This window comes from Harpia harpyja, chromosome 13, assembly GCF_026419915.1.
Source record: "Harpia harpyja isolate bHarHar1 chromosome 13, bHarHar1 primary haplotype, whole genome shotgun sequence".
In the NCBI taxonomy this organism is placed as follows: domain Eukaryota; kingdom Metazoa; phylum Chordata; class Aves; order Accipitriformes; family Accipitridae; genus Harpia; species Harpia harpyja.
The window spans coordinates 28,906,019-29,368,263 of record NC_068952.1 but is presented as its reverse complement, the minus strand read 5'-3'; the positions used below and the strand labels follow the sequence as shown (position 1 = coordinate 29,368,263).

Here is a 462,245-nt window from a genome sequence, read left to right as displayed (position 1 = left end):
AGAAAAGCTTCTGGGCAGCCTCTAAGCCTCGGCATTGCAGACTTTACATCCATTGGCCTCTCTTCTTTCTGCTGGCAAGGCCAAAACAATGGGAGCACCAATCCTAATCTGCTTGACAATTAGCATTGCAGTGGCGTGAAGTGGTCTGCAGAGTGGGTCAGTCACAGGAGCAAACACTAAGAGCATACTAAATAAACCCCTAGCCTAGCAAGAGGACTTCACGCCTGAAATCTTTGATGGGGAGGCAGTTAGTGTGAGAGTACCGGGGCACTGAAATACTTCCACAGTGAAAAAAATTGTTCTGGGACTGATTTCTCCACCAAGTAACTTCACCTAGGCACTCGTGACTCATGCTATGAAATATTTATTTATTGCCTCTCTGAACAATTCCTGGCTTGCTTTTATGTCCTGTTAATAGCTTGCTTTCCAAATTTTTCCATGTTTGCAACATACACTGGCCCAAGAGGCAGGTTTCCCAGCTCTCTGTGGCAGGTTAGTGTAGATATCAAAGTCAAGGCATGCGAGCCTCCCTAGGAGGTCATTGCAAAGCTGTTCTTAGTTTCTTGTTAGGGTGCTTTTAAGGCTGTTCTGAGGGGGCCATTTTCACTGCTGTATATCACATAGACACTAGGACAGTGGTGCTGCCTGTGCACAGCGCCCACGACATGTCCCAGTGCAATGTGGTTACATTGGTCTCCAGTCTGCAACTGAGGCCAGTGCTACTGGAGTAGGGATAAGGCAGCACTATGCTGCTGAGAGGTAGGACTGAGGGAAGGCAAAGGGGATGGCAGAACCAGTCCAGGTTCATGGAGGTGAGTGGACATTCATAGACTTGTCAGCAATTTAAGAACAGGGCAATACCAGGTGAGCTGCAGAGAGGATGAACATGATGGTGCCTCGCTCGCCCCTACAAAGGCACAGGACATGGAGTGGTACCACCTGGCCAGAGGCCTGCGGCAGAGACACCGTTTCATTTGGGATTCATTTTATTGTCACACTGGAAGCAGAAAACCCACTGGGGCTAGGGGGAAAAAAACCCCAACCCCCTACAATCTAATCGTTATGTCAAAGCTAGCGATGAAGATTTGGAATGTTTTTTCCCTTCTCCAAACAGGAACTTTGAGTAAAATTGACCCTCATGCTAAGCCATTTTGACCTCTTCATAAGCTAGCACCATAAAGTGTGGAGGCTGTTATACTGCCTTATCTTGCTGGGATTGTAAACCTTAAATTCCCTCTATGACCCTAGAAATTCTTCCCCAGGCAAGACAGAGTAGAACTTTCTTTTTTTTTTTTAAAGTGCACAGTGAGGTAACTTGCAATTAAACCCAAAATAATCAAAGTGTTTCAGATTGGAAAGCTGTATTTCTCTAAGAAATCATAGACCTGACCACATCCTAGAAGCTTTGCTTGGCCCACTTGCTGTCAGCCGCTTCATGCAGTGACCTTTTGCTGCGAGAAACTTCACACAGTGCCTGAGTTCTGTGGCAGGGCTGGGCAAAGGCTGGCACAGGGCCGCTGGTGCCAAACCTGGTCTTCTCAGCCTGGGACCATCTGCCGGCCTGAGGTAATTCAGGGTTTCCACCATTTTTATCTGATGGACTGCGTAAGCTTTTTCATGGGAGTTGCAGATGGTACAGGGAATGCAAGCCTAATGGCAACAAGATTTGCTTTCCTCAGGTGCCTTTTGCACACCCCCCCCCCGTGGGTGTCCCCAGGCTGCAAAGCCCTGCTCCACAAAACGGCAGTGACAGCTGAACCCAACTCACTGCAACCCCCATTGCAGGGCTTTAGGGGAAGGCAGACAGCACCAGAACTGGCCTGGCTCAGCTGGTACCAGGGAGCAACAGGCATAAAAAAGCTGCCGTGATCAAAGCCAACGTAGTAGTTGAACACTTGTCCTGCTTAACTGTTGTTCTCTGACACTTGCTTAGAGCGGAGCAGCAAGCTAACATTCCCATGCCACTTCAGAGATTATTATTATTTTTTTTTTAATACAGCTTTTTGCTTTCTGTTCCCTCCCTCCTCCTCCCCAACAGAAGCTGGACACTTGACATTTTTTGCACGGGTAAAACCTCGCCAGCTTCAAGAGTGATGGCCCCTGATGGGAGGCTGCGTCACTGGCAGAGCAGGACACAAAGGGGGCGGTGAGGAAGGTACCGGTTTCCCTGCGGCGCAGAGCGGGGAAGTGGAAAGCTCCCTGCAGCTCACGAAATGGTCACTGCAGCATGAGGTGGAGGGCCTCAAAAAGTGCCCCAAGCACCTTTGTCCTGTACTGTGAAAAACACGATATGCTCTAGAGTTGGCTTTGGCACATTGCTGCATTCTCACACACAGAGGAAAGGAGTTCACTGAAGGCATCACATCAGGCGGGAACAAAATCCTTGCCTTTGCCTCCCTCGGCTCCTCATTTGGTTCTGGTCTGAATTGAGATACCTGTCCAGCTAAGCAACTGACAAGGCTCAGTCATGAGGAGCGAGGCCCAAGTTAAAGCCCATTGGGGTCATGCTAGTTTTGAGCAAGTCGATAGGTCTGCAGAGCTCTAAACCTATCTTGTTTCTGCAGCTCTGCAAACACCAGCCAGGGGCTTGTCAGCAAATGGGACTTTTTCCAACTCACAAGTAGGACAAGCTCCTCACTCCCACTGCCCAATAAACACCATTTCTTGTGACTTTGGAGCAGATTTCAAAGGGCTGTTCCTCAGCAGAGAAGATGTTGGTCTATTGATGAGCTTCTCCACCATCTTGGAAGGACAAGTTTTGCCAAGGTTTAGATTTGAATGGTAAAATGAACAGCTTTGTGGCCTGGGTGTACCACAGTCACATTACATGGATTGCACAAAGAAAGAGCTTTGGGCTCTGATGAAATGCACTTGGACAATGCCCATCTGAAGGATTTCTATCCATCTTCCAGCACTAAAGCAAGGTGGTGTCTTTGCCTGGTGGCTGGTGGCCTGCCCCATCCCAGACTTGGGATCAGCATTTCTCTGGTCTTTCTTTGCAGAAAACACACAAAATCAGATTTTTGTCTATTTTTCCCAAATTATGTAACAGTCCCCACAGAAAACATTTGGTAAGGGTGCAAAAAAAAAGTCTTTGTATACACTCATTACACTGACCTTTTAAAATACTGTTATTTACTGGTGCGTTCAGCCACAGATGTTCAGAACTTAACATTCCCAACTTGTGATAGAGAATTGCCCTCATCCAGCATTCCTGTTAACATGATGGGGAACATCACTCCCCAGTAACAGTATTTTGATCACAGTCCTATATAGGGTATAAGCTGGGTACAAGATATTAATGACATTAAAGAGAATAGAAATCCAGACATTGCCAGTACCTCACTGAAGACTTTTTCTCCCCAGAGCTTGACGTGACTTTGTAGAGGAGACTGAAGTACAGCAAAGGTTCTTGCATGCAAATGGAAGAATGGAATTCCCCAGGAGAAGCAGAAGCAAACCCACAGCAGTGACTGCTCCCTTTCATGCAGTCCCCATCATCTCTGCTACTCCAGTTCCCAGACCATCAGCTGTCCCTCAGCTGTATGGCTACCACTATAGGTACGGAGAGCAATTCCTCCCTGCAGCAGTGTGACGCCTGCGACTCTCTCCAAAGACCACAACAGCCTTTCCATCCTTCCCTGTGGGCTCCTACAGTGTACTGCTGCTAGTGGGAGGGATGGCAGCTCCGTGACTGCGCAACACATCACTTGGGTGTCCCCAGCTCGGCAAGGGACAGCACAAGGAGGATCAGGCCAGACCTCTCCTCTACCTGGTTCATTATGGGATGCTCAGCACCACACCTGGCACCTCCTACAACAGGAAGGCAACACTAAAAAGGCTTCATTAAAGAGAGCTTCATTAAAAGTAAACAGGCAAGTACAGCACATAGCAGAGTACAGGGCCTGGGGGAGGGGAAGAGTGGAGCTCTGCTAATTTTCTCATCAGACGTCCTTCTCTATTACCGTCTCCTGGCTCCTGCTCTGAAAGTCAAGTGTAATTGTCAAGAGGAATCACCTGTGATTTAAAATGCAGTTTTCTTCCAAGAGGTATGTAAAATTGCCACCTTCCTATTTGGAGCCTCTGGGGACTGGGAATCAGAGCTGCTGAATTGGAGGGGCGGAGGAAAAAACCACTGCTCTCTCCTCCAGTCTTCTCAGCCCCACTAGACCAGCCCTCAGTGGAAACAGAGATGAGGGAGTGGGCTCCTTAGCTCCAGGTAAGGAGACCAGCAAGTGCTGCCTGCCCGAGCCCAGGAGATGGAGGGGAACTTTAAGCAAAGAAGAGGCTGAGTGATTATCCCCTTCCTCCTGTCCTGGGGGCAAGGAAATCAGAAGAATAGATTGTGCTCTGTCCTGATTTAGGCATCTTTGGAGTTAAAAAGGACTCAGGCAGGATGCTTCAGCCCTGCTCTCTTGCTGTGAGCCCCATCAGAATGTGGTTAACAAGGAGCTGGAGCATCTGAGACTACTGAAAAGCTGTGTGTATGTGCACTTCTGTGCATGTCTGTGTAGCTATATAGAGATATATTTAAAAGAAGGTTAATTGGTCTCCTGGGAACTATAAAGAACTTGTTAGGTTCCTCTGTGTGAGCAGGGACTGTATGAAGCCTAATTACCAAGCTTGAGTTATTCTTTTTTTTTTTGGGGGGGGGGGGGGGAGGGGGAGGAATCTCTAAGGTCCTTATTAAAACCTACAAAAAGTCTAAAGAATGATGGAATTAGAATTGATTTGTTCGTGTTGATCACAAGTGCAAAGCAAATAAAAACATTGAACTTTCCCCATGAAATACTAATGGGGTCATATAGGCATGGCTTACACATCACTGTTGTGGGCATAAACAGAAACCACTGTGCTGAGTGGCAAGAATAGCAGGCTGCAGACTTTCAGCTAAGGTGCGCTCTTTATGCTTAGGACAGGAAAAATACACACTTAGATATTCTTGTAGGGAGCATTTTACAAAACAGCTATCATCTCAAATGTATTTTCAGGCTGATTAACTTTGTAAAATCAGAAATGAAAAAGACTTTTGTATGGGAAAATGCACACTGCTAGGAAACAGAAAATAGCCACTTAAAAAGAAGAAGAAGAAAAAAACCCCAGGAACTCTAATGTGGCTTTGGTCTGAAATGCCCCAAAACATTTGCTTGGGATTTTTTGACTGTTCTTTAGACTTTGCTGAACTGCCGTGGGTGGAGACCAAAGCTTTGTCTACGTGGAAGGGACACAGCTTAGGCAGCGGCAGCTTACAGCACTCTGCCCACGTGGGCAACTCAGTTGTGGAGGAACTCTCAGGCAATACCTGCAATTACAACAAGGAAGTATGATGATGTCATTCCATCCCACACATCCCACACAAATGGGTATTTTGAGAGCTGCATTTTCTGCGCATAGCTGTCCTACAAATAATGCACTAAGAGAATGCATACAGACTCTTTAAGCCCTTATAGGTAGGGAAGTAGAGAGGTAGAAGTATGGAGAGTATCATATCCAGTTCCTGTTTTCTTTCCTTTTTTTTTTTTTTTAACGGTGAGGAGAAATTTCCCAAAGGTCAAGAATGACAAAGCCCAACTGTGGATGTCAATCTAACCCTGGCTGATTTGCCCAAGGTCAGAGACAGTTTCTGGTGCAGCAGAGAAGCCAAGCCAGAACTCCATGTCCATAACTGTAAGACCTTCCTTCTTCTCTTTGTCGTATGGGAGATTTAATTCTGAATCAGAAAAAAAAAAATCCTCATAATTGGCACAACCTCTGTGAAAAACAGAACTCTGTTCATTAAGAGCCTTGCAGTGGCCAGGGACTATTTGGAATATACTGTGTGGGGAAATAGCCTCTGTATTTCTTAAATGTGCTATGTAAAAAAATAACAAGACGTCTAAAAAAAGCTAGCTTAAAAACCCTAGCCATCAGAGAACAGGGTTACAGTGAGAAGCAGAGAAAAGGCTGAGTAGCAGGCGAGTTTTGTTGGCATAAAGCCATGCACGATAGACTCCACACACAGGTTGATAGACTCAAGGAGGTCAAGGTCTAAAAAAATTGGTTCACTGCATTTTTCACTCACTGCATTTCTTTCACTTTCTATGCACTGCAAGTTCTGTTTGCTAAGGGCCCAGAGAGTGTTTACTTCCAACATCAGGTCAGCACACCTTGAGGGGTATGGATACAGAGAATTACACCATGCTTAAAGAAACAGTACTGTTTAGGGAACTAAATTTTTTTTTTTTTTTGACAGAAGTTTTGTTCAACTGGAATCAATTATTCTTAGCAAAACTGTATAATCCCCCATGTTTTTTTTCTGTGTGTTGGTACTGCTTTTCTTCCAAACAACACATACTACAATGCAGCTCAACTCCCTCTAAGAGCAATCTAACATTGTTGCTCCTGGACTAATGTAAGGGAAAGTGACAAATCAAAAGTAACTCAAAACGTATTCCTATAACTTGAGGTGAACCCAAATTACCATTGCTTTCCAAAAGGCACTGGGAAAGTCTCTGACCTGCTGGAAGCAAGCAGCAAGCCTGCCAGCATTACAGATAATGCTGCAGTCTGCCTCTTTCTGACTTTAGCATCTTTATCTTAGCAAACTGATACCACCTGAGAAATTTGACAGATATTATTAGTGAAGACCGAAACATGATATCTGTGCAAAGACAACTCCAGCTACTTTCAGTCCGAGCTGAAAAAAATAAGATTACTTGATTTGAAATGAGTGCTTATCTAACGTTCCTTCCTCTTTGGCATGCTTGCTTGCTACCGCACTTTCAAGCAATGTATTAAGCTAAATCTCTCTGCAGTCACCAGCCAGCTTTCTTTGCAGAAAATAGGCTGGAGTGGGACCACTGGGAGAGAAAAATCTGCCCGCAACAACCTCCCCTGCAGCATCAGCAGCCCTGCTGCCAGTGTTAGTACATGTGAATCTCCAAAAAGGAAACTGCTCAGTAAAGGACTGAAACCAACCAGAAAACTTGACTCTTTCCTTGGCCAAGCTGAAAGAAATGCAAATTTTGCCGCAACAGTAATGAATATAAAGCATGAATTACGCCCCTGTAGTAAGGAGCGTCCGCAGACCAGCCCAGAGAAGAAGGCCAGGCAGGGCAGGCAATGCGGCGGTCCTCTCAGGACCCTGAGCCAGAAACCCGAGCCACAGACCAACCTGGGGCCCATTTGGTTTCTTGCTTTGCTCAGTGGGCTGCGGATCAATTTCCCACAGCCCTATGTGCGTGGCAGGACACTTGCTGTCCTGACGCTCTGCAGCCAACATAGCACGCTCTTTCTCCATTTCCCGACAGAGAGTCGTTGAACTGTTTCACTTGTACATTTTCCCTAAGCATCTGCTATAGACCACTGCTGGAGAGAAAATACCAGTGTAGGTAGATCCCTCAGCTCGATGTAATGTGGCCTTTCTCATCTGACACCAGGTAGGCCTGCCCCTCCCCTAGCGCCCACCCTTCCCCGCTTATGTGCTTGGAGAGTTGAAGTGTCCTTGTACCAGAAGCCCCAGAAAACAGTGCTGCAGTTCCTACATACAGACGTGTCTGCGTACACGAGATCTGGCGGGCCATCTCCCAGTATATGCTGCATAAACTAATGCATCATCTTACCTTACATTCTGAAGTCCCTTCCACTTGCAAATCTTAGTATTAGATATGTAATCATGAGATAACGTAAGCATCATCTTTATGCAAAAAAGATTCTAAATTCTAATATGCATGTGCCCCTTTAAAACCAGAAAATAGCTCTTGAAGACTGGGTACCCCTCACATTTTCTGAATGTCTATCAGTGATGCCATTACTTTGTCAAAAATCCCAATAAATGCAAAGGTCTGACCTTCCCCCCCCAGATAATTTCCTTTTCGTAATAGCAAGAAGCCCCAACCAAGCAGTGAATTTCTGCAAGGATTATTGCACTTCTTGGGTGGCTGATATGACTTGGCCTCTGGCATCAAGCCATGCTACGTACTCCAGAAATGCACTGCATTTCATAGGTTATTGCTTGCATATTACTGCCGGGCAAGTGAACGCTCCATACGCTGGAACAAATTCAAACGCCTTGAAAGGAGATATCTTCCTCAGTGTTGGCATTCATGTGCTGTGGCTGTAAATTACACCCAGAGTGTTCATTTTCTTTTTAAATGTGTTCTCATCTCATAATAATTAATGGTGTCAAGTTACTGGTGTGAAAAAAGCCTGACTTTACAACAACGATGGATTAATGAAATAACAGTCATGGCTGGAGTAGCAGCAATAAATTGTTAGAGAGGAGTGACACACCTGAAGTGATACTTTCAAAGGCATTAAATTATTTAGGTTTCAATGTTCCTCATAAATATTTGGCTTTTTTTGACATTTGTTTCTGCATTAAAAATGGAAGTCAGCAGCTTTGGCAAGAACAACTTTCTTGCTGATGAGCGTGGGGAAATTGGGCGCCTGTGCTTTCCAAGACATCCTTCTCTCCCCCAGGGATAACCTCCTAATTCAGTGCTCATCTATAGGTCTCAGAGGTTCACTCTTTGGGGAAGTGAAATCCAAACCCCACAGGCTCAGAAAGGTCTAGAAACCACACCAGTGAGCTCACAGGTCCAAATCTCTCTCTTTTTAAAACTAGTATGAAGTGAGAAACTCTTGAAGCAGTAAAAATGGGGAGAAAACAGAGTAAGCAATTTCCACATAGATACACTTTTGATTAAATTTTTTATTCAATCCATTTTAATATTCAATATTATAACATATAAAATGCAAGAAGAAGAGGGACAGAGCCCTGCAGATATACTGGGGAGGAAGAAAGTCTCATTTAGAACATTGGGAAACTTATTTGATGTCAGAGCACTGGATCAGGCTTTTGGGAACCACACCTAAGGGCAAGGCAAAAGGAAAAAATATATTCTTTCTGCTTATAGTGTGTCTGACATGAGATCCTTAATTGCTGGCAAAAACTGGTATAAAAAATTGACTGCTGATATCAATGGAATTATATCACTTTGTAACAGATGAAGACTCTGTATGCATTTCCTAATACTTATTATCAATTAAATTAGGTGTTGTAAACTGATAATTAGGTATTGTCAATTAGATTGTTTGGTAGGAAAAAAAAACCTCTGAAAATTGCAGATATTCTCTCAAACATCAAGTCAATTCAAATTATACAGCAAAACTAATAAATACTAAACATTTTTGTAAAGCAAGTAGGTCCTAATGAAAAGACACCAAAATCATCAAGAAGCTTCCCAATGCAATAAAAAGCATTTGATTTCCTTTTTCCTTGAATATTTTGATTTCCAGACTAGAAGTTATCTTCACTGTATTCTCATGATGGCCTCACACTGTTCCTTTATCTCCACCAAGGCTTGCATCAGGCTGTGATCTGTCCCGTGGGTCACCTTCATAATATTATAGGCCTTGAGGAGAGAACAGAAAGGGACATGTTAGTCATTGTGCAGACCGTGAGAAGGGGTTGGTCCCTGCAGTGGGGAAGGGATATAAGTACTGGTCTTCAAGTGGGTGGCAGCTGGGGGCTTGAATGCATGGCATAGCAGAAATAGACGTGAAGCATCCCAAAGTGTATAATGATTTGTCCCTGACAAAGGAGGAGGCACTGACGACGCATTATTCTTAGGTGTTAAAGTCCATGAATATATTGCACAGATGGATGTTTGGAATAGTTGAGGAAGATATTTTTGCACTGAGTCATGAAGGCCATTTTAAGAGTGGTCAACTACTGCACCCAAGGTTTTGATACGTTATTTAAAAGACGACTGTGATGGTCATGATGTTAGTAGCCTCAAAGTCCTGTAAATAGAAATGGATTAACGCTTAACCAATGGAATAAAGCGCCTTAACTGTATCAGGAGAAACTATGCATAGCATCAAACAAATCAGTACACTAATAGTTTCACTCTAAAAAGGCATGCAGGGGAATGGGTCTTTGCTGCTTTTGCCAGGGATTATTTTCTCTGTGTGTTTGTCATCTTCTATTGCTAGGCCAATTAACGCTTGCTGATATTGCCTGTAGTGTTGCTGATTCCCTGCCACAGATATGTCTGAAATGCTCTTTGCCCAGCTCATGTTTAGATCATCACTTTTCATATGACATTTATGCTTCTTTCTATTAAATTCCTTGTGCAAGGAGAGAAGTACCAGATGGAAATGGATTCAGCAATTCTGAAGAAAGAAAAAGGGAGCTAGAAGTGCACTGGTAGGAGAAAAGACATCAGAGGTTTTTTCCTCACCCCAAACTGAGGAATTGTAAAAAACTAAATGCAGCCTGTGTTTCAATGGGTTCCTGGTCCAGTCAGCTGAAAAAATTCAGCTAAATCAGCTTTGGATTGCAGAAAAAGTATCTTTTTGGAAACAAATGTTGAGGAAGGGGCCTCATTTAAATTGGAAAGATAAACATAAAAATAAATATATTCTTTAGTGGAATGACGGAAAGCCTACTTCCAAATTCTAGAGACTGGCAAGCATATGCAAATTCTAGCACAGTTTATTTTTGCTTCAAATTAGCTAATTCTTAAAAGAAGAGGAAGGCAGCAAAAGATTGAAAGAACAAGTTGAAATAGCAGTCAAAACAAATCAGAGTATGCAAGAAGCTCTAAAAAGAGTCAAATATATTCTGAGCTACCACAATGCCCTACTACTAAATGATAAAATACCCGGTTAAACAGAACAATGGAAATGCTTTCACCACCATTAGAAATGCCCAAGAAATGTGAAATAAAATCAGAAATCCTGAATTTTTTGCATATTTCTATTTTAGCAGAAATACAAAGCTGGTCATGTTTTTGCAAAATGTTTGCAAGTAAGTCATAATTATACTCCCTGAAAAGACTACCTAAACTGTTCTTCGTGTTCTGCTTTTCCTAATTTAACATACTGAGGAAATGTTGTAAAGAATAGATCATAGAAGTATTTCAGCATAGTGGAGTGTGAGGTATTAAGCTGTACAAGAGCCTTTTTTTTTAAAAAATAAATAATTGAAAAAGTAGTGTAAAAAGCAAGAATAAGAGCTAGTCCTTCCCTGGCTGAGACAGTGGGATGGAGAAAGATGAACACTTGCATGGTATTGGAATCCCTGCATAGTGCAGAGCAGGATAGCTGCAGGTGGGATCCTGTGTATGTTGCAGTGCAACAACACATAGCTGCGCCCAGGCTAACTGGAAAGGGACAGGATCACCCTAGAGCACAGTGGCCAGGTTAATTGGCCATGGATCCAGACACACTTGGTGCACAGTGTTAGCATGCCCTGGCCAAGAAAGCTGATGGATTTATTGTGACTGACCCGTGCTAAGAGCTGTGCATTTGGATACATGAGTCGCAGTCCCAAGGGCAGCTGACCTTGATCTTTGGTTCAACTACAGGACAGAAGTCAGGCAGGGAGTGATGGACCTGGACACCCTGATGCAGGGCCAGAGATGTCCATATGGATATGCCTCCATTAAAAGGCAAAAATCCTTAATATCAAACCTAATCTTGAGATAATGCTACCATTGCTGACTCACCTCTAATGTTTCCTTTCCATTTCCTTTCTTTCCTCAGTATAGCAGATAAGTGCACCCAGTCTTTATCCTTTTGTTTCCTCAGAGAAAAAAATCATTTTCATGCAATGTACTGTCTCACATGCTGCAGTAGGAGTCAGAACCAGTTGCATCGAAGTTAGAATAGCAATGACTTCTGTAATCCCCAAATTAAACCGGCATCAAGTTATGTAGTTGTTTTTGCAAAGGTCAGTGCAAAACTGGGGATAAGTTTACCTCCCAAGCAAGGAATTGTTTTACTGGGCAGAATCAGGAACATGCAGGCTCTCTGAACACTCCCCTGCTCTCCTAAATCGCCCAGCTAACCAGCAAAGTCGAGGCTGAGCAGAGTCTTGTGGTCCGTGTGGTCTTCCTCTCAGCTAAAAGAACAAATCTAATTATGAAAAACTATAGTAATCACAAAACAGCAACAGAGGCCACAGTGTCATCAACCACATACTGTCTCCCTGAAGAGTATAAAACCTATTAGATTAGTGGTATGGCTGTTACTCCATGAATGCAAATGAAATGCAGCACAGTCGTTTGTGCCTGATTTGCATGGGGATGGGACGGGATGCTGTCCTGGTTTCAGCTGGGATAGAGTTTATTTTCTTCCTAGTAGCTGGTATGGTGTTGTGTTTTGGGTTCAGTATGAGAAGAATGTTGATAACACACTGGTGTTTTCAGTTGTTGCCAAGTAATGTTTAGACTAAGTCAAGAATTTTTCAGATTCTCTCCCCCATCCCACTGGGTGGGGGGAAGCGAGTGAGTGGCTGCATGGTGCTTAGTTACTGCCTGGGGTTAAACCATGACAGATGCCCATCACCACAGCTGCAGGGAACTCTGTGCAGATGCAGGACAGCACCGCTCCATCACAGGGAAAGCAGAAAGCAAATGGCCACGTGCCAAACTGGCATGAAGTGAAGGCTAGCATTTCAGAGGGAGTATCTGTGTTTTTCCATCTCTATGGATTGAAGGGGACACTTGTTAAAGCAGGCATAGGAAAGCCAAAAACTATCATAGTTACTATCAACCACAGCTGGTAAACAATTCAGCATTTGAAGCACGCACCTAGAGAAAGGGGATTTCTTCAGTGCTGCCATGAAACCTGGGGGGGTATGTTACCCCAATTCCTGTGCTTTTTGCCTCCACACCAGGGATTACAGTTAAGAAGGGAAACGATATTGTACCTATTGCAGGCCTTCATGAGACAAGACAGCCACGCTCATCAGCTCACGGGAGGACAAAGGTGCTCCTGCGACCGTGCCAGCCAAGTGCAGGGTCTGCAGGGGAAACCGGCAGGTCAGTGTCATACATGTGTGCATCCTCCTGCCTGCTCGTCCCCATCCCCACCAGCTATCACTCAGTGGCTGGGCACCACTGCCCCTGCTCAAGGAAGTGCATGGGTACAGGCAGCCACCTCCGCCACCACCACAAACCAGAGGACGAGGCAGCAGCCGAGACAAGGTGCTGCAGCACTCATCGGCTCACTTCGAGGAGACGATGCTTGGAAACAAAGTCATCTCCTTGAATCCAAGCCTTCCTCTTCACCCTGCCTGTCCTCCTAAACCGAGTCCAGCTCCACTCAGGTTATGGGCAGCCGAAGAGGTGAGCTTACAGTGCTGTGAAGGTAATGAATGACACCTAACAAATATTTATGCTAATAAGCACACCTCAGGACAAATCTATACACTTGCTAGGGGCTCCCATGATCTCCAGAGATGCTGTCCTGTCCTGGGCTCCTGCAGGAGTGCTGCTTCCCAGTCGAGAAACTTTTCTGTTCACAAGACAGCTTGTTGCAACTTTGGTTATTGCTGCTTTTTACAGTCATTCCAGGCTCTTTAAATTAGGTTTGTCAGATGGGGGACCAGCTCTGGTCTTTTGCTGACAAAGGTTTTCCTGATCTATAATTCCATTTGTCCTCCCACCATTACATCTTTCATATATATATATGTATATAAATTTAAAAATGATACATTGGTTGTACAATAAACTAAGGGCTACCTTCAGGTTTTATTCCAGAAGCAGAGTATTGCCTCTCTGTAACAATTCTGTTTCCAAAACCTGGCAAATGAGGTTCTGCAGGGCCTAATATACTTTTAGGGGGTGATTTAATTTTAATAGGTAACATAAAGCCCTCCATATTATTTAAGCCTTCTTTGGGGGTGCAGGGCAGAGAGCTAAACCCAAAGGGCACTGAGTAAGGTGGTTATGTTAGTGATTCATTTTCGGGTAGCACAGAGAGCAGCAGTAAAGGCTGGGCTGCAGAGCTGTGTATGAAGATCTACTGGTCTTAACAGACTGTGCATCTGATGCAGAGAGGCTGTCAATCTCCAGCAGCTCTGAGGCTGTGCCTGATTAAACAGGATTTATATGAGTGAGGTGAATTTCACTCAGATCTCAATTCCTCTGCACCTTCCACATCCTTCTCCTTAATGCCACGCTGAAATTAGTCTGACGAGGGCTCCAACAGGGTGCTATTCGGTGTCAGAGTGTATTAAGGAGAGTAATGAAGCAGAGAAGGTAATCGAGTTTCTGCTCTGAGCATGTGGCATGCTCTGTTGACACATCTAATCACAAAGGGCTGAACTGTGTTCTCATATAACTCTAGGACAGTATCTGAGTTATACTAGGAATCGCATCCTTTACTTGCAATGAACTGGGAATTATATCTTGCTCTAATTTGTTCCAGTGTAGACAGCAATGAAGGGAATCGGTTTCAGATCTCATCCAAAGCAGTGTTGTGTCCTATGCTTACAAGTTGCATGGAGAAAGAGGATGACAAGAAGCTTTTCCTCCCCTCAGCTGTGCTCCCAGAGAGTGGGAGTTCAGTCTCTCCCTGTCTCACGCTCGTGGGTGAAAAGGGGGACGCTGAACAGGGAATAGGCAAAACTGCAACAGGATTAGTTTGTAAGTGGTTCTGCATTTCAGCTGTAAAGCTGTGTCCTTGTGGACCACTAATGGCTTGGAGACCACAGTTAGAGATGCACTGAGGTATGGCATAGAATGGTAAGCAGCACCTTATTGTCCCTTTTCAGGGAAAGAGGAGATCACAGAAACCTTGGAAAAAGGTTTCTGTGTTAGGCATTGCTCAGCAATCAAAGGATAATACAGTAGCAAACTGGCTTGCAATGGGCAACTTCTTCACTAAAAACATACGAAACCCCACCACAACTTCCACCTTCACTGATAAGCAGCATTCAGATGTCTCTAGGGGAATTCACTCCAGTTTAATTTAATGCAGTATCATATTAGAAATGCAATTAGAAGAATGCCTGTTGATATATTGCAGCAGTATCAATGAAAATAGAAGCTCCTCTGACTGAAGTCTCACTCCACCTGCTGAAAAGGAAAGTCTGAATGTTTGGAAATTATAAATATTATGGGAGAAATAGCAGAGCAGATTACCTGGCACATGACAGATATATGACTTACTTCTGAATAATGCATGGAAAATAGAATCTGCTTTTTAATGGTCAGAATTGGCCATAATTTAAGTTAAATATATCGAGTGAAGATTTAACTTACCAAGACTTAGTAAGACTGGCATCATATTAAATACTAATTTATTATTTCAACATGTGGAAATTATCAGTTATTCAGCTTGCATAATTAATCAGATGTTAAAACCAAATAGATATGGGGGTTGAAAAAAGTAAGTACAAAATGCAAAGTTATCTAGAGAGTCATGGCTGATACTAATCTTATAGGGGATCCAGGCAGGAGTAAAACCCACTTCTTCCCCCCAGCGGACACCCATCCCCTTCTATCCCAAGCAGCTGCCCTAACTCTTTGCCACAAGACTAGCTCTTCCTATAGTACGGACATTAAACAAAGGGGACATACAGCTAACCTCTGCACTTCTTTCCAACACTGGTGCCAGCACTGGGGCCCTCTCCTGCCCAGCAGCAACAGGCAAGTAGCTGGGCCGGGTGGCTTTCTGCAGCACCCAGCAAAGGCAATGAGGAGGCTGCATCAGGCACTGGCGGTGGGCTGAGAGACAAGAGGGGGACTCGCGCAGAGCACATACTGTCTTCAGGCCAAGCTGACCACAGGACAATCAATAATACAAGGGAATAAGCATAAGACCTCTTTGAGGGAAACTGGAGGCAGCGCATCTTCAAGGGGGCAAAAAACACCCTAGCAGTGATTGAGGGCTTGAGATGGGAAGCAAGTGAGAACCTACATCCTGAGGACATGTTGCACATGGAAGGGGATTCTTCAATATATTTAAGATGATACTAACAGCAATATAATGGCAGGACAAATAAGAGCCTGGGGTAGGAGGAAATGAATATAAAAGTCAGCTCAGGTACAAGACGGATGGCTTAAAGCTGAAATGTAACTAGCAAAGCACGAGCTGCAAAACCAGATCAAAGAAGAGAAAGATGATGAAAGATAAAGAAACAGGAGGGATCAAGAAGCATGCCTGTTGATTTGAGTGTGGCTCACAATAAAATACAAGCATTAAAGGCGAAGTTCTCCAAACTGAAATCACAGTTCCCTGACAGGGAATAAGGAGGGTAGAAACTGCAGCTCTGCTCCTGTTCTTGTACTTTCAGTGCTCCCAGATTCACTTTGCTACGGTGAGAAGGAGAGTATGAGGCACTGAGGCATTTTTGTCTCTTTGGCTCTAATAGTAATTTTTCATTCAGGCACCTCTGAGCTATCGAACTGTAATTAGCGGTGACTGATACTGGAGGAAGTCAATGCCTGAAACACTGAGGAACAGTGACCCATCACCACACTCAGCTGCAGCCTGGGGAAACGCCACTGATGGAAAAAGCAGTGAGGAGTATCCAAAGGCATAAGGTACAATCAGAGCAGGGGGGGGGGGGTGGGCACGGCAGGTTCAGGGGAAGTGAGGGAGGGGGACAGAGAAGAAACAGTTCACAATACTGACCTGTTTCAAGGTCTCCAGCGCTTGAGGAAACATGTCTTGACTGTACTGCAGTTTGCCCACTCGCATCAGCTGGACAGCCCTCAGTGGATGGAAACCAGGATAATAGAGTCTGCAGAGGAAAAGGAGGAAAATGTGTCACTGTCAGCTCTCACCTTCACAGTCATTGCCTCTGCGGAGAGCTATTAGGGTGGGACTGCAAAGTCATTGTGAATGTTAATAAGGTACTCAGAGAAAATTAGCTGCACTACTGAGAAGCATGAAATACTGAGGGGAATTAGCAAATTATTACTCTCCATCTCAGAGGAATGACTTTAACATTATCCTGTTAGAAAGTGACGGGAGTGGGATTATTTAATTCGTTACTGTTGGATAATATAATAGCATTTACTGTACTTAGTGTTGCAAACAGAGGTCGTTCACAATTTCAGGTCTCTGGAGAGGTATAATTTTAAGAGGAAGCTTCAGCAGGGAACCCAGTCCTGGATCCTCCAAGATGAAGGAGAGGGACTGCAGGGAAAACAGGTATGTAACATTGAGGCCACTGTTTCTGAGGGTTTGCTTGCTGGTCCCTGTTGCAGAAAGAACTAGTGCTGCATGTTCAAGGAAACATCTTGGCTTGGCTTGTGCATCTAGGCAAGGTATTTGCTAGTGTGAGGATACACATTCCGTTCTTACTCAATTAATTTCACAGAAGCAGAGGTTTTCCATCAATCTCACTGGAGTTAATAAAAAAAGAACTATGCTCTCTTTTTTTCTAGGAAGTAGATGGAGAGCAATGTCATCATTAGTTCCTCTCAGGATGTTCTTGAAAAGTCCATGCTTTCATGGTGGTCACTCTGCATTTCCAAATCCTGCCGGCCCTTGGCTCACAACACCTGAATCTCACCCCAGCCCTGTGTCCTGGATGTGGAGAGCACGGCATCTCGGAAGAGCAACCTGGGGGCTGCAGAAAGCTGTGGACGTGACTTGCCTGGAACTGGCCAGCAGGAAACATGAGGTGAAGGGACACACCTGGAAGTTAAGTCACCTGCAAAAGATCTTAGATCTTTTTTGACTAACTACACAAATGAAAGAATAAAAGCCTTAAGCATGACTCACCAAAGACAAATGTCCTATTTGATCAAACAGCATTTTATTTCCTCAAGTACACCAGCAGTGTGCTTGAGAAGTGTCTAAAAAAATACAAAATTTGTCACAATGGCAGGAAGAAGAGCAGACAAGCTTCCCAAAATCTCTTCTTTGAAGAATTTTTTTGTGTGTTTACACCAACCTATGATCATAGGACTTCATGGGAATTGCTAATGAATGATCGCAGTCAGAAAGACACTTAAATCTGCATAAGTATGATTAAATGTATGCTAAGACGTTAAACGATGTAAATTTGTACAATGTATAGGAATCCTCTGCTAAGTGTGCATGCAAATGAATGAGTTATCTTTCTCCATTATTTTTCACTAATGAAAATGCAAACACAATTAAATACAAGTAATTATTTAAATGGCAGTGTATCTGGCTGTCCTTACAAATCTCAAATGCAGATGTGTAAATATCATGGAAAATGTTTTCACACCCCTTTTCTGCTGATCCCATGCAGTTTCAGTGAAGACATACAGAAACACATGGGAAGCATGCCTGGCAGGATCTCAGGAGCAACAGCTCTTTATCTGTCAAAGCCTCTCATGAAGCAGCAGAAACCAATGCCTCAATGAGAATAATCCATCCCGAATTGCCACAAGCACCACTCGTTCAGACCCCTTGTGGGTTGCATTCAAAAACGCTGGAGAGCCAGCAGACAAGAGAGAATAAAAACAATAGCACTTAGTCCAAACTGACCACTCAGGAACTTCAAGGATCTGGTTAAACAAACACTGGAAAATTATCAGTAGGTTTATTTTTAGATTTTGTTTCTGGTTATTATATCAATTAACATGGTGCTATCTGCTACTAGTTAAACAAGGAGAAAATGCAACTAAGTTGGAGATTTTGGTGTGAAGTAGTGAAGAGTAATAGAAATTTCAGTGCTAACAGCACAAATGGGAATAGTGAGCTCATGCACAACTTTGTAAAAATTGCAAAAAAATGATGCCTATACAATTGCGTACTTCTGCCCTCCCCTGTGACTGCTGCAAAGGAAGGAGTAAAAAGGTCATTCCCTCTCCTCTGGGGCACCAAAATACCAGGATGCCTGGGGCAAGGATCACAGCCACAGGAGAAGGAGCCAGGGAGGCAAAGACTTTGGCATGAGATGATAACTCATCTTTGCAGTCCCCACTAGACTGTCTCCACTGTATCCTGACAGGTCTGATTCTTTTACCACTGCTCCTTCACAGCCTCTTCACATCTCCTTCAGTCCATTCCCTTACCTTTCATCCTTTCAACCATCTTTTGAATGTCTCTCCTTGTCCTCTCCCTCCTGAATAACCAGCCCCATCCAAAACACCAACACAGAGAACTTGGGTCCTGCCTTGCCTGCAGCCACTGCAGGGATGGCAGCTCACGTAGACAAATCCAGGCTATGCTTTAGTTCAGCAATGTGGCACCTGCTAGACTTCACATGGGTCCATCAGAATTCAGAATCTGCCCCTCCATGCAAACAGGTTTCTTTCTATAGATCATACATTCATCTGCAGTCAATAAAGATTTAGGGCTGTGGTATATGCAATACCAAAGATGACAGGCGGCAATTTAGCAATCTCAGGTACTCGGCCCACACTACCAGCCATAAACTAAAGCAAGTGAAAATTTAAGATGAGGACACAGAAGGAGTAAGTGTGAGACAAAGAGCCCTGTGCTCATAAATATTTACAAAGTTGTTTTACTGAGCTGATTTATGCTCTGATCTTATGCATGTACATAGTTACATTTTGCAAGCCTTAAAATTGACATTTGAAACAACTGTTTATTATCATGTTCTGGAATAAATCTATTAAATGATTGGAACACCTTTTGTGGAAGCACATCCATTGAGTGAGTTTACTAGAGAAATCCAGACAGCTTGCAGCTCTTCTGGGAGACATGTAAGTGGGAAAAATGCTGCTGGCTTCTTCCAGGCATCTCTAGGATTCAGTATTACAAAAAACTGGCATGGCAGAAGGAACTAAGAAGTGGTGTCAGGTATTTGTGAGCCAATTTATTATCCCCAAGCATTGCTCTGAACAAAACAAAGTGGATAAATTTAAGAATAAGGAAGATGTTTACCAGCCAAGGAACTGGTACCTAAAGACTGTCAACAAGAGACTAAGACAACTATAGAGAAATACATGCTGTAAAACACGTTACAGCTTGGGAAGAATAGGATTTTAATCTGAAAAGGATTTACCAGGGCCTGAGGGACAGGAAGGGAAACAGTAACATACTGAAAGCTGAAATAAAGATAGGTCTGTGGAGTGATGTTTCCTGGCCCTTGGCACTGGTCAATGCCCAGTAGTTCACTTGCAAAGAGAGATTGAACAGAATACAACAACTAACAAGTAAAGCTGCACTGTAAACAAGAGAACTGGAGGAGGCTGAGAAAGATCTGTACATTTTGTATCACATCTTCTGCTTATATAAGGCAGCACAGCTTTGTTCCCATCTATGACTGACAGCATCCATGTTGGCCTGTCCCTCCAGCCTGCCCTCCTGCCTATTAACTGGTCCCCCCACAGTTTGGTGTCATCTGCAAACTCCACAGAAGTGCATTCTGTTGCCTCCTCCTGGTCATTGATAAAGATGTGAAACAGGACGAGTCCCAGTACAGACCCCTGCAGTACCCCACTGTTACTGGCATCCAAACAGGGTACCACCCAACAGCCATGTCCTCTCACACCCACCACCCAACCAATTTTTTCCCTATCTAGCTCTCTACTCACCTGGACTGTAACATCCTAACTTGGATGTTAACTCCCTGATCTTCTCGATCTTGCAAAGGTAATAGTGAGCAAGCTGGCCAGCTCTCTCAACGCCTTTGCTGGAGGTAGCCATTGGGTCTGATGAGTTTGGAGAGTTCACACTCTCTCAAGTAATCCCTGGCTCAACCCTTATTCTGGGATGTGCCTGGGAGACTTCATAGGTGAACAGTGAGGCAAAGAAGTCACTGTCTAGCTTACTATTCAAAACCTGAAATGAAAGCTATTTCCTAGTCTCCAAGTAGCTTGCACCAGTGTTTCACTGGTCCAGGTACCAGCAGTTCCTGCATTTCATTCACAAAATACAAGGACACCAATTTTCACTAGGCAAAGATATGGCTCATACTTTTTAAAGCAATAGCTGCTTCTAATACACCATGAAATTGATAGCTCCTATTTGTAATTCAGCCACAAGGTTTGCCTTGATAACCCCCAGAGCAGTCACTGATCATATACTTTATAAAGAAAAAATTATTTTTCTTCATTCTATATATTATCTCTGAATCTCTCCAAGCAATCCCTTGTGTTCTCATGTAAAAAAGACAACCCTTGACAAATCTTAGCCAGTTCCTTCCATTTCTTAATACTGTAGTTCCTTAATTCCACTCAACTTATTTCCCATTACAGGGTAAATAATCAGAGCTTTTGTGTTCTCTTGTGAATCAAAGCCTAGTATTAAAAAAAGAGACTATGCAAAATCACTGCCTTTTCTGATGCCTCATATTTTAAAATAAATAGACGCCTACCATTTCTTGTAAATCAGTCTGTGGGGTTAACATTTACACTGTTGTCTTCAGCCTGATGTAATTAGAAGCAGGGAGGATTTATAAAACCTGAAATAAGGGTTTTAAATGGAAATGTTACAAGGCTCTTTGATATGGTGACATGTAAAAAGTGATGCTATACATAACCGTAAATTGGTTTGCAGTACCTTTTAGTGCAAGTAAATGTGACAGCGTAAAAGACATAAAGCCATTTTAGGAGCCCCAGCAACAGAGAAGGATTTAAGAAGAGGCTCCCAGGCTTCAGCAAAGGTGGTGAGCAGAATGCAAAGGGGACAGCATCAGCCTTATAACAGAAACGTACTCGCTACAGCTGGTGGAAGTGTTCACCACAAATATAGCACCCAGTAAGTTCAACCTTCTCTTCTTTCTCTGACTCATTCTTGATTTCTGAACTGCTCAGTATTTGAGTATATTCATTAAAGCTGTTCACTGAACTGGAGCCTAGGAATTATTTTTATGTTGTTCAGTTATTTGTTTTTTCATTATTCAGTGATGTGAGACTGGTCATCTAATTTGCATGCTATTATTTCTACTCCCTGGCTGGGATGATCAATGGGTTCTAAATATGGGAATTATGAGAAACATTTTTAGGACAATTTTAGAGGACAAATTATTATTTGTGCTAAAAAGTATGAAACATTCGGTATCTATCAACATTTCCAGGGAGGAACCAGTTATTTTATGAATAGTTAAAGTAATCATATGCCTCAGGAACAGAAGACAGGTAAACTATCTGTGCTTATTTAGGAGCTTACAGATCTTAATGCCAAAGGTGCTGCAGCTGTTCAGCCTGACTTCCTACACAGAATTTCACTTGGCAATTCCTGCTCCGAAACCAGCAATTTGAGGCTGAAATAGTGCTTAACAAGCAATGCTCTATTTATAGAAAATAATCTTAAGCAGCTTTATACATTATTTGCTCAACGTTAGTATTTTTTTAATAAGCACAAGCCCTGTACAAGAGTTTTGCCTGGGATGGAACAAGGTTACAAGGTTATTTTGGAAGGAAGTGGGAACGTGTTATTGATACTGGACTAAGTGACTCTGTTTTGCAAGCTAAGTATTAGAAGTCTAGTTGGAACTGTAGAATTTCTAAGGGCAATATATCTATATTAACCTGTGTATAATCTTTAGGGGTCCCTGTGAAAGCCTTCCAAAAGAATACTGACCTGGCTTCAATGTTAATAATGTTTTTTTTCTTGGAATAATAATGGTTTTAGCCTGTTATTCTTTCTGGCTTCTCTTTCTCTCTCTTTCTCCCTCTCTTTCTTTTCTTCTCTTAACATCTTTTCTTCTCTTAACATCTTTTCTTCTCTTATCATCTTTTCTTCTCTTAACAACTTCAGATTTATCATGGATGACCAGATAAATTTAAATCAGTCAGTACCTTACAACTCCCCTCACACCCTCTGCAGCAGCCATGTCATTTTTGGAGTAGCAGACTAAATCCTTTACCTGTGGCAGACCTGATATAGTCCAGCTGCCCTGAAATGTTTATTGTCCATTTTATCTCCTCATCACAGTGTCTCATGGAGAGGATCAAAGCATCAGTAAGAAGTTTAATGCTGGCATCACTATTTTCTAATTTTTCCCAGATTTGACCTCTCTCACTTGGATTTTGGGATCGGCTCCTCAGCACTAGCAGGGAAGTTTTCCTGGAGGTAACTGCTAGTGCACATCCCTAAAGCATTAGCAGAAGCTTCATGCTAGAAAATCTCTTACAAACTAAAGCAGGAAAAGTTACTTTCTGTTACTATTCCATAAAACTATTAATTACCCCTAAGAGACTTACTCTTCTTCTGGCTTAACCGAATAACAGCAGGAAGTTGGCATCATTTTCTGAGCCAGCTGGGGCCTGATATCAGTAGATGTGTAGATCTAACAGCTCTGATCGGAGTTCATTTGGAAGTCTCCATACTCTTATAATATATCCTGGCTGTACATTTTTTCAGTTTAATTTACATGTACTCTCTATCTGTATTATTGCTGTATTGCCAAAACTCTCGGTATCCCCAATATTGAAATTTTCACCAACGACCACAACTCATGTACAAGCCTCATCATGCTAAGTGCTAAAAAGCACGGCATGACAGCCTTTGTTCTGCACAGATAAGACATGGAGGCCCAGGCAAATGAACTGGTTTGTCCAATGCTACAAGAGAAAAATTTCTGGGAAAGCTGAGTTGAACCTAGATGTCATTGTAACTTTAGAATGTTTTTTGGTTCATGCAGAGCCTGGTTCTTGTGTCTGTGCTGTCTTGTCTACCTGTCTGGCTCTGCCAATCCAAATGAAGGTAAATATTGTTTTATAGGCTTAGCAGGCCTGCTGTATTTTGCAAATGAAATGTAGAGACAGTAACCTTAGTTTAGAAACATTTGTGCTGGACTGCTGATTTATTTTTCTGGTTTTTTTTTTTCATTCTGTCCTCACTCAAGAAATATCCTGTTATTTCAGTAAAACAACTGCCTCTGGAACCAGTTCAGGATTTAGATCTGTGAAATTATGGCTCAAAATATTTTTCATTACATCTGTATCTCATACTGCTCCATTAGTATTTATTTCAGTAATTTAACTGATGTGATCAAATAAGCAATCACACTTCTTAATCGACTGAATTCTCAAGAAATGTTAGCTATCCATCTCAGAAACCATTTCTCTCTGGCTGCTGATCATTCTGCCGTATTCCTTATGGTGATAATTTATGTCACGTTGAAATGAATATTGTCCCAGATGTTGGCTCTGCCAAGATTTGAATGATAACTTCAATCAAATGATGAAGTGGTATAAACTGCAGTTTTCATCTTGGCTCTCAATCTAACTCATCCACTTCAAATGCTGACACTGTCTGTTTGAACTGTCCACTTCAAATGTTCTGTCTTCTTCTGGTGTTAAGAGATGTTAAGCAAAGAAAGAGTGCTCTATCTGGAATTGAAGTAGGAAAAGATTTTATATAGATTGTCCCTGTGTCCTGGCTGATCTTCAAAACATCTTGTAGCTCTTGGGTTTTTTTGTCATGAGTTCACCATCTTTACAGCTAAAGATGGTAGGATGAACTGTTGCTGCAGATAGGAACATACTGTCTCAGTCCTTGCATAACCAGAACAGTAAGAGATTAAGGTCAGCAGTTTAGTTCGGAGGATTTATAAAAAGATTTTAAAAGCCATAGAGAGTATGTTGGAAGAATGCCAGAAAACACAGGAAGTGTAGGAAAGGCAGCAAAGGAAGAATGGGAAGGCTAGTTAAAGAGAACACGCATGGGAAGAGAAGTAAAATACAGAAAGAAAATGTACTCTAGAGACACTGTAATTTGTGACAAAGACCTTGGTGTCACCTTCTCCTCCAGCAGCGAACCTATGACTAGCTGTTGTTGTTAAGAAAATTGGCCCGCCTTCTGTTATCTCATACTGCTGAAAATACAACTACAGGACTGGCTACAGATACAAGCAATGCAAGTTTAGCCTCCAGTTTTCTTAAAGCAGATCACAGGATTGCATGATCTCTCTTCTTCAGCCACAGAACCAGAGAGTGACAGGAAAATGAAAAGCACTGCTGGATCCCTTATATGTGAGTTGCATATAACTTTCCTCCAATTAATTCCCTCTGCTATGATATGAGTCCCCCCAGTATCAGAGTAACACACACCTAATTGCTACTAGTGTCAGTAAACTTCAGAAAGGTTGTGCGAGTGTGCGTGTGCAAGCTCAAACTGCACAAGGAAGGACACAGCTGGTGGTATTGACATCTTCAGTGCAAAACGTCTTCTCTCCACTCACCAGTATCTCAGATCACCTCAGAAGTCTGTTGTAATACAAAAGACTGATAGCATGTGAGTTAGATCACTGGTTCAAGCAATAGTATCAAATGTCCTTGTTTCCTTTTCTATCGCATCTCCAGACAATCCTCCAGAGAAACTGTCAGGTGCAGTGCAACGAATCCCTCTCTTTTAGAGAGAAGATTACAAATACCAATTTCAGACAGGTTGCCTGAAACCTGGAGAGACATAGTCATTTTTCTCATGACAGCTGTGGGTCAGGAAAGAATCAAAGCACCATGTTCTTTGGCTGGATTTCTGTCACTTTCCACTTCTGGGGACTAGAGAGTTATTGTAATTTTTATTATTTTTTTTGTACACATAGATCAGTGGTTTAGTAGGCAATTATATATACAGCGATGGGTTCTGAAGTAACCTGTATAATTTGGGAAATAGATCTTGCAGTTATAATGGCTATTTCTGTGAAAACATTAGCTGTGTGAACATTATGGTCAAAAAAAGCAAAACAAATATTAGGATATTTTTAGGCAAAGAAAACAGACAAGTGCTGCAAAAATACGTAATGCCCCTACATCTTGGGTATTGCATGCAATTCTGATCCTGTCTTCTCAAAAGACTTGAGTAGAAAGGTATAGACAGGGGTGATGAGGACAGTTAGAGGCAGTGCAATGAAGGAGTAAATAAATAGACCAGGACAAGCCTGCAAAAGAAATGATTGTGGAAGGACTTGTTGGCGGATATACAAAATCACTGGTAGCGTGGAAAAGGCAAATGAGGAATGATCACTGTCTCTTGTAATACCCAGAAGATATAAGACAAAACCAGCAGCTGGCAGGTTCAGAACAACTAAAAAGGTGTTCTGTCTCACTCAGACACTAGTTGAACCATCAATCCAGTACCTCAAGGTGCAGCTGGTTTTTGATCAAAAAGCAAATAAAGAACCAAGTCCAGGTTTATATTTTCTTCTTCCACGACTACATCATTTGGCATGTTACAGTCACCCTGTGATCACCAAATCTTCTTCCCTGTCTGCTATTTCCAAACAAGGAACTTCCAGTTTAGAACAGGTGGAAGACTGTGAAAGGACTCATAGGAATCTCCCTCTTTTTTGGTATGTCCCCAAACCTGCCTCTTTCTTACCCAGTCTCTTATCCATCTTATCATTTTTGTGCAAATGACCAACCAGAATGACAGTAACTCTGTAATACTCCATTACATTCTTCATTGAAGCTTAGCTCTGTGGTATTTTCCTTCATTTAGATTATATTGTCTCACCAAAAATACAGTCTTGCACGATCCATTTTTAGCAAATCTACACTGTTTTTTTTACAGCATTTTCCATTCCTTTCACTTTTTTCTCGCTTCACAATTTGCCCTAAATCTTTGAGGGGATGGCCCTCTAGTTCCCCCTTCTAAAGTACTACGGGTCTTCCTCTTCGATTGTTTTGTGTCACCTCTGATGTGAGGATGCTCCTTGAGCACCACTTTTATTTTGGAAGTGCAGTGTACCATGTCCATAGCTAATAGTGAAGCTAAGTGAATACAGAAAGGAATTTACTCTACATCCAATTAGCAAGATGGTCCTTTTTGCTTTGTGATAACTTGTGCCATTGTTGTTCCCTGAGTAAACACCTTCTTGTTCACACTAACTACCACAGGGGCATTGTGTTTACCAACAGAGTTTCCTGTTAATAGCAATATGGAGGTTATTGAAAAAAACGAGACCAGGGATCTCTCCTTTGCCCCACAATCTTCCCACCAGCAGGATGTTGGTTCACTGTCATCCCAACAGCAGACATCTGATGCAGCTCAATGTGTACAGGCTTCTGATTTGGTTGGGTAGCTGTTGAACCTAGTGATACTAATCTCACTGTCCTGCCAACATCTGGATGGCTCATCCCCTCATTTCTGACCGCACAGCTGCCTTCCAGACTCACCACTCTTAGAATTTTTGCTTTCACCCACAGTGCTGTCACCTTTCAAAATTTGTCAGGCCTATGCTTTACCAGCTGCCATTTCAGTTTTTCTTGCTTCTTGGATACTTACTGTCAATAATAATAGCAATAATAACAGCTGAATTAGCATTTACAAAATTTAGTGAGACTCTTATGCATAACTTGTTACCAGCATGTCTGAACAGGAACTCCATTGCCTGATGTCAGATATCTCATTTAGACTTCTAGCCTTACTCCTCATGTCTCAGCTTTTCCATCTTTAAGACGACAATACTGATCTACTCAGTGGAGCTGATATGAGGGCTAAATTCAGTCGTGTTTGTGAAGAGCTCTGAGAGTTCAACAGGAAGATTCTGTAGATGTTCAAAATATTAGCACTAATTCTGAAGACAACTACAAATCCTTGGTAAGCTACACAGTTAAAATGTGACAGCTAAACAAGACCATCTGTCTGAACTGGAGAACACTTAATTTTCATCCAGTTGCTCAGCTGGCTAGAAAATTTCTCGCATGACCCAAAAAGCATGTAAATTGCTCCGGAGTTTCCTAGGAAATAAAACAATCTGGAAGAAAGGGGAGGGGAGGAAATAGCATTCTTTACAGAAAAAAAGGAGACCTGCTATGAACTTTATGAACAGCAATCATGAGCAATAATCTCTCCCAGACTCTAAAGTGCTGCCTGAAATGCTGGCTGAATACAAAGGAGAGATTTTTTCAGGTAACACCACTATGGCTTTTCATGGCATGGAAAACAGTGTGCTATACTTCAAAAGACCAAGGCATGCTTGAACTCTCTGTTTGTAATTGAAAGTAGCATGTTCACTGAGCAAGCATTTTTCAGGCAAAGCTGGGTTTGCTGTACACCTTGATTAATAAGCACATTTGTACATTGGCAGAACAGGCAGGGAGTAAAAATTTTTTAAGAGAAGATTGCTTGAGGAGGAAATAGATCCATGAAATGAGTATTTCACTTCATATAAAGTAAAGCAGTTCTCAAGATTTCATGCTTTACACGGTATTTCGTATCAGTAGCTAGTTTAGTTTGTAAGCTAGTGTCTCCAATGGCTAAATCCAACATGTATGTTACAGATAGCAGAACATCTCAAGATACTTTCCACTGATGCAAACCAGTACAATGCCACTGATTTTAATGCTTGATACATAGTATGCCATGGTTATATTGCCTTTTGCTAGCTCAGAGAACACCATGCTTCCAAGAGCTATAAAACAATGTTAATGTCAGCATCACAGAATCAAAACCAAGTTTCCAGAACATTGCTCAGAATGCATAGTACTTTGGATGAAAAGATTTCTGTCTCACTTTTTGTTCAAATGTTGCTTTCTTCCTACAGTGCTCTCTGGGACAGAGAGCAAAGTTTTACGCCCAGATTTTGGCTCAAAATTATTTGTAATCTCAATCCACCAGTTTGTAATCATATGTTGTTGTCCTAAAAGATTTTGAGGTTTTGCAAAATTATACCTAGCTGTAGTTATGTGGCCCAGCCACTTGGAGATGTGTGAGGCAGGAAGATAAAAGATACTGTCCAATAGGCATTTTGCATCGAATTTCCTCAGTATGAGGTTTTGGATTGCATTTCTAGATTAGGTCATTAGAGGTTTGTGTCTTGACATGACAAGGATATATTTCTATAGGCAAGATAAGGGATGAACAATTCATTTAAGCTAAAGTGCAATGCATTCAGGGACATACTGAATAAATCTCTTGACTAAAAACAGAAACAAAGAGTTCCCAGACTGAAAATATAGGGTACGATACACAGGAACCCAGTTCCCAAAGAATTAGCTGGTTTTCTCCCACTTAGTGGCTACTGCATAAAAATACATGATGGGTCTGTTGGAAGGATAATGTTTTCTCCAATCATGGGAACTCCAGCCCTTGTGAGGAGAACCATGGAAGGGCGGCTGCCTCTCTGGGCCAGACCACAAATGCAGTGGCTGAACATGACACAGAAGAATATGGCCATGAGCCCACCAGAAGGAAAAAAAAAAAAAGAACAAACAAACAAACAAACAAACAAATGCCTGGAAGCTGCACAGGAAATCCCGTGGAGTTACTTGACTGGGACCTGATCCATCCAGCCCTTACAATGGTACTTGCTCAGCCACCAGTGGAGGCACAGACATTTCGTGTCCAACCTCCTTTCCCCAGTGGCCGCGGGTAGATGTCCCATTGGTGCAGCACACTTCTGACAGTAATCCTCCAAGACAATATGATAAATGTTTACCTTGCACTCTGTTCACTGAGGGCAGCAGGCACAAAGAGCGAGCTACAACTGCACTGTTATGCCTAAAGCACAGGAATAAATGGCTCGTAGCAGTCTAAAATTACAAAACAGTGAGCAGCCACATTTCTCTCTCAGCCAATTGTATGGAGGCAATTAGCACATTGATTTATGGATGAGTGGAGGAGGGGAAATGAGCAAAAGAAACACATGTGGACTCTATCAAGTACTACTTTTTCTATCAAATGTTAGTTGTGTCCCACTGAGCTAAAGAAAGACTCTGTAATACTTGGCCCACAGTTCCCAGTAGACGATTTCTGTGCAGTGAGACAAGGTTCACAGTTACAGCTCAGAAATAATAGCTCCAGCAAGCTGTTGTGCAAGTGCAGCAGAGCTGCCAGGATAACCAATCTATGGGTCCTGGACTACTATATCATCCTATGTCCCAGGTTATACCCCTTTGCTGGCTAAAACCCTTTGGCATAATATTCACTATTGGTTTCCCATTACACATACCAGCTGCGTCTGAGGCAGAACCTCCAGTCTCTCTCACAAGTCATTATTTTGAACAGTAAGAAGAAATTCCCTTTTCTCCCTCTTCCCGATACTTGTCTCCCATTTTTTTCACCATTTTCCTCTTCTAGTTTTTGTATCTTTCTTTCCTAGTTTCTCTATCCTTACCCTTACACTTTCTTCTTTCACTATTCTCTATCCCACCAAGTTGCTTTTTTCCTCTCTAACCTCCTCTTGCCATCTTTTTATTCATCATTTTATGTTTTTTCCACTCCCGGGTCCTATCTACCTACACATAACCAAACCGGTATGTCCTGTGGAGGCTGACTGCTCATTTGGATGGGCTACATGCAAGATACACATCTCTGAAGCAACTGTTAGACCAACATCTGTTTCAGCGTAAACTCCCTATACACACTGAACATTACATGTTAAGACATGCAATGGTGTAGTGTGCGTAAAGCCTCAGGAAACTACCCATTGATCTATGATATGTCCATTAATGTCTGCAGCCTAAAGGGCATCTTTCTAAACTGGGACAGGAGGCAGCCATGAAAAGAAATCTGTCAATATTTTTTGTGAGGCACAGGAAAACCACATACTGAGTCTTTGCTATTAAATATGAATACATGGCATGAGGCAGGCATCAAAATCTAAAATGGCATTTACTTGCCTCAAGCAAAACCAAAATGTCATGGCTCCATCTGATTTTGCAAAGTAGCACAATGGGACCTCACCATTTGATTGGCAATTTGTGATTTCTCTGAAATATGGCTTAGATATCTCTTGGCTTTCACGGCATCCATTCTGAGGATTTTTGTATCACTTCCAGTTTGTATTTCGTGCTGGACCAGATGCATCTCAATAGAGTGCAGAAAAAGGCCTCTGCTAGGTGACAGCTTCTCTCCCAGAAAAATGGAGATCTTTCCTGGAGTCACCTTGCAGATGCACATCCTGGCACTGCAAGCTTTTGTAAGAAAAAGGATTTCATGCTCTTCCCTGGAGCTGTATCTTCTTTCTTTCTCTGCTCATGGTGGTACATCAAGTAATGTTCTTGGTCCACTTCCTCCCCTTTTTCATAAGACTCCGTCAAAGGACAGCAACTTGGACTCACATGAAAGACCAGTTCTTAGAAAAGGCTCTGCTAATTGCTTACTAGCTTTCTGCAGACTTTTTTTGGGCAAAAACTATGATATACTTTATCACAGTCCCTGATGTTTAAGGCAGTTCTTTATGTTGTCCCTTATCAGATGAACAGCTGATGAGAGTTGTACCTTCATATAAGAAGGTGTATGGATCAGTTCTAGCCCTTACTCAGTTGGTTCTACCATCAATTGCCATCCTTAGCCTTGAATCATCAGATCTGCTCTCATCCAGATCTGCTATGGATAGGCAACAGGGTGGACATGTTGATGGCCGAGTTCCTGCTTTGACTTTTCCATGCAGCTTTGCCATGTGTGCATTTTACCTCTCCCAGGTATGTTCTAGATCCTATCCTAAAGCTGAATGACAACTGATTTGCTGTTTAGGTCATGGTTTTGAGATCTAACATCCCTCCCCCTCAAAAGGCACCTGGATTACTGTTGCAATTTTCTGGTATAAATTTTATTTTAAGTTAAAAGATAATAACTACATTAAAAGGAAACCCAAAGTTATGCATTTCTAGATGCTATCAGTCTTTTTAACAGTGCACTTCCAGAAGAGAGGTAAGAATGAAGCCCACTTCTGAACACAGTTATTTACCTACAACACAGCAGAAAGCCTGGATAGTTTACTCATGTAAATGATGATTTTTATATGTTGCTATAAAGTGCAAATAATGCTAAACATGCAAGTAAGTTTTGCAAAATATGTATCATTTTTCATTGCTGGTTTGAGGCATGATGCAGTAGATTCTTTAAAGCTGCAGAGTATTAACTTCTCCATGACATTTGTTTGTGAATAGAGACGAGCCAAGAGGGAAATTTTGCTGTGCACGGAAGTACACTGACAGCATGAACACTACTGTGTAGTAAAAGTATTTACACCATGACATAAGTAGGTTTAAAATGAATGTGTGCAGATATGCAGATTGCCTTAGCATTTAAAAATATGAGCCCAGACAGATTAAATATAACCATACCACAGTTTTTGGATTCCTACATGATAGGATATAGATCAAGTCATTTCATACAGTATGTCATACAATATACAACACACAAGACATAACATTTTAAGCCAGTTTCATGTGGAGAAATATTTATATCAGAAACCAACCATTGAAAAAGGTTATCTTCCCCTCAACAGAGAAGCAATAAATGGAGAGATTACAGGGTTACAGAGTACAGGAATGCCTTGTTTTCTCTCCACTCCAGAGCACATACATACACTCATCTCTTCTTTTTCTCTCTTTTTTTTGGCAGCCTTATCTTCTTGTTTTGGAAACAGCCAAGCCTCTTCTGAACCCTCCACTACCAAGTCTCCTTTAGCTTTCAAAGTGGCTTGCCCATGCCCAAGGCTCCTTCACTGAACATCTTTCCTCTGTCTTTGCCTGCCACGGGCTCCTGACAAGATCGCTAACCTCCACAGTCATCAGACTTGTTAATTGCATCACAAGCCTCATGTATAGAGCAGGGTATCAAACCTGAGACAGAAGCTTGGTACACTGTCCTGAACTACTTCCAGCACATACTCTAATTGTCAGCGCTTTTGTAGCGTGACTGTACAAGCAAAATCTTTATTTTTAAAAGCAGCGAATGACCATTTACATGAAAAATAGATTCCATAAATCAAGAGTAGTGAACAAACTGATGCCAATTCAGGCACGTAATACCTATAGAGCAGCTTACCCTGTGTGTTTTTGTCACCCAGTAACGACCCCACAACATTGTTATTGATTACCTCACTGTATGTGTATTACTGTATCACATTTAATTTTAACACTTTATTTAAAACTCCATGAACTCCAACAAATCTCTACCTTACAGATAAGGTCAACAACTCAAAATAGATTAAAGACAATTTATACATACTTTAACCAAAGGGTGTTTGGTCAAACCTCAGTTCCATACTTGCCAGTGTATGTGGGACTATCCCAATGAACCATGAGTTGACTTGATTAGAAATTATGACTGCAATATGAAACACTTTTTGAATGACAGTTTCAAATTTTCAGCATTTATAATATGTGGGAAAGCACACTGATTTTTCAGGAGGAGTTTGGAAATTCTTGGGTAGACATAATTCTTCTGCATAATATGGGAGTTAGACAGCTTGTCTATCTCTAGACTTTCAAGGTTAATTTGAATTCATTAATGGTGTGATTTTAAGTAATCACTTCAGCCATGTTGTAGATGCTGTCATTGAAAGCTAACACAGAGTTATTTCATATTTAGCTTGATTCAATTCCAAAGTAAATTGGGCCATACTGCATTAAATTGAGAAAAACACAGGTATTTGAAAAGATTAATTAAAGCACTTTAAAATCTATTTGAGTTATTTACCCTAGGCAGAAGCATTGGTCAAACAAAAGTGGTATGCTTAAAAAAACAAAAGCCCATGTTTCTTCACAACATTGGTCCAAAATGGTTGTAAAGATAAAATCCTATGATGAAGATTGTGTAACTATCTTCTCTTCAGAATAAAATTTGATGTTTTCTATATGACTTGCTCTAAGTGGACAGGAGGTAACTAGAAAATTGGTTAATGTGGAGAAAAAAAAATTTGTCCTTTCAGATACTAGCCAAAATAGGGCAAGGTGCAAACTAGATATAAGAATATATTTTGCATTGTTACGTTAATAAGCTGGTTGTGCTACATTTTGATCCCAAACTGATGGTACAATAAATATAAATTATGAAGTATTAATCAGAAATGGCATATTGTGCTTAATGTACTAGCAAATACTAAACTACCAACAAACATGGAATCAGTTGTTACAGTAATTCTAGTCTCCACCTATGTCTTAAGAATTGTTAAGGGATATGATAAATTTTGTCCTTTACAAAATGTGTGTTTTCCCATAATCATGTTTAGTAGATTTTCTGCACAATCCCCATGTGCCTACTGCACAGATCACACAGTGTCTAATCAGATCCAAATATCTGATTGGAATTTTTATTGAATGCTGACCTTTCTAATATACATTTCATTTGTGTTTATATCCAATATATACATATCGCGATCTCAAATATTCCACTCTGCTTGTGTTTAAACAGAAGGCAGCATGAGAGCAGTTCCCTAGGAAAAATGGAAGCAGACCAAAAAGAATAAAAGATTTTTAAAGCAAAGTACAATAGTTAATTATTGCAAGCCTAAAAACTGGGAGCAATTGTCCCATAGGTATAAGGGCCAGTACAGGTCCTGTACATCAATTAGGCCCACTTTAAAGCACATTTTAAAGGCTTAGACAGGATTTATGTGGTGCGTAAGCCTGAGGCTGTCTGTCTGCATGTGAATTTCATCCTTTATGAATATACCTGTCAAGATAGCTGAAATCTGAACATTAAGGAGGTTGTTAGCAAATCAAAATCGAAATTCTCAGACATTGTCACCTCAATTGTATTTGTCACTCTTCCCTTTCTCGTAGTAAAACAAAGTGGTTACATGCGCAAAGCAAGTGCAAGCAACTGTGGCCACAGTACTAAATTTTCTCATTTAAGCTGCCCTAAAGAGGAAGATGGATGGTACTAAGAAGAAAAGGATTGTTTCTCTCTCTTGCTGTCTTTAAAGGAAGAGGTTTTAGTGGTACTCAATAAAATTCATTTCTATGTCAGGAAATGCAGGGAAGGACAAATACTGTACTAAGCTCCCAAGATACACAAGCCTTCGATTACCTGTTTTGTTCACATAAATAGAAGACTTCAAATGCATGATTAAATTGCATTATTTAAGGAGTTGGAATTTGATCCCTGAAGAGCAATTATTTAGGATTCATGGATTCTTAGTAATTACAGGCTTCTCTATTCCTTTACATTTCTGCGTTAGTCACATTTCAAAGGAAGGTGGAATCTTGAAATCTGGAACCTCTACTTATCCCCAGAATTCAACAGCATTTTTTTTTTTTTTATTTGAGACATGAAACATTTTGACAAGTATTCAATTACTTGGATCCATCCTAAATTATGAAATAAAGGAAAATCTACTGGAATAATTTTCCTTGTAATTCCTGGAGAAAAGCCATAGATACTTCAGGTGGGGAATTTGCACTGAAAGCACTACAGAATTCAGGCTTTGCATTCTACTGAATTTTCTCCTATCTATCTGATCTATTAATGATACCAGTTTGAGAAAACTCTTCTTTTTCCCATTTCATTTCTAGGCATTTTTTCTGTATGTCCTTACGTTTCCTCTCATGCCAAATGGCCAGAATATCACCAATGCCTCATTTAAATCCCTCTTAGGAAATTACATATACTGCAGTGCCTGAAGAAAGCAGAATTTGAACCTTTTCCCATGCTAGGAATCCTCTAGTAACCCCTGCCAGTGGATTTCTTTGGGAAACATTGTATTCTGTTCATCTATCTTTCAGTCTGTGCTCTGAGGTCATTTCATGTCTTTGTACTGTACACTGCACCGCACCTTCTAAGCATTTGAGCACTAATTCCGTCTCTATTCAGGAAAGCATTTAAAGTAAGTGCTTAAGCAGCTGCTTAGTTGACTTCTGTGGGCCTTATGCACATGTCTAAATCCTTTCCAGAGCTACCTGCAGTTGGTGCTAAATAGTTAACAAATAATCAGTTCTGCTACTATACTTGAACGTGACTGTAGAAAACTCTTACACAACAGTAAGAGTAGGATTTTATCCCAACAGTATATTCACTCTGTCTGCTCACGGGCATCTAAATTTAGATGCCTAGACGGGAAGCTTAATCTTCCCAGGTTCCCAGTATAGGCAGTGCATAGTCAAAGGCTCTTTGAGAAGAAAATTCAGAACACCTAACTCACTCTGCTGAATATTCCCCAGCATTAATAATTCAGGATCACCTTATGAGCTCAGTTTTCTGTCATGTTGACTCAGACTCCTAACTGTGGGGCAATTTGTGCCACACTTTGATTCTCCAAATTGAAATGTGGATAGAGAATGATTGATTTTGCTTGTAATTTACTAATCTTTGACATATATGGGAAGCTTCAGGACAGTGCATTTCTATAGGAACAACACACTTCCAAAAAGAGAAGCCACCTAACTGCAGACCTCCTCTTATAAGTATGTTGGATGTGCAAACTTCATCAGTGATCGCATTTAATAAATGCTGTAGCAGTAAATGTCTAGAGACTAAAAGCAGAATTCTCAAAGGGCCACAGTTTCTAATTTCTTTGGAAAACAGACACAATCTACACTATGAAAAATTTAATTGCACTTTAATTAACAGTCAGCTGAATAGCATGAGATACGTATGCCTTCATTTTTTAATAGCTTCTGCCACTTCCAGCAAATTGTGGAAAGAAATAATGGATGCCTTGAGTATTCTTTCTCTCTGCTTCTATCAAAATAAATAAATAAAAAAAAGTAAAAAATGCAAAATGAAGATTCAAATTCTTCTCACTTAGTCATAATCCAGGAGGAACACTAGCAATAATGAACATGGATACACAAACGCAGCTGCAGCGCTCACATCAGTGGCAAGGTAATGCAAAAATTTGCTCCTTTGGTCGAGTTCTGCTACATTAAACTGATAAAAAGCTCTTGGCTGGCTGACTCAATGTTGCTTCCTTGTTTTATAAGGTCAGAGCTTTAGCATTTGAAAAAGATTTTGTATATTGCAATATTTACCTCATTTCCTTCTAAAGAGATGCTGTAATCATTCAGGAATAGCACAGAATATTGCACATATAGAGAAACACTTCTGAATAAAAACATACCAGCATTTTGAAGGATTTTATTAAATGGGTGTATAACCAATGAAAAATGTTAGGCTGGATACAGAGCAGTCTAGTCTGGCTTTTATACCACACCCCCTACACAGCAGCATCTGAACAGCATACAAAATGACAATACATTGACAAAGTCTCTGTAGCACTTAAATGTTCTCATAACTGAAAACAAATTTACATTAAAAAAGGGTTTCTGTTTAGAATTACAGGGAAACAGGCAAACCAGTATATCTTCATTTTGGTCTCAATGTCATTTGTTCATGCTGACCTCAAGCACAGGAGAGCTTCCTAAGTATAAAAGAATAGCTGAATTATTTAATTCAATACATACTATTGTATTCAATACATACCACTGGGGAATTAGCAAGAACAGCATGTGATAGGGAGAAATTATTTGTCTATCCATGCTCATAGAAAGACGATGGAAGGAAAATGTGTGTGTGAAGCTTTGTGCCCCTTACCATAACAGATTTGTTTGACCACAAGACACATGCATTAGCTACAAATGAACATTAGTTACAGATGTAAATATCCCTTTGGGTATGAGGAAATTTTATGTTTGGTAAATCTGCATCAAGCACAGTAATGTGTACTGTACTACTACTACTACTGTTTTCTATTTTTTGAGAGAGGAGTTGAATAATGATATGAATTATTTGGAGAACCAGTGCTGCTCACTGTGATAAATCCTCACCGCTGCTTTGCTGAAAAGATACATCACACAAGAAAACATTTGGCCTCTAAAGATACAGTACTGTCAAAACTGAAATATCAAAATGCTCCCACTTTGTTATCACATCAGGAATCAATATTACACTGAAAGTGTAAATGAGGCAGAACCAGGTATTTTCATTAGCAAATTACAGAGGAGAGTAAAGATCTTGAAAGGAAGGAACACTGTATTTTCTCCACATTCCTTATGCCATATTATCCTATGTAGCATTTTAAATGTTCTGTTGTGATGAAGAGTAATAATGAAAACCAGGAAAAAAGCACATGCTTAACTATGGATAAAGTAACTATTAAAGCATAGTCATCCAACCTGACAATTCAGTCGATAAGGAACATTCACTGAAACCAAGTGATTTCAAGCTGCATCTTGCATGTTTATATGTTTAAAGCCCTCAAGTTTCTCCTGCAATTATTATCGTGAAGACAGAGTACAAAATGAAAGAAATCTGCTATGATATCTTTTTTTTTCCTGACAGGTGTGAAATGTGGGCTTCTTAATATCAGAATATTGTTTTTAAAATAAGAACCTGGAAAGCCTTGATGTTTCAGTGGCATTTTAAAGTCTGACTAGAGGTTACAGGGAGGTTACTATTAGTTATCGCTTTCTTAGTGTTGTGCTCCTTTATTCGCTCAGGTTTTCCGTAAGCAGCATGAATTTGCCTAGGCAATACAGCATTGAAGGAAGAGATTAGAGCACGGATAGCTGAAGAACTGTTACATCAAAAGTCAGAAACATTAGCTGGTACAGCACAAGTGTTTCTTAGAGGATTTGCATTGGAGAATAATATTCTTCCTGAGCACTTGCTCTATTTCCCCTGTCCGGGATGACTAATCACAAAAGCACTGGTATTAAATCGGTTAGCAGAGCTGAAACCCAGTGAAATGTGTCAAAAGTAGATGAATTTAGCCTTGCAGCATTCAAGGAATTGAAACTATACCCTGGGGCACATTAAAGAAGTACATGGATAGTAATTATCTAAAAGGAGATAACCAACGTGGATTTAGAAAGGCAAGAGCCTCCCTAACTAATCTACTTGACCTTTATCATGAGGCTAAAGACAAGGCTGATAATGGGCTCTGCAAATAAAAGACTGTATTTGTATTTTCAGGAGGTCATGTGGGCATACACAACAAATAGATGAAAGGGGTGAAAAGAAAATAGCTTTATAAAAAACTCTGAAAACTCATAAGAAAGCACGTACTGCAAGGGAACGCATTTAACCCTCCACCATCCACTGAAGCAGAGGCATACACAATTACTGTGACCCAACAGCAACACTGTGGGAGCATTTGTTGCATCATCCACATGGTAAGTTTGCACAGTAATGTAAACAGTAACCAGGGAGTGTAGTCCCATGGGAGCCAACAGTCCATTTAAATATAAGTAAAGGGGAAAATTACATGTAATCTACAGGGATCTCAGTATAGGTCAAAATTTGATTTAACAGACTAAGCAGCTATAGTACATGAAACCCCTTTCTACACTCAGCTTTTCTTTTTTCATGTCTTTTTTTGTCTTTTTGTCAAGACAGCAGATGAACCTGCAGAAGGCAATGCTGGAGAAGGGTAACAAAGGTAAAGCTACTTTCCAAAAAAATGTCTTTCTTGAAACTGCTCTTCTAGCTTATGACAGTCCACAGATGCTTTGGGTGGGGAATGCTTGGGCCATAGTGAAAGTCTACCTTCTGACAACCACATCTAAAGCCCACAGAAATTAATGAGGTTTGGACGATGTCCTTGCAGGTTCACTTCCCTCTAACCAGGTGCCAAGGTGCTCATCTGTCCATTTGGAATGGAGCAGCCAAACTCTAGCAAGCTGATTATTTACCTCATTCCTGCGCTGCCTGAACAGGGGAGGTGGCTCCCCTTGCTCTTCTTGGAAGATGGAAAAGATCCTCTGCTACCTTGGTTGGAGAAATGACAGTTTATGAAAGAAGGACGTTGTGTGACAGGAACAACATCTTTCTTGGAGAAAAGAGAAGTCAAGTTATAGGGTCTTCATCCTTTTTCCACAGGAATTACTGGAAGGAAGACTGGTTTTCTGTCTCCTGTAGTAAAAGGAGAGGCCACCAGTGATGACAGACATTTGTACTCTCAAGTTGCTGAGGTAATGGGGGATAAAGGAGAACAAATTACAGAAACACACCCCCCCCCCCCTCCATACACACCTCAACTCATTCTTCACCAAGGAACAGAAAGAGGAGTCAAAGAAATGAAAATAAAGAGGTCCGAGTCAAAGAAGCAGTAAGGAGTGTAAGAAGAATTTTGGAGAGGAAGCAACCTGATCCAAAACACCTCCCTGAGGTGAGCTATTGAGACAAAGAGAAAAAGAAGAACCTGAATCGAGGCATCCTAAAAGATCCGTACTGCCTCTAACACCAAATGTCCACAGACCTTTAAACCCCAGAATGAAAATGCATCATGCTCCTTCCTGGAACATTTTCTACATCCCCCTGCCTTCTTTACTGAGCAGACAGTGGCCATCGTCAACTCTCCTCCACAGGGTCATGAATACCCTTGCATGTTGCCAGTTTGCTCTTAGGCAGACAAGCTAACAAAATATACCTGAGTCAGCAATCTTGCATGGTAGTGGGTGCAACCGGTGAATCAACACAACTCTCTTGGGCCTAATACCAGGTTTTGCAGCCTCAAGAGGAGGCTTGTTTACTGCCCTGACCTCACCCACAAGTTAACTAAGAAATTTTGAACAGCTGGATTTTGACTTTAATCACTGTTGCTAGTGGTACCGCTGCATCCAGCACAAGCAAATCACATTACTATCTTCTTGTCTTTGTTTCAGAATGAATTGCTTAGATGGAGTATTTTAGGTAGCTCAGGGAAGTCAGGAACCACTCAGAAAGTGTGAAGTACCAGGGCTGGGAACACAGAAGAGAGGTAAACTAGATCTGTAAACTAGACCATACAGTAAGCTAGACCATATGGATAAAAAACAACAAAAAAAATCTACAGGTAGCATTCATTTGTTATTGCAAAAAAAAAAAAATTGCAAACATTTAAAGTATTTGACCATCTAAACAGCATCTGGAAACACAGACATTGTTTCTTTTTTCTCTACATTTCAGAAGCGTGCTAGAAGCAGCACAAAATATTCTGTTCTTTGCTATGAAGTGGAACATACTTGCCTGCATTTTAACTGAATTTATCAGGTCCCTGATTTTGTTTCACAGTCAATGACAACTTGAATTCTACTGAAATAAATATTCATAGCATGCGTATTCCAGTCATATGTGTGAATTTGTAAAGTCAAAGCTTGGTTCCCATAATTAAAGCCACTAGTAAGGATTCCAAGATGGCTTTGTGTTTATGCAGAAACTTGCAGAAGAATTACCTCCATTTTTTAACACCAGCACTCGGCTGGAAGTGCCTTAATGCTCAGCTAGTATGGAAGCAAGCATTTTTACCTGGGGGATAAAAACTGAGCTTTGGGTTTTAAAGGTTCACAATACAGTCAAAAGTAAAATATTCTAAAATACATTCAATTAAAGAACTCCACTAAAAGTAAATCTGAGAAAACTGCAAATATGCTCATGTCTGTTCTGAAGGCAAAGGAGAAATGAATTTGGGGAAACAAATTAGTTGTTATGGATTGCTTTCTCAGCTCTAGTCATAATTTTCTCTGTTCAGGCCCAGTTCTAATATCAGCGATGGAGGCCTGTAACCTCTGGCTGAGTTGAGTCATGTTGTGTGGGATTGGCACACGTTCAACTGCTGAAAAATCGTTACCGGGAACTACAAAATGCAAGATGGTGATATATCCTAATGTAGCAATTGCCAGGATGTGGTCCCTTGAGGACTGCTTTGGGTTATGCAAGGGTCTCCCCTTGCATCAAATATCTAAATTTTAAACGTTGGGAAAGCATCCAAAGGAGAATATTGTCTGCAGCAGGGGCACCATCAGGGTAGTGGAAGTGGAGATAGTATTTGTGGGTAAACACAGAGGCAGGAAGGAAAATCCTGTGCTTCTGCTTGTCATTTGTATCTTATCTTCTAAGACAAAAAGGTTGGCATTTGGAAAAGAAAATACATGCCTGTAGCTGAGTGGGCAGGGGTGGGAAGGTGTCCTGAGATCTGTAGGAATATGGGGAAATAGATAGTGTTTGGTGTTATGTGAGACAGGGAAATGAGAGTCCAATGCCAGGTGGGAAAGAAAGCAACTCCTGGAGATTTGGCAGCTGCCAAAACTGTCTTTGCAAAAAGAAGTTCATGCTCCACTGCAATCAGTAAACTGATTAGCTAAAGCTATCTAATCAGTGCTAGGGTACCTAACAAACTGAGATGTTCAATTGTCATTGCTTAATTACACTAATAGGGGAAACATCCTTCCCAAAGTTTAAACTTTCAATTTTTTCCCTGCTATACTTTCTCTCAAGCTGCCCTTCACAGCTGGAGGAAGCTTTCTATAAGCATCCACAAAACTACTTTATTAGCTTTCAGCAAATCCCTCATTAAAACTCCTCCTTGTCACAGTTCCTGGATAATGTCTAGATTAAGTGGGAACTGGTAACATCTCACCATACCCACCAGTAGTCAGATTGTCTAAGGCTGGAAAGGACTGATGTCTTGGTCATGCTCTATCTTGTTGTTAGCCTGTCCTTCCTTGACCTGCTGGCTTTATCTTCTTCTGTGACAGCTCAGGAAAAGAATCCCTTTTTTAGCCTGATAACACAATTTATGGAGCCATCATCTGTCTGCCAGTTCTTCTCTAGTAAATTCTGAATCTATTGGCCAATTTTAGCTAAATTTGGCAGTGAAGTAGAAATCTCAGAGATGTTTTAGTACTCTAAAAACCAAGATAACAGAAGATAAAGATACCAATACTACGTTCCCCAAGGTAAAGAACACAGTGTGAGCTTGCCTCGAGATAGATATGACGGAATGCATGCAGGAAAAATATTATAAATTCTGCGCTCATGGGAAACTCATGTTTGTGCACTACAAAACCCATTATGCTTCCCTCTAGTGAATTCTCTGATGTGTAATAAGTAGTGCACGAACACCGCAGCATAGCTATCATTCAGTCAATCAGCATAAAACTCAGTCAGAGACAAAAATCTAATGGAAAAGTAGCTCCCTTAGTTCTGAAGACCAGTGAAAAACTCGCTTGTTGAGTGTTGGCATGGTGGTATTTTTCCTTTATTGCTGACATGCCACTGCCCAGAGCTTCTTACAGCCAGAAGTTGTCCTGGTGTTGCTCTCAGTTATCATGAAGGACTTCTGTGTTAACAAGCAGTGAAAGGCTACAAGGAACATACTGAGCTAGGCTCTGAAATCCTGTGATTTGAGGAGTCCACAGACTGCAAGTTTCCAATGTGCTCATTGCACATGTCTGCAGCCAACTTTTCCGTATGCTTGTACATTTATGGATAGCACTTCAGGGAAATCTGTGGCTTACAAAAGGCAAACATTTCAATGTAAAGAAGAAAAACAGATCTATGTGACTGTTGTTAGCAAGCTGTTTTCAGGAGGAGGATAAACCACACAACTTTCTATAAAGTATGTCTATTTAATAATATTTTTTTCTGAAATAATGTAGTCTTCTTATTAGACACAGAGGGCTGGGTATATCTTACATAAATATCACTTGACTCTGGTCACTGGTATGAGTCACTGAAAACCAATTCTGTGAAAGAGTAAAGAAGAGGGCAACAGTCATGCAAGTATCGATCTTCACAAAATTGGATACACAGTCTTATGATGTTTTTGGCCACACAAAATCTCCATGTAAAAAAAGTTTCTGAGAAATGTTAAGTACATAAATATCAGCTTATTAAGGAGTGCCATTCAAAAAAAGACCATAATTTATGACAAACTTCTACACTGCACAGTGTGCTCTTCAAGAAGAAGAAAGTAATGTAGTTGGACAGTTTCAAAATTATTAATTATACGTTTCCTTTTCATTTCCCTGAACTCTCACTCAGTATTTTTCTTCACTGATGTTAAGTTAAAGAGTGATGACTAAAAAAAAAAAATTTAAAAATTAAAGAGCAGACAATGCTTCATTGAACTCAGGGAGAATGAGAAACATCTGTCAATATATCGTAACAAAACCTCCTAGAGCGAACAAAAGTCATAAGTACAGCTGTCTTACTTCCAGAGAAGTTTGCTAATTTAAAAATTATGTATGTGAAAGAGAATCAGGTCTTGAATTTATGAAAGTGTCCTTACCCATAAAGAACCGAGGAAGAGGAACATGCTACAGGATACACACACACAAGATTCACGCATTGGATGACAAGTGTATGAGCGTGTGACTGTCTGTACTTCCAGGCACGTGAGAGAGGAGGACCTGTCGCTGCATTGCTCCTGGATAATGAATCACCTAGCAATAAATTATTCCAGCTGACTTTTCCCAGGGATCCTCATTGTCAGATGTGACAGAGATGGAGATGAGCAACAGCCACTGCACTGGGGGTGGGGAGTAGGAGGGATAGGTCAGAAGAGCAAGTTTCCTACCCAGCGTGTGAGACTTGACAGCTCTGAAGATACTGGGGACACTTCCATATGACTCAGCCACAAGCCATCTACAGCTGACTGATCTACAACCAGCACAACAGATGAAACTCTAGCCCTAATGAAGCCAAGAGAATTTTGCCAATAACTACAATAGTGCCAAGTATTCCACCTGATGGCTTTGAATTTTTTCCAAACACGTTAACCAAAGATTGTGTTTACTTAGATATATAAAAGAATGCAGACTTGACAAACCCTCTCAACTTCTTCCAGGCAGTGTAGTAAGAACTGCTGTGTATGCAGACTGTTTTTTCCACATAACATTCAAGTAAGATTGAAGTTGCAGACAGGATTCAAGATTTTCCTTGTTTTTAAAATTTTTGCCCCATTTTTACCATGGTAATTTTTTTGCTCTGTACATTAAAAATAAAATAATTAAAAGAAACCAAATCAACAATTCTGTAGCACAAAAAGCAGGCAGGAAAGCAAACACTTCCACTGATACTCTGCAAATTCTGTTAATCTAAAGCATTCATTGAGCTGTAATATCATGGAGTACTATGTCTGTAAAATGCAGATGTTGAGCTCTGATGACATAATATCTAAGAGAAATATGGGCCTCAGAATAAACAAATACATTGGCTGCTACCTATAGCTCTCTTTCACCTTCTTTATACCTTCTCCTTTTCCCCAATGGGGGTAAGAGAGGGCTTATCTTCTGCCCATAGCTGTGCCACTGAGGTGAGCAGTGGAATGACAGAGTTCAACTAGTTGTGGGAGCACCAAAATTTACCAAACTCCTTGTGGCTCATGGTTGTTTTATGCTACCATAGTAAGATAGGTGTGAAGCTTTTTCCCCACCACCGAGACATTAAAACCTGCTTTTTGCTATGTGGACATTTTGGTGTCTGTTAACATATTTGAACATAAGCTTAAGCTTCTCTTTTTATAGGCACTCTGTATGTGGCCTCTTATTTTCTACAAACTTGTAGGAACTTCATACACTTGAAATCTCTGTCTTTATGCAAGTTGCTTGGTAGCACTAACAAGCAAAGGCACAGACAACACAACTATAGAAGCCTCAATGACACTGAAATGTCTTTAATTTCTTAGCAGTTGCTGCAAGACCAAGCACTTACTGGCACAATGCATGGCATTCTTTCAGCATGTCCCTGACCCTTGTCATTCTGCTCTCCTGTGCTCTGGGCAGAAAGAATATGCATGATACACTATTGCTGGGAAAAACAGAGGGGTTTGGTCTGGGGTTTTTTTGCAGCTATACAGGTTTTGCCATACTTTGCATAGTCAAGATTCACTTAGGTATGACCTTTATTGAGCCTTTCAAAAGCACGCTAAGGATGTGTCCTCCTACCAACAGCACATGCAAACTAGCTCAATAGAATATTACATGCTATACCCTGAATAACATATAAAATGTAGTTTTAAAGTTAACTGGAGACTGCAGCACACATAATTCACAAGAGTAGAATTGTATTTCCAGAGACACATTTTTAATATTATTTCTTACTCTTTCACCCCAGGCAAATTTCTCACAATCAGCTGAAACAAGATCTCTGCTACAGGTACAGAAATTCTGCACTACACAGAAAGCAAGACGTTAGAAATCCACATCCTCTTTTTTATTTTGGGAGACACATTGATTTGATTGCTTTCAAAAAATGAAACAACCCCAAGCTTCTGAAAATCTAGCCTTTCTTTTGATTTAGTTATTAAGTTGATTTAGTTCAGTATAAAACAATAGGATAAATGTCAATGTAGGCTGTCTGCAAATTCCATCCCAAGGTTCAACTTGGTGCAAATTTTGGAACACAAAACCTAAATTGTCACCGCCACAACGGCACACAGCTCAAAATCCATAAAGTAGTGACTGTGGTGAAGCTTTGCAAAAACATAAGTGTCTTCCAGATCTTGATATGGGGTTTATTATTTCTTCAGATTAGCAAGTGGTAGAGCTCAGAAAGTCACCGTTAAGGATACAAGTGCAATGTCTCCCTTACATACATACCCTAAGGGGATTCAACTTGCACCTATATCCATTGTCTGCAGAATTTTACAGTATGCTTCAACAGATCTGCAGGATGCTTAACATTCTTCTATTAAATGTTAAAGATTTGTATGTCATTTCCATACAACCCTACCTCATTTTTCTAGATGCTATTGATTTATACTAGTATTTTAAGACATGCCTGCTATGGACTTAATTTTCTATTGAATTGTAATGAGACAGCAGCATCTTATTCTTTATGTTGTTGCAGAATCCTTAATCTTTTTTTCAGTTCCTTTAGGATATATCCACAACGATACTGTACTTTTTACCCATCTCATTATTTTAGGAGAGAAACATGCCTTTTAAGGAAAAGTCCCTTCCTGATGGATTTCTGTGCAGCTATTAATGTTGGGTTCCCACCTGCAGCTACTGGCACCTTAATGAAAATTCAAGCATATGTGGCCTGTGTTTATTTAGGTTAAAACAAGGAAGCATCCAACAAATTTGATAGAAGCTGCACACTTTCATGAATCAGCCTATTTTACAGGTTCCATCTGCTCTTAAGTGCTTCCCAGAGAACAAACACTGTGTCACTATACCGCATATTTCCATTGCACTATCCCAAACACACTTAAGCTGCTGACAGATTAATGCTTAGTTCACTTGTGGCATACATTCTTGGGTTCTTACACATGTTCTTATAAGGAAATGGAACTCGCTAAGCAGTTAATCACAAGTTGGGGTAGTGTTATTGCATTGAATACAACACGCTAACTTTGTTTCAGGAACAGGCTAAGGTATCTCTATATAAGCCATTGCTGTCACTAGTACTGCCAAAGACCCTGGAAATCAAATCACTTTTGTCAACCTCAGTTAAACAAAAGCAAGCAGAAATTTGCCAAAGGGTAGCTGTGGGGGCTAGGGATGAGCCACCTGAGGAGTGTGCAGAAATGGCCAAAGGATTGTGCTGTTTACTGGAATGCAACTTGTATGGCTTAAGCATGCATGTATTTGCTTGAAGCCATTACAAAGAGATCTTGATAAAATGACTGCAAAGAGAGGGAATAATAGGCAGATGTAAAAAACAATAGCAAGAAAACTGAAGAAAATACAACCTAACTTGCTAAAGACATCAGCAATCCAGTTAATTGTGAATTTACCTAGCTAGGAAGCAGTAAGAGGAAGGAAAACTTGTATGAGTATATGCAAAAACGTGAATATACATCATCAATACCTGCATTTGTGCCTGGGAGAAAGGTAGTTTCATGGAGAATCCTTTACATCCTTACCTGATGTAAAACAAGTTCAATTAGTTCAGAGCAACCAAGAACCTCACCTTGTCTTATGTCTAAATATAGGGCACAAAAAGGAAGGGATAGCGGTTTAGGGTGAATATCAGAGAAATTGTAAGTGAATTGTCTTCCACATTCAACCTGGTAAATATTTGTCCAGTTCTGACCTTTGAAATAGATTTTATACAAGAAAACTTAGTGCTTGACTCCCTAAGCAGACTGACCCCCCAGTTACATACACCACACCATTATCACCAACAGTGAAGCTCTTTTGCCACTGAATTGTATGTTGCTGAGACCTTCAGTGAAGTCAGAATCCACAAACCACCACTGATTTCTGTGGAGCTGTATCCTTTTCATGTATCAGCAAATTTGTTGTCACTCTTCCCTTGCTTAACTTAGCAGGGTCTGAGTTTAATAATTCGCTGTAGGTTTTTATTAGTGTCACTGGATGCAGTAAATGCTCTATCATCTCTGGTGTTTTTCAAATGCAAAGATCAGGCACAGTGACAGTCCTCGCCACTGCAAATGGGAGGGGAAAAGTCATGTCCCACTGCAATATCTGGAGTTGGTTATTCATTGATGGACATAGTTTAACACATCAGTGGTGTATAACCACTGTACTTGTTCTCCTCAAGGTATCAGAAGACAGGAGTACTTCCCTGGGATGATGCTGCTCTCAGAGGAAGGCAGGGGGTTGAAAGCATGGAGTACTTAATAAAACTAATAATCTTAGTGAAAGTCAATATACTTTTATTTGTGTCACAGCTTAATGTTGATGCTCTGTTACATGAAAAAGACACCCCCCACCCACCCCCTTCTTTCTCTCTTGGCACAAGCAACCTTACACAATTTGATAGCATCTCTTGATAAATATCCAGCATTAGTAGAGCTCACCTGTACTGCAAACATATCAGCAAGACAATACACAGATGAACTGAATCCAGCCAGGTAGCAACAGATAAAGCTTGAGTATGCATTCAGGATGTTATCTTACTGCAAGCATGTAAATCTGCTTTTCATCTCAAAATTCTGAGATGTTGACTTGGTAGAGGTAATATTACCCAACTTGGTTACACATTTTGAAATCCCTTGAAAAAAGGCCTTACACTAGTGCAGTACTGAGGCAAATATCTAAGATAACTATCTCTAGCTCTTGTCATGAGAGCAAGCAACTAACTAGTAGGACATTCCCGTGGTCATAAGTTACTTTGTGCAACTTTTTTAAGATTTGAGAAGTTACGCTATGTTTCATAGGACACAATGCATTTCACAACACCTCAAACAATACAACATGCAGCTATTTATTTCCCATTCTTCCTAAAGCAAGATCTCCAGTTGTATTTACATAAACGTTTTTAAAACATGTATTTTGTGCCACCATCTAAAGCGAAGTTCTCCACAAAATGCTGTGGTAAATCTTGCAAATTCCCCCTATGACAAGAAAATTAATCTCCTAAATGTTTTTCCTTTTTATGACTGCATATACTGAGGCTTTTGTTTTGTAGCAATGTAGGATCTAATTCCATTTTTCAAAGTCTGCCAAGCACACTATTGCATGAAAAGATTTTCTTTTTTCTTTCTCTTTTCTATTTCATCAACAATGAATCGAGTAGAAAGACCTGGTTTAGGATGCTTCTACTTGTTGGCTGTCACTTTTGCCAGTTTTCAGAAGACTTCTGAAATGCTGGCCAGCCTTAAAAGTACATTAAATCCTTCGTGTGCATCATTCAACATACCTGAATTAATATGGAAATGTATTCATGATGTGGCTGTAATGAACACACTTTGATTCCAGAACTTTATCTTCTTTCTGGCAGCCCATCAACCGTATCTTCCAAGAGCGCACTGCGTGGCTAAGAGAAAGCTGATTTTCCTCTTAGGAAAGTGTTTGCAACTGTGGCAGTATCCATTTTCTTTGCCTTCTCTCTTTTTTATCTTTTATGGTGATGGGGAGAAGTTAAAAGAAAGGCTTTTCCTCCCTAATTTTGAAATTTCTGGGCTTTTTGTAATCGTTCGTTGATTGCCTATACTCTTCCCTTTCTCCCTTTACTGGTCATGTGTCCATTGCATTCCTCAGTTTTCCTCCAAGATAACTTTGTTTTATTTGTAAAATACCTATTTTTTTATTATTCATTAGTAGACTTGCATCATATTCTGAAGGTGATTTTTTTACTCTCTGATATATTTATCTTGCTCTCACTTTTGTCAGCTTTCACGGCCCTTTGGGCAGCTTACTTCCCGTTTCTCAGAGCCTTTTTCCTTAGCAGTGCTACAGCCTGTCTTTTGTTAGCTTTCCAACATTTGTAATCAGTTACCGTCTTTGTTCAGCTCTCTATCCACAGTCATTTGCTTTTTGTTTCTTCTTTCTTACCTTCATCTTCAAAGTCACATTACTAAAGGTGATTCAGGCTGCTGTGTATTGCCTGCTGATGAAACAACAAACTGAACCTGAGAATAGAGGTTCCAGTGTACTCTAGGGAAGAGAAGGGCATCTGGGAGAGGTAAGGGGGTAGGTGAGGATAAGCAGTGAATCACCTGCTTAACCATGGAATTGGATTACCCAGGGCTCAGCAGACATCTCAGGGTTAGGTACCAGCTGACAGTGTTTGGGGTTCTGGCCTAAAGCAGATAGATAGATTTTCTAGCAGAAAAACAGAGTGGAAAGGAAGGAAGAACAACCTTTGGTGGCAGACGAGAATACGGAGAGGAGGGTTTTGCAGATGAATGTAAGGTCACATCACACCGTCAACCCTTTCACTCTAAATTGCATAATCCAGCATTTAGATGTTGTACAGAGAAATAAGGAGAAGTTTAGCCATTGACTAAATTTCTGAAGGCCAGGAACTCTTGTATTTATGAGGCAGTGCAACTAGTGTTTGTATAGCAACCAATATTCTCAGCATTTCCTTGAGTATGGCACAACTCTACTGTTAATTATATGAGGCAGAGTGGTATCATAATGTGGCTGTGTTGTTTCTTATACCAGGATTAGATAATTTAGAACTAGTTCTGATATCTCCAAATGTTTCCTGCAAAGAAGGACTGGATTTTCTGGTTTTACAGGGTTAAGGAAAACCGACTAACACACCTTGACCAGGTCAAGGGAAATATAGCTCACAGAGATTTGATATGGTGGACAGGAGCATGCATGAACCTGTTAGCCAAGATAGCATTATGCACAAGCTTAGTAAACACAGGACCTGAAAATAAGGATATTTCTGGTTTTCAGGGACATCTGAGTAATGCATTCCTAATAAGATCTTCCATTACATTTTAGCCCTTTTACTCAATAACTGGTAAATTCAAGAGCTGGTGAGCTTGTAGTCCGCCATCACACCAGTAACTGTGTGGTTTCTAGGATTTGCTCACTGCAGTAATTTACCTTTTCCTCTCACCTGCATGTTCAGTTTTTTTCTTTTCCTTTCCTGTCAACATCAGTCTGGGAAATTTCAGCTTTACTGAGCATCACCTATTTTGCTGCAGAACCTCTCTGACCTTCATTCTCTGGTTTCCCTGCTGGATGGATCATCTACTAGGAATTTGGTCATTCATTGGCACAGTTCTTGTTTGACGATACTTCCTTCAATTTTCTGGTTCTGCACACCTTTCTTCAAAGCACCATCTTTCCATCACTCACTCTCCCTGGCCAATGTCATTGATTCACCCTTTAAACAGACTCTATGTTCTTCAATTTCTTTTCTTTCTGTATCTGCTGCTCCTTTCCTCTTCCCTCCCTCACAACTGTTGTACATTTTCAGTAATTTTTCCACTCTTTCAATAGAAAAAATTATTGTTTTTTCATCTTTTTCAGCCTTTATCTCTAAGGTTGCTTAGATTGTTTTCTTGCTTAAATACCACAATTTTCCTTTTTCAACACTGTTCACATCTCCACCACTAGGAACTCTTAATTGATTTCCTCCTTAGAAGTACTACCAAGTCTCCACTCTCTGCTTCCTCAACTCAAATTGACAATTTATTCAAACAAATAGATATTTTCTGACTAAAATCAGACTCTTCCTAATTCTCCCCCCAGAGAAGGCACTGTTCCTTACAACTTCTCTGCTGCTATTTTCTGCATGCCCTCTCTTTTTTTGACTCTTTCATCAGAAATAGTATTGTAAGTTTATCTTTTTTAATGATTCTCCTCCCCTTTGCCTCCCTTTTCACCATGACTTCTGCCTCTAAAATAGCTTTCTCAAAGCAATCCTCAGTTATGGTCAAAGGAATCCAAAACTCCACATATGCTTCATACGTATCTATTTTTAACTTTTAATTGTTCCCTTGATATCACTTCCCAATCCCATTTTAGCTCAGGTTCTAACCAAACCTTTGTTTAGAATCTGTATGCCATCAACTCCCCACTTTTCTTCTTAGCAAAATTCACACAGATGCTGTGAATTCCCCAAAATCATTCTAAAAATTGTTCCAGCAGAATAACTATGCTGCATTTTTCTCACAGCACACAGGTCTTTGTAATATCTACTCATGCATTTTTAGGTTAGTATATAAGATCTTTGCACTTGCTTAGTACATGTTTAATACTCTTATTTTATTCACGTGTGTCCTTTAATTGGTGTGTAATAGCAAGCAGAGTAATGAAAAGAGCTCAGGTAAGGGCCGCATAAGTCTTTACTTTGTAAATTGCAAGTATGCATGTACAAAAAAAAAAAAAAAAAAAAAAAAGGGATCCCCTGATTACAAGACAAAGATACCAACTATTACTGCTTAAGTGAAAAAAACCCCAACACAAATCGCATCTTTCAGTTCTGATGAGCAGGTAGACTAGGACTGAAATCTATATTCCAGACAATGCCTGAAGCCCTTAATGGTCTAACATCTTAATCTGAAAGAGATCCTACAGTGCAAAAAAAAAAAATCTCTCTACAGATGAAGTTATCATTGACAAAGAACACAGCTCTTTCAAGAAGTGTCTTAAAACACCTTGGAAATGCTATGTGAGAGATGGAGAAATCAACACTTGGAGTTGTGTCAGAGAAAAATGAAACTCTGGGAAACTTGGCAATTTAGTTCACTAACATCACTAGGAGATCACTATCTGAAAAATTCAGATTCAAATAGCTCTTGGCATAAGTGAAAGGTGAAACTAGAACTGAAAATAGAAGCTAAAACTGAAGCTAGTAAGCACCAGTATACAAATATAGAGCTACTGGATGAACACTGTCAGAAAAATCTTGCAGCAATGAAGCTATTTAAGAAAGTCAGCCCACCTAGAGAAATGTGGTATATACTGAATGAGGTATTGCAAATTAACACTGATGTTGCTGAACTTCTACTCAAGTGTGATAGAGTATATTGGACAACCTAGAGACATCAAAATTATGCCTGAAAAACACCTGGCATTACTGAAAAGAATAGTAAGAGATTTTACCCATATACACAATATGTGAAAATGAGGAAAGGTAGATGGTGGAGCACTTATGGGAGTGTGACCTTACAGGAGTCATTGAGGATTACGCAGCTCAGTATCACTTTTGGGGACAACATATGGGGGTAACGGAAGGATACAAGAAAAACAACTGGAAAAGAAACCAAATAATCAAAGGTGCTGGTGCTATGCAGATGTACATAGCAAGCAAGCAGCAAATCAGAAAATCCATTTCCTATGTGGGAAATGGATTGATCAGGACACAGATAACTTAGGCACCAGACTTCAGACATAAACCATTCCTTTTTCTTTTTTGGAAAAGGCTGTTGGGATTGGAGGAGTCTGGAGAGGAGGAGGTAGGGAGGAATGGAAGATAGGAGTGGGTTGCCAAAGTGCTTTAAGGGATTCCTAAAGATATCAGGCCAGGGAGAAGCATGCTCCCTGTTTATCTATAAAATAGGTACACTGAAGCCAGAAATTGTGCAAATGTTGCTACGAACATCTGTCTTTTGGAAGAATTACCTACAATTAACTAGAGACAATACACTCTCCGATTCATTCTGGGTTTTCCTACCCAGAAGGCCAACAAAAAAGAACCAGCTAGAGTTTACAGTTTTCATGGTTTTGTGATGTATATTTTTGTCCTTTCAGATCTGCACAAGAGATATCCAAACTTCTCCAGAACACAAACCATCTTTAAGTTTCTGATTAAAATAACAAATAAGCAACAAAAAATTTTACTGAGGCCTGTGTTCTCTCACATAAAGGATATGTGAGATAAAGTGAGGACAAAGTAGGAACAAAGACAATTATCATACAAGTGACACAAGTGTTCATATATACCCTAATTTTTTGAAAAGCTGCATAACATGACAATATACAGAGTACAGTGCATGAGAAGGTCTGACTTACACTAGGAGACACATGTTCAGGTGAACAAGGTTTTTGTTAGACTACAAATATAATATCAACAGTCTCTCATGAGGATTTCTAACTGCTTCATGAGCTGCGGTGGTTTGTAAAGATGGTCTGGCCTCCACTGATTTATGCTAATAGTGTCAGATAATTTCGTATAACTCAACACAAGCAGTGAAGAGTGATCTGCTATCAATAACCTGGGAAGAAAGTGGAGAGGTGATCTTGGTGCTGTCCACTGTTTCTACCTGCTTTAGCAGTTTGTCACTGTGAAGCTCTCGTCCCTCTGTTGATTTCCTTACGTTGAAGGTGCACCGAGGCTGCTCAGTGCTCTTCACTCGCTTTATAGCAACAGCTCCCTGAGGTTCCAATGAGCTGTGATGCTCCCAGCCTTGCACATTTGCACAGACAAAACCTACCCTTTTAGCAAATGTACCTCGTTCTACCTTTCACAAACCTCTCATGTTTACTTGAGACTACTATCTTACCATCTCTAGATGACAACATCAGTGGAACCATTCATGAACCAAAAATCAATTCTTAACTCACAGCTTTTTGTTTAGACAATGGAAGGAAAGGATACCTCAGCTATTCAGGTTTTTCCATGAGCTGTATTTTTTAAAATCTTTTATGGTTCTTTGGTAAGTTTTTTTTCCTCTTCTTTCCACATATTTTGCTCTAAATATTAGAAATAAATGCCCGTGGTCATTTTCTAAAACCCCAGAAAAGTGAACAAGGTAGATTTTATTCGCTCTGTTCTTTGTTTCATTCTTTCTTTGAATTGCTTTCTCCACCCTCATTTTTTTTTCTCCCTCTCAGGTGATCCCAGAGGTAAGATTTATGTTTACTACTGACGTTTTACGATTAAGACACTGAACTTTGGTCACTAAATTACTACTATCTGTAGGTTCAGAAATCTGCCAGCCACGCAGAAGTCCCCAGGGGACCTCCCACAACCAGGGTGCCGACGGGCGCGGAATCCAGACTTTAACCCTTAAGCACTAGCATCCCCCAGTGGTCCTATTTATCACTGCAATTCACTTCTTTTTTGAGTTTTCTAGGTACTCTAACTTTCAATGTCAACGTAAGTTCAAGTCAAGTGCCTCAGAACCAGCCAGCACTCAGGAGTCTGCTGAACTCAGTAGAGAACCATATATATTTGATCATAGGTAAAGATGAAAAATTTTAATTTATTTCCAGTCATTGCATATAGGATGTGTGTATTATAAAATATATACCTCTAAGAGCAGGATTTTTTTGTAAAATACATTTGAAAAGGGGAAAAATCAGACCAAAAGAAAATCAGACTCTTTACTGGAGAGCCTTTTTGAAGAAGACAAAATCGGTTCAGAGTGTCTTCCAAGAATATTAGGTTCTACAGCTATTTTTGGCCTTTTTACAAGACCATGACTCATGAAAAAGATACTATAGCAACCATCAATTTTTAATCTGCCTTTTGATTGAAGTTCACAAACTTAGAAACTACCGTTCATCATATCTATTGAATTAGAATTCTAAATCAAAAATTCCTGGCTGACATTTCATTCACACAATGAAAATTCAACCATGTTCTCAGAAAATACTCAACAAGAAGCACATCCCAGCCACTGTTCTTAAGCCCAGCCCTTTGCAGAACAATCTAAAATTGTGTTGACTGGGATTGTTTTCCTTGTTGCCTAACAGACCTCAGTCACCGAGGAAAGGTGAAGTAATGGGATACTGCAAAACATCACTGGAAGGGATAGGGAATAGGAAGAGTGAGAAGAACAGACAGATGATGCATGTCTAACACAAATATGGGATGCTTGCACCTACCCAGCTCCCTCCCACTCCAGAAGCACACCAGCCGCATCAGCACAAGCCCTGTATCAGTGCTGACTCAGCAGAGGGAGGATGGAGGGGGAAGGATGTGCAAGGCTGCAGGGGGAACAGCACTTCTGCACAACACTTCTGTATGGAATGAAAAGAAGGAAATTCCTTCTGCTCATGTTGGAGCCCTCCAGTAACTCCTAATGCTGCAGCACTGGAAATGAAGGGTTGTTAATTGAAACAGCCCATCTTAAATTCAGTGGGACTTCTACATTAGCTTTATGTTCAGCAGAAGATCATGAGCAGCGCAGAACAGAAACAGACAAACATGTATGTCCTCTCTGTATCAGAATCTCACCAGACCTGATGCCACAGGAGCCCAGACAGGCGACACAGCTTTACCCAGTCCTTTCTGCTTCCTAAATCCAGTAGTCCCATGGTGTCACTTAGCTACTTCTTTTCCTCCTATGACTCTCGTTGCAATAGCTGAGGACATCTAGCAGAGTTTTACAACAGACACATACTTCCACTCTTTGTCTGCAGTGTAAGCACTGAATACTTGAGACAAGGGAAAAAAAACCCCAAACCCCATCCCCAGAACACACGTGTCTTCTCTGCGATTTAAGGGCTAAATGCTGGGGTCCTTCCTCAGAGGTAACCTAAGGGAAGTCTGCCTTAGTCAGTATCTCTGAATCTGATCCTTCACAAGCAGCAGTCAGCCCAGACTGTGAATGTGCCGAGACATGACAAACCCATGTAATGCCTCTTGCTGATACTCTTCTTCAGTGGTTAAGGGTCACAAGGATTTTTGAAAGGAAGTTTATTTTTGCAATCTGCTGAGTGCTGACTATGATGTGGGGCAGCTTTCACTTAGGCAAATATCTTAACTTTTGTTAAGGATCTTGGACAGACAGACTATTACTGTGACATTTACAAGAAAAGCTGTGTTGATACATTTGGCTTAGGCTCTTCAGTGAAAGCACATGTCGTAGGTTTTAACAAATAATGGACAGTTATGGTTCAGCACAAAAGGAGAAGGCAGCTTTTCATCTTGACAGCCGCCATTTCTCCCCTTCTTTTAGAAATTCTAAAAATATTTGAGAGGTCCTAAACAATCTTTCTCACAGGTTATCGTCACTGCCTAAAACATAGAGGTTTGTATTCAGTATGACAAATCAGTTTTATGTAGTTTAACCATCTGTCTCTGCCAGTTACATGAAGTGGATGATTGTGAAAAAGTCAGCAACCATCATAATGAAAACACACATTACGATACAATGTGTCACACAGCACTGAAAATTAATCCTGCTGCTACAGAAATGGAAAACGCACAATAAACACATTACCTGAAATTAAAATTGGTTTTGACCAAATCTCCAGAGCCTTTCAAGTTGTAACAATGATTTCCTATTTATATGGACTGCTCGAATTCTTAGGTGATTCCCTGTAGAGAGCTGTATGAATACTTTTTTCCAGAGGTGAGGAAAGGAAAATAGGTAGCTATAATGGAACTGCAGGAGCAGCCAAGCAGTAGATTGATTCAACAGGAGAAATTCAATGCATCCCAAAAGATTTCCTAGGATTTGCTCTCCTGCTGCTTAGGGGACAATTTGTTGTAATGAGAAACTGAGGATTTTGTTTCAGGTGTGTCGAAGCTTGTAGTGGTGACTTGAAGATATAAAGAAAAAACAACTGAAAATCTCTCTTAAATAATGCTTTTGGATGAGGAGAGAACAAGGACAAGTTCTTCAAGGTGCAAAAAAGGTCAAATATGTCATGTAAATAGCATTCCTTAAGAAATACTAATTGAATGCACAGTCGAACACTTTCCTTCATCTCCAGACTCCTGCATTAAACAGCTTGAAAACTACAGTATACTTCAGTAAGCAAAACAGAGAAAGCTTTATTAAATCATCTGGTAAAACTGCACTTGGTCTCACTGTAATCTCTGCTCTTGGAAGGTCTGTAGAAAAATTCTCAGTTTTCAGTTGTGAAGAACTGAGTTAGCAAGTTATAAAAAAAAGTGAGGTTTTTTTAATTATTATTTCATAAGGGAACATTTAAACAAGCAGACTACTCTGTTCATCTGGAATGTGCCACACGGTAGAAGGCTGGCAGGAAGCATGTACTGCTGCAGTACTACATAAGCCCTGTTTGAAAGGTTAAGTGGGACATGCATGACATGAATTTCACCCTGAAGAAATGTGAGAATTTGTAGGCACTCCTGCCCGACTCTATGAGAAGTAATAGTCATTATGAACACTGAGCTTCTCTACAGCTCTGATGTACCACAGCCTATGCAGATTTCTCACTAATTACTTTACAGTGAAAGCTCTGAAATGCTGTGCTGTTTCTCAAGTAAAGCTCAGAGTTTTCATAGAATCACAGAATCATTTTGGTTGGAAAAGACCTTCAAGATCATCGAGTCCAACCATTAACCATGCCCCCTAAACCATGCCCTGGAGTACCCTGTCCACTCGCTTTTTGAATACCTCCAGGGATGGTGACTCAACCACTCCCCTGGGCAGCCCATTCCAATGTTTGACAACCCTCTCAGTAAAAAAATTTTTCCTAATATCTAACCTAAATCTCCCTTGCCTCAACTTGAGGCCATTTCCTCTTGTTCTGAAACAGGTTGCCAGATGAAACTTCCTCAGGCAAAATGCTGAATGTTGATGGCATCCTGGTTTGATTAGGGAAGACATGTAAAATCTGACATGTTCATATTCCCAGCAGCACATATTGTTCAGCACTAGCATGCCCCTCACACTTCTCATCATCACACTGTGTACTGGAACATCACATGGTGTAAAAGAACTAACAGAGAAGAAATGGATGCTCTAAAAAATACCTTACCAAGAATGAACATTCATGCATGAATGACATAATATCTGGACATTCAGCAAAGGTTTACCTTTAGTTACAAACAATGCAAATATCCAGAACCCAAAGATTTGAGTCTTAGAGCTTTCAGAACACAGATCAAAGCAGACAGCACCTGCCCTTTCTCCAGTAGATGACCAAAGTTGCATTACAGCTCCAGGTTCCAATCAATTTCAAGACCTACCACAAGAAGTAGGATCTCCTAGAGCATCCTTCCTTATCAATGAAAGGCCATCAGACTCAGAAACTCTCCCACCACATAGCATAAGAGCAAGTACTGACCAGCAGAGAACAGGAAGTACTTCACTACCTTGGCACCTTCCCAAAATAAGGACATGGGGCTTTTTCATTTCCAGTTGAAACTTCATTCTGCAAGATTTTTTTAATTCTTTCTGTAAACTCTATGTATAGAGTATACAGAGAATATACATTATTTCAGCCAGCTACCTGTCCCTCAAGCTTGACCTAGCTCAGCATGAAACGCTGATACCTTCATGGCAATGGAGTCTGAACCAGAAAGTCAGCTTCTGATCAGGGACAGGGCAGCATCTGAACATATGAAACAGTGAGGAGCTAATAATCAGTTATTATTACAGTTCCTATTATCATTTTATTTGCTCTCAGCCTGACTGTGGAAGCAGAATCGGAGTTCTGCCTCATCCGTTAACCTGGAAAGCAAGGCAAGATGTACAGCAAGAAATAAAAACAGTAAGAAGCATCTAGATGAAAGACAATCTTTGCTTTTAATGAGACAGCCCCCTCTCCCCCCATCTTTGGAAACAGTTGAACCAGTTACATCTCTTACCCGTATGGTCCCAGAGTCCTGCTGCCATAGTACAAAGCTTCTTCCCAGGATTCAAGGTTAATACAGGCATCCATGGCACAGTCAAGCATTTTCAGCTGATAGATATTTGTGTCTGGAAGACGACCCATATTGCTGCTCAAGAGATTCTGGCATCTTGCCAGAACCTGCTCCCACTCTGTTATTAGCCTTAGTTAAAGAAATATTTTTAATCAAACAAAAATACAAGTTCTAAATGTTGTTAGCAAGGAGTAAGAGCTACAGGGCATTAAGATAAAAAAGCTGTCGTCATTCCAGACTCTGCTTCAGTTCTTGAAAACATACTTGAACTCAGAAGTGGTAGCTTAGGTAACTATGCTTTGTTTACATTTAGCAAAACAATTTCTAAAGGCGGCAGTATTTCAGGAATAAAGGGTAAAAGAAAGATGACAAAATGAAAGGATAGTTTATTGCATAACAAACTACAATTCAAATAGTTTTTATTTAGCTGCTGAAACATTATTATTTACTTGAGATACTCCTCCAAGTCTTACAGCCAAGGGGAAGAACCCATGGAAATGTGTCTTAACAAAATGTCTCAGCAACTAAAAAAAGAAAATTAATTTTTTACATATTAAAATAATGACACATACTTATAAACCAAGATTTGGTTTAGAATTCTCATGAAATTAGAACCTTTTCTTGCAATTAATTAATTTTTTTTTTCTCCTTGAAACAGTTGTAAAGAGCATTGTTTTTTTCACGTACAGCTGCACGTTTCATGCATGAGAAAGAAAAGCATCGCAGTTCTGATGTCTGACTGTAGTTCAGGATTAAGGATCTTGGCAGTAGAGAAGATTTTTACCTCTGATGCTACAAGAAGATTTTTGTATGTTTGGAAGAGAGGAAAAGTAAGATGGGGTTTGCACTCACTTTAGTTGGATATTCCTTACCACAAACCACTTATTTTCATTACATTCTACACTGGTTTGACTTCTCTATGGACCAGATTCTTCTCTCTCTGACCACACCTAAGCTGAATACCAATAATCCCAGATTTTATATAAGTACTGTCATCTGGGACTTAATGGGAGTCCCAGAATGCAAGCAGTCTAAACACCAAAAAGATACCATACACAGCAGTAAGAACAAATCAAATTAAAAAAAAAAATTAGACTTATAGTAAGAGAAGTAATAACATTGTTTGCATCACAGTCCTTTTCATACAATCAGCTCAAGGAACTTCAGCAGTTATCTTCATGACATTACTGAGAATACTATCCACCCCAATCCAGCAATGGATTTAAGTGTACAATGATAACTCTGTGATGAAGTAATTAGTCCTTCATGAACATGGGAATATTTACATACTTAAATTTAAGAATGTGACCACTATGTGGCCAGGCCAGGATTTATAGCATGGCTGTTACAAGGCTAAACTAATTATTTGTGAATTGCTCTCCTGGATTGAAAGAACCATATAAGGGAAGGAATGTGTTATTATAAAATTGCACCTTAACCTTTATATCTCTGGCAAACATCCATGTATTCTTTACAACTGATTAAGGACAGACAAACAGAAGAATGAGGGATATTATTTCCACTTGATACAATTCTTGTAGAAAGTACAAACCACTGACATTCTTGAAAGATTACCATTTTAGCTGATGCATAGTATTAGTCTGTCTGCTTTTACTTCTTACTATACTGCTTTGTTCACTCACTAGCATCTAATAGCAGATGTGCTATATTGCAAAACCTGTTGGGACCAAACTGTCAGGTATGTAAATTGCAAACTAGAAAACCCACAATCAGCTGCAACAAGACAAAAGAGAAGCTGAGTGTCCTGTATCTGCCCAAGACTAGAGGAGCAGACCTTAAGCAGCTCTGCTACTGTTGTGCGGCCTGAGATGCAGAGGAATCCTTTTCTCCACACTAATCCCCTTGCACTGGGCTTCAGTATCTCAATTTGTTTGCTTAAACTGGAATTTGGGTCTGAGACAGTTCACTCACACGTATTGTTTCAAGTTCTCTAACTGCAGATTTAGCATTACAACACTGTATCAGTTATAATCAGTAGCTCAGATTTTGGAAGTCACTAACTTTCTCAACTGTAGGAACTGTTGGTTTAATTTGCTAAACAAATTACATTTGCAGAAACTAATTACTATGTGCCTCAGTCAGCAAGGAAGGTTTTCTATTCATTCTTGGCAAGTGGACAAACATCAAGCCCCCTCTTCAGGTGCTACACTCAACATTGCATGCCAAGTAGCACTAGTATTGTGGTGTGATGGAAGGAAAGGATTTCAAATAGCCCACGTCTGAGAACAGAAGCTGAACAGACAACAAGGACATATTTTTTCAACCAGTCCTGATACCTTCTACTACAATGTGTTTGATTAATTTTTAAATATCAGTTAAACCAGTAATCTTAATTAAAGACCCCAGCAAAATTCAGTAGGTGTAATTTCTCCTGCAGTTAAATACAGGAACATTAAATAGGACCAGTATTCTGGCTTCATACTTTTGGTATAAAAATGATTGCAACTGCATGTTGCATATCTATAATTTAACTTTCAGGTTAAAACATGGGCCCTGAAGTATAACTGGATGCCTGAAGATCTATTTCAGTATTGTCTGTCTCAATCCAGTGACTACAAAGGAACTTAAGACAGACTAGAAACTATATGAATATTAAAGTTAGATGAGATAAGTGTTTCCCTTTTGCTAACAAACTCATCTCTCTGGATTAGAAAGAAACAAACTCAGCTGGGGTTTGGGGTTTTTTTTTTTGTTACAATAAAAATTGTGATCACTTGTTTCCAGTCTGGAATATCACTATGCAAACTTGGTTTTTATGCTGCTGAAAAGGAGTACTAGAAGATTTAATTCTCTCTAGCTCCAGAGAAAGCCCATGTTTCTGAAAATGGTAAGGCATCTTGCTACAATAGGCTAAATTCACAGTCAGTGAAATTTCACTGAATAGACTAAGATGAGAGCGGGATCAATATACTCATAGTCTTCTAGTAAAAATCTCCACCTCTCTTATGCTCATCTTTTCTTGGTTGTTGCTGTTCACTAATTTTTTAAATTGGATTGAATATCTACATGATGGCCATTAGGCTCCAGTTCTGTTTATTAGCGCAAGATAATCTCATTCAATTTGCTTAATTCTCAATTATTATTATATAATACTATCATAACTTATTATAATGATTCTATAATGTTTGCAGTGAACCTGACTGTAATTATGTCCTTGTTATTGTCATTGCTGTGCAAAGAATGAGAACCTGGAAATGTTCACAATGGAAGTAATGGAAGAAAGAATTTAGCAACACTTCAGATTAAGCTTTATTTCATTTAGAAGTGGATTTATATGAAGTGGTGGGCTGTGATAGCAGAAGTCTAAACCTGAGCCAAAATATCCCTTCACATCCTAGGCACCTACTATCCTTGCCATGAAGCAGTTCCGGTCCGAGTAATCAGAGACTCTATTATTATTAATACGATTAAGAATATTACACAGTTTAAACATCAGATGAATTAAAAATACATTTTAAACAGCATAAAAATGTAAACCTTTAGGAAATAAATCTCAAAAGATGAACTACATACTAGGGAGCTCTCTGGATTGTTTTCACAACTGGATGACAGACTGTAGCCTGTCACTGAAAGGATACCTTCTTTTGATTTTGGATATCTCACTTCATTTACGGCATCTTTTACTTCTTTCCAGGCATGCTCTTCACCGGCCAATTTCTCGGCATCCTGGTTGATGGAAACAAAAGCATCTGATGAGAAAAACGGTTAACTGATAATATGCAGTAATGATGAAAAACAGGGCAAAAAGATTACACTGACAAAAGCTACTTGTGGGGATTGTATCACTATTTTTTGTAAATACACAAAAAATCATTTCACTTGGCATTCTTACTCACCCTGTGTTTGTAAGTAAATGAGATGATATAAAAAAAAAAAGAATACAAACTTGGAAACATTTGCAACAAGAACTATGATCAACCAGAAAAGAAAAATAATAGCATGTGATTTTTACTATTAAAATGCATTGAGCAGATCAAATTCTCTCAAAGACCTGTTACCTAATACTTCACAGACCCTCAACCACACTGTAGAAAGGATTTAGCAAATAATTTTGATTAGCCATGTGGTGATTATAGAGACTTTGCAAACAGTGGGAGGCTACCTTCATCCATTGCAGTTGTAAGCATGAACTTACAGGACAAGTCTACTACTCAGACAAAGCTGAACTTCTGTTTTCTTTTATAATTCATCGCTACTTCTTCCCTATTCCATCAGATTCTATAAACAGCTATGTTTTCCCATCGCTTTGTCATAAAGAAGGCAAAAATGATTAATGGCTACAGCAGTAAAAGTTTCCCTTTTCAACTCTCTAGCAGTGACTAACTGCACCTTAGGCAAACCACTTGGAACAAATTTATTAAAGCATCTACAGACACAGTTAAGCATCTTGAGGGACTTCCAAAAGCATCTAGATATTCAATTGCCATTGCTATAAGCACTTAAATGCCTTTAAAAATCCGGCCTTTAAGACACTGCAGTTCATTATCTCCCTCTCCTTATAAAAGGCCCTGCTACTCACAAAAGAGTTTTGTAAGTGCAAATTCTTGTAAGAATATTTTAAAAACAGTTCTAAAAAAATCAGCCTTCAGCAGGGGTAGAGACCTGGAGATGAACAGAGGAAGTGTGTGAAAATCTAACCAAGCACTTTGTAACCAACAGATGCTCACTGGGCATCACAGGAGCACCTCTATTAAAAAGCCTGTAATCTGTATCTGTCTAGAACTGCATAATTTTTTTATTCCACTGCTTCTTATTTACCATAAAGTCAGAACAGAAAATATTTACAGTGAGAACCAGCACTCACTTTCACATTTAATTTGCAGTTTTGTCTTTCCATCTGCTCCGTGAAACAGCAGACCTCTGTGTATTCCTGGGATGCTTAAATCAAGATTAAATCAAGATTGGTCTCAGCTGCCCCACCATTCTGTAGGGCCTTACAAGGAGGGAAGCCTGAGCCCATTGCATTTTGCACATGTACTTCCCCTACAATCAGTTCTCTGATCAAAAAGATCACCTGGAAATAATTTTGTGCATAGCTGAATTTGCCACCAGAAGGCGTAAGATGAATGTTAGGACAAACAAGCTAATACTGTAGAAATTTTATCAGTACAGTTAATGTACATACCCAGCCCTCTTACAGCTTTGTGATAGACTTAGGCTGAATCTGTTAGCTTCAATGTAACCTCTACCAGTTTTTATGGGACTACATCAATTTCTGAACTCAGCCTGCTAACCTGTAACAATCTCTCTCTAAAACATCTTTGTAGATCAAGCACTGCTCACTGATTGATCTAATAAGTAAATCTGGCCTGTAAGATACTAATGATGATGTCTGTGAAATTTTAGGTTTATGAAGCTCCCGAAAAAGAAAAATTCTTTTAAGATATCTTTTCCCACTGGCCCAAGCATAATTCTCAGTATTTCTGTAACGTGCTGTAAGCCTTACAACTAAAACCTCAGAAACATGGGAATTAGGACAGATTTATAAGTGAAAGAAAAAAACCCACAACTATATACCAAGTTACAGGCCAATGACTGATGCATCATTAGGGCTCACTTTGCACACAGTGGGACTGATGGATGAATCAGGTTAAAGTGTTCATTGACACAGGATTAATCTTTCTCTTTCTTGTGCAGTCTTTTGCATTGCTTTCCATTGTCTTCTAGCATTTCATTAACAACACAAAGTAGTGCAAGGTTGGGATTTCCTCTAACCTTTACACTAGTGCATAGGGTTAAGTCAACACTGGCTTCATATCCAGGTAGACAATAGGGAGTGTCTGTTGGACCAAAAATCTCCCAGCCCTCTCTGGATTCATGGTCTTTATCCCTTTTGTAAGACACTTTAGGATGGAGGGAGCTGGGCAGGATGCCCAGCTCCGGGAAGGATTTAAGTCACAGGTTTCAATTAGAAGTTTTCTGTGTTCTTAAGATGAGGCATTTTGAGGACTGGCTGACGTAAGAACAAGCAAAGACCTGGCTAGCTGGGCCTTTTACACCTCTACCATTCTTCACCAGATTTCCATACACCAAAGAAGTCCTGTCCTTTCCTAAACTCTCTAGTTCAAGGCCCAGAGGCTGCTTTCAAACAGGCAGCCAAGCAGGGGCTGCAAAACAACCAGGAGGGCTTGTCACTGAGAACACTTCTGCCTTCCAGCCTAATAAGCTGTTTCCAAGCAAGTTGTTTCTCTCTCTTGGACAATGCCTTGAAAGTCATGGCCATGTGACATGCCTAAAACACCTAAAAATACAAAGCTGCCTTGGAGTTGGAATTATCGAAATAATTGAAGTGATTAATAGTTACGCTGAACTGTTTAATTTAATCTAAGAGCATGGCAGTAACAGGTATGGGACATTTCATTTAGCTTTCCACAGAGTAATATGCATTCAAAGCATGTCTTTTCAGAACATGTTCCCAGTTAAACCTTCAGGTGTGCAGGGCTGCCGACAATAAAGGAGGACAGGCTTTTTTCATCTGTAGAAAAGGAGAACCCTAGCTGAAGAAAAGGAAGAGGCTTTTGAAAAAGAAGGAATAGTTAGTGACTTGTGCCTAATTATTTTCCTTATTTCTCACATTGACACTAAACATAAGAATTTGTTCTTCAGAACAATTTGTGTCTTGGTCTAAAAATAATTAGACTAGATAATCTAGTCACAAAAATGCATGACAACCTTATGGTGGCTGAAACTGGCATGCTTTACAATTCAGCTTTCACACACAGATGTGTGCTGGAGAAAAATGAGAGTACAAGTCTTGGAAGGCTCATGGGGAAAGCAGAAAAGACAGCTGCAACTCACGCTTTTCCATGACAAGAACACAACCTTGCGATACTCTTAATAACACAGGTACTACCCATTGGAGGCAGAAGCATCACTGGATGTGCTAGATGAACCCACAATCTAGGGTGCAAGGAAAGACAAAATTGATCCCGTGACTTATTTTGAGCAATTATTTCAGATGGAAGATGGTTCCAGCACCTGCTTTCCACTTACTCCAAGCATGTGCAGGGGAAACTTTTCATTAAAAGGTGAGTTAAGTTGCAACAGCAAAATTTCAATTCCATCTCTCCATTCTTCCAATACCATGGCAGGTGCTGCTACAGCTTTCTTGATAAAACACACCTGGGGATTCGTCATCTTAACACTGAAGCTTTCTGGAAATCTCCATGGAATACCTATCCTTTGGACTACCTACCCTGACTGCTTAGACTACTTCTAATCCTTTAGATAGAACAATTTCCAGTTATATTCGGTTCTTCTAGTAAAATAAGCTATAAGCTAAACTCTTCACACCTGACACCTCTTGAAAGAAGGACACTGCATACCTTCATATCTTCTTTAATTTAGATAGGGTACATAAAACACAAAGGCTCACCTACATAATTCAACCAGACAAAATTCTACTCTTGAAATCTATTTGGCTCTTCAAAATGGGCAAATGCAAAATATTCTGTAAAGCAACATTTTCCTGCCATAAAGAACCATCTTTCTTCCCCTAAATTTCACAATAATTTTGCTGTATAATGGATTAAAGAACAAGATTAATTTTTTTTTAATATTTGCTTGAACATCATAATTTCTATAGCTTGTAGATCAAGACAAATTAGTTGCTGTTTTTCTTTCAGAATACTTCCAGCTTCTATATCCAATTATTCTCCAGACTTTTAAATTTGAAGATACTCATTGCAATCTGTTTCAGGAGCCTGAGTATGGACATGATCAGCTCTGCCCAGTGCATCCTATAAATGCTTATAAAAGTAGTCTGTGGTACACAATACACCACTAAATGTCAATATTTGCTTTAAATATTACACAGTTTTCCACAGTTTACATTCCATTAGCGACACTTGTAAAAATGAAGCTATAACCATTTATAACAAATCTATAACAAAAGAGAGAGAAATAAGAAAACCAGAGGGTATCTGATGAAGATTATAATCTGTTTGCATAGTAATCAAATGTAAAATGCTCTGCAGTTCTGGCTTTAAGTGATAGGAAGATTTATTACAAAAGCACCGTCTCCTGAAACAATTACAGACATCAGCCACCACAGAAATAAGCGTTTGAAAATGTTCACCTGTTCCTTTCCCTCCTATTCCCTTGCTCCCACGTTGTTTATAAGAATTAGCTCTCTCCCTCTCTCTTCTGCTATTCTAGTGTCATGAACACATCCCATCCTTAACTGAACTTTCCTTAGAAAGGAGTATAATCTTCAAAGTACAGATACATGTTTCTCTTTCCTTCCTGTTCCTTTACACCACTCCTCCTGCCCTGACTACTCTTCTGTTTATGATACTTCCTAAAAGTGCTCCCTACGTAGTCTTTTCAAGCACCACGGCTTTTACATGCAATGTTAGCAGTCACTGTTCTTTGCTATCCCAACATTTAAAATCCTGAGCGTCAAAAGATTCCGACACGGACAGCATGTCCTCTAAGAGAAGGTATCTCTCTTACCAAAACAAGCATATGCCAACCAGTCAGTGTCATTGCCCCCTCTGCCCAAATGCACTCCCACAGTCCCAACATTGCTCATCTGTAATGCACTGCACCTCTGAAAACCTCCTGAACATTGAAAAGGTTGATTAAGGGCTAGTCCTCCTTTCATACTTCAGCTACAGGATAGAAATAGGACATGGATCTTCCGTCCTCTCAACAAAGTTCATCCTTCTCCTTCTCGGAGATGGAGGCAGAGAAACAAGCCAGAGATTTGCCACGGACAGGAACCATGAAGCACTCTGCGCCTCCCTCCACAGAAGGGAGAAGTGGAGACAGGAAACTCCGAACAATAAGTAACTCCTACACCTCTTTTTCTCCTTCCCAGCCTTCCTCCTACAAGAAGTAGGTCCAAGGGCATCTTCATTGTGTGCCTATTTCCAGTGTTCAGGTATCCAGTCCCACATAGGCAGAAATGAGCAAAGCTTTGTAAGGAGTATTGGAGTGCCAGGCTGCCCTGAGAGGAATAAAAAACCAAGGTCTAAAGTTTTCCATGACCAGTATCTTCTCTTCTAAATACACAAGTGGTATACAAGAGTGTAATGTACGCACTAGCAAATATCAGTTTTACAATGGTAAAAGCCTATAAACCATAGTTCCAACAGAAATCAGGAGTTTAATGTGAAATATTATCGGGCATGATATTTTTGCAAGACAGAAAATTCACACTAAATAATCATAATAGTTCCTTCTGGACACAAAATCTATGACTATATAATGATAATCCTGTGAGACAGCAGCATATAATTCTGTTTTTGTTGTCTTTTTGTGGAAGCTTTAAAAATATCTTTAAAAAGGAAGCTTTCTGGACTGTAATATTTTAACATTTTAAAAGCTACAGATACCTCAAATATCTGAACATTTCATATAAATTGCTGACCATAGCTTATGATTTGCTTAATTTCTAAAGATTTAAGTGGCAACGTAGAGTAGTTTTCTTAAGTTTTGTTTGAAGGTGTCAGAAGAGCTCAGACACATTTAGATTAGGACATGACATTTTAAAACAGATCTCTGATACATTATGCTCTGAAAGCATACATAACAGTTTTCTATTTCTGATTCTATTTAAAAATGTCAGTGAGAAAATGTGATATGGAAGCTGCTATACTGCAGCTAAACTGAATTTGTGACTTCAGTGCTTCATGGCAAACAGGGTATGAGGGCCTGCCGGGCAATCACAGGGGCATGCAGGTACAGGCACAGCAAGAGAAAGCACAGTTGAGCGGTTTCCCAAAATATCTGAGGTCATCTTTTACAAAATGTTTTCAGTCTTTCTCATTTCTGCAGATAATTTCTGCTCAACTTGAAGCCATAGTTTTGTGAGGGGACAGCAGTTTGTGATAGAGGACTGTATAGCTAAAGAAAAATGTATACTCAGTGGGAAGCACAGGCTCTTGTGAAGCAAACTGTGGTACTAGAGTTTGACTCCACACTGGAACCTGAGCTGAATTTATATTTATATACTGGATGAAGTTTAAACTCAGAATCAAAGACCCCTCATCTCTTATTATAAGGGCTGTGGTTTATATAAGTTTGCAGCTTCAGTTGAGGATTTCACTGACCTTCACTCTTGCGAATGTACTTTGTTAAGAACTACAAGTACGTGAAATGATCTGTGCATAGAGTCCTGTCATGATTCAAGATTTACATGTGATTTCTGAAGTTTCGAAAGCTCCCCTGTCCTGCCCCATGAAAAATAATGCCAGCTCCATAAATGCCAGTTCAACTATCCTTTCCAACCTGCATAAGCTTGTCCTCATCAGAACCTGAGCTGTCAGAAGAGAAGACCTTGTGTTTTCTGTCATAAGGCTCTGAAGAGGGTGGATGGGACACATGGCAATTCCAAAGCTATTCTGTCTGCAGACAAAAACAATGTTGTATTCCCTGTGAGGCTATTGGGAGGGGGTGAACCTGACTTCCGAACAAATTGAATTTGTACTTTTTATTTTTGAATTCTGAAAATAAAATAAGACACATTGCAGTTGGATGCCATATTGCAGCTGTGCAGTACATTGCTCAGTATTAGGCAGGCTGCATTACCTCACATAATCGATATCAGCTCTTCATGGATTACTGACTCTGCTGTCTGGAAGTGCATAAGAACTGCACAGGCTGGTAATACTCTAAATTGTATAGGTATTGGAAAATTTAACCATTGTTCACACCATTCATGTTCAAATGCTCTACTTAGGCATTCAAATCAAGATGAAGGTTTCCCCAGACCCTGTGTACTATTAGGGCAAAACCCCAAGCACCTTCACATGGTAGTATGAATAGCCTTCCCTTAACATTATCCAATTTAGTTACAACATTACAATATTTACTCAGAAATTTAAAGAGAGACATCAAAACCAACTGTGGGAAATTTATTAAAATGAGATGTTTTTAATAAAGACAAAATTAAGATCAGCGAGTCCATTTTAAGAAATCAGTTTAATTTAACAAAATTAAATGGGACCAAGATAAGTTTAACCCAATAACGTCTTAGATTTAATGAAGTCTTAAACTATAAAGTGAGAGAGGGGCAAACAGACCAACAGTTCTCAACCTCTCCAGCTGCAAGTCCAGTATCTGTCAGGCTCACAATTCTGCACACCAAAAATAGCAATTGCATTTCTGTCAGAATCATACTCCATTCTTACCCACTGCAATCCCACCTCAGCTATTAATTTCTGTGATTTTTTTACACACACACATTTTCAAACAGCCTTTTCAAAGATCTCTGCATCTATATTGTATGTTACAGAGGCAATCTCATAAATGTTTTATAGGGAAGCAAATTGACATCCCTCTTCCTACTGACTCCCCTGCTTGTAGATTCAAGGGTCACATTAGCCTTCTTTTCCAGAGGAGAACACAATGTTCTCCATTTCTATTCAGATACCCACGCTGAGATTCATCTGACCAAATAGAGACATTTGGGCTACCCTTCTATTTGACAGAGAAAAAGAGGCACTATCAGTATGTAATTTGTATTATCCTAAAGCAGGCTTCTAAAATACGTCAGATGAATAACAGTCAAAATGTGTTCATTTTTCTCCATTTTCTCCATAAAGGAACTCTAGAGTAACTAGCTCAGATGCCGACATTTACACTGTAGCTGTCTGAGATTTGGTGAAATAAATCATAGCTGTAGATCTCCATTTCAGATGTGGAACATGTGTTCTACCTCTGCAGTGGTGGCACATTTTATTTCAATACGTCTAATTGACCAAGCAATTCCAGTTACTCTGTATTATTTACCTGTCCTCATAAATGTTTATTATTCTCTCGGTCTTTGTCATCCATGAATTTTACTGGCAATGATTTTGCAATTACTTCCAATTCATTCATGAAAATGCTGGGTACTGTAGAAACAGGGTTATTATGGACACACTCTGAAACTGTTTGGTAAGCATTATATATAACTGATGATTATGGTGATTTAAAGTTTAAGTGTGTTGTCAGAACAATCTTTAGAGTGTGTATATATTTAGAGTGCATATGTATAATTTCCTGTAGTAAGAGAAAAGACACCAAAAAAGCTCAAAGCTTTCATTAGTCTTGAACATCACAGCCCAACTGAACTTATTAAAGACCAATAACACTCAAGTGTTATTATTAAAGCTTTTCTGTTTTACATGCACTCTGTGTGATAAAACCCTAAGCAAATAACATTACAGACAGTATTTCCTCTCTCAAAAAGCAGCATACAAGGATGCTAGGCTATTTAGCAAGAAAGCAAAAGAGTATCTAAAGAGATCTGTCAAAATATAAACAATACACAGGGCTAGACAGCTAAACTTCACCACAGCATCTTGCCTGGACCTGCAGACTCTTCAAATGAAAGGCACATGTATTTAACACATTCTGAAGTCCTTTCAATTAAGTGTTGGTCATTCTGGTTGCTGACCAAAACAAGTTCTATATTTATTTTTAAAGTAGGTCCCTTAAATACTACTCCTTTTGGTGAAAAGGGAGTCATAATTCCACAAGGGCTATCCTAGTTCTCTTCATTGCCTTTTATCTTGTACTGTTTTACAAAATCCTTGTGCCACACACAGCTTGGGCCATTGGGGATGATCAGCACTTCGCAGGTCCGAGACCCCAATGCCTGCTCTCAGTCAAGACAATGGAAGTTGTGGTTTATTCCATGAGCAACAGGGCCAAGTTTTGTGTCTGTGACATCACTGCCTTTAAAAACCTCCTCATTTCAGTAGCATAGATCTGACTGCAAAATTCCCATTGCAGCTGCATAGGTTACAAGCTGAAATAAAAATTGATTGGACCATGGGAAGAGCAATAAATAGAAGTTCACTACTTATCAACTCATAAAAGCCAGAGGATGGGACGAAGGGAGGAAAAGCAAAGGAAAGTACTTACAGCTTAGCATCAGAGAAATAGGGCCTTATGCCAGACCACCCAAAAATTCTTGGCACGTTTGTAATTTCATTGTAATTTCCAGCATCAGTCCAAAAAACCCCTGTGGGTAATTTGGTTACCTGAGGAAGGATACTGTTCGGCCTAATCCCTAGCAACTGTGAGGCTGGTATTTCAGACTTAGACGTTACACATTTGTTAAGGCAGTCTCAAGGTCTATCTTACTAAACAAACTGACAGCTATAAGGCAAATCTGCTTTATTTCTTAATTCTGCAACCTGTGGAGACACAGGGTGCCACTGAGGACATTTAGTGGCTCAAAAGAGATATGTAGGTCTGAAATCCTCAGAATATTTAGGTATTCAGAATGCATAATTCAATCTGCATTCATCAGTGCATTGAAATATGTACTTAAGTTTAAATGCATGCATAAACTCCATTAAAAATATTTATGCAAATGACTATACACTTCACTAAGTAGTTATTTGTGTATCAAAGTTCAATTTATGCTTCAGTGATTTGAAGAATTTGTGCTCATTGAATTATTGGTTCTAACTGAAGATATACTGACATGAAGTTAGATATTTATTTTGAACACTAATATCAAAACAATATCTTAATGCATGATATATCACATGATAAAATGGTTGCTATAGTAATTATGTTTTTTTAATGTATACTGCAATGTAAAATAACAATGTTTACTGCAGCATATGTTTTCTGAACAAATGGGTACGAAATACAGGTAGTTTAGGGTTTAGAAAAGCACATGCAACATGGTTAAGGTCATACACAGTTGATCAATCTACTCTATACCTTAAAATACTTGACAGATCTCAAAAGTGAAAGTGGCAATTCCTAGACCACTGATAAAAATTGACTGCCTAACTCACTAGCATATTGCTTGAATATTCAGTGTCAATGATCAAATCCACACTGACCAGTCTCCAAGTTTTTTAAAGTCATGAATAAAAAAAGGTTGAATTCATTTTGTACAACTGCAGCTCTTAAGAGAGCACAGTATCTGGAGTTTCCTCCTCTAGAATTTTGCCAACAAATTTGATCGTCCTCTAGCTGAATATTAGTTTCATGTAATCAAAGGAGAGGTCTGCAACTACCTTTAAAAGATGTTGTACAGTGTTCTAGTCATTTCAAGAACTACTTTGGAGAATTATTATTGACTATCCTCTAACACCAATTTAAACCAGTACAGGTTCTTCCAGTCTTTAAGGGAAGCAGCTAGAAACACTCCATAAGGCAAATGAGTGCTTGAAACAGTTTCCAGTACCTTTCTAGTACTCTATTATACTGATTCAATAATACAGACATTTTAGTCATTGACACAAAAAATAGGAAAATGGCCACATCCCAGAGAATGAAAAGGACATTCTCTAAAATGTCGTAATGTCATGGAAACTGTTATAAGACCCTTGAATATTTCTCAGGGCCTTTATTTACTGTTTGAATAGCTATCATGCACCTGGTTCCTGTCGACTGCCATTGTTACAAGTTTTTACGTGCCTCAGCAGTCAATGGTGACAGGCCAAGGTGATTCAAAGCAAGGAGAGGTAGCCTAGATCACAAAATGTGTACTGAAAGACATCTTGACTCACTTGGAAGCAGCTGTTTATGGGAGCTGCTGGAACAACACCATTTGGTGATACCTAATCTGTATCGGATTTCCAATTTTCCAAAACAGTTTACACTACTAGTAATCTATTTCTCTGTCTTCTGTTAAGTATTCTCTGCCAAGTACTTTACTCATCACTTAAAACAAGACATACTGTTCTCCTAAAGTATTTTTCCCAGTCAGATGGATGTGTCACCCCTCTGAAAAGCATGCTATCTCAATCCCTCCTTTTTAAAATTTCTTTTGCAGGTGAGGGTTTGGGGTAGGGGAGAAGCAGCTCACTTTGCATGGATCTCCACATTCATTAACCAAATACAATGTACTAGTAACTGAACTCACAGTACTTTCTCCCCTACACCAAATGTCTATAGATTCAAACTACTGTATTATTAGGCAGTAGCTGGAATCACATCAAAAGCTTTCAAAGCTCAGAAGGACTTCTTTTGTGCACAGGAATGATGCAAACTTAACGTAAAGTTGTACACTATAAATACTTTGAGAGTAAAAATGTAGTTGTCTAGATACTGTCAAAGGAAGTGCAGAAACTTTAGTTTATATCCAACACTTGTCAGCACTGACTAAGACAAAGATTCATGCCTTATCTTTTCTAAGGCAACATGATGCAGCAATGTATTTTTCTTAATGATTGTGGTCAGGGCAGGTCAATCTTGGGCAGAGTTGTGATACACTGTTTTACCACGCTCCCCAATTCAAATCACTGTTTGCAGTGTAATCAACGTCTTTCATAAAATTCACCTCAGTGAATTCCAATCCTGTGGAAAATAACAGGACATCCTGCAATGGGTCAACAAATTACACAGTTCTTTGCTGTAACTCACATGGCTGGAGTAAATTCAGCCTTTTCAAGCCTGCTGCCTTTTACACAACAAAAAGTTCCTATTCATGTCTAAAAATAAAGCTCACAAATGCAAAAATTATAACTACAGCTTTAGTTACTGCATTGTTGTGATATTAATTAAATTACTGGCAAGAAATTGATATGACACATTGCTTACCGTAGCAATTTTTCAATCCAAAGCATTCAGTCTGCAGTTTTACAGTCTCAAAAGTTATAGACTTCCTTGCTATTCAGATGAGCTCATTCTTGCTTTAATAGACCTCAGAGGATATTAGTTAAGGACTGGAATTGATTTAAGCACTGAAGAGCCTGATTTTGTCTTTCTCAATCTACAGTGCTTCCTATGAATTCAGCCAAAGCCCCAAACTTGGAAGAATTACACTGTCAAAAAGAAATTAGAATGAAGTCATAATACCCGATGACCTTGCCTCAGGGTCCTAAATCAATCAATCTTTGAAAAACAAAATTAAAAATAAAATTTGGCTTGCAAAGAGTGTCTAAAGGTTTAGAGGCAGCTGACAGGAAAGCCATCTTTCTTCATTTAAATAAGAAGACTAGAGTGAAAGATGCACTTCCACAATGTGGCATGGGATAAAACAACAGTGTGAGTTGTTGCACTAAGTTTCATACTGAGACGTTCTAAAGAAGAATTCATCTTTTTAATGTTAGTTGTATAGTGGGCATTTCTAAATCTATTTTAAGGAGGGAGATATGAAACAGGGCTGTACATTATTTACCAAAGATCACAAAACAAATAGACAACAAAACCAAAAAGACAACAACCACCACCATGTACTGCATGTGTAATATATTGCTCACTAAAAAGGTTTAATATCTTTAAAACTGTCCCTGTGTGTTCCATGCACGTACCTATGTGCATACATATATGCATACAATATTGCTTTTTCTATTAAGACCTGGTTTTGTCCAGTGCAGATACATGTACACTTCACCACAAAAAGTAATTGCAGTGAAATGGATCACAGAATACACTGTTCCTCCCAGCAAGTAGACAGGCTAAGGAGATTGTTTAGTTCATAGATTTAACGATGGGGCAGATTACCAGATTAAAATCTGGACTATTAGATTAACTTTTTTTCCAGACTTTTTTTAAGCCATTCTTGACCCATATAAAGTAAAACCATGATCTTACTTCAGGGCCCACTGTGCACAAGTCTGCTTTACAAAACCTCTCATTATTCCTCTCCTCTGATTGGAATTATCAGAAAACTGGGACAACGGACATAGCAATGAAGCTAATCTTTTGTTTTACCAAGCATTTACACCTACTGTATATGTAGTACTTCATTCTAGTGATTTCCAAGCATTGTCTGGACAGTAATTGATCTCAGAAAAAATATACTGTAAGAAAGGTAAGATTTATTAGCACAATTTTTCAGCTAAGGTAAATAAAACAAAAAGACAACAAACTGCCCAACATCATAAAGAAAGTATATAGTGTATAATCAGGATGGCATTAGGAATCACAGATTTGGAGTATGAAGAACGTATATTCAGAATCTGAAGAGAAAGTCACAGGAAGCATTGATATGAAAGAGCATCATAGGAACCACTGTTGAAAAAAGTTGTTTTTCCAGAAGGAAAAAGGTTCCTCTGTACTAGTTTTGGGTGATGTCTTCAACAGGGAATGAGTTTGGAGATGACAAAAGCTTTTGCTGAAATTACTTGAAGATGGCCTATTAAACTGTGTGCTACTTCAAGTTACTCACAAATTTGCTGATAAAGAGTAAAGAGTCCTTTTCATCTTGTTTTCTTCCTCCATGTTGGTGAGACTCAGAATGTTTGTAGACTTTACCGTTGCTATTATTTATAAATCTGGCAGTATCAGAATCACAGCTACACTGTTTTCAGGTTTTTAGACTGTACAGAGCAAACACAGTACTCACCCCAAAAAGCTGAGAGTCTAGCAGGAGAGAAAACAGTGAAATGTAGGGAGCAAAATACACAGCACACCAGCAAAGGTTGAAATTATAATCAGCCCATATACTGTTGATATCCTGGTTTGGCCTTTAAAGGTAAATGGTAAAATTCATTCCTTGTCAGAAAGGGATTTAGCTTACATCCACAGAACCGATAAGAAAAAGGTATTTCCACTCACTTTCTTTTCCTTTTTCTTTAAAATTCATAGCTCACTAATTACAATATACACTTGGGAAGACAAAGATCCAAGCTCCTATTTCTACTTGATTTGGAGCAGGAACCTAGAAAAAAAAAATACAGTGGACTGCCTGTATCCTGGACTCACCTGAACCTCACCCATTGCCTGAAGCACTGACAGAATTGTGGGGTCCCCTTACCCCATAGGGAGTGCTCTGACAACTAGGATAAAATGTCATTCTTGCTCTGATGAAGGTGTTATTTTGTCCAAAGTGGAAGACCTTCAACAGGAGGGATTTTTGAACCCAGGAAATCAAATCCCAGTTAGTCCAGAAACCTCTGCTGTTTAAAGCTGCAATATCTTTTTTTCTGACTGAAATGGGATCTCAATTAAAACCTGTGATATTTCAAGTAAATTAGCTAATTCATGGGATTTAAAAAGACCGAATATCCTGCAGAGTAGAAGAAAGTGAGTGATAAACAGATCAAGAAAAGGCATCCAAAATCAAGATTATTCCCTTAGGTAGTACTGATATTAGAAACCCCCCTGACAGGCTGAAACACACAAGACCTTACAGCAACCTCAGTGAAAGAGAATTCAGAGATTCAAGATCAGATAAAGTAATGACTGGTTTCAATATATATTTAGAAAAAATTTGTGAACTAGTCTCCCCAAAATCACCGCAGGAAAAGGTGTTTGGAAAATTATTTGTCTCATCTAGTCTTATGTTTTAAATTACTGCTGTTCCTCTCAGCATATTCCATCTTCTATATGTTTATTTTAGATTGCTAACCCAGAGCGAGACTTTTCTTATTTCTGTTTATCATTCAGTAGAGACCAAATAGTGACTGACATAGGAATGACACCATCTCAAAAAAAGAAATCATAACAGTAATAACTAGTTTTAACAAAAGTCCCAGGGAAGCTGGACGTCCAGAAAGGGGGAACACTGCTAGCCAGGCACTTAAATGTAGCTGCTACAGCCTGAAACAGTGATGAGAGTGGACTCCCTTCCCTCGGCAAAAGAGTGTTTCTGCTTAAAACGTTTGCCAGAAGATTTACATTTCCTCTTAGATGGCTGGGTCTGAAAGGAATGAGATTCTGCTCCCCTCAGAGGAGCACAAAGCCAGACTCCCAGGAGATTGCCACACTCCAACTCCTACGTTGCCTCCAAATATGAACTTGGACCAAATTGATACAGATTTCCCTATTAAGGATCCCCTGAACAAGCAAGGACTCCACATACAGCCCTGAACTCATGTCTATTTATAAGAACAGCACTATCTTTTCTGTGACCTTTGACAACCCAAGTGAGCTCCAGCTGACTGCTGCCAAGTCGTGACCAGAGCACACTGAGGCAGTCCTGAAGCAACTGGGAGAGGTAAGTGGTCATGGAAAAATGATCACAGTCCATTTGTTACTGTCTGTGGGACCACCCTTTGATGGAAAAAAATTACAATGTTGAAAGATGGAAGGAGCCTCAGAAGTCATGTAAGAAATGCTGAGAAGCTGAAGAGATCATGCCTTTGTTAATGAACATGACGGCCCAGAAATTAGAAGCAGTTGCCTTGGTTTTTAGTGTCATTTTTGGCACTAGAAAAAAAATAAAAGCCCTCTGTCCTTAGCTGTTTGGAAACACATCCCAAGAGGGTAAGATCCTCTGAAAGGGAACACAAGAGTGTTAGACTGACTGTTGGATTTCAGGAGCCAATCCAGGGTTTATGTCACTACCAAATGTCTTACCAGAAGGAAGGAACTGTTAATCAGCCAGCCACCTATGGGAAGAATCAGCATTGTGTCCCAGTTGGCTGCTAATTACTGCCACTGGCTTTTGTAGGCACTGATTATACTAACATTGGGCTGAAAGAGTAGGTGGGTGAAATACGACTGAGCTCTGGCTGACTTTCTGTAGTTTGCTTCAAAGGCAGTTCTAGTGGCAAAACAGTAAAAAGAAGATGAGGAATGAACAGACAATTTCTAAAATAAACTATTGCAAACTCTATCTTTTGATAGGAAATGGATTAAACCAGCATTTTGTTGCAACAAAATCCTGATTTCTTTTTTTAAACACACCTTTAGTACCTTAGTGCCTTAGAATCATGACTAGAGATACAGATGCTCCTACTTTATTCTTTGCTTTGATCAAAGGGTTTTATGTTCGGTTAGCTGTATGAACAGACTTGTTTTCAACAATCCTATTTAATCCTTGCTTCCCAGGCTTCATCTTTTGAATTAATTTGGAGATCTCATCTTTCATATTGTACTTGGAAAACTTAGTGAGAATGTAAATGCCTGAAAATAAATAAATATTGGGGAAACTGGGACACAAACTTCTGGAACTTGACAATTCAGCAATTTAAAAAGGCACTTCTTAACATATAATTTTGTATTCCCTGCATCCTAAATATAAGCTCCCTGAGGGAGGGGTGATATTTTTGTACTAACACCAGTACAGTGATCTTACATGAAGCTTTTACATGCTCATTCAAAACAACAGTCAATAATAAGATTTGTCATGTAACAATGCCTCTGTGATTTAAGCACATGTTCTTCAATGGTATTGCAGACACCAAACATGAAGATCCAAGGTGAAAATGTGTAAATTCTGTCCTTGGCCACATTCAAGCATCTCTCAGAAACCTCAGTGAGGCAAATCAGCCACGGACATATGCTCTGGCAACAAATTTGATCAACTTAGGTAGAGAACCATTTACATTTGACGGAATTCCTAAACTACAGTTGTGTTGTTTCCTAGGATAGGAAAAGAATGTCAAAACTTCTAGTAGGTTCAGGAACTTATTCAGTGGTTTTTTATAAAAGAGCTGGTGGCTGTATGGAAGCACAATACCAGCTGAAGAACTGCAGATGACATTTTTATGTAGCTTGGCTGCTGTTCAGGTTACCTGACTTTGAGACTACTCTAGCTGGAAACTGGACTTGTGATGTTCTCTAGCAAAACTCAGGATGCAATATAAGTAAGTACTAAGCAAAGCAATAAACTGATTAAAGGAATAACGTACTTAGTGGCATTATGTTATTACTAGCTTTGGCAACTATCAAATACTGGCCAAATATAAAAATGATTCAGATTCAAACCCATTGCTTTTGACCTTGTAATAAATAAAAGCCTTCCAAAAACCAAGCTAGACTGAAATATTAAATCCTGGCTCCAAAGGAGAAAGACGACTCATAACAAAGTGATTCTATAAGCACAAATCTCCCTGAAATCCTTGGCTGAAAATGTTAGAATGTGAACAATACTCTGGCTCATGACTGTGGAAAAAACCGTTCTCCATTTAAAATGTTTGTCATCAACATAATCCCATCTTTAATTATAATTAACGTAAGGGGCTTTTATGTGCTGGAATGGTAATACATTGCCAAGAGTTCAGCTTTTAGGAAGGCACATATTTCTGAATTACAGTGGAGATTGATCTTAAAATGGAGCAAATAATAATGTATAAAGCTGTCAGAGATACAATGAACCGAAGACATACCAGTAGCAGTAAGTTAAAGTACTGCAGTCAGGAAATATTCTATGAGTGATTTTAGAAGGGCATGGGGTTTTTTGCCCTCCTTTAGTTACTGATACTTTTTTTTCAACTTGGGCCAAAATCAATTAAGAATATTGTTTAGTTTTTTAGCTAGTGCCATTTAATTTGGCAGTAACCATACTGCCAAAAGGTTCACCTTAATCTTATCTTAACCAGTTTACATTGATGTGTTAGCACTTGCTACTCTTCCCTTGTCAAATCAGCAGCCAGGCTGCTTGACCAGTTACTAAAACAGACTGGCCAGCATTATGGTATGACCTCTTAGAATCAAAATGCAGCTGACATTGAGGCCCAGGCACCCAAAATTATTTGAGATCCACAGGTCCAGCTAGTTGCCACTGTTTGCCTCCATATTTTCTCATCCTTGATGACAGCTATGCACCTGGATTATTCCGTGCCTGTGCTCACACTTGGAGAGGCAGACAAAAAACTACTACTGTTTAGCAAGCAGAGATTCACTTTGAAGTCCTTTCACCAGCAGTGAGCAGTGAGGAATGTTTGCTCTCATGATATGCAATGCAATTGTGACTGCATAGCCACGGACCTCTCCATTTGGTCCAGAGCTGCGTCTGCTCACACTGAGTGTGCCAGTGTGCATCAGCTGAAGTCGATGCTCAATTTCAACAATTTCAACTTCAACAGGGTCCCTGTGGTTGGGCTGCAGCCTTGAAAATACAGCCTTTGCTATATTACAGTCTCAGATCTAAACAACTGTGCAAGTGAACTGTGAATACTTAGGCAGTGGTTAGAGAAGATTCTTGTGCTGTATGAAGTTGCCATACCTAGATAAAAAACCCAAGTGACTGTGACTTTTAAAGCCATTGCTGGTGTCGGAGTGAATTTTGCTGTTTTATATAGCTGTGACATGAAATATTACAGTAAATGAGAAATAAAGATAATTTCTTCATAGATAAGTTGCCTCTTAAATCATAGTTCATCAGAGACCTGAAATATTAGAAAAAACCCTCGCAGAATCATGTAACCTAGAATGGCAAAAGAGCACTTTGACACACTACTCTTGTTTGTACGCATAGCTAAACTGTGTGATTGTACTATGAGGTAACCACTATCCAAGTTTAATCAATTTTAGCACAAATAACAATGAAGAAGTAGTGACACTGGCTGCAAGATATATTTGTCTACAGGAGCCGCCAGAGACATATGCTTGAAGTAATCTGCATAAACAAATTTTACCGACAATCTGGATGTTAGCGTGCTGAAACCTACACAGTTGCAACTGCACTCTGCTATCCATGTCAGCTAGCACAGAAACATAATCATGTGATTCTTGATTTTGTGTTTATATATACTTCACGGAGCAGCATAATTTCTCTCACCCAACTTTATCTGTCTAAAGTCTGGGTATTTACTTGAAGGCATTCCTTTAACCTCTTATATCCATTCCAGCTTTCATAGATTTCTACTGCAAGACAGGATGAATGAGCTGTTTGTCTTTTCTTTGGGTACAGAGAGGCTAAAAACTGGCTTAGATTAGATGTCTAACTAAAGTTAGGAGAAATTAGTAGCATTTTGTAGGCTAAATCTGTTTACTCATGTAGATGTCTCTGAGGTTATATATGATTTTTCTTCTTTTTTTTTTTCTTTTTTTAATTAAAACAGCACTAAGATACCACATGGCAGTGGGAACTGCATAAAGCACACAACTAAACCTCAAACCATTCTACTTCAAGAATTATTCTCATTAAAACAAATCCAGCACTTAAAGGTGAAAGACCTTAGAAAATGCAGCATCTTTCTTTATTATCCTTTGGACACCAGCATACTCAGCAGAATTACAAATTGCCATCTTCATGCTGCATTTGGGGAAACAGCAAAACAGAGCTTCACAGAACATTCACAAAAATGGTCCCCGATTTAGACAGACTGATCTGGTTTCTAGTCAAAAATCTGTTCAGCTCCAATTGAAATGGTAGCTTCCCACTAATTATGAAAAATAAGGGCAGGGTCTTAGAAAACACAAAGGTTGCTTTTGAATAAAATTAATTACCCAAGGTCACTTACAAAGTCAGTAACTGACTTGAGAACACAAACTTGATACCATCTTCCTCCTTCACTTAGGCATATAAGATTAAATGAACAAGTCTTTAGAAAATATAGGAGGAGACATGAATTTAATTGATAAGAAACTTGCAAAGTATTTTTATAAATATGAATAAATAAGCATACGCGTAACTAAGCACTAATACAAAGTTTATATGCCCTTCATATAAATTTTAATGTAAATTTCCCACAGGATTCTCAGGATCACTTTTAAAACATTACAAAAGATGTAGAGTAAAAGCTACAATGGAAATGACTTGACTTATAGTTTTACTGTAAATTGATGTGTGCATCTCAGGAATGATTCCTCTGCTTTCACTGGTCCCTAGGATGTGCTCAACAGCTGCCAGGCAGACTCAGCAAGACTGGAATTTGGGAGTAACAAGAAGCTACTATCTCTATAAGTGTTTGTTAGAAAAAGGATTCTAGCTTTTTTGATGAGATGACTACTACTGAAAAAATCCCCAACACCCAAGAACTTACTTGAAGGCATAAAGCATTTCTTAGCGAACTGGAATTTGCATTTTTACGTATAACAAAGACTTATGAGATGGATTGCTGCTGACTAAGCCATCGTATTTGCAAAGCAATGTTGAAATATGTGAATTTAATGTTAGCTTATTATATTTATTGAATGACAATGTTGAATCTGCCACCCTTGATGACCTAAAGTTGCAGCCATTGCCTATTGTATTGACAAAGACTTTGCCTTTTAAAAATTTTCCAAAATGTCTTGGAAATTTGTCTCAATATCAGGGGTATTTCAGCAGGGATATTATTGAATAATTATGCCAACTGATGACTTTTAAGCATCTAAATCCAGCCACTCTATAATCTAAAAAAAAAATTATTTCCAAAAATATTATCTCCCACTGTAGCTGCAGTGTTACATGCCTCTCAACTTACCAACAGTGACTGAGATCAATGGAAAATAAAAAATAAAATCTGTATTTCCAAGTTAGTAATGTAAACAATTGTATTTATAAAATCTCTGTCACAGAGAAATTAAATGCAGTACTATGAGGACTGCTGCAGATTATATCTAATCATCCTAGACTGAAGCTGAGGTTAAAGATGTCTTCTTCATAGATATTGACAAAGCTGACATGAGGTTCCTAGCCCTTCACAGACCTCTTTACATGGTGACAATGAGGAAACTACAGAATTTCAGAATGCAGTCAGAAAGAGCTTTCCAAACATTTTGCAGTATTATCCCCACAGGGAATTTTGCCAATGGGCAGAAAAGATCAATACAATATGAACTCAAACCACAGTTAAAAATTTCAAAGAGAAAAAAAATCATTAATCTTAACCTATGTATGAGACTATTGTTTTCATCAATATATGCACATATAATTTCACCACAATATTTTTTTATGTTGACTCTTACACTGAAGTGTACTCCAGCTTGTGAATCTTGTTCTTAAAACATTCCACATGCTGAATGGTCTTTACCCTACTTGTCTACCCTTTCACAAACTGTTAAGAGATCCTTAAAGACTCTTTACCCTGCTTATTTTTCTTAATTGTCACTGCATCTGTGGGGATGCCATTCCCCAAAACTAATCTAAGATTTCACGGCACTTGAGCGAGCATCTTTAAAAGAAAGACAAAAAGAGGTCTTCACTTCCCTTCATTGCCTCCGAGTAGCATTGCAGCAATCTTTATCATGCACAGAATGCCAACAACTTTTGCACATGGACAGGAAGTAATTTAGCATTATGTCATAAGCCTGAAACTTTTCTGTGTTCTCTTTTTTGAATTGCTTCCTGATGAATCAAAGGATACATTATGTATTCAATGGTGTACTTTGGCTTGAACTACACACACACACACAACTGTCCTACCCAACACAGAGTTTAAACTTTGGGTTGATTTTTTTTTTTATTCTTTTTTGCTGTACAGCAACTATTTAATGAATCATATCATGCTCCCTTGAATCATATTTTCATCAATACCCTCCTTACCATTTCTAATCTACGGGGAACACATTTAGCTATGGCATGTGACTCACCCAAACCAGGCATTTGTGAAAATAAGAACAAGCATACACATAACTAGAGAGACAAAGTGCATAAACTTCTATGAAGCCAGCCTCATTTTGCATATTCCATTTGATGTCTCATCAGGATTGGAGCCAAAATGATTCTGGGCAGTCTGCATAAATATGAAGCAAACCAGAATATATTTAAACTAGGCTAGGCTGAACCTTAGTAAAAGGTCGTGTTGAACAAAATTTTATCTACTACAACTACTGACCTGCTACTCCAAGAACTTGTGAAAGAGGGCATAAACACTACAGTCAGTCATCCAAGCAGGTTCACCACTCTAACAACTGCTGAATATGTCTGGTAGTTCTTGAAAATTATTAATGCAGCTGTTCGTCAGAATTAATTTAACATTATTATGAGGATAAGCACAGCCTTCCTGCAGCATCAGAAAGTGGCTTCAGTTAAAGTTCCAAGATTATTCTTTTGAATAGAAAAAAAAAAAATCCTTTCCTTTCAGCTTAAAGTCACGTTAACTCTCATGTTCAGAGGTCCTTTTATCTCAAAATGATCTGAACCACATCTTGGAACTGAAAGTGGTTCCTAGCTTTGTGAACAATGCATGTTTTAGCAAGAAATTCTTCTTATCATGTTGTCAACATTTCCTGCTTTTCTTTCCTTCACAGTTGTCTTTCATAGCAACATAAACAGCACTGAGGGCAGAGGTCATTTTCTTCTCTATTCTGGCCATTCAATTAGTAGCAAAAGATAAGTATTACATAAAGGAAGGGAAGCTGCTGACAGGCCTTGGAAAATTCTGTTTCATTGGCAAGGAATTTCTTCACTCAACCTACCTTTTCTTGATTCTGGCAGAGAAGACAGTCACATTCAAAGCAATACTGGCGCATCAGTTGCTTTTGGCGTTCACTGGTGGTCATCAGTGATTCAATATAGCTGATGGTGAGCTGTGTGCAGTACATAGAAAACCAGAGTTGGTATATTTTACAAAAATTCCATATTCGGTGTATGTATAGCTAAGGTAACATTTTTTGGATACAACATTTTTTCCAGTATAAAATAAAATTTTTATCTTAACAGATGATTTCCTAGAAGAAATCGACTACTTTTATAATGGGTGAAAAAAAAGGCCAAAAATAATTTCCATGGAAGAACACTTTTTTCACATTTCCAGATCAATATTGTTTGAAATTATTAATCCCCCCCAAATTATCACTATTTCAGCTTTTCATCCTAATTTGGAAGAAAAAAGAAAAAAAGAGAAAGGAGAGAGGCGGAAAAAGGAGAGAGGGGGAAAGGGGATGGGGTGGGGAGAAGCTCAGTATCTGAATTCCCCATGTATGAAACCTTATTTTCTGTCTAGCTCCAAAGCTTAAGTGTGTATTTAGCACCGGTGTTATACAACATCCAACTATCTCCAAAAATTACATCGCAGGGAAGCCACTACTTTCTTGAAAATATATGTTTGAGCCTGAGGAAAGCTCCTTTTATGTCATACCCATCTTCAGTATGTCTGTGATGTTTCCTTTGTGACCAAGGAAGCACAAAAGCATTGCAGGCAAAGTTGTTGAAACTATTGACAAAAAAATTTATTAAAATGATAAAAGAAAATGTTTACATTTGTTCCATTTTCAAGTCCTCATGTTGTACAGAGTGAATTCCAATGAACTACGGAGAATTCTGTAGTTTGTTCACTTTGATGGCTGCCAGAAGGAATTTTACAGGGCTAACCATTTGTAGAGTTCTTCAAATGTTTAAAGTGCTGCACAGGCACAAACTAATGATAAGGGAAAGAATATAACAAAACAACAGCCCAGCTCAGACCAGCATTCAGTCATACATGCTATTGAGTGATTACACTATACACCCAACACACTTTGAAACACTCCAGAGAGGTCAAAGCTAAAAAAATCAGGTCACATTATTTCATCCTGAGCCTAGACACTTCAACTAATTGGAAGAATTTTCACATGCTTCTCAGTTAAATCATGAGAGTCCACTCAAAGAAATTACAGGAAAACCTGACCAATTTGTAGTAATGACTATGAAATCCATTGTCAGAACCTGCATTTTGCAAATTAGTGAGCATTCTAATTAAACAAGCAATTAACAAGCAACTAAAACAATGCCTGCATTTTTTTCATTTATTATTACAGTTTGATTACATATTGAAGGAGGATTGTATTAAAAGAAGAATACTGAGATGGCAAAGTCAAGCATTTCAAATGATCACAGGCAGAAAGCCTGCAGAAAAAATAAATATGGTCTCATAATTGAAGACTTATAGTATAATTAATGAAAGGGACAAATTAAAATTCCACAGATAATCAAAAGTTAGAAAGTGTGAGAACTTTGTTAGGTTTTGCATTCTATGTAATGTTATGTCCCAGCCTGTGCATGTCTGAGCTGAGAGAGGATTAGTTTCACCACTGTTGGCTTACAGCAGAACAGTCTGTGCTAATCATTTACGCAGGAGCTGCAGGCTTCCCTCTGAGCTTTCTGCAGTGAATGGATGGAAATTGTTTTGCCTATTTCTTTTCCACTCTTTTCTCCCAAGCTTGGTCTCCTCTCCCCCCATTCTCTCCAATCTGTGCCTCTTCTCATTCTCTCTCTCCTCTGACCCTGGATATGAGTATCATTTTCCAGTCTTATTCTCCACACCTGGTTGCCTAAACCTGGTTTCCAGCCCTCAGTTCTAGCTCCTGACATAGCCATTCTTGGTACAATGGGCCGATTTCATCATCCTGCCAGTCCCAGATCTGCCCTTCTGCCTCCCCTCCATGCCTCATCTTACACCTTTTCCCCATATTTGGTCACCAACACTCTTGCTCTCCCAAGTTATCAGTCCTTGTTGCCCTCCTCTGGTTTCTCAATTATCTTCAGTGACCCCACCAACTTTGTACTTGTTTCTTTCCGCAGCTGGTCGTACTCTGCATCCTCCCTGGTGTGGTAAGAAAGATCTGTCTCCCTTCCTTCCCACAAAGCAGTTTCCAGTCAAGCTGTAGTCCAAACCTCATCCTTCAGCCATTCCAAGCCCAATTTCCTTCTCCTATCACAAGCCTCTGATCTTCATGTCTCCTTGCAACTTGCAAGTGTTTCTGTTAAAATCATTCTGCACACTGGCTTGTTCCCTGTCTCTTGTCTTCTGCATAAACATCACTGGTTCTGACCCATGTCCTACTGGGCTTTAGGTTCAGGTGGCATCCGGCAGTAAAAGAGATTTAATTAAGTTCAGGCACAGTGGAAGACAGTAGGAATCTTCTGGGGAAAGTCATTCATGTGAGATCAGTCTATTCTTTGCCAAAATATTTAAAACAATGGTTTAAACCCTATCATTACTGTTGAACCCTTTATTAGGCAGGGTTCAGTTCTAATACTGCAAAACAAACACAGCCAACATCAAACATGCTTTACCTATCTTCAGCCTACAGGCTTCATCCCTTTCTCTCTTTTCATTTTTGGCTTTTTCTTTTCTTTTCTTTTTTTTTTTTTTCATTCATGTCGCAGAAACCTTGGAAGTAGGAACAAGTTTGAAACCAGTAATTTCTTTTTCAGAGGTTACCAAACAGTTGTGTATATGAACAGTCACGTAACCTGCTCTGGATTAGAGCATATCACTGGGCAGAAGGAGGAAGACAAGAGGCTTTGTCACGTTGATACCTCCTTTTAGCACTTTAACCACTTAGGGTTTCTGTTGCTGTCAGAGGCCCAAGTCCAAATTCCCAGTCCTGCCAGCAGAAATCTGTAAGTGAAAAAATGTTTGTAGCTGGCAGACTGAGTGGGAAAATGTAATTAGAATATTTAGAAACATGACCAACCTAACGGTGACTAAGTCTATAGTAATCATTTAATTGTTTAAACATAAAACCCCTGCATTCAAGTCTCTCTCCTACACTTGTTTTAATTTTGGATCCTTCATTAGATGCAAGGCTCATTTAACTTGTACATATTTAGGATATATGTCCATTTATCAAAGGTTGTCTTAATGGTATTTGCATGTGGGATGTATGGTATTAATTAAAACATTATTTCAGCTGACCAAAGCTTGCCTCTTTATTGCATCGCTTATAAAGAATACAGTAAATCTTTTCACCCTGAACTGGAGAATATATATTAAACAACATTTATGAAGGCAGGGAATTATTTAACAGCCATGAGACTTATTGACTCTCAAGACTTTCTCCTTAGAAATGCAGCACTGTCTGAGCCTGCTTCTTGCTCTGACACAGAAATTCTTTAACCATGGGTATGGTGGTTAGTTTCTCATGTTCCTCATCTGCCAAATGAGGTGGACACAATTTTCCAGTACTGCCATGCTGCAGTGGACTTAATTTATGGTTTTTTGTAACAGACTATAAGCTACAAAATTTCTAGACAGATGATTTTGTAGAAATTTAAAATAAATTATTTTAATGCAAACAGCAGGGAAAAAAAGTGAGTCATCTTGGTTTTGCAATCATGGGTCTCAGGGTCTTAGGGAAGGTTGTGTACAAAAATCTGTTCCTGAGACAGAATTATGTAAGTGGCGAGCAGTCTGTGCTCTCTCTGTTTTGGCATATATGATCAAAATGCCTTCTAACTCAAGGAAAAATTGGTTTTAAAAAATGTAATATGACAAAATGTAATGTGCCAAACACACAGATATAAAACTTCTCATAGAATTATAACAACAGAAATATTACATATCTTGGTTGAAATCTATCATGAAGATAGATTTAAATGCTGGTCATCTGAAATTATAATTTGTACTTAGTATAAATTTTAAAAATTAGTTGCTCTGTAAGAATATGGTCTGCTAAGTGACTTTCTGCAGAAAGATACAAATTTGCTTTAACTGAACTCTAAAGATGATGAGAAGCCATGCACCCATTTTGGAGCAGAACTGGACCTCAGCTAATACATCCTGTCTCTCAGCAGGACTAATTGATTTGAGCTATGCACTGAACTAACCATAGCTATACAAATTCTGATTGGAGAATAGGCAAAATGAGCTCACGTCTGCCTGCAAAACACCAGGTAGACACAGTAATTAACAAAAAGTCAACTGAAATTATAGCACACATCTTGATGCTCTTTAAAGTGGTTACTTAAGGGTAGGGAAATGATGAAGACCTCTTCAGAGCAGGCTGCTTGTCTTTTTGAGAAAGTAAATGAGCTGATAGGCTACCTTATTACTAAAGGAGCTGTGATGATCTATAAGTGCATAATCCTTCCCCTTATCTTACCTGCCTTTGCAATACTTAAATTTCATTTTTGCAAAGAAGAAAGTGCAAGAAAAGGAAATCTTTGTATACTGCCAAAGTAACATCACCTAGAGTTACAAAAGCTGTGACAGTCAGCACTATAACTAACATTATCTTGAGGAGCAAAAAGGTGTTATAATTAGTTTTGAGCTGCTGGAAGCAAGTTTCAGAAAGTCCTGTAGTCTTTTAAGTAGGGACAGACAGAATGAAATCCCCACAAAAACCTACTCTTTCTTTCTTCCTGCTATTAGACTTAATTATGCTCAAAAACCTGGTAGAGTCGAGTCTACAGAGAGTTAGGAGACCCTTTCTAGCCACCTTGCCCCCCAGTCTATGCATGGAGGTCAACAGTTGCTCCCAAGCCTCGTCCTCCTTTCACTTCTTTTGTCCTCTCCCCTACTCCCTATCTGTTTCATTCCCTTTATGCCAGTTGCAGGACAGAAAACAAATTTAGTGGTGATCATTACCAGCTGGTCAAGCACTAGAATTTGGGGTATTAGCATAGACCCATACCACCTTATATGAATTATAACAGAGTCAGAGCAAGGATGGGGAAGAAAAAAAGAAAGGCTACCAAGCTTGAAGAAAGTTTCCTACCAGAGCCAAATTTTCGCTTTAAAAATTCTACATTTAATGAGGATTATATATGTCATTTAAACAGACAAATAAGTTATATAATGATAGAAATGAAAGCTGTTATTCTGAACATCAACTAAAACATTCACTGGCAAAAGCCAATGGGAAAGTAGTGTGTTTTTATTCAAAATGGTAACTTTCTGCCCTCAAAGAGCATGCAATTCCATAGAACCACATTAGTATGAAATCCAAATAATATACTTGAAGATAAATCTGAAATTTTGGTTTCTGAAGCAAAATTTAAGGACCAGACACTTCTCCATCTTACCAAGTCTCAGTATTTTATGATGATTCCTGCAATACACTTTGCTTTCTTAAAGCTTCAACTTGGGAAGCCAAGTAATTATACATGAATCCATTCTTTCAATGCCTACAAAAAAGTAACACTCATGCTTCATGATTTCTCAGTGCTTCAGGACTGGCAAAACCGTCTTTGCCACAAAAAAAAGGCCTAGATGGCTAGAATTTTTGCATATGATTTTAGTAGTGATTAGTTTTCCAAATATACAGCACCATCAAATTTAGCACTTTCATTCTATAAGGATTCAGGCAAACATTTTCTGGCTCAGGAGTCCTAATTTTCTACTGCCTAAGATACATTTTGGCCTTAGGATTTGAACAAATGTCAAAGTCCAAATCAAAATTCAATTAAAACCTGCCTAGATACAAGACTAAAACTGAACTGAAACAACGTCCATCAGGACATAAAAACTTTTTGAGATTCTCATAATCTTGCATGCTTTTTATCACTGACTTGGTATTTACTGTGTATAGCATGAGCACTCTGAAGTGTTGTGGGGGCATAAATGTTATTCCTGAATAAATCTGCATCACACTGCAGCAGCTACATCCAATGTAATAATATCTCTTCTCCTGGTTTACAACCAAAATCAGGTCTACTAGTGCCTCCCTCTTTATGTAATTGTGAGACGACCATAATGGCCAGTCACCTCAACTCCCTGTGTCTCTGTTTTCCCTGTGATTATAGGTGGTCAACAACTCCTTAACATGAGTAAATTGTTGTAGCATCCTCCGATAGAAAGCACTACAAATGTGCAAAAATATTTTTACTTCTCACTGGCCTAGTGAACACATCATATTGCAGTGGTTGATACTTTCCTGGGAAGGGTCCGGAAGCCCTATCAAGTTTGCTCCTGTATGGATAGTAAAGCCATAGTCCTCTTCTACTAATCTAAGCTTGACTTGCTACTTAGCTTCTCATTTCTAATAAATCTTAGTGCTTATTTACTTTCTATTAATTATTACATAGGGGATCTCATTCTGCCTAAATCTAGTGTAAGTTTGAACAGGATAAGGCAAATTTTCTACTGCTTATAATTTAAATTTTCTTGTTGTCGCATGACTTGAAACAATTTTCATCTTACCACCTCAGAGCACTCAATTTATTCAGGAAACCCAATCAGATTCCTCCCTAACGTGTATTTTCTCTCCCATTAGCTCAGATCATGACCTCAGTAATATAAGTTAAAACTCAGCTCATAACAGGTAATGTAGTTTCACGTACGTAGGTGTGTAAATTCAACACAAGGCTATTAAGAAAACTGAGCTCACCCTGCTGTAGGCAAGCAGTAAGGCAGTGTGGAAAGAAGTTGTACCAAAGCTGCCATGCAGAACACAAAATGAAAACCGGTTGCAGTTGTGTAAGAGGAAAAGTAATTGGGTGTTGAAAATAATATTAAATTGCTGACTTGTACATACCCTCATAAAAATTTTCTTTTCCTTCCTCTTCCCATAACAGATCTAAAGTAATATTCACTTTGTATCTTTACTTTCTCACTTATGCCCATTTCCTTCCTTAGACACATCCGTATTCAAAGCAGCATGTACCTTAGACCGAGACTTTTATTTCCAGGTAAGTCAAGAAGGCACCTGTGCTTTAACACAGTGTGTATATATATGTGAGTGTATCTCTCTCTCTCTCTCTCTCTCAAATCTTACATGTTTCAAATCTTACATGTTTCTTAAGGCAAGTTTTCCTTTCAGTACCAAAACCACAAGCAATAGTTGCAACAAAGACACAAGAGCTCTTTGGAAAATTCTGACTTTATTTTACTGCCTCATTGGAGGCAAAGTTTTTTAGAAAATATAACGTGCCCACATAAAGTGCAGTCATTTTAAAGCCTGTATTCACACAACTGCCAAAGTCACTGCAAAAAAACTGGTCCTAGCTGCCCTGCTTTATAACTTACTTATATTTATTTTCTGATTGCCTTACAAATGACTTGTAACTTAGACCATATCTGTTTCACCACTGATTTTAACCTAGAGACTTCTGTGGGTTACAGACCACTAACACTAAGTCTAAAATTTGGGTCATAGCTTCACAGCTCTAGCGCAGTCTGCATGGCGGTCATACTTGCAAGGGAATTCTACTTCACTTCACTCTCCAGAACCACCCAGGGCCTCTCCCACTCTGAAAAGCTGCTTGTTACAAAGAATTGCTTTATGAAATTTACCTAGAAAAAAATATATCCATGTACATAAAAATAAGGTAGCTTCAGAATTTAGAACTCTAATAATTAACCCAAATGCATCCTGGGAAGACATTAAAATCTACTGTATTTTTAAATAAACAACCCATCTTGGTGAATTGGAAAGCCAAGAGAAAAGCTATGGTATATGGATAAAATGGAAGAAAGGTGTCTATAATTTGGCTTGAACAAGAATGCCAGACTGAAAGATGTCTACACTTAATAGCTCCAGAAAAGTATATTGCATCCTAAAAGATTTCTCTTGGCAAAAAGCTAAGTATGCAAAAGCATTTCTGTTGCTTCTCCACAATATTTTGCCTAAAAAAATATTTTACTATTTACTTATTTTGATGGCCTACTATCTTAGAGAAAGGATACATTAAAAAAGAAAACACTTCATAGGGAGGAAAAGAGATACTTCTAAACTAGAATACGTATGCCCTTGATCTTCCCTGAGTTTGAAGCACAGGCATTTACATTAGGTCATGATTTTGAAAAGACCAACAGCTAGGACTGCATAGGTCATTGATGCCTGTAAAGTTACATATATACACACATCTTTGCAGGCCTTACTAAGCCAATTCAATATTGCATTGCTGCAAAAGACATTTACTTTGAAATGCTTACCTAGCCACAAATGATTATTTTCAAAGTAATACAAATGCTATTGTAAAAACAAAGCTGAGAGTACCTTAGAACAAATCAAAAATCTCTTGAAAGGGATATTTTGAAGTCTTTTCTAGTGAAATGGACAAGAAAGCAAAACTTGTCTTGCTACTTTCACTGTCAATGAAAGTTTCACTACAACAGTCTGGTTGCAGCCTGACAAATGCTTATTGTTGCAATGACTTAGTGAACACTGCATTCCACCCAGAAATATTGTAAGTGTTTCCATCAGGGTAAAGACGTTCAAATACAAACAAAATGAAGTGCCTAGAGGAGGAAAGGAGGAACAAGAATTTATAAAGACTGTTAGTGATTTATGAGAAGTAATGATTATGGGGCCCAGGCAGTGTGAAGAGATGATTCTATTTATCATTTCCCCCCTGATAGCTACGTGCTAGAAAGTGGCATCAATATATCATCAAAATATTAAGCTGGTGGCCCTGCAGTCTGGAATTTATTTAGGGAGATGTCATTGTTGCAGGTGTCTGTGATGGAAGGGAGGACAAGTTAATTACCTCTTCACCAATCTGGATCTCTCGGACAGAGCGAAGTAAAAGCTGGTATCCTTCAAAAACGATCACGCAGTTTGGGTCACAGCTGTGGTTCAGTAAAGACATGCTGTGAGGGGTGGTAGAGGGAGAGAAAGAGAGAGAAAGGACTTTACAGTGAAGCCTCCACTGCCATTCCCCTTTAATCATTAAGTAGCTAACATGATTACATCTGAAGTATCAAGCAATTAAGTAACGAAACAAATAAAATCCCTGGTAAATCAACTGCTCTTGGTTAGGGGAGGAAAATTAATGCTTAGAAGATTTATATTCATTGGTAATACGAGCCACGCCTGGATCTCTTCATGTGTTTCTGCCTTCTGTGTACTCAGGGCGGGAGGGAGGCAATGGCCTCCCAGTGACTCTCCGAGAGGCCTGACTCAGGGGAGAGGGCAGAGCAGGCAAGCGGGGAACAAGGCAACCTGGACAGTTCAGAGCAAAAGGTTAGTACCTTGGGACTGTGTTTTATTTCTGCTGCTTCTGCTCAGTTTCAGGACACTAACCTTATCGGTTACCCTGACTGTCAGTGGAACCGCAGGTCAGAGGGACCAGCAATCAACCTGTATTTCATATCAGGCAGAAAATGGAGTATAGTATGTCCCAAACCCAAAATACTCGGTGTATACAGTTGAAAGAAGAGATACAGCCATTGTCTCTGTTTTACACATATTTTGATTCAGCCTCTCTTCTTGTGGCATGTGACAGCTGAAGCAGCACAGCTCATTGGGGAGCTGCTGCCACCCCCAAGCCACACACACACTGGTGGATCTCCTGACACAGATGTGCCCTTCCCTCTTTTTTTGAGGGAGATTGTCAAGAACAACATCAGCAACATCTGCTATATACTTTTGAGTCCCATGTTTCATTAGCTGAGAAACAGCTGACTTTGTCAGGCCAACATCAGTCCCACAGCAGACACAGGGCTGATGGTTTTTCCCTGTGGGAATGACTCATTGAAAGAACAATCTGGCATCATCAGGCTGGAAGAAGAATTTTTGGCTTACCCAGCTCCTGGTTGCCTTTATTTGCTTTCCTTGTCTGCCTGATTCATCAACTCAAAATCCCAACCGTTTTTGGCAAAACGGAGGATGTTGCCAAGGGTCAGAGCCCTGCGCCAAACCATGTTTATTCAGTTCTTGATCTTTTAAGGAGCTATCAACAGAAGCCTGACTCTTTTGATATCCCTTCTGGCCTAATAAAATATCCGTGGTTAATCTCAACCTGAACCCAGTAACATACACTGGGAGGGAGTATCCATTTCACTTATTGTGACATCACTGGGTATACTCCCAAAGCTGTTGGCAAGGTGATGCAGAGAAGGACCATAGGATTTTATCTATTTTAAAATATACTGGGATGCTGAAGCTATCAAGCCATGCAACAATATACAATGTCTTAATGAGACTAACCAAAGCACTCTTAATTAGATTTCATCTCATGGAAAAGTTAGTGGGTTTGATGACAGTTTCATCTGGAAGCATATGAATTCATCTGGAAGGGCATTTGCCTAGGATTTGGGAACCACAGATTTAAGTTCACAATTTTCCCGACTCACAATGATTTGCTACAGCAAAACTCAAACTGCTCTGAACTGACTTGGGAAAGAGTCTCTTGCATCCTTTGGCAGTGCATTATCATGAACATAGACAACCATCTTCTTTGCAGTCAGGGGCTTTTTTCAACCAAAAGAAAACATTTCGCTAATAATAATGCTCCAAAATAATATCCCATTTTTCCCAAGTGTGTGAAAAGATTTGTTTCCATTCCACTATGAAATCAGATGAATGTTCTGTACTTTTCATAACACTAATTCCCACGTCCTCCTAACCACCTTTCCCTTATCTTTACCACAAGGCAAGCCTCAAGATATTAAGTGTCCTTAGTCAAATCTTACACGTGACATTAGTAGAAAAAGAAACAACAGTGACAGGCCCACTGAGGTATTGACAACATAGTTCGACCGTGCATTAACAAAAAATTGAGATGGTAAAATATAATTTTAAACTATACATACTAATTTTCCACATAAATAACTACAGGTAACTAATTCTATGAAGGCAAAACATTCCCTGGTATGTACTTCTCACCCAATAGAAATAAGAAATAATAATAAGAAATTCAAATATTAACATCCGTCTCTCAAGGGGCTTTTCACCTTACTGGTTTCTTAGTTATGGTAATTTACTAATTAAATGTGTTCAAACTTTTTAATTGCCAGTTCAGAAGGCTCTCGGATGCAAAATATCTGTATTGTAAAGCAATGCTGAACAGGTTTCCTTTTACTGGTCCCAGTCACACATTTTTGATGTCAGTATTTATTCTTAGAAAATACTACCACCTCCATTAAAATAAAACATAAAGACCTATCTTATTTAAACTGTTTTAACTCTGTAATCAGGACTATTAAGAATGTTTTCAACTTGATCATATTTTTTATTCTCCTTTAATTTATTTGCATTTCCCAGATTCTCATTTAGAAACTGCTGCTTTGATTGCCCTTACAACTACCTAGGAAAAAAGGAAAAAAAACTAACATAGATTTTGCCTGTGAATGAAACAGTGTCCACAGTACCTGGGATACAGGCCAACACCAACATCCTGCATCTCTCCATTACTGATGGTGAAACAGTTACAGGTCACCTGTAAAAACAAGGGAAAAAATCCAGGATTACCAGAATCATTTGGAAACCCCATACTCAAGTGAAAAAAAACTTTCAAAATAAAATGAAGGGGCAATTGGTAATTGGATGGGAAACATTCAAGCCCAACACTGGTGCTCTTTCATTTTAGAGCAATCACATCTGGGACACACTCTCCTGTAAAACTGCAGTCAATTAAAAGCAGAAATATTAGTATCCTGGAAAAATGTGGGGTTAAACACATGCAGAGGCCCTACTTTCCTGTCCAGAGGGGAAAAAAAAAAAAGCCACCCTACACAGAGCCTGAGAAGCTCAGCCCAGAGACAACATAGCAGATGACAGTGACTGCTGATGAAAAGAGTGGCTGTTTCCATGCAGGGACTTTGCTGATGCCAGGCTGTCACAGCACCTTTTAATGAGTAGCAGTGGAGCCCAAAGAATATATATAGGACAGTTCTGAAGTAAATAGCAGCCTTGACTGTGGCAACCTGATATGGGCATAAATAAATACAAAGACTGTGCAACAGCATATCTTTCATGTTATGGGTATTTTGGTTTGCATGTAAAAGATCCCACAAAAAAAATGTTCAAATTGTCATTCAAGAGAAATATAACCTTCCATTTAATCTCAAATATTCAGCTTGATAGTGTATTCTTCCCTCATACAATCACACAAAGCTAAAGTGGTTTTAGAAAAGAGTGGAGAGGAATGGAAGTTGCTGGCAAGTAGATATAGCCCTACCCCAAACTATCAGACTGAAGTTTCTTGGTGTTCAACCCCAAGATAGATCAGCACTTTGTAAATGGTTAGCAAGTATCATTTTCATGGGCTTAAACGAGAGCCAGAACCCAATTCCGAATGTATTTTTTAAGTATCTGATTTTTTTTTTGGAACAGCTGGGTTTGCATTTTTTTTTAATTTTTTAAGATAATCTCTTGGTCAGTTATCAATGACATACTAATAAAATGTTTTATGTAGAAAACACTGCATGGTACTCCATATACAAGAAAAGTCCCAGGTCTCTTTTGCCTAACATTAGATTATTAATATCATTAATTTTTGTTAGAACAAAAAATGAGCTAGAGTAGTATTTGGCAGATGTGAAAATGAGATTTGAAAGTTGCAGTTTTATCCATAGAGTAATTGCCCAGGACAGTAAATGCACACCTCTATTTTAAAGGTGAACTTTTAAAACTGAACAATTTAATAGTATATTTTATCCTATAAATTGACAAATTATTATTTATGAGAGCATTAACCGTATGGTGAAAATGAAATCCTCTTTCAAAATTTCTCATAAATTCTGACAGCAACGTTAATTTAAATAAACGTACATGCAGTAGGGCATGTGTTTTTTTAAACGGTTAGACAATACTTTGATTAGTCTATTATTTATGTAACCCATTCAAATGTTCTTGATCAATTACCAGAAGCATACATCTTAATTATTTCTTCCCTGCTGGCATTGGATATAAAGCGTCAGGCAACTTCTGAGCAAAGATTAGTCCATTTAAAGTGGCAGTTATCCTAGTCCTAAAAATATTGACTTGATTTTGGTATTTATTGAAAAAATAATGCCTTCCAGGTAAAAGAGAAGCTTATGTGGACCTTAGTTCTTTCTAATGGATTATGAAGTAGCAGAGGTCAAACATCTCTTAGAACTAAATGAATCCCTCTTCCTTGCAAATCTCCTATTATTACCATAAAATTGTTTATATTAACAATATTGAATTTTTATCATTGTAGAGTTATAGAGGCTGTTTCACCATTTTCTATTAAAGGTATGTATTCTATTATGTGAAGAGTTTTACACGCAGAAGTCGCAATAGTTTTACTTTTTCCTTTTCATAAACATGCATTAACTTTTTATACCAGGATACATGTGAAGAAAAATGTAGGAAGAATGGATGCTCTGAGATTCAGACATCAAGAGCTTCTTTCAAGAGCAGTTTGCCGTGAGGCACTTCTTAACATCTCTGGTTTAGATATTTTCACAGTATGCAGTTGCATCTCAACATCCCAGTGAGGTAGTGAAATACCATCTAATTTTTAATTATTTGCAGTTTCAAATATGACACTGGGAATCCAAAGTATAGAGGGCCAGATCTAAAAAGGTATTCAAGTACAAAAGCACAGGCAGAAGTCTAACTGGTCCCATGAATTTTGAGCTACATGATTTTGTGCACAATCCTACCAGAGCCACAAGAAGTTTCAGGTGCTATGAGGTTTGATTAGCCCCTTAGGAGACAATCTTTCCCCCCGTTTAAACTCAGGTATGAAAAAAACAGTGATACAGATATAAAGTGTATTACCAATAGTAACCTTTGTTATGGCTGCCTTCTGTCCTCAGCAAGTGGAGAGAGAGGAATCGAGATGGTGGTGGTGGGAAGAAGATCGCATCATTTACAGTGTGAGAAATCCTGATACAATGACAATCCTTCATGGACAGCTAGCAGCTGGTAACAGGTATCAAATATGAAATCCCCATAGTCTGTCAACTAAGGATGGGATGGGTTGTTTGTTTTCTTTTAGATTTCTAAAAAAGTCTCTAAAAATCTACTGAATCTCCTCTACATTTCTATTTATGTAAACTTTTAAGAGGTTTTAAATCTCAAAGTTAAAGATCAGTCCTACCAAGGGGAGTTTTGAGATTTCAATCCAAAAGTCTACCACAGGAGCTGATGTTGTAGACCACACCCCCCAAGAAACAAATGATGAAGAACGCATTTCTTTTACAGAACACCTGAAGAAAAATTCATTTTCCTAGCTTCCCAGGATTCACAGACATAGCACAAATAACAGCTAAATTTGGAGTATCTAACACTGCTGCAGGAGAGCACCGGTAAGCTGTTTGTTCCTGAGGCAATTGTTTACAAATCAAAATCTACTGGGACTGGAAGTTGACTAACTCCATTTCTAGGGAAAAAAACCCAAGGCAAAACAAACAATGTCTTTCTAATGCATCACACTATTTCATTCAGGTTTCATGGTTACCTTGTGCTGTCTTTTTTCTGCCTTAACTGACCCAACTTACACTACAATAAGGTTGTAGTATCTGCTGCTTCAAGAAAAGGGTTCTTCCTTACAAAGGCATGGTCCTTGTCATCTTAACCCCTGCAGAATCATTCATCTCAGTTATTTAATTTGTGCTGTTGTTCAGCTTGTCCCTTCTGATTCCTCTAAAAATTCCTCTCTATTCAGCTACACAGCACTAAAACTGCATATCCACATAAGGAGACAGAACAGAGTACTCACAGAGTTTGTTATACCCACAAATAAGGAAAAATGCCCACATATTTCAGACCTTCAAAGTTGCAAAGATGAACTCCTTGCCATTTCCAAAATTTCTGAAATAACACATCTCCCAGCACAAGAACTGAGGGAAAATTCTCAGGGCAGAGTACAGACTTTTCAAACCTCCACAATGCAAATCTTAGGAGTATCCTAGAGCTCTCAAGGCTTACCATCATAGCCTTATTGGCCATACAGTTCACTAACAATTTAAAGAATCAGTTCTCAGTGTTTGAGTTGGCTCCGTGGCAATAAACCCTGCAAGTTTATTTAAAAGGAACTGCCATTTCAAACAACAAACAATATTATATAAACTGATTGAATTAAATAAAAAGATTTGCTCTTTTGAGAGACTGCACATGTTTTAGAGAGGTATCCTGTACTCAATAAGGTAACCTAAGTAGAAGACATAATCTTTCCCAGACTGGTAAACACACAGAGAGTAAACCAACTTTACTCACTGACCATTATTCTCAGGCATACTATATCAGCAAACAAAAATTACTGCAATCTGTTAAATTTTATTTCCTCTCCGAGTGACGTATGAAAACTCTGTAATTTACTCTGTAAGGATGTCTCTGTTCTCAAGACGTCTGGAGCTACTGTCTGAGCAATCTCTGTGTCAGACCCACAGTCTAGTGGACAGCCATGAAGATTTATTTCAGTCTTTGAATTTCACAGGGTATGAAAGCTTCAGTTTGGCAACATACTGAGTTGAATTTGCTTTCAGTTCAGACCTGATTCATATTGCTTTATATGATGGATTTGCATTTGGGTTAAATAAAGCAGACCCAGACTTGATAGCAGGACATTCCAGATTTGGAATCTTGGACACTAAGACAATGAAAAATGTCAATAAGGGAATACGGGAAAGAAAACAAATCATTATTGGCTAACACTTGTTGCGCAGATCAAGTTACAAACACCATGACTAATAATTAATCATTTTGTCTCCACGTGTTCCTGTATGTTACTGCAACAGTGAGGCAGCTCTTATAACATGCGTAAGAAACCCTCACAAGAAGGACTACCAAAGGGTATATTGCACTGATAGGGTCAATATAGTTTTCAGCTTTGATATACAATGACTCCAGCCATCCCTGTAAATGGTGTGTCACAGCTGGTGTGTTCTAACCCACCACCAGGAAGAAAGCCATGACTAACACTTTTTTTCCCTAATTTATGAATCTAATGTAATGTAAATTAAAGATATAAAAAAAACCCCCAAAACTTCACAGATTATTAAGTTTTTCATTCACACCAAAGCTGGCTGGGTATTCCTGGTCATTGGCAAATATTTAACAAAAGATGTTGTAACCAGTTCTCATGTTGACAGGCTTCTCAAGAGACTCAAACATCATCCAAGCAGAAGGGACGGGCAGCAAATGCTATGAGAGGGGCGCACTAATTCAAATGACCAAGACATACCCCAGAGACCTTCTAGCACCACTACATCCCACTATAGCTCTGCACCAATAGCTCTTTCCCACTTGAGGATGAACAGATACCAGGCACAGATGGTTGATAGATCTCAAATCTGCTAATGACTTCATTTGGCACATGGAGTGCTAGAGCAACAGTGCTAAACATGGCAACAGTGCTAAACTGTAAATGCACAATATGCCACGGCAGTGACAGACCTGTCAAGCCCCTCTTTTGAGTGTATTTCACTCAGCTGCTCCTGGCCACAGCCCATGACACCCAGGGTTCCCATGCAGGCAGAGCTTCTCGCTCTGAAACCTCAGCTCTGTCCACTGGACAGGACATTGGAGAGGGACACAGGAGGTGGGACAAGGTGGTAAGGTGTCTGCTACCAGAATGCTCTGCTGAAAGGAGCCCTGTTACAAGGCACATGTGCAAAGTAGACCTTTGTGGCTTATACATACATGCTTGCATGTTTTACTACATCAGGAACTTTGAATCCAATTCTACATTGTATTGTACTCGGGACGTACCTACTGGCTTCCACAGGAGTCACAGAACCAAAACTTGATGAAAGACACCAGAAGGATCAAAATAAACTGAGAAAAAAAAAAAAAAAAATTCTTTGGAGGTTTCTTCCAGACAGAAATCAAAACATATTAGAATGGCTTTGGGAAAGCTTTATCTTATTTAGATTTTCAAACTAAGGAAAGGGTACTAGTAGTTAACTGTTTGTGATACTTGCTCAGAAGCCAAATTTTGCTGTAATACCATGAAATCTGGAGAAGTTACATTTCTTTCAAACCACGACTGAATTCTCAAATATTTCATTTTACTTCAAGAACAATTCATCCTATTAATCTCTCGTGCCAAAACATCAGTGTTTTGGCCGAATTAGAGACTACCATTACCTCAGAGCTAGTTACAGCAAAGATGTGTATTTCCAACTGTTTTCTTAGTTCTTCATCTTATGTCTTTGGAGAACTTTCTTCACATCAACTATCAATATTTCAGGCCTTTTTTGCTATCATAGCACATAAAAGTTTCTGACAAGTGTGCAGAATAAAGGTATTCCTTGAAGAGGGCTGTCACCACCCACAGGGCAGTAGACCAGAAATTTGGCCTGACTTTAACAGATGATTTAATGCAAGTGTGCTTCAGGCATCCTTTTTTAGTACTCAGCTAAGTGGTGCAATTTTGATTGGAATGGAATGAAAATAGGTCATTGCAAATTACCTCCTCTCTTCTTAAACCCACACATACATCTTCAATCTTTCAAATAAAAATATTTAGCTATGCAGCTAAATATATTTGATTACTAAGAATGTCAAAGCCATCATTACTAGGACAAATGTTATGTTTGCTATGGGCACTTTTTTTTTTTTTTTTAAGTGTGTGCAAGATGTAGTTACAAACCTGAGAGTTGAGAAGGTAAAGCCTGAAACACGCAAAAATATTGCACTCTTTGGGTAAAATGAAGTATCTTGAAGTTTTGTAGAACTCCCATTAAAAGTTTTGTGCAACCTGTCCTAACCTTTTCACAAATTTCTCCTCTGACAAGAGTCAGCAAGTCTCATGTTCCCTTTGGTGAATTCTAGCTTTTACCCAGCTCTGCAAATGTTATTATTCTTCCTGCTTTTTGGAACAGAACTGAAATGCATCTATTTCTGGAGAAGAACTGGAGAGACAGAGCTGCAAAGGCACTAATGGATCATATTACAGTATGGTTGCAGCATTTGGCATTATTAATTGGAGTGGAGTAGAGGCATGACATCCTTCTCTTCATCCTCATTTTCCTACTAGTAACTCCACTCCTGTGAAGTGGGGCAGAGTTACTAACTTGATTTCAACAGCCACTGCATGCCCACCTATTGAAAATAAACTGCTTGTTTATTGAATGAGATCAAACTTCATGGGCATCCAGGAGTGGTTAACTGACTTTGTATTTGCCTTGCCTATTTTGTTACAGATAGCTGTTTATCTGCTTTGCAATGGTATATTAAAAAAATAAATACTGGACTTAATATGAAAAATTATGTTGAGATTCAGCTATGGTTGCTGGTATGAAAATTACATAGGCAAAAGTAAAAAATTAATGAATTAGTCTTGTATAACTTCATCTAATAATACAGGTGGAATAAATTACTGTCATCTCATTCCATTACCCAGATGATTTCCTCATACCAGATTCATAACTGCTAGGCAGCCTGAGGTGAGATGAAACCTAGCCTAAATGTTTCAGGGTTTGCCTACTTTATTCTCACAGATGCAATGTAATTGTTATTCCTTCTGGAGGTGCTTGTTGAGCTAGACCTTCAATTATATTTACCTCTTGAAGTTAATCAACCATAAGTCTTTGGATTTTGTCTGTTGGGCTATGTGGATTTTTGCCTTTCTTTCCTCTTCTCTTTTTTACTCTTTAACTATTGCCCAACAATATCTTTTCTACTGGAGGGAGAAGTGGGGGGGAAGATAAAAATCTGGGGAAAACTTTTTTTCATGCCATTTGTTTAAAATTGTTTCCATCAGGAAATTTCTGAAAGCAGAAAAGCTGAGAATGTTTGAAGAGGAAGAAATTTCAAAGAGAGTAGAAAAAACCTGAAATGTCTCTTCCAAAATGTGATGGCATAAAATGAGTATTTTTAAAATCTTAAAAACTTAAACAAAAATAAAAGGTTTGATTTTGAAAATTCATCTGAAAAGGGCAACAAAATCATTAATCTTGATGAATTTAGAAATGTGGAAAGCATTTTCTTTTTTTTTAGAAAATCCCCACATTTTTTCTAATGATTTTTTCATAAGTAGCATGTGGCTTTTGAACCAGCTCTAGTGTCACACTGCTGCTTGAGTTACAACCTAAAACAGAAATGACTGGAGAGTTTTAGAACCAAACCTAAGACTTTTTTTCTTAGTATGGTGAAAAAAATACACAGAAACCACTCATGCCAGCATACGACCCTGTAAGCCTGTATGTGTCCATGATCACTGCAAAGCAAAGCTAACTACAACCTGCTTTGTTTTGTATTAACCAGACAAAATCTCAGGCTCTTGTAATGTTTGCCCATTGAGGCCCAAAAGAATACTGATATCACTGCCAGTTCCTTCCATTTTTCTTATGCCTTTTCCCTACACATAAACAACTACTACTTTTCTTTTGACATACAGTTTTATAAAAAGGAATAAGTATTGTTCTTTTTACCAAATCGTTAAACCAAAAAAATAATTTAAAAAAGGATTTAAGTTTTTAAGATATTTGTTTTTCAACTTATTCCTATCATTCAAACTAGGTGACATTACTGCTGCTAAAAATCAGTGGGCCAGACACACCCTTTTGTAAATTCATCACCATCAGTGCTCTAAATCCCTTTCTCCCCATTAAAGGCCTTTGGAAATCAGTAAATTAGGCAATAGGAAACATGCACTATGTTCTTTCAGATAGTTCGCAGATCAAACATCTGCTGAGAGCAGGTCATTTAAATTACATGCAAAAGTATAATTTGAAAATTACATGAGCTGTTCACAAAATGCCAATGTAGAATTTCATAAATAAAATACTGTCCTTTTAAAGTTTTTTAGCACTTGATTAGCATATGCCTGCAAAATGCTTTTGAACTCACCCTTACTCCTTCCTTCCACAGACAGCATATGAACAGTGCTGTCAGACACAGTGACTGATGCTACTGTACCATAGGAGATGTTCTGCATGAGACAGGCTAGAGCCGGCCAGTGAATAGGAGAGGAGTACCAGCTGATATTCATCAAATATATTAAGTCCAGGTGGCAATTAGAAGTTTAACAGGCCAAAGTAAAACTGTGAAACAAAAAGCCCACTATGCATTTAAACCTGAAATGCTAAAATACCCAGCTGATTGTCTTAATGAGAGGTCTTTGGGAAAAAAGGGGTAACTGCCTATTAAAGGCACTGAAGAGATGGTTAAATCCAGACCATGGTTCTAGATCCCTTTCTGACTGAAAGGGAAAACTGATTACGCTGTGAGCATATGCGCTGGCACTGAAGGGTGAATATGACCATATCAGAAAATATAAGTCAAACTCCATTTCCTTCTCAGGACAAAATAGAACAGTATTACATTTAAGGTAAAGCTGTGATGTGATGTGAGGCATAGAACAAATTGAAGCTAAAGCAGTAATTTTAAAACCTGTATAACTCAATTACTCAGTATTCAAGGAGTTCTTGGATTTCTATAGGATGTGTGCATTATTAGTATCTCTGAAAAATCAACTCCCTGAGGGTTTCCAGCCAGCATGTTTTGTTTTCTACATCTCTATTTTTTGGGCTATTTCAAACATTGCTCTGATCAGGAAACAGTTGAAATAATTTAATTTTCGCAATTCCATAACATTGGACATGTTTAGTCTCAACACAGTACATACGCTTCTAGTTACTGTGAGGCATAGTTTTCATGCTGATGCTACTCATTTTCTCATTCCCATAATGCTAGTCTGACATTCTTGGACAATCCTATTTGACAATAAACCACAGTCAGTCAATGACTTCTAAAAATACCAAAGACAATTTGCTAGCATAGTGCACTAGATTTGACCATATTGGGAAGTGACAGGGAGTTAAGTCAGAAAAAAAAGAATAATCCTGCTCTACTCCTTTGGATTCACAGGGTGCCTTTGGCACCTAGGATCTAAAGCAGAGCATCTCAGGGCTGCATTTCCCATTGGTAGGCCGGGGTGGGGGATTTTGCTTGAAGAAGCTCTGGATGCTACAACCTGTTCCATTCAGAAATGCCTGGGTAGTCGGTACCGAGTAAGAGGAACATCGCTTTCACATTTTTTTTTTATTCCTTTGTGACTTTTCAAAGTACTAGTAGAAAATAATTGTTTTGTTTCACCAAGAGAAGGAACCATGGACATATTTGGGGTGGTTATATGGAAACAAGGCTTACAGCACCCACAATGCCTGTACCCCAGAAACTATTAGAGAGAAGGTCACAATCCTATCCATCAGGATTCCTTAGCAGAAATGCCATTACTTCAACAGAACAGATAATAACTCTCAGTATATTGTTCTACTTACAACTGAATAGAATAGATTTTCCTTTGAAACAGCATTTTCCTTTACTGTACTAGATTAGTAGTAGCCATTATACAGATTTTCTGTATTGTTACTATATGCTATTACTAGTTAGGAAAAAACACAATACTTGAAGGCAGCATTAAGATACACTTTCATTTGAGTAAGAGGCACAGAGTAAAGAAAATATAATGATTTACTCCAAAATAAGCTCATAAATTAAGCTCAGAGAACTCCTAGTCAATATGAAATCAAACAATGAGTTGACAAAAGAACTGTAAAATAGCTACATATAGAATAGCTTTTAATAGCACACCTAGAATCATAATGTGCAGAAAAAGTTGGGAAAAAGCAGAACTCCTGTGTATGCTTCCTACTTAACGAACTCTCTTATGGTGTACAGACTGTAAATTGGTGAGAAAATGGTCAAATAACTGCATTATTTGATCTTTCACTCATTAAAAAAAAAGAAGAATTTAATTTTGAAAAATTTCTACCAGATAGCTTGGAAATGCAGAAACAAAAGAAGGTTAGACAAACACTACGTTGAGCTCACAGTTCAAATGCTTATGGGTAGCTAACTAAAGTTCACAGACCTGTATGTAATTGCTGTCTACAGGAAATACTTGCATTAGTGAAATAATTTTCTCCTCACTCCTTCACCTTTGCCCTACCACAAACTCAGCAGCAAAGAAACCTCCTAAGAGCATTTCTGTGATGAACAGGACTTTCCCCACCTCTACGAGATGAACTAAATCTTAACAGCCAGGAATAGAATCTGTCAACTTCTCAGAAACATGATTTTAGCAAGTATTAATTGATAACGGATATACTTTTATACAAATAAGCTTGAAACAAAATTATCCACTCCCTGTTTATTTGTCCTTGTTTAGGCTTCATGTGCTTTTTGAAGCTTGTAACACAAATAAGAGCACAAAAGTTGCACTTATATTAATGTAGATTGGCAGTGACTTCAGTGGCATCAGATGACTTAAAACAACAATTAGGTAGGAAGAAAGTACACAAGTTGAACTAGAATCAAAATTCCTGTGAGCATGGAAATTGGGTGATCTAACTCCATGTGGTTAAAATTCTGTACATTTCAGACAAAACAAATCCTTGCCATTAAACATCTGCAAACTTTCGGTTGCTTAATTCTTAACCTAAGCTCTTTACCACAAATGACTTAAGTTCACATTAAATACTAAAATAAAAAGACAAAAGTTTAAAAAAACCCAGACAGTGGATGTGATATCATTAAATAGCCTGACTAGTCAAACTTGAAAGCTGAGGAAACATTTTAAAAAATAACATGCAATTTTGTTTCACTCTTTTTTTTCCCCTAGCTTGAGATAGCATGAAAGGCACTGAAATTGCATTTATCAAAAATGTCTGTGTTTTCCCAGCATTCAGATGATATATTGCCATTTACAAAGTGACTGCCATAACCATGTATTCTTTCATGTGAAAGTGACACTTTTGCCTACCAACAAGTATCAAAATTTCTTTACAGGAAAAGTTGTATCATCTTCCCTCATATATGCAAGACCAGGAAAATAAATAGCAGTAGTATACCTTGGAAAGCTGATGCATACCAATATGCTTTAATTTAATTTTCTTCATCTTACAATTTCTAAGCCAATTCAATTTTTTCATAACCCAGATTCATGATTTCAGAAACTTTAAGAACAAGACGTGACCTCTACATTTCAAAGTCCAAACATTCACTACAGTTTGAGAAAATTACAGTGGTGTTGCGTTATATATTTCAAGCAAGAAAGATGGCTGAGATGGCTGTGCTGGCTTTACAAAACTAACTAGAGATTGACAAAATACCCCTTTGATTCACACCACTCTCCTAGTGCTTCATGCTATTTTTTTCTGATATGCAGATTCACTCTCAGCAAATCTTTATTTACAGTTTTCATACTCCTTACTTTGAGCTTTTTTTTCGTTTTGTGCAAACAGATCTTTACATATACCCAAGACAAGCAAACCAGCTAGATAAAGAGTGATTTCAGCAACCAACAAGAAGCAGCTGACATTTCTATTACACCTGACAAAACCCAGGGTGATGGGAAAGAACCTACTAATTTTTGGTCACAACAATACTAGTGGATCCTAGCAAATTCCTCACCTCCACCTCCAATGAAAACTTTAAGTTTATACCTCTAAGCTCTCTTAAAGACATCACAGAACTAAAAAAAGTGCAAAATTGGATCAGAAATATGATCCACAAGGCACGAGGTTATTGAAATTTACTGTTGTGTTTCTCCTCACAGTATGCGTTTTGAGACTGACCCTCCTCCTTATGGTCATACTGTTTTTACCCAAGCATAATGCCAAAAACCTACATGCCAAAATACATTCTTCCTTCATGAATTAAGACTTTTAAAATTCAATATTCTGGCTATGATTATTTAAGAGCACATTTTCCTTTCATCTAGGACTTACCTGATTTGACTGTCTATGAAAATTTTACCTTTAAATTGTTATATTTTCATGAATAGAATGAGGTAAAACTAGAAAGTAATTCCTAAAACTAAGATGTTTCACCCTACGGATCCATTCATGATACAATAAGAACTTAAAACAAAAAATGCAAAATCAGACTAGATAAGGTTTCATTGTTAGCTCTTGTTATGAGAACCATATGAGAACAAAGTAAACTTGTATCTTTTTTCACCAACAAATGTGGAAATAATTCTCTTTTTTACAAGTTATGACAGAAAAGAGTAACTTGTTCCATTAATTCCTGTTTAAGTTACAATTAAAATGTATTTTTAAAGTATTTGACATGCTGTGCTACTCTTGGCCATTCATCTCAAACATAAATCAGCTATGTGAAATTATAAAATTGTAAACTTTAGGTCATCTAACAAGAATTTCAAATATCAAGCTTTCAAACACCGAATACTTCCACTTTTTTTTTTTAATAGTGAGCTCATCCTAATGAAAATGCAAAACATTTTGGAAGTTTGAATCATGATCTAGCCTTTGTGACCAGTCTTTCCAGACTGGGTCCAAGTGTTTTCCCCATAAACAGTCACATCACCTTGTCAGTGAAGCTGAAACAAGTGCCCGTTTTCATTGGCAAGGCTCTTCCTAGCCATGAATGAAGTGCCTACTTCTCTTAAACTTCTTTGTTATTATTTTTTGACATTTTACACTTACTGTGATAGCACTGCATCAAACAGTCTATTGAGCTATTACCACTTGATGGATCATTTAAATCATTCATTCAGTTTGTGTAAGATATTAAAACCAAATACATGAAAATTATCCCTTAGGACAAAATTTAGACTTCTAAATCTGTTTCTCCAAACTACATTGCCAACCCTCCAGTTACAAGTCCATGATTTTTAACAAAGAAGATAAGAAGCAGGAGAAGGAAAAGTAACAAACAAAAACTATAAAATGACTGAAATAAGTAAAGAGAAACAAAGTAGAAGCCAAAACTACAGGAGATAATGCATTCAAAAAACAAGTTCAAACAGATAACTTGCTTCTTAATGAGCATTTATTAACAGTTTGGTTGTAGAAAGAGTATGGAGGAAAGGACCTAGCAAAATACCAGTCAAGGCCAATGGCGCTTAATTTCCACCACCTGTTGCTCAAAGGTGTTACAATACGCAGGCCCTAATAGAATATAGGTAAAGATAGAGTTTTGTTTTAAAAATTATTACGCATCTTAATTCATTAAGCAGTTTGTATTGGCTTTGTGTGGCAAGGTTTTGGTAGCGGGGGGGTGGTTACAGGGGTGGCTTCTGTGAGAAGCTGCTGGAAGCTTCCCCTGTGTCCAACAGAGCCAATGCCAGCCGGCTCCAAGACAGACCCGCCGCCAGCCAAAGCCGAGCCCATCAGCGATAGTGGTAGCGCCTCTGGGATAACACATTTAAGAAGGGGGAGAAAGTTGCTGCAACAGACAGAAACAGCATCCGGAGAGAGGAGTGAGAACATGTAAGAGAAACAACCCTGCAGACCCCAAGGTCAGTGCAGAAGGAGGGGGAGGAGGTGCTCCAGGTGCCGGAGCAGAGATTCCCCTGCAGCCCGTGGCAAAGACCATGGTGAGGCAGGCTGTCCCCCTGCAGTCCATGGAGGTCCACGGTGGAGCAGATATCCACCTGCAGCCCATGGAGGACCCCACGCCGGAGCAGGTGGGTGCCCAAAGGAGGCTGTGACCCCGTGGGAAGCCCGCACTGGAGCAGGCTCCTGGCAGGACCTGCGGATCTGTGGAGAGAGGAGCCCACAGAGCAGGTTTTCTGGCAGGAGTTTTGACCCTGCGGGGGACCCACGCTGGAGCAGTGTGCTCCTGAAGGACTGCATGCCATGGAAGGGACCCATGCTGGAGAAGTTAATGAAGAACTGCAGCGCGTGGGGAAGGACCCATGTTGCAGAAGTTCGTGGAGGACTGTCTCCCATGGGAGGGACCCCACGCTGGAACAGGGGAAGAGTGTGAGGAGTCCTGCCCCTGAAGAGGATGAAGTGGCAGAAATAACATGTGATGAACTGACCGCAAACCCCATTCCCTGTCCCCCTGCACTGCTGGTGGGGGTAGGTAGAGAATCCGGGAGTGAAGTTTTGCCCAGGAAGAAGGGAGGGGTGGAGGGAAGGTGTTTTGAGATTTGGTTTTATTTCTCATTACCCTACTCTGGTTGATTGGTAATAAACTGAGTTAATTTTCCCCAGGTTGAGTCTGTTTTGCCCATGACAGTAATTGGCGAGTGATCTCTCCTGTCCTTATCTCGACCCAGGAGCCCTTTGTTATATTTTCTCTCCCCTGTCCAGCTGAGGAGGGGGGATTGATAGAACAGCTTTGGTGGGCACCTGGCGTTCAGCCAGGGTCAACCTGCCGCACAGTTCTAAGCAGCAATCTCTGACACAGTACTTGCCCGTAAGCACCTGCTGGCGTGCTCTCAAAGGTGCCAGTGCGGCTCACCTGGTCAGCACCTACACATGGAAATTGCACTTTCAACTCTCTTGTTGTAGGAATAACTGAATGAACGAGTACTGATACCTTGATTGAATAATGATTCTCTTCTGCTGCTTTATGAGTAAAAAGTTTGTTTAAGATTGTCACCTAACTGTACAGACTAGTCAGACATTTGAAGATGGAGAAATAAACCTTCTTGCTTTGCTCTTGTTTGAGAAAGAGGCCCTGCCTATGCAAGCACTTACAGAGAAGTTTTGTTTTCAGCTGAGCTTTCTCACTAACCTCAAAAGGGTTGCTCACAGGTTACTGCTGCCATTTCTTACTTGCTTCAGTAAGCCACCCTGCAACCCACACCCCACAAATGGTTCATCCATTCGCTTGAGTATTGCTATCCTAGTTGTAACTAGTTGTGTCATACTATGTCTAAAGACCCTGCAGCGTGACTACTGTAAAAAAAGGTAATTTTAACTTTAAACTTATATTTTATTGAATAGACATGTGACTTTCATGCAGAATCTGGCCATTGGGAGGATTCCCCAAGCAGAAGAGTCAGTGACAGCCCCAGGACCTGTGCACGAGATGGGAACATGACAGTAACTGTGTGGGGCTTATTGGTAAACACATCACTGAGTAATACTTGATAATATTTAATTAAATGAATGCAGAAGTCTTTTATCAGAGGAAACATTGAAGTGAAAAACCAAGTGAAGCACACTCAGTCTAACTATAGGACAAGAACTAAAGGATGATCTGTTTGTACCACAATACTTCCATGAGACTGGGTAACAACAGCAAAAGGCAGGAAAGCTGACCAAGCTTTAGGAGAGCTGCATTAGTACTGACATGTGGAAAGATAGAAGCAGGGATGTTTTTTTCAAAACAAAAATAATGATTGAACTTCTACATAAAAGCCGTTATTTAAAAAGCCCTATTTATACAAATCTGACAAATTTGCTCCAAGACATACAAAGAGATGACTGCAAAATAAAGCTCACTGATATTTACTCAGAATTCTCTCTGCCAGATCTCTGTACATGACTATGAACATATTCTCATGTTACTTCAGGTGTTTGTCTAAAAAAAGACACCTTATATAACAATATGGTCTTTGGCAGAAATTTAGCCATAAAGCCACACATTTTGCAAACCAAGTATCCATAGTACCTAACTGCACAATTATTGAACTTGGGTATTATCAGTTCTAAAATTATTCACAAACAAAAATGCTACATATTTGAATTAATAAACATCTGAGACTGTACATTCCCTTCATTTCCATGAGTAAAAATGTTTATCCTAATTAGAGCTGAGCAAATAATTTTCAACAAATCATTTACCCTCCAAAAGCAGTTTTTGTCTTTACTTTTGGAATCCCTGAAAGCAGATTATAAAACTGTCAAAATTCATTCAAAGTCAGCTCTAATCTTTCTTTCTTGTTGTTGCAATTTTTTAACTCAGTGAACCAATCATGAACTAAGTAGTAAAAATTCACACTCAAATACTAAAATTGTGACCGTTGTTGAGTCTGCAGACACACTGGCTGACTTAGAAACTGAAAATACTGTAGCTTATTGTGATTGCATTGCAGCATAGATGCTAAATGTAAATCACAATCCCAAACACAAGCTGGAAGAAGCCCTGCCCTAGAACAGTAGCAATTAATGGAACAATGAATCTTGGAATATATTCATTCTTTATTTTTTAGCCCACACAGAAATTGTCACCTAGACCATCCTGAGAATCATGATTTTGGGGAGTAATTTTTCTTTACTTCTCCCATTATCATCTTGTTATTGGAATAACAACTACTTAAATGCTTTCTGAAAAGAACCGGGATCAAAAAATAATAATGCTTCAAACTCAGGAAGTAAACTAATGGAGCATTTCATCAGTAGGGAGGAAAAAAAGGTAATGCTTTTGGAGATTCTTTCCTCACTGCAGCTTCTCACAGAGCTTCTTTCCTGCTTCTTACTTTGGCAATTCAGTTTTGTGACTAGAGGTTGAAACCAGAGTTCAGCAGGCCTGAAATACTATTATTTGTCTGTATATCTGTAGTTTTATATTTCTATTTGCTCAAGGACATCAAACAATGTATAGACATTAATTAATTGTTATAACAGCCCTGTGAAGAATGGAAATGCAGAACTAAATCATAAAGAGGTTGAATGTAACACCAAGGCCACAGAGCACATCAGCAGCAGTTTGGCATACAAACGAATTTGTTCTAGAGGCTTTGACTGTATCCAAAAGGTTTACAGTTAAGAAGAAAAAAACCCTTAATGTTCTTTGGAAAATAACAGGAGCATAAAATCCACAACTGAAATGGGATTCCCGGCTTTGCACTTCCCTGTGTCACACGGTGATGGTGCTGTGCTGCAGTACAGCTGCAGGCACAGCATTGGTCATGTTATGCCAGTTAAGGGGCCATGTATTATTTCATGTCTTCTGTCTTGACTACATGATGCTGTGAAATTGGCTGGTAGTTCCAACACCCTTCTCTTGCACATTTTTCAGTCTGCATTTGCCTTTCCCCATTTATGCAGATTACTCCTTGCCTGTTAACTGCCATTACAGAGCGAACTCATCATATAGAAAACAAAAAAGTGAGCAACGCAAAGAGGAAAGAACTCTCATCAGCAGCCAAAACCTATAAAGCACGAGAGCACTTTTAAAAGCTCAGCCATGAATCAGGAAGGGAAATCCCTGAAGAACTGAGGACAAGAGCAACCAAACTAGCACAGAGAGGCCGTGCAGCCCACCTCATCCACTTGCTGTAGGACATTCGCCATCCTGACACTGCAGCCTGCCTTGGCAGGGGTGATTTTGCCTCTGGGCATCTGCAGCGCTGACAGTGAAGGGGTGCCCACGGCAGGGAAAGGCTCGCCTGGGCCCCACCGGGTGAGGGGGGGAAGCAGCGGCAGTGGGGGGCTGCCATGGCTACACCCTCAAACGCAGGTGACTCTGTCAGGCCAGGAAGGCACCTAGGAAAGAGCCCAGCACTAAACTTGTCAGGCCCCAAATTTAATACTAAACCCAGCTCGGCCGGTGTGCTTTTTGCGTGCCCTGTTCGAGTTCATGTTCTCAAAGCACTTGTACTGGGAGCTGAAAAGCTCCGAGTCGACGCCTGCCTCCCGGCGAGCTGAGAAAGTCACCTGCCCCCCGAGCGGAGGCTGCCTGGAAGGGCCCTCGCCATAACAGTCACCAGGAAGCCCCGAGGCTGTCACAGGTCTCCCTGGAGCAGTCCGCGTATAAACGTGGCAGAGCTGCCTGTCAGGGCCCTGAGGACACCAGCCGGCCTCTCCCAGCGCCTCCCCCACTCGCCCACGGCCCAGGAAGCCCATTTCAGCACCCCCCGCCCCGAGACCATCGGTCCCTGCTGCGGCAACATCGCAGCACGGCCACTCGCCAGCTCCCCGCAGCCCCGCCCTGCCACCGGCCGCTGGGCCGGGCCCGCCCGGGGCCCACATCCCAGCCTCGCCTCAGCCTGACCCCATCCCCAGGGAGGTGCAGGATACCCAGGGCTGGGGCTGCCCCGGTGCCCCCCGGCTGCCCTGCTCCTGGCTGGGGTGGTGGGACGGGCCCTGGCTGCCCGGCCCTGCCCTGAGGTCTCTGGGCAGCCCCTGCCACCCCCAGCGCTCAGCCCACGCAGTGCCGGTTTACAATACTTGCTTTCTTCAGTGAATCAGGTCGTGGCAAAATACTGCTATGAAAAGATACAGTACTTAAGACATAATCACAGCAGAAACATAATTATGCCAGCCTGACAGCAAATACTTTCCGTTCCTCCTCCCCACCATCCACGACGGAGGAATACCGCCAACAAACTACTGCAGAAAGCAGGTTTAGTAGAAAACTAGCGCGTAAACAGAGGTCTCCAAAACAGGTGTCACAAGAAAACCACAGTGATCCTGGAAGAATTTAAATGATATTTTTTCACTGAAAGAAGAAAATGTGACAAGATCTAAAAGGCTGTCTTCCCCCTTCCCCTTCTTCCATGAGGAAATAGCCCTCAATAGTCAAACTTCTGCTGTCACAGAAGAAAAACAACTCGTCATCAACCGTATATTTTCCAAATTATATTCCCCTTATATTGAAAGCATGTGCACTTTCTGGCTCCTATGCAAGTTATCTATATGAATTTTAGAAAAAAATAAAGTATTTTTTAGTCTGGAAAGTGAGAGAACTAACACATGTAGGGCATATATAGATGTATGTAGGAAAACAATGCATGTGGGAAAGTAATGTATGTAGGAAAACATTCACTGCTATTCATTTTCAGTGGACAAACAATATGAGCTGTTTTTCTTGGAGTCATTGAAAGTGCACAATGAAATCTATGTTATTTGCCACTTCAGGAGGAGTAGGTTGGGATGAATGGTAACTTATTTCCATGGCTTGCTTTCACAGTAGGCCCCAACTAGAGATTCTTAATTCAAATCCACATGCGACTTTTTAAAAGCCATGAAAAAAAATACATGGTCTATTTTGGTTTCAGATCATAGGCACATTTGCTCAATTTTACATCATATCTCAAAAATAATTTCAACAAATTTCTGGTGCTCTGACACCCTCATAGATGCTTTTACAGGTATGCAGACTGCTGTCAAAGTGTGCTATATAGCCTTCTGTGAATAATGCCGAAAAGTATTGCATTGTGCTTCACACGAATCATAGTCTCACTGGAAATACGAGTTTTCCCTTCTAGGTATGGTCCATAAGCCTCAATAACAACACCAAGTAAAAGAAAAACACAAATTCTTGCATGATTCATGCTGGTTGCAGGAAGTCTCCCTCAGTCTTCGTGCAAGACATAGCTGAAAACAACTCCATAGATGCCATGAATTTAAAAGAGTGCAAAAGCGTTTACAGCAGCAGACAAGAAGCTTCCTTCTCAAGCAAGTAAGATTTTAACAAAAGTATAGTGGTTTGAGTTAGATAGCACCTGACCATACATTTTAGCAAGACAATATTTCTTCTGGAGATTATAACTGAAACAAGCTCTGGCTTAGACAAATAAGAGGACAATATCCTCCATGGGAAGGAGAAAATGGGTTTGACACTGAACACTTCAAGGATAATCTGTAAACTAGATTCAACTGATGGTTTGTCAGAAAATGCCATGTTGCACAATCCAAGTATTTTACAGAAATGCCAGTCTCATTCAATTGTTGCTGTTATACCGGAGAGCACATTTAGCTTGAGCAATAACCTGTGTGAGGTTTGGGGAGTCTTCTGAATTTTTTTTCCAGGAATTTCCTATTTGTAAGAAAATTTTTAGAATGAAGGCTCATTCTAAATTGGCATGAGTTGGGCACTTGGAGCTCAACCAGCTACATCACTACAGAGCACATCCAACATCACAAATAAAGACATTATCATAAAACTACAATAAATGTTTCTAACAGTGTTGCTAAACAGGCTGCATATCATACTATTGGACTAATTTGATTTCTCAGTTGCACTAATAACCAGAAGACCCTTGCACTAATGTAGCCATGCTTGTAATGATTAGGCCCATCCAACTTCTGAGACCCAGTAGGTGCTTGCAGTACTGGACCAGTTCCTCGGCTATGCTTATTGGCACAGTTCAAGCTGATTTCAGACGGTACTGTTACAATTTGTAACAGTGAAGTATCCATCAGATAGTGACAAAAATGTAACATAATTAGGAAGGAAGTTGGTTGCTTTCTTTGTAATGTTAAATATTCTACCTAGGCCCAACTCATTTGCTGAATTCTTTTTGTCTGAAATTCACTCTCCTTTCTTTTTGATAGGAATCTCTGTTAAGGTTAGAATGAATTAAACATTATCACAAGAAAGAAAATGGCAACAAGAACATTAATTGGTAATGACAGCAGCTTCATGATATCCTTTTTTAATGTACAGCAGTACATTTGTCAAAAGGTGAATTCTCTGCTCTGAGAACATTAAAACATAAAACCAACCAACTCTTATATGGACTTTAAGAAACATCATCAAACTGATCAAATAAAAATGTGTAAGATTTATCACGGAAGCCCTTGACCTCCAAGACAGCTTTTCAAACCAGTTAACCTTCTGTCTTGAAGTAGAACAATTTTCTTATGCTTATCTCAGACTGTGTGGGTGAATGAATGAAATCAAGCATCTGTGAATCTCTCACAAACATACTATGTCTCTGTTCTCAGGCTCTAACAGCATCTCCTGGTTTTTTAAACCAACATGCCTGATGAATGATACAGTTTTCACCATCATTTTAAATATTCAAAAGAATGTGCATAATTATTTTCTAAAAATATACCAGATACAATCTTTGTCTAGGTTTTTAAACTGTCTAGCTGGAGCCCTAGTTTGGCAGCACTGACTGTAGGATCTGAGCACTTCCCAACTATCAGCCTGCACTCTGTATTCTGGAAGCCTGTCTTGTCCCAAAAGCTCCTCCAACAGCACGTGTCTGTTTATGGTCCCATTCTGAAAATCTGTTTCTTCTGAGGCTCTGTGGCTATGCAGAGCTTCAATGATATCCAAGAAAACACCATGCCTGTGTCAATCTATGTGTCTTACAATGGATAAAGGAATCTTAAGTGAGCATTCTGGCTCATGCCTTGCCCTTCCTTCTAAAATGTGCCAAAACTATATGTATATAGAGCCATTTAATAGGGAATAGTAACACTTCCAAGACTTCCAAGGAAATTCTACTGTCCTTTGGTTGCTTCCCCATTTACTTTATCATGTTAGTTAGTGAATATAGAGACGTCAACATCTAACACTGTTTACTTCAGAAAACACAGAAAACTCAAAGGCAGCAGAGAGGGTACAGAGGCCACACTGTCCCCAAGGACAGTGTTCAATGCCGGTGCCAGAGCAACCATGCTGGCTGGTGTACTGCCATGCACCTGCACCGGAAACAGAATCTAAAACCAGCAGCAGCCTCCAGTGCCATACACACATAGAATCATAGAATCATAGAATCATTTCGGTTAGAAAAGACCTTCAAGATCATCAAGTCCAACCATTAACCATGCCCCCTAAACCATGCCCTGGAGTACCCTATCCACTCGCTTTTTGAATACCTCCAGGGATGGTGACTCAACCACTTCCCTGGGCAGCCCATTCCAATGTTTGACAACCCTCTCAGTAAAAAAATTTTTCCTAATATCTAACCTAAATCTCCCTTGCCTCAACTTGAGGCCATTTCCTCTTGTCCTATCTCCAGACACCTGACAGAAGAGACCAACACCCACCTCACTACAACCCCCTTTCAGGTAGTTGTAGAGAGCGATAAGGTCTCCCCTCAGCCTCCTCTTCTCTAGACTGAACAACCCCAGATCCCTCAGCCGCTCCTCATAAGACTTGTGCTCAAGGCCCCTCACCAACTTGGTTGCCCTTCTCTGGACACGCTCCAGCACCTCAATGTCTTTCCTGTAGTGAGGGGCCCAAAACTGAACACAGGACTCGAGGTGCGGCCTCACCAGTGCCGAGTACAGGGGAACAACCACCTCCCTATTCCTGCTGGCCACACTGTTCCTGATACAGGCCAGGATGCGATTGGCCTTCTTGGCCACCTGGGCACACTGCTGGCTCATATTCAGCCGGCTGTCAACCAGCACACCCAGGTGTCTCTCTGCCGGGCAGCTTTACAGCCACTCTTCCCCAAGCCTGTAGCCCTGCATGGGGTTGCCGTGACCGAAGTGCAGGACCCGGCACTTGGCCGTGTTAAACTTCATACAATTGGCCTCAGCCCATCGATCCAGCCTGTCCAGATCTCTTTGTAGAGCCTCCCTACCCTCAAGCAGATCGACCCTGCCTCCCAACTTGGTGTTATCTGCAAACTTGCTGAGGGTGCACTCAATCCCCTCATCCAAATCATCGATAAAGATATTAAACAGAACAGGGCCCAACACAGAGCCCTGGGGAACACCACTCGTGACCCGCCGCCAACTGGATTTCACCCCATTCACCACGACCCTCTGGGCTCGGCCATCCAGCCAGTTTTTCACCCAGTGAATAGTGCACTTATCCAGGCCACAAGACGCCAGCTTCTCCAGGAGTATGCCATGAGAGACAGTGTCAAAGGCCTTGCTGAAGTCTAGGAAAATAACATCGACAGCCTTTCCCTCATCCACTAGGCGGGTCACCCGGTCATAGAAGGAGATCAGGTTGGTCAAGCAGGACCTGCCTTTCGTAAACCCATGCTGACTGGGCCTGATCCCCCTCTTATCCTGGAGCTGCCGTGTGAGTGCTCTCAAGACAAACCGTTCCATAATCTTTCCCGGTACCGAGGTCAGGCTGACAGGCCTGTAGTTCCCCGGATCCTCCCTCCGACCCTTCTTATAAATGGGAGTCACATTGGCAAGCCTCCAGTCCTCTGGGACCTCCCCTGTTGACCAGGAACGCTGATAGATGATAGAGAGTGGCTTGGCAAGGACCTCAGCCAGTTCCCTCAGTACTCTTGGATGGATCCCATCAGGTCCCATAGATCTGTGAGTGTCCAGATGGCGTAACAGGTCCCTAACTAATTCCTCCTGGATTAAGGGGGGTATGTTATGCTCTTCATCCTTACCTTCCAGCTCATGAGGTGGAGTACCCTGAGGATGACTGGACTCACTATTAAAGACTGAGGCAAAGAAGGCATTAAGTACCTCGGCCTTTTCCTCATCACTGGTTGCTACGTTCCCTTCTGTATCCATTAAAGGATAGATATTCTCCTTGGGATTCTTTTTACTGTTAACATATTTGTAAAAACATTTTTTGTTGTCCCTTACACTAGTGGCCAGATTTAGTTCCAGCTGAGCTTTCGCCTTTCTAATTTTCTCTCTGTATGATCTAACAAGATCCCTGTACTCCTCCCAAGTTGCCCGCCCTTTCCTCCAGAGATGATAAACTCTCCTTTTTTTCTTAAGTCCTAGCAAAAGCTCCCCATTCAGCCAGGCCGGTCGTTTTCCTCGGCGGTTTGACTTGCGGCACATGGGAATAGCCTGGTCCTGAGCCATTAAGATTTCCTTTTTAAAGAATGTCCATCCCTCCTGGACCCCTTTGCCCTTCAGGACCGTCTCCCAAGTGACTCTCTCAACCAGTGCCTTGAAGAGGCCAAAGTTAGCCCTCCGGAAGTCCATAGTGGTGGTTTTGCTGACCACCTTCTTTGCCTCACCAAGAATTGAAAATTCTACCATTTCATGGTCACTAAGCCCAAGACGGCCTCCAACCATCACACCTCCCACCAGTCCTTCCCTGTTCGTAAACAACAGGTCTAGCAAGGCTCCTCCCGTGGTTGGCTCACCCACCAGCTGTGTCAAGAAGTTATCTTCCACACACTCCAGGAACCTCCTAGATTGTTTACTCACTGCTGTGTTGTATTTCCAGCAGATGTCTGGAAAGTTAAAGTCCCCCACAAGGACAAGGGCACACGATTCTGAGACTACTGCCAGCCGCTTGTAGAATGATTCATCCGTCTCTTCAACCTGGTCAGGCGGTCTATAACAGACTCCCAGCACAATATCTGTCTTATTGGCTTTCCCTCTCATCCTCACCCATAAGCACTCCACCTTGTCATCAGAATCGTGTAGCTCTGAACAGTCAAAACACTCCCTAACATAGAGACCCACCCCACCACCTCTTCTACCTTGCCTGTCCCTTCTGAAGAGCTTGTAGCCATCCATTGCAGCACTCCAGTCATGGGAGTCATCCCACCATGTTTCCGTGATGGCGACTAAGTCATATCTATCCTGCTGCACAATGGCTTCCAGCTCCTCCTGTTTATTGCCCATGCTGCGTGCGTTGGCGTAGATGCATTTGAGCTGGGTCATCGAATCCACCCCTAACATCGGCATGCTGCTCCCAGGCTCATCTCTGGTGCACCTAGTTTTATCCCTTGCCCCCTTCGAACCTAGTTTAAAGCCCTTTCTATGAGCCCTGCCATCTCATGAGCAAGGATTCTCTTACCCCTATGAGACAGCTGGACATCATCTGTCGCTAGCAAGCCCGGTGCTGTGTAAGTCTCCCCATGATCAAAAAACCCAAAATTCCATCGATGGCACCAGCCTCTGAGCCACGTATTGACCAGGTGTGTTTTCCTGTTCCTTTCAGTGTATTTCCCTGCCACTGAAGGGATTGAGGAAAACACTACCTGTGCTCCCGATCTTTCTACTAATCATCCCAGTGCCCTGAAATCCCTTCTGATTGCCTTTGGATTCCTCTCTGCAGTCTCATCACTGCCAACCTGCACAACTAGCAATGGGTAATAATCAGAGGTCCGAACCAGACCAGGGAGTTTCCTGGTAATGTCTTTTACCCGGGCCCCAGGGAGGCAGCAGACTTCCCGGTGGGATGGGTCAGGTCTGCATATCGGGCCCTCTGTCCCCCTTAAGAGGGAGTCGCCTACAACAATTACCCTCCTTTTTCTTTTTTCTGAGGATGTGAGAATGCGTGGGGATGCCTGACTGGGCTTAGGCACCTCCCTAGATAGGGCTTCATCTACACCCTGATCTTCACTGGCCTGGTCCTCAAGTTCCAGAGCCCCATACCTGTTGAGTAGGGGCAACTGGGAAGGTGAGGGAGACCGGGAGGGGATTTGCCTGCCTCCCCGAGCAGGGACCTGTATCCATTCCCCTCCATCTCTTAGGTCCCCTCCTGCCTGGTGGCAGGAGGGCAGGGGAACCTCCGCTTCTTGCGGAGCCTCCATCTGCTGCCCCTGCCTCAGGGATGGTAGGGTCCCTGAACAAAATTCATCTTCTGAAGTGTGTAAGAGTCAAGTGTGTGACCTTGTATTGACTGACACTGTCAGATGAATCAGAGTTTTAGACAGCTTGTAAGCAACTTCAGACTTCATTGTGAAAAAATAAAATTACCTAGGTATTTAAAAGAAATAGATTGTAAGGTATGGTCAGACAATCACGCACTGCATAGTGACTTAAATTAGCCAGAGTTTACCTGTCATGAAATAGAAGCATGCAACAATCAGTTACTGCATCTCTGTTCAAGGGTGGTAACTTCTTAAGACATGCTAACTTAATCATTTACAATCATCTACTCACAATACTAATTTACATGACATTGCTTCAGCAAATAGATTACGCAGGTTGCAAATGACCTGCAGGGATGTTATTGTACTAGTTAAAATTTTCACAATGAAAATTAGGACAGGCTCTTGGCTATACACTCAGTCACAAATCATTATTCTAGTGGTGCAGAATGTAGAATACATAACGTACAAATAGTTCCAGAAACTGTGGCACATCAGTAAAAATATACCAGCTACTGCCTTCCTGATTTTTTTTTTTTTTGCGGTGTCACATATGAAAATAAAACAAAAAGGTAGCAAATATAGAAAGAGAGTGATAAAGACAGTGAGTTAGAGAAAAGACGTGGTGTTGTTTGGCTGCAATGCTCACTAATTCTTGCAGTAAAGGAAGAGTAACTGAGAATCTGAGCATCAATTTTCAAACCTTTGACTTGCAGTGTACTTCCTCGGTGGCTTTGGGCAAATCACTTACCCTCTCTGTGACCCAGAGCTCTGCATTTAATAGAAATAGTCTGATCCAACTCTACAGCTCTGTATCCCAGTTTTCTTTGTTTTCTCCCCATCCTGTGAGGATTACAATATCATTTCATAAGAATGTGATGCAACAGCAACAAAAAGCTCAGACCCTTTGTTCTTGTTTCCTACAACTTGCCCTAAAGTCACACCCTGTTTTCTGCAGTAAATAAGCCCACAATCAAGTTACAGCCAAGCCTCTTGGAATGTAAAATCTCCTTGCCTGACATAAACCCAAACAAGCTAAATATCAGTGTTTCAAACATATCTGAACTGTTAACCAGAATTAACTGACTTTTTGATTAGACTGTCTCATATGGTTGACAGACAGATGCCAATTTCTCAAACACTGTTTTGTAAAAACATGAAAAACATATCCAGAGGTCTTTCTTCGATGATTTTGGATAATTGTATCTTCTCTTTTTTATTTGTAAGAACAATGACCTTCTGTAATGTTGCTTAATCAACTGTGATTTCCAATTAGTCTAGCAAAGAAAACAGCAAGTTTTCTTAAATGTAGCTGTACAAGGTAGCAGCATCTTGAGTGACAGATAAAACTACTACAGTTGTGCTTATTGTAAATGAAGTATTCATCAGTGAAAGACTGTTTTAACTCAGTTATACTTCCATTCCAGAGGAAAAAAAAAGTATAAACATCAAACATTAAATGCTTAAAGAAACTCTCAGTGGTTTACGGGAAGAATGGTATGAGAGAAAGTTCTCTCAAAAGAGGCCCTGAATACTTGCTGCAATTTTACTTGCTTGAAACCAACTGAAATGAGGAGTTGTCTTGCCCTTAATAAGATCACAGAAATGTAATCATGAAACAATGCCATCACTGAGCAAACAGATCTAAATTTTTTTTTACTGTATGTGGTAATGTGTGGGTAAGAAGTGATGAATTTGCATTCCTTCAAGAAATTGCTTACTAATGTATCAAACATTCCCCAACAAAACTAGTTCATGTATTGAGAAGTAAATTCTGTCTTTAAGGATCATTTTGTCCTTGGTCTTTAATGCCACCAGAAGAAGTTCGGAAGAGGATAGTAACATCTGCTATCATAGGCAGATGCCCAGTACTGCCATGACTAAGGTCTTTCTTCTTTAGCATCTGGGCTGTAATATTCAAAACCATCATGTGCTGGCATTAGAAGGACAAACATTATGCTTGGTCTCTGAACATGCTGAAAGGTGTCAAAAAAACCTGTTAGTTTGCTCATCAGCACAGAACTAGGTAAAACCTATCAGCTGTCCTGCAACCTGTGATGCAGAAAACCAACACTACTTATCCATTTTCAGCATTAGAACAGTGGAGAAACACATTCCCCATGTCCAGCACGTTAGCACAAGTTATAACCCACAAGCATCTAACACAAAGCTCATGACACTCAGTGGAAAAACTCCCACTGACTTGAAAGTGTTTTGATCCAGTGTTTTCATATACAAGCCTGAGAGCTAATGATTTGCAGAAAACAAAGAAAGAGAATACATTTTCATACTATTATTTTGTCAGTTCTTTGGCAGAATAACATCTACGCTCTAAAAAAGGAATTTTCTCCCTCCCATTCCTAAGGACTTTTCCTCTAATTTTTGTTTATAATAATTATATTTTAATAGTAATCACCTTTGTAAAAAACAGATTATAATCTGTGAAATATTTGCTATGTTATTAAACAGCTTTTCCACTACTGCTGGTAGAAGACTGTTTTCTTGACAAACAATCATATATACACCAAAAAATCACTGGAAAAAAAAAATTCCGCATTAAAATAATCTTCAGCAGTAACCTAGGGCAGTATTAAAATTGCATACTGAACTAAGTAAAAAAAATATTCAGTTGCTTGCATATTCATCATTACCGCCCTTACTGTAGACCATTTTATTCTAGTCCAGAAAGTCATTCAAAGGCATTTATCGCTACAAAAAAGCAGCACTAGGATGATCATCAGTGTTTCTAAGACAACTCTCTGTGTTTTGATAGAAGAAATACACAGCCCATCTCTGCCATCACTTTCTAATCACTACAGTATCAACTACTGAGACTAGCATAACCATACGTCATACATTTGCTCTCCATAAAAGTTGCAAGCAGAGTGATGCCAGATGGTGCTACCTGTTCAGCATCACAGGAAAATGCTAGTTTTAGAAGTGTTCATGACTGGTAAAGTTCAAACTTACCTTTCTTTATTACAGTGTTGATTTCAAGTTTTAGACTCTTTCTAGTTGACTGTGCATGGCAATATAGTCACCAAGGAAAGACAAGAAAACTCAATCAATAAAGGAAAGTTTACAAATTGCAAACTGGAGATGAAATCACGGTGATCTTCTGAATGATGCTGCAGAGTTTTCTCAGTCTTGCTCTATTTGCCTTCCATCTGATTTTTAACTGATCTGCTATTGTGCTAGGACTCCCCAGCCTCATCCCTACACTAGGAATAATCCCTCCAGCTTGCAGACCGTCCTTCACCAGTCACCTCAGCTAACTGGCTGTGGCACAAAGTGCCCTTGCTCTTCCTGCTCTACCTCAGGGCACACTTTTATGACCATTTCCTCCTGTGAAGAATAGTTCCTCAAAGACTAAATTGCACTTTATGGTGGCATGGATACATTGAGAGAAAAAATGTGAGGGACAGGCGTTCAGTTGTGGCATCACCTTGACAGGAAATTTAAGTGCTGCAGGCAGTTAAAATGGAAGGATGTACTTATTTATTGAATGGTTATGAAATCAGTCTATCTGATAAAAGCACCTGTTCTGGAAAAACTGTCTGTGTTTCATTCAACTCCATTGGAAGAATACAGGATGTTAATGGGATGACTCACCCATGCAAATGTATATCCTGAAGCATTAGGCACTGACATTTAACTGCATGGTATTTTTCCTGGTGTTCTGGTTGATTGAAAGTGGCCCTCAGTGACTTAGATTTTAAGGATACGGAAGTGCCAAATGCCTATATACTTATTAAGGAAATCAGATTGCAGGCATCAGAAGGCACAGAACCGTATAGTCCACTAACCTGTGCAGTAAAGGCCATGCGGTGGTTTGACCCTGGCCAGCAATGAAGTACCCACCCAGCACTCACTCCCCACCACCACCTCAGTGGGACAAGGAAGAGACTAGGAAGAGCAAAAGCAAGAAAACTTGTGGGTTAAGGTAAAGACAGTTTAATAACTGAAGGGAAGAGAAAAAAACCCAAGTGATGCAAAGGCAATCACTCACCACCCCACACAAGCAAACTAATGCCTAGCCAAGCTCCAAGCAACTGCTACCTTGAAAGGCACACCACACCCTCCCCTGTCCCCCAGGTTTTTTTGTTGTTGTTGTTGAAAAAACCCTGTTATTTGGCGTGGAATATCCCTTTAGCTGATTTAGGTCAGTTGTCCCAGCTGTGTCCCCTCCCCAGTCTACTCACTAGGAGAGAGCAGAGTGCAAAAAAGAAAGCCTTGGGGCTGTGCAAGCACTGTTCAGCAATGGCCAAAACATTGGTGTGTTATCAACACTCTTTTAGTCACAAATCCAAAACACAGCACCATATGGGCTGCTATGAAGAAAGTTTACCACCTCAGCCAAACCCAGTAGGGTCCAGTAAATCTGTAACTATTCCGTGTGCTGACAAACTAAGAAAATTGCTGTCCTTTGTGCTCCCTAGTGCTCACTGCTCTTCTCTTCCACAGTTACTTTTACTTATGCTAAAACAGATCACAGCTAAACTCTACAAACCTGACATCTCTGTTGCTCTCCCATGCCATTCCTGACTGCTCAGTAAAGCAAGGACATACCATTGCCATAATTATTTTCCCTTCCCGTATGAGCTGCAGCTCACACGTACAGTGCTACAAATGATCCTCCACATCTGTGGGAGCTGAGATACACTAAGGGTGTATGATTGAAGTAAATGAAGTTTTCATTTTTGCACCACTGCTAAAGTAACAACCATATCATGCATAAGCAACTTATTCCTTGGAGCTTGATAACTTCTTTAAATATAACAACTTCAACAAACTCATACTGGAGTCATTAAATGATTTTTTTCTAACTGCTTTTATCCAACCACACACATTTATTAAATATCTATTTTTGCACATACAGGTACTTAAAAGCAAAATAATTTTATTTAATTTTTGCTTTTATAAAGTGAGTTTTAGCAGAGGAATATATTGACAATATCAATCCGGGATATAATCCCACTGAAATCAAAAGTTATAGAAGGCAAGTTTGACCCACTCTATTATATTAAAGGTTAAATCAAGGCAATGGATGATTACTATGTTTTCCTGTATTCTCTGCATAGCATTAGCTATTTTATTCTGTTATTGCTTGTCTCTTTTGAAGAATGTGAAAGACTCTCTTTTCCCCTCACTGTGTCTGCCTCCTACCCCACACAAAACCTTTGCTGTTTCCTATCTTTCCTTCTGGCAGGATTGAAAACATGTCTTCAACTTTAAAAATCCAGAGCAAATCTTCTTTGCAGATTTTTCTGGTATTGTTATATTTTTCTGATATTCTTCCCAACTGTCAGGGACCACATGATCATTTCCTACATCAATTGCCTCATTGACACATTTCATCCTCAAAGCTTTCAATGATGATCTGCCTATTCTTATTTCTTAGAACTTTTAATCTGTTTGCTATGGTTAAGTTTAAGGTCTCAGATTAATTTTGTTAGGAAATAGGAGGTGAATCTGTCTGACTCTCATTCACTCAGCAAGCAAATATGACATTCAGCTGAGCTGTGAAAGCTTTAGATTTCAGATCCTTCATTCTGTCCATAAAAGGCCAAAACTTCATATGATAACATTTTTCACTTAACATTTCATGCATTACAAAGCACCAAAATTAACAGGAGTCCAGACAGTGATCCATGTCAAGCTACAGTACACACAGCATGCTTGAAATCCAACATCTTCAGATATTTCTGTCTCCCATTTAGTTGGCACTGCATGAAGATCTGGGCTGCTCAAGGCATGTGTAGCACAGCAAGACTAACGTCTGGAGTATACAAACATATCAGTTAGAGTTTAGAGCTGGAATTGCAAGTGCAGGTTGAAGCTATTAAAAATCATTGTGCTAAAAATTCTAGCCATGTGAAGAACAGAAAGTTTAAAGCAATTGGTCACAGTCTATTTTATCAAAAATCTTTTGGGTTTCAACCTTTGGGGAAAAGATGCAGGAAGATCTACTGATGGGATGGTCAAGTTAGCAGAGGCACTTTTGGAAAAGTTTTGAGGGACATGGATAAATTCTCCTGCATTTGCACTGTTAGATCCACAATATATATCTTTCCCAAAGATAATGTTTTAATTCAGCCTTAAATCATTGGTCTCAATGAAAGAATTGGGATTGAAATGTTGCAGTCTGTGTTTCACAAAAAGGAAGATTGGACTATCACACTGAGTATTCTGATTTTCAGAATGAGAAAAAGGAAACCTTAATCTCTTTTCCAGCTTTGGCAACTGCCTCAAAATTAAATCTGTAAACTCCAGTTTAAACCTTTTAGTATGTAGCTTCGTGCCACTGTATAGTACAATTCTAGCTACTTCACTGCAGTCTCTGCACATCAGAGATCTGTGCTTTATAATAAACACAGCCTGCAAAGTCTGCCTGGGTTAAACTCTGCTATACATTCATCAAAACTCCTTTCTTTATTTCCTTTACCTTTGTCACATACAATGTCTCAAGTAATCAATATTAAAAAGTACACATTTGACATAAGAATGTATGTCCTCTACACTTAAAAAGATAAATATAACAGCAAAGGTTTGTAGGAAAAAAGTAGTATGTTTCATAAGAGTGATTGATATTAGAGGAAAAAACAGATAAGCTTTTGATCATTTTTCCAGTTATATGAGATGGTCTAACAAAAGACTACCTCAGCCTACAAGCCTCATTTCTTTCTTTTGACATTCATCGCTGCAACACAGTTCCTAAACCCAGGACCTCTCATAGCACTGTATGGTAATCACAGCTCAACACTGCAGTGATGGTCTCATATTCTCCCACTGATACTGATGTACATATACAACCCATATTGAATTGCAGAAGTAACATGAGCCAAATTCTGCTCTTGCTTAGGACACACGCCCAGTTTTTAATCACTTTGCTATGATTTGTGCAATACTATTATAGAGTGGAATGGCACCTTACATTTTGAATGTATTTCTGGACATTTTATGTAAGTAATGTATCTTTACTTACATGATCACAGATCAAATTTACTTTCAAAAGGATTCCACGATTCTGAGACATAATTTAGTTTTCCGATTTGCTAGCTCATACATGAAGACTTTAGTGATTTTATTAGGACCTCTCCATAATCTTGATATATCATTTAAGAAGTATAAAACCATCTACCATTTGTACATAATCTTCCATCCAAAAGTATTTTAAAATTCACTACACAAGGTGTTTCACATGTCCATTGCTTGATGCTGAAATTTGTAAAATGAGACGTTATTGGAGCAGCACAGCAACTAATGTTGCACAGGCTCCTTTATCGCAAAGTACTATCACACTGCACGTCTGGCATGGCCAAGTGGACACACTGCCCTTGAAGGGAAAGCATTACCCTATTCCTGTTCCTTCCTTCTGTCTCTCCGTTATACTATTATTTGCAGACTTTTAATGGGTTACATATTATAACCCCTCTCCTCTTTTCTTCCTCATGAGAAGTAACAAGAGCCAAATTCTGCCTTTAAGAAGCAGTCCCCTCACACTCTGCCACTTAATCCTCTTTACAAAATGATTAGTTTCATTTTCAATATAGTTAATTTGTACATTTTTTCACCTGATATATTTGGGCATTACTCTCTTTCTTGGAAATAGCCACTCAGGTATGACAACACCCCAAAACACAGTAAAAAGAAAGGTCATTTAGGAAGTCACTTTCAGTACTAGGTTACTATTTGCATTATTAATATGTAATACAGAATTTATACTCAAAGCTCCCAGTGAACTAGAATTGATGAGTCTAGTAACATGCATATGAGTACTTCTCATGAAGTATATGATTTATAGAGTAGCAATTGTGGAGATGCTGTAAACAGGAAAAAGCCAGCCAAGCTAGAAGGAATGTGCTAATTAAAGAATACAAGTGAAATGCAAGTTAAAAGCAGCCAGATAAGGAGAAGGGAAAATGCTGGCCCCAAACAGGAAGGAAGGAGGGAGCGTACCCCTTGCTAGATTTGCATAACATATCCCAGGGCCCAGCCACAGCTAGCAGGGGAGGGAAACACTGATCCTTCACATCTCTATTTAGTGCAGGTCCCCAGGCAGCGTTCCTATTGAAAAAGATCTAGGAAGGAAGTTGAAAAGAAGGATAGCAAAAGGAACAAAAGAGAAAGCGAGGGAGCGGAGCTCAAAGCAGAAGCTGCTCCAAGGGAAGGGCGGTTTCTCGGCAGCTCGCTCTGCAGATACAATCCAAGGACAGCCAAAGTCATTCCAGCCAAAACTAAGACACAGTGGCTAAGGAAGAGGGTAAGTTCAGAGGCCAAGTAGTGGCATCGCTGTACTCCCAATGGGTTAAATATTTAAGCAAGGCACAGTTTGTAAGTAAAGCTAATGCCTTCCATCAGAACAACTGATACAGTGTGGAGGGGGAAAAAAAAAGACAAGGTTTGGCTATACAAATGCATCTTCAGATGAGGTGCTGAGGCATGATGCTTTGGGGCAGCATGTGAGGAAGGACAGTGCCCTCAGCTCTGGCACCTGAGTGAGGTGTCCCAAAAAAGACACAGAATTAAATCACAGGTATACCTGACCACATGCTTTCTTTTTTTCGCCTTTGTGTAACATTTTTTGTCATTCTGTAATTCAATACCTAACCTAAACTTGACCCATTATTTTCTGTGACTTTTCCTAGCAATATGAGTAACTTCCAAATAAACTTACAGATATGGAACTCTCTGTTCCTGAGGAAACAACTATCATCCTGCTTACCCTAATTGCAAGTATACTCTTACTTCCAACACCTATTTTATGGTTGTGGGGATGTGAATTGTGTCCTTCCCTCAAGCTGTAAATGGCATCACAGGGAATGGCAGGGACACGTGTGAGTATGGAAGAAGGCCTTGGCAAAAATTCACTTGCCTTCCACAAGCAACAGGATCTGGGAAGATGGCCTCTACCCACAGCAATATCCATAGATGTGAGAACAGGTTTAGAGTTTGGTGGTGTAGTCCAAAGTCCCCCAGTGTCTGTGGTAAACCTGCTGACTTAGGGGACTTTGAGTCAGGTCCTTAAATCAGATCCCATGTGGGAAGCCACAGACAAATCCATGAAGCAAAACAGACTGACATTGCCTGCAGTTTAGATCTGAAATAACTCTGCTAATTTCCGTGATTTTAAGTTGTGAGTGTTCCTTGTTACTCAGATCACTGGCATTTCTCAAACCGTCTGCCAATAGTGGAAATGAAGCCTAAAGAGGAAGCACTTACAATAATTAATAATCGTTATGGGCTGGGTTTAATTTAACGTGGTCTTAAACATTATCTGTGGTCTTGGAATATTTCTCTGTGGTTTACTGGAAATTTATGAACCATGGGAAAAGACATATTGATAATGGAAGGAACAGACAAAAGCAAGAGTGTTTTAAAACTGCAGAATCTTAAGGAGTTTTTTGGTTTTGTTTTATTCTAAAAAACCTAAATCAGAGTTTTTTCTTATTTTGTCCAAACTCTGAAGCCTAAACAGAATAACAGACAGGAAAAATATAAATAAATAATGCTTTTGGCTTCTTATAGCTCTGTAAAGATCTAAATTAGTGAAGGTCTTAAAAGCCAGATCTTCAGCAAAGGGAGTAAACAAATTAAATAACCATTCTGCTTTTCCCTTATGATATCTGTATTGTTAAATGGTCTCCAAACGACATAAAAGAGAAAATTTTCAACTGCTGAGGATCAGAAGAGTTTTTCAGAGTTTTACTTTAATTAGCTTAAAGCTAAGAATATGTCCCATAAACTAATACCAAGTTCTTAGTCAATCTTTTCACATTTTTTGCCATTATTTCTTTTATGCCAGTGGAAAAACAAAGACACAGGGCCTAATCAGTGCTCCCAAGTGTTTGTTAATGAACTCTGAGGGGACCAAACAGCCATAATTTTCCTTTATAACTGGAAACCTTCCTTCTAAAGTGGTTCTTTGTCTGCATATCACATCTTTGTATAGCTTAATGCTGCTTTTATCACTTCATTGCTTTTGTTACTTTATCATGTGGGAAATGTTTTGATTAGATAGAATATACCTTCAGAGAATCTTCCTTATCTTTGACAATAGCTATTTCTGCATTTACAGCAATAATGCAGTCCCCATAATCCTGAATTGTAGAATTTGCTCGTTATTTTATCATAGTACCTTCACTAACAGTTATCATCCTCTAAATACATAGACAGCTTAGCAATTATAATGACTGTATTATTACCATCTAACAGTGAGTTGTAAAGTTTGTGCCTAAAATAGGAAACTTGACCAGAATCGCAATTTCAGTAACAGAATGCATCGTTGTGGCAACACTAAGGACACTCTTTAGTGACCTTCAGTATTTCATCTGGATCTGTGACTAACACGGTGTTTCTGGGCCAAGACTTCGATTTAAAAGTTTCCCAAGAATGCTCTAAGCAAGCAAGGAGGCAGAGTCTTTCTGGCAGTTGCCTAACATAGCCCACTTCAGGATCTTTCACAGTATAAAGCAATTGGATTGCAATTCACACAGGCTCATCTAAGCTAGTCAGATTAATTTCAACAATTAATATTCAATTCAATCCCAATAGCAGCCAAAGCAGCTGAACTGTCATAGAATCATAGAATCATTTAGGTTGGAAAAGACCTTTATGATCATCGAGCCCAACTGTAAACCTAACACTGCCAAGTCCACCAATAAACCACGTCCCTAAGCGCCACGTCTACCCATCTTTTAAATACCTCCAGGGATGGTGACTCCACCACTTCTCTGGGCAGCCTGTTCCAATGCTCCACAACCCTTTTGGTGAAGAAACTTTTCCTAATATCCAATCTAAACCTCCCCTGGCGCAACTTGAGGCCATTTCCTCTCGTCCTATCACTTGCTACCTCGGAGAAGAGACCAACACCCACCTCGCTACAACCTCCTTTCAGGTAGTTGTAGAGAGTGATAAGGTCTCCCCTCAGCCTCCTTTTCTCCAGGCTAAACAACCCCAGTTCTCTCAGCCACTCCTCATAAGACTTGCTCTCTAGATTCTTCACCTGCCTCATTGCCCTTCTCTGGACACGCTCCAGCACCTCAATGTCTTTCTTGTAGTGAGGGGCCCAAAACTGAACACAGTATTTGTGGTGCTGCCTCACCAGTGCCAAGTCCTGCTGGCTGCACTGTTTCTGATTGTATTGGGTCTGGCTGAGATGGAGTTAATACTCCCCATAGCAGCCCTCATAGCACTGTGCTCTGCATCAGTAGCTAGAAAGGTGTTGATAACACACCAGTGTTTTGGCTACTGCTGAGCAGTGCTGGCACAGCATCAAGGCTGTCTCCCCAACATTTTTGCCGCCCCCCTCAACGGCAGGCTGGGGCAGGGCGAGATCTTGGGAGGGGACATAACCAGGACAGCTGACCTAAACTAACCAAACAGATATTCCATACCATATGACATCAGCTCAGATATAAAAGCTAAGTAAAGGGAGACGGAAGGGGGGCATTTTTTGTCTTCAGGAGCAACCACTACGCGTACTGAAGCCCTGCTTCCCAGGAAGTGGCTAGACATCGCCTGCTGATGGGAAGTAGAGAATAATATCATTTGTTTTTCTTTGCTTTCGCGCGCGACCTTGGCTTTCAGTTTATTAAACTGTCCTTATCTTGACCCACGAGCCTTTTGTTATATTTTCTTCCCCCTGTCCAGTTAAGAAGGGGGAGTGATAGAGCGGCTTTGGTGGGCACCTGGCATCCAGCCAGGGTCAACCCACTACACTGATATAAGCCAGAATGCTATTGGCCTTCTTGGCCACCTGGGCACACTGCCAGCTCATATTCAGTCGGCTGTTGACCAACACCCTCAGGTCCTTTTCCACCAGGCAGTTTTCCAGCCACATTTCCCCAAGCCTGTAGCATTGCATGGGGTTGTTGTGACCCAAGTGCAGGACCTGGCACTTAGCCTTGTTGAACCTTATACAGATGGCCTCGGTCCATTGATCCAGCCTGTCCAGATCCCTCTGTAGAGCCTTCCCTCAAGCAGATCAATGCTACTGCCCAACTTGGTGTCATCTTCAAATTTACTGAGGGTGCACTCACTCCCCTTGTCCAAATCATTGATAAAGATATTAAACAGAACTGGCCCCAATACTGAGCCTTGGGGAACACTGCTTGTGACTGGCTGCCAACTGGATTTAACTCCATTCACTACCACTCTTTGGGCTCAGCCAGCCAGCCAGTTTTTTACCCAGCGAAGAGTGCACCCATCCAAGCCATGAGCAGCCAGTTTCTCCAGGAGAATGCTGTGGCAAATGGTGTTGAAGGCTTTACTAAAGTCTAGGTAGACAACGTCCACAGCCTTTTCTCATCAACTAAGTGGGTCAACTTGTCATAGAAGGCGAACAGGTTAGTCAAGCAGGACCTGCCTTTCATAAACCCATGCTGACTGGGCCTGATCACCTGGTTGTCCTGTACATGCTGTGTGATGGCACTCAAGATAATCTACTCCATAACCTTCCCTGGCACCAAGGTCAGACTGACAGGCCTGTAGTTTCCTGGATCCTCTTTCCAGCCCTTCTTGTAGATGGATGTCACATTTGCTAACTTCCAGTCAACTGGGACCTCCCCAGTTAGCCAGGACTGCTGATAAATGATTGAAAGTGGCTTGGTGAGCACTTCTGCCAGCTCCCTCAGCACCCTTGGGTGGATCCCATCCAGCCCCATAGACTCGTGTGTGTCTAAGTGGTGTAGAAGGTCACTAATCATTTCCCCTTGGATTATGGGGGCTTCATTCTGTTCCCCGTCCCTGTCTTCCAGCTCAGGGGGCTGGATACCCAGAGAACAACTGGTCTTACTATTAAAGACTGAGGCAAAGAAGGCATTAAGTACCTCAGTCTCTTCCTCATCCTTTGTCACTATGTTTCCCCTCGCATCCAATAAATGATGGAGATTCTCCTTAGCCCTCCTTTTGTTGCTAATGTATTTATAGAAACATTTTTATTGTCTTTTATGGCAGTAGCCACATTAAGTTCTAGTTGGGCTTTGGCCCTTCTAATTTTCTCCCTGCATAACCTCACAAGATCTTTATAGTCCTCCTGAGTTGCCTGCCCCTTCTTCCAAAGGTCATAAACTCCTTTTTTTCCTGAGTTCCAGCCAAAGCTCTCTGTTCAGCCAGGCCAGTCTTCTTCCACACCTGCTCGTCTTTCAGCATGGGGACAGCCTGCTCCTGTGCCTTTATGATTTCCTTCTCAAAGAATGTTCAGCCGCCCTGGACTCTTTGCCCTTCAGGACTGCCTCCCGAGGGACTCTGTCACCCATCTCCTACAGAGGCCAAAGTCTGCCCTCCGGCAGCCCAAGGCAACAGTTCTGCTGCCCCCCCTGCTGTGATACGGGCCAGCTGGCTGTCTGCAGGTGAGCTGGTACAGCCTACGCTGGGGTATATGCTATGACAGTTAGGCTGCCTGAGTCCACTTGGGCAAGCTTACAGGTGCAAGGCACATGTCTCAGCTAAGTGTAAATACTTTATAAAGGCAACTTTATGTTATACGTGCACAGGGTGGGTCAAGAATGCTTACTCAACAACCTCAGATGACAGGAAGGGGCCTGTAGGATTCTCTTAAGGCAGGAGGACTCCCAGACAGAATATAAATGTGATCTGGTAAAGCACTTATGTTTCTCTTCCCTGAAAAGAAGTACCTGCCCAGCATCTATTGTAGCTGTCATCTGGATCTAAACACCTGTGCAGACCTGTCTGTCACATAAAAACATTCTTTTGCTTGCATACTAGTTCCCAAATGACATATTATGCTTGCTCTTTGCCAGACAGGGTGTGAACTGCTTTGACTTTCCACCAATGCAGCCCTCTGCTAAGAATGCTATAAACAACAGCCATGACACTGAATTCAGTCCCACTTGTATCTTATGTGGTGTTTTTACAAATACAAACATGATCCATAAATTTACTGAGAAATGATGCAGAATAGATATAGGTCAAAATCTGAAGTAGAAGTAACTGAACTCTAGTAGAGGAAATGAATTTCAGAGAAGATCAAGCAAGTGATCCAAAATATTCCAGGAAAGAGCTAAACAGCTTAGTTTCTTCCTGTTAACATACATGCCAAATTGTAATCATTACTCTGCTCCTCAACATAATCTAGAAAATTTATAGCATACCATGCAGTTCTTAAGCTTTCAGTTAAAGTTAAAACAGAAAGCAAATGAGCACATACATAAAGATCTGTTTTGATATCTTGAGATGAAATTGTGGCTTTATTTAATTCAGTGGAAGGTTTGTCATTGACTTATGTACTCAATAATGTCAGCAGGCACTTCTTTCACATAAAAGACTAAACTTTCAGAGTAAGGGTGAAGGGACTGGCTTTGAAACTAAATTCAGGATTTCTCATTACTTTCGTTCCTCTCCCTCCTAAAGAAAAGAGAAATCAATATCGTTTAATACAATGTCTATATTTCTGTCATCCTGTTTTAAATCTAAAATGAAAGGGGTTGTTTTAACATTGCAAATGTTTCTTCCCTCAATAGAACTGTAGATCAAGGTTTGACATAAGCATAACTCTATAGGGAAACTGAAAAATATTTAAAGTATTTTTTCATCAACTTTGAACACATGGAGTTCATTGCATAGATTTATTACTATTAATTCATGATGTATGCACTGACACATTTTTTATTTTTGTGTCCTGTTCCTTATTATTGCATCTGTGCCAACCTCCTCCTTTTTCTAGTGAACTCCACCTCACATCAACCCTCTAGTTAATCAACATGTGCATCATTCCAAAAGGTAGGGCAATGATGAGGACTGCAGGAAACACTGTTTGCTAGGTGTAACTGCTTTTCATACAGTTAATGACATCTTTCTCTGTTGGATAATATCCTTTGTTGAGACAATTCATTGAGTCTGCTGCCAAGAGATGTTCTTGGGAGTGGTCTGAGGAATGAGCTGTTGGAAAGGAGGCAGGCGTGACCTTGTTTTGCCTGCACACAATATTCCCTGAGTAAACTCTCAAAACTCCCCACCTGTTCCTGGGAAGAATGAAGAAGACTGAATTGCGATGAATCCTAAAGAGCACATTGAAAACCAAGTGAAAGTGACAACAGCTCCTTTCCCCCTTCTTTTGGTTTTAATGCTTTCTCTAAGTCTTTTTGTGCAAATGCAGGATCACCCAAGTACTGAATTTATGCACTGCAGAAGTAATACTAGACAATATGACGGAAACTGGGCAATATGACCAGAGAGGATTTTTGATCACATAAAGCAGCAGCCTGATTCAATCAAAAAAAGAGGTACAATTTACCCTTAAATAAATTAAGCCAAAAGCTAACATACACCAAAGTTTGAATTAAATTACAGAATGAGTCATATATAAAATAAAATACCAGGTTTGCGCTTCCAGTGGCAGCTATGCACAACCATGGCCTTACTTTTTTATTTTAATCCTGTTTTTATTTTCAAATTTATTTTACTTTTAAAATTAATTCTATTTTAAAATTTATTAATGTATCCCCTGGAGCCACTGGGATTATATTACTGATAATTACCACTAACACACATAATAAGTAATACCTGCATGCACATAAGCTTCCTTTTTCTAATGTGCACTTTCACCCAGCTTGGCTGCTGGTGTAAAGCAAGTGCATAGCTCTACAGATTCAGTAAAATAAGTCTGATTTATACCAGCTGGGGATTTAGCCTTTCTTGTTTCCATGAAGTCAAACAGTATGTCACAGAGCTGTACAGATCTCTTACACAGGTATGTAACAGAAAATGTAGAAAGCTCTAAAATGGCTGAACATTTCCTCAGAGTGCTAACACTTCCTTCCTGCTCATTTCACTTGTAAGACAGAAATAACTCTCCGATGACTTGACCTCTTAAAAAAGAAAAACTTTTCTGTACTGAGATCTGCTAATCAGGTCAAATTGCAAAAAAGCAAATTTATTGTTATGATCCTCTGAAACAGAAAATGATGAATAATTCCTTACCCAAAGGCCTGAGGATAAATTCTGAAACAAACACTCCCTGTTCTACATCAGAAAATCACTTTACCCATTTGATTTAATGTTGCTGGACACACATCACTGTCTAGTGAATAACTAGTATATGGTTCCTTATGTTACATCTACACATTGTACCACCATTTGTTAGGATATAAATCATCAGTCTTTATAGTGTTTCTGCCAATGGTATGTCTAGGCTCCAGGTCATCTGTATGACCACAAAGATAAGTATGTAAAAACAGTCAGTATTTAACAAACTTATATAAAATCAATTTCTTGCTAAATAAGATAAGACATTGCATGGACATGCAGGTGTACAGAGTTCTGATGAGACAATGTCAGTACTTCAGGCATGTTGCCAATTATTATTCAAACACCATCCCTGAAATGGATTTTCTTCTTGCAAGAGAACAATAGAGTGTTTCCAGAAATGAAGCAAAGTGCACAGTGCTGTCTTGGTTGGGCAGCAGGAAGAAAATTAAATGATCTTATTTTGTCCACTAAAAAAGGAAACACCTATCATAAAAAGGTATAAGATGGAGCAAATCATGTCATCTTCAAACACTGACTCTTGCAGAGGCCTCAGCTATGACAGGTGGATAGTTTTGCCCCTTGAAACGTGATTTATAATAAATGCTGGGTTTGGCAGGCTGTTATAACATGTCATGGTGCTTCTAAATGCAAGTCAGAAGTTCTGTATAATTCATTAGCATTCTTTCTTGATTGGAAACTATGCAGCCACCTGTCCTTGCTGTTATTCAAAAAAAGAAGACAAGGTAGTCATTCAAAAAGTACTGACAAGCATTTGGCAGGGGTGAATAGCAGTGTATCAAAAGACAAGTACAGAACAAAAGCAATGAAACTGCAGATGGTTTTGTGGTCAAACTACTGATGTGAACTGCTGGGACTTATGCAAATCTCATTTCTGCATCAGATCACCAGTGACTTGTATCGGTCTCAGGCAAATCACTTGCTTCTGGGACACTGAGTTGTGCAGCAATCCTGCACAAGCAAAATTGTTGCTGCACCAGTTGTTACAACTTTCATACAAATTACATAAATACAAGAGCTACCAGACAAAAATCGTTAGCATTAAAAGGAAATCACTACCTAGAGTAACATATAATTTGCATATTTCACAATTCACATCATTGGATGCAGCATTAGCTTGCGAGGATTCACCTTCTACATTTCTCAGTCTTAATTCTATCAAAAAATACAAGCAGTCTGACTTTACTAATAATGCATCCTACTTGCACAAAAAATCCATCTCTAACACCAAGAAACAAAGAAACAAAATTGTTCTTTCATACAGACATCTGCATAAAGTTGTTGAAGATACAATCACTTATTTCTTTCCTGTCTCAGTTCATGCTGTAGACAGGCTGGAGGTGACCATTTCCCTGTTTTTCATTGCGTTACTTTTAAACTATATATCTAAACAGTGAAATGCAGATTCTATACAAAGTGTTACAATACTGATGTTTGTTTAAGACTGGACATTTTTCATAGACAACAAACTGCCAAAGATTATCACTGTGATCACTGACATTTCACATACTTATCCAAGTCCAAAGACAGGTTGTGATAGTCAGGTTAGACCATTTGCTATGCCCTGTTCTTTAGATATATGAAAAACACACATATCCCTAAAAGTGTAGCTAGTTTAGCTGTAATATAGTTTTCCTTCATGTAAAACTTTAAAGGATACAGAACCACTGTTTACTTCCAGTACGCTCAGTTACTAGCCCATAAGGAGACCTGTTTTCACTGAGCTACTTACACGCTTAAAATGTGAAGCTTTTAAAAGGTGGATTTGTTGATAGAAAGCCAGTCAGAACAGTGAGCAAAGTGAAGTATTGCAAAGCTGTTTTCTAATGTACATTATGCCACATATGTGGCAGGCCAGTTTTCTACGCAGAATTTGTACAAGCAGCCAGAAAAATGGGAGAGAACCATGCTCTGGAGTTCTTCCATTTTGGAAACCAATAACTAAGTTTTCAAAATCCATACACATCCTTTTAAGCCTTAAAATGATTATACATCAAGTTCACAGCAATAGCTTCTTTTTTTCCTGAAAAAAGAGCACAGGAAGAATAAAACTTCTAGTGAACTCTTAGCTGAAACTTGAACTATGAATCACGTCTATAATATCTATAAAGAGTTTACCTGAAATTCATTCCCCCTATCACTTGCATAACACTCTCACACTGTGCTTACTTTTATATATATAATATATGAACACTTACCTTTAACAGATTAACTTTTTAGTTAGAATTTCAAAGTCCACGGTTGTTGTTTTTCAATCTCTTTATAGAGGGTTGGTAAAAAAGAGACTGAAAAGAATCCTACATGAGGAAAGCAAAAAGGGAAGACCAGTGAACAGGGCCTCCTGTTATTACAGAGGAGACCAGATAAGCTGGAGGATAGCTAGGATTGCAATTTTCTAGCCTGCAAAAAGCCCAGCATCATCACTATGTACACAACTCTTTCAATCTTCAAGGAACGATTTAATGGCCTTCATTGGGAGGTTTAGACTGGACATTAGGAAGCATTTCTTTACCAAGAGGGTGGTCAAACACTGGAACGGGCTTCCTAGAGAGGTGCTCGATGCCCCAAGCCTGTCACTGCTTAAGAGGCATTTGGACAATGCCCTTAATAACATGCTTCAACTTTTGGTCAGCCCTGAAGTGGTCAGGCAGTTGGACTAGATGATTATTTTTGATTCCTTCCAACGGAAATGTTCTGTTCTGTTCTGTTCTATTCTATTCTATTCTCTTCTGTCCTATCTCATCCTAACGCATGTCCCCTCTAACAAGCAGTAAGAAAGCAGGGGATCTAGCTCAGGTTCTAGCTCTTTTTAAAATTTATTTGTGCTAAAATCTTTTGAGGGGGTCACAGCTGAGGAAATTCTGTCAATATCACACTAAAAACTTCAGGCTTCACAGTATGAAGCCTGGCATAGTGGGAATCCTCTGAAGATAAGTATTTACAAATAACAAAGAGTGCTGAATGAAAGTTCCTGTGTTCTCTCTTTCATCAGCAGTTATGCAGATCACTTTCTGCTCTACCACAAATATTGATTTATATTAATCATGGAAACTTCATGGCTTGCAGGCATGAAAGAAAATCAATGCAGTAATGTTCTTGTTGGTTTTCTGCTAGCCAGCACATTTGCGTGACGGAAGAGGGCACACAATGAAGCCCTTTGGTGAGTCTGTAGGTAAACAGATGAGAAATTTGAGAGCAAAAATGCTGGTAGTGAATGGAAAGTAAATCTTTTAACAGCCCTAACACAAATATGCTTTGAATGCTGATTTTATTCTTTCATTTCAGAAGACTGTATTTAGCATTCGGTATGAAAGAACAGCTTCAGGAACCACATTTTTACTAGGCATTTGGTACATTTCAGGATTATTATGCAGATGTTACAGAAAGACAGATCTCCTCTCATACTCTCCGTACATAAAAATTACCATAGTGAAGCTTACTTATTCAATACTAACAGTGCATTTCATTCATACATACTTCTCCATAAAATAATAGACGCAGTACTGTTGTGTGACTTCATGACTAATGTAACAATGTGCTCTTTAAAATAAAACCCTCCTTGACTACATACATACCTATGTCAGAAAAGTCAGGATACTGGATGAACTGGTACTTATGTGTCACTGGAATTGATACAATAGCATCTGTAGTGTGAAAACTAAAGCACAGAATGCAAGCCGAATCTAATTATATATTACATATTACATCTGATATAGTGAGACTGAAAGGGAAGTATACATTCAATTGTGCTGTGTGAGGTACTGACTCCTTAGACTGCTCTGTCTCCTGAAATACACAATGCCAGTGGAGTCATTGGAGATATTCCTATTTACGTTTGCAATCAATTTTCATGCAGAACTTTTTCTACTCAATTGTCGTTCATTGCCCTACAAGCTTAACCTAATTCTGCCTAAAAAAAGTGGTATTATTCTGTGTAATTCTGTAATAGAGAGTGTAATAAAGAAGATTATAAAAAGCCACTGAATTCATTCTCTCAGAGTATCCCAAAATTCCCTTTGCATATAAGAATTTTTGGGGGAAGTCAGATTTCTTTTTGTATTGTAAGGCAAAACTAGATGCTGTAACTTAACTGCAGTTTTACACACTAGGAAATGAACTACACGGTCAGTAGTTTGCATTTGTAATAAATGAAAGCAGAATCTAATTCTAACTACCAGAAGAGAACATAACAAAAGTAATAGTATACATTAGCAGCATTTCAAGACATTATAATATGGCTGAAGTTTTCCAAAACTAACTTCCAATATTAATGAATGCACATGAATTTCAGCTGTAACAGTTTATGTTCAGTTTTCAAGGTTGTCAGATTGTCTTAAACACAACAATCCAAAAGAGGAACTAAAATTAACATCCACAATGAATACCTGTTTAAATCTTTCTCTGCTGTAGAACCTATTCCACAAATGAACTATTTTCAGTAGTGCATTCCTCTCTCGATAAAATTTTAAGATTTGCAAGGAAAGGAACAGATACAATTTTCTAGTTCTAGAAACCCAGGCAAGAACTATTATATTGTGTTTTCCCTGTCTTAATGAAGCTGGAGTAACTCTCCAGAGCATATAAGCCTTATAAAAAATGTGAATTTGGAGAAATGTTGTCCTTGACAGGTTGGTTGATGTTCTTTCTATTGAGGTCTGGTTTTCTCCTGTGAAGTTGCTGACTGCACTGCAGGTGAATAACAATCAACCAGAAACAGGTAACAAAATTGTAACTGATTACTGTACCAATGATTTCTGTGATTTCACTTTAAATCATCCTCTTCTGTTAATTTCTGCTATCTATTTAAAGGCCAAACTATCTCAAAATTTTATTGGAGTGTAAACAATTGGTGAAAGTCCTGAAGTAGTATGCTAATACAGGCTTTAGAGTGGAAAAAAAATAACAAGAAGGAGGATTTAACAAAATATTTGGAAATTTAAAAAATAATTTTAAGCTACTCTGCAAGTTCCAGGAAGGTGGGTAGCCATTTTATGGAATTCAATAACTGGCAAAATTTATCTACTAACATTATTTCTCTTTCTGTGCATACAGAAGCACCATATCATGTGGGAAATCACTGAAAAATATTTTACCATGTGAAAACAAGACCAATGTAACATCATGCACCCTAAGGAAGAACTGGATTTTTTTTTAAATTAAACTGCTTTAGTGAATGAAATTTTCTGAATTTTTTTAATTTGAAAATTTCAGTACTTTCAATTAAAACAAAAGTATTTTGACATTAAAGCCTCAAAACATTTAATGTCAGCGCTGGAATATATTTCCCCAAGTCCCTACGTAATGCTACTTTTCAAGAAAAATAACTCGAATTCAGTGTAAAATCTGCCAACTTCAAGCATTGCAGCCTGATGGGAGCTGTAGTTCCAGTGACTGTCACCTCACCTTCTCCCGTCACCTACAAAGTCTGCGGTCAGAATCTCATTGTCTTGACAAATTCAGAAATAATCTCTGTGCACCAGGAGCACTGGGGAGCAGGCAGCACAGGAGGAGTGAAGGACGAGGGAACAGAACACCCGCACACAGCTCCCACGAGGGTGGCACACACCAGCCACACAGCCCTCCGACTCACCTGAAATGAGACTTCACAATTCAGCAAACTGAAATGTTTTTGTTGTGTTTGATTCATACCAAGACAGAAGGTTTGCTTTCCATTTCCATGGCAGAATATTTGCATCTGAAAGCACTGAGAGGGAGCTGAGGTTATTGCACTTGATGACCAGAGTATATATGCAACCAGGCTTGCCAGCATACTGCATCTCATGGAATTCATCAGTCGTGTTTCCTACCATGCAGGGCCAATCCTGCAAGAACTTCAGCTCCACACAGCAGCAATAAATCCTTCTTCACAAGTAAATTCTATGCCTATATAATTCAATCCAGTTCTACTGAAGTTAATAAAGCTGCAGAAATTTACAGCAGCAGATAATTTGGCCCAGAAAGAACCACTAATTAGTAAGAGCAGGGGTTGGCATGACAATCTCAGCCAGCTTCAACCTTCGTATTAAGTACAGAATATCTCCATTTATCTCATTTGTTCCTGTCATAAAAGTATTTAGGAGAGTTCTACCTGATGCGTAAGAATTTCTTTCCTCAAATTACTACATCGTGCATCAGAGTAATTTCAACACTTATTTCCTTTCAACAATTCAGATAATTATGTTTAAGAACTTAGAACAAGCTTACATAAAGTCACTTTATTTATTATGTGACAGATACTGTATTACTCATTGGTAACCAGAGCCTGTCACATTGGAAAATTTCATGAATAATATGTCATATATTATGCATGCATGTATAGTTCAGCATAGTCAAATATAACCAAACAATTAATAAAACAAATGAAGAATGCATAATTGAAGTGCTAAATCTGAGAACTCAAACCTGAATTGACTAGCAGAGAATTATTCATCTGCCAGAAAAATATCCATTGTAAAGTAATCTGAGTGCACTCAACCAACCTACAGCCTTTTTAAAAAATTAAGTATTGCTATTAGAAATTGATTATACTTTTTAATAGCAATAAATCCCCATGAAATTAGTTATTGCTTACCATAGCTATAGCATTAACCTTTTGAAGCAAACTCAGCAAATTGCTAGCTAATGCTAATGACCAATTCTGAAAGGGATTTCTCCTTAATTAAATTATATCATATACAGTAGTAGTCATAAGATAGGATCATTTTGATGCCAACTGCATCTTAACGTGAACAGTCTGTATTGGAATGAACCACATTAATCCAAAATCAGTAGTTAGTGTAATTAGGAGGAGCATGAGGACTACTTAGATGTGTTATTTTTGAATGACCAGGAAAAAAACCTTTGGTTTACATTAAAGATTATGCTCTCAAAAAAAAGTTAAACCATGAACAACTCCTCCCAAGTACCTATTTATTGTCAGACTTGTTCAATTGTCTGCTTAATGTGACCTAACCATCAGGACATAAGGGAGCATGGGACAGTCTTATTTTCAAGACAGACATTTGTCATTTAGGAATCTCTCTGAGTTACTTACTGAGTTTTTACAAAGGGCCACTAGCTTCTTTTGTTACAAAAACAACAACAAAGCAAATCATATCTTCGAAATCCATCCATTCTATATAATACATCATGAATCACTGTAGCTATAGTATTAAATGCAAATTTCAGAGTCCGATCAGCACAGGCAAGATTGTTTAAATACATCAGTGGTGGTTTCTGTGGTTAAAATGTAATGAAATGAAAAGTGATTGACACAATTCCAGTCTCTCTCATTCCAAAGTTGCTGCTGGACATGCTTTGGATCCCAAATCAGGCAGAACTCCAGTGTGCAGAGGAACTGCCTTTTAGGATTTCAGGTAGTGAAGCTCTAGCAAAAGTGGGTCTCTTACAAGAAGCAAGGTTTCTCTAGCACCTCCAAGAACTAAGCAGTTGCCACACCAACTCCAGCAACCAAAGCCATTCCCTCAAGTTCAAATAAATTAACCATCTTCTGCATACTCTACCTCATGCAATTAGGTCAGGAAGATGAGCACAGGATGTCTACACTTATGCTTATAGCAGCAGAATCCCAAGAAATGGGGTAGAAGTCAGATCTCAGGCAGAAAGGAGGGCTGGTTAGCAAAAGGCAGTGGTGCCCTACAACATGCTGCATCTCAATGCAGCCGTTTGAGCCACAGTGGGACCCACGGTTTGGTGACACTGGCCAGTGGCTGCCACACCACTGCCAGCACAGTGGCTCCCAGCCAGTCTCTTCTTCCTTGGTAGAGTTGAAGAGCTGGCTTTAGAGTAGGACAGGAGCTCACTCTCTCCTGCAGATAACCAGGTGCTCTCTAAAGCACAAGATCTAATGTGGAGGCACAAGTGGCATTTACTCCAAACCTGATTTCAGGCTCGTTTGAGATTGAAACGCAATACAAATGACAAAGTCTTTGTCATATATAAATTTGTTAAAATAAAATAAAGTACCCATTTGTGTAATCCCCTGGTTAATCAAAACTGCTACAAAGCTTGAAGTATTACAGCTGCAACTTGAAAATCATCTTTGTTCATGCTTCTTACTTATTTTTGTGCAAGTTAAAGTAAGTAAAATCTCAAACCAGAGGGCTAACTTCCCAAACATGCAGAAGTTTGGATCCAGATCTGAACTTTGTGGTTGGCCTTGCCTCCCTACTGGCTGGAGCCCAAGCCTCCATTACTAAGCACCCCAAACTGTGATACGGATGAGAACACGTGTGGGAAACTTTGCTCTTACGCACATATAACTCTGCAGTTGTCATCACTTGCCTCTTCAGAGTCTTGGCTGCAAATTTGAATGAAGCCCAGTGGTGCCACAGTCCTTTCCTTCCCCTCTTTATGTTTGTCTTTTTCTCCCCACTTTGAAATATTTTTGCATACAATGCCAACTGAAAGCCCTCAAAGTTGGAATGCTTACTGTCACTTAGACTATGCAAGGGAGGCAGACTTTTATTGGAAACATTCCTTCCCTTCCTTTTCATTTGTGCTGCTCCACGCTGTTGTTGGCAGCTTTAGATCCATATCAGAAGGAAAGCATGTAAAATGTATGCAGTTAGGCAGTGGTCCTGTAAAGCACTTCATGTGCACAAATATCTGCAGCTGTGCACTGCTTCTGATCTGTAGGAGACTACATATGGGCACTGAGATCAGAACACATCACATCCCTGTTATTAAATGCATATGTCTTTAAAGCAATGAGTCTTAACTCCTGTTAAGAGACTCCAATAATAATAAGAAAAATAAATTATAATCGCCCCCAGCAGAAGGGAAATGATGACTTCATTCTCTCTGTTCAGGTCATACCAGCACAGAAATGCAATAACATAAAAGACTAATAAGGCCTGTAGCAAGATGTCTTAAAAATACTAAAGCACAATTAGCATTCAAATCATATTTACAGTTTTTTCCTCTCTATAGCCAAGCACACTCTTGGTAGGCAACAAGAACCGGCAGCTAGAAGCCAAAACCAGGTGCATTCAGATTCCTACATGATGTACATTTTTAAGAGTAAAGATGAGGAGCTGGGAACAAATTAACAGGTAGGTTTTTCATCTCCAAGCACATTCATATTGAGTTTAGCTGTCTTACTGAAAGCAATTCTTATAAACTAAGGAGCACAAAAAAGGAGAAGCTAAGTGATAATTAAGGAATTGATATATACAAGTGAGACTACCTGATGCAAATGTCCACTTTGGCCTCATGCCCTGAAATCTTATGCTATCAACAAAGTAAAAATAAGAAGTAGATATACGGAAACACCAATGGAAAGCAACACTTTCTTGCAATTATTATTTTTCTTCCTTATATATGAATTGAGACAGAACTCCATGCTGACCTTTGAAATACATGCCTAAATAGTGCAGCATTTTTGCCATGAATTTAGGAAACGTAATGTAAGACAAGAAACTTAGGAAAGCTTACACTAATAATTCACAGGAAATACTGCATTTCAGTCAAGAAATTTTACAACTAACATAAATTCTTAAGGGTACATACTTTAGCTGGCTTATGGAGAGCTACCATCCGTACAAATCCCCACAGAATGAAGCAGTGATACACCTCAAAAGATATCGACATTAGGAGAACCATACCTTGCAATTCTTGTTCATGCAGAAATCCCTACCGACATCTGGAGAAATTTTACTGGTACAAATATTTTAGGAGGTAACAGAGAAGCTGGCAATATGCTGAACAAAGGCCACTTTCTTTTTTTGGACTCTGCTTACCAGGATACTGATACAACCAAGTCTTCATACATGTTTGTGGTTTTGTCCTGATTTGATTTTCAGATTTGCATTATATGTGCAAATTTAGTACATTAGGTTGTTTATACACAGTTGCGCATAAGGTGTTTCAGGACATCTCTCCAGCCTGAGCACCACCTCTAGAGGAGCTGGTTGTGCTTATGGGCGTTGCGACTCACAAAAGACTCACAGCTATCATCTACAAGGAATACTCAATGATATGCATGGAATAGGTTGGCAATCCCTACCCTAGCTGATCCCTCTGCTTCTAGTGAATATATAGATCCAACAGGACACACATCCTGGCACAAGTTTATACATTTGTAATTTTACTTACAGAAGGAACAAATCTTCACTATAACATTTAGCAGGGAAATAAAAGAATAACTGCTTTTAAATTATTTTTTAAATACTTAATTCTACCTATATAATATGTAATTGAATTAGTCTAGGCAACAGTTAGTTTGAAAAGACTGGAGATTTTTCTGGGGTCTTTTTGTTTTATTTTATTTCCCAGTGTAGTAAGATCTTAAATTACGGATGTGGGTATCTGACATAACATTACGCCAAGCCCAACACTTCACACTTTCATTTATATTTTTCCGGTCAGCAGATGGCCACCCACTGGGTGCAGACTCAAGCTTCTGCACTGGGGTGTATAAGAGCTGATCTTAAAACCTTTACCTTTGGAGTGAGGTGGGCTTGGCACCCTTTACTTACTTGCCTGAAATATAAGTCTACCACTGATATTTCCATTTTCTTGTCCATGCTATGAAATGCTGAGTCTTGGTGAGTTTGTATGAACAATACTCCAATTCTCCTAAGAGTCTGATGAGAATTTCAGCTGATGATATATCAAAAGGTTCTCCATGCAAGGAAGTCTCCAACCATTTCACAGGTGACATAATACAAGTGTCTTTCCTAATGCTGATGTCAGGAATATTTTGTCACCTGAAGTGAGGTGGAGACAGGCTTCCAAATCACATTGATCACCCCCCCTTCCAAAACAGTGACATTTTAATTCCGATATCCCTCTGGTGTGCAACTGATAGGCCTGGGCAATTCATCTCTGTTTTCCTGAATTCCCAATCTGCTGTTACCAGCTGTTCTTACACTGAAAACCAACTCGTTTGCAACTAGTCATGTAAAATACAACTTAAAAAAACGTATCATTAACAGTGAAGATGGTAATATGAAAATGTTAAATGCCAGACTGTTGTTGATTTTGGTATTTCATGTTTGATGAACAAGCTAGAATTCCCAAATTGAGGAAGCGGTAATTACCATGCTGGCTACTTCGAATACACATCCATACCTTAACAGGTTGGCCTTGCTATCTGTTAAGACGTAGTAATAGACTGCATTCTTCATCCTTATAACATGTAAAGCAATATTGTGAAGATAAAACATGTAGAACTTGTGACAAATCTGCAAACCTGAAAGTTCTCTTGGTGGGAAGAACCCCGTTCACATCAAATGGACATTTATTTTTCTTAAATTCAGAAATCAGATGATGACTCACCAAATATTAGCAAAGCTATCTGCAGGCAATAATAGAGTGGTGAATGGAACGGAGACTTGGGGGATGTCTTGAAAATGCCACAATGAACAACGTGGAACCATTTCTATTTGGGATATATGCCTATATTTTCTTATACAAAGTGAGACGGTAATGCCATATGCCCTCAGCAGCTCTATCAAGGAATAAAAATATGAAATAATATTTACAGATCTCTTGTGTTGCTCCTCTACCTTCTCATAAAGCATGAATACTCTGCTTTTACCTCCATGTTTAACAATCAGTGATGTTACAGTAATATTCACTACATTTTTACCTTAGAGTAGTAAAAATAACTTCACTGAGGAATTATGAAGTCAACTTTAATGGCCAAATTGAGGATTTGGTTTCAGTTTCAAACAAACTTTTCTTGGGACCTGTTTATTCAGTCATTACTTTTCAAAAAAACGCCCAAAACCTCTTAATCTTACTGGACCTTTATAGTTCCTCACAATCTTTACTAAAACACTTTTTTGATCAGTAGAGTCAGTAGACTGAAGGAATTCTGCATTTGGATGTCATGATGATACATGTGTTCATCTGTGGGGCCCCCAACATAAGAAAGACATGGACCTGCTCAAGCGAGTCCAGAGGAGGGCCATGAAGATGATTAGAGGGCTGGAGCACCTCCCCTGTGAGGACAGGCTGAGAGAGTTGGGGTTGTTCAGCCTGGAGAAGAGAAGGCTCTGGGGAGACCCTATAGCAGCCTTCCAGTACCTAAAGGGGGGCTACAGGAAAGATGGGGAGGGACTCTTTATCAGGGAGTGTAGTGACAGGACGAGGAGTAATGGTTTTAAACTGAAAGAGGGTATATTTAGATTAGATATTATGAAGAAATTCTTTACTGTGAGGGTGGTGAGGCACTGGAACAGGTTGCCCACAGAGGCTGTGGATGCCCCATCCCTGGAAGTGTTCAAGGCTGGGTTGGATGGGGCTTTGAGCAACCTGGTCTAGTGGAAGGTGTCCCTGCTCATGGCAGGGGGGCTGGAACTAGATGATCTTTAAGGTCCCTTCCAACCCAAACTATTCTATGATTCTATTCTATGATTTTGCCTGGGCAGTAAAGATCAGACTGTGCTCAAGTACATCTTTTAATATGAATTTTCCAATCTTTGAAAAAGGACTAGGGAAAAGGGAAATAAAATTTATACAAAAAAAGAAAAGTAGGAAAAATGATAAACCAAAGAATTTATGTATGTCACACAGCTCTTATTTAAGTCTTATTTCTGATAATCTTCTGATGCACCTTTGTATACAAAATCCATCATCATACACTCCTTTTCCCTGCTTTTGCTGAAACTATTGAAAAAAAAGTTTGTGCCTGCCTTGTCTGAGAAAGCCACTGCACATTAAAAGAAAATGTATGGGTCACTGAAAATGGAGTTTTATAATAGAACACATTAGTATACAAAGTACATTAAAATAAGAGGAAGCAAAACTTGCTAAAAGCAAATTTCATCATTTCATACTGTGGTGCATCTGTATAAAACAGAAGCCACAACAACTTCGCAGGTGTAATAACCTTCCTATTAGTGGTTCTCAACATGCTGACTTACTGGCAATATATGTGCACAAACAGAAACTGCCACAGCATTATCAGACAGGCAAGTGAATACATTATCTTCTCACTTTTCTCCTATCCCTAGCTAGTGTCTCATCACAACAACCTCATTAGCTATCACTGATAATCTGCCCTACTTCTTGCCTTCGTCTCAAATGCAACCTCAAAAATTACTGTAAGGAAATAACCATGGCCAGCCTGTCTGTGAGCTGAAGGCAGACAGAAAAACTGGCAAAAGCGGTATGCGCAAATGGCTGACCTCCAAAACAGCAGTTTGCAAAACATATGTGCTGCCACGAAATAATATTAAGTAACCTTTCCAGTGCTGCCACTCTTAGTTTCACACTGGGGTTAATCAATATTGCCCTGCAGCGCTGGAAAGGCATTCCCACATCCTCATGAAGGTTCCTGGTTTAATTTAGTTCAGCATAATAATATTACTAGCTTCAAAATGGATCAGCGTACCCCATGGAGGTGGCAAGAAAGCAAAAGTCAAACCCGGCCAGACACCCCAGTGTGTCCCCCAGCAGGTGACCCCACCGGCTGCCTGGGACAGAGAGCACGGCCCCCTCCTGAGAAACACTCGAAGGCAGAAGCACTTTCAGGGCCAACACGCTAGAAATGAAGTTAACGGGTCAGCAAAATAAGTGAGCTTTCCCTCAACCCAGCCTGTCTATAGCTTTGTGGGGAAAAGGTTTTATTTTATAAATAAGGTTTAGCCTATGCCCATGAGGCATTGTGGGGCTCATGGTAACAGCTCTGGTGCTGAGGAATTCTTTTCCTAACATACACCTGGAAATTAGGCTGCAGCATCCTGTGCTCCCTCAGACTGCAGAAAAACCTCTGCAGTATTACCAAGACCAAAGATGCTTGGGTAACCAGCACAGCTTCAGCTGCAGTCATTCCCTTCACCCCCAATGGGCTAATGACTGCAGCTCAGAGCATAAAGTATACCCAATAAAGAGCGAGCTCGAAGACAACTTCTTCCTTCCATGCCGCTGATTAGCTCTCTCTGGTGGTGCTCAGGCCTTACAGCTCCCCAGATCACAGCAGGAACTTCAGTCCAGTGTGTTTCGACACACTCCAGCTGCTAAGGCAGCCCCTCTAATGGACCAGCAGTCCCATTTATAAACTCCTTCTAGCATTATAAAAATTAAAAACTCAGCTGATTTGGCACGCATCTGATATATTCCTTCCATACAAACGCCTATCTGCAAATATATATATCTTAAATGTTCCTTTTTCCATTACTTAATCCCTCCATAATTTCTGCTTATACTTTGTGAAGCACAGAAAGATCTGTTGTTCATTTAAGAGCTTAAAATCCACACCAGTTTCTTGTAACTAAAACCAACACACTGCTGTACTCAAGCAAGATCTACCGCACAAAACACAATTACCCTATCAATTGACTACACATCAATAGGACAGTACATGATTAGACAACAGTGGGGAATCCTAATGATCCCCTGTGAGAATTGGGGTAGTGCAAGCCTCTCATTTTCTGCTCCATGATGTGTAGATGAAAAGTACACTGGAAAGAATACAAAATGAACAGCAGTATTTCTGTGCACATTCTAACTTCATTTTCACAGGAATGTGGAAATCTAATGAAAGAGCAAGACCATGTTTATCAGCTGGAAGACAAAAAAACCCACTGATTGTAATGTCTTACTTAAGAGCACAATGACTTGTCCACTCCTTTATCCCTGATATTTTCAAAGTACTGACATTTTCAAAACAGCTGTTAGACACCCCCCCCCCCCAAGAATTTGGGGGTTCACCAACACCCACAGGTAGGCAGCAGATACACTGTGCCACAGCTCTGGGCACACTTCACCTGACTCTACATGGGGGCTCACTCTGCAGCAATGCTGTTCCTCTCACAGGCCACTACAGTCAAATTAATATGGCCCTCCCAGGACCAGACATTGTGCCACAGCACGCTGCAAGGATGCTGACCAATTTTTATTTGTGTTTATTCCATTTCCCATCACCTGGGTAGTGGAGAGTTCAAACCATGCATATGGGGTTTTTTTAATCTTGTGAAGAAGAAAATTATTTTAAAATGAGCTATAAACCATGCTTACACACTCTATTCATTTCAGCCCAGGACATAACATCCCAAGAGAGATCTGAATGTTACCGGAGGCTGTCAAATTAACAGAAATACATTGACAAAGAGAGTTTGTTCAGGGAATGTTAGTGCAGCAATAATGGTGCTAAGTGATGGCAAAGCATCATTTTGCTTGCAGCAAAATTTCATTTTTGCCTGTTCACAAAAATAAATGCAATTTCTGCCACCTGATTTTTGTCCTTGCTTGATTTGTTTGGCATATTTTAAAGGGATTCTGTGGCTTTCTCTTTCATGTTCTTTTCTGGCACTTTCTAAGAATCAGTACTTTACAATCTGTGACATTTAGAAACTCCCCAACAGCTGATCAGATTGCTTTGCAGTTTTAGGAAATTTAGTGATGCATACACCATGTACAAATCCAGCTGTTATACAGGGAAATCAGGGAAGTCCTTTGTCAAGCACACGCTATTTTAGTGAATACCTGCTATCTGGTTGTGTCCTATCTTTCAGTAATCATATTTTTTGACTGCTCCAGGTCTCTTGTGTCACACACTAAATTAAACAGAGCGGTGCTTTGCTTGTTCCCTGGGCAGCTGATTTTGTGGGGCACATACCAGCATTATCAATGGGATTTTCCATACTAGATTAACCTCATAGTTCACCTTGCCCAACACCAAGTGACTAATGTTATCTGTATGGTATTTTCAAATATTACTTATTTTGCCAGTCTCAATACAGCCTAGTTTAGTTTCCTTTCTTGGCAACAGATGTGCATTGAACGGGACTATCTCAACTTAGTGAGTGAGAGCTCTCTAAAACATAGCTCAGTTTTCTGTTGTTAACTTCATCTTCTCCCAAAGCTTTGCTATCTCACTGCTCAATTTCTACACAATTAGTAAGCTCCCTTCTTTCCTTAGTTTTTTCTATCAACAAGTTGAGCAGAAATTAGTATGTTTTGAAGACTCTTTGAAAGAATTAAAAGGTTGAAACTTATTTAATGCCATGTCTGGTGATGATCCACACCGAAGGACTTACAGTAAGGCACTTTTTACCCTGCTCTAAGCTACAGTCAGTGAGGGTCTGGGAGGGAAAAGACTGGGACATTTCTGTCTTCCTAGCATGCGTGAACATCTACTGTTGCAGGCATCTGAGACCCGCAGGTCTGGCTCAAAGCCATCTTTCCTTCCATTGCTCTGATTTTGTGGTGAAAAAGCTCAGGTCATCAGAAGGATCTGACAGCATATCTTTCTTTCTAGTGTTTGCACTCACCAATGTAGTACTTGAGCAGGTAATGATAACGAGCAGTGTACCAAAACCAATGTACTTTGGCAATCATCACTTAGGACACTTCTGTTGCAAGCTTTACACATGTAAAGTGAGTATTTCACTTTTACTTTGAGGAAATAATGAAGCCTTTGGATCACAGGCAGTAAAAGTACTCGTATATTGAGATATTTATAAGCTGAAATACAAGGGCCGTTATCCCATATTTTGGATGACCTTCTCAAGCCTAGAGTGCCCATGACTATGTGATATTGTTTGCTCCCTGTCCCAAGTCATTCCCCTGTAAATTCAATTAGCAAAAATAATTGCTTCACCACAAACTGACTAAAAATGCCAAGACCCATTTAGAGACAACAGAAATCATTAAACAAAACCCATTTGCAGGAGAGCTGAAGGCATTTCCAATACTCATATGAAATTTAAAAATAGAAGACACTTCAGAGTGCTTAAACTGCAGACAAAACCCTGTTTAATTTCAAAGGTGGCAGGGTTACTAATGCATCAGCTACTTCAAAGACGGCAAAATAAATTGCTTTTTTAAAACATTGGCAGTTCCATCCAACATGATGGGAAATACATAAGATTTACCAAATATGAAATTTAATGTGCACAGGTTGTTCAAAAGTTGCCTTAATTTGCATGAGTGAGCATAGCAAAAGGCATAACTTATCATCACAGTTAGGCTCAGCTTTGGAAATTGCTGTTCAGTCATGAACCTTGAATAGTCAAGCCACAAGGCCACCTCTCCCTGTTTTATTCCATAATGCTGGAAAAATAAAGTGTTGTTTATATAGCTGGAAGGTTTTGCTTTATTATAAAACACAACAGGAGAGTAATTTATTTAATATCATTATTTAACATGTGCATGACCATAGATAAATAGCAATCCACTCAAGAATTTAAGGCCTCCCCTGAAATATTTTTACAATCCTCTCAAAACCAATGAACTTTTGACTCAAGACTGGATTTTCTTTTCAATAAGAGTTTTTCCTGAACCTATTAGCAAGCTCTGATCACCTTTACACTAAATGCAATTAAAAACCCAATACCATCCATACAGAAGAGCATATGCCTGGTAACTGGGATCCTCAATCTCCGGCAGAGCTGGCAAGAGCTGTTCCTCCACATTTTTACTGGCTCCGTACAGCAATTCAATGAAGTCCCCAAATAAAAACTTCAAAATTGTATTTGGTTTATGTTTGAAAAAGTTTTCCTTGCATTTAGGAGCTCATATAAACACAGCACTGCACGGTTAAAAGAGTCTCTAGACATCTAAGGTGTGCAATGCTGAATCCTTTGGAAAGATGTCTTGATGAGAAAATGGTCACCTGGAGAGATTCGAGCCCACCCATTCTTATGTAGCTGCAGTTTACTCTAATAGCAAAATGAGAAATGGAACAGGTGAGCCTGTAAGATGCTTTCAGAAGAGGAGCATCAGGAAATATACCGCAAAAGCATTCAAGTTTACTGACAAAAACCTGCAGCGTGGGTTAAAAAAAATGAGAAAAATCACTACCAGGAGAAAATAAACTGGAGGCTAACTGCACAGTTCTTTGCAAATAGTGGCTGTGTAAATAAATTCACATGCAGGAGTAGATACACACTGTGTGACAAGGGGACTAGCTTCCTGCCAAGTCTGAATTTTCATCAGGGCATCTCCATCTGATGCAGAGAGCCAAAACAAAAGCTCAAGTTCCACAACCGCTTTGAAATTGGGATGAACTGCTGCCAGGACATTGAGCAATAGGGCAAACCTTGTAAAAGAACAATTCTTAATGCTTCATGTTCAATATATGATGGCTATTGATCCAGTTATTGAATGTGTTTTATAGGGAATTGAAGTATTCCTGAAATAAAACTGACAATATTTAGGAACGAATGGAACTTTTACAGCCTTTTTCTGTATGTATATGTGTGTGTGTGTATAAGGTATAATATTTAGACCAGTGTCTCCAGCTTTTGTCAAATAAAAGAAATGTCAAAATAGTAATATCATCTTTTTTCCTATTAATAGAACAAGAAGATGCTATCAACTTTCAGGATAGGGAAGGCCTCATCATGTTCCCCCTTCCTCTCCAAACTCACTGGACAGTAAATATTTCAAAGGGCTCAAGCTTGCTCACTCACTCTTTTCCCAGCTTTGCATAGTTGCTTTGAAGCAGCTGTCCTCAGAGGATCAGATACTGAGATTTCTAATCCTGTTTCAACTTCTCAGCAAGACTTCTGAGTTCTGTAAAGATTAGGCAACATTTTTTCTGTGCTGAGGCCTTCTAGGCATCCAAACAAGGAACAAGTCTCCAAATATACTAAACGAAGGTGACATTGCTGTTGGCCATGAAATCCCTTAAAGGAGATAATTTCCGTTAACAAGAAAATTACAGAAAAATACATGATTTAAACCAGCCCTTATTATTCCATCTGAATTAAAAAACATATGCACATAATGAATTCTGCAACAGAGTAAATACGAAACAACTGGGATTTTAGCAATTGTGTTATATGTGAAAAATGTTTAAAAAAAGGCTCAAAGTATATTATGTGATGGAAAGCCAAATGTCCTGCACATTCCTTCCCTAAAACGCCGTTATGTTGAGCAAAGGTTGCAAACTGCCCACTCTCAGGTAGGAAGTATGGGGAGTGAATACTACCATAGCAGTCCCGCAGGCAAATATTTGCTGTATTTATGTACTATGGCAGGCAATTTAAAGTACATGTGTACAAGTGTGTGTGTGTGTGTGTGTGCATGCACAGGCATGGGCACAATTATGAGAGCAAGACCACAACATTATGAAACACCGCATCTGACAGGTTCAGTGTTTCATGTTTCAGCTGGGCTTGTCAGTTAAATTATTTTTTACCCAATTCTGTGAAATATTTGGTGACACACAAGACGGAGATTTTATTTTCTGAAATTAAGTAGAATGAATCATAGGTAGGTGTTTGGATTACTAATATTATCCATGTATGGCCAATTTCTTCTCTAAACACCCCGCTCCCCACCGACCCCTACTGTAGTTAAGGGATTTTACAGGGGAACTGACAACTCAGGCTGCCGAGTTCATACCCACACAAAGGCTGCTGCCCAGAAGGGATCGGGGCGGGACTGTAAAAGTAAAGGTGAAGTGCCAGGGTAAAAAGAAATGCTGCTGACCTTTAATGGTTCCTTTGAGATGTGATGCCATATGTAACTCACAGGGAGGGTTTGTGCGGGTACCTGGAGAACTTCTATCCTAGCAGAGAATGCAGAGGGCACGCTGCAAGCTGCCCTCCCTTCACACAGTGAGAAAAGGGGCAGAGAGTGGTCCTTTCTCTCAGCCAGAGAATTCAGAGATGAGATCAAACTCTTCAACAGGGGAACTGTAACAGGAGAAAAGGTTGCAAATGTATACAATAATGGCACATTCTAAAGTAGAAGAGATACAAGCAAGCATCCTGCCCTTCTCCTTTGAATGCCTGTAAGCACAGTCATTCTGTGAACAGTTCCAGCCAGGACCCCGTGACTACAGCCAGGGGGGCCATGGTGGGTCACAAAGCCATGACATGAATAAAAACTGAAGCACGGCCCCTGCCAAGTGCAGCATTGCTCCTAAAACAACAAGAGTGACACACATGGCAAAACTGTGACTGGCACTCCAGGCAGCTGCCCTGCCGACTACTCAGACATTGTGCAATGAAGAAACCATGAGTCTTGTTTGCTGGCCTTCAGGGAAGTGGGGAATCCCAATCTGCGATTTGAGAATGTTCCTTTACATGGTAAGAAATTCACTGTGGTGGATTTTTTTGAGGAGAATAGGTTGACATTTCTGTTGTAGACACACAAAGGTGAGTGGTCCTCCAAAGGGTTGTGTTCTACCAACACAGAAACACACATCAGCAGTTCTGGTGCTGATAAGTTTCTCTTGAAGTCCCATTTTGTCTGGTTTTGGAGCCTAGCTGACAAGAGCACAACCTCCTGCATCCCAAGGAACCTGTGCCAGAGAGCAGCTCTGGAACCAAGGATGGTTTTAATTAGGTTTTCTTTTTCTTTATAGCTGATTCTAGGAGTGCTGGAGAGGGCAAACGTGCAATCCTTTGTACACAAACCTATCTGGGTAGCTGGGGATAGCCCTCTTCATTTCTTCGCTCTGGGTTTAAGTGCCATGCAGGATATTTAATTGTGATGTCTTCTTCTTCCAGACAACTGGGTAGGCCCATTAGAGACCAAAAATTCTCTCCCACAGCCCTTGATGCCAGGGGAGATCATAACCACACAATTTCTGGACCAAAGCCAGAAGCTACAGTATGAGATTAAAGAACGAGATGGGGAAACACAAGACCAAAGTTATAAAGTAAAAGAATACAATAGTACAAGTCCTCAAAAGCATTACAAAAGAACCTAAAGCAAATGAAAATTAAATTTTCAAAGGATTGTGATGCATTTAAACAGTGGGAAAAAAAATGGAAAGTGTAACACAGACAATAAATGGGAAGAAACTGAAGTTGGAATGAGCTCCAGTGCTCTTACTGTCATGTGAACCACACAGCGTGGAGGGTCCAGATTATGTGCTACAGGTACTACAGAGGTAAAAAAAAAAGATCTGAACAGCAACCCTTGAATATATATGCCCAAGGTGTGAACACAAGAATATACATGAACCAGCTGATCAGTGACTCAATCACTGGAAAGAAAACCAGGACTTCTCAACACTTGGTATGATAATATTGTCTTATTTCTTACTTCTCATTGCCTGTTTGCAAGCTAAAGGCCATGGAACTGTCAAAAAATGTAACTTCAGAAGTTTCATAGATGACAAGATGGTTTTATAGTATTTACAGTCTGGCTATGAGACACAAGGAGATCAAAGCTAGAGTTACAGATCAAAGACGCAACAAAACCTCTAACCAGGGCTTTTTTCATCAGCAAGTCACACACTCACACAGAATTAGCATGAGTAATTAATAATCCAGGCTAGGATTAGTCAAGCTAGTTCTGGACATACAGCTCAGAGAGCTGTCCAACCTCCCTTTAGAATCACTAGAGATAAATAGCCTTTTCTAGATCATGAGTCACCCCATTTTAAAGTTGCTATCTGGTTTAGATTTGATGAATTTCAGACCAGCTTACTTTTGAACTTCTGACTGCAAAGAGAGCCCAAACAACCTGCTTTGAAATAGATATCTATCTTTTAAACATCTAAAATGACACAAGATAGATTCCATTCCTAAAGCAAGGCCCATTATGGTGAGCAGGAGAAGTTTATTCTAAATGTTGAGCAGTGTCATCAACACATTTGACAGCTTTTGTTATTTGCCTTTGCAATTGGTTCCTAAGAGCAGTGGTGCCTCATGAAACCTCATAGCTCATCCTAGTCTTTGGTGGACTTTCATTAAGTTTCTTTTAATCTAGAGAAGCTCAGTTCTGGAAACAAGCTCTGTAACGGTTATGCAACAGTGCCTCTGAGTTTACCCCTTGAAAAATAAGGCCTGCAGCAGACATAAACACGTGATGCTCTTCTCTTAGTCCTTTTTTGTTTAATAGGGTTTGGGCATTGTGGCACAGCTTAGCCTTATACAGGCAGATCCACCACACCTTATGACAAACCCATTGTACACACCCAATGATTTGAGGTGGTAGAATTTATGATATGCATTGTGGTTAAACATTTCCCCCTTTAATTTCTCATCACTTATTCTCAGAGATGCGTATCCCAGTATCTCCTCATTTTGGAGGTTTATCTTTTTTAAAACTGTAGTTGTACACTTCTCATCATGGATAAAGACCAGAAAGATCTGACTGAAACATCTGAAATGTTTCCTCCTGTGAAAGAAACATTTGGCTACATATCTAAACAACATATTTGGACCCTAAGGTTTATTAAATTCATGGTTCTAAACTGAAGTGAAGAGTTTTGAAGTACTATGTCTGTAGTATGCCTACAGATATAATTTGCAATGCCAATATTAAGGAAGCTCAAATTCAGAATGGGAAAATAAGTCCTATCCAAATTTTACACCAAATTCTTCCCCTGTCCTTCCTGCAAAAGTCACATTTAGTGCAGGGGACTGCATTCTTGCTATATATGTGGTACTCCCAGCACCCTCAAAATCTCTCTCTAATCCTATAACTTAAGAGTTCTTTGGGTGAACAAATAGGGTTAACTTCCAACTGACAAGAGAGCAGATCTTCTGTGATGTCAGTGTGAATCTGTGAGTAATTCTGCAGTCTCAGACCATGTACCATAATTAAGACAAGCTTTCAGAAAGGAAAAAATGGAGGAAGATATGCCATGAAACACTGCTCAAAGCACATTGATTACATACTTCATTCCGTATGTAACAAAGATTTACTGTCCCTGAAAGAGGACAACACCTTTTGACCAGATGGTGTTCAAGACTCTGCCTAGCTCTTTGGAAGAGCCCAAGGAGGAGCTCAGTTCTGAAATTGCTAATTCCTGATCTATCCAGCGTGCTCCCTTTTCCCAGTTGAAGCTAAGAGAAAAGAAGATTGATTTGGAGCAAATTCAACTGACCCATTTTAGAGAGCAATAATTTATATGCCAAAATATCACAACAGTATGAGAAACAAACCTGAGAACCTAGGTGAAAGAACAAGTATTATTACAAATAGCGCAGCATACTGGAAACAAAAGATTTCTTCCAAACTCACCACCCTCCATGACCCAATCCCTTGCCGCTGTGTCCTGGAAAACTTTTGCAATGTACAAGTCACCTTGCATCCCAGAGAGGCTCACACTGGCTGCAACAAGATGTTCTGCAATATAGAGTGTATAGCTATCTTGGTTTGGCAAAGTGGGCACAGATCATTGTTCAGGTTGTGATTTGTTTTTTAACCTTTTCTTGCGCATGTTTCATGGAACTGATAAACAGCTTGTGAGCCTCATGATTGTCAGTAGCCACCCTGTAATCTGATTTCTAACAGTGACAGTAGAGGCCACAGTGCTAGGTCTTCAGTGACCTCTAATAATAAGCAGAACTATCTAAATGTCTAAGAAATATGGATTTAAGGGGTTATTTTAGCCAGTATTAAAGAAGCCAAATACCAGAAGTACCAAACTCTACGGAAAATAGCCTAATGATTCACGTTCTCACCTCCTTTATGTGAAACTTATTGAAAAAAATCTGTTAAAGACTAGAAATCTTTCTTTCCTAAAATTGAGTAGAGTAAATAAAGAATAAAACTGGTGCTAAATATGCAGTTAAATTTTTAAGCTTTATTCATATACCCTAAATGCAAATATTTTATATATATATATCTATCTGCAAATATTTTAGGAAATGCAACATGCATTTGAATTTTTAAGCTGTTATTCACTGTAGACAAATTCTGAATTCATCACTGCAAGCATTGGCATGCAAAACCTGAGCTATTCTAAACACTTATAAAATATTCTGAAATATTTCTTTTTCAACCTTTTCTTTTTGTTCTTTCTTAAGCAATTAAGACAGATTGGAGACCTAAACATTGTTTTTCACAGATGCATTTTTAGTAATATCAGCATTTTCATTTGAACTTTTAATTTTGTGTATTATGCCACAAAAAGAGAATAATTTTATTTTTACATTATGTAAATTACAACACAAAAGTCAAAAAGAAATGTTTTCAATAGTAAAAAAATGAGATACACACGTTCCTATTAACATTCTGATTCTGAAGAATCTGCATAGCTCGGTGTAATGTGTGCTGATGGAAAGAAAAGCAGACCTGGTTTTGAATTAGAACTATTGGAAGTAGGGCATGGGCAATATAAATTCTTTCAAATCATTCATCCAATTATATCAAACCAAAGTGAGATAAATGAAACTAGAAACTTTGCAGATAATATTCACACAGAAAATAAAAGCAAGAAGTGCACTTATTCCTTTTGTGATGGATGCACTGGATGTGGTTGAAAAGAAGTCGATGGTCTGATTGGTAAGAACTTACACTCACCAAAAACACACAAACAGTACCTATTGGCTTCAAACACTTGTAGTTGTAGAATTTCAGGAAATTTAACCTAAATTTGTTCCACTGACTGTAATGATGCTTTTTATATGCAGCTGTCTCTGTCAGATCCTAATATATATTGAGGTAATACACATTTGAGCAAATTGTCATGGATTAAACTGAAATGTTAGCACCTCACCTGAACTGCTGTGCCTAAGTTTTGAATTGCCCACAGTGAAGCCATCAAATTATTTTAAAGCTTTTATATACTTAGACCCTAAGTTCTTAATTTTAGTTTGAGACGACATCAAAATTCTTATAATAAACACCGAACTCCCAGAAGAAATAGCAGGAATGAGAGTGGATGCAGTATGGTAATGAACTGAGCATTGAATCACAGTTATAAAACCTGGATTCACTTCCCAGCATTACCTCTGTTCTTGGATTACCTTCAGCAAGTTTCTTCACCTTCCTGCACCTCTCTTTTTTTTCCCCATTACTTGCCTTGGCTGTTTCCATTGTATCTTCCACGCAGAGACCATCTCACATAATGTGTTTGGGCAGTTCTAGCACAGGGTGGCACTACTCCAAATTCAAGGCCTTTAGATGCTACTGTAGAATTAATTAGAATGTAAAAATAAAAGCTTAAGATGTTTTCTGAGTGTCACCATTTCCATCCTGCAGTGTCCGGTACTTTGACTACTACTATCGAATACATCACTGGTGCAAAGACTAAATACTGTTAATCCCTTAATCAAAATATTTTTTTGATTTACTAACATGAAATTTACAGGGAAAGCAATTTTAATATCTCTAAATATTTGCTTGATTACTTACTGTGATCTGATGAACTATTATGAGAAATGAATGGTGTGGGTTGAACTGATATTAGAAAAAGTTTTAAAGACATTTCTGCTTTCTTTAAGCTTTTTTAAAAAATTTTTCTTCATCAGCATTAGTGACTTTTTTGAGGGAAGGAGGGAGAGAATTGCATTTGCTTAGGTAAATCTGCTCATATAGTTATTCCTTCTGAATCCCTTGTCTTGGCATAATATTTTAAACAAGAAACATTCTCCTCAAAGCGAGAGCTGAGATCTGTCTCTCTCACCTTATTTCCTGCTTTCTGGTTTTTAATCAAAATATATGAAGTCATTGCTTAAAAAGGGTATTCAGTCATGTGAATATTGTGGAACTGGGAGAATATAGATGTTTAGCACTAGAAGACAGGCATGTCAGAGGTTAAATCCCACTGATCTCACTCCTTACCAGAGCCAATGGATCAGATTCATGTGATCTTCATGGGATCTCACATAAAGACCATGAACCACATGTAGCCCCTTATACCATACCCAGCAGTAGGTACTGGCTATCCTATTATGTAAAATTTTAGCTTTATGTAATACTTTGAGACATCTGAAAAAATAAAGTTTTATTCTGCAAAGTGTTGAATGCTCTTGCTATAATCTCAGCAAAAACTCGAGCACATAGTTCAGGGCTCAGCTGAAACAGCATTAGAGTGCTCTGCACCTGCCTGATCAAGTCTTAAGGCCACTGAATTGCAAACATCCTCCTATACATACATACACACACACAGAAAGAGCAGGAGAGATATTTCCCTCTTTTGATTAAACATATTTCTGATCTTTGTCTATTATAAAACCTCCAAAGCACCTTTAAATGACAAGTAACAAGTCCTTAATGTGAGCACTCCTAATTAAAACCAAGTAATTGCAACTCCCAAAGTGATAACAGTTAATATTTATTTCTTTAACCAATCTGAAATATTTTATCTCAAGTCAGTTTTAATGTTCCCTGTTATCCTGCCTCTTTGAGGATCGGAAAGAAATATGATGCTCATGAGGCAGACACACTTTCACCTGTTGTAGGAGACAACCTGGCACAACAGCACTCCCAGGGAAGACTGGCAGTGCTGTTTCAACCTGTCTTCCTTTCACAAGCTCTCCATGTTTACTAGTTGTGGTGGGTTGACCCTGGCTGGACACCAGGTGCCCACCAAAGCCGTTCTATCACTCCCCCTCCTCAACTGGACAGGGGAGAGAAAATATAACAAAGGGCTCATGGGTTGAGATAAGGACAGGAAGAGATCACTCACTAATTACTGTCATGGGCAAAACAGACTTGACTTGGGGAAAATTAATTTATTACCAATCAAATCAGAGTAGGATAATGAGAAATAAAATCAAATCTAAAACCACCTTCCCCCATACCCTTCTCTTTTCCCAGGCCCAACTCCACTCCCGATTTTCTCTACCTCCTCCCTGCCAGCGGCACAGGGGGACAGGGAATGGGGGTTACGAACAGTTCATCCCACATTGTCTCTGCCGCTTCATCCTCTTCAGGGGGAGGACTCCTCACACTCTTCCCCTGCTCCAGCGTGGGGTCCCTCCCACGGGAGACAGTTCTCCATGAACTTCTCCAATGTGAGTCCTTCCCACAGGCTGCAGTTCTTCACAAACTGCTCCAGCATGGGTCCCTTCCACGGGCTGCAGTCCTTCAGGCACAGACTGCTCCAGCATGGGTCCCCCACGGGGTCACAAGTCCTGCCAGAAAACCTGCTCCAGTGTGGGCTCCTCTCTCCACAGATCCGCAGGTCCTGCCAGGAGCCTGCTCCAGCGCGGGGTTCCCACGGGGTCACAGCCTCCTTCGGGAACCCACCTGCTCCGGCGTGGGGTCCTCCACGGGCTGCAGGTGGATATCTGCTCCACCGTGGACCTCCATGGGCTGCAGGGGGACAGCCTGCCTCACCATGGTCTTCCCCATGGGCTGCAGGGGAATCTCTGCTCCGGCGCTTGGTGCACCTTCTCCCCCTCCTTCTGCACTGACCTGGGGGTCTGCAGGGTTGGTTCTCTTACATGTTCTCACTCCTCTCTCCGGCTGCAATTGCAGTTGCGCAGCAACTTTTTCCCCTTCTTAAATGTGTTATCCCAGAGGTACTACCACCATTGGCTGATGGGCTCGGCCATGGCCAGCGGTGGGTCTGTCTTGGAGCTGGCTGGCATTGGCTCTGTTGGACATAGGGGAAGCTTCTAGCAGCTTCTCACAGAAGCCACCCCTGTAGCCCTCCTCCGCTACCAAAACCTGGCCATACAAACCCAATATACTAATTTACTTATTATATTAAAGTTACAGGAGTTGACACAATCTTCCCATTAACTACTACCTGAGAATACTGCACAAGTATCAAACTGCTCTTTCTTGTTGTGATGCACCAGCTTTACAGCAGTGACAGTCTGAGAACATGGCATTCTCATTTTTCCAAAAGAGCCGGGCTTCCCAACAAGGCTGCACATTTCCTACATCAGAAGGCCTCCAGGGAACCCCCTAGGCATGTAGTTCCCGTAACATCCTCAGAAAGGTATGCCACATTGCATTATAGAAGTTGTTCTCTACCAGAGAGAATGTCATAACATCCTATCAAGCAAAAGAACACAACTTCAGTTTTTTTAAACCGATATGAAACAGATTGAGTCAGTCACATTTTCCTACAATGTTTAATGTAACAGATAAACCTTCACATAAAGAAAATATAGATATAAATATTTCTTCTGCATGGAACCACCTGCTCAAATGATAAGAGAAAACATGCCTTTCTTTAGTAATATAATATGTAAACATAAACATCGCCAGCAGTACTCAGTGATGTCATTAATGTATAATATGTAGTTATGAATGAGTTTTTATTGCATTTTCCAATTTGTTTTTCTACTTTCAATCATAACATTGCATGAGTCTAACTTTTTGTATTTAACATTCCTTTAGCACCCAGCACTCTAGCTCTGGTTATTTCCTACAAACTCTCTTGTAATCCACAAGGCCATGCAAGGTCAGTACTTTCAGATATTGGGCCACTGCCACCTGAAGATTTTCCAACTGTGAGGGTTAGATTTCCTACCATGAACATCTCCTTCAGTTATCAGATTGCTTTTGCCACCTTTCCATTTTCACTCAGTAAACGAAAATTATATGCACATCTATTTTAACAAAAAAAAAAAAAAGCAAATTGAAGATCTCATGTCAGAAACCCAGTGGTTCAAGTAAGACTGTTTTCCTTCAATCTTCTTACTCTTTTAATACTTATTTCTCTTTTTCCCTGTGTTCATTAAACTGTCCTGTCTATGGCAATATGGATCAAAGTCCGCTCTGAAATACACAACCCTAATGCAAAATGATCTACAAAGAACTTCATAACGCTGCTTAATTTGCCCATCTTTAGTATAAGTTGCCCAAGATACAGAGATACTATTCACATATCAGCATTCCTAATGACTGGAACTCAATTCTTAGATTAGCCCATCAGAAAGAATACTCATCAAGGCTAATTTACTCACGTGTGGCTAATGTGTCTAAACAGCCTCCAGTCAATGGAGAGAAAAACATTCACCAGTGAAGCCTAATCTAACTGTTCGGAGTCCCTCTCTGGAGGAGAGATGCCCTGTCCTCCACTGAGTGTAGATGGAGCTGATGGAGATCATTCTTACTGAGCTAATGGCAGTGTTCACAAAGAGCTCCATCAAGTTTATCTGCTCATCTCTATTTTCCTTTTTTCAGGCTACACTGTCAGAAGACAAAACCACTGCCAAAACCGTCTCCAGAGGTCTTAAGAAATTTTTAAATGGTCTCCAAACTTCCAAAATGTATATGTTTAACCAGTTCTATCTGAAATTGAGAATCATACATAGAAATGTCATATTCCAGAGATCAAAATCTCACTGCAGTGGAGTGCCCAAGGAGATCAAAATAAAATTGTAACATAAAGCTTAGACGTAAACACAGGCTTTACAAAGTAAACTAAAATCTGAGCATCTGGAAAAAATCTTCATATGCATATTTTTTGCTGTGCAGGTGACAAGCACAGAACTTTATGGGATATAAACAGGGGTCCACACTGTTGGACATTTGTGTGTAAGTATGCCTGTAAAATTAAGACATGCATGTGTGTATTGACACACATTCACACATGCAAGTGAGCTCAAAACACATCTGATGACATGACAACAGTGTCAGTGTATTTATGACAGTAAGGTGGTTTCCTGCATTTTATAAATTTCTGAAGCAACCAAAGAGCTGAGAAAGGTAGCTGATGCTGTGACGTTGAACGTAGCACTGTCCCGGGTGTCTGCACTGTGTGGGAAGAGGCAGGCCCCCCATAACGAGCAGCAGTGTCACTTCTTTCCAGCACACAGTCTTTAGGAGCAGGTGTAGGGAACACATCAAAAAGACAGGCAAGCCACGTACAGAGAAAACTAAAGTACATGTAGGGAATCACAAGGAACGGACACCAACATTCATATAATAAAAGATTACTAATTACTCTTCGTTACTTCCTTGGTCCGTGTCACTCTGATATCTAAGGGCACCACAGTCTTGCAAAGCATTGACCTTCACAGCAACCCCATGTGGGTGAGAAGTACTCCACTTCTTACGTAAGTGGAATATGAGGTATGGGTGGAAAAGAATAAAGGAGGAGGGGGCCTGATGCAGTCTGGGAGATGTCACTGAGAAGCTTGGCCAGCTGACCAACCTGAGACGAGAACTGAGGAGCCAAAGCATGTCTCTTCATTCAGCCTCCGAAGAGAGAACTGGGGACTCACTCAAGTAAGACAAGGAGCAAGGCCCAAACCTTCATTTGCCTTGTGAAGGCAGTACACATGGTAGAGGAAATACAGGATGATTTTAATCCCACTTAGATCTTCAAAATAGGATGAAAGCACTGCCTGCCCATGGCTGACCCTCCACAAACAGGCAATGGCCTCGTTATCCCACAAGCATTGGGGTTGGACTCTGCTTTTCCACAAAGGTACAAGAGAGGTCCTGTCTGTCTCTAGATGAAGTCTCTGGTTAAAAGCACAAATACTTTCATCAGTGGTTTGGATACTTTATGGCCATCTCTGCATTGCTTCTATATCCACTGAGGTGATACAGTGCCATGGAGACAGTGAAGAGAGGTGACCTGCCTGCTCTAAACGTGACAATATCCTTTAGGTGGAAAGAGGTTAAGGCCTGGGAGCAGAGAGGGAAAGGATTGCAGATCACTCTAAATCCTAACTGAATCGCAACCTGATTTTATCAATATTTATTTTCACAGAGATAATAATCAACTGAACTAGATTTTCCTATGGCACATGGAGAGGGAATCTCCACAATTAGGAAGAATACATAAAATTTAGTTTCCTTATTTGAAAGTATATAACATCTAATTTCCTTATTGCAATATATCATACAACTCTGTTCAGAAACACCAAAATAGGAAAACATACTGGCCATAAACTGTTCTTTCTCAAAACATATCACCAGCCAAAGCACTGGTATTAAAGTTAACTTTAACATAATCTGAAATAAGGTTCAGAATAAGGATCACATTTACCATGTTGTGTCTATCTTCAGCTTTAAAATTTTCAAAACTAAAATGTTTACTTTTTCCTAAATTTAAAAGCAGCGTGCATGGAAAATTACATTCTGGCCAACACTGCTCATCAATCAAACATTTCAGGGTTTTCCTGGACATATAGAACTCTCACTGCAATGACTCAGACAGAGCTCAATATAATTTTTTACCCTGAATCAAACAGAGGACTTAATACTTACTAGTGAAGGATTACTTTCAAATTCTTCTTTTAACTCATTCCGTATTTTCAGTCACGTTTTCTCTGAGCTTTAAGAATGAATGTAGGCTACTCAGTTTCAGTGAAACTGGCTGAATAAATCAACTACATCACAGATTCTGCATCAGACCAAATATTGATCCATGAAGAGTTGTTTTTGAAGGTTATTAGAAAAGGCAGTGTGATGTGTTCTTTTTTGTAGCTCATTCAGCTATTCCCATACAAACTGAAGTTACATTTATGATTTTTACAATTTGGTCTATACTTAATCTGGAAAATTATTCAGAAGAAGCACACAAAAATTACCATGCATTTAGGAATTTTAACATATCTGCACTTTTAAGCTACAAATACACACTTCAATACTTACCTAAGTATAAATTCAAAAATTTGGGAATAACAATCCCACCACAAATTTCAGGATCTGATCTTCCAAGAAAATCTAGACTCAGCTGAAAACATGGTCTTTAATGCCCATTCCTGATTTCAAGGAGAATTAAAAGCACACCAAACTTCTTACAGGACTCCTCCTGACATTGTGTACTCCACTGTGCTCTGTGACAACTCAGTAAAATTAACAATTTTCAGCTTAGAAAGACATGACATTATGTACCTGAACTGGAAGCCAGCTTCTTTGTATATCATTTAAACACACTCAAAAGGATGTAACCCAGAGTTTAGATTCTGGTCTGGCAACGTTTCTCAGCTGCTTTATATGAAGTTCGCTGCTAATAACTAGACAGAATGCAAAGCACTAGGAACATCAAAAGATGGTTCTAGGATAAAAATGGTTATACTAAAATCTTGTTGGACATTTTGATGGGAGTGGGCTCCTCACAGCTTTCAACACCATCCCTTGTGTTCTTCCTCTGTGAAAAATAGGCCCATCAGCAATATGTGTTCATTTTCATTAATCTGGGTAGAAGAGCTGCCTTTTTTTTTAAATGAAAAACTGATTCGGCAAAGATCCTTTACCTCTCTCCTCCCCCCACAATAAACAAAACAATTCAATTAGGCTTGGGAAACACCATGGTCTTGAACAGAGGCTCCATGCTCATTCACTGCCAACACAAGAACAGAGAGTTTGTGCAAATCTAAGACAGAGTTTGTTTTTGTTTAAGAACTGATACTTTGTTGATGCTTTTAAACAGGAGTGGTTTCCATGATGCAGTCTGTATATTAAATTACCAGTTTAGCTTTCAAGCAAAGTCTACTGTCACAAGACTGTTCTTCCTCCCATATGTTCCAAACTTCAAAGATTTTTCAAATCTCTGTTTTGGCCCCAATGCTATTCTATTGAGAACAGGCACAAACAGAATTTGTGGAACACAAAGGTAACGAAATTACAGGATCTCTTACTTTGATCTGTTTTCTTCAGTGTGCCACACAAACCAGACATAGATATGCAAATCTGAAGATAAACAGCTCATACACTGTTGAAGCACTGTGCATTTTCAGCATTTCCTTTGCTGAGACCCAGCCTTCAGTGGGATATGAAGAGAAATGAACACCGTGAAGACCACAGACAGATATGCTTGCAAGATACATAACAGTGCCTGTGGGATAAACATTCATACAAATCAAGACTCCACTAAGTACATATAAATTAAATATATCATTTGGAAATACAATAAACAAAAATGTTTCACAGACTGATCTGAGCAAGTGCAGATCAAGCAGAGTACAATCTTCTTAAGTTACAGAATTAAATGACACTGCAGCATTATCTACAGACACCTGATTTCACCAGATGTGCCCTAGCTTCCATGCCACAAACATTATTCTACACGTTGTACAGGAAAATCAGGATATCACCCAGTCAACTTAACTGGATGAAAATACAGATGAAGGCACCGGTCTATGCTGACTTTTGCTGAAGTGGTTTGCAGTGACAATCTACCCAAGTGAACTAACACTGAAGAGCCACTTCTTACCTTCCACGCAACTGGCAGCAGGGAAGTGATACAGCCCTTAAAGCACAGGTACACTAACCCATCCAAAGAGAGGCACTTGGGCCACTAAAAGGACGTGCAAGAAAAAGGGACAGCTACTTGTCCTCCCTCAAGCTAACTGGTTAGTGAGAAGGAACATCATTCACTCCCAACATTTGTACCCTTCATGTCAGCTTCAGCAGATTGTTTTCTATTCTTCCTCATGCCAGTATAGATTAAAAAAACTTACCAGTGATTCCATGATACACATGAAAAATGATGGAGATCAAATCACTGTGGCTCCCAAATCAGTTATGCTTCAAAAGTTCAAAAGCAGAATACTCTTTCACAGATCCAAAAATCTGAATGTGACTTATTGCCCTTTCAATGTGAACAGTAGTATTTACTGACAAACTGGCAGTATTTTTTCAAACGACAAATGGAAATCTAAAAATCCCTTTCCTTATATCAAGACTGAGGCCAAACCAAAACTGGCAGAACTGCTTCTCCGTCACAGATCAAATATAATATCCCTAAAGGTGATGTCAAGTGCCATCCCTCAAAGTTAGCTACATTAGATATTGACTATAAACAAGTAGATAACAATAGCTAAATAGCCAATTCCTTTATGCAGCATGTTCTTACTGACATCAGGAGATATGTTTACGGGAGCAAGTGGAACTTGCTAGGATGTGAGCTAGGACAGCAGAGGGTGCATCGTCCACCTTGCTTTAGAAATGCACAGCAGTGAAGGAATAGGATTCACCTTGCATGAGGGCAAATCACAGTTGCTGCAGAAAGAGCATAGTTGTTGTCAGCCATGACTTGGAGAAACCCTCATAGGCAACTTCTCCAGTTTTTTCCTAGGACAAGATGGATATGAGGACTAAGCATATAGATGGCAAAAGCCATGTTTTTACTTTTTCTGCTCAGCTGCACTGTCACAGCCCAGACTGTAAGCACAGCCAATAAGGTCTGGATGAGCACTGCAAAAAGAATTAGATCAGCTAGGAAACTGAAAAATAAGCAGATCACACAGGAGGTCCACAGAGAGCAACATCAACTTTGGTCAACATCCAAGGAGAAAATTTCTATGCATCTTTCAGTCTCACACTTTCATAGTAGTAAAAGACTGAGGCCTGCAGTATGACCATCCCCTATTTTGCTGAAAACAGCTGCTGATAGCTCCAGCACCAGAAAATCTAGAGGAAAATTGGTGTTTGGGGAACCTCCTTTCCTCTCTACAGGTCTTGGGCACCATTAATTCACACTTGCAACTTTGAGGGCATTCTTTATCCATGGAAATGTCTAACAAAATGGGACTCAGGTTATACATATTTTCCAGTCACCATCAGGCAAGCACTGACTTACACACCAGCAAGGTGTGTACCTTTTCCCCACAGCAAGCTTCAGCGATCTTAATCTGACTACTCACGTTGGAAGCATCTACTTCAAACAGTCTATTTAGTTTATTTAAGATATGATAAGGAGGCAATTAGTGCATAGACTCAGTGTGGAAGAGATTCTTTGCTTTTTCCTCAAACTCATAACAATTCACATCAGTGGAAGCTGAAGCTAACCAAATCCAGGCTAGAAGTTTAATCGCTGCAACACCACACTGAAATGCAGAGGCTTTACCATTGCCTGATGCCTTTAAATCAAAGCTAGTTATCTTTTCAAAGATGTGTTACAACTCAGACACACAACCATGGGCCTGACACAGCAATTATTGTTGTGGTTTGTTGTCCAATATTATAAAGGGCATCACTGAAGATCTTGGCTCTACCTCTTGCCATAGAACATTTAAATTTATGGTGCTATTCATTTTACCTTCACTGTGTCAGAAGAAAAGGTAAAATGAATCAGTCTGGATGTCAATTTAAGTCACCATCCTAAACATATAATGAGGACTAAAAAGATACAAACTCTCTTCATTTTAAGAGATTTTTGCTAGGATAGTTTTACATCTATTTTTTACAATATGAGTGGGGGTTTTTTAAGAGGAGAATGACTCACTTGTTATAATCCAATTGCATTATTAATAAGCAAATAATTCAAATAAAACAAGTGACTGGAGTGACAAGCATTACTAGAGAGTGGTTGTCTTGCCTTACCACAAGCTGGGAAAAATGTGGCTTGTTTGGGAAGGAAGGGTGGGAAGTAACCATCAAAATGCTTTTAAAATTATTCCAGCTAAGTCATAGAGGGTGTGTCCTTTTGAATAGCTCAGTTCACAAGATGTGAATAGAAAGCAAAGAGAACTTTCTCCTGAAAAACATTTAATATAAACCAGTAAGCATAAGTGAAATTGATGGAAATGATTGACAAATTAGATAAAATATCACTACAATAAACTCCCCATGGAATTGAGGAATGTGAAATTAATAGTTAGCTGGCCACAGGTGGTAACAATTTCTGTTTTCTTTCTGCAACTATTTCTGACATAATTCTATAAAATAGACTGAAATTAAGGCCTATTTTTAAGTGATAGGGCATGGCCAAAATATCTTTGAAAATACTTAGAATACTTCAAAAATGTTTTCTAGTTTGATTATCATTTGCAAATTCTCTTTGTTTGGTTTTATATTGAGGGTAAGATTGTGGCAAGTGTAAAAGCAAGAATGGCATAAGAGAATTTGTGGAAGGAAAGGAGTGTCAAGAGCCCTTGAGCCCTCCCTGTTCCAGCTTTCCTCTTCCAATTGGCACCTGAAAAAAAAATTGATGCTTTCATCTTCTTCTAATAATACTTTTCTCCTCTAGAACATTTGCTGATAGCAGGTTTCCTAAACTCTTTAGTTTCTGCAACAGTTTATCTGGAAATGACTTTCTGAAATTATACTACTTCAAACAAACAAATAAAAACCAGCCATCTGCTCAGGGCTAGAAACCATTTGATACACAGATACATGACACTATAAGCAAATAACTACGGAAGAAAGTTTGTGAGCAATCCAGCAGGCAAGGCATTCAAGAAAACCACAAGAATAGAGCCATGAGGAATGTGGCTAAGCGAAAGCCTCGGGAATGAGCATATGAAGAGGACAAACGACACTTCCTCCAAGTACTCTCCTATTCTCCAAACATTTAAAGCCAGAGCTTTTCTTAAGCCAAGCATGCTTTCATGCATTTATTAATTCTCAAGAGAATAGTCTCAACAATTTGTGTAACCTTTTAATATCCACAATGTCCTGTGGCAAGGATTTCCACTGATTAACAACATATCAGGCAGAGAACTGGCTTCTTTGTTTTGCTTTGAATTCACCACCTCCTTTACCAACATTCAATAGCTATAACACTCTTAAGAAGGATAAATACTGCTGAAGTCTGACTTCCTCTTTCTTCAACAAGTTTTGGCTGAATTAGACAACTAATAGCAAAACAATCCAAACCAACCACTCATCCCAAATTTGCTTCCTGCAGGATCCCTGAGGCACCATCCCCTTGCCCAGGGCTTCCCACCTTCCCCCAGAACAGGTATGAGCTCCAGCAGCCACAGGGAGTCCAGCAGGACTCAGACAACTCTTTCAGGGACACTTCTGACACTTATCAAGGCAGTGGCACCCTTCCTGTCGCAATCACAATCTCTTTCTCAGAGCCAAATTCAGACAATGAGTGTTAGGACTAGCTTGCCTTGCTCTAATACAGCAGCTGGACCATAAGTACATAAAGGGTGGTGGCCACCTTTACTCCATTCTCACATCAATCAGGAAGGCAAAATCTGCTCCCACTGACAGACCATGCTTTGGCTTTCGCCAAGTTTGAATGCTGTGCTGTTACTTATTTAACTTTGGTACTTGCAATGCACACAGATAGACAATTCTGGTTACATATATCTTTTACTGGGTTAGAGAAAATTAGAAGCAGATGGTAGTAATACTAATTGTACCTGTAAAAAACAAGCGCCCTTTGTTCTAAGGGTCTGGTTCAGAGCTATGTGAAATCCAGAGAGGAGCTTTCACCAGTCTGAATGGGTACCACACCATTCTGTGAGCTCTTGGTGATAGTGTTCAAAGCGGCAGGCCATGTATGAATGGCCTGGTCCTCCCCTTAGCACACACAGCAAGCAGGCTCCTGGGTGATGCACCCTGTACACTTGCACTAATGGGAAGCAGGGGGAGAGGGGACACATCCATACTTGCACCTCTCTGGAGTCTGAGGTGGTTGCATCCCTCAGGAGGGAGGTTGCTGATGAGTTGAGCAAGTGCAAACCATAGACAGGACTCTTCACCCTTCACAGAAATCAGCCTCACCTCAGGCTTGGAGCTGGATGACAATTTTGCAGATACAGTGAGAAGAAAGCACAAGAGCTGGCTCCCCACCTCTGAGTGCTATTGACAAACTTCCACAGCTACACAGCCCCAAATAAACAGAGTTCAATAACTATCCTGGCAACACTTCAGCAGAAGCCTTCATAAGGTTTGTAATGATCCCACTAACAAAAACCACTTTGGCAGCCTTCCTCCATTCCCCAATTATCCGCAACTCCTCACTTTCCATCAGCAAAGACGTGAGACGGAACTTTACAAAACAGGGATATTCACAAAGAAGTGCTACATTTGCATCCATCAGAAAGCAAAAGCACAGATAAGGTATGAGTCCTACTAAATCAAAACCTACAGCTAAAGAAACTGTTGTCTGCGCTCCATAGTCAAGTTGTGTTTATACAGCAATTTTATCCAGCTTGTCATCTCATTAGCTTTCAGACCTTTATATATTTCAGAGAATTCATTGCGTAGCTACATTATGCTGTCTCCTCAATTATTTCCATTAGATATCATTAATAGGTCATAGCATAAAGAACTCATCGTTTTAGAATTGTTTTTCTGGCTAATGACTAAATAAAAATTCTTTATCTGAGCCCACATTTTAATGTTTTAAAATATTTTAATTGCATCTAGAAATATTCCGGAAATTAATTTGGAAACACTTCTCTGAGTTGCATGCTGCCTTTATGATTTTGCTAGAATTTACAATCAATTTGAATTAGCATTTACACTTAGAATGAAATGTGTCATAATCTGCTCTCATTCTCTTGAAAAGCATTAAAATTTTTGAGAGAAGACAAGCTACTCTTTTTTTTCATTTCATCTAGGAGGGTTTTTTTCTGTTCAGTTATAGTATGGCTACATATACTGTCCATTCAAAGAGGGGAAAATTGATGGAAAGTAATTAACAGCAAAAATTAAGCTTTGCTATCACCCTGAAACGAACTGACTATCACAAGATGCTAATTAGCTGGCAAAGTATAGGAAAGAGTGTCTGGCAAGGGCATTCAGAAAAAAAGAAAAGTACCAAGTTTTATTTATTACAATCACCCAGTTTTTATGTGCTGCATGCCTCTGGCTCCCCTATTCAAGATCTCTGTTTAAGGATGGAGTGGCTGTTTCTTTCCTCCTCAGCAGAAGATAAAGAATGTCTGAAGAGTACATGCAATGTCAATCACATTTCTAAGTCAAATTCAGGCAGCTATGAGCATAATTCACAATATAAAATAGTGATGGTGCAAACCATAGAGTCTGGGCTTTGTTTTTTTTCCTCCCACAGATATGACCTATACATCAGGCTGGTATCTTCTCCATATGCTAAATTATGCAAACCATTGCATTTTCTTTGAGCTTCCTGACACACCTCCATAGAAAAAAATGCTGCCCCCCGCCACCAAAAGGCAGGCTGTCAGGAGCAGTTGTTCTCATTATTTCTATGCATGATCTGTGGCACGGCACCCAGCACGGCAGGTGGATATCCTGTGCTCCCCCTGCTAGGAAGGAACAAAAGCAAGGCACCAGTTCGATGGTCTTTGGGACCTTCCTAATCCTTATAGGAACTACAGGATTCAACCCTAAAAAAGCAGCCAAGTCCGCAGGAAGGGATAAGAACTGACATGCTATGCCTTTTGTTTGAATTTGCCACAGCTCTTTTCCAGTTCATGTGGCTGGTGTGGGCAAGTCTGTATATACATAGTTTCTTCAGTAATTTACTTAAATAAAATAGATAAAGGGTGTAAGTACTAAAAGGGGAAAGAAAACGTTTGTTACACTTCTGGGCCACTTCTTTTCCCCTATAATTTCCCATATTCCTAAAACTCTGAGGATGCAAATGCAGCCAGTGCAGCTGCCAGGACACAACTGAGGGGGTAATGGTATCTGCTGGACTTGAAAAGCAAGAAGCCAGAGCAAACACAGGCAAGGCACTCTCAGAATCTCCCACTGACAGGAGGGGAAAAGCCACATTTTCTACACGGTCCTTCCTCATTTATGTCTAGGAGTTTGTTTGAGACTAAAAACTACTACCTTCCTGTCACTTTTAAAATGTACCGTATCTCTTCTCCCACCCATGTATTTTTTCAATAAATTACATATGTTGGTAATAGAAAACACAAGCTACACAATGTGGATTCCCAAATCCTTAGAGCTAATTAGTACTTCACTGAAGAGCCATTTAAGAAAAATAGACTTTTATTACTACGACTAATCAGAGCAATGCTGTTTACAGTAAGGGCATACTGTAGATGCCTCTAGACTGCTTTTGCAATATAGAAGAAAAATTGGCAGCAAATGGCATGTATTGGCTTCCATCCATGCTGTTCCAGGTTCGTTATATTTACACTGCTCTGTAGAAAGCAGGCCCCAGTGGATATGTGGAAAATATGTCAATATATCTGTGTTCAGCAGCCAGGGTTTCCTCTAAGAGGGAACAAGTTGGTTTTGTGCCAAGAGGAGGCCAGAAGACAACTGACACCGGACAATCAGAGAGCTGGGGCCACGGTGCAAAACAGAGAGTGAGCCAAAATGACAGCGTAAACATATCTGTGAGATGTGTGTCACACACTCACACATGTAAATCACTTTAAAAGATTCTGGAAGGACACCAATAACTTCAAAAATAATTCATAATCTAATCACTGTGTGGGCATTTACCGCTACAGCACACAGTACCCAGGGTCATGGTAACAGAAGTAGAGAGATATGAAGCTTTTCCTTCTGCTTTCATTTTGCTTGCTTTCTATGCCAACAATATTTTGTGCACACTGAGTTTTGCTGTCCTCTCTCCACATGTGCTCCTGCAGTTGTGTGGGTCTTTCATCCAGAGATAGAAAAGAAAAACAACAGAAATCATTGACACAATGATATACAGCGGGAATATGAATGGCATTACGTTAGGCAAAGCTATTGCTTCTTGTTTGGTTGGTTTTAAATCAGCAGCATTTCACTGTGTGTCTTTTTAAATTAATTTTTTCCCTGACAGGCTTTATTTGTTGTGATTTAAATAATTTACTTCTTCACCAACACAAACATAATATGTTAATCATTTTCCTTTCCTTTTTCTGAGTCCCTGCACTCTGTTTAAGTTCGACCAAAGAGTCAGTCTAGCAGTCAACATGGCACTTACCAAGTAAACCACCAAGAACCTCTTCTCACTGGACCACTATGCAAACTGATGTTTATTTTGGCACCAGTAGTTATGGTATGTCTCTGCTAACATAAACTACTAACTGCAATCAGTAAATGGACAACGAAGTTCTCTCACAGAAGCCATCCATCTGTTACTTGCTCTTGAGGTATTGATTTGTATTCTGAACGTGTAGCCACATTACCACACAATATACATAATACAATGATGCAATTACTGAAACTAAGAGCTGAATCTTCATTTGTCTCATAGGTTGGGCAAATAAAAATAATGGACTTGTGACATTCATACCCAAGCAATATTATCACTTCTATTTCCCTATTTTGAGGCCAAGAAAAACACATCCACATAAAACATACCTAGCAGTATCTTGAGAACAACAAAAGGTTTCAAAAATTATGGTATTGTAATAACTGTTCTTTCAGAAAGCTGATTAGACAATCTTAATGGGTGGTTCAGAATTTCAACAACAACAAAAAAATCCTCTGCCTCATTTAATGAGATCATTTAAAGAAGAGCGCTCAATTACAGTTTTATGAAGACTTCCTCACGTCCCTTTAATTGCTCTTTCCCATTCTAATTAACCTCTTGAATGCCAATCTAGCTTGCTTTTTGGCCTGCCCATTACTATGACTTTTAAGTGTGATCCAGTTACCCAGAGTAATAGCACGAGGTACAGCACACATCCTCCACATCGTGCATGATCCCTCTGAGGAACATACTGCAAATGACATGTCGCAGGCACCTTCACGGTACAGTCCTGTGTCTGCTGAGCTATCACATGTGCACACTGCTTTGTGCCCAATGATATGCTTTGCTCTCTGGTCTTAGCAGACACTGTAATCAAATTATTAAATGGAAAGGGATCCAATTCATCATTTTAATTAATATATTTCACAGATCAGCTAGTAACAGGAAGATCCACCAAAGATTGTGCGCTATTCACTCTCCCACAATGAACTGAAAGTCCTCTCTGATTGACTGAATGCAGATAAATTTTGCAGCATCTTGTCACTATTGTGCTATAAAACTGACCCTTATTCCAAGCTGCCTTTCAGGGACAAGATTTTGGCTAATATTTCTGAGGAAGTAGCGTAAGTGATTCCATACTGGGGAGACAAGATGTATGTTGAAAAGAAGCCAAAGATTTTATTCTAGTTAGGATGCAGCTAGTAATGTTGAGATAGATGCCAGCAAATCTAGATCACTTACAGAATAATGTTAAGAATAAAGCTTTTGTTAATCTTTGCTTTCCTCTTTCCAAGATAAGCTACTATAAGATTAAACTACTACTCCAAGACACTGAGTTTCTCTGCAATGTAACAGAAGAATATTGCAGGCAGTATATCTGTTCCCTTAGTTCCCATCTGAGGCAGGACAAAGGTTGCACAGAGGTAAGAAAATAATTCAGTAGGGAAACTTGTCTCATAGCAAACAGAGACTAAAACATTTGCACTATAAAGAGACAGTAAATTGCCATAAGCAATCCTGGATTAAGCTACATAAAGTCAAGGAGAAGAATAAAGATTGAAAATTCAGAGATTTCTGCATAGGCGGAGGAGAGAAGTAGCCATGGAGATATAAACAATCTTGCCGTATGTTTGGTTCTTCACATGCCTTCTCCGGTTCTTGTCAAGTGCCCCTGTAGCAGGAAGTTCTCTGTACTCATAAATGCACTCCTGACCATGTTTTATCCTGGTTTCATTCAGATTTCCTTGAACTCAGAGTTAAATTTCTCTAGACCAAAGTTTGCAGGCAACTCTATATCTCACTCACTTTATCTACCATTTGTGGACAGCTATTTTTTGTCAGAGCACATTAGAAGATTACAGAAACAAAGAAAGTAAAAAGGATGGCTGCAAAACACAGTAACTTCCTGAAATCTCATTAAAAATGCAACATGCTTTAAACAGAAGCTAGAAAATAGGGTGAAATCTTAGCTGTAAGTCAACAAGGTACAAGCATCACACCTCAACCCCGTGTGTCAGTCATCCCTGGGAAGAACAGCTTTCTCAAATATTGCTTTTGGTGCAGCACAGTTTTACTGCATTTAGAGTATTAATTGCCATTATTAATCAATAAACCGTTTTCCTGAAACAACATCAGCCTGGCTGCTTATTTTGTTATGTTCTTGTTTTCCCCTAAGATGGACATTTCTTAAATGGGAAGCCTCACTGAGCACCTCCGCGTTGAGTAAGTGTTTTTTGAAAGTCAGCCTCCATCAAATAATGTTCTTGCAGCTCTTATGCCTAAATGAAGATGTCAGCAGTGTCTGTGTCCAATGTCCACCTCCATTATCTTCTTATAAATAAATCCTTTTCAGACCACACTGACAGTCAGTAACGCTTCCACGCACAGCTGTCAGTGATAGTGTTACTGGCCAGCATTGACAAGCAATGCACCAGGCACACAAATGGTGGGCTGGAATAAATGGTGGGTTTTTTACTCCCCCCAGTATCTCAATGGTTTGAGGGTCAGAGCCAGGCAAAAAGCAGCCCTAAGAGCAGCACAGAGGCTACAGGGAACTGAAGTACCTGTACAACTAAAGGATAAAGGCAGAGCAAATGCAACCGTACAAAGACCTGTTTGAACATATCTGCATCTCTTAAAGTTTAAAGGAAAAGTATGTCTCAAAGACTTGCTGCTCCTAAGACTGAGAGGAACTGCATATCAGAAAGCTTGGGAGCCCTCAGCCATATGATCAGTCTTCTTCAACTGAATTAAAGTTCACCAGGACACATAGCTCCAGATAAGTTTTGAAAAACAGTACTCCCTCTCCTCCCAACTTTTCTTTTTTAAGCTACACAGAATGCTATAGACAAATACAATCAAATTTAAAGTCCAGAAATGCCTTCCATGTCTCTAGGTTAGACTTTACAGAAGCAGTTTTTACTTTTCTTCCCCCAGAATAGAAACTAACAGTATATGGGCACTTTGTAATATAGGGAATAATGCAACAGACTTAAAAATGGACTAACTGGATAGATCACACATAAACAAATTACAGCTGCTATCAGAAAGCAGGTATGTTGTGTAGGTATAGAAAATTCTTCATCTCATAATACTTTCCGTATAATGTATAAAATATTCCCGTGTTTCAGCTATAAAATGGTCTCATTTAAGTCCTGACCAAATCACTATTTATGAGAACAAGTCTCTCTTTCCCATGACTCCTGGTATTTCAAACAGTTCGTGATTTGCTTCTTTAAATATCTTTGGGTTTAAAGTTTTATTCATTTCATAGAATCATTGTATATCATAGGACATCAAATAACCAACTTTTGTGGCATATATTTACCCCTGGGTGATGAATCAAGGCTTTCTTCCCTTTAAGAAGAGAGGGCTTAGGTCAATCATAGGTTTATTGTAACAGGTTATTATTCTAATGCTTTTAATACTCTGAGATTCTTAATAATAGATGCAAGTTACAGCAGAAGTTTGCTTCATTTCTTCTACCATCATTAAAGAATCCTATATAGGAACATAATTTATTTTTCTGACACAGAAATAAACAAGCTGACCACAATACATTGAAAAATCATCTGCAATTAGGGCTGTGATTAAGGAGTTGATATGCCATGACTACCTTTTAACAAACTTCCTGTCACTTGAGTGAGATACAAACCATGATCATTGTAAACATCCAAAAGAAATATGGCTTTTGGAGCCTGTTTTTAAAGTGCAGAAGCTGTCTATATATTCACACATACATTCACGAATACCAAACCAAATATTTTCAGAGACTTCAGAGAAAGCTTCTACCTTATTTTTTCATGCAAAGTTAGGATAGAAGAATCTGAGTCTTGTCCAAAGTTTGATACTGTATGTGTTTAACTTCAGTTCAGGTACAGCTCCACATAAATAAATACAGCACTTGATTTTAAGTGTGCAATTTTATAGCACTGCAAGACTGTTTTGGTCTTAGCAGTGACAGTGGAAAGCAATGGATAAGCTGTCACACTGAACAAAAATTTTCAGGTTTCAGTGTTAGGATAGCACTCTGCCAACAATCCACAGAGGGATCTGAAGAAGGAAATAAGGAAAACCAGAATTAAACTGGGCAAATAGCACATAAACCCAAAACTGGTCATGCCAAACCATTAAGATAATGAACTTCTGGTATCTCTTCTGTACTGCAGAGGTAGACTGGAATCTCTTCTATGAAGCTGAGAGTATGTTTCTAAAACTGTAGCCAAACCCCAGTCTGTGGGGAAGATCATAAATTACATGTGTATTTCCTTCTGGGGGAATTATTGCTATTATACAAAAAAAAACCCATCAGAAGCAGTCTTGTAGTAACAAAGTTTCTTTCTGTACTTTTTAAATTTTAAGGACTACTCACAAACCATGAAATCTAAATAAATTATACAGCTGAACGCAAATGAATGTTCATCCATATACTATGTTTCGCAATCATAAACTTAGGTACAGGACATGGGAAAAATTAAGGAAGTTTCAGCAGAACCTTAAAAAATGTCCTTCAAGACTTTGTATAAACCCTCCCAGTACAAACCCAGATGCCTGTCACCAGCTGTGCCAGTGTAAAAGACTCACTGGAAGGCATGCAAACTTCACCAGAAAGTCTGGGCGCTCAGTCCCAGTATCCTTCTAAGATCAGAAGGAAGTCTCACTGAAAACTTTTTTCTCCATTTTTTTCTCCAATCCTAAAAATGTCAGCAGAGTTTCTGAAGGAAACATTACTTAATAAAGGAAGACTTGCTTCTTTTCAAATACTTATGGAAATGAGATTGCAAAACATATTTAGCATCCAACCACAAACAGTGAGTTCAAAGTCTAATAACAATAGCACATGGCACGATTTACACTTACAAAGCCTTCAAGTTCTTCCAGACCAATAGCATTGCAGGAAAGAGCCTAATCTAATACAGTTACTGTAATTTTAGAAACTAATCCAAGTTCTGAAAGCAATTCACTAGCATTCAGATAAGATCCGAGTTACTTTGGTGTAAACTTCTACCAGCCCAGTGAAGCCCTGGTGAAAGGACTGACTGTGGGACAGCAGTTTCCCCAGGGCACACGGGTAGCTGTGCCCTCTGCAGAAAAGGTAAGAGCAAACACCACCACTACCAGCTTCAGTAACCTCCTGTTGCCCTTAGGTCTCTCTCGAAATTGCAGGACTTCAATGATAGGCACAGTAGAGACTCAAGCAAAGATGCTGCTGCTTTTCTCCCCTCAGGACTCTGCTCTGTTCCCAGAAAAGGCAGTTTACATTTTGTCCAGATGCAGGCTGAGCTTCTGACTGAGTTAAAGCTCCTGTTTCCAGGAGCTAAGTGCATCTGCCGCAACTTTGATGTGACTGGGATGCATCAAACCTATACCACTCACCCCCTTAAAAGATGCTGTTAACAAACTTAAATGTTTGCTTTTAAAGTGACCTGACTGAAATTGAAGTATTTTGTTTAGTTTTTCCCAAAGTAAATCAAAATATTTCAGCAAAAGTGGATGGGTTCCCATGTGAAAATTCAATTTTAATGGAATTTCCCTTCTCATTGTAGATACACTGGCAGAAGGTTCCCAATAAAATATAAACTTCACAATGACTGGAAGTGAAAGAGCTGTCTGGATAATCCACTTTGCTAATCTTATTTTAAGAAACAATACTGAGAAATGGGAACTCAATTCTAAAAATTAACAATGCATGTAAGAAAACAACAAAAATACTGCTCTTTTCACTAATGCAAACATGAAATAATGAATACACACGACTAAAAGGAATAGAAACTGCTACCTCAGCGACACACGGTGCATATGAGAGGGAGGGATCAGCTTAAGCTTCGTTCAAAAAGTCTGGTTTATCCTGGCCCCACATGAGGAACGAAAGTAAGAGATCAACGGGCAACGCCACTTCTAACTCACCCACAAGAAGCAGAGAAGTGGGGCGGCAGCCCCGACTCTGATCTTCCCAAGCTATATCCAAAAGGCTCTTGGGAAAGCTGAGAGATTCCCTGATCCTCCCAAGAAAAAAAATACAAAATGTATAAGCAGTGGCACGGCTAGCATCTGTTCAAGAGTTAGTCATCTTCAAGCCTGCAACAGAGGCACTGATATTTTGTGTTAAGCTTGTATCTTAGTGCCCCGGCTGTCCTCTGGCATATCCTCTTTTTCACTATTGTTTATTGTCTGAAGTAAATCCCATTTAATCGTGCCACAGAAACAACAGTAATTTTAAGCAAAACATTTATTTGTTAAGTATTTTTGATAGCACTAGCTTCCAGAGGCTTTTCTTTGGAACACGACTTTTCTTTGAGGCACCTGTTGGCAGAGGGGAAAGCAAACGGCAAGCACACTTGCAGGCACTTCATGCAGGGTGCTAGCAGGCATTCTGCTGCTGGCCCAGTCGACTACAATAACTCCTAAGACTAGATGCATCTTCTTCTGCAACACTTGTAATTTTGTTGCCCTGCCAACTTGTTTAAAAACATCCAGAGCTAATCAAACTTTTTTGTTTGTTTTTGGCTGCTTCCTTATCAAAACTTTACATAATTTTATTTTCAGTCTCATGAGCCCTGCAGCTGTAAATTAATTGAATAAAATTTACAAACATTATGCACTGATAAAGCACTTTCAAGGCTTTTTCCTATTCAGTTGACTTAGCTGCTTGGCATGACAGTTTTGCTTGACATGAGTTCAGAGCCTCTGGAAACCTTCCTAATCCCACTCTCCAGGCCTTGTGCCTATTCATGGAACCATGTTAGCCCAAATCCAGAAAATTAATAAATCTCAAATGGTTTTAAGCCCTCAGAAACATCCCTTGGTACACATTCCACCTTCTTTATATTGCAGGCATCTTGTTGCACAGAGTAACTCTTACTTGAAAGACCTAAGTAGAAACCAATGTAGTCCCAAAAGTTCTGAACATTTAATAAAATATCTCATTTAAGATTATTGCGGGTTGAAGCATAATTGCATTTACTGCAGTCATTCTGAAGTCACCTGTTTATGTTTCAGTGCAATATTTCCATGTCGGGGCTCAAACTAAATCTTTTCAGCAGAATCACTGGATGACTTCTTTTATACTCAAGAGCAAAAGATCCCTTCTGCCCATATACTAATCCATGAAACCCCTGATCCTCATCATTTCTGCTAATATTTCTGATTAGACCAGGAAGCACCACTTCCTGAGCCACATCACGCTGGTAGCAATCTAGATGATTTCTTACACTGTGCTGAAGTGGGAGTACAATCTATATATATTTCATTAAATATTTGACTGCATGGTAAAGGAGTTTTCTTATATCTTTTATCTGTTTAGTGTTTTGAAAACAACTGTTAAGCAATAATCTTTAGGGACTATTCCTACAACAGTCTTTAGGGACTACTCTTAAAATTAAATCCAAGCAACATCTCTGAGTTGTTCTTATTGGAGCTCACAGGAGAAGCATGTGGAAGTAAATATCCAGGCTGTAAAGAACTGATTCATTACGTGTAGGCATGAGGAAAAATGGAGGGCTATAATGGCCTATAATACACATGTATATAGGTCAATGAAGTTTCAACAGGGATGAATTAATCCCAATAACTTTATCTCACCCCAAGCTTCCTTTCATTTCTATTTGTGTGGGCGATTAACTACAAATGACATGACACTAAAATGATGTCAAACAACAATATACTCTTTTAAATGAACAAAAAGTTTTCCAAAAGTATCAGGTGCTTAATGAAGGGAGGACCAGCTGTTCCCAATAGTCATATACCAGAAGAAAGTTTCATAAAACCTTCATGCATGCAGCAAAAGAACATAATTCAAAACAAAGTCCATAACATAATAAAATACTGGAATGTATTCAGGCATTTACTAGATGGAGAGAATAGAAAACGTTGTTAATGTTTTGGTAGACTAATAATTTTAACAGAATCAGATCATCATTTGCATCAGACCTCTAAATCTACAGATGTGATGATGTCATGAAAGTCCAAGAAGAATTCGTAAATATATTTCAAAAATCAGATCAGAGGTATTGAATGACACAAAGAAACATAAAAGAACAATGTTTTTTTAGCTCATCCTATTGACAATTCAATCAAGGACTATAACTGTCGAATATTTCATGGGCAATATTTAAGCAAACAAAATCAAAATGAATTTGGAACCTAAAGGAAAGGCATTTTCAAAGGCACAGAGCCCTTTCAGTGCCCTATTCCCACAGCAGGAAAACAGAATTTGGGCACATTACTATCATTTTTGCTTTGAAAAGCTCCCACATGTATCAGCTGTGCCCATGAGACCAAGTATTTGAAATGCCTTAGATTAATTTTAGGAAGGAAAAAAAAAAACAACTTAGAGCAACTGGTACAATAACACCCTTGGTGGGACTGACCACATGGGCCACCCAGTGTCACTGAACAATGGACACCAGTGCCAGAGCTTCCGTGGGGAATATTGCACCAATGTTACTCAGCTGATCCCTGGTAAAATAAAGCAAGCCTCACCAAACAAGGAGAAAAGAACAAGAAAAAGGTAATTGAGCATGCGGCAAGTTTCAAAATCCAGTATTATTTAAGTCAATTTGATGTACAAACTGCAACTTTTTACTTGTTCCTTCTAGTTAGTATAAACTGCCTTGCTGATTCCTGGAAAAATATTAATCACGTGCCTAGTATTTAATTTATCAGTTCTAATCTTCATCTATCATGACGCAGTCAAGTAGCTAAATCCACCTTAGCCAACACTTACTGCACTAAGGAAGCTGAAATACAAGCTTCTTCCTCTTGACAGTCATAGGGGAAAATGTTAGGAAATGCCAGAAATTTTTACCTTTAATATTAGCTCTTTAATATTATTGCCATTTCTAGAAGTATAACTTTGAGTGACTCTAGGCATTTTATACAAAGACTGTCTGCATTGTAGGCATGGCACTGATGGAGGCCAGGGTAGCCTAGGTAACAATAATTCCTAAAACCTTGATATGAATTATATCTGAAGCACAATGAGGAGTCACAAGGTTAAAAAAAAAAAACCATGCCAGCAGCAAAACATGTTTTTAAAAGCTAATGGTTTTGAGCTTGTTTTTAGCTTTGACCCAACTGTTTAACAAGGGTTATGCTCCATTGCGTACCATCTCAGCATCATTCGAAGAGCAATCCTTTTCACTCTCTTATCACACAGGCACCCAATCTTAATTCCTTGTACCAATATTTTGATAGCAAGAAGGTAGACAAGTTTATAGAACGCCTGAACTGAAGAGCAGGAACACTGTTGTCACTTCTATGTGAGTACGGGGGGAAATACTGAGGAGGCTATAAATTTTGTGTATCACCTGCTTACAAGTCACTTGATTTATACTCAAAAATCCTGCCCAACCAGCTCTTTACACCTAACATCAAAGTCTGTATAGCATGTTATATTAGCTGGTTGGCAGGTTCTGCTGTTCATTTACCAGTATGTTTAGGAAATAAAGGCTGAATTTCTTTCTGCTCTTCTACTAGTGATGCTGGTAAGCTCTGAGGATGCTGGAAGAAAGGACCTCCAAACCAGATAAAAGTATAATATATACCAATTATATGGTCACATCAATACACATAAAACCAAAAAAGAGTGCAAGCCTAATGTGGTGGGTTGACCCTGGCTGGACACCAGGTGCCCACCAAAGCTGTTCTATCACTCCCCCTCCTCAGCTGGACAGGGGAGAGAAAATATAACAAAGGGCTCCTGGGTCGAGATAAGGACAGGAGAGATCACTCGCCAATTACCATCACGGGCAAAACAGACTCAACTTGGGGAAAATTAACTCAATTCATTACCAATCAATCAGAGCAGGGTAATGAGAAATAAAATCAAATCTAAAACCACCTTCCCTCCACCCCTCCCTTCTTCCTGGGCAAAACTTCACTCCCGGATTCTCTACCTACCCCCGCCAGCGGCGCAGGGGGACGGGGATGGGGTTTACGGTCAGTTCATCACATGTTGTCTCTGCCGCTTCACATCCTCCTCATGGGCAGGACTCCTCACACTCTTCCCCTGCTCCAGCGTGGGGTCCCTCCCACGGGAGACAGTTCTCCATGAACTTCTCCAATGTGAGTCCTTCCCACAGGCTGCAGTTCTTCACAAACTGCTCCAGCATGGGTCCCTTCCACGGTGTGCAGTCCTTCAGGCACAGACTGCTCCAGCGTAGGTCCCCCACAGGGTCAAAACTCCTGCCAGAAAGCCTGCTCCAGCGTGGGCTTCTCTCTCCACAGATCCTCAGGTCCTGCCAGGAGCCTGCTCCAGTGCGGGCTTCCCACGGGGTCACAGCCTCCTGTGGGCACCCACATGCTCCGGCGTGGGGTCCTCCATGGGCTGCAGGTGGATATCTGCTCCACTGTGGACCTCCCTGGGCTGCAGGGGGACAGCCTGCCTCACCATGGTCTTCCCCACGGGCTGCAGGGGAATCTCTGCTCTGGCGCCTGGAGCACCTCCTCCCCCTCCTTCTTCACTGACCTGGGGGTCTGCAGGGTTGTTTCTCTCACATGTTCTCACTCTGCTCTCTGGCTGCCGTTTCTGTCTCTGTCCTGCAACTTTTTTTCCTTCTTAAATCTGTTATCCCAGAGGTGCTACCACTATCGCTGATTGGCTCGGCCTTGGCCGCTGGCAGGTCCATCTTAGAGCCAGCTGGCATTGGCTCTGTTGGACATAGGGGAAGCTTCCTACAGCTTCTCACTGAAGCCACCCCTGCAACCCCCCCTGCTACAAAAACCTTGCCACACAAACCCAATACACCTAAGAATTCATAAAGTCTGTCAGAGATGCAGAAGACCTTTGCTAAGTACAGTTAACAGCCAATAATGTTTATGGTTTTTTTGAAATGCAGATGGTGGCACTGCATAACAATCTAACATGAAACTCAGTGCAACACTAAAGCTCACAAAATAGACTGATATATGTAATAAGCAGCAGGTACATCCCTCCATCAGAATTAACTTTTAATGAAATGTGATTAAAAAAAATGGAATAGTAGAAATTATAAAGTACATGGTTTTGCACACTGTGAAAACTCTCAGACCTTAGCAATTGTTTTTTTTCAATCTATGGTTCTTATCTAAGTTTTCTTAGCTGTTTTATCATTACTGTTTGTTATTTACAACATATGGTTGCCCCTTTGCAAAAGAGTAGTGATTTGGAGGAATCAGCCATAGCTTACAAGCTTTTCTGGAAAAGAAGCTACTCCTTATTTCCTCCTAGTTTATTTTTATTCACAACATGTGCACAAACTGAAATAATTTAAAGAGGATGCTGCAAACAGTTGCCAAACCACACAGGGACAATTCCAATAGCAGAAAGCCCAGATGAAATCACTTTGTCCGGGCAGGTGGTCAGAAACCACTCTTTCAGCTTGTGATCTCTCTTTCCGACCTCAGCAAAGTGCCTTCCTGCACCATTTGCACTACCTTCACATGACCCTGTGTCAAAGACATGTCCCAGCAGGTACGAACTTTAACTTCAAACACAGCAGTCATTTTCCTTTCTCCCTGTTCCAGTTTAGCTCCCTTGTTCTGAGGACAGAATGCATAATATAGCGCTAAAATGGCACATTTTAAAAATATTTCAGAAGGTAATGATGCAGATGTAAAGCTGTGACCTTGCTCTCCAAGTACAGTCTTAAATGTGATAAGCCAAATGAGTTAGAAAAACACCCTGCGTTGCTCTGAGGGAAGACTAAGAGGGGAGCTGGTGAGCCAAGAGCAGGCAGCACCCATACACCTGGGGATGCTGCTAGAAACTGAGCGCTGATGACTGCATAACTCATGGGTGACAGTCTGAAGGCTTTTCAGATGATCAGAAAGTGAGGAACTGCACTGATAAGCATGCACAAATTTCATCTAATGATGGATAGTTTTGCTCTAAATTATTCAGACCACAATGCACTGAAATTGTTACATTTAAATTAATGCCTTTGGAGGCATTTCCCACATGAAACACAGGCATAAGCATTTAACTCACATGATTATTAAAGAAGAAGCAAAATTACACTAAAACTGAAGACCAGGTAAAAAAAGATGGAAGAAAATGTATTAGGATGGCTTATTTTTCTATGTGTCTGAAGGAAAGAACAAATAAAAGAGAAAACAGGTAAATGTACTTAGAGCAGCACTGTAAGCCCTGAGCACTTACAGTCATGCAACTCAATCTGTGCTCTGACCTTCAGAGGGTGAGCACCAATTCTCCAGCTTCACCTCTGCACCTTTAGAAATTATGCTGCAAGTGCCTAATACGTGTTTTATTCACCATCTTTTGGCCACCGAAGCATCACGAAGAGAACTGGCCTTCAAACAGTGAAAAACAGCATTAATTTCAGATTTTAAAATGACTTATTAGTGAAATAAAACCACTGACAGTTTCAAATAACTAAACCAGAAATGAGATCTGTCTTTGGAATGACCAGGGAGCAAGAGGACAGATTGCCTATATCCACCCCAAAGCATCTTCACCCATTCCACAACATGCCATTTGTGAAGATAGTATGACCAACAGCATCTAACATTCAGTTAAAAATCAAGTAAGAAAAGCAACATAGTATTATATAACTGTAAATACTGCCAGAGAGATTGCATATTTAAGGATCAAGGTCTTTTACAATTCTGCTGACAGATTATCACCTATTTAATTATTGAGGTCTGTACAAATTATGGAAAGACATGCAAATGTAATTAGGAAGGCTAGCCTTTTAATGAACTAACAAGAAGTGCTATAGGTAGTTAGACACTCATTGCTACCAGCAACACTAGAAGCTTTCTCATTAAAAAGTTAGTCTGCAAAGACAATTTTTTTCAGGTGATGAAAAATGCATATAGAAACCTAATACAAGTTCAGTTATGATTTCTGCTCATTTTAAGCCTTCTCTTTATGCCAGAAAAACAGTAAGCAGTGCTCTACTTCATTAGTCCCTTGAATGTGAAGGTAGCATAAAGTCATGGCTCCACACTTACATACCAGGAACACGGGGAGTAGAGTACTATATGTTAACTCAAAGGGCCAGGCAAAACATCACACTAAGGTCCACTAAAAAAGAAAAAAGAAAAGCCCACATGTGATGAGACCACTGTCCAGCTCCCAAAGTTCAGGCTATAGCCAAACAGATGGGAAAGATACTTTCCACATAGCCCAATCAGGAACTGGAATATTCACAGTGTTAAACTTATCTTGAGCAGATAAAATTAAATTAATTGGACTGTAGAGGTACTGTCCCAATTCTTTGGGACTTTATGCACTCAAGGCTGCACACATGTGTTCACTTCAGAGTCTTAGAAAGGATGCCCCAATTTCTCTCCTGGGTTTCTGCATAACAAAAAAGTCTGGGAGAAAACTTTCTTGAGAGTAAGGGTTTACTGGAAGCTGTGTTATAGAAACGAACCTGCTTCCATCAGACCACAGAAGAAGTTAACAAGAACCAAGAAACCAAGGAGTGTGTTACAGGCTGTATAATTACAATAGTTTCATGCAACTCTGAACAATCATTCTGGAACATTTTTCTTTCTTTTCTTTTTTTTTTTTTTTTCCAGACAAAAGTGTTGGAATCATCAAATCATTCTGCAACAATGTTATTGAAGGAAACCTGACTTTGCCTCAACACGTTAATGGGTTCACATAAACAAAGCTGAATTATATTTCCAAAATGTAATTAACACAAACGTGGAATCTCCATCGTTGAAGATATCTCACTAGGGCAAGTCCCTGGGCAACCTGATCTCCCTGGCCCTGATTTGAGAGGGGATATGACCAGATGACCTCAGGTCCAGAGGCCTCCTCTGATTCAGAAGTCACCTCCAATGCTGAAGTACTCTACAATTCTCTGATTGATTCTGTCAAATGTATGTATAAATTCAATGCTTTTCACAGCAATAGCAACACAACACACTCTGGCATATGTAGTATTTCTCTATACAAAATGAAACACCCAATACAGCTTGCATTATGATAACAGAGGAACTAAATAGAAAAATGTTCAATGGAATCATTTTTGTTATGAGGTTTAACATGGTACAGACCTTGTGTGAATGACATTTTCATAAAGGGTCTTGAGTTTATAAATTTTAGAATGTCTTTTCTATAACATTTTAACTTCAACATGGATAAAGAATACCAAGGTTGAATTTTGCAAGAAGAGGATGTTCCATTCTCCAATTAGACCCAGTTAAGAGTTACAAGCAATATTGACAACTTTTGTTTTTCAGTACCATCAGTGGCTGCTAATACCATCATCTTTTCACAGCAGGATCAATTCTAATTCTGTTAAGTGTCAAATTAAAAAACAAACTGATGCATGGAAATGAAAAAAACCCAAAATCACTGCTATCTGAATTTGAATTAATTATAAGGGGCAAATAAGCCATTATTGATTCAGTTCCATAATACTAAGAACTTGCCAGAGCTACCAGTAACCCAGAGATATAAGCACAAATACTCATAATAGAAGTAAATCAATAATCAGCCTCCTGGTTTCCTAGCAAACCTTGTTTTATATTTTGATGTTGCAGATTTTATGCTGTGAAGGTAGCTATGCATTTGCACAATATGTTATGTGCAATTTAGCTCAGCATCTTTAAAACTCATTCCATTCCCCACATACCCTGTTTTTTATTTATTATTTTTAGCAGCCACCTAGTATTGACTGTACAAGTCCTGGCCCTGACAAACCAGTGAAGGCAGGTAGCCTTTTGCTACTGCTCTGATGTAGAGGATGTCTCAGTATGCAGATGCAACCACTGCTGGATGAATAAAGCTTTGCTACCTCAAGAGCTCCAACAGCAACACTAAGAACCTGCAGAATGAGCATCTGAAAAGGAAAAATGCATTAAATCTGGAATCTCTATTAATCTCTTGGCCCTCACTGAGCCAATGTAAAACACGACCTTGAACAGGGTAAGGCTGGAGGATGACAGTCATCTTCACACTCCCAACCTCTCAGCTACGCCGCATAGTCTTCAAAAACAGCAAACTGCCTGAGCTCATACAAAAGTCTTCTAACAAATATGGAATAACACTGTGACCCTCACCTCACTGAAGTTGATGAGGACACTTCTATGGGTGGAGATTACTCATAGAAGAAAGGGTTGCAAGTTTGTTTCAGCTATTGGCAATTTCCAATCATTTATCTTAAAATGTATAGGGTCAAATCTTAAAACTCGACAGTTTTCATCTCAAAGAGATACCTGAAAATACAAACCCCGTATTTCTAGTGAGTCTTCAACTGGGCTAACTCTATAGAACAAGTGCTGACAGACCGTTTCTGTGATGAATGGGATTTAGATGGAGGCAGACAAAACAATTCAAGATCCATATACATTGACATTTGCTGATAACATATCTCTCCCTTCTTCACCTGTGTCCTAAAACTTTCTTCTTGCAAATGATTCATAAAAAGCAGCAACAAAACACTGCTTTTATGTCAAGCAGGATGAATCATCAAGAAGCAGGATGAATCATCAAGAAGCAGAAACTGCGAAATTCCTCTGCTCCTGCTCTCACCAGCACCTGCGATGTTGTCCCCAGATCTAACTAACCAACCATGCCTGCAAGTGGGAATCAGCTCAGCAATTTAAGAGTATCATCACTTGAGACCCTGCAAACTCTTTCTGATGAATGTAATGTTTGCTATTTGTTTGGACTCACTCAGTTAGGATAATCTCAATAGTAGGAATTAAATAGTAAATGTTTTGGGGATCTGATCATTTAATTGCTATTTGTAGCTTAGTGTATTGATCTGTTATTTGAACAGTTTGCTAGGTCATGGATGAACAAAAGGCCACTGTGAATGCTGATGCTGCTAAGATCTAGCATACTACAGAACAAAAGGTTGTTTGAATTTAGACATCTTGCCACCTTCTAGAGGAACTTTTAGTTTAATCTTCTAACTTCTGAAATAAAAAAATGCCACCTATATTATTTGTTTAATAACGTATGGAGTTCTCAGTAAAATCGTAATTGGTTCTAAAATTTGATCCTCAGATGAAATAAAAGAGAGCTCTTAAAATAGTTAACAGAAAAATCCGGAATTATCCTTTTTCTACTAATGTTGTATATACATTATACCAACTACTTGTAGGAGATGACAGGTATTAAAAATACATTTTAAAACTACATCATGTCTAACAGAATTTGAAATTCCTAAGTTGTTAAATCAAGACATTTTATTTGCTAGTAATCCATAATTAACTATGGCTAAAAAAAGACTGCTTTGAGTAATCACAAGTAGGTACTAATGAAAATTCCTAAACGTACATAATTTTCAATAAAAATTCTGCATTATCATGAACTTATAAACCTACCCAAAAATGAATGTGTAAATCCTAGCATTATTAAAGTCAATGGCAAAATGTCTATTGAATTTAACAGCATCAAGGTTTGAGCCAGTGTTTTTCTAGATCTAGAAATGCTGAACATAATATAAATTCTGAGACTCTGGAGGACTCCAAAACTAACTTGAAAACAGTAAAAGACAGTTTTCAGTGACAAATTCAAATGAGACTATCTTAGGAAAACAAAGAGAAAGAAGAAAAGAGTATATCTTTGTCTTTTTTAATATAATTAAAACCTATAAAATAAACTGAATTGAAAATTGGAGCAGAAAATAAAGGCAATGATTAAATATTCACTGCATGCAGACAGCAACCCTTTTAATAAAGCTTTCATAGACCACCTGAGCTGATTTCCTCCACTAAATTATGTTGTTGTTATTTGGAAATAGTTCTGGCAAGAGCCAAATAGATGCAAGAAAATAAAGTAACATCATCAAATTTAAAAATAATAAAAATAGAAATATGGTAATTAATATAGCTCCATAGAAAAAAAAAATAAAGCAAATAATAGTTGAAAAAAATCCTAGTGTAGCTGTGAAGATGTCTGAAACCACAATATACTGAACTTCCCACACTAACACACAGATCCAATTACTATACCTACGTACTATATTATCCTTATTATACATAGCAGCAGCACCAGCTCACGTCTCTGGCAAAGACAGACAACTGTAACCTGAGCAAAGGGATACCCAGTTTGAGCCTGGGACAACGTAATTGCCCACAGAGAATCCAAAGGGTGACTATACCTTGGAAGTTGTGTAAATTACACCAAATACATGGGTAAACCTAAACCAGAAGACAAGCTAGCTTTCCACCAGGGATGCTTCACACTACAATGAGGACACAGGAAACTTGCCTCTAAGAAAACTGCCAGGTTTCTAGCTTCTTAGTCAACTGTAATACTTTTCTTTTGCAGACTCATGAAGTATTCCCTTGAACTATTTCCATTACTGAGCAGTAACTGATGTCCAGCAAATACATCAGATGCCTCTAATCAACCGATGCAATCATTAGGTCTCTTCTACTAATGGTGCCTCAGATCAAACCCTCATAGCACCTCAGAAAGATAAGGAAAGAAAAGGGAAATTGTTGCCAGGGAACACAGTACTAATTCAGAGCAGCTTGGACATACACTTACACAGCAGTACTGCCTGCATTAGTCCTCACAAAAGGAAAAAGAGGAGGTTCAGATTGAAAATATCCTTTGGAAGAGGAATCAGAACAATTCCGCTATAAATAAGACTTCAACATACACAGGGGAAAAAAACTAGATTCACTTCCCTATAATAATTACAGTAATATACATATAACCCTTGCTAGTATTCTATATAATTTAATAAAAATCACTTCCATTTCCAAGGGGGAAATGGAAGTACTTTGAATCTCTCTTGATTAAGAGATACAGAAATACTACCTCAGAATCAAACAGAAAGATCTTTTCCACTTATATAAAGAAGCATCTTGAGCAACCATTATCATGAAGATTGCTTTTTATTGTTCATTTCCAAGCAGTGAAATCTGTGGCTAATGCTGCTGCTATGCAACAGCTGCTAATACTCAAGAGACACTTTTTGCTATTCTGATTTGCAGCGCTTCATCACAATACTGAGGGAAGCACAGATGAAAGCAGAACACCACCAGGTAAACACACTTAGCTGTGAAACCCTATAAACTATCCAGTGCAGGCACGCATTAAGGACATTTACTTTTGAGGCTAATAGAACTTGTCTTATAGGACACTACAGTCAGTAAAGCAAATGACTATCAATGACATTAGAAATGGACTGCCTTTTGTACTTAGTAATACTTTTTACAGCTTTTGTATGACATAAAGTCCTAAAGTTTTAATATATCTTGAAGTGCCTTTTAATAGTCTTTATAATCAGTCCTCTGCCAGCAGGAAAGATAAAAATTGTAAAGGGCATGCAGCGTCAGGCATGTGCATGCATAAATGTGTTTTACCATATTTTGTCTTCTTCAGTTTCTCAAGATCCGAAAAACTCAAGAGCTGGATTCAGAATCGAAAACAGCATACCTGCATAATATTAGGAAGTTTAATAGCTGTCCCTTAATGTCCCTTTACCTTGCCAGAGCCACAAGGAGGTTGGGAAAGTACGAAGCAAAATAGGTTGCGGAAGAAGTATCATGAAGAAGCACAGGGGTGCTCTGGTAATGCCGCAGGCAGGCTAAGGCAAGCTTCAGATCTAAAAGTAGTCTATACATGCAGGGGCAGAAGAGCAGGGCAAATTTTTTCCATGCTTCAAATCCATTATGCTACTATCATGCCCCCTAAGTAATCACTGAAACAAGCTCTGAATTTTTAGGTCTTTAAACCTTTCCTCACAGGTCAGACCCACCGGTGCCCATGGAGGCAGAGTTGGCCTGAGGAATGCCTCTTCTCTCCCGTCAAGGGGTTGATCTGCGTCTTGGTGCCCGGTGTTATGTTCAAACCAACGCGGTGAGGTAGCAGGTGATAACTGGTCAGCTCTCATGCTTTCCGGTAAGCGCACCCTCTTTGGGGCTGCGTTGATGACTTTAGACCACTGCTGGGTAACCAGCAGGACACGGAGCTTGTGTTCCCTGTCCGCGTGCAGGCTTGGCCTAGATGGAGCTGGCAGAGGCTGTGGCTGCCACAGTTATCTCACAGCACTGTGACAGCAGCACTGGCTCTGACAAGGATCACTACTGCGGCTGCAACAAGGATCCCTGCGGCTGTGACAAAAAGAGCACTGTGGTGTCCTGCTGCAGGGATGCTGGCAGAATCCACGGTGCAGCTCAGTGACACTTGCTCTGCAATCCCTAAGACAGACACATTTACCCAGAAGAAGTTTTTCTAGCAGATCTAGAAATCTCAGAGGATCAGGTATGTCCCCTTGAGGTCTTGCGGCTAACACCCCTAAGTTGGGTTACAGCCCCATCATGCTTGGACTGCCAAAGTAAATGCACAGCAACACATCAACAAAAATATTAATGAGGTCAAAATTATACTGATGGAAGAAAAGAAGGGCAGCAGGATTTATTTTTTAATTTCAGGAGGACTTGTTTCCATCAGCTCAAGATGGCTCTAGGGCTATTGCTATTGACCAAGCTCACCAGCAGACAAATTTTCCAGTGGTTCTTCTAGCATTTCAACTTTAAACAATTTCAATGTCCTAAAAAAGTAGTCAATGCAGAGGCAGGTGCTTCTCAGTCGTGGTGAGAACTGTATGATATATATAGATAGAGGCTGGTAAGACAGATGTCATCCTGAGAGAAGGAATCACTCTAAGGGAAATGGGTGACTTAGTCCTGACCAGCATTGTGAAGGATGGAGTAAGCTGCTGCCAATCACCCCCTGACCCGTAGACAGTAAAACAGCCCGTGGACACAAAAGTTCACTGCAAAGGTTCGACTGCTTCCTCTGTGTAAATGTCAGGTGAATCTGCACGTGTTTCTACAACATGGCGAATAGAAGCTCCGGCTCAGCGCTATGTCTGCAGCCTTTTTCCATAACGAGAGACAATGGAAAGGAGTAATCTACAAGCTCCAAGCTTTGGTTACTTGAAGTGACCAAAAATATGCAATTTATATAGTATGCTATTCAAACTTACGTTCTTCTCCACATATACTTGACAACATTGGCAGCCTGTCACCAAATAAGGGATTTTTGAGAGAGTAAAGGATGGCTTTTTCACTTCGGGGGGAATGCCCAGAACTGCCCAATGAAAAAAAGCCTTCCCCCCCCCCCCCCCCCCCCCCACAATGGTATACATTTTTCTGTTGTTGCCTGTGAGCCTATACAGGTGTAACTGAGAATAAAATTGAACTCATTTATGCTACTGGTTGTTATGAGAGGGCACTTTAAGGGAAACTTCACTCTTCTATGTTTGGAAACAATATTGCCAATATTGTTTTGGGTTCCGTGGGATGGAAAAATCTGAGGATAGGATTTGACCTTATGGAAGGACATGTATGTATTTATTCAAAAGAAATGGTTCATTCTAAGGTATCTCAATACTTCCCATGGCGTATTAAGCTGGTCTTTTTTAAGGCCAATGTTTTGCCCCCCTTATACTGGTACAAAGCTAAACGAGTCACAGATCTTTTGTGGAGAGTCTGTAACAGAGACCACAGATCTGCTTTTTACTTAAAAACGTGGCTTCCATTATAAACATCTATTTTCAGAGGCTTATCATAAGTGGCTAGTGCTTGAAATACTGCTATTTGGAATGCAAGAGATGAATATGCAAAAGAAGCTGGTTTGTTTTGCATTTTTGGTTCATAGGGAATCAACAAACTTTTAGCTGAATGCAATTTGCCTATGTTGAATTGAAATGCATAAAGCAAAATAGAAGTAACCGAACTCAAACATTGTATTGTCATGTAACTATACACAGTTTCAATTTAAGAATATCAATCTAACTAGCAAATCCACAAAGTAAGTCCTTTCAGCATCCTAAAATAAAAAGAAAATGCTGTGACACTGCCAGCAGTGTCACAAGGCTGTGAGTATGAAAACAGCCCGTCACAGACTGCCAGGAAACAGCCAGCAGCCAAGGTGATATCTTTCTTCATGGTCAGGAGTACCCTTTAGCTGCCTCACAAGAAAAGGGAAGCCACCTGTATGTTCGCCTTAGCACTCAAGACAGCAGCTGTGACCACAAAGACTTTCAGGTGAAGGAGCACTGACCTCCAGCCACCTATCTGTTGCCTATGCAAGGTTAACAGAGCAAATATTTTCCTGTTATTACAGTTCTTCCTTCTTGCTCCCCTTCTCTTCTTTTGAAGCTTTGCTGTCAAGAACCTGTCATCATCAGAGCCCACTTGCCATTGCTTTCTCAATGGTTTTGTGTAGCTCTAAGAAGCTGTAGGCAAAGGAATCGCTGCGAGAAATTGTCTAAACCGAATGTTGCTTTCTTGAACAAATAATGGTCCATTCTACTTCCTGCTCTAAAGCAAGGGTGGTAGGTTAAATTTTCTGGAAAAAGAACAACATACAATCTAAACTAACACAGTAACAGTTGCTTCTGTTGATTTCAGTAGTCAGGCAAGACACAGTATGTCCTTTGGGTTTTACAACTTTGCCATGTACGATGAAACCAGACTCTCTCAAGGATAATTACTGCCATCTGGTTCAACTTGCAGTCTTCCACCATAATAAAAATCTCACATTAGGTTTTTCTTTAATAAAACACACAAACAAAATGCATAAAGTACTGTACAGCAACCACACTGAGTATTTAAACCATGTATTTAAATCATGTAATCCAGTTTCTAATATGGTCCTGTAGGACCAGTCATAAATTTGTAGTTTTGGGAGGTATACTGGGCTGTAATTTTCTTCATTTTCTTTAACACTGTAGTAGGGCCTTATACATGGTCTCCATCATTGTGGCTTGATACAATGGCAGCAAACAAGTGCTTACACAGTATGCTATATTTCTCAGAGAGTCTTTTATAAATGCATTCCTTGCTTAACCTTGTATTCATGGTAATTTGCATGTTGAACACATGAGGAAATCTAGACCAATTTAAGGGTGAAGTGAACCAGATTTATTCATTCTTCTGATGAGGTTAAGGAAGACTGTGATCTTTAACTGAAATAAATGTAGACTCACATCACAAAATCCACCCCTGCACAGAAGCTTTTCTTCAGCTGAGTTTACTGGACTCAGGAGGTAATCTGAGTCAAATACATGTTTTCCACAGAAGACCAGAAGCCTCCTTAGATGTCCAGGTGGACCCAGTGATCCCCTGGGGAGAGTGAACATGGGGCTGTCACTGGACTCACTTCCACACACTCCTCCAGAAAGCCTTGAAAGTCTTCCTCTGAATTTCTGTAGATCTTCCTCTTCCCTCTGGTTCCATTAACATGCTCACAAGGTATAACAACCATTTTTCAGTTACAAAGCACCAGTTCTTAACTTGTAAAAAATAACACTTTATTTCAGAATAATAGCTATAATACTACAGCATCCATCATCTAGCTCATAAACTGAGAGCTGGAACCACTCAGTCGTTTAGTTAATGGGTTCAAATAATAATGAGAGATAAACAACAAAAACCACACCAAAACAACAAATACATTAGATTAAAGCAGCTTTTCATGTTTTGCCAGGGTTTTTCTTCCCTGACTTAGATTAAAATTTGCAAATATAAAGAGTTTAATAAATGCATGTCTGACTTGGGGCTAGCATGTAAGATAAACATCATCTTAAAAAAAAAAAAAAAATCAAAGATGCATTCTTTTGGCCCAGTGCAAAATCCTACCATACCACATTTTTAGCATGGTACAGAAGTTCAGTCCCTTACTCGGACTAAAACTGTCAAATAGTACGTGAAGTAATACAAACTCACACAAATATGTGGAAACCAGTTAAGATGTCTGATAAAGATTTTAGAAGACCAAATGTGGTGCTAGCATTTCTCCCGTAGAAGAGACTTAGAGTCTAACCTGAAAATACTTTCTTAGCACACATCACATTGCTTTGTCACAAACCAAACACCTGTTGCTCAAAACCACAATAAATTATATCTAAATCTAGAGACAGTAGAGTGTTCATATTAGCCAGTGAAATAAAGAGAACAGAAAATGTTGTGCTTAGAAGAAAAAAAAAAGGACTATAAAATTTCATACATTAACCTAACTATAGCTACATCATCTCTGCATAAGAAATAAAATACCAACTTCTGCTTTACTACTGAGTCCTTCCTTCTCTTTAGAAAAGTAGGAGTATAATTTTAGTATAATGGAGGTTTTTCCTCCTAAAACCATTGCTGAGAATCCTAGGAGACTATCAAAATAAAAATAACAGGCTGGACTTTATTAGTAGGCTTTTATAGACTGACCTCCACTCAGATTGGAAGTTAACAGACTCAGCAAACTTTCAGGCAGCACTGAGCTAGGGAGAGTGGCTGACATGGTGAGTGCCAGAGCCTCAGTCCAGAAGGAATTAAATAAATTTGAGGATTGACCAACAGAAATGTTGTGACCTTCAACAGGGAAAAATGCAGAATTCTGCAACCAGGGTGGCATAACCCCATACATTGATACAGGCTGGGAAACACCTTACAAAGCAGCAGCCCTTAAGAACATGCCTGTGATGTTACAGTAGACACCCAGGCTGCAACAGTGAGCCCTCACTACAGACAAAACAAATTGCACGCTGAACCGCATTAGGAGGACCATGGCAGTAGACCAAGGGAAGCTAGTGGTGAGGCAGCCCCAGGAGACCCTCAGTTCAAGAGGGATGCAGAGAAAGTGGAAAAGGTCCAACAAAGAGCCACCAAGGTGCCTAACACACATACTCTATGTAGAGAGCCTGAAGCAGCTGGGCATGGTGAGTTTGGTGAAGAGGAAACCACAGGGTGATTTAATAACTGCTTAGAACTATATGAAGGGCAGTTATTTGGACACCACCACCAACTCCTCTTGGTAGTGCCAGACCGCATAACAAGGAAAACAGCCACAAATAGCAGCTTCAGAGGTTACAGTTGGACAGTCAGAAAAATATTTTCCCTAGCAGCGCTGAAATAGGTTGTCAAACAGGTTGAGAGTTTCTGTCCTTAGAAAGGCTCATCCAGACAAAGCACTGGATGATCTTGTCCTATGTTGAAACAGCCCTCTCCCAAGCAGAACCTTGGACTAGGCGACTGCTGGAGGGCCTTCAAAACAGCATTTTTATGATTCCTCAAATTAGTAGAGTTCAAAACTATCCCTCCATTCATTCTTAATCTACTATTTTACTGATCAGGTATTGTAAACATTGATTTTTTTTTTTTTGTCTTTATTTCCACTAGATACTTCAATGTAATACATGTATTCACAGAACCCAACATTTCAGTACTTCTTCGAGCAGAAGCTGTTCTTCAACACAATCATGTGTGCATCTGCCTAAGCTGGAAATCATTTGCCAGACCTATAGCACAATGGTAATTATTTTCTTTCTTGCTTAATTAAGTGGTGTTTCTAACCCTGCACAAAGATTTTGATTTTCTACAAGAGCTACGTTGTTATACATTTGCTGGCATTGCAAACTGAACATTAAGCACAACTGAGTGAAACTTGCAAGAGCACCGAAAATGCTATTGCCAGGCAGCATCACCTCCTAAAATAATGTCATAATTCTTATCATAATCCCTGTATTTGTTCAAAATGCACTGATGAATTTGCACCAAAATATTATGTACAAAAAAGGGGGCATATGATCTGGTAAATATAGGACACTAACCACCATGTTTTTCAATGAAATTCAAACGTTCTCATCACTGACAAAGTTTCTTTCTTGAAAGTTAGCTTCTTCCTTAAATCTCTAACCAGGTAATGAGGTGCGTCAGTATTCAAAAGAGACACAAATGGCAGCCTTCATCTCTAAAACAGAGCATATGTGCCAGCTACAGACTATTTTTGTACGGGCTTTGTAAAGGCGGAAGGGAGAAGCTTGGGGAAAAGCAGCAGAAAGTCCCTCACTGGGTAGCCTTAAGACATAACGACTTACTGAAATCCTCACAGATTCGGAGCTGGGAGGCGGCTGGGGAAGGAGCGCTCAGCCCGGCACTGCGGAGCCACTGGCAGCTAACAGCCCACTGCTGGTGCCCACTCCCCAGCCCCAACGGTGCCCACTCACTAGCCTTGCCCTTTCTGCCCCACACAACTCTTACTGCATTCTTCTGGGTCACCACTGCCTCATTAGCCTGCTTCTGGTTAACAACCCGGTATGGTTTGCAAATAAGCGTAAGGTATTGTTTAGAGATGCGACCTTCGGTACCTCGGACATCGTGCACCACGTGGGCTATCGGGGTTCTTCCAGAGGGCCACCCAATGTGGCCAGCAAGCCTGCTGTCAGGTACTACAGTTAGGCAAAGGGAGAAGATCCTAATTTAAGTTGTCCAGGAGAAAAAGTTTCTATCTTTTTAGTGGATCAGCAAACATCCTAACTCTGAAGTGAGAAATAACAAATGGAGAAATCAACCAGCACTTACTTGGAAATCATTGCAGAACAGGAAATGAGGAGAAGCAACAGCAACAAAAACCCACCCCATAGAGGAAAGCTGAAAGGCTGACGCTGTCCTGGATTCTTTCCAACAGGCAGGCACACTTCATGCTGCTGTAACTACATAAAAGTGCTTGCTTGCAAATTCAGCAAGTGTATTGCCATCAGTAAACCAAAGTCTGAATAATAAGCTTTGATGCAAATGCTTTGCTCTGATCCTTAATTAGTGAAAGGAAAAAGTGTCTTACAGCAGCAAAGAAAATCTCTCTGCAGCAGATTACAGGTGTGTCTTGTGCAATACACAAATGTTTATCCTTTACCCACTTTCAATACTTCCTTTGCCATTTTGAACTCTTAGTACTTGATCTAACCCGAAAAAACATTAGTAGGCATAAAAACAGTCCTGCCTTGAGATCAAAATAAACATCTGACTTCAAATGCAACACGCATCATAAAATCTTTTTTTTTGTAGAATTTAAGCATAATGGTTAATAAAAATTAAATTGCTACTGTCCAGCTAAAATTATTAATGGAAATCTATTCAAAAATAGTTTAACAAGTGACTATCTAAATACTTGAAATATTACTCAGAGTTAGCCTTTGTTTTTTTGGAGACAGCAAGGGGCAATGAAAGCAAATGTTCTTTTGATGGTAGAGAAGTTTCAAGGTGTTTTGATTTTAAATATGTTACAATAGAAGTTGACTGAGTTCTACAACTCATCCCTGTGGTATAACACTAAGAGTTTCTGAAAAAAGAATTAAAAACATGAACTGCTGATTCACTGGGTTTAAAAGCTTTGGGAACATTAAAGGCAGATAAAAATGTGAATGAAGAAAAAACAAAACAGGAGGAAAGAGGGGTTTTTTGCTCTTTAGCCCCTTGAAAGACATTGAGCCTCACAGCAATGATCCCATTTGATGGCTGTCTTTTAAAAATGGTTCATTTACAGTATTAATAAAAATGGGTCTATATAAGTAATTCAGCATGTCAAAAGACGAGACTGCAGGGGCATCAGGTGCTTGGCACAAATCACACTACTTCAAAATACTCAGAAAGGTACTCAATAATTTCTAGGGCTCCAACGCTTGCGTTCAGATGCATTGCGGAGAAAGCACCGGCTCCTTGGTACTTGTGCAACAGGGACCCCCTCAGGAAGAGAAACTTAAAATACTCCAGGGCAAAATGTTGCCAGCGCAGAGCAGAGGAAAATGCGGGGCTTGCCTCTGCAGCACCCCGGAGAACCTCTGTGGCCCAGGCAGGGGCCAGTAACACATTAAGGCATGAGTTTCCCAAAATATCCATTTCTTTACTCATCAAAGTAGAGACGGAAGATTTATTGGGAGTGCAGAGGGAGCAGATTAGATCAAGACTTGATTCATTACCTAGCTGATGCAGATGTGCTCATAACTCATCCTGCAGAGATGGAATCGTTTCTACCAAACAGGTAGAGAGGTGAGACAGGCATCCTATAAATGCCACCCCAAACTGTCAGCTCAGAAATAGAGAATGAAAACAGATGAATGAAACAAGTCTTTCCTAAAGAACAAATCTCGAACAGTGGCTTGCAAAGAACACGATACATTTTGTTCTCATGTGCAGTACTATAAAACTGCTGTACGCATTATTGCAGCGGTTTCCTCCACTATCTTATGACCACCACAGGAATCAAAATCTATTTGGAGCGTTATGGGGGTATGTTAAGGCTCCTGCAAACAAGTGAGCCCAAGCATTACCATAAATGCCTACAATACATAAACACAATTACAGTTTGGAAGTTAAAGAACTGAATTAAGAGTACTATCTGGCCAGAGAAACCTGATTAAAGACAATGGAGATAGAAAGTGAGGTTAGATCTAATTAGTTCACCAAAAAAGAAGCAACTCCTCCAATTCGAAGGCTGAATCATCATTAAAATTAGAAAAAATGTTTGCTATTTAAATTTAAATCACTATATTTAAATTAAGTGTAGCTGGCTTGGAATTTAACAATCATCTTTGGGAAAGGACCATGGATTATTAGGTACAGAAAAATGCCTTACACAGCATGTGACACAGGTCTTTGCATTTCTTTTCTCCATCACACATGTCCTGCATATTTAATAATGAAGAAATAGTCTGACTTCTCATGGGGTTCATTTCATACAGGCACTATATCTTTGAAAGAATGAGAAAATGTTTTTGCACCTCTAAGATAGTCCTTAGATAAAAGAACTTTATGAAAAAAAAATAAAAAGAAAAGAAAAAAGAAAATAACCTTTTTAAAAGAAGTTTAAAACCTGATTGTCTTAAAAAATCAAATCTTTCCTTTTTTTGAGAGAAACATGAGTAATGGAAAAAGTTAAAATGGAAAAAGTTAAAATGGGATATAGTTTTTAAAAAATCTCCCTCTGGAGTTATCTGAAGTAAGTAATATCTCAGATGTGTTAAAATCTAGCACTATGGAAAACTACAGCATCTTGAGGGGATAATTTTGCATAGGAAGCAAACAATATACACACATTCTACAAGGATCCTGGGGTACTCTTCAAAGAGATCAGATGAATGAATCAGGGTCAGCTGGCAAGATTGTCAGGACAGAGTCCAGAACCAGCATCTCCTGAGCTCCAAGTCCGAAGCTGGTTTCCCAAGCTGAGTTATGCACATTTATGCATATTTGGAAATTCAGGCAAATTTACTGCTAAAGTATGCTGAATTCACGTCTGTGAAAACCCAGGACCTTTTTTAGACACAGAATGAGTTTGGGCAAGAAATAGCTCAAAATTCCCCTGGAATTAATTATTGAAATCAGTTACTTTACAGAGTCTACTGGCAGCTGTGGGTAATGCTTTAGAATTAAAAAGTAACACTTTTAAATAAAATTATTCAGAAAAAAATCATATATGAGACTTGCAGACCCTGATCCTACAAACACAGTATCAAATATAACAGTTGGAAATAACATCAGAAAACTCTATGAGATTATTTATTTTGTTAAATATAACAGTTGGTGGAAATAATTGGGAAGCTCCAGCTTCTTCTTGATGTAGACTCATAAAGAACATCTCCATACTATCATGGAAAGACCAGTCAATGCCATTTTCCTCAAGCCAGAATAGCAACTTCAGTGGGGTCAGAAAAAAAATTAATTAAAAAAGCCTTTCCATTTTCAAAAGCAGAATTGCTACAATTGTACCTTTCCATTTTCTCAAAGGTTCCGTATTTTTTTCTTAATGTTTTAGTAAAGATTCTCATTCACCATCAAGCTTGATTTCTTACTAAGAAGTATCTTTTTGGACAACATGCACATCTGAGACACTATTTCAAAGACATTTCTGTAAAAAACATCATGGGAAGTGTTATACAAAAAGAAAACAAGTCTATTTTAAATCCAATGAAACCACAACTTTCAGGTTTCTAAAAAATTCACAAAATCTGTTCCTTGTTTTTTAACCAGCCTAAAGAACATCATCGATAAGGTTACTTCTCTGTGACAGTCTCTTTAACAGAAGCTGCACCTAGACCAAAAACTAATAGCATCACACAAACTTTGTATCTCCATTGTCTTTCACTGGGTTTCTCTGCTCACACAGCACTCTTACCAGCTTTAGGTCACTGCTGCCGTAGCTGCAGTTGTGTTTGCAGTGAACCACGCCGAGACGCCACCTGCGAAGTTTTAACAGGCCCCACCACTGCAAGCTGGGCATTGGGGTTTTTTTTCCAAACTTCTTCTTTGAAAATAAAAATTATCTTCACCCTTCTATATTCTTGATGATTAGATATCAGTATAAATATCACAAGAAGAATTGTGTATATTCATTCACGATTTAAAGAGTCATTCAGACCCACGTTCTTATACATAAATAGACTAGAAGGTCAGATATGTGTACACATACATATAGAAACATCTCTGCCTATTTATATATACCTACACATACATCCCTGGGTATGTGGCAATCACCTGCACACATACACAGTGGATATGCAATGCAAATGTGAAACTGCAAATGCACATATTGTTTCTTAATACTCATCCTTCCATCAATTAACTTAAACAGTAATTAATACTAAGTACTTAAAATATTTGACACACATACTGACAGTCTTTAGGATTAACCCCAAACTTGAATGAAGATAATAGTCATAGCAACTCTCACCAGCAGTAGCCTCTTTCTGTCATTTTTAACATCCAAAGTGTAAGAAAAAACTAATCTGAGCCTGTTTTTCTTTCTGTATTCTACAGATAGTCATCTCTGGCATCAGCAGACTGAGTCTGGGCTTCACATTGATTTTCTTTTTTCCTGATGTATACAGTGAAATTGAAGTCCTATGCATTTCTGCTAAATAAGGTTCTGCCTTAGCTAATAGCACCCTATGACAATGGTCTGCAAAGAATTGGGGAAAGGGAAGCAGTTTTTTACAAAAAAATCGCCAACAGCAGCTGTGAATTTATAACTGTCAATAAAATTGCTGAGGTTTTTATATGCACATTAACAGCATGCTTCAGTGTAAAATGGGATTCTTAATTCTTTTCACAGAGCATTAAATCATATTTAAGATTAAAAAAAAAATCCTTGATCAGCTACTGACAGGTCCCCTCCTTATCAAAACCACTCTGCTTGCCATGTTTGTACCTTGTAGACTTGAACAACAAGCTAATTGCAAAAGATTCTTCTTGAAGTAAAATATAAAATGATAGGATGTGACTACACAACATATGTTGTTCTTCATTTACTCCAAGCACGACTCCAGGGGATTGATGTCTTTCCTTGTAACACCAGTGAGAAGTATTTCAAAAGGAAGGTAAGTCACAAGTAGAAGAGGGTGCAGGACGGGGCTTCAGGTTCCTTCAGCTGCATGGGAAAATGTCTTCCATTTACTGCATACTTCATCACAGACCACCTTACACCCTCTGAGGGTGCAATGATTAACTTGTGAAGCGGTTCCCAACCTTCTGTTAGGACTCACTCAGGAAACCAGCAATACCTGGGCCTCCCGAGAACTGTGCATTGCCAAAATGTTTCTCAGTAGTTCCTAAATCCCAGTGGGCAGCAAGGGCACCTTCTTACCCTTGCTTAGATTTCATCCTATCCCTCAGAAGTAACGTGGAACATATTAGGCAAAATCTGGCCCCCTAAGTTTATCTTGTTCCTTGAGAGATTAATAAAACTAAGCGACAATCACAGAGCACCTCCAAGAGCTTGTCTACCTCTCTTTCTCTTAACTTCACTGTCAGTGCAAACTAGCTAGGGCACTAGGGCAGCACATGAGCTATGAGTATCTAACCCATGAGTGTTGCTAAAAAAAAAAATTATGACAGCCAAAAACCTTTGTCTTTAGGGCAATATATTACTTGCATTTATTTTATATTATTAATGAAATATTTCTACATAACTGCAGGACTTCCTTTTGGTAGGAATTTGGCTGTGACGTGCAGTCTCTATCAGAAGTCTTTAAGAAGCAAGACAACAATAATTTTGTGGCCCAACCAACACTAGCAGTTTGTAAATTCAGTGGCCTAACAGCATTCTGGCCTAAAGACTTCATCTAATTTGGCATCTAGTTACACAGTAAGATCGAATAAACATCCCGAATCAGCTCCAGTGGTGGCACTTCCACCTCCGCGTTGCCATAGGGCCACCGGCGCATCCACTAGCAGATGAAAAACACAACCAGATCGTGCACTGACTCATAGGATCAGACTGGTGTCGGCGTGCACGTGGACAGTCCCATACCGGCCATGGACAGATGCTCCAGCGGCAGCAGCGCCCACTGGGGACACTGTCCCCCGCACTGCAAGGGGAAGGTCGGGGTCCCGGCTGGAGGGTGAGGGAGCCTGGGCCAGGCTGGCCAAAGGGCTGGCTGGCATCCTGCCCATCCGCCGCCGCGTTGTGGGTTTGCCAGCCCGTTGCCCTCCGCCCATCCCTCCGCTCCCGGGGCTCACAACCACATTTGCACCCAGACCAAGGGGGTTTCTCAAACGTGACTCCCGGGTGCTTGGCTTGTACCACTCTGCTCCTACCTGAGTCAGCGCGCTGGCACAGCAGACAAGAGATGAAGCAGCACGCGTTCAGCTTCCCAACCTTCTCTGGGGAAAATGACAGCTTGAGTGACCCATTATTATTGAACTGGTTTTTAATGAAATGCTAGTACTGTACACCACTACACAAATAACATATGTGGCTGCAAGTGATTAATTACACTCTCGAAGAACCCAAGAAGAGACTCTCATATTTAAAACACTTTATGGCAACTATTAATTTTTTCTCTCTAATTATCAGAGTAGCGATGGAGTAATGCACCCTTCACCTCAAATTTGCTTATTTTTCTTTTTCCTTCCCTCCATCCTATAGCTTTGTTAATGCTAATTGTTGGTTCTGCGCAACAACCAACCTTATTTCTCTTCTTAATTTATAAAAGATAAAATGCATCAAGGCTGAAACAAAACTGAAAATATTAAATTTCATCAGAAAAAAATATTTCAATCTTAATTTTTTCAGAAATGGCTACCTTAGGAAATTCACATTATTTTATTTCCACATTCCCAAAGAAAATGAATTTTAGTATTGTGACTATCTCAGGGGACCATCTTCAGGTGTTGAAAATGCTAAGCAAAAATACATCACCTTTGAGAAGTGCTGAGCATCTACCGTTGAGCACTGAAAATCGGTGGTAGCGTACATACACAAAAGTACTGAAACTTCAGACCTGCGTACACTAACTTCAGGAAGATACCTTCTGATACCATCCAAAGTAGGAATAAGATTTTTCGCCCTGACAACCTGTTTGACAAGTACAGACAGCCCTATGTTGTAAATGGGACTCTACACAGAAATCAGTGGAATTGGTATTTAAGAAATAGCTTTGCTTTTCTGTGCTGGACCGTGAGCAAGTCTGAAACCAGAGTTATCGAACTTCTGTGGTAGCCTGACCCAAAAACACTGGCCAGCAGCAGAATTTCAGTACCAGCTGCTAACTGCTGAAGGAATATCGTTCACAGTGTTGTAAAGTTTCATATTCATCAAATGTTACTTAAGCCCATTTCATCTTTCACCAATTTTAATACACTGCAAAAGACTCCAAGGAACATTGCATCTTGCCATTACTATAGAACAAACAGAATTATTGTGTGAAGAAATAAAGAAGGCACCCGAACCTTTCTGAGCTGACCTTTCTGAATACTCCTTTATGGTCTGTCTTAATGCTATTTTCCAAAGCCAAACTCTTCTCAAACCTTTATTTTATACAGATGAAAACTGGCTAAAGCAGGAACAGAAGAAAGAAGCTTTGAGGATACTAATCCATATGCCCCTAAATGTATTTATACCTTTCTCAAATGAGAGAAAAACCGCCACACTCTATGACTACATATGATTAATATCCATATAATAAAATGTAACCAACTTCAGGAAAAGACAATTATTTCAGGCATTCTTAAAATTATTTTCAATTTTACAGCAGGTCCATGGATCTCTGCTTTTAGCTGCTGAAGCAGTCATGACACCTGGCTTACCAGACAGTTGTGTATGCATTGCAGAGCTATAGGCACCGGCTTGTCTTGTTAATTTGCACATGAGGGTGCTGCTGGTGGGAAGAGGACAGTCTGCTCAAGAACAATTATTTTGTCTTTTACCACTCCTGTTGCTGGTAGCTGTGGCCAAAGCACTTAAAAAGCCATCTATTAGCTGCCATCTACAACCGTATGTCAGGATAAAACTAGATAAGCATAGACACCTATGGTAAGCATGCTTGCCTTTACAAGCCTGATGGGTGGATGCAAGCCTCATTTTGGGGAAAAAAGAACATGGTGAGTTCTACTGTTTTGTCCCTCGAAACGTGATTCGCATATGAAATAGTGTGTCCTCAAGAATGAGGAGTGTAATGCTGCTTTATTGCTTGAGAAAGCCACATGCCCCCAGAGAATTTGTGTCATCATATGCCATGAGTAAGGCTGGTGGAGCTGGCTTTAGGCTCTAATAAAAGAAGGGGAAAAGAGGAGCTGAAAAAACACCATGACAAAAGATGCTTTTGTTACATGTTAAGATGAATCTGAATCAAAATGTGTTCACAGTTATAATTTCTTCTAGAACTGGGAAAACTGCCAGTAGGAATAGCACAATTATACTTTCCAGTGCCACTATAATTCTTATTCCTATCAATGGAGGCTGAAAAAAATTGCAAAGTTATTTCAATACAGCTAATTTACAGGCATGGTAATTTTCCCCTACAAAATTGTATAATGAGCTTTAAGCTCACTAAATAAAGGGTCTCTTCTCTGAGTGATTATGCTTAATTTACACAGGAATTAATGGTGACTGGACCTCCTTTCAGAATAGCTTTAAAAGAGCTGCATTACAAAACCAACATCAACGGCTTTGAAAAAAACCCTAACAGTCGAAGGAGTAAAAAATACTTATCTTTATAACAGTGCATACATATAGGTGTCTTCATAAATATCTTTTACAGGATAAGTACATAACCATTAAATCATGTACCGGAATCCAGCAAACCTATAATGCTGGTTTTATACTAAATTACTTGCTTAGGCATTACGCTGATAGAATGTATAGAAAAGCCTAAATAAATGGATGGACAGAAACACCAGGGAGCCATACTCTCATCTTTAAAAATTGCTGTCACTGTATCCAAGGCTAACTATTTATCTGTTTATTAGGTCTATTTTTGTTGTGTTTTTTTACTGCTTAGTCTGTCTAAAGAATGGAAACTTTGGTTTATAGACGAGCCTTTCCAAATGTGGCCTGATTTTTCACATAGTACCTAGAAAACCCCAGCATTTCCAAAATTCAGGTATTTTTGGATACTTACATAGAAACTAGATGCCATTCCCAACAGCAGCTTGTTTATGGTCTCACTAAGGTAGTAGATGTGCCACATAAAGACATGGTGTTTGAATGCTTATTCCAGTTACCAAAAGCAGTTGACCCTGAGGTTGTGGAAGCAGGAGAAATGTATTTGGAAGTTTTAGTTCAAAAAACCTCCCTTTCTTCCTTTGTAGTGTAGGAAGTCCTAGTTATCTTTTCAATATACCATAGAAGGGAGATTCATAGAATTTCAGGTCTGGAAGGGGCCATTAAATCATGTAGCCTGTCCTCCTTTATCATAATATTTCATAAGGGGTCTACGGATAATACAGAATCAGTGACATCTGTGAAAGTGATTAACAAAGTCTAAGCCAAAATATTATGAGTGAGCAATACAGACTAAGACCTCGCTATCAGAGCAGCTTGATTAACTTACAAGAAATGAAAATAATTTAAAAAAAGTAGTAGTAAAAATGAATCATTGGTACATAATCATTGGGAACCTAGCATATCCATCGCGATTGTGGCACCAGTATTTCCTCCGATCAAAATAAGGATGAAGCAGTGTTTTTAACACACCATTACCATCTACTGGACACGGGGGAGAATGCAGCTCCGAAAGGAGACCGAGAAAATGGACAGCAAAAGGAGCTGCCAGGTCTATCAGGAAATCCTATAAAGCCTTCTTCCCTACATCCTTGCTTCACCCTCACTCTCCACACACCTATCCTAACACAGTCTGACCTCCCTCTAAAGTTTCGAAGATAACAGTCCAAAGCTGTGAGAGTGGATCTGGTAACTAATGGAATATATAACCCAACACCATGCCATGAATACAGTCTGAGTCTGAAGTCTACCAAGAGTACGGTGAACTAGGGCCTGAGGCTTCTCTGGCAAGCAACACACACGCTATCTAGTTTCCAGCAGCTTTGCCAGAAGGTAACCCTTGGATCCTGTTCCTGATGCAAAGTTACAAAGGCTTTCTGAAGATGTTTTATCACCTCTCCCCCCGCCTGGAAGTCATTTGCACACTTTGGAACCAAATTTAACACTTAGGAAGAAGCAGGAGAGCGACAAGACCAAAGAATTTGACAGTGACAATGGTATTCTCTGATACAGAAGTCTCTACTTCATCTTATAGAAATCCGTCTGTACATGGGTGGAAACATCTGCTTCTGAAAGTAACTGCACATCCGTATGGTGTACCCGTGCGATTAGATCCAATGGATTCAAAAGGAGCATATGCCTCTTGAATACGAATGTGGTAAAGCACCTGTGAAAATGCTTTTTAAATCAGCATGAGTATTTACTGAACTGACACAAGTAATTTAAAATAAATTAGATAATAAGCACTATCAAAGAACACAAAATGAACTTACTAATACCTACAAAATGATGAGGGACAACTTACTGACAATATTGCCACTCAACAAAATTTGGACATCACAGTAGCTCATATAAATCATTCAAACTAGAGAGTTAGATTACATATGAACTTTGCATGACTGCACATAACGTTCGGTAGCAACTGGATGACACTGGCCACCTCTGGGAGAAGGAAGAGGAGGAGTCCACCCCCAGTCTTCCCCCTCCTCATCCCAGATCAGGTACTATGAAGGCTGAGGAGGCCACCAGAGTGGGGACAGCTCCCAGAGGCTGGGTGAGCACCCCCATGCAGAGCCCATCCCACGCCACAGAGCCACAAACTGGTGTCTGCGGGTTTATAGGTACTGTGCACGCTGAGCACTGAACTGAGACTTTAGGGAGATCTGGGAACTGCTGCCCAATCTGTTTGGATCTGCTGAGTGACTTCAAACAATTTCACCCCTCCACCATCTCATTTCGCCCCTCCCCAGAAATGGGGTAGTGTGATGCGTTAACCCTGGCTGGACGCCAGGTGCCCACCAGAGCCATTCTATCACTCCCCCTCCTTCTCAGCTGGACAGGGGAGAGAAAATATAACAAAGAGCTTGTGGGTCGAGATAAGGACAGGAGAGATCACTCACCAATTACCGTCACGGGCAAAACAGACTCAGTTTGGGGAAAATTAACTCAATTTATTACAAATCAACCGGAGTAGGGTAATGAGAAATAAAACCAAATCTCAAAACACCTTCCCTCCACCCCTCCCTTCTTCCCGGGCACAACTTCACTCCCGGATTCTCTACCAACCCCCCAGCGGCACAGGGGGACGGGGATGGGGTTTACGGTCAGTTCATCACACGTTATTTTCTGCCGCTTCATCCTCCTCAGGGGGAGGACTCCTCACACTCTTCCCCTGCTCCAGCGTGGGGTCCCACCCACGGGAGACAGTCCTCCACGAACTTCTCCAACGTGGGTCCTTCCCACGGGCTGCAGTTCTTCACGAACTGCTCCAGCATGGGTCCCTTCCACGGTGTGCAGTCCTTCAGGCACAGACTGCTCCAGCGTGGGCCCCCCACGGGGTCACAAGTCCTGCCAGAAAACCTGCTCTGTGGGCTCCTCTCTCCACAGATCCGCAGGTCCTGCCAGGAGCCTGCTCCAGCGCGGGGTTCCCACAGGGTCACAGCCTCCTTCGGGAACCCACCTGCTCCGGCGTGGGGTCCTCCACGGGCTGCAGGTGGATATCTGCTCCACCGTGGACCTCCCTGGGCTGCAGGGGGACAGCCTGCCTCACCATGGTCTTCACCACGGGCTGCAGGGGAATCTCTGCTCCGGCGCCTGGAGCACCTCCTCCCCCTCCTTCTGCACTGACCTTGGGGTCTGCACGGTTGTTTCTCTTACATGTTCTCACTCCTCTCTCCGGCTGCCGAATACTATCTGTCCCAACTTTTTTTTCTTTCTTAAATGTGTTATCACAGAGGCGTTACCACTATCTCTGATTGGCTCGGCCTTGGCCGGCGGCGGGTCCGTCTTAGAGCCAGCTGGTATGGGCTCTCTCTCGAACACAGGGGAAGCTTCCAGCAGCTTCTTACAGAAGCCACCCCTGTAACCCGCCCCCCGCTACCAAAACCTTGCCACACAAAACCAATACAGGTAGTAGCATCAATCTCCTTTGTGTAGCAGTTTGAGGTTGTTTGTTATTTATAAGATGAAATTATTACTGCTGCAATTAAATCCTTATGAACTTCATCACATATGTGAATAATAATGGCTTGGGAGCAATTTTTTAACCCATCTTCAGCACTACTAACTGAAAAAAAAACTTTGCTGGACTTTGTTATGGACTATGAATATTTTTTACAGGGCACTCATCTCCTCTGCTTCTTCACCCTCATCTTTTTTTAGTCAGTTCTTCTCTCTTGTTCACCAGCAGCCTCCCTAACACTGCCACACTGGCTTATACTTGTCGCACTAGTAACTTCATGGTATCTTCCCTCAGCCTTCCGTAACACTGAACTTCATTCAGCAATTTCATGAGCTGAATCATTATGTCGTTACTGAGACATGCTCAGCTGGTATATGGAAAGGTGCTAAAGCTTTGCACAGTGCCTGGAACAGAATATCGTCAAAACCCACAGCAACCTTATGTCACTCTCCAAAGTATTCAGAAGACTCAGACACAGCAACAATGACCCAACACAATTAGCTGCTCTGATTTTTCTGGAGATTAATGACTGTGTGTAAGGAAAGGGAGGCAAAGGTTTATTCGTCAGCCATTGACCCTAAAGAGTCATTTTTGCTTTGGACTCATTCTTCAAGGTACATGGAAAAGGCACAGCATGTCAGTACGTGGCTCTCCAGAGTGTTCAATATACGGCACTCACCCTGTGACTGAAGAAAGAGGTTCATGCCTCTCTAACATTAAAGCGAGGATCCTGACTCTTCTTTTTAGATACAATCAAGAATTGGCTTTTTCAAAGGAAGAAATGCCAAATATGCACGAATGCATTTAAAAACTGGGCAGAAGCACCCATTTCATAATGCTCAGCTTTGCCACTCCTCGCATACTAACACTTGTCTTCCCAATCTGCAGAATGACACACATTTCTGTGGTATTTTATCAGTATTAAGCACTATGAAAAGAATAAGATCTTATGCAGGGACTGTGTTAGTATAAATCATAAAAGTGGACACAGTATCTTTGTCCAAAACAGAGATGTTTTAACTCCATGAGGCAGTAAGCACCCAAAAGGCATACAGTAGCACTGGCTAGATGTATGTTAGCAGGTATTACAGACAAATACGAATTGGTCTCTAGAGCTAAATTTAGTGCTGAGGATCTGTCATCCCTACTGTATATATTTCAGATTTTTCTGTTTCTTTGTTTGAACTTCAGAATAGCTCTGCTTCGGTGCCTTGTCTTGAAGCTTACTTGCACCTGGAGTGCATTCAAAACTCCCCAAGCACACCCTTCAGTTTAGTTCCATTGAAAAAGCATCAAGTTCATGCACTCCAGGACTGCTGCTCAACCAAAACCAACTGAATGGGATTGATTGGGAAATTCACTTCAGAAGACCACTCCTGGTCTGAATTAAAACATTAATATAGATGTACTTGTTGAGACACTCATTTTTTGTGGTCCATTAAGTTTTGACAAATGAGCATATCTCAGTAATAACCACATGGAAGCTCATCAGAGGAACAGGATTTGTATTCTTGTTGTAGCTACAAAAGAGAGCAACTAAACCCCCCCAGGACTTTAAGCACATATATGCTGAATTGTTTACTTCCACAAAAAGCTAAATGATTTTCAGCCTTAGTTTAATCACAGCTTACCATCTCAGCAGGTGCACCTCCACTGCAACTAGCTTATCCCCTCTTTCCAAGCTCCTGTGATTTTTATTGCCAAAAAGTATGCCAAATTGCACATGTTAGTTACTCACAGGCCTGGAGTACAGGGCATGGGATCCCGGGCATGGCCCGCATTCCAGGCCTGCCAGCATCCCTACTCACAGCCAGCCTGCGCTGCTTGGCTGAAGGATGAGGTCCTGCTCTCGCCCACATTCCAGGACACTCTGGATGCAGAGGAGAGGACCCGAGCAGCAGCAGCACCAGGGCCCAGGCAGCCCCCTTGCTCTAAGTGGGGTGTAGACATCACGTAAGTTGGTTCTAGTTTTCAACTTGACATTTGCAGCTTCAAAGTCAAGTTAGCAAAATGGCTGTTGTTTTGAAAGCATTACAAAGCACACAGGAAAAGTAAAAACTTCAAAAAAATTGTAACAGGGAACAGAAATTCCTCCATAAGCTATTAGTCTGAATTCGGCACAACAAACCATTTTGATCACCACTACGTATTTAGCAGCACCTGATTGCTCAGTGACACTATCTTGGCAGTATCAACCCAGCCTGTAGACAAGCACCTAACATCATCAAAGTCACCAGTGAAGTTAGCACTAATTTGCAACATTGTGGAAAGGGCCTGCAGACAGGCAAAAGGATGAAAGTCACAAAAAGGGGGACATCCTCTCGTACACCCAGACGTGGTCCCTCAGATCTTCCTCCTGAGGCACACTGACAAAACAGTGCAGAGAAATTGCCAGTTGTGCTGTTCTATAAATGCTGTACGCACCTCCAACCTGGCAAATGGGAACTTTAAACAATATCAGATTGAGACCCTTCCACTCTCAAGGAACCAATTGATGTATCTCTGCTTGACGCAAGTTTTAACATTATAACAAGTTAAAAGAGGGGTTGTTTTAAAGGATGCTAAAGGAAATAGTAGGAAACAACCAAACCAATGTTAGTTACCTGTTACATTTCAACAAACAACTACTGAACTACAAAATCTTCAATCAATCCCTTCAATTTTTTACAAGAACAAACTCCCAAATAGTCTTCCTCTGATATGAAAGTGGGATTTAAAATTTTTGGATGGAAGAATTTAGTGCCTTGTCCTCATGCTATATAAAATATCCCTTTTGCTTTCATCCCTTTTCCCAAGCTTTTTAGAAAGCCGAGTGAAAATGAGAGCACACCTTTCACGCTTCCAAGATAGCACCTGAATTTTCACCTTACACGTTCCAACAAGGGAGATAGCAAAAAATCTTGAGAAGAACCACAGGACATAAATGTATCAGGGTAACTCATTGAGAACAGAAAGTTGCAGATACATCTCTCAGACAGCCACTGGTTTTATTCTTTCCTTCACTGAGGAAACGACAGTAATGAAAGAGCTATAAAAGAGTGAATGTGACAGTTGCATGTTAAAATGGAGTCACACAGAGATGAACTGGTATTTTATTATTGTTTTAATAAATACATAATCTAGCTGCTTTACTCAGATAAGACATGAAATGGGATGTGCTAGATCCAGTGTAATTATTTCTATTGACACAACCTGCTTATGGTTTTTGGTGCTATATGAGAGTAAATCCCTGCCATCTAAAGCCAATAGGAGATCTAATCTTGACTGCCTATAAAGGGGAGGTACTATACAACTACTGAGACAAACGAAACAGGACTATTACTTCCATTGATGCTCAGTATTTTACATATCTTGTTATAATGCTGATGATACCCTTGGGAAAATGTAAAGCCTAATTTCTGACCAGAATTTATATTGTTTCAGAATGAAGAGTACAACAGCAAAACAGGTACCAAAGGAAAAACAGCAAAGTTAAACAGTGCATGAAATTTTATAGACAATTTTTAAGGACAAGTGATCGAGGCTGCTTCTTGCTGCCAGTGGAAACGAGGACAGACTTTCCTTTCCCACACTGCCAGAGAGTCAGGAAGCCTGCCTGGGGAAGGGCATAGAAGTGCCCATCCCAAACCACAGTCAACAGATTAATGGAAGGTGACCTTTCTGTCAAGGCTATCTTTAATTAATAGGCCATCCAGAATAGGAGGTAAAAAACACTTTTAGAGAAGACAAATCTTCATCAGTTTCTTTGAAGAATTAATTTATTTTCAACTGCTTCAGCATAGAAACTCCCAGGTAAAAGCAAAACAAATTACCTCTAGAAATATTTTCATAAACTACATAGGTGTACTCACTAGTCACTTTTCTAGGAACTTTCATGCATGTAAGGCATTGCCTTGTCTGAGATCACTTGCAAAAATAACAATAAACATACTTCAAGATACAAGAAATTTCTTACATACAATATAATTTTAAAACATTAATTTTATCTCAGTCTAAATGACCAGTCTGTTGGAAAAATTGCACAAAATTTATTCAGCACTTCAAGAATAAGGGATATTGTTTTGAAGAGATGCCTCATATTTTTCATGCATAATCTTATGATACATTTCAGTCCTTATTTTAACTATAAAACTCACTGTAATTATAAAGGCACAATGCGTATCTTTTTAATAAGGATGATTCTTTCACCCTTTATTTTTTTTCTGCTTATTACACTCAAAAAAGTCTCCCATGCTACTATTTCCAACATATTAATGGAACAGAGTTTTAATTGAACTGTTAAGTCTCCATATTTCTACAAACTTTTTGAAAACATCACCTCAGAAACAATATGCAGAACGGCATGCTACAAATTTCTGAGACCATAACATCCTAAAATTTGTTTTTGCAGTAAGACCCACATATATGATATACTCTGTTTCTACTGGAAGGTGGAAAATATGCTAGGAAATATGTTCAATCTTAGGAAAACTTATTGAAAGTAAGTTATGTAAAAAGTATTAAAAAAAAACCCAAATAAAACATGTCCAAGTCAATTAGCGCCAGGGTTAGGGTTTTTTTACCTCTGCTGTTCAGAGAGAACTTTTTCAGCCAAAAAGACTGCTAGTGCTTTGAACTGGGATAGCCAAAGTGTGGTCAGCAGGTCCATCTAGATTTTCTTAATTCCGGGCCTAATATGAGGCACTAGAGCTAGGAAATCACCTCTTGAAACCCTTCCCTGCAGCTGGACAATGAGCTGAGCCTCTGCCAGGAAAAGCTGTAAGCCCAAGACCCACCTCCCCACCCCTGACCAGACAGATCAAATAAAAAAACAAATGAAAAGCATCCATTCATCCTTCTTGTTTGACAACACCAGCCCTGTAACCTGCCCTCAAAAAATTAAATTATGGAAATACAGCGATGTAACCAACTCAGCACACAACAGATAAAATGGGGACACAAAGTGATAATGGTGTCTCAAAGGGAGGAAGGAATTCAGAGTTGACTTCTGCAGAGAATACGTAACTCCATGTCCAGATTTTGGTCTAGACAGTTTTAGCCGACACATCTTATTTCTCTGTCAGCCTGTGTTTAAATGCGACTTCACATCTACCTCACTTTTGCATGTGCTTGCACAAATATGAATTAGAAAAATCTTTGGGAAGAAAATGATAGTTGACGTAGAGCAATAATCGTCTGGCAAAATATTTTACAAAAGATGACAGAAAGCAGGCAGCACAAGTAAACCTCTGGAGAAGATGCCATGGGAAAAAGAGAAAATATAGTCAAAGCAAACCATCTAATTAAGGCACTGGTATAACACACTTATTTGAATGACTAGAGTTTAAAATAAACATAGACTAGATCATAAACTTACAGGTGTTTTCAAGGTATGGCAAGGATGAAAGAAAAAGCCTCTGTGACTAAGGATGACTGAATTGTGCGATCAGTTGAAAAGAACAATATGAATTCAAAATAAAAATGCTCCAGGACAAAAAATGGGACCTATGAAGAGAAGAAAGGAGAACATGTTAAAAAAAAACCCAAAACAAAACACCAAGGTAAGAATTGAATGTAGTCTAGCAATAACAGAAAATCTTCTACAAAGTTAAAACTACGAGGAGGAAAAACACAGTGACTTTCTAAGAGGATCATATGCTCAAACACCATCTGCGTCAAGTGCTGAGAGTCTATCAGTCTTACCACAAGAAAAAATGTACCATGTTCACTTATTAAATTCCAAACACTGCAGTGCAAAGCTGTAGCACCTTTCACAGTATCTTAACAGTATAACAACTGCCTCTGGAGTGGCTAGGAAGTAAAAAAAACTAAAAATGAAAAATCAGATTTTAAAGTTTGCTTGGACAGCAACTAAATACCATATTAAAACTTTAAACTAATGAGACAAGTGATGTGTACTAGAAAAATCAGATTTATTTGAGAACACCTGTGCACTCACAGAAGATGCTGAGCCCTGTCAGAGCCCTGATAGTGACCCAGGACACATTTTTTCTACTGTCTGAGTATGGTCTCTTCACCACATTCTCTCCCCAGCTGAATAAGGATGATGACACTGGCATCTTTTAGGAAGCACACTGAGATCTATTAATTAAACTAGATAGATAAGAACTAAGGCATTAACAGTATTTTCATCAAGCCAAAGACAGGATAAGCAGAAGAGTCTAAGAAATATCCTGTAGCAAAAAATGTTAAAGGGACACCGAGGTTTACATACTGCATTTGTGTATGAGATTTTCATTTAGTTACAAACAACTTCCAAGATTAGTATAACTGAAAGGAGTTGAGAGTAAAAAAGAAACCTTCATTTGTTTATTTTGTTTAAAGTAAACATTGTTTGCTCAACTTCCGTGAAATATTGCCTTGAGTATTTATATTCATTTCTTCCTGCAACAGATGAATAATACTTTGAGAAGAAAAACGTTCTAAATCCATAACATCTGCAAAGATTCTGGGCACAGACTAGCATCTGAAACAAATTTTGTTGTGTGACTAACTTCCTAGTTCGCATATTCCCTTTAAAGAATCAAACATGAATTTTACTTTGTTTTTGCTAAGTACAAAATATACTTACCCTAAATTGTTGACTAATAGATGCTAAGTGCTACTTACCTGCAAAACAAACCAAACAAACAGAGAATTACTTAACAGCACAATAAACTGCACAGGAGAGTGGATATAATTTAGGCAGCTTGGTGGTTAATCACTCCTATTTTTAATACCAGGGTTAGATGGAAGACTGAAGTGAACCAAGGATTTAGTAAAAAAGAAATATAAATTACAGACTCTAGGTTGAATACTGTGATGGGCTGTGTAAAGCTCAGTCTCAGCAAAAACGCCTTATGACTTGAACTTCACTGTCCCCAAGGTGATGGTGAGACTGCTGAAACGACGGTCTCGCACAAAGACCTGTTTGCTCTGACTCTCAGAACTGCTTCTGTCCCACCTAAGATGAGCCTTGTAACATGGGATACAAGCTCCTTAGGAGGTACAGTCTCCAGTATGTTCCTTTTCCAGACTAACTTCACAGGCACCATGAACCAATATTGTTTATATTACCAGAATTTCACAACTTAAATAAATACATTAGCAAAATCCACTAAGGAGCTGTACACACTCACTGAGAGTTGGGTAAGAGTACTCTCATTACTGGATCTCACATTGTCATGTCTTGGCCTCATTTTTCTTTCAAAACTTCTTTCCTTCTGAAAACTGCAAATGTAGCATCTGTTACTACCTTTGTTTCTATCAAAGGTGACAAATTTGTAAGGTTGTAAGTCATTAACAGCAGTGTGTTTAATCAAACAATGATAGAAATGTTGGTCAGAAGGAACCTCTGGATATCATCTAGTCCAACTTCCCCTCTGTTGTGACTGCATTTTCATAAAATTAGATAAATTCTTAACTTCATTGTTCTTTGAAATAGAAATATCAAGCAAGGAGTTAAATAAAGGAACAGCCTTTCACCAATATTTCATTGGTGAAATATTATAATTAAATAGTTCTAAATATGTACTTGTCCTGGTTTCAGCTGGGATAGAGTTAACTGTCTTCCTAGTAGCTGGTACAGTGCTATGTTTTGAGTTCAGAGCGAAGAATGTTGATAACACTGATGTTTTCAGTTGTTGCTCAGTAGTGTTTAGACTAATGTCAAGGATTTTTCAGCTTCTCATGCCCAGCCAGCAAGAAAGCTGGAGGGGCACAAGAAGTTGGCACAGGACACAGCCAGGGCACCTGACCCAAACTGGCCGACGGTGTATTCCATACCATGTGACGTCCCATCCAGTATAGGAATGGGGAAGTGGGGGCAGGGATTCGCCGCTCGGGGACTGGCGGGGTGTCGGTCGGCAGGTGGTGAGCAATTGCACTGCGCATCATTTGTACATTCCAATCCTTTCATTATTGCTGTTGTCATTTTATTAGTGTTATCATTATCATTATTAGTTTCTTCTTTTTCTGTTCTATTAAACCGTTCTTATCTCAACCCACGGGTTTTGCTTCTTTTCCTGATTTTCTCCCCCATCCCACTGGGTGGGGGGGAGTGAGTGAGTGGCTGCGTGGTGTTTAGTTGCTGGCTGGGGTTAAACCACGACAGTACTACAGTCAGACACTGCATCTTTTTCCAGCAGACGCTCTATTATTGTGGTACTTAGAGATACAAAGGATTGAGGTTAATGGAGTTAGCAGGTTGTTCATTTAAACCCAAAGTTTGCAGAAAATTGTCTGAATAATCTTCGGCATGCAGCATCTTTGGCACTGTTATAACAAATATTGTGTTATTTATCCCTTAAATCACAAGATGTATATGAAGATGCCATAAATTTTTTTAATCTATCTACACTCCACACACATAACAAATTCACAGTTTTACAACATATACATAATGCCCAAATCCTAAATTCATAAACCCCCCTGCATTCACGTTGGGGTCCTGGCAGCTTCCACAACAGAGAAGACTGACAAGTGGATCAGAAGATCATTTAGAAATATCACCTATTACAATCCACCGTGGCAATGATGTCTTTTGCTTTGAAGATTTAAAATAGAATAAAAATTTGAACAATAGAACTTGTCAAAAACAAAAGGTATATTTTGGGAAAAAAAATAAAGAAATAAAAATCACTGGGATGAAGACAGAAGTAGCAGTGCAGCCTTAAAAGTGGCAAGACACTGCCCCGATAGCTTTGCCATTGATCATGCCAGAATTCTTGTCAAATGCATTTAGTCTCAGGTCAAAATTTGAAACAGGTCTCATGTGCAGTCTAAATAAATTCAGTAAAGGCTCATAGGTATATTCTTCTTTTAAGCCAAGTTCGTTAATCAATGATGCTAAAAAGTATAGAAGAATGGCAATCCCTAGATGTCTGACTATAAGCCCAACAGTTATTTTTCTTATCTAGAATTCCACTGGTGCTGTAAGGAGATTAATGCAATACACTATTCACAACATTATGACACACTATAATTATCTCCATGGATGCCAGAAACAATTTTGACCACTGTGATAGACTGGGTACTATCCAAAAGTAGCAAAACCAGTATAGATTTTAAAATATGGGTACAAGCGCACTATACTTTGATCACGCTGACAAGAACTTGAAGGAAGCCAAGGACAGCTGGGGCTGGGGAAAGGATGATACCAATTTAATCTTTAAGAATGACAGCTCTGTTTGGGACAAGGAAAGCTGAGTGGATGTTATTCAGCAAGGCAAAATCACTGTGGAGGAAGAGAAGCTGTAAGAGTAATATATTAAAAATAAATATGGAACTTGAGGGCATGTTTAATGTAAAGCAAGCCAAATGCTTTGCTAAAAAATGTGGCCTTTGTACTCTTTTGAAATTATTACATGCTAAAAATGTGGCCTTTGTACTCTTTTGAAACTATTACCATAAGGTTTTTTTGCTCCCCTCAAGCTAAGTCCCTCAGCAGACATTAAAATAGTTGTAAATGGTAATTAGTATTCAGAAACACATTTTACCATGAGAAATAGAAATGTGCCCTGAGGAGCTCAGCCTCACTGCTCTGGGACAAACTCTGTCCCCAACACCAACCCCAGGCAAACAGCTTCCCAAGGCCTTGCGCCGCTGTGGCTCCAGGGGCACAACGCGACACCGGTGCCCGCTCCTGCAGGAGTGTGTACCCGTGGGGAACCCCAGGAAAGGTGCCAGCAAGTGACGGTGAAGGCTCTGGGTGGCACGGACACGCAGGCCTGCAGTCCTTGTCACAGGGAGTGATGAGCACTGCCGAGTCTTTGGGAAACTGGAAAAATTTGAACTTGCAAAGCAGTTGGAGGGAAGGAAAAGCTGCTAGGAAAAGCTTCTCCAATTAAAGTGAACTCCGGAAACAACTGAAATTTCCCAGGAGATCCAGCTCTGGTGTTTGCACAGGGCAGTTACATGCTATTTGTAAATAATTCTGCCCCAAGGTGCACCACTTTAAGGAAGAACCAAGACTCTTCAAACCCTATGCATCTTCTCCAACAGAAAGCTGACTGGCAGTTCTGCATCTACTCCTGCTCGACACAAGCAATCAAGTAGGCTTCACAACCTTCCCAAACCTGCCTTTTCATAGCACCTCATGTCTTGTTCTTCCCACCTGCACACTGGACAAGTTCTGCTTCAAGCTGGCCACAGAAACATGGCCAGGATTTGTCCTCAAGAATTTCTTCATCCAAAAATTCCATTTACGCAACAGTTGCTGCCTTCATCTGACGACAATAATAAGGCACCAGCAGTGCAAGCTGATGCCATGCCCCTGAGGATCACTTAAATGACTGGTTTGAATCCTACCATGCACATTTCCCTCCAGGAAGCAGAAATATAATACTCTCAGTGATTTATAGAGAGCTGTTGAAAAGCCTTTGCCAAGCTCAGGAAATCGGCAAAAGTTATATTTTTAGTGGGTTTAGAAAGAGGGGAAAACAACACCGAGACTGGAGGTGTACTTGGTTTGCTTTTTGAAGCTGTTAATTCATCGAATGGCTAGCTCATCATGTAAACATCTGACATAGCTGAATGAGGCTACAAGATGCAAGGATGTGCTTTTGGTCAACAGGCTATAATTCATTTGTCACCTGCAAGAAATGAGAGGGTTTCCCTACATTTTGAACAGGCACAGCAAACCTGCATTGCTACTGATTTCGCAACTCACAAAGGAGGGTCTCCAGCTTCCAGGTTTTTATATATATACATGTTAATCACATTAACAGTGTCAATGTCCAGTAAGGTAAAAAGGAAAAGAGATGTTTCTGTTTGCACAATAACATACACCTGCAGAAAAGCTTTCCCTATAAAGGGTAAGGAGCATCCCTGTAACTCTCCTTCAAAATTCCTGCTGTATTCTACTGTAATCCCAACAGAAATTTGCAACATTTGGGCTTTACCAAAAATCTCTTATTAAAACCAACACCCTCCTTTGAGCCCAGAAGAGATCACATGAGCTGGTTTCTTCCACCTATGCCCAGATAGAAGGATGTATTCCTTTGGACAACAAATATAAATACTTTAAGGTTAAATTCTGTTTTAGGATATATTTCTGTAATGTATATATTATTTCTCTGATAGGATATTGTATTTCTGCTTCACAAACACCCCCCATATATGCTATAACTGATCTACTTGGCTACATCTAAATTTAATACACACTAATAAAAGTTACTGCCTAAAAAGTTTGCTGTGGTTCACTTCCTAAACAGTGTTCCATCTTTCAAAGGTATTTAAGATGCACCTAACTTCAAACATGTTACACCATGTGGCCTAATCAAAAGCATATTGAAATCAAACTTTCACTGATTTTTAAATGGCATTTGGATCAAGTTTTTTGGTGCCCAAAGAAAACACTTTTTTTCAGCAAATTTCATTGCACTCAAAAACATTTAATTCAGTTCTGGAACTATCCCTTAAATGTAATTTTCCACAAATAACAATAAAAAATTCAGGATGTAAGTGGTCCCTAAAAAAATAAACATCAATAAATTTGCATCTGCTAAATTAGTGTTTTGGTATGAGTCAGAACTGTCTTTATTATCAAACAACAACAATCACGACATTCTCTCCATCTATAAACTGCAAACAGCAACTGTTATCCAGGTACTGGTAATGGGTAAAAAGGCTTGTATCAAACCTAATGACTTTCATGATCAATAGTATTAAAAATAAAAAATTGTTTGTAAAATAAATGTAGATCTCAGTGTATTCTCATTACAGCTGAAGACTTACCATAAGAATGCACTTCAGTTCTTTTCTGAAAATCCTTACATCTCTAAGTTATGGGGCAAATTCCTAGAACTCTTACTCAAACAGATCATGAACTAAGTTTTGCTGGACCATGGACTGTAGATTTTGAGCTCAAACTCAGAACGGAACCTGGATAGGGAAATTGCTCCTCCCAATAGATCTTTAAGTAATGCCATGATTCCTGTTACAGGTCTGACTTAATCTGAGTAAATTCTCATGTGTATTGCAACAATTATTTCTGAAGATACAAACTCAGTTGATTAGCTTTAGAAAATCTGCATCTCTTCTCTATAAACAAGTTCTCCTCCTTCATGTTGAAAGTCATCAGTGTCAAGATGAAAGCGGGTACATGAAAGCTGCAGCACAGCTGATCACCTTGCTTTCAGCTTTTCCCAGTATGGCAAGGTAACAGCTCCAGATTTCATTTTCGAAAACACTCCTTTCTCCAGACATCAAACACTTGCTCATGTTGCCAGCGCAAAAACTACTTAGAAACAGCTACAATAATAGCTGTGATCATATGCACAATTACTCTACAAGAAATTGATGAAAGTTTTGTTCCAGAAGCTGGAAAATTTATATGGATTTATCCAATCTATGTTTTGGATAGTCATTCATCCCAACAAATAATTTCAGAAGCTCAGTTGTCAGTGGGGTTGAAAGTCTGTGCTCGTGCTAAAAGGTGACATTTGAAACGCAACAGACATGCCATTATTTTTAGCTTTGCACATTAATAAAAACTCCCAGTGACACAAAATACAATAATGCTGAGCTTTGCTAGGCAAAACCTGATCTAAACCAAAAAAACAGGGGCTCATATAACCCAGTCTGCAGCTCCATTAATTCAGTATAAATACTCCCATGGATCAATCTAGTTCAAGGATTTTTTTAATCTGAAAATTTAGAGACACTGTAGTCACTGTCAGTGACTGACCCTGATGCAAACATCAGCTGATTATCTGTCAGACCTCCCCTTTCTGAGAAGGCAGCCTCTGTTTTTTTGTTAGCAGAGTACACTGTTCATTCCATCTCTCACCAGCACTGTTATTTTCTACTCTCTGCTTTTGATTTTAAAATGCTGGAAAAGAAACTATTCGATCGATAACCTCCTTAATACTTTCCTGTTCAAAAAACCCCCTCTTAAATATCCTTTAATATTTCCAGGCTTTTCCTTAATTTGAACTCCCATGTCGCTTATTGCCTCTCATCTATTTGTTTATTGGTATTTCTGTATTCCACCTAAACCCTCTCGTTATTACTCCTGATACATTTAACACCAGCCTGTTATTTTACACTAAAATATCTTTCTGTTTCATCAATGCCCTCACATTACTCTATCCCATTTATGGTCACAAAATACATAACGGTTTTAAAATTAAATATAAAATATAGAAATGCTATAACAACTGAGAACTTCAAATCATGACTTCAGAATCACAAATACTAGAACCAGCTCCCAGCTGGAATTCACTTTAATTTAGTTTGCCTCAGAACCAGGCTGTCTAAAACAAAACCCTTAACTGGATTAACAAGCACTAGCTCAACTTCCAGTTTCATGATTCAGCTTAAAACACACAACTGAAAAAAATTCAGCCAACATTCTAAAAAAATGGTTATTTTTGTTTTGTCATGGAAAAATACCATGACTGCTCAAGGATAAGAAAGACCTGGGTTTGAAAGCACAGGGACCCAGGGTACACACTGACTACATATCATCCAATCTCTTTCACTAATGTTTCTTCCTATGGGCTGCCATATTTGTATCTTGGACTTCCTCAGCAGAAATGCACATGCAAAGCTCATGCCCAGCTGGCTGACACATTGGCAAAGCCCCTGGCCTAATGTGGGCTCACTGCACCGAGGGTTTACATACACACAGAGTAAACCTGACCTTTCCACAATGTGTCAAGTCTTACCACACGTGCACAAGGTGCAGGCACCAGCGAGCACCTGGGATTTGCCAAGAGAACTGCACACACACTGCTCCTCCTGTCCATGTGCTTGGGAAATAACGGGGCACTACAGGAGCTACCAAAATGCTACCACATGTACTGAAATGCCAGGCAAATCCCTCCCGAACACAATGTCTACCCTGAAAAAACAAATGGCATAATCAGCAAAAGGCTACCCCCGCAGACCCCCATGTCACAGTCAGTTTGGTTTTGTTTCTGTTTCACGTACTTTTACAATTAGTCTTTCAGAAGGCTACTCCAAGGCCTCACTGCTTCCATGTTTAAACCTTTTTCTAATTAACAGTCTTCATCTATCCCTTCCCATTTATACCTACTAGTGCTACTGAGCTTACAGAGAGCAGTAAGATGCCTTTCAAAGTCTTTATTCAACTTGTCTGAACAAATCAAACTCTCTTACTCCTCCCTATTCCCCATAATCAACCATTTTCATAGCCCTGCTTTGTACCTGCTCCATTTTTATTTCATCCATCTCTAACAGGACTTGAGCTACATTTAAAAACCATCTCCATAAATTCCTGAGACAATAAATTTCAGGAGTGCATTTGCCTTATTTTGGCAGCATCTCACTAGTGGTTTTTGTTGGTGGTTCATGGTACGGTCAAGCGGTACACACCAGTACGTACTAGTCAGTCATGTCCAGACTGGTGAAAATCACTAGGGCTGGTGACTCCCACTCCGTAAACAGTTCTTGTTATCTGTCCTCAGCCACTGCAATTCAGGTTGATCTCATTTCCTTTCCTGAGCTACCTGAGTGGAGGATACAGAGAAACCAGAGCCAGACTCTTCTTGGAGTTGCACAGCAGTAGGACAAGATGCAATGGACACAAGTTGGAAAGTGGGAAATTCCAATTAGATATAAGAAGTTTTTTTCTTTTCTTTTTTTTTTTTTACAACAAGGTGGCCAAATACTGAAACAGGTTGCCCAGAGCAGTTGTAGATCTCCCTCCTTGGAGGTATTCAAGACTTGACTGGACACAGCCCTGAGCAACCTGATCTAATCAGACCTACTTTGAACAGGGGGTTGTACTAGATGACCCCCCTCCCGAAAGGTCCCTTTCAACCTAAATTATTCAAGGATTCTTTTATTCTAGTGACTTGATCAGCCAGTTTCTTCTGACTGATGAACTGCTGTTACTGTTATACATAAGGTACTCCTTACACTTACTTTGCAAGATTTAAACCAGTGTGGTGATTTCATTTTATCCTTGTCTTTCCTGACTGTGACAACAAAGCTTTGTTTTTCATTTGCTGTAGGCTTTTTGTCAACTTGTTAAGGTCAGTTTTGGAGGTGGTTATTCATCCATGCAGACCTGGAGTCTTTCACCTTTCTTCCCAAGCAAGACAAGAAGAATTCAGTTTTTTCTACAGGTTTTGCACCTCTGACCTATGGAATTCTAGTCCGGCCCTATATTCAACTCTTGAGCTCATAGTTGTAGCTATCGGCATGAATAAGACTCCTTAAAGTTTATGCTTTCCAAGTTAGAAGATAAAATAAATTACAGACCTACTTTTGTCCATCCGATCATTTAATTTAAGTACCATTATAGGGAGGCTCTTCCCAGACATCATCCTGGCATGCCTAATTCCTATCTAAAAGAGCACAATCCCCTGCTGGCACAGGGGCTATTAAGTAAAGAAATGTCTTATATACAGAAATAATTGGGTTCAACCATCATTCTCCAATATATATTTAACAAGTAACGTGGCATGGCTGTTGTGCATGTCATTGTGTGGCTGTGAATCAGAGTCATATTCAAGGAATATAAAATTACACATTCATTTTGCAGTACTTATGATGCAATGTATGAACACAGGTGCTTGCTGAGCAATGACGAGACTAAAAGCCAGACATGTGCACTGAATAACATAAATAATTCAACTCCTGTTTGCTCTTCAGAAGTGCTGAGGATCTACAACTTTAAGCTGCAAATGCTTAACTCTATCAGCTGTCAGGTGCATGTCTCCCCTCAACAAACTGCAGGATAGAGGCTTGAGTTATTTTTGCTCAGTTCATCACGTTTTAGCCAGTGTAGAAGTCTGTAGTCCACCAACAGCATAATAAAATTAACACCCCCCCCACCTTTCACCTTAACCTTTCAGGCCAAGAAGCTAATCATCCCTGAAGGCAAAGGAGCCTGGTCTTGCTATGGAGTCAATAAACCCTCTGGTTTCACAGGATGTGGCCAGTTTAGCTACAAAGGCCATTCCCTGAGTGCAGGGGGGTATCACACAGAGATACCCCCAATAAAGATTCCTTCAGCTTGTAATCGGTGTTGTGGGAGTCCCAGTTAGCACTGGCTGGTAGGAGGCAAAACACCTGCTGGTATCTTCTCTTCTCAGCTCTCTCCAAGTACACTTTCAACAACTGGCAGAGCTGGCCCACATATTATACTTTCTGCTGTAATCCTAAACCAACCTGAGCCCTTCGGTACTTGACTTTATTCCAGTCTCCTAATTTCACTTGCTCCTGGCTCTTGCAAATCCTGAGAGCACACACTTCTTAATATCTGAAATACAGCTACTTGAAATCATGCTGCCAAAACAGATGTACATACTTCTAACTTGAAGCAAAAGGATAACTAGCATTTAAAAAGTAAAACAAGCATAAGGCAGGCAGTGTTTTCCTGCTGACAAGCGCGTAAGACAATGTAGCAGACATGCACTTTTGAAATGCAGGTGGGCTTTTATTCCTGGCAGTGCAATGAGAGTGGTAGTCCCAGATATGGGGAAATTGACCCCCCAAAAAAGGGATTTGCAGTGATACAGCACAGGCGAAGCCTGGAGCAAACTGGCACAATCTAGAAAGCTGGAACAGAGCCAGACAAATTATGGCCCAGGCTCTTTGGAGCCCTGTTTGAAATCAAAGCTGCTCCCTGCTTTGGTGGGAACTGCACAGGAAAAGGATGAATGAGGGTAGATGACAGGTATAGCCTTCATTGCGCATGCAAAAGGGTACAAATTACAATCCCTCGAGCATACAGAGGCAAAGCAACGTTCACAATGCCTTATTATATTAAGCCACATTATGAAAATGACTGTTTACATTGGTTCATTAATGTTTGTACAAGGCTGTGAACGTGCAAAGTGGTAACTATCAGCACAGGCATCAGCATGGTCTCTCAACTTTGACATGTTCCTGAGTGTTGTAACAAAAGAAAATACACTTTAATAATAACAATTATTGCCCACGAAAGGTGGTGTTTAGCATATTGTCTCTCTACATCACTTCTGACCATTGAAACTAGGTCAGAAACTGATATCATCAGTGGATATTGTTATCCTGAGCAATTTATTTTTTCCAGAAGACAAAATACGCACGACCATCAATAAATTAACGAACTAACCCACTAAACTAGCACATCTGGCACTGCAAGGCTACGTAGGTGCTGTGTTGTTAAAATACCTTTAGTCAGATTTGGTACAATGCCTTATATTGTACTGCCTGGTGAAAGGAAGGTTATTTCTCAGCTTTCTACTTTTTCTTTTAATTTTTTAATTCTTTCAGAACTGTAGCAGACCTCAAAGCAACATGAGGTTTTAGGAGGAAGTGCTAAGATCTATTGCCTAAAGCAAGTACCCCAACATGTCAGAAAGTCAATTTTGTTTGAACGCCAGCTAGAGCAGTAAACACTATAAACAGAAGAAATACATATCCTCAGCTCTGCCGGATGAAAGAATGAAAGCAAGGGGGACTGCAAATAAGTCTCTCCCCCAGCCTCCGTGCCCTTGCAGGGCAGGTCCTTCTCTCCAGATAGGCTCTCAGCTGAGCAACACCTGCTCGTTTCCTGGATCAATGCAAATTCTACAAAGTCTTTCCGAATGCACTTGCACGTGTCTCTGTCTGCCATCCCGAAAGGTTGGCTGTGTCTCTCTGCCTCTCCCGGCAGCAGTCTGGCTGCAGAGGCAGTGCTCACCGTGTGCGCTTGTCAGCTCTGCTGCACCCACCTCTCCTCGACAGGCTTCTTCAGTGGCACTCAGGAAGAGAGCAGCCTGCCTTGCGCCCCAAAGGCATCCACTGAAAGGGGGGGCACATGGGCCGGGGCAGGTTTCCCCTCTGCTTCTCAGCTACAGGCTGTTAAAGGAGCATATGGCCTGCCGCAGAAGGGAAACTGTTCAACTGCAGTCAGTTTAATAATGAAAACCCTTGAAGACTGGTGTTGGGACCGATCTCACTTAATACTAGTATTAATGACATTGGCACAAAAATATAAAAGCAAACAAATAAATTTCCTGAGACCTAAATGTCTGGAGGCTTTGTCAATACAAGGAGGATCGGAGGCTCACACAGCAAGAGCTGGATTACCTGGAGGGGGAATAGAAACGGGATGAAATTTAATAGCAGTGGGCAAGGTCAGAAGCTTTGGAACTAATAACAAGACTTTCTGCTATAAACTACAAGGTTGTAAGCTGGAGGAGCTATGTAGGGAGAAGTATATTTGTAGAATATGGGATGTCTGCAAATCATCAGCCATGAAAAGAGTAAACCCATCAGGTGATGTATCCTCAGAAGAGCAAAGGAAGATTAATTCCCATGGTAAAAGCCCCTGCGAGAGCTCCCCTCCTTTGAAACACTATGTACAATGCCAGCCATATTCCAGAAAGAGTCCTTCCAACCAGAACAGGCCCAGAAATAGGCTTCAAAATTATCAATATAACATTCTGAGGCAACAGGACTAAACAACCTCACCTTTTACCCTAGCAAGAGCAGGACAGGAACGACAGTATTCCTGTCTGCTCGTTTACCAGGCAAATTAAACAGTCCAAAGGGGGCTTTAAGCTAAAAGACACACAGGTACAAATTTTAGAAGAATATAAGAAAAAACCTGTCTAGCAGCAAAGTTCTGGAAGTGCCTCCCCATCAGAGTCCCATCATCTTAGGTGGGATCTGAAAAATTCATAGAAAGGTGAAGATCAGGGGAGTAACTTGATGAAACAGGACGGGATTTACAGTAGGAAAACTACTACCTATATGCTACATATTAGCACCAGATTGTTATCCAGCACTTTTCTCTGTGTTTCTCTGCAGCAAACATCCACAAAATTTGTTTATTTTTTTAGCATTTCTGAATAGCAGTGGCAAGTTTTTTTCTCCTCTATTTCTTGCAAAACTGCCAATAGCTTTTTTGCTTTTCACACTAACACTGTAACGGTGCATCTCTCAAACACCTGAAGGTACACCTGACAGCTTGTCTCCTGATGGGCCCCACAGAAGCTCTCTGCAACACAGAAAAGTAGGATGTGCCCATTCTGCCTTACTCCAGCTGCCTCCTCTCAGCTCACTGTTATTATTTTTGTAAATGGTGTATTCCTTCAAATCTGTGCTGTCTGTCACACTTCCCTAGCCTACAAACAATGCGACGTGCCACCTGGAAGAAAAACATCATTTGCACTGCTCCCTCCACCTAGATGCCTTTGCAGACACATCCCTTCCCATTAAACAAGACCACTTGCTGTAGAGCAACCATTTCCTTAGCCTTGCACCACAATAATTGCTGAAGGATTATGCCTCACAGTCAGAGGGGGAAAGCATGCAAAATACAAATCAGGCTGTTAAAAAACCTCAACCCTGTGAGAAACAAAATCGGCAACAAGAAAAGGAGGCTTGACAAATCGTGTAAATAAGGCATCAGCAAGTTTTTTGAGGAAAGAGTTAAAGCAAGTAAAGAAAAAGTAAAGAGAGGAGCATTCCTGATCTCAAGTTCTAGAAGCACCAGAGGCACACCCAGCTCCTCAGAGCTCTACCCGTGCCTGAAAGTGATGTCAGGAAGCTAGAAAAATCTCATCAATGATGCTAAAGACAGTGGATATTTATTCCATGTTTTCCTTGACAAAAGCCACGCGCTACAGAAACAGCTGCTGGAGAAGGACAGCCAACGGCTCAGAGCTCCAGCTTGGATGGTTATTAGAAAGAGCAGAAAAACAGCTAAATTAAATGGGCAGAAAATGAAGACCTTCCTTCAGAGGGATGTGTTCTCAGTCCCCAGATAATCAAATAGCAAAGGCATTTCTTGAGAGAGATGTTTACTGTTGAAAATTTTAATTTAATCAGATTAGGTTTGGTAAACATTTAAATAGAAAAAACTGAGAGCATTCTGATTTCTTCAATCTTAAATACTAAACCTGAAATGTTTCTATGCCCCTGAACTAGAATATCACAGAATGCTAATTTTGCCAGACTTCGCCTCAAACTAGAATGATAGAAAATTTCAAAATGTCCAGCTCTCCTGGGGAATGGAAATTCCAGTTTCCAGTCAGCTCTCTCAGGTATCACTAACAAAATTAGACTTTGGATTTTCTCCACACCTAAGTTCACTTTAAGTGGGCTCACAGGGTTTCTGTCTTTCACCAAGAAAATTTATGCATTTATTGTATAACTAATAGCAGCCACTGACTTCTTCTGTTGCACCTTACAAGGACAGCTTTATTTTGCAGGCTGGAAACAAATGGTCCTTTCTCAAATGTTAGGTGCCATCTGCTAAGCCTTGAATGTAAATGAACAAAAAGACATTTGCAGAATACAACCCACAAGCAGGATCAATTCCTCCTGACACTATATCTATTACCTAGCCTTCCCTTCACTTTTCTAACAGCATCAGACTCAAGCCCAGTGCTCAAAGCTGCATCTAGTTTGTAATTAAAACAAGCAAAGGTTTGATTTCTCTTGTTCCCTCTGATAAACCAGCAAGGGTCTTTTTCACCTGCTCTAGGAGAACCACTTAAAAATTCCAAAGGCCTTAAAAATTTCAGTATAATGAGCTCCAAAAAAAGTTCAAGAGAAACAATTTCCCCACTTCTTTAAGGTTTCCATGTTAAAATCAGTCTTTCACAATGACTGCACATTAGAAAACTGAAATTGGTGCCAACATGAACACTACACTTAGATCACAATAAGAATTAATGAGCTTGCTTTTCACCTTCATCTCCCCCTTCTTCAATGCTTTCCTCCCCCTCCCAAATAAATGAGCTGTGTTCCTAATAAAGTGCTTGAAAGGAAGGCTGGGAAATTTAATAATAAAAAGCTCTCTGAAATTAAGTTTCTGGCAGTGCTTTAAAAAAGAAAATGTTATTACTTGGTCCTTTGCTTTTCCCCAAAGCAAATTTCAGTCCTTTGAGGACAGCACAAATATAAAGCAGATAATTTACAAACCTTTTATTCGGCAATTTGCCTGGTCCAAATAAGCAACTATAATAGGAATTGCCAACCAAGTATTTTAAAGATTCTAGTATAGGAAGAGAAACTGCATATTGCAGAAGAAGAAAGTCTCTGTCTAAACTATCAAATACTAGACTTTCAATAGGGAGTAAATTGTTGAATATGTTAATTTTCATAGGAAATAGAAGGGAGCATTAAGAACTGAAAACCCAACGATAATTGCTGGAGTTCTTATCATATAAGAAGTTTCCTAATCTCAGCACTTTTGCATTTGCTGTATTGAACATGACAAAGGGGAAAACACCAAGAGTTTGCCTTAGACTATTCAAGTCCAGAACCACAAATGAGCAGATATTCGGTGAAGCAAACCCAGAACTTTGCCTCTGCTCATGTCTTATCAAAAAGAGTTATCAAAATACTCTTGACAATTTAGAAAACTGAAAAATGTCAATTAAATTTTGAAAACTTAATCAGGAAAACAGAAGCAAGGCTAATTCTCTAATTTTGCAGCAGCTACAGTGTCTTAGACTGTTTCTTACATAGCTCTCAAAGAACAGTGTACAAAAAATCAGACTCCATTGAATTCTCTAGGAATTTTCCTGTTACATCCATTGGGTCAGGATTGTGCGATAAAGCAATACATAATTCTGTAGAATTATTTATCAAGGGACCTACAGACTAGGTTCTCATGTCCTCTCTCATAGTTTATAGTCGTACCATTTTGCATCATCATAAATGTGTATCATTCTGCAAGATTCACGCTTTATTCCTTAATCACTTCCAGTGACTATTTTGGACTACTTACCACTCACCAGCAAAAAGAAAAATGATTTTGTGCTCTGTCCCTCTACACTTCACATGCCTCAGACAGATGGTTGGTTCCACTAGCCGAGTCAAAAGAAATAAAAGGCTGAAGTGTGTGGGAAAGCATCTTCCTGTGTAAAAATACTAGGATATTTAAGCTGGCTTTTTCTGAATACCACTGTAAAATATCTTTGCAGGAAGAAAGTTTTTTATTTTGGATTACTTTGTTACTCAAGCTGCATTGGTCACCTGAGGCATGCCTACTCGTGGTTCCAGAAACACTGTCATTTGTAGCCGTGTGCATACGTTGATTTCAGTATTTGCATTATATCCCATCCTCCTCCTGTCCCTTCATTATAACCACCTTCCTTCTTCTAAAATACAGCACGGTACTTCAGAAAAATACACCAGAAAAGATGTATTCACAAAACTTAAAAACAAACCCAAAACAAAAATCCCACTTGGAGATAGGATCCCCAATTCAGAGGTATTCAGAACTGGAGGTTTGGCTCATGACAGCCTACATCACATGGATCCAGAAAGATTTGTAATATTTGGACACTGGTCTGTGACTAGGATAAAAATCGTGTAAACACATGCTCTGGTTTGATGAGTGAAACCGAACTGCCATTAGTCAAAAGAGTACCTTGCACACACACATAGCAATCGTTCTGTTCCAGGTTCAAGGTCCGCAAGCTTTGTTGAACTTGGCTGTTCCTACCCTCTACCCTAAAAATGCTCCCCAGTCATCAACCCAACACATTCAACAAGCAGTGAGATTCTTCCCACCCAGAAGCTGAGAAACAGGATGTCAGCTCAACCGTGCACAAGTACGTGCAATCCAGTCAGATAATATGTTCAAACTACAAAGCCTCACATGGACCATGCATAAATGGATGCAAGCAGGTGACTGTGTGAGGTGAACATCAAATACAGGATTATCCTTCTTTGTAAAAAATTAATTCCACCAAACCAATGACTTCTATATCAAAAAGGCAGTAGGTGATTCTTAGGAGCTTTAAAACCCTTTGGGTTTTTCTGTCAGTAGTAGCCTTCCATGAGACTGAAGGATGGCTGTAGGATGTATAAAAAGTTAATGACTCCCTAGCTTCTGGCACACTGTGAAAGGTTGGCTACAAGCTTTTTAATCATACTATAATTTCTAGCAGGAACATGCAAAAAACATGTACCACAGCATTTACTCTAAGTAAAAATTCAACCCCTTTCCAGCAGAGTTGCATAGTGCAGTCAGCAAGTCACTTCTAGCCTGCAAAAGCTCTATATGTGGTTCCCAACAGAATTCATCAATCACAGCAGTCATCAGCAGGGCCAGCTGATTGCCTGGGCAGCAGCCAACACAGAGATGGCTTCAGCTGTTGATGGAGCAGGAATGAGCATCCAGGACCCAAAAGCACGAGACATCCAGAACCGCCTGCTCCAGTCCTTCCCATTGCTCTGCCCAGCAGCAGGAGGCCACTGCAAGATCTGACAGCCCGGGGCCTAAGCAGAAGAACAATACACCTGTGTGCACACCAGCAGGTATAAATTCAGGAAAAGGAGAAGCTGTATGTCCTGTCCTGACTTGGTAAAAACTCTTTCCCCCTTCTGACCAGGGGACTTTGGCCCTTAAAAGCAAACCCACATCACCCTGTGGTGGCAGGATGAACAGCTCTGCTGCCCTCCTACGTAGATCAGAGTTGTGTAATCACATCTAAAGCAGAAGGCTGGTCCTGCAAGACTCATTTCGTAACACTTTTATTATTAATTAACCAGTTTATGTATACAGTGAATTCAATCCAACAGTCACATAGCAGACATTTCTATAACACAATTAAGCCACAGAATATGGATAAAGTCGTACAGATACGTCCAGAAATTATGTCCACCAGAGCATAGGACTGGTTCAGGAAAATACTTTCAATAGACAGTGAATATACAGGGCAACATCTTCAGCTGGGGTAAGTTAGTGTTCCTCACCTAATGCCAGTAGTAAAATCCTTCAGTGCATAGTAACTAAGCATTTGGGCCTCTGGATTTTGCAGGGGGTTATGATATTAACATACATATCCTGGTTATCTTCCTTGTAAAATAAAAATAGGCTGAGAAATTTCAGGATTGGATTTAGAGTTTCAGATTGACAACCCATTAGGTCTTGTGGAAGTTTAGATGTGGAGAGATCAAAATTTTGCAATCTATGCTAATGACACCTTGACGTTTACAGGCAGGAGCATGTAAGACTATTCATTCATTTTTGACTGAGAAAAGTTGAGAAGAGGTATACATGTATCAGAACCAGAAAGCTGGCTCTGACATCCATTTTGCAATTTGTATGTTGCCTGTCCAACAATAGCAAAGCATTCAGTTGGATCAAAGGTACAAATTCTGACCCATTTTTCACATGCTGATAAAATTCTATTGGAAATTGTGTTTTTAAAGTGGCCGGGATTTTCAAAAGTCTATGAATAATTTCTAAACAGCTTCTTCCAAATTTAGAAGATGGACAAATAGTTATTCTTCAACCACTAGTTTAAATAAAATTCAAGGTTGAGACTCTACAAGTGGAACTTCAAAATACAGATTTTTAAAAAGAAGTTATATATGCCAGAATTTCAGATTTACATTCAAGCATCACTTCAACCTTAACTACCAGATCACTTATTTGATGTAATTGTTAATGTAAAACAATACCTGTTTTATTCTTTTACTTTAACTGTAAATCTTTTAATCACATTCTGTACACAAAGTTTAGCAATGAAATATATGTAACTAATGTTACTGAAATATTCCATATAATCTTGATTCTAGCTTGATTTCTCTCTCACATACAGAGTTGTAAAAAATACACATAAAAGACTTTATCAGTGGTGATTTTATCGATAGTGATGTTAAACGAAGAAATCTATGAAGGCTTATAGAAACCTCCTTTCCCCTCACCGGAAATGTCAGAGATCTGCCAGATAACCCCTAAGAATAAGATTTTTGCATGTAGGTTTCTGATTCAGCTGCAAGTGAATTGCTACAACATGTTGCCAGATAACTCTCTATGCTCTGAGAACTAGAGGAGGCTTAGAAACAAAACCTCATCTCCACACTAAGCGTGTAAGTGCAGAATGGTTAAAAAGCATCCTCTTCTCCCTCACAAGAGCAACAAGGAAAGGTCCTTTCCATGCCAGCACTGGTGGCATATTTAAGGCTGCGGTGGGGCTTGAAGTATCCAGTCCTCACTTGCTTCTACAAATGCCTCTTTCAGCAAGACCTGTTAGCACAGGCTGTTAGCGGTCTCCTATCTCACAAGCAGCCTAAAGCACTTTCAAAATCTTGTGTCTCTTAAACAGAATGGAAGACACACACTTTTCTGGTTTAGCTTAATTAAAGCAGCTCCCTCTGATAAAAGGCTGGGTTATATCTTTAAAGGGTTAAATTATGCCACATAATAAAATTAGGTTTTGCCCTGGATAGACATACCTAAAGCTGTTTTTTCCCCCTCATGAATGGGAACTGTGTGTTAATACCAAGAGCAAAGAGAGCTCAGTGAAAGCTGACAAAGTGTGTATAATCCTTGGATGACTTAGAAAAGCCAGAATCCATAAGCAACTCTGTGTAAGAAGGATTCTGAAGTGGAGAATCTCATCCTGAACGATGCTACTTTTCAGAGGTGAAAGGAGAGTAGAGAGAGATTATCCCTCTACATCTTATTCACGCCTGGTATAAAATAAAGCGGGCATTGAAAAAACAAACCAAACCAAACCAAAACATGTAGCTTATGGATCCACTACTGAGCTGAGCAGACTGTGCTGGGAGGAGAGCTGCTCTGCTCCTGAGAAGGAATGATTCACAGCTTTTAGCACCAAGGGGAAATACAGTTTTCATGCCACCTTCCTGTGAGGTAATTAACAGAGACCTTCAGCTTTACTCAGCTGATTTTTCTCTCCTTAAAATGTCAGAAAATGGTCTTCTCTAGATTCAGAGTGAACCCTGAAGTCAATAACTAAATACAAATTCAGACATCATACAGTGGACTCCATACTTCTGGAGCCTGCTTCTGGTGGGCTTCACAGGACTGATGGGAAGGCTTTGGCTGAGGAGGAAGAGCTGGATCCGGCCTTTCATTAACACCAGGCTGCATTTCACCAGAGAAGACATGCCACTCCGCCATACATCACCTGCTTTGACAACAGCAAGGAAGTCTGGGAGAAGTGCTACTTGCTCTTATTTGAAGAATCTTCAACAGAAGGCAAGCAAGGCAACGCATTGAGGGCACGGAAACAACCCCCAGGATAGAGCTTTGACGCTGATGTCTCTGAAGCGGGAGGCCACGGCACAGCGGGCTGTACGTCCCAGTGCCAGGGAGGACAGCTGCCTCCTGGGTCTCTGTGTGTATTGCTGCCACTGCGCAGGACGGCTCTCTGCAGCTCAGCTCCCCTCCAACCACTGCACCCTGCCTTTCGATATTATTGTCTTACAGGATTACATTTAAATTGCAGACCTCAAACTAACCTGGAAAGTTAAATCCTCTGGAGAGTAAGTGTAAATAGGATTACCCGTAACTTCCAGTCCTTGCCCAGCGGCACCACCACGGCTCCTCTGACCTCTGCAGAGGAACAGAAATCACACAGGCAGAACAACAAAGGGCTTTGGGACATTATTTTGGTTTTTTCCTCTCAGGAGAAAGGAAGACAGAGGTAAGGGACACTACTTGTTAATATTTTTATTCTGCCTGTTTACTTCTCTCTCTTCTGGCTTGTGGTATTTCACTGCTGCTGCTGACGGAGGTCTCCCACATTTCCTTACAGAGGGGACAGCACATGAAAGCCACTCTGGCAAAGACCGCCCTGCCCTTGCACACTCACACCCCTCTCTCAGCTCAGTAGGGCTCTCCTCCCCAGTACCAGGTTTTGTCCTTGTCCCCATCCTGCAGCAGGAGCAGCTGCTCCAGCCCACACCCTTCATCTGTGGTGCAATAAAAATCAGTGCTGCTCACACTGCTGCTAAGTCACCCCGCAGCTCTACCTGGGAGCTTTCATACCACCTTGATTGGAGTTTTCATTGCCTTCCTGGCCCCTCAGACACCAGCACCTCAGAGGATTATAATTCTGCTAGTTCAAGCAATAATTGCAAGTTTCTGGATAAGCAGAACTGAAGTAATACTTCAGGATGAAAGAGGAGATTTTTAAACAGAAAGTGACTCATTGCTTTGAGAAGGATGGTATAGCCTTATGTTGTCAGTTCCTATACTGATATCTACAGGGAAAAACACCTCTTACAGTCCTTTGAGAGAGACCTGCAGCTACCACCGGAGAATAGCTGAAGTTAAACACTCCTAATTCCACTTTGGTTCTGCATTTCAGACTTCAGAAATGTTTGGGCTGGCCGATTCAAGAGATGGACCTTAATCCAAAGTCTGGACCAAGTCCAAGCCCAGAGTAAAGGTAGTAAAAAACCTCTGGGGTCCTTGGGGTTTAGTGTTCAAAACATCCTAAAACATCCTAGTTGTGTTACTGGCACTGACAAGACACATAATTTTCAGAAACTGCGATCTCTTCATTAGACGCAATCCTACAGCAACTGAAGCTTTTCTCATCTGCATTTCAGTCAATAGTTCTTTAAAATCTTTATGCCCACATATGAAGTGGGGCTACTGTTTCAGAACTGCATCTATCTTGTACACTAACCAGCACTAAAGACTTCTGCCCATAGAGTTTGCTTATTATTACCCTGAATCTCCTGACAATTCCCGTATTACACTATATGGCTATATACTTGCCTTTATGTATCTCTTGGCTCCTATTGTAAATGTAGGAACTTTCCTGTACCTTCCTGTAACTAATCCTTGTAGATAAAACAAAACAAAACAGACAAAAGTAGCAGTAAAAATATTTTCTGTCAATACAAACAGCTGAGGTAATGGCCTAGACACATTCCTCCCAGACAATGGGAGATGCCCCTCGGATTAGATTTCAGTGTAGTAGGAAGTAGACAATTAGATGATGAGACAGCACCTCCCACTTGGCACACTGTTTTAAATGTTTTAACTTGTTTTTAAACATAGTTTAATGACAAAGAAACTTGGTTTTCAGTTTTTAAAACAATCAACTTAACTTCTAAGTGCAACTGAATTCCCCATTCATTCCAGCACTTAGAAAATATTTCTTTGTCTTAATACACATCATCACACAGTGATAAGTGCAATTTCCCATTTATTAGTGTTTATTTATATTTAATGCATATTTATCGTAAACTCCTCCCTCCCTTCCAATGAATAAAATTGCTTTATAATTATGTGAAAATCCTCTATATTATGGAGCTTCTACACGTAAATTATTTTGTTCTCAAAACATAAATAAGAATAATAACCTTGGTTTTGTGAAGATCACTACAAAGATCTTGAATCTGTTGAAGAGTGAAGCATGAGCCATAGTGTGTATCCCTCTTAAATCCTATATAAGCTGTCAAAACTCTGATTCTTCGGCTCAGTTGGCTTAAAAAAACCCAACACAAACAAACAAAAACCACTCACATTTGTTTAATTCATTCTCTACTGTACATATAACCCAAGATGGCATTCTGTCAGACAGACAGCTGGCAACAAGGTTGCCTGTCTCTGTTTTGCAGATATTTGTAGTTGCCAGCTATTTGGAACAGTCCCCAGTCTTGTCTCACAGCAAGTCAGGCTGTGTACCCAGCTGGCATCGAGCCACAGCCATCATAGCGAACTGTAAAAGACCATGAAGAAGCAACAGATTTTCACAGAAAGAAAGAAAAAAAGAAAAAAAAAAAGGAAGAAGAAACTGGACTGTGAAGTGTAAAAAAAGAAAGTTTAAGGTACTCAGAATGAAAATCCCTTCAAGAATTTCTTTCTCTACCTCTGGATTTCAGAGTATCAGCTAGTTTGGGATCATCTGTCCTTTCAGTGCAAGCATTACCAGCTTGCAGCTGGGAAAGCTGTCTAATCCCATCCTCCTGATTACATTAAGAGAATTTATAGCAGGTCCTTGAGCTGTTACCTGATTCTAGACAGATGACTTCTAAACAATAACTTCTTTAGGACACTCAAAATGGCACAGACTCTGAACAAGTGAAAATAATTTTGAAGTAATGCACTTTCAAGGGAACAATTTCAACTAATCTTATACTCTGCTGAACTCCTAATTAGCTTTTACTGTGTTAACAGACAGTAAGGAGATGCAGAAATTACTATAGACATATTGATTAATCAGCCTGTTTGGCAACAGTTGGGGTGATGAAAATGTAAGTTCTGCATCCCAGCAGCAAGCTCAAAGGGAACCCTGGCACTGCTGTGCCACTGAGGCAGGGACTCGGGCGCACCAGGCAGCTCCTGCCTTACCACCACCAAGCCAAACCACAGACACGCTTCACAGGAACTGCAGAGAAATTTAAGTGGGTCTTCAGCACCAGCTGCACCAATTTCTCTGCACAGAAACACTCAGCAGGAACAGGGAGCAAAACCCCGTACTAGAGCATCATGGATTTAATAGCCACTTAATGCATTAGTGGCAAAGCCACAAACAGTTTGAGCAGGCCTTCACCAAAATGATATTATCAAAGCAGAGGCAGGAATTATGCAGCCATTGAAGGGACAGGAGTCATTCAGAAATCACAGGAAACAAAGGGCAAAGAGCCATGAGAACTGCAGTGCTGATGGATAATGAAGAGAGAACTCAAAGTGAAAACGAAATTCAAATTCCAGTCCTCATATTTGGCCATGTATTGAGCTGCAGCTGCTGACACTCACTTGCAACACAGGGAAAGGTTACTTTTAAACAAGAAACTTCCAGGACTATGCAACTGTTTCTAGGTGTTCACTGTTTTGCAGTGTTTAAATCAGATTTGCCATTGCTACCCTGGACTGTTGTTTTCATGGCCTGTCAAACTGTCTGCATCTGTATGTTTACTTACTGATTCACTTGTCACCTGTCTGAAAAGAAAACAGCTTAAAAACTTTGTTTTAATAGAGAGTGTAAAAGGAAACGTAAGAGAGTACATTATGAAAATACCTTCTAAAGCATCTGTTATAAACCCCTTCTTTCATTTATTGCTTAAGGGATGGCAGCAGGTGTCACATGCTCTGAAGCTGGTGAAGAATCAATTCTTTACTGCAAAGCTCATCAGCAATGTCAGACTCCAAACATGGGCATGGTTCATTAGTTACTTGTCAGTCTAAAATCCCCAAACTTAGACTTAGTCTAAGAATTAGAGTACAGGGCAGAGACATGACAAAGACATTATCACTCATTTGAGAAAATGCTTTGAATTGGAGGCAGAGTCTCAAAGCTAGATCATGACTTTGGTACCTAATAACTGCTCTGATGTTAAAATGTGAGTTAACATGGTTTGTTACCTGGTTTTGGTTGGGCTCCACTGATGTCTTTTTACTGATCCTTTCTCTTCTGCCATAAGATAAGGGTGAGATAGGCACATAATTTGTATGGCAGACTGCTCTGTCCCCACTTTGGGGATGCTGCAGAATGAATATTTCTGGATTCTGAAAGCATCAGCTCTAACTCAGAATGGCAGAATAGTGTGGAAGTCCATCTCAGTTTGCTTTTGTAGGTATTTCACTACCACACCATCAGCTTTAGTCTGCAGATATTAGCTCCTTTACTACAGGTTGTAATAGTAAATTTCAACTCTCCTCAACCATCTTTTCAGCCAGCACAGTTCCACTATAATTCTTGAAATCCTCCCTATGTTGATGGCCATTTTTGGAGACCATGGGACAGGGAGAATTTCTTCTAGCCAGGGAGACCTATTCCATAAATCTCCCTTTGCCCACCAGTCTCAAACTGTGCTGCACACCCACCTGGCCTTTTCCTTCTTCCCCATCTCCTCCTCTTTCACCCGACAAAAAGTCCAAACCGCACTATGAGAACTAATTTTGGTAAATGAACTTTTAAGCCATTTGTTGCACTAAAGCCAGACTATCCAGTGTGCCCCACAAAACTCTTCTCGAATCATCTCTTCCACTCCCTCATCCAAGTTATAGACAGGAGTGTAAGACCGATTGTAAGTATTTTCTTTTTTTACATGAATTACTACCGATGTTTAAATTAAATGTTCTCTCTACCATAGGTAATGTTTTAGCTGCTCTACTTGTTTTCTGGTCATGGTTTTTCAGAACATAATGCCCCTGTGGTACTTCACAAGTGGCTTGGCAGTTTTCAGCTGAATTTTGCACATTCATCCTGCAAAGGCAATTGCAGGCAGTGAACACAGGATGCCCCAAACAAAACTGCATCCCAACACTCCCACATAGCAAGTGAAAAAGGCCAGATGCATCTCTAACTTCCAAAATGCAACTGAAGTATCCTGTTTAATTTTGAGCTTTTACATCATTTCCACTACACTGTGCATCTTTAAACTTTATGGGATCCTAACACCATTCTGGCTCCAGAAATCTTAAAGGATTACTAAATGCTGCTATGGTACTACCTTGCCTAAACTGAAAACAGCACTGTTTTTCAAGTTTTCTAACTGATCACACTCAGGAAAGATATAATCGTAGTTACCAAATGATATAAAATGACACAAAATGAGTCATTCCTTAGTCCCAGACTGCTTGACATTTACAAAATTGGTCTGATTTAAAAGGAAAAAAACCCCAAATATTACCTTGAAGGTAATTAAGCTCACACAGTTATTAGCCTGGGGCTCACTGAAGAATGGTAATACAGTCATTAATTCCTAACATGGTAAAATAGTCAGGGTGCAGAACACAATCCCAAAATCCTCTGCACCCCATTTCTATTTAAACTGCTTAATGTTTATTAGCTGCCTAACTGTCCAGCGTTCAACACACTCCTTGCTTCAAAACCCAAAAGGGTACTGGGACATTACGCAGCTCCACCTTAACCTGGCCTGGGGAAGCTGTACCAGGAGCAATCTTGCCACTGGAATTTTTTGACAAATTCCCAAAAAGGCTCCAGGGAACATCCTGGATTCATGTCAAAGAGCAGACAGCATATAGTAGGACTTCTCAGCTGTTCGATCTCTGTGTCTGCACTTTTGATGCCAGACCAGAATCTAATTTGCCCACTTCCCAGAAGGTTGTGGAGAAACAGCAGTTGCAGTAACACCATGCTTAAGCAATCAAAAAAATCACAGATTTTTTCCATTTTCCTTGAAAAGGAAACAAGTTAAGAAAGCTATTAAAAACTGCAAGGATTTTTCTATGAGTAACAAAGCCAAGATTCCTGTTATTTGGCTATTGATTCATAACAGTTCACCTGGACAACATTTTCAAGCTGTCCTCTGAATCATAAAGACCAAAAATTTGCATCAAGCAAGAAACATAAATAAAGTTAGCTGAACTTGCCAGTCAGTGGCCAGGAGACAATCCTTAGCTGTATATTTTATTACTACTGTGCAGGGATCAGCTATACACATTTATCTCACAGCTCAAAGCTCTTGAGCACGTGTCCCACATGGCTCATCCAAGACACAGGTCCAAGAAACTGGGCACTAAATATCTGAGATCTCCCAATAAACACAGAATCGGCAAAAATGACACTTTATTGCAACTGACTGACACTTGTAACCCCAGAGACGGAGTGCAAATTGCTGAAAACACCAGATTGGTGAGCAAGGCACGAAGAAAACATTTTATTTGGCCAGCCTCTGTGGAAGGGCAAAAATAAACCAATAAATGGAAGGATCTCCACTTGATGACACGTTACCTCCTGGCCCTGAACCAGTCCACAAGCTAGTCTAGCTTTATTGCATAGTCTCAGAAATCATATCAGATGGTTCAACAAAAGTTTTCTTACTGTTTTGATAAAGTGCTTAAAATGGTATCAGATCATGTTTTCTTCCCAATATTCATTAATGCTCTACCTGTCTTAAAAACTGAATAGGCAAACATAATAATGATCCCCAGAGACATTTCACAGAACTGAAGTGATGGTGCCCTCTCCCTCATCAAAATACAAGATTTCAGCTGCTCTAACAAAACATTCACTACGATAGTGCGATGCTTCCCATGGCTTTCCCTGGGTTATGTTCACTCCAGGTGCGCTAAAAACAATGCCCTTAAACCTATTTAAACATAGTACCAGAGTAAAAACCAATCATGAAAAATTTAAAATAAAATGGAATAAAATAATAAAACAAAATCTTGCAGCAAATCTGCTCCCTGCCCATACGCAGTCAGATCTGCTGATTGAGGAGCAAACCAAAGCTTTTACTTCCATCAGCAAAGCTGAACCAGCTCTCTTAACCCATGACTGCAGTTTTTCTGCCACTTTTCATAACAACAACTTTTTAACTCAGTGCGTGCTCAGGACACTTGCTGCAGTCACGCCAGGAGAGCCATTCTGCTTGTCCTGACAGCATGGAAGGGACACGGCACAGGGATGTCCACAGACAATAGCCACAACCTCCCCTCTCCTGTTGGACACACACCTGGCTGAGCTTGCTGTGCATGTTGTAGGAGTGATGTGCTTTAAGCTGGGCAGGATTTCAGCAGTAACGAGCAACCCCATTTACATGCCCAATTTTGTTCCAGATAAGCCACAAATCACCTCTCTGGCAAGCACAGATATCGAGACTTTGTACTGAAATTTTGGCTGCCCCTCAAAGCAACAAGCAGGTTAGAATGTCATGAGTTCCTATATGTGACTCAATACATATTTTAAAGCACTTCTACATTTCAAAAATTTGTTACAGAAACCTTTTGTTCTGAGGTATTTCAAATCCTAGCTTAATAGAGAATCTAAAAAAGCAGAAGGCTATCTGCTGGTTTAAATAATTCCTAAAAAATTACAAGACTATATTAGGCGTGTCTGTCACAAAATTAATGGATCTGTAGTAGTACTTATACTCTAAATTAAAAAATTCATTAATTACTCACAGATTTTCAGTACATTCAACAGTATGTGTTAAAAAAAATAAACTGAGTTCAAATTAAGCTTGTTATTATAGCCTTTGTTTAAAAAAAGGAAAAAAGCAATTAAGTAAAGAGATTGACAATAAAAGATAATATACTGCAATTGTTCATCTTGTGATCAGATGTCGCCTGTTAGGAATACACTCATTTAAGAGGGCAGCACTTTTTCAGCTGCCAAGAATATGTGTACACAAAGGGGAGAGCTGAATGCTCCCACGAATTTAATGATTCATCTCTACTCTCAGCAACAATCTCCAAGAGCATCCATCTTGGTTGTTTCCGTGCTGTAAGAACGGTAATTAGAGAGGAGTCCAACCTCAACTCTAAATCCACATTTTCTTCATTTGGATGTGGAAGCAAGTTCCCAGTTACAACTTTGCTTGTTTTCTGTGAGAATTAAAATTTCAACACTAAAAGCTGTAGTTTCTCATGTGCAGAACAGCTTGAAAGACATTTCCACGCTCAGACTCAGGTGTTTTGGCAGACACCCTTACCTACCTGCCATTCAGAGCTACCACACAACTTCCACTGAAATGCCAGATCAGAATGATTCAAAATTAGCTCAATGCCATCTTTTTCTAGACTAGGACTATGTCTCCCAAAAAAGTATGTGATCTCATTGCAGGAGTCCCATGCCTACAAGATTTTCTGAATGAATTATCACTGATTAAGGTGTTATTTAGCATGCAAACTGCCAGAAGCATCTGAAAAGCCCTGTTGTCACATGATGCATAATTTCCTTCAATATTCAAAACAAAATTAAACTTAAGTTCAGGTAAGCAACAAAGATGCTTTCTTCAAATGCAGAAATGTTTTATTACATCTTTTCTCTCTATTGTATTACTGCTCCCTAGAATAGTTCATAACTCGTTTTTCACAAAGCTGTCTGTAATTTGATAGTCTAAGTGTACCCAAAGATTCCCCTCACCCTCCTCCTATCCCTTTCATTCTCCTCCCCCTGCATTCCCAGAGCATTCATTTTTCAAATGGAGATTATCACAACACCTTGCCTCTATTCTCTTTTCAGCTAAAAATCACTAACTGTTTCACAATTTCTCAGAAATCAGTGCCAGCGCTCCATCTCACATTCCTGACCTGTCTGCATTGTACAGGCAGCCCAAAATCACACGATGCCAACGCCATGCAGCTGCAAGGCTGCGTGGTACCTGTGCATGTGGAGGGGGAGGGAGAGGAATTAAGGTAGTTTATTGCCTTTTTCAGATACTTTGAAAATGAATGAAAATATTCTAAAAGCTGATGTGATAATGTGAGCAAATGAGTCATAGATAACTAGCTCCCAGAAAAGAGACTGGATTTTCTATTAACCACTTGAAATGTTCTCCAGTGGTAGCATAACAGAAGACCTCTGCTAGGGAGAAAATAATGTAAGCTGCAACTCTACCTCCAACAAATTATATTGTTACATATTCCTACATAACTATAGAGGTTAAGATATGACAGTCCAAACTAGCGAGTAGAGCATGTTGCAGTGCCACGCAAGCAATGTCTCCCAAAGTGCTTTTTTGGGACCATGCTGGTGCCATGACTGCAAAACTGGGGCTGCTGTTCTCAGGCAGTACTGAAGGAAAGCAGCAGGCAATGTTTCATCTGAAGGGACCATGCTGTTTTGTCACCCAAGCCAGGGGTTAGCATGGCATTCAAAAGCACAGTTTCAATTTTTGTATTGGTAAAAAAAGTTTAATTGTAAATTGGGATTACAGTACATACTGTGCATGTAAGGATAAACTACATACAAAAGAGCTCAGCAAATAATCTGCCAAATTAGATTACAGAGATAAATTGTCTATAGATTATCCTCATCAGGATATATGGCAGCTGTAAAATCTTTTTGTAGCAGAAATTCAGTTTACTAAACCCTGCAAAAAAGCCTATCATTGCTGGCTGTGTAACATACTAGGCTAGCTTTTGGCCATGGCAGACCTGAAGCACAGTTGACAACCTTCATTTCTAAAAATCCTATTGTTATAGTAACCTCTTTTCAAATGTATCAGCATATTGTAATATACAATAATTCCACCTACTTACTTACAGAGCCCTGAGCGCAGGTTCTGGGAGGGCAGCTGCAGAAAACTCGTATCCTCGTGCCCGGAGGTGATGCAGGACACACCGAACAGAGTACACCCACCCACGCATTCAACAGCTTCATCATTCAAACTATGGCACAGATGCACAGAGTACGAGAACCAAAGCAGAACTGTAGAGACCCAAGAAAGCTCATTATCAAAATGATCATTTCTTTAAAAGACAGATCTTTCCAGCAGAACCCTCAATTGAATGATACGGGCTATGAGATGGGCAACAGGCTTCCAAAACTCAGAGAATCTACAGATGCGATAATATATTTTCCCAAGAATGAATATCTTTGCTTTCTTAATGCATGGAAATGGCAGCCACTTCCAAATGTTTTCAGCACTGAAATTTCAAGTCAGTATTTCAGGCAATCTTTAATCATTTTCAGCATATTTAAAACAGTGCATTAGTGTCCCTATCTGTTTTGTTACAAGAAATAGGGTATAAAGGGTACCAGGATGCAACGGGTCCTTTAACTGATAAAGAACTATGTTCTTTAATCAGTTGTATGCATTTTGCTTAGCCTTTTATGCCTAAACATGGTTTTTTTCCTAGTATGAATCACACTAAAACAAAGCATTTTCTCTGACCTAATGAGATCAATGAACAGCAAATTCCAGTAATTCTTGCTAAGTAAGAATTATTAAAGAAAAACCCTTTCTTGAATCAGACGTCTCCTAGGAATTGAAGTTTTCCCTGCTTATGCGGATGTTCTTCACCCGAATTTCCATCCTAGCATGGCAGCAGCCAGCAGCTGGTCTCCTGTCTGGAGTATGTTGTTTTGAATGCAGCTCCTAGTGAATTACAAACCCTAAATCTGACGCAAATAGAGTCTTGAGATATAAGGAGTCATAAAGGAGATTTGATGGGCTTTAACTGCAGCCAAATGCTACAGAAGGAACATACTTTGCAATAACATGTACATCGTATGGATCCTATTTGCTTCCTCGTGATAAAGTGGCAACTTAAGCTGTGAAAATTACTGTCATCCATCTCACCCCATGCATTCACATGCTTGGGAAGTGTAAGCGAATATGCAGTTACGTGTTTCGCAAACAAAATATTTCTCCTAAGTTAAAAAAAGAGAATACTTTAATGCATTTCACGAGAAATGATCAGGCAATGCATGGAGGCCTGGCATGAGTCCAGCCCATCAAAACCCATCAAATCTGCTTCACAGACGCTGAACTCTGCTGCCTTGCAGGCCAGAATCAGATCCACTGTACTAAGGTCCAACACCTCTGAAATCAAAAGGACAGAATTTATTCCTTAACTCAAAATTTTCTTTTTTATATGCTGCAAAGGCACATCCTTGCTATTTTTATGTGCGCTGACAGTATTTGTTCTTAGTACTCCCACTGGATCTCGCTGATCTCACAGTGTGTTTATAAGAAGCTTGATGTGTGAGGAGCACATGGGCATATGTTCTATAATAGAGATTTATAAATATAGATACACTTAGTTTAACTGAACTTAAACTCTACTCCCCCAGAAGCAGTGCGTACCATGAGAAAATTGTGTGTTCTGCAAAACAGCGCTTGTGACTTTTAAAGACTGTTTTATTAAAATTTTCTTTTGATTTCAAGGCATATTACTTTGAAATATTTCCTTGAAATATGAGACATATTTGCATCAGATAAGTTGCATTTCCTTGTTCTACATTACCAGTTCTTTATACGCTTCTATCACATTTCTGTTTACATGGTATCTCTTTAAATCTAATAGTTCCTTATCCATTTGTCATTTTATCTTTAATGTTATCATCAAATTTTCATTTTCTACCTCTGGATCCTTTCTTTGTCTACTTTGCCTCAGAGAGATCATAATCCCACATTATTAATTATCCCACAGTGATATTGAAGAATTTATTGCTGCTGATGTAATAGGGGAAAACAAATTGATTTTAATACAGATATGCTTGAATCTATCAGCTGAAAATTTGGTCTAATTTTTGTAGGACATTAACTCAGCAGAACTCTTACAATCCCAAGCTCTATGCCTGATTGTAACACGGCAGTGCAACCTGCTCCTGTAAATCTACAAGCAGGAACAGATTCTAAAATTTTGCCTTAATAGTCAAATGCCCAATAGTCTCTGCATATTGCTTTGTAAAACAGAATTGGGTTACTGAGATATCACATGACTTCAGAGGTCTGGGGACTGGCAGCAATGTTTTAATTTGTCACATAGGATAGAAAATTAAAGATGGCTTTGCCTAGAACAACTGACAAGATATTTACAAAATTAAAGAAATAAAAGGCGGCTTCAAGCAAGACACAATTTCTCATTCTAACGGCCTGCCTGTACTAGCTTTGCTTGCAAAATAAAAAGTATGCAGCACACCACCTACTTTTTAGTTGGTCTCCAATGATTTTTTTCTTGTATTATATGAACAATTCCTATAGGAGTTTTCACCAAAGTTTCTCAAACACTAACCATATGAGGAAGTTTATTATTCCCATTGTACAAATGAGAAGACTGAGGAACTAAGATTACATGTGATCCCATGTCTCAAGAAAACTTTGACGTATTTGCCTGTTGCGCGGCACTGCCCAGAGCCTGCAGTGCGTGCCCACGGCCACCCCTGGCCCTGGGCTCTGCCTGCACCTGGCCAATTCAGGGACCATGGGACGACGGCAGCCCTCCCCAAATGGTAGGGGGAAGGCTGGCCCACGTGAATCCTGCAACCACACGCAGACCTATGAATAGTTCAGTGAAAAGAAAGAAGCATCTGTTTCATCAATAGAGAAACTGCACAAGAAAGTAGCAAAAGTGAATGAATGGAGGGTAAGGAAATGATCCATTTCATATCTAAATACTCTTTTGGTGGAAATCCCAGAGATTGGAGAAACCACAGGGAAACCATGGAGAAATGTTAAGTCAAGAGCCCAAAGCATTAGCACGAGCAAGACCTGAAGCGGTGCATGTAACAACTTTTAAAAGGTTCAGGGCCTGGGCATATTACCACAAATTAGAAAATCAAATAAAAGCAGTGAAGGAGAAATTATTTACTGCTTTTTTTCCTCTGTGGATACAGACGCATGAAGCAAAGAAACCTACATTAAAAATAAGGCCAAGTGATCTGTGAGAGGAAAAAAAAAAAAAAAAAAGAATCATACCCTGCCAGCTTATACACTGGTTTACAGAGAAAAAATTTGGCAGACAGAACTACCATGGTTTCCTCAGGACCACTGAGGGACCTGGCAAACCAGCAGGAATATCGCCAGGACAGGTCGTCCCTGCCAGCTAGCAGGTGTAGTGATTCAGCACAGGCTTTCAATTAAAAATCTTTATATCACATTTTCTATCATCATATCAGCAGGCCAGAATTGATATCCAACAGTTAAGACAAAAAAATATTTTTAATTATTCTGAATTAATTGAGAGGTACTGTTTATAAAAGATTTATTAAAAGCCTTTAAACAGAAAATTGAGCGAAGAGAAGGGAGGGAAAAGGAGCTGTTCAACTTTAACTTGCCCACTACCTTTTTTGGTTTTGGAAATATATACCATATAATATAATTATATGAAAATATTTCAGTGAGCTGTTTTTGTATGCAGATACTACTTGTTACACATTTTGGGAACTATTTAGTGTAAAAAATTTGTAGTAACATTTCTCTTTGAGGATACCAAAAAGTGTCTTCAGATACTGGAGGGGCCAGGAGACTTTGAACTCTATACTCATCATCCCCACCTTCAGACCTCAAAGCCTGCTGCCCAGTTCCCTGGGTACAGGAGCGTAAGGGACGTTCCCAAGGCCCAGTGCCTGGGAAAAGAAAAGGTAGTTCCTAAAAAGCAAGACTACCCTGAAGAGGATGTCTCCCAAGGGCAGCAATATCAGCAAAATCAGGCTCAGCAGGCACAGACAAGCCTCTCAAGTCTAAAGCGACAAGGAGCCCCCACTACTGGTGCCTGATTATTTGGGCAGGACTGGCCCCAAACAGGCAAAGGCATTTTCGCCCCAGGGATGACAGGGAACTTTCAAAAGCAGCTTTGGTAATTGAGGATGGGCTGAACAAGACATTTTGTCCTCATAGGACTCAAGAAGGGTATGAACACTGGTATGATCTTTGCGAGGAAGGAAAGAGAGGAGGATGGAAGTGGAAAAGATAAAATCATTGCCAAAAAATCTCTCCTGGCTCCTTATCCTCCCAGGTATACGTAGCAGTATTGCAGGCTCATGGAAGTTATAAGCTTTCTGAAGCTAGAAAATGAACGTTGTTGAACATTTACATTTAATAACTGGAGGAAAGAAATGGCAGAGTGACTGCCAGCACTCACTGAGTAGGGCTGACAAGCTGTTTTAAATTGCTTTTCACCAGTACTATCAGTAGAACAGACCTGTGCCAAGACACCAGGAACAGCTATTAGTACAATCACATGTTTACGCACTTCAGAGCGGTAATGGAAGGTATTGCAACAGGGGTTGACATTAATATGGAGAAACTAAGAAGAAAGGAAGGAAAAAGCCATGTGGACAGATTCAGAAGACTAAGTGGAAATACAAAGTTCAGAAGGAAAGAGTTTTACAGTAGACAACTGCACAGATTAGCAAGTTAGATTATGCCAAAACAAAATATCCAGCATTGAGACTAACGACCAGTAAAAATATCCCAACAGAAAGATGCAGATTCATTGAAACATAACACATATTGTAAACAATTAGTAGCAAAGTTACTCTTTGAGGATACCAAAAAGTATCTTTAGACACTGGAGGGGCCAAGAGACTTCGACGTTTTTCCAATTTTTATCTTATAATTCATGTCTTTTAGACTTTCATGCAACTGCAAAGCTTTCAGGAAGTGATAATCTTGAAAGCCACAATAGGACGAACAGAAATGATATGGCAAAAAGGAAGGAACATTCTTCATTCATTTTCTTAACTTCATCTTTGCTTTTGACTGACACATTGCTCAAGCATGTACTAAGAATCAGTATTTATATATTGAAAAGCACCTAACTGAAATATCTCAAATTTCACAGAGCTTGGATTCTAAACCTACCAGTATTTTAACAAACTAGTAGTGTTCAGTTGCAACACTCCACCTCACCTCTTCTGGGAAGCCAATTCAGTTGAAAAAGGGTTATCTATGTTTTTGTTATTCAAATGACTTCCAGTGGAAAAAGAAAACAATAGGAAGAGCTGTAGAGGAATCTTTTCAGAAATTAGTAAAGTGATATGTGAATAAAGTTTGTGGAGTTCAAGGTCCTGCTATAATTAGTCCTGAAAAAAAAGAACCCCCAAACCAGCAACTCTTCAATAAAAAATTCATAATTTCTGCAAATTTTACCTTCTTCTTGCTTTCTCTATTAATAAAGGAAACGATACCAAGAAAATGAGTTGGGACTTCCCATGCACACCAGACTGAGTTCAGAAGGCAAACTGAATTAAAGCTTTAACAAAAATCCAGACCAAATGAGATGAACTATTCAAAATTTCAGTTTTGCCATACTGACACCTCTCTAGTGCTAAGTTCAGGGCTCTAGAGAGAAAACTATCTAACCTTACAAAAGCCACCCAACATACTGCACTAAACATTAAATAGAAAATTTAATAGAAACATTAAATAGAAGCAGGAAGAAGTATGAGTAGAGAGTGTTAGACAATAACCAGCTTAACCCATGGTGGAATAACGTACTGTAACCAGTTATTGGTAATCAGTTACAGAAAGGTAATAAATCTAGCTCATTTCTACTCACACCTCATTATAGAATTACTTTCTAGAAAACTGATGGTATACAATACAGAGTATAAAAAATGTAAATAAAGTCCCAACTGACACACAAAAAAGGATGCAGAAAGACTAATACCTCATGTTTCTTAAGCCCTTATTTAATATTTCTGAATATTTCCAGTCTATTCAGAATCTTATTCAGCTTTTAAACAGACCTTTAACATTCGGGTCTTTGTTAGCACGTATGGTTTTTAGTATGTGTCAGCACCTTTGGTATGTAAAAATCACTCTGCATTATGTTTTACCACATATTTCACAGTTCTTTGTTCCTTGCACCACAAATAGAACTGTGTTTTTGAAAACTCTCTAGACACATGCTGTACTTTTTGCCATCTATTTTCTGCAAAGAGTTGCTCTCAAACTAGGCAGCACCCTCTCTTGACCAGGTAATAAATATGAGAATGTTAGGACACACTCCGAAGTTATTCATGCCCAATACCTTTTTTTTCTGTCTGGTAAGTAAATCATTCTTCACCTGAAAGTACATAAAGGCAATTACGTTGGCTTGTGCTGAAAGCAGAAAAACAGCACATAAAAAAATAAATAGCAGAAAGAGGGTATTTAAATAAGCATGCAAAGTATGCTACACACATTAAAGGACAAAAAAAGAGAAATATGATCCCATTTTAGCAGAACCTACAGGATGGTGGGACTGCAGTAGTGTGGTCTGCCCGAAGACCTATAACTTTACATTTGCCAAACAACAAAACAAAACAATAAATTTTGGCTGAAATAATAAATTTTCAGCAATACAGTGAAACAAAGAAATGGCAGTCAAGATAATACCAGAAACTGCATCTCAACAGCCGCAGCAGTTCTTTAAAGAAGAAAAGGAAGATGATTAAAGACTAAACACAGAGCTATGACCAAACAATGTCCTACTTCATTTAGAGGGCATCATTTCACGTAAACTCTACTGACCACAGTACATTACTCAATAGGGATATTCCAGTTTTAGTACATCATAAATGATTTCTGAATTAGTATTTTAACCACGTAACTTACAGCTGGCCTCTGCAGTCAATGGGAAAATCAGACTTGCACAATAAATACATAATATTTTCTTCTTCTTTCTGATCCCCAAACTGCCTCTAAATACTTCTTGGGCTGCCCCCCCCCCCCCCCCCAGATGTCAGTGAAATACGAAGAGCAAAACCGATTTCGTTGCTGTGGGCCCGCACCTCTGTGAAACGGTCCCTGCTGGGAAAGAGAACAGAAAGGTCTGTGGTCTGTGCTGCTGGATCACAAACTTGTTTTGCAAACTGAGGAGCTGGCTCAGGACTCAGGATGTTTGTCCTGACCCTCCCCCAGAAGAGTCCGTGTAAAATGGAGGTATCCTGAGCAGGGCTTGCCCAGGTCCCCAAGGCTGCACCCAGGAGAGGACTCTGTTGGCCGGACGGTGGGGCAGAGCAGATCCGGGCACAGCGAGGCTGCAGGCAGTGGGTTCAACGCACCGCGTGGCAGCCCCTGCCGAAAGGCACCCCGTGCTGCGGGCAGCCCCTCACAGCACTGCACGGTCTTCGTAGCGTGCAAATGCTTTACATGACGTTTGCCTATGACTGGTGCTTTGGCTGGCCGTGCATCTGGCTCTGGCATCTTTTCACCAATGCATGCAGCACTTCGATGTCAGCCCTTCTTTCACTATTGTTAACTAGGATTTCCTGGAAATAATTTTCTCTTTTTCTACCTATACTGTTTTGCTCCTGCAATGAATATTAGGAAGCGAGCACAGAATAGTATTTGATAGACAGTCTGTCAGGCCGACCTACACCACTTCTTTCAATAACAAATAGAAACTCAGGTGTATAATGGGAGTGCTAAGACAATTATAACTACGGCAGCTCAGACCATGATGTTATAATGTAAAGGTAACTGTGCCATTACAGTAATTTGAAAGATACCAAGAGGAGAAAGAAGGGGGAGGGGGGTGGAATCTTTCAGGATTTATTAGATGTTGGCACTGTAATGCCCTTTCTTTGAAAAAATAGCATGAAGTACCATTCCCTGCTGACTCTAAAGCACTGTGTCTGCGAGCATGGCTCACAATTATGGCAAACTCTGAAACCTGTCAGTCAAGGAACGGAGCTGCTAATGCCAAACAAAACAGCAGATTTACACCTGGGAAAAGAAGCTATAATGTAAGAAATACATTTTCTTTGCTCTCATTTATAACGGTAGTGGGGGAATTAACTACAGGGGATGCTTAGCATATTTACAAGACACTACAGGAGACTTTTAGCATATTTACAAGCAACAATGGCATAATTTCACATGCAGAAGTTTAAATATTGTAAAGTCTGCTCTGTCTTTAGCTTCTGTGATTTAAAGCATCTGTATCTACACCTCAAGTTGAAACTTTCAAATCGAATAATTTCTATAATGAAAACTCCATGCTCTACTAACTCGTCACACTCACAAACATCTTGCTATGATTTCTCTAAAAGCAATAGGGCATTTTGGTTTGGAGTCTCTTTTTATTTTATTTTATGCTTTATTTAAAAATGGGAAAGAAAAAAGCTTTGTTAATGCTTCAAAATAATGTGGGATTTTACTTTTACACTTGGTTTTTGCTTGCAACAATAAGATGTGCTGACACTAAAGATGTGTGCACTATTTTCAGACAGCTGTGTCCTGTTAAGCACCACTAAACACTGGTGTGCTGGGCCTTACCTCTTTTAGAGGGTAAGAATAAGAAATCAGTATATTTTCTATTCTGCTCTTTGGTCTTGGGAAAGGATACCTGGAGGTGGACAGAAAGAACAGGGTATATGCCAAGAATGGTCTGTGTCTGGTACAAACTAGGTTGGGTGCAAAACCCAAACTGGGCTTGGCACAAATGGGAATGTGTTTTATTTCCATTCTCCAGTACTAGGGGAGCCCAGGGCGTGGGCTCACTGGAAACGACAACGCTCTGTGCCATTTGCTTTGCAGCTGAACAGAGGTGGGGCTGAGGGGTGCTCAGCTGGTGAGACCTGCCAAAGCTGCCTCTTCGGCCACATTCATCTTATATTTTTCTATTTGAAAAATAAAACCTACATTATGTAAATACAGTTCACACCACTCCTGACCTTGTGTTTGATTTCAGAAATCTAAGGATCTAAATAAGGATCGTGTGCTTGATCTAAGGAAGGGCATCGCATAATGTGGGGATGCAGTGACATACAGGAGACATCATTTAGACAGGCTGAAGGACCAAGTCTGATAATTTCCCTCATAGGACCAGCACCTACAGGAGCCACGGCAGTTGGCAGCATGTGCTCACTGCCATATTGCAGGCTACACTCTTTTACAACCTTGATCTCTGACATGTGACTACAATCTGTGGATAAAAATCAGTTTCCTTCCTCCTCTCTCACTGTATTTTAACACATTTACTTGCAGCAAGACGTGCACAAGCATAAAAGGAAAAATGAGACAAAGGACAGATTCATCTCCACTTGGATTTAGGAATGCAACTGAGGCACTTTATAGAGATGTCACCCAGACCTCTCCCTGGACAGGTACTCATGCCCCAAGAGTAATTCAGCCCACCCAAAATCAGCTTCAATAAGAAAAAACAAGGCCAGAATTACCAACTGTTTGAATTTGACACTAATTAACACTAAAGCATAATATTGTAATAGATTTTTTTTGTAGACATTATTGGCTTTTACTACTTTATAATGCATTTACATATTTTATAAAATTCTGGATCCCAATCTATACACAAAATTTCTCTCAATTTTTTCATTAGGTCTAATAAAAATTCATTATATATTCATGCAACTCAGGGAAATTTCCCAACTATGTATGGCTCGACATAGACATCAATTTACAATACTCACAAAATATGTTCATTCAGGATCTTCAGTAAACAATGCCAAAAGAAAACCCAAATTTTCCATAATTGGGTTTCTTTCATAAAAGCAATGATTTAACATCTTAGACGCAGTAAGATACCATGAAGATAAAACCAGAAGTAGCTTTGTTACTTTTAGCTTAATTATGGCTCACCTCTGAAGGAAGGTGATGAAAAAGGAAGGAGAGGTTCAGAGGTTAGAAACACTGGAGCTTAACATAGACTCATTTTCTGGTCATCTTTGAAAACTTATTTGAACAAGACACTGCTTGTGAGAAAACCAAGGGGCAATGCACATCAGATCACCCCCTCACGTGAGCTGGAAGCAGCCTGTGTGCCCACTCACACCCTCCAGTTGCCTCCTGCCACACTCCCAGCATCTTTCACATGAAACCCAACACTCCCCTGAAGGACAGACTTTCGTTAATTCCCACCTTACATTACTCATAACAATCCTGTATAAATGACAGGCCAAACTCTGTCATCGCTTAGTCCTGATTACATGCATTTTACTAAATTATGGCAGAATCAAGTCATGGCACCGTATCTGTAGATTATCTAGCTGTTTGGGTTTTTAGCTATATAGGAAGGAGGGTCTCAGTATCTAATGTTAAGGCATTAAATTAGATGCTTGGGTTACCTGATACCATAAAGTCAATAAAGAGTCAGGTATCTAACGCAGATGCTCCGATTTCTCTGTGGAAATCCCAATTAAAAACCTTAAGCTAACTTTGAGACCTGAGGTTGCATGGCATGTGGGACCCCTGGCCCAACACACAGATGCACGTGCATGCACACTCCTACTGAAAGTAACTGTGGTTGCAGAATAGAAGTTTGCCTCTGAAAAATCAAGATGTTGATATTTTGTTGAATCTGATGCAATTGCTGCTGCTGTTGCATCATGGTGGGAGCTGCTCTTCTTTGTGCAGTTATTTCTTTGTCAATGCTCTGCTTTCCTTTCTTCTTCTTATGTACGTGACCGTGTGTTAATCCACAAACCTGAATAACTCAGAGCTCATGAAAACTGATCACTTTCAGTGCCTGAACTACCATCATAAATAACTTGGATTTAGACACTGCTACAAAGTAACAAGACTGCCAAGTATTAAGCCAATAATTAATTAGCCGAGTTTAAAAGTAGTTACTCTTTGACATAATAAATTGCAACTGGTGCAAACTGAGTCAAAGTCCTCCTCTAATAAGAGATATATTATACTGCCATAACTGTAACTGTTCGATACAACTTGAAGTGTGACAGTGAAGTATCCCTGAATAGATAAATTCAACTATCTGGATTATTTACTACTGTAGTATGTATCACTTTGGTACTGTCCATATCACTTGCCTTTACTGTGCATACATTTCATATTCAATGAAAATCCATATTTATGAAACGATTAAGTGATACAGGATCTTTAAAGCCCCTTACACAGTATAACACTTTGATAGCATATGATCTGACATATAATTATTTTGCTCTATGATTTATTTGTATGCTGTAAACTAAAAATATTTAGAAAGCTGTCTTGTGAATAATGGACTATAAGAATCTGGCATTATTGCTGTTTTATTCAGGAAACTACTGTTATACACAGCCTTGTGTCAGACAGGTTGCTCCACTTCTATGGCTTTACCATTTTGTATTACTACATCTGGGGCAGTTTAGAGTCCAATGAAAAGGGATTCATTCTGTTCTATTTCTTTTTTTTTTTTTTTTTTTTTTGGTGTATAAGCCAACTTGACTTAACTTCCATTCTTACTGCCATTTTATAGTGCAAAGTTAGATGTCTACTCTATCAATCCTCATGCAGATAGGTAATTTTTACTCACAGTTTTGTGTTGCTTGTATGTGAAAAGGCTGCACAAGATTTACTTGGACAAATACGGTATGCCAGCCTGAGCCTCAGGGGAGGATTTCCTTACTTCAAAAATTTTTCAGTTTCAAGAAAACTGCCTATAGAACACCATACACAGCCTTGGGATGCACAGTGCCCCTCAGTTCATCCCTTTGGAAAACAGAGAAAATGGCAGAGGTAATGTGTTGAGTTTTCAGACCCATCAGTACATTGGAAACCAGCCCAAACTGAAGCTGCCTCCTTGCAGTCCCCAGGAAGTCATTTCTCAGTGTATGCTGTAGCACTGGACACAGTGCATTTACTTGCAAAATTGTATCAAGAATCGTATTTGCAACAAGTAAAACTTTAGTTATACTAATATTCTAATACATTGTAAAATGACTTCTGAAAGTCATTTTTTGAGTTTTCTTTATGACTGTTGAAAGATAACAGCAAACTACTAGGACATACAAAATACTTTCTTAACTTGTTGCAAAATGCCTATTGATACCTTTCCACAAAGAATGCTACCTTTTAAGATTAATTTTAATGCATTCAAATTATATTCAAATTTCCATAAGAGAAAGGATCGAATTCTACTAACAGTTTTCCTGTCCTGGGGGAATATGTCCAAAATCTTCATTTTACAGTAGGAAGACCATATAAATAAGAAAGATAATAGAAAACAATAGACTGAATACTGAATACGGGCACAGCACATATGCATTATTTACAAGGCAGAAGGTTTAAATATTACAAAACTTGAAACCAGCTCCCACATTAAAGAAAGGGATATTTGAGATAAGACATTACATGACTCCAATACTAATCTTTTGGGATGTTTTGAATTCAAATTCTATTCAGTAAGAAACACTGTAGATTGTGGTACATTTATGAACAGTAGTCAAAAACATCTCTTCAATTTTACCTTTAATATAGTTGGAATAGGGGAAAAATCCACCTAAATTAACAGGCCTGAAAAAAAGAGTAAAGGCTTGCAGAATCAAATCCTTTTGTTTCTAAAACCTTATTATCAAAATATGTAACAAAATATTACCACAAAAAGAAAAATATCTTGTGAAAAAGACCATCACCGGTTTAAAACATTTGAACTCGTCACGTTGGTTTCTGAGCAGGCACTCTCAAACCCACATGAAATCTCCAGTGGGCAGGAGAGAATTACCGTTTCCACACACACAGTCTGATTCACCATGTTGTTGCAGCACAAGGGCGCTGCTTTGGTCCCTCAAAATGTTTGACCAACTCTGCCTCTTAGAGAAGTCACAGAGCGGAAGGGATCCTCAGAACCTCAGACGATGAGGCAAAACCTTTCCTTTGTTAAGCTGCTAAAAATGAGGTAACATAACATTACTGGAGCGGGAGAGGGGCACTTGGTTTCTGTTATGAAGAGAATGCAAAAGTGCTTTCTCGACTCTTCCTAGCAGCACACCAGGAAAAACAGAGAAACAAATCAAGAACGCGGAGAAGGAAGTACCAAAGGTCAGGTTAGCACCTCTCCCCTCCGGCTTTGTGAAGCATCCCTCTGCTCTTGGATACACCCTTCAAAGCACTCAGCCCACTGCCCACTGCACTTCCTCCTCCAAATTTCACCAAATGAAGCTTTTTCAAAGGATACCAACACAAATCAATAGTATTTGAATAGCTAACGCTGAAACATTTACTCTCTTTTCTGTTGCACCAATTATCATCCTTTGATATGCTTGTATCAAGCAAGGAATACTTTTCTAAAGGTAGTGGAATAGACAAGTCTCTATTTTCAAACACTGATACTCCTAAATGCTTATGGTATAAAAGACCCAACATGCAATCTATCCCGGGAAAGTGTCAGACAACAACTTTCAATATACTAAAACTTAGTTCATTATTGCATAAACCATCAAATACCAGGTATCTCTGTTTAAAGAAAATAAATAAGTAAAATAAAAATCCATTCCAGCTTCCCAGTCCTCCAAAAGCCTGCTTAACATAACTGTAACATGCCTCCACAAGAGAGAAGCCACAGATGGCTTCATGCTACAGAGCTCGCTCACACCCTTATCATCTACTGCTACAAAATCGTGTCTTTTTCTGCCTCTCCACACAATGTCCCAGCCTCATGAAGATCAGGGTACAGAGATCAACAAAAGCTAGAACAGTGCTGGTGGTGATACTATATGATATTTACTTGTTAAAAAAACAACCCACAAATAACACACTGCTGACCACCTTCACCCATAAGTAGAACCTCTGAGGTACCATGGGACAGTACCGGACAGCAGAGTCCTAGAAAGAGCACAGTGCAAGGGAGCGGCACCAAGACAGCAGCCTCCCTCTCTTCCTCCCCAGGGCCACAGGAAAGAGCAGGGATTGAAGGATTTTCCATGTGCCTTGAAAGCAACCAGCACTGACTCTGAAGAGCTTTTTTTAGTGATGAAGCTCTTCAGCTAAAGGCATACAAGGGCTGGAGCACTGTTTCCATGCCAGAGCTGGGCAGCCCCCCGGCAGAGCTCGGGCTGAGCCACGTGGCATGAACAACCTCAGCTCTGCAGGGGTTCGCATACCACGACGTTTTCTCCAACACATATAGCAACTTCAAAAGAATCCCTGTCTTAGGGATTGGGCTTTTTCTTCTGCAATGAATAAAAATAACTTACGCCACGGTCTCAACACAGTGGAAACTATAAAATAACTTGTTACTTTTGGCTGCCATGATATTGTATTTACAAATACCATTTTACATCTTCTTACCAATTCTTTTAAAACACCATTTCATAATGTATTCCTACCTGTGTGAGAATGCCTGCTATTAAATTAATTTTCAGATTTTGGTTTTTTACTGTTCAAAATGGGGAAAATCCTGCTTGTTCAAAATGAATTTTCAAAAAAATAAAATGAAAAATCAGTATTCCATATAAAAAAAAATCAGTATTGACATAGTTTGGGGTTTGGGGGTTTGTTTTTTGGTTTTTTTTTTAAGAAGAGCTGACGAAAATCAGTAGCTCTTCTAAAAAGATGTCTCTACTTCATGGACACATAGAGTTCAAGAAAACATACAACATTCTTTGCTACGTGCATATACAGTAACATACCGGTAGGTGAGAACACTCTTATTTGTTTATGAAATCCAAAAGTGACTAGAGAGAAATAAAGGCTACTTATACTGTGTTAACATACATGTTGCATAACAGCTAGCTATGCAGATGAAAAACCTTTTGGTCTCTTTTCAGTCCATAGGATTAAAAAGATTTTCCTAATTAGCAAGTAAAATCATAACACTTTTGAGGAAATTTCTGCCGTGCTAATATGGAAATCTTTCATTCCCTAGAGAGGAAAATCTTAATAAATAAATAAATAAATAAATAACTCCTAGTCATATTAATGTAATAAATGAAAATGCCTAAGATGCAAGGACACTTGTCCTTGTGTGCACATTAGCCATTTGTTTGAAGGCTTCAAAGCATTTCATTCTTCCCTCCCTTTTTAATGCACATTGCACAACATGACTATTGCTCCTTATGAAATGGCTAGTAGTTTGGGGCTGTTGGGAGTTTTTTAAATCAAACTCTTCTGGAAGAGTTTGATTGGCACCAGTTTTTTTCTTAACATCCTGTGCAATTTTGGAAAACGAACAGCATGATATGATACAAGAACATCTACAAAACTAGAAAAAACCCCCACCAAATCAGATGCTGTAAAGAAACCCCTATGAGTACCTACTGCTGCGAACTAACTGCAGATTCCACATATTTGGTTCACAGGTTAAAACATTTGACAAACTTGCAGTGCCCACATGACTGTTCAATATACATGCTTTAACTCTTCAACAGTATATAGTGTAACAGATGCGTTGAATGAGATTACAGAAAATAAACCCTGATTCTGATCCAAATTACAAACTGTATTAGATTAAAAAAATTACCAGTGACACAAAGAAAGCAAGTGTGCTGTGACACTCTTGCTTATGTTCCTACTGCTTTCTCACACATGGGCCAGGAGACAGAAATAGCAGAGAGATCAAATCAGAATGTTCTTCTGAGATGTTGACCCAATCAAAGCCAGACCTGCCCACAAGCCTGGCAGGGAAGATGGCTCCTTGTGCTGTGGTTTCACAGGCAGAAGTATCTTCTAGGTTCTAAGAAAACTTGAGTATACATCCACATCTAACTTTCTTATCAAACAAAATAATAATAAACAAAGTTTTTCAGCACTGCCCACCATTACTGCACTGCAGTATGAAGTTATTGGTGTTCTAATATAAAGTATATCTTGGCACATGCTAAGCACACAGAACACAAACACGTGTATCTATAGAGCTGTAGTTTTTTTTGTGATATCTTGGCACATGCTAAGCACACAGAACAGAAACACGTGTATCTATAGAGCTGTTGGTTTTTTTGTGAGGCTTCATGACCTCTAGATGCATTTGTTTCTACTGCCCAAAGGCATCCAATGCCAATTTAGATGCCTGTGCTTATGTGACCTGGCGTCTAGCACTCCTGAGGCTACAGCGCTACCATAATGCCTGGATCTTACCAACCCATCCCATGTAGGATGTCTCAAATAACGTTAGCTATTAATCTTTGGCAACTCTACAGAGACCCTTATTTTTACATAGTATTTTCACATATCATAGAATCATAGAATCATTTAGGTTGGAAAAGACCTTCAAGATCATCGAGTCCAACCATCATCCATGTCCACTAAACCATGTTACTAAACCATGTTATGAAGTACCCCGTCTACTCGCTTTTTGAATACCTCCAGGGATGGTGACTCAACCACTTCCCTGGGCAGCCTATTCCAATACCTGACAACCCTCCCAGTAAAAAAATTTTTCCTAATATCTAACCTAAATCTTCCTTGCCATAGCTTGAGGCCATTTCCTCTTGTTCTATCTCCAGACACCTGACAGAAGAGACCAACACCCACCTCACTACAACCCCCTTTCAGGTAGTTGTAGAGAGCGATAAGGTCTCCCCTCAGCCTCCTCTTCTCTAGACTAAACAGCCCCAGCTCCCTCAGCCGCTCCTCATAAGACTTGTGCTCAAGGCCCCTCACCAACTTGGTTGCCCTTCTCTGGACACGCTCCAGCAGCTCAATGTCTTTCCTGTAGTGAGGGGCCCAAAACTGAACACAGGACTCGAGGTGCGGCCTCACCAGTGCCGAGTACAGGGGAACAACCACCTCCCTGCTCCTGCTGGCCACACTATTTCTGATGCAGGCCAGGATGCCGTTGGCCTTCTTGGCCACCTGGGCACACTGCCGGCTCATATTCAGCCGGCTGCCAACCAGCACCCCCAGGTCTTTCTCTGCCGGGCAGCTTTCCAGCCACTCTTCCCCAAGCCTGTAGCGCTGCATGGGGTTGCCGTGACCGAAGTGCCGGACCCGGCTCTTGGCCTTGTTGAACCTCATACAATTGGCCTCAGCCCATCGATCCAGCCTGTCCAGATCCCTCTGTAGAGCCTCCCTACCCTCAAGCAGATCGACCCTGCCTCCCAACTTGGTGTTGTCTGCAAACTTGCTGAGGGTGCACTCAATCCCCTCATCCAAATCATCGATAAAGATATTAAACAGAACGGGGCCCAACACCGAGCCCTGGGGAACACCACTTGTGACCCACCGCCAACTGGATTTCACCCCATTCACCACAACCCTCTGGGCTCGTCCATCCAGCCAGTTTTTCATCCAGCGAAGAGTACACTTGTCCAAGCCATGAGACACCAGTTTCTCCAGGAGTATGCCATGAGAGACAGTATCAAAGGCCTTGCTGAAGTCAAGGTAGATAACATCCACAGCCATGTCCCTGTCATGACTTTTATGCTTTCTGTTATTTCCCCTCCTTCATTTTAGATTTTGCTTTAGCATCTCTTCCTGAACCAATGTTCATATAACTGGGTATTTCAGTTAACATTTCATTTACTTGCAGGTGGCAGGGGATTGGGGTCTGGAAGAGCAGCATTTTTTGCTGTTTAAGACACAGCCATACCCTTTTCCAGAGCATTTTCCCATTTTTTCTTTCTTTTCCTTGATTTATCTTCTCTTCAGTGTTTCTTGTACTTGGCAATATTTTTCAGGGGTTTATTTCACTTTTCTTCTACTTTGTGTGTTTAAAGAAAACAGAAACAAAAGCCCAGCAGAAGACTTCAGAAGCCTGCTTTTCCCAGCATCACCTAGCCTGAATTACCTGTAGACAACTTGATCTCTTTCCATTTGCACACAGCTTTCTGCTTTCTACTTACTTCCATTTTCTCTGTATCATTTCTCTTTCTCTTCTGTCAATTTTTTCTTTCTCATCATCGTCTCCTGCCACCACCTAATTTCATTCAATTCAACACTCCATTCAGCCTATTAGCAACAATGGAGATAAACAAACAGCCTTTCCCTCTTAAAAAACACAGCATTGTTAACATGCACTCTAACGGACAATTTAGAGACATTGCATGAACAATGATTACTGACCTTCCTTTTCTCATGCAACTTGTTAATGAAAATTACCTGCGTGGAGAAACCTTTTCCGGTGTATCAAGACCGTTTATGATGATGTAGGTACAGTGCATTATATTTAATTGACACTCCTAGATTTTAAGTTTGCTGCAGAATGGCTAGTTTTTCAAACTGTTCATACAGAATACTGCACACTGCATCGTAGAACCTGAAAATCCAGATTAATTGCCGTATTAGAAATCCTGCTTCGTATGAAGCAAGGCTTGCTGTTCTGGAGGAACAAAAAGGTATTCCTCAGGCTTCAGCACACATGTTTGTGGTATTAGAGCATCTTCCTCAGTGGACTATCTTCTTTTCCTAGGCTTGTCCTGAAAATCCTGTATTCTTTAGGCAGCATAGGAACGATGTCAGAAATAATTAAATTTGCTTCCTCAGCATCATGACACTTCACCAGAAACTCCAAGATCACCAACTGATGTCAGCAGCACAAGCTTTAATGGCACCCGAGTACACTGCCACTGGTTTTATGAAAGAGAAAAAAAGATTGTATGTGAACACTTCTCAGCCAGACCTACCTCGGCTGGCTGTGTTGCACATCAAAGGTAAAAAATGTACAAAAACCTTGTTACCATTTCAGCTAATCAAATTCTGTGGCTTGCTGGCGAGTGTGTGCACACACTGACCTCTACAATGTCATGACTTTCAGGTTACTCATTGATTTCCCGGAATCAAAAATGTGATGCAAATAAGGAATTGCTAGTCAATTAGTTCTTATCACGAGCTCACAGTCTGTGGCAATGGTATGACACACGGTTCTGCATAACAATTGGAAACAAGGCTTTTCTAGCCAGGTAACTGTCCTCAAAGGCAAGACGTGTCCCCTTTCCCAAGAACAGATGTAGTCAGCAACACGATTAATGCCTTTGCGCATGGTACAAGACTGATTTTAACAGCTGTCAGCAATTTCAGATGGTATGGGCAGTCCCTTCCCACTTATCCTATACACGTGATACCAATGTAATCATGGTTTTAGTCTGCACACAGAAGGAAAGCTTTTCTTTTTCTCCTTATTATTATTTAATTCCATCACTGCCAGCTAACTGTAATGAAAGTATTTGGAGCTTCTTTAAAATGCCTATCGTTTACCATATGTTAATTTAATTTTTAAGAGACAGCTATATTATGCAAGTTGCAATTCTTTGCCTACCAATATATGTCATTAAAATGAATATTCATGTGGCACTTCCAGTGGCTTTGCTTAATATCAAACCTACCGGAGTCATTAAAAGGCTTGTCAACATAGCCCACCAGTGCCTCTGGCACTTGTAAATTATGAACTTTAACTCTCTGTCTGCAAGTGCTAATCTCAGCGTAAAATAGAAAAATAAATTACTGGCATCAATTACCAAAGTTTATCATTTTCATGAGTAAATTGGGATTTTCATAGTACCTCCAGCATGCACTTAGCTTTATTAGAAGTCACTAATAAGTTACTCTTGACTGGTCCAAACAAACAGAAAACCACTTTAAATACATTAGCATTTCTGTCTCTAGATTTCATGAAATTGCCATTATCAGCAAGCAGATATTCTTACTAATTCCAGAACTATTACCATTTATTCCCTTAAATCAGGCGAGGCGCTGCAGGAGAACTTGTGTAAAATAGAGGATTGGTTGCCTTCCCTTCTGTGGAAATCCCCCAGTGCAAAGGCCAAGCAAATACCGGTTTGTGTGTGGGAAAAGTGAGAATCAATGGCTAATTAAAGGTCTCTTGATCCAGAGCAGTCCCCCCGCAGGGAGTCCTTACATGATCAGCGTACAGGGTAGCATGCCTCAAGATTGTGTGGGATGAAAAGTTGCTGCGACTCCACACCCACCATGTCTGGGGTGTTGGGGCAGCCGTGGAGGGTGACACAGGGAGGGAGAGATGCTGTTTTGCCTGCCTGATGTGAGCAGCCATAAAGGCAGGCTGGTTAAAAGGGGAAAATTACTGAACAAAAGAAAATGTCTGCTGAAAAATACTGTAAGAGAAAATGCCTCCCAGCCTGGAAGCTGTGAGCCTTGAAGACATCCTTGAAAAGTGCAGCTGGCCTCCCTGGAGTACAGCTGGGTACCTAGAAACTGGACACATCCTCAGATAACATCAATAGGTGCAAAAACAAGGAACTGCAACAGCAACATATTGTCTGAAAAGGTGAAAAATAGTCTGGCAAAGGGGGAAAGTTCTCTCCAAGAACTGCTTGTACCTTTCATTTTCCTAAACAGGTTGAATTTTGCTCAAGCTTTCTACAAATTCTTGGACTCTCACCTGGGACGCCTGGCTGACTGCAGACCCTGTGACACAGGTCATCTTTCATAGAATAGTTTGGGTTGGAAGGGACCTTTAAAAAGTCATCTAGTCCCACTCCCCTGCAATGAGCAGGAACATCTTTAACTAGATCAGGTTGCTCAGAGACCTGTCCAACCCGACCTTAAACGTTTCCAGGGATGGTGACCTACCACCTCTCTGGGCAACCTGTTCCAGTGTTTCACCACCCTCATTGCAAAAAATTTCTTCCTTATATCTAGTCTGAAGCTACCCTCTTTTAGCTTAAAACCATTACCCCTTGTCCTATCGCAGCTGACCCTACTAAAAAGTCTGTCCCCATCTTTCTTATAAGCCCCCTTTAAGTACTGAAAGGCTGCAATAAGGTGTCACTGAAGCCTTCTCTTCTCCAGGCTGAACAACCCCAACTCTCTCAGCCTTTACTCATAGGAGAGGTGTTCCATTCCTCTGATCATTTTCGTGGCTTTCCTCTGGACCCACTGCAACAGGTCCATGTCTTTCTTATACTGAGGACTCCAGAGCTGGATGCAGCACTGCAGGTGGGGTCTCACCAGAGCAGAGCAGAGGGGCAGAATCACCCCCCCTTGACCTGCTGGTGATGCTTCTTTTGATGCAGCCCAGGATACGTTTGGCCTCCTGGGCTGCGAGCACACGTTGCTGGCTCACGTCGAGCTTTTCGTGCATCAGTACCCTCAAGTCCTTCTCCACAGGGTTGCTCTCAATCCCTTCATCCCCCAGCCTGTATTGACACTGGGGGTTGCCCCGACCCAGGTGCAGGACCTTGCACTTGGCCTTGTTGAACCTCATGAATTTCACATGGGCCCACTTTTCGAGCTTGTCCAGGTCCCTCTGAATAGTATTCTGTCCCTCAGGCGTGTCAACTGCACCACTCAGCTTGGTGTCATCTGCAAACTTGCTGAGGGTGCACTCGATTGAAGTGAGACTCTGTTACTTTATTGGTCCCCCTCTGGGCCTGCTTTTGGGGTTGGTTCAGTTTGTCTTCCCCTCTGGGATGGTCTGGCCCCTTCTGAAATCTGCCTAATTTGCTTGATATCAGTATTATATATCCATATAAGTAATTGATAATAACAATATCTGCTGTTACATCGTTGAAACATTTGCTTCACTAATGTGAAGTAGTTTGCAGTAACCTGTAATAGTATATACCTACTTTGTTGGTGCTATAATATTGCTTGTTGCTATACTATTGATTGATACTATATTACTGATTGCTGATAGCAATTTGTAATAGTTTGAGATATAAATATAGATTTGCTTTATTAATCTTAGCTGTACTTGTTAGTGGTAACTTTTTGTAGTATTTTTGGTAATCTGTAATAAAGTAGAGAAATGTAGAGGATAAAGCCTCCATATATTAGCAAATCCTACCCATGGTCGCCATATCTATACACCCGCAGACTGGGTAACCCTTTGGGTCATGACAGTGCCCCACTCCAGTACCTTCATAGAGTGGGGAGGATGGAAGCGGCGCAAATGACCACGGAGCCTCCACCTGTGCTCAAAGTCTCCCTCTCGCAATAGCGCTTTATTAGCACAATCCTACTGAAAAGCGCAGGACCGCTGTCTTAGGTCAAACTGAAAACCTACAGACCCAGTCTCCAGAATGAGTCATAGGCAGGCACCTGGGCAAGGATAAGAATTTGGAAGTGCAGAGGGTATTTCCTCCTAACTCCTGAGCAGTTCTTCCTCCTCCTAAAACAATGTCTTATGCATGCTTCCAGGACCTTCTGCTGCCATTCCTTAGCTCAGCATATACAGAAAGCTTCTGGGAAGATTTGTGAAAAGGTGAGGGATGCCTTCATTAGTGCTGATGACCCCTGATGCCTCTCTGTTACATCTGCCTGAACTGGAAGAGTAGAACAAATAATCCAGTGCCAAAGGCCACCTGGTTTTGACTTAGCTCAAACAAAGTTGAGATAATGTCACGGTTGTGACTGCCGAATCCTTCATTCCTGGGTGCAGGTCTTCTTAAAAGCACTGCCCAGGGGCAGAATGAAGATCCAACATGTAAACTTAACTTTGGCATTTGCTGACACTTCAGCAGACATCTGAATGACAACTTTCTCCTAACACGGTGTTTTGCATAAAACCTCCTGGTTTTCAGAGGGGTATTGGTTTTCGCTGAATATGCTTCAAGAAAGACAATCTCTGCATTAGTCCAAACATTACAAAGAATATGAAATATTTGCCACATCCTTAAAAACATTGGGTTTGCACTTTTTTATTTTTTTATATATGCCAGATACCCTTCATCACTCTACGTGTAAGAGTTTGCTTTAGGAGGTCATTGCTCCTGAAAAGACTTAGGCTCAATTTGAGTGCTCACACTTTAAATGAGCAACCAAGAGAAACGCAGCTACCTGTCACTACCCACCCTGGCCAGAATTTTCCCATGCTCTGCAGGCACTGTCAAGAAGCAAATTCTTGCTTCATTTCATTTTAGGCAGCAAAATAATTCATTCCAAGCAGCCAGGTTTTAAAAAATATGAGTTCTTGCTGATACTCAGTTTTTTGGAAATGCGGCCTTGGTGTAACACTTGTGTGAAAGCCAAGGACTTTTGAAAATCTGGCCCTAGTGCATGCCAGTGCCAGATATAAAACATGTTCGTGTACACGTCTGCTGAACATTCAGCACCTAAAAACCCGGGTGTGCAATCTTCCAAAAGGCTAGCAGTAATCGTCGAGGACGGCCATTTATGAGAATAAACAAGGGATCTAACACAAAGCAGGCAGCTAGGAAGTGCCCTGGATTTCTAGCAGTCTATTTTACACAATGCCGGTGCAAATGTCTTTGCTCTTCATTTTGGTCATTGTATGACTGAACAACTAAACAGATGGTACATGAACAGTATGCAAAACATTTAATCATGCCGGGCAAGGTACAGTAATACCAGCTGTTCTGGCCTGCTGACCTTGGTGGAGTTTAGATAACATTGAAAGAAAGATGCATTTCATTTTACTCTTTTTTCCCTCCTGAGTCCTCCTTTGGTCTCACCTCAACAAAATAGAAGCTAAAACTAGGAAATTTGACTAATATGCTGTAAATGCAAGAAGCATTCCACACCATTTTACCTCATCCACATAGGAATTTAGTACTTAAAGATAGCAAAATAATGCAACCTGTAGAGTTGCTGCCTCCACAGCCTTATTATCCTTCCCAGGTCTACGGCCAAATCTCTGTATAGCACGTTAATTCTGACCAGAATTTGGCTACAGATAATTATATAAGCAGAAGCTACCAATAAATTATCACAAGTGCTCTCCCTCAGTTGAACTATGGGTGATAGACTGGTAGAATAGGGATACCCACCTCACTTTCCTTACACGCCACCTTTAAAGCCAAGCAAAGAACTGTAGCCCCTGAATAAGGATTGATAAGATACATGCTTTGCCACCTGTATGCATCCCTCGCTGGACATAGGAGATGCCAGGAGCAGACAGAGCCCTTGGGACAGGTTTTCCAGCCAAAAGCACATAGCAGATGACAATATACAAATAAAGGGGAGTTATAAATACTCTACCTCCTGCACCAATATAAGGCTCTCGATTTTCTCTTTGTCCCAAAGACATACATTTTTCCTAATATCTTAACTCTTAGAAAGTAAAACAAATTAAGTCAGAAGCAACAAAAAGCTCATAAACATTAACAGCTGATAAGAACAGTATAAAATTACAAAATAAGCCAAAGCTAAAAATTAAATTAACCCCAAATTTGGGGGAAAGTTATTTCAATCTACATTTCTTAAGCAAGCCTCGTGATTTTTTTTTTCATACTTCAGGTTGACTTTAGCATGCAGAGCTCACTCCTGCTTCTCTGCATGGGTTGAGGTTGAACTACTTGCATTTTAGATTGTGCTACTAGAGCACAGACTCTAGTTTTATGGTTTGCAAACTCTTACAAAAACAATCTTAAACAATATTTGAGAATTTCAAGTTAGTCGGCAGCTCTTTGCAGTGAGCACACACTGCACCACAAAGCTCAATTTAGCAAGTGTTCTCAGTAAATATAGGAAAAAATCTTGGGAGGCCACACGGCTGTTACCAGACTATATTTTCCCCATACTTCAAGAAATCTCTGATTCCTGGGTTTGGGGTTTTTTTTACAAGAACCAACAAAAGATGTTTCTAACACCCTCCTTAGCTCAGACTCTCCCTCACTGAGCCAATAAGCCTTCACTAAGCTATGTGAATTACTTTTTAAATTAAGAGAGTAGCACACGTTCCTGCATACGAGAACAATAAGAGGCTTTTGGCAATGATCCTGCTTGAGTAATTATAATATTTTACATTTTTACACTGCCTTTCATCGTCCTGGGTCCCAGAGTACTTCACTAAACAGAGGGCTGCATCCACAACTGCTGCCTCCCAGTCACGTCACACTTGCTTGCAGGATGTGCGAAGTCCAACCAACTTTGCAGGTGTTTGCCTCACACACACAACCAAAAATGCCACTGTTGACAGTATACTGAATTAATGTCATTAACATAGGAAGCATAGAAGTAATAAATTCAGGCCAAGGAAACTGGCCTGATCCAATGAAAACTGGTTGAAAACAGGAAAATGTTTCCACCAGGCAAACATATGGAACCTTAAAAGCAATGCCAGTAGCTGACATACGTCTCCCAATATCCTCTTGAAAGCAGGAAAGGGTGAGAATAAACACAGTGCCACGCTAATGTTTAAATTGCAGGGGTAGCTCCTAAACAGCATTTTCAAAAGTGTCTAAAAGTTATTTAAGCTGGTGTATAACTAAAAAAGCTTCAAAAGCAAACCTGCTTTTTAGCAGTGATCTTCCCCATGTTTACAGCTACCGCACTAAAAATCCTGCCACAGGTGAAGATACTCACATTGCATAGTTTATTATGGCTACGTTTGACCGTGAAGATGTTACTCAAAACCAGAAACCGCATGCCAGTTCTCCTGATGGTTGTAGAGTCTCTTCTCTCCACAAGCTGATCACACTAAGTGTACCACTATCATCATGCTGTCTTTCAAGGTGTCCTGGTTTCAGCTGGGATAGAGTTAACTGTCTTCCTAGTAGCTGGTACAGTGCTATGTTTTGAGTTCAGAGCGAAGAATGTTGATAACACTGATGTTTTCAGTTGTTGCTCAGTAGTGTTTAGACTAATGTCAAGGATTTTTCAGCTTCTCATGCCCAGCCAGTGAGAAAGCTGGAGGGGCACAAGAAGTTGGCACAGGACACAGCCAGGGCACCTGACCCAAACTGGCCAACGGTGTATTCCATACCATGTGACGTCCCATCCAGTACAGAAACGGGGAAGTGGGGGGCAGGGATTCGCCGCTCGGGGGACTGGCTGGGTGTCGGTCGGCGGGTGGTGAGCAATTGCACTGCGTATCATTTGTACATTCCAATCCTTTCATTATTGCTGTTGTCATTTTATTAGTGTTATCATTATCATTATTAGTTTCTTCTTTTCTGTTCTATTAAACCGTTCTTATCTCAACCCACGGGTTTTGCTTCTTTTCCCGATTTTCTCCCCCATCCCACTGGGTGGGGGGGAAGTGAGTGAGCGGCTGCGTGGTGTTTAGTTGCTGGCTGGGGTTAAACCACGACACAAGGGTAAAAACCCACTCTCACAACCAGGAGAACCATGGATAGCCTACGTCTGGGTACCACCTGTCGACAACAGCAGTAACAAGTGAGCTCAACTACATCAACTGAAGTAAAACCACTCCCAACAAAAACATCTCTAGCAAAGAAAGTGCCCACAGCATAACCATGCAGACCTCGCACAATCCCCTGCAGGTCTTCATTTCTGACCGACAAAAGCTGGGAAAACAGAGCGACTCCCACAGCCGAGGTCACGGCAGAAGAACAGTGCCTGCCCCCCTGCCCTCCCCCAGCAACCCAGTGGCACACAAATCACAGCTGGGCTCAGTGTGGGGCCATTTTCTCCTGGGCTTTTTGCTTTTAAACAGAAGGGATTGTTATTTTGTTTTGTGCTAACAACTGCAAAGTGCTTTTTTTTCCCCTACAAAGCACTGCTGTCTCTTAGCCCCTGAGCCTTTCTGTGAGTGCAGAGTGGTACCATCCATCAGGGAAACCTGTGATTTTGTCCATTGTGCTGGTCGGGTTGTGAGCAGGGCTATAATGGGAGCCCTGATAGCAGTAATTCGTAATGAGCTGCTCCACTGCAGTCACTGCGTTGTTTTGTCCATTTCGAATAGAAAGAAAGGAAAAATGTCAGCAGTGCTTCAGCGGCTGCTTCAGTTCCTTTTAGACATTTGGTAAGTGAATGTGTACATAATTACATGCCGAAAAGGAAATGGCGCTTCGGTGGCAAGGGAGATGCAGTGATCCGTGGGAGGTGGCTCTGGCACCAGCCACAGCCACGCAGGCCATAGTTCCACCAGCACAAGCACATGCTCCTCACATACCACTTACAGAAATAACAGGAGTTCGAGTCTCATCAGAGTTGCACTGGTTTTAACCCCAGCCTAAACTTCAAAGTTTTTCTTGATTTACACCCATATGAGATCAAAATAACCCCTGCCATCTTCAGCTCTTTGTAAACAAAAAACATCTTGAAAGCCTGGCCCAAAATCAAAGTCCCTGAGCCTTTGGGGGGAGGAAATAAATCTGAACCCTTCACAGAATCTTTTTCTTCAAATAATTACTTGTTGGGTTTGCATTTCTCACTTAGAAGCTTTCCTCCCCAAGTAACTACAAGATTAAAAGAAACATGGTAAAAAGTGTGACGAGACAGAGCAAATTTAATTTCTGCAAGCGAAAAGCATGAAACAATTACAGAAAGAGGACTCACACTCTGCTGAGAGACACCTCACATCCAGCGCTCAGTGAGCTAACTGGGAAAGAATATGATTTGCATAGTGTTAAATTAGCGGCATAAATGTATGTTAATCATACCCAGCTGCAAGTATTTCACTGCTTCTCCTGTGTTTAGTACATTGAAGTGGTGCTGTAAAATATTAAAGATAAACTTGTGTTGCAAATTTAAAGGCAAATCCAAACTTCCTCAAACTTGAAGCTTGTTCTCAGCTTCAGGATTTGAGGGTTTCAGGCAAAACAGCCCCTGGAGTGTCTTTCTCTTTAGCTTTCCCCACACTGAGTCACTACCAGCCTAGCTCTGCAAAGACCTGCTGACTTACTGTTCTCAATACACTCAAATCTTGCAGACCTTCCACCCACTTTTGTTAAGCTCTAGATCAAACACAAGTGGCTTCAAAATTGTTTAAAGCCTAAGTTGCCCCCATCAGCCGCTGAGTGCAGTTAAGCACAGCAGAGTTCTTAACCTGACTGCAGCTGATAGGTCCCATCATAATAAAAAAGCAAAATAAGGGTTTTCTAAATGAATTTCCCCAAAAGGCAAGGTTACTCATGACCACAGTTTGAGCTATAGCAAGTCTATATATTATGGGAATATAGAAATATATTAACTGTTGATCAAAACAGATGCTTTTTTTTTAGTTGCTTCACAGATATTTAGGAAATACTTCTAAGTGCAGGTAGAACAGCAATTTTATATTAATTTCTGCTGTTTTGTTGAGGGAAAATAAGATGTCTTATTTTGCTCTGCATTAGCAAACCCAAATCATTTGCAGAGGCATATACCACTCCAGACTCAGCATGAAGGAAGCAAATCAAACATAAATAAAAGCACAAGATGAGATTCAGTCTTTAAGCCAAAAGAATATTACTTAAGTAACAGACTCAGCAAAACCTAAGATATGATTTTAGAGTCTGGTGATGATAACAAAAATTATAATGACTTTGAGGGAATGCTTTATAGTTTTCTATGTCAAATTAAATGAGGATTTAATGCAAAAAAATTGAAAGTGAGAGAAGTGAGATCTTCGTATATTTTGTGCATATATGTATAAATATGTAAGAAAATTTATAAGGAAAAGAAGCTTTTTTGGTACGGATATTGCATGTGTATGCATTGTCTGTTGATACAAACACAAAACAGATTAGGAAAATCAATACTCTATTCTTTTTCTAGATTTTTATCCACTGTAGTACACAAAAGCAATTTAGGCCCTGGGTGCACTGATTCCTTACTTCAGCATTTCTTAGACGAGTATATTTGTCATTCCTCTGACAAACAATGGATAACGGGTGGTAAATCAAGATTGGTTTATATTTAGTACATTTTAAAAATGTAAGCAAAGCACAAAGTTAATAGATAACTTTTCTTGACAAAAATACATTTAGTCTCTGATGCTAAAGAAAGCAAGAGTCAGAAAGAGCATCAGACATTATCAACCATGACCAAACCACCTGTACTGCAGGAGTCCATGGGCTTTCTAAAACCTTGTCACTAGAAAATTAGAAAGAAAGGTTGGTGACACGATTAGCTGCCTGTTTCACGACCTTGAATAACCACTGCATGTTCTAGATCACTCTGTATGGAGAACATCATTGATGGCAGCAGATCCAGGTTAGGCTGCAACTGTCTCTAGTTGCTCTTTCCTATAATTTTCATTTTTCTTCTTCGGTAACAGCGCCTGCTTAGTGTCGGAATGGCAGCCTCTCTCATGCAGGTCCATCATGGCACAGAAGATTATCTGACCAGGCCTTAGGCCAACTAGGAGAGAATTTTTTCCTAAAATAGATTTTTTTAATTGTGTTCCCTTTAAATTGAGTTTCCCTTCTATCTTTTGAATGGTGTCAACCACAGCAATTGTGCATGTTATATTCAAATAACCAAGCACTTGCCTTTTGCTTGTATCTCAGACTCTGCTTTTTCATCCTTGTCCTGCATGAATGTGTTCCTATCCTCCTCTGTTTCCAGAGGTCAGTAGGATGCATATAAAATTCATGTATTACTGTCTGGTTTTCAGAAGTAGTGAAACTGCAGCACAGTGTAAAGAAAACGAGTCACAGCTCCAGGAGAAGGAATCCCCATTGAACAGGAAGGGCAAGCACACAAATTGGCTGGTACTGAAAATAAATAGCAAGTTGAAACACATGACTAGAAAGTCAGGGGGATCATTTTTGCCTTGAAAAGGAAGGAAGGGGAAAAAAAAAAAAGGCAAACAGGTGTACTGCAGCATCTGCCAAGTGTGTTTTCACACAGAGAGACTCAGATGAGAAGAAACAACAAAGGGGAGGACCATGTATTGGAATCAGTGAAAAGTAAAACCAGAAGGGAGTTATACAGGAGGTGCTTTATAGTCACAAATTCAGGACTCGGGAAAACAAAGACAACAAGGTGCTTAGTACAGCATTTAGGAGACACACAGATACCTCTAAAACAACATTGTCATGTCCTTTGTCTTAAGGCACTCTGAATGCAGAATACAGTATTTCGAGTTCAGGATCTGGAGCAACATAAGGGTGGCTCATGCTGCTGAGGACTGACACCCAACTCTAGCTGGATGCATTATTCCTATCCTTTATCACCTTTGGGATACTTGATTTACTTGTAGTTGGAGGCAACTTCAGGTCTGCCTTGTTCCCCAGCAGTGCAATGGGAATGAACGTATGGGCAAGGATCCGGCCAGTATTTCTGAAGTTTAAACAAAACATATGAAAATTACAGCAACTAGTGGATGGGGAACCAAATAAAACCAATCTGGAGATGACTACAGATCATTTCAACATAAAATATCACAGACTGATGAGAACATTTTGCATTAAGAATAAGGCTAATGAAACAAAACTAACAGTGACAAAAATTGTGATTTGAACAATGTTCATTCAGCTAAGCAAAAATGAGCAATTTCAGGGACAGAAATATATGCACCCACTCCTGTCACTTGAAATAGCACATTAGCACAGCATTTAATGTCCCAAACTTAAGCGCTCTGTTTTGAACTGGATGATTACAATTGCTGCCTCAGCACTTTTTCACTTCTCCTTCAAATCCCAGAGTATCATGTATGTTTCTTACTAGACAGAAGATATGCCTGGTTGACTGAAATGGTTCAACTTCCCCCTCCATACCCACAACAAGTAGATCTTCTGCTCCAAACACAAGAAAAGAGCTGTAACACCATTATTTTTGTGGTGCCTGTGGTGTTTTAAAGACATCTATGCACTAGAAACTGAACCGAGACCTCTAATATATTTCATGCAAGCCCTCCAACAGCTGTCAAATGGTAATGACTTTTACAGACTGGGAAAGATTAGCTTTTGTCTTTTTAATATATTATCAGATTCTCATTGAAATAGGGTACTGAAAACAGCCAATTTCTCCACAATTCCTTTCCTTTTCTCATGGTTGAAGACATCTGTACCTTTCAACATACTTGAAACACTAAATAAGAATTCACCTTAGAAATTATTGAATGTCTTTTCAAAATATCCTGACCATAATCCACATGTGTAATTCTCATTATTATTAATGTAAAGTACATGTATGAAAAAAGAGAGACTATACACCTTGAGACCAGGTATTGCACTGCTTCATGAAACTGAAAAGGAAGCTATTGCCGCTCACACCAAGAAACTGAAGAATGAGCATTTCTTTTACATCATACCAACACTAAGTTAAAGCAGGCTTCAGAGCTGCTGATTTTCTTGAGGGCACTACACCTGTTCATTTCATGAGGTTTTAAGAGTTGGGATGATGAAAACTGAGCTCTGAAAGGTCCTTTTAGACATAATGGAGTTATTCCCTTAAGCTTCATGAATGAAATACATTCAATGCCATTTTAAAGAAAACATAGTTCATAAATACAAATGTGTATTTTTGTTTTTTTAACTACACAGTAATTTCTCTGTCCTACCTCAGAGGCACGTCTGGGGAGGGAAATGAAAGAAATGTACAACATATAAAATAATGTAAGTCATCTTCATTACAGAGAACATTAGCTAACTCTTACTCCTCATTAGTACAACACTTAAACCCCACCTGATGAACTGATTAACTGGAAACAAAGAAAAGACAGATATTATGCTACAAAACAGAAACTAAAAGAACTCTTGCAAGGGATAAACAATGAGGTCAAGATTGTTATTAACAGAAATACATTGCAAGGCCTGCTTAATAAATATTTGTGTATTTGTATTTGTAAAGCATCTGCACCATTAGTCCTGATGAAAGCATAATATTGACTTGATGGGCAAGTTAATAATCAGCATGCATTGGCCCTTATGTGGGTACTTAGAAGACTACATTTTCTATCTGCAAAGCTGCAGCTGTACTGAAAGCTCATTCCTCCTTAGCACACGCATTTCTCTTCTGAGCGGATAGATAGTATTAATGTGTAAACTTATTTAAGAGGTCAAATCCATTCTTCTGGAGCTGTATAAGCTTTAAATATACTTATCACCAGACTAAATTTCCACTTTGAAATATCTGAATTCCCCGGCAAAGCCATTTTGTTTATACCTTGCATTATTACTAACTTTAAAAAAAAACTGCGAATGCTAGCATCTGAATAAACATCATGAAACTCTAAGCCAGCCATTTCATATAATAAATCTGGACATGTGCGCTTTCTCTGTCTTCTGGACTTCAGTCCTGAAAACTCCCCACTACTTTCACCAATGCATCAGCTCTGACCTCTTTAGGGGGCTGTCCACAGCCCTAGAGTTCTCACTGCAACCCTTGTCTATGCGCCACTGAGAACATCAATCACCCAGCGGACCCTCAGCCATATACACAGAATTCCTCAAATGATAGCGAAGTTGGGAAGAAAGTTTGCCATATGCTGATTAATTAGGAAAACAAGCCCAGAATATCTGTGGCTAAAACTATTTGAGGACTTCTGCCCCAGCTCTCCCCCAGCACTCAGTCCTCCTGTTCCCTCCCTGACTGCAGAAATAGGCACTTCTCAGAGTAGCTAAGGATGCCCTGGTGATGTCACTCCTGGGACACCTCAGCTTTCCTACCAGCAGCCACAGCTGCATGCATGCTGCAGGGTGCAGACTACAAACCCAAACCACCAGATCCAGATTAATTTCTTCTGAAGAGATCATTATTCCTTTTAAGCTGCATGGAGAACAGCAGAGGGGAACCTACTGTCTCCAAACTCTCTCTTGCCCCAAAGGAAAAGGCAGATCCTCCCTCCTCTATCCAGAGGTTTAAAAAAAAAAAAAAAAACAACCTGCTCACACCTGTGAAACAAAACAAAGACAAATTGAAGACTATCACAGATCTTATTACCTTGTACTCAGCATCAGCTACAGTTATTTGACCTCATATTCTCTAAATTACGTATTTAATTATTTGTATTTTAAAAATTGGGTGGGAAGATGAACCCCTTTCGCCTTTTATTTCTTTGCCTCATTCACATCCTCATGCCAGAAGCCATCACAACATATGCTACACCACAAAGTAGCAAAAGATGTGTTATTTTCACCACTCCCAATGACAAAGATCTTTGCGCTTTTGCATACATTTGCAACAAGTGCTTTTGCATACATTTGTTCTTCTAAGTCTGAGGTCTTCTGGAAGTAAACCACCATACTTTAACACACCAAACATGAATTTTCAATGGACTTATCCAAACAGACTGTTCTCTTGCCTTTGTCTGGAATAAAATATACTTAATTTTTAATTGTAAAAGTAAATAACATAAGTAAGCACATTCTGGGAATTAAGTATAAATGACAAAAACACGCGTTACACCAGTGTTTATGCAGAAGCATAGATCACATTTCTCCAAACACTCTGGTTATTTTCTTTCTAAGCACTGATACAGTCCTGTGAATGGGAATGATGTTTCCTATAAAAGAAATGCCACAAAATCATCCTATGTAGCTGGTTGGACTGTAGGACTCTGAGGACCAGTACATCTTGCAAATGCTACACAGGCCACTGAGCATGGGACCAAGATGATCTGGGCTCTGCTTTCAGCCTTGTCACTGCCTAACAAGCAGCTACAGCAGCTTTTCATAGGAAAGTCTCACCTTTTTGTGCCCCATTTCCACCTCTGCAGAATGGGAATAACAGCATTTTTCTATACAAAGCACTTTATGATCAACAGGTGAAAACATACACACGGCTAATACAAGCTTATTTTATCCAACGTGTCATTTGTATTATTCATGCCTGAAGGATGCAAGAGAAAGATACTTTAGCACCGCGATGCTATAATTGTTCTTCTTTGCTATTCCCTGCTGCTGCTGTAGCATATTTTGTTGACAGACTCCAGTACTGCTGGTGTTAAACAAACAGGAATGGTACCTACATCAGCTCGGAGAAGGGTTGCCTAGCAACTGCAATCAAAGGGTGTTTTACCCTCACCAATGTACTGTAAATTAATAGAAATCCCTCTACAATATTCTAACACCTTCTGTTTTAGTGGCTATATAAATGCTTTATCATTATTATTATTTCATACCTAATGTGTTTCATTTCGTGATCTGCTTCAGTCAAAAAAATGGACCAGCCAGAAAAGGTCAAATTATGAAGCACAAAAAGGTTGAGAGACTTGTTTGATATAGAAATATTCTTTGACAGCTCATTGAGTTTATTTACTATACCCTTTTCTTCTGCCATTTCAGAATCTATTTCAGCTGCCCCATGGGAGCCTGAAGCCATTAGCCTGAATTATCATTCTGAATGCAAATTTCACAAGGTAACACCAAATTGTGAAGGTTTCGATTCCTGTAGTTACTGAGATGCTTTCCCTTTAGAGAGGTTACAGGTTTGTTATTTGTTTGCATATTAACAGCAATGATTTTCAGTATGCCTGACATTACAATGTTCATTTATCACATGTGCAATAGCCGAATACCAGAAGACGTGCTGCAGAGTGCATGTCAACACACAAAAAAGAAATTAGTACCTGACATATTAAACAGCTTATGCAAGCGAGGAAACAAATCAATCAAACGTGGAGTAAAGAAAGCTGGTAGAGCGTAGTCATTAGGTTTTAGCAAGTTCCATTTCCAAACATATTGAAACAGGAGCAGAATTTTGATTTAAAAGGCTTTTACCGAATATCCCGAACCAGAAAGGCTGGAACTTATTGGTGAACATTAAAGGTCTCCTCATCACAAACCCAACTATCTTTGGTAGCAGGAAGGATCAAACACATTGGTAAAACCCAGATGTGCCTATATACTTCTCTTCTTCCACTATGTCCAGACATACTTTTACCAGGTCTGCATCTGAGCCTGAAAACGCCCTGGTCTACAGCCAGTCCCCAAATCAGCATTCCCTCCATTTAACACAGCTGCCCTTAGCTCTCCATCTTTCACACCACACACGCTGTCCATGTGTATTTACATGGTATGCAATTTTTTAAGTTCCTCCATCCACCTACCCCATCCCCCAACCTTCCATATATTAATTCTTAAAGGGAAAAGAGCTTTGCTATCTGCTAGACTCAAGTGTTTCACCAGATAGCAGCCAGTAGAGCAAGTTGTTAAACAAATGGTGATGGAACAACAAAACCAAGCATGAAGAAGCAACAAATAGAAGAATATACTTTACTTAAACAAAAGCTTACACATTTTGTTATTTCCTGGCTCTGCCCGAACCATTATGGGAGATGATTGCTGTTTGTTTTGTCCATAACTATAAAAAGGCAAGGAAGTTGAAGTGCTTTGCTTAGCAGAACCCTCCACACCTCTCCTTCCCTCCACATGTCAGTGCCCAGTGCTCTGTGCAGTCCAAGATCAAATGCAACTCTAGCAAAAGCAGCTCCAGGATTTTTCTAGTATGCTTGTCTCTGCTTAAATGGTGAACTTTAATGTAAACAGCATTCTTTCCCAGGTCAGGAATTCACACAAAACCAGCAACACTGTAGGATGCAAGATGGACTTTTGATTCTGCCAGAAACTACCATCAGCTTGAGCCACGCAGTGACTTCAGTTTAGCACTGTCTGTGCTTATACCGGTTTTCATCCTTTTAAAATACGCACTACATTTGTGCAGCTCCCTCAGCAGAAGATCTGGGGCATATTCTATGAGAATAATAGCTAATAGACATGGCCATAATTAAGAACTACAGATCACAGAAGTCCGACGTAAGATTGTTTAGTAATTGCACAACACTCTTGAAAATTTACTTTGAAATCATATCTAAACTCTTTAGTGCTGGGGGCTTGTTTGTTTAAAGACGCACATAAAATTACTATATTTTCAATCCAGGGAAAGCACCCGTTGTAAATGCTGACAAAACTCAGCTTGAAAATACATTTCTTCACAGTTGACTTTTCCAGCATGGAGAGTCCTAAGCTGGTGACTCTCTAGAATGGAAACTGCTCCATAATTTCAATCCTTCTTCTAGGTACCGAATTCAGATCTACCACACCTTTATGAATGGAGAAGGAAGAAGAGTCCAAATGTGAGAGCACCACTGACCTACAAACTGGCACAGACGTTTCCTTCTCTGTTTTCCATTTCTTTTCCAATAATTTCTACTTCTCATTTTGAGGTTTTGATTTTTTTTCCCCTCCCTTGTGCATCATTTAAGATTTCTCTACACTGAATTTGATCCACTATTAATCACCACAATATGGTGTAATACAATTCCTGTATGATTTATGAATATGTTGTGCTGCAGGCACCCATATTGGACTTCACTGATGCCCTCTCACTCACCCAAACTGACCAATCCACCTTTTCTTTTTTATCTTTCAACCAATGGATTATTCTCTTACTTCACAGGAGTTTAATTTCTTTGAGAGTCTTTAATGAAAGACTTCCCTTGTCCACACACTTGCTGAGACCATCAGGGAAATTCCACTGATTTCTAAAGCATGACTTCTCTTTACATATGCTGTGTTGGCTCTTCTTCCATACGGCCTATAAATTCCCACAAATTATGAGCCACATGCCCATAAATTTCACTCTTTACTACAGTTCCTATCCACTTTCTCTGAAATACTGGTTTGTGATTTACCTTGGAACTATTTTTTTTTTATTTTATTATTTAACTAGCATGCCATTAGCCTCTTGAAGTTGCAAGGTAACAAAGTGGTTTTAAACAAATGGTTGCACACTAAATGGTTTGGCTAGTTCTTCATATTCCTAGTAATGAGGTCCTGCTAATTCTGCCTATTGGATCCACACCTTCATCTACCAGCTGTTCAAATTGAAGCAGGTCTTTCCTGTAAAAGAGAATGAGTTGGAGCTACTGCCTTCTAGCGTGTTTTTCAAAATGCTAAAGAAAATTTTGCACAGAACAGCCACACAGCAGCTAAATTCATCTTATTTACGTAGTTCTTTTACAAGGACATATGCATAAACATGAGTCATAAAAGCTCAGAACTGGTGGGAGAGTCTTCCACTGAGATAAAAACTAATAACAAATTAATTATGGCAAAGACACAAGGTAGCACTAATAGCTTGGAAAGATGTTTTTTGTTCTTTGGTCTAACGTAAAAGACTAGCAGAAACCCTTCCACGGCACGCAAACCAGCTGAAACAGAATTCTACAGGTTATTCATCCCCCCAAAAAGTTAGCATATATTTACATGTCTCTGTAGCCAGCCCCACCAGACTCGGTCTCCTCCCCTGAGGACTGCAACTTGGAGTAAGTCCCTCAGGGGCACAAGGAAGGAGTGAGCAGACGCTGAGGCTTCACCCTGTGAGCAGGTGGGTAAGGACAGATAGGTGCTGGGTTTTACTCCTCCAGAATAGTCAGCCATCACAGCTGGGATGGTCAGAGAGAGATCATGTGAGACTGGTATAGGCCAATGGCAATGTGTGCACTACACATGCACACAGCAAGAAGAAATGGGACAAAGTTGTACCTAGGAGGGTGCCTCAGTGGCAAGCAGGCTTCCAAAGGCTTTTACCGGTCTAGTAACACCTTGTAGATGTACTGACTCAGAGCTGCGCTCAGAAATGAAATCTAGCCCTTCCCTTTGCAAAAAATACCTTTGGAGATCTAAGTGTGTTTAATGAGTACTAATTTGTTCATGAAGCTGACAGCTGAATTTCCTCTTCAATATCTACATTATATTGCATGTCACTTTTCTTGGTTTCTGGGGAAAACAGGGAAAAAGAGCAACCCTTATTTAAAAAACAAAAAGAAACCCCTCATGATGAGATTGACATGAAAGAAAATTGTTTCTCATCAGTAATTGCTTCCCCCTGGGCTTGACAGTGTTTACAAATGAAAGCTTTTTCTTCATATTGCTTAACCTATCATGAATTATAGCTGCTGCTACCAATTCCACTCCTCCCTGCACACAGAAAAAAAAACCCGCTTGCTATCTCAATTTTGTACTGTAATTAAATATTTTCTTATGGCATATTATTTATTTTTCCTCACCTGCAGCTCTCCTGGCATTTATACATCTCCAATTATTAGCAGGCAATTAAAAAACTGTTATTAACAATATTCATCTCCTAAGAGCTTGTTTGATGTGAGACAGACATGGGACTGAACTGCTTGACTGCAAGAAACAGATTTTTTTTTAAATTTTTTTTTTTTAATTTGTGCATTATCTAGCACCTTGCAGTCTTTGTCCACAATCAAGCTCTTAAGCAGTCCAGGAGGAAATACGAAAAAATGAATGACGAGCCAAATTTATCACTAATCTCATTTGACCACTATAAAACTACTGAAGAGTGAAACATAGTATTAAAAAGAGAAGAATAGGTATAATTTTGTTCTTTTACATTTTTATTAATGTTTTGCTCTCAAAAAAAAAAAAAAGATTCAAAATAAGCTACAGTTTTCCACCCAAACCAACTTCAAAGATAGGTAGGACCTGTTGCACTAGAAGGAAAGCCAAGATCAAACAAAACAGAAACTCCCTATTTCAGATACTCAAATCCAATTGTCTGTACGATTCTTTCAAAATCTCAAGTTTTTTTCTTAGTCCTCTTCTCTATATATCACATATCCTGGTTCTACCACAGCATAATTCAGTGCAGCCCCTGGAAATCACTGTGTTGGTACCAATTAAGAATTTGGCCAAAGAGCTAAAAAAACGTATTCACTCACAGACTCGGTGTGCTTCAAAGCTGCTCAGTAAAAACCCCTCAACCGCAATCCTAACTTGCCATACTTATTCGCTTGACAACTTTATGACAGTCAGCTTGCCATTTTGCATCTTGCTTTGTATTTACATGATTTGCATGAGATGGGCCACAGTTAGCACTGCCATCTCCCTCCTCTGCTCCCCCAAACTGCAATGGGGGCGAGGGGGGCTGCCTGCCCCTTCATGAGCTCAGAAGCCAAGGATCAGGCAACCCTCTAGCATTTCTCCGTCAGGAAGGGCACCAGAGCTCAGAGCCCTGGGGAGTGCTCAGCAGGGTGTGACAAATGCAGAAGGAATGGGTGAGGAGCAGACCCCGATGGGCACGGGAACAGCAAAAGCAGGCAGAACTGAGAGGGGATCCATTTTGTTCAGTGTTTTGGTTGAATAACATTGATGAGGAAAAACATCCGCTGAAAGGGATTTGGGCGTGACCGGGATTTCTTTTTGCGGAGAAGGTGATTGCGAGGGCCCCCCACGATCACCCAGTGTTGCATGGGTAGCTGGGGCCCTGGGGCAGCAGGGGCAGCACCGGAGGGCAGCAGGAGCACCCAGTCCCTGGAACGTCTCAGCAGGGACAGACCAAGTCACACACAAGGCTGTGCGATGGCTTCAGGTATGCACGGGGGGACAAGCCAGCAGCTGTTCTTCCCACAAATCACTTGCTGATGTAACAAACCGAGTTTAAAAAGACAGTAATATATACATCAACAACAAACTTCAGAGGCTGCACAAGCAAAGTGCCTGTAACTGTCAATAAGCGTTTTGCTTTATTATAGACAATACGATTTGACCTTATGTGCCCAGTGTACTAATGAAAAATAAATTGTATGCTGCATAATGATTAGTGCACACTAACACACTCACATTTGATTGCTAAAGTTGTTTTTATCCAACAAGTCAGAGGCTTTCCCATTTTGTTAACCCATGAGAAAAAGGAATTGTCTTGGCAAAGGTAACTAACTTGGGGTTGAAATGCGTCCAAAAGCCAGGGTCTGCATAACACCTTATTTCTCACTTAATGTTAAAAACAAATAGATTAGGTTTAAATTCAGGACTTCATCCAGGTCCTCTGATACATGCTGGACTATAAATATATTGAAAATAACAAATTTTGCAAAGGGCATTTTATAGGCATCCCATAGCAGAGCAAATTTCATCAACTTGAGTTAAAATATATAAATGAAAATATGCATTTTGTGTCCAACATTTAAACTAATGTATTTCATGTAGTGTAATGTAGTTAAGACACTAATTATTGTTCCTGACAAATGATGAATTTTTAGCAATTTAAGGTACTGAAAATATTTTCATTTATTCTCTACCCTTAGTACTCTCTTTTTCAGAAATAAAGCTACGTACGTTTATGTCTATTTTTTTCCCTCAACCAAAGAAATAAATTAACAGCATCAGGAAAATGGGATTTTACAATGAGTTAGTATTTATCACAGTAAACCACTAAGACTTCTTGCTCAGCTGGAACTGTGCACATTCCCAGATGGTGTATTGGATTATAATTTCACAAAACGAGTTTACTCTCTCAACAGTTTCTCTTGCCATTTCCTCTGAAAAGTCATCTAAATACTTCCACAGTCTCGGTTCCTACTCCCTGTGGAGTCTTCCATATCTTTTCTATACGGCATTACTTTATTTTGCTATCACGGAATAATTATATGTAGGAATTATGCAACTGAGCTACTTCTATAAGATTTTTATTTTGTATTATTTCATTATAATATTTATATTAAGCTCTTTACAAGTCTTTTTTTTTTTATCCAATACCTTTCACATAGTTCATTTTCCCTGTACATGATATCTTTAATAACCAAACTATGACCTGTCATGTTTTTTCACGGTCCTTTCTGAAGGACAATGAAAAGTAAAAATTATTCTCTGTTGACACCTAGGTGATCCAAGATTTAATTAATATTAGCAAAATATTGTATCTCAGGTTATTCAACACCTATAAATATACCAGCTATGAAGGAAACAAACCCTCTCCCCTACAGGAGAGCTGCACAAAGCCTAGAAAGAGAACTGCATTTCTGCTGTAAGGAGGGAGCAACTTGCCAACCTGCAGCACAGGGTCAGGTGCTGAGCCTGGACCTGTTGGGTTTGGACACTGAGTGCCAGCCCCAAGCTTCAGCCTTTCCTGCTGCAGCAATGGGAGATGGTGGCAGACCTACTTTGCTTTCACCCTGGTACATGCTGCCCATGGCCACTTGGTGTGCCAGGGGCTGAGGAGGAGGGTTGGCCAAGCATCTGTCCCTGGAGCAGATGCCCTCACCTCAGACTGACTTGTCTAGAGAGAAATGGGGCATTGAAGAAGTTTGTCACTCGGTGGCCCACTCACCAGTCTGGCACCTGCAACCACCACCTCCAGGTTAGGCAGAGCAACAGCAATGACTGGAACGTGGCAGCAGGGCAGGTGCCCTCCTACCCAAGGTGTTCCTCAGCACCTTAGGAGGAGGAAGATAACCTGCCTTCCTCGGCACGGACGGTGTCCCACGACACTGGTGAGTGAGAGGAACGGTGCTGTGCTTAGAAAGGTTTTTTTTTTTAGCGCTAGCCATTCCATAGTATCTTGTGTTTACCTCTTAACTGCACCAGAAAAGCGTTTGGAAACCCATGCAAAGCTTGTGTATCGCCAGCTGTGCTCCCCGGCAGAGGTGCAAGAGAAGTGAACACGGGAGACTGCAGCACCCCACCCTGAGGACACGCAGAATTCGGACGGTGAAGCACTGTTTCTGAAGCTGGAGGAGAGGCCTGGTTCCGGCAAAATTCCAGAGGAAGCCAAGGGAGAAACGGTGTTGCAGCCTCCCGGGGTGCAGGGGAGCCCCACCAGCGGAGGGCTGGGCGCAGGGCCACGCCGGGCAGCACCATGCCGGGCAGCACCCTGCGGCCGAACCACACCGTGCCCGAGTGCCAGACTTACCGCAGCACCTGCAGTGCTTCTGGAAGGCAGTAACAGTGAGAGGCCAGAGACGGTTCATGTTTATCCCCAATCAGGTGAGAAACCTAGCACCAACCGGATTCGTGAGATATGAGCGAGGGGGGCACCCCATTAACCTTTCTGAATAGAAATTTCTGCTCAGAGGGATGATCCACAGAAGTCCCCATCTGAAGCTCATGAGGCAGAGAGAAATATGCTGACGTGTGCTATTTTAGATATGAAACGGAACATTTGTTTCCTCACCTTACCTGGACACCAGAAAAAAAAAACAGTTTTATAGCTAAATTAGTAGGTTACGTTGCTCAGAGCAAAACACAATGTTACAAGAGGGTTTTATTTGGCTTTAGGCCTTGTCAGTAGCATTATATAATCCAACATCCAAGGACTTACATTATCCTCCCTTTGTTCTAAAACGAAGGCTTCTAGCTGATTTATTGATTTTGTTTGTACAAGTGGAAGGAAGCTCGTGAGTACTCTTTGGTGGTGGGACATTACTGCTCTAATTAGGTCATGACCTCCTGGTAAATTGGAATGTGGCTTGTTTTGTTAAGACCTGATACTTTTTGCACATTTAAGAAGTTTAAAACCAGCATTGTTTACTGTGTACACAGGTTTAAGATATCTCAAATAACAGCTGACCCAGTTCACACCATTAACACAGCAGTTACAGTGTTGCAGTGACACCTTTGCTACTGTAGACCTCTTAAAATAACCCATTTTTGTAATTTCATAGATGGTGAAACAAACCACAATTTCTGAGAAGCATCACTCCTGTACCCAAGAGATAAGTAAAGAAGCGAACGCAGCCATACACTCTCAAAATAATTCTGCTAAGTCAATGCAAGCAAATTTGATCTCAAGCTAAGCCTCTTGTGGTCATGATCACTGTGAGGATGCCTACTGCTTCTAGCTGCATAGGGAATGTCTAAGTTGCTCAGTCAAACATCGTTACTGATTAATGACACAACAACTCATATTTACAAGTTTGCTCGGCTTTTACTGTCAAACTTGTGCAACACCTCAGATGGTTTAATACGCAGTACATATTACAGAATAAGGGAAAAAAAATTAAGAATCTACAATCTTAACAACAGTGAACCAGTAACTGATAATTACTGTTCCACTGTAATCTCTATTGTCCACAACATACCTTCCTGGACATGGAAATGAGAAAATAAGGTAGCAGTATTTAAATTGATACACTATATACATATTCACTGTGGGCTGCTCTTGCAAAATCCTGTACGCAGCCAAGCTATTAAAGCTGTCATTGGAATTGACACACTGATCAAAGCACCTGGAATGCAATGATGTGTTGAAGAGGAGCTGTGCATTCTCTTTCTTTCTGCCTTACCAGAGCTCTGGTGACTCTTCTGTAAGATGTATTCATGTGTTTCTCCATCATTTACTCTTTTCAACATTTTACACTGTTTACTTAATGCAACAGGTTAACCTTCAGAAAAAGTCTAATGAAGAAAAAAATTAAAAGTTGTTTGAAATTCAGAGATTTGGCGTTTAGAAAAAAATATGTAAATTTACAAATCAGTAAACAGATAAAGCTACTTTTTAGTTAATAAGTGGAGTTCTTTGGGATTTTTGTTTTCCCTCGTGCATTTCATGTGTCCTAGATGACAGGTTTTACTAGCAATGGTTCAAGCCATGAAAGCTGCGTATTGGAACTAGTATGTACATATACATTTATACACCTATATATACATATAAGATACATATATATGCCTATACACACACATATATGCACACATTTCCTATATATACACAAATATATGTATATTTACATATACATATATACACACACCCCTTCAGAGACCCAAATGTAATAGAGCATTTAATCAAAGCACAAGAGGAGGCAGGATATATATGGATTTGTAGATCTGAAGATCAGTCACTGACCCAGCAAGTAACTTCTTTTTCTTTGACTATTTGTGAACATATGCTCTCCTTGGATGTGAGTCATGTGTGGGACTATATCACAAACACACAAGCACAAAGTAATGCATCATTCACAAATTGCAGACGTTTCATATCTAAGCATTTCTGCAACAGGACTGAATCCAAAACATTAATACTACGGGAAAGTTCATTGGAAAGGCAATTTAACAGACTAGAAGGTCTTTTTCCTAAGACACTTTCCCAAATTATCCTGTGTTATTTGCTAAATGGACAAAACAATATCACTTGTGCTCCCAGTGAATTTCCCATTAAGACCCAGAGGTGAGAAGGGAAAATATTCAGGCTGTGGTTATACAGCCATCACAGACACAGACACAGCTCTACCCCAACAGTTCAAGCCCCACCCTTTCATTTTAGAGATGCATAGCAGAGCTGATTCGGAAAACATATTTTTCAAGCACAGTGGAAACAAGAGTGCCCAATTTTGACATAGCTGGAATTTCTGGTGCAGCCAAAGGTCTTTCAACCACCTCCAAGTACTCCATAACATGGAGCTGGGAAGTACTGTGAGGGCTGCAAAGACGAAAACATAAAAGCCTGCTCTGCTTGATTCAATTCTGGGACTTCAGGCCGTATCTTCCAAATAATGACATTTCTGCTGTAACAAGTTGGTTATTAGCTATTCTGTAATAGGAAGAGGTCTGTCTCTCTCCTCGTCTCTTACTGTATCTGGCTTTTCCCTCCAAAAGCCATCCAAGCTTTACGGCTTGCGAAAACTGCATGGCTGCACATTTAGTACCAACAAAGCCGCAGGCAGAGCAGTCAGAAGGGCTAACATACGGGTCATGCCAAAAACACAGCTCACACAAGCATTTTGTCATCCACTTCTGTGCAAAGTCAACCAGGATTGCTCAAACAACCGCTGTGAGGCATATAGGCTAAGCCACCCAGGCACTGTGAAGCAAATACAGAGAACCTGCACCGTGGACCTGGCTGGCGGTGGCGGGGTAAGAGCGGCAGGCAGGCAGGGACACACAGCTGGTCACACTTTACCCTGCTGCTCTATCTTTAACCATGCCAACTTCTCCAATGACAGTCTTACCTCAGCCCCTGCAGAAACATGAGGTTATAATATGGGGGAAAAAATTCATTAATGGTAAAAAATTTTTGGTTTCTGTAAGATAGATATTCCTGTCTAGTCTATCCGCTTCAAGCGCAGGTGGATGCCACACACAGCACTGACCACCCCACCAGAGTCAAGTTATTTTTCTTCAGTTCACTCTGAATGGAGTAGAGCAAACAGGTAACATTCAAACATGTAGCTACAGAAGAAACCTGTATCAGCATATTGACGTTCATCAAAGTAATGAGTTAAGAGTTCACAGAAAGAGCATTTTCTGCTATTATCTTCCCTTAATCACTAATCAGAAACAATAGTTGTTTATCAGAAAGCTGACTCTCACGTAACTTTGGCTGCCCACAGATAGCAAGCACACTTTTTCTCTCACTATTTCTCTCAAACACTACTTTTTCTTTCCCCTCCAGCCCCCACCCCCACCGCCCCCGATTTTGCATTCCTCCCTATACAGTTCTTTCTGCTACGAAACATTTGATTACATCTTCCTTTGATCTTCAGAGTTTTCTTTAAATTCTGCCTGGATATTTTTGGCTCTTGATTCTTGAATTTACCATTTCCATGAATCATGAATTCAGAGATGCATGAACAACCTTACTTGATAGACTGTCTATTGTGTTACCTCTCACTTTCCTCTGTTATCTTACATGTTGTCAAATCAGACTTCACATTATGTCACAGCTACTCTTTCTGAATGGTTAATTTTTCACTGGAAGTTACACAGATGGGCAATTATTTTAAGGCTTGAATACCTGCCAACAATTGTAGTGGCATAAAGCTGATCCCCAAAGCCCACACAAACACAGAGAACACCAAAAACACAAGACAACACTGAATGTAAATTATACCAATTTTTATGGATGGCAGAGTTAAAATGAAAATTTTTCACACTATTAAAAAAGCCTTCAATCACTACAAGTATATAATTCTGTATATATGAATATGCAAAATTGCACATTTTAAATCCCCAAAGAATAACTAGAGAGAACCAAACCAACTTAAAGAATAAAGGGGGTTTATTTATTTATGTATTTTAAGATAAGGGTAGTACTAATGGGAGGAGTAGGGTAACCATCCTTTAAAGTCCTCCTGTATTTATCTATAAAAATGAACAAAGTATAAGCACTACTCTTCAAAAAGAAATGTCACCTAGAGAAGTGGGAAGTGGGTCACTTTCCATGTCCTCTAGGTTGACAGCAGAATGGCCAGTGACTAATAATTCCTCTGTTAACTATCTGCTACCCATATACAGAAACTGGGACAAGAAATATGGAGCATTTCACATAAGCTACCAGAAAACTGTCCATGCACTGCGGCCGCCTCCTGTTGGTGGCACACATTGATTCTGCGTCCTGCCACTGCTATTGCTGCTGTAAGGGTGCAATGTGGTCCCACCTACAGAACAGCCCAAGGGCAAACTGAGATCAAAAGAAGTCACCAAGTTTACATCTATGTCCACCATAGACAAATATAACAATACACATACAAGAGCTTACCTAAGTATACAGAGTCGTACAGCACTCAGCCAAGCCTGGTACTGATAAAATTGCCTGCTGCCTTCCCCTTTCTCCCCCTAGAAGCCCCACAAAGTTTTTGTCAATTTTCCAAAATTCTTAAGCAAACCACCAGAGGCCCCAAAAAATGTACATCGACAATTATGGCTTACTGGTTTGCACAGGATGAAACAAAACAGTGATAATAAGGATAAAACAAGACAGCAATCTAAATCAGGCTTTCAACAGAAAGCATTGCCATAAAGTGGTCCATGCTTCAAGGTCCTCACGGAGAAGGCTTTGATTTCCTGAAGAATCATTTACAGAGAGACATGAACATTTGGTTCCAAATCCATAAATAATTAAAGAAGTTAATAATTAAATACATGAGCCAGTTTTGTCTGAAAAGAAAATTTAGAAACTGTTACAAGCACTTCTTCAATGACGTTGACTTTCTCAAGCATAGCACAGACTTCCCTCCTCTTTTTGTATTCCTTCTCCAAATGGAGTGATGCTAAAGTGAAAAATGGAGCATGTGATGTTCCACAGCAGACCCAGAAAAGGCTGGGTGCTGAGCCACAAATTTCTGGGGGACTGTTCATGTTACCAGGACTTTCATGCATACTCTAGCAGTCAATATCACCAAGTGTCATCTCCATAAAATACATACTAGTAGAGTAAAAGGGAAAGAGAGTTCAGGCAAACTGTAAGTATTTCTGAACAGGACAAATCCTGCTATTATTTGAATCACATGAAATAAATAATTTTCCTGATTATAAAATAATTTTATGTTTATTTTTTCCCCGTATGATTCTCTTTCCTTTTCTCCACTTCTTTTCTACAAATTTAGAGAATGCATGACCTTAACTATAGTCTTTCCCTCTGTTACCTGTTTTCCTACAAACCCCAAATTCAGTCACAGACTTCTCAGTAATATGCAAGTGTTCAAAATGGGCTGCTCAGAATGAAGAGAAAAATTCCACAAAAACCTTAATTTTCATTCATTTAAAAGCTTCTTCTTGCACTTGGGTAAAAAAAAAAAATACTATAAGCAGTCATCTAATGTTTTACTTCATTATCAAGCAGGTCATGCTTGCAGTGAGGAAATTCTGACATTGATTTCAGGCACATGAAATTGTGTGTTCATACATGGACACATCATGACCAGTCCTGGAGATCTGTAAAGATCCTTCTCAGCATGAGCATCCTACTAACCAATTATAGTCCATGAGTAAAGAAGAAAGGAACGAGAAAGTGAAGGGACACACTGGAACCTGTCAGTTAGCCATTTATGATTAACAAGGCCAACCATAACAATACACTCCAGTGCTAAGTTTTAAAATTTCATTTCAATAAACTAATTTAAATAGATGCTGCTGCAGAATAGCTGACTTCATAAACCACACACAGTTCTGATTTCAGAGCATGCAATAATTAAAGATATGTTTGGTAGCTTCTGCAGAGATTTCTTATTTCCAATAGGAGTGGAGTTAATTAGCCTCTGGCTTTCCAAAAACATTAAGAATGAGGAACAGCCTTCTAGACTGTGGTGATTTGGCTACATGCTAAAACTGGTTTATTAAAGCAGCTTATCTATTTACCGTCACATGAAGTACCAAAAGCATGTTCGACACTTCACAGAGGAAGGACAGACTGTTCCTCTCGCTCACGGCTACTTCACCCAAACATAGTCCCCGGACTTGAGTGGAGGTATTAATGATGGTGTCAGTCAGCCCGCAAAGGGAGGGAAGACTATACATCTTGCAGAACCATGAGCTCTGTTAATGAATTTACACAACAGATAGCAAAATGAACAGTAGCCAGCACAGAGACAGGTGGCATGAGAAAAAGCAGCGTACTATGGGGGAAATCAGGCATGTGATGAAGAACTAAAAAAAATTCATCAGGAATTAATGGGAACTCTTCTTCTATTGCTCCCATTCAAATCAACGCAGAAGGGCTCCCTGAACAGATTGCCAACAGGATAGTGCTGGCCTTACAACTAGGTGACTGTTAATTGCTACCTGGACTGAGAAAGATTCTCCATTATTTTAGTACTTGAAAGAGAACTGGGTTAGCAACCTCCATATAATTAGTTTCCTAACAAGAGAAAGGATTTCAGATGTAGGATGCCTGAGGAGGAGGGAGAGAGGAGGGCTCACTTTTTTTTGTTGTTGTTGTTCGTTTGTTTGTTCTCTTTTCTCTCTGGTGACCTCCCCCTTATTTTCCAAAGCTGTAAGGGAGAAATTATCATTAATGGCATAATGCATGTTATTATTCATTAGCATTGCTTTTCTTATGTTAACCTATCCTATCTTGCTGACTTCCACCACTCTATCAGAGATACTCACTATATATAAATATATATGTATATAAATTGCCGTGACAGCCTTCCTGAAAACAACACCTGCTACTACAGCTGACAGTAAAATTTCCATTAAAACAATTCTCTACTGTAGTATGTCTTTGAAGGCACTGTGCTTTTGCTAAATATTATTGACTAATTTAAAATAACACTCAAAGTGTTTTTTCTTAAATCAAAATATTTTACATCTGTTGTAAAACACATTTTACTTTGCTCACTCATGAGTGTTCCCAATATTCATTCATACCATCACTGACAGCAGACTTCCACTGATAGCCCATAATGACAAGATACAACAATCACTTGACTATTTCAGCTGAGTATTTAGACTGTATGACAGCATCAAGCACATCATGAACTGCTACTACTTTCATGACACTAATAATCTAAAAATTAAATAAACGTCAAAATGAATTTGGTGTTGAAGAAAAAGTTAAATTTTCTCAAGTTAAGTCTTACATATTATATCATCTCCGATTTGCAGTGGGGTTTGGAAATATTTCAGTTTTGCAAACATGAAATCAATCCAAAGTGCCTTGTCCCTCTCGTTATGCTGCTAGAGCTTCTCTCATTCACCAGAGCAGAACCCTCCATGGCTCCACCAGCAGCTTATCCCATCTCAGATATGACTGTCCACCCTTATAGAAAAACCAAAGCACCAGCCCCACAGCAACTGTTTTCTCTCTTTTGAGTTGAGGGCCTACATAAGAGAATTATCCTCTGAATCTATGTACAGACACACAAGGCAAGTGTGGAAGTAATTTCAGTCCTCACTTCTTGTGCTTCTCCAACACAACAGCAAAAATATTTTACCACATACTCTAAATGACTAATGCCACTTGACCATGAAAGTCCTCTTGGAGAATTCTGGAGAGGTAACAATAACGTTTGGGATGAACAGCTATTATCATATTTTATAGCCAACTGTTTATAAGTCTCTCTGGTCTACTGGACATTTCAGTGTCTTTCAAACCACAGAAATCTTCCAAAACTTCATTTCATAATCCCTAAAGTATGTTATTCCAGGAGTTGTTACGCTTACTAGCACTGAAGAAAAAAGAAAAAAAAAGAAAGAAAAAAAAAAACAGAGAGAAGAAAATAAAGAGTCGTAGAAAAAGCAAAAGAAGAAGAAAAAAAAAAAATCTTGTTTCATTCAGATAAATGTCATTATTACATTGCCAAGCAGCCTGAAATTTCAGAATCGCAGGACAATGAAACCTGAATGACAAGGGGAAAAACTGCTGGCCTACCAACATTTTGCTGTCCCCTATTTCACCTCCCTGGATGGCAAGAAGCCTTTAGCCTACTGTGCTGAAATTTGAATGGAAAAAAATTTTCTGCCAAATCCCAGCATCTGTAAAATCAAAGACAAACCTGAAGAACTTGGATCTCATTGTGTACTGATTGTCAATGCTATCAACAGATAGCATATACTTCTAAGCTCTTTGGTCTGAGAAAGTTACTATGGTAGAATTTCTCCATATGGAGAGTTTATGAGAGTTTCTGGTAAGCTTTGGCAAGTTTTTCCTGTATGACATATACAGGCTCATCTATCACATAAAAGCTTTGAATTAATGACACAATGATATTTTATAAAGGAGACAAAACCTATTTCATCTTCCATCTTTCCTGGCAAAAGTTGTCTTTTCTAATTTAAGTACTTCATTCAGTGATCAGGAACTACATTGTCATTAGCTGAATTTCACATAAGTGCAGACAGATCGGTGACGCAGATATCTCAACTTTTACCGTTATTGTCTAAAGTTCCCACCAATGCACACACTTTCTCCAGACCAGTTAACAAAAAACCCCCAAAACCAAAAGCCCTGGCTTTTTCTCTCCCTTTTTTTGTCTCATAAGAAGAGAAAGTTGCTACAAATTATACTCTCCTGCAATGAATGAAACAGTGAATGCAGAAAGACACTGCAAAACTAAAGTGCGTGTGTGAAAGAAACAGCATTTCTTTTCCTTTCTAAGAGCATAATGTATCTTTCTAAATACTGTCTAAAAGCACCACTTTTAGGCTCCTTGCATTTTTTATAAGAAAAATACTCTGTGAAAATGTGATCCTGTAAGCAGCAATTCTAATTTATATAGCAGAAGGCTTTAAATGCCTGTCTACATTTAAAGCTGTGTTCATTTAATGGCCAGTCAGCTCACTCCTGCTTTGGCTATCTCTAGAGGGGAAAATGGATTCCCATTAAGAATTCTCAGGCTGCGAGAAATCTCTGACCTATGCACAGGGTTTAGCAAGGTCTGCTTTCTCTGCAACAGCTACAGATGGGGGCAGTCCTCAAGAGTCTTGTTCCTACTGTTCTCTTCTTATGAAGGAACCCTTTGCATCTCCTCTGCTTTTTATCATCCAGAATACAGCTCTCATCAATAAACAGAGGAATGAGACATCTAACTTTTTAAATGTTTGGTTTTTTTCTCCAAACACAAGGCCAGAATATGAGGATTGAATCCAGTAAGGTTTAACGGTGAAGAAGAAAACACCATGTAATCCCTCTTGGTAAAAGTTAGCGAGGTGCTAGAAAAAAAGAGCCAAGAAAATTCTTGAAGGGGGGCAGGGAACGGGCTCTTCATACAGAGGCACTCCATGATCTTTAAAATATAATCTGAACCATGAATATAAACAGAGCCCTTCAATAATATATATATTCCACATCACTACTTACTCACATGAAGGCTAAACTTTTGTGTACAGTTCTGATCCTGTATCAGCCCAACGTAACACTGATGTTAATGGTGCTCCTCCAATTACATTTGTATTATGGAAATTAAGGGTGCAAATTTTCCTTAAAGAAGTAATAGGTATGATGTCATTTCTGTAACACATATGGTTTGTTTGGGGCATGGGTTTTTTTCCCTTTTTATCTCATTAAAAGATCTACAATCTTTCCTTCTCATGAGGTAGAATCTGGAAAGACTTCCTTTTAATAGAAGAGATTGAACTGTCTCCTATAAATATTGTTTCTACTACATCTACATGATCTCAGGTAATGGCTATAATAGAAAAGACAATGAAAAATAATGGATGAGCTTATTTTAAGTACAGGAGGCTTTGTCTTACCAGTTTATAGCCAGAGGATGCCATAAAATAAAATAATCCCTTAAAAATGCCAGTCCACAAGAGTAGTCAATAGACATCACGATAAGCACTTGCTAATCGATAGTGATAAGTCAGTACAATTTAGCTAACAGATGTTTCTTCCACAACCGTTTTTGTAATACCTAACTCACTAGTATAAACATATCCAGCCAACGCTGTAAATAAGAAAGCTGCTTAGTGGATTATAAGGCAGTAGGATGAAGAAATGAGACAGCACCATACTATCCCTTACTGCTCACGTCAAAATCTGTTCTATGTTTTGCAGAAGGAAGATCTGCTGTAATGCTGGAGCATACAATTATTTTAAAAAGGTACAAAAATAAAATATTTAGAAAAATCTGATTATTTTAGAAGAATTGTACCTGCTTACTAAAAAAAAGCCTTCCCTAACTGGAAAACAAGTGGTAAGAGGAAAAAAAATTGTAAAACTGAAAATTATGGTTAGTAAAGACAAAACATGAAATGTATACACTCATGAGATTGCTATGCTGTACAAAAAAGATTAATTTCAGGCAATCATCTGGAGTACCTGGAAAACTAATAGTATATCCTATATGTATTTTATTGCTCACATTTAAACCATTACATGAAGTCTTCAAGCTTTATTCAATTTATATTGCAGATAATGAGCACTTTACCCGGACAAAAAACCTTATTTTTATATGAGGTGGGAGGACATGTGGAGAACCGACACTCCTTCTCAAAAGCAGCTGAACACTGCAGCACTCTGACATGCTCTCAGAGAGTGCAGAAGAACGCCAGCTCCTGGAGAAAGGGGACATCTGAGTAACCACAGCTTTGACTTCTTTAACAAAGGGGAAGAGAAAAAATAAGAAAGGAAAAATTATTTACCAGACATTTGCTTCAAATAAATTGAACTGAAATGGAAACACACTCAGGTTGATCTTTTTTTAAGCATATTCAAATACTTTCACACCAGAAAACTTATCTGTGCGTGCAGACTTCAGCAACAAAAAACTTCTTTGTTAGGTATAAACTCAGGCTGCAAGAACAAGCCTCCTTTGCCTTTGACAAATGCAGTTGTTCCTTACTCCTATCCATTCCCACATGGTGCTGTAGAAGATCCTAGCCCCATCACTGTGGTCATGCCACTCATCTCTTTGGGCTCACCTTGGCTTCCCCTTTCCTCTCCACTCAGACACAAGCTCCTTAACTGCCAAGGCGCTCTCTGGCCTATTCTCTTTTCTCTCTAAATCCCTGATGTTTTGTTTCTCAGTTTGCCAATGATAGTGAGGTCCTTTGCGTATTTGTTAAATTTTCAAATCTGCACTCTCAGGTGTACCTCAAGGAGCAGCAGTTCGCTTTCTAGGGCTTTGCTATCACCCTGTAACGCACTGACCAGTGCTGTGTCTCCCTACATTCTCCAAAGGACAGGATGGGCCACAAGTATCTTCAGCTGTTCCCCTTCTCCCAGGCCCACTTCAAGTAATATTTTTATTTCTTTTATTTATTGTTTCTCATCTTGGTGGATTCTAAGCTTCTAACACAAGAAATCTGTTTTTAAAGCCTGCTCCCTTTAAAGCATCAAATGAAATTCAAGGTCTCGGAGCCAAGTGCAGGCAGGGATCTCGGCTTGTTGCTGCACATGTAAGACACTTAGTTCTGTCACAAAACCAGCAGGTTTTAATATCTGCATAACTTCATTGCCAAAACAGAGAATACCTGTGATTTCTCAGACACCTAATAAATTAGGAAGGGGTTTGCTGGAGTGCTCATTTTTTAAAAGTTAATTAGTCATCCATTTTCAGCTTGGACATTTGGGACAATCAAGGGCGCAGGTTCTAGCCATGGAAGGTATCACCTACTCTCCAGAAATGAAGGCCATGGTCAAGCCTCCTGACATCGCCAAGCCTTCAGCACTAACAGAGAAGCCTGTCTGTGCAATACAGCTATGAGGGAGAGAGCTCCTTGACAAATTTATGAGCAACATCAGTATCCCTGCCTTCAGTGGGCAAGAAACACTTATCCAATTTGCCTTCCCCCCTAAAGCCACAGCACAAAATAAACACATGAAGCCCCTTCAAATAAAATAAAGCCCCTCCAAGTACACCTGCCTCTCTGGAAAAGTTGAAAGAGCAAATCACATTAGTGAGGGTATTAGTTGCCTGAAGCAAGATTAGTTAACTAATTTGAGAGCCACATGAGGTGCTCTGTGCATCTAAAACAACCTCGGAGGCTGAGCAGACATGACACAGACACAGGACCTGACAGAAACCAGCAACTGGAGGCCAGGTGGGACACACAACACCATCTCCAGTGGCAGTGGGTGCTTAGGCTCACACTGCAGCATCTAGCCCCTAACATGTTACTCAAAGTTTTCAAGTGCTGCAACAAGAGGAAATTAAGAACCTCTGAAGTAAAAGGGCTCTGTAATAAGGCTGTCATCCCTCACCTACTGTGCAGCAAAAGGGCAATGTTTCAAAGAAATCTTAACATGGATGGGCCTCTGCACTTTGTGTCTGGCTGCTCTGGTCACAAGAATTCAGGTTTCTTGTATATTTTAATGGCTTTTTTTAATAGTGTAGCAATGCTTCAGATACTGACCCCACTGTATACCTTTAACAGAACTCCTGTACCATACAAATATGAACATTAATGCAACCAAAAGTTATTTTTTCTTTTATTTCATTGCCACACCCTCCTAGATGACTCCCTAAAATTAGACACTGAGGAGCAGAGACCAGGACATGTGGTGTTTCCTGGTCTCTCAGTCCCTGCAAGTATGCCTATGTTGGGTGCAGTAGAGAGGGAGATAAGGCAATTCTTCAGATGCATTATAAATTACTCTGGAGTAAGAAGGCAAAGGTGAAAGCAAATTCCTCCAAAACTTAAACAGATGTGTAAAGATACCATTTAGAATATTTTAGTGATAACATCTTCCACATTTTAATACTCTCCCAGTTAACTGAGAAGATGACTCTTTTATCACGCAGTTGACAACTGAAGGTGCTTCATGAATGACAATTTTTAGAAAAAACATGAGTTATATCTGAAACACAATATACCCCAAATCCCAAAAATATTCACTGACTTTTTACTGCTGGCAATTATATTTTTTTTAAAGAGAGTTCTAAAATCAGTTCCTATAATTCCCTATTATAGGAGGGAAAACAAAATCAATTGAGAAATGTTTAATCATTCTGGCTTGTTTGTTCACTGGGTGGGGTGTACAGTGGTATTAACTGGCTTTTAGTCAATTCAATATAACTTTACTATGGCAACAGTTGCATTGCTTCATACCACGCAGTCTTGGATGAAAAAATAAAACCAGCACCTCCTCCTTCTATCCCTGCACTTTGATCTTCTTGGAGGTGGACTTAAAAGCCTCTGCTTCGCAGATTTCCATGCCAGTGAGCCTATGTATATAAGATTTCTACCCGATTGAGAAGATTTTTCCTATTTACAATTGATCTAGTAAAAGCATTTTGCTTTGAAAGCTCCTTTGTGCTACATGGTACATTCAGTAGTTAGGGGGTTAATGCATGAAATGGATCACTGGGCTGAAAATAAAAATCACTGTTAAAAAAATGGGATACCAGGAGAATTAGGCACAACATAATATTGTAACCACTGAGAATTCTCAACAGTAAAATAAAGCCTTGTACTCCCAGCATTTTCATTAGTTTTCCAGTAGTGCTGGATGCAGTGTGAATTACAATGAGCTAGAAAGCAGTGGTTGCTCTCTTTAAAGAACATGCACTGTATAGGGGGAAGTCATTTCTTCAAAACATACTGTGCTGGTTATTGGTTTGTATATGCTAGTATGCATTTTAGCACTTAGAAATTACATTTCCCTCCATTACTGAATGCTGCACATAGCCTGCAAAACAATATGTGTTTAGCAGCTCTCAAAATGAACCTCATTGTAAGGTAAATATTTGTTTAGAAGTATGCACAGTGATATAAATCTGTAGAAAGAGCATTCTGCACCAAATCTTTCACTGGGAGGATGTTTTTTAAGACAGGACAGAAGGTACTGTGTTTTCATTATAACAACTGCAGAAGATAACATTAAGAAGATGACTAAAAACCAAAACAGGACAAAAATTCAGGTTGATATAAGCTTCTAATACAGAATGTTGTTCTGCTGGTAATTAACTATGCATCAGAAGAAATATAAATAAAACTCAAATAAACCAATTTGGGCAAGTAGAGCATGTATCTGTTGTGGTTTAATCCCATCCTAGCCCAAACCAGTACAGTATCATAATACCACCAATCACCTTGGAAAAGAGACAAACAAGCTTATGTGTACAGAACTACTAATTTCTCTGAAATCACTACTTATATAGCTCTTTAATAATTAAGCATATCATCCACCATTTGAAGGAAGATTCGAGTCGATCCACGTCTCAGCCTGACCTTCCCAAAGACTCATTTGGGGAATTTATAGGTATGGGTCAAAAAAACCCAAAGGAGATGTGCTCTCTGACCATTTGCTGTGCGCAGACCTTTAATTTCAGCTGTCTGACATTATCTAGAAGACTAAGCTCAGACCAATCTGCACAACCGTGGGAAAACTTGATGAGCCTCTCATTCTTAAGAACCCAACCAGCCTAGACAAAATTGTATGGAGCCTGCAACACACCACTGGGAGGACTCTGGTATGAATTTGGTGATGTGTCATATGCAGAACAGTTCATAGCAAGTATCCTTTCTCAGAGCTTAACTTGATTCAAGCCCTTAGGTCTCAGAAAGCCTGAAAAAGTGCTGAAAACCAGCTGCTCACCTCCTAAACAATTACCTATACCACGCTATATGGACTTTTCGACATCTTCCACATATGGTGAGTTTCAATGTAATTCACAGAAACATTGAAGTTGGAAAGGACTGCTAGAGATCTTCTAGTCGATCTCCCCCTGCTCAGACAGGGTCGCCTAACAGCAGCGTGCCCAGGACCATGCCCCATCGGGTTTTGAATATCTCCACAGATGGAGACTTCGCAACATCTACAGGCAATCTCCTCCCGTATATGATCACCCTCACAGTGAAAAAGTTTCTTCTTCTGGTCAGATGGAATTTCATATTTTTTTTCATTTGTGGCAATTGCCTCTTGTACTGTCAGTGGGCACTGCTGAGAAGAGTATAGCTTCCTCTTCTTCATCCCCTCCCATCAGGTATTTATACACATTGATAAGGTCTCCCCCGAGCCTTCTTTTCTCCAGGCTCTGTCTCCAGACAATACCAGCTCTGTCAGCCTCTCCTCCTCTGACTGATGCTCAAGTCCCTTAATTATCTTTGTGGCCCTACACTGGACCCGGTCCAGTAAGTCCATATCCTTCATTGACAGGGGAGCCCAGACCTGGGCAAAGTACTGCAGATGTGGCCTCACCAGTGCTGCATAGGGAGTAAGGATTACCTCCCGCAACCTGCCAGCAACACTCTTCCTAATGAAGCCCAAGATGCCATTGGCCTCCTTTGCCATGAGGGTGCATTGGTGGTTCATGGTGAGTTTGCTGTCCATCAGGATCTCAAGGTCCGTTTCTGCAGGACTGCTTTCCAGCCAATCAGTCCCCAGCATATACTGGTGCTTGAGGTTTTTCATCCCCAAGGACTGGATTATGCATTTGCCTGTGTCAAACTTTATGCAATTCCTGCTGGCTAATTTCTCCAGCCTATCAAGGTCCCTCTGAATGGCAGCACAACTATCTGATCTATCAGCCATTCCTCCCAGTTCTGTATCATCTGCAAACCCGCTCTCTCCACCTTCTCCTTCAATCATGTACACTAAATCATGTAGTAGAGATTTCTATGTGAACAGTGCCAGCCTGGCACTGGACACGGATGCAGCACCATGTCCAAGCTGCTCAGCTCCAGGGCATGGCCTCCCTGCTCAGACACAGTGCTGCATCAACTGGCTGTCCAGCTCCTGGGCCCTGAGCTAACACCCCTGCACAAAACCACGCAGCTCACTGTGCAAAAGGCATGCATGCACAGCATCTTGACCTGCAACATGAAATATAAACTACTGACATTTTATTAACATTTTGCTAACAGTTCATACACTCTCTAGTCAGCTGTACTCTAGGGTAAGTAGAGGCACAACATTTTTTGGACTGTTATTTTCAAATTTTAACATTACCTCATTATCTACCTTCTCTTGATGTGGCACTGCCTCATTCTCAGTAAAAGGGGTTTTTTGTTTTTTTGTTTTGGTTTGGTTTTTATTTTTAAGAAAAGGAAGTAAAACCACATGATATTTTTCCTGCAATGCTTAAAGGGAATGACTTGTCTTTAACCAGCTATGCTAATATGAGAAGACTCTAAAGCATGCAATTAACAAACATTAAAGCTTTTTTCCCCAGCAAACAATCTGATATTGTTCTCTTGAGGATTCTTTCTTCCTTTTTTCCCCCAAACGCAAACAGCAAGCTCTTTACAAAGTCATTAAGAGGAAATATTTACTGAAGAAAAATAAATAAATTTCAACAAGTAATCATCAGATTTGGTGCTATTTTCTGTTTTAGAGCATGTACCTTTAGATACCAAAACTTTGTTGGACTTCAGTGGCAATGAAAGGAAAGGAATGCAAGGTGTAGAACAAGCCCACATTTGCTGTTTTCACAGGGATCACCAAAGTCATGCAGGCCCTCTGAGCAAGGGACAAGCAGGGATGGGTGAGGCAGGTAATGGACACAGTAAGACCTGTCATGTCTAGACCTCCTCCAGTTTACTCCCATTTCAGAATGGCAAAGGACAAGACCACCAGTTAAGCCACTGGTGGTTTCACATCACGAAATAAAGGTCATCACATCCTCAATAAAGATTCATCATGTCATGAAATAAAGATCTCCTGCAGTTAAACCACTGGGTTTACTGCAGCAGATCTTGATTTCATGAGGAAGACTCATGTGAATGAAGGTATTGCTCATATGCAGACTGGCTGGACTGAACAAGGAGGAGATGACCCATCCATGAGGTTTGTCCCACCTCTCAGAGGCCAGAAAACCCAAGGCACTCCCTGGTTGGCTGGTGGTACAAAGCCTGGTTCTGAGCCCTCGCTCACATGGGTTCACTGGCACCTCTGGTGTTATAGGCAGTCCACACCACAGCCTTTTCTGCTGTTGGGCACCCCCAACCAAGCTATCACTACTGAAGAAGCTCATGCAAATATGATAAGTGTGACACGTCCATCTTCCTGGCAAAGTCATTCAGAACTCACTGATGGGTTTAAAACACTCCTGGAGAAGGAGGCAGCAACACGGAGAGACTAAGAAAAACTTTGTCTTCCTAACAAATCTGGCTAAAATCAGCCAAACAACTACAGCAAAATAAGGACAGAGGAGGTAGCCATAGCTGACATGCTAATAACAGCTTCTCTTTGAGATTACAGAAATCCAGCATACATAAAAAACCAATCCTGATGAACTAACGATCCACTATATTTTACTTCAGTTGCTCTCCACACCTCAGAGAAACAAGACCTTATCCTACAACTCTCTTCCTGGAAGTAAGGCAGTGTCATGGTACCACTGAACTCCAGCACAGTGGGCCAAGTGAGGATCACTTTTTCCTTGAAACACCTGAGGACTGCAGGGCAGAAACACAACAGTGTCACAACTGCCATGTTTCAAATGCATGTTTAAAAGTTTGGCTACCCTGGAGCAAGGCATGGCAGGAGGGCAGAGCTACACTCAATTTTGCAGGAGAGACAGCCAAACGTGCTGCATTCCCATAGAGAATCACAGCAGGAATTTGTAACGCAGGTACCAGTTGTGCGGTATGTCCCCAACAGCAACACAGCAACACCTCCAGACTCCAAGACAGTCCACAGCATTACTGGTGACCACTAACAACCAGGAGCTAGAACCTAGATCTTTGTCCCACCTGAAAGTCCAGTCAGTTCACCACTTGTAAATCAAACTCCAGCCCAGCCTTAAGTAGCAAAAAACCTATGGATTGACTTTTTTGTCTGTTACCATTGCCTATTACAGAAAACAGTAACAAGCAACAGATTAATACGTTGCATTTAGCGAACCACTCAAAAAGGTTGGTTCTGTCAATTACAAAAGATGTAACATTCATTAACTGCATAATACATAGAAAACTTCTCATTTCCAATTAAAAAACATTGCCTAGGACTTAATGAGTTTTTCGACAAATGTTAGGACTAAAAAAAAGTGCATATTAAGGTAATCTGTTAAGAGTACTTATTATGTTTTTCCAGGTGTTTAGTGTGATTGGAGTACTACACATTTGCATAACTTTTGGATTTTCTAGACATTAAGAGAGAAGCAAAAATAAAGAGAAGCTTGTGATTTATCAAGTGGTTTTTCAGGAAGGAAGAGTAATTTTCCTTTACAAGGCATCTGTACAGTTCACCATGTAAATAATTCTCTGTTCAAGACAACAGAATCATATTTTACTTGTGGGTTTAACATACACAGCACATTCCCACCTCAATTCTGTTCCACCACCAGAGGACTCATTAAGAACTATCAATTAACACAACAGCTACACTAGCAGGCAGAATAATGAAAGGACATTTACACCTAAAAAGTTTTTTTCCCTCCTTTAATTTTCATTTAATTTCAGGGGGGAGTGGACAACATATTAGTATACAGTTTATGGATGTTTCTACCACAAGGCTTCTAGTAAAGACAAATTGTGATCACCTTCCTATGGCACCTTACTAAATCTCCTGAGTCTTTATTTATTTATATGGAATCCATCACTGTAAAGTCTAGAAGCACAAACAGATTAAATATGCTTCCTGCATGCACCCAGGCTGCTGTCGTTGACATTGCCCAGGAAAGCAACCATAGATTCTCTTTTCTCTTTTATCCCTTCAAGCCTGAGCACAGCAGGGAAACTGTGAACTGAGTTTTCCTTCCTGAGACTAAACCACACTATTTACCGAGCGTCAATCACAGACCAACTGATGGATGCTTGAGCCGTGGAGAGCACACCTAAGCTTCAAACCTTTCGTTTTCTTAACACCTTGATACACAGCGATGGAAAGACAGAAAACCCCCAAAAAGCTGCTTGGAAAAGAAAATCTTAGCTAAAAACAGTTTACTGTTTGTAAACTGCAAATATATCCTTTTTTTCCCAAACATAAGCATCTGCTTTCTCCTGTAATTTTGTTGGCATAGGTGCCCCCTACCAAAGCGCTTATAATTGATGCCTTTCATTTCAATAGCTTGCAACTCAGAGCAGTGGAGTTTTAACAGTGCCAACTCAGCATCACTGTGACACAAACAGAGCAGCCCAGGAGATCATGAATCTGAGAAAGAAAACAGAAGAAATGATGACTTTCCATGGAATTCTTCTGCCTAGGGTATGAATTAGTATATTGATAAAGCAGTGGGATCACTGACTCCTCTCCAGCATATTTTTCTGTTACAGGGAAATTCAGTGATATGTCGTTCCATATATGATAAATCGTCTTCTGTGGGCGTTTCTTTTTCACAGATAAACACTAAAAACCTCATCCCTTTCAATAACCAGGCAAGAAATTGCCTAATAATTAGGTAGTGCAACTTATAGTTTAATAGCCTGTGGGATTTAGGGCTTTCACCTTCTCTGAGGCTGTCACACCTGTGCCCTTGTAGCATTACATAGTAGCTTAGTGTCCTCATTAGAGTCTGGAGATTAATATTAATGACACAGAGTCTCACTTGAGGCATGCTAACTTACATGACTTTAATTTAAATTTTTGAGTGCAACTTATAATGAGAACTTACCTTTATTGCTACTATTTTTAAGAGTTTTCAGTTTCTTTCTCATATCAAATGATATCAGAAATAATTCAACCTCGATTAAAAGCAGGAAAATAGTAATTGGTTCCATACAACAACAGAATTGATATTAAAAGGAGATTTCAGAGTCTGTAATCCTTTTCTCTTTGACGACAGATGAGCTGGTTTTGACTCAGGTAGGCAAGCCTTGAATAAGTAAATCATTTGTAAATACAGGGGTTGAGGAAGCATACTAAAGATTGTCAGAATTGCTAATTCAGCCAGCCTTTAAGAGGACTGCGATTACACACTAAAAATTATTTTTCCTGTTATCTACAGAAAGGAGACAGAATCTAGCTTTGCAGAATGGATTTTCTGACTGTCTCACAAGGAAGGAATTACGATGCAATTTGAGATTTAAAATTTCAGTCACCTTTCAGGGATTTTCCAGGAACTCAATATAATACAGCAAAATTTGCTCTGCTGAGGAGAAAAATCCACTGCAGAATACCAGCATATTAATGACATAGATACTGCTAGGTACAGTAATTCTTTGATTGCTGAATCCATACACACAGATCAAACACACAGGGACATTTAAATTGCCTCTGTAGAAAAATTAAAGGGTTCTTTTTCTTGGGGGTTGGGGTGTTTTTTTAGTCAGAGGATATGCGAAAGCAGGCTTGTACAATCACAGATTGTATCAGATCTCCTCCAAGTAACTCCCAAACTTTCTGGCCAAATTTAGCTTAATTTGACAACAGAACAGTGGTCTGGAAGACATCACATTTCAGCAAGTTACAGGAAACTTAGAGGCTGGGTAAAACAAGAGAAATATAAAAATTGTCTCTCTGAGGGAATGTCAGCAGAATGACTGTATCAGTGCTCTGGCTGGACACAGGGCATGCTGCCTCTTACTGAGGTGACCTGGAAGAGACCCAAAATACAATAGATGAAACACAGAGCAGTGTAGGACCTAATTCTCCAAAAAAAAAAAATTTTTTTTTAATTTTTTTTTTTTAAACTTTTAAGCTTTTTTTTCAGCTGAAAGCTGAGCTCCCAGAAAACAGAACAAAATTCATGGGGTGGCTTAATTTTGCAGCTGTGCACCAACACTTCTGAAATACAGCAGCTCACTGTCCTACTGAAAGTTGTTCTAAGCTGGATTCTTCTCAAAGCCAATACATCACAGGGTGCTGCCAGCCTAAAAGAGCTGGCATTTCGCAGCTCCTTCACATACACTACAATTTAGAAAAAAACAGAACTCAGAAAATTGCCTAAGCTGGCTCTGAAAACATTTCTTTTTCTATCTGGTTCACCAAATTAGGTGAATTAAGGCTCCTAGATTTGGGGAAGACATCAGCTAACTATAATTTGCTTTTTTTTTTTTTTTTTTTTTTATACTGGCCCAAGCTCAATTTTTTCCTCCTGCATAGGATTCTATACTTTGCAAAATGTAGAATATGTCAAATGTATTTAAAAGCCTACAGTAATTTTGCAAACAGCTTCATTATTGGCCAAAGGTGACAGGATACAGCAACTGACATGGTACCTGCTCTGAATGCAGGTTATTGCACTACCACCATAGCTATACTGGATTGTTTTGCATTATGTCCCAGTGGAACCACAATGAAAAATTAGCTGTTCCACATTACAAATTACCTTGCTCTCAGCTACAGCAGGTAATGGCATTTCAAGGTGCATTTACAGCATAGGAGAGAAGGGATAAAAAAAAAATAATATAGGTGCTTAGCCTGTATGCCTCACAAACTTGCTCCTTCTCTAGATTCCACGATAGCATTTGTAAATCAGATTTGCTCTCTTACTTTGCAAAATAATAAAATATACTTAAGATCTAATGAGCAGTTTAATTTTAAAATTCTGTTTCCTACATATTTTACCACACACATCAGAGATGCTCCCAGACAGCACAGCAGCCAGGGCAGGCTTCCCTTGGGTGCCTGCAGCAAGGGGTTTTCAAGAAGAGCCCTCCAAAGAGCTACCCACAGTCGCACAAGAGTCTGTGCCTTCCCAGGACAGACCCAGGTCCAAGGGCACAGGCACTGTGCTCCCTTCTGCGCTCTGCCTTCATCCCATGGAGCAGCACCCTAAGAGCAATCTGTAGCTGTCACTGAAGGCTAAATAATCCCCTTAACTCTTCCCTCGTAACCAACTATTATTTTTGTATATCACTTTTATTATGACTGCTATTAACTGCATTTTTCTATCTGCTCTGCTTCAGACCATTTAAGTTTGAAATCCCCTTCAAAAGAAGGGGCCAAATAGGGAGGCATAACTCCAGGCACATCCCTACCCATGCACTCACCACATTCCTCTGTCTTGCAAGGCAAATCAATGCAAAATCCTCCCATAGGTGTGCTTTTATCCCATGTTCATTGTGCTGAACATTCACATTCCAGCCAAACTCCTTCATTACCCGTTTTCTTCATAAATATTCTTAGATAGGATTTATACCTAGGGTAGTAAGTACTTATTCCTGGATACACAGAGAAGTGCAAAATTAACATTAATCTTCATGGCATTATTTATGCTTTTGTTTATTAATAAGACTTCAAGAAGTTTAACATTCAGTCCTCACCTATCTCACAATACACAGCAGCCTGGAAGTATTTTGTGTCCAAGACTATAAAAATCAGGCACCGTAAAACACATTTGCAAAATTTTTCCCTATTAGAAAAAAACAATTTTTCCCAGCCATTTCTATTTCATTTTGATTCTGTCACAGAAAAAGCACTTGGCCACTTGAACATATGACAATTACTTATTCTTCACTCTCATTTATAATTTGATTGTGATGGCTCTAATGAAACTTGAGAGATTAAATAAAAATACAAAGCTTGTATGCAAGCGTAAGTTAAGGGTTTAGTCTTCCCATTATCAAGAGACAAGCATTTGCATAGTGAGGGAGATTAATCCTAAATTCACTTTTTGTTTTGTCTAACCAACTTCCAGTTATAAAGTGCTTCAAACAAAACAAAAAAACCCAAACACCCCCCCCCAAAACAAGCAGAAAAAACACACCCCCCCAAAACCTAATATGATTTTGGTACTCCAGTAAGTAAACTATGAAGGGAGTCCTCCTCTCAGGGTTGTTACACCCAAACTCCTGTAACATCCTCTCATTAAAGATAAGGGGCAGACAGCTATCCTTTTCTCTTGCACACTTGTCACATACCATCACTAAATTACCACATATTAATTTGTCCAAATGCACTAGATAAAAAGATAATTAGATACAGCCACTGCTGAGGGCTTTGCTCCCTCTCCCCCAGCCCCCGAAGGCACAGCCACATGACTGAAGGAACACAGCACCAACGCAGCTCAGCACAGGAGTAGCATGGTGAGAACAAAACCGGGAGAGCATGGTGCAGCTGTGTGGGATGGGAGCAGGGAGGGAGGGAAAGGAACAGTTGGGATAACAAGGACAGTCAGTGTTATGGAACAAGCTTTGACAGGACATGAATGATGGAAAAGAGGGGAGAAACAGAACAGTACAAGCAGAAAAAAAATTACTAAGATCCCAAAGACAGAATTAGGGGATCAAAAAATTAGCAGAAGTCTGAAAACAGAATGTGAAGGGAAAGAACACATAGCCTTCAATATTTTAATGTTGCATTTACATGTGAAAAGAGAAATGGAAGAGCACAAAAGATGAGACATGAAGATGCAGAGGGAGGGGGGCAAAGGAGGAGAGGGAAAAGCACTGCAGCAGTGAGAAAAAAACACCTTCTAAGGGTCACAGGTAGCAAGGTTTAGAAATTTCCTCACTGAAAGACAATACCCAGACACCAAAACCTCTTAGCTTTGCATGTTGACAGTAGCTTGGCACCAACATGGTTTAAAACTACCAACTCAGAAAATATGCTGCAGTATCACACAGGAAGTTTTCTGCACTTGAGTTTGATTCTTAAAGACATACGTATTAACAGGAGCAGGCTTGGATAAGTCTCACAAATGTTTGTGGCATGCCTGGTAGCATTAAAAATGCATAAAGAGGCAGACTTGGCAGCTTCCTTCCTGAAGCCAGCGGAAAAAACCTTTCTGTCTCAGGTTCTAAAACCCTGCAGCAGCTCCCTGGTCCCACAGAGCTCCAGCTGGCACCTGGAAGCCAGGAAATACAAGTTTCTGTGAGCAAGGACCTAACACCACCACAACCAACAAGTCAGTTAGGAAAACTAGAGAAACCACCCAGGAGCTGACTTCTACAAGCAGAGGAACTGGCAGGGATGGCAGTGTGGCAAACAGCCGCAGCACCAGCAAGCAGCAGCAGCTGATGTTTGTGCTCCAACACCTTGGGCGCTATACCCTTGTGATGAGCAGAAAGTTGTCAGTATTAAATAAAAAGAAAATATATGTATTTCACCCTAAAACCTTGATACTAGGAATATTCCTGTTCAGATATGTAGAAAAGTAGTTCCCTGTAACTACCTTGGAATAAATCTTCTTTATAATTTTTTTTTTAATATTTTTTAAAAAATTTTTCCTCTCCTCCACTCTGCTTTTTCTCACAGAAAGCAGTATTTGGCTAATACAGAAAATATAAATCAATATTTTCATTCCAAGATTCTGGCAGTTGGGTAGGAATGAAGGCACTCAATATAAGAAACAGGAAAAAGGAATCTGTAGGACTGACCAAGTATAAATCAGGGAAGGGGAACACAGGGTGGGCTGCAATTTTGCTCCGGCATCTCACACTTAGCAGACAGCATGCTAATGTGCAAAGAGTGAACTTTCTTAATGTTGCTAGTCAGATCCATCCTACCTTTGACTCTGCTGTGGATGGGGCCAGGAGGTTAGTACTGCACTAGGACAGTGCGGTGCTAAGCATGATTTCTGCCATTCCGAGACAAATATTTTTAGAATACCTCCTAGTCATTAAATAGACCATACAGCAGCATGTTTTAAGTTTCCAGCTTAGTGTTACCATGTGCATTTCAATAATAAACTATGCTACATGTAAAACCAAAACTTATAAATCAAATCTTAGTGGTAATAACAAATATAAGGAGTTATAATTATTAAAAACTAAGGGAATTGCAACTGCTAGAAACTCAGACTTAAGGTTACAATGATTATATTTTAAATATAGATATTTGCTCTTTGAGATACACAGACCTAACTCTGACTGGAAGTGAGGCTACAAGGAGACAAATAGAATTAAAAAAAAAAAAAAAAAAGTGCAGCATCGTTAAAAAAATTCATTGTAATCTAACCTACACTCAACAAACACTAAGATTTACTTTATCACAGTCATTCTTTTACTGCATAAAATCCACTGGAAATTAAATTGAAGGTATTCAGATGCTTTATGTCTACCCAGTTTTTCTAATTTAATAATTTCTGTAACTGACTCCAAAATTCCTAATTTCCAATTATAATTCTCACTTACAGAACAACAGCCCTAGTACCATTTTTTGCTCTTGGTTTTTACCCTCAGCTTTAATGACATCCTAAAGTAATTTTTTTTCTAGGGGACTTTAAAGACTTTGTTTTTCTTTAAATAAACAATCCACATAAATAAAGCATCTTCTCTTAAATTTACAAATGAAGAAATGCTAGGAGCTTCTTACAGGCAAGGAAGTACTCAGGTTCCTTTTTTTGATCCATCCACACCTGTTAAGTCTAAATCATATTAAAAATTAAACGTAGCTATATTATTTAGCACGGGTGTTTGTCTGAAACAGTCAATTAACATTAATCTTGTTCAGCTACTCTACAGAGGATCAATCCTTAAACCTCCTTTCAATTTAACTTTGTAAAAGAGTAGAGTTCAGGCTCACAACAGAACTACACAAGATAGTCTCTCTTTGCCATAAATATGGTAAGGACTAGAAATACAACCCACAACTCACAAATGGTGATAAATGTCTTTTGGCATCATTGAAAATGTTAAGCTTTCTTCAATTCTGACTTGTATTGCCCACCCATAATTAAGAATGATGCTAATACAGCTTTATTAAAACATATTGGAGCTCACAAATGCACAGCAGCTGGTGCAGCATAACACTAAATGTAAACAGCAGTCCTGTAACAAAAGAGAAAATAAAAAGAGTTGCTGAAACATTTGCAATGGCAGCCTCACTTAGGATTATAGATTACAGAACAGGCTGCGCAGCGAGGCTGCGCAGTTGTGCCGTCCATAGATGGACAATGGGGTAAAGCTCTGAGCATCCTGGTCTGACCTCAGAGCAGACTCTGCTTTCAGCATTGAGTTGGGCATAAGTTATGCTATGATGCTATTTTATCTTTTCTAATTTATCTAGGATAATGGTTCAACTGATTTTGATGTTTGTCTTCCCCTGGTGATGGTCTCAAAAAACTCCAACCAAAAAAACCCAACAAAAAAACCCTGAGAAAAACCCCAAACCCTACCCTACCAACAACACAGCACCAGAAAAAGTTTCAAAGCTTCAGAAGACTTTCCAGCTTTTTTGTATGATGTTAGTTGTTCTTGAATAAATGAGATTTTCTATTTTACAACCAGAACATTTCTTTAAGCCAACTCTTCAACTACAAAATCAAAAGACTTCTATATAAAGACTTGTAGTTGTTTCTGAACAGTCCCTGAACCTGAGTAATTGCACAACAGCCCAGACGGAAAAAACTTTCCTCAAAACAAGTCAATAAAAGTGACAACAAATAAAAAAATACAATAACATACATAGAATGGTTGGAGTGTACTGCTATGGATACATTTTCTTTTCCAAGCAAAGACGGTCCTCACCAATCGACTTAAGACAACACTCCTCTACCATGGTGCTCATGCCCATGTCTCTACACAGTGAAAGACAAAGCTTTTCAGATGTTATAGAAATATTGTACTCTGACCTTTCAATTTTTAGTAGGATCCATAGCATACTGAAGTGGCAATCAAATCTCAGTAATCACAAATACTGTCAAGCAGGAGTAGATGACAAAAATCTCAAGTGTCATCCTTACGCACTAGCAATGCCACATTGTCACCAGCCTTGAACAAATAGTCAGTGTTACAACACAGCAAAGAATAAATAGGTCTCTGACAATATACCAGTACAAGGAATTAGTGAGTATACTTTGCCAGAAAGCACGAAAAGTCACTTTTTGATTGTCCCTCTCACGTACTGTCCTGGTGCTTGTTCTAAAGAAACCAGGAGTCTCGTGAGAATGGCTCACCTCCTCCAAACCCTATAGTCTAAGCCCAAATTTCCAGGTGTGTGATATAAGACCTTGACACTGTGGTAGAAGTGCACACAAAGTTGGACATTGAAGGGAAAGAAGGAAATGAAATACTGTTTCTGACTTAACTGCTCGTATTTCATGCATAGACATGACACCATTGACCAGCTGATCAATGGATTTTTGCTGCTGTTGCAGAGTGAGAACCCCACTGAGCTGCAGCGCTGGGAGCCTCTGCTTCTCAAGAAAAACCTCTTATCAGGTCTAAGACAGCTTCTACTGTCTCCTTAGCACCTTCTGAATCTAAATGTGATCCCCATGTCTCCTCCACCTATTTTCTATTCCGAACATGCATCTGAAAGCAGAGGAATTACCATGTACAAGAGCTCTTGAATACAGTGAGCACAGCAAGCCAGAAGCCAGTGCCCCACCACGGGAAGCAGCTGCTTTGAAAACCTGGATGGAGCCTTTGCTTCTCTCTAAATCACAGCCTTTCCCAACTCCTAGCTCCTGATAGCAGGTGCGATTTCCCACCTCCAAGGTGGCTATGAGCCCCTAACCACAGCCCTCCAGGCCAGCCAGCCCCATGGTGCTCAGAAGAGCTCTGTAGCAGCCACAGTTCCTAAAGTCATTCTCAGGGGGACTTCCTTCCCCTGCGAGCCACACAGTAGAGTGACATTATTAATAATAAACGAAACAGAGGGTGATGGAGTGAGGCTTGATGTGTCACGAGTGCTCCTTTCATACCTGAAAGAAAATCCTTCCCTTCATTTCAAAGCCAAACTGTAATCCGACTTGAAACTAAACCCCAAACCCACGTTCCTTCAACTCATTTTCTACTGTGAATAAGTAGTGGAAGCCAGAAAGTGTACCACACACAAGAAAACACACATGTAGTTTAAAACCCAATGTACACTTAGAAACTGTTTTAGGGAGATTTATTAAGAAGTACTACAACCACTGCAGACATACCAAAGCAATGCTCACCTCTGCAGGCAGAACAGACCACATGCTTTCAGAAGTGTGCTGCTCACCACCAAACCTGCAGACTTTTTAGTCAGCTAATGTGGTTTCTTGTAACAACTGTTCTGTTTTAAGTCTAACCAATTACCACCATAGGGGGAGATGATGTATGTGGGGAGTGTTTACCTTTTAGTTGTCAATCCCATTTGGTAACTCTCCTAAAACCTGTTCTGTGTTTTATAGCAGGCAGCGTCTTGTGCAGGTGGTTGGCATGCAGCCTGAACTTCAGGCCCCATACAGTACAATAACAACTAGCTTTCCAGCATCTAGCTTTGCACAAATACTACACTGTAGCTATGGGAAATCTATCACCACCCAGGGAATCTGAAAGTAAGCAATATTGATTCTTAGCCAACTTAGTGGTCAACTCTTGAATGAGCAACATCCATCAGGAAGGTTTTATTGACAACAAGGCAGACAGTCACCACGCCCACAGCCATCTTAGAATTTGACCTAGAGATCTTACAGCAACATGAATTTCTGTGGTTTGCCAGATACTAGAGCTCAGCAGAGTATTTTATGGCATTCTTAGAGACTCATAACTTTTTATAACCCTGACACTGAATATTCAGGCTATTGTTACAACAAAACAGATAATAAATGACAAACTATATAATTTATTGGAAACTCATTTATTAGTCACTGTAGCTTTTAATAGTGTATTTTGGTTAGGTGTAAAAAGCATTGTTTATCACTATGCTCTATCATAAACCAATTCCTTTTCCAACCAAGCACTCTTTGTGACCACAGCTCATACAAGCTGTCATTTGACAATACAAGGACTTTGATGGCAATAGCATTTTATGGACTTTTTACTCTTCTCCCCTGTTCCCAGCCGTAATCTTCAGTCATACAGCACAGGATGTTAACCATTATGAACCAGAAAAGAGAGAGACTCAGATTAAAAATAATTTAGGGGAGAAGGAATTTTGAACTGGAACACTTTCTTGAATAATTTATAGCACAGTCGCTGTAAGCAGCACGACGAAGTCTGCCCCAGTACAGCAGGTATGGACAGACAGTGACAAAGGAGCAGAAAACTCTGTGTTGGCAAAACCATTGTATTGCTGAACTACAACCACCACAGCGTCCTGGGAGAAGAGTCATATGCGGCCATGGTGCTTCTCATGGTAACAGATGCTGCTCAGGAAACACACAGCAAATCACTTCTGCTTACTGAAATGACAGAGACACATGAAACAGCAATGAATGGTGAAAAATATGAAACTAGTTTTTCAAACCAGTTTCAGAGGGCACCTATGAAATGAACACCTCCAAGTTTGACTTCTATGCTATGCAAAGTGGTAGAAATAAGAAAAAAGAGAACAGAATTAATATAGACAGAGATGAACATTATGAGTCTATACAGTTCTCCTGGAAGAAACGACACCTCACAAATCTACCAGACTTCTTAAAAGAAGTAATCTAACTTACACAGTGGATGACTGTGAGTTAGCTGACAGCCTACCTGAATTTCCAAGAAAGGTTTTTACAAAATTCTTCACCAAAAATCTCTCCCTCTCAGAAGCTGAAACTTCATCAAGTAGGAGGAAAAACCTTCTCGCAAATTATTAAGTGGTTAAAGGATACAAAATCACTGTAGAAATGGTCAGTTTTCATAATGGAAAAGGGTCTATGGAGTCTCGCATGCATCTGTGCCAAAACCTACACTGTACAAAAGGAGGTGAGCTGGCAAAGTCTGCTGACAATATAAATTTATTCAGGATAATCAAGTCCTAAACTGACCATGAAGACCTGTGGAATTTCTATAATGAGTGACTGGAAAATAAATTTGCAGATGAAATTCAACTTTGATAAACACAGAGTAACACATTTACAAAAAATAACCGTGCCAAGGCACACACCATAGTGGGCTTCAGAGTCCAAATTCTGACACCAATCAGAACAGAGATTTTCTGAATCTTCTGAATTTTCTAAAGTTCTCTGAAAATATCAGCTGAAAGCCAAGCAGCAGTGAAAACAGCAAATTAAATGGTAGGTGCTATTAGGAATAGAACAGAGAATAAAACAGAAAAAGGTCAATGTGACAATGAATAACTCCATAAAGCATCCAGTTCTTTAGCACAGCATGCAGCTGTGGTCACCCTATTTCAAAGGGAACGCAACAGAACTGGAAATGTTACAGAGAAGAGCAACACCATGGATGGAAGTTATGGAGTTATGTCTATATCACAAGAAGCTCAACAGACTCACCTCGGAAAAAGACATCCAAGATATGAGGCAAAATTACGCATGGAAGGGAGATGATGAACAAATACTCATTCTCATGTATGAGAAATACGAAGCAGAATGGAAATATCATGCAGAATATTGACAACAAATTAAACTCCATATAAAGTATAATCACATTACAGACTGTATTGCCGTAGGACACTGTAGAAAAAGATAGAAACAAAAAGCAATTAATTAAGTGGAAAAAAGTAAATTTAGGCCTCTCGAACAAATCCAGATTCAACTCTGCTTGGAAAGACTCAAATTACAGTATACTGCACTGGAGGGAAGATAATTTTGTATTTGTCTTGAAGTATTTATTTCTGGTCACTATCAGACAAGCAAGTGGGCTAGGTGGATTTTGGCTTGACCTAGCACAGTTGTTCTTATGTTCTGATTGCCCTATCCTCGTCCCAGTGAATCCCACCCTGCTGACATCCTTCTTCAGAGCACAAAAAGAAAAAGCTCATCAGCTTACTTGTCCTGACCTCTACTCCTTCATCTCACCAGCAGTTTCCAAAAGGGCACAGGGAAATCCTTGTGTAAATCACAGAGGTGAACCCTAAAGAAGAAGAATAAATCCCTGCACTATCCTCTGACATGTTTCATATATCAGTAAGCTGCTGCTCTCAGTTTCCTTTGTAATGCAACTGCTATGACTACTGGCATTAACTACCACCTTCACTGACACTTGTAGACAGGCCCCACAATTCATGACCACAAATGGTAATCTCCATGAACAAGTTCAGAAAATTGTGCTCATCTCTCTCCACACATCAAGAGCCACAACAGAGACACATGGATGTTGGCAACTTAAAATGCCGGAGGACTGATTCTCCCAAAGCAAGCAGCACTCCTCTCATCTCATTTTCATAATTCAGTGTGGTGTAAAGAATTTCAAACAGTCAAATAATTGGATACCAACTCCTCTCTGAAAAAAGGTAAAGTAGCCATCAAATGACAGGACATTTGAGAATTACACCAGCCCTGCCATTATCAATGACATACATAGACAGCATTTCCATTGCAGAACTGGTACACAATCACAAGGGAAAAAATGTAAAAGAAAGGCTACAAAATCCAAACAAGGAGAAACTCCACTCATATTTGCCTACATTTTCTACAGCTTGTTATGATATGTGAGGACAGTAGGTACTTCACAATAACATCTACCAAAGTACAAGCAACGGGCAAAGTGGTAGAAGCAGATGAGAGTATGGAAAAGCTTTGATATCTTACAGCATGTTCTGTCTAGCATGCATGACCAAGCTCTTTGCCTTTTGTTTCTAACCAAGTTTCCTTCTGTGCCACTCTGGACAATGCTGTCACTCTCCTGATTACTCAAATTTGTAATTCGAGCATAACCTCCTGTTAAGACATCCTTCAGGTTACTTATCCAAATTGTCACTTATACTGACATAATATTTCAAAGACTTAAGTCATTTTGTAGTTTCATAGTATCCATGCAAGATTTACATAATAACTTATAAAAACTATACAGGGCATGGCGCTATCAAGGGAAGCCATGCATTTGAATCATCCTCTAGAAGGCGGCTGTCATTCCATACCACAGTGTGATTCACTGTAGTCGCTAGGAGGGTAGAGAAAAAGCAGAACCATAACAAGGGCATCAGAGAAAGCAGTAGGACAAACAGAAAGTTTAGGATAAAGTTCCCTTAACATCGTCAGTAAAAACTCTGGTAGAAACTGTATCAGTGAATATAACTGGTGTTGGAGAGCTTCAATACTTGAAGATCTTTAGAAAAAAGGTCTTAAGTGATTTACCAATGAAGCTTAAATCAGCCACATGAAAAAGCAATTATCTGATAACTACCCTGAAATAGCTAACATACAGTCAACAATATCACATTAAAAATAAGCAAAATTCATAACCAATATAATTTCAAAATACTAGAACAATTTGACAGAGGGAGTATTAAATCAATTAATTTTTTAAGATTGAATATCATTGTAATCTTTGGAGCAAACTGATCATATTTTCATCTTCTGTGTATGGTAGCATTAATGTTTTAATTTATAACTGATTCTAAAGTGCATGGACTAAAGCAATAGCTCTAATGTAATAAATGTTTTAAACTGCATTCTGTTAAGTAATCCATTATTTAATCTTGATATGGCCAATAAAACTACTTACAGAAATAGAGTTTCTATTTTCTCCCATCAAAGCTATGTAATCTTCAAAGAAAGACACTCACTAAATTGAGGAAGGTCATCAATCTGCAAGTTTTAATAAATGTGTATCAAACAATCTAGGAAGTGATGAAAATTAGAAAAAAAAATCAGGAAAAATTAATAATGCTGAAGAGAAGAGATAGTAAAAAAATGAGTTAGTAACGTACGAGTTGACCTTAGGAAATATAAATAAGTGATCCTTTTTCCTCTTCACGGGTTATACACCAGTTTTCTTCTCTGGAAACTGCAGCAGAGATTAAATCTATAAAAGAATCTAATTAATGATACAAACAGCAGCAATATTTTTCGCAGCTGTCACTTAAAAGGAAACTTATTGGATGTGGATACCTGCCTCCAATCTAGAAAGCTAATGGGGCAACGCACACATATAGCATAGAGTTGTGCTTTGAATCACTGCAAATACACCTGTGCATTTGTGCTTATCTGCTTTGTCCTTGGATGCAGACTGATCTATGATTTGCAAACAATATTTTCTGGGTGCACTAAAAGTAGAAAAAGGAGGTAAAACATGTAAACAAAACTATAAAACGGCTACTGATGCCAGCCAGAAAATTCAGAAAAACATCCCACTTTCAGACAGTTGTGCTGAGAGATCTTTTTCTTATTCTTTCTTTTTTTTGATTACCAGAAATATCAACAACAAAGCAGGATCTTAACTGCTGCTTCATAGTTCTTCTGTCCCTGCAGCTTATTCTTCATCTAAATTCACGACTGTAGTTTGGGATATCACCATTAATTGCTTCAGAGACCATGAAACGTCAAAAAGTAGGTGGTTTTGAATTGATGCAGGAAATTAAGCATGGGAAACAGAGCGAGTCCTCAAGTCCAAATTCATTAACTTACATTGTTTAAAGCAATTCTCTCTCTCCTGTTTTCTGAGCTTTAAAAAATTATTATGCAATACCGTAACTACATATAGGGAATTATAATCTTTCAGCTAAAATTTTCAATTTGAGTTACCTACTTCATGCTTTGGAAGCAGAAAGGAGGAAGCTGGCAACTTCATTCTCTTTCGTATTTTTTAGCCCTCCCACACACTTCACCACTGAAACAAGCCAACAGATTTGGTGCACGGTGAATTCTGTCAATTTTTAAATTTTGACTTGGCTTAGGTAATACTATGCCAACATGAAAGAAACACTGGCTGTAGGAAGAGGCACAGCAGTACTTTTTCAGCTCAGCTGACACACACTTTAGATCCCATGCTAGCATACTTATCAATGATCTAGAACAGGAAAGAAAGTAGAAATGCATAAAGTAAAAATGGCAGTAATAGTTGCAGATGAGAAAGTTATTACAGTGTGCAGGACCAGAGAATACCATGAGGTGCTTCAGAGCACACTAAATGAACTAGTAAAGCAACAGCAAAATATACTCCATGTTGATGGATGCAGAATAAGGGAGAAAAATGACCATCCAAATTATCAACTCAAGAAAGCCAGCACCACAGAAAGCAATGGCAGAGAGAAAAAAGAAAAAAAAATAATCTCTGCTCATCAGCAGTTGTTAAAAAACAACAACAATGTGTAAGGACCACTATGGCAAAGCATGTGGATTAAAATTTGAAGGCTATTATTGAATTAGTGGATGAAAGAGAAGAGTGAAGAAAATCACTTTAAGTCCTATGTATGAAAAACAAATCATGACTTACCTTCGGAAGGAAAACCTAAAAGGACATGATATTGCAAATGGTCTGGAAACCAGTCATGAACTTCTCATAATGTAAGAAACAAAGGAATTCTCAACTGAAGAGAACACTCAAAAGAGAGTAAATTCAAAATGGATAAAACTCTCCCCAAATTATGTGATTAAAGCTCAATTCCACCAAAAAGTAAGTGAAAAGAAGAACTTAACAGATTTCAAAACAGGAAGGGATATTCAGGAATTTGTTGGTCATATCCACAGGATCTCAGATTAATTTATAGGAGAGATGTTAATCTTCCTTAAATCAATTGCTTGTGAAAATAAGTTCAAATATCTATCTATTAAAACCCCATCCATTCTTCTAACAATGCAGCTAGAGTTCATTACTTTTGGAATTTGGTGACTGCTGTAGAAGGCCACCAGATCTAAATTAATTGGCTCTTGCTGTGATTCAAATAAACATCCATTTCCATGCTCCCTGCAGGATCTCCAACAGCTCAGAGGTAGAAAAGGAAGACAGACATGCAAAAAACCCAACTTCTTACCTTCAGCAGAAGTAACAGAAAAATGTTTCTTCAAACTGCCTTCATAAATTTCAGAACAGCTAGGTATTTTATCTGTTTCATGATTTCAAGGCACAAATACTTTTTAAGATGTTTATTAGAGATGGCATTACAAAGATAAGTGATCATAGATGAAGTTGAAAGGGCATCAGTTCGTACTGGAGAAACCAGTCTGCTCACCCTCACTATACAGTTAAGGAATAGGAGCTAATTAACAATGTTTTACCTTGAAGTGCCAGCGAGTATGTTTATGGACAGCTACCGTGGAGCAGTTAACAACACGTACTTTGTTCCTGTGTCTAAATCCTTACACTCTCGCAGCTTGAAATGGCTCAGTGAGGTCTGAGGTTTGTTGTTGGTTGTTTTTTCTTTTCTTTCCCTTTTAAGATGAAACTCAATTTGATATTTCAACTTCAAAAACATTATGAGAAAATAAAGATAGTTTCATTACTTGACATACCTCTCTACTGAATTAAACTGCTATAGAAGAGTGGAATCCAGGCTATTGTGCATCATCAGCATCCAAATGCACCAGTTTGAAATTAGTTTTAACATTATTTGTTAAGCTGAAGAAAAATAATTTTGTCCGAATAAAAGCAGTACAATACTGGTTCGTACTGGTTCAGCTCATGTCAACCATCAACAAATCTAGATGTGTTCAAATAAAATTTTTCACTAGTTTAACTAAATCAATTTTTAGCTAAGTTGAACAACTTCTGTGCTGTTCTTTTTCTTATAAAATGACTAGATGGGCAGAAGTTGGCACCTTCAAATTTGTCAGAATGACAATGATCATCTTAATGTAATAGCTCATTCCAGCTCTAAAAGAATTCAAAAGGAAAAAAAATTCAACATTTTCTAGTGCGTACACTTGGAAGACCTGTGAACAGACATAAAGCAGAGAGAGAAGAATGAACTAAAAAGCCTTCAGTTTACTGGATCAATAATGCTTCAGTGTGTTCTCTTCTTAACCAGCATACAGGTCATTCTTTCTAGCAATCCCTTTGATTTGTCTCTAGTCTGCAAACACTGCTGCATAGAGAATGTTAGATTATGTTTTTATTCATTATTAGTTTGTATCTCTTCTCTCCTTACATATTTATTTGTATAGCTGGGTAAACTATGGACCAAACCAGTGGATTCCTCCTATGAATTTAATCCAATACCAGAAATAACTAATTTATATAATCACTGTAGTGACACTGTCCTAAGACAGATTTGGCTTTGCTTCATTTAGTTTGGTAGGAAATACGGGCGAATGCTGAAAAACACAAGGTCATCCAAATTATTGCTAATAACAAAGCAGTGTCCTATTGATTTTCTTCTGAAGACCTCCTCTAATGCAATTTAGAATATTCCTCCAGCACACAGAAATGTCATCTTTTTCCATAAAGCCTGTACCTTTTTCACCATCACACAACACATCTTTTACATACACAGAAAAACTGAGAACGCATTGTTCTTACCTTAGAAATAAAACTATTATAAAACTAATTGTTTAACATTAAGGGCAAAATGAGAAACTAAAGCTGAGAAGAACACATCACATGTACAGCTTCATATTAATGAAGTCTTTATTCTTACCAATTTAGGGAGAAAAAAATAAGACTGCTCTTCAGAGGGCAAAAAGCACAGATTTCTATAAAGGCTTCTTCTTTTAATAAGGAATTTACCCCAAAGGTTGTAGAGTCTGTCAGCACCTCTTTTGTAGCTGTTACGCATGCTAGTTTTGTATACTATCACTTCTGTCTCGTTTCAAGCTACACTTCTGAAGGATGTGGGCTGGCATGTAGGATGTCCGGATAGTAACTTTTTATTTAATTTTTAAAAGGCTAAATTTAAATCATTAGTTTAGCCATCACCTTAAAGCAGAGAGGAAAAACAAGTCTAATCATTTGCCTTTCATATATTTTACTAAGATTGCTTAAAGAGCATCAGAATTCATAATAAAGGACTGTACTTCAGATAGATAGATCTGATGCTGCACAGCAGGGGCCAAAACATACAGATGCTTAAATCATTAGGTCCAAAAGTGTCTTAAATATAGTATCAGAAATGCATGCTAAAGGTCTCCAGCCATTAGACAATCTTCCTGAGTAACTATTTACGCCCACCTTTGGCTTGACCTTAGTGAAAATATGAGCTTCTCCGACTTAGATCACAGCTGAAAATCCCAGGACCTCACTTAATTCCTGGCTCTTCTGGAGACCATACCTGCTCTGAAATGAAGAGTGAACTCCTCACTGGAAGTTATGTCAAGCACCAATACAGTTAACCAAGATTACTTCTGAATGCTGAAGGTCAATATATGTCGCTTTGTTTTAGAGAAGATGAATTCAGAAGTCAGGATGCTTTCTTAACAAAACCAGTCAGTCACAGAGCAGAACAACTGCTGAAAATCCTACCTGAAACCCACTGTTTGTCAGCACCCATCTTCATTTCTTCTAGACACCCTGCTACCCAGTATGTCCCCTTATTCTCTTTCTGTTGCCCTCTCCTTGAGCAGGTATCTTTGAAATTTATTTGATGGGATGGGCTACAGACATAATTGAATGCTAAGATCCACACCATTGCTCTCCCCCCACACAAGCAGTGGTTTCTCAGATATATTATCCTATTCCAGTCTGAAGGACCATTTGGCAATATTGAGCAATGTGATGGCACATACCTACGGCATTCTGGTCTACTAGTTTTCCTTTAGCCCATTTAATTTCATATTTTCACCAGCTTATAGCTTCCTTGTGTTTCTGAGGGAAGCTCACACTGCGTAAGTTCAGCATAAAAACAAGACAAGCATTCTCTTGTACCGAGAATCTTCTTACCCACCTCAGATCATTGTTTACTTGCTTGCTGGCTTCCTATTAAGATGAATTCCCTGGCTATTGGCCCCAATATAACTGATGAAGATTGAGAAATGAAGTTTTAAGAGCCATAAAAGTCACACATTTTTGCTGCTGCCTTGTAGGTCCTCTGATTTACACAAGCACAGACCAGCTCCTGCCTCAGCCACTGGAAGATAATGAAATCGGTCACTTGAAATCATCTTTCAGCTGCAAAGGTGTAAGGGTGTGTACTGGTTGTTGGGGACATGGGGCTTTTGTGCTTTTAATGTGCGTAGTAGGATCTTCTGTTTTCTTGTGCAACGCTTCTTTTAGCCAGCAGTATAAATCTGGGGACACTCTCACTATCCTAGGTACTTCCATATAGAAATGCTTCCTCTTCAAGGTTTGCACTGAAACACCAAACTCCTGAGAATCTTTTGACCTTCAGAGTCCTTTGCAAATTGTTTCTCAGACCACCTACCTTATTAGAGCTGATTTCAAAACAAATAGAAAAAGAAGTTCCCACATACCACCTCCCATCCTGTGGGGCATTTTATGCACTGGGGACTTACATACATTTTAAAGCAACATTTCCACTTACAGACGTAGTGGTTTCCTGCTCTTTGTTACCATATGTTATTAGCCTCAAAGTATGCAATTATCAAGTGATTGCATCAGCAAACCTGCTGATTATAGCAAATTACTTCCATATCATTGAGAGCTTTGCCAATTTTTCAATGTATTACCCTCTTGAACCATTTCCCACATCTTGCAGGCACCACACTATATGCCTGACACATGTTCTGCAAAGCAAAGAGCTCTGCAACAGAGCACTGCTTGGGGCATCTTAGGTTATGTACCAATTGAAGAGACTTTGAAGGTAATAGCAGGGGTTGGAACAGGAATTCGAGAGTCTTAGCAGTTTTGGTGCTCCTTCCCACTTCCTCTCTGCAAAAATATAGCAGTGCTCCTCTAACGCCCTAGCACACAACACTGGCAGACCCTGGCCCATTTTGGGTCTATGAATAGAAGCACAAGAGACACTTGTCCAGAAGTCTGGTTGCTGGAACTTTTTAAATCAAAGCCATGCTAGTTCAAGACACTCGCAATGCTCTCTGCTAAGTAAAGAGCTGAAATCTAAATACTCTTCATGGGATAATCCTTAGCCATTCAAAGAGAGACTAGCAGTCAAGAAAAGAAAGGTTTTGTCCTTTGCAGAAGATAAAACAGAGACCCACAAACAGTTCTGAGCAAGCAACCCTGTTGCTAAGACTTAAGCAAAGATGAAGACACAGCATGTGAGGACAGATCTTGAAAGGCTGGCTCCTGGTACACCTAATACAGTGCAAGAGCATAAAGGAGGAAGGAACTGATGAAATACTGGGGGAGAGGGGAAGTCAGCTTTAATTTTTTGTTCAAGGGTTCAACTGACTAGAAAGAATAATGATTTAGGACCTGTGTCCAAGACTTGTAGAACCATCCCTGGGGAACTAGGTTGGCAAGAAAAGTATTCTTTTGTTGTCTGTCCACGAAAAAAAACCAGAGGTACCAATGCAGACATGTAAACACATGGAATGACATGAAGAGGGCAAACAGCTTTGAATTGTGACAGCTTAAAAGGGACAAGTGAGAGAGGCAGCAGCTCGCAGATGCTTTTTGAACTAAGATTTATCAACACACCTACTCTCTAAATTCAGGAAGGAAAATGGGACTCAACACTTGTAACATACGGCAAGCATTAGCAATCCTTCAACCAGCAATTTTTCATAAGCTTGCCAAAGCTAACTTTATAATGGAATGTCAGTCAAGAGGCACAGAATCGACAATGTAGTTTTTAAAAAGCAACACAGTTTGTCTTCAAAATGGTCAAAATTAATTTATTCCATTTTGTATCAAACAAAACTTCATGCAAGATCATTTTAAGGACTATTATATTCTAATGGGAAAATGTTTCCCTTCAAAGTATTTAAAAGGTAGCAGTGAATAAAGCTGTATTCTAATTCATGACCTCTTTCCAGAGAAACATGGTCAAGTCCCTAAGTCCTGCTATATCTTTTAGAAACGTACACATGGACAGGGGTATCTAATGTTTGTACCTGAATTCCCAAAGTTTGGGAAATCTTGCACCAACTTTAGATATCAGAGAAGGTCAAAATCATCACGGCAAATGTCTGAGAAAATTATGACAAATAGAAGTTAGGTCCTCACCCTGAATTTCTGTGTAATCTAATTAGATATATTTTAATAATGCATAAAGTCATATCCACTTCAGTTACATAATCTGCAGAGTGTGATGGAGGGGAAATAGAAGTACAGAGAAAAGCAGGAGGAGGATACAGCTTCCAAAGAAAAGGAGAGTTTAAAAAAGAAAAAAAAAAATCAAGGCAAATTCAAAGCTGTTATATTTGCTGCTGCTACAAACACAGTTATGAAACCTTCCAATAACATGATGTTATTCCAATCTTCCAATCTTGAAATATAAGATGTTATTTCAGTCTTGACTGGGCAACAAGTCTGAATCAAAAAACAATTTTTCAGTATTCTCAATATTATGTTTCCTCCTATACTTTAATTAAAATACAGCCTACTGTAACCCTGGCCTCAGTTACATCATTACTTTGCATCAATAATATTATTAAAACTAATATTGGACCTAATTTGAACTATGGCAACTAGGAATCAGAACAGAACAAAAAAGCAGACTAAAAAATAAAAGGTGATTACTCTTTTTCAAAATACTTCCGTAAATATCATCATTTTAACATTCTTATTGTTAGTATTAGTTAACAGTATCAACCAATATAGAACAAGTTAAGTTTAGTAAATCTGCTGAGCTCAAATGTCTCACATGACTTAATATGCACTCAAGGTTTTTAAAATTCCCAGGTGAAAGAGCCATCTACATGCTACTTGTGAAAGAGTGATCAAATGCAAACTAACAATCTCTACAGGTGTCACTACTGAACTAACAAGAAAGTTAAACCTTTCTAAAAGATATATGCTGTCATTTACTTTTCCCTGGAATGCCAGAATCAAAATGGATGCACTTAGGTAGCTATTCCATACATGCAGCACGCATCAAAGTGGCAAGGACTGCAAACAGAAGACAAAGCTAGATACCTGCAGAAAAAGCAACTGCATGAAAAACATGAAGCTAACAGGGATTCTCCTTATCAGACACCTATTTATTGGTTTTCCCTATTTCATCCTCCACCTGCCTTCTGATTTTGTATGTTAGACGTGCTTATCTTAACAAATTACTATCGCCACTCATGATCTCAGACAAACACTAGAAATTCAAAAGCACACCAGTGGTCCTAACAAAGTCAATGAAGATTTCTTTATGGGGGGAAAGAAGGTGGGAGGGATATGAAACTTCAGTTGGTCGGTAGCCTCTATGCATATACCAGTACTTCTACCTTTGAAGAACTTGACCTGAAGACTTGAACCTACACCAGGTTCAAATTTTTCAGTTTAAATGTCAGTCATGACAGAAATTAGTCTTTTTCCTATCCTATTGTTCCTATTATTTTGTAATGAATATGCACTTTTTTTGCGAAGTGTCATATACACCATGCACATACTCTTCAGTACTGTGGGAAATCAGCAAAATTCAGAAAAGGTTATTTGTTCATTTATTTTTAAGAACAAACTCAAACCCCAAATCCAGTAGGAATAGCAGAGATAGTTTTAGTGGCTGTCTACCAAGTTATACACATAGTTTATTTGTAGTCTGATTACACAAGCTTCATATTCGTTCTAGCTCTTCAAGTGTACAGTCCTGCAGTTTCAATTTCCATTGGTACTAAACTGACCCCTGCTGGAATGATTTGTAGTTGTTGAAAACATCTGGATTTTTAGAAAGGTTTATAAGGATGGAAACAATTTTTTTAATGGCACCCTAAAGTGTGCTAATCCACCTCCTTGTGCAAATCTTTGTAACCCAAGGAACTCACAAAATTAGTTTCTGAAATGACCCAGAAAGGAGCAATCAGAGTATAGGGAGGAAAAATGAAGGCAGACATATAAGATTATGTGGCTATTCAGCAAGTCTGTGCATAAGAGATAACACTTTCTCCCCAACCTTAAAACCATATAAGCTCTTCATAACAAAACAATGTCACTTTAAAAAAAAAATATTAATATAGTCACACATTTTTGAAGTTGCATTATTTGAGGGTTAAGATACTTGACTTTTGGGGAGTTTAGTATAATGTTAACAGCAAGTGTTGAAACTGATGGTTTTTCTTGGAAATTTTTTCCTCTGTTAGGTTAGTTTTTTCCCAGAGAATGCTTACATAAGGGTGCTGTAAAGTAATAAAATTCTCCCACATGGGTTCTATCACAAAATTTTCTCAGAAATATTAACTCAAAGGGAAAGCTGATTTTGTGGGCCTGGCCCAGGCTTCAGCATCTCATGCAAATAAAACTATTCATCAGGAGAAAGGTCATGCGAAAGTTGAGAAAGTGCTGTCATATTTTCCTACAGGTCTTCAAAGTGCTTCTTAATAGGTCTGATTGTACTTCTCCCCCATTTCTTTTTCTGCCAAATTTCCTTTGTTGCTACTCCCCATCTGCTACATGGCAGGCTCTGGGATGCACAGAAAAGGCAATCCGAGCTAACAGAAGGTCTCTTCTCATGCACACACATACACATGTAAATAGGCTGGTCCATGTATCTTTTTTTAAAATAAATCAAAATAAATTGCACCTAATTCTTTCCATAAGTCCATAATGAACATGGTCACTGTGATGAGACAAACGTGTGTGCTTTGTACATGTTTTGACACTGGAAACTGTTAGACAAAAGAAACTGAATCCACCAACAGCAGAACTCACAAAACCTAGTCTCCTTGGCTTTCAGTCACAACACCTCTCTCTGCTTCAATTATCTCATGTCTATTACTACACTGTGGTGGCCGTTTCCTTAGTGAAAACACTAACGGGTCTCTTTCCTTCTCACCTACATGTGTATTTTCACAAAACTTGGAGGAATAGCTTTGAAACCTCTGTCCCTCTATTAAATGTGATGGTGATACATTGGCAGTTCTAAAAGTTATTGGGGAAAGAAGAAATGACTGTCAGACAGACAGTACAGAGCATGATCAACTAAGCCACATATTTCCTTAGGAAACCGAGCCAAAAATGGATGTGAATTGAAAATAAAGACCACAAAAGAAGGAAAAAGGAAGTTACAGAAGAGAAAAGCTAGAAAGTAACGTTGGGGTTTTTTTCTTAGGACAGAATAATTAAAGAGAGTGGCATGACAGCAAAAAGCAACTGGAAAACAGTGAAATAACAGTGTTGGGAAAATAGGGTCAAAAACTACCCCACTTTTCAGGGTAGCTGTTTTTGCTGCATCCTGTCAAAAAGAAGTCATTTAGTCATTTTACTCATACAATATTTTAGCCCTTTCAAACAATTGCAATTGTATCATGCAAAGCTATATGTGCTTGGAGAGAAAATATTGAGAACAGCAAGATGGGGGATGAAGTTTAATTTAATAGACAATACAAACTAACACTCTCCAAAGACGCTTTTGGGAAAACTAGAAAAAGCAGCAGCCACTTTGTGAAGTAGGCTTTTACTCTGTTCTGATTTATCCCACCAGGCTTAGGGTAGATTATTATAGACATAGATGCACGCATCTCCCCAATAACCTATAGGCAAGCTGTTGTATACATGTTTGAGTGCACATGCACATGTGTGCAAAGTATAATTATAAAAAGCTTGAAGAATACATCTGAAACATTTGGATAGCTGGGACTGATGAAGTGTCATTGTGGACATGCACAAATTTTAGATAATGCAAAGCAGTTACTAAGTCCTGATAACCAACAATTGCTCAGGCATTTATAACACTCCCAGATACAGGCTGCAAGGTACAACCACAACCCTGTAAATGAATTTTAAAAAAGACTCTTTAGCCAGGCCTCATATTTGTTGCCGTTGTTATCTTTAGGTTATCACGTGTGTGTTTGGACATGCTGAAATATTACCTGCTTTAATTTAGCATTTAAGAATATTAAGGTTGACAACTGAGAATTAATACACACTCACACAAGGAAATGTTATGATGAAATTATTAGGATGATCTAAAATCTTACCTTAAATGAGGATTTTTATTTTTTTTAAGAAGGATACAAGTGCTATCAAGGCTGTGTATTAGTGCATACACAGGAAAAACAATCTATACTTTTTAGTCAGAAGAGAAACATCTTAAAAATGAGAAAAATATTATTTCAGGCATGGAATTGAGGTGCTCCCTATACCCATGGGACATTTGTCCCCCCACAGTTGGTAGCAGTTATGTACATCCATTCCCTCCTTCCGACAGTACTGAAATCAAAACAAAGCTTCAAATGTAATTATTTAAAGAAAAGAAAGAAAACCACCACCTTTTTTCTGGCTAAACAACTACTCCCATCCACTGTTTTGCAAGCTGCCCCAGCATACAAACTTAAACTAAGTTATTTAATTATTGGCTTCTCCAATAGATAACAAATTTTTGCTGGTTCTTGAAGACTGAAAGTCACTCCTGCAGATCAAAAATGCTTTAATAGAAAAAGAGAACAGTTTATTAATTTATTACATCATACTTCTTTGGGAAAGCATGATTTCAAGCATACGTTTACTTTAAAGATATAGCATTACAGCGTTCAGTTTTATATCTACAGTTCAATAATTAACAGGTTAACTCAGTTTTATTCACTGAGGTTATCAGCCAGCCAATAATAAATTATGCATGCTTCTTCATTCAAGAAGCACATTTTCTACTCCACATTTTGAAATTAGTACTACTGGACATACGTATATCCAGTCTCGTATACAATTAGAACAAACATATACTACAGCAAATCAGAATGTCCTGCAGGATTCTGATTTTCCTGGGCAAATTCAGTAATTCAGCACATAAAATCTGTCATTTTTTGCAAAGCGTGCAGAAGCACTGGAAAGATCAGAGAGGTTCAGATTTACATTCTGTTTTGATGAAGTGACACCACCTGCAAACTGCCCCTTTACTAAACCTGGCTATCTAAAAAAAATTCTTCCAGGGATTATATAAAGAAGCAAATGCCTTTCATGCATACTCTGGGTTTTTTGCAATACTGTGCTCCAAACTAATGGAGGATAGTGACAAAACCTATGATCCTCCTTAAATTGTATAACACAAGCTTGCTGCTGTCACTTACCAGCTGTAAATTTCTTCCAGCCATGTGTCAACCTCATTTCTACCTACAAGGCAAATATTTTATATATCTAAGCATTCAAGTGGAACTGTATGTGGTGTGCTACAAGAAAATTAGTTACGAACACCCTGAAGTAAACTACTGTAGCTCAAGGAAAAAGCCAAAGCAGAGGGAATGCATAGTGCTAAATAAACTATTTATTAAAAAAAAAAAACCAAACAAACAAAACCCCCCAAACTCAATTCCATGTTAAAATCTTGAACAAGCAAAGAATTAAAGACAGAGTGACCCAATAAGTAAGAGATGGGTCAGCAAGAATTCCAGCTTGCATTATTGATTTTTTCAATATACTCAGCAAATACATTTCTGCCTCAGTTTCTTCATCTGAACAATATGAGTAAAATACTGAAGGACTCAATAATAAGAAGAAATTTAACAGGAACATTCTAAAGATACAAATAACATCTCAAATCATTCTACAGTAAAAACAGAAGTTTAACATCTTTTGTCCCTGCTTTGTCATCTTGCATCTTCTATTAATCACACACTGGCTAAAAAAAGTTAAAGACTAAATACATACATAAGAACATAGGCTTATATAATAGGGTGCTGACCTTCTGAATTACAGAAACAGCATAATTCTACTTATGATATGAAATGCTATTTCAGCTAGTTGAGAAAGCAAGTCCTCTCGCATATTCACTGAGTTGCATTAGAGCTTAAGCACTTTGCTGGAATAGATAAGCCTTATTCCTCAAAAGGATAAACCATGTTCTGAAAGGAAACGCAAGCTTAGGTTGCCCATACTCCAGCTCAGAAGTCAGGACTGCCTTGGCACTGGGTCCCAGCTAACCAACCCTACTCAGGGACAGGTTGCATTCACTTCCATGCTAATGGTGCTGGCCACAGAGCCTCCTATTTGGCTAGCTGAGAGCTGTACAGGAGTACATTCAAAGCTGTCTGCAAAACACTGTACCGAAACACTCAAAATCATCTCTTCAGAAAGGCTAATTTTGCTCAGGGTATCAAACAAACTTGAGTCAATTAAGGTTATTTAAAAAAAAAAAAAAAAAGGCACACAGATCAAATCCAACAAGTACGGGGTTGAATAATTTACAAAAATTTAAGAATAAGACACATTTAATTGGAGACATTTAAAGACTGGGTCAGATACTTCTCAGAAAAAAAATTAGAAGTAAAACTATACTTCCAATGCTTCCTAGCATCCTTGTGCCATAAGCAAATAGAGCAGTCTTCACTATATATTTGGAATAGCACTATTTGGAAACTGCACCCCTTAAACACAGTTTCTTAATAAACTATGTGTCTCTGTCTCTACTTTTGAATACATATAAAATACAGTTATCATACAGAATTGGTAACTGAAATTCAATGTTTTGTTTTATAAATTGTATTTATGTGTTCAGAGCAGTGGTATATAATGGCAGAACTTGTAGCAGAAGCCTAATGTGTGACTTGTGTTTAGCCTGAAGTATTAGACCACATGTTTGGAGGCCATTAGGAGTGTAAGAGTCCCACTGCATCTGGTTCTCTTTATGATCTAGGTCTTGCTGCTTATTTATATGTGGACTTCAGCTCTGTTTCAGATAAGGTAACTTCCTAAAGTAAGATGAATAAATCATGATTCTTCAAAAAATGCAGCAATCTTCTTTACAGACAGTAAGAAAGGTAAATGAATGCTGAGAAACTTGGAATGCTACCACATTAAAAATATGTAAACTTTTTGCTGACAGAATTGATAGGAGTTGATAAGATAACTTAGTCAACACAAATGCCCATATGTCTAGACCACTGAGTACAACCACAGTTTGCACATACAGCATAAGTAATCTATCTTATCCCAAACTGAGCAGACACACAAATATTTTTGACCAGAAATAATTTGTCTTACCCATATAAATATGGCACACTCTTTAAAAGTCAACACAGCTACTCAAGTGAATAAGGCAGCAGGATTTGGTTTTTTTATGGATGCCTACAGATTCTGTTTTAAAAAGCCTTTTTCAACTTTCTCAGAATTAGAGTTTCCAGTGTTGATCTGGCATGATGACTGCCACGTTTCCTTTCAATACCAAAGATTAAGTCTTCAAACAGACCAAATCCAATAAGGGGATCAGGTTTTAGTGGGGTTCCTTTTTTTTTTTTTTTTTCTTTCTAATGGAAAAGGCTGATCTGTGAATTCACAACTGCTGCCTGTGGAGGTTTGTTTAGCTTCCACAAGTACATCAGTTTGTTATTCACAAGACTATCAGCAGAAAGAATGCAAAGGAGACATTAGTATATGCAAATTTGAGGGCAACCTTTCAAAATATTCAGTCAATGGGCACATATAAATGACTAATGTAGATTTTTCAATTGCATGTAACGGATAAATAACTGCTTTCTTGCAGTTCAAACAGCATATCAACAAGATGACTATTCTAAACAGTTTTAAGAAATCTGTATGTTTGCTTTTCTTTTGCTTAATAGCAAAAGAATGGATTTCATAATGGATAAAGGAGAAAGTTCTCAGCAGCTGCAGATTTGAGGCCACTGAAGTTATGAGCTGTTCTCAGAGGCTCATAATTCTTCCATATCACTCATCTGTTTTGGCTGAAATTTTCCAAGCAGACTCTCTGATTCAGGCTTTCTTTTTGCGGGAAAGAATGAGGAATGAGGAGATTGGAGGGAGGAAGAACTGAAAGATTTAGGCAATAATATCTCAAACATTTTTGAAGTTGATAGAAATACTTTCTTTTGTCCATAAAAGCAAAAAAGTCTTAGAATTATTTTGTTCGGTTACTGTAACACTTCTACACCGTAAAGTAATGATAAAATCTGTTAGAGGCGTCTAAAAATAATTCACCAGAAAGCAAATTTATAAGACTTGGGAAAAAATGCCAGCAAAAAAAATTTCAGTACCAACTTGTTAGAGCTGAACTATCTTCTAGTTTTGCTCCAAATATGCCTTAACCTCTCAACTCTTATGTGTGTCCTAAGGTGTATTTGCAACTTTTGGAGTAACTGGCTTTTCATGTGACCTTCCTTAATTTACTTACCTTGTAGTTTTTTAGAACATATCAGTATGTTGACCAAATTAGTGCAAAAGAGCTATTACATTTGTTTCAGTGAATTCATACTGATCGTGATCATTGTTAACATTCAAGCAACACTGAAAACGCACAAGAGATCACGTGTTTCAGTTTACATTCCCACTACACCTCATTGCTCAAAGACAGGAAAATCCAATCACAAAGTCTAGGTACTTAGGCTCTGTACTGCTAAAAACACCACCTCTTCTTAAAATCCCAAACCCTGCAGACGCAACAGGTGTGTCAAATTCTCCCCTTTTGCAATGACTTTTCCAAGAAAGGAAATATATACAAAACATCCTTAGCATAACTAACGTTTCCAACATTGATTAAAGATATGATACAGAAACTGTAGAAAAGCAAACTAGTCTCCATTATGTTGCCAAAACTGTTGGGTTTAACTTCTGTAAATATATTCTTCAGTTTAACAACTGTATAAGAATGTTGTTAAGCTCTTTTTACTTATCTGAAAGTTTTAATGCCACAGGCTTTTAGTATTAACAAGAAAGTACTGTTATATTTTTGTCAAGAGAAATTAGACCAAATATCACCAAAGAGCTCAATAAAGCAGCTGACAGACATAAACCCGAGACATTGTCTTTCTGAGAACACTGTCAGGATTTAAATATACAGCAGTAGACCCTGGGGTCACGATACCCACTCTACCCGCAAAATGAAAAGATTTTGACCTTGACACCAAGGCATGATGAAGCCACCAGCCCCAGACGGTTGGATTCCCTGGGCAGCAAAGATAAATTGTGAAACAATCGAGAGGCACGCCAAAGAGGGGGAGGAGGAAAGGACACGAGGGATCTGAATTCATAAAGGAAGAACAAAGATGAGGCTCAAAGGAAGCACAGAGATTTAAAAAATGGCTGTCCTCACAAATTTTAAAAGCAAAGTTCATTTTTGCACTCGAAGATGTGCTTTTTAGCTTTAAGCTTTTCTGAGCTTTCAAACAGATTTTTTTTTAAGATTTGTAATGGCATTTCTAAATGCATCAAGACACTTGAGTTTTTATAACTCAAACCACACTGACAGAATACACACTACATAGCATGTAAATTGAGTAAGTGGTTTGGAAAAGGATGGCCTAACACAGAAATCTACTAAGCAATCCTACCACTTCCACATGAAACCAGCAAGGAGCATCTCTCCTATTTTTACCACCTCTATTGTTACAGCTACATCATATTTCTCCTCAGCTCTTACCACCCTCCCAGTTCTGTCACTTCATCTAGTATCTTTTCTTGTTTTCTGCCTTTTTTTGTATCACCCTCAATCATAACCTGTAACCTGGGTAGCTCTTCTTGCTACCCATTTCTTGCACCCTGTGGTCTGCTTTTTCTTTTCTCTCCCTAGCCCACTTGCTACTTTGTGCTTCCCCTGCAACAGCCGCCTATATTTCAAACAGTCTCTTTTTTTCCTGGGAAGCAACCTTTTCAAACACTTACTCAAATCCCACTCTCTTTGGCTGGCTTTCTGTTACTGGCCTCCACTTCAGTGTGATCTCCTCTTGCTTTGCTTCTTGACCTTACAAAAAAAAAATTCTTGCAGCTAAACACAAAACGTACTACAAATATTGTAGCTCATATAATCTGTTCAAAGACCAATCCAGGCTGCAGCACGACAGCAAATGTCACACTTGCGATCTTCCTTTGTACCGAAATTGCTTTGCTGTGCAAAATTCCAGTTTCCATTTATAACAAAGTAGCCATCCCTTATTTTCTTCCAAGCCCTCTCCTGACACAGAAGCATGGACACAAGCCTTGTGGCATGCTGAGTACACGTACTCATGTTCAACCCCCAAGCTACGGGATGGGAAGAAGAAAAGAGAAGATGTGGGAAGAAGGACTGAGGAAGGTCGGCTAAAGCCCACTGTGGGCAGGTTCCTAAAAAAATACCTGAAGAGCAAAAGGCAAGTTAAACAAAAACCCAACTTATTGTTGCATTTCTTTCCCAATTTTAAATTAGTTTGCTTCTATGCCTATGCTATAATATTTTATACTTCGGTTTGGCAAAATGTACAGGGGAGCATCTACTTCTATTCCACTGTGGACTCCTTTGAATGAAAAGAAATTACAGTTATGCTGATGTAACTAATCTGCATTCCTTTTGCATGATGATAGCTGTGAAATCAACAGCTAGCAAAAGACACCATGCTCCTACTTCCTTTGAAAGCAAAGCTCCTGACTGCTTTCTCTTTCCTGTACTTGAGGGAGCTCCTCCTCTTCCTGCTTAATTAATGAAGAAAGAGGTGATCAAGTGGAATATTACAAGTGGGCATGCAGGAGCAAATGTTAACCAAACCTACAGTGGCAGAGGAAAGAGAAGCAGCACTGGCATCACCAAACCTGAAGCTTTCAAATGTGTCTAAACAAATGGGTCAGGAACAAGGGATATGCATGGAAGCATGCTCCGTTCTTCAAAAGCTGGGAGCATAAAAACATTCCCATTTGTAGATTCACACGCAGCCTGCACACTGATGCATGGACACACATACATAGCCCTTCTTTAGCTACACACTTCTTGGTACTTGGAAGGAAATATTAGGCTTCTTGTTCCACTGTGTTCTAACCATCTTTCTCTTCACAACATGTTTAATAAACAAGATTATGCAAATGTACCAACACATCAATTTTGATGAGATCCTATGATGGTCTACTTTAACTATCCAGGCTTTGTAACCTCTTACATACACTTTCAGCATTGCCCAAAACCCAAGAATGATGAACTGACTTAACTACCCTATAGCTTCTTTTCTTGTAAATGGTTATATGCTGTAAATAGCGATTGAGGAGTCTGCAATAGTTTCAGTTAACACAATCCATGGAAAGTGTCCATGATTTTCAATACAAAATTATGGTTGGATGCAGAATAAAAGATTTAAATGCAAAACCTCAGAACAACCAGTCAGAAAATCCTGAAGCAGGGTGATAGAGAAGAGAAATAAATTTTTTTGTTGATCTGAGAAGCTTAGAATAATTTCTTTGAGTTGGAAGAGCACATAGCACAATGGGGGGAAAGAGAAGAAGCTATGAGTTCTACCAGTTCATGGCCCACGAGGAACTTCTCCTTTCCCTTAGTCAGTACAGACATTCACCCTCAGTGCCAGGAACTCGGGCTTAATCTTTGTGACTTGACAAGAGCTGATGTTACTGTGGACTCACTCTAACAAGTTAAAGATACTGTGCTAGAAGGACTCAGGAATCCGGCCTTTCATATAGTCCTGGTAACTTATTCCAGTCTTGGTAACTACCAGTGTCTATTGCTAGCTTCAAGAAAATTGATGCTTTTCTGAGCAATCAGGGTGCAACATTAGAATTTGAAAAAACAACTTTTTACCATTCATTACAGCAGAGTAAAGTACGTAAATGTCATCCCTAAAAAGTTACAGACTACAAAACAAATAAGCACCATTCCAACTTTGCTAATCATTATTTCAGTATTCCTGCATCTGAGAAATTCAGGAAGTAAAATTCATTACATCTCAGGATGCCTATATATTGAAATAAGCAATCAGTGTCTCAGACTGTTGGTCCAGTAACTTTATGATAGATACATAAATTGATGTCATTCTAGCAAGACAGGGGTGATGAACAGCAGCTTCATAAAGGATGACCCCTTGCTATCAGACCAATTACAAGAAGTGCTGAACCAGTAGCATGACAATAGCTAAGGTGTTTCAGCCATGTGAAACAACAAACCCCTTCTCTTTTCTCAGCTGGAGAAGTGCAGCCAAGGCTCATTAACAGTTGATAAAATGAAGATTCATCAAGCAAAAGAATTCTTACTTCATCCTAGGCAATTGTTTCTGTTAAAATAGAGTTAACGATATTATATTGTTCAGCTGGTTCTCAGAAGATGCAAGGCAGTATCATAATGCAAACATTATTTTGTTACATTCTTAATGTATCATTTTGTTTTAAAATGCACGCTTAATGCCTTAGCTTTTATGAACATTGGAACATACCACCATTTACAAATATTGTAGCATATAATGCTCTTCTACGGAAAATCCTTGAGGTAGAACTTATCAGAACAAGTCAGTGTGGAAAAAAGCTGGTTTTATCATTATCTTCTCACTGTAAGAGGCAAAGGTTTACATTGCCTATTTTATATTTGCCAGCAAATTGACATCTAATATTTTGCTAATTCTTTCTCCATCAGATAAGTTTCTTGGCAAAAAAAAGTGATACTTTCTCATCTTTAAATGTCAAAATTTCATTTACTTTTTGGCTTGCAAACAGTGCAGGCCCATAAAAACCAACTGTAGAGGGTTACAGAATCTCTCTTGGATTAATTATGCATTTAATTAAATTAAAAGATTCCTCCTTACATGACCTCCATATCAGTCCCATATGCACGTTATCTCTTCTCAGGCTTGTCTCAGAGGACAACAGACTCCCCATTACAGAACTAGACCATTTTCCCTTTTGTTGCATCTGCCAAGGGGCTGTTTGGAATTTAATTGCTGCCCTTATTTATGAATTATAACTGCAGGAACAGTTGTTTGTGTGACAAATATTCTATGAATTTGAATTTTTATTGGAATGGTTATTGTAGGAAAAGAAAAGAAACACAGTAGATTTTTGTTTTGTACTCTGTTTTTAAAGACAAGTACAAGCTGCCTTATAATTAATTTTTACATGTCCAAAACCACTTACTGTATCTGAATACTAAATACTGTACATATTTAATTTAAAATATACACAAATATCTGGATGTGTATTTTATGCATGTATAGACACATGCACACACACAAACTTTTTGAGAGGCTAAATATTCCTGGGAGGAATCAGCAAGACTAAATAGAGTTATACGGGGGGGGGGGGGGGGGGCAGAAAAAAAAAAGAAAAAATAAAATAAAAAGGCAACTATCCAGTGGATACAGAAAGAAGAGACAAACTGCAGTGGCATGCAGCACTGCATACGTAGCAGGTAAAAAAAAAAAAAAAAAAAAAAAACCACACCAAAACAAAAAAATCCACAAATATTGTTCATTAATCATCTTCTCCAGTAGAGTCTGAATAAAATAGACAAATCCCCAAAACTGAATTAGACATGGTCTGATTAAAACACAAAGCACATGGTGGAAGATAAAAGCTGTAAACAACATAATGGGGTCCTTATGTGAAAGCACATTTGCAATACAATTCTAGATAACATCCCTTTCCCTTTTTCTTTCAGAGCAGTCACAGCAGCAGCATTAGTTTCTTACAAGCCTGTCACAAAACATGAGGGACTAGAAATCAAACAACTGCATGCTGATGAAACAGAAGATAGATTCCTGACAAGTAGCGATATTTCAGCCCCTAACAGTGTTTCTTAAAAGAAAACAAATAGGAATAGGTCAATTCTCTCCCACACACACCACCTTTTCTTAATGCAGCTTGATTCACATTTAGTTTTGGGCTTGGCACACTTAGTTTTATCATAGGAGACTGAACAGGAAGGTGGGAAGTGGCATCCATCTTTCACTAAAAACTACAGAGCACATTGTATTAGCTCTCTGTAGAGGTCAGCGAGGCACTGGCTCCTGAGAAATTGTCTGCTGGGAAGTGTACTAACAGTACCAAGGACGAGGAGTGCTCCTCTGGGCCAGCCATCGCCTCACTTTCCCTGGGAGGGCACCCAAATCCGCAGGAAACCTGCAGGTCCAGCACCACCAGCAGCACTGATGCACTCTTCCGTGTGGGGGGATGAGAGTTGGACAGTGCAGCTTCTTCCACGGATAGCAGTGAAGAGGCATGCAATATGACCTTCAAATTTAATTTTCAAGATTGGGGGCATATTGGTTAAAAATAAGGCTGGTACAAGACACAGGGATGGATGAAATCCCTCACCAGTTTTTAACTTATCCAGGCAATTTCTGTTTGTAACAGGAGTGTCAGGGTAGCAATAAGGTCAAGCAAGTTATTATTAATGAAGCCTCATCATAGAATGATTGGTCTGAGTATCTCTTAATGTACTTCTCAGCTGAAAAGTCGGTAGAGCAAGGTCTAATTAGAGAGGGGAAAAAGCCAAAAACCCTGACACATGAAACCCAACCCTCTCCAGACAAGCCCTACCATTCCGGTAACCACAGATACTCTCTCAGGCACTGACAAGCTCTTGTGCACCTGAAGAACAACTAACAGATGGTATAAAGGGAACAGACAGTTATTAGAAAATGATGTTCTGCAAACAAAGGAATAACGTATGGAAAACTGAGTTTAAGGGGATTGATTCTGAAAAGCAAAAGATGAACTTAATTTCTTGGGCCTAAGATTTCTTCGTTTTAAAATTCATTTTAAGATGGGATGTAAAGTACCTCTTCCTGGAAACAAGATTTTTGGCAATATATTCAATATTCCTCATTTCAAATTCTTACTCAGGGCTTTTAACAACCTTCCTCATCCAAGCTGTCAAAGCCCAACAGCTTCCTCTGCAATGGCTATTCCTGTCCTACCAAGTGGCTCATGTTTTAATCTAATGTGCTGCACAGTTGTCTAATGGAGTGGCATTTTCTCCTTATGCCATTAATTACCTCTGCATTTTGACTGAAATGGGGCAAAACCCCATTCGTGTTTTTTCTACTATGTCTATCAATCCAGCATGCAGATACCACCTGCATTATTGAAAAATGACTGAGCACCAAAAGGCCAAACATCTCCTCCCTTCTCCTAATTGATTTGTTCTACTCTGTGGGACAGAGCATCTAATCAGGTGTCTTCCAGGAGGATGACAGTAACTATTCTGCAATTCTTTTACTGGAAAATCTTATCACTTAGAAATGAGACTGCAATGTATCCTAGAAACACTGGGACTTCAGTCATTCTTGAGCTCAATGCCCAAGGACTCCCCTACTTATCCTCCTGGCACCGGGAGATTTTCAGGCTAGATCCTGCCCATATTTACCATGGGTATCATACAGACAGGCAGAAGGGAAGATAAGACTTCAAGAAATGTGATTTCACCCTGCTACACATTCTTAGTTCAGGATTACTGCCTTAAATCAGACGTTTTCATGGGCCACTACTCAGTGCAAATGTTGGCGTAACAGACTCTTATTAGTTCTATTTTCAAAGCTAAGAGAAAGTCAGAAAGTTCTTGCACAAAAATTTCTTTTTCAGTTCAAAGGTCACTTCAATACTGAAGTTCCATCTGTTCATGCTGTAAAGAAAGGGTTTTTTTTAATCATTGCATATTTTAAGATTAATGTCATTATGGGGAAAATAACAAATACATAAAGACAGTTGAAAATATAATTTTAAAATGGTGAGATGAATTTGAAAAAATAATTTTAAAGAGCTGTTTTATAGAAAAAATGTAAACTATTTTTAAATTGGATTGAAAACTGGTTTTATTTCAGTTTCTGAAAATTCAGAAATTTGACCATTTCTAAACTTGAGGGACAAAGTTCAGCTTCCTGTTGTACCTGTGTTAATCTCAGATTGCAGTAGCAATGTGGAAGGGACAGACACGGATTACTCCAGCAGAACTTTAATACATATATATATGGAGGGATGGAGGAAGCATGCTACTTTTTAGCCCAGGAAAAAAAAGGAATAAAGACCTCTGTGACTTCTAACAGACATCTGGATATCTGATAGCAGTAACTAAAACCCACAGAGCACAAGATATAGCTTGGCAACCAGAGAAAGATGCTTTCAAAATGTGGCGGGTGGGCGGGGAGAACATACCTCCTACTATTCATCCAAGTGATCTCCTATCCCAATGGCACTTCCTGCCAATTTTCAAGAATATAGCTTGTCTTTGGACAAACCTCTGATTTCTGAAAACAATGGCATAATTTGGAAAGCAATATGAAAACTAGGAAATGGAGAGTTAAACATTTGTGTATTAACAGTAGTCAATCCTCTTCCTCCATAAGGCTTCCAGAGGCTCTCTGCTGGACTGTCATTGCCATGCAAATGATCTGTTTTCGTACAACAATAAAAATTCTTCCTTGAAAGTCATTCTAACCTTCTAAGAATGCAGTGGTCATGTACTACTACACTAGGAGAACTTCTTAAAGCAAAGGAAAGGTCTAAAACTATTGTCAAATAGATGACTTTCCAGCCCAAATCTGAGGTTTTTTTCCTTTAGTATCAAAAGAACATCCCTTTTTTATTTTGCAGTATCTCAGGCTATACTAAAGTTTCACATTATAGCTACAAGAAAAGCAAATAAACACATCACTTTTTAATGTAAGGGAGGCATAAAGAGAGCAGCACCAGAAAAAGTAAACACATTAAGGTGTTGTTTTTCTTTCCTCCTTTTTTTAACATCTCCCACAGAGTGAATTATTCCAATAACCTGCGATATAAACCTCAACAGTTTCTCATAATTTGCCTGTGAATCTTTTCTTAACCTCACCATTTACAGATTTGCCCTCAAATTTATCTTATAAGGAAATGGCAATTCAAAAACACTACAGAAAAGAGGGAAACAAATGGCTGAGGTGTAATGAATACAATTATTCTCATATACTTGTATAGCTACAGTTTGCTGTTCACCCAAGCTTTATTTCTAGGGTAAGTATTACTATTTTTAAAATTATCTCTGCTAAGACAGAAGAGAGCTGGTCTCACTTTTAACATGCTCATGAAATTTCACCCAGAAGCAGCATTCAACCATAGCAGAGCCAAATTACTGAAGTTCTGATTACATTCAAGCTGGTGCAGAGTCATGGTTGATATATGAGTCCGTCACTCTTAGCATTGATTTGCAGAGCTCTCTGAATGTCTCTGAGCAGTACAGTCCCCTTAAAGCATTTTTCCTTTCTCTCTCCCATACATCATAACTCAAATTCTCAAGTCTTATTTAAATTTCTTTGTTACATTAAAAATATTCATCAGGTACATCATTATGTTTTAGCTATGCATCTTATTTCCCTTAAGAAAAAAAAAATCAAATCATAGCAACTAAAAGAAGAACAGAAAAACAGCTGATGCAGCAATATAAAGCTCTCATGACTATCATAATGAAAAATGCTAAAGAAAAATGTTACAGATATATTTTGCTGAACTGTATTGGTTAAGCAAAGGCTTTCTTGCGTCCCATTGTAGACATTGCTCATGTAAGCAATATGGGGATCAAGGTCATTGAATCTTTCACTGAACTCTTCATGCTCGTCAGCTCTCTTCTCTAAGTAGAGTTACACAGGGTAATTGCATCATCTGCAGGTAAAACACACACAAAAAGAATAATCCTCCTATTTCTTAAGATCCAGTATCTTAAAAAAAACCTGCTTTATTGTCTATATTCATAAACACAACATATCAAACCATAAAATCATCTTTTGGCAAATGTACAGCATGTAAATTCACATAAATAATTAATGACTTGGTAAAAGTTCCTCACTGACAGAAACTGCACCAGTTTAATTCTACAAAAAACAAGTTGTTAAGAAGCACACTCTTCATGGGAGGTAAGGAAACTGCCCACTCAGCATGTTTACCAAACCTGAATGCGCCTGCACTACATCTTCAGTACGTAATCAAATACAAGTACGTCTTATCAAAGGCCAGATGTATTCAGCTGACAAACTGCTCTACTCAAGAAGGAAAGCAAAGCTAGTGCTTTCATTTTCTTTTGCCTATACAATACTGAAATAAAATTAAAAAATCAGAATAAACTATCAATATAAATTTTTGCCAGCACTGATTACTATAGCTGGCATATGATGGTGCTCTAGCAACACAGGCCCTGGGCAAACACACAAATTAAACTATAGGGTCTCCCCATGTATTATTACTTATAATCATTCCCACACATGACTTTGTTTACAAGACTTTTTTTTTTCCTTACAATTTTTGGTTATTGTCAAAGAGGGAGGATGGAGGACAGAAAGAGAAATTTACCTACAATCGTTGCTGCCACTCCATGAGAACTGGCCCAATGATAACATGAAAGCATCTTATCTAAAGAATATTTACTACTAATTTTAGTATGACTAAATTTAATTTCTCTTTATAAATGGAAGCACCTGCAGTGCAAATTCTCTCTAAAGCAAGTTCAGGATAGGACCAAAGTCTTGCTCAAACAACCTTCTACTTCACCAGACCCACCTTAAATAGCGCCAAGAATATTCCCCTCAATAAAGCACCATAAAGCTTAACATTTTTTCCCTTACTTTTAAAAACTCCCTTGGCTTTCTCCAGCCAAAACCCATCTGAAATCCTAGTTCCTCTATAGCAAGCATCAGTTTCTCCCTGCCACTTCACAATTGCTGATTAGTATGTTTTATTTAAAGGAATCAGATTTAACAGGAAAAAATTCTCAACACCTGGGTCACTATAATTCACTCAGATATATCAGTATGGTCAATGAGACTTTTACCAAGAGATATTTAGAATCAGATCTTGAAATCACTTTGGTTTTCATAATGTAGGATTCCCAATGAATAATTTTAAAAACAGGAAGAATGCTCTACTACATGAACAAAAGGCAAGCATATGAGATCAGTTAATTTACTGAAAGGTCATCCACAAATTAATTATAGCAGAAAGCACTGGAAAAAAAATGCACTAAAAACAAATGCAACAGTAATTCTGAACCATCAAGATACAGCCATGCCTGAATTTATAACTATGATGCCACCTTCACGCCTACTTTTTTATTTATTACTTTCACAGACTTTGAAACTGCTAAATTCTATGAACTGCTTTTCCACCTCACACACATGAGGCTTTCTTTCTCTGGATTAGTTTTAGCTGGTTCAGGCCCTGAACCATCCTTCTCTTTTTGGTCAGGTGAGTGGCAATGATGCGGCAAAGAAGATGCAACTATGTGGTTAAGGATGGCAAAAAAGGGAATCCACAAATATCACCACTTCGGTTTGACTTACACAGTCTTGGAGTTGCGCTCTCTGGTATAGTTTGCCCCTACAGATAAGCTTTATCACCAGAAGTGGTGAATGCCTCCAGCTCAGTCCTCCAGCCCAGTCTTGGCTGTGTTCCTGCTCCTCCCTTTCTCTCTCTATGATCTCACAGTCCCAAAAGTGGAGGATGAGACATTTCCACTGGCTGACAATAGCACCACCACCCCACCACTCCCCTGCTTTGAAGAATTACTTTTCCTTATCAGCAATGCTTCACAGCTAGCTCAGTTTAGCATTAAGGACGATAGTACCACCACGCTTCTGATCATTTCCATTTCTGGCTTAGGTACCTCTGGTCCAGTCATGTAAAATTCACCAAGTAACACCTTCTCTCTCATCAGCCTGGCCCTACTAAACTATGACTCAAAAATTCATAGAGTGATAAGAATTCAGATACAAAGATACTGAAGATACTGTACAGCTAATTTAGGGTCAGCCACGTAACCTCAACAGCCAGGCCAGATGCTCTGTTTACACAGCACAAACCCAGTACAAGGCAACAGTCCCATACATGTGGGGGTCCTTAAGAGTCGAGTTTACCAGCAGAATAAAGATTAAGTAGTTCTTCCATGACAGACTTCATCAATCTTTCAGCGCTTCATGATTTTACATTCACCTATGAAAAAAACAGACTTAAAACCAAAGTCTTGAAGTGACACCACAACGGTGATTTGAGTACAGGCTCATCTGGAAACATACACTGATAATTAATCCCTTGTGAGCAAAAGTTGTTTTAGTCCTATAACAAGATAATTGAAAACTGTCAACTCCACTCTGATATAATTAAACAACATTAGATCAGTATCCAAAAATAATATTCATTGGTAGCTGACTGGCACTTTTTATAATATCTGCCTTCACCTGAAACCTCTTGAGATTCTTTCATTATAGTGAATGCATTAGAAATCTAATTGAAAAATGTGCTTTTCAACAGTTTCACTTTGTTGAGATTTAGAAATAAGATTGTGAGTACAGACCATAATTCGCTGTCTCTGCTATATCAAAATCATTGATCGTGTTTGCTAGAAGCACACAAATCAATACAGTACATATAGATTGTAATAGACTAGAAATATCAAAGTATACTTTTTATCCATAACAGGAAATAAAGCTAATTCAGGTAGCTCAAGAATTACTTTTTTTTTTTTTTTTTCAATAGAAAGAGTGTTAATGGCAGGGGGAACACACTCTTTCAATTGTCTACCAAGGACTGATTTCAATAGTCTATTTTTCACCTTTAAATCTCACTTTTTCTGGTGTTTTTGTATGACAGGCTGCATTGCATGCTTCAGAACACCCAAGTTTAGCAACAACACATTTTCTGAAGCACAAACAAGAAAAGGAACGAGAACATGGGAAGATAAATAATTGGAAATAATAAGATCTATGAAGAAGCTGGCATGGGTCCATTCTGGAGTTTCTTATGGAGAATGGAATGAAAATGCTAGAAAGTAAGGTGATCAAAAAGGAAGACTGAAGCAACAGCTGGGGGGAGTCTTATTTTACTTCTTCCTCTCTTTAAGGAGTCAAATGCAGATGAAAAAGGTCTGTGTCCAGAGGGACGAAATGGTAAAGAGAAGTTATTTCAGCTCTTTGAGTGAGTTTTGAATAGTTTGGAAAATGCACAAAATCTCCAGTTTCTGCTTTTTTAATCAAAAAAATCTCACCCATCCTGATCACAAATATAGTTTCCTGTAAGAAACCAGTAAGGAATTCAAATATGGTGTCACAGTGGCATCTCCTTTACTTTCAAATTTCCTTTTCCTTCTTCAAATGTTTAATTTAAATTTACCACCCAATGAACTCACAAAGTTACAGAACCAAATTACGTTGCTGAGGACTCAAAACATTAGGTAACATAAAATTCAAGCCATTATGTTATTCTAATTCTGTTTGCTTTACAGAAATCATATACTGCTCCTTAACTATATCACATTTTTCCTACATGCCTTCTCATAAAATGCATTTACATTGAGTCATACATTAAAAAAAAAAAAAATTTAAATTTTACTAAGTGATGTTGACTGGTAGCACACAGTAGTACTAAAAGATAGTCCTGCATTTTTATTTATGACTAAAAACATCAGACAAAATATCTGATACAATATGTGATCTGTGATTAAATACATATTGCCTTCCTTCATAAACAAATATACACAGAAGATTAAAGGAATGAAGTTGAAAGTATTTAATCAGGCAATGTTTAATGAGAAATACAAACATTATTGGGGAAGAGGTATCTTTGGGGGTTTTTTTATCTTTGCGTGTGCTTTTTTCATGGTCACATTTGTACCATTTTCAGATTTTCTAGGGGAGGGGGAAATTGTTTATACTACAGTAAAAGTTCCCAAAGGTAAATAATCTTTTCTAGAAAAGTTAAAAAATGTCATTTTATCATTGTGTTCATACCAGTTATTTCATTTTGCCTTTTGCTTCCCCTGTTTACAAGTGTTTGGGGAGGGAGGTATCTATACTATGTATACACACAGTATTTGGACAAAAACTCTGCCTCCTTTACAGGCAGTACATTTACAGACGTAAAGGGGTCAGGATAAGGTTAAGAAGCTATTACCTCATATGCTTTATAATAAAGCTGTTATATAGGATTTTCCTCAAAATTGCAATTAAACATAATACAAAAAAAAATTTAATCATTAGCATTCCTCTGTGACAAGATCACCTAGGCAGATATATCATGATTTAGACAAGTTGTAAATCCATAACTGTAAGGACTATACTTCCAACAGGTACAATATTATAATTTGGTTAGAATTTTTTTAAATTAAATATCTTCATATTTCATTGAAGAAATTCACAAGTTCATTTTATGTGACTATAATAGCAAACTTTACGTCCTCGCTTGCTACAAATTAGAGTGTTGAAATTGGTAATACAGGGTAGGAAACAGCTGGAATTGCTATTTCATAAAACGTCTGAGATACCTGGGACTACACCTGATGTCTGCCAGTGTTCTACTCTGCATTGGCTGAAGGGAAAAGTACCACTGATGAGTAAGGCTAATTCAGTATTTTCCACTTTTAAGCACCAAGTTTCATCTCAGTAATCAAGCAGTGCATTGAAAACCATTAGTAAGCACGTGATCAGCACAGTAGAACCATATCATAACTCAAAACTTGAAATACTTGGCCAAATCCCACAGCCAGCATAAACTGGCATATTAAGCCTTTTTGCCCTCCCTGCTCTTTTAGATTTTCTTTGACTTCTGACTACATTTTAAGTATCCACCATTCTTCACACCCTACCTCCTAAAACATAATTTATTAGAGCAGTTTTTCACCAGAAAATCTGAGGCAGGGAGGGGTTCCCCTCTGTAGTTTAAGAAACAAAAAGCAAAACTGTGTAAGATGTCACCAGAAAACGCACCAAACACACATTCATAATACACACTAAACCGGTCATACCTTATAGGGATCTGATGAATTTAAGACAGAATATCAGTACTGGAGCATTTGCAATCAGTCATTCAGAAGGACAAATTGAGTTGACTTGCATCCATATAATGCACCAACACTTTAAAAGAAGCATTAAGTAGTGGCAACCATAAAAGTATAAGTTGTTGACATTTAAACAGTTCCCAGCAGAGGGTGAACGTATTTGCTCTTGGAAATTCCCATGAGCTAGCTACAGAAAATTGCAGCCCTCCTTCCCCAACAGGACAGTGCAAAGATTTTATGCCACTCCTCGGTTCAATAAAAAGACATAACTGGTATGTTTGAAAGAAATCGTGGTCAGGCACAGTTTTGCTACGCTGATATCATATAATCCTTTGTTCTGTCAGACTGTCTTGTGGAAGAACAGAGGGTTGCAATCATTTCTTCAGGCTTGAAGCACATGAATCAGACCAATGTCTTTCAATGGAGCTACTGACCCCGTGCATGAATACAGCCAGAATTTGGACCAGATGCAGCTGGCTAAGGCTGCTGAGGCAAAACTGAAATACCACCAGAAAACTGTGGAAATCAACCACAACAGTGGGAGAAGATTATTTCAGTGCTTTTGTTCACCAGTACTAGCAAAATGTAATAAGAGTATGGAGCCTTGCTGTGAGGTAGAGCAATCGAGACACAGTGCCATGGCTTCTACCAAGGCAAACTTAATAGGAGCAGTGGTCAGGTGAAAATGATGCAGAGAATGTTTTAGCCTGTTATTGAGCTGGTGTAATGGATTCCCAACGAGACAGAAGGAAACCTTCCCCTACCTGGAATACATACATAATTGGTCTTTTACAACTCGTAAGTAAATATTAAAGAGAAATCCCAGAAAAAGCCTAAGTTTCAACCAAGTGATACACGTGCATGTGACTCTTCTGGGGAAGAACTAAACTCCATTTCTTTTCATATAGGATCACACCTAAGGGTTTCATTAATTCTTGAGACACTCCTATTCAAATGGATAGCCATAAGTTGTAAGCACTATTTTTTTGCCTCTTCTATTCCTACAAAGAAGTCTGTAAGAAAAGACGGTTCCAGTTATGTTCACTGTTACGTTTACCCAAGACTGTCACATCAGGAACAGATTACTGTAACATAATCCAGCCAGACCATGTGAGGCCAGCTAAAAGCTGAAGCCAGTGCAGAAAACAGCTGCTTGTTTAATTTTGCTATGTGCTGGAAACACAATAGAACTTCTTTGTAGATTGGCCTCTAGCTATATATTGCTTTTCAGATGGCATTTACTGTTTAAAGCTCCACACAGGTTACCATTTTTTTTACTGGCAAATATCCAGCTAATACTCTAGCTATTATCACCCCTCTTTAAAGAAAAAGCATTATTAATCAGGTATTTTCCATTAAATATCCTCAACTCCAGAGTTCACTTCTCAGCAGAAGGCAGAGCCTGCCAACTTTACCAGCACCAAATCTCCATTTTTTTTCTCCTTACATGTGAGGCAATGGTGGACACTGGGCTTATTATGGAAATTAGTCAAGCACCCTTGCGTGAGATTGTCAAGGTTTTCCTGGGGATGTGATGTGAAGATGTAGTGTATTTTTCAAAAAGTATCTACAATTTTTGCCTGTTACATTTTAAAGAGGAATAATCTCAAACATATATTCCTCACTGATGCTCCCTTCTCGCTTCTAAAAAATATTTCCATTTCTATCAGGTCAAAAAGCTACTTTTTAAAATTGCCTGCATAAAATGACCATACAGACATGGATTTATGATAACACAGAGAATTTTCCCAGACAACCTGGTTATCAGGAAGACCATCTAGAGATTACTTATCTCCAAATATGACCTCAGCATAAATTTAGTCAGTCAGCAACAAAAAATGAGGATACCGTATTTTTTGAACTTGCTCTATCTCCCTCTGATAGTCTTGAGTCTACCAAGAAATTGTGCAATTTCTTCATATTTAATTCTTTGTATGAAGCCAAGATTTACAAGTTTAGAATAAGCTTTTATATAATTATTAAATATCATTTTATTAAGCACTTTTGTGACTTCCTAATATAAAAGGTTTACATTTGCACAACTCCATGATTTGCTATCACAATAACTGCAAAAGTAGTTACTTAAATATTTTGGAGAGTCTTAGCTGTTTTCATTTACTAGAAGCGAACATTTGACTTCATTCCAAATAAAACATTGTAGACAACATCTTTAGTTAGGCAAGTAAATAGCAAGCTAGTCTTATCTGAAGAGTTACAAAGAAATTGTTTACAGGGAAAAATCTTATTATTAAAATGTTAATGTCATTTTAAATACAAAGTCTAGATCAAGACTATCCATAGTATTTCTATGGCTATAATCCCCACAGAAGTGTTGGTTTGCAGTTCTCCACTGTAAGACACCACCATCTCCCTGCTCTGCTCCCAAGTGTACATACCATGATGTTAAAAAAGCTGGACACAAGTACACACACACCCCGCCTGCTTTTCATCAATAACTACTGTTGGTCCTCTCACCAGTACCCAAAATTAAATCTTTAAATCCTAGAGAACAGCTTAAGAAGGAAAGTGTCCCAGCTTCTTCTGCTATGGCACACATGACAGTTTGGCAAATAATCATCAAAAGAGAGTAACATTCCTAATTCTTTCTTAAGAAGCTATTAAGTTAAAACTTTAGCTTCAGAGTAAGTAGCATACAGCTTCTGACCTCCATGTCCTTGTTATAAAGGCAAGTAATAAAAACATTGTCAAACTCAAATAAAGACAGTAGCATGAAAGGTCTTCCAAGCATTATGAAAACACTCAACTGTAATAACATACAGTATTGTGGTAATCTGTTAGATGGAGGGAGGAAATATTGTATGTCATACTAGCTTTTAAAACAGAAGACAATGATTTCTATGCACTGTATGGTTTAAATAATTCCTTTTGTTACAAAAGTCTTTTGCTTTCTTCAACTTTTTATTTACAAGAAACGAAGGAAACGGAAACTTTGAAATAAATGAAAATATATCAGCTTCTGTCCCTCTTTCACCACAGAAACATAATAATAAAGATTTTAGTCCTTACTCTATAAAAACCCCTGTAAGATTGTCACTTTAAGCCCATAAGCAATTTCTGTTACAGTAAGAATATGTGGGTTTGGTCAGCTGAGGATGCAACTTACTGGGTAACAACATGATGCAATGAATATTGGCTGTATTGAAATAAAAAGTTTGGTTCTACCCACTTTAGCAAGCAATACAGGTCATTCCAAATAGCTGACTGCTCCCTAATCTCTAGTCAGAGTTTGCAGACAATGATCACTTTATTCATTTTTCCAAGCACTGACAAAAGTATCGAATAGCACAGGGTCAAGAATCTACCCCTGTGAGACAGACACAAAAAAGCATGTTTGTACAGTGAATATTCACTCATTTTCAACAAATGCTGAAACACTTGTAAAATTATACAAGGCTTTGAGCTGATATCTGATTTTTTTTTCTTAATTTAGATGACCAAAAAAATTAAAAATTGGCTTAGTATCAATATTACCTTTCTCCACCAAACACGTAAACTCATAAACAAACATATCATTAGTTTAACAAGAATCTATTTTTCATAAGGTTATAGAATCACAGAATCATTTAGGTTTGAAAAGACCTTTAAGATCATCGAGTTCAATGGTAAACCTAGCACTGCCAAGTCCACCACTAAACCATGTCCCTAAGCGCCACGTCTACCTGTCTTTTAAATACCTCCAGGGATAGTGACTCAACCACTTCCCTGGGCAGCCTGTTCCAATGCTTCATAACCCTTTCAGTGAAGAAATTTTTCCTACTATCCAATCTAAACCTCCCCTGATGCAACTTGAGGCTGTTTCCTCTCGTCCTATCACTTGTTACCTGGGAGAAGAGACAAACATCCACCTCACTACAACCTCCTTTCAAGTAGTTGTAGAGAGCGATAAGGTCTCTCCTCAGCCTCTTTTTCTCCAGGCTAAATCAGTCAGGATTCATTTGGTAAGATTTCATTTTTATCAGTATGTTGTCTTTATCAAGTGTATTTTGTATTTGACAGTGACATTATTATCAGGACAAACCGGAAAATAATTGATGCATGCTGAACTTTTTCTTTTTAAATACTGATTTAAAATCACCTTTTGTCCAGTTTTCAAAAAATTCACCACTCAAAGACCTGGCAACCAGCATTAATATTCCTGACACTGTTTTGGCCTGTTAAATCCAAGTTGTCGGGTTATGGTGATAAAAAGATAGTGTGGCATTAAAATAAAGCAAATACAGAAAATGTGGTTTGTTGGGTTTTTAAGATCACATACACTGGAGAAAAAAAAAAGTTTTATGTAATATTCCCTTGTTTATAAATATAACAATAACTGCTAATATTTTAGCCAAGAGCTCTGTATTCTCATGCAGAGACCAGCTTACTGGAGCAGTACATGATTCCTGCGAAACAATAAAAGTAATTCATTTGTTCACTTTCCCACATAAAAATCAAATGCAGATCATTTCCACCCATTGACCATAAAATCCACGTTATTAATCACCTACCCACTTGCTAGTGACCATTATACCTTGTTTCTGGGGAAAAAAGTGTACAACTGCAGTTCCTAATGCAAATTATTACAGCTATCTGCTGAAATCAGCAAAGCTATCTGAATTTATATCAGTTAAAGATTTTTCACATGGTATGGAGAAAGCATATTAGAGTACAAAAATGACCAGTGCACGTTATAAGGATAAAGATTTACAGCGATGGCTATAATTTCATCCCTCCGTTAAATATCCATCCTGTTTAATAATGTGACCTATTTAAAAGATTTTTAAAGCATTTGAAAGGCATAAAATTTAATTTCACTCTGTCAGGGAGTTTTATTTCTTATTCCTATGAACATAAGTTCCAATACAAGTAGGTATATCGGAATTCTCACCTTAAGTTAATTCTCCCCCTAAATCCAGTGCCAGTGGTTAACCATTGGAGTGCTGTTCACCTTTTTCCAGCACAATAATAAAATGCAACTTCAGGAATCTTATACAGAAATGATCTTTTAAATTAAAAAGATTTGTGAAAAACCCTGACATTGAGAATAAGGAGAACTATTGGCTATTTCACTTGCAAGCATTTTTGTAATGAGACTCAGTAGGTCTCAATCAATTCTGATTTCCAATCAAGATAAAAAATTAAATATTATACAATATTTAACTTTCTGCACCACAAGACGCTGACAGAAGAGGTGTAAAATGGAGAAAGAAGCAAGCAGCCCAAAGTAGGTGTACCAATATAGTCAAAAGTTGGTGTTAAGGTTTTGTCTTGTAAGCACAGCAGGGTTTAGAACAGGAATTGGTGGAACAAAGTAACCATTTCAAGTCAGATCACATTGCTTTGCTCACCAATACAGAGAAAAATCATTCTTCCCTTCTTTTAAAGGGTGTTTTAAAAGATGTGAGGAACTCCAGAGGTAGGCAGACAGATCATCAGGTTTATATTTTGGTAGAACAGGATTAACAAATCATCATTTAAGGATGGCTATTCCAGGTCAAACCAAAGGTCGATGTGCAGCACACTATGATGTTTCTGACTGGCCCACATCAGATTCTTTGTGAAAAGGCACAGTAACAGCACAGATATAGGGTGATCTTTCCACTGATATATCCATCCCAGCACCCACCGATCTCTGCCTTAGGAATTTCCTGAGCCAAAGGTTGTATTCATCTTAAAAATAACAGTGACTTTCAAATCAGCAGATCAGCAGTCACATCAGTATAAGACATGACAAATCTGATGTTATCTTCTTCCCTCAGGCTTTACCTTTCGATCTCCCGACTTCTTAGACACAACTAAAAGTACAACAGCAACACAGCATTAGAAACACAAGATGAAATGGCTCCCACAGCTCCACCCAACTTACTGAAGACTGATGAAGTAGAGATACCAGATCAGACCAGCCAGATGGTACCTCTGATGAGAGAAAATGCTCCAAAGTCCAAGGGAACAGCTGTCAGGGCAGACTTGCCAGCCCGTAACTTGTCTGTAGCTAGCCAGCATCTTGAATCCCGTGCATATGGACCAAAAATAAATAAATGAAAAATCACCAGATGAAAACCTTTACTCATCCTCTTATACTCGCCCTCTTTCCCTTTTTCTCTCTCTTTCTTCCACAGCAGGGAATGTGAGGATCAGGACCCACGAACGAGTTGCCGTACTTCAGCATAGCTCAACCACAGCAGCTCTGTGCAACTCCTTCCCACCCTGAAGGTCAGGTGAAACACAGCTGCTCAATGCTCTTCAGGGAATGCTCACAGTAGCCACAGAGCACAGCCACCACCTGGCCCACGCCTGGAAACTTGCTCTGGTGCCTGTGCCCTTACCTGGAACTCGCAGCCGGACAGCAGATCTACCCCCTTCACCCAACAGGAGCTGCTCAGCAGCCTGAGAAACCTTCAAAACAACCCCTGTCTCTACCAGTGTAGACACAAAGTCCATCAAGCCTTTTAGCTCGTCTCCAAAAGTGGCCAGCAGCAGAAGTCAAGGGAAAAATTCATGAACAAGACAAGCGCTGCTTTGGGTGAAACTTTTTTATACGCTCTCCAAGGCTTCGCTGATTTGCTTCTCAAGGACATTGCAAGCCAGAGGTGGTATCTTTATACTATCAATGTCTTTTTCTTCCACAGTTTTAACTAATGTAAATCATCACAGATCTAACAATTCCACTGCTACAGGAAGACAGAAATAAGAGATTCAGTGTTGATTAGATTTATTCTGTACCATGCAATTCAAAATATTTGTAAGTAAAAATAATTAAAAATATTCTACAGTGTTTCAGAATCTCACAAATCTCTTAGTCTGTTTGGTGTAGTAACCAAGCCAGGGAAGGTCTCCACGTCCAAAACACTAAACTCAGTGCAAAATTTTACTCCTTTTTTAATGGACTTTGATAAAACCATTGCCGTAAGATCCAAAGCTCATTTACTGTGAAATGCAACTGCAGCAGGAACTCCAGCCCTTTTCTCATTGATCTGGTATCTCTCTACCTGAAGCTAACTGGAGAATAGGAAAAGGCCACCTACCCCTTAGTTCTGCCTTTCTTGCTCCTTTTCCCCAAGAGTGTCAAATGGTTTCTTGGTTTCTACTCTCACCTTAAGAACAGTTAGCATTTTCCTAATTGAAATAGAAAAAAAAAGGGTTGGAGTCAAACATAAAAGAGTTTATTTTTTCAAGTTCAAGGTTCAGGAAACACCAATATTTTAAATGATAATAGTATTAACAAAAAAAGTAAATCATTGCATTAACATGATTAGATCCCAATATATTGACCCAGTTCAGCTTAATTCATATGATGTTAACAGGCCATTAGAAACACCAAAGCTTTGATGTGAACTAGTCTTACCCTTTTCAAATTGTTTAATAACACCAAAAGAACAAATAGAGCCTCCCTTAACAAAACAGTTTCTGGAGGCAGCATTTAAACACCAGCCATATTATTTGAAACAATCCAAATTGGCCTACAAGAAGTTGACATAGTCCCTTTTTAATAAAGACAAATGAGCTTGAAAACTAATCTATCTAAATGGATTGTGTTTAATCAAAAAAGGAAAAGTCGTTATCGACAACAACATCCCCTTAAAGAAAGCCAAAAAGTCTGCCAGCTTTTAAGTCATGCACAGTAATCTACTGCATCCGGATTTCCAAGGGCAGTCCCAACCCTATAATTACCCAGTAGTCACAACTAGTTTTCCTGACAAAGCCGAGCCTACACAGAAATACCAATTACAATAATTCTTTATCGAAATTATTCTTCACTGTGTTTTCTAATTCTAAAACAAGCAAATTTCAGAGAAATACTGAATGCCAAAAGGGATAAAAAACATGAATGATTCAATTCTCAATTATGTCACACATGATCAACCTTTCCTGTTTTCTAGCTCAGCTTCCACTGAAAGTCAATGATACATTTTAAATAATAAAAAAGAAGAGACCCATTAAGTCTTATGTCACTTCCGTGACAACATACTTTTTAAAGGGCAGAAAACTCCACTGCAGCCATAAAATTCACGAGGGATTTTGCTGAAAATTTTGACATCATGTCCTGTCTGGACTTAGCTGCTAACACTGTCTTCACAAAAGCAGTTAATTGATACCAAACCACGGTAAAGATAAATTGATCATTTTTTATACCTTGTTTTATCTCCACATACTGGTTTCTTGACACACACAGGGTAGCATTTACCCAAAGAGTAGAAAGCAGTTACAAATACTAATATTATTTATATGATAGATTTTCTGGTAATCCAGTAACACTGCAAGAAGAGAAAATAAATGCTGTAGTGAAATGTCATCTTTATTTTATTTATTTTGAACCATATAAAAAGTTCCCTTTTTTAACCTTGCTCAAATAACCTTTGGATCGCCTTTTCTGCTCTTTTCAATCCTTTCTAGCCTGTAGGAGATACTCCTGCCTATAGATCTGTTCTGCTTGCAACAATGCTTTCCTACAGCCAGTAATTCCCACAAGATGCGTTTCAGTAAGTGTGGTATTACCAGGCTGCATTCAGACAGACCCAAGAGAAAGTAATTTAGGTTCAAGGAGAGAGCCAGATCTTTTCAATAAGAGCAGCAATACTAAAGCTGTTTATGAACTTTTAAGTATCACAATGGCCCTCTTTCTCTTCTGTGAAGAAGATGGTGTGTTTCAGCTGAAACACACATCCATTTAAACTCCTTTGGAATTCTTCTGCAATAAACCTACCACTGAAAGAATATCAGTATCATCATCCTAGCCTTGATTCTATATGTGTATAAGACAGAACTGCTGGAAAATTATAAAAATTACTTTTTAAAAGCTTAATTATTTATTTCACTGCCATTAACTTATTAAAATTTCAACTCTCCATTTGCCAGGAAACAAGTAAAAAAACAAATACTTTTTCTATTTAATTCCAACAATCTTTTCAGCTTAGGCATTGCCAGATCCTTATATTCAAGTGAGTTCCAGAAATCCCAAAAAGCACTCATTTATTAAATGAATTTCATTTCAAGTATTTTGGTGTGACCCAAAAGCTATTTAGCTTAGACAAGTAGGCTTTTGGTAACAACTATTGAAGCTTAAAATGCAAGATATCAGGCAAGGATTTTGTCTCACAGTAGAAGACATAAAAGGTAATTGCTTCTTTTAACTTACCAACTGCTAGAAATACATCTGAAATAGTTTTTCATGGGTAAAGTCCATTAATACAAATAACTGCATAACTAAATTCTGTTTACCGGGTGTCTTTTATATCACATGATAGTTATACACGGGTGAACCCTAGCTCAACTTTTTTAAACCATGTATTTTCTATCCTTTATGCTTTTGCATAAAAGTCTTCAAACTTATTTCCCAATTATTCAGTCACAGAACCACAAATCACTCAAAAAAGGAAATCCGTAAGAGTTAATCTGGGCGATATTTCAACAGAATGAAGCAGTAAATGAGCACATTTTCTTTTGCTGCTTTTTCTTTCTCAAAAGAAACTATCAATGATAGCTTCCTTGGCAACAAGACATGAACACATAACATCACTGATTCAAACAGCTAATCAAGGGCAATGTCTCAAGAGAGTATCAGAGCAGCCTTCTGGATTTCCAAGCACGTCTCTTTTCTACAAATAAAATTATCCCCTTAGCTAGGAAATCCAGTGTCATTCTGAAAGTAAAGACATAATTCATTTTCCAGTGCATCTTTCTATATTTTAGTTACAGGTTCCCTCACAGTTTGGAAAAAAAAAAGAAAAAAAAAAAGAGCAGAAACATTTGTCACAGCCATATGGAGGCACCAGAGAGCAAGAGTGTTTTCATGGGAGATACTTATTAGTTTTCATCCTAACATCCAAAGTATACTAGCACTTCTGTAAGATGCTGGGTGCCCTAACTTACAATGAACACATCAATAATATTTTCGAAGTGACTTCAGAGTGTTCTGGCATAAGATCAAGCTTCACGACAGTTATAAAGGTCTTCTCTTAGGGATTCAAAGTTCACAGGTTCACATATACTCTTCTGTATAACCCACACATACAGAAGTCTTCTGTGATCTATAAGATTCCAGTTTCATTTTACCTAGAAAATGCATCCTACATAATTTTAAGGCTAAAGGTAAAAACCCCAAGGAATCCTGATTTCACTTACCTTTCTTTTGCATAACAACACATTCCAGTTACACATGTGAAACAGTGGTTGTTGAAAGCTTTTGATAGCATAAAACTACAGTGTAAGATTAATCAGTAACACTATAATAATAGCAGTGCTAATTATTTCATCCTAACCTACAGCAAAACAGTATGCACAACACTGCTAGCATTAGCAATTATTCTACAGTGTACATCTCACACTGAACATACTTGCACTGCACTGAATGTAATTCAAATATAACATCTCCCAGAACACAGAAGAGCTAAGGTGGATATGGGGAGGTAGACTGACTTACCAAGAAAAAATAACATGTGAGAGAAGGCAGGCAGCTTCTGGCAAGAAAACAGGGTTGGAAAAATTCAAGTTTAGTTCCCCATTTGTTCCTAAGCAGTAATGAGTACATTCAGATCTTGTCCTCGATCCCATGAAACCAATGATGGGACTCCTGATGACTGAATCTCAAGTTCCTGGAATCTCAACACACAAGGTTCAACATAAGGCCACATGGTGGGAATGGATACCCAAGTCAAACAGCACATATGTGCCTAGGCACACAGTCCTGGGACATGCTAGTGCCTTGGCACATGGAAGCACACAGCAGGGCAAGATCCCTGGAGCCCAGATGCAGCTGGAGGTTATGTCTTTGAACAGGACAGCCGTCCAGCTGCAAAGCAGCACCTCTTCCAGGTCCCCACACAGGAGGCATCAGTGGACTCCCTAACCGTGTCTGTATCTAGCACAAGGGGTATGAGAAGATTAATATTACACTGTAAATGCAGGAAATGAATGAGCCTCAGTGGTGAAGCATGAAGCAGACGGCAGAACAGCATGCCCTGGCACATGAGACTTGTGGGTCCACCTCAGGGACATCAGATTCTGAACCCTATTTTTTGGTGTTTGGAGACCACCTGAAGATGCACATAGTGCATTACCGTTGGCGGCAGCCCCTGTTGCTTGCTTATCGTCAAGAAAAGGCTACGCTCAATCCTGAGGAAGAGAAAGCCTGTACTGATACAATCCAGTCTGCCAAGGCCAATCTTCCTAGAGCAAAATTTTTGAATGCATGGGCAAGAGCAGAAGTTGCAGAAATCACCCCTACCTCTCAAAATTCAGAGAAAGTAAATCAACTGGAATTGCAACCTAACCTGCAATCTGGGCTAGAATGGTAGATAAACACCACTATGCAAAATTATCTTGGAGCTTTAAAAATCTTTCAGGCATTTTGGATATAAAAATATATTGGTTTTCTTTCCATTTAGAGTTAATTATAAAATCAGCGTTACCGCAAGAAGAGCAAAGTTGACTATTTAAACAAAGCTAGTTACAATTTTTAGAAAGACCAAATGAACTTTGTAGAATCCCATAGTCAGATCTTTTATTCTATCTTTTTTTCTGAGAACTCAGTTTTACTTGGAACAATAAACCAAAGCCATTGTGCCTCATTACTCTAAATTCCACTATTTATCATTACAATGTTGCAAATATTCTGGAAAAGAAATCAAAATTTAATCACATAGAAGAGTTAGGTTTGATTAAGAAGTAAAATTGTGAAGCATAATGTATAGGATTGTTAAGTTTGAAATGTAGCCATATAAACTTTAGGAACTGTGTTATGTGTGACTATAGGAACCTTAAGATTGTTAAAGTTTGAAATAGCTAACCATAGAAACCTCACCAGGAAGTTACTGGTCTTTCTATGTTTTGTTTCAAGAAACTAAGGAAACCGTCATGGACACCAGTTTGCTGCCTGGAAACCCCCTTACCCTTCCCATCTTGATTTGAGTATCGAAGATTCCAATCAGTAGAGCTAAGTGTAACTGACCAATGATTGTTTTTAAATAAGAATATTGATAAGGTTATATAATCAAAGGACCAATCATTATAAAGGTTAAATTTAAGAACGAGCATAGTGTGCATTTATATGTAAAGAGCTTATGTAACAATGACCTGACAGAAAAAGTCTATAAAAACTGATGGATTTTGATGCTAATTTGGACATGCCTTTGGAGAAGCGATCCCCCGTGTCCCCAGCGCTGCAATAAATGAAGTGCCTGCTTCTTAACTTCACATTGGTGTTAAGGAGCTTTATTCCGGATTTCGGTAACAACATGAATTTAATCAACGTCATTTGCTCGCATGAGCTAGAACAGCCACCTGCCCTCCCCCTTGAATGTCCTCCAAATGCTCTGTGCAATTTTCATTTTAAAGAGTGGCAGATGTATTCATATACTCAGGGCTCCTCATTTACTGAGTGATGAGTACTTTTGTTAGTAGCTGAACTAAATATCAATTGCCACAGAAAGACCAAACATGACACACTCCTACCTTCACACCTTGGAAAGCTGACTGTGAGAACTGTGGAGTTAAACAGTTCAGGAGAAGGCAGTAGATAAATACAAATTACTGTTATTATATGCTTGCTTGATCCAACAAGCCTGGTGCAACAAGCTGCATCTTATTTCTGCCTATGCACCATTCCTCCCCTCCACACTACATGCAAAAGTGTAGTCCAGGGAAATCCTCCTCCAACTGCACACTGACAATAAAACTCCAGTCAAGTGTGTATCAGCAAGACAGAGTGATTAAAAGCATATTGCGACATATATTCACAACTTCCCACTTCCCCGTATGTATACAGGTTAATGCTAGTAAAGTAACTAACACAAAATATGATGAACTACACAAATGAGTAGGAAACCCACCAGCCCACTCTCCCCTCATCAGCTTCGTTTCTCACACTTAGGCACATTCACTTAAATTTCTACAAATATCTGTATTCTCATCCCAAACAATCAAGAGATGCTCTGGCAGCAAATGGTGCTCAAATGTTGTCTCAAAATTAACTGGAAAACACCATGTTCTCCCCTAATAACCAGGCTTGGTTTTTTTCTTTCTATGCCTTTCTCATGAGGTTCCACATTTCCCTCATCCCTCTCATCTAGAAATGGAGTGACGAGAAAACTCAATTTGCAAATATAATTTCTTGTGAATCTATAGCATTTAGATAGTAGTAAAAAGAGTTACTAGAAATCATACAACTGTGGACCTACTAAATTGGGTTGGTTGGTTGGTTTGTTTGTATCATGAGCAGGTTTGCCAGCATAATTTATATCCATTTTGTTGTTTGTGGTGCAATTCCTTGATCAGCAGATAAAGACTTTCAAAGAAATATACCTGGCAGCAACAAGCTTGGAAAGCACATGTGCACATGCTTACTCTTCTCCCAAACAGTAGGCTACTTCATGGTCAAAAATCTCTCACTGAAAACATATTCTTCACAGCTCTGGATACTCCCAGCTCTTTCAATTCACCCTCCCAGCAGAGCCATACCAATAGATCACAGTTTCTTCCAGAATACACAAGCTACCAGACACATCTCTAGTTATTTGGCAGGGTTTCTCTATACTTACACAATTTGTGTGGTTATGGAGATACATTATCTCTCTGGTCTCATACCCACATACAGATTTGCTTTTGTCTTTCTGACACAAGAACATGCACTATGATTCATTATGATTCACCTGCAGCAGCAGGGGCCATTGTGAGACATCAGCAAATCTACCTAAATTCAGCTGCTTCCAAGAAGATGCAAGTATTGCAAATAAGAACCATTAATGTTGCACAAAGTACTTTTTGTTTCCAGGTTCTTATATTCTCTAATTTTGTGCCATGACAAGATATTACAAGGACAGTTAAATAAATGAAAGATAGGAAGCATATACATTAACAGCTTCATTAAGTCAATAAGCCTTCCAGAACTGTGTAAAGTTAAGAGTTAACCAGGAAAACATATTTTTCAAAATTACAGTTAACACAATTACCCCAAATTGCTTCTATTTTTTATACCTTGTGGGTCATGCATGCTGAAGATGATGGTACAAATCTTGCTGTAATTCTCAGCAGCCACTGTTAATTCATCTCAAGTATATTCTTTTTACAGGAGATGGTTAAATACACTTATTCCTGTTTTAACTAACAGGTACAAGGATATTGAGAAAAAAAGCTGAATTCTTCTCTTGGTCATTCCTGCCATCAGTCAGCTGTGGAGTCAGCCTAGTAACATCATCCAGGTAATGGTACAGATTTTGGTCCTGAGAGTCATTGCTGGCAAACTGACAGAATGGGGGCAAACTGGTGAAATGCTACACTAAGCTTTACCACTGCAGCTTGTTTTTGGAATTGTGGCTTTTCAGTCAAATGAACTGGAACATGCATCAAAAATTACTAGCTGACTGTCTGATATGTCTTAAAAGTTAGTTTAATGAAAAAAAAAATTGCTATGGAACAAGAAACATAATGATCTTGTATAATTAAGACAGTAAATGCTGTTGGACTTACATCTGTCATTGGTCCAAATCCACTACAAAAAAGTCCAACACTATCATTCTATTCTCAAGACAAGCTGCTGCTTCAGCCAATACATAACTTTTTATAAAACTGTAGATATACTTCACTTTTTAATACACAAGAAAATACAGTCAACACATGCAGCATTAATTATAAAATCTAGGGAAGTGAAATCTCTCATTTAGAGAGATGCTCATTTCAGATTCATGCCATTTAAAGTATCACCAGGATGATGGATATTGTCTCAAGTTAAAAAAAAAATCACATAAAAACATTTTTTAAAAGTTGGAAGTTTAAAAGGAAAATAAGTGATTCTATGCTGTTACAAGAGTTTCTCACTGTCAGCCAGTTTATGGAATTTTACCTCATACTCTGTGAAGTATAAAAGCAAACATGACTCTTCAAAACATTAAACAGCACAAATGCACACAGTGCAAGTTGCTGTTTTAAATACAGATTTTTTAATTTGAGTACAAGCTTATTCAGTAAGGCTGAAATGACTACAGAATGAGAAATGCGTCAGCATTACTTAGTCTACATAATTTCTGCATAGCAGAGGAAATTGATGTTACAGAGAGCAAACAATTTGTGCACCTTCCTCCCTTCTTTCTATCTTCCCAGGCTAGAGGCCCAAATAGGTAAAGTATTTTTCACCCACAACACTGAATGAACACTGACAAACCAGTAGGCTGACACTTCACCATTTCTGCCTATACTAGTAGCAACACATAGCCAAATCCTGTCTATTTACACAATCAGTGTAGACAACTCTGACTTCAGTGATCTCGTGATGCATAGAAATATCCATCATGAGCAGGTGTCCAATCCAGTTTCCTCTGAAAGTGGAGTGAAACCTTGGCCTTGATAGCAATGGAAGAAGAAAGAAGATTAATTTCACACTTGTGAGTACAGGCAAAGCACAAGGTTCGTTGACAGATTGAAAAATGTTCTTGTGAAATGGGAGATGAAAGGGAGCTTCAATCCTGCAGTTTTTCTATTTTAAACTAGAAAAAATACCCCCAAATTTCCAAAAGGGATTATAAAAGCCTTAATAACAGCCCACAATTACTTTAAGTTCAGAAGGGACATATGTTCAAATCCATCATCTGCAGTACCTATGACATTAGGCACACATCTGATCACACACATTTAAAATTTCAAAAAGCCCACAACCAGCACAGAAAGTTTCAAAGGATCTGTAAGAAGAAATGCAATTAATTGACAGTTACAGGTATGAAAAATCTAGTCAATATTTACACAATCAAGAGGAAAGGGGTGGGTATGGAAAAAAAACATTTAAATCACTAAGGCAAATTAGATGAGCTCCTAAAGGAATTATTCCTGGATTTGACTCTGCCGGTCAATCAACATCTAACTACCTGAGGACAGCATGAAAACTTCCAGGGCAGGTGTGTAGGGAGATGCAAGCATGAGAGCTATGACAAATCATCATGCCTGTCAATCACAGAGCTCTTGCACCTTGCTCTGCAGTATCTCCTGTCAGCCACTATTACGGAATAGCTATACCCACTGCCATGCCAAGAAACTGCCTAAATTAGACTCAGTCAGCTTCAGGTTGCTAAGGTACAAGCTACGTGATCTCAAGCCAGCTCACAGCATATCAACGCTACAACCACTTTGTGACTGCTGCTCACCCATACCAAAACACAGGATAGTGGATCAATTAGACTGCAATCCTGACTCAGTATGACTATTGTTTCTTTCTCCATCTTATTTGCACAAAAAACTTAAGAGTAGTTTTAATGAAATAGGACACACCAAAAAAATTTTAACATCACAACTACAGTCTTCATAAAACAAGAATATATATACTCATATAATGGGGAATAGGGAGAGAACACACTTTTAAAGACTAAATTTAATGTAGGTAGATATCATTTAATTGACACCCACTGAATGCCTACATGTGACAGAAGTTGTCTCACCTTCTGTTGATACGTAGACTATAACAGCTATTTAGCTCTATAGGATATCCTAGACAAAGTTACTCTCATTTTCAGAGAGGCTCTGAAGCAGCTGAGATAACAGCAAGTCAACAGTAACACCACAAATACATGGTTCCCCATCCTAAATTCAAAGAGCACAGTATTTTTCAACAGACTATCAATCTAATCCAATGCCATTCTGGAAGGAAAACAATTCTTAGCCTTTCCATCTATTAAACACGTTAAACAAGTCTCAGAGCTGATTAATAATCCTGCCACACAGAATTCCAGCTCTGCTCACAGCCAAAACAAACAAGCAAAAACGCTTTAAGCAACCCTACTGCAGGTCATCCTAAAGGCAAGGATAGAACAGCTTGCTGCCAACAGCATTACAAGCAGTTATCAGGCTTATCCTCCTCAATTAGGGGCTTTTAAAATTGCTGATAGAGGATGTAAGTGTTTTACATTTACTACTCAGATCTTTACTAAACATCTCCATGACCTTGTTTCATGCTGGCTTTTCCTAAACATAGAAGGTGCCTCACCCCACACATTTTTGTGCATGTACTCCAAATCCCACAACCACTAAAGTTTTTTATCATTACTGTTTCCAGTTCACATCCATAATGGTGCCAGAAAAAAAAGACTGATGTATATCACATGTCAGAGACCATTAGCTTTTAAGCACTGTGTTCTGTGGATATGCTCTGAGCATTAGGCAAAGTAATGGTAATTAAGTCCCTGGTCACCTGGATCTTCTTCAGTTCTCCACAGCACTATCACAGCTCCAGACCTAAACCAGAGGCGGGGGGGGGGGGGGGGGCTGGTGGTGAAGAAAAAAAAAAAGCGAGAGTTTCAAAATAGCCTACAGTACCCTGCTATTTAGTTCTCCAGACTCTGTTGTCTTATTACTTCCAACTTAGCATGACAGAAAAAGGGCCAACTGAACAAGAATTATACACACTTGCCTCCCCTACCAACCCTCCCCTGCCCCGGGCCCACTCAAGGCAGTAACTTTTCTAGAAGCTCATGTTTTTCAATCAGGGCTGAATTAACCTCCTTAAAACATAGTCTTTTCTCTTCCCTACCCCCCACCCTCCAAGAACAAAGCTTTCTTTCCTACCACACAGAACCACATTATTACAAATTCTACCTAATCATTCCTTGTTTTAGAACTCTTCTACCTCGTTTTCTACACCTGGTGTTTGTTACACCACAGGCAGTTTGTAAAACAGACAGTTTTACACAACAACTAAATGAGGGGACCCGAATTATATCATAAACTCAGTTTGAAGTATTGTCATCTTATGGTCTTACTTTCACTGCACCAAGCTTCGTTAGCAAAAGCTTATATTTTAGTTGTAACTATGTTGCTCTCATTTAAAATCAGATAGGATGGTTAAAGCCTTGTTTCATGGTCTGGTACAATATCCTGTTGCTCTTGAAGGTAACTATTACGACTAAAAATTAAGATAATTGCTATTGAAAATTATCTCCCTAAATTATAATTCAATGGGGAAATAACAGGAAATAACTAAACCTGAAAAATCACATTAGACAAAAATAACTTCCTGTAAAGACACAACTTTCATTTGGTGAAGTAGAGAGAGAGAAGTGTGCTCAGACTGTTTATCACCTAGAGTACTGCTGCAATATTTCTTCCCATTTTATTAAAATTTTTACTACTTTTTCTTTAATTTCTAATTACACCATTGCTTCCAAAGCTGATGCACAGTGGTTGCCACTTCCTCTGCAGTCTTGACTTTAAGAATGAACACCTAGCTAACCAAATGTAGTGAGAATCTTAGCAGCACTCTAGAACTACTTCTGCAATATTAAAAAGATACAACCTAAGACATAGGCTCTTATTCACAACTCTTCCTATTCCAATTGCCTTCACACTTACTCATTGCTACATTGTGGAAACAAGCAGCAGAGTGTGACTGCTACACTGTGGGGTCAGAGAGATGTGATTTAGTTCTGATTGCCCTACAGACCTCTTATGAAAAGACAGCTATATGACCATTCTCTATTAGCCTTAATTTTCTTCCTTAGAAATATTAGTCTGCTATACAAGAAAACTATAAAGAATCATTGCTAAATCTTCAAGTTCTTCTTGAGACTTTTCAGAAGCACTATGCAAGTGAAAAGCACTATTGCCATTTAATAAACATGCCAAAGTCATAGGCAGAGATAAATGAAAAACAAGAAGGTCAGCTTCAGATTTTCTACTTACTCCTACTCTTTTAAGAGTAGCAGAATTGACAGGAGAACAAGAGATACCAGGCAGACAACCCTGTAATCCCAGACCAAGTAAATGAATTATTAAACAGCCCCAAGACCTTCCCTACCTTCCCTTGCTACAAAACAATCTCCTGACTTTTTTTTTTTTCCCCTCCCTGTTCTTATGAAATATTACCCTTTGTCAAAAGAGCTAAGATGCAGAATGAAAGTTATGCCAGAAATTAGTCTGCATCATGGACTTTTTCTAGTGCTGTACTCAACTCCAGGGGTCAAACAGCTCTGCCCATTAACCAACACTGGCTCATCTAGGCTTCTGCAAGGCTCTCTAACAAACCAAAGGAAGCTGTTTTGGCAGGAAGCACACATGGACCTGAATCTTTCTAATGCCTCTGTTACTGGATCATGACAAAAAAAGTGAGTTTAAAATGCTGAAGTCAAAGTATGTAAGCAATAAAATCCAATATTCAAATAAACCTTGGCTGCTTGCTATGCTGCACAAACCAGTGTGTAGTTTTCTCCTAATAAATTTAGCTTTTCCCATTTCCTTTGGTTTTATGTACTGCAAAAGCAGAGGCTGATCTTTGCTTACTCCCCTCTTGCTAGATAAGACAGCTCCTCAGAATCAACAATAAATGCTAGGAAAGCGATCATTTATGTCCTCTGAAAACAAATATGAAGGTCTACCAGAATGAGTTTTGTTATGCTTCTGTGGAATACACCAGAAAGAGAGTACAGAAAAATTCTCCTGAAATTATTTAGGCAGTAACTGAGCACAATATTTCTGATGATCACAAGTCAGTTCTTAACAATTTTAAGTGTGATGCTTTCAATGGCTTAAAACTACACACAGAGAGAACAGGAGAGAGGACACACCATGTCCATATTCCCACCAAACAAAACTTTATCAACAGAAATACTAAATCAATAGCACTTTAGATAAAAAGATGATCACAAATCTCATGTAATAGACTTAAAGATGGCAATAGTCAGAGAAAAAGGTTCTGATATAGTTTGATGAGCAGGAACATACCCCTCCAACTCTAAAATAACAATAAAGGAGTCAAGAAGATAGACAAACACAATTGTATGTTGAGCACCAAGGCTTAACCATTGTTGTTTCAGGTATAATGATTTCTGGAAATTACAAGACTTTGGAAATTATAAGAAAAAAGAACTATCAAAATGAAAAGGTTTTTGCAAAATAGTTTCCTGGGCCAGGACTAAAAATAAATTTGTCAGTACTGGCCTAGTCTTCAATTTACCATAAACACACAAGTTTGCATGAGACAAAGCAGCAACGTACATTAGGTTTGTGCCCTGGCTTCAGCTGGGATAGAGTTAATTTTCTTTCTATTAGGTGGTACAGTGTTATGTCTTGGATTCAGTATGAGAAGAATGTTGATAACACACTGATGTTTTCAGTTGTTGCTGAGTAATGTTTAGACTAAGCCAAGGACTTTTCAGCTTGTCATGCCCAGCCAGCAAGAAAGCTGGAGGGGCACAAGAAGTTGGGAGGGGACACAGCCAGGACAGCTGACCCAAACTGGCCAAAGGAATATTCCATACCATGGGATGTCATGCCTAGTATATAAACTGGGGGGAGTTGGCCTGGGGGTGGTGGGGGGTGAGGGGGTGGGGGGAAGTCGCTGCTCAGGAATTAAATGGGCATCGATCAGCGAGTGGTGAGCAATTGCATTGTGCATCACTTGTTTTGTATATTCCAATTCTTTTATTATTATTGTCATTTTAATATTGTTATTTTTATCATTATTAGTTTCTTCCTTTATGTTAAACTGTTCTTATCTAAACCCACAAGTTTTACTTTTTTTTCCCCAATTCTCTCCCCCATCCCACTGGGTGGGGGGGAAGTGAGTGAACAGCTGCATGGTGCTTAGTTGCTGGCTAGGGTTAAACCACAACAGTTTGAATTACACAAAAAGCAATGACAGATAAATATGCACTTGCTTTTGTCATCTCCAGAAAAAGAACTTCATGGCCTCCTAATCATAGGGAAACTGAACAAGTGCATCCAGAGTTAATGAGATTAGCAAACCTGGCATCAGAAAGCAACCTTCACCTCTGTGCCTTTAACGACTCTTAACTTGCTCATAACTTTACTCTTAACTTTATCCTAACAAATCACTTTCATTTCCCTGCTAACATGATTACTAAGTTAACTAGTGAATCCTAAGAAAGAGTAACCTACTGAAAGTGCTGCTAAAGAATAACTTGAACAGGCAGACATATCTTGCCTTCAAAGGTCTTCTCAGAAAACATGCTATCTGATGCCTATAGGATCTGAGGGAGCAGTGTGAAGATCAAACATACTTTTTCCAGTCACATCATTAAGTGAGAGTGAGACTATTGCCTTCAACCTGCACTTAAAAAGATACCCAAATACATTACAACTTAGTATTCAGACTTTACAAAGGCCAAGTGACACTGCTCAACTCCCAGTTCTCTTCTGCCTATGCAGATACATACCAAAACCCCTTTAACAAGATGATTTTTTTAAATTGGTACTAATACCCTTTCTGTTGAAGAGAAACACTTTCGAAGCACTGAGTGGAATAAAAAGTACGTACTGAAAACTTAGAAGAACAAGCAAAATATATTTAACCTTTGATAGGAGGAATAAACAAAGGATTTTAAAGAGACCAGGGCACTTTGTCTCTTGAGGGATGTACTTCTGCACTTTACAGCTGCCCCCTTACTTCTTCTTAAGTTAAAAATAAAATCAAATATACCAACAGCCTAAAAGGACAACTGGTCTTTCAGTTAAAACTGTCTGTGGATACACAGAGACCAGCATACAGCATCAAACTTGTATCTCTTCTTCACTTTAATTTCAACTTCACAAACCTCAAAAAAAATGAGGTAGAAAAAAAATTCATCTGACATAAAAAAACGCACATTTCCAATGTGTATGGATACCGACTTTCTTCTTCATCCTATCCTAGACCTATAGCTCTACTCTCACTTAGACCTGTTTTTACTGTCATTGATCTGTGTCAATTCTAAACTGACCTGAAAGGAAAGAGTAGGACAGCACCTGAGAAGAGGTTGGTGGGCAGCAGACCACCTGCATGAAGAGGCATATTCAGCTCACACATACACAGGTGTGTGATCTCTCCAGTGACTGAATGAAAGCAGCACATCTACTTTCAAAGTAGAATCTGCTCATAAGAAAAAAGTGGCAAGATTGGAACTGTAGGAAAGATTAAAACTTCCAGAAAGCTAAAAATTCTCTCTCTAATCCCTATCACCCCATGTGCAGTTAAGATACTGTTCAGAAAGTGAAATTTTGGACAACAGAAAAATTAGGGAGATTGCTATTTCAGGAGTAAAGTATCATCTCTGCTCTATGGGGTTCCCAAGAATCTTCAATCCAGCATCCTTTTCCCAAAAGTTTGTTATCAACTGTTTTACCAAAATGTCATTTAGAAACCCTTTCTTTTCCAACAAAATTCTGTTTTAAGATTACTAAACTGCTCCAGAAGTCCATTATGTTAGAGTTCATTAAATGTCACTGGATTTTACCTTACTGTTATTTAATGACAGAGGTTGAATATATCTTACTATTTTTATAAATGTGAGGATCTGAAATTAGGAGATCTTTAAAATGGCTACCATTTTATCTAACATCAGAATCTCTTCTTTTTCTTATTAATTGAAAAAAAAAAGTTTTCAGACAATTTAAAAATGCTCAAAAAGTCAATTCTGACATAGTATGAGTAGTTGCAATCCTATGTAAGACACCAAGTCTATACTTGATCTAAAAAAAGTCTTCTTAGGCCTGATTCCAGTCAGTGGAGTCACGCACAGTTTTACAGTCAACATGGTAGGTACAGATTTCATTCAATATCTTAAGTAGTTTATGTGGTTCTGTCTGCTATTATGAAAAGACCGATAAATGTATACAAAAAATTTTAATTCTTTATCCTGCATCCATTAAATGTCTCACAGGATTCCAGGCCACCTCTTCACACATGTAAGTAAAAGCTGAAGAATAAAAAGCAAGGACTGATTTTATCTCAAGGTTATGGAAACATCATTAAACCATAAAACCATGGTGTCAAAAATTTATCTTGACATTAGAAAACGTCTCAGTGGAGTTAAAGCCTTATCACGTAATTAACTGCAGATAATTCTGTTTAATACTGAGGATCAGAATTTAAAAACAGTCACAACCTTGATAAATGGCATGTTAAATAAACTGGAGCTTCCGAATAGTGAACAGATAGCAAGAATGAAAAAAAATCCAACTCCAGCTCAAAGGACAGTTGATACAAAAGCAAATTGTCTAGTAAGGACAGGGCAACACTCTCAAAAAGGAAGGTATATTACCCTTCTGAGACACCTCCCCATCTAGTACAGCTGATATTTTCAACAGATCTTATGCAAACTAAAAATATATTGGAGTGAAATTCTGTTCCCATGGAAAGAAATGGCAAAACTTTCTTTGATTTTCAATGGGAAGTTTCCACAAGTTTGCACTCAAGGGGACTCTGCCCATTAAGCGTCACAAGCAAGTGAATAAAACTATAATTAATTTTCACAAAGAAAAGAGCAGTGGCCAGCAGAGGAGGAGGACTGTTTAAAAGAGCTTCCGAGAAGCTCTTTTGACCTAAATCAGGTTGGACATTTTCCAAGAACTGTCTGGAATTTAGTCACCTCGCTGCAGGACCGTTTTTCTCTTTTGTCTGGCTGTCTGCTTATTTTCCTTCTTGAGGATCCCGCATCAAACAGAAAAAAAATGACCTTTGATGGTATCTTTTTGTGGCATGCAATGAAAGAACCGATCCAAAAAAGTTCAATGTTAGAATAAGAACCTACTGAACTTGAAAGGAATGTTGGAAGAGGTTGGGAAAACAAGATTACATCTTGAAGTCATGTATCTGTACTATTTCTTTGTTCTATGACCACACAGAGAAGTCATCACAGCTGGTCTTTTTTAGAGTTACACTACAGAGAAGAGACCACATAAGTATTTTATCAGAGACTTTATAGTTCCAAAGCCTTATATTTTACCTGCTGGGAATAAGCATCCCTATTCAGCTTAAGGAAAAAAAAACAGTATTTTTTCCACTGACATTCAGCTTATCTTCCAAAAAACATTCTATGGGAGTGGCAGAAACTGACTGCTGCTACCTCACTAGGGATGTGGGCATATTAAAATCATATTTTAATATAATGTCGTACTTCATAACACACTCACATGACAACGAAATTGGGAATGCTATAAACTACAACATGGAAGATTAGAGAGTGACAATAGAGCTTTCCAAAAAGCACTGTGCTTGACAGAACTCTGAATGAGATACTAATTTTACTCACATGTAAAGCATATGGGCATATTTAGTTGACAGCTCCCTTCTCCCAACCAAGTCACCTGTTCAGTCAGATTCTTCTGTCCCTTCTGTCAATTCTTTTTATTATTAGTGATATGAAGTATCTGTACCCATGATAGGTCTATGTCATTTGCTCTCCTTTTTCCTAGGGCAGACACAGACTCAGCAAAACAAGCAAAAGAAGGAAATGAGACCTACTTTAATGGTCTAAGAGCTGCTGAATTCCTAGAAGGGGGGGGCGGGGGCAGGGAAAGCAACAACTACTTAAAAACCCGGTAATTTGCAGTATATTCAATAGGGTAGGGACACATTCACAGTCCGCATAAGGAATACATTGAGTTAAAAATATCTTTGTGATAGGAAAGCTATAGTGGAACAAACATTGTCCTTAACAGGAGCATTCCTAGTCTTCCAGTTAACAGGATATGGAGCTGGGAAGTCTTGACTTTCACTCTGTCCTTGATGCCCACTTGCATCACCTTGGTAAAATACATGTGAGGGAAGAGAAGGTGCACATATGTGCAGATACTTGTGCATGCGTGTACATAAAAAATTTAAAAAGCTTCCTTATTTTCTTCACAAGTGCTCCAATATATTGGGCAACCATCACACTGCTCCTGTAAAGCCACCACAGCCAGCCTCCATCTTAAGCTTATTATTACACAGGAAACAACAACATTTGTAAAGAATTTCTTACAAGCTGTGACTCAGTTCAAACTGGTTAGGCAGTGATCATCTTCTGATACTCAGTCTTATCTTCAGCTGTACAAATTCTTTAAACCAGATAACACAGCACGTGTATTTCATGTGAAATGCATCTGACAAAGTTCCAAACCAGCGTGCCAACACAAGACAGTAAAAGTTTGAGTGGAGACTAGGTAGCACATAAGGTTTTTATCTACAAGCTTTTTTGACTGGGTGTATTTCAGTCTGCGTGGTTTTTCAGGGAAAATTGCAACTTTACACCACAGCAGTCTAATCACCAATTAAAAAAAAAATCCAGAAAAACAACACAATTGCTCATATTACTCCTACTTCTTCTGTCCATAACAAAAGAGATTCCACAATTGTGCAAATTAAAAAAATGTAAAAAATCATATATTGCATTTTTACTGCATTTCTTTAAAAGAGGCTCTTTCTTTTGTTTATATCAGAAGAAAAACACCTAAGAGTTTGACTTACTTCATAAGAAAATGCTTATTAAAACAACTGAGACATGCATGAGTTAAGATAAATCTTATGGTAGAATTTATCAATCAATAAGAAATCAAAAAAATTAAATCAAGTTAAAACTATAAGTATTCTCCATATGAAGTACTTCTGCTAGCTTCTGAATTGAAAGCAATAACATATGTACAGCAAAAGCCAACAATATTTAGTTAGTAACATAACAAACAGTTTACATATTGTGGAAATTAATTTCAAGTACATTACATGTAGCCTTTTAGAATAGATGATCCACATGGCCCCTGAGAAAGCAGTTTGTGGAATACAGTACTGTCAGGAACACCCATTAACACTTACTACTAAATGACAAAATGGAATGGGAGTATATCTGCAAATATAAGATATTGCACTTTGCAGAAAGATTCTAGGCTGAAGAATGATGCTATATGCTCTTTTTCACTGTGGAAAAATTACTTTGACTGACTCAATTGTTTTTGAACTTGCTTGGTTTTTAATGTAACTTTCCCCCCCTCCCCCAAGATCTTTAACATGATAATTTAAAAAAGGAAAAGAAAAAATATCCTCTGGCTGTTGCTTTAATTTTGAAGTGTTACAATTATATAAAAGCTATACTTCTGCTTAAATACTGACTGAATAGAAAAAAAAAATAGTTTGATTTCACTTTGTCATATATCAAATTCTGGATGTATCTACTGAACTCCCACTCAAAAATAAATCAAGAACACAAGGAAAGGATAATTTATGAGTTGTCAAGCAATCACATTTTAACACTTACTTTTGTGAAGATCTGAAAAAAGTCAATTACAGGTGGCAAGTGAGACGCATCCTGGATCTCCATTTTCAAATACAGTTGCAATGTCTGTGCAAGGTGCCTGAGGCCATCTTTCATTTCTTCACTTAACTGTTCAGTATCTTAAGGGGAAGAGAAGAAAAAAGTATATCATGTCATAAACAGAACCTTTCACCAACATTTTGAAAATGTCCAATCACAGCCACACAGTCTAGACATTTCCAGTCCCAGAATTAATCTTGACAGAGGGCAATTTTGACAGAGGGCAGACGTTTGTCAGTTTTTCTGACAGCTACCTATCAACACAGAGAAGAGTTTACGAGGTTGCTACTGCCAAATCATATGAATACAATGGTGAGTTAAAGATTAAAAGCCAATAGATAAAGCAGATGTGTAAGCAGATGTAAGACATTACATACAAAAATTAGGCATCTGGGTTTGTAACATTAGAAATGTGCTTGAAAGTTTATGCAGTAGTACCATCCTCCTTACAGCAGTGCATATTTTTATACTGTATTCTCCACTGATGTGTCAGAAACACTTTATGCTGGCAGATCAAAAGGGAAAGTATTTTAGAGACAAAGGTAGTTTCATACACAGCAGCTGGTAAATGGAATGGATGTGGAAGAATATTAAGCAAGTACCACTTTTATTCAATACTAAAGCACCATTATTCACGCTTTACGGATAGGAATCCTAAAACAGAAAGAAACAAAGTGCCTTATTTTCTAATGGAGTGATCATGCATGCATCAGGTCACTGATAACATGGAAAGCGAAACTCAGCTGCCCTAGTAAGTTCAGTGCCTGATTACCTGCTTCACATTTTCTTTTTCCTGCCAGTTACCACAAAAAGAATAAGGCCTAAATGGAGAACGTGAAGGTGAACAAATTCAAGTATCAGTCTATAACAAAAGGCAAAGAGGATTATTATGCACTATGAATCAATCTCATCTCTACATAATGGTGAATTGTTATTTTATTTTAAACACCATCATGGTTTAACCCCAGCCAGCAACTAAGCACCATGCTCACTCACTCCCCCCCCACACAGTGGGATGGGGGAGAAAATCAGGAAAAGTAAAACTTGTGGGTTGAGATAAGAACAGTTTAATAGAACAGAAAAGAAGAAACTAATAATGATAATGATGACACTAATAAAATGACAACAGCATTAATGAAAGGATTAGAATGTACAAATGATGCGCAGTGCAATTGCTCACCACCCGCCAACCGACACCCAGCTAGTCCCCGAGCGGCAATTCCCTGCCCCCACTCCCCAGTTCCTAAACTATACGTGACGTCCCATGGTATGGAATACCCCGTTGGCCAGTTTGGGTCAGGTGCCCTGGCTGTATCCTGTGCCAACTTCTTGTGCTCCTCCAGCTTTCTCGCTGGCTGGGCATGAGAAGCTGAAAAATCCTTGACTTTAGTCTAAACACTACTGAGCAACAACTGAAAACATCAGTGTTATCAACATTCTTCACATACTGAACTCAAAACATAGCACTGTACCAGCTACTAGGAAGACAGTTAACTCTATCCCAGCTGAAACCAGGACAAACACCTATCCTTAATGGGAATGGAAATAACCTTTTACCAGGAAAGGTTCTTCCCCGTACTTTAGAACCAAGCTTGTTGCCCTCCTGGAAGGAAAATTCAAGATCTGTGTTCCTCTTTAACTCCTAATCACTCACTTAAAAAGAGGATGCAATTAAAGCAGCTGTCACTGGGTTTGGTTAAACAGCCATCTAGTGTGTACGATACTGAGGCTTCTGTGTTCTATCCCACCTGGCATTCCTCTGCTTGAAAGTACTGGCTATTTTGTAGGTTGTAAATTGGCTATCTTGGAGTTTCCATTTCTCACACACCACACAGGTGAGCTGCTTTAATAATCTCTTTGAACTACTTCCAGCAGTGCACTAAATGCTGGCTTACTAAAATGGCCAGTACCCATGGACAGCTATCAGCCAGAAGTCTTCCAGTGGAACCAGCTACGATTTGCTTCTAGGCTGGTATGGGTTTCCTTATTTGCAAGCTCTTCAGTTCTATTTAGACCTTCTCTGGAGCCACGGAGTGCTGAATGATGCAGTCCTACCAGTACACTGTATTATGGCAAATGTACCCCTTCTCACGCTATATACAGAGTTCAAGAAGCATCTATATTATCTATTGTATATTGTTTCCATTTCAGCATAAAGTAACACTTTCCAAGATCTGCTCCCATTCCAATGGTCAGTCGTTGCTGCTGAAATGCCATCTACAAGCCATCCTTGGGGTGATTCTGCAATGTACTGAGCAAGCAATGACTCCAGAGGAATCTTAAGGGTGGTCTGTCCCTACAAGGGCTGGGGAAGGAGGCACATGCTCTCTCAGAGCAATCAGATTCAGCTCCTCACAAAGTTCAAACCAGTTAGTACTAAGAATGCTGAGATATGCCCCTCCATACCTGGCACAAAGCTTATTTAAACAAAGCATTTGCCTTTTTATAGCTACCCCCAGGGCTACCCATGTGCATCTTAACAGTGTGGACATTTGAGGGTGATCTTGCAAGCCTGAATGAACGTACATGTTAGAAATCCAGACGTGTGCTCTTCACAATGTATGGAAATCTCTGGTATAGAAAAGTATCATATCTATGAGGACTGTGTCTTCAAGAAAAGCAGCAAACTTTTGGATGATTGGAAAACTCAAGTTTAAAAAAATAAAAACCCCATAAACATACACTTGCATTTCTTATATAATATTCCTTTGAAACTAAAGATGCTTTTTCCTTCAAATGTAATTTTTCAAGACATCGTGTTGTTCATCTTTACCTGATGTACATTACAAAATGCATTATGACAAAGTGAGGAAGGCATGATATGCTTCACTATTAGCAAATAAACACCTCTAGAATGGAGAAGAGGAATCATGCAAGCAGCATGGCATAAATGGACACTGCAGTTTAGGACAGATGTGAACAAGAACATCAAATCCAACTGGAACTTCAGGGAGAATTGGCAGAGATGGGAGCAGAATGCGATTATCCACACTGGAATCTGTCCAGGACATCAGAGCTAATGAACCCAGCAAAAAGTCCCACAGGATCTTCAGTGGCAAATGATCAAGACCTGGTTTTCACAGCATATCAAGAAGCCAAGGCCAAAAGCAAAGTGAAACAAAATTTGTGAATGTTTTCATTTTGTGTTTTTAAGAAACTTTTTTCAATTGTGTAAGAACCCTGGTGTGGGAGAGAAAATGCTATAAAAGCCCTGTGGAAAGTTTTCTAAATAAGGCGTGTGGATTTAATTATGCAGCTCTGATACTGATACAAGTAAAGTAGCAAAAAGTCTGCCCATAGTACAGCACACAAACTCTTTTCTGCACACTGAATCTTGGTAAGTGAAAGCAAAGTTGATTTCTGAATGATCATAACAGATAGTGAGCCTGTAGAACCACGTAAGTAAGAAACTGCGTTATAATAAATGAGAACTAGCAACAGTAACAATGCACACAGACACCACTCCTACTTAACCTGAGTTTCAGGGTACACAATGAATTTGAAGGAACTATGGAGCTGGGAATAGAACTTTATAAAGCGCTAGATTCCTCCACATGTTTGGGGGATTTTTTTTAATATATGTATTACATATTTTTTCAGATAATTATTCAATAAGTGTATAAAACTTTATATGCTTTTATTCAGTTTATATAAGTCACGCACACTGAAAATCACCCAACTGTATAAAGTAACATTGAAAAGGAATAGTGTAAAAGGAGACTGACACAGCATAGTGACAATAACAATTTTCAAATATTTTGGACTTCCGGAAAAAAAAGAAAGAAAAGAAAAAAAGAAAGGAAAAAAAAGACTATTAATTAGAATTCTATCTGTCATATTTCTGATTAGTGTTGAAACACTATGTTCTATTATACAGATGCTTCCTGAGAAGTTTTTTGCTACAGAAGATCACAACCTGTGTTTCTAGTTCATGTGATTCCCTCCAATTAAATCTTTTCCCCTATATACTTAGACTTCTGATGAAAATGCTTTTCTGACTTTCCTATGGATTCTACCAAGTACCAAAGTAAATCTTTATCAACACCATCTGTAAATTGTGCAGTAAATGGGAAAAATGTTAAGAAATAGCAGTAGCTTTTTGATGATATAGAGGCAGCAAAAAGCATCACAGCTACTACAAGTTGTCACACTATCCCAAAACACTCTTTTGGACTATCCTAACTGCAAAACCATAGAGACCATCTATTCACTCTAGCAAGAAAGCTCTGAAAAGAGCAAAAGGAAAGAGTTAGCCAAAACCTTCACGTAAGATTATGCAAGTGTCATAAGCCATTTGTACTTCATTCTATCAAGTATTAATGTCAGTTAACATCTAGGAGTCCTGAACACCTTGCGCTTTGGATTTAAGATTACACAGGAATCGTTATTAAAGCTCTTAGAGTAAACACAGATGGAACAGTAGATGTGGATCTAAACTAACTTGCTATGGAACAGCTGTTTCTGTATCAGTGAGAGAACAGTCATCCCACCTGTATCACAGGCCATATCAGCATTTCCTTCAGAATGAGAATTTTAGTAGAAGTTTCGAGCCATTTTACAGATTTTTGTACCATTTATCCATTGCAGCTCAGGCCTGTTCAATACCAAGCTTCTTTCCAGACAGCTTATCACACTATTCCCCTTGTCTCCAGCCAAGTTAAAGGAAGCTGAGATCATCTCCTGAAGGGTACTGAGAAACCTCAGTTTGTATGAAATTCAGTTACATAAAAATCTTGTCCTACACTAGAGAAAATTGCTGTACAAGTGATCAATATTTAATTTTTAATGGGAAAGTCTTCCCTTCCCTCCAGTTCCTACTATGCCACTGTGCAACCAGCCATTGGTACAATAGAGCACCGTGAAGAATTTTTTTCCCTGGATCCCAGCAGTGCCACGAAGCATAGAAGTCCATAGTCTTCACCATTTTAACTTCATTTGAAGTATCTGGAAATGCTGCTCTTAATTCAGATATTCATCTATGTCCCCATAAACTTTTGTTACACAATTTGAGAATATCCGTGGCAGAAAATCTGGATGTTTTAAATTATTGAAATGTATTCCCTCTATCCCTTTTAATTTGTTGCCTTATTAAGGTCTTTTGCCCTTGCAGTTTGGGAGAAGGTGGCAGAATGTCAGGATGTACACAAGTAAAACATAATACTAGTTATTGTATTTTTTTATGTTTATGTGGTTTTATTTCTACCTAACTATATCAATAGATCAAGCTGGTTTACAGCCGAATCTCTGAATAACACTAAAAAAATGTTGAGGTAATCAAAATATTCACATTACTCTCTAGAAAATCCCTTCAAGCAAGACGTAAGAATGAACTAAGGATGTATTTCTTCCCTTATAAGTCTTTAACTTTTAAGCTACCACAAAATCTGGAAAAAAAGTTTTCTATTTCAACATTAGCTCTGCTGAGAGATTATAACGAGCATCCTTTCCTACCCAAGCATTTGAAACTTGTGAAACCACAAAAATAATATCTGCACAAATTTATCTTTTCTTCTCCATTGAAAAGTCATGTAGAAGGCAGACATACACATATCCCTTGTAAATTTTAGGCTTCTTTCCTTTTTCTAGAAGTTTTTTTGAAGCTTTATGCAATAGCACATAAATATTAAAAAAGTAAAAACTCAGTGTAAAAATACATGTATTTTTGTATATGTATATAAAAACATTGGCACTGTATGTAATAAGGCAGATATTGGGTAAATTAAAAACTGAAAAGGCAAGATGTACACTGTAAAATGAGAAAAAATATTAAAACCAAAAAAATTAGGTGGAAGTTTTGCTTGAAAAAGACACACGTTTTTTACTTGATCTTTGAAAAAACTGTTCTTCCCCACAGAGGTTTTAGCAAGTTTTGTCTTTGATTCTGTTATTCTACAGAGCAGACCTTCAAAAGGCAAGCTGCAAGAAAATCAGATGGCCATTCTGTAAAGCAGAACTTGGAAGCATTTTCTGCAATATGGTTGGCAATTACTTACTTGACTGAAGATCGGAAAAAGAGTAGAGTCTCTCAGAAAGGCATACTGATTGTCTAAGCTGCAGAGAAAAACAGATAATTAACACTTACATAGCACACTTTATCTTGAAAACACTCTAAAAGATTGATTATTCAATGTGATATGCCTATAAGATAATTAGGTAAGGCTAACAGCATCAACATAAATCTGGTCATTCCATACTTTCTATAAACTATCATAAAAATATTAATTTTTCTTGGTGTTTAACACTTTCTACTAATTTTTTTTTTTTTTTTTTTACTTTGGCAGCTTACCCTTAGTAATTTACTTTGGCCCTTCACACTATAATTGAAAGCAATTTATGAAGTTAGCAGTCTCAGATTTCATGTGACTATAATTAATGCACAGTATACCTAGGTACATCTTTGCCCTTTAAAAACAATCATGCACACACTCTTCCCAACAATGTATAAATTAAGATATTAAATCATATTTTATCACCTCAGACCACAACAAATGCACATGTTTTTATCCAAGACAAACAGCATCATGGCAGGGTCAGCAAAAAAATGGGCAAATCCTTTTTGATTTACAATCCCACACAGCCATAAGCTGCTTAACCTAACAGAAAATTTAGTCTGCATAAATTAATCAAACTGTGGGAATGTCAAACACCCAGGACTTCCAAGAGAGTTTAGGAAAAAAAAAAAAAAAAGAAAAAGAGAGTAATTGAGATTAAGAGAACCCAACATTGAAAGCATGGCATTGTGCCCTCCAAAGGAAGAGCTAGCTAACAGTGTTTCTGTCCTTACCACTCATCCAAATATGGCTGAATGAGGTTCCCAGTGAAGTTAGTGGAAAAGCACCAATAACTTCAGAAGTATCGAAGAAGAAACGGTGTCCCTCTGTGCTTTCCCTCTATGCAGAAATAAGTTTAGAATGCTACCATATAGTCATAGGAAGAGAAACAGGTCCCTTGAGCTTAATTATGTCCATTTTAGTATCTCTTGATCCTTTCAGCATTTCTGCAAATTAATCAGTAATCTTGTAATGCAATATGCAGTCCAATTTTGTTCAGCAATTCCAGTCACTTCAGCTTTCTAGTTTTTAATTACATTAAAAATGTAGAGTGAAAAAGTATTTATCTGAGTCTGCTACATTGAATAAATCTAAATGAATGTCACTTACTAGTTTAAAAACAATCCTGCCAGCAAGTCTGACAGAGTCTGGAGGAAAATTAGGCTCCACGCTCTTAAGACACCTGCATTCCTGCTTGTGGTCCAGCCAAGCTTCTTTCTATTAGGATTTTTTAAAAAGGAAAGGAAAGAAAAAACTGCATGTTATTTTACATAACATATATCCCCTTTTTAATATATATACACACAAATATTTTATATATATGGTTATTTATATATGCACACAAGCAAACATGCTCAGCCTCGCCATGGGCTGGCCCTGGGTATCCAGAACCACAGCAGCATCACAGCCATTGAGCTGAGCTGGGAGGAATGACTGCAGAGCTGAAAGTCAGCTCCAAAGGACCAGGAAGGGGACCTTCCTTGGGTACTGATGTCCACTGACTCTGTCAGCCTCCAACACAGGCAGCCTCAGCTGCTGACTGTCAAAGAAACAGCAGCACGTGCTCTCCTGCTTTTGGCTGGGAGAGAGTTGATTTTCTTTCTAGTAGCTGGTATAGTGCTGTTTTGGGTTCAGTATGAGAAGAATGTTGATAACACACTGATGTTTTCAGTTGTTGCTAAGTAATGTTTAGACTAAGCCAAGGATTTTTCAGCTTCTCATGCCCAGCCAGCAAGAAGGCTGGAGGGGCACACTAAGTTTAGAGGGGGGACAGCCAGGACAGCTGACCCAAACTGGCCAAAGGAATATTCCATACTATGTGATGTCATGCCCCATATATAAACTGGGGGCAGTTGGCCTGGGGGGGCTGGGGAATCGCTGCTCAGGAATTAACTGGGCATTGATCAGCGAGTGGTGAGCAATTGCATTGTGCATCACTTGTTTTGTATATTCCAATCCTTTTATTATTATTATTATTGTCATTTTAATATTGTTATTTTTATCACTATTAGTTTCTTCCTTTCTGTTCTATTAAACTCGAATTATCGCAACCCACGAGTTTTACTTTTTTTTCCCTGATCTCTCCCCCATCCCACTGGGTGTGGGGGAAGTGAGTGAGCGGCTGCGTGGTGCTTAGTTGCTGGCTGGGGTTAAACCACGACACACACACTTTACCAGCATAGTCTAAGACTGCAGCTATAATGTGAGTGTTGTGGAAAGGTACAGGCTGGGTTATCCACTCAAACCAACCCCATCACGCCATTCCCTCCCCTAATGTTATTAACTGTGTAACCGATACTATGGACGCTGGATCTACAGCAGTGCAGGTTCAGGACAAACCAGTATCACTATTATGCTACCCCAGAATTTAACTTTACCTTTAAGAAAACCTAAGAGAAACACAAACAAAAAACTGTATGGTCAAGTTCCCATTCCAGTTCCTTGCCAATACAAACCTTACTTCAGCCTGCTTCATGCTACTGTCTGACAATATAGTTCATACCATATGTTTTTGAACACTGTATCAGACACCTTGTCCTGGTTTCAGCTGGGATAGAGTTAACTGTCTTCCTAGTAGCTGGTACAGTGCTATGTTTTGAGTTCAGTATGCGAAGAATGTTGATAACACTGATGTCTTCAGTTGTTGCTCAGTAGCGTTTAGACTAATGTCAAGGATTTTTCAGCTTCTCATGCCCAGCCAGCGAGAAAGCTGGAGGGGCACAAGAAGTTGGCACAGGACACAGCCAGGGCACCTGACCCAAACTGGCCAAAGGGGTATTCCATACCATGTGACGTCCCATCTAGTATAGGAACGGGGAAGTGGGGGGCGGGGAATCGCCGCTCGGGGGACTGGCTGGGTGTCGGTCAGCGGGTGGTGAGCAATTGCACTGTGCATCATTTGTACATTCCAATCCTTTCATTATTACTGTTGTCATTTTATTAGTGTCATCATTATCATTATTAGTTTCTTCTTTTCTGTTCTATTAAACCGTTCTTATCTCAACCCACGGGTTTTGCTTCTTTTCCCGATTTTCTCCCCCATCCCACTGGGTGGGGGGGGAGTGAGTGAGCGGCTGCATGGTGTTTAGTTGCTGGCTGGGTGTGATGGGTTAACCCTGGCTGGATGCCAGGTGCCCACCAGAGCTGTTCTATCACTCCCCCTCCTTCTCAGCTGGACAGGGGAGAGAAAATATAACAAAGAGCTTGTGGGTCGAGATAAGGATAGGAGAGATCACTCACCAATTACCGTCACGGGCAAAACAGACTCAGTTTGGGGAAAAAATTAACTCAATTTATTACAAATCAACCGGAGTAGGGTAATGAGAAATAAAACCAAATCTCAGAACACCTTCCCTCCACCCCTCCCTTCTTCCCGGGCACAACTTCACTCCCGGATTCTCTACCACCCCCCCAGCGGCACAGGGGGACGGGGATGGGGTTTACGGTCAGTTCATCACACGTTATTTTCTGCCGCTTCATCCTCCTCAGGGGGAGGACTCATCACACTCTTCCCCTGCTCCAGCGTGGGGTCCCACCCACGGGAGACAGTCCTCCACGAACTTCTCCAACGTGGGTCCTTCCCACGGGCTGCAGTTCTTCACGAACTGCTCCAGCATGGGTCCTTTCCACGGTGTGCAGTCCTTCAGGCACAGACTGCTCCAGCGTGGGCCCCCCACGGGGTCACAAGTCCTGCCAGAAAACCTGCTCCGTGGGCTCCTCTCTCCACAGATCCGCAGGTCCTGCCAGGAGCCTGCTCCAGCGCGGGGTTCCCACGGGGTCACAGCCTCCTTCGGGAACCCACCTGCTCCGGCGTGGGGTCCTCCACGGGCTGCAGGTAGATATCTGCTCCACCGTGGACCTCCATGGGCTGCAGGGGGACAGCCTGCCTCACCATGGTCTTCACCACGGGCTGCAGGGGAATCTCTGCTCCGGCACCTGGAGCATCTCCTCCCCCTCCTTCTTCACTGACCTTGGTGTCCGCAGGGTTGTTTCTCTTACATGTTCTCACTCCTCTCTCTGGCTGCCGAAATACCGCCGTCCCAACTTTTTTCCTTCTTAAAAATGTTATCACAGAGGCGTTACCACTATCGCTGATTGGCTCGGCCTTGGCCGGCGGCGGGTCTGTCTTAGAGCCGGCTGGTATGGGCTCTGTCGAACACAGGTGAAGCTTCCAGCAGCTTCTTACAGAAGCCACCCCTGTAACCCCACCCGCTACCAAAACCTTGCCACACAAAACCAATACACTGGGGTTAAACCGTGACAGTCCTTTTTGGCGCCCAACGTGGGGCACGAAGGGTTGAGATAACGACAAACCTGACCAGAGCTTGTTAAAACAAATTTGTTATAAGCATTCATTATATCGGTCTAGTAGTCGCTGGTCATTATGTTGATTTATGTGTTCTTAGAGTTGTTGCTCTGGTTTTTAAAGTTCTGTTATGTATCACCTCGCTTGCTGTATGTAGTCCCTCTTCTGCTGCTTATCATCCGTGGGAGGTGGATTAAGGTTTTCGCTTTGATGTATTGTATAACACTGGTTTATGGTATGCTAAAGTCGTCGGCTGTGGGATTAATCCGGTACTTGCACTCAGCATTGTCACCTTTATACTGTGGAAGCCATCTGTGGGAAACTATTAATAATTATACCATTTACCTTTCCTCCTTGGAAAACCAGTCTATGGGTGGGGTACCTTTCTTCCCCTCTCCTTTCTCCTTTAGTCCAGTTACAATGGTGTTTGAGAATTTTGAAAAATTTGAATACTCTTGGGATGTTGGGACCAGCACGGTCCTAGCCCTACTGCTAGGAATTAGCATGCTTCTGAATGTGGTTCAGCTCTTGTTTAAGGTTAAACAACTATTTATGAAAATCACCCAGAGATCTGCCCCGAGGCTGGATAATTATGAGTGGCAGGGTGTGTGGGGTAGTATGGGCAAGTACCTAGAAAAGTGGGCACCTCCAATGTTTTGGAAATTCACCCCTGAACAAGCGCAGAATCCAGAAGAACTAGTAAAATATTTGGAAAAGGTATGCTGTCACCTCGGCAGCTCCAGAGAGATACAAATTACTGCAACGTGCTGGGGCCTGGCCCATGCCTATCGAGCCCTGTTCGACACCGCTCAGTACCCTCAAGGGGAAGAGAAGGTCTCTGGACCTAACAACAAAACAATGAGCACTGCGGTCACTCAAACCTCGGCAACAGGCACTGAGGTCCCTCCAGCCCCAGCGACGAGCACTGTGGCTACCCAAACCTCAGCGACAGGCACTGCAGCCCCTCCAGCCTCGGCAATGAGCACGGCAGCTACCCAAACCTTGGCAATGGGCACTGAGGTCCCTCCAGCCCCAGCAACGAGCACAGCAGCTACCCAAACCTTGGCAACAGACACTGCGGTTATGCAAGACCCGGCAAGCGGTACTGCAACTGAACCAGCGGACCAACCTGCACCAGTATCAGTTGCCCCCGTACAGAAAAAGAAATATACAAAAAAATCAGTTCGCTTAGCGAAGGATGAAGGCAAACCAGGGTCATCACGGGAACAGGAGGAAGAGGCAGAACCAGAGGTAATAACCCGGTCCCTATCCTTGAGTGAGCTGCGGGATATGCGAAAAGATTTTGGCCGCCGTATAGGTGAGCATATTATCACCTGGCTCCTCCGATGCTGGGACAATGGGGCTAATAGCTTGGAATTAGAAGGTAGGGAAGCCAAGCAGCTGGGATCGCCTGCCAGGGAAGGTGGCATTGACAAGGCAATTGGAAGAGGGACACAAGCCATCAGCCTCTGGAGGCAACTCCTGTCAAGTGTGAAGGAAAGGTACCCCTTTAAGGAAGATGTTATATGTCAATCAAGCAAGTGGACAACCATGGAAAAAGGTATCCAATATCTGAGGGAATTAGCTGTGCTAGAGACAATCCATCATGATCCGGGCACATGATTACCCAAAGATCCAGACGAAGTCCAATGCACGCGACCCATGTGGCGGAAGTTTGTACGGAGCGCACCATCGTCCTATGCCAACTCACTGGCAATAATGACCTGGAAAGACGAAGAGGCACCGACAGTGGATGAAGTGGCTCGCCAACTCCATCAATACGAAGAAAATCTCTCCTCCTCCCTACAAGCCTGCATTTCGGCTGTGGAGAAGCTGGCCGAGGATTTCCAGCAATTCAAAGAGGAGATGTCCTGTTGCCCACCTGTAAGGACCAATGTCTCAGCTATTAGGAGTGAGCGCTCCTCTGCCCAAGAGAGAGAATATAGAAGGTACACACCGCGAGGTGCCCTGTGGTTTTACTTATGTGATCATGGAGAGGACATGAGGAAATGGGATGGAAAACCTACCTCGGTCCTAAATGCACAGGTATGTGAGCTGCAAGGAAAAACCACCACAAAAGGGGATTCTACCAGGAAAAATGCCGCTCCGGTTTCCAAACAGAGTAGAAGGGCTGATCTTATTTCTGATCCTCTTGAAGGGACTTCTGAGCCAATTTTACGAGAAGTGAATACTGGATACTCTGACCAGAATTAGAGGGGCCCTGCCTCCAGCCAGGTGGAGGAAAGGGATAACCGGGTCTATTGGACTGTGTGGATTCGATGGCCTGGCACGTTAGACCCACAGGAGTATAAGGCTCTAGTAGACACCGGTGCACAGTGTACTTTAATGCCATCAAGTTATGAAGGGGCAGAACCCATTTGTATTTCTGGTGTGACAGGGGGATCCCAAGAGTTAACTGTATTGGAAGCTGAAGTAAGCCTAACTGGGAATGAATGGCAGAAACACCCCATTGTGACTGGTCCAGAGGCTCCGTGCATCCTTGGCATAGACTATCTCAGGAGAGCGTATTTTAAGGACCCAAAGGGGTATCGATGGGCTTTTGGTATAGCTGCCTTGGAGACGGAGGGCACGGAACAGCTGTCTACCCTGCCTGGTCTCTCTCAAGACCCTTCGATTGTGGGGTTGCTGAGGGTTGAAGAACAAGTGCCAATTGCTACCACGACGGTGCACCGGCGCCAATATCGCACCAACCGAGACTCTCTGATTCCCATCCACAAGTTGATTCGCCAACTGGAGAGCCAAGGAGTGATCAGCAAAACTCGCTCACCTTTTAATAGTCCCATATGGCCCGTGCAAAAGTCTAATGGGGAGTGGAGACTAACAGTTGACTATCACGGCCTGAATGAAGTTACGCCACCACTGAGTGCTGCCGTTCCAGATATGCTAGAACTTCAATACGAACTAGAGTCAAAGGCAGCCAAGTGGTATGCTACAATTGACATTGCTAATGCGTTTTTCTCAATCCCTCTGGCAGCAGTGTGTCGTCCACAATTTGCCTTTACTTGGAGGGGTGTCCAGTACACTTGGAATCGATTGCCCCAGGGGTGGAAACACAGCCCCACCATTTGCCATGGACTAATCCAGACTGCATTGGAAAAAGGTGAAGCTCCGGAACACCTGCAATACATTGATGACATCATCGTATGGGGCAACATGGCAGAAGTCTTTGAGAAAGGGAAGAAAATAATCCAAATCCTTCTGAAAGCCGGTTTTGCCATAAAAGAAAGTAAGGTCAAGGGACCTGCACGGGAGATCCAGTTTTTAGGAATAAAATGGCAAGATGGGCGTCGTCAGATCCCAATGGACGTGATTAACAAAATAGCAGCTATGTCTCCACCAACTAATAAAAAGGAAACACAGGCCTTCTTAGGTGTCGTGGGGTTTTGGAGAATGCATATTCCAAATTACAGTCTGATTGTAAGCCCTCTCTATCAAGTGACCCGAAAGAAGAATGATTTTAAATGGGGCCCTGAGCAACAACAAGCCTTTGAACAAATTAAACGAGAGATTGTTCACGCAGTAGCCCTTGGACCAGTCCGGACAGGACAAGATGTTAAAAATGTGCTCCATACTGCAGCTGGGGAGAATGGCCCTACCTGGAGCCTCTGGCAGAAAGCACCTGGGGAGACCCGAGGCTGACCCCTGGGGTTTTGGAGTCGAGGATATCGGGGATCTGAAGCTCACTATACTCCAACTGAAAAAGAGATATTGGCAGCATATGAAGGAGTTCAAGCTGCCTCAGAAGTTGTTGGTACTGAAACACAGCTCCTCTTAGCACCCCGACTGCCAGTGCTGGGCTGGATGTTAAAAGGGAAGGTCTCCTCTACACATCACGCGACTGATGCCACGTGGAGTAAGTGGATTGCACTGATCACACAACGGGCTCGCATAGGAAACCCCAGTCGCCCAGGAATTGTGGAAGTGATCACGGACTGGCCAGAAGGCAAAGATTTTGGAATGTCGCCAGAGGAGGAGGTGGCACGTGCTGAAGAGGCCCCGCTGTATAATAAACTGCCAGAAAATGAGAGGCAATATGCCCTGTTCACTGACGGATCCTGTCGCATCGTGGGAAAGCATCGGAGGTGGAAAGCTGCCGTATGGAGTCCTACACGACAAGTTGCAGAAACTGCTGAAGGAGAAGGTGAATCGAGTCAGTTTGCAGAGGTGAAAGCCATCCAGCTAGCATTAGATATTGCTGAAAGAGAAAAGTGGCCAGTGCTCTATCTCTATACTGACTCATGGATGGTGGCAAATGCCCTGTGGGGCTGGCTACAGCAATGGAGGCAGAGCAACTGGCAGCGCAGAGGTAAACCCATTTGGGCTGCCACACTGTGGCAAGATATTGCATCCCAGCTAGAGAATCTGGTTGTAAAAGTACGTCATGTAGATGCTCACATACCCAAGAGTTGGGCCACTGAAGAACATCAAAACAACCAACAGGTGGATCAAGCTGCCAAGATTGAAGTGGCTCAGGTGGACCTGGACTGGCAACATAAGGGTGAGCTATTTATGGCTCGGTGGGCCCATGATGCTTCAGGCCATCAGGGAAGAGATGCAACATATAGATGGGCTCGTGATCGAGGGGTGGACTTGACCATGGACAGTATTGCACAGGTTATCCATGAATGTGAAACATGTGCTGCAATTAAGCAAGCCAAGCGGTTAAAGCCCCTGTGGTATGGAGGGCGATGGCTGAAATATAAATATGGGGAAGCCTGGCAGATTGACTATATCACACTCCCACAAACTCGCCAAGGCAAGCGCTATGTGCTCACGATGGTGGAAGCAACCACTGGATGGCTGGAAACATATTCTGTGCCCCATGCCACCGCCTGTAATACTATCCTGGGCCTAGAAAAGCAGGCCTTGTGGCAACATGGCACCCCAGAACGAATTGAGTCAGACAACGGGACTCATTTCCGAAACAACCTCATAGACACCTGGGCCAAAGAGCATGGCATTGAGTGGGTGTATCATATCCCCTATCATGCACCAGCCTCTGGGAAAATTGAGCGATACAATGGACTGTTAAAGACTACATTGAGAGCAATGGGGGGTGGAACTTTCAAACATTGGGATACACATTTAGCAAAAGCCACCTGGTTAGTCAACACCAGAGGATCTGCCAATCGGGGTAGCCCTGCCCAGTCAGAATTTTTACATACTGTAGAAGGGGATAAAGTCCCTGTAGTGCACATAAAAAATATGTTAGGGAAGACAGTCTGGGTTACTCCTGCCTCAGGCAAAGGTAAACCCATTCGTGGGATTGCTTTTGCTCAAGGGCCTGGGTGCACTTGGTGGGTGATGCGAAAAGATGGGGAAGTCCGATGTGTGCCTCAAGGGGATTTAATTTTAGGTGAGAATAGCCAGAATTAAACTGTATATTAGTTGCTATATAACCCTGCTACTGTATGTTATCCTTACTATAATTGTTATGTGCTATATCCATAGTACTATAGTAAGAATCACTTAGATCAAGCAAGAAAAGAACTGTGATATAACTGAGCAAAGCGCAGTAGTGATGGAACCAGAACTGACTCCAGCATGCAACAATCCAACGGTGCACACCATCCTCCTGCTGCGCCAAATGTCACCTGGTTGTCACACCGCACTGAAGCCCAATTCTGCTCTACCGACTGAGAGGACTTTGCACCATCCCTCCTGCCCAGAAAGACTGGTATGACAGATGGAGCCCAGAGTTGGAAACTAAATGAACTCAATGAACATTTTATGAACATGACCCATGAACTAAAGGAATGATATCTCTGTGTGTGTATACATATATATATATCTCATTGCTTATATGTCTTAAAGGGATGGAAAGGTGACGATTGATCAGGATGTAACTAAAGGTATGGGAACTGTGCATGACGTCAATGGTATAGAATAAGGGGTGGATACTGTCCTGGTTTCAGCTGGGATAGAGTTAACTGTCTTCCTAGTAGCTGGTACAGTGCTATGTTTTGAGTTCAGTATGTGAAGAATGTTGATAACACTGATGTCTTCAGTTGTTGCTCAGTAGTGTTTAGACTAATGTCAAGGATTTTTCAGCTTCTCATGCCCAGCCAGCGAGAAAGCTGAAGGGGCACAAGAAGTTGGCACAGGACACAGCCAGGGCACCTGACCCAAACTGGCCAACGGGGTATTCCATACCATGTGACGTCCCATCCAGTATAGGAACGGGGAAGTGGGGGCGGGGGAATCACCGCTCAGGGACTGGCTGGGTGTCGGTCAGTGGGTGGTGAGCAATTGCACTGCGCATCATTTGTACATTCCAATCCTTTCATTATTACTGTTGTAATTTTATTAGTGTCATCATTATCATTATTAGTTTCTACTTTTCTGTTCTATTAAACCGTTCTTATCTCAGCCCACGGGTTTTGCTTCTTTTCCCGATTTTCTCCCCCATCCCACTGTGTGGGGGGGAGTGAGTGAGCGGCTGCGTGGTGTTTAGTTGCTGGCTGGGGTTAAACCACGACACGCCTTTAATGCACAAAAGGAACATGTAAAGATAGAACAATAGAATGTAAAGATAGAAATGCACAGAAACCATTTTTTGTCCTGTGTTCCTGCTATAAAAACCATTTTCTTTACCGTTATGCAACATGCTATAAATAGCATCATCAGCTTCATTCAAATTGGTATCACCATTCCAGCTAGCTGAAATTTTTATTAGATAAATAAATGGGCTCTTATTCTCATTTCATTGTGGCAAAGAGAGATGGAGCTGCATACTTCACAAGATTGGAGAGAACTTGAAGGGATGCTAAAATTTCCTTTACTATCTTAATTCTGCCAACATACACAACAGTCTAAGCAAGCATTCACTTAGCAATCAGAGGCCTTCAGAGTCTATCCCCTTCACCAAAATGCAGCTGCTCTAAAGCAATGGTCAAGTTTCCCATGGTGCAAAAACTGTCCCCAAAGATCCCTGAGCAGATGAGGCATTAATGCCCATGGCTGGAAGGACTGGTGATGATATTTTCACAATTCAGACCAGAAATGGTCGCTGTAACCAAAATTTACCAAAATAGAAGACGGAACCAAAAATATTCTAGTTGCATGTACTACCTGAACCTGCAATTTTTGTTTCATGGGCCACTTTTATTAGAGTAGCAGACAAAGACTAACACTTCCACAGCAGAGAAGAGACAGGACGAAGGTGAGGGAAAGCTGCTATATATTGAAATATGTCTTCCCACCCCCTTCCTTGTCCCCCCCAAATCAGTGTGGAAGAGCAACAAGAATGAGTCTTCAACTAAAGAAACATGTTGAAAGAGACAGTAAATTTCTGATAACCTTTTTTTTTTTTTGCTTTCTGTCTTTACAAGCTGAAAATTCTGTAATTTAAAAAAACTCCAAGCCCATCTCATTAAGATAGTACATATTTACACATTTTATTTACATACTCACAGTATATGTCTGAAGTCACCCAGCTGTTTCAAATACTTTTAAAAAGCAAATTGAAACAACAGGGCACAACAAAAAATTGCTACAATGACAAGAACTCAGAATAACCAAGGGCTTCTGAAGGTGACATTCTCATAGATAGGCAGTAAGGAAAAAAAAAATGAACTCAGAAAAACAGTTTCTGTTAGGTAACTGCCACACAGAAAATGATAAAATGTCTAATGTAAAGAAATTAGATGTTCAGCAATAAAAAAAAAAGAGGGAATGGCAGTGATATGTGCAAGTGTACATCACACCTGTAGATCCTGACATGCTAGTTATAAAGATAACAAAGGCTATCAAACAATTTTTTCTTAAGCTGCGTTTAAGTGGGGGAATTGTTTCAGGTAACTAGATTTCAGCACCAGTAGCATTTATTCTACTTCATTCAGGTTTGGGGTTTTTTTTTTTTCCTTTGGCTTACACATAATAAATAAATTGGACTTTTTATTTCTTTCAGATACATGGGAGATTTGTGATTTCATTTCCTTTACCCATAACTCTACAAGGGGAAAAAATGACACCAAGAAGGCATTAATCCAAATACAGTTAATGTCACATGCTGTCTGACAAATAAAAGCTAAGTATCTAGTGCTGAATAGAAGTATTCTTGTCTAGAAGAAACAAGGTCATGCTTGTAAATGTCCAGACATCATTCTGTGTAATATAATTATATTGGCATTTTTATCCCACTTAAACTAAAATTGTTCTTTGGAGTAAGCCTTTATATGTCAATTTTTTTTCCCTACATAAATGTTGCACAGAATTTTCAACATTCTAGAGGTGACATCAAAATGATTAATAGCTTACCCAACCAAGAAAGCCCTAATGAGATGAAATATGCAGTACCACACAGCATCATATGCCACATTTCTTCGAGATGCGTTCCCACGTGAGAACAGTTCAAACACACACCTTCCGCAAAACAGCGCTTCAGCCGAAACTGATGTCAAAAAGGAATTAATCTGATGACTCTGCAGAAGGAGTGCTGGAACTGGGACTGCCATTTACTTCCCCCCAACTGGCCATGGAGAGGGGGAAAAGCTCCAAATGCACTAAATATAATGAAAATCAATAATATTTCTTCTCACTACCAAGACAACAAGGATACAAGTTACAGAACAATATGAAACTATGAAGATTTGTGACCCTGGAGAGACCTACTTTTAAAGTCAATCTCTAAACAATACTTATTGGTGGGCGTATATTAGTCCCACAGTTCTCTGTGGAAGGTTTTCTTAACTCTGCGTATCCTGGCTTTCAGTCAAGGTTTTTATATCCCATATCCAGCATGAGTATAAATACTATAGTGCAGAGGTACGGCCACCTGGTACGACCCTTCTCCATTCCCGCCACGCAAGGTCTTCCAATTTTGCAACAGATTTTTTTTTTCCCCCTATTAGAAATTAATGCTATCAGAAGGAGGCAAAGACAGACAAGTAAACAGTGCAGGGCAGTACTCATCCCTCCTCCTCTGGGCTTCACTGCACTTAGTAACTCAGAAAGGATATCCCTCCTTTTACCTCCTCCCAAATCATTGTCTCTCATTCAAGCTCAATGTATCCCAAGTGCAATTCCTCAGGCTTTACTGAAGTGGAAAGGGTCAGCACCTACACAGCTTGGGAGATAGTGCAGCATATAGCTGTTTACTGGTGGCAGATTGAGAGTCTGCCCCCCCCAAACCAGCACCACAGCAACACCAATGCATCACTGGGATTCACTGGACAACCCAGGCTGACTCAGGGCACGGGCAAAGACCCCTCACATCTGCCTGCGAGGTCTTGCATATTTTCAGCTGAGCTGTTTTGCCAACATGCATCCATTCTTGCACAGACATATACTATCCCTGTCTCCCAACATCCCCTAACCCTATGAAAGATCCTAAACCAATGTTTATGAAATGAAGGTTTCCCTTGTCTCCTAAGCAGGATCAAAAAATGAATGCTTCCTGCAGATTAACATGCTACTGAAAAGCAGTTAAAGACTAGAGCTCACAAAAAAAAAAAAAAAAAAATTTCAAAGTGCAATATTTTTCCATTGGAAGGTTTTAATTTGTTAAAAAGACCTAATTTGTAATTTCCAAAGGATCATTCAAATTTTTACAAAATGTGTCTGAGTTTTGTTGGGGGTTTTTTGTTTGGTTTTTTTTTGTTTTTTGTTTTTTTTTTAAATGAAGCCTTTTCAATAATGTTTGATAATGGCACATTCTGAATTTTGCCTGAAATGACTCTCCCATTTTTCAGGGATTATCATCTATATCACTGGTCCCCAGTCTATGGGATGCACCAAATTAATAAACATTGCCAGGGGAGATCACAGCAGCAATTATGAGGAGCAGCAGACGTGGTAACTCTACATTTGGGGGGACACCCAGCCAACATAACACTGCTAGAAGGCAGCTCCAGGAAATTAGGCATCAACAAGTAGGAAAAGGGCTACACAGAGAATTGTCAGAGGGCCAAAGTCAATGCAGTCCAACTGAAAAAAGCATTTAAAAGCAAAAGGTCTACATATACTTAATCCTGAAATCAGAATTCAGTTGAAAAAGGTCAGCCCAAAGGATCTCTTGTGTTAACTTCCAGTCCCACATTTCTAATATTTTTCGAAGCAAATTAAAGTGGTAAAAGTGAAAGCAAACTGCTTCAAATAGCTGGGCGGGGGGGGGGGGGGGGGGGGAATTTTGAAATTTGGCACAACTCACTTGAAATTTTCAATATTGACATTATGGAGATTTCTACAAACTGGAAATTCTAATTCCTATGTAGTTTTGTTGAGGATTCCTGTCTCTGCCCAAAGATCTCCTTAAAGGATAATAATTTTCATATTAAGTTCCAAAAAGGGAAACATCTTTTAAAAGACTATTTCTTCTCCTACAGGTTAGCCCAAAGACAATTTTTCTAAACCACCTAACATTATAAATGAAATGAAGATTTTTACAAGGTATTTTCAGACTTTAAAATGGCTCATTTTGGCATATCCTAACATAGAAATCCCCTACTGCATTTACTTTGAAGTTTCCTTCACAAAGTCCACCTTTATCCTAAACCTAGTTCAGCTACTCAGATTAATCTCTTTTTTTTAAGTCAGATTTTTACATTAATTCTGATTTAATGTATTAACCAGAAAACTCCAGAAAACTGACAGTTTTTAAGCCTAAGTGTTTTGAGTTGTAGGATTCATTTAACACACATCAAAAAAAAAATCAAATCATTCTGCAACTAAGTATAAATTGTAAATCCAACCACACAACTTGCATTTCAGTTATCTGTATTTATAAAACTAAACTAGTCCTGTTCTGCCAATATTCACTTTTTTAAATGTGCAGACTGCAATTTCATTTAATACCCTGCTGTTTATTTTGTTCAGCAATTAGTTTAATTAGAAGTGCACATATTAATGAATTGCACTAAAGCTACAGAGGCTAAAGTAGAGCACAAAGCCTTTGGCTTGGCCAAGGAGAGCTTTGCTAACAGCTGCTATAAAACCACAGCTGCACAGTAGTTTAGCTAGCTTATCAAAAGAAATAAGAATTAGAGGACAGTCCTAAAAAGCAAACAGATCTGGCTGGTCTCAGTTTTATCTGGATCATCTGCCCTGAGTCACCTATCCCAATAAATTCACTGTTTTGACCAGAAAATAACATTTTTTCAGTTATTCTCAATTGCTACCTAATATCACAGAATATTATATAATAATTCAATATTTATTGATATTAACAGTTCAAGGTATTATGTAACAGTAAATACACAGCATTTTAAGTGCAGATTACTTTTAGCAGCAGTAGCCTGTCTCACTGAAATCAATACCTACAACTGTGGATGACTTCCATCACATGAACCCTAGAGCTGGAAGCACAAAGCAGATACCCAAGATGGCTTCAGGTTATCCAGTGTGAATACCTGAAGCACATTCACATAATCGTTTTCCCCAAGGAGGAAGCCCCATTGCCTACCTTCATTGCTACTACACCTAAACTGGAACAGGGTATTGCATTATATCTTGCAGACTTGCTTGTGCAGGTCAGTGCCAGCACAGTCTCATTTCACATTAGAGGCTTGCCAGTAGCAGCTTTAACAATAACTCTCCTGGCAGATAACTTGTTTTAAACTTACTGTGTACAGAAGGGTTAAAAGATGGAATTTTGGTCCGTGGATGAACACTGAGTAAGAAGTAGATAACTAAGAAACACAGTCAGCACAGGGAACAGATAGTTTATTGCCTATTGTTTGAAATGCTGACCATGGGGATAAGGAGGTTGAGCAATGTTAGGGGAGGTAGTATGTGCGATAATGGAGGAATACAAGGCACCACACATAATTTTGCTTACCTTGCAAAAGTCCTGCTATTGGTTAGAGCATAGCGGACATGACTGATGGATTATGGTAATATGCCACATGTACAAAGCCCATGAACCAACAACAGACGGGATGGCTATGACACGTGCAGCGTGCCTGGCCAGCGGGCGCATGTACCGTAAGCTCCCTATATTGCAACCGAGGCGTGTTTTGACACTCACCGGCCGCAAGTGTCAACACCCGTTCCTCCAGAAATGTATAAAATACCAGGGTTTTCCAAAGAGCAGTGGGACGGTGTATGGCAAGGTCACCGTTGCCTCTGTGGGGACGCCCACGTAAAGCTGGCACATACCAACTGCTGGGCTGAGCTCACGGCGCAAGACGGCACAAGAATATACGGAATGTACGGAGGGTTCATCATCTTCTTCACACTCCTTGGGTCAGTACGTTAATAGTTTGGTTTTTTTTTTTGCTTTGTAAGATACCCTTAGCGTAATGCATGTATGTAGTTAGGAAAATGCTTGCTTTTTCCCTTATAGTCAGTTGTGTGTGTGTTTACCTTCTCGGGAATCCTCGAAACCACCCTAAAACACTTACCTTGCAAAGACTCTGGTCTTTTATATTCTTCACAGTCATATTTTCCTTATGATCTCCCATAATAAATCTACCTGTGGCATTATTATTGATGCTACAGTAAGTACCTAATGTACATTGCAAACATTTGCCATACAATGAATCAAAATGACATATCTTCCTCTTTTTCCTCTACATATGTTTTAATCCCAAAAAGGAGGGTTTTCTGGCATGTTGATAACACTGCAGATAAAGGCAGAATTGTTTATAGAAGCACACAATATGTGAAAAGATCATTTGAACATCAAGGACTTAATTTAAAAAGTTAAATTCATATACGTTTAACAGAGTACCACTACAGTCTGTTTTGACCATTAGTTGGTTTTCTTCATTTTTCTCTATTCAGGCAATAAACAAACAAAAAAAACCAAAACAAAAAACAAACACCAAACCAAAAACCACAGAAATCACAATGCAAATCAAAGAGGAATCATTTAAAAATTCAAGGGTTCTGTAAAGCAACCCTCATGGTTAAAATCTCAGGTGCCTGGTTCTCTGCTGTATTAGACCTTACACAGTCATTTACCCTTGCATGTCCACTCAGTACCAAGTCCTGCCAAGTTCTGCGCACATGCTTAAGTGACAATACAAGCCAATTATAAAAGCTAAGGTTTTAAGTCTGAACACCTTTAAGAACTCTTTCATAGGATAAAATCACAGGATAATTCAGGTTGGAAGGGATCTACAGAGATGTCTAGTTGCAAAGCATGGTCAGCTTTGGGGTCAGACCCAGCTCAGAGCTTTATACAGTGGGGTCTTGAAATCCACAAGGCATGCAGATAACACCGACACCCTGGCCAGCTTGTTCCACCTCTTGGCTGTCCTCAGGGTGAAACAATTTTTCCTTATATTCCATGTGAACCTCTTCTTTCAGCATAAGCCTGTTGTCCCTTGTCCTCCTGCCATGCACCACTGTGAAGAGCCTAGCTCCATCTTCTTAAAAACCTCCTCAGAGATGCAGTTTTGTCCAAGGCCGCCTCTTCTCTGCACATTCTTGACCCTTACTTCCTCTGAAAACTGGAATATATACTTTGCCATGATAAAAATTACTCCTGAAATACAAAATGTTTTACTGCAAAACTGACTTAGAGCCTTCAGTCTACAGCCAGCAAAGCTGCAGAATTATTCCCCCCCCTCTAACCAAGCACAGCCAAAGACCACACATTTCAGCTTAGTTTTGTCTATTGCACTAATTATAATCTTATATTTGTAATTATAAAAATACTCAAATACAACAAGGCAGCATGTTTATACACTCTGTCCATAACCACAAATAAGAAATTGCAGTGGGGAGGTATGACAATGTGCAAAATGCATGGAGACCCTGTAAATGAAGTATTCAAATGCCTGTTTTCTTCAACCCCTTATAGCTGCTATTTTTCATCTTACCTGACAAGATTTACCACAGTATTTAGCAACCTTGCACTGAGAGCATCTGTGCAGATGTTCATTCCTGTTTAGAAAAAAAAAAAAAAAAAAAAGAAAACCAGTTATAAATACAAATAGAGCTTTGTTTATCCTTCTTGCATAACTAGCAATTTTCAAATATCCCAAGGCAAGAAAAATATCTGAAAAACAAGAGTAGTCTAAAATGCACTGTTACACAAGAAGAAGTTGTGCATGGTTACGTTCAAAGCTATATTCACAATCCTTTACTTGGCAACTCTGGGCCACTTTGGATCAGCAGTAAAGATATCAAATATGGGGGTTTTTGCCATATAGCTATAACCCTGAGGGGTTTGATTTTGTAAATAACATCATAATTAGAGCTGTGTAATACAGCTAGTTAATCTATTTGTTATCTATCTTGAGTCTTGTCTTAAGCAAGTGTCACTGTCTTAAGAAAGACCTTGCTGTGAACTTGCAGTTGTGACATCAAATTATAACTTTATAACAGAGTCTGAAGTTGACACATCAGCAGAAATTTCTCTTCTAAGAAAATACTTCTGACTGGTGGACAGTGAGACCAAAATACAAATTCATTGGTGGTGGAGGGGATAAAAATCCAGTGAAAGCTAGAAGGATAACTACCATAGCTATACATCACAATCTAAAGGTTAAAAGCACCTCCTGACTCTAGTACCATTTTCTGATGCTGTCTTAGTTTACAGTTATATGAGTTAAGAAAACATCACTGACGTTCTGTTAATTTTTAGACACTAAGGAAATATTAAATGTGAAAGTACACACAGAGCAAATCTTACACCTCAAATACATAAGTTGATGTAAAGAGAGTTACTTCAGATGAGTAGAAACAAGACATAGATTTCGAAGCTTCCCTCCCTTCTTATTTTCCTGTAGAAAATACTGAACATGTTACATTATTCTGGTAACACTGGGAAGTTTTCACTTTGATTTCTTAACATGCAAAGTTATTTACATGCTTTATGGGCATTCATTAGGCTGGGAAAACAGTATATACTTTTTTTTGTTGTTGATAAAACGGAAGGCAGGAGAGTTACATTACAGACATAACAATAACTAGACTGTATGGACGGCATAATCCTTATTACTTCTCCTCAAACTTCTTCCTGGCCATCCCTCTGACCTTAACCAAGCACGGCACCTAACTGGGCACCAGTGTTACCTTGTGAGCTGCACACAGCTGAACACAGCTCAGTTTCACCCAAGAAACTGTCACCATGAGCTACTCCTCAGTAACCCCTTCTCCATTGTTCTGCAAGGCAAGGAAGGAGGTATGTGTCAGTCATGCCACTTTCCCCCTCAAAAGGCAATTCTAGTAATGCAATCTTTGCATTGCTATAGTGCTTTACATTTAGCTGCCTCGAATCTTATTATACAGATTAATTCAGCCTTCCAATTTAATTGGGAGATAACTAAGCACCTAACACAGCTCATTTCAAATTGAAAGGGCAAGTTTAAATGATCAGATGAAGGACCTTTCTCTGCAAGATTCCTGGTGTCTACACATCAGTACTAGGTGTGCTCTTTTCACTCACACTCCCAACTTACGTGACTAAAACAAGGTGTAATTCTCTGTCTCTGCTGACACCAAAAGAAAACAACTCCACTGCTGTCAGTAACCTGGAGGCTGCATACTATATACTCAGATTCCCAGCTCAACTGCTTTGTGACATGACCTTTCTTTCTTCTTTTACTTACACCACTTGGTTGTCCCCAAATTTTAATTTCTATGGGTGACTTCAAAATGGTAGAACCCTCTCCAAAGGCCACATCCAAAAAGGACAGCACCAACGTGCCCACAAACTTCAATCTAGAACTTCTGGATGATGAATTTAGCCCACTGATTTCAGCCGTGACACCAAAACCATCAGGAGTGGGGCAGAACACCAGAAATACCATGGAGCATCCTCTAGCACACACCAACGTCTCCTTTCCTTCAAGTCCCACAAGTGGAAAAGGTATTTTGCTGACATATCAAAGTATTGCTATGTTTGAATTATTAAAAATAACAGCTTATGCACTATCTTAGGACTCATAAGCATTTGGGGAGTTTAGATAGCTACATTGGTCAAAGGTTAAGAGGAGCATTATGTACAGATCGTTACAACCAAGTAACAATCTTTTCGTTTCTACTGCATAAAAATCACTATTGTGCTGCACAATATTTTATAGGCACTCCTACGAACTACCAGGAGAAAAATAAATTAGAAATATTTCAGATATAAGCACATGTTTTGCTAGTGCTTTCTTTACCTTCCTACCTGCAAAGCCAGCCCTGGAGACTGAAAAAAACTAGCAACTGTTGGATTCCTATAAACAGAATCTAAAATCTTGTACATGCACAATAGGTTTTTGATTTTAAGGTGCAATGCCTGATGATGATTCAGAGTTAGAAACAAGTGTGAAATCTTCATTTTGCCAGCTGGGGAGAGCTGTTTCACTTTCAAGGTTGAGCAATGACACAACTTTAACCAGCTTATGATAAAGGAGCACATATTTCTCATTTTAGACTAGAAGCTCACATCAGAGTACTTTTGTGAAGAAATACACTCCAGCAGAATAATTACTGTAGACAAAAAAAGAAACGGAAATGCTGTTTGGATATCAGAAGCAGTCCAGGTATAAATACATGCTTGTAAACTATGCATACAAATTCTTTCCCACCGAGACAAGTTTTGACACATCTTTTAATACTAAGCAGCACATTTTATCAAGGACATAAGAGAATCATTTTTAAGAAATCTACATCTCCTTTCTAGATATTTCATAATTAACAGGATAAATTAAAACTTTTCTGAAGCTAAACCTTTCAAATTACTGAAAGAAGACACTGCAAGAACTTTAACTTGTTCAGCTACCTCTTTATTATCTTCAGAGTCTGCCAGTGAACCATTCACAACATCATAGGCAACATTACCACTAAAAACCTGCCTACTGACCTAGAACAAAAAAAGAAAGCCAAGCACCTAGAGCTTTGGTTTGCAGATCAGCTCCCCACACGCACAGCTGCAGCCCTCAAGACAGTCACTCTGCAGCATGTCCCTGTTGCTCTTTACAGATCTGTTTTACATGGCTGTACAGAATCACAGAGAGGTCATGGAGGAGCTTTCAGCCTCTGTTTCTGGATGCCTCCTTTGCATTCAGTATTCTACACCCATGCTAGCAGCTTCTATCAAACTTCTCCTTGCCATTATAGAGTATTATCTGAATGACCAAGTGCTCACCCTACTGCAGAATGACTGAGCAAAACCATTTTGAAGGCAGACTTTTTTGTTATAAATTATATTCATCAAAACACAGTAATGAGTTAGGACTTCAATAACAGAGCATTTGCAACTTTAGTTCCATACACATTAAAGTACCAAAAAGTCTCAGCAGCAACAAGTAAAACACAGATTCTCAAAGCAGAGTAATTATAACTTTCTGGAGCCAGAATTTAAATGAATGAATGCCCATAACTATTGGAGAAGCCTCTCCTACAGATTTCACATTCTTCCATCAGAAGGCTAGATCCAACAACCTTAATATACTACAAGTATACCTTGCCTTGGTATACCTCTTGGTATTTTTCCAAGAGATGCCAGGATTTACAGGAATCATTGGTGTTAAGTCACCAACATGTATTCATTCTTTTGTAAAACAATTAGTGGACCTGTCGCCACAAAGCATCAAACTCCTTCAGCACCCACCGAAGTCTCAACACTTTACAGGATTACTTCCTTTGTATCCTTTGTCCCTAAGGGTTAAAGATGCTGCAGTAACAAATGCATACACACACAAAAATCTAAGGACCATCACTCTAAACTTGGAATTTTGCCAAACTGACACTACCAGTCAGATTATTTGAATAAGGTGACTCCCTGCTGGCACCGTATAATGAATGAACTATCCATTCATCTTTTGGGGTTTCTCTGAATGACAAGCAGATGTAGAACGCCTGTTAGAGAGCTGCATAGTAAAGCTACTGATGAAATTGTTGTCTTTTCTTCCAATCCTCTCCTCCTCCTTGGACTAAAAAAATTCCCTTACATTTATAGCATCTATGAATCTTGCTACATGACATTATAAACATAAAACAGCATGATCTAAAACACTTAATCTGAATATAAAGAATTTAAGAATAAGATTCACGTATTCATATATACAGCATTCATGTATTTTAGAACATTTTAAAAAGTGAGACAATTTGCCTAGTTTATTCCTGTCCTTCTCGATATTTTATTAATGTTATAGGCTTTACTGAAACAATTTTAGTCCCTGTCAAACACTCCCATGCATTTCTCATTACCTGTAAACATGATCTGGAGACAGTATCAGGTTACTCACAAGGTATCTACTGCATCTCGTCTAATGTGACTAATTTCATGGATGAGAAAAGGCACAGAATTTGATCTAATGCATTCAGTAATACTTTAATCTCTGAAAAAGTTTCTGCTGCAATAGAAAAGGAAAGAAAGATGCAGCAATTGAAAATACATTATTAATTTTCCAATACAGCTTCAAAAAGATTTTCCAAATGACCACAACCCCTTATGAAACAGCAAGCACAAGTGAGGATCTTAGTGTGTACTAAAATAAATCCACAAGAATAAACTAAGCAGGTGTCATCAGTTGTCCTCTACCGTGGTGTTACAGTCAGGTGAAGAATCTTCACCCTGAGAAATTTGGATATTACTAAATCTTTTCATCATTATTGTCTACAAACACCATTCATAGAATAAGCTCTCCCAATGTGTACTGAGAAGGGAAGAAAATAAACCTGAATATATAGGTGGGTGGAAGAAGTCCCAAGGGGATGATATGGACAGGAAACAAAAGAAAACCTATGAGATAGGGAAAAAACTAGTAAGACAGTTGAGCTGGAAGTGGCATACACACCGTCCCCAGCAAAATAACTTTTTTTTCTTTTGGCTTTTTTAAAATTCCTTTTTGTTAAAGGTACGAGAAGACCAGAGCACTGTAAGGAGGGGCTGATGATGAGCAGCGAGGCAGCCAGGTCTATGGGAAGCTGCTCCCAAGTATGAGTGGCAGCACAGGAGGCAGCCTGAAAAAGCATAGCTAAACTCCTAAGAAGAACGTGCCAAGTCTGAATCAGAGTGAAGAGGTTGACGAGGGTTTGCCTGGACTGTCAGGTCCTATCAGAGCCACACCTGTGCCTCACAACATACAAAACATGCCCTTTTAAAAACATCACAAAATACTTCTGTTTGCCAGGAAAGGGCCTAATATAATTTTAAAAAACACAACAAACCCCAAGCAAATACAATTAGACTACTTAATTTGTAATGAAAATGCATCTACACTTCTCTGCTGATTGCAGGCACTTGACTTTCAGCCCCACTCACAAAATAAGTGTCACATATAACAGAACATTTGATTACCAGACTGTGCTCAACACTCCTTTCTATGCAGTTTATTCACACTTCTGCTTCTGCCACAGCTTGCAGGAAAAAAGGGCAATCTCACACAAATCCCCTGCTGCATTTTTGTCATTGATATTGTTTTTCAGTTAATAATCCAGCACTATAATACATGTAACAAAAGAGCAGCTCTTTCAGACATACATCATGTTGAACTAATTTCCTGAACAAATTCTTAGACCTTTGTGATTCAGCCGAACATGTCAAGTGCATGAAGCCTACTTGGATTTTCTCAAGTGTGTGCATTTCAGACCTGTCACAAAGTGAAAGCAATCAATACCCACAATAAGTAAACATGTCATTCATCATTTTATTAACATGCTTCTGTCCTCTAATAATAAAGATGCAAATAACAAACAGCCATTTTAAATTTGGTAGATTTGAGAGCAGAGGGGTTATGTTAAATGCAACTACAACTTTCTTTCCTCACCTCTTTCCCAGAAGAAGAATAACACAGTGTAGCGGCACAGCTGGTCTCTAGCTGTTACTCTGCTGCTGACCCACGTGGGCACCAGACACTGCTGGTGGGGGGCATCTTCAGCATACCAAAAGCCACAGCACGACTCTGGGGACAAGGACAAAGGGTGCTGAGGGCCAGGCAGCAACAACCCCAGGGTATATGCCTCTGCAACATCCCAAATCCAAGCCCTTGGCAAGAAACAACCCTCCACAGCCAGCGAGCCATACCCACAGCAGGGGTTCCCAACCCCTCCAATGCCCTGGGTGCTGACTTGGGGCAGCTTGGCAGGCTCAGGGCTTCCCCCTTTCTCCCCTGCCAGGGTGCTGGACCCACTCTGCAATTGCACATCAGCTGGTGGAGGAGAAGCCATCCTCCATGTGCTCCATGGTCTCTGAAATAAGGCTGCTGGGTTTTTCTGCACACTGCTCTTGGGTCTCACATAACCCATTGGGTCTGGGCAAACAAGAGTACAACAGGTAAGAAGGCTTTGAAATCTATGTCCCTAAAAGTCATGCAAAAATCTCCCATATTCTCCATTTGCACGCTTCATTGTGTTGAGTAAGTATATGAATTAATCTTTAACCCAACAGCAGCACTGGGAAAAGTAGCAAGAATGACAAATATTTAGAGTTAAAAGATAGTAACTACAGCTAACCATCAATGATCAGAGTCTCTTATTCAAGGGAGAACTAAGACCTTTTATATAAGAAAAACACACCTACTTTATTTCGAAATATAATAATCATCTACTTCATACCTCCTGAACATACTACAGAAGTAGCATTGCATTGTCCAGGTAAAAAACAAAAAAAAACAACCAAAAAAACAAAACAACAAACAACCCCCCCCAAAAAAGGAGAAAACATGAATAACCAAAGCACCTGGCCTGTGATGAAAGTTTAGTTAAGGCATTTGTACTCCCAAGCACACCACCTACTAACACAAACAAAAATACAGGTTATTCAGGATGACTTCCCATAACTTAAGTCTTGGCTTCTGAAGTTTCATGTGCCACCCTGAATGCCCATGTTTGCTGCTGTTTTCTGTAATTCTTGTTACACCCAGCCATGTATTTAACACCCTGAAACATTTCTGGATATATTCTGTAAGGAAAACACAGAATTCAAATAGATGAGGGGAGAGAGAGGATCCTTCTGCTTGGAATGGGCATCCGTTCTGTTTAGAATTTACAAATATTGTTTTTTACATATGTATTATCTATATTTGGTTTTAAAATATACACCGAATAGGTAATGACATGCTAGGTCATACAACTTCAGCTGACAGGAGGTTCTGGATGGTATTTTTTGTCTGGTTTTGTGTCTCAGGTATTATCTCCCATAATTTTTTTCTGCGTCTTGATTTTTCTTCTGAAGAATACCTGATCTGAAAATTTTTAAAAACAATTTCTAAATAAAATCTTGTTATGGTCTACAGTCATTTCTTCATTCCAGTATCATCTTTTCTGACAATATATGTTGGATTTTTAGCTTTTTCTTCTTTTGGGGGCTGCAGGACCCAAAATCAAGGCTGGAAAAACAATAAAAAGATATCTAAAGGGTAGATTTTCATTTACTCCCATGTAGAAGCTAGTCTGTGTTCATACAGTGAAAGCAGCATTGCTAAATTCTGATAAGAAAATGTTTCTTTTTAAAAACTTCTTTGCACTATTTTGAAAAAGACTGGATTTTAAAAAAATACCCAACACTCACAGAATGGTGCAAGATTCTTTGCTGAAACTGAAAAGTTATCTAGAGCCACAAAGAGATGATTCTCCTTCGGTTAAACTGAACCCCCACCCCCCCCCCCCCATTAATTTTCTGAAAATAGAGCCACTAGAAGTGCAGTATTTATTCTGATACAACCGAGAACAGAATTATACACCTCTCCATTAAGCTGGTAACTGACAAAAAGCTTAAGATGCAGTGCTTTCCAATAAAATTACTGAAGGAACTTATAAGAAGAAATACCTAAAAATACAGCCCTCAAACTGGCAAGAAATGTAATCTTACCATTGAATTCTACTTCTTCATTCAATATTTACCTCTGATCCTAACCTATGCAAGGAAATATAAGATCTCTCTACTGAAAACCAAGAAAAGACTTTGCAAGTAATTTCAGTAGTACCAGGCCCTTTAACTGAAAATCTTGTTCAGAAGCAGTCAGCATCTCCCAAAACAGTACCTTTTTGTTCTAGAAGACAGACTAGCTTTAGAATAAAATACCTTTTACATTTATATATGTGTATATATGTACATACACATAGTGTGTGTATATATAGACACACGCACACTTTATCAACATGCACGATGAATAAAACAAATGCCATCACAACAGAAATCAATAGTTGTGTGAAAATACTGTAATTATCCACCCAATGAAACTCACAGCTATCCCCCACTGAGAGCACTGAAGCAGAAACACAACAAAAGTTGGCTCCCAGAGCACAAGGTAACTACTACAAATTGTCTCCTACACCTGCTTGCCCTGCAAAGCCACTTTGACACAATTTCCCTCAAATCAAGGCCTGCAGTGGGCATGCCAACATGCCTCCAGCAATTTCAGGCTTAAACAGATTAATTTCAGTCACACAGTACATTCATTCCACCTTGGGATTTTAATCAAGGAAGAAACCCAAATAATGAGGAAGACTAAGATTATATTTCACAATATGAAAAGGTCAGATCTATAACTTAGAAACATGTAAAAAAAGCTACATGCAATATTTTTAAATGCTTATTTCTGGAATATGTGGTTACAGTCCAATGAAGCCAAGTATGACAAACATCCCATCTTTCACTTTTCCCTATAAAAATGATAAATGCATTGTTCATTAATCTGCTGTATGTCCAAGTATTTTTTTCTTTGACCGGCAAGTCAACATTCCACAAAAAGACAGTTGTTACTCTAAAATACCATACTGCTGTAAATATTTACATCCTGCTAGTATTACCTCCTGGATCATATGGCTCTATGATTTTCAGTGAAATATAAACTCCTCTGACCCTCTCAGAGAGATATATCTTCATCAGCTTTTTTCTTTCTTAGCTCCTTTCCCTTCTTGATCATATTTATATTTTTAGGATACCCATTTTTTAGAGGTCCTGCAATGTTTATTTACTTGCTTTTCTGCTTCCAAATATGAACAGTTACACCTGAAAGTCCTTTCGTTCCCTATGGAACACATTTGGAAAGTGCTGAACAAAAAATAAAATATTTCAGGCAACAAACTTGGGCAGACATAGCAATACAGCTGGGCTCAAAATAAATTGTGGTGCATTTCATCTTGTAGATTTAGAATTGGGTAAGGATGTACATCAAGTTAACCCCTCATTTTCACCTGTTTAGCCCTTATGTTCAGATTACAGCCAAGTTAAGATAAAAATGCAGGTGACTGGAACAGGATAGTCAGTTCTGCTTACTTATAAGCTGAAGAACCCACAAAGCTAGAAAACAGGAGTGAAATGCAGGAAGAAAAATGTATTTCTATCAGATAGCAGAGAGGGCTGACAACACAGAGATTCACACGTATACTGGCACAGAGCCCAGAGAACAGCTTGTTTCCCCTTTGCTCAGGTGTAATCTGACATTGTGAGGTCTTGCAAGATATCCAAAGCATTCTTGTCATGAACTGGATGCTCATAAAATCCTGCTGAAGACTTTTGCATTAGAAGAATGTGAAAATGATCTTGACACCAGTAACTCCACTTCCTGCCTCCAGCCAGCCCACAGCAGGATGGCTTTCTGCCATACTTGTTTCTCTTGGGATACACTTTAAATGATTACGTTTCCCTCAAACAAAAGCATTTCTGGTACGGAGTCTAATCTTCACCTCTTAGAAATGCAGACTATTCCTGACAGTACCACTGTTTACTCTCCTAAACTATTCTACACAATTGTGAGGCATTGGAGAAACCTGAAGAAAGATCACTTTTAGTAGATCTACAAACACCTGTAATAAATTCACAAATAGCTGCCTAACCAGTTCTCTCTCAGTCTAGCTGGATGAACAGTCTTTTAAATTACCATTACCACACACCTTCCAACTTTTTTTAAACATGTAGAAGATTTGAAGGAAAATATATTTCATCAGTTCTTTTCCTGTCATTTCATTATCTCCAGCTTTGCAGGCATTTTGGTTTTGTTGCTACTGTTCATATTTTTCCCCTCATTTTCTCCGTGTTTCAACAACTTCCCTGTTTGGGAATCTCTTTCCCCTTTTCCAGATTACAAAGGCCTTTGTTTTTTGCTCAGAGAAGTCTCACTTTGTTCCCCATCAGCCTCTAAAGGTTTTTATCTCCCAATAATTTCTGTCCAAGAACAAAACAAAACATGGCTTGGAAATACCTGGAAAGAGTGGACGTTTATTTATAAAGCACGGTGCCAAATACCCTTACTGAATGATGATTTTTCATTTTACACTCCTTACAGCAATTTTAATTCACATTCAAGCAACTTGATCTGAGAACATTTTACAAAGTTTCTTCCTATCAGGTGCTTAAATAAAATCTGTTATGTCACATCTCTCACTTCTCTCTCCAACAGATTGTGGATGTCAATAAAGAAGGGATGTCTCCCTCTATGTGTTACTGAAAGGTGGATTTTGTGGGTCCCACTCTAAAGCTTAATTTTGGAGATGTTCACCAATAAGAATGAAGGTATTTCATATTGGCACTGGGGCAGCAATGCTACATAGAAATTATTCAGAAAAATGCAGAATATATATATTTTTAAATATTTACTATTGACTTTTATAAGGCAGTTAAAGCTAAATTGTTATTTTCGTTGCTGCTGCTTTGCACAGTTAGCGATGGAAAGCAAGATCTTCAAAAAGGACTAAGCATATAATAGCTGAAAGTTAAGTTAAACCTTAAAACTGCCCTAAAGTCCATTTATAGTGTCAGATTGACTGAAAGAAATCTTAATATTAAAAATGTAGTCGCTAAACTTTTCACATCTCAAACCATAAAGTCCCAGAGCTTAAAGATTCATTGCAGTCTCCATCTTGTTCTCAAAGACCTTTGTAAAGTTTCTCCACACTTCACAGTTAACCTGTTTGTACTGAAACTCCTGCAAACGTCCCCAAACTCCACCTCAACCACTGTGGGCAGAGCGCCTATGGGAAAGCAGGAGCAGTGCACGGTGCTGCTCAAGAAAGCAGTAAGCACCTGGCCATTTAATAAGGCAAAGGTCCATGCTGCTGCATGGCTAGCAGAACACCACCCAAACGGCAAGAAGCAAATGAGGGTACGTGAGCTAATAAGCACTCCCATAGCTATGTCTGCAGTGAAGACACAAGTTGCTTTCAAGGCCTCTGCTAAGTATTCCACTTTAACGAGCACAGAAATACCAAGGTTGAACCGTGTGGTGATATTTGTTCACCTCTTGCTTGCTTCTGCCCCCACTTCATTTGGTGTCAATGCCCCTACAGAAGCAGGACAAGGTTCCCCAACCCATTTCTTGCTCAATACTCTAAATCCAAGAGTGTCATAGCCATTGGACTACAGACATATCATTGGAGCTGGCCAAGATGCTGTGACTACTGACCTGAGAAAGCCTCTGCAGGACTGGAGTCCGCCCATTCCAAAATAAACAGCCAAGGAAAGCCATAAATCAGTTGTACATCACCTAATACTTACTCTCTGTACTCTGGTGACACCTGATGGCTAAAAGCATAATAGATATCTTTTATTCAATTTCAAAGATTAGTCATCCAAGTTCCCCTTTTCCATTTAGTAGGGAAGCAAAAAAGAGTCAAAAGAAATGCCTCTATAACTATAGTGACACCTACAGATTTTCAGAAAAAAGGTAATTATAATTTAACAGCTGAGAGTACTAGTGTTAATTTGCCTCCACCCACTTCCCACTCATTCTACATATCAATTAGTAAGTAAGCAAAACCTATACACCCTTCATGGTTTCCAAATTTTTCCATTTCCAACAGAAAGGTCTTTAAAAAGAAATTGGCCCAATTCAGAAGTATATTTTAGAACCCTATGTCATCACTAGCTTCAGAACAAGCTTTCCTGCTGAAGAATTAACAGTTTGACCAAGGTGGCATCTAACCCCAGGAGTAACCCTCAAAATTTCAGTAGCACTAACCCTGAAAACTTCAGTAGCACTAACTGATGTGCTTGAAGATATGCACATGCTTAGGCATGCCTGCAAATGGCAGCCCTCTCTCACAAACTAGTTCTGTTATTAGTACTGCTATGTTTCTAAATGTAGTCAATACCTTCATAAAAGATACTTACTCCAACTAAAGAAGCATCCGAATAATTGTGTCTTCCAAAAACTACTCTTTATTTTAGAGAGGGAGCACAGATAATACTTGCAAAAAAGCTTTTCAATAAATTCTGTTGGAAATGTAAAAGTAGAGATAAAACATGGGTAGCTTTCAGAATTCAAATAACCCTTGAACTAATTTTGTTCAATCTTAAATTTTTAATAAAAGATCCCATGTATTTTTAAATGAAGCCTCCTCCATTTCTAGCTCAGTTTATCACGCAATATAATAATGATGTTGCATTAACATGAGAAATAACCAAGTGCTTTTTAAAAGTCTGAAGATATTATTTTCATTAATAGAATCAATTTCTTAATTAAGTCATGGGAATTTCGACACACATCATGCTTCCTCACACTTAGCTACTGGTTTTCTTTTTTATTTTTTTACAACAACATTCCATAGAGAAGGTTAAAAGAAGGAGGAGCTGCCAAGCCATAATATCTGTCATAAAATGACAGATTGTCATCTACCTTCCTGGTGACTTGTCCCAATCACAACGCATCAGTGCACTCATCTCCATTTCAAAAATTGCCACTGGTATTGAAGAAGCTTCAAAGAGGCATAGGTACTGCATGGAGATTTGAACTGACATGGAGAATCACAAATTTACATGGATTGGCCATGGATTTTGCACAATTATCCAGTTAAAATTCTTTTTTATGTTCCAGAAAATACTACTTTTACACCACTATAAGTCTTCAGTTAAATCTCATTTTCTCCATGGACAAGAAACATGGGCCTTTAATCATCATATTGTAGCTTCAGCAATGGGCCATGAGTGAAATCAGATTATTTGTTTCAGTTCAACAACCATGGAATGAGACTTTGCAGAACACAGCACAAGAAAATGAGAAATACGTTATTCCTCATTTGCAAAGGAAGAAAGTGAAGGTTTATTGTGATGGGCAAATGCTGGGAGAGAGCTAGAGTTTTTGTTAATGTATATCAGTGCTGATATGGTTTATAGACATCAGTAGAAGTTAAATAATCAACAGCAATGCTCTGCTTTGCAGAATAAAAGAAATGCCAGCAGTACGTATTTGAAAAACATGAGCCTCTAGTAATTTCTAAAGTCAACCATGCCCCAAATCAATGAACTGAAAAAGCATGTGGGAAGGAAAGATCCATCACAATCACAGTTTTGTAAAAACTTCACTTTCATTAAGATTGCAAAAATAAAAAGATTTTTTTTCAAGTGTGTGCGTATACATGTATATATTTTTATCCATATATGCAACCTCCCTTGGCTTTCTTACTCCTATTCTGAATTTTTCATCTCATATTTGCCGCTTCCTCCTATGTCTCATGAAAACATTACACTCTAATTCATCACCTTTTCTGAATATCCACCACCACCCCTGCAGTAACACAATGAAACTCAGAAGAGGTACCTCACCTGCCCACTTTGACAGCTCTGCTGGCACACACACAAGTGGCTTGTGCACATTAGAAAGGCTGGTACAGTGTCACGATGATCTACATAAACCCTACATTTAGCTTATTTTACTGCTTGAATGCTGGTTTCCAGTCAAACTTCACATCCAAATCAGAGACTTTGCCATTGTAAGTGGAGGGAGGGACAAGCGTTCTTCTACTGTGTATGCTTCACTCAAAAATGTTACAACACGCCAACAACTTTAAGTAGCTCGTGTTAAGTCCCCACTGTTGTTACACAACTGCAATAGGTACTTAAGTTAAAGCTGATTTGCATATATCTTATGAAAGCATCAACATGCATTAGTTGTAAGTGAGAGGTGCAGAGAAAGTATTCCTCTGCAGGCCAGCTGCAAGAACCATCACCTTGCAGGCCATGAGGCAAACACCTGACCTCTGTCATTCTGGTTGCTTAGGCTGTGCACGGAATGCTCACTGAAGTATGTTGTTTTGTTTGTTGGTTTGGTTTTTTTTAAGGTCTGAACAGAAAAAGCAAAGTTAACTTGTCAGTATAAACAGTAGAAGATGCAAGTTTAGTTTGGGGTTTGGGGATTTTTGTTTTGTTTCATTTTAATCAAGAGGCTGCCTCCTCTGTTGGCTTAAATGTGGGTTATTCTCAGCTAGTAAATGGATTGAAGCCTCTGATTAATTTCACATAGATCATTCAGACAGCTAAAAGAACCCAAATCACACCTACAATTTATGCTGAATGTAAGAACTTAACATGAAAAGACTCCCCATCTCCTTTTGGTGGACTCCTCAACACCTGAATATACCATCTGAAAAAGAGATCCACTACCTCCCAGTGAACACAGCTAAGGGAACACAGCTCCGTCATCTACAAAAACTAGTTCTACCACTGAAGTGTTTGCCTGAAGAAAACAAACTTTTGCATTTGTAAGTGCTGCTTGTGGAAATCACCTCTGCTAATACAAAATAAAAATGATAAAAACAGTCCAACACCGGAAGGCCAAAAATAATGACAAAAAGGTGAAGAATACCTTTAACCCACCACAATGCAGCTATTACCTATTACCATGGCAAAATTCAGCTTTGGAGGAAATGAGATTTCTTGACAGCCGGCAGCTCCAGACCATGGAACAAAATTTCCATCAACCAAGAAACCACTCGGATTTCAAATCCAAAATCTAACCTCTAGACAATCCATATTGTTTGGGGTTATTTAACTTAAAAGTAAATTATATTTCAGAAATGACATGTAGTGCATTTTCTACTGATATGATGGCTTCCACACTGAACAGGTTATGTTCAAAGAACATATGTTTGGTCAGGGCTGTCAATTAGAAAAATTACGTATTTCAGTTAAGCTGGGTTCTTACTTAGAAATAATTCTTGTTTTCTTCTCAAAAGCAGATTGAATTTACAATCTGCTATTACATAGGTACTTTAGTTGCTCTAAAACAACCTCACCTGGGGGGCTGAGCAGTGGCATCCCCTCTGCTGTGCACTAGTGTTACTGAAGTCAGGCTAAGTACATGACAGTTACATGACAATTAACCAAAATTTGCTTAAATTCACCTTAGCAACCCCAGGATTTTGTAGGAATTCTTCACAACAGAGAGAAAAGTTCACAAAACCTGAAAAGCTTGCATTTATGCTATATGTGCATGTATATATGCCAGATGTTTCCTAACTAAGCCACTTTAAATTGGGAGAGTATACAGAAGACACTGACAGAATAATTTGCTGATTCAGGACCATGTGTTTGCACTTCATATAAAGCTACTTTTTCATCCAATTTGATAAAAGTTCCCAGCATGATACTAGGTCGTTGCACTGCTGAAGATGAGGCCTTCTGCAGGAGATAAAAAAACAAGGCTCTGACCACTGCATTCATATTAAAAAAAAAAAAAAAAAAATCTACAAGTTCAGGGTTTTGTTCAGGTTTTTTTGGCCAAAAAAACCACAAAAAACCCCAAACATGATAGGCCAAGGACTGATGGATTGATCTCACACACACACACACACACACAAACACAATCTTTTTAAATTATTTTTCTGCATTCCTTATCCTAAACTATGGGTTAGGTGAACAGCAGCAGTGTCTTACCCTATAAGAGACAGCAGAAATTCCTTAACCTACCTGACTGGGCAACTGCAAGGTTCATATTTGTAAAGACTTATAAAAACCTTGGGTGCAATCCGGATTAGTGCATGTTTGGTATTAATCGTTATTGTAAAACTCATGAACCTTGAAAACATCTGTGAACATTTTAAGCTAAAATACAGACTGAGCTTCCAAGACTAATTTGTACTGGCAATGTTCAAGACAGAATTACAAACAGATGTTCTAGGTCTGTCTGAAAAACTAAGGGATTTGGGGATAAAAGTCTTCTGAACAATTAATGATATTGCCAAAATAAATAAATATGCAGTCATCTGCTAAAAGTATATATATATATATATAAACACATAACCCCAACCAAAGTATATATCTTATGAAAATACTGAACAGATTAACATAAGCTAGGCAGTGCCACAACAGTTGCTTTAGGACACTAAAAGAGCATGCTACAACTCTCTTTTAGAGTGAAAATATGATATACTTTATAATACCACCATATATTAAAAAATACACTTGAGAAAAAAAGAACCACTGAGACTTGGCCTCTGTAAAATACTTAATAATGAATGAATCTCAAAATCAGAGCCTTAGCTAAGGATAAAAATAGATAACAGATTACCAATTTAGTAACACTTTTACATGGCCTTAGAAGGTGCTTTTACTTTCACAGGGACACTGACTTTGAAAAGAAAATTAGGTTTAAAAAAAAATAAAATAAGAGGAACTGCAAATATTTTAGAACACTGGCAAGAAAAAATAAATCCTAAATGCAGTACATCATTACATTTAATTTGTGAAGTATTAAAATAACATATTCAGTGTACTTTAATTGCAAACAGACAAATTGGCAGGATAAAGCATCCTACCATCCTATAATGCTTATAACGTTTAACTGGAATTCTTATAAAGACATAAGCCAAAAAGCGGCTTAAGTCCATTTTTGTACTGGATTTGTGTGTTTTTAAAAAGGAGTTACTCATTCTTGGATCTCTTCTACTCTTACAATTTGTTCATTCTGCATAATTACTAAGAAATACAACAACTCTCATAGCTATGACTTGAAGAAACCAATAAAGTTCCCAAATACTTATTTGGAGTTAAAACTGTTCAAGCACATTTTCTAAGATTACAAAAATTCTGTTTATGAAAGCATACTTAGGATGTATACATCAAAAACATTTACACATTAGCATTTTCTAGTGGAAAACATGTTTGCTGGGCGAGTGGACAGCTGCAGGTAGAAATACTGGATAAAGGCAAATATGTAAATGAAAGGAGGAAAACCACAGATTTCTGGGAATGAGAACTGGTGTTTTCTCCACTGCTGAATTCTGAGTCCAGAAGACAAAACTTAGATAGTAGAGTACCATCTCCGTCCTTACTGATGGACTTCTTTTGTACCACTGAAGTCTTTGACAAAGTTTTCACCGACTACACTGGTGCAGGATGAAGACAGTAGTAGAAAAACAAGTTACACAATTGGGTCCGTTTCTTCCAGCAAGAATTGCTATCCTCTGACCAGTGGAAAAGTAAATTAGCATTGACACCAAAATCATCATCTCTAGGTTCCAGGTCAGACCAGAGTAGATCAACTGTGCACTCCGGAAGTAACCACATCCCACCTCCTGCCCAAAGCAGGCCTGACTTCAGAAGCTGAGGAAGTGTAACACAATCAGATGTTCTGCTTAAATGTAAGCGCCACTGAAAATCCCACAATCAACTCCGCTGGTCTTGCTATACCATCTATACATCCATTCCTCTGTAATGAGTCCAAACCATTTATTTGTACTGGTGAGAAGCTACCAACATGAGTTGGGTCACCAATTCCTTTTGGTGACATCCAGGAGCCACTGACACTCAGATTACCATCACTGGGATCCAGCAGCAAGTATAGAGAATCAATGGTGAGTATAGAGGAACAGAACAGATCACACTTGTGAGAGCTACTGGATGAGGTCATTATTTAGCATCAACAAGCATAGGTGGCACGCATCACCTGAAAATCCAGTTCTTTCAGACTGTCTGAAGACTCAATAAAAGGAACACTGTATCAAGTATACACCACCCATTTTCACGGTCTCCTTCCACACAACAGAAGTAACAAATTTTCTGAAAAAAAAAAAAAAAAAAAAAGCCCTTTATATATCCACCATTCAAGCATTGCTGGGGAAGAACAGATAGAAAAAGTGGTAACTAACAGCACATATAGCCCTCATTATAAAAAAAAAATAAAATCAATTAACATATTTACTCAAAAAATAATTTGGTATCTATATATGGCAGAGATTACATGATTTTTTGTTATATAGCCAGGATGCTTACTAAGTTTAGAACACAAACCTCAAACGCTTGCAATAACCTACGGGGTACGAAACTTAATAAATGTTAACAACAGATCTATTACCTAGCATTCAATAACTACACAAATACTGTTAAAAAAATAAAGTAGTTCTTCATCCGCTGAAACAATTGCAAGTCCATCTGAAAGACGATGGGACATCCATATATAATAACCTTGTGAGTTTGTGGCAGGGATTCCTCCATTCATCATACCAGAAGGAAAGGAAAGGTTATTGTCGTGGTTTAACCCCAGCCAGCAACTAAGCACCACGCAGCCGCTCACTCGCTCCCCCCACACACAGTGGGATGGGGGAGAAAATCGGGAAAAAGAAGCAAAACCCGTGGGTTGAGATAAGAACGGTTTAATAGAACAGAAAAGAAGAAACTAATAATGATAATGATAACACTAATAAAATGACAACAGCAATAATGAAAGGATTGGAATGTACAAATGATGCGCAGTGCAATTGCTCACCACCCGCCAACCAACACCCAGCCAGTCCCCGAGCGGCGATTCCCCGCCCCCCCCCCCCCCAGTTCCTATACTAGATGGGACGTCACATGGTATGGAATACCCCGTTGGCCAGTTTGGGTCAGGTGCCCTGGCTGTGTCCTGTGCCAACTTCTTGTGCCCCTCCAGCTTTCTCGCTGGCTGGGCATGAGAAGCTGAAAAATCCTTGACATTAGTCTAAACACTACTGAGCAACAACTGAAAACATCAGTGTTATCAACATTCTTCACATACAGTGCTATGTTTTGAGTTCAGTACCAGCTACTAGGAAGACAGTTAACTCTATCCCAGCTGAAACCAGGACAGTTATATAAGTTAATAGATACAGAATATCCATGACTGACTTCTGTATTTCACTACACACAATGTATCTTCCAATGACCACTGAGCTGTTGGAAAGTGTGTATGAATCAATGCTTTCTTCATGTTCAAGATATAAAACTATGAAGACAAATTATAATTATACAAATCCTCACTACAGTACGTAATGCTATGACAGTATCTGTTTACAGTAACAAGCAGAGGGCAAGCATATCCTTAACTATAGAAGCTCAAATGTCAGTTGGCTCAAATACAAGATGCAACCTCAAAACCTACATTCTCATGTTAAAAGTTATATTTTCTGATACCATATTTGCAATTATGCAAGACAGCTTTCTGCCCAAATCCTCCTCCTCCCCTCACTTCGGGGGGGGATGGATTCTTTTTTTCTCCTCTGCAGCTGATCACTTCTAGAGGTCAGGGTTCCCATGCACTGAGCAAATCACCTCTAAACAAACAGGTATAAATTAATTTCACGCATTTCCTTGTTTTGAGTTCTGTGCAACTGGTTATTTTACACAAACCTGGAAGAGGCATTGGATCAGTGTCATGAATTCTTGAAAATTTTTAAGTACTGTGGCATTGGTGTCAATTCTGAACTCGCAGTAACAGTAGGAGTTTAACTTATATTTCTTTGGACAGCAACAAAAGAGAGAATGAAATAAGAAACAAGGTAAAAATGCCAAGGACACTGCAAGGAATAAGGCAAAGTGGACAGGAAAACCATGCAACCGTTGAAAATCCAAGCTCAAAAGAACAGTGATTTAGTGGAAGACCCACAGCAGTCGGTTGCCCGCCTTGCCAGCAGACCAGCATTTGCAGAGAAAGGAGACTTGACCAGCCCTGGATCAATGGCACCTGCAGCCCTATGCCTTTCCACCGCTGTTTAGCGTGCAAATACCAGAAGAAATGCATGTGGCAGCACATGTGGATGCACATACCCAACACACGGAGGCCATGCTGCCTCTCCCATTTCCACAGGTGCAATTCAGTGCCCCTCAAATTTCTCTTGCAACAACCTCTGCCACAAAATCCTTTTAAGTGCCTGAGGCTTCGGTGAGCTCAAACACCAACAGTATCACCAAACCCTGCCAGTAGGACTGGCATTACACAGAAGGCAACTAGACTAAATTTAGTGCTACATAAGGAATCGCTTTAAAGGGAGACAAATGTAGCTAAACTGTGAAGATCTAAAACTTAATGGAAGATGAACTCTACAATATATACTCTAAAGTCACATTAGTAAAGCAGATTTGCAGATAGTCTTTTTAGGCATTTTATCTCATCTCATTTGTATGTTATCCCATGATGTACTTTAATAAAATCTGGCAAGAAAATCTTCCAGCAAAATAACAGTTGAGCTGTGTTTGCATGCCCCGCAGGAGTCACACAAAGACCAATGCTCTCACTAATGTATATAAATGACTGCCTGAAGGTTGCACAGATGCTTCACTGTGCATCTGCACTGATGATGTGGTCATTTTGAAAAGCTCTTTCCCAATCTGTTACATAATACCTGTTTCTAGTTTCCTGACTTGGGGAATAAGCTTCACCATCAAATGGCTTACTGATAATTGCCTCATGTTCAATCTGTTATGAATAAAATGCATGATATTCCTGCCTCACTTTGAGTAACAGTTGCACATAAAGCAGTTGGAGAACTGACAGTACCATTTAGGTAGATGATAAACACAGCAATTTAATACACTTTAGACCTTGCACTTTGGTTTTTCTACACAAGTCGTGGTTTTTAACAACTGATAAATTTTCCCCTCCAACATGGCTCCAAACATACTGCCTGTGAGCACTAATTATGGAGCAATCAATGTTAGCCCATACTCCTTGCTAAATGGTTTACAAAGAATGAATAATAAAAGCCTACTGCAAATGGAAACAGATTACCTTATTATCATAGATTCTAGGTCTGCATTCAACCATTTGCTATCAAAGATAGCAAGAATTAATCCACAGTCTTTGCTCTCTCTAGTCAGATAGAAGAGAGAACTGGGCATTTACTGCTTATGCATACAGGGTTGAATGCAAGAGTTGTCAAAGATAACCTTGATCTAGTGGCCAGATGACTAACAAAATAAAGATAATTTAAAATTTAAGATCACAGGGACAGAGAATTGTTGCACTTATCGCTGCTATTTTCCACATTATTCCATTTGCGTACAATGATTTACCATAACCCAGGAGCCAAAAATGTCCCCTACAACACAGCAAGCTGCAACAATACAGAAGAATGTTACAGCAAACCGTAGTACCAACCATGTCCAGGCAAGTATTCAATACTTTGTTTTTTAAAGCATCTTTTTGCTTAGTCTCAAAATCATAAAAGCTGTTAAAAATATACCAGATGCTGTAAGCAGCAGAGAAAAACTTGATACAGTTTTACTGGAAGAAAAAGGAAAATTATGATTTAAAAAACTTTTAAAATACAGTACTTCTGGAAAACACTAGAGGTGGTGTGTTCTATGGTGTATTCTGAAGATAGGAAATAGTATTTATGGTGGCAGAATTCAGTCCTATGACTGCACTCACATTACTGAATAATCTTTCCTGGTTTGCTTCTCTGCTTTTTAAAAATCTTCATAACAACTCTCCCAGCTTCATACACTCAAGAGTTTCTGAAAACAAAAATCCATCCACAATGAACCTTTTTCAGAATATTTCATCATTTAATTAATGATGAATAGGAAAAAAAAAAAAAGTTGTGCACGCTTTAATAATTATTGCTTCACTCAGCTTGGAAAAGTCAAAATTTTCATGAGCATAATCACTGCAAAAGGAGGAAAAGGTATGGAGGATAAAATGACATTACAGTTGCTTCTGGTAATTTTGAAACTGCCCCTGCTGTACACCCACTAAGTTGTAACATTGACTGTGAGCTTTGAATGCGGATTCCACACTACAGCAGCTGGCCAACTTACAACAGTAGCAGGGCTACTGAAAGTCAAAAAACTGTCTAATCCTGTATACTGAATGCTGGAGGGAAGCAGAAATACTGGCACATGCTTTAACAGGATTTGCCCAAGTACTGGGAGGAGTATCACTGCAACAACCAGCACCACAGCCCAGGCTGATGTGCTTTGTCGGCAGCTTGGCCGCCACAGGGACGTTGACTTGCCCGAAGAGCCCGAGCACGAGCAATCCCAGGGGCATTGGCTTTGCTCAGCGGGGGCAGTGGCTCAGAGTGGCACGGGTCCACAGGTTCGGTCCCTTCCATTTCCCTGTGTCCCCTGTTGCCATGCTTGAAAGATGACAACTCTTGGGGGTTACTGATAGAAATAACCCCTTGTCCTGTGTCCTCAGGTCTGGAAGCCTGGACCTTACCTGTCTTTGTGCTTCAAGAGCCACAAACCTTAACCCAAGGCCAGAAACAGATTTTTAAGCCTCTTTAAGCTAGACAAACTTGCTTCAAAGAAAAACAAGAAAGATTATGCTGTGGATTTCACACTGTTACACTACACATCATCACTTAATTTTTCAGATGCTCTGCCACTCTTATCTTAAAACTTCGCGGGGGGGGCGGGGGAGAAATAAAAAGTCTCTTCAAACTACCCTGGTAGATACAACTGTGACTTTTACTGCTTCCTACACTGCTTGTTTCAATGCTGTGTTCATTACCATGTCTGGCAATACCTTTTACGTAGCACTGGGTATCAAAGAGCTTTAAGGCGGGTGCCATGAAACAGGCAGGCTCAGAGATGTCCCACAGCAAGTCAGCGCAAAGGAGACCAATGTGAAGGGGCACCAGCTTGCACACAGGTCACAACTCAGAGCTACGGGCATCTCCGTAACGAAGGAGACAGGCACACAGATAGGAAAGAGGAAGGGAGGGGAGCAGCACCATCCTGGTGCAGCAAAATATCGCCAGCCCTGCTGCATCCACTCAAGGAACAAGCAGAAACTAGTCTCAGGCAGAAGCACTGAACTCCACCAGTGCGGTTTTGAAAGGCTGACTGGCTTTTTATTATGCCCACAATTCTGACAACTTCCCCATCTGTCTGTCTATGCACTCACACACACCTCAGTGTTTGCAGGCAAGTTCCTCCTCAGGGGCAGGATTCAGAAGCATTGCTCCCAGGTGGGCAAGGGATGGTTCAGCTGCCTTAACTATGAAGCAGATTGTCCTGACAGTCTATTTTTATTCTGCAGAGGTTTGGGTTTGCTTTGATCATCTTTGATTATTTTTTTTTCCTGTACAGTTTCCTTCAGACGTATGTGTAGATTTGCATTTCACAGAAGCTGACGATGAGTCAACAACTGCAGGTGATAAAGCCCAAACTTCTGTCAGAAAAAAAAATAATGTTGGTAACATGACTATCTTGTAGAGCATAGGAATGACTCGCAACTAAACTGAGCTCTGAATGCAACTAATTAAGTACCCAGCTGCTATATAAAAACTGTCTCAGAATAACTACATACAAGAGAAAAAGATTATTTGAACATATATTCAGATGTGGAAGTGACTGAAGTTACTTTGTGTCACTGAATATTTTTTAATATTCAATATTTTAATGTATACGTGTACTAGAACCTCTCAAATATTTACCATCCAACCATTCTTGGCCAGAAATACTTTATACATGTAAAAGCTATAAAAACAATTTAAAAGGCAATCTGTTAAAAGTTTCTATTGAAAATGGTGCGTAATTTTGAGTTTTCCTGCCTATTTACCCATCTAAACACGAGACAGACAAGATAACATTGGCTCAAAACACAAACACTAAGACATTGTCATCACACTTGTAAATTTAGAGTGAATGGGTTCACCATGAGTTATAGTGTAGAGAATAAAAGCTATGTGTTATATTCTATTTTTGCCATAAGGATTGTTACTACAGTAATGTTCTAGTCATGAAAGTACTACCATTTGTAAATATTAATCGCAGGCATAAATATCTAAGGCCAATAGCCCCAAAGTAAACTGGCAATTATTTTTTAACCCTTTAAAAAGTTTTCAAGGGATATTACTTAATGCTGTGCCTCTTGGTTATAACCTGATTTTTTTTTTCTGTTTACCAAAAATGGGTCAGTCATAGGGTAATTTTTATTCAAAAATTAAACACACGCACCCAGACATGAATATGCATAGTCTATTTCTTCTCAGATATTTTTCCTCCTCTTTCTAGGGGCCATGTGGCAGCAGCCCAGCTAACCACTTAAAGATTTAAAATGGCATTTGGCAAACACATAACTTGTTTTTTATAAAACAGTGATAATATTAAGAACAAGCACATTGACTATGAACTACACCCTAGAAAACAAAGGTAAAATTTCTGATAATTGATGCCTAACTAGCTTTTTGGAAGAATTACCTGTGAACTTAAAATCACCTTGAAGCTTATGAATGTCTTGTAAGATTGTTTGTACTAACAAACCTATCTAATTATGGGCAAAGTGCGTGGTGACCACTGTCAAATTAATTGTTCAATCAAGAATCAGTAAGTAAAAGGCATTAGCTCTGTTATGCTCCATTGCATACAGTTACATCTTTGATAACTGCCCCATGGGAGTTTATGGATCCTATATGACCCCTGTCGAAACTCAATTGACTTCTTCCCTGCAAATTCTATTAGACTTGGTCCCTGCATCACTGCCCACAATCATCAAGAGCAGAGAGCCTGATTTATATATAAGCATTTTGTTTTAGCCTAACTCAACAGAATATAAAATAGATGAGGTTATGAGACAGCTGTTTAAAAATAAAAAGTCAACTGCATCCCATTCTATATCAGAAATTGGAAAAGAAGTTTTAAATCTCTAAAAAAACTGGAAATGCTTCAGGAACAAGGGGGATGGAAAAGGAAAAAAGAGTTTTGTCTAAATATTGGCCTTTCAAAGAGTACCAGAATCCAGACACACACACAAAAAATCATAAACAACTAATATAGTGTGCAAATGTAATTGTCCAAATGTTCTGAAGTCTACCTACAGCAAGAAGCATTACTTTTACGGAATTTAAAAGTTCCTAATAGGAGCAAAACTGATGAATTTCTTGAGAAAGCATATGCTATTTACTGGCAAGTTTAAAGATCTGGGTTAACCCTTCTTCAGAGACTTGGAAACCCCAAAGAGCCCACAGTTCTTCAAGTTATTGACATTCCTCAGCTGTAAGTATTTAGCACTGTTCAACTATTCAGCTCAGCTCATAATTTTAAGACATTAAAACTGACCAACAACCTAAAGTCTTCATAAGACATAACATAGAACACTGGTACAACAAAGGCACAAATTGAACTTTAGGTATTTCTTTTCCATTATTATCATTTTACTCCTGAATTTCTACAGTTTAGATCCTCCTGTAAAGAAGGATCCAAGTAGTTTTATGTATAGAAAGTACTTCCAAATTATTAAAAGTTTGAATAAAATCTGCTGGAAATAATTATCAAATGATGAGAAGTACATGCTTGCAGAAAGAAACAGATAAATTTAATTAGCCAAATAACATACTTGTGATACATGGGACAATGAAAGAAAGTAACACATCAGCTATCAATTTTTTCATGGAAATAAGAGAATGACTGAAAATAACCTATCACCATACTAAAAGTTCAAAAGTTATGATGAAGATTGTAGAAGTCAGGATGGGCCCATTTTCAGGAATGTGTACACTTACGGAAAACAGAAATACTTCTTGCACCTCAAACTTCTCTTCACTTGCACTCTCTCACGATAAGCTATCTGTACAGGCATTCACATCTCACCCATCCGAGCTATGCGCACCATCCGTCACAGCAAAGCTGCAGCATGCATGGTCAATTAGACCGTTGGCCAGCATGCTGTGCCACCCACTCAAAGTAAAGCACACGCATGCCTCCAGGCAAATTTCTCCACCTAACGCTTCATCTCAGCAATTTCAAATTGTGCATCCTAACAGCTCTGTGGGACACAGAGCCTGGCAGAATATGCCTTCACATGATATCACTGTATGTCCTTCTGTAAACTTAATTAACAAAGCAGATGGGTGTGTTCCAAAATGCAAGCTATATTCTAATAAGAAAAATACCTAGGAAAAAAAAAAATCTTTCAAAATCTAAATAAAATAAGGGCCCTAAAGTAAGGAAGGATTTATGAAAGCCCCCATGCTGGCATGAATTTCAATTCATGTAAGGTACAGTTAGCGAGACTAATTGGGAGTAAGATTAGAAAAGGAAAAGAAGAAAAAACTTGCATACTTGGACATCTTCAAATTGCTTTAAGTATCACGGGTAGACCATTCTTAAAAATACCTGCAATAGACATCTGCGATACCTGGAAAACAAACAAACAAAAAAACAACTTGGATTTTTATTTTAAATGTGCCTGGCAGAGAACATTTAATGTGGGCTTGTTAATTGCACTTATAAAATACCCTGATACCAAGCCTGTGGCACACAAAATATTTAATATATATGCAAAACTTACTACTTTAATTGAAATAAAAACTAAAATACATCTCTTAAAAATAATCTAAGACCATATGGCAGAAAAACTACCCAGTGTCTACATATGACCATCACTACAATCTTTAAAAGAATATAGAAATATTTTAGACTGCCTATGAATCTTGAAATTATATCCATTTACTTGGAAGAGCTTACACAATGATGGTAGCAGTTGCGAGATGTCTGCAAAGAGTCTGTCAAATTTTCTCACTTATAGTCACTACTGTATTTTAAATACTCTAAAGAGTGATTACAAGTTTAAACCTGCCTTTTAAGGAAAAAAATCTTCAATGGAAGAACTCTAGCTATTTCACATCAATTAGAAAGTCAATCATTTTGTTCTCACAAAGATAGTTTTCTTAATGAAAGAAATTAAAGGAATACTCGATCTGAATAAATTTATTGCCCAGGACTAAATACATTACCCAGGATTAACACACTTAACTTGAAACAGAATTATCTTTTTCTCCTGCTATTATAAGTACACCCTTGAAAATGTTTCCATTTGTAATAACAGATGGCTTTTCATCAGAAACCAGACAAACAGTCTCAAGTCTGGTTTTTAATGCAGAACTATATTTGAAATAACAGTTGCATAGCAAAAGAAATTCTACTCTTTGGATAGCAAGGTTTGCTCTTGCAAACTAAAGCCATCCTTTCTAAAACAAAAAATACTCATGGGGCTCCAAACCTCTTCAGCCATCACTCAGTGATATCAGGGCCACAGATACCCAACCCAGTGATTAGCACCATGTGCTAATACCAGAGAAGCTGCATCATTGTATGAATACCTGACAAAGGGCTTGGCAGCAGAGTGATGAAAACCCTACAATTTAACAATTAGAAGTGAACCTCCTAACAGCACCGAAAGATTAATTGCAACTTTAAAAGAAATGTTATTCTCAGCATAGAACACAATTTCAGTCAGTCTACACTATTTGAAATTTGAGCTTTATTCTACCAAAACTACTTCACCCTTTGTCTTTTGTCCCTCCTGGAACCAAATCAATCCAGTGTTCGCATTCAAGATGCATACCTTGGGCAGTAATGTAATACTAATAGGCCTTAAGTTTATTTCTACCAGTTACTCTTCAGTTTCCAAAACATCCTGAATTTTGAGCAAACTTGAAAATGCACAACTATATTTGTATGCATTTAAAAGTTATTGCTTATGATCAGAAGCAGACTTCTAACATAAATACCTAACTCGAATTTATAAGCTAACAAAGTTTGAAACATAAACTTTATCTTTTATTGTTTGTTACATAAGCACAATACCATAGTCCAGCAATTTGTCGCTATTCTGCACCCTGCAGAAGCCCCTGAGAGCCCCATTAAGTGCTGTACTGCATGCACCCAGTGAACAGGGTAGCCCCATAGCTGAACCCTTACCAAAACAATACCCTGCTGGTTTCTTGTGAGGAAGCCCACTTATTCATAACAGGAACACAAGAAAGAAAGAGCTCACTCCTCGTGTGGTTTTGAGGAAAGCAAAATTGTCTCCTCTAGTGGGACAATGTCCACAGTTCACACCAGTAAAATCACTGCATGTGACAGACTATGAATGCAGATGACTTGCAGCTATAAACACGTCTGGGAGAGCTCCCTGTAATCTTTGAATAAATTTGTATATATTCTCATTGCTTTGGACTGTTCTATAGGACAGGACAACCATAGCATCATCTTGGATAATTCTACTAGGTTTAAGATAAGACACATAAAAACTACCACAAAAAAAATCATATAAAAAAACACCATAAAAATTCATAACTGACTCTTGGGGGAAAAAGGATCCATGCAACATCAGATACAGCTAAGGAAGTTGTAAAATAAACACAAATTAACAAACAGACCAAGGACAATTTGCATATCATGAAGTCCAGATCCAACATCTAACTGAAGTAAACTCCAAGGTTTATACCCTAATTAAGAAGAAAAAAAGCAAGGTTTGCTCTGTTTCTTGTTTAGTATTAGCTACACATACAGTTTCTGGATAAAAGGGGAAAGCTTTGGGCTTTTAACCACACTGTGTCTGAAGGGAACAGGCAGTAGAATGAGCAGAACAAAGCCATCAATCTCATCCTGCCTTTGGGCCACCAGCTGCTGCTGGGCTGCAAAGCCACAGCCATGATGCATATCCTGATTCTTTAGCTCTAGTTAGTTATAGCCCAATCGTCTCCTTAGACCTCCCTGCAACTGTTTCCTTTGTGTCAATTCTGCATTAATGCAAGGCTTTTTTTCCCAGTGTTACTCTTGAAGGCCAGCTGAAACTTCCTGTTATTTCAGGACACTGCAGCCAGGCTGCTGAGGGCAACAGCTTGGTAAGCATGGTCTACCTTCACTTCATCGACTGCCCCGGTTCCTAAATATTTCTGGATGCAATTACAGGCAACTGAAAATCAGTGCATTGAGCCAAGACAGATGCAATGTTCATGCTGTTCTTTTGAAAGACAAGTGGCAGAATTAGCCTTCCCCTGTCATTCGCCCAGTCCTGAAATAACACAGCACAGTGGAACGGCACACGGCTGAAGTGTACGCTACAGTCCTGCAACTTCCAATTAAGATATTAGTGGAGTGGGGAGGTTTGTGCATCTTTAAGGCACACCTTTAAAGGACACAGGAAACAGAAGGATTCATAGTATAGCAGGAAGTCAGTAATGTATTCTGCCTTTTTGGTTTTGGTTCAGTTTTGTGATGTTTTTTTAAAGAAAATATGATCTGGGATGCCACTAGGCAGCATGTTAGGGGGACAGTCTGACAGCTCCACACAGGGTATCGTCCCACTGCTTACTAAAAATCAGTCCGTTCTCTTGGTAATCAGAAAACAAGCTCACCTGTCCTCTGCAGAGACAGTGACAGCAGTGCCTATCACATGGTACCCTTAGCTTTCAGTTCCTGACCTCACCCTTCTGCAGACCCCTGCCCACAAAAAAACATTACCTTAAGAAGCCAGGCACATTCCCTTTTAAAAACATATTTCATTTTGTTCACAAACAAGTTTGCTTTTGCATTATTTTAACCTAGTTTCTTCTACACTTACAGAATGCAACTAATAACAGCTAAGCAATACTCTCCCCCTTATAATTTACTAGTTAGCAACACCTGTCCCTCATCAGAATTGTTAGGGTTTTTTATCATTTGTTTTTTCAGCAGAATAGGCTGTTTCTTGTTACCACAGAACAGCTGAAAAATACGTGATGTGAAGTTGTCTTTTGCTTCAAGATGCAAACTAGTCTGAGGAAAATGTCACTGCAGGATTAAAAATAGTCCTGAATTGCAAAACTAAAGCTAAATAAAAGCTCTGTCTTTCTCTATGGCATACTAGCAATTTTTTTTTTTTCTCATCTGGTATGTATGACAACCATGAAGAAAGAACATCTTTTAACTAGAAATGACACTGAATTGACTCTGGCAGAAGTTAAGACAGAACTCTAGTAAAGTTCAACTCCCTTAAAATCCATACACATACAAAAGATATCTGTCAGCAGAAAGAAAAACAGCTGGCAAAGTCTTTTTTAATCAAATAAATCTTTCCTTCTGCGTGTCACATGATCAGATAACTGTTCCACTATACTCTGTATGCTTCAAATTAATTCTGAGCCACCAAAACCATTTCACAGAAAATTCTATGATTGCAGAAATGATCACATAGAGACAAATGATGTAAAACATACTCAGTTATTCATAGCAACTGCAGCTGATATATATAGATTTTGTGCACAGCCTGTTATAACTGAACATGGAAGACTGCAATACCACCTAATATTTTCTTAATAAAATCAACAATTTAGATTTTTTTTTCCCAGGTCACCAGTACCCTTGTTATTCATTCTAAATAATAGCATCATACGTAAATTTTATATTATATATTCAAAATGGAGGGGTTTTTTAAAGCAGAATCTGCAGAGCTTTTTCAGAGCCTGACTCAACCTTCATGTTTTCAGTTCTGCATAGTCATTTTGTTTCTCATTAGCAATTTCATTTCTTGGCTGGCAGAGTAATCATCAAATGCATCGAGCATTAGTAGCCAGACCAAGCAAATAATTATTTCTTGGACACGTACAGAGCTTTAGATTATAGCTAGTGTCTACAGAAGTAGTTTTAAACACTTCAGCACTATAAAAAAGAGACTGGTTCCTGATTAAGACCTCTAAAATTGAGCATCTTCTAGCCACATGGGGCCATATTCATTGTTCATATTCTGCTAGACAATTTCCAATAAAACAGATCTATCATTTGAAGATAACTTTGCCTTTCAATGTTGAATATGCTTCCTTGTCTGCCAGAAAGATAACCACGAGCACTGAGGGCACGTTTACATCAGGGGGAGAACCTGCAGATTAAAGCCAGTAAGTGTCTGAACACAAGGAACCAACCCCATCTTGCACAATCAGTGTGATTGGACTCCCTCCTCATCTTTCTGTTTTGAAATTTCCATTCCTTCCCCAATTGGGTTGGGTTTTTTGAGTAATCCTGCAGTGCTAACCTCCAGAAAAAGGTCAGCACTCCAGTATCACAGGATGGGATCAATCATGAGGAAGGAACAAAGAGATTTAAATACAACTGCATCAACAGTAACAAAAGATAACTTATCAAAATCTTCACTTGCTATTAGAAAAAAAAAAAAAAAGGCAGGGGAGGGGGGAGCATCTGAAGATATAAATAGATAATTTCTTCCATTACTGAAAAACTCTCAGCATTTGGCTATTTAACATACAAACAGAGAGAGAAACAGTGTAATGACTTTTGGTACCAAGAGCGATCCATATCTTTTATCACAAAATGTTATACAGAAAAGTTCACAAGAGCAGGAAAAAACCAAGTAGACCTTCCTTGTACATACACTGTACATAAATGAGGCTTTAAAATTAAAACTTGATTTTCTAAGCATCGAAATCCGAATCCAGAGTCCAAGTTTTAACCAGAAGTGACTTTAGCAAATGAATTGTTTAATAATACTATGGTCCTGAAAAATGCTGCAGGTTTACTGTTTCAGGTCTTCTGCAAATAGAGGAAGAATTTATGAGGGAAAAGCAAAAAAGTTAAAGAGGTTAAATAAAAATGCTATACCAAAATATATGGAGATCTAAAGGATTTATTTTGCTTGTGCCAGGCATGTGAAATGCACATTTCACCAGTGCTGAAACAGATGTTCTGAGTTCTCATGTACTCTTGAAGTATAATTTTCTAATTCACCACAGTATCTTATGGAAATGAAATAGCAAGAGTAAGCATTCATTTCCTGAAACTTGAGTTCAAACCCTGATTAGGTCACAAATGAAGTGAAACAGCTCAATCCTACAAGGTGATGCATCTCCTGAGCCTTATGTCCAACGACTATTCACTTCAACAGGAGGGGATACACCTACACACCTCCTAAGGTCAGACCTTTTTTTTCCCTGTGAACACAAGAGAGCTACAAACTTAATGCTCACTGAAAAATCTGTTTGCAACTGCCAAACCATCTCCAAAATAGAGTATAACTTCAAATTTCAGATTAGCTGAGACATGTGGAAGGCATCAATCAAAATTAGTGTTGTAGAGCACCAGCTCCTATTCTTTTGCAAAGAGATACATGACTGCACTCTGGCTGCCTAGAAAACAAAACCAAAGTATCATCAAGCTGTAGTTAATTTAATTTTGGTGGTTTTCACTCGCTTTTCTTGCTGCTGGCCATTTTGCAAGTGGATAGACAGACTTCATTTGTTATTTCAACTTTTTTTTGTTTTTTTTTAAACTTATCTATTTATATACACACAGAGAAATTCAACACTCGTCAAGAAAGATGGAGTTGTCTAAGTCTTAGATCCTACATTCCTAAGCAACAGATCAGTCACCAGCAAAACTGAGGAAAAAAAATTCCACAGAATTATTGAAATAATCTTACTTCTTATCTAGATAAACTGTAATTGAGATAAGAGATTAATATGTTTGCAGTTAGGAAAACATTAAGCTTTGCATCAAGAGCGGCACTACCATAGCTGTAACAGCTTTTCCTTAAACCCTTATAGTGCCTAAAGGTCTGTCTGCTAATGGGACAGGTCGCTTTACGCACAATGTACTAAGTATATCCAGTATGTAGTAACAACATACTGACACTTGTGGAATGCTTTTCTCTTCCCAAACACAGTCCATTTGCAGTCTACATTTCTGCTGTGATTAAAAACACTCAAATAGTTAAAAACCCAAATGTGAGTACCATATGTAAATATTCAGTCTTCCCCACACAAAGGGAAAAGAGTGACTTCCATATCACTAATTCCTACAGATTACACTCATGCACACTTCTAAACCACAAGTTAAGCAAAATTAAAGCTGGTGGCTTCTGTGTGAGTTCAACAGAAAAATGAGAACTACGTAAGAGACTGGTTTTGATCAATTTCCCATTCATATCCATGAGAGTTAGTTTCTAACTCATTAGGCACGTTTACAGCATGTTGTTACATCCTACCTAAATACTGCTTCTGTGTCTGGCACTGATCTTTTCAATGAGCATCTTTTCGGTGAAACTGAACATGCAATTAAAAAACCTGAGCACACTACTAAGCCTTTTTAGACCCATTAACATTTTAATGTTGAATACTTAAAGTGAGTTTAGGGGAAAAGTAAGACAAATGCAACTAAAAATTGTTGCTTGGGGAAAAAAAAGCAAAAAGAATAGTGGTTTTGTCTGACATAGTAAAGTAATTTTTTTCCTGGATAATTCTTGTGTTAGGCTAATTCTAGAAACAAACTACAGTTATTGTAAGGAAGGCTTTCTCCAGACATGTTTTTTAAGTCTCCAGGCTCAAAAAAAAAAATAAAAAAAAAATCCCACTAACTAGGCGTTTTCTTGCTTATATAAGCAATGACACCTTCTATTATGACTTTTTTCTTTTTTTACATTTCAACTTCATTTCCAGTTATAAAAATAAATTTTTCCCATTCTTTGCATTTTTCTTATTTTAGTCATGTTAAGTTTTTGTTGACTACATTCCCAGGTTAAAAAAAAAAACAACACAAAAAACCCTCTCCTCACATACAAAACATTTAAGTGTTGGAAAACAATCATACAAAAAAATATAAGCATGAAATAAAAGCATGACTCCTCCTATCCTCACACCAGTGTATGAATCAGCAGACACTACCATATTTCATGTGGTGAAATTTTTTTCCTTCCACTAATCTAATGTAGTTTCAGAAGAGTGTATTGTAAAGCAGTACACAAGAGAACGGTTTTAATCATGTCTATCACAATCATGTCCATTTACTTCCTCTTCAAACTGCATTGATCCTCTTGGATGTTCGTTCCCTGGGCTGCTGCTACCCGTGTTCACCAGGAACAGCTTCTCCTCACTACAGCAACATGTTCTGGAAAAATACTTCATCTAATTGGGACATGACAAACCAGGTCAGGTCACATCAGCCCTCCCTAAGGAAACTCTTTGGCCCTGGAGCACCCCAAAAAAACAAGCCCCAGAAGGTCTTGGTCACAGATGAAGCCCTGGCAGCTGTTGCAGGGTGCAAGTGCTGAAAGGAAACCACAGTTCCTGAAGATGCTCAGTGCCAGGCTCTGCTTGGAGCATGTAATCCAGAAACAAAGTGTGGAGCACCTGACCTCCACACAGAGCACCCAGAAATCCCTACCTTAGCACCACCTAAATACCACTCTTTGGATGTTTAAAGCAAAGCACAAGAAGAGCAGCTGCACTGACATCCCCCTACCCCATGGCATAATTAAGAAGCTTACCATCTTTCAGCATGAGGAGGAGGGACATTTGCTTTCAAGTAAGTCTACTGCTGAAATAGGCTAGGGAATTAAACTGCGTAATTGGAAAACATCACTCCTTATGGACAGTGCTATAGGAACTACAATCACACCAACATACAATGTTTACACTTACTGTAGATGTAAAACGAGAGTCAACTTTCTGTCAATGAGGCTTTGTCAACACACAGTTATGCAAAAGCCCAATGTGAAGCAAGAAAAAAATAGTCTAAATGTTGTAAATTTTTTTCCCATAACTGCTATGACATTTTTAATATAGAATAAAATAGAGTTTTTATATGAAGGATTCCTCCAAAAGCCTGATATTGAAGCCATTACCATACAAAGCTTTGTGGTAAATCTCATTAAGTAACAAACGGATTTGATGGCCTACCACCACCGTATAACCTTGCAGTACACAGTGCCAGCATTAACCTTACTGCTGTAATAAAACTTGTTTCCCCAAATGCACACCATATTTATTTGTTAAATATATCCTCAGTAACTGTAAAATAAAAATCAAGGAGAAGGAATTCATAGATTTTTTTTTTATTAATTTAATCTAAAGTTGGTTGGGAAATAACTTCTCAAAAATAAGAACTAAATTATTTAGAGACTGTTAAAACATAATTTTCTATTTATTTCAGCTACAAGATAAGTTTAAGAGAACATACTGTTCTTCCAATTAAAATTAATCCAGCTTTTTTTATTGCATAAGAAGCATACATATGCATAAAAACAAAACACACATGAACAAAAAAAGAAATGCACTTTGGAAATTACTAATTCTAGGAGACATAAGAGTTCAAAAATATTAAAACCTTTTTCTCTCTTTATTAGAAATTCTGATAGGAGATAATTGCAGGAGTGAGTTCACAGAGATTTTGATGTTCCTGATTGTGAACTCACATTCCCAGCAGCAATAAACAAGACATACATACATCAGGGACAGACTTTACTTCATAGGTACAAGCCTAGGAGAAACCAGAGGTCATTTCTTTCCACCAGCCAGAATGAATACTAAGGACTCATTGCAAGGTAAAGCCAAAACACCTGCTCTACTAAAAGCTAGTAAAAATTTGTGGCAAAATTGGAAGCATGTCAAAGCTAAGAAAAGTTTCTAACCTCGTCTGCTCGCAAAATGGGGCAGGATGGTAAGGGAGGAGGAAGTTTCTGCTGCAGAGACGTGGGGGAAAGTGCAGCCTGGGATGACATTACTAAACCTACAACCACCAATTAAACATTGTCTTAAGGCAAAAATTTTACACAATGAGCTTATGCATGCATTACAGTTTGTAGCTAGGTTATTATCTGCAATAAACTGATAAACACTCATTAACTTCTGAGCATAAGAGACAACTGGCAAGCTATTTCATGCCTCAAAGAATTTACAGCAAAAGAGAGAGAGGTAAACACACAGTGCAGGTGACTTTGTATCTGAAAAATAAAATGAATATTTAAAAATGCCGTTACCTTCCAGCTGTAAAATGGCTCAACATAGAGATGTCCCAACAAATGCAGTTTTTAAAACTGATACTGAATCCTCATGTGCTACCAGGCAGAAAAGCAAGCATAATCTTTCAATTAATAACAAACAGCTATTAGTAAAGTACTTTTTAGTAGAAATGAATTTTATAATTAAAGCCTATATGAACATATGAGAATGAGCACCAAATATGTGCTTCACAAGCAGCCCTAACTACAAGGGTCATAAAATAGTATGTGTACAGACAGTTAAAGCTTATAAGACTCCATGGGGGGAGGTTAAAAAGAAGATATGAAAATTAAAAATTAATAAGTCTACAGTACAGTTGTTCTGAACAGACGGATTCCCAAAGTCACAACTCCCAAGGCAATCTCTAAGGACAAGGAATTTGGCTCCATAATTATTTCTGAAGCACTTGGGAGTTCTGTAAATTATTTCATCTGCCTCAAAGCAATTAATAAGGGAAGGAACACTGCAGGAGGAGTGACCAGAGCCCTCCACCACATCCCCCCAACAGAAAGCCAAACATCACTGTATTCTGTGCACACGACACACTGACGTTGCTGAGAGCTACCTGTTCAAAGGCAGAATGTGTCCTTTAATAATTCAATTCCTCCTGAGACTCAGGAACAAGATAAGAGGCTAAAAACAACTTTGAAACAGGATATTCAGAATTGCAGGTGACGTCCACGTTCATTAGTACGGACCGTGACACCTACGTGCTCTTCCACCACCAGGCGGTGTAACCGCCCCAATGCCATCATGCACACAGCCCCAGGCTCTCCAGCTACATGTCAAGCATTGGTGCTTCCATCCTACAGCTCTCCCGGCCAAATACAAAGACACATCTTTCTACTGCCCAGCCCAAAATCCAATTCCCTCCACACCGGTTTGCATACAAGTTCTTGGAGATCTTTTCCATTAAGAAATCCTGTTCATTTAAAACACTTTTATCCTCAAGATGCTTCTCAACTTCAGGAAATTCAAGTCTTATACAGAAATTATGAATCTCTTCCCAGACCTGTATTTTCCACTTTCTCTTCATTCTTTAAGTGTTCCCATGAGCCACACAGAGGGGCCACAGCCTTGTAACTTTCCAGGGAAAATAAGACTGTAGGTCTCACCTTTCAAAATCTCTCTGAGATTTTTACACATACTTGCAAAAATCAGCAAGCATGTTTCATAACCCTTCTTGCCATACATGTGTTGTTAGTTTAGCTTCCATCTACTAAATTTTCTCTTTGGTTTGGTAAGTGATTTATATCACAATATCATCCACAGCAGATCAGTACTTTAAAAAACTAACACGTTCTTCCTTTACGATCAGTTTTTCCCAGAAATATTTAATATCCCTTCTGCTTAGAGCAGCTCTCTAGGTTATGTCTCCTGAGCCCATCACAGGTAAACAATTTTTCACACTGATGTTTTCTTTAGTATGTTGTAATTCAGATTCCACTGGCCCCTTTTCTGTTTTTCTACGGTATCAGTTAAGCTGCTTTTTTTCCACACATAAACTTTTTTCTTGGCCCAAGGACGAGCAAGTTTCACAGCTTTTGAAGCTGGAAAGAACCATCATATGATCTAGCACCGCAATATTCTCATCTGGCAAATTGCATGGGCCATAAAGTTTCGCACCGCAAAGCTTTCAGCTCTGGCAGAATTAGGACATATTTTAGCAATTTTAAAAAGCCGTGTTAATTCTAAATATATGTATAAACCTGTTGGTGTTGGACTTTTTCCTAGTGGTACTATTAAATTTATAGCAGATATGCCTTCTGCTGCTTATAATAACTTTTTAAGATGTCCAAGGGGGGTAAGGTCAAATATTGCCCTTAAGGTGATATACAAACATATAATTAAAATATTTTCTATTTTACATGCTATCAACAACTTCTAAGTATATGGGTGAATGCGACAAACTTCAAATCTCTCTCAAATAGGTAAGCAATGAAAGACCTTATTCAATTTCACAGATGAAGCCAGCAAAAAACACAAGGGCTCTAATCCTCCAATTCTGTATCTGAACTACAAGGTCATCCTTTACCTGTTGTGTTCCTCATTCATGCATTAAAACATACCCATCAGCTGAGAATATCTTCAGTTTTATACATGAGCAAGACAAATTAAAAAGGAGGCAAGTGCTGCCATTCTTTGCTTTGACTGACCCCCTATCAGAACCTGTGGTCAAAGATTGTCTACAAAGCCTTCACCTGGTGGCAGAAAGGGAGGAAAATGACAACCAGCCCTTACAAGTGAGAAATCTTACAACAGCATCTTCAGATAAAAATGTAAGTAAAGTGACATGTATTATTGCAAAGGGAATTTCTATAAAGGCAGTGAACAGGAACAGAAAGGTAAACCTTTCCTGAAACACTGAATAAAACAAACACTACAAAAATAAAACTTGATAAATCCATAACTTACTAATCAATGAGAAGTTAGTTGAACACATATTTCAGCACAAACATACACACCACCTTCCACACATTTATTTATTTTTAATCCTAAATCCTATAAGGGTCATTAACTCAGCACAAGTGAATCCAGCCTGTGTTACATTTTATATATTTACACAACAGGATTCTCCAGTCAGCACACTTTTCAGTAGAAAGGTGAGTCCAGTAAAGCAACCCCACCCCAAATTTCCACAAAGTCTTTAGAGGTCTAATCGTTTTGCATACAATGTTCAGCATGTCCCAACTCCTTATTTCATTAGAAATCTAATTTAAGTAGTTTTGACTTAACAGAACACATAATAAGGCATTAACCATATAAAATAGTGTAATTCAATCAAAATGACTGCCAAAGCGACAAAGGCTATTAAGTGGCAGCAAAACCCACACGAGCAATATACAGACTGACTGCACGTCTAATAAAATACTAGTTATCTATTAGAAGTAGCAAGATTAACTTGTTTCAGTAACTGGGTTGCTAAATAAGAGCCTTTATAACTCTCCTGCTATTATTATGCCTGACCTGTCATTCTTTTTAGTGCTTATCAGCACAATTCATCTACTGTCTCAGCCACAGAAAGGGACATTCTTAGAGTAAGAGATAGTATTCTGTGCTTATTTTGGGGACTAAAACCAAAACTACTGTCTACAAAAAAAACCCAACGTAATTCTGTAATAGATTTTAGGAAAGATAAAATACATTTCATTGCTATATCTGTTTTATACCCTATGTCACATATATCTTGTGTCGATTACTGCATAGGCTCTTTTTTTCCTGGAGCAAAAACTTGAGATAAATCTATCATCAGATGTTGAGTTTCACAGAGTATTTCAAGAAAATGTTTCCACAGCTATTCCATCTGTTGTACAGCAATATCAACTAATAAGATGGTTTTAATACAAGTGGATAAAAGTTGTAAATGACTGAGTAGCCAGTCTCATTTGCTAAAACAGCATAGACACTTATGAACCTAAATCTCTGAAGTGGTTTTCTATGCCATTTCAATGTTTCTTTTTAATCTTCTGGTCTGGTTTTGCTTCTTCAGAAATCTGGACTAAGATACTTTCAACAGCTAGAGGACTTGAAGTCAATGCACCACAGAAATCAAAGCAAGCGACACAAAGTACAGACTCACATCAATACTCACCCAATGCTTAGGCTATCTGGATCCAGAGTTTGATCAAAAAAACCTCTTTTTTTTTCCAGAGGAAATTAAACTGCAGCGCACTAGCCTGGTACAAACCTTTCTCATCCCATACAGCGTTCAAGAAAGATTCCTAGCACAATAATCTGTAAAGTGATACTTGAATTTACTCCTCACACACACACAAGTTGCATAGAAATGGAGGAGGTAAAATTTGTGAGATACACTTTCATACACAGCAAGTGTTCCTCAGCACATCACTTATCTCAGAAGGAGCTGCAAGCTGTATTTCTGTGATGGAAAATAGCAGCCAGGCCACAGCAAGACAAAGAAGAGGTGCTATAGTTTGTCTTATCAGGGAGAAGTAGTACTTAAAAAGAACAAAACAAAAAAAAACCAAAAAACAAAACCCAAGACAGCACTCCAGTTTGAACCTTTATGTTAAAGCGAACTTCTTTCAAGCTTTTCTTGACAAATAAATAAAAATTAGTTTCTGGCCTTTAAGAAGCATGAAGTACACTGAACAAAAATTTTACATAGGAAACATACACCGCTTATTTCACGCTCAACATTTCCTGAGACAAATCTTTCCTCTTTGAGGGCAATGCCTCACCAAACATCTTGTCTCAATTTCTCTCCCACTATTCTACCATGATCCTTCCCACTACCAAGTATGCCACCACCACAGAAATTGTCTTTTCAGGTCACTAGCACACGCTCCTAGCAGTTGAATGAGCCATTTGAACTAAATTGTATGAATGAGCCATATTCATTTGAATTGTAAGAAAGGGCCTATAGTTGATAACAGTGTTTTTACTCCTTCTTCTTTCTCAGTGGTGATCTTTTGTTCCTTTTCTGCACTCTTCCATCACAACCACTCCTAATTACACCCTCCTAAGAAGTCCTTCTCAACACACTTGGTGGCTTTTTTCCTTTGAATGCTGAAACCTAATTGCACAGGCAGTGCACAAACCCTACATGAATGCCCAGGCAAGCCCTCCCCAGTGAAACCAAAAGTTGTATTTCCTGCCTATTGACTGCAGGATCAGGTGCTCTGATACTCAGAGGCCAAGAAGATAGTTTACATTAAAAAAAATATTCAGTCTTTAATTTCACTTAAGCTTGAGCAATCAAGCTAATAGCAGAACAAGCCCTGAGCCGAAGGCAGCTAGTAGCTAAGATGATAAACAGGAAAGCTAAATATTGCATCAACAGGGGATTACAGCTTGAGTTAGCACAGGAATTACTCACTGGTGTTCAACCAGTTGTGCCACCTGGCGCCAACCCTACAGTCATTGGGATGCCCTTGGGAAAGAGTCAAAACTTTACCTTGGTCTCTAAATAAAATCTCCCATTCAGCCACACAGGCACACCGTGAGAATTACGATTGCAGGAATAAAGTACAGAACCTGAAATAAGTAAAATCACTGACAAAAATGAAGTCAGAAAAGTCAAGACACTCCTATGTAACCAAGACATCAGCCAAAAAGAAAATATTTTCTTTGTGGTAAGAAACAACTGAAAATGTCTGCATTGTTTCTTCTACTAAATTGAAGCTTATGGTAGAAAATGCTTCTGTGGAAGTAAAATATGGCAGAAACATGACTGGGTAAAGGAATGAAGGTGGGACCTGATTGCCCAGGACTCATTCAGGCTACAAGGTGGAAAAAATCCTCCTCCACACTAACAAGCCAGTCGGTCCTGCACTCCTGAAAGCCCTGCTTCTCCTCAAGACACCCGTAAGAGCTTGGAAATACCCCTAACTGCCCTTTTTCAAGGTTTCATTTTTAGCTACAGCAGACTAAAGGCTAGCTACTACCAGAAGGCACAGCCCTGACTGTCTAACCTTGACACATCCCTTCAACGGCCACTTCAGCTCCTCTCTCCCCCCAGTAATAATTTGATTCAAGGACACTAAAAGATTTTTATATTTTGGTAAAGTATGTTTTCTGCCAATTTATCATAGGTCAGATAAGCAGGAAAGCTGCCAAATGAGAAGCAGAAGGAGCGTGCAGGAAGGAGAAGAAGGACTCAGGGGAGTGGTAAGAATACCTACCCTTTCAGCAGCTCATAGCCAGCACATCAGGTAGGCTGTCACGCAGATCCATACCCCATTTCAAAACATGAATAGGTGGAGTGGAGAGACATGCCAAAAATTCTATAAGCCTCACCTATATAACTTTGAATAATTCAAAACAGCTGTTGCAACTGGTTCCGAAGACCACTGTAGATTCTTCAAGGGAAAACAGCATCATCCCATACACCATACAGCCAAAAGCACATAGGGGCTTTTGAGTACAGCCACAATGAAGCAACCACTAACAATTAATGAATTCCAATGCCTATGGACAAGATGTCATTAACAGTTCTTAAAGAATTTAAACAATAAATTCCCTAACGCAGTGTAAAACTTTCAGCAACTTACACAAAATTAAAAACTTTCTTGGGAGATATCTGAAACTAATCGTGTCATTACATACTACATTAGCTAGAAGTTACCCATATTTTAATCGCTTATGTTTTCCCTCGTAGCGCTAATTTTGATTTTGTACTTGCACAATTACAATTCACCCTAAGAAAACGAATACTAAAGATAATCCAATTCACAAACTTATTTTCATGGCTTTATCATTTACCACAAGCAAAGAATATTCATGCAGAACATTCATGCAAAACATATTAATATTTTAAAACATTAATGTTATGGGCTGCACTATGCAGAAAAGAAATATAGTATCAGGTATGGATTGCAGATACATAGTAAAGCCTAAATTCACAAGAATTTACAAGATGACTACAACTTAAATTGTCTTGTCAAGCTGTGACTGACAACAATTTTTGATATAATACCTTTCAAATTACAGAGAGTATAAGCATGGAAATTGTAAACACAAAATCACAACACAGTAAGACCTTTAGGGACTTCTAAAGTATGGCTAAACTTAAATTTTCATTTTCCATAAATGACAGATGCAGCAATAAACACTTGACTTGGGAGAATTTTTAACAATGCCTCTCCCTTTTCTATTTCTTCTATTATTAACAGGGGCAAAGCCAGGTTGGCAGCAGAAAGCATTAACGGCAGCCTTGAAATGGCAAGGCAGGGGAGGAAGGGAAGAAGGAGGTGGGCAAGGACCCATACCTTGCCTAAAGCAAGGCCAGAGCATCCAAAGCAGTAAGGAGGCATGGAGCGAGGACTGAAATACTGCGCAATGGGAAGGAGAGGGTTTACAGCAAACAGAACCTGAATTATACTCCCAAAACAAATCTCCAAGAGAAAGAAACAGTCAGTTGAGGAAAACACCCACCAAGGGATATTCCTAACAGCAAACAGGAATCTCCTAAAGGGTGCTGTGAGAGAGGCAAACCAAATCAACAGGCAGGCCAGGACAACTTAATATGAATGCTATCCTGAATGCCAGAGCTTCCTCCTTCCCCACCTTCAACCTGACTCTGAGCAGAAAGAAAGGGAGATGGAGTCTGTAAGTGTAATTTGTACCACAGGCTTTATTCCTCTAGACAAGAAAGTTCAGGGCCTTCTCTGGAGAAGATACTGCAGGATACCACAATCAATAGTCTATTCACTCTCTCTTGCAGAAGATTCTCCTGCAGCATGGGACAGCAGCCTGGAAGTCACTTCTCCTATGGCTCCAGCTGGCACGAGGACAGAAAAAAGCATTTCTATACTGCTCTTTGTAAGGTTGCTCCAACATTCACTATCACAGTAAGAAGACATGGGGGAGGGAGAGTATCTTCTTAGGAAAATGCTTTTTTTAGGCTATTAGTCATTCAGCTACAGATAGAAACATTTCTGTTGGTGATGGTGTGCGATTTCTCAGGTCTTGGGAAACGTTCTCACAGATCTACATGGAACCTGAAATTCTGATAGCTCATGACTCACATATAATTTTGTTTCACATTCTTTGCCCTTACTTGACACAAAATCAGATATATTAAGAGAGGAAAGCACTGCAGTTGCACTCCTAACTGATTAGTCAGAAATGCTACATCAAGTTATTGCATATAATTCCCAGGATTATCCTACCTTGGAAGCACAAAAACATACCCGCTCCTAGTAGTCACAGTGTTTTCACACTGTGATTACCACTAATCAGATACAATTTGTTTATATTCCTCTACTTCATATGAGCTTATGCATCTTGAAAACTACTGGAAATCTGTCCAGAACTTTGACTGTCACTGAAGGGACATAAAATACACCATACTTCTCACATCTTAAAAATGTTATTGCCAACAAACTCATGGCACCAAGTCATGCTGACCAACTTTAATTCATCTATGTGGTAAGTCTAAGAATTATTTTTTTATATGTAAGTTTAAGGGATTTTAAAACCCTTGTTATTCCAGTCTATTAACATTCATGGAAATACAATAGTCTACAAAAGAAAAAAAAAAGGTTTTTATATAAGCAAACTATAAAATGGGGATATTGTTTTATATCTAAAATATATAGCTATAATACTTAACAATCTTCATTGATGAGAACCGATAGAAAATTAACAGTCAAAGAATGTACCATCAAATATTAGTTTTCCACATTCCAGTATTCCTGTAGAACAAAATACAGTACACCAGGAACACCTAGAGCAACAAAATGTATGTTTTCAAGAAGCTAGCATAGTTTTAAAGCTATCTCTATATCAGCCAGCAACAGAAGTATTTTTCAGACATAAATGAAGAGATAGTATAGACTTTACAGCCTCATGCATTACTGGAAGTCTCATATATGCTAAACTTCTATCCGTGTAAGGAAAGAGTATCCCTTAGCTCACACCTCCTAGTCACCTAGCAGAGCTGGAAGCAGCAGAACTCAAGCACTGTGCTAATGGAGACGCTCTCTTTGGCGTTTAAGGAAGCATCTTAGGTTTGCTGGTGAATGACAGCACCTTCATGAAGAAATCCTCATTGCTACAGAGCCAAAATAATGAGCTCCTCTCCTCTCTCGACCTCCCAGTTTTGGGGTGAAAGCAGTACGCTTAGAGGGTTAAGGGCTAGCTGTCCTCAGGCACATCTGCAGTAGTCCAAGCCAGGGTCACAGTGGTATGAAGGATCACACAATCACAACCATCCCCCTTGTCACTATCTTTCTGAATCAAACCCTGCTTCTCTCTACTTAAAATATTCCACACCGTGGAATAACTTAATGGTACTTTTGTACCTTCAGGATGCCATTAACCTAGGCACTCCATACCTTAACAATGGCATGCCAACTTTCATGATGATGATAAAAATATAATGTAATAATAATAATAAAAAAAAAAAAAAACAGCAGCTAATTTAAGAGTGTGTCTATGCTGAAGGCACAGTACTGAATCCACAGTCCTGAATGTAAAGGTGTGTCTATTTGGCTGTTTTTAAACCAGGTGAAGTAGAGCAAGGAGCGCTTACCTGTTTTTAGCACTTTGCCCAACCATTTACCAAATTCTTCGTTGTATTTCCCATACTGCAGTAGTGTCTCCTGCCATGGCTAGCTTACCAACAGTCCTAACTTAGATGATTTTCCTCTCTCTAGATATGTTTACAAAAGTTGCAGTCATACAAAACATATCCATACTTCCTCTTATTCCATTAACCGAGTCTGAACCTCTGACCTTACCCAAACAAGAAACACTTAGGTCTTTTATTCTATATATAATGTTGTACATTACCTATTCTCATTCACTTTTCTTAAGTCTCCCCTTCCATTAAAGGCATAAGTGGTATAGCATTTGGAAATAGGCTAGTGTTACCTCTTTTTCCTACTTTCTGTGAGACACAGACCCTAGAAAGTTTGTTTACTTGTTCCCAAGCATTAACCAGGACTTAAGTTTCCTTGCAGTGGATTCTTGTAAATACAATCCATGAGAAATGTTCTGTAAAAAGCAAACAAACACCAAAGGCATAATTGACTTTCACCCTCATTTTGACTCCCATTCTGTAACAGACTGGGTATATTTTCAATTCAAAATCTGAATGTCAAACCAAGCAGTGCCATCACTACCATGTACCTTGCAGGAAACTCAATCAGCAGGGATTAATGGCCGATAGAATATTGAATACGCAGAGGAAGAGAACTGCCAAGCACCAAGATGCCACCTCTGCACTCACTTATCAGACAAAGAACATCTTTAAAAGCCATGTAAAGATTTAACAAGCTGAGCAAACTAAGCAACACCACCAGATACAACGGACAGCCTGATAAATCAGCACGTGCAAGCAAACTTTGCAATGTTAATTTGTCCTACGTTAAAAGTCAGTACTGGTTTAGGATTATTTTGTTAAATTGAGAAGTAACTGGCTATATCCAGATTTTAACAGAACATCTGATCAACTACATAAAAGCAAATTCTAATAAACCATAGAATTAAAAATAAAGTAATATTAAAAATAGTACCAATTAATGGCAGAAAAAGAGGTCAAATAAGTCTTTTCCTTTAAACTTAAAATTTTGCGTAAAGTTGAAAATATCAATATTTTCTGACCTGTTCTGATATCATCTATGATCTCATGTAACATTAACAGCAGAACTCTAAACATATAAGCAACTCCAGTGTTTGCAGTACTTCGCTTTTTTTAAGGAAATTAAAAAAATTCAATCATCACACTCACTTGACTATACTAAGTGCAAGCCTGGCTTCTGACCCTGGAATAAATACTATAATCAGGAATAAGATCATTAATCACCTGGATGAATAAAATCTACAAGGATAGACCAAGCACAGCTCCCATGAAAGGACAGCCTACTTTTCTAACTTGCCCGAGTTCTATTGAGGGTGTCAACACACATATCAATAAAGGGGACCCACTGAATATAACACAATTGTGGAAAGGCTAAATTAAGCTAAATTGCCAGGGACTGGAAGAAAGGTCATTTCTTGGCCCGATGGCCAGGTAAAGGATAGAGAAGAAGAAAAAATAAGGCATAATAGTCATTTTCCAGAACAGACAGAGATGATGGAAGCCTCTGGGGATCACTGGCAATTAGCTTTATTCACCATCTTTATTGATGCCCAGCAGAATGGCAAATCAAGTGAAATCCCCTAAGTTTGTAAACGAAACAGCTTTCTTTACCCCCTCAATCCTGCTACATAAATCTGTACCAATCTGTACTGCCACTGACCCCACATTAAAGAGGTATTAAAGCATGGAAGAAGCCATACAGAAAATTTTTAGTTAATGAGAGGAAGAATCTTTTCTGTTGCTTTCCCCAGTAAGTTGTTGGAAGAAGATACTGGCCATTCAACTCGTGAGACTTCCATAAAAGTACAAACAGAATATTTTCAGCAAGGCACTGACCCTAACACTACAGATACTCTTTTGCAAAGAAGATACCATCATGCAACACGTCATGTGTTCTCTCAAGACACTGCTTCCATAGATATACACACTGTCAACAAACACTTTACTACTTTATCAAAATTTATATTTCCAAGCAAATCTTTACTATGTATGCTACTTCAGGACAGTATTTTTTTTAATTGCTAATGGAATATAATTCAAAACAGCTACCCTATCTCATTAAATCAGCTATAGCAGAATATTTTAGCCCAACCTATAAAAAACAACATGAACCTATTCATTAGAAAATACAGGATTATCTCTGAAGTAAGAAGAAATCACAAAAGGGGAGGCAGTTACCAAAATCCGCCATCTGGTCTACATACAACATAGACCTAGTAAAACTGACAAAAATTTTAATTTCACTATACAAATAGTACCAACAGCCCAGTGTATTGGGTTTGTGTGGCCAGGTTTTGGTAGCCGGGGGGGTTACAGGGGTGGCTTCTGTAAGAAGCTGCAGGAAGCTTCCCCTATGTCCAACAGAGCCAATGCCAGCCAGCTCTAAGATGGACCCACCGCCAGCCAACGCTGAGCCAATCAGCAATAGTGGTAACACCTCTGGGATAACATTTTTAAGAAGGAAAAAAAGTTGCAGGGCACACAGAAACAGCAGCCAGAGAGCACAGTGAGAACATGTAAGAGAAACAACCCTGCGGACACCAAGGTCAGTGAAGAAGGAGGGGGAGGAGGTGCTCCAGGCGCCAGAGCAGAGATTCCCCTGCAGCCCATGGGGAAGACCATGGTGAGGCAGGCTGTCCCCCTGCAGCCCATGGAGGTCCACGGTGGAGCAGATATCCACCTGCAGCCCGTGGAGGACCCCACGCCGGAGCAGGTGGGTTCCCGAAGGAGGCTGTGACCCCGTGGGAACCCCGCGCTGGAGCAGGCTCCTGGCAGGACCTGAGGATCTGTGGAGAGAGGAGCCCACAGAGCAGGTTTTCTGGCAGGACTTGTGACCCCATGGGGGACCCATGCTGGAGCAGTCTGTGCCTGAAGGACTGCACACTGTGGAAGGGACCCACGCTGGAGCAGTTCGTGAAGAACTGCAGCCCGTGGGAAGGACCCACATTGGAGAAGTTCGTGGAGGACTGTCTCCCATGGGAGGGACCCCACACTGGAACAGGGGAAGAGTGTGAGGAGTCCTGCCCCTGATGAGGATGAAGCAGCAGAGACGTGTAATGAACTGACCATAACCCCCACTCCCCATCCCCCTGCTGCTGCTGGGGGGGTGTAGGTAGAGAATCGAGGAGTAAAGTATGCCCAGGAAGAAGGGAAGGGTGGAGGGAAGGTGTTTTGAGATTTGATTTTATTTCTTATTACCCTACTATGGTTGATTGGCAATAAATCAAGTTAATTTTCCCCAAGTTGAGTCTGTTTTGCCCATGATGGTAATTGGTTGAGTGATCTCTCCCTATCCTTATCTCGACCCACAAGCCCTTTGTTATATTTTCTCTCCCTTCTCCAGCTGACAGGTGGGGGAGTGATAGAACAGCTTTGGTGGGCACCTGATGTCCAGCCAGGGTCAACCCACCACACCCAGTAAGCTAAGGAAGGGATGTTAGTCTTTCTACTGATAAATGCACTAACTATATATACATATAAACACTTCAGTATTTTAAATCCACGATAATATTCACATTAATTGAGATGAAACTAAGCAGAACTACTGCACTAGCCAAGCTTTCCTCTCTGAACCAAAGCAGCAAACTCTGCCCCCAACAGCCATTCTTACCCTGCTTGGCTACCTCAGACCCTCACTGTTAAGGACTCAGCTAAGGTCACAGAGTAAGTCAGCACTACAGCAAGTCTGTGACCCCAAATCTTGGTGAGAACATGCTGCTTCTCAGCAGGCAGTCCAGAAATAAGATATTCTGCACATCATTACCCATCTTCTGGCTCACCCAGCCAAAAGGTGCATCCAACAACATTTACTACTACAAGCTGGGAGACAAAAGTATAGAATTACACTTCACAGTATAAAGCCTCAAACATTATTTTATATAATAAGATTGCTAAAATGCTAAATCAATGTCAAGCACAAGACCTTTTTTTTTTTTAATTATTATTTTTTTAATTTGTGTTCCTGTACTGCCACCTAAAGATCAGAGTGAAAAATGGGAACAGTAGTAGACAATGTGACTTATCTGTAGTCCTGGAAATGAACAGTAATGGTTTTTCTGACACCTGGCTTTGAACGAAGATGACACTGTGTATTAAATGAAAACCAGATTCACAAAACAGTTTGATTCCACATCCCACTTCAGCAGTACTTCACCGTTTTTCTAATTTCCATACATTAAAAAAAGACATCTATGTACAGATACATGGTATCACTCACTAAGTTAACAAAGTCTATTGAATAAGAAGCATCTGCCTTTAATTAGATGAATAAGAAGGAAGTCAGCTTGCAGAGTCTTGATCTGTAAACTGTCTAGCCACAGTACATTTTGCAACAGAAGCTAGATTGGTCAAAAATTATTTTTAACTTCCTTATTTGACTTTTTTAGTTTAGCTGATATCACTATTTAGAAAAAAGACAAGCTTTCACAAATGCATAACCTTTCATGATCTATCAGTTGGTAACATCACTATCTCTCCCAGCAGACCTTGCCTGGTTACATTTCGATATCCAAACACTTCAGATTCATTTTCATTCCACCTGTTGCTGCACTCAGCCTGTCTTCTGAAGTCTGCAGCCTCTCACGACTTAAAGTTGAAAAGGTACAGGCAGTCGCTACCCCAAAGGACTCCGATGTCACGAGTCAGACTTCACAGATATATTAGCTAAAAATCTTTTTTGGTTTTTTTTGGCTTTGGTTTGGTTTTTTTAATATGCTGAGGTTAGATGCAAGTGTGACCTGGAACACTGTCAAATTTTCTCTGTGAAAATGAAAATCACATTATCATTTCTTTAAACAGAAGCTGAGATGCCTCGGAAGGACATGAAGCAAAACACTGGGAATGTTTCAATAAACAAAACATCAAATACTTCCAAAAAGAAAAACAAAAAGGCAAAGGCTAGCAGTACTGAATTGTCTCTTCTTCAAGTTTTGGTAATTATACATGGTTTTGGGCTACCTACCAATATGTTTCAGGTATTAATATACAGATCTCCTACAAACAGGTCTATCACAATCTGTCCTGCTGGAAAATTGGTAAAGGGTAGGAAACAGTTTTGGTTTTGTTGTTTTTTTTTTTTTAAACAAACACAGAAAGCTACTGCGGGTTTGTCAGTTCTTTCTTGTAAGGATTTGGGGGAAGAAGGCAGGCATTTACTCAGCGTGCATCTCAAAACCGCGTGCTCCTTACACAGGATAAACTCGCGCAGGGGATAGTGAACTCAACCACCTCACACAGCCTCTTTCAGGAAGGCCGGTGCCTAACGGCTGTCGTCACCCCTACGAGGGCCCAGGGCAGAGCGTCATGCTCACAGTCACACGCATGGTTTCCTTGCGGGACTACAGCGCACGAGAACTTCATCCTCATCACAACAGGCAACTCTGAGCAGGACGGCGGCATTCACACAGGGCTCGCCACGGCCCCTTACCCCACCGCCGCCGCCGGCCAGGTCAGGCCTTCGCCCCCCGAAGCGACAAGCCACCCGGCGGCGTCATGCCGCTCCCGCTCCCGCCCGCCTGAGGAAGGCCTCGGAGCGGAAGCTGGCGCCTCCAGCCACCGGCCAGCCCGGCGCGATAAAGGCCGCCGAGCACCGGCACAGCACCCAGCCACCTCCGGCGCTGCCGCCTCCTGCCGCCCACAGCGGGCAGCTGGCCCAGGAAACCTCGGCCCGAGCTCCCCGCGCCCGGGAGAGACGCCCTGCCAGAAAAGCCTTTAAAAAAAAGCCCTCACTAAGAAGAGCGGCAGGAAGCAGCAAGTCGCGCACCTCAGTCCGCCCGCCCCCGCGGCACACGGCCGCCGACACCCGGCAAAGACACCCCCCGCCCCAGGAGAGAGGGACCCCCGCTCCTCCGCGACCCCAGGCCGGCGGCGCGGCGCTGCTCCGCCTCAGCGGAAGGGGCGGCGCTGGCCGGTCGGGAGCGGCGGCTGCGGCGTCCCCCCGCCCGCCGGTACCTGCGCAGGCAGCGCTCGCACACGCCGCCCAGCTGCTCCTTGGTGACGACGTAGGCGAAGGGCTCGGCGCGGTAGAGCAGCTCGCCGGGCTGCACCCGCCGGCGGGAGCGGAGGCCGCTGCCCTTTCCCGGGCTAGCGAACCGCTCCAGCGCCACCGGCTCCATCCGCCCGCACGCGCCGCCACAGAGAGAGCGCGGGGCCGCCCCGCCCGTGGCCACGTGACGTGGCGCAGCCGCCGCCATCTTAGCTGAGGGCCAGGGCCGGCCCGGCGGCGGGCAGGAGGTGGTTTGCCTTGTTCCTAAGGGGTTGAGCGGACGTTTTCAGTTTTCCTGCCCGAAGCCAGATCTCTCGCCTGTACTGAGAGGCCACGGGGCAGAGGGTAGCCTTTTGCTTGAAGGGGGGACAGGGGTTTAATAATACATTTCCATTAACCGAGCACCCTGTGATGCTGACCGAAGTGGTTATCGGTGTTTCTATGGCCAATTACAAATAGGGAGTATGTTGGATTTTTTTCAGTTACTTTGTAACTTTGTGGGTTGGTTGGTTTGGTTTTAAATGGAATGAGGCAGGGAGAAGATGTCTCATCATAAATATTATTAACCACGAGACTGGGGACCCTTCTGATACACAGCAGCTGCTGCAGTCCAGCCTCAGAAGAAACCTGAAGTGAGAGGAAGTTCCAGCTGCCACATTAGCCTTGTCCAGCACCATTACTACTTCATTTCCATACTGACCCAGCCTCAACACTGACATGGAAAAAATTCCGTATGAAAATGAAAGTGGCATGAGGATGCGTGGAGGTTGCATCCTTCAGGAGACCACAAGAAACCAGAAAGCCCCTCAAGCCAGGCAGCTGATGTACATGAACGCAGCAAGTCCACTGCATCCTTCAATGTACCGCAAAGGGAAAATCGTACTCATTTTGTACTGCAACCCAAGGGTTTGTCAGTGACTTTTCTTCACTGATGCAACATTGAAACTAGCGTAGAGAAGTCAGATCTCAGGCAGGGGCTTCATCGTATGTAAACCTATTCATTGCAGAAGATGATATACCTTTCAGTTCATTATCTTGATCAAAATATTAAACAGTTTGGTTCACAAAAGAAGAGATACAGTAATGATTCTGTCAAAAAACATCCCAAAACAGGACATTTTACTTATGAGCTAGCATCTGGACATATTTCTGGATCTCGCTGAATACAAAGAGGTATGGCTGGGCCAGGAGATGCTTGGCACCCAAGCTCTGGCAGTGTGTATCCCTGGGAACGTGCCCCATACACCAGCTGCTTTTTGTCAGAGCCATCAGTTAGAGGCACCAGATAAATGGCAGGGGAAAAGCAAAACACTTGCACGATTAACTAAGAGCACCACTCTGAAATGGTGATGCTCAAAGCCCATGAGATGGTAAGTGTTTTCTATATGGGACTACGTAGCTTTCATTCATTTATGAGATTACACACATGATGCAGGCTAAATGTCCTAAACTGCAGATAGACTTAGTCTGGTTTTCCGTATTATGCCTTTAGAGGGAGTTAGGGCTTGTGTTTTGGAAAGGAGTGTTGAATCGTCCTCTCAAACACTGAGAGACAGACCTAACAGTTCTGCAAAACAGCTTTTCATTTCTAAAACATACTCAGTTTTGTTCTCAGTAATCATTATTTCAGCCTGCAACTGTTTTCATCCAGGTTGCAACAGGGTAATCAGAAATGGCAACATGCATATCCAGAATACTGCTCTTGGGAAGAACCAAGGTACATCAAGCCACAGGATTCCCACAGAAAAATGTATTTTGACATTCACTTCAATGGTGCAGTGACATAATTCATTACCAAAAGAAGTGACAGCAATCTGGCTGTCAGCTAAATAGTTACGCACATTACTATGCTTATCTTTAGTTCTCCTAGCAAATTTTTTAGAAGTGTTCAATTACAGTGATATTGTGAGATACTGAAGAATTATCCTTAACAGTTATTAAAATATTAAACAACTACCTCTATATTTGGCTTGTATGCTTTACTCCTTCACCTATTCAATCTTCTGCATTTCCCTGTCTACGCTGTTTTATTGAGTTTCTAAGCAGGCATTGCCCAAAACCTATAACATAAACAAACCCAGTAATAACAGAAGTTAATGTCTATCTCTTGGGTGGATAAACTTAAGAGATGAATGGTCAAACAATATAAAAAAAGCATGAACTTAAAGTCCTACCTATGACCTGAAAAAAGTGCACTCAGGGAAGAGCTAATACAAATATACAATACCAGATGTAGCTTTCATTATTTTCTCAGTTTTGCAAGTCAGGTTTTCTCCCTCACATGTCCCATAACACAACAAAATCTCACAAAGTACAAAAATGTGTCTGAGGGAACTACAGTCGTCTTTCACACACGCACACATACAAAAAAAAAAAAAATCACAACCTTAGAGTGCCCAGCTACTTTAGCAAAACCCCAAGTATGAATGCCTGAAAAAAGGGGCTTTCATCAGCTTGACATTAAGTTATACAGTAAAATAACCCACAGAAGACCAAGAACAACTTTTGGCTGACATTGCGTTTCAGCTGGTATAAGAACATAATTGGAGTAATAGAGGATTTTCTAGTGAAGCTTTTAAACACAGCATAAACGTTTTCACTGATGCAGTGTTGGATATTTCAACATTTGTAAGAAGAGCCTGGAAAGCTGATTCTGGATATCTACATCTACAGTTTATAGACTGGTCTGCCTAGGAGGGCCACTCAACACAGTCTTTGAGCAATGGCGATCAACTGAACACCTAAGATGTTTTTGGAAAAGTCAGTCTGAATTTTCTAAAAAGCATAATGATATTATGGCTATATATATTCCAACAAGTAGTCACTTAGCCCTTGACTATATTTAGTTGAATTATCCCTGTTATTAGTATGGGGGTTTTATATGACCAAGTCATCCACTGACCTAGACAGGTCAGACTTCCCAACAGCTATTTGAAATGCATGACACATTCTGGACAGAAGCAGCTGTCAAGGGATGTAATGGAGGCACCTTTGTGGGAAATACCACTTAATTGTAGCTGATGCTGCTGAGTTAGTCATACTTCCTTACTGCCAGTAGATGAGACACTGTAGTGGAAGTTTAGCTCTATCTCAAGACGGCATGTTTTACAACATAAATTTACAGAAAGAATTGCGGTAATGAAATATTCCAGATTCTGCTCTTTAGTCATAAACGTACAATACCCATTCCAACCAACACGGCACAAAACTCATTTTTTCTGGGAGCAAAATATGGCTCAAAACACAAAATGTTAAATTCTGGATTAGTACAAAGTGTATGTCACTAATGGCATAGAATAGCTATCAAATAATTAGTAGAAAGCTTCTAAGCACAGCTAGATCTTGTATGAACACATAGGAATGAATCGCTTGATGAGGTCACTTCATTTCCAATGCTGGTGTGCTAGTTAAAAATTGATTCTAAAATGTAAAATTAAAAAAAACTCACTAGAGAAGCATTTTAAGCACAAATTAATAATAAATTTCACTCACAGTTACATAGATTTTACCTGTTGATTTTTTTACTACAAACTTTACAAAAACTTTCCACTTTTTTTCTTTTTTTCTACTGATAGGACAAGGGGTAATGGCTTTAAACTGAAAGAGGGTAGGTTTAGATTAGATATTAGGAAGAAATTCTTTACTGTGAGGGTGGTGAGGCACTGGAACGTGTTGCCCAGAGAGGTTGTGGATGCCCCATCCCTGGAAGTGTTCAAGGTTGGGTTGGATGGGGCTTTGAGGAACCTGGTCTAGTGGAAGGTGTCCCTGCCCATGGCAGGGGGGTTGGAACTAGATGATCTTTAAGGTCCCAACTACTAGGTCCAACCCAAACTACTCTATGATTCTATGATTTTATTTGAGTCTTCCCTGCCTCAAACACATTAATTTCCTTCAGATGGCAGAAACAAGCTTCTGAAATTCATCAGCATAATTTCTTAGTTGTTTGTCAATTTGGTGTCTTATCAATAGGATCAACTACATCAAGTGTTAAAGTCTTGCTTACATTATGAGTAACTGACTGTTCCATTTGGTGTATCTTAACTACCCTTAATTTCCCTTGGGCTTTGTATGCTTGTTATGTGTTGTGTTCTATCAGCTGGGGACAGCCAGTGTGTCTATTTTTAGCAGTGACATGTTAAACAGCATACACAAGGAAAGACGCAGTAACTATTGAGCAAGGATGCAATGTGAGTGCATAAACATCTCCTACTGACTTGTGTCCTTTCTGAAATGTTACTTGTTATTTCCATTTTCTCAGTGTTCACAGAAGAAAGGTACAGCTTTGCTAATTAAAGGCTTGCAAAGCTTAGATGGAGTTTTCAATCCACAGCCGCATAGATTGCATTTAGCCTGCCAGAACAATTAATTCAACACGTTTCTCAGGTTCTTCCTATCACACACATCTTAAACTACAACACACAATCTGTTTCTCGAGTTTTATGTTGATATTTCTATCAACATTATCATTATTACCTGCAAGGCTAAACTGTAATTAAAATGTCCATGCTGAACAAGCCTAGTAGCCAGTATATACACATTCCACCTTAATGACCCCTTATCACATCATCTACTGTGTTAATTAGAACAATGTCACAAACCCTTCCTTTTTCCAGATCAAAAGCAAACTATAGAATCCAACTTGACTGATCTCCTAATTCCAAGTGGCAAAACTTCTCATTAACTGGGCATCATAAGGACCAAGTTTCTTTCTATTTCTATTTGTGTTCGCTATAATTTTAATTTAGTTAAATAGTAAAACTTTAGGCAATTGCCATCACAGTCACGTAATTTTCTTTTACAGGCAGATGGATGGCACAAATGATGAGGGCCATTAGAAAAGACCTAGCACCTCTGAAGTTACAATCAATATACAAACTATGATATATTGGTGCTTTAATATAGCATGCCAAAAGCCATTTTCTTGGCAACTCCTCTAAGAAACAGTATTTGAAGACTGGGAACAATACTTAAGAATTATACTTGATAAATATATCATGTGTGGTTCATGTTTTACATGTTCATGAATTAAATTGGTCGGGGGGGGAGCGGGGGGGAGAGAAAGAAGAAAGGGGAAAAAAAAAAAAAAGAAACCACAACCCTACGGCCTGGAAATAATTGAAGGAATATGCTATACTGCGGACCTTCTACTAAGTATGTTGTATGCATGTTGTAACCTTCATCTCATCCAAGATCACAGATTCAAAGACAGGAAAACACGGGAAGAAATAAATCTGCCCAAAAGCTTACAGCTAATTAATGTAATTTTTAAAATCTATTATTTTGTATCTTATATATAAATATTGTCATAACACAAAACTATGTAAAAAAAAAGTGAATTGTGCAACACTTTCAAAAGTTGGTGCTAGTTTCAAAATACTTATTATTACTTACTGTATCTGGCACAGTAACTCACTTGCAAATTAATGCACTTTCAGAAATAGGAAACTTTGCTATCCCACCATGATAGAAAAGTAGTTCCTGTAAATCTTTTGGTCTCAAAGTTAGCATGAAGGTCTTCTGAGAAGGTCTAGCATTTTAAATTTTGAGTGAATTTGCAGGTTTGTGTCACCTTTGAATAGCATTTTTGAGGGTTATTAAACTGTAAATATTAACCTAAATTTATATACTATTTTCCTAGTTGCAAGTTCTGTCTTTGCATTTACATGAATCAAAAATAAGTGAAGAGATGTTGGCTCCGTTTTCCATCAACATATCGAGGGATATGGCAAAGGCAGATATGCAAAGGAAAGGAACACAAGTAGTACAGGGTTGGTGAAAAATCATAACAAAAATGCATGAGAAGCCTTTATATACAATTTAAAATTTCAGTGAAAGTTTGCATTCAACATTATCCTACAGAAGCTGTAAACCTGCAACAGTAGGAAGTACTGAGTGGATAGCATCAATTAATCAAATCCATAGACTTATTTCAATTTCACTCCCTCCTATTTATTCACATGCATCAGTAATTTTCACTTTTTTTCCCATCTCTTCCATCAATACCAAAACCATTTTTACAATGACAGCCATTGTTCTCTTCATTTCACATTTGTGATCAGGGCTAAACATATTGCTTAGACTTAATGGCAGAGTCCTGGTTAGCATTAAATCTCCTCATTTCAAGTCCCCAGTTACAAAATATTCCTTCCACTTACAGACTCCTGCTCTTACCTTGGGAGTCTCTGCATTGGCTCAGCAAATGCTGCTTTCCAACAGCATAAAAAATAATTCACAGCACATAATTTTCTTTTTTTCAGTTCATGTTTGAAATGTTATCAGCAACACAGTTAAAATATAGATAGTGGTGGTCTTATATTTTATGCATTGAATACTTCTCCTGGTATGTTGATATAAGACATTGTGATGGGTTAACCCTGGCTGGATGCCAGGTGCCCATCAGAGCTGTTCTATCACTCCCCCTCCTTCTCAGCTGGACAGGGGAGAGAAAATATAACAAAGAGCTTGTGGGTCGAGATAAGGACAGGAGAGATCACTCACCAATTACCGTCACGGGCAAAACAGACTCAGTTTGGGGAAAAAATTAACTCAATTTATTACAAATCAACCGGAGTAGGGTAATGAGAAATAAAACCAAATCTCAGAACACCTTCCCTCCACTCCTCCCTTCTTCCCAGGCGCAACTTCACTCCCAGATTCTCTACCAACCCCCCAGCGGCACAGGGGGACGGGGATGGGGTTTACGGTCAGTTCATCACACGTTATTTTCTGCCGCTTCATCCTCCTCAGGGGGAGGACTCATCACACTCTCCCCCTGCTCCAGCGTGGGGCCCCACCCACGGGAGACAGTCCTCCACAAACTTCTCCAACATGGGTCCTTCCCACGGGCTGCAGTTCTTCACGAACTGCTCCAGCATGGGTCCTTTCCACGGTGTGCAGTCCTTCAGGCACAGACTGCTCCAGCATGGGTCCCCCACGGGGTCACAAGTCCTGCCAGAAAACCTGCTCCAGTGTGGGCTCCTCTCTCCACAGATCCGCAGGTCCTGCCAGGAGCCTGCTCCAGCGCGGGGTTCCCACGGGGTCACAGCCTCCTTCGGGAACCCACCTGCTCCGGCGTGGGGTCCTCCACGGGCTGCAGGTGGATATCTGCTCCACCGTGGACCTCCATGGACTGCAGGGGGACAGCCTGCCTCACCATGGTCTTCCCCACGGGCTGCAGGGGAATCTCTGCTCCGGCGCCTGGAGCATCTCCTCCCCCTCCTTCTTCACTGACCTTGGTGTCCGCAGGGTTGTTTCTCTTACATGTTCTCACTCCTCTCTCCGGCTGCCGAATACCGCCGTCCCAACTTTTTTCCTTCTTAAAAATGTTATCACAGAGGCGTTACCACTATCGCTGATTGGCTCGGCCTTGGCCGGCGGCGGGTCCATCTTAGAGCCGGCTGGTATGGGCTCTCTCGAACACAGGGGAAGCTTCCAGCAGCTTCTTACAGAAGCCACCCCTGTAACTCCCCCCGCTACCAAAACCTTGCCACACAAAACCAATACAGACATCTTGCTGCAACAAGAGCAAGGTATTTGATTCAAGGTGGTAGTGGTGGTAGGGAGCGATCAGCCCAGGAGACACTGCATTCTTGTAGACCAGTAGATAGTTACCATCTACTGAGACTGAAAAAAGGTGAAATTGCTTCTGTTAATTCAAGTTTGCCATTCATGGTCAATCTATAATGCAAATTATCTGAAACAGTAAGGGATGTAAACAGAAAGCAAGCCTCAAATCTTCACGACCTACACCAGAACACCAGTAATGCTCTGAGACAGACTGCAAATTAAACCTCAGCCTTTCCAGTAGTTTCATCATAACATTACAAAGTCTTATCAGCAGCTTAAACAGGTAACTGCAGCCTAGCTAGCAGAGTGAACTGAGGCTGCTTGAAGTCAGCTTTTTTTCTGCAGCTGGACCTGCAGGAGGAAGACAGAGATGAATGCTTGTCACATCTATACCTCACACTATGCTTAAGATAGACAATT

At 39.6% G+C, this 462,245-nt stretch overlaps 1 protein-coding gene across 4 annotated transcripts; it reads right to left on the bottom strand.

Moving 5' to 3' along the window:
• Positions 1-8,672: 8,672 nt before the first annotated feature.
• Positions 8,673-454,705, bottom strand: SMYD3 (SET and MYND domain containing 3). 4 transcript variants are annotated; one of them, XM_052805601.1, is made up of 12 exons: positions 454,226-454,705; positions 403,656-403,719; positions 386,673-386,780; positions 385,506-385,563; positions 379,456-379,592; positions 96,045-96,112; positions 93,440-93,542; positions 84,724-84,834; positions 62,385-62,472; positions 58,729-58,903; positions 16,414-16,522; positions 8,673-9,395 (listed from the first exon to the last, which is right to left on the bottom strand). In XM_052805601.1, exons 1-12 carry the CDS (start codon positions 454,465-454,467, stop codon positions 9,294-9,296), a joined length of 1,365 nt encoding a protein of 454 aa, XP_052661561.1. In that variant the 5' UTR covers positions 454,468-454,705; the 3' UTR covers positions 8,673-9,293. The 4 variants fall into 4 exon arrangements, with proteins under 4 accessions (XP_052661561.1, XP_052661562.1, XP_052661564.1 ...); XM_052805602.1 differs by lacking the exons at positions 379,456-379,592; positions 385,506-385,563; positions 386,673-386,780; positions 403,656-403,719; positions 454,226-454,705 and adding an exon at positions 301,462-301,612; XM_052805604.1 differs by lacking the exons at positions 379,456-379,592; positions 385,506-385,563; positions 386,673-386,780; positions 403,656-403,719; positions 454,226-454,705 and adding an exon at positions 234,894-234,912.
• Between the last annotated feature and the right edge of the window lie 7,540 nt (positions 454,706-462,245).

Excerpts from the sequence above, each read along its gene's own strand:
- SMYD3 (XM_052805601.1), bottom strand. The coding sequence starts at position 454,467 with ATGGCGGCGGCTGCGCCACGTCACGTGGCCACGGGCGGGGCGGCCCCG. Across the intron at positions 386,781-403,655 it reads ACTGTGGTAAATCTTGTCAG|AAAGAAGCTTGGCTGGACCA; the intron begins GTAAGATGAAAA and ends AAATCCTAATAG. Across the intron at positions 84,835-93,439 it reads AGATCCAGATTGGTGAAGAG|CTCACCATCAGCTATATTGA; the intron begins GTAATTAACTTG and ends TACTGCACACAG.